This window comes from Wyeomyia smithii, chromosome 3 (genome assembly GCF_029784165.1).
Source record: "Wyeomyia smithii strain HCP4-BCI-WySm-NY-G18 chromosome 3, ASM2978416v1, whole genome shotgun sequence".
In the NCBI taxonomy this organism is placed as follows: domain Eukaryota; kingdom Metazoa; phylum Arthropoda; class Insecta; order Diptera; family Culicidae; genus Wyeomyia; species Wyeomyia smithii.
Genome location: NC_073696.1, coordinates 136,838,322 through 137,393,253, shown reverse-complemented (window position 1 = coordinate 137,393,253; position 554,932 = coordinate 136,838,322). Strand labels below are relative to the sequence as shown.

The 554,932-nt window shown below is 39.8% G+C and overlaps 9 protein-coding genes, 2 long non-coding RNA genes and 1 pseudogene across 25 annotated transcripts in view; 7 read left to right on the top strand and 5 right to left on the bottom strand.

The window, feature by feature from the left end:
* Nucleotides 1-8,040: 8,040 nt before the first annotated feature.
* Nucleotides 8,041-9,150, top strand: LOC129728594 (uncharacterized). The gene has a single exon (XM_055687041.1). The coding sequence runs from the start codon at nucleotides 8,041-8,043 to the stop codon at nucleotides 9,148-9,150; it is 1,110 nt and encodes a 369-aa protein (XP_055543016.1).
* Nucleotides 9,151-9,924: 774 nt separating this feature from the next.
* LOC129728593 (uncharacterized) lies at nucleotides 9,925-11,169 on the top strand. Its single transcript, XM_055687039.1, has one exon. It carries the CDS (start codon nucleotides 9,925-9,927, stop codon nucleotides 11,167-11,169), a length of 1,245 nt encoding a protein of 414 aa, XP_055543014.1.
* Nucleotides 11,170-15,135: 3,966 nt separating this feature from the next.
* LOC129728592 (uncharacterized protein K02A2.6-like) lies at nucleotides 15,136-17,823 on the bottom strand. Its single transcript, XM_055687038.1, has 3 exons — nucleotides 17,389-17,823; nucleotides 15,880-17,220; nucleotides 15,136-15,522 (listed from the first exon to the last, which is right to left on the bottom strand). Exons 1-3 carry the CDS (start codon nucleotides 17,821-17,823, stop codon nucleotides 15,136-15,138), a joined length of 2,163 nt encoding a protein of 720 aa, XP_055543013.1.
* Nucleotides 17,824-67,737: 49,914 nt separating this feature from the next.
* Nucleotides 67,738-334,294, bottom strand: LOC129731354 (transcription factor HNF-4 homolog). Of its 2 annotated transcripts, XM_055691258.1 has the most exons (8): nucleotides 334,126-334,294; nucleotides 313,227-313,318; nucleotides 251,421-251,658; nucleotides 251,269-251,363; nucleotides 168,636-169,175; nucleotides 145,260-145,359; nucleotides 68,396-68,532; nucleotides 67,738-68,342 (listed from the first exon to the last, which is right to left on the bottom strand). In XM_055691258.1, exons 2-8 carry the CDS (start codon nucleotides 313,252-313,254, stop codon nucleotides 67,876-67,878), a joined length of 1,605 nt encoding a protein of 534 aa, XP_055547233.1. In that variant the 5' UTR covers nucleotides 313,255-313,318; nucleotides 334,126-334,294; the 3' UTR covers nucleotides 67,738-67,875. The 2 variants fall into 2 exon arrangements, with proteins under 2 accessions (XP_055547233.1, XP_055547231.1); XM_055691256.1 differs by lacking the exons at nucleotides 313,227-313,318; nucleotides 334,126-334,294 and adding an exon at nucleotides 306,787-306,927.
* Nucleotides 319,994-321,775, top strand: LOC129728591 (uncharacterized). The gene is made up of 2 exons (XM_055687037.1): nucleotides 319,994-320,279; nucleotides 320,865-321,775. The coding sequence occupies exons 1-2, from the start codon at nucleotides 319,994-319,996 to the stop codon at nucleotides 321,773-321,775; spliced, it is 1,197 nt and encodes a 398-aa protein (XP_055543012.1).
* Nucleotides 322,134-322,827, top strand: LOC129728589 (uncharacterized). The gene is made up of 2 exons (XM_055687036.1): nucleotides 322,134-322,571; nucleotides 322,630-322,827. Exons 1-2 carry the CDS (start codon nucleotides 322,134-322,136, stop codon nucleotides 322,825-322,827), a joined length of 636 nt encoding a protein of 211 aa, XP_055543011.1.
* Nucleotides 327,867-329,348, bottom strand: LOC129728588 (uncharacterized; annotated as a pseudogene).
* A 32,380-nt stretch (nucleotides 334,295-366,674) lies between the features above and the next one.
* The window catches only part of LOC129732250 (putative fatty acyl-CoA reductase CG5065), a 448,523-nt gene continuing 260,265 nt past the window's right edge, over nucleotides 366,675-554,932 (top strand). For 2 of the 11 annotated variants that reach the window (XM_055692948.1, XM_055692949.1), the window contains exons 1-8: nucleotides 366,700-367,192; nucleotides 455,585-455,795; nucleotides 509,243-509,349; nucleotides 509,409-509,538; nucleotides 509,593-509,806; nucleotides 509,877-510,091; nucleotides 552,271-552,435; nucleotides 554,135-554,514. In XM_055692948.1, coding sequence (XP_055548923.1) covers nucleotides 455,734-455,795; nucleotides 509,243-509,349; nucleotides 509,409-509,538; nucleotides 509,593-509,806; nucleotides 509,877-510,091; nucleotides 552,271-552,435; nucleotides 554,135-554,514 — 1,273 coding nt within the window. In that variant the 5' untranslated portion in view covers nucleotides 366,700-367,192; nucleotides 455,585-455,733. Of the gene's footprint in view, nucleotides 367,193-455,584; nucleotides 455,796-509,242; nucleotides 509,350-509,408; nucleotides 509,539-509,592; nucleotides 509,807-509,876; nucleotides 510,092-552,270; nucleotides 552,436-554,134; nucleotides 554,515-554,932 lie in introns of all 11 variants that reach the window. The other 9 variants (XM_055692945.1, XM_055692943.1, XM_055692944.1 and 6 more) reach the window with 9 other exon arrangements.
* LOC129732255 (uncharacterized) lies at nucleotides 377,037-377,920 on the bottom strand. The gene is made up of 3 exons (XR_008729211.1): nucleotides 377,572-377,920; nucleotides 377,302-377,515; nucleotides 377,037-377,244 (listed from the first exon to the last, which is right to left on the bottom strand). It is a non-coding gene; the product is annotated as an uncharacterized LOC129732255 (long non-coding RNA).
* Nucleotides 378,735-383,753, top strand: LOC129732252 (uncharacterized). 4 transcript variants are annotated; one of them, XR_008729210.1, is made up of 4 exons: nucleotides 378,735-379,029; nucleotides 379,093-379,342; nucleotides 379,411-380,407; nucleotides 380,468-383,753. XR_008729210.1 is itself a non-coding variant. In XM_055692957.1 (3 exons), exon 3 carries the CDS (start codon nucleotides 380,317-380,319, stop codon nucleotides 381,361-381,363), a length of 1,047 nt encoding a protein of 348 aa, XP_055548932.1. In that variant the 5' UTR covers nucleotides 378,735-379,029; nucleotides 379,093-379,342; nucleotides 379,411-380,316; the 3' UTR covers nucleotides 381,364-383,753. The 4 variants fall into 4 exon arrangements, 2 of the variants coding, with proteins under 2 accessions (XP_055548932.1, XP_055548931.1); XR_008729209.1 differs by having other exon boundaries at nucleotides 379,088-379,342; XM_055692957.1 differs by having other exon boundaries at nucleotides 379,411-383,753.
* On the bottom strand, nucleotides 400,996-402,739 carry LOC129732256 (uncharacterized). Its single transcript, XR_008729212.1, has 5 exons — nucleotides 402,333-402,739; nucleotides 402,188-402,250; nucleotides 401,794-402,125; nucleotides 401,430-401,730; nucleotides 400,996-401,363 (listed from the first exon to the last, which is right to left on the bottom strand). It is a non-coding gene; the product is annotated as an uncharacterized LOC129732256 (long non-coding RNA).
* On the top strand, nucleotides 495,744-499,192 carry LOC129732253 (uncharacterized). The gene is made up of 2 exons (XM_055692958.1): nucleotides 495,744-497,986; nucleotides 498,079-499,192. Exons 1-2 carry the CDS (start codon nucleotides 497,609-497,611, stop codon nucleotides 498,469-498,471), a joined length of 771 nt encoding a protein of 256 aa, XP_055548933.1. The 5' UTR covers nucleotides 495,744-497,608; the 3' UTR covers nucleotides 498,472-499,192.

The window sequence follows — 554,932 nt, the reverse complement described above, 5'->3', positions numbered from 1 at the left end:
TAACCGTTTTGTCTGGTCATTGGAGCAAAAAAAAAGAGATTTTTGTTGCATGTTCAAACTATTCGAACTGTAAAATCAATGTAGGATATAACAGCGAAAACGAATGCGAAAGCGTGGACTAGGATTTGCAGCAGAGTTTGCAGAGTTGTGTCTGTCTGTCTGTCTGTCTGTCTGTCTGTCTGTCTGTCTGTCTGTCTGTCTGTCTGTCTGTCTGTCTGTCTGTCTGTCTGTCTGTCTGTCTGTCTGTCTGTCTGTCTGTCTGTCTGTCTGTCTGTCTGTCTGTCTGTCTGTCTGTCTGTCTGTCTGTCTGTCTGTCTGTCTGTCTGTCTGTCTGTCTGTCTGTCTGTCTGTCTGTCTGTCTGTCTGTCTGTCTGTCTGTCTGTCTGTCTGTCTGTCTGTCTGTCTGTCTGTCTGTCTGTCTGTCTGTCTGTCTGTCTGTCTGTCTGTCTGTCTGTCTGTCTGTCTGTCTGTCTGTCTGTCTGTCTGTCTGTCTGTCTGTCTGTCTGTCTGTCTGTCTGTCTGTCTGTCTGTCTGTCTGTCTGTCTGTCTGTCTGTCTGTCTGTCTGTCTGTCTGTCTGTCTGTCTGTCTGTCTGTCCGTCTGTCTGTCTGTCTGTCTGTCTGTCTGTCTGTCTGTCTGTCTGTCCGTCTGTCTGTCTGTCTGTCTGTCTGTCTGTCTGTCTGTCTGTCTGTCTGTCTGTCTGTCTGTCTGTCTGTCTGTCTGTCTGTCTGTCTGTCTGTCTGTCTGTCTGTCTGTCTGTCTGTCTGTCTGTCTGTCTGTCTGTCTGTCTGTCTGTCTGTCTGTCTGTCTGTCTGTCTGTCTGTCTGTCTATCTGTCTGTCTGTCTGTCTGTCTGTCTGTCTGTCTGTCTGTCTGTCTGTCTATCTGTCTGTCTGTCTATCTGTCTGTCTGTCTGTCTGTCTGTCTGTCTGTCTGTCTGTCTGTCTGTCTGTCTGTCTGTCTGTCTGTCTGTCTGTCTGTCTGTCTGTCTGTCTGTCTGTCTGTCTGTCTGTCTGTCTGTCTGTCTGTCTGTCTGTCTGTCTGTCTGTCTGTCTGTCTGTCTGTCTGTCTGTCTGTCTGTCTGTCTGTCTGTCTGTCTGTCTGTCTGTCTGTCTGTCTGTCTGTCTGTCTGTCTGTCTGTCTGTCTGTCTGTCTGTCTGTCTGTCTGTCTGTCTGTCTGTCTGTCTGTCTGTCTGTCTGTCTGTCTGTCTGTCTGTCTGTCTGTCTGTCTGTCTGTCTGTCTGTCTGTCTGTCTGTCTGTCTGTCTGTCTGTCTGTCTGTCTGTCTGTCTGTCTGTCTGTCTGTCTGTCTGTCTGTCTGTCTGTCTGTCTGTCTGTCTGTCTGTCTGTCTGTCTGTCTGTCTGTCTGTCTGTCTGTCTGTCTGTCTGTCTGTCTGTCTGTCTGTCTGTCTGTCTGTCTGTCTGTCTGTCTGTCTGTCTGTCTGTCTGTCTGTCTGTCTGTCTGTCTGTCTGTCTGTCTGTCTGTCTGTCTGTCTGTCTGTCTGTCTGTCTGTCTGTCTGTCTGTCTGTCTGTCTGTCTGTCTGTCTGTCTGTCTGTCTGTCTGTCTGTCTGTCTGTCTGTCTGTCTGTCTGTCTGTCTGTCTGTCTGTCTGTCTGTCTGTCTGTCTGTCTGTCTGTCTGTCTGTCTGTCTGTCTGTCTGTCTGTCTGTCTGTCTGTCTGTCTGTCTGTCTGTCTGTCTGTCTGTCTGTCTGTCTGTCTGTCTGTCTGTCTGTCTGTCTGTCTGTCTGTCTGTCTGTCTGTCTGTCTGTCTGTCTGTCTGTCTGTCTGTCTGTCTGTCTGTCTGTCTGTCTGTCTGTCTGTCTGTCTGTCTGTCTGTCTGTCTGTCTGTCTGTCTGTCTGTCTGTCTGTCTGTCTGTCTGTCTGTCTGTCTGTCTGTCTGTCTGTCTGTCTGTCTGTCTGTCTGTCTGTCTGTCTGTCTGTCTGTCTGTCTGTCTGTCTGTCTGTCTGTCTGTCTGTCTGTCTGTCTGTCTGTCTGTCTGTCTGTCTGTCTGTCTGTCTGTCTGTCTGTCTGTCTGTCTGTCTGTCTGTCTGTCTGTCTGTCTGTCTGTCTGTCTGTCTGTCTGTCTGTCTGTCTGTCTGTCTGTCTGTCTGTCTGTCTGTCTGTCTGTCTGTCTGTCTGTCTGTCTGTCTGTCTGTCTGTCTGTCTGTCTGTCTGTCTGTCTGTCTGTCTGTCTGTCTGTCTGTCTGTCTGTCTGTCTGTCTGTCTGTCTGTCTGTCTGTCTGTCTGTCTGTCTGTCTGTCTGTCTGTCTGTCTGTCTGTCTGTCTGTCTGTCTGTCTGTCTGTCTGTCTGTCTGTCTGTCTGTCTGTCTGTCTGTCTGTCTGTCTGTCTGTCTGTCTGTCTGTCTGTCTGTCTGTCTGTCTGTCTGTCTGTCTGTCTGTCTGTCTGTCTGTCTGTCTGTCTGTCTGTCTGTCTGTCTGTCTGTCTGTTCCCTATAGGCTTGGAAACTACTGAACCGATCGGCGTGAAATTTTGTATATAGAGGTTTTAGGAGCCGAGAAAGGAGACTAAGATAGTTCGAGACTCCTCCCTCTTCTGGAAGGGAGGGGTCCCATACAAATGAAACACAAATTCATGCACATCTCGAAAATTAAGAAAGCAAATGGAACCAAATTTTGCAGATGAATGTTTTTGGGGCTAACAAATATATCTATAGTAGTTCGATACCCCTCCCTCTTCTGGAAAGGAGGGGTCCCATACAAATGAAATACAAATTCATGTACATCTCGCCAACTAATCAAGCAAATGGAACTAAATTTGGCAGGTGGATGATTTTAGGGGTAACAAATATAACCATTATGGTTTGACACCCCTCCCTTTACGGAAAGGGAGGGGTTCCATACAAATGAAACGCTAACTTCTGCACATCTTAAGAACTAACCAAGTAAATGGAACCAAATTTGGCAGATGGATGTTTTTAGGGGTATCAAATATATCCATAACAGTTTCACACCCCTCCCTCTTTTAAAAGGGAGGGATCCCATACAAAAGAAACACAAATTTCTCACAACTCGAGAACCAATCCACCAAATAGAACCAAATTTGGCATGTAAATGTTTTTATAGGTAATAAGTATGTCTATAATGGTTCGTCACCCGTCCCTCTTATGTGAGGAAGGGGTTCCAAATAAATGAAACACAAATTTCTGCACATCTCGAGAACTAACCAAATAAATGGAACCAAATTCGGCAGGTGAATATTTTTAGGGGTAACAAAGATGTTCATGATGTTTCGACACCCCTCCTTCTTCTGAAAGAAGGGGTTCCACACAAATTTCTGCACATCTCGAGGAATAATCAAGCAAATGGAACCAAATTTGATATTTTGAGGTTTTTGAGAGCAAGAACAATTTTCGACTCCAGACGCTATTGTTGAATTTAAGATAGAAACATCCTTCGGTTTCTATCCGGAAATTATCTCCAAATATCAAAATCCAAGATGGCGACTTCCGGTTTCTGAAAAACAGCGGCAAATGACCAAATATGGGTATTTCCGGAATTGTTATGATGTACTGAAGCCACAAATCGACCTCAGACAATGTGTCATGCCGCAAGAAAGTTAGCAAGCCCCCCGAGTCTCACCTTCCAGAGCATGGTACCGCTTTGGCATTGGTTCTTCGAGCCGGACTGGAGCCACTTTGTGCGATTCCGGAAGCAGTTTTCGGAGGATGTCGGGAGAAAACTAGCAATGAAAACTAAGAAAGCAAATGGAACCAAATTTTGCAGGTGGATGTTTTTGGGGCTAACAAATATATCTATAATAGTTCGATACCCCTCCCTCTTCTGGAAAGGAGGGGTCCCATACAAATGAAATACAAATTCATGTACATCTCGCCAACTAATCAAGCAAATGGAACTAAATTTGGCAGGTGGATGTTTTTAGGGGTAACAAATATAACCATTATGGTTTGACACCCCTCCCTCTACGGAAAGGGAGGGGTTCCATACAAATGAAACACTAATTTCTGCACATCTCAAGAGCTAACCAAGTAAATGGAACCAAATTTGGCAGATGGATGTTTTTAGGGGTATCAAATATATCCATAACAGTTTCACACCCCTCCTTCTTTTAAAAGGGAGGGATTCCATACAAAAGAAACACAAATTTCTCACAACTCGAGAACCAATCCACCAAATAGAACCAAATTTGGCATGTAAATGTTTTTAGAGGTAATAAGTATGTCTATAATGGTTCGTCACCCGTCCTTCTTATGTGAGGGAGGGGTTCCAAATAAATGAAACACAAATTTCTGCACATCTCGATAACTAACCGAATAAATGGAACCAAATTCGGCAGGTGAATATTTTTAGGGGTAACAAAGATGTCTATGATGTTTCGACACCCCTCCTTCTTCTGAAAGAAGGGGTTCCACACAAATTTCTGCACATCTCGAGGAATAATCAAGCAAATGGAACCAAATTTGATATTTTGAGGTTTTTGAGAGCAAGAACAATTTTCGACTCCAGACGCTATTGTTAAATTTAAGATAGAAACTTCCTTCGGTTTCTATCCGGAAATTATCTCCAAATATCATTTTAAAATCCAAGATGGCGACTTCCGGTTTCTGAAAAACAGCGGCAAATGACCAAATATGGGTATTTCCGGAATTGTTATGATGTACTGAAGCCACAAATCGACCTCAGATTACATTTTGAATTGTAAAATGGCGACTTCCGGTGACTGGAAAAGAGACGAAAATGATCAAATACCACCTGATATGGGTGTTTCTTTAACCAGAATGACGCGCAGAGGCCAGAAATTGTCTCCGACTTCCGGTTCCGAAACAACAGTGGCAAATGACCAAATAACACTCAACAGGGTATTTCCGGGATTGTTATGATGCACTGAAGCCACAAATCGACAACATTGTTGTTCATTCAGGCAACATTGTGAATTGTAAGATGACGACTTCCGGTGAATGGGAAACTGCCGAGAATGACCAAATACAACCCAATATGGGTGTTTCTTCAACAAGAATGACGCTCAGAGGCCAGAAATTGTCTCCAAATACCATTTTCTCCGGTTTCTGAAAAACAGCCAAAAATGGCCGATTTTCATCCAATAGGATATGTTTCGATACCGGAATGATACACAGGAGTTAGAATCGACCACAGACACCATTTTGAATTCTGAGATGGTGACATGCGGTTTCTGGAAAACAGCCGAAAATGACAAAATATCACCTATTATGGGTGTTTCTTCAACCAGAAATACGCTCAGGGGCCAGAAATTGTCTCCAAATGCCATTTTAAAATCCAGGATGGTGACTTCCGGTTTCTGGAAAATAACCTGAAGTAACCAAATACCACCCAATATGAGTGTTTCTTCAACCAGAATGATGCATGGAGCTAAAACTTGACCTCAGACACCATTTTGAATTGTAAGATGGCAACTTCTGGGAAATAGCCGAATACTACTACATATGAATATTTCCGTAATCGAAATAATGTATAGAAGCCAAGCATTGACCCTGGACACCATCTTGAATTCGAAAATGACCACTTTCAGTTTCTGGAAAACAACGAAAATAACTGAATACCACCCAATATAAGTATTTCCGGAATAGAGGTGATGTACTGAAGGCAAGACTCCAAATAGAATGAGAAAAAACTTTTTTTTTTGCATATGACGATTCCCCACCCTAATAAACACATCGCAAGAAAAGAAATCAATGAATTTGGAATATTTGAAATTTTTCAATTAAACACAAGAATGGGCGGGACGAAGTTTGCCGGGTCAGCTAGTGAACTATCAAAATACAAGGTGCATGTTCGCGCCCGAACGCGAAAAATAACAACATCAGCAGCAGCCAGCAAGCATCGCAAACTCCGCCTTGCATCTCGAACCATCGAGAATCGAACCATCAAGAAAATAACTATCGCGAAATGAAACGAGCAGCGAGAGCAGAAAAAGAAGAAGTAGCGTTTGCGCGACGCTATAAAAGCGGTGCACGCAGTTGCACGTCAGTTTTGGGGTTAAAGTCCCTTCAAAAGAAATAAATGAATCAATCAATCAATGCACGTCAGTTCAATTTTATTTCATTCTTCAGTCAGTTATTATCAAGAGAAAAAGCTATTAAATGGAAAGTTGAATATAAGGCTAGTGTTTTTTTTTTTCAACATCCTCTGAAAACGCCTGGAAGTAGCTGTTGGGTACAGTCCACTGACGAGAATGTGTTTGCTGTGGACGTACTTGCGGGCCAAAATCGTCCTAAGGGAATTTTAATCCGCAAGTGCCCGAACAGAACACTTATTTTCCTGACGGCTTGGCTTGAGCGGCACCCGTTCCCTTTCCTGACGTGTCAGGACATGTTGTGTCATGCCGCAAGAAAGTTAGCAAGCCCCCCGAGTCTCACCTTCCAGAGCATGGTACCGCTCTGACATTGGTCCTTCGAGCCGGACTGGAGCCACTTTGTGCGATTCCGGAAGCAGTTTTCGGAGGATCGTGAGAAAACTAGCAATGAAAAGTGAAAAATATTAGTGAATTTGAGCATACCGAATACAAGATAATAAGAACTAAGGACATTGAAGTGAAAGAGTGATATTTTTATGTTAACAAAAAAGTGATAATTAGTGTAAAATCGTCACGATGGTGATCCACACGCCCAAGAAAAACAACGCGGCTGATGTCGAGGCGCTGCAAATGCTTATCCATCAGCGTGGGCAGATTAAGGGCAGAGTAACAAAAATAAACAATAACCTCGAGAGAGCGGAAGATGATCCGTCGCTAATAAGTGCTACGTTACTGAAAGTGTACGCCAAGAAGCTGGAGATGCATTACACGGAGTACACCGAAGCCCACCGTGAAGTGATTGCCAACATTCCATCGGCCAAAATAGAAGAGCAAGACGAAAAGCTGAATGAGTTTGATATTCTTCACACGGAAACGCTAGACCGGCTCGAGCGCCTGTCGGAGCAATTCTACAAGGTTCCTTCTGCGGTCGCTGGACCCAGTGGAACAACACCTGTGGTCGTGCAGAACCATCCTTTGAGAGCACCGATACCTTCCTTCGATGGCCACGTTGAAAATTGGCCAAAATTTAAGGCCATGTTTGACGACTTGATCGTAAAAAGTGGTGATTCTGACACCGTTAAGCTGCATTACCTCGACAAAGCACTGATGGGTGATGCAGCTTGCCTCATTAATGCGAAGATCATACAAGATGACAATTTCGTCCATGTCTGGAACCAACTACGAGAGCAATTCGAAAACAAACGAGTGATCGTCGATACCCATGTCGATGGATTGATCCAACTGAAACCGATGACCAAAGGTAACTTCAAGGATCTGTTGGAGTTGACGAAGACATGTGAGCGGAATGTCGCAGCGTTGCAGTACCAGGGCCTGGCAGTGGATAAACTGTCTAATGTCATCATTACAAAGCTACTAACATCCCGATTGGATAACCACACCCTGCAGCTGTGGGAACGGAACCAAGCCCATGGTGAGGTACCACAGTATGAGGAAACAATAAAGTTTTTAAAGGGTGAGTGCCAAATTTTGGAGCGTTTCAACAACTCACGCCACCCTGGCCCGACGAAAGAACCTCAACACAAACCAACCAAACTTGCAAGTCAGAAGGCTCACACTGCCACGTCCGCTAATTGCGACATTCAATGCAAGATCTGTGGCGAAGCCCATCGCCATTTCGAGTATCCCGTTTTTGCCAAAATGCCTGTGCCCGAACGCATAACAAAAAGTGAAACAATTAAGAATTGGTTTCAACTGTCTCCGTCCAGGTCATTGTGCCAAGGACTGCTCATTCAAGCGTACTTGTTCGCAATGCCAAATACGTCACCACACCCTAATTCACGGTATGTCATTCGCAAAACCCTCTGAGACTGAAGTCCCTCCAGATAAAGAATCGACCAACGTCGTCGCTGAAACCAATGCAGTTCCCAAGGTTCAATCGTCAACACGCGCCAATCCCTCGTGTACCTGCAATCATTCGAAAGGTGCAAAGACCGTGATGCTGTTGTGAATCTTGAGAATACCAACGGTCATCTAATTGCTTGTCGGGCAATGTTGGACAGTGGTTCCCAAGTTTCCTTTGTGTCCGAAGCCCTCGCCAACCGTTTGACGATTTCTCGTGAATCGGTGAACGTGCCCATTACCGGAATAGGAGGTGCCAGGATTTATGCAAGGGAGAAGCTGAACGTGAATATCCAGTCCAGGTGTTCCAACTTCTCCACCGACTTGGAATGCCTTATAGTACCGAAAGTGACCAGTATCATCCCTGCCAAAAAGGTTGATATTTCGTCGTGGTCAATTTCTGCCGGAGTGCAACTGGCAGATACTACCTTCCATGTACCTGAAAAAATCGACATGTTAATCGGTGCTTCGAAGTTCTTCTCATTGTTAAAGTCTGGTCAAATTCATCTAGCTGATGGACTTCCTGAGCTGCACGAGAACCACATGGGTTTGGTTGTTTCGGGCGAAATAAACACCGAAGTCGCCAACGCAGTAGTGGCTAATCCTGCCTCGCTTGATACTCTTAGTGAAACGATAAACCGTTTCTGGAAAGTTGAAGATATTTCGCCATCCGTTAAGAAGGAAACCGAAACAGATGTATGCGAGGAGATCTTTCGTTCCACCCACAGTCGGACGTCAACTGGAAGGTACATGGTAATGCTTCCATTCCGAGAGGACGTTTCTATGCTTCAGGACAACCGATCCGTTGCTCTTCGTCGTTTCCTGATGCTCGAGCGGCGATTCAAGAGAGATCCCACTTTAAAAAAGTTATATTCTGAATTTATCGATGAGTACGAGGCATTGGGTCATTGCCGCGAAATCAATAAGGCAGACGATGATCCTACCCAGGGACGTTCAACCAGTTCAACGACGCCGATTAGGGTAGTGTACAATGCCTCTGCCAAGCCAAGTTCATCTGCCAAGTCCCTAAACGAGGTACCTCACGTCGGAGGTGTTGTCCAGAGTGATTTGTTCACCATTCTTCTTCGTTTTCGCATACACGCCGTTGTATTAACCGCTGATATAGCTAAAATGTATCGGCAGATACGAGTTGCTTTGTGTCACACACCATTTCAACGAATTTTCTGTTTACAAGGGGAGTTCAAATCGTCCGGAAGTGTTAACTCAAATTCCGGAAGAGAATCGAGATGGTACAACTAAAAGTGAAGTAATCAAAACCTTAGGGCTCACCTGGATTCCGCAGTCCGATGAATTCTTTTTCATCACGAAGACCTGCCGAGGTACTTGAAACGTTCACAAAGCGAAAGGTATTTTCGGAGATTGGAAGGCTTTTTGATCCATTGGGCTTGGCCTCTCCAGTCGTGGTGGCGAAAATACTAATGCAGAAACGTGGACTGCTGGCCTTTCCTGGGACGGGAATCTTGATGGAGAATACTAGTTTCCTGGTTGAAGCTTCGTGACGCACTGCCACAATTGAGTGAGATGACGATCCCTCGACTTGTTATTTTTCCAAACATAGTTGCCAAGGAGATTCATGGATTTCGATTGCTGCGTATGGAGCGGTACTATACGTGTGAAATATTTTTGCTGATGGTCGTGCCGAACTGCGACTTTTAACAAGTAAATCGAAGGTCGCTCCAATAGCAGAATTGAGTATTCCCCGGAAAGAATTGCTGGCGGCTCGCCTGCTACCTCGACTGGTGGTTAAGGTGATGAAGTCTTTGAAGCTGAAATTCGATGACGTTGTCCTCTGGTCTGACAGTCAGATCGTACTTGCTTGGCTAAGCAAGCCACTGACATCTCTTCAAGTGTTTGTTCGAAACCGAGTTGCTGAGATCACCACTAAAACCAAGGACTTCACCTGGAAGTATTTCCACTAAGGAAAACTCCGCTGATATTGTGTCGAGAGGATCGCTCCCAAGCTCTCTGATTTCTAACGAGTTGTGGTGGAAGGGTCCACCTTTCCTGCGATTAATGAATTTCGAAACTCAACCACCTGTTCAACTACCTGATGAAGAGTTACCCGAGCTGAAATTGACTGCCTATGTGTCTGCTGTCACCTATAATACTGATAATCTTCCTGTATTCTCTAAGTTCAGCTCATTTCGAAAACTGCAGAGGATGATCGCATATGTCCTGCGTTTTATCTCTAATTGCAGAATCAAGAACCCTGAGCTACGTAAACTGAAACGCCACCTGACGGTACCCGAATTACGCGAATCGTTGATTGTGATCGTCAAGGTGATTCAACATGAACGTTTGGCTGACGAGATAAACCGCATAGAGAATAAGCAGCCATGCAAGAGACTTGCATTACTGCATCCTGTGTACCAGGACGGACTGCTAAGAGTAGGTGGAAGGCTGGACAATTCACCTACCAACCATGGCCAAACATCCGTATATTTGCCAAGTCATCCGATTGCCGACCTTCTGATACGAGCATACCATCAGGAGAACCTGCATGTTGGGCCATCTAGTTTACTAGTGATTCTTCGAGGACGGTTCTGGCCGATAAATGGCAAATCAGCTGTGAGGAAAATTACCAGGACCTGTGTTACTTACTTTCGTGTGAACCCAGTGAAGAAAAGTCAGCAAATGGGAAATTTGCCGTCATTCCGCGTGACACCCGCTCATACTTTCGAAGTGACTGGTGTGGATTACGCGGGTCCTGTTTATGTGAAGCAAGGCCAACGAAGACCGGTTGTAGGGAAGGCATACATTGCTGTATTTGTGTGTATGGTTACCCGAGCTGTGCACTTGGAATTAGTGTCAGACATGACCACCTCCGCGTTCATTGGCGCATTGCAACGGTTTACGAGTCGTAGGAGTGTACCACGAGAAATACACTTTGATAATGGGTCAAATTTTCGAGGCGCCAAGGCGGAACTGAATGAGCTGTTTAAACTGTTCCGGTCTCAAACTGCGGTTGATCAAATAGAAGGTTTTTGCCAGCCAAAGGATATCGCCTGGTACTTTATTCCACCTGAGGCACCACAGTTTGGCGGTCTGTGGGAGGCGGCCGTTAAAAGCGCAAAATATCACTTGGAACGCACGCTGAAGGATGCTCGCTTGACATTTGAGGAATATGCGGCAGTCATAACACAGATTGAGGCTATTTTAAACTCTCGACCGCTCTACTCTACCTCACCGATCCTGGTGATCCCATGGTGCTCTCCCCTGGCCATTTTTGATCGGTTGTCCAATAACGGCGATCCCTGAGCCGAGTTAGAAAACACCAACGTCAATCGATTTAATCGTTGGGAGTTTTTGCAACGACTTCGGGACGAGTTTGGAGAAAGTGGAAGAACAACTACCTGCAAACTTTACAACAACGAACCAAGGACCAGATACGGGGAGCTGCGTAGCCGCAAGGTTACAGAGTCCACTTTGTCAAGCGGATGGTCGTGGGTTCGAATCTTAGTAGAATCAGGCCATTCGATGTCAAAAAGGACTTCTAAGCATGGGTTTATTCTCAGGCTCCCCACCAGTTACCCTCCCTTTACGCTGAAATCTACAATACATTTGCGTGACTTCCTCTTAACAAAAATTAAGTCCCTCTTATCAATAAAACTGGCCAGTAGGACGCACGACGAAACTTCTCCAGGAAATTATAATTGGCGATATTTGGCAGGAGGAAGGAGGCTCAGTATAGAAGAACAGTAAGCGTGTAAAAGGAAGGGTAATACCTACACATACAAGCACTGATCAAAAATAATAATAAGTATGCCACTTCTCAATAGCGGTATTGCTAATAATAGAAGTGCGGGATACAGCAGACACCCGGGCATATCTCACAATAGATCAACGATACTGGTCGCAGTGAGGAAGTCCATACAGGAGAAAAAAAGGACCAGATACGGAAGCGCTGTTGACGCCTTCGTCAACACGTAGAGGCGGGTGGGCGAGCGGTGCCTCTAAAACCGCTATCAGAGTCGCTGCCGACTGAGAACTAAATAATCAGCGCAGCAGGCACGATGCTTCCGTACTGTCACACAGTACAAAGCGAAGAACGAAGCAAGCAAAGGACGCGGAAATCGCACACACGAAAGGATAACTGGCTCGGGAGACAGCGCGAATGCTGTTTAAACACAATAAAATGAGCCACCACACTAAGGTCCAATGCGCACTTCTAGCGAACACAAATAAATACTTTCGAATTAATGATAAAGCACTGAGATCTTTCACTTTAACTTTTAATTACAAACACTCGATTGGAAATACACTTCGGTTTTAAAATACACACTCTCGGTTCAGAATACACAATGGGTATACACACTTCGGAATAAAAATACACAATGAACTAGCTTGCGCAGAAGCGCGGTATTTATAGTGATTTAGTAGCGGCGCAGAAAGTTCTCGTTTCCTCTATCATCTTCCTCCATGCGGGTATACACACTTTGGAATAAAAATACACAATGAACTAGCTTGCGCAAAAGCGCGGTATTTATAGTGATTTAGTAGCGGCGCAGAAAGTTCTCGTTTCCTCTATCATCTTCCTCCATGCGGTAGAATTTCTGTTGCAGCGCAGTCGCTCACGTGTTGTGTTCAATTTAGCAGGAGAATATACCAGAAACGTCATGAAATGTCCTTCGGAGCGTTCCTTCATTTGTGAAGGACATTTTACGTTATCGTAAAGCCTGTATCAGACTAACCGTTGCAGCGGTCAACCGCTACCGTTCCGTTCTTTTTCGACCAATCAGAACACAGCGGTCGACCGTCGCTTGTTGTTGTTGCAAAAAATAGAATCTTTTCTATTTTGCCGCCGACCGTTCCCAACGGTTGCCGGCTGCTGTCATTGACATGGCGAAGGCAAACGAATCTCTTCACACCTACACAAGATCACATATAGAGACTTGACAAATGAAAATGTGTGCTTCTCTTTTTGGCACACACGACAGCCAATTAAAGCATTGATAGCACCGGCAACGCTGGTTGGCGATGTCAATTTTCGACTAACGCACACTGGCAAAAATGAATCCAAATTCCCACTCATTAAAAGCCGTGGGCTGGATACCTTAAATAGCATTTCTTATGTAAAATTGGTCAACAAATTGATAGTAGCGCAATCATTTGAGTAAAGGGGGGACTGTCGCATGCTAGTGCGTGTGCTGGCGTTACAAATGCAATTCGAACGCACGGGTAAGATCATCATATACGCACATAATGTCTTCGTTGCGATGTTTTTACCACCACTGTTATAACAAGTTTCCACCTTTAATAGATGGAATACACTGTTTGATTTGACGCTTGTTATTTGTATGGGATTGATCTAGAGATACCAGTCTTGTTGATAGGATGTTTTTGCTAAACCTCTTCTAGCACGCATTTTTTGCTGGCTCGACACATGGATAGGTTTTGCTAAAGACTTGGTCAAAGCTATCCAAGAAACCTTTGATTGCATCATTGAAGCTTTACAACTTCTTTGTGGCCCAACAGGGAACATTAGCACGATGGGTACCGCGCAAGGGGTCATCCATAGTATGTATGAAAACGCGTCAGATTCAATAAAACTAACACCGAGCGAAACAGCGTGTACAGTTTCTCGAACGCTACAGAAGAAAGCACATGCGATAATGTGTGAAAACCCATTGCTCGCAGAAACCGTATCAATGAGGTTATGAGACTTTTTGCAGCTATTCATCTTAAAAATCTTGCGAATGAAAATCATTTGGAAAAATGGTGCAGTCTCTGAATAACTTGTCGATCTTGTCTGTTGAAAACGAACTAACCAAGGCGATCGATTTTGAAGAAGTTATAAATAATTTTGCTTTAATCAAGGCCCGAAGAGTAAACTGTCATTGATTCAATTGAAGTGTTTTTTTCAATCCTGCGGTGAATAAGAAAGTTTAAAAAACGTTTGTACTTTTTTGAATTCGTTTTCGAAGACGGGGGTTGCAACTGTAGAATCTGCGGGGAAACAATCAAAGCACGACAGAAAGGGGACTTTGCTTTCCAAAGTAATTAAATACACCGTTTAACTGAAACTCGTCTATATTGTACTGCTTAACACAAAGGTTCGTTAGCCACTGCCGGTTGGGACCGCTTCGTGAGCCTCTCCTCGGGGTTCCTGTTCGCTTGCTCGATCATCTCTCTCTTTCTCTCGTTGGAAGGGATGTTGCAACTCTACAATCCCTTTTCTACTCTAGAATAAAGAAAAGTCAAGCAAATACAGCATGGAAGAAGTATAGAAAAAAAAGAAGGAAAAATAAAGTTATTGGTTACCTACTAATTATATCTGACCGGCAACTTCCTTGATCGTTTGGGGCGCGTGGGTATCACTTCGTTTTCAGGTTTATTGTCTGGTGTCGTTTTCTCTTGTGTCGCTTCGTCACCTTCGAAAGAAGTATGAACAGTTTTCTGTGGAGTACTATGCCATTTTCTCAGGTGGGAAACCGGTCGTCGATACCTCACTCCTTCGTCATTTGCCACAATTGTGTCGTTGCCATTCTTCCTGACAACTTTGAACTTCTCGAGTCTGAAGTTGGGTTCCAACTTTCCCGTTTCATAATTTTTCAAAATAACAGTATCGCCCTCAACGATTTCAGATGGCTTGGAATGTCTGCGACTGTCAGCGTAAATTTTCCCTTTCATTTTCCTTATGGCATCATTATCCCGTATCTCCTCATCCCGATTCCAATATGGTTCGGTACGCAAACTTGGCAAGAGGTCTTTCACTGGTCTTCCAGTCATTAATTCCAACGGGGATTTACCAGTCATCGTGTGAGGTGTCGTGTTATACATATGTACGTAGTCTCTAACCGCCATACGCCAATCTGCATTGACCGCTTTCGCAATTCGAAGTGCCCTCAAAAACCCCTGGTTCTGCCTCTCGACGAGCCCATTCATTTGCGGCCAGTAAAGAATGGTGCGGATCAACCGCATATTTCTTCGAACGCAATAGTTCAAGAACTCCTCACTTGAGAATGGCGGCCCGTTATCGCTGCGAATCGTCTCGGGGTACGTTTGCTCCATGAAGACAGACTCAAGGGCTTCGATCGTTTCAGATGCTGTGGTTCCTTTCATCTCGATGACTTTTAAAAAGCGGCTGTAGTAATCGACCACTATAAGGAAGGTGGCGCATTCTTTCGCAGAGAAAAAGTCTACTGCTATTTCTTGCCATGCGCGCTCAGGCATCTCTTTTCGTATTATCGGTTCTGAATGGCCATAAACGCTCACTGCTGCACATCAACCGCATTCCTGGATTCGATCGCCAACGTCGCGGTCCATGTAAGGCCACCATACTTTCTCACGAAGATTTCGTCGCATGCCCACTACTCCCGGGTGTCCTCGATGTGCGATATCCAACGCTCTAGACCGTAATTTAGAGGGCAGTACAATTCGGTCATCTCGAACAATGATACCATTAATTACTCCTAGTTCCTTCGAAAAGGATTGGTAATGATAGAGAATAGGAGGCCAGATCTGGCTATGGATTGCTTCAACGACTGCACTTAAACTTTCATCGTTGGCTGTTTCGGTCCGAATTTCATCGAGAGTAATTGCCGCTAATGAGTCCTCAATAGCACAAAGATAGTGTTCAGATTCTTCATCGAAAGGTTTGTCGGATTCAGACTGAGGGCAGAGCCGTGAGAGAATATCTGAAATGTTACTTGAACCAGGTATGTGTTCTATGCGAAAGCTAAACGGCTGTAGGCGTAATGCCCAGCCTTCTGCTCTAGAACAAGCCCGTTTGCCGTCGCGATGTTTACCTCAATAAATGTATTCCAGAGTCTTATGATCGGTGTATACGGTGGATTCTATACCAAACAAATATGGGTAGAATTTTTCCACAGCCCAGACGACTGCAAGGGCTTCGCGCTGCGTTTGAGGATACACCCGTTCAGCTTTTGTCAAACCCTTCGATGCGAAACTTATAATTCGAGGTGTACCAAATCTGTCTTTTTGAGAGAGAACGGCGCCGAGTCCTACCGCTGAAGCATCGACGTATAATTCAGTTTTATCACTCGGGTCGTAGAATCCCAGCCGACGAACAGCGCCAGACAATCCGTTTCGGAGATCGTCAAATGCTCTTTCTTGGTTCTTACCAAATTTCTCCACATCCCCTCTCATAAACTCTCGCAAAGGTTCTGTTCGGGTTGAAAAGTGAGGAATAAATTGTCCAATAAAGTTAATTAGACCCAAGAAACTGCGAACCTCCTCTTTTGTTTTTGGTTGTCTAAAATTTCGAATTGCGGAGATCTTTTCATCTAATGGACTAATGCCGGCTACGCTGACGTTATATCCCAGGATTTCGAGCTGCTCTACGCCGATGATACACTTATCTTTATTGAGTGTAGCGTTATTATCGCGAAGAATCGATAGCACTTCGTCCAGTCTAGCATCGTGTTCTCTTTTAGTTTTCCCTGCCACTACTATGTCATTGATGTACACAATAACCCCTTCTACACCAGCCAACATTTCGCACATAACACGCTGGAAGATCTCCGGCGCACAGTTGATGCCAAACATTAGCCGTTTAAACCTCATCAATCCTCTACTTGTCATGAAAGTGGTTATTCCTCGAGACTCTGGATGCAACTCAATGTGATGGAACGCTGATGTTATATCTAGTTTGGAGAAAATTCTTGAACCTCTCAATTTATTCAAAAGCGTGTCAATCATAGGCAGAGGATAGTGCTCACGTTGAATTGCCTGGTTTGGATATTTCATATTTATGCACAGTCGTATGTCGTCCTTTCCTTTTGGAACGACTACCATGGGAGATATCCATTCAGACGGCCCAACGACTGGCTCGATTACATCGCTATCCAACATTCGTTGAATTTTCGTATCAACTCTCTCTTCCATGGCGGCTGGAATCCTCAGATATGCTATTTTCTTGGGTGGAACAGTCTCATCGATTGACAGCTTGATCTGAATATTGGGAAATTTCGGGAAAATTTTTGTCATAACATCAACGTTATGAACACCAAGCCCAACCTTCAAAACCTTAAGGTCTTCAGCTGTTCTTTTACACAATAGTGACCTGCGAGTGCCCTGGATAACGAAGAATTCGGCATACGCTTTCGGCTTAGTGTCATTTACAGTTATCCACGCTTCAAAGATCGTTAAAACTTTAAGCGGCTCCTGAGTAGCATATGCTGTCAAGTGTCTATCGCAATTAAACTTTGTTTTATAAAGCGCAGCTTTGTTCTGGATAAATTTACTCCAAACTTGTTCCGTAACCGTGTTAATCGCAGCGCCCGAATCTATTAAAAATTCCACTGAAATTGAGGCGATCTCGCAAGTAATGATACCACTGCTTGTGTCCTAACAATGAACAATGAAACAACGGTAGATTTTTTAGTATTTATTGTTATTTAGCAAAAATATACACGTTAGTGACGTTTCCTTTTAGATTCTACGAGCCCTCATTATTTAAAATGTAACTTTGTTTAAACATGAAAAGTAACATAGAAGAAAAAACAATTATTTAACCTCACGAAAGTCATCTGATCTAGTATAGCCAATCAGTTCCTCCTTAAGATGGTCCCCGTCTCGAACAGATTTTGCTTCCTGCGGACGTTTCTTGTACTGAGGTTTCATCGGTCCACTCCGACTTGATGCTCGACATTTTCTCGCAAAGTGGCCAAGGCGACCACAACCGTTGCACCGCGCATTGCGTGCAAAACAATCACGAGATTCCTTGCCATGTTTCCATGAGCCACATCGATCGCATTCACTGTCTGTACGCTTGTACTTTGCCAATGGTCCCGCGCTGTACACCTTATTCTTACCGCCGCCTCCTGCCTCCCGTCTCACATACGCAATCGAATTAACATTCGGCTCGCTTCCAAAAGGGTGATGCTTTCCTTTCTGTTTGGCTAGTATCTCCCGGTTGATCGCGTAGTTTGAGAGTTCATCCAAGTTCATAACATTTCGAGACCTTTATCACGAACCCGTTCGTCTCGCGCTCCCATCGTCACTTGCTGTAGGATTTCTTTTTCCTCCCGATTTTGAAAATCGCATCTGGATGCTTGTGTTCGGAGTTTCAGAATAAATTGATTCAATAACTCATCAGTCGTTTGTTTCAACGAACGAAACACTTCTAGTTCGACAATTTCATTACACTTCCCGACAAAAAAGCTATTCAAACGCTTGACAGCGTTGTCATATTCGGGTATCTCTGGTTGCAAAAGCGGAATTTTTACAGGCTGTGGGTAAATCTCATTCGGCACCGGTCTCAAGTTGTAGTAAATTCTTTGGAGACCTCGTCCACCACGGGCAAGCATGAATACCAGCTTTTCGTGTTGCGACTCAATTTTCCGCAATTCCAGGATCAAATCAAACGACGTCAACCATTCCTCCCACTCTCGACGCAAGTCAGAAGAATCGACAGAATCATTGAACGGCTCAAGTGGCCATTGTTTATCGGTATCCATCTGCAAAAGAAATAAGGTAAATCAAACCTAAGAATAATCGGAAAATTCTTCTTTTTGTTTGCGACTGGAATCTGTCCTTACAATATAAGAGATTCCCGTAGCGTTTAATCGACACTTAAAGTAAACAAAGAATTTCTAACGTACGATGATATTAACTGACATCATACACGTTATGTCTCACATAGGTATATGCGATCGTCCACCGGGTTTTCATTAGTGTAAGTGCCCTTGACCGAGATCAAACTCGCTTTTCTCTCGATTTGCGGTTTGCCACCAGCATCATCACAATTGTTGACGCACTTTGACTGAAGTCAGACTTGCCTGCTTTTGACAGCACGGTCACCAATCGGTTTTCATTAGTATTAGTGCGCTTTGACCGAAGTCAGACTCGCTTTCCTCTCAATAGCGCAGTCTTCAACTGGCATCACAGCTAGTGCGCTTCGACCAAAGTCGGACTCGCCTCCTCTCGACAGCGCAGTCTTCAACTGGCATTAGTGTTAGTGCGCTTCGACCGAAGTCGGACTCGCTCGCTCTCAGCGCGGTTCTTAACCGGCCCATTCTGTGCATTTTAATCTCTCATTTGCTTATGAAAGAATTTTCTGATTGGAAATCACACATACTTTTGCGCCTTTTCCGCTTCTTGATGAAGTGATGTTACGCTAACGAGCCACCATTTTGGTTTTTCCTTCTTCATCAAGTTGTGAAATACATGAAACTATGACTCATTAATCGAATCACAGATTAATTCAAATCACAAATTTAACACCGGAAGAAAAGATTAGAACACTTCTTGAATTTCACTCTACTCACTTTATATCCTACCGACTGCGCCAATTGTAGAATCTGCGGGGAAACAATCAAAGCACGACAGAAAGGGGACTTTGCTTTCCAAAGTAATGAAATACACTGTTTAACTGAAACTCGTCTATATTGTACTGCTTAACACAAAGGTTCGTTAGCCACTGCCGGTTGGGACCGCTTCGTGAGCCTCTCCTCCGGGTTTCTGTTCGCTTGCTCGATCACCTCTCGCTTTCTCTCGTTGGAAGGGATGTTGCAACTCTACAACAACCAGATGCTTCCGCACCGGGTGTAGAATCTCTCGATGCCACAGCTCATTATCCCACAAAAGTTAGCTTTCGGTGCCTGCAATAGATGTTTGATAAAAAAGATAAATGATTCCTGTTTGCGATAACTAGCATATCTAGCCATTTATTGTTTAAATATTATTGGTAAATATTTGTTAAAATTACAGAAGGCTTTCGTCGGTCGAGCATTAATGTACTTGGTAGAGCTAAACGGAAAACGCTGAAAATGACCATTACAATTGTTATGGTTTTCGTCATCTGCTGGACGCCATACTACGTTATGTCCGTATGGCAAGTACATTGCACCAATGAAAAAATAAAATTTGTTATATTCCTTTTGTTATTATTGAAGGTACTGGATGGATCGCCAATCGGCTTCGAGTGTGGATCAACGTCTTCAAAAAGGACTTTTCCTTTTTGCGTGCACAAATAGTTGCATGAACCCGATTGTATATGGAATATACAATATAAAATTACGAAAGAATAGAAAATCGGTAAATATATCATACAGGAAAAAAATGATTACTTAAAAGCTCATTTTTATTTCAGTGCGACTGTATGTCACTAAATTCAAATACAGTTAAGGGGCGGGGTGGCGACTATAGTTTCAAATAAACAAATTTATTTTAAACTGGTTGTGTTTTCAGTGTTATTACTCTTTAAAACATATTCTCAGATATACATACCATATATCACAGCCTTTACCAATACATAAATAAGAAAACTGACGCAAATCCAAATCAAAGTGTAGTTGTTATTCGGAACTAAGCTTCAAAAAACACAAGGGTTGTGTGGAAAGCCACGATCGCAGGGTTGACGTAGAACTACATAAGGTTGTATTGAATATACCTATTTAAAATTTTGTGCAAGAGAGGAGTTGAGATGCTACCGAATTTCAATTTGCACAAAAATTCAAAAATTTATGTGTTGTCCTAATAAGGACAATGTTGCTCAATTCAATATCGGATGTATCATTTATCGTATCTCTGTGCTATCCCGTCAGTGAGGATTAAGGTACACGAACAACACAGTGGAAAGCTGTTTTCACACTGAAAACTAGACACGCCCAGTTGATTGATTGCCAGCATTCACAAAAAGGTTGTGTGTTGTCAAAATACAGCGAAGCTTTTCACTGAAGGAAGTGTTGACCAATGCACTTTCCGCTGACCTAACTGTGAGGCTGTTACCAACACAACTGCTACTGGTACCCGCTGCAGCTAACGCCACTGGTACCCGAAGATATTAACTCTTCAATTTGGTATTTATTTTGTCCTCAAATTGATAATTTGTTGTTCAATTTAATATCGGATATAATGCTGATCGCATCTCTGTGCTATCCTCGACAGTATGAATTTTGCATTCTCCTGAAACACAATGGAAATTTGACGGCCCACATATTTTGATTGCCAGTATCCCAGAACGTTTGCGTGTTGTAAAAGCAAGGTAACTTTTTATTGGAGGAAGTGCCGGCTGAGGTATCTACTACCGATGCTGCCGGCTCCCGCTCAAAGGTGGCTTTTCGCTAGAGGAAGTTCCGCTGCCACTGCTGCTGCTGCTGCTATCCGCTGCCACTATTGCTGCTACTAAGTAAGGGTTGTGGTAGTCGCTGTCCAAAACTAATAAAGCAAAGCCTTGGTGCTACATTGCGATTCGGAACTTGACCTTCTGTTTTTTTATACACAAACTTCGCAGTCGAGTGTTTAGTGTACAGGACAATTGTGGGGCAGGCGCTACGATCCTACTGACACTAACAGTCTCTCCCGAGCCGAGACTCCGACCTACGACGACTGGCTTGTTAGGCCAGCATCGTACCTTGAGACCATCTGGGAGATTAACTCCAAACTTTAAAACTAATATGACTAGTTAAAAGCTCTTTTATAAGCCAAATAGATACATTCCAGCGTATCGCGACACCATTTTTGTTTGGCGTACATTTTAGCCTGGATATTGGAAATTGGCTTAAAAAGTATATGATAAAACAAGTTGTAAATAATGCCAACTAAATTAACTCCCTTATGTCGAGTTGGTTTAGCAGTTTAGATAGTTGTATCATGTACTGCAACTCTATACATTTTGTAATACGACACCATCGCTAAATTTAGTTTTTTCAACCTTTGATGGCATATGTTCAGATATCAGCTTTGTCGTAAGTTCTTGAACTCTGGTTTCTTTTGGGCATTTGTTCCAGAGACCAAATCCAACAGAATGACGTATTACAACATAGGAAATACTGAATTTTTAGTGAAATGTTCGGTACCATTTCGCTATGTCGTCGGTGTCGCGTTACGCAAAACAGTCTCCTGCAAATGGTGTCGCGTAACGAAAATGCGAGCTTCGTAAATGTGGGCATCCTGATTAATTTTTAGTCACACTATCTTTTGCAAAGTTGTTGTTTACGCTTATACCAATAAGTTTATGCTATCAAATTTACGTTTAATTTAAAATTACACCGATGGAGGCGTTTCAGATTTATATTGCTTTACCCCTTTCGTACTGGAAATGTTGTAGTTTTCTTTAAACTCAAGGGGAAACAAGAATTTTATGCAAAGCTACCTCTCCGCAACCTCCACTTTTCGATTGGTAAACAAAAATAGCAATATCTTTATTTATTTATTTATTTATTTGTTTATTTATTTATTTATTTATTTCACAATCTATATTCATCTGACAATGGTGAGTCTTAATGAATTATCAAATTAAAAAAAATATAGTCAGGTTGTTCGTAAAAAATCAATAATTCGCTGGCGAAAAACGTTGATCGGCATATTGAAGTCAAATAACTCATAAAACTCATTAAAGCGGCGAGATATGGCGCGAATCGGATCGTGGGAACCATAAAGTCGACTGCGCGGCTACGAATAAAGAAAGTTTCTGTGACGCAGCGGTCTTTCATTGAGCTGGGTCAAAATACTTGGGCAGTCGATGTGGCCAGTCAATAGTTTTGCGGCAAATACGGCCTGTGCGTTTTGTCGTCGATGTTCTAATGGTTAAATACCAAGAAGTTGGCAGCGGTTTTCGTATGGTAGTAGGTTCTGTGGATCCCGCCAAGGGAGAAAGCGAAGAGCATAGCGGATGATTTTTTTCTGCACCATTTCCATTCTATGTGACCAATTTGCATGGAAAGGACTACATACCACAGAACTGGTCTAAAGAATCGATCTCACGAGGGAACAGTACAATGATTTGAAGCATAATGGGTCACGAAATTCATCAGCAATCTTGAATATAAACCCAAGATGTCGGTTTGCCTTAGCGATAATGCTGTCATAATAGGTTTTAAATGTCCGTTCGTGATCCAAAATTACTCTGAGATCTCTTACACACTCCACACGGAGAAGATGCTGATTTTCTATAGAATATGTAAATTCGATTTGCGTACGCTTCCTATTAAAAGAGATTGTGTTGCATTTATCTATGCTTAGCGTTGAACAGTTCGTTCCACACCAACTCACAAACGTGTCCAGGTAGTTCTGTAGCTCCATGCAATTACGCAAACACTTAATTTTTTTAAACAGTTTTGTGTCGTCAGCATAAAACAGCCGGCAGCCTGGAGGCAACAGAAGAGCAGCATCGTTGATAAAGATAGAGAAAAGTAGCGGACCCCTTGAGGAAATCCTGACATATTGGAAAAGCGGTCAGAAACAACAGATCCTACTTTCACACAAACTCTACGGTCAGTCAAATACGACTCAAACCAGCGTACGGAATCCGATGTTATACCGAGCCTAAGCATTTTACCAAGCAGTATCCCGTGGTCCACTTTATCGAACGCAGCCTTTAAGTCCAGGTAAATTGCATCAGTTTGAAAACCACAATCCATGGTTTGTACACAGCGAGACACGAACTGCATTAAATTTGTAGCTACTGACCGTTTAGGAAAGAAACCGTGCTGCTCGGTATCAATATAATGTTTACAGCTAGCGAATAGAGCGTCATTTATTATTATCTCAAACAACTTAGAGCAAGCGCACAAGGACGTGATGCCACGATAGTTAGTGATGTTGCGTTTATCACCTTTTTTGTGAATTGGAAACAAATACGAGAATTTCCAACGGTCAGGAAATTTACAGATAAATTAAATAGCATAGCAATGGGCGAACAGAGAACTTCTCCACATCTCTTGAAAACCGCTGAAGGAATACCATCAGGTCCAGCGGTATACGAAGCTTTCAGCTTACTCAGGGCAACGACAACATCCTCTGTATCAATAAGCGGCAGCTGAAATGAAAACACGTCTCGGGGAGCTGCATCGCTGGCTATACTGACTTGTTCGGCAAAAGCGACAAAACCGTTGAAAACTTGATGGAACTGCTGGGCAAATAGATCGAATTTTTCACGTTCGTTGTTAGCAACGGCATCGCCCAGAAACTTGAAAGAGGGAAATCCGGCTTCTTACTGTTTAGTATTCACGAACGACCAGAACTGTTTTGGGTGTGTGCGAAGATTACTTTGAATGCGTTTTACTTACCGGTTATACAAACATCGGTTGTAGTTGCGATACTGGCGGCTAGCGATGTTCAATTGATTTTTATTGTATGACGAGCGATGTGAACAGTATTTCCGGAGCGCAGCAGATCGCAAACGCTTGAGCGAACGGAGGTGAAGATTCGACCACACTGGTTTTCGAGGTGGATCACAAGCTTGCACTGTCTGGATGATTATGCCATCAATTGCACTGTTGAAAGAGTCAACCGCATCGTCGATACAGGAACACCGATCCAATAAAGCATCCCAGTCTACTTCCGACAGTGCTGCGCGAAGTGCAGAATAGTCGGCCCGACGAAAATTCAACGACCTGCTTTTTGAGGGTTGATCGAAAACCATTGGTTGAGAAAGGCTCACTGATATAACGACCGCAGGATGCACAGCTTCAAGATTTACCAGTGGCTCGTGGGGAACAGACACAGAACAATTTTGCAATGCTTGGTCGTTCGCAAGTATGAGATCTAGCATGCGTTCGTCATCAATTAAAGCAGTGTTAATTTGGGTCAGTCCGTGTAGACAAAAACCATCAATAAGAGAGCAGCAGCCGGTCGGCATGTGGGAACGCAGTGTGTTCACTAACGGTAGTCCATTATGCGAAATAAACCATCGCAAACCAGACTGATTATAGTCGCCGAAAACTAATGCTTGAGCATTCGGCTTTAAACGTGACAGAACCATTTCTATCGAACCGATATGTTGCTGAATTAGCTGTGAATCCGATTTTTGGTCAAGGGGCAAATACAAAACACCCACGCTGACGTCACTGCAAGATGTTTCCACAATTACCCACACTTGCTCAAGGGTGTTATGAATAGGTGCAGCATCAATACGGCAGCTCAGTCTCACCGAAACAGCGATCAGCACACCTCCGCCACGCGTCTTTTTGCTATTAAAATCAGAACGGTCGGTCCGGTACACAGCATAGCGATTTCCAAATAATTGTGTTGAGAGAATGCGATCGTCGAGCCATGTTTCAGTAAGAACAATGATATCGTAATCACCTTCGGAGACTGCCAAAAAGAATGAATCTATTTTGGTGCGCAACCCACGCACATTTTGGTAGTAAATCCGCATTTGATGTGAATACGAAACGGATCCATGCGCCAAAACACTGGAACGTGGGAAAGCATGAGGTGCCAAAGGTCGGAAATACAATTATACTTGCCTGACGATGCAGGCTGGAAGACCCCGTCCCCATTTCCGAACACAGGACCGGGACGATGAGGAAGGCGGATGTCAGCAGGTAGCACGACTGTGTCGGAGGGGTCAGGGGCTTCCATAGTGCCTGTTAAAGGGTGTCCCGGATCCGAAAAACCAGTAGTAGCAAATGTAGGTGAAATCAAGTCATCAGAAACGCAGTTTCCATCGTCCGTGTTACCATGTGGCGTGATCAGGTGTGAACAGCAAGGCTGCAAACATAGTTTTCGTGGGCTGAGCTCGGCCCGCGACTGGCGTTTTTTTTCGATAAATTCACGGAACAATAGACCTTCTGGCCAGGTAGAGGGCATCAGCGCTTGATGTTTTAGGTCAGGAGAGAGGCCTACTTTGTAGGACACAAATGTCAGCGTACCAATATCCTTGCCTTTGGGAACCGATCTGACAACATCTACTGGGTTATCAACATTGAAACAGCGAGCAACAATCTGGCAAACATCGTCGTTTGTAACAAGTGGTTGAAACCCCGAAAGATATAACCAGAACTTAGGGGCAGGTGCAGCAGGAATAATAAATGGGACTGACAGGCCACTTAAATCGACTGCTTTGGTTCCACGATCAGTAGTGGTAGTCCGTAGTGGCGTTCCATTATTACCCTGTCTTCTTTTTACACTTAGGCTTGGCCAAATTGTTTTACTTATTGGCCGCGGAGTAATATTTTGTTCCGGTTGGGTACGGTCTAATGCCAAACTGTCAACTTTGTGGCTCAAACGTTCGACAAACTTGTGTAGCTCATGAATTTGTGTTGAGATGTAACCAGTATCAATATTGGTTGGTGCAGCAGTACCCGGTTCGATTTTATCAGCCAGGTATGAACGAATGCTTCTGCCTTGCAATTCATCTCTGCGTTCTAAACACAAAAACATAGCTTGGCCGGCGGCAAACAGTTCCTTATGTGCGCGATTATTAAATCCACAGCACTTTTGGCTGATGTGGAAATAAGTTTCACAAAAGCCGCAGCGAACTGGTTCCAAATCATTCACCAGCAGCATGTCACACACTGCTTCGTATCCATCACTGCTATTGTCTATTGTTTGCGAGATGAACTGATGAATTGAACACAACCGACGGCAGCGTATAGCGACAAAATAAAAATCGCAGCGAAAGAACTATTTCACTTCGAAATTTGTACAAACTTTAATGTTCAGTGGTACTTCGCACAGAGTAGAATGGCCAGTAATAAAATTTACAAAAAACAAAGAAAAATTCACTAAAATAATAGAAATTAAACGAAGCTAAAAAACCAAAACAACTGCTTGTCGTGATTACACACACAGATTTATCAATTATCAAAGCTGTACAGTCGTCCTTCGCTAACTGCAACATGTTTACATTGCAGTTATCGAATGCCGTTCGATAACTGCAACACTTGACACATGCCAAAATTTAGAGGGGGTCCGTCACTACCATTTTTGTTTTCAATGATGTCGAAATGTATTTTTTTAATGGAATAGTGGCAAAAAATAGCAGAAAACTAAAATAGGCAAGCTTTTTGATTAATCAATTTGATATTCATATTTCCGCATCATAATTTATTGCGTTTCAGTAACTACTTTACATAACCAATATGTAGGCGAAGATAAAGTTCATCATTACAGAAGATCATTTTACGAGACGTTTCTGAACTCAATTCATGAATGAAATTTTGACAGAAAGCTTGGAACCGCTGACATAACGCAAGTGAAAGCAACATCAATGTCAGCAGGATCCGTGACACCTATCAGTTCCTAAAATGGTCTATTTACCATGTGTACTCCTAAGTAATTTCCGGTTTTTTTGCAAATAAAACACATAATTCCAAAAAAAACGTAACCTTTATTTTATTCAAAATATTTTCCATCGCTTTCTAAACATTTTTCCCACCTTTCTGGTAAATTGTGGATACCACGCCAGTAAAAATCATTGCCTTTGAAGGTGAACCACTTCGTGAGCCATTTTCGTACATTTTCGTACGAGTCGAAGCGCTGCTCAGAAAGGGCATGGCCCAACGAGGCAAACAGGTAGTAGTCGGATGGCGCCAGGTCTGGTGAGTAAGCCGCATGATCAAGCACTTCCCACTTGAGCTGTTCCAGCAAGTCACGAACTTATGCGACAGCGCATTGTCGTGGAGCAAAATCCCCTTCTTCTGTCGTTTTTGATATTCTGGCTCGCAGACGTTTGAAAATTGCTTGCTGTTGAATTCCCAACGCATCTGCAAGCTGTCGTTGCGTTTGCATGTTGTCTTCATCTAATAATGCTTGCAATTTGGCGTCATCGAACGATTTTCGCTTACCGGAGTGTGCGGCGTCGTTCAGGTCGAAATCTCCATTTTTGAACTGTCGAAACCACGTTTCACATGTTCGAAGTGTTGATACACGATCACCATAAACTTCCACAAGCGCACAGTGGCCTTCGGACACTTTTTTTCCCTTGATTGTACATGAAAAGCAATGCATGGCGCATATGCTCAAAATTCGGTACAAAGTTCGACATTTTTGACGCGCAATAAAAACTTACTGGAAGATTTTTTCGAGATAATGTCAACGCAGTTCAAGCACTCAATATGACTGAACAAAATGACATATGGTATGTGTTACCAACAGCGGTACAAAACAGAACTCCATCCATCTAAAAAACCGGAAATTACTTAGGAGTACACCTGGTAACGCTAGGTCACAAAATATTGTTTGTGATCTACTATGCACTGCCTCAGTGAAAGCTAGCCAAACAATGCACAAGGAATATTTTTTTCTCTTATAATAATTACGGAAAGTGAACCACATAACATGGTGATTTTGCTTCATTGATTAAGGGGTTATATACCTTTTTAGCTTTCAAAAAACCGAAAAAAATTTATTGCATTATCTTCAAATACAACATCTTGAGAACCTTTTTCACAAATTTTCATAAAGATCTGAGCAAAAGGAAGAAAGTTAGAACAATTTGCAGGGCGCCTCGCCGCGGCCGCATAAGCTAAACTTGAAACTTTACACGCGATTATCTCGGAATAAAGTTTTCCGAAAAATGACTTTGCCGTGATCCTGATTGCGGGAAAACTACTGAACCGATTTCTTTCGTCTTTTTTTTTTTATTTTCGTTATTAAATGAGCCGGTCCTTGAACGATCGCTTTTAGAAACATACAGTTACATTTTGCCGCAAAAAAAATTTAATGCAATTTTTAGCGCTCAAAACGTGCATTTTTTGGGAAAAACGTTCCCGTTTGCACTGAAAAAAAAAATGCTCATAAAAGCGATCGTTCAAGGACACGGTACACTTCTAAACTAATGAAATAATATGAGTTTTTTGATTAAGGTTGACCCGCTGAGTTTCTATCAGGATCACCGCAAGCCTCTGCAAAAAAATAGCGTTTCGGGGAAACGGCCATTACTCCAGTAATAATTGTTATATCTCAAAATCAAACGTATTTTGTTGTTTTTGATTAACTGTACTTTCAGAAAAATATCACTTTGATGCAATGAAAATGGTGCTATGCACTTGAAAATAAATCCCTCATTTTTCTCGACCAAAAAGGTATATAACCCCTTAATAGTGGAGATCTATAATCTCCCATCTAGAATGAAGAGACAACAAGTAAACGAAATCGAAATGAAAAAGTCCTTTTGAAATGTTTCTAGATATTCTACAATTTTCATTTTCGAATACATTTAGAATCCCCCCGCGAGATTTGTCACTTCAATGTCAAATATGACTTTGATTTCAGATTTGACAGATTGCGGTCCGATAACTGCTAAGTTGTTGCAGTTATCGGTCTTGCAGTTAAAAAGTGTTGCAGTTAAAAGACTTGCAGTTATCGAACGGCGACTGTATATATCAAAGAACTCGTCTCGTCGAAATACATGGATTTTTCTACTACAATCTTACTCGAAATTGCAGGAACTGGTCTTTGTACAGAATAATTAGACCCGTATTGTTCGTCGTTTGACCACCCAAATGCCCTTCCTGAATTAGGATAGCGCAAATATCGACTTTTTTACCAAAACGACTATTTACAAAAAAAAGTAACTTTTCAGTCTCTCGATCTATTTCAAATCTCTTCGTTAAAAAATGCGTTATAGAGGCCTTCAAGAAAAAATATCTAAATGTACTTGAAGTAAAAAAGGATGATGCTTTTAACATACATAAATAAATCCGTTTTTCAAAACCCTTTTGTGGGTTGCGTGTTAGAATATAAACTAGTGTCGTAACCATCAGGTTTTGAGTAAGTTCGGTAGGAATAGTGTTAATTTATATTCAGGGGCGGACGAAGACTGATTTAAGCTGCAGGCGAAAACTTATTTTGGCGCCTCCCTTTATTTTTCACTTATAGTCAGGTTTTTTTTACGCGGTGCATACGTACCTCTCAAAAAAAACGCGTAAAAAAACCGCGTTAATTCAAAAATTCGCGTAAAGTAAGCCACCAAAAAAGGTTTTAGAAAAAAACCCGAGACGCTCTACGACCAGTATTTAAAATTGTCGCCTTCGACGGTTATTTCGGATCTTCCGGAGAGCGGAGAGTTTTTTTGACTAAGTCTTTTACTCAATAAATAATTCGGAAATTCGCGTAAAGTAAGCCACCAAAAAAGGTTTTAGAAAAAAAAAACCGAGACGCTCTACGACCAGTATTTAAAACTGTCGCCTCCGACGGTTATTTCGGATCTTCCGGAGAGCGGAGAGTTTTTTTGACTAAGTCTTTTACTCAATAAATACTCACAAGTTTAAGGTTCCCAACCCGCGTTAACTCGAAATCCCGTGAATTTTTTTTTTAATTAGCATAGCATCGCGTGAAATAAATCGCGTTAATTCAAAAATCCGTGTAAAACCCACGTTATTCGAAAATTCGCGTAAAAACCTCGTACAAAATTCGCGTTAAAAAAACCACGTAAAAGCCTGACTGTATATCAATAGTTATGTTCGACATCGGACCTGGATTCCAGAGAGCTCGGTCCGAAGTTTTTCCGGCTTCAATGTTCGATTTATTTCCGGACCGGATCAGAACGGAGCTATCTGGACCGGGTAATGTTTCCGGAATCCGGAAAAGTCCGGTTAAAAATCAAACTCAACGATATTTGAATCACAAGTAACATATTTTAAAGCAAATAGGTATATGTTTGGTAAAATTGAGTATATCGGCTTTCCAGTCATCTGCTTGTCAAAACGAAAATTTATTTTCTATATCCGTCGTTTCGATTTAATATAAAATCTTTTTCAAGGATTCTACAAATAGACAAGTTGTTACAAAAATTCAATAATCAGAAAACAGTCACTTACAGAAAGGATATCGTTTTTTGTCTAAAAGCTTTATGTTTTGAGCATCAACGGTCAAAGATTGAATTGTGGCTAGCATTCGTTTACTGTAACCGGGTTATGAGGACAACAAAATTATAATTATAGAGCAAATTGTTCTAAAAGAAGTATTACCGTTTTTGCATTTAAAATAAACTAAACTTGAACTAAAAATAGGCTGACCAGATTTTCTCGGGATAAAAACGGAACAAATGGGTTCACAAAACGGGACACATGATAAAATTGATTTTTGAAAAATTTTACCTACCACAGCATACAAACAATTTTTCATTGCTTTAATGAACTGGCCCGATCCTGAAGAGTGGAGTGTGATTTTTTTCAATAAGCTCCTGAAAGTTGTCACATGATGATCGAAATTTTGATTTATCATGGTCAACTTTTAATCGCGACTTTCTCATCAATTCACGATAGGTAGGGATACCATCTGGTCGAAGTTAGTAATCAGGACACCTTTTTTCGGTACAAATTTGAGCTAAGCTGTTTTTCGAAGTTTAAATTAATATACCACGGTAAATGTGATTTGCACCTCAAAAACACCAAAATACTTCTTTACTTATTCAACATACTATTACATACTATTATTACGCAGCTTTGAATTTATAAGCAGATGTTCAGCACATGTAAACGGTTTTAAATTAAACTAATCGTTTAGAGGGGACTAACTGGAAAGTCTAAAAAAAAGTTTATTTTTTCTAGATGTTTAGGGTAGAGTGAAGTGTTCGGGAATTTTGGCTATTGACTAAGAAATGTTTTAAGATGTATTTTGTGTATCATGGGTGCAAATATAGTGAGTATTACGCTATTGGCAGCGTTTTTCGCGAAACCATGGTTTTTTAACTTGTGGTAAGTTTTTCTCAGCATCTACTGAGCCGATCAGGTTGAATTTTTTTCCAGCATGTAAAAATGGATTATCTTACTTGCCACATAGCCGTTTTTCAATATCTAATTTTTCAATGATTTATGATTTTTTAAAGTGATTATTTTATGAAAAAACTAATGTTTTACTAAAATGGCCGCCATTTTGTCAATTTTTCGAAATTTTAAAAACGGCTATGTAACAAGTTAGATAATTATACATTTTGCGTTGATCAGACACCTACCATTCGATTTCTAAGACATTTTTACTCAAAATAAGATATAATTCGACTACCACTTTAAGATATTAGCGAATTACCATTAATACTCAGAAATAATCGATATTATTTTGCTTTGTGAAATATACTAAAACAATGCCAAAACCGGTTTCGTAGAATCACCGTTTTGAGCTCAGTTTTTGTCCGATTTAAGATCTGTTTTTTCCAAAGATGGGTAAAAGGATGCTAATATATGAACAAACTCTTAGAACTTTGATATTTGGCCTCAAAACAAAATGGCGTCGAAAAAACCACAAAAATTACCGGTTTCTCAAAAATTCAAAATGGCGCCATTGCTGCCCCTTAAGTTGAGATATGTTCAAACTCAGGGAAATTTATTTTCGCATCAAACTTCATCAAAAAATCACACATAGAAGCCAAGGCAAAAAAATTGTTGCACTGTGTAATGTAATGATAGTGTAATGATGCCAAAAACGAGAGATCGTTTAAGGCTGTTTTGAAAGGTCTTTCAAATGATCAATCTATTGATGAAATCAAAAATTGTTTGTCAAAATCACTTGGTTTTGCCCCTAACCAAGTAATTTTGATGAAACGAAAGGCAAATGCCAAAATTAATCAAACTGGAATACACCAGGAAAATTACTTAGTACATTTTGATCGTACCAAAGTACATAATTTCAAATGTTTGGAAAAAGCACGTGTTTTATTTAACGTGCGAATAAAATGGGAAAATTTCAAGAGACATTGAGGAATCCATAATCTTACGCAATGTCGAAATAGTCAAGCCTATGCACAGTGGGGAATCGCTGGCCATCAGCCAAAAAAATTTTTTTTCGTTGGCGAACTTTGCGAACTAACGTTTATGTCTTTTTTTGAAAAAAAGTACATTACTTTGAACCGCTTTGTAGCTTCAATGATAGCTTGGATTTTTTTGACGTCAAAGGAAAAGTTGTTGTGAATATTGTGCAAAACAAACCCTTTTCATTAGATATTGTATGTTGGTTAAAGTAGGCCTGACACTAAAAAAAATTAAAAAAAACCCAAATTAATCCACCTAGTGGTGAGACCTAGCCTTTCTCATTCGAACTTATTATTCGTTCAAATAGAATTACACAACACTCCCATTTAAAAAAAATACACCTTGAAAATTTCTGCTGGATTTATTTTCCACTTTAACTAACTTATTTCTGGTAACCAACAGCACAAATCGACCATTCAAAACCTAACATTCACACACATATGAGCGTACATTAACACTTACACATGGGACTTGAACCCGCAGTCTCCCTGACTACTTCACTGGTTGCCGGAATACTTCCTAAAATTGCCAAATTCTGCCTAATCAAGTTATAGTACAACATCAAATTTGAAAAATGTTAAGGTCACATATTTTGATCGTTGCTTTAGATTAAACAGTCTCCGAGCCACTTTTCTTTCCATAGCTTTTAAACCACATGCTCAAACATTATGATGGTTTTGAAGACAAGTTTAATTGGTCCATTGAATCCAACTTTGTTCAGATCGGTTGTGTAGTTTCTGTAGTACCTAATTAAGTTTTGTGATTTTTACAATTTGAAACATAACAAACAAAGTTAAAGTCCGATAACAGTGTAATTAAGTAAATAGGATTTTATTGCGCAACTAGATTTTTTATTTGAGATGAGACTAATTTAGTGAAAATTGGTCCAACCATTCTGAAAAAATTGAGTGAACTTAAGCAGTCTTTGGAATATGTTTCTTTTCAAAACGTGATTTCCTTCTTTTATACATATCTTTTACATTTTGAACAACATGTTTAATCATTAGTTAAGGATTTTCAAGACAGGCCGTTCATTTGGCACCAGTTTTGTTTAAATTGGTTGTTTAGTTTCTGAGATAATGAAATTTCGTGATTTTCACATTTTGATACACGGTGCCTGAACTAAAAATCCGATTACAATGAAGTTCTATAGGGTGTTATGAGCAGCGTTGCCAGTTAACCAGATTTAGCTGGATTATCCAGATTTTTGAACATGTATCCAGGTAGACAGCTTTGATGTCCAATTATCCAGATTTTCCATGGATGATCCAGATTTTATCCAGATTTTATTTTCTCTGTTCCGCAAAAAGGTCATCACTTCAATTTTGGCGCGAAATTTTGCAATTTTGTCACCTCAAATTTTGCGTACCTCAAGACTTTTACCCGAAAAATTAACCTTTCACCCCGCGAAATGACCGCCAGATTTTTTCCAGATTTTTATTTTGCCTTTTCCAGATTTTTAAAAAAATGACCTGGCAACGCTGGTTATGAGGCCACTAGACCTTTCATTTTCAACTAATTTCGTGAAAACCGGTCTAGCCATTTCTGAGAAAAGTAAGTGAGTTTGAGCAGTCTTTGGTATATGCTTTGCTTTTATAACGTGATTTGACATTTTTATAAATAACGGACAAAGTTACACACCGATTACAATGAAATTCAATAACAATCTATGGGACAGCTAGGCCTTTCATTCGAGACAAATTTTGTGAAAATCGGTCCAGCCATCTCTGAGAAAAGTGAGTGAGTTTAAACAGCTTCTGGAAAACATTTCTTTACATAACTCTTGAACCATATATTTAATCTTTATGAAATTCATAAGCTAAGAGTTCTGAAGATAGCTTGTTCATTTGACATCAGTGTTGTTAAAATCGGTTGTGTAATTTCTAAGATATTAATGTTTCTTGATTTTTACATTTTAATACATAACCTCTAAACCAAAAATCCGATTACAATGAAATTGAATAGCAACCTATGGGATAACTACACCTTTTATTTGCAATTAATTTCACGGAAAACGGTCCAGCCATCTCTGAGAAAAGCGAGTGAGAAAAAAAAGTTGCACATACACACACACGCACACACACATACACACATACATACAGAAAATGCTCAGCTCGTCGAACTAAGTCGAGTGGCATACGACATTCGGCCCTCTGGAGCACTTTCATACCTTTAGTTTTTTCAGTGATTGCTATACCTTTCTAGGAGAAAGGCAAAACATGATTTTTTGTAGAAAAGTAGCTTAAAAGTGTAGTTGCCGCAGTTTGCCACGGTTGTGACTACATTCAAAATTTAGGTAAAAACGTAAGCTTTCAATTGCATACAGTCCGCTGTAGCGCAAAACTGCAAAATTGTCACTTTAGTGAAAAAAGCGATAGCAGAATTTTTTTAGTTTTATTTTTGAAGTTGAAATTTCATCCAGAATTAATTTTAATTATAACCATGATACCCCTTTAATGAAAATTTATGATATCGTACTCAATCCGTAAGGATAAAATATAAATTTTGGCAAAAATCACAAAATTTATCAATGAAAAGTTATGAAATAAGTGTTAAACAAGAAAACAGTAAACGAATCTTTATGAAATTTTAATTATGTCAAACTTTATCACTTTCTGCAAATTTAAGACAATATTAAAAACATTCAGCCCTTTTCAATTTATGATCAAGAAATTCGCTAAACTGAATGAAGTGTCAAATACTAGCAGCAAATTCATACCATCAAACTCTGGCTAACAATAGCCCGTTTGAAGATTGCTTTTGCACTCGTTTGCATACATAAGTAAAGCACACATTTTTCTTTATGAGAAAAAAACAAAGAACAGTCGTCGCCCTCTGCATCTTTTCGTATTAATTTAGAACGTTGTGTCATTCCAGTGTCTTGGTTTTAAAATTCATAAATTCGTTGAATTTTATTTCAATGTCTAGTAAGTTGTCAATTCATGGTGTTATACATGTATTTAAATGTCCTCTTTCAACCATAGAAACTGGATTAGAAAGATAACATATAGAAGAAACAATGAAACATCGAAAATCACTAGAAAAAATGAAAATTGCAGCGAAATACATTTCTCCTGCTGATAATTATAATGAACTTTAAATTTTCTGGAAACAATTCAACACAAGATTTAAGCGATCACAGCAGATGATGATGATGATGATGACTTTTTCAATTTGTAATTAGTTTGTATTACTTATGTTGTTTTAGTTTATTTAAAAAAATATATAATATATAAATATATAATATATATATATATATATATATATATATATATATATATATATATATATATATATATATATATATATATATATATATATATATATATATATATATATATATATATATATATATTTTTTTTTTTTTTTTTTTTTTTTTTTTGTTTCAGGTGAAGGGGAAATTTGCATCCAAACCCCTGAGGTGACCAACCTCAGGGAGTGTGGGGTTGGTTTGAATCAGTGACCGGACCCACTAAAACCCCTTCAGTCTCCAGCCCATAATACTCCCCGGGACCACCGCTAGGTATTGCTTCGGGGAGCGGCTTTTGTGCTCTGTGCACCCTCTTGGTTCTTTAGGTCTCTTTGCTAACTTAGCTAACTAACCTGGAGACTGGCCGTTAGCTAACACTGGCGTGTCGGTGGTCAACCTGTCGCCTGTTTTGCAATTCTAAAACTATTTGAGAGGCGGCTGTACAAACCGCCCTCCAAATGTTTGGGTCTTTACACATCCTCCGAACTAGGTTGTCCGGAGTGGTGTCTGGCCCGCTCACTACCATCATGTCGCTCCGCGCATGCACAAAACGAGGGCACACGAAGAAGACATGCTCAGCAGTCTCTTCCGCTTCCGCGCACTCGGGACACATGGGGGACCCCGCATGCCCGAATCTGTGTAGATACTGCCTAAAGCAACCATGGCCTGACAGAATCTGTGTCAGATGGAAGTTCACTTCTCCATGGCGCCTCCCGACCCATCCGGATACATCCGGAATAAGTCGATGCGTCCATCTACCCTTCGCGGAATTGGACCACTCCTGCTGCCATCTGATCATCGAGAATGATCTTCTGGTACCTCGTATGCCCCTTGTGTCACGTTGATCGAAGCATTCTACGTCCTCCTTAATGGCTATGCTGATAGGCATCATGCCGGACAGGACGCAGATTGCGTCGTATGACACAGTTCGATACGCGCTCGCAACCCTCAGGCACATGAGCCTGTAGGTACTTTCCAACTTACCCCGATGTTTACTAGTACCTAGTGCTTTGGACCACACTGGCCCGCCGTATCTCAGTATGGGCGAAGTCACGCTAGCTAGAAGTTTCCGCTTGCTGCCGTACACTGCTGAGCTATTGGACATCATGCGAGATAATGCTGCAATAGCCATTGAAGCCCTCTTACAGGCATATTCGACATGGCTCCCGAAGGCGAGCTTGTCATCGATCATCACCCCCAGCAGCTTCAGGGAGCGCTTAGAGGCGATGATGCAATTCCCGACACTGATCAACGCCTGTTGCTTCGACTTGCGGTTATTGACAACTGAAATCTCCGTCTTATGATGCGCAAGCTCCAGTTTTTTGGAGCGCATCCAGTCCTCGACGACGCTTATAGAGTGCGAAGCCGTCAACTCAACCTCCTCGATCGACTCGCCGTAGACCTCAAGTGTGATGTCGTCCGCAAACCCAACAATCACAACCCCTTGGGGGAGCTTTAGTTTCAGCACTTCATCGTACATGATATTCCACAGTACCGGGCCCAGGATGGAACCTTTTGGAACCCCTGCGGTAATTGGGACACATTTTTGACCCTCGTCTGTGCTGTAAACTAGCACACGATTCTGGAAATAATTTCCCAGAATCCTGTACAAAGATACCGGAATGTCTAGTTTCCGAAGCGAGTGAGCTATGGAATCCCAGCTAACACTATTGAACGCATTTTTCACGTCCAACGTGACGATTGCGCAATAGCGAATGCCCCATCTTTTACGCTGGAGTGCTACCTCTGCTGTTTTGGTGACGGACAGAATAGCATCCACCGTAGACTTGCCTTTTCGGAAGCCGAACTGGTTACTCGACAGACCGTTTGCACTTTCGGTGTACCTAACCAGTCTATTGAGAATAACCTTCTCGAGCACCTTACCCGCCGTATCGAGCAGACATATCGGTCTGTATGCCGACGGGTCACCAGGTGGTTTCCCTGTCTTCGGCAATAAGACCAGCTTCTGTCGCTTCCATCTCTCTGGGAATGTACAGTCATCCAGGCACTTCTGCATGACTTCCCGGAATAGTCTGGGGGCCTCTTTGATGGCCTTCTTCACAGCCAGATTCGGAATCCCATCCAATCCCGGTGCCTTGCTCACCTTCAGGGAGTTGGCGATCGCGATGAGTTCCTCGTTCGTAACCGTTTCCGCCTCCTCTGCCTCGGCACGGCTAACGCCGTCACTCATATATTGGGTGTTCGGCAGGTTGGCCGACCACCTCTGGTCTGAGTTTGAGATACTGGAACGTCGGTGAAGTGACTCGCCAGCCGGAGGCCAAGGATTTGGCTCGTGGCGTGGAAAGAGTCCCTCTATGATCCGCTCAAGCATCGCTGGTGATTTTTCTGCGGGCGCCATCGCACCCTTAGTCTTGGCCATCACCATCCTATAGGCGTTACCCCACGGGTTAGTGTTGGCACTAGCGCACAGTCTTTCGAAGCACGCACGTTTACTAGCTTTTATTGCTCTCTTAAGCGCCGCTTTTGCGGAACTGAATGCCCCTCGACGATCTTCCCTTTCTTCGTCGGTTCGCGCACGTTGAATCCTTCTTCTCGCTTGAAGACACGCTCTGCGGAGGTCCGCTATCGCGTCGGTCCACCAGTAGACTGGTGGCCTTCCATGCCTAGGCTGGCGGTTCCTAGGCATAGTGGCGTCGCACGCCCGCGAAAGTAATGCAACAAGTTGATCAGCGCTCAGGTTACGAGTTCTGCTCGCCTCGTGTTCTAGTCTAATTGCTTCCGCAAATACCTCTTCGTTGAAGTGTGATATCCTCCACCCGCGAGGAGCTGGAGTGTTAATTCTACTCGCCACATGCGGTCTCGTTTTACAGTCTACGCTATAACAGACCGCCAGGTGGTCGCTATGAGTGTAGCCATCGTCTACCCTCCAGTTCGTGATCAATCCTGGACTACAGAATGTCACATCGATGATCGACTCCGCGCCGTTTCTACTGAAGGTGCTCTTCAAGCCGACGTTGGCCAGATCTATGTTGAGCTTCGCCAAAGCCTCCAACAAGATCCGGCCTCTTTGGTTTGTGCGTCGACTTCCCCACTCAGTTGCCCATGCGTTGAAGTCGCCCGCCACTACCAACGGTGATAGACCGATCAGCTCCACGGTGGCTCGGTCGATCATCCTTGCGAACTGCTCGGTAGACCAACGAGGTGGAGCATAGCAGCTGCAGTAGTACACTCCGTTCACCTTGGCAACCGCGTATCCTTCGTTTGAAGTTGACACTATCTCTTGAACCGGGAACCTGCTCGTCGTCCATATTGCCGCCATACCGGACCCGTCCGAAATCCAGTTACCGTTTCCGGAAGGAATTCGGTAGGGGTCCGAGATTATGGCGATGTCCGACAACGACTCAGTGACTGCTTGGTATAGCAGTTGCTGAGCCGCGAAGCAGTGGTTCAAATTTAGCTGTGTCACTCTCGCGCCCGTGGCTTGCTAGTCGGCTTACCGGCCGTGCACCTCGGGCCTCCCATTATGTGCTTTGCGTCACGCTTCCCGGCGCACGCCAAGCACTTCGGGGGCTCTCCGCAGTCTTTGCTTTTGTGGCCTGCAGCACCACACCGCCTGCATAGGGAGCTCCTGTCAGGCCCCTTGCAGCTAAAGGACTTGTGTCCTTGCTCGAAGCATCGAAAGCAGACCTCCGGCGGCTGGTAGATGCTGAGTGGGCACATTGACCAGCCCACTTTGAGCCTCGCTACCTTTAGCGCCTGGTTTGCGTCTACTGACGGAAGCCTGACAGTGGCGGTCTGGGTTCCTACTGGGCCTTTGCGCAGTCGAACTGCCTCTGGTGCCACAACCACTTCGCACTGCTCCTAGAGGGCATCCACGACTTCGCATGCCTCGGTGACTTCGTCCAGGTATTTAAGTTGTAGGGTTACCTGCGACGTGAGTGCCCGAACCTGCACTCTATCTCCAAGCGCCCCTTGGGCCAATGCCCGATAGGCTGGGCCCTTGTTTCTGGCTTCCTTGCGGAGCTCGACGATCATTTCTCCCTTGCAGGATCGGCGGATGCTACGCACATCTGCCCCCAGATCTTTGAGCTTCGCATCGCCTCTCATTGCCTTAAGGACTTTCGAGTACTTTGACTCTTCTGTCTTAAGGATGAGTGCGTCGCCCTTATTTTTAACTTTCTTCGTCGCAGGATTTGTAACCGGGTGCGGTTTTTTGGCCACCACTTTTTGGTTCCTACTCCTTCCCGGAACCGTTACCCACGGGTTACCGGGAGCCTTCTGCTCCTTGGCTGCCACCGTGGGCGTTGCTTGCGCCACTCCTACACCGGTCTGAGGGCTGTTTGCGATTAAACGCTTCTTGGTGCCCCCGGGGGCCGTCTCTCCCGGGGACTGTCGCGTTCGTTTGGCAGCTGGTCCTGCCGCGCAAACCGCCGCAAACGTGCTGGCGTCCGTTTGGACCGACTTCGTCGCCAGCTCGGTCACCTTCGTCTCCTCTTTCTCCGCAGCCGCAGCTTTCATTTCGAGCTCGGCATGCTCCTTTTTCGCAGCATCGACGGAGGACCGAAGCATGTAGAGGGCCTGCTTCAAGTACTTCGTTGTATTGCTGCGACTTTTCGCAAACTCGATTATAGCATCGAGCTGCTCAGACAGGGCCACTACCCTCGGTAGCGTGTCCCGCTGTCTTCCGACCGCCTTTAATAGCTGTGGACCAGCCACCGCGATGTCTTGCGTAGATCCGGTAGGCGTACTGCCTTTACCGTCTTCGCAGGCGGCCTTCACTGCATCCGTCTCCACTTTTCTAGGCGGAGAACGCTGGATGCCACCTCGCGCAAATGGGTTTTCCAACCCATCTGCCCCCATCTCCAGAGTTTTGTTTTGCTGCATTTTTGTTTATTGGGTCCCCCTACCAGCCGCTATCCTTATCCATAATGGAGTAGTCGCCTAAATGGTCCCAAGGTAGTCTATGCCGGAGCAGTGAGGCCATGGCTAGGGGCGGCTGCCTCATGGGCAACTATGACACCCCCGACCGGCGCAAGTCAGGAAAAGACATCTGATCCTACTCCTGCCGGGTTCCCACCAGGCAATGGACTCGGAACGTACTGGAAGGCCTGCCAGGATTTACGGGACGGAGACCCCTGCACCGGTTGTACTCTCGCCGTTTCAAGCCGTTATCACACGACATTACTAAGGGAGCTCGGCGCAAGTGCCAGCCCAAAATCATGGTACGAAAACGAAATCCGACTCTTATCCTATAGTGATGCGACCAGGTACCGTAATTGGGAACATTACTGGCATCAGTCCCAATGAGCGGTATAGTGCATTTGGGTGGTGGGAGCGGCACTACTCGCTCCGTCGGAGCTGCTTCCGGCCAGTGTGGCTTTTGCGAGAATTCAGCGGCCCAGTGCCTGAATCTCGCCACGACCTAGGCTAGCTCCCGCTGATGGTCCGGGACTGCTTGCTAGCAGTGAGCACTTCCGTGGCCTTCGGTAATCGCCAATTACCGACCCGTGGTGGCAGACAGCTCTGCCATATATATATATATATATATATATATATATATATATATATATATATATATATATATATATATATATATATATATATATATATATATATATATATATATATATATATATATATATATATATATATATATATATATATATATATATATATATATATATATATATATATATATATATATATATATATATATATATATATATATATATATATATACATATATATATATATATATATATATATATATATATATATATATATATATATATATATATATATATATATATATATATATATATATATATACTGGCAGAGCTGTATGCCACCACGGGTCGGTATTTGGCGATTACCGTAGGCCACGGAAGTGCTAACTGCAAGAACGCAGTCCCGGACCATCAGCGAGAGCTAGCCTAGGTTGTGGTGAGACTCAGGCATTGGGCCGCCGAATTCTCACAAAAGCCACATTATCCGGAAGCAGCTCTGACGGAGCGAATAGTGCCGCTCCCAGCACCCAAATGCACTAATTCGCCCATTGGGATTGATGCCAGTAAGTTCCCAATTACGGTAACTGGTCGCAACGCCATATGATAAGAGTCGGATTTCGTTTTCGTACCACGATTCTGGGCTGGCACCTGCGCCGAGCTCCCTTAGTAAGGTCGTGTGACAACGGCTTGAAACGGCGAGACAACAACCGGTGCAGGGGTCTCCGTCCCGTAAAAACCTGGCAGGCCTTCCAGTACGTTCCAAATTCATTGCCCGGTGGGAACCGTGCAGGAGTGGGATCAGATGTCCTTTCCTAACTTGCGCCGGTCGGGGGTGTCATAGTTGCTCATAAGGCGCTATGGCAGCCGCCCCTAGCCATGGCCTCACTGCTTCGGCATAGACTACCATGGGACCAGATAGGCGACCACTCCAGTATGGATAAGGATAGCGGCTGGAAGGGGGACCCACTTAACAAAAATGAACAGTAATAATGAAGATCAACAATTGGGCGCAGATGGGTTGAAAAACCCGTTTGCACGAGGAGGCATCCAGAGGTCTCCGCCGAGAAAGGCGGAGATGGATGCAGTAAAGGACGCCTGCGAAGACGGCAAAGGCAGTACGCCTACCGGATCGACGCAAGACATCGCAGTGGCTGGTCCACTGTTGATAAAGGCGGTCGGAAGACAGCGAGACACGCTACCGAAGGTAGTAGCGCTGTCGGAGCAGCTCGATGCCATAATCGAGTTTGCGAAAAGTCGCACCAACACGACGAAGTACCTGAAGCAGGCTCTCTACATGCTTCGGTCCTCCGTCGATGCTGCGAAGAAGGAGCACGCCGAGCTCAAGGCAAGAGCGGTGGCTGCAGAGAAAAATGCAACGGAGGTGACCGGAAGGGCGACGAAGTCGGTCCAAACGGACACCTGCATGTTTGCAGCGGTTTGCGCCTCCGGGTCAGCCGCAAAAAGAGCAAGGCAGTCTCCGGGGGAAGCCCCCGAGAACAGCAAGAAACGGTTGGTTGTGCTAAGCCCGCGAGATAGCACACCAACGGCCTCCAAGTCCGCCGAAAAGTCTGCCGAAGTGGCAGCTACGGGAAACCCTTGGGTTACCGTGGGAGGAAGGAAGCGCCAAAAAGACAGCAAGCGCAACGACGAGAAGGCGACAAATCGTCCAAAAATGGGAAAGAAGGCGCGAAGCAGGGGCGACGCCCTCATACTCAAGACGGATGGGTCCAAGTACTCCGAAGTCTTGAAGAAAATGAGAGGCGAAACCCAGCTCAAGGATCTGGGAGCGGATGTGCGGACCATCCGTCGTTCTCGCACCGGCGAGATGATCCTTGAGCTCCGTAAGGATGCTAAAAACAAGGGCGCTGCCTACAAGACGGTAGCCGAGCAGGTCCTCGGAAAAGATGTGCAAATTCGGGCACTCACCTCAGAGGTGACTCTCCAGCTCAAAAACCTGGATGAAATCACCGAGAGGTGCGATATTGCACAGGCCCTCAAGGAGAAGTGCGGAGTGGAAGTAGCCACTGAGGTAATTCGCCTCCGAAAGGGTCCAGCGGGGACCCAGGTGGCCACTTTCCGGCTTGCATCGGCCGATGCAACTCTGGCCCTGAAGACAGCCAAACTTAAGGTTGGCTGGTCAGTATGTCCCCTGAGCATACTCCAGCAGCCGGACGTTTGCTTCAGGTGTTTCGAGGGAGGACACAAGTCCTGGACCTGCAAGGGGCCCGATAGGAGCCAGTTATGTAGGCGTTGTGGTGGTGCTGGCCATAAAGCTAAAGACTGCGGGGAGCCTCCCAAGTGCTTGGTATGTACTGGAAAACGGGACGCCAAGCACTTTATGGGAGGCCCACGGTGCCCAGCCGGCAAGGCGGCCACGAAACCACGGGCGTGAGGGTGACACAATTGAACCTGAACCATTGCTATGCGGCACAGCAGCTGCTATACCAAGCAGCGTCTGAGTCACGGTCGGACATCGCAATCGTATCGGACCCCTACTGCATGCTTCCCGGAAACGGTAATTGGGTTGCAGATAAGTCCAGTACGGCGGCCATATGCACGACCAGCAAGTTCTCGGTTCAGGAGGTTGTGTCAACCTCAAATGAAGGATACGCGGTTGCCAAGGTGGACGGAGTGTTCTACTGCAGTTGTTATGCTCCGCCGCGTTGGTCTATCGAAAGGTTCACCCAGATGGTCGATTTGTTATCTATGGAGCTGACGTAGTGGCGGGCGACTTCAACGCTTGGGCTGTTGAGTGGGGAAGCCGCCGCTCGAACCGGAGGGGTCAGATCTTGTTGGAAGCTTTGGCAAAGCTCAACCTAGATCTGGCCAACGTTGGAATCAAGTGTACATTCAGCAGAAATGGTGCGGAGTCGATCATCGACGTGACGTTCTCCAGCCCAGGACTGATCGTGAACTGGAGGGTAGACGATGGCTACACCTATAGTGACCACCAGTCGGTCTGCTATAGCGTAGTCCAGAACGTGAGGCGGCAGGCGACGGGTAGAGCCAATACTCCGACCGTCCGCGGGTGGAAGACATCGCATTTCGATGCCGAGGTATTTGCAGAAGCAATGAGAAGAGAGCGCGAGGGGGGCAGTTGGCTCCGCCCGAGTGCTGACCAATTAGTTGCCACATTATCGCGGGCGTGCGACGCCACCATGCCTAGGACCCGCCAACCTAGGAATGGTAAGTCACCGGTATACTGGTGGACCGACGCGATAGCGGACCTCCGTAGCGCGTGCCTCCGTGCAAGACGGATGTTGCAACGTGCACGTACCGATGCACAGAGGGTAGAGCGTCGTGTAGTATTCGGATCTGCAAGATCGGCGCTTAAAAGTGCGATAAAGGCGAGCAAAAGGGCCTGCTTCGATAGGCTATGCGCGAGTGCCAATACGAATCCGTGGGGCAACGCCTACAGAGTCGTAATGGCGATGACCAAAGGCGTGTTGGCGCCTGCAGAGCGATCACCAGCGATGCTGGAGCGTATCATCGAGGGACTCTTTCCACGACACGAGCCAAATCCTTGGCCTCCGGTTGCTGAGTCTCACGTCCGACGTTCCAGTATCTCAGACACAGACCAGGGATGGTCGGCCAACCTGCCGGGCATCCAATCCGTGAGAGACGGCAGCCGTGCAGAGGTTGTGGAGGAGGTAAGGGTTACGAATGAGGAACTCATCGTGATCGCCAACTCCCTAAAGGTGAGCAAGGCACCGGGACCGGATGGAATCCCGAACTTGGCCATCAGGACGGCCATGAAAGTGGCCCCCGATCTATTTCGAGCAGTCATGCAGAAGTGCCTGGATGACTGCCTCTTTCCGGACAGGTGGAAGCGACAGAGATTGGTGCTGTTGCCGAAGGCTGGGAAACCGCCAGGGGACCCATCGGCATACAGACCTATCTGTCTGCTGGACACTACGGGCAAGGTGCTTGAGAGGATTATCCTCAACAGTCTGGTGAAGTACACAGAGGGTGTAAACGGTCTGGCAAGTAACCAGTTCGGCTTCCGGAAAGGTAGATCCACGCTGGATGCTATTTTCTCTGTCACCAAGACGGCAGAGGTAGCACTCCAGCGTAAGAGTTGGGGCATTCGCTATTGCGCAATCGTCACGCTTGACGTGAAGAATGCATTCAATAGCGCCAGTTGGGACTCCATAGCGCTCGCGCTTAGGAGCATCCACGTACCGGTGTCGTTGTACAAGATTTTGGAAAATTATTTCCAGAATCGGGTACTAGTTTACAACACGGAGGAGGGTCAGAAGTGCGTCCCAATCACCGCAGGGGTACCGCAAGGTTCCATCCTGGGCCCGGTGTTGTGGAATGTCATGTATGACGGGGTGTTGAAACTAAAGTTCCCTGTAGGGGTTGTGATCGTCGGTTTCGCAGACGACATCACGCTAGAGGTCTACGGCGAGTCGATCGAAGAGGTCGAGTTGACGGCCGCGCACTGCATACGCAAGGTCGAAGACTGGATGCACTCTAGGAAACTGGAGTTAGCGCACCATAAAACGGAGGTTACGGTTGTGAACAACCGCAAATTAGAGCAACAGGCGGTGGTCAGAGTCGGTGACTGCACCATTACCTCAAGGCGTTCCTTGAAGCTCTTGGGGGTTATGGTTGACGATAAGCTCACATTTAAGAGTCACGTCGACTATGCCTGTAAGAGGGCTTCAACGGCCGCTGCAGGACTATCTCGAATGATGTCCAATAGCTCAGCGGTATATGGCAGCAAGCGTAAACTTCTTGCCAGCGTGGTTTCGTCCATACTTAGGTATGGTGGGCCAGCGTGGTCCAAAGCGTTAGGTACCAACAGTCATCGTCGAAAACTGGAAAGTACCTACAGGCTCATGTGCCTGAGGGTTGTGAGCGCGTACCGTACAGTGTCATACGACGCAATCTGCGTCCTGTCCGGCATGATGCCTATCAGCATAGCCATTAAGGAGGACGTAGAATGCTTCGATCAACGTGACACAAGGGGTATACGAGGCACCAGAAGGTCATTCTCGATGATCAGATGGCAGCAGGAATGGTCCAATTCCGCAAAGGGTAGATGGACGCATCGACTTATTCCGGACGTATCCAGATGGGTCGGGAGGCGCCATGGAGAAGTTAACTTCCACTTGACACAGATTCTGTCAGGTCATGGTTGCTTCAGGCAGTATCTACACAGATTCGGGCATGCGGGGTCCCCCATGTGTCCCGAGTGCGCGGATGCGGAAGAAACTGCTGAGCATGTCTTCTTCGTGTGCCCTCGTTTTGTGCATGCGCGGAGCGACATGATGGTAGTGAGCGGGCCAGACACCACTCCGGACAACCTAGTTCGGAGGATGTGTAAAGACCCAAACATTTGGAGGGCGGTTTGTACAGCCGCCTCTCAAATAGTTTTAGAATTGCAAAACAGGCGACAGGTTGACCACCGACACGCCAGTGTTAGCTAACGGCCAGTCTCCAGGTTAGTTAGCTAAGTTAGCAAAGAGATCTATAGAACCAAGAGGGTGCACAGAGCACAAAATCCGCTCCCCGAAGCAATACCTAGCGGTGGTCCCGGGGAGTATTATGGGCTGGAGACTGGAGGGGTTTTAGTGGGTCCGGTCACTGATTCAAACCAACCCCACACTCCCTGAGGTTGGTCACCTCAGGGGTTTGGATGCAAATTTCCCCTCCACCTGAAACAAAAAAAAATATATATATATATATATATATATATATATATATATATATATATATATATATATATATATATATATATATATATATATATATATATATATATATATATATATATATATATATATATATATATATATATATATATATATATATATATATATATATATATATATATATATATATATATATATATATATATATATATATATATATATATATATTTAGGCAAAATTTGTTTAGTTCGAGAGGTCGTCCATAAATAACGTATTTTTTATCAATGGAGAGGACGCCCGGTGGCACTACCTTTGGTCAAAGTTCATATAATTCTATAAAAAAAAAAGTGCCAAAAAATATTAAAAATTGAGTTTCGTGCTTTATGGACGGCCCCAAACAAAAAAATGGATGCCAAATTCGTGTTCAGCACCCCAAAATTATGTAAATACCAAGTTTTTGTCGCATTTATCGACACTTTTTTGCTTGGCCAGCCTTTGTATGGAGTCGCCTCACTGTGCTATGGTCATGGAACTCGAAACTGCCATATGGCAGCAAAATGTATGATTTGTGGTGACACTAGTCACACGAAAGATATCTGCCCCGTGAAAAAGACCACTAATAGTTTCAAATGTGTAAATTGTGGGGGAAATCACAAATCTAATTTCTTTAATTGTCCTGTAAGGTCAAAAATTATTGCTTCTATACAACGTATGAATTCTAAACAACCTGTTGAATTCTAAACAACCAGGCTGTTCATATGCCAGTGTCCTTTCAGGTAATATTTCAAATTCAAACAGTAACAAACCATTCGTGTTTGGTGCCGAAAAGTCAGCCAGTATTGATTTAGGTATTCCAACACCCGAAAAGATTGATTACTTACAACAATCCATGCTGCAGTTAATGTCCGCTTTGTTGAACTGTAACTCGATGTATGAGGCTGTTCAAGTAGGTATGAAATTTACAACTAATATTGTTATGAAATTGAAATTCAGCAATGATTTTAAATAATGCTGTAAATTTTCTAAATTGGAATGCTCGCTCTTTAAAAGCGAAAGAGGATGAATTTTTCAATTTTTTAACAGTCCACGATGTGCATATTGCAGTTATGACTGAAACGCTTTTAAAGCCAAATATTAAACTAAAAAAGAACCCAAATTATATACATACATTGGTTTGATAGAATTGATGTTGCCGGTGGTGGAGTTGCAATAGTTATCCACCGTCGAATAAAACATCGTGTTTTACCCCATCTTGAAACCAAAGTTATCGAGAGTTTGGGAATTGAAATTGAAACAAGTATTGGCATTTTATTTATAGCCGCAGTGTATTTGTCTTTTCAATGCACTGGTGAGCGAAAAAATTATTTCAAGGTAGATATGCAAAAGCTCACAAGAAATAAATCTAAATTTTTAATCATCGGTGATTTTAATGCGAAACATCGATCTTGGAATAATGCTCAAAGCAATTCGAAAATGAAATTCGAATTTTGAAATTCATGACAACCAGCAACAATAATAAAGATAAAGATTAATGGGCACCTAGATGACAATGGAAGGTCGTAACCAATAACGTAGTCGCAACCAATAACATGAAACAGTACTACAACCGCTCTCTTACAACGCGATTTTGTCAGTCCTAATTGCATTTTGCGATTGGTGACTTGCATGATAGAATTCCTGAGAGTGCAGCCATAAAATCCAAGTTGCAATGGTATTAAAATTTTGGTAGGTATTCGAATCGCGGAATTTTCCCGGTTGGCAACTAAATATTTATCGATTTCCGGAACCTAGCTACGGAACGCAGCGTGAGCCAGTATAACATGCGTAATACGTGCCTACCGACACCACAATATAACTGAAAAAAAATTTGACACAGCACATGCTTTTAGTTAGTAATACAAAGAAGTTATGGATTGTGCGGATGAATTACCGTCCATTAAATTAAATAAAATAGTTGTTTCTTGTTTACACCAGAGAAAAAACCACTTTATTCAGTATTTTCTGAAGAAAAAGGGTGCCGCGAAACTACCGCGAAACTACCGCGAAATTCGAATATTTTCTATTTTGCCACCCGCGAATTTTCATCTTTTTTGCCGCGAATTACCACCGTCTCTAGTTGGATTCAATGGACCAAATAAACTTGTCTTTAAAGCCATCATAATGTTTAAGTATGTGGTTCAAAAGTTTTGGAAAGAAAAGTAGCTCGGAGACTGTTTAAAACTATAGCAACAAGTAAAATATGTGGCCTCAACATTTTTCAAATTTGATGTTGTACTACAACCAAATTAGGCAGAATTTGGCCATTTTAGGAAGTATTCCGGCAACCAGTGAAGTAATCAGGGAGACTGCGGGTTCAAGCCCCGTATGGATGCGGTATGTTTTTCCAAATCTGTATCATATTTTCAGTTCGCTTATTTTTCGCTTCCCCGGCTGCAGACACTGTCTGCCTTGGATGAACTTGAATGTTAACGGGTAAAAGCCGTTGTTAAAGATAGAGATTAATTCGAAAAAAATTAGCCCTACGGAGCACCTTCCGTTGTTGTGTTGCACTCGCAGGCATGACTCAGACTGGCTTTGGTCTCGATCACACAGGTCTATAAGAGTTATCAGCGTCAGCTGACTCTCCTGTGTGTGATGAGACATTCCTTTCAGTAGCATAAACAACGCCTGCGCAGCAGTGTGTGTAGTTAGGGGTGAGCAATAGAATAAGTCGGCAGTGGATTTTTCGCGTGATGTATTTGAAACCTATTTATGTCATGGTATTTGCATGTGTAAGTGTTATTGTATGCTCATATGTGTGTGAATGTTAGGTTTTGAATGTTCGTTATAGTTGTGCTGTAGGCTACCAGAAGTTCGTTATTTAAAGTAGAAAATAAATCCAGCAGAAATTTTCAAGGTATATTTTTTTTGGAATGGGAGTGTTGCGTAATTCTATTTGAACAAATAATAAGTTCGAATGAGAAAGGCTGGGTCTCACCACTAGGTGGATTAATTTGGGTTTTTATTTAAGTCTGTTCAATTTTTCCAATTACATTGTGGTTGGAGAGATAAAATATGTAATGTTTGTTTGAATGACCAAGCGTCAATAAGCAAGCAAGACAGAAATCTAATGATGACAAACTACGACATTCTAACATTTTGGGAATTTCCTAGAATCTCGACAAGCTCATACCAACCTGATAATAACTGTAATCAATTTTGAACATCACTAGAACATAACATGGCCTGTTGACAATTGGCGTTTCCCCCAAGTGCTATTGTGTAAAACTTATATTAAAAATCTTTAAACACTCGCTAAATGTGTTCAGCAGTTGAAAAATAAAGAAAAAATATGAAATAGTTGAATTAAGAACAAATTCAGTTGACAAAACGAAACTTGACGAAAGAATTTGCAGTTCAGTCGATCAAGGCTAAGTTTGGTGAAGCTCTAATGATCAGGAGATCATCCATTTTAAAAATCATGACTCCTCATCAACGACGTGAGAGTAAAAAATAGCAGATTCAGTTAGTTATTGGCATGGTTTTTATTCTAATAAGGAACGTGTTTGGCAAGTTTACAACGATTTTTGCGAGTTTTCATTTCTACAAAGTGCACTAATATTTGTGAACGCACTCTATAAAATTTTCGGTGAGTAAATATATTTATTTTGACGTAGGACTACGTCTTTGTTTTCTATACTAGATTACATTTTGTAAAATTGAAAATGAAACTGGCAAATGTGAATAAATTCCACTGCCTACATATTTTGACTCAACAAAGTGTTTTATTCGGTTTGTCTTTCTCGAAACTGCGTGGCCACGCCCTCATGTCAAAAATCTACGCTGAATTCGATACAAAAGACTGCGTGTAGAAAATTCAGCTTCAGTCTAGTTTGTCACACAATAGCGAGTAGAGTATAGCTATTAGAGGTATGCGACCTTGAGAAACGAGAGCTGCATACGAGTCAACTTCCAGGCACTGCGGACCATGTACTTTATATTGCATTCGGCAGCAACAGTTACCATCGTACGCTACAGGATATTGTGCTGGCACAGCTACTGGAGGGCACAGCGGAGACCAAATTTTCATATGCGCGGCCAAGCAAAATATTCAAAGCTACCGTTGGTGCGATCATCAGCGTTCTGTAGCACACGTGAAGATTATGGAATCGGTTCGGTTTTATTTTGCATACGGCGCAACAGGCACCATCGTACGCTGCATGATATTTTGAGGGGAACAGCCGAGAGCAAATTTTATGCGCGGTCAACAAAATATTCAATACTAGCGGTGGTGGTGCGATCATCAGCGTTCTATATCACATATTTGGAGCTGAAGATTATGGAATCAGTTCTTTTCAGAACTATAAATGTTTGAAGATAAGAGTTATGAAAATTTTCACAACTACTACTAGTGTGAAATGTTCATCTATTTCTCAATAATCAAACGGTAGTGTTGCCTATGAATAGTTTATCACAGCAAGATATAACCATCATTTCAAGAATTTTCACTGCTAAATTGAGTGATTTTCCGGTTTAATTGTTTGTTTGTGCCCACTCGAACACCGTTATCAAACAAATATCAGTAACGAAAATTAGTTAGTCTAAGCACCAGAGTGATTTTCCCATCGGGAAAGCAAGAACTTTCTTCTGATGCTTATGAAAATCACTCAGTAGTATCGAAGGTGTTTTGGTTTGTTTATCTTTCTCTAAGCTGCGCGGCCACGCCCCAATGGCAAAAATCTAGACTGAACTTGATACAAAAGACACCTTGTAGAAAATTCAGCTTCAGTCTAGTTTGTCATAGTGAGTGTGCAGTGTAGCATTTGAGAGTGATAACAGTTGCGTGGAACTGCTGGAGCCGGCTTTACCATTGCTGAAAGTAGATCAACACCACTCTTCTTTTGTGATAATTTTCGATATTAAGGAAGAGAAGACAACTTCTAATGTTGACGCACTTGATTTCGATTTTTCCCGCTGTGATTTTGAATCATTAAACAGATGTTTTGCCAATGTTAACTGGGAGCAAATTCTGGTTAGTTGCAGTTTAGATGAGGCTGTGCAACATTTAAACGAACAGTTCTTGATTATACTGCGTGATGTCGTTCCTCTTATACGGGCTAGTGGTTTACGGGCTAAACGACAACTTTGGTGGAATAACGAGCTGCAACAATTACGCAACCGTCTTCGCAAAGCGAGAAAACGTTTTTTTAGGCTGAGGAATGAGCAACACAAAGCTGATCTGCGTGTCATTGAGAGCGAATATAACTCACTGCATGCATATTGCTTTCGGTGCCACATTCATCGCATGGAGGACAACTTTAAGCACGATCCAAAATCGTTTTGGACTTTTGTGAAAAACCGTAAACAGCATTCTGGAGTTCCTGAACGTGTCACTTACAACGACAACGTGGCTGAATCAGCACTCGAGTCAGCAAACCTATTCTCATTCTTTTTTCGGAGTGTGCAAAGTAATAACCGACCACCTTCGTTTGAAGCGTATCTGAATAGTTTGCCGCAGTTCGACCTAGGTTTGACACCTTTCAACTTTTCGCTTCGTGATGTAATGTTGCAACTACAATCTATCGATGGTTCCAAAGGCGCTGGTCCTGATTGTCTACCACCTATCTTCTTTAAAAACTGTGCTGAGTCGCTTGCCTTGCCTGCAAGGATCGTTTTCAACCGGTCAATATCTGAGGGAAGCTTCCCCAGTGCATGGAAATCAGCAGCAATCGTTCCCGTTCATAAGGCAGGCAGTATTCACGACGTAAAAAACTACCGGGCTATATCCATACTGAGCTGCTTACCGAAAGTGTTTGAAAGCCTGGTCCACGATTCGCTCTACCCGAAAGTTCAGCACGTTATATCCGAATGGCAGCATGGTTTTGTCAAAAAACGTTCGACGACCACTAACCTGATGGCATATGTTCGCTGATTTGCGCATTGGATAAGCGTCAACAAGTCGATGCTATTTACGTTGACTTCGCCAAAGCTTTCGATAAAGTGCCTCACCTTCTGCTGGTAACAAAGCTACGGAAAATGGGATTGCCGTACTGGCTCACGAAATGGATATCGTCGTACCTCAACGAGCGCAGCGCGTGTGTACATATCGGCGGAACGTGTTCTTTGCCGTTTATGTTACATCCGGGTGTGCCCCAGGGAAGCCATTTTGGACCTCTTTTGTTCATCTTTTTGTCAACGACTTATGTTCAATCATACAATCTCCCAAGTACATGTTTGCTGACGATCTCAAATTTTTTCGAGTAGTTACGTCTACTCTTGACTGCTGTGCTATCCAAGCAGATATTGACACCTTGTTAAGCTGGTGCACTCTTAATGGTATGGAAGTGAACGTGCGAAAGTGTAACGTGGTTTCGTTTTGCAGAAAAAGGCATGTCACGTTGTTCGACTACAGGATGTCACAAGCTAGTATCAACCGAGTCGATACTGTGAATGATTTAGGCATTCTTCTCGATGTCAAGTTAAATTTTGCTCAGCACATTGCAGCTACAACCGCAAAGGCCTTTGCTGTACTTGGGTTCATCAAGGGAAAAACACACAACAACTTAACGATATATATTGTTTGAAATCACTGTACTGTGCTCTTGTGCGCAGTATTCTTGAGTATGGGGCGCTTGTATGGGCACCTTATCATGCTGTACATATCAACCAAATCGAACGTATTCAGCGCCAGTTTCTTCGATTCACTTTGCGTATGCTGCCGTGGAACGATCCAGTACGACTGCCACGCTATAAACATCGCTGCTCTCTTATACGACTACAAACTCTGACACGCAGGAGAACAATGCTACAACGTCTCTTCATTTTCGACCTTTTAGAAAACAACGTAGACAGCTCAGAATTGCTCAGCAAAGTCCAGTTCAACGTACCACAAAGGCTTACTCGACGACGTGATTTTTTCCGGATTTCTAGATATGTATTTCATTATGAGAATTTAGACTCTGTTCGACTTGACCACGTTTCACTTTCGGCATGGTTCTGTTTTGGCACGGTTAGACTTTGGCACACATGAGCCAAATACGAGCGGTTATGTTTAATCATAATTTATAGTTTTCTTGTTTTTCTTTTAACCAATTCAAGCTCAACACCCGCCAAAAAAAAGGCATTTTGTCCATTATGTTGCCGAAGCGGTTGACCGGAGTCAGTTAAACGGTTCTGGAGATATGACCAGGCTATGTTCCGGTAATATAATGGTCATGATCAGAGCAGCACTGAGTACCGTGCCATGTCTCTAATTACTTGTAAGTGTTATACCAAGTGTCCAGGTCGTTGAAGGCCACATGTGGACCTGTCCCCGTTACGTTCCGGATACTGCCAGATTATTAAGCCTGAATCCATCAATCGACACCTCTAACGACTAACAATCTACAACTAGTTCATTGGTGGCCTTTCGTTAAGGTGGTCAAAACGTATGCGTTGGAGCTTGGACTTTTTTCGGATCGTGATAAAAATAACTAAAACAGATAATTGAGTTTGATAAGTTTCCCATGGCAGGTGATTATGTTAGCTCACTCGCAAAAAAAATCTATGGTCTTGTCTGAGGCCTTCCGGCAGTTAACCGGAACATTCGTCATAGCGAACTAAAACATGCGTGTAGGCATTTTAGACTCTTTCTTCGTTTTATTTATCAAAATCTCGTCAGTTTTCGCGACAAAATTGTTGGAGTAGATCTTACGCTCCAGGCTTGCCTAGAATTCCTCGATGGGACGCAACTTGAGGACGTTGGGCGGGTTCACCAACTTTTTTTTCAATGCACTGGTTGTTGTCCAAAAGTGCCAAAATGTTGTAGATGCCATAACGAGCGTTTCCGGTGTCCACGAACTGCCGCACGATGTTCTTTTTCGACGTAACGGGGTACCGTTCTTTGAATGCGCACACTTCGAATGAAGTAGCACAGACTAGCAGACGTAACCCTGGAACCTAGCTCCATCGCCACAAAAAAAAAACGATCATTTCGAATTTCTTATCGAAAAACATTCATCGCGCGAAAACCGCATCTGGGGCGCTGTCATGTAATCTCATACATATTTCGTGGTTCCACATTAGACACACGCACGCAGTAACGCTAGCGCTGATGTCGAAGTACATGATGCAGCGCGAACACGGCAGCAGATAATGCTAGTGTTACTAACGTAAGGGCATCTTCAGCGGTGGTCCAAATCGTTGTTTTGTTCTATTTTTTTAAAACAAACTGAAACTCACTGCTGCACCGGTGTTGTAAATTTTGTTTTATACCAGATCTAAACTGAAAAATTTTAAAACTGGTATACGTTTTGATCTATTTTTGTCACTTTTTGGAACAAGAAATAGATCGTTCTGAACCACGTTTCACGCTACCAATTGGTAGGTAAAATGTCATATTTTAATTGATTACCTCATTTTTAGGTAAGCTTTGCGGGCGCTGTGAGATAAACAAAACAAAGATTTTTCACATCAATTTCGCAATTCATTTTTGTGGCTTTTCCGAAGAGGAAAATGAACAGTTTTGTCGTTCTTGGCTGAAAATAACTCAAGAATCCATCAAGGAAACCGACTAGCAAAAAGGAGAATTTTAAAAAGCTGAAGGATCACGCCCGTTAAGGATCACGCCCATGTTCAATTATTTTGTTTGCAACCATCAGTTATCAGGAAGGCAAAAACGTAGGCCATCTAGCCTTCGTTAACTGCCTTAATTCTAGTGGGACTACCAACATCGATCAGTCTCAAGAAGCAGAAAAATGTTCCCCGAAGACACTGAACTGAAAATTTTCAAAGGCAGGCTTGTTACAATATCCTTAGAAACGAGCCCAAGTTTAAAGAACGGCAAGATTTTAAGATTTAAGAAATTGGTGGAACGAAAACGGATGACGAATATCTCCGCGATCAAATATTTTTCGCTATCCTCCGAAGCCCTACTTGCAGCAGTAATTTTTCGATCATAGGTACCAATCCTTCCTGAAAAATGTCACTGACGTTTAACTAAAACCGTAAAATTCTTAGTCTTGTGGGTATAAAGTGTCTTTTAATGTGCGTAAAAATGATCGAATTCTCGTTTGTTGAATATTGAGCGCTCCGCGGAGCTGTCAGATAAAGATGTATGAAAAGTGGCGGTGATATACTCTCTTTTTTTTAAGGGGGGGATTTGTTAGTAGCTTAAGTATTTATGATAAATATTAGTAAATAATGAGTATGTGTGTCCAATCACAAATGGTGACTTCTTAACACTGTTAGAAATTTGTAATTTTAATTGTTAGGATTTGTTTGCTTTCGCAATTAGGACTTATCATTCGTAGGGATTTAAACCTACTTGTCAGAAAAGGGGAAGTAAACTTACAACTAACTTAATTGCTAACTTATTGGCTATAAAGAGAGCTTATCGTAGCAATTGAGGATTGCAACGATTTTTGTCGAAAATTGTTAATAATTTTATTTGACATAGCTTCTAATGGTTCAACACCAGTGAGTCTATGTAATTCGAGTGTACCAAACCAAGGAGGACGCTTCAAAATCATTTTCAGAATTTTATTCTGAATCCTTTGGAGCGTTTTCTTCCTTGTTGAACAGCAACTTGACCAGATCAGTACAGCATAAAGCATTGCTGGTCTAAAAATTTGTTTGTAAATCAAAAGTTTGTTCTTTAAACAAAGTTTAGAATTCCTGTTAATGAGAGGATATCAACAACTCGTATATTTGATGCACTTGGCTTGTATACTCTCAATATGCTCTTTGAAAATAAGTTTTTTATCATAAATTAGTCCCAAGTACTTAACCTTGTCAGACCAACTTAAAATAACCCCATTCATCTTGACAACGTGATTATTGTTCGGCTTGAGGAAAGAAGCCCTAGGCTTATGCGGAAAAATTATCATTTGAGTTTTAGAAGCATTGGGAGAGATTTTCCACTTTTGCAAGTAGGAAGAAAAAATACCTAAACTTTTCTGCAATCGACTGCATATGACACGAAGACTTTTTCCTTTTGCGGAAATGCTTGTGTCATCGCAGAACAATGACTTTGTGCATCCTGGAGGCAAATCAGGAAGATCTGAAGTGAATATGTTGTACAGGACTGGACCCAAGACTGAACCTTGACGTACACCTGCTCTGACAGGAAATCTATCAGATTTTGAATTCTGATAGACAACCTGCAGAGTTCGATCAGTAAGATAATTTTTTAAAATTTTGATGAGGAAAATTGGAAAATTAAAAGTTTGCAATTTCGCAATCAAACCTTTATGCCAAACACTGTCGAATGCTTTTTCTATGTCTAAAAGAGCAGCTCCAGTGGAATAACCTTCATATTTGTTAGCTCGTATCATATTAGTAACTCTAAGCAATTGATGAGTTGTGGAATGCCCATGGCGAAATCCAAACTGTTCATTTGCGAAAATTGAACTTTCGTTGATATGTGACATCATTCTGTTAAGAATAATTCTCTCAAAGAGTTTACTTATTGAAGAGAGCAAACTGATTGGTCGATAACTTGAAACTTCAGCTGGGTTCTTATCCGGTTTTAAAATGGGAGTTATTTTTGCATTTTTCCATAATTTGGGAAAATATGCAATTTTGAAGCAGCAATTAAAATTTTCATTAAAAATTCCATTGTGCTCTCAGGGAGATGTTTGATTAGTATATTAAAGATTCCATCGTCACCAGGTGCTTTCATATATTTGAAATTTTTAATAATTGATTTAATCTCAATCAAGTTAGTTTCAATTATTTCTGCAGGTAAAAAATTCTGGGTAGAAATTAAATCAAATTGACGTGTGACTTCATTTTCAATTGGACTCACAAAATTCAAATTTGAGTTATGAACTGCTGAGCAAGTCTTTGAGTCTTTTGTTCATTGGATACAAGAAAACGTTCACCATCTTTTAAAACTGGAATAGGCTTTGAAGGTTTCTTAAGAATCTTCGACAGCTTCCAAAAGGGTTTTGAATATGGTTTCAATTTTTCAACTTTAGTCTCAAAATTTTGATTTCTCAGAAGAATTAATCTATGTTTAATCTCTTTCTGTAAATCTTTATAAATAGTTTTAAAGACAGGGTCACGAGAACGTTTATTTTGACGTCTGCGGACATTTTTCAAACGAATTAGAAGTTGAAGATTTTCGTCAATTATTGGTGAATCAAATTTCACTTGAGCCTTTGGAACAGAATAATTCCTGGCATCAACAATTGCTTCCAAAGCGGAATCAATATTCACTTCGTTTTGCAAATCAAGCTCATTATTGAAATTTCTCTCAATATGAGTTTTGTATCTTTCCCAATTAGCCTTGTTATAATTAAAAACAGAGCTCATAGGGTTTAAAACTGATTCATGTGATAAAGAAAAAGTTATTGGAAGATGGTCAGAATCAAAGTCAATACATGACTTAGATCTGTTAGCACCAAATCAATTGTTGAAGGGTTTCGTACAGAAGAAAAGCATGTAGGACTATTCGGAGACAAAATAGAATAGTATCCTGAAGAACAATCATTGAATGAAATTTTACCATTGGAATTACTTTGAGAATTATTCCATGATCGATGTTTGTAAATCACCTTTAAAATAATTTTTGTGCTCGCGTGTGCATTGAAATGGTAAATATGCTGCGGCAATAAATAAAATCCCAAGTTCAGTTTGAACTTCAATTCCCAAAGTTCCAATAACTTTCGTCTCAAGATGGGGAAGAGCACGATGTTTGATTCGGCGATGAATAACAATTGCAACTCCACCGCCGGAGCCCTGAATCCTATCATATCTATGAACCACGTAATCGGGATCATATTTTAATTTTATGTTAGGTTTCAAAAATGTTTCAGTAATAATTGCAATATGCACATTATTTACTGTTAAAAAATTAAAAAGCTCATTCTCATTGGCCTTCAATGAGCGAGCATTCCAATTGAATATTTTAATTGTTTTATTTAAAATCATTGCTAAATTTTAAATTAGAAACAATTTTAATAGTAAAATTTGTGCCTATTTGAATGGCTTCAAACATTGATTTTGCCTGCAACATGGCGTTCATAAGATCGAACATTGCCTGTTGCAAAAAAGAAAGTTTACCTGCCGTAATAGGCCCCAGGCAGTTGACATTAGAAAAAATATTTTCGGCAGCAATATTAGCTGGAGTAATAGGTGTACAATTATTTTCCAGAGTGTTTTGCTTACCCATATTAACGGTCATTTTCGAACTACAAACACTAGGCGGTATAATGTTCGAACTACCTGTAACCTGTGCATAAGTTAAGCGGGTATGCAAAGGAGTAGGTAAACCATGCATCACTGGTACGCTTGGAGAATTTTGTTTTGAAGTTGGTTTTAATTGAGAAATTGAATTTTGTTTACCTTGCCTTGCCTTAACAATTGCTAAACGAACTGGGCATTGATAAAAATTTGACATATGGTTGCCGTTACAATTCGCACAGCGAAAATTTTTACTCTCTTTCACAGGACATGTGTCCTTTTTGTGAGAAGAGTCTCCACAATTAAGACATTTTTGGTCCATGTTACAGAATTTGGAACCATGGCCATAACGTTGGCAAGTACGGCATTGGGTGATATGCTTTTTACCTCCGCCATACTTTCTATAAATTTTCCACTTTACACGCACATTTTACAAAGCATGTGCTTTTTCAAAAAAATCAAGTTGTTAACCTCATTGCGGTTAAAATGAATTAAATAATTAACAAGGGAAATTCCAGTTCTCTGACTATTATCGCCTCGTGATTTTTGTTTCATTAGAATTACTTGGGTAGGGGCTATGCCAAGTAATTCTGTTGAAGTAAGTTTGATCTCATCAACGGTTTGATCGTTGGTGAGACCTTTCAATACGACCTTGAACGGCTTGGCGCTCTTCGTGTCATATGTAAAAAAATTATACATCTTTTCAGTTAAATACTGAATAAGACGATTACGACCCTTTATAGAGTCGGCTAATAAGCGGCATTCGCCTCTACGACCAATTTGATAGGTAACTTTAACGTCAGAAACAAACGTTGAAAGTTCCTTTTTGAAAATATTGAATTCAGAAGAAATAGTTACCACAATAGGTGGAACTTTTTCCTTTTTTAAAGAATTGACATTTTGTATAGTTCCATTACTCATAACTTCCATTTCACCAGCTTCTTGCTCAGGCAAAATATCAAAAGGATTGCCACTACAGACACTCGAAGTGTCAGAAAGAGATGCCTCTGTTTTGCTCCCCGCAGCGATGCGAGGTTTCTTTTTCCGTCCAGCCATTTCAGGTGATACGAAAAAAGTTAAAACAAATGTTAAATTCAAAACTAGGTAGTCTTGAGAAAGACTGATGGGAAATAACTTTCAGGTAGTCTTTAAAAGACACACTGACAAAACACAAACTTTGAAGCTATAGGCAGTCAAAGACCAGTCCACAAGCAACCGAAAAAACGGACAGTTCAAGACGCACTGGTGATACACTATCTCGTTTACACACACGATGAGATGTTAACCCTTGAAACATAGCGCGATGCCATAGGGGTTTGTATTTCTGGTCGCGTGTATCATATCTATATTACCTCATATATCTATATTAACTTGTAGAAACCATTTCTCTATATGAACAAATTGTGAAACATCACCCATTTCTTACAACCCACACAGGAAACAAGTGTAACCTTGCTAAACGGCTGCGAATAGCCTGGCACTGGCAAATTGTTGGCGGCTGCGAATTCACCCGGCATAGATTGATAATGTTAAGCGTTGTTTGACCAATAAATAGTTAATGGGTTCAATGATGGCAATTTCGGTCACGGGTTACTTTAAAACACGTTTTATTATGTCAAAGCCGACGTTTCATATATATCCTTGAAACGTCGGCTTTGACATAATAAAACGTGTTTTAAAGTAACCCGTGACCGAAATTGCCATCGTTGAACCTATTAGATTGATAACTGTACAATGCACACTGGGCCAGAAATGGAATCTAGCGGAACGAAATTAATAGCGCTCTCAGGGTTTGACCAATCGGTTTCCCATCTTCTACAAAGTTTCTTGGTATAGTTAAAGATTCTTTTTGTATGTTTGAATTAGTTCGGAATTTTGCCGCAAAGGTGGCGTTGCGATGCTTACTTCTTTCCCTTACACGCTAGAGCTTTGCGGTATTCAACAAAGTTAGAGATCTCTACATTCTATGAAACTTTACAGAATATACAAAATTTCTAACTCTTCAAGTTTCAGAGATCCACGGGTTTTTATAAATTTTGTCTGAATTTCGCGTTTTATTGTGATAATTTTATGAGTTCACTCGAAATTATTTCTTACAAATTTTTTCTCGATAAAAATTGAATAATTACGTCGTTTTCTTCCGAGTACAGAAGTTTTTTAAGTACTTAATTGAAGATATTACACAAAATTCGAAAAAAATACATAATTTTGTGAAGTAGATATCTCAGCGGGTAGCAAGTATAAGCAAACCATGTTTTTTTTCTAAAAATTGTCCATCAAAAAATCTTCATTTTCTGAAATTTTGAAAAATGTGTTTTTTGTGTTTTTGTGGTATTTCAGTTTGAATATAACTATGGGTTTCATGTAAAAATACAAATTTCTATGTATTTATTGCATGAAATACACGGTCCAGTACTTTGATACTCTATTAAACCTATGTGCATTCTTCAACAAAGTTTCTCAGTATAATAAGAACTTCAACTTGACGCTCAGTTTAGTTCGCGATTTGGCCGCAGAGATAGTGCTTCGACACCAACATTTTATTCTTACACACTAGAGCTCTTCAGTTTTCGACAAAGTTTTGGATTAGAACATTTTATGTAATTTCGTAGAAGAAACAAAATTTCTTTTTGTTTGAGTTTCACGTTTTGCCTTTCTCCTAGAAAGGTATAGCAATCACTGAAAAAAGTAAAGGTATGAAAGTGCTCCAAAGGGCCGAATGTCGTATATCACTCGACTTAGTTCGACGAGCTGAGCATTTTCTGTATGTATGTATGCATGTGTGTATGTGTGTGTGCGTGTGTGTGTATGTGCAACTTTTTTTTCTCACTCACTTTTCTCAGAGATGGCTGGACCGATTTCCGCGAAATCAATTGCAAATGAAAGGTGTAGTTACCCCATTGGTTGCTATTGAATTCCATTGTAATCGAATTTTTGGTTTAGAGGTTATGTATCAAAATGTAAAAATCACGAAACATCCATATCTCAGAAACTACACAACCGATTTTAACAAAACTGATGTCAAATGAACGGGCTATCTTCAGAACTCTTAACATATAAATTTCATAAAGATTAAACATTTGGTTCAAAAGTTATGTAAAGAAATGTTTTCCAGAGGCTGTTTAAACTCACTCACTTGTCTCAGAGATGGCTGGACCGATTTTCACACAATTAGTCTCGAATGAAAAGCCTAGTTGTCCCATAGGTTGCTATTGAATTTCATTGTAATCGGTTTGTAACTTTGTCCGTCATTTATAATATCAAATCACGTTATAAAAGCAAAGCATATACCAAAGACTGCTTAAACTCACCCTTTTTCAGAAATAGCTAGACCGGTTTTCACGAATTTAGTTGAAAATGAAAGGTCTAGTGGCCTCATAACATCCTATTGAACTTCATTGTAATCGAATTTTTAGTTTAGGCACCGTGTATCAAAATGTGAAAATCACGAAATATCATTATCTCAGAAACTAAACAACCAATTTAAACAAAACTGGTGCCAAATAAACGGCCTCTCTTGAAAATCCTTAACTAATGATTAAACATGTGGTTCAAAATTATTTATAAGAGATATGTATAAAAGAAGGAAATCCCAAAGACTGCTTAAGCTCACTCAATTTTTTCAGAATGGTCGGACCGTTTTTTCACTAAATTTGTCTCAAATAAAAAATCTAGTTGCGCAATAAAATCCTATTTAATTACACTGTTATCGGACTTTAACTTTGTCCGTTATGTATCAGATTGTAAAAATCATAAAACTTAATTAGGGACCACGCAACCAAATCGACCACGTTTTAATCGACGGCAGGTTTTTCTCCGACATCATTAACGTTCGCACCTACCGCAGTGCGAATATAGAATCGGACCACTACCTAGTAGCTGTGTGCATGCGCTCAAAACTGTCGACGGTGTATAACACCCGCCGAAGTCGAACGCCGCGACCAAATATTAAGCAACTGCGGGACGCCGAGGCTGCACCGGAATACGCGCAAGGGCCCCGAATCATAGAAATGACTGGTTTGACGGCGAATGCAAACGGTTAGTCGAGGAGAAGAATGCAGCACGGGCGAGAATGCTGCAACACCGTACGAGAGCGAAAGTAGAACGATACCGACAGGCTCGGAACAGCCAAAACTCAGTTCTCCGAAGGAAGAAGCGCCAGCAAGAGGACCGAGATCGATGGAAGAGCTGTACTAAGCTAACAACACTCGGAAGTTCTACGAGAAGCTGAACAGCTCCCGCAAAGGCTTTGTGCCGCAAGCCGATATGTGCAGGAGCTTGGACGGCAACCTCCTAACAGACGAGTGTGAGGTGATCGAAAGGTGGAGGCAGCACTTCGACGAGCATCTAAACGGCGATGCAGTAGAGCGCGAGGACGATATGGCAATTGATCTTGGTGCACGAGCAGAAGACATCAGAATTCCAGCCCCCGATCTTCTGGAGGTGGAGGAGGAGATTGGTCGGCTGAAAAACAATAAAGCTGCTGGAGTGGACCAACTTCCCAGCGAGCTATTGGAATACGGTGGAGAAACACTGGCTAGAGCCGTGCACTGGATCATTGTCAAGGTTTGGGAGGAAGAACGAGTACCGGAGTAGTGGATGGAGGGTATTGTGTGTCCCATCTACAAAAAGGGCGACAAACTGGAGTGCTGCAATTACCGGGCAATCACTCTGTTGAACGCCGCCTACAAGGTACTCTCCCAAATACTTTGCCGTCGACTATCACCATTTGCGAAGCAGTTCGTGGAGCACTACCAGGCGGGATTTATGGGTGCCTACGCCACCACGGATCAGATATTCGCGGTTCGGCAGGTTATGCAGAAATGCCGCGAATATAACGTGCCCACACATCATTTGTTCATCGATTTTAAATCGGCGTACGACACAATCGATCGGGGCAAGCTATGGCGAATTACGCACGACTACGGATTTCCGGACAAACTGACGCAGTTGGTCAAAGCGACGATGGATCGAGTGATGTGTGTAGTTCGAGTTTCGGGGGCACTATCGAGCCCCTTCGAAACCCAAAGAAGTCTAAGGCAAGGTGGTGGTCTCTCGTGCCCACTGTTTAACATTGCCCTGGAAGGGGTCATTAGAAGAGCGGGGATTAACACGAGTGGCACGATATTCCAAAAGTCGGTTCAACTGTTTGGTTTCGCCGACGATATTGACATTGTGGCTCGGACCTTTGTGAAGTTGGCGGATACGTACATCGGACAAAAAGCTGAAGCCAAACGGATTGGACTGGTCATCAATGCATCGAAGACGAAGTACATGAAAGGAAGGGGTTCACGAGAGGACAGTGCTAACCTCCCACCTCGAGTTCAAATTGGTGGTGATGAAATCGAGGTGGTTGATGAGCTCGTGTATCTGGGCTCACTGGTAACTGCTGACAACGATACCAGCAGAGAAATTCAACGGCGCATTATGGCAGGAAATCGTGCATACTTTGGTCTCCGGAGGACGCTCCGATCGAGTAGAATTCGTCGCCGCACCAAGTTAACCATCTACAAGACGCTGATCAGACCGGTAGTCCTTTACGGGCATGAGACATGGAATATGCTTGTAGAGGACCAACGCGCCCTTGCGGTCTTCGAGCGGAAGGTGTTGCGTACCATCTTCGGTGGACTGCAGATGGAAAACGGAGTGTGGAGAAGGCGAATGAACCACGAACTGCAGGAGCTGCTTGGGGAGCCATCTATCGTTCACACCGCTAAGATAGCATGTTGCGGTGGGCTGGGCATGTTGTAAGGATGTCTGACGACAGCCCGGTAAAGATGGTTCTTGAAACCAATCCGTCAGGGACGAGACAGAGAGGTGCACAGCGGGCAAGGTGGATCGATCAGGTGGAAGACGACCTGCGGACCCTACGCAGACTGCAGAGCTGGTGAACTGCAGCCATGGACCGAGTGGAATGGAGACGACTCTTACGTACAGCAAAGGCCACACCACGGCTTGGGACTGTTTGGTAAGGTAAGTATAGTTGGATTCAATGGACCAAATAAACTTGTCTTTAAAATCATCATAATGTTTAAGCACGTGGTTTAAAAGTTATGGAAAGAAAAGTAGCTCGTAGACTATTGGAAACTATAGTAACGATCAAAATATGTGGCCTCAACATTTCTAAAATTTGATGTTGTACTATAACTAGATTGGGCAGAAATTGGCCATTTTAGGAAGTATTCCGATAACCAGTGAAGTAGTCAGGGAGACTGCGGGTTCAAGTCCCGTCTGGATGCGGTGTGTTTTTCCAAATTTGTATCATATATTCAGTTCGCTTATTTTTCGCTTCCCCGCTGCACACACTGTGTGCCTTTAATGAACTTGAATGTTAACAGGTAAAAGCCGTTGTTAAAGATAGAGATTAATTCGAAAAAATTTAGCCCTACGGAGCACTTCCGTTGTTGTGTTGCACTCGCAGGCATGACTCAGACTGGTTTTGGTCGATCACACAGGTCTATAAGAGTTATCAGCTTCAGCTGGCCCTCCTGTGTATGATGAGACATTCCTTCCAGTCGCATAAACAACGCCTGCACAGCAGTGTGTGTAGTTAGGGGTGAGCAGTAGAATAAGTCGGCAGTGGATTTTTCGCGTGCACAACATATTTATAAAACATATTTATTTCATGGTACTTGCATGTGTAAGTGTTAATGTATGCTCATATGTGTGTGGATGTTAGGTGTTGAATGTTCTTTATAGTTGTGCTGTTGGCTACTGGAAATTCGTTATTTAAAGTGGAAAATAAATCCAGCAGAAATCTTCAAGGATTTTTTTTTAAATGGGAGTCTTGTGTAATTTATTTGAACAAAAAAAAGGTCTAATGAGAAAAGCTGGGTCTCACCACTAGGTGGATTAATTTGGGTTTTTTGAAATATTTTTGTGATTCGAAACATTAAAATTACCAAAGAATATGCAATTTTCTGAATCAGCATACGTTTTCGGTTTAAGTATGCGTCGAGTTTTCGTTAGTAAAGCTAGGCTTATTGAGAGTAGATCCGTTGCTATTGGATCAAATGTTACTTTGTTTGTTTCGTAGCTTAATCCAATAGCAACGACGTATGCAAAAAACGTGAACGCTCTGAAATGAAGACTACCCTTACTAACACGCTGAGAATCCTGAGTAAGAATCCCCAGGATACCGATAACACGGTGATGGAATCGCAAACACGATCCGGAGGATTCCCACTCACGATTCTTATTCAAGAATCTTAGAGCCATATACAGGGCATTCCTGAGGATTCTTTTTTCAGGAATCCTTTTCAAGGACGCTCACGAATCCAATGTGAGGAATCCTAGAGAATCTATGCGAATCGTATGTTTTCGTCCGGGTACAGTTAAAATTGTTCTTTTCTCTACTGCAGAGGTCTAGCGTGTAAGAATAAAAAGATGGTGTCGAAGCGCTATCTCTGCGGCCAAATCGCGAACTAAACTGAACGTCAAGTTGAAGTTCTTATTACATTGAGAAACTTTGCTGAAGACAGCACACAGGTTGGATAGAGTATCAAAGTACTGGACCGTGTATTTCATGCAATGAATACATAGCAATTGTATTTTTACATGAAACCTATGGTTATATTCAAACTGAAATAGGGTAGGGAACATATTTTAAGCAGCCTTAGGAACCGCCTGTGTATTCAGACGAAATACTCGAAATGTGTTGGGTGAAACTCAAATAGTAGTATATCAATCTGTTCTCTATGGTTTTCTCTGTCTGAACTTGTTTTCAGATTGTAAAACTAAATTAGCAAACTTTAACAATCATCAAACAAAGTTACCAATCGAGGAACACTATTCCAATCACCCCGAACCTATTTTAAGCAGTTTCCATCTGTTTTGCAGGCGTTTTTTTCAGCACCCGAAGTGGCTCCTGAATGGCTGCAATATAGGTCGATTTGTTTCAGTTGCAATTGTTCACAGATTTCTTTGTGATTAACGGTATTTCTTATATTCGTAAGACAGTTAGACAATCAAAGTTTTCGTTTCCATCATTGAAATTGTCGATTTTGATCAAAATGCAGGAGTTTGAGGCCTGTTTTCTTCGACTGATTAAAATAGGCGCTACTGCTTAAGCCGTTCCCTACTCTATCACAAAAACACAAAAAACACATCTTTCAAAATTTCAGAAAATGAAGATTATGGACAATTTTTAATACTAATACTTGCTAATACTTGCTACCCGCTGAGATATCTACTTCACAAAATTATGTTTTTTTTCGAATTTTGTGTAATATTTTCAATTAAGTACTTCAAAAACTTCTGGACTCGGAAGAAAACGACGTAATTATTCAATTTTTATCGAGAAAAAATTTGTAAGAAATTAATTCGAGTGAACTCATAAAATTATCACAATAAAACGTGAAATTCAGACAAAATTTATAAAAACTCTTAGATCTCTAAAGCTTGAAAAGTTAGAAATTTTGAATATTCTGTAAAGTTTCATGGAATTTATAGATCTAAAATTTTGTCGAATACTGCAAAGCTCTAGCGCGTGATAGAAAGAAGTGTTATATGCCGCACTCTCGTTGAGTCGACATTTGATCTTATTTGGATCGTCAACTGGGGAACCAATGCCGTCCAGACCCCATTAATGACTATATTATGAAATTCTTGAAACATCAATTTATTCTATAAAGCGGTTTATAAGTCATCATGTACAACGTGCGTTAGAAAAAGCAGCTTGCGAGATAATCAAGCTTAAAATTACAAAGGGCGTTCGATTTTACAAGCAGTAGCGCACTGTAAATTGTCATATTTTAATTCTTGTCTACGAATCTTGTTTTTGCTAACATATTGTCAAAGTATGTACTATATCTATGGTCAATCTTGATTATAAAGTTTTCGATTGAAAAGTTTGTCATTAAATACGTCAACAAAGTAAAAATAATGATTTAAGAATAGTTGAACAAAATAAAAGAACGATGTACAAACCACCTCTGGCAAGAGATTTATTTTTACTTCCAACATTTCTTAACAGTTCCCAGCCTTTTTTATATTGCTATATATGTGCATCCCTTTAACAATAGCCTTAAAATTTAAACATCACAAAAATGTCCAGCATATCAATATCCATTTGCTTCAGGTTCTCGCTTTAGTTCTAATTTAAGGTATTCATTACGTGTTAAATTATTAGCAGGTAACAAAAGATTTGTTTGTGGATGTCGATTGACCGGATGATGTGCGTAATGTAATCCGGAAGACGATGACGAAATGAAAGAATTATTGTAGATGCCATCATTTACATGATGAATACAATTTTCATTTCGATGAAAAGTATTCTCCACTGAAGAAATATTGTAGTTACTAATGTCCTCAATGAGCGTTGGTGTCATCAGGTTATGCCCATCTTCGATAGTGTCTGCCTCTATCCTTTCACATGCTGACATCGCAGGTGTTTCCTGCGATTGCTCCATGGAATCAGGTTGAATATTATTTTCGCAAGGTACCATTTGTGTTGGACTAGTGTTGCTCTGTGAGTGATTATTATTCAATGGAGGAGTAGAGGTTGTTGGATTTTCAACTGTGTCTCCTGAAAAGTGCAAAAATAATCAAAGTAAATTCGAAAATTATTATTCGACCAACCTCCTAGGAGCATTTCTTGCAGCAAACTATCAATATGAGCAACACCGAACATCTTCGCCAATTCAATTTGTTGAATCATTTGCCACGTAATTGATTGTAAAACTGGCAGCAGAAGCAGAATCTCTCCAAAGCGACCTCTGAAAATTGAAAAAACAACATTTACATTCGTTTTACAGAAAATAACAAAGCATTGTTACTATTCAGCTATTAAATCAAACAGAAAAATACTAATACGTTATTAAGGGAAAAAAAGGTTGGCGGGTTCAGGTATCATAACTTAAATTCACGACTTAGCCTTCATGAAATCGGTCGAAAAATACAAATAGAGCATAGGTTTGGCTCTTATATGTACTATGACTAATAATAAAAAGCTGTATAAATAGCGTTTGCTTTACTCATCCCGTGCAAATCTTACGGGAGAAGCAAAGTAACTTCTTTTATTCATACAGCCTAATGTCTTTAAACGTGTATTTGTGTGTATGTACGTAGGTATGTATCTGTGAGTGTTAATGTATGTTGTCAGTATGTATGTTTGGCCATAACTAACCTTCCTTACAGCTCGTTTCACCCGATTTTTAAGTGTTTTTTGGCGAAAATGAGAGATGCCGTAAACGGTCCCGCATGATCTCAAGAAATTCCCGATTGTTAAAAACGGTAACTGGATTCTGTTCTGTCAATAACTGGATGTCAATTTTTGAACCCTAAATTGTATGTAAAACCCAACATGTCATCTCAGTTGAATTTGCTCGGGGTGTTCTAAAAAGACAGTTGATTACACAGTGCAACAAAAATTGACTTTTTTGTCTGCCTTGGTTTCAATATATATTTTTTTGTGTATTTTGATGTAAAACCAAATTTCCCCGAGTTTAAACATATTTCAACTCAAGGGGCACCAATGGCGCCATTTTGAATTTTTTATTTATTTTGATATTTCCGGAAATTTTCGTTGTTTTAAGACCAAATATCGAAAATCTAAGAGTTTGTTCACATATTAGCATCTTCTTACCCATCTTTAAAAAAAACTGATCTTGAATCGGACAAAAACTGAGCTCAAAACGGTGATTCTACGAAACCGGTTTTGACATGGTTCTAGTATATTTTACAAAGCAAAATAATATCGAGTATGTCGAGCATTATGAATAATGCGCTAATATCTAAAAGTGGTAGTCAAATTACGTCTTAAATCGAGTAAAAAAGTCTCAGAAATCGATTGGTTGGTGTCTGATCCACGTAATGTCAGCAACATATGAGCCGTTGCGAACCAGAGTGGTCTATGTGCCATCGAGCAAATTGTTCAGGGGAAGCAATTTTCGAAAAATCTCTGAATAAAATTCTGTTCAACGGATTCTTTCAAACAGAATGTTCTAATATAAAGGTTATGAAGTGGTTTAACATTGGGATACATAAAATTAACAGTTTCTTTGCGAAATCGGTGATTTTATCTCACCAATGTACATAGACCACTCTGAATTCATATATATATTCACTGGAATCCTCGAATCGTTTCGGAACAGAGGGGTCTATGTACACAAACCCGGTAAATGACAAAGAAAATGACGGTAAATCGTATAAAATGGCTAGTGTCACATGTTATATGATACATATAGCATGTCACATGTAAGATGTCACGTGTTACATTACATGTAACACAAGATATTACATATTATACAATATATTACATGTTACATTTTTCGTGTTGCATTACGTGTAACATGTTACATATCACGTGTGACAAGTACAAAACAAGTGGTATGTTCCTTATCACATGTGATATGCTACACGTTACGCGTTACATGATAATATTACATCGATTTATGTACATAGACCACTCTGTTCCGAAACAAAACGGCCATTCTGTTTCGGACGAATTTTCAACACGGAATAAATCAGCTTTAAAATTCGATTTTCCGAAATTTTCTTAATCTCCCAACTTTAGCTTCTTGAGTAGATGCGGTTTATGCAAAAAACTCATTTTCGAAAAAAATTGTCTTTAGACCACTCTGTTCCGCAACGGCTCATATAGGAATACCATCTGGTCGAAGTAAGAAATCAGGACACCTTTTCTGGGCACAAATTTGACTAAGTCATTCTATTCTTCGAAGTATGAGCAAATATAACACGTAATATTTGATTTACTCAGTTTTTATTACGCAGGAATACGTATCTACGGGAAAAGGCGTTAATAAAAAAATCCGCGTGAAAAAACCGTTAATTCGAAAATCCGAATAAAAAGATACCTAGTAAAAAATCAGAGTGTATCTCTGACGATCCACTTTCATCAAACCACTTTGAATTATTACGCATTAGTAGATACTTTAAAAATTCAACACACGTAAACTGTTTCAACTTAAACTTAACAAATGCCAGATGCTTAATGTTAACGGTCAACGCGTGAGAGATTCGTCTTATTACTCTTGTGAGATTCAACCAATGAAAAATTTCGATCGCAGTGAGCGTTGCGACCTGGAATCGAAAACACTTATTGAACAATTCTGAAAAATTCTACTTATTGCCACACAACAAAGTTAATAATCTCAAGAAAATCAGGACAAATGCTAAAATATTAAAATAAATCAGGACGCCCAAATAGGACTTCAAAATCAGGACATGTCCTGCTAAATCAGGACGGATGGTATCCCTAGCAACATAACAATTTTGCCCCGTAAGGGCATCTTCAGCGGTAGTCTATTTTTGAAACAACTTTATACTAGATTTACACCAGCGAAACCTGAATAGAACTAGCTAATATAGACCAGTTTTTCGTTCTCCGCACCGGTGTTGTATATCTTGTTGTTTTAAACCGTTGACTTCTGTCACACTGTCCACAATCAAATACCCCATGATATCAGTTTATGAGACTTGTTATAATAAAAATCACTCAATATTTAACAAACGGAAATTCGATAATTTTTACGCACATTAAACGATTACTTTGGCAAGACACTTTATATCCACAAGACTTTACCACAAAAGATCAAAATAATGGTCGCAGTGGTCCAAATCTTACATCCACCAGACTTAATGGATTTGACGGTTTGACCGTCAGTGACATTTCTCAGGATGGATTGGTATGATCGAAAAATTTCTGCTACAAGTAGGGCTTCGGAGGATAGCGAAAAATATTTGATCGCGTAGATGTTCATCTTCCATTTTCGTCTCATCAATCTTTCAGAATCTTGCAGTTCTTTAAACTTGGGTTCGGTTTTAAAGATATTGAAACAAGCCTGCATTTTGAACGTTTTCAGTTCAGTGTCTCCAAGGAACATTTTTCTGGCCTCTTACGGTCTCCTCTAGTCCCACTATAATTAAGGCGATTAACTAAATAGCCAACATATTTGTTATCCCTGTGGCTGATGGTTGCTAACTAAGTAGTTGAACCTACGGTTATGGTTTTCCAGAATTCCCCCTTTTGCTGGTCGGTTTCCTCGAAGCCAAAAAACGACAAACCTGTTCATTTTCTTCTTCAGAATAGCCACAAAAATTAATTGTGAATTGTCATAAAAAATCTTTGTTTTGTTTATTCCCCAACACTCGTAGAATGCTTATATGGAAATAGCTAAAAATGAGGTATTCAATTAAAATATGACATTTTACCCACCTATTGGTAGCGTACAAAGGGTTTTAGAACGATCTATTTCTTGTTCCAAAAAGTGACAAAAATAGACCAAAACGTATACCAGTTTCAAATTTCTTCAATTTAGATCTGGTATAAAACAAAATTTACACCACCGGTGCAGCAGTGAATTTGAGTTTGTTCCAAAAAAATAGATCAAAACAACGATTTGGACCACCGCTGAAGATGCCCTAAACGTTGTAAGCGATACTCAAAGATACAATAACAATTTGTCTTTACATGATCCACCCCCCCCCCCGCTTCTGCGGGGAGGGGGTTCCATTTTTGGCCAGGGCCGGTCAAAACATAGAAATCTCGCTTCAGTTATGAGACAGAATCATCACGTTTTCGATAAAGTTAAATGCGACCCCCTTCCCGCAAAAAGAGAGGATTATGTGGAGACAAATTGTTATTGTATCTTTGAGTATCGCTTACATTGTAGATATTACGTTAAACAGATTTCAAACAAGGGAATTTAACGTCGAGATAAAATTTTAGTATTGTAGGGAAGTTGGGGCAAAATCGACTTGTTGCTGACATTGTACGTATATCAGACACCTACCATTCGATTTCTGAGACTTTTTTACTCGATATAAGACATAATTTGACTACCAATTTTAGATATTAGCGCATTAACATTAATGCTCAGACATACTCGATATTATTTTGCTATGTGAAATATGCTGAAACCATGTTAAAACCGGTTTCGTAGAATCACCGTTTTGAGCTCAGTTTTTATCCGATTTAAGATTTGTTTTTTTTTAAGATGGGTAAGAGGATACTAATATGTGGACAAACTCTTAGAATTTCGATATTTGGTCTCAAAACAAAATGACGTCGCAAAAACATCGAAAATTTCCGATTCCTAAAAAATTTAAAATGGCGCCTTAAGTTGAAATATGTTCAAACTCGGTGGAATTTATTTTCGCATCAAACTTCATCAAAAAATCAAATATAGAAGCCAAGGCAAAACAATTGTTGCACTGTGTTATTTACATAAAATGCATGAAGTGCAACCTTTTTCTTCCCATGGTAGCAGGGTGGCCACTTGGTTTACATTTTTGAGCTCCTGCATTTTTGCCGCATGATCTCAAGGAATTCACGCTTATCAAAAAAAGTAATTTTTAAGTTCGCTTATTTTTCGCTTTAGCTGCAGCTGCACTACCTGCCCTAATGAACTTGAATTTTGACGGGTAAAAGATCGGACCGGAATTCGGTTCTTTATTTTAAAAGCATTTTGCTCTTCCATCTTCAAAAATTTCCAGGTCCCAAAAAATCGAATAAATGTTTTAGATAACACCAGATCGCGTGATATTTTGGAAAAAAATTGTGTGTTATCGCAAAGTGAGTTTATCTCGGGAATGTTTGTTGTGTTGTGTATGCTACGAAACTTTCACCCAACGTGTATCGTAATGCCGTGAACATTATTCGATAAAATGGTTGAATTAACACATGGAAAGGTAATACGCCACAGTTATCTACAGCAGGTTTTGTCTTACTTCTCATCACTGTGTGGTTTGAGTGTATGTGACTAAAGTGACTGCGTTTGCATTAGCCATCGCCTGGTGGTGGCAGGGAAGAAAATTTATTCAACAACGGTACAGATGAGTATAATTGATAACCTGCATAAAATGATATACTTTGTCGCGGTTTTACAAGTGACATAATTATTTATTCAATTTTTTTTTCAAGAAATAATGAATTAAATCAGTTACAGGGCATAGCTTTTCATTTGATTTCTTTTTTCAAGTTAAGATTTGGGCCCGAGTCCTCTCATGTTTGCGTCAACTCTTCGAGATGAGTGCAGATTGTTCTTGATTTTTTCCGGAATTGATTTTTTCCGGAAAACAATAAAGCTGATACAAATTCTGTTTTGTATCCAAGCCTGTCAAAGTTAGTCAGGGTGGGAGGCGAAAAATGATTAACACCGAGAAGAAAAAATGGATATCGTTCATAAAATTTGTATGCAAGTTGCGACGTTTGCGACTAGCATTTGGATGAGTGTTGAAAAATAGCATTTCATTGTTAAACAACAACTCACTGTCACTGCATGAGAATAAAATTTGTAACGGCTTAAGTAGATTATTATTGAAAACAAAAACGTTACCTTAATTATTTTTTATCAATCCATATTCCTTCCAGAGAGCGAGTAATGGCGCTATATCCATAAGCTAAAAAATGCTAGGACTAGAGTTAGTACTCAAGTTTCAACCGTAACAGTTGAAGCGAGTAAAGGCGCTATAACCTTGGTTTCGAAACCCGAACATAAGAAGGAAATACCTGTGTTTCATCCCAGGAGATTGGTCAACAAAGGAGTGTACTTTCTTAGCTTTGTCACTCCCAACGAAATATATTACTTCTTACATACGGATCGGTATGCCCATTCTTAGATTATATTGTATGTATTGCGCTACGCCGTTGACAAGAGAAATGTATGCAAATCATTTATACAGGGGACCATTTTCATTACAGGGATCCAATTTCACAAACCAAAAACATCGAGAGCGTCACGAAAATTGTCCAATTTCAAACGTTTTAAGCTCAGTCAGTTTCCAACCGATTTTCGTCATTTTTGCAGTAATTGAATGTAAAATCAACCAATCAACCAATCACCCGCTCTAATGCAGAAAGTGGTAATCTGATTGTTCGAACGATTGTACTATTGAAAATTGTCAAGCCTTGTCGAAAAATGCAAATGTTGACCTCTGATTGGTTGCACAATGATTCTTTCCCTAACAAGGTCGACAGAATTTACCTAGTTGACTAAGAATGCGCGCTTTGTGTTTTATGCATAATTCATTCCACGATTGTATCGATACCACACAGACGTTGGTTGCTGATCGTGACGAAGAAAGAAAAGCCGGGTTTCAGGTAAGCTAAAAGCTTCGTATACCGCTGGACCTGATGGTATTCCTCCAGCGGTTCTCAAGAGATGTGGAGAAGTTCTCTGTTCGCCAATTGCTATGCTATTTAATTTATCTGTGCAGCAATGTAAATTTCCTGACCGTTGGAAACTCTCGTATTTGTTTCCAATTCACAAAAAAGGTGATAAACGCAACATCACTAACTATCGTGGCATCACATCCTTGTGCGCTTGCTCTAAGTTGTTTGAGATAATTATTAACGACGCTTTATTAGCTAGCTGTAAACATTATATTGATACCGAGCAGCACGGTTGTTTTCCTAAACGGTCAGTAGCTACAAATTTAATGCAGTTCGTGTCTCGCTGTGTACAAACCATGGATTGTGGTTTTCAAACTGATGCAATTTACCTGGACTTAAAGGCTGCGTTCGATAAAGTGGACCACGGGATACTGCTTGGTAAAATGCTTAGGCTAAGTGTTTGCGTGATTGCATGAAGCTACAGAACTACCTCGACACGTTTGTGAGTTGGTGTGGAACGAACTGTTTAACGCTAAGCATAGATGAATGCAACACAATCTTTTTTTAATAGGAAGCGTACGCAAATCGAATTTACATATTCTATAGAAAATCAGCATCTTCTCCGTGGGGAGTGTGTAAAAGATCTCGGAGTAATTTTGGACCACGAACTGACATTTAAAACCCATTATGACAGCATTATCGCTAAGGCAAACCGACAACTTGGGTTTATATTCAAGATTGCTGATGAATTTCGTGACCCATTATGCTTCAAATCATTGTACTGTTCCCTCGTGAGATCGATTCTTGAGACCAGTTCTGTGGTATGGAGTCCTTTCCATGCAAATTGGTCACATAGAATGGAAATGGTGCAGAAAAAATTCATCCGCTATGCTCTTCGCTTTCTCCCTTGGCGGGATCCACAGAACCTACCACCATACGAAAACCTCTGCCAACTTCTTGGTATTCAACCATTAGAACATCGACGACAAATCGCACAGGCCGTCTTTGCCGCAAAACTATTGACTGGCCACATCGACTGCCCAAGTATTTTGACCCAGCTCAATTTATACGCTCCTGAAAGACCACTGCGTCACAGAAACTTTCTTTATTTGGAGGCGCGCAGTCGTAATTTTCAACAATGATCATTTCATACCATCAAAAAAATACTTATGAATTCGCAGGAAACCACTAAGATTTTAATTTCAGAACTAGTTTTTGAGCTTTTGCAACAAACCGAATTGACATCGGTCTAACGACAATCAAATAGGAGCAAATTTAGCAATAAACAGCTCGTGAGCCAAAATAAACAAATTTTAACCTGAAATATCGTTATTTTTGTTTCCAAACTAGCTGTTAATAATATTTTGAAGTAAAATACTTCTCTCAGGAAGTTCGGCTACATAGGGATGTGAAATAAAAATCTAAAACCGAAAGAAGTGAAAAATATGTCCAATTTCAAATGCTAATAAATCGGTTAGTATTCGATGGATTTCCTTCGTTCTTGTAGCAATAGATTGGAAAAACTTCTAAGATTCTTCCCAGAAGAAGATAATCGTAATTTTAGCCCTGTGGTTGGTCACCACGTCTCAGGAGCAGCGCGGTTTTTCTCAGCGTTTGTCGCCAGACTGACATTATTCCCCCCGTGTTGGGGCAGCGTGAAGATTGCCATCAGGAAATCCAATTTTGAACATCAAAATGCCTTTTTCAAGGCAAATCAACAAGTCATTGAAAGTTAATATTTTTTTGACAACGTAAGCAAGCATTCTGTGTTGGACCCTAGCAATTTAAATCTGTCGCGCCCGTCTAAATCACTGAATGTGAAATAGCTTCCACAGTGCATGTTGTCCGTGTATCTTAATTGCCCCACTGTTCGGGCAGCTCAAAGGTTGCGATCAGCAATCGATTTTGAACCGCAAAATGCCTTTTTCAAGGCAAATAAACAAGTAATTGAAGGTTAATAATTTTCTGGCATCAACACAAGCGGACATTCTGTGCGGGAGGCAATCAAATTCTGTTGTAGTTGTCTAATTTTTACTTTATTTAGTAAACCCCCCACGGCAGGGGCAGCGCAAAGGCTGCGATCAGCATAACCGACTTTAAATAATAAACTGCCCTGTTAGAACGCATTCACAAAAGCAGTTAGTTCGACTATGCAGAGCTAATATGGAGTCGATTCAATCAATCAGCATGAACAGAATTTGGTCGTCTCCCAGCTGCGCAATAAGATACGGGTTAAAACCGTTGCGTGTGTGAGAGCACCATCGGTGTTTATTCGCTGGATACAAAAATCATATGCGAATTGTGAAATAATTTGTCTCAAGAACATTAGGGAATGGAACAACTGAACTGAAAGGCGTGGCCTATTTCGTAGCACCCTTCGACTATAAAAGAGTGTTTCTGGGAAAACTAGCTACATTCAGTAGTCGGAAGGTGAGCTGGATGGACCTCCGGGTTGCGCCTGTGGCTGCCTTCAAATTAAACAAATCACTTTCCCTGTGGTTGGTCACCACGTCTCAGGCCTCTGCCTGAGAACGAACGCCAACGCGAGCGATCGGGCGGGATTTTTGCCGTACATTAGCCGGCACTTCCTCTAATGGAAAAGTTGGATCATTTTGTTCAGAAGAATATTACTGTCGGTAATATTACAGAGATGCGATTGCATTATATCCGATTTGGAATTGAACAATTGTTCTTTTGAGGACAAACAAAACACTTAATTTGAAGAGTTAATAGTTTTGGGTACCAGTAGCAGTATGGCAACAGCCTCAGCGGTAGGTGCTGCCGGTACTTCCATGAGGCGGATGTTATAAGGAAGTAAATGGAAGCGGCACGGCGAAACAGTTCGGGTGTGCTTAGACGCGCGTCATTTTTCGTTGATGATATTATTCCCCACATGAAACGACGCGCTTTCGTACGATAGCGGCGGTATTAGCGGTAGATGCATTTGCAAACACTTACTCCAGTAAATCCGTGTCTAATTTTCAATGTGAAAACACCTTTCTATTGTGTTGGCCGTGCGCATTAGGCCTCTGCCAGGCTAAACGCGAAAAGCAGCGCGAACCGATTCGCCCGGCCGTAGGTTAATGTACAGCCGTAAGTAGAGCTTTGTAAAAGTATTCTACTCCAACCTTGCGGTCGTGGCTTTGCACACAACCCTCCTGTGATTTTTTAGTACAAAAATCATCATTTATCTTGAACATATCGAAAAAAAAAGCACATTGCCGAAAGAATGTACGGATTTCAATGGTGATCAATTTCACACCAATTTACCTCATAGTACCTTATAGAATTATCGAATTTATTTCATGAAGCAGACGATAGGAATTTCACCAATAGCCATAGAAGTTTACTGGAGCACATACTAGTACTTGTTTTTAAAATTATACTATTTCGGGAAAAATGTACATGAAGCTAGTTAATTGGAAATTGTTATAAAAGTTAATCAATTTCACCCCGTTCCATGGTACATTAGTATTACGACATACGAAATAAAATTTCTCGAACGTTGTAGAATGGTATAACTGGAAATAATTAAGTCACACCTATTTTTCCAGTTATCCCATTCCACAACGTTCGAAAAATTCGTTTTATGTCAGAGCGGATATCGCGAGCTATCTGACCATGAAGCATTCATGCGATAATTAAATGAAAATTGCAATTGCAGCAATCGGCTTTTTTCAAGGCTACTAAATGTTTTTGGAAAAGCATAATGGATGGTTATTACTAAACTGCAACTGTGGTTTGATGCCGCTGAAAATGCACAGCAGTGTGATGTTTATTACGATTTGTTGATACTGTGCATAACAAGCGGTATATACGAAACAAATCCGATTTCAAACAGAAAAGTTCGGTTCTGCTCACGGTGCTGTGTCTGTTTTAGAAAATTCACAACACTCCATTTGCTAATGGATGTAACGTCTTGGAGAAGACGTTTATAGTTTGACATCACAGCAGAAGTTCGACCTTCATACTCATGTAATAATTTACGAAAAGTATACGGAAAAATATACCGCTTTTCACCTTTAAATTGATTAACCCTAATCAAGTTTATTTTCAAAGCTATTGCAAAAAATTTATTAACATAAGACAGGCTGTCGTAATTCTACGTTAACTTGCGGTCGTATATTATAAACAACCTCTTCCACTTGTTGTAAATGGTGGATATCATTTCCCAGGGTCCTTTCAAGTACCTGCTATGTTAGTGTAGACTAGACTAGACTAGCCCAATCCGCACGAGAGTCATAAATAAAATAAGGCTTTGGTCTCAATATTGTCCCCCAAACGTTTTAGAAAAAAATGGGGCAACAGTTTTTGTAATTGAGTAACTATTACTTTTTATAGAAAAACTTTTGCGAATTTTCTCACAGAGTCACTAAAAAAAAACTTTTCTAATTGTTGTCTCTGTGACAATTGAAATAGAATTTACAAGGTTTTCTCTAAAGAATCACAGATCAAATTACTTTACTTTGGAAACAAGGGTATTTTTATCATTAAGTAGTCACGGTGATAAGTTGAAGAACAAAAGGCATTTTATCCAAAGAAATAGTTTTCCCAGATAGCCACTGTGACTTTCGAGAGGAAATATACTACAACAGTTTTGTTTAAAAGAAGGTGTGACCTTTTGAAAAATTCATAAGTTATTAGCATTGTCACAGTGATTTTGGTAATCATCTCTTTTGGTTGGAGCTGATATCATGAAAAGTAAGTATCAAGCTTTGACCGACAAATATCACTGTTTGATCACCGTGACTTTTGTCAAGAAATATATGTCAAATGTTGTTTTAGAATATGTGAACCTTTTAAAAAAAATATATCTTATTAACATTGTCACATGAATTTATGAAATTATCTCTTTTCGATCAAATAACAAAGAAAACATTACTTCAATATAACATATTCCCTCCATCCAACGTTCGATAAGTATTGTCTCACAAGAGTCTCCGTATCAATTGATCGTCATTAAAAAGTCTATGATCATTATCGAAAAGAATCTTTTTCTATTAAGGTCACCAAAAATAATTGATGACGAGTTCCTATAGTTTTTTTGGTTTATCAAGATGGAGGTGATAATTACTAAAAGCGGTAAAAATATATACAGTAAAAATATAGCATAATATTATTTATACATTTTCCCCGTAAAGTTCACAAATTTTGTAACAATAATATAAGAGGGGTTGCATTAGTACAGACATATGATTAAAAAGAGAAATGAATGTAATATTTTTGTGTTTCTGAAATATTTAAAATATTCCGAATTTTATTCAAAACTTAATTTTTCTGAAAGCGCATAAAAACTTGAGGGGTAGGCGATATACTTTTACCATAAAAATGGAATTGTATTTGAAAAACACTTTTGGAATTTAACGCAATTCCAACTTATCACTAGTATGAACACATTCAGTCATTTCTAATTTCTATCAGCGAAATAAAAAGAATCCAGATTAGTGGTGGAAGTTGGTCACGAATGAAATATTTTATTCCAGATCTTTGTCACGAAAAATATTCATGCATGTATTGATAAAAATACGACTCGCGGTGACCATTCCAAACAAAGGAGACGTTTCTGGTTTCTCCTATAAACATCGCCAAGTTGTTAATACGAAAAAGCAGAACATTCTAACAAACCACTTCGTGACAATTACCAAAAGTTTGTATAAGGCTCCAAGCCCCGCCTTTTTGACGCTTTTTCAGCATTCCTGACCATTTACAGAAAATATTCTTCGTACAAATATGAATTTTATTTCAAAGGTCACCAACATGCCATTTGTGCGGACTGGGAGGCTAGATAACAACGTTTTATGCAATTCTAAAACAAAACATATTTCATATGAAAAGCAGGACTAATGAATGCCCTGGTCAAAAATGTCAAGCTGGTCAAAAAAGTTACTTTAATTACTTTTTGATTGAAAAATTTACTGCTGATGAAAAATGTGGCTTTTAAGTGACCAACTTGCAACCCTGCACCTTCAACTCATTTGCTTCTTAGTCTGCTTCCCGCCTTCACTTTGCTGCATTTTCATTTTTGTCTACCTCATTTTTCTTTGCTTTCAAGGCCTTCCCAGATTTAACGTAAGAGTTACGCGCATACTGTATGAGTGACGAAACCAGGAACTACTCGTGACTTTCAAACCTGCCTGTTCATTTGTAAGTTCAGGAAATCACAGTTTGGGGAAATAATCATAATGATGTCCGCGACAAAACGCAAGTTATTCTTTTTGTTGCTATTTAAAAATATCACTATAAAATAACAAAAAATGAATATAATATACTTGCTTGTTTACGTTGTAAGTGCGCTGTTTTATTTTTCGATTTTATTTCGTTATAAAGCTCTCAATTTTGATATTTCTTCGACCTTTCGAACTGCATTCTACACGAGTGATATTGGATCTAATCTCTGGATCAATCTGTTCGCCGATAAATCTGCTGTTTCGTGGTACTTCGCTCATCTGTGATAGAACAATGGCTTCTACGTGCAAAACATGCAGCTCCGCCGTCAATGGAATTGACAAAGTCGTCTGTCGTGGTAACTGCCGATCACTGTTCCATCGTACATGCATTCCCCAATTGCAACGATCGACTTTGGAGGTGATTGCAACACACAGCAGCAATCTATTTTGGCTATGCGATGATTGTGCAAGCAGCTTCAACAATTGGCTGCAACTACCCGTTACCACCGCCCCCGCTGCTGATTCATTACAGCTTTGTCAAGCAGTCGAAAAATTAAATTCTGTCGTCACCGATCTCTCGTCTCGCATCGAAAAACACTTCCCGTGCAGACCTTCTGTTCCAGCCCAAAAGATGTTTTTTTCTCAACGTCTGCCGGGCGAACAACCAACGCCTAAACGTAGTCGAGAAAACAATGCGAAATTTCGTGCTACTGCTGCTGCTGTTTGTGGCACCAGAACTATACAACGTGAAATCAAAACTGTAGCAGACGAGCGACAGCAATTTTGGATCTATCTGAGCCGTATCGATCCATGCCACACAGCGAATGATATCGCCGCTATGACCCAGGAGTGTCTAGGAATCAATGAAACGCCTAAAGCAATTTTGCTTGAAAAAAACGATGCGGATCTCACTAAGCTGAATTTCGTTTCATTCAGAGTGGAAATTCCAAGAGATCTCAAAGAAGCTGCTTTAAGTGCGTCTACGTGGCCGATCGGAGTTTTGGTGCGCGAATTTGATTTTGATCAAACACGAGTTGACCGATTTCGCCAATAGTATATTGGCCCCAACAAATGCTTTTATTATGGACAGCGAGAGTCAACCGACTCTCGCACAAGATAATTACCTACCATACACTTTACGCTCCTGACAACCGCCAAAATCCGTGTTTACATTTTAGAACACTTGACAACTCGTCGTCCCAGCCGATTGTTGGACCGAGGATTTCGTATTCACAGGTCACAAACTCACCTCTGCATCTGTACTACCAAAATGCTTGCGTCGATGACTACCTGCTCGCTTTTTCGGACAGTCACTACGACTTCATCGCATTAACGGAAACATGGCTTGACGATCGCACCTTATCTTCCCACCTGTTTGGAGCCGAGTATGAGGGGTTCCGTTGCGATCGCGGCCCCCAAAACACCCAAAAGAAGACCGGTGGAGGTGTACTCATCGCTGTCCATCGCAGCTTGAAGCCCCGGAAAATCGTCGACGCGGCCTGGAACATCCTCGAACAAGTTTGTGTATCGGTCCAGTTACCCGGTCGAAAGTTATACATTTGCGTTGTTTACTTTCCACCGGACAAAACACGCGATAAGCAGCTAATCGACACTCACATCCAGTCCGTTTTAGCTATCCACGATAGAGTAAAAAGGTGTGACGAGATCGTAGTCATCGGAGATTTTAACTTGCCTAATTTATACTGGGCCCCTAAACGAAGCGAGTTCCTTTATCCCGATCCGGATCGCTCCAACTATCATGCTTGTGCACTTAATCTTCTCGATGGATACAACGCCGCAATGCTCGAGCAAATTAATAACAATGTGAACGAGAACGGACGCAGTTTTGTCACCACTAGGGACATCGCACCCAGGCTAACCTATGCTCCGGAACCATTGGTTAAAACAGTTTCCCACCATCCGGCTCTTCTTCTTATCTTGATGAGCAGAATAGCCTAGACTATCAGGAGCCTGTCCAACAACCTCGTTATGACTTCAAGCGTACTGATTACGACGGATTGCTAGAACCCTGCTAATTTTCGACTGGGCTAATAATCTTAATCCCACTGATGTCGATATGGCTGTAGATGATTTTCTTTCCATTGTTACCGGAATGATTGCCCGTTTCGTCCCACGAATGAAAGTACGACCCCGAAAATATCTTCCCTGGCAGCCAACAGAACTAAAACGCTTGAAATGAATTGAGAATGCCACATTCAAGAGATATTCTGCAAGTGGTACGTTATCTTTGCGAAATCACTACCGATCAGTTACCCAAGAATATAAAACTTTAAGAAGACGGTGCTACGCCAGTTATAGGCGGAAAATTGAGAGAAAATTAAAAACCGACCCAAAACAGTTTTGGAATTTTGTGAATGCTCAGCGGAAAGAAACGGGACTTCCGTCTGTCATGGAACTGGCTACTGAAAAAGCTGACAATTCGTCAGATATTTGCCGACTATTTGCTGCTAAGTTTGCTAGTGTTTTTGTCGACGAATCTCTTACCACTACCCAGATATCCGCAGCCGCCAGCAAAGTCGCCCTTTCTAGTAGCTCCATCGCCTCGATCGATATCGACGATCGCGCAATTCTTGCCGCTGTGACTAAGTTGAAAAACTCTAACTGTCCCAGCCCTGATGGGATCCCTGCCACATTACCGAAAAAATGCATTCCTGGACTAGTAACTCCCCTTACGCATTTGTTTCGCCTATCTATGTCCTCTGGAAGATTCCCCTTAGCTTGGAAACAGGCGTACATGTTTCCGGTACATAAAAAAGGTGATCGTAGCAACTACAGAGGAATATCGGCGTTGTGTGCTACATCCAAATTGTTCGAGTTAGTCGTTATGGAACCAATCTTTGCTCATTGTCAGAACGCCATCGCGGAGGAACAACATGGATTCCTCCCTAAACGTTCTTGTGCGACGAATCTTATCTGTTTCACCGGTTATGTAATCGATAGCTTCGTTGAGAGGTCTCAAACCGACGCGATCTACACTGATCTAACTGCTGCATTTGACAAGATTAACCACCGTATTGCCATTGCAAAACTGGATCGATTTGGTTCCATTTGCAACCTGTTGAGCTGGCTGGATTCTTATCTCTCAGGACGGACGATAAGTGTGAAAATTGGCGACGATTTATCTGAATCATTCTCTGCAACTTCAAGGATTGCACATGAAAGTCACTTGGGCCCGTTAATGTTCCTGCTTTTCTTCAACGACATTATAAAATCATTAAAATGTCCCCGACTGGCATTTGCGGACGATCTGGAGTTATTTCTCAAAATCAATAATAACAGCGACGCTCTATTTCTGCAACAACAGTTAAACGAATTTTCACACTGGTGTGAACTGAATCGCATGGTTCTTAATCCCACCAAGTGCCAACTAATTACTTTCACGAGGAAAAACAACCCACTGAGTTTCGATTATAATCTGAACGGCGCACCATTACAGCGTGTAGACCATGTTAAAGATCTTGGAGTTATTCTCGACGCTAGAATCACATTTGAGCAACATGCCTCCTTCATCATTGCGAAAGCTTCCAGGCAGTTGGGACTGATTATTCGAATGACACGCGACTTCAGGAACATTCACTGCTTGGTTTCTCTTTACATTTCACTGGTTAGGTCCTGTCTGGAATACTGCTGTTTAGTTTGGGTCCCTCATTAAAACAACGCAATTCCTCGCATCGAAAGCATCCAGCATCGGTTTATTCGCTATGCCCTCCGTTTGCTCCCTTGGAGACAGCCTATGCGGAATACTCGGTACGACGACCGTTGTCAGCTCCTTCATATTGACACACTTCAACTGCGCCGAAAAACAACACGCGCCATGGTGGTTTCCGACGCCCTCACCGCTAGGATTGATTGCCCTACAATTCTCCGTCAGATCAATTTAAACGCACCCTCAAGAGTATTACGCAGTTTCATTGCTTCACATTCCATTCCATTCGCACCAACTACAGCGCAAACAGTGCCATTATTGGCCTTCAAAAAGCGTTCAATCGTGTTTCACAAGTGTTCGATTTTCATCTGTCTGCTCGCGTCATCAGATTTAAATTTGTTTCAATGTTCCGTAGTTTATTGTATTGATTTATTAGTTTATAATTGCTTCAGTAACCATAAGGGCTATTTCTGCCTGTTGGTAATTTGTAAAGAAATAAATAAATAAGTTTTGTTTCGAAAGTTTTTTTTGTCTGTCATTCCCATGTGCAATGCACAGGTTGCATCTATGGACGAGTCGCCCCTGGATGAAACCCCCAACTCCTCCATCATTTGTAATTGCTTGATACACAATACGTTGCACGAACAAAAAGAAAAATCTTCATGAAGAAATTTCCGGCTTTTTCTAGCATTTCCCGGTTTCATGCCACCCTGATAATCTTTATTTTTTTTGGTTTAGTTGATCAGTGTCGTCAATTAACCCTTGAATGCGCAATGTTGTTTTAAAACAACATTGCTAATAACGTTCCTAAATATATATGTTTTAGTTCTTTTAGAAAATATAATTCATTTGAAAATAAATTTAAAAATAAGGTTGGTGGTAGGTGAAAATGTCTGAAGTATCAGAAATTATACAAACAAAAGGTCAATTTTAAAGTTACTGGTAACAAAAGTAATTGCTTAAGCATTATTCTGCGATAGAATCGCAGTGTTGCTTCAACCTCCATAGCATCCTATAAAAAAACTGGTGTGTGGTTTTCTACATATATAACATTTCAATTTATTTTGGACAAGAACAACTTAATTTTGCCCTTACGACAAATATATTCCGATTTTCACAGCATCGGCTGAACCGATTCGAGTTTCGGCAACACAGCTGTTATTCTCATGAACGAGTTGAACACCATTTTTCTTTTTACAAATTTGTTCAAACGTGTTACGTACGAGCACACAGCCCAAGTAACAATTCTATAGCTACTTGGTTTTCTAACGTTTTTATTACAGCAATGAATATTACCTACGGTTTCATGGCGGCAAAACCCGTTGCCAAAAAAAGGAAGTCGTAATAAATACTTATAGCTGTCAATAAAACTCTAATAAAACTTACAATATAACCGGCAAGAGTCTATGCGATTTTGCTTTCTAATTTGTTTTATTATTGCTAAATATTGCCCCATAAAACCACTCCAGCTTGCTGTCATATAACATAGAAACCAGTTTTATTACGGTCATTCAAAATCCAAAAAACTGCTAGTTGGCGACCAGTTTCAGTCTGTCGAACTTGTTAACAAATATATGCAGGCAGTGAGATACAGGTGAGGCAAAAGCGGCTTAGTTAGATCAGTGTGATGCAGAATTCCGTCGCAGTCTTCGTAACATATGTGTAAATGCTTTAGAACAGCGCCTCAAAAACCTGATGAAGCAACATGGCAACCTCATAGCGAATTTCTTTATTCCACGGCGTTAGTGCCAACTTTCGGGTGAAATAATAAAATGATTTCGATCTACGATCTAAAGCTTTGCGTTGGTGTGCGTGAGATCATGTGCGATGTAATGCTGCTGTCAAAATACTTAATACTTTTTCCGTATATCCGTATATTTTTCAACTACGTCGATGACAAAATTCGCCACCCGACTCCTGCTTGTTCTCGACGGCTTGCTGAAAATTGTGATTAAAACAGTTTCGAACTCGGAATCGGAATCCAAATCTAATCCTATTCCATTAAATCCATAACAAACACATTTGCTGCAGCAATTATTTCTCAATAGCGTTTCATGATTTCCCTGCACAGAGCGACGAATCACATTTTTCTTATGTTTCCAGCATCACCCGCGTGTTTTGGCCGATTTGACAGATACAATGGTATAGTATTAATGAGGGAGCTTCGTAGTCGCAAGGTTACAGAGTCCGCTTTGATAAGCGAGTGGTCGTGGGTTCGAATCTAAGTAGAATCAGGCCATTTGGTTGTCAAAGGACTTTAACATGGGTTTATTCTCAGGTTCTCCACTACATACTCTTCCTTCAAACTGATTTCTATAGTTCCCTTGCTGACTTTCATCCTACCAAAAAAGTCCCTCTTATAAAAAAAACTGTTCTGAGTAACGTAAAAAGTTTTCTTCAGGGAATTATAATTATGGCGCGGTCTTGGCTGGAGGAACGAGGTTTCGATGAGACTCCTTCCTCTTGACAAAAATATAAGTCCTGCTTATATAAAACTGACCAGAGGTGAATTGAGTGCCTCTTCAGGGAATTGTGATTGTAACGCAGTGTTGGTAGGAGGAACGAGGTTTCGATAAGACTCCTTCCTTTTGACAAAATAAGTCCTTCTTAAAATAAAACTGATTTCAGGGATATTTATCCTCTACAGGGAATTGTAATTACCGATATTGGCACGAGGAACGAAGATTCGATAAGACTCCTTCCTCTTGACATACTAAGTCTTAGAATAAACCTGGCCAGAGAGGAACGTTAGGCGTAGTCTCAGTTCAGGGAATTGTAATTTGGCGATATTGGTAGGATAGAAAGAGGCTCGGTATAATAGAGCAGTAAGCTAGAAACGAGAGTGTAAACTCTCACACACAATCACGGATATGAATAAAAAGCGTATCATTCACTTCAACAGTGATACTGCCAATAACATGAAGTGCGGAGTACAGAAAACACCTGGCCAATATCACAACAGATCAAAATGTCTCTGGTCGCAGTGATGAGTCCACACAGAGGAAAAAAATAGTATTGGTGAACCTACTCGCAAAACTGACAAAAGTTACAGTGCGAACCTGTCTGTTTTGCAGGCGCTTCCAGGTCAATTCTGGGTCAAATTTAAGCGAATAAAGAAGGGTTTCGACAGCAGTTCGAGCGACTCCAGGTCAAAACGAGGTGAGCTTGTGGAATAAAGAAATTCGATATAAAGAAAGAAAATATATCGTAAAAAGGAAAGCAATTAGCGAATTTCTTCATTCCACGGGGTTAGTGCAATCTTTCGGGTGGAATAAAAAAAACGATTTCGATATACGATCTAAAGCTTTGCGTTGGTGTGCGTGAGATCATGTGCGATGTGAACATAATGCTGTCAAAATACTTTTTTTCATCCCGCCTTCTCTGCACTCTGGTATTGGCAATTAAAAATAAGCGTTGTTCACATCGGTTTTGGCTTTTTTTCGCTCTTTTGTTCGCGCACAATTTCCTTTTTTTTCGTTTTTCTGAAGTTCTGGTGTCTTTGGAAATTTTTTTATTCTGCCAAATGGAAGGACCATCAACCATAAACCTCCAAGAATATGATATGGTTCGGGATGAATTTGGCAGCATCGCATGGCATGGTGAAGGTAGCGTGCTGCTACGTAACAAATCGAGTAAGGGGCCATCCACATACCACGTGGACAGCTTTGGGGGGGGGGGGTTTGGCTAATGTCCACGGTCCATACATTTTTTTTTTCAAAATTTATATGGGCAGTTGTCCACGGAGGGGGAGGGGGGGGTCAAAATCGTTGAAAATCTGTCCACGTGGTATGTGGATGGCCCCTAAGCATTTTGTCTATGCTGACCAGACGTACCGTTCTGAACGGGATGGTACCGGTTTTCGACAATTTTCAACCGTCCCGTCTTTTTGCCGTTTTGTACTTACTCGTTGAAAAATTTTCTGATAAAGCTTCAGTAACAGAGTTCATGACAGTTGCAAACCGTTGGGTCCACAAAAAAAAATTTCCCAGCCCTATTTTTCGGTGTAACTCTAGTACAAATTCGTGCGAAGTGACCCGCACCCGAGAAAGTATAGCTTAAAAAATCGTGCAAACGCCTCGGGTGCAAACAAACACTAAGCGTAAAGAAGCACCTCAAAGTAAAATGGACGCGGTTCAACAGAAACTGCAAGAGGAGGACGCGAGACTTTTAATATTCTGTAAACATTTTGATTTTCAGAATCTTTAAATAAATTTCTTTCTTTACTCACCAAAACTCTTCGAGCTTATAATTTATCTTTTTAAAGAAAACTCTTAGAAAATTCTCAGCCAAATTAATCTCTAGCCGTTTGACTAGTTTGCCGCCTCTCGGTTAGATTTGCCGAGAGCACAGTCGAATGCGTGCCGAGATTCCCGGTATAAAATGACATCTGTCAAATACTGGATTCCGGAAATTCTCGGCCAAATGGATTTAGCCGAGATGGTTGCCGAGGACTCGGCTGTCCAAATCTCGCACAAATTATGCCGAGATTCGGCGAATTTTTTTAGGTGTGTAAAAATGTTCGTGAGAATATTCTAAAATCCATTTTTTTCAAGATTGTGCGATTGCAATGAATTACGTCAAAGCGTGCTTGAATGTTTTGTTAACAACTACCGCAAATATGTTTAAGTTACAATATTTTGCTAAAAATACAGTAACTTTGGCCTAGACTCACCCCTTCTATGGGGTGGCATCGTTACAAAAACAAAATGTTGAGTTTAATACCTGAAAAATAAACAGTAGTGTACCAACGAATAATTCACATGAATAACATTATTAAATAGTAAGTATAGGGGCAACTATAAACAACGTGGACTATTAAGGGGCTGGAGGGGGTTGACCAGAAACTACGTTTCATGCGAATTATAAAAAAAAGTATGATTTAATCAATTCAAAACCTGGAATAACCGTTAATAAAACGTGGTTTATAGACAGCCTCTATACACACGGTGGCATCTCTGAGTTTCTTGGAAAAAGAAAACGTTAGGACATAAAGCCTCAGAAGACTTTTCTTTTCAATTATTATTTGTCATTGAGCACTGTATATTCCATTGGTGATCTAAAAGCCGCTGGACACGTACCCACAACCCTCCTTCCTCGCAGTGCACAATTTTTGATACATTTCATGAGTAATATCAATGAGTAATTTTTTTCAACAACATTTATTTGACACGGCACAATACAAAAAATGTTTAACGGCGCCATTTAATTTAGTGTCTTAATTTTTAATGTATCTTGAAAACTAAAAGCAAATTTTTTATCCTCCTCCCCTACGAGCCAAATTAAATCCTAGAATTAAAACTAAAATGTTTTTTTAATTGCTGGTTTTGTTGTTTACTGGGTATCTTGATGTTCCACTGAGCCAGGAAATCATGGAAGGCTTGTATTCCTCGGGCCCTGTCGGATTCGTGCGGGGTCAGGTTGTTGGTTCCAAATCTGAGGTCTAAGTGTGTTCTAGCCGTTTTGTTGGAAGTAGGCGGAGAGGAGTGGGACTATACTTGGGCGTAGATGGATTTCAGGAAAACGTATACAAGGGACATATAGGAGAGGTCAAGGCTCGCCAAGACATCACGAACAGGAACAGCCGGCTGTCTACCTTCGGCCTGCAGGGAAACTATTAATTTAGACCTGGTGTCACGGTGTACGGGGCATGACCAACCAACATGTCGTGATAACCTTCACCACAAGCACAGATACCACTTCCACCGAGCCCAATACGACGGAGATGCGCGTCAAATCTATAGTGGTTGGACATAAGCCGAGTCATCACGCAAATGAAATCTCGACCTACATCCAGCCCCCTGAACCACGGGTTCGTCGATACCGTGGGTATTCATTTACTATTTCCAACAGGCATAAATTAAATTGTTCTAATGGCTACTAATATTAATACAAATATCTCCGGAACATTGACAAAAATTTAGAACGTATAACTCGGTATGATAAATGGAAGTCGAAAACTAGCGACACTCTGTTGAAAGCGCGTTGAATACCTGTGATAGCACTGTTTGAGCTATAGTTGGTTCGGCGAAAGGGCAAGTGCAAAGCTGGCATGCTTCGCAGGGTTCTAGTTGGAGCATGCAGGTTGATTTGACGCAGAATGGCAGGACAGTCAACTCGTGATGTCAGAATATCGGAGACGAGCATAGCGCGTGCTGTTTCCCGACGTAATTGAAGAGTATCGATCTGGAGCAGCTGGCATCGGTCCTCATACCTGGTATTACGCATGGGCTGTTGCCAGGGAAGCATTCGAAGGGCATAACGTACAAACCGGCGCTGGATATTTTCGATTCGGTAGATAGCATTATTATAATGAGGCACCCAGACTGTAGAACTGTACTCCAATGAAGACCGAACAAGCGAACAGTAAAACGTGACTAGGCAGTGGATGTTTTTGAAATCACGTGTCATTCGGAAAATGAGTCCTAGTTGTCTAGAAGCCTTCGCTACGATGAACGATATGTGTTGCTTGAAGGTTAGTTTTTCGTCCAGAAGTACTCCGAGATCCTTAATGAAGACGACTCGCTGTACTGGAGAACCATTTAGGAAGTAGTCAACTTGTAGTGGCCTGTGTTTTCTCGTAAATGTTATAACGGAGCATTTGGACGGGTTCAGTACCATACGATTAATCTCGCACCAGGAAGCGAATATGTTGAGTTGTTCCTGAAGAAAAGCGGCATCGGCAGAATGTTTGATTTTGTTGAATAGCTTCAAATCGTCGGCAAATGCAAGACGGGGGCATTTTAAAGAATAGTGCACGTCGTTGAAGTAAAGCAGGAACACTAGTGGGCCAAGATGACTGCCTTGCGCGATCCCGGAAGAAGCCGAGAACGATTTTGAGATTTCGTTGTTAATTTTCACACTCAGAGTTCGTCCCACTAAATATGACTCTAACCAACACAGCATGCTGCCGCTAAAGCCATAACGGTCAAGTTTCGCAACGGCAACTTGATGATTTATTTTGTCGAAGGCGGCTGAGAGGTCCGTATAGGTCGTGTCCGTTTGAGATCGGTCAATGAAGCTGTCAATTACGAAACTTGTTAGGCAGAGTAAATTCGTCGTACATGAGCGTTTCGGAAGAAACCCGTGTTGTTCGTCAGCAATGATATTTTGCCTGGGCGAAAATTGGTTGTAGTACGATTAGCTCGAACAGTGACGATATAGCACACAATGCAGATATACCACGGTAGTTGTCAATTTTTTTACGGTCGCCCTTTTTGTACACCGGAAACAAAAATGCGTGCTTCCAAGCTGTAGAAAATGTTCCTGTAGAGTGCGACAACTGAAACAAAAAACTCAGCGGTATAATTAAACCAGTGATGCACTTTTTTAGCAACGTGGCCGGGATACCATCGGGACCAGGAGAATAGGAATGTTTGAGTTTACTAGCAGCAGTTAGAATCATAGAGTCATCGATGTTAATCGAGGCGATTGATTGTCCGTTAGAAGGAACGTTGTTAGCGGCCTCAAGAACTTGGTCATTGGTAAGAGTTTCATTGTTGAATACACTTGAGAATTTATCGGCAAACAGTCTGCATATTGCGGTGCAGTTATCTGCTTTCTCGTCCGCCAGCTCCATACTAGAGGGCAGGCCCGATTGCTTCCGCTGCATGTTGACAAAATTCCAGAGCTTTTTTGGATCGGTCTTCAATTTAATCTCCAGGGGCGGCCATAATTTGAGTAGCAGCGTCGTCGTAGTCTTTTATACTCATAATTCAATTGCCGATAGTGTTCACGCAAACAAAACGTACCGTTTGCTGCAAACCTTCGCAATGCAGCTTTTTTAATTGATTTAAGACGACGTAGTGCCGAAGATTGCCAGGGGAGATGCTTTCGATTTCGTGCTTTGGGAACAAATCGTTCCAACAGTTCGGTATGTTGACTGTAACCACCTTCCCAGTTCCCCTCTGGTCCAAGAATTTTGCCAACTGATGATCGCATTCTGACGTACAAGTGCAAAAAATTCATCAAAAGCAATTGGTGGTCATAAATGTCGCCGTTTGTTGCGCCCACCTTAGCCAGAGAGTCCCCTTTCTCATTGCCCGGTATCGAGCAGTGAGAAGGGACCCACACTAAGGTAATCTGAGTAGATTTTTCGGATAAGGCACTCAAATGTTCCCGTGTTTTCCCCAGGAAATACGGTGAGTGCTAAACATCTTCCATCGATCGGAGAACCTCAATGGAACTGAGACTGTCCGTAAAGATAAAATAATGGTCCGTGGGTATTTTTTCGATAATCTCTATGGTATAATGCCGCGCATAGCATGTCAGTCCCACCTGCATTTTCAGCAAGCCGAGAAATACGCGTTTTGTATGATTTTATAACATTGCTTCTTACGAGATGGGACAATATGTTTGGACGTTTTCCAGCAGTTTTTCAGAACAAAGTTGTTGAGCTCATCTATTGTTACGAAACTATGCATTGTTAGCTACCATTTACGCGTAATAACTCAATTTTACTGAAAATGCAAATGGGACTGACTTGCTATGCGCGGCAGTATACTGAATAGCAGCTAATTCTGCGACGTAAACAGAGGCAAGATTGCCGAGCTTATGGGAGACGGTTAAATTGTTTTCAAAGATACCGAAGCCAGTGGACCCATCGAGACGTGATCCGTCAGTGAAGAACATATTGTCGCAGGTGATATTTCGATATTTATTGGAAAAAATTTTGGGGATCTGCTGCACGCGTAAATGATCCGGGATTCCACGAGTTTCTTCTATCATGGATGTATTGAAAAATAGAATCGGAAGTATTTGATAAGTTGACACGATTTGGAATATTCGAAGAAGGGTTAATATTTTGAGACATGTGATTGAAATACAATGTCATAAAACGAGTTTAAAAATTGAGCTCGATTAACCTTTCAAAATTTTCAATCACAGGACGGTTCAAGACCTCACATTTGATAAGAAAACAAGAAGACAGGCTCCAGAAGCGGTTTTTCAATGGTGGAACTCAAGCTAAGACCTCCAAACTCATCGTATGTTGTCTCTCCTAGACCATACGCTTGCCTTCGATAGCGTGGACCTAAGTGGAGGAAGAATGCTCTAACCGCAGAAAATTATCAAAACTCTTCAGGTCTTGAAAAAGACCATTGAATGCAGGTTGTAGCGTTAAGTAGCTAAGAAAAGACCCGAATAATCTTAAACTTTTATTCCGATATGTATAGTACAACGTATAAACTTTGAATGAAAATATCATGTTGAGGCAACTACTTTTGTACACTAAGCTTTCTTCTTATTCTTAATTATTAAAAACCGGCGACCAATCAGCGTTGTTTGAGACGGGAACTATAAAAGGTCTCTTGTTGGTGGCATCACGTCATTATTGCGACACGAGGCTCGATGTGTGTTGATAAGCATCGCTCCTTTCACACCACACATTGCGTTGTATGAATTACGGCTTGCAATTGCGGGATGTGTTTTGAAGGATGAATAGGAAAGGTTGATGACTTTCGACTTCGTTCGCATGATCGATTGCGAACATTCTCCTCCCGGGCTGAGAACAGTAGCCTTTGATTGTGGAAAGTTCGACTCGAATGGAAGTGGAGCTAACTTAGACACTGGTCGACGATACATGCCAGTTGAGGTCTTAACATCAACCACTCTTATGGTAGAATCAGCTCCTGGATAAACCTTCACAACTCTACCAAATTTCCACGCCTGTGGTGGAATATTATCTTCCCTTAGTAAAACTACAACTCCTGGGGTCACATTCTCAGATTTTTTGATCCATTTGCAACGACATTGTAAAGTATGCAGATATTCATTAGACCAACGTCGCCAAAAATGACTCCTCAATAGTTGCAAACGTTGTCAGCGTGACAATAGATTTGTCCGTATATCTTCCAGGTTAGGCTCGGGAATGGCAGTAAGTGGCCGTCCTATCAGGAAATGGGCAGGTGTTATTGCTTGAAGTGCTCCTGGGTCGGGTGAATGTGAAAATAAAGGACGAGAATTGAGAATTTCCTCGATCTGCGTCAAAACAGTGTAGTACTCTTCGTAGGTCAACAAAGCATGATGTAGAATATTCCTGAGGTGGGTTTTAATGCTCTTTACTCCGGCCTCCCACAGACCGCCAAAGTTGGGAGCACGGGGTGGGATAAAATGCCAGGAGAACTGACGTGCTTGACAAAAATCGTTCAATTTTCCCTGCGTTTGGTTGTTCGTGAACATGAGATTTAACTTATGGAGATCGGATTTAGCTCCAGCGAAATTGATACCATTGTCTGAGTGCTGTTCCTTAATCAGACCATGTCGGGCAACAAAACGGTGGTGGGCTGCTAAACATGCAGCCGTTGACAAGTTCGAGATGAATGGCTTTAGTGGTGAAGCACACTAAAAGTGAAATATATGCTTTTACTTGGATAACCTTTTATATTCCTTGACGTATGAAAACTGGCCCAGCAAAATCTACACCTGTGTTTTCAAACGGCACGGCAGAAACGACTCTGGATTTTGGTAAATTTCCCATAATTGGCTGGATCAATTTAGGACTCGACCGAAAATATACTATACAGGATCTGATAATTTTGCGAACAATATTTCGCGCATCGAGAACCCAAAACCTTTGGCGTATAATTGCTATTAATCCTGATGGCTCTACATGTAGGTTTTCTTCGTGCAAAGCTCATATGAGACTCTCCGTAATTGTGTTCTTATCAGAAAGCACAAGTTGGTGCTTGGCATCATATGGCAACTGAGAATTTTGCAGCCGTCCTTCAACTCGCAAAAGATCATCGGTAAGAGTTGGATTAAGACCATGGAGACGGCGGGAAGGTTCTCCTACCTTCAGCGCTTTGATATCATCCTCTAGCATTGTATATTGAACGTATTTTACTATAACATGCAGTAAATGTCTCAATTCTGTAACCTGTAACGGTAAGAAACCTCGATGTAATTCGCTCAGATTTGGGATGTTTTGAATTATTGCGAAATCTCAAAATATATCCAACTATTCGTTGTAACTTGCGAAATGAGCTTATCTCATACATGAATGGAAGGTGTTGGAGACAAACAAATGATGTCACAATCGTGACAGGTTTTAATTCAGGTAACGTATCATCTGGAACAGGATCGGGATCAATAGTCTGATACATTTGATCATAAAGAAATGGTGGTCCATGTCACCACATGTCGTTGGCAGCTAGCATTTGAGTTGACTGGCCACGAGAAATCACATCTGCAGAATTCTCTTCGGTTTTCACATACTTCCATTTGACACCTTCTGAGCGATTGTTAATCTCTATTATTCGATTACGAACGAACACGTTCAACTGGGAAGACGGTTTCTTTAACCAAGCCGGTAAAATTTGGCTGTCTGAGTAAAACACGATCTGTCGGAAATTCATTTTGAGAGCGGGAATCACCTTGGATGCCAATCGAGCAAGTAAACGAGCTGCGCACAGATCCATTCTCGGTATGGTGACAGCTTGTTTTGGAGCTATCTTAGACTTACTGCATACTAACGATACCCTTATAGTTTCAGCAGACACTGCACGAATATAGATACAAGCGCCGTGTGCTAGGTTGGATACATCAGCAAAGCCCTGAATTTCGTAAAAACTTGCCTCAAGAAATGTTACATATCAAGGAATTCTTATGCGTTGAATTTCGTGGAGAGAATCTCGAAAAGTCTTCCATGCTTGCAAAAGTTTGCCGTTCAGCATATCATCCCAGTCTAAATGGCTCACCCACATTTGCTGCATTATAGCCTTGGCTAGCACAATGATTGGAGAAATCAGGCCGAGAGGATCAAACAGCCTTGCTATTTCAGATAGCACATTGCATTTCGTATGTTGTTCAAAGGTGCTACCAAAGCATTCAGACAAAAAGAAAAATGTGTCATTCGCGGGATCCCACAGTAATCCCAACGTTTTTATGGATTGGTTAACATCGGCATCCTCAAATGTACGAAGCTTTCCCCTGTTCTTTGCAGGCACAGATTCTATGATGGCTTCTTCATTCGCACACCACTTATGGATTGGAAAACCTCCGCTTGTTAGCAAATGTGTCAATTCATTCCGCTTTCTTACGGCGTCATCAATGGTATCGGCACCAGTGAGCACGTCATCAACGTAAAAATCTTCGACAATCTTTGCCGCGAGTGGTAAACGTTCTGCTTCATCGATGGCCAGTTATTTCAAAGTGCGTGTAGCAAGGTATGGTGAGCAGGATGTCCTGTATGTGACTGTCGTCAATTCGAGTGGTTCTAAAGGATCGGTAGTCTCCTTTCTCCAAAAATTCTTTGTAATGACGTCTGGCTACTATCTACTCGAATCTGCCGATACATTCTCGAAATGGCCGCAGTGAATAAATAGCGATGTTTACGAAATCGCAAAAGAATTGAAAAAGGTTCGTCTTGAACTATGGGACCTATCATCAGGGTTGCTGATATTCGCCTCATACCATTCAAAAGCACTCATCTTGGCCAAGCTAGTTCGGAAAAAACTCTCTTTGTATCTGTTCTTGAGCGAACTGAACAATGCCTTCGTTTTGAATCACCGCTTTCTGTTTATAAGCAGAGAGTGTTCGTGTTCTCTGCTATTCCCTTTTGCTCGTTGTCTTTCACTCTTCCCGAAGCGAAGTCATCGTCTGCAAAGAGCGGAATCGACGAGCGTTCATGTTGAAGCTTAGTTAAATATTCGTAGTGAATGCAACTGGCCATAGAAATGAGCCCGCCGAGTGGAAGAGGAGATCTGAAGCAGAAATTTTTGGATGCGGAGGAAGAAGTAAAAGAAATCAATGGAAGCAAACACCGTTGCTTGATTGATTCAGACTTTAAAAGATCGTTCGTTTATATGGGGATGGTTGTGAACGAATTCAAAATTCATGGTCTTTCAGAAATAAATTGAATATTTCCGAAATAAACTAACTTACGCTAAAACTCATGCAAGGACGTTCGTAAAATTTTGTGCATGCCCTCGCACATCTCATCTTCCCGAAAAACGGAGCACATGTTATATCACATTTTACGTGTTACATGGTGTTATATCATATACAACATGTTATAAATCGCATGTGATATATTGCACTACATTGCATCTGCTACCTATTACATGTCACACGTCACACGTGATCAGGGGCGGACGAAAACTGATTTGAGCTGCAGGAGATAACTTAATTTGGCGCCCCCCTTCGTTTTTTGTTTACAGTCAGGTTTTTTTTAACGCGGGGGAAACGTACCTCTTAAAAAAACGTGTAAAAAAACCGCGGTAATTCACAAATCCGCGTAAAGTCACCCACCAAAAAAGGTTTCAGAAAAAGAAACCGAGACGCTCTACGACCAGTATTTTAACTTGTCCTATTTGGCGGTTATTTCCGTTCTTTCGGAGGGCGGAGATTTTTTGATTAAGTCTTTTACTTAATAAATACTCAGAAGTTTTTGGGTTCCAAACCAGCGTTAATTCCAAAACCTGACAAATTTTTTTTTTAATTAACCCGGTATCGCGTAAGAACAACCGCGTTAAATCGAATATCCGCGTAAAAACGCATTAATTCAACAAAAAAAAACAGCGTTAATTCAAAAATCCTTTTTTTTTCGATGCCAAATGTCTTAAAAATACTTAAAACGTCGAGAACTAGTGTTATCCCGAAAAAATATTTTTGGCCAAGAATCGACTTTCTGGGAATTTTTTGGGCAACCGAGGGCTTATAATGGAATATTCTAAAATTGGCTTCTGGTCATTCGCAAAAATCGTTCCAAACCAGATGTAAATTATTTGAATGTACATTAGGTATCTTAAACTAGTTTTTCATTAGGGTGGTTGGTAAGCAGCTAAACTAAAAATGTAACCAATCGAAGAACAGCGTTCTAGAAAGTAATATTTTATTTGTCCAAATTTTTCACACTTTTAAGCTTCGCTATACTGCCGCGCATAGCATGTCAGTCCCATTTGCATTTTCAGCAAGCCGAGAAAAGCTCGTTTTTATATGATTTCATACTATTGCATCTTACGAGATGATACAATATGCTTGGATGTTTTCCCGAAGTTTTTCAGAACAAGTCCATCTATTGTTACGAGACTATGCATAGTAAGCTACCATTTCCGCGTATTAACTCAATTTTAGTGAAAATGCAAATGGGACTGCCTTGCTATGCGCGGCAGTATAGTTTAGAAAGCTAATCAAATAAACTTTATTAAATATATCCTAATAGTCTATAAAAGCATATATTATGTTTTTATTTAATTTTTTCAATTATATTATGGTTGAGAAGACAAAATATGTAATTTTTGTTTGAAAAACCAAGCGTCAATAAACAAGCAAGACAGAAATCTCATAATGACAAATTACGACAGTCTAAAATTTTAGTAATTTTCTAGAACGCCGACAAGCTAATACCAACATGATATTAGCTGTAATCAATTTTGAACATCACTAGAACTTTGCGTGGTCTGTTGACAAATGGCGTTTTCCCCGAGTGCTATTATGTGAAACTTATGATAATTTTTTTATTTTTTTGCTGTTCGTTTTTAATTTTTATTTCGAAATCTTACCTTTACCATCCCTTCTGGAATATATGTTACCATTTGTGTCACTTCTGGCATGTTTGGGACATTGTCGAATCAAGTGAAAATAATCAATGTCCAATTTATTTTTTGCCCCTTTTCGCCTAAGAATTAATTTCTGGTTACGCAAAAAAAAACAGGAAAAATTTGTTTAATGTTCGTTAATCGCAAATTCGAATGTTTTTTCTGTGATTCGATTATCCGCGATGATTTTTTTTGACATTCCGAATAATCAAGTCCGACCTGTATTGTATAAAAAAAACAAATTTTCATCCGATTTATAATCAATGTTTCGAAAAAAAAAAATCAAAAGTACATATTCAGTGGTTCAAAAACAACGTGTCACTTTAAATTTGACTAAAACACTTTAAGAAGTCAAGTAAAATTTCACTTAAAAACTCATTTTGCATTGTTTTAACTCAATCAAACTGTTCTAACATACATAATAGACTTGATGATTTATTTTCATTTAAATAACGCTTGCCCAAAAAAATTACAGTTTTCGTTCTCAGACTTTGGGCGGACCGGAACCGAGCCATTCGCACCGGATATAAAACAGGCCGGAACGAGCTTGTTCCGATTCTCGACCGAACTGGGCCAAGATCCGGACGCAACTTTTCGTAACAAATTTCGCACTTATTGAACAATTGAGAGCATTTTTTATTGACTCGATAAGCTATCCTGAAAAAATAACCAACTAAATTCGCCGAACATTCAATCTACCTATCATTGTGGTTTGGATTTTGGTTTTCAATATTTTCGCTCCCACATTTGGCGCCCTCCAATGATTGACGAGCAGGCGACCGCCTGCTTCGCCTTTGCCTTAATCCGCCCCTGCACGTGATGGTATAACATCGATCAATGTACGTAGACCACTCTGTTCCGAAACAAAATGGTCATTCTGTTATGAACGAAATTTCAACTTCAATAATAAGCTTTAAAGTTTGATTTTTTAAATTTCCATTATGTCCTAAGTTCAGTATTTTGGGTAGACGCGGTTTATGCGAAAAACCCTTTCTCGAAAAAATGGTTTATAGACCGTTCTGTTCCGCAACAACTCATACCTATATTCACTGCATTGCGCAAGCAATATAGCCTTTCATTTACACGGCTTTGTTCCAGCCAGCCACTAGCGCATCGTACTCGAGTTTATCGCTTCATAGGGGGTGTTCGCAGGGAGTGGGAATTAGCACTCTTCGTGAAGACTTCGGCTTGCAGTCGAGCATTTAAAACGATCACACTTCACGTAGTAGCGAACAAACGGGTGAGTTGTAATTATTCGGTTTGCCGAAAGAACCACTTGGCTAAGAATGAGAGAGTGTAATTAGAACGGAAAATGAAAACATGCTAGCCCTCACTCATAGCAGTCATACTCTCGCACAGGAGGAGAACCTCTCCCTTACGGTGCTTATGAAGCTGCTGCGAACAGAATATAGAGTGAATGAAGCTTCAATATGATAATCAGCAACATTGGCTATGCCAAGTAATTCTGTCAAAGTAATTTTGATCTCATCAACGGTTTGATCGTTGGTAAGACCTTTCAAGACAACCTTGGCGTTTTTGGTGTCATATGTAAAAAAATTGTACATCTTGTCAGTTAAATACTGAACAAGACGATCACGACCCTTTATTGAGTCGGCTAATAAGCGGCCAATTTTATAGGTAACTTTAACGTCAGAAACAAACGTTGATAGTTCCTTTTTGAATATATTAAATCCAGAAGAAATAGTTACCACAATAGGTGAAACTTTCTCCTTTTTCAAAAGAATTTACATTTTGTATAGTTTCATCACTAATAACTTCCATTTCACCAGCTTCTTGCTCAGGCAAAATATCAAAGGGATTTTCACTTAAGACACTCTAATTTTCCGAGAGAGAATGCTCTCTCTTTCTCCTCGTAGTGATGCGTGGTTTCTTTTTTCGCCCTGTCATTTCAGGATACGAAACAAATTAAAACAACTGTTAAATTAAAAAGTAGGTAGTCTTGACAAAGACTGATGCGAAATAACTTTCAGGTAATCTTTAAAAGACGCACTGACAAAACACAAACTTTGAAGCTATAGGCAGTCAAAGACCAGTCCACAAGCAACCGAAAACACGTCTGACCTGTCGGGCAGCTCAAGACCAGAGATGCCAGATGTTTTTGAAAAATGTCTGCAACCCCTCGAAAAACCGGAAAAATGTGCTCGAAATCTGAAAAAAATCCATCTGTGATCCGAAAAAATTTCGCTCCCGCAAGCAAAAGTCTGTAAAAATCTGCACACATTTCAAGAAAATCTGCGCGAATATAAGGAGACTCTGACAGAAATCTGCAGAAACCGTGGAAAAACTGCAAATATATGCAAATCAATAAATATCTGCACTCGGACTCCAAAAATCTGTGCTTTGCAGACAAATCTGCACATTCGGTATTCCTGCTCAAGACGCACTGACCTAGCAAGGTAATAATACCAATCTCACTGTCAGGTATTTTTGAAAATGCTGGTTTGTACTTTGTTCATCTTGCAACTTCGATTCGACTGCACACTCTGGAATTCTGTCATGCAGGTCACAACCGTAAGCGAACCGTCCGAAGACAATTTCAACCCAGGCTGACAAATTCGCATTTTAAGAGAGAAGTAGTACTGTTTCATCTCCTTGGTTACGTAGGAAAAGGTTTCCCGTTGTCATCGGGATGCCCATTAATCTTCAGCTTTGTGTGTATTGCTGGTTACCATGAATTTCGCAGGTTTCGAATTGGTATGTTTCATGGTGGACATAAATTGTTGCTGTTTATCATTACTTTCGCGGCATTTCGCGAATTTTTGTAAGTTTCGCGGCCGATGCTGAATTTCAAGGAATTCGCGGCTTCCGCGAAACCGCGATTTACCACTGTCCCTACATATTAGGTATCTAACACAAAAATGCCAACAGAGGATTAATTTTCTTCGTACGATTGACGGCACCCGGTGGGGTGCCCTCCCAGGAGACCTTCTAAGGTTATTCCAAACAATGATATTGTCAGTTCTTGAGTACGGCTGTTTCTGCTTTCGTTCCGCCGCGAACACGCACATCATGAAATTAGAGAGAATACAATATCGCTGTTTGCATATTGCCTTGGGCTGCATGCAGTTGACACATACGATGAGTCTTGAAGTGCTAGCGAGTATTCTTCCGTTGAAACATCGTTTTTGGAATCTCTCTTACACCGGTTGCTTATTCGATACACAGTTATGAACCCATTGGTAATTGGAAATTTCGAGAGGTTGGTCGACCTTCAATCTCCATCCAGATTTATGACTTTATATTTTGACTATATGGCTCAAGATATTAACCCTTCTTCATACGTTCCTTTCAATGTCGCACTTTTAGATACTTCTGATAATGCTATATTCTTCGACACCACCATGTAACACGACATTACTGGTATCCCGGATCAATTGCGACCGCAAGAGATCCCTAAGATTTTTCCAATAAGTTTAAACATGTTAGTTGTGATAAAAGGATTTACACTGACGGATCTAATGTAAATGAGTCCACTGGCTTCGGTGTTTTTCACGAAAATTTTACCGCCTCCTACAAACTCGATGCTCCTGCTTCCGTGTACATCACAGAACTTGCTGCTATTCAGTACTCCCTTGGGATCATCGAAACCCTACCCATAGACCACCACTTCATCTTCACAGACAGTCTCAGTGCCATTGAGGCTCTGCGATCGATGAAGACTGTGAAGCACACCCCGTTTTTCCTAGGGAAAATACGGCGGTTTTTAAGTGCTTTAATAACACCATTCTGTGCCGAACACGCATCAGCATCGGTTGTGCTTCGAATTCGCTCCGATAAATTTCAATACGTGTGTGCAAGTGGTGGCATTTTTTGACCGGTGTCTTTTGTCTAGATTGCTGTATCGCAAGGTCAAGCGCCTTTGTGTTACTGTGTCGCTTTGTAGCTGCCTGCTGTCGAACGATTTGGTGGTGAGTGCAGTGCACTCCAACACGAAGGAGAAAAAGAAAGGAAGGTACGTGCTTCTTGTCTGTCCCATCGGCGCGCTAGGTTTAGCGCGATGGATGTAGACCCCCCACCTCCCGCACCTCCATCCTCGAATCCCCTCGACCCTGTCCCTCCTGCACCCCCTCCTAATATTAATTCCTCAGCTCCCCCACGTGTCAGATTGTATCCAGATGGATCGACTCTTCCGGTGGCAGTTTACCTCAGGCCTAAAGCGGGGCCGAAATCGAAATCTTTAAACATTCTACAGATTTCGAAAGACCTGACGTCACACTTTAAAGCTGTGACTGAAATTTTAAAAATCAGGCCGAACAAGCTCCGTGTCGTGGTCAATGACCTTAAAGAGGCCAACGATATAGCTTGCTCCGAGCTTTTTACTCGGGAATACCGTGTCTATGTACCCGCTAGAGATGTGGAGATCGACGGTGTCGTGACCGATTCGAGTCTGTCCGTCGAGTGTATATTGAAAAGTGCTAAAGGGTGCTCTAAAAACCACACATGTCTCGATGTGAAGGTGCTCGACTGCAAGCAATTGCGGTCGGTATCGATCGTCGGTGACAAAAAAGTTTACACTCCGTCAGACTCGTTTCGAGTTACGTTCGCCGGGTCTGCACTACCAAGCCACATCTCGATCCACCGGGTTCGTCTCCCTGTGAGGCTATACGTTCCCCGCGTCATGAACTGCACTCATTGCAAGCAGTTAGGCCATACAGCCGCCTACTGCTGCAATAAGGCACGTTGTGGCAAGTGTGGGGAGACTCATGCGGAACACTCTTGCAGTGTTAGCGCTGTAAAGTGTATTCACTGCGGGGAAAATCTGCATGAGCTCTCGACATGTGCGGTGTACATGCAGCGCAGGGATAAAATAAAACGGTCTCTCAAAGAGCGTTCAAAGCGTTCCTACGCTGACATGCTGAAGAAGACCGTTACCACTTCTCCCGTTACTTCGAACCCCTTTGATCTGTTGTCCTCTGATGAAACCGATTCTGACGATTCACCAGAGGGAACATCTTATGCCAATCCTGGGGAGTCTAGAAAGAGGAAAAATATTTCCTCTCCTAAACTTCCCCGAAAAGGTCCTAAGATTTCCCAAAGTGAAATGAATGGTACAAACAAACCTAAAAGTGCAGCGGAAAAACCGAAGCCAACCCCTCCTGGGCTTGCAAATTTAAAGTCCCAGAAGGAGTTCCCAGCACTTCCTGGAACATCTAAAACCCCAGTTGTTCCTTTTGCACATCCAGTTGAAAAATCAAATGCTGGATTGGTGAAATTTTTTGACATTGTGGACTGGATTTTTGAAACTTTCAATGTACCCGATCCAATAAAAGATTTTCTTACAGCATTCCTCCCAACAGTTAGAACATTTTTGAAGCAGTTGACTGCTCAATGGCCCCTCCTTGCAGCGATCGTATCCTTCGATGCCTAATTCATCTGCTTATGTGAAGGATTCTATCTCTGTCTTACAGTGGAATTGTAGAAGTATTTTACCAAAAATTGATTCGTTTAAAGTTTTGATAAATGAAAACAAATGCGATGCATTTTCCCTTTGTGAAACTTGGCTAACTTCGAATACTGATCTAAACTTCCACGATTTTAATATTATTCGCCTTGATCGAGACTCCCCATATGTAGGAGTACTTTTAGGGATTAAAAAGTGCTATTCTTTTTATCGTATTAACCTCCCCTCGATTCCAGGCATCGAAGCTGTCGCATGTCAAATGACAATACAAGGTAAAGAGCTTTGTATTGCCTCAATATATATTCCTCCCAGAGCACAGGTTGGGCAACGGCTGCTCTTTGATTTAATAGAACTTCTTCCCTCGCCACGCTTGATTTTGGGAGACTTTAACTCTCATGGCGTGGCTTGGGGTTCCCCTTCTAATGATAACCGCTCCTCTTCAATTTATAACCTTTGCGATAACTTCGACATGACTATTCTAAACAACGGTGAAATGACACGTGTCCCGAAACCTCCAGCGCGCCCAAGCGCTTTGGATCTCTCTTTATGTTCGACGTCGCTACGGTTGGATTGCACATGGAAGGTAATCCTCGATCCTCACGGTAGCGACCATTTGCCTATTCTTATTTCAATTACCAACGGGTCAACTCGCATGCGGCCAATTGACATTCCGTATGACCTCACACGAAATGTTGATTGGAAGTTATACGAGGAAATGGTTTCAGAAGCTGTCGAGTCGATTCAACATCATCCACCACTTGAAGAATACAACCTCTTCGCGGGCTTGATTCTCGACGCCGCGTTGCAAGCCCAAACGAAGAAATATCCCGGCGTAACGATCAAAGAACGGCCTCCCACTCCGTGGTGGGACCAAGAGTGCTCCGATGTCTACACGCAAAGATCCGACGCGTTTTTGGCCTATAAGAAGAAAGGTATACCTGGCGACTATATACGGTATTCGGAGCTTGATACTAAGCTTCAAAGCTTGGCTAAAGCAAAGAAACGCGGATATTGGCGTCGGTTCGTGAACGAGACGTCGAGGGAGACATCGATGAGCACTCTTTGGAACACAGCCCGAAGAATGCGGAATCGCGTAACGGTCAACGAAAGCGAAGAGTCTTCAAGTAGGTGGAAATTTGATTCTGCCAGGAAAGTATGTCCGGACTCTGTTCCTGCGCAAAACTTTGTTCGCGATGCGTCTCCGGGCCACGACGCGATAGAATCACCTTTTACGATGGCAGAATTTTCAATTGCCCTCCTGTCCTGTAACAATAACGCGCCTGGGTTAGACAGAATCAAATTCAACTTGTTGAAGAATCTACCCGGCAATGCCAAGAGGTGCTTGTTGAACTTGTTCAATAAGTTCCTGGAGCAAAATATTGTACCGCAGGATTGGAGGCAAGTGAGGGTGATCGCCATCCAAAAACCGGGAAAACCAGCCTCTGATCACAACTCCTATAGGCCGATTGCAATGCTATCCTGTATCCGGAAATTGATGGAGAAAATGATACTCCGTCGTTTAGACCACTGGGTCGAATCAAATGGTCTAATGTCACATACTCAATTTGGTTTCCGCCGTGCTAAAGGGACGAATGATTGTCTTGCGTTGCTTTCGACAGATATCCAGCTGGCGTATGCTCGCAAAGAACAAATGGCGTCTGCGTTCTTGGACATTAAGGGGGCTTTTGATTCCGTTTCTATTGACATTCTTTCGGGAAACTTCACCGACAAGGATTTTCTCCAATTTTGAACAATTTTTTGCACAATTTGTTGTTCGAAGAGCACATGCATTTTACGCATGGCGATTTGGCAACTTTTCGCATTAGCTAGATGGGTCTTCCCCAGGGCTCATGTTTAAGCCCCCTTCTCTACAATTTTTATGTAAATGACATCGACGAATGTCTGGCAAATTCATGCACGATAAGACAACTTGCAGACGACAGCGTGGTTTCTGTTACAGGAGCCAAAGCTGCCGATTTGCAAGGACCATTGCGAGATACCTTGGACAATTTGTCTGCTTGGGCTCTACAGCTAGGTATCGAATTCTCTCCGGAGAAGACTGAGATAGTAGTTTTTTCTAGGAAGCACGAACCTGCTCAGCTCCAGCCACAATTAATGGGTAAAACGATTTCTCAGGTTTTGGTACACAAGTATCTTGGTGTCTGGTTCGACTCTAAAGGCACCTGGGGTTGTCACATCAGGTATCTGATGAAAAAAAGCCAACAAAGAGTGAATTTTCTTCGTACAATAACCGGATCATGGTGGGAAGCACACCCAGGAGACCTTATAAGGCTTTACCAAACAACCATATTGTCGGTAATTGAGTACGGGTGTTTCTGCTTCCGCTCCGCAGCAAACACACATTTGATCAAACTGGAGCGAATACAATATCGTTGTTTGCGTATCGCCTTAGGTTCCATGCAATCAACCCATACGATGAGTTTGGAGTTCTTAGCTGGAGTTCTACCATTGAAAAACCGCTTCTGGAGCCTGTCTTCTCGTATTCTTATCAAATGTGAGGTCTTGAACCGTCCTGTGATTGAAAATTTTGAAAGGTTAATCGAACTTAATTCTCAAACCCGTTTTATGACATTGTATTTCAATCACATGTCACAAAATATTAACCCTTCTCCGAATATTCCAAATCGTGTCAACTTATTAAAAACTTCTGATTCTACTGTGTTTTTCGATACATCCATGATACAAGAAACTCGTGGAATCCCGGATCATTTACGCGTGCAGCAGATCCCCAAAATTTTTTCCAATAAATATCGAAACATCAACTGCGACAATATGTTCTACACTGACGGATCAGTTATCGATGGGTCCACTAGCTTCGGTATCTTCAATAACAATTTAACCGTCTCCCATAAGCTCGATAATCCTGCTTCTGTTTACGTCGCAGAATTAGCTGCAATTCAGTACACACTAGGGATTATCGAAAAAATGCCCACGGACCATTATTTCATCTTTACGGACAGTCTCAGTTCCATTGAGGCTCTTCGATCGATGAAAGATGTTAAGCACTCTCCGTATTTCCTGGGGAAAATACGGGAACATCTGAGTGCTTTATCCGAAAAATCTACTCAGATTACCTTAGCGTGGGTCCCTTCTCACTGCTCGATACCGGGTAATGAGAAAGCGGACTCTTTGGCTAAGGTGGGCGCAACAAACGGTGATATTTATGAAAGACCAATTGCCTTTAATGAATTTTTTGCATTTGTACGTCAGAATACGATCATCAGTTGGCAAAATTCTTGGACCAGAGGGGAACTGGGAAGGTGGTTACATTCAATTATACCCAAGGTATCGACGAATCCGTGGTTCAAGGGGTTGGATGTAGGTCGAGATTTCATTTGCGTGATGTCTCGGCTTATGTCCAATCACTATAGATTTGATAAGCATCTCCGTCGTATTGGGCTCGGAGAAAGCGGTATCTGTGCCTGTGGTGAAGGTTATCACGACATAGAGCACGTTGTTTGGTCATGCCCTGTCCACCCTGACGCCAGGTCTATATTAGTAGCTTCCCTTCAGGCCGGAGGTAGACGGCCAGCTGTTCCTGTTCGTGATGTCTTGGCGAGCCGTGACATACCCTACATGACCCTTATATACATTTTCCTAAAATCCATCCATGCCCCAGTCTAGTCCCGTTCCCCTCCGTCTACACCCAACAAAACGACAAGAACACGTTTGAACCTTAAGCAGAGGTTTTGGAATCAACAACTGCACCCCACACGAATTCACCAGGACCTGAGAACCCGAGGCCTTCAGTGATATCTTGGCTCAGCGGCACATACCATAGGCCACTTGAACACCAGCGAACAACAACAACGAACCATAACCAGCAACTAGCCCCCGCACAATACCTTCAGGACCCGAGAATTACAAGCCCCTCTTCCAGCTCATGACATCGTGGCTCAGCAGAACAAATCCATACATGCTGCATATTCATGGCCATTCGAAGAGCATCAGACGACCATCAAACTACAAAACAGTGATTGAAAAATACATCCTAGTTTTAAGATAGACTTAATTTCAGCTCGTAGTCGGCAGCGAGGATAAAAAATTTGCTTTAAGATTTTAAGTCTTCAGATATAATTGGCGCCGTTAAACATTAAATTGTATTTGTGCCGTGTCAAATAAATGATATGAGGAAAAAAAAAGTGCTTTAACAGATAAAAATTATCGTGTTACCTTAGCGTAGGTCTTTTCTCATTGTTCCATTCCGGGCGATGAAAAGGCTTTAGCTAAAGTGGGTGCTATTGATGGTGATATTCATGAAAGACCAATTGCTTATGATGAATTGTACAATATTTTGCGTCAGAGAATACTCAACAACTGGCAATCATCATGGAATTCAGATGAACTGGGACGATGGCTACATTCCATTTTTCCTAAGGTATCGACGAAAGCATGGTTCAAGGGGTTGGACGTAGGTCGGGACTTCATTCGCGTGATATCACTACACGTTAAAAACGTATCTCTTTCGTATAGGGCTTGTGGACAGTAATCACTGCGTTTGTGACGATGGCTACCATGACATCGAGCATGTTGTTTGGTCGTGTATCGAATACTATGGTGTTAGATCCGAGCTTATAGATTCCCTTCGGGCTCGAGGAAACAACCGAACGTACCCGTTAGAGACATTCTGGGAAGCGGTGATCTCCAGTACATGACACAGCTATACTGCCTATAATCGTTTACCAGTCCCACCTGCATTTTTGTCGTTTTTCTAGAGAAGTTATGGTAAATGTCTATCTCATGATATTATGTCGAAAATATGGGAATAAACCACGCTCCGCTCAACAGCTGAAATAACTTAAGGAAGAAAAATACCTTTACGCGCTGTTTTGTCAACTTGATGAAAATGAAGCTGGGACTGATATGCGATTATGGGCAGTATACGTGTTTATAAAAAACGCTGGGATTTAAATATGAAACTCTTCTATCGATTTGTTAGATTGCAATTCCCGTTACACGCTGAAAGAAAATGATACACTATGCTGGAGACCCTAAAACAAAGATCCTGCATTTTTATGTTTACGCAGACACCTCAGACCAGAACTGCTCAATAAGATATCACTGCTTAGCCATGCATAAATGAATAAGTCTTATAACTTAATATAGGTAAAATCAAAATTGTAACTCCCCTTCTCACACCTCAAATCCCCACTAGCTCGTAGCCGGCCGCGAGAGATAAAAATTGTGCCTCCCTCTTTTCCCTGCTAATCTAGAATTAATAAAAATTGTACTTGGCTCAGTTAAACATAAATTGTATCGTGCCGTGTCAAATAAACTACTTCAAAACTAAAATTTATGTATTTTTCATGTATATAAAATTCAAATTTAAGAGAAAACAAGTCGTAGATTAGGTCAAATTAATAAATTGTTCTAAAAAAATCAAATAATGATAAATAAAACCCTGGCACCAAACTAAACGATAAGTTTGAAGACGTTTCGAATCGTCGTGTACAAACAACGAGGCGGTGCGCTACGCGACAGGGAGGGTTTACGATGGAAAGCGGACAGGTTGTAAATAAAAGGGTCGGATAGCAAATATAGAAAGGAATTTTTATTATAAACCGGAGGAGTGCTGTAGCGCGTTCAAGGCCGTGTTTCGAAAGTTTTGGCGCAATAACACCTTAACCTTTTATGAGGCAGTGGCAATTGTTTTTTCTAAGGTTTACTTGCAACACTCTAAATTTTCTGAAACTGCTAGAAATGTGCAATGTTAATTTGGGGATAATTTTCACATTTTATTCACGTTTTACTGAACATTTATCGGTTTCTAGCGCAGTTTCCACGGCCTTATAAAGGGTTAAGTGAGACCTTTTGTGGGCAAATTGTAAGACTATTTTGTACGATAATTTTATCGCGTCGTTAAAAACCGCGGCCGTTGTGAAAGGCGAGTTGAAGCCATTCATAGTGCAACAGTGACACCCTCCGGGTTATTTTCGTATGGTCTCGTAATTTTCAAGCTGTTCTTAAATTAATTGTGAGTCCTTTTGACTTGTTTCTGCTCCATAGTATACTTTTTGTGAATTTCACTCAGTGACCAACGGTATAGGTGGGTTGAAAGTCCGCCCAATAGAGTTTTCTTCAGAAGATCAAGATAACGACCCAAAGCTGTTGAGTAAAAAGCAGCAAGAAGCAAGTGATTTGTAACAATTGACCCCCAACGCAAAATTTAAGAAAAAATTATTTGCTTCCTAGACCAGAAGCACATCTGTTCAACTGAAGAACCAAAAACGAGACAAAATCTCTTTATTTTAAGTATCGACATCTAGCGGTGGAGAGCATGCATTTTACACTCGAAATTTCATTACGCTTATATTCCATTCATTCAACAAAAGAACTGTATGAGCTCTCGCCGCTTTTTCATCGAGAAAATCCTTTGTTCTCCCCGGTACTGGTATGGCGAGGGTGCCTTTCCATGACAAACGTACAGTACCACCCGCATGCGTGCAACGGTTTTTATGTAGATATATTTTTAATGAATTTCATTGTTGCCCAAGTTGAAAACTGAATATCTTGACTAACGACAATCAATTTTTACATTGTACCTAATGAAGTAAGCAGTGTTTGTACAGCGCGTCTGATATGCATTTCTAGCAATGTTAGGTATAAAAAACGGTACGAGAAATAAATATTGTCGTTGATCGAGAAATTCGGTTTCCAAGTCCAAGGAAAATATTCAACTAACAGGCAAAATAGTTTTAGCAGTCGTGAAGTGTACGATCCAAGAAAATTTGTTAGACAATGTTTGAATGGTTGAAAGATTTTTAGTGTAATTTGTTTCATTGACGTTGATTGTGAATTGTTACTGAGTTTCCACTTTAAAGATCTCTTGAATGCGATCCTGTCTTAGCTTGATTTTGATAGATTCAACTATTCAAGATCACCTTTTTGCCTGGACATTAAAGCAAAAAAAAAATAGTATTTTGGTACATGTTCAAACTATTGGAGCGAACTGTACGAACGATGCACTGTAAAATCAATGTAGGATGGAACAGCAAAAAATGAATGCGACAGCTTGGGCACCGATTTGCTGCAGAGTTTTGTTCGAAGTTGCACATCTGTTCTGTGCCAGAAGCAAATCCCTTTTTCAAACGGTCTCCTGGAGAAAATTCATTTGCCAATCGTTCATTCATTGTCATTAGATCAATATCACAGTTTAAAGATTTTCTGGTAAAAAGGTCATTATGTGTGAAAAAACGAATCGTTGCGAGTGATGAGAAATCATACTATGGAAGTTCCGTCAGTTCCGTGCCAGTTCGAGTAGAAATGTCATACACCGTTTGATCGTTTTTATCGTTTGGATGGTACTATGGAATAAGAGTGGAATATTTGACTGATGAGGAATCAAATCACGAGTTGGTTTCTCGTGCATCTCTCAACAGGTCTCGACAAATCGCACAAACGTAAATGGTTGAAAAATCAGCTAAAAGCGGAAAAAGAAGGGAATGGTTATAAATCTTTGCGAACTTCTGGGGCAGATCCAAATCAAGAGCTGCATGCTTAAGTTTTCCGAATTTAAATATGAGTTGGAATTAAATATAAGTGAAGATGCACGGAAAATCATTTACACAAGAATGTTGTGTCTTAATATTCGCATGATAACAGCGTTGACTGACTCACGGGCTCGCCTAATTTGTACGGTCACATACAAAACGTTTTGGTCGAATTTGCTGAGGCGATTGGTATTAATAAAACTTCTGTGTCATCGACTGATTAGGAAACCCTTGTTCCCCCTGATCTTAACTCAAATGTAACCCTACCCGTTCCCACTTTAAAAGAGAATAGTTCTGACGGTATTGCAGATAACATGTTGATTCCTCGACCGTTGTTGAATCAGGAGGACTTGGACTGGATGCATTCTAAATCGCAGTTCGCAGGATATCAATGCGTAGGAAATGATTTTTTTGAAGTGAAAAGTCCACCTGCGTACTGGACAGTAAGGCTGTGCGAGATTTCGAATGATTTCGTATAATTTCGCAAAACTCGAAATTTTCCGAAATTTCGCGAAATTTCGGTTTCGCGAAATTGCCGAAAAATTTCGTTGAATTTCGCTAAATTCCGCCTAAAATTTCGCGAAATTAAACTTCCAATTTCGACGATCACGAAATTTCGCGAAATTTCGGACCAAATTTTCGATGCACATTATTACATTATTTTGGTTTGTGCTCATTGCGACTATAAATTAAATTGAATATATCTCAACAGATATCTGGTATACTGAGTCAGACATAGAAGAATAAACTCTCAGCCGGTAATTTTTGTTTTTAAAGACAAAACCGTAACATCATGCGGGAGGTATTTTTTATTCACGCAGAGCATAAAATTCATGTCATCACTGAAGTCATTAGGGTTTGCAATCCCGGGAACGATTTCCCGGAAAATAGCTTTTCCCGGGATTGCCGGATCCCGGGAACAGAAATATTGATTCCCGGGATCCCGGGATTCCCGAGTTCCGGTAAAAATTTTGTAAGATTCACTATAGTTTCCTATGCAATATTGCAATAAAATTAAATACGTCAAACTAGTGCGACCTGAAATAAATAATTCAATAAAACTAGAAAAGAAGATTTGCGACGCAGTTTATTTAAAAATATCACAATGGCATAGCAAATATATTTAAATGAAAAAAAAAAATAGCGAATAGGTTTGCTACCGCTCAAGTAAATATTTATTGTAGTGTAAAACATATTTTGCTCAAAAAATCCGTACCGAATATAGCAAATATTTTCCGCGTCCAATGCCTGCCTAACACTCAGTTTTAAACAAACTGAAAGAATTGGACACCAGTTTTCAATTAAGTGTAGCAAAAGCTGTAATCGGTGATTTGAAAGTATTCTAGAAATCGAACATCAGCGGTGATTTAGCAGACTTGAGCAAAGTTTTACAGAAGGAAATAACATTTTTAAGTTTAACGGAAAATTGTCAGCGGATCTGAAGCGATTGTTTGACGACATGAAGACCCTTAATTCTCCTCTTCTGCAAATATATGCTACAGATCGATTACGGATTTTTCATGTTAACTTGAATAGGTTTTGTATTTTATTTGTCTTTTGTTTTTCATGCGAATTGAGAATGAAATTTTAAATATTTTTTTTGTTATCTTTGACTGATAAACTTAATTTAAAATCACATTTTGCAAAAAAAATTGTCTGTTCCCGGTTCCCGGGAATTCCCGGGAAATGCGATTTTTCATTTCCTTTTCCCGGGAAATCGATTCCCGGGAATATTGCAAACCCTAGAAGTCATATTCGAGGAATATGAAGCCGTCCAAATGCGCTACAAGGTATCTAGTAATTTGTTTGTAGGAATAAATTGTACGCATCTTTTACGTACATCAAAATGTGGATATATTTGCAGCCCACAAGGTTAAAGAGGTCACTTTTTGTCTTTCGTTTAGGAGGGCATAGCAATTTCTGTCAAAACTAAAGCTCTGAAGCTCTATCTTACAGGCCAAATGTTCTATGCTACTCGACTTGTAAAAATTGTCATGCGTTTTTTCGGATTTCTCTGTGTTAGAGGACTCCTCTTCGCACACCATAGTGTATTTAAATGTGTTTTTTCAGATAGTTCATTGCTATTACTAGGCTGAACAGATATCATGCCTTAAAGTGTGCAGATCGATGTGTCGAGAAGAAAAAGTTGTAATTGCCTGAATTTTTAGTATTGTTTCAAAACACTCTGACTTCAAAGTCAGCATAGGTTTCAAAATTGCCAGGTACCTTATCAAAAATATTTTGAACGTGTTACCAAAAAAGTATACTTTATCGATGAATGAATAAAAAGTACATGGTTCGCTCTCGTTGAACACATAACTGAGGAATGTTACTCTTGTTTTAGGGGACACCAAATTTTACAATGTCAAAAACAAGTTCAGATTATAGCATAAAAGTGATTCTGACTTTGCATTTAACGAATATACAAGGTAGAAGAAAAGAAAGGTTAGAAAGAACGAGAAATAAGAGAACGAGTATGATTACGAATAACTTAATTGAGTAAAGAGAAAACTATTTGTTTGTTGCACTACAACATTCCATTCTAACTGTTGATTGGTTGAAAGAAAAATAATTTTTGGTTTGTTTCAAAGGGCCCGTTCCCAAACCACGTAGTCATATATAGGGAAAGGGGGGGGGGTATCAAAAGACCACGAAAAATCACGCGGGGGGTGTGGGGGTTATCGAATAGACCACGTAGTCTTTTTTCTGACTCATAATTTATTATTGCCACTAAGTCAAGACGAAGCTTCTGCAATTTTTTAACTAATAAATTCATTTGACACGACTAATTAATAAGAAAAGCGTATTTTAAATTACTTTCAGGTAAGGAAATTATTATATTTGTTAAAGACAATGAAATATTATCAAAAATTCAACAACCATTATCTATTTGTTATTTTGGTTTTGAGGAAATGATATTACTGAAAATTCTATTTACAATTTGCGCAATAACTAATAATCAGTTTTCTTCAACCTTCATTTTTTAAATAAATTTTTCATACTTGATTGTACATATATTTGCATATATCACAAAACAAAAGACCACGGGGGAGTAGGGGGTATAAAAGGGATCAAAATATGACCACTTAGTTTATGAATGGTCCCAAATGCATTTTATTATTTTTGGTGTCGCAGAAACTCACAGGGCATATTTTTTTAGGACAAAATTATTTTCTACAACCTTACCAGAGACACTAGTTATGCCAGTAAAACAAACCGATTTAGCTGAAAAAATAAATTTAATCTCCAATTGGACACTCTGTGGGTAATTAAAATATTTTTATAATCGAAACAGTTGGTTTGATTGGCATAGTGCCTTTGGCAAAGTTGTAGATAAAAATATTGTCCTTCCAAAAATAAACATGTTGTAATTTTTTTTTAAATATAACTTTTTTTTGACTTCTTCATCGCTTCGGTAATTTTTTTGTAATTTTTATACAAAAAAAAAGATTTTTGAAAAATAAGCTTTTTTATATTAATTTTAATGTTTCTTTTACATTAAAAAAAATAATTTTTTAGAGTTTTTTCTATCGGAAAGATAAAATTACTGTCTAAAACTTTTCCAGAGACGTCACACTGATCAAAAAACTTTTGGCTCTGAAAATATTTCTAATCACAATAACCCTCCCAAAATAGCATTTTAAATAGCTTCTCAGCCTATAGAAACGTTTATGCAAAGTTTAGGCCAAATCTAAAATGACAAAAAATATTGAAACTGGGACATTTTTTGTGGAACTGCTCAGCTAAAAAGTAATTTTAAGTTATATTAAAAAATGTGCAAAAATATTGAAAACTTCAAAGTTTACAGAATAGTTAACTTAAATTTTGTTTTCCTCGAATTGATAAAGATGTCACTTAGTCTAGTCTGACTAAACGATGTTAAAAAAAATTCAATAACACTGGTCGACAAAAGCGGAAAAAAAGTTGCCCTCCAAAGGTTTTACAGCTTTTTAACCATTCCTGTGAATTTTGCTGCTTTTAGAGAATGCAGAAATGCATCAGAAGGCCGCCGAGGAATTGGTTATCGGATTAGTCTCTTTTACGTTTTAAACTCTTTGGAAAAGTTATCTTTGCTAGGGACACCAAAACTCACAGGAATGGTTGAAAACCTACCTACCATCTCTCATGTTTTCCAGTTCGAGCTTTAGGACAAAACTTGGATTTTGAATGATTAAAGTGCTATGAAAGAAGGATTACTATTTTAAACATAGTTGCATTCAAACCAAAAGAATCAGTTCAGAAGTTTAATAAATTATTATTTACAAGACATTTCGAGTTTGACCTTTATATCATTTGTATCTATCGCGCTACTATTACCTGCAATATAATCTGTATAAATGAATGCATCAAGATTTTAGTTTTTAACATTTTTGATTTTCTCGTCATTGTCGGTTTATCGATATCTGAATACCTACGTTACTCTTCGTCGACCAGGTAAGCACCTTGCGATCATCTGCTGAAGGGTACTTCGTTAGCGTACGCTCCAACGTTACAAATCATTGTAATGCTATGTTTTAGAAACATTTATTTTATTTTTCGAAATTTCGCGAAATTTAGAGACCAATTTCGTTTCGTCTCGAGAACTCGAAATTCGCCTTGATTTCGTTTCGACTAATTTGGCGAAACCGAAATTAAGGGTTAATTTCGTTTCGTTTCGTTTCGACACCAGAAAAGCCAGTTTCGCACACCCCTACTGGACAGCCGCACACGATGATTTGCACGAAAGTGCCAAAGATGTCTTACACATCACATACACGCTCGGATATAATAACTTTCAAATCAGTAACTTTTGACGCATTTTCGTAAGAAGTGGAACAACTCTGGAACTGAGTAACTCCACAAATACTCAAAGCTGAGTAACACTAGGTGTCTTTGAAAATGAGTCATTATTACTCAAAATTTGCGTACGATATTAATAATTTTTTTGGGTACAGCTCAGTTTCATTACTGGATATAATCCGGCATGGCCAATGAACGACACCACAAAATCATAAATAATTATACCTGGTGATATAAATAAACAATTATAATGACTTCACTTCAGGGCGTACACAATTAAAAAAAATGTTACAAACTAAAGCACATCAGAATCACATCCAAAATGGGCGTCGTTATATGCGACTTTACTCAGAAAGAAGTTATATGAAGGGAACCCAAAAAGAGAGTGAAAGTTACTCAAAATCAAAAAGGACTTGTACTCATTTTTTGATGTCTACGAACATCTTTCTAAAATGAGTCAGAGTTGCTCGGCTCATGAGTTATTATTTATGAGCGTGTACCAAGTAGTGAATAATAACCGACAGTATGTCGATGTCGCTTCATGCGCTTCTTGATAGGGTAACGGGGGTATTTTGGCCCACATACATATTTTGGCCCACCCGGTAACATTTTACGCATTTTATCTGATAAATTCAATGAATATTAAAAAAATATGCATGTAACATTGAATAACACACCTAAGAATTATACAACACTATGATTTTCGGCGAAAACTGGCTCTAGTTAGTGTTATTTTGGAATTAGTTCATACATATTCAGAGTCATGGCTGAGTCAACCTAAAATCAAGAGGAAGTGGTAAAAAACTTATTTTCAAAGAGCACATTGAGAGTATACAAGCCAAGTGCATCAAATATACGAGATGTTTATATCCTCTCATTAACAGGAATTCTAAACTTTGTTTAAAGAACAAACTTTTGATTTACAAACAAATTTTTAGACCAGCAATGCTTTATGCTGTACCGATCTGGTCAAGTTGCTGTTCAACAAGGAAGAAAACGCTCCAAAGGATTCAGAATAAAATTCTGAAAATGATTTTGAAGCGTCCTCCTTGGTTTGGTACACTCGAATTACATAGACTTACTGGTGTTGAACCATTAGAAGCTATGTCAAATAAAATTATTAACAATTTTCGACAAAAATCGTTGCAATCCTCAATTGCTACGATAAGCTCTCTTTATAGCCAATAAGTTAGCAATTAAGTTAGTTGTAAGTTTACTTCCCCCTTTCTGACAAGTAGGTTTAAATCCCTACGAATGATAAGTCCTTATTGCGAAAGCAAACAAATCCTAACAATTAAAATTTCAAATTTCTAACAGTGTTGAGAAATCACCATTTGTGATTGGACACACATACTCATTATTTACTAATATTTATCATAAATACTTAAGCTACTAACAAATCCCCTTAAAAAAAAAAAAAAAAAAAAAAGAGGAAGTGGTAATATACAACTTAACGTCCGGAAGCTAATGTAACAAATATGTATGCTTTTGAAACAATTCGTTGTTGTAGTAATATCAATAAAATGTCATAGGAACAGTTAGTATACTCTAACATGTTGGAAAAGTTGAAAAAGTGGTTAAACGCATGGCCGAAATGTGTTTGCCTCTTTCTGAAGCAAACATATTTTGGCCATGCCAAGTTTTGACATCTCTTTGATTACCGTTCGGCTGTTGCACGTGAACAAAGAAGCAGCTTGTGACAATTTACAGGTAATAACTTCTTAATTTATCACATTTAACGATGGATATGAGATTAGATGAGAATGCCTGTCAAACCGCTATAAGCCAAATCATTTCATTTTTGGATGCCTAAAATTTACAAAAAATCACAGCAGAAGGATGTCCCTCAAACCCACTGTTTTTGCTCTAAAAATACCGATGATGATCTTAAATATGATTAGTCCGAACTATTTCCATATACGTCTGTAGATATAAAGGTGGGCCAAAGTAAAAATTTGGTGGACCAAAATATGTTTTTAGTACTTCGTAGAAATTTTGATATTTCTAGGACATTTTTCAATATATTGCATTGTTGAACGGTGTATATTAAAATAGACACTTAGTTTTAACAATGGTATAACAGAGTAGGTATTTATGTTGAAAAATTGTGTTTATTTTTAATAAACTGTGCGAACACTTCCCAAAGCTGGCCAAAATACCCCCGTTACCCTAGTGGTCGCAATTGCACACTTATCAACGAAACAGTTTTTTTTTTAAACTTACAAATAAAAAAATGCAACGTCTTCGTAAAGACGTAATTTTGTGATCCGCCAGCGGAGATGAGCCTAACGTTTTAGGCGAAGCTCAACTTCCATTTATTTTACAACGATTAGTCAAAATAGTTCCTACCTTAGTCGTTAAAAAACCTTTCCATCAATTGCATTTGTGGAATGAATTTTTGGAAGAAGTTTAAAATTCAGCACACAAAACGAGATGCTAGGGAAGAGTTTGTTGCCACATAAGTCGAGAGTGCCCAGCCTACTTCTGATACAATTTTGACCAAAAAAGAGATCGACGATGTGAAAAAGTTATCTTTCCCTGCCCGCGAGGGAGAATTAACGTTGGCAAACGGGGCTGAACATAGGATATTTATAGGCGAAGAGTGGAAAAGCAAACCCCCAGTAAGACAGTTTCCCTATGTAATGTCCCCTAAGACGCATGAACTGGTTGCGATTGAGCTCAACCGACTGATAAGCATAGGAATACTGGAATGAAGTTCGTCAGGCTCGTCGTTAAATTGTGTGCCAGTAATCAAACCCAATAAGGTTCGGTTGCGTCTGGATGCGCGCAAAATCAACGTAAAGACGGTGTGAGACGCGTATCCGTTGCCTCATCCAGGTCGTATCTTGGGACAGCTTCCAAAGGCACGATACTTATCCATTTATCGTTCGAAAGCTTTTCTTCAAGTGCCCTTCGAAAAAGAATCGCGAAAATTCACAGCTTTTTATGTACAATACAAAAGGGCTGTTCCAGTACACACGGATGCCTTTAGGTTTAATTAACAGTCCCGCTACCCTGGCAAGACTCATGGATAAAGTCCTTGGCCATGGTATACTAGAGCCGTACGTTTTTGTCTACCTAGACGATATCGTCGTGGAGTGAATTTTGTTGTATTTTGCATGCATATAAAATTTAAATTTAAGAGAAAACAAGTCGCCAAATTAATACATTGTTCTAAAAAACCCCAAATCAATCCACCTAGCGGTAAGACCCAGCCTTTCTCATTCAAACTTATTAAATGTTAAAATAGATTTACACGATTTAAGAGAAAAAAATACATCTTAAAAATTTCTGCTGGTTTCATTTTTTACTCTAAATAAGGAATTTTTGATAGCCAACAAGCACAACTATACCGAACCTTTAAAACCTAACATTCACACACATATGAGCATACATTAAAACATACATATGCAAATACCATGAAATAAATATGTTTCAAATACATCACGCAAAAAATCCAGATGACTACTTTTAGTTTTAAAATAGTTTATTTGACACGGCACGATACAATTTATGTTTAACTGAGCCAAGTACATTTTTTTTAATTCTAAATTAGCAGGAGAAAGAGGGAGGCCAATTTTTTATATCTCGCGGCCGACTACGAGCTAGTGGGGATTAAGGGTGAGAGGAGGGGAGTTACAATTTTCATTTTAACTATATTAAGTCATAGAATTAATTTATTTGTAGATGGCTAGCAGTGAAGTTCTATTTGAGCAGTTTTGTCTGAGGTGTCTGCGTGAACATAAAGATGCCGAGTCTTCGTCTTAGTGTCTCCAGCATGGTGTGTCATTTTCTTTCAGTTTGTGACGGGAATTGTAATCTAACAAATAGATAAAAATTCAAATTTTAATGTCAGCATTTTTTATAAACCCGTATAGCTGTGTCATGTACTGGAGATCACCGCTTCCCAGAATGTCTCTAACGGGTACGTTCGGTTGTTTTCCTCGGGCCCGAAGGGAATCTATAAGCTCGGACCTAAAACCACAGAATTCGGCACACGACCAAACAACATGCTCGATATCATGGTAGCCATCGCCACAAACGCAGTGATTACTGTCTACAAGCCCTATACGAAAGAGATGCGTGTTTAACGTGTAGTGATTGGACATAAGTCTGGACATCACGCGAATGAAGTCTCGACCTACATTCAACCCCTTGAACCATGCTTTCGTCGATACCTTAGGAAAAATGGAATGTAGCCACCGTCCCAGTTCATCTGAATTCCATGATGATTGCCAACTGTTGAGTGTCCTCTGACGCAAAATGCTATAAAATTCATCATAAGCAATTGGTCTTTCATAAATATCGCCATCAATAGCACCCACCTTAGCTAAAGAGTCAGCCTTTTCATTACCCGGAATGGAACAATGAGAAGGGACCCACGCTAAGGTAACCCGGTAATTTTTATCTGTTAAAGCACTTAACAACCGCCGTATTTTCCCCAGGAAATACGGGGTGTGCTTCACAGGCTTCATCGATCGCAGAGCCTCAATGGCACTGAGACTATCTGTGAAGATGAAGTAGTGGTCTATGAGTAGGGTTTCGATGATTCCAAGAGAGTACTGAATAGCAGCAAGTTCTGCGACGTACACGGAAGCAGGAGCATCGAGTTTGTAGTAGGCGGTAAAATTTTCTTGGAACACACCAAAGCCAGTGGACTCATCTAGATTAGATCCGTCAGTGTAAAACCTTTTATCATAACTAACATGTTTAAACTTATTGGAAAAAATCTTAGGGATCTCTTGGGGTCGCAATTGATCCGGGATACCAGTAATGTCTTGTTTCATGGTGGTGTCGAAGAATATAGCATTATTAGAAGTATCTAAAAGTGCGACATTGGAGGAATCGTATGAAGAAGGATTAATATCTTGAGCCATATAGTCAAAATATAAAGTCATAAATCTGGATTGAGATTGAAGGTCGACCAACCTCTCGAAATTTTCAATTACTAATGGGTTCATAACTGTGCATCGAATTAGCAACCGGTAAGAGAGATTCCAAAAACGATGTTTCAACGGAAGAATACCCGCTAACACTTCAAGGCTCATCGTATGGGTCGACTGCATGCAACCCAAGGCAATACGCAAACAACGATATTGTATTCTCTCTAATTTTATAATGTGCGTGTTCGCGGCGGAGCGAAAGCAGAAACAGCCGTACTCAAGAACTGACAATATCGTTGTTTGGTATAACCTTAGAAGGTCTCCTGGGTGGGCACCCCACCAAGTTCCGGTAATCGTACGAAGAAAATTGATCCTCTGTTGGCATTTTTGTGTCAGATACCTAATATGACAAGCCCAGGTGCATTTAGAGTCGAACCAGACCCCGAGATATTTAGCGACTAAAACCTGAATGATCGTTTTACCCGTTAGTAGAAGCTGCAGCTGAGCTGGGTTATGCTTCCTCGAAAAAACGACCAGCTCAGTTTTCTCCGGAGAGAATTCGAAACCCAGCTTAAGAGCCCATTCAGACAAATTGTCTAAGGTATCTTGCAATGGTCCTTCCAGATCGTTAGCTTCGCTTCCAGTAATGGATACAACGCTATCGTCTGCAAGTTGCCGTAGCGTGCATGAATTTGCAAGACATTCATCGATGTCATTGACGTAAAAATTATATAAGAGAGGGCTTAAACATGAGCCCTGGGGAAGACCCATGTAACTAATTCGGGAAGTTGTCGAATCACCATGTGAGAAATACATATGCTTTTCTGACAACAAATTGAGCAAAAAATTATTTAAATTTGGTGAAAGTCCCTGCAAATGAAGTTTCTCGGTTAAAACTTCTACAGAGACACAGTCAAAAGCCCCCTTAATGTCCAAGAATGCAGAAGCCATTCGCTCTTTTCGAGCAAAGGCGAGTTGAATTTCAGTAGAAAGCAACGCTAGGCAATCGTTCGTTCCTTTGCCCCGGCGGAAGCCAAATTGAGTATCTGAAAGTAAACCATTTGTTTCGACCCATTTGTCTAACCGTAAGAGGATCATTTTCTCCATTAATTTCCGGAGGCAGGAGAGCATTGCAATCGGCCTATAAGAATTGTGATCAGAGGCAGGTTTTCCGGGTTTTCGAATAGCAATGACTTTTACCTCCCTCCAGTCGTGCGGAACAATGTTCAGCTCAAGAAATTTGTTGAACAACCCCAAGAAGCGTCTTTTTGCAGAGTCGGGTAGATTCTTCAACAGGTTGAATTTGATTCTATCCAACCCTGGAGCTTTATTGTTGCACGAAAGGAGAGCCATTGCAAATTCCAACATCGAAAATGGAGGCTCTTCCGTAGCTACTAAAAACGCGTCGCGAAAGGTCTTCTGTTCGGGGACAGAGTCCGGACAGACCTTTTTGGCGAAATCGAGTATCCAGCGATCTGAATACTCCTCGGACTCATTAGAAACGTTACGATTCCGCATGCGTCTGGCGGTATCCCAAAGAGTGCTCATCGCTGTTTCCCTCGACAACGCGTTCAAAAACCGCCGCCAGTATCCGCGTTATTTTGCTTTTATCAAGCTCTTCATTTGTCTATCCAGTACATCGTACTTTCGGAGCAAATCGATAGTGCCTTGTTCTCGAAAGGCCAAATACACCGAGGACCTCCGCGCGTACAGGTCTGAGCACTTTTTGTCCCACCGCTTGGAGGGATGGCGCCGTCTAATCGTTACCCCGGGTATCGGTTTCGTCTGAGCTTGAGTCGCGGCGTCGATGATCAAGCCAGAAAGGAACGCGTTTTCTCCCTCCGGAGGAAGTTCCACGTGGGACTCGAATCTTTGCGATTTAAGGTCTCACAGGACTTCCAATCAATGTTACGTGTGAGGTCATCCGTTGGAGTTCCGTTGGAGTTGACCCATTAGCAATTGAAATAACGATTGGTAGGTGATCACTACCGTGGGGATCATTGATTACTTTCCACTGGCAATCTAACGCTAGTGATGTCGAGCAAAGGGATAGGTCAGGCATCCTTTCACGTGCTGGAGGATTAGGTACACGTGTCGCTTCCCCAGTATTCAAAAGTGTCATATTGAAGTCGTCGATTAAGTTACAGATTAAAGAAGATCGGTTGTCGTCGTACAGCGACCCCCATAGCGAACAGTGAGAATTAAAATCTCCCAATATCAAAAAAGGCGCGGGAAGCAACTCTGCTATATCAGTGAGATGCCTCAGTTCAATCCGCGCGGATGGAGGGATATATAACGAAACAAGGCATAGGTCTTTTCCATTCATATTCGTTTGAATGGCAACGACTTCAATATTCGAGATCGAGAGGAGGTCGATTCTGAAGAAGGAATAGCACTTTTTAATCCCTAAAAGTACCCCTCCACCGTGTGAGTCTCGATCTCGACGAATAATGTTTAAATCGTGGAAATTGATTGAATTGATCGTTTGAATTGAGAAAAATTTCACAAAGCGCAAATGCGTCACAATTGTATGTATTTATCAAATGAGAAAATAGATCGAATTTGGGGATGATACTTCTGCAATTCCACTCTAATACAGTGATAAAATTCCTAACCTCTTTCGCCGTATTAGTCATCAAAAGATATGATAGCAGAAATGAGGGGCCAAGTTGCTGTGAGTTGCTTCAAAAAGGTTTTAACTGTAGGGAGAAGGGCAAGAAGAATGTTTTGAAGGGGATCTGGTATATTGAATGTTTTAAATATCCAGTCCACAATATCAGAAAATTTTATGAACACTGTTTCTTTTTTATCTTCTGATCGAGAAATGGGTGCACGAGGGGTTTTTGGTGCCCCAGGAAGCGGTGGGTACTCCTGGTTTGATTTAAAATTAAAACCGGGAGGTACTTGCTTCGGTTTTTCTTCACCGCTTCCTTTTTGGGTTGGTTTATTGGTCATTCCGCTAGGGGTTATCTTGCGACCTTTGCGAGAAAGATTAGGAGAGTTGATCATTCTCCTCTTCCTAGATCCTTCTGACATGGCATAAGAACACCCTTCGACGGGATCGTCAGATGTACCCTCATCGGTTGGCCAAAAGGAAAAAATGTTTCCTGTCGAGGGTGGCTCAGTCCTCTTAAGCATTTCTGCAAAAGAGCGCTTTGATCGTTCCTTGAGGGAACGCTTAATTTTTCCTCGCGCTGTTTGTACGCGGGACACGCCGGAAGGTCAAGCCGAGTTCCCTCGCAGTAAAGACACTTTTCAGTATCCTCACTGCAAGCGGTCTCAGCATGATTGCCCCGCAATTGCTGCAGCGTGCCTTGTTGCAGCAGTAGGTGGCTGTATGACCTAACTGCTTGCAGTTTTGGCAATGCATGACCCGCGGTACGAACAGGCGTACAGGTAGACGAACCCTGTCCAAAGAGATGTAGTTCGGCAGTGCGGATCCGGCGAATGTTACACGGAAGGAGTCCGAAGGGAGGAATTTCTTCTTCCCTTCTTCGATGGATACTGAATGCAATTGCTTGACATCCAGTATCTTTACATCTTGAATCAGGGGGTTCTTGAAGCAGTCAACCCCGTGACGCAAAATGTCATCGACTGTGAGGCTTCCTTCGGTAACCACACTGTCGATCTCCACGTTCTTGGCAGGGATGTACACGCGGTACTCCCTTGTAAAGAGCTCGTAGCTAGCAATCTCGTTTGCTTGCTTCAGGCTTCTCACGACAACTCGCAGTTTGTTCGGCCTCACCTTCGTAATCTCGGTTACGGCCGAAAGCTGTTTTGCCAGGTCTTTGCCTATTTGAATTATATTCAAAGGTTTTTGTATGGGCCGGAAGTAAACAACGAACGGACCTTTCGAAGCATCTGGGTAAGCTTTCACCCGTGTTGCCGGTACCCTTGGTACGGGGCTAGGTAGCGGGGAAGGTAGAGGGGAATTGATGGGGGAGATCTCAATCTCTTCCCCAGTTGTTTCCACATCCAGGAATAGTTGCACCTGCATGTCGTCCATTTTGCGGGAGCGTTACGCTCTACCTCACACAAACGAAAAATATTCGAATGTGGGGGGGGGGGGAACAAGTAGTTGATATTAAATTTTAAAAACAATTTTTCAAACTACAATGGATCAAAATAAAAAAAAGACAGTCATACTAATACTAATAACAATAGTAATAATATTAATAATAATAAAAACAATAATTATAATAATAATAACAATAATAATAATAATAATAATAATAATAATAATAATATTGATAGTAATATATTAATAATAATGATAAAAAATCCAAAGTGAATACTTCACCGAACGTCTAAGTCACGACCTCACGGCTGATAGTAGGATCGAGCGTCTCCGCAGAACAAACAATGACGATCCAGCTTCGTGTTGTGACACAGTGGCCGTATCTTACACGCGACCTTGTAGATGCCACTTGTAGTTGACTTCCACTCGCTCGATCGTATGGTGGTCCGTGCTGCTAGCGGGGTAACAGCGGTGCGGGAGAATTATTCTTGCTGATATATCAGCTGCGTATCAGATCACTGGCGGGGTAGCCTGCCCCTACCAGTGTGCAGAAGATGTTTCTGCCGATAAACTGCAGACTATTGTTATCGCACAGCACAAGAACTAATCGAAAAAAAACACCCGTACGATAACTCGTGTATTGTTATTTTGCGAATCACACGGAGATAAACAATTTGCGTCTAATCTAGACGAAAGCAAAACAACGAATGGAGATGACTACTTCTGGTTACCGGAATACATCCTAAAATGGCCAAATTTTGCCTAATCCGGATATTTCGTTTTTCAGGAACATTATCCCGGGCTCGCAAGTCGGGAGTAAACTCCATATTTCACTTTGAAGCACGATTTTGCAGCTTCCGGTTACTGGAAAACATTCTTAAAATTTTCAAATAGAATACAATGAAGGTATATCCACTCTTTGGGTACTAGAATATTGATGTTATATATAAAGTAATAATTTAGGTATAGTATGTGATTTTTTTTTTGTTCAGCTATAATTTATTTGACACGGCACAAATACAATTTAATGTTTAACGGCGCCAATTATATCTGGTAGCTTACTTTCTAAAGTATCTTAATAACTAAAAGCAAATTTTTTATCCTCGCTGCCGACTACGAGCTGAAACTAAATGTAACTTAAAGCTATAATATTTTGCATTAAAAGCACTGGTTTACTGTATGATGGTTTTCATTGCCATAGGTAAGCACATGTTCCGCTGCTGGGCCGAAATATTACGGACTGGCATATTGGATTGTCTCCCTCGGGCCTTGAGGGTATCGTGCGGGTCTGATTGCTGTTTCCGGATCCGCGGTCTCAACGTGTTCTTGTCGTTAGGCTGAATGCAGGCGGAAGGGGGTAGGACTAAACTGGGGCGTGGATGGATTTCAGGAAAACGTATATAAGGGACATGTAGGATAGGTCACGGCTCGCCAAGACATCACGAACAGGAACAGCCGACTGCCTACCTTCGGCCTGCAGGGAAGCTATTAATTTAGACCTGGCGTCACGGTGTACAGGGCATGACCAAACAACGTGCTCTATGTCGTGATAACCTTCACCACAGGCACAGATACCACTTTCCCCGAGCCCAACACGACGGAGATGCGCGTCAAATCTATAGTGATTGGACATAAGCCGGGACATCACGCAAATGAAATCCCGACCTACATCCAACCCCTTGAACCACGGGTTCGTCGACACCTTGGGGATTATGGAATGTAACCACCTTCCCAGTTCCCCTCTGGTCCAAGCATTTTGCCAACTGATGATCGTATTCTGACGTACAAATGAGAAAAATTCATTAAAGGCAATTGGTCTTTCATAAATTCCACCGTTTGTTGCGCCCACCTTAGCCAAAGAGTCCGCTTTCTCATTGCCCGGTATCGAGCAGTGAGAAGGGACCCACGCTAAGGTAATCTGAAACGTTTTTTACGATTAAAGCACTCAGATGTTCCCGTATTTTCCCCAGGAAATACGGAGAGTGCTTAACATCTTTTATCGATCGGAGAGCCTCAATGGAACTGAGACTGTCCGTAAAGATGAAATAATGGTCCGTGGGCATTTTTTTGATAATCCCTAGGGTGTACTGAATTGCAGCTAATTCTGCGGCGTAAACAGAAGCAGGATTATCAAGCTTATGGGAGACGGTTAAATTGTTATTGAAAATACCGAAGCCAGTGGACCCATCAAGAAGTGATCCGTCAGTGTAGAACATATTGTCGCAGTTGATGTTTCGATATTTATTGGAAAAAATTTTGGGGATCTGCTGCACGCGTAAATGATCCAGGATTCCACGAGTTTCTCTATCATGGATGTATCGAAAAACACAGTAGAATCAGAAGTATTTGATAAGTCGACACGCTTTGGAATATTCGAAGAAGGGTTAATATTATGGGACATGTGATTGAAATACAATGTCATAAAACGGGTTTGAGAATTAAGTTCGATTAACCTTTCAAAATTTTCAATCACGGGACGGTTCAAGACCTCACATTTGATAAGAATGCGAGAAGACAGGCTCCAGAAGCGGTTTTTCAATGGTAGTACTCCAGCTAAGACCTCCAAACTCATCGTATGGGTCGACTGCATGCAACCCAAGGCGATACGCAAACACCGATATTGTATTCGCTCCAGTTTGATCAAATGTGTGTTTGCTGCGGAGCGGAAGCAGAAACACCCGTACTCAATGACAGACAATATCGTTGTTTGGTAAAGCCTTATAAGGTCTCCTGGGTGGGCTCCCCTCCATTGTCCGGTTATTGTACGAAGAAAATTCACTCTTTGTTGACATTTTTTCATCAGATACCTAACGTGACAACCCCAGGTGCCTTTAGAGTCGAACCAGACACCAAGATATTTGTGTATCAAAACCTGAGAAATCGTTTTACCTATTAATTGTGTTTGAAGCTGAGCAGGTTCATGCTTCCTAGAAAAAACTACTATCTCAGTCTTCTCTGGAGAGAATTCGATACCTAGCTGTAAAGCCCAAGCAGACTAATTGTCCAAGGTATCTTGCAATGGTCCTTGCAAATCGGCAGCTTTGGCTCCTGTAACAGAGATTACACTGTCGTCTGCAAGTTGTCTTATCGTGCATGAATTTGCCAGACATTCGGTGAAGTCATTTACATAAAAGTTGTAAAGAAGGGGGCTTGAACATGAGCCCTGGGGAAGACCCATGTAGCTAATGCGAAAAGTTGCCAAATCGCCGTGCGTAAAATGCATGTGCTTTTCGGACAGCAAATTGTGCAAAAAATTGTTCAAAATTGGAGAAAATCCTTGTCGGTGAAGTTTACCCGAAAGAATGTCAATAGAAACGGAATCAAAAGCCCCCTTAATGTCCAAGAACGCAGACGCCATTTGTTCTTTGCAAGCATACGCCAGCTGAATATCTGTTGAAAGCAACGCAAGACAATCATTCGTCCCTTTGGCACGGCGGAAGCCAAATTGAGTATCTGATAGTAGACCATTTGATTCGACCCAGTGGTCTAAACGACGGAGTATCATTTTTTCCATCAATTTCCGGATACAGGATAGCATTGCAATCGGCCTATAGGAGTTGTGATCAGAGGCTGGTTTTCCTGGTTTTTGGATGGCGATCACCTTCACTTGCCTCCAATCCTGCGGTACAATGTTTTGCTCCAGGAACTTATTGAACAAGTTCAACAAGCGCCTCTTGGCATTGCCGGGTAGATTCTTCAACAAGTTGAATTTGATTCTATCTAACCCAGGTGCGTTATTGTTACAGGACAGGAGGGCAACTGAAAATTCTGCCATCGTAAAAGGTGATTCTATCACGTCGTGACCCGGAGACGTATCGCGAACAAAGTTTTGCGCAGGAACAGAGTCCGGACATACTTTCCTGGCAAAATCAAATATCCACCAAATTGAAGACTCCTCGCTTTCGTTGACCGTTACGCGATTCCGCATTCTTCGGGCTGTGTTCCAAAGAGTGCTCATCGATGTCTCCCTCGACGTCTCGTTCACGAACCGACGCCAATATCCGCGTTTCTTTGCTTTAGCCAGGCTTTTAAGCTTGGTATTAAGCTCCGAATACCGTATATAGTCGTCGGGTATACCTCCCTTATGGAAGGCCAAAAACGCGTCGGATCTTTGCGTGTAGACATCGGAGCACTCTTTGTCCCACCACGGAGTTGGAGGCCGCTCTTTGATCGTTACGCCGGGATATTTCTTCGTTTGGGCTTGCAACGCGGCGTCGAGGATTAAGCCCGCGAGGAGGTTGTATTCCTCAAGTGGTGGGTGATGTTGAATCGACTCGACCGCTTTTGAAATCATTTCCTCGTATAACTTCCAATCGACATTCCGTGTGAGGCCATACGGAATGTCAATTGGTCGCATGCGAGTTGAACCGTTAGTAATTGAAATAAGAATAGGCAGATGGTCGCTACCGTGAGGATCGAGGATTACCTTCCATGTGCAATCCAACCGTAGCGACGTCGAACATAAGGATAGATCCAAAGCGCTTGGGCGCGCTGGAGGTTTCGGGATACGTGTCATTTCACCGTTGTTTAAAATAGTCATGTCGAAGTCATCGCAAAGGTTATAGATTAAAGAGGAGCGGTTATCATTGTAGGGGGAACCCCAAGCCACACCATGAGAGTTGAAGTCTCCCAAAATCAAACGTGGCGAGGGAAGAAGTTCTATTAAATCAAAGAGCAACCGTTGCCCAACCTGTGCTCTGGGAGGAATATATATTGAGGCAATACAAAGCTCTTTACCTTGTATTGTCATTTGACATGCGACAACTTCGACGCCTGGAATCGAGGGGAGGTTAATACGATAGAAAGAATAGCACTTTTTAATCCCTAAAAGTACTCCTCCATATGGGGTGTCTCGATCAAGGCGAATAATATTAGAATCATGGAAGTTGAGATCAATATTTGAAGTAAGCCAAGTTTCACAAAGGGAAAATGCATCGCATTTGTTTCTATTTATTAAAACTTTAAATGAATCCATTTTTGGTAAAATACTTCTACAATTCCACTGTAAGACAGAGATAGAATCCTTCGTATACGCAGATGAATTAGACATCGAAGGATACAATCGCTGCAAGGAGGGGCCATTGGGCAGTCAACTGCTTCAAAAATGATCTAACTGTTGGGAGGAATGCTGTAAGAAAAATTTTCATTGGATCGGGTACATTGAAAGTTTCAAAAATCCAGTCCACAATGTCAGAAAATTTCACTAATCCAGAGTTTGTTTCATCAACTGGGAGTGCAAAAGGAACAACTGGGGTTTTAGATGTTCCTGGCAGTGCTGGGAACTCCTTCTGGGACTTTAAATTTGCAAGCCCAGCAGGAGTTTGCTTCGGTTTTTCCGCAGCACTGTTTGGTTTGTTTGTAACTTTCATTTCACTTTGGGAAATCTTAGGACCTTTTCGGGGAAGTTTAGGAGAGGAAATATTTTTCCTCTTTCTAGACGCCCCAGGATTGGCATAAGTTTTTCCCGCTGGTGAATCGTCAGAATCGGTTTCATCAGAGGACAACAGATCAAAGGGGTTCGATGTTATGGTAGAAGTGGTCACGGTATTCTTCAGCATCTCAGCGTAAGATCGCTTTGAACGCTCCTTAAGTGACCGCTTGATTTTATCTCTGCGCTGCATGTACACCGGGCATGTGGAGAGCTCATGCTGATTTTCCCCGCAGTGAATACATTTTTCAGCATTTACACTGCAAGAATCGTCCGCATGAGTTTCTCCACACTTGCTACATCGTGCCTTATTGCAGCAGTAGGCGGCTGTGTGGCCTAGCTGCTTGCAATTGGTGCAATTCATAACACGGGGTACATACAATCGCACAGGCAGACGAACCCGATCGATCGAGACGTGGCTAGGGAGAGCAGATCCGGCAAACGTAACACGAAACGAGTCTGACGGAGTGTACACTTTTGTGCCGTTGACAAGAGACACAGACCGCAATTGCTTGCAATCTATGATCTTTACTTTTACGTCGTGACACAAAGCATTTTTGAAGCAGCCAAAACCGCTTGCCAAGATACACTCGACCGACAGACTCGAATCGGTTATGACACCGTCGATCTCCACGTCTCGTGCGGGTATATAAACGCGATACTCGCGTGTGAAAAGCTCGGAGCGAGCAATAGCATTGGCCTATTCCAGGTCGCTGACCACGACACGGAGCTTGTTGGGTCTGACCTTGGAGATTTCGGTCACAGCCTTGTACCCCTTCGTCAGGTCTTTCGAAATCTGCAGGATGTTTAACGGTTTCGATTTCGGTCCTGCTTTTGGCCGAAAGAAAACAGTATAGCTGCCCTGAGATCCGTCCGGGTAAAGCCTGGGGCGAGGGGGGACTGGAGAATTAACAGAGGAAGGGATGGCAGGAGGGACAGGGTCGCAGGGGTTCGGGGATGGTGGCACGGGAGGCGAGGGATCTACATCCATCGCGCTAAATCTAGCGCACTAGCGCCGACAGAACACGTACCTCTTTACTTCTCCTTTCAGCAGGGTTGGTTGTCCGAACGGTCGAAGCTGCAGCCGTTACAGCCAGCAGCACCAATACAGCAGCTCCAAACAGCCACCAGCAGCGAGCCGGGTGTGTGATCACTCAGCACAGCGACACAACTCGCTGTCAACTGTTGGCTTCTCCTTCTTCCTCCTTTGTTTTGAGATTCTCGTCCACTGCTGTAGCACAAATCACTTAGCAGCCAAATCGGCTTACGCACCAGCAAACAGCCACGATGCGAAACAGTTGCACAAAGGCGGGCGACCTTGAACCTTCACTCGACCAGGCAAACAATGCCAACACTTGCTCGCGCGTCTTTTGTTTTATATTCTATCGGAGCGATCACCAAACACATCCGATATTGATGCGTGTTCGGCACAGAATGATAGTATGTGATATTTGACGTAATATTTGTGCTAAAGAAAAAGTAAAATGATAGAAATGACTTTTAATTTCAACTTCAATCCCGAGCAAGGCCGCAAACATTGAAATAGTAAAATATCAAATTTAAATGATGTTGGGCCACATGTTTTGATCGTAGCTATAGTTTTGAACAGTCTCCGGGTTACGTTCCTTTCCATAACTTTCAAACCACATGTTTGAACATCATGAAATTCATTGTTTAAGGGTTTAAAAGCCCATTAATTTGAAATCAACTATATTCATAGCTTCTGAGATATAAGAGCGATTTTCACATTATGACGCAGCGCCAAAACTAAAAGTTTGATTACAATGAAATTCAATAGCAACCTAAGCGGCAAATAAACCCTTCATTCGACACCAAGATAGAAAGAATCGGTCAGACCATCTCTGAGAAAAGTGAGTGAGAAAAAAAGGTGCACATACACACGTACACACCCACACACACCAATACACCTATACATGCATACATGCAGAAAATGCTCGATTCGTCGAACTGAGTCGAGTAGTATATGACATTCGGCCATTTGGATCACTTTTCTACCTTTCAATTAGCCATTGATCGTTAGGAGAAAGTCAATATGTTTACTTTCATTATGTGATCACATTTTTATGAACAACGGACAAAGTTACAATCCGATTACAATGAAATTCAATAGCAACCGATGGGGCAACTGAACCTTTCATTTGACACTAATTTTGTAAAAATCGGTTCAGCCATCTCTGAGAAAAATGAGTGAGTTTTAACAATCTCAGGATAACTTTTCTTCACATTACTTTTGAAGCATATGTTCAATCATTACGAAATTTGAAATTTAAGGGTTTTGGAGACAGCCCTATCATTTGAAACAAGTTTTATTGAAATCGGTTATGTGGTTTTTTAAAATATCGATGTTTCGTGATTTTTACATTTTGATACATAACCTCTAAACTAAAAATCCGATTACAATGAACTTCAATAGCAACCTATGGCGCAACTAGACCTTTCATTTGCAATTAATTTTATGAAAATCGGTCCAGCCACCTCTGAGAAAAGTGAGTGAGAAAAAAAAGTTGCACATACACACACACACATACATACATACATACAGAAAATGCTCAGTTCGTCGAAAGGGGTCGAGTGGTATATGACATTCGGTCATTGGGACCACTTTTATACCTTTGGTTTTTCCAGTGATTGCTATACCTTTCTAGGAGAGAGGCAAAAATTAAATAATGAATAATTAAACCCGGGCACCAAACTAAACGATAAGTTAGCAGACGTTTCGAGTCGTCGGGTACAAACAACGGGGTGATGCGTTACGCAGCAGGGATGGTCTACAATGGAAAGCGGATAGGTTGTAAATAAAAGAGTCGGATAGCAAATATAGAGAGGAATTTTGATTATAACCCGGAGGAGTGCAGTCGCGCGTTTAAAACCGTGTTTCGAAAGTTTTGGCGCAATAGCGCCTTAAGTGAGAACTTTTGTAAGCTAGTTTTAGAGCGTCGTTGAAAACAGCGGCCGTAGTGAAAGGCGAGTTGAAGCCATATGAAGCCATCCATAAGGCAACAGTGACACCCTCCGGGTTACCCACCAGCCGGTCATCCATCGATCAACAAGCCGGTGCTATCCTTGTGACGCCCCACCGGTGACCACCGACGCCGCTGCGTCCGATACTGCAACACCCAGCTGACCAGAAGACCGGTCTGTATAATGTCCCCGGTCCATACGAAATTTTTAGGTTTTATATGGGCAGTTGTCCACGGAGGGGGAGGGGGGGGTTCAAAATCGTCATAAAATTGTCCACGTAGAATGTGGATGGCCCCTAAAATTTTGTTATTTATGGTCTCGTAATTTTTAAGCTGTTCTTAAATTGATTGTGAGTCCTTTCGACTTGTTTCTGCTCCATAATATACGTTTTCTGAATTTCGCACAGTGACCAACGGTATTGGTGGGTTGGAAGTCCGCCCAATAGAGTTTTCTTCAGGAGACCAAGATAACAACCCAAAGCTGGTGAGTAAAAAAGCAGTAAAAAGCAAGTGATTTGTAACAATGGCTAACTGTGTTTTAAGCAGAAATACCGACCATAATTGAATACGCCATCATTTGTTTACGGCGGCGCCGTAACTATAGATATGCAAATATATGTATATTTTCGGATAGTCAAGCTGCTCTTCAAGCACTAAAATCCGCTTCCTATTCTTCAAAATTGATTTGGAATTGTATTCAATTACTAGAATAGGCGGCTACAATTTTTTTTTATTGTCTTTATTAAAGAGGTTTTCAGCCATTAGGCTAGTTCACCTCTGTCTAGAAATAGTGAAGTGAACCTCTTTTGGGTACCTGAACCAAGCATGCCAATGGTACACTCTTTTTTTACTGTCTGCTAAGGGTTTTCTTCCCTGTTGCTGTTTGTTCATGATACCCATCGTGCTGGTAGTCCGATAGTTATATTGTGAACGTATTGGCAACAGAGCATTACAAAAGGAAACGAAAAATTATTTGAAGGATGTCTTCGGGATTGCGAATGTAGAAAAGAGAAGAAGCTGTTTTTTATTACAGACGGTAGTGTCCGCACTACAACACAAACAGCGCGTGTCGGTAACAGCCCGAATTCAAAGGAGACATTTTCCCTCTCTTTTTTTATTTGCCTATTTGGATGTCGGGTGACGGCTGTTAAAAAAGGCTGTGGGAAGAAGAAGCGTAAGGACCAGAGTTATGAAAATGACTACAAGACAATGACAGCAAATTTTCAACTGATCCGGCTCTCATTGTATTGCACAGCGCTCTCTGCTCCCCACACTTTCGGTGAACAGCCCGACAGCAACTGACGACAGCACACATGCAACTCCATACGGACTGTTATTTTTCATCTTCATACGGTATTGGTGGGTTGGAAGTCCGCCCAATAGAGTTTTCTTCAGGAGACCAAGATAACAACCCAAAGCTGGTGAGTAAAAAAGCAGTAAAAAGCAAGTGATTTGTAACAATGGCTAACTGTGTTTTAAGCAGAAATACCGACCATAATTGAATACGCCATCATTTGTTTACGGCGGCGCCGTAACTATAGATATGCAAATATATGTATATTTTCGGATAGTCAAGCTGCTCTTCAAGCACTAAAATCCGCTTCCTATTCTTCAAAATTGATTTGGAATTGTATTCAATTACTAGAATAGGCGGCTACAATTTTTTTTTATTGTCTTTATTAAAGAGGTTTTCAGCCATTAGGCTAGTTCACCTCTGTCTAGAAATAGTGAAGTGAACCTATTTTGGGTACCTGGACCAAGCATGCCAATGGTACACTCTTTTTTTACTGTCTGCTGAGGGTTTTCTTCCCTGTTGCTGTTTGTTCATGATACCCATCGTGCTGGTAGTCCGATAGTTATATTGTGAACGTATTGGCAACAGAGCATTACAAAAGGAAACGAAAAATTATTTGAAGGATGTCTTCGGGATTGCGAATGTAGAAAAGAGAAGAAGCTGTTTTTTTATTACAGACGGTCGTGTCCGCACTACAACACAAACAGCGCGTGTCGGTAACAGCCCGAATTCAAAGGAGACATTTTCCCTCTCTTTTTTTATTTGCCTATTTGGATGTCGGGTGACGGCTGTTAAAAAAGGCTGTGGGAAGAAGAAGCGTAAGGACCAGAGTTATGAAAATGACTACAAGACAATGACAGCAAATTTTCAACTGATCCGGCTCTCATTGTATTGCACAGCGCTCTCTGCTCCCCACACTTTCGGTGAACAGCCCGACAGCAACTGACGACAGCACACATGCAACTCCATACGGACTGTTATTTTTCATCTTCATATGTCTGTTGGTATTTCCATGCTGTCGCGAACGACAGCCTGTAATCTTCCGACATCCTTCAACACGAATCCGAGCGGGATGTCAGGTGATTATGATCACGACAGTAAGGCCGATGAAAGAATGAAAGAGAGATGGTGCGAAGCACGTTTTTTCTTACGTGGGGAATAATATCAACAATGGAAACGGTTTGCTTTGTATTCAATATGCCACCGGCCTGTGAAAAAGGAGAAACGAAAAAATGCAAGTCGACGACAGCCGCAGCCGATCAGCAGGCTGTCAACAGGAACAGGACATCCTCAAAATAAGCAAACTAGGCTGTCATGTCCGAACGAACAAAATACATGCGCAAGAATGAGCTTTCGTACGCAACACAAGACAGTTTCTTTGCCTTGTTTAAGCGGTAGTTGTATGTGAGCTCTCATGAATAGCTCTTGCATGAGGCTGTTAGAGTGAAGAGAGAGAAAAGTCGTCAGTATAGTGTCGCTCTCCAGTCATCTTTCTAAGCTTGATAAGGACTGCTCGGCAACTCACCGACAGCCTTCGTGCAATGAAAAGCAAACCCGGCATTCGAGCGCCTGTGCACTGAAGCATGTGTGTATCGCATACCGAATGTTATATGCAACCATACATGCTATCATCGACATGGGAATAAGGTGAACAGCAAAGAAAAAAACATTCGTGTAAGGGGAACTGGACGTCAACGTTATAGTCGCAATATATTTAATATGTCGGCTGTCTCTATTTTGCCAAAAAAAACATTGTCATAGAGGGACGCTCTCGGATGTCATCAAAAAAATGTCATCGCTTGGTACATTTTTTCCCCTGTTCTGGACATTGTGACATTGAAGGGAATGAAAAAGCTGAGCTGTTGGTGAGGAATGGATCAACGCAACCATTCATAGAACCTTTTTTGAAATGAAACGGAACGGAACTCAAGAAGGAGGGAAAATCAATAATAGATAACATCTGAAAAACAATGAAACAACAGCTGGACTATCAAGAGGAATTATATCACCCAACAAAACAGTTACTCAAAAACTATCTCCAAAGAAGATCTTTGTACCTTCAGTGGCCTTGTGACGGGTCACTGCTCAAGCAAATATAACTTAAAGCAGATAGGTCAATTGCAAGATGATGCCTGTCGCTTCTGTAACATAGATAGAGAAACCTCTGAAAATTTACTATGTGACTGCGAAGCATTCTTTCAGAAGAGGAAGTAATTTTTTGATAAAAACTTTTTACAATCATTAGATGTTTGGAAAACTTCTCCCAATAAGGCAGTGAACTTTATTCGTTCAATAATACCTTATTGGGACGATGCCTATAATCAGCAAGTGTAAACCACTCAATCTAATAGTGGTAGACAGTGCGTCTTGAACTGTCCTACAGATCAGACGTTTTTTCGGTTGCTTGTGGACTGGTCTTTGACTGCCTATAGCTTCAAAGTTTGTGTTTTGTCAGTGTGTCTTTTAAAGATTACCTGAAAGTTATTTCCCATCAGTCTTTCTCAAGACTACCTACTTTTGAATTTAACATTTATTTTAACTTTTTTCGTATCACCTGAAATGGCTGGACGAAAAAAGAAACCTCGCATCGCTGCGGGGAGGAAAAGAGAGGCATCTCTTTCTGACACATCGAGTGTCTGTAGTGACAATCCTTTTGATATTTTGCCTGAGCAAGAAGCTGGTGAAATGGAAGTTATTAATAACGAAACTATACAAAATATAAAATCTTTAAAAAAGGAGAAAGTTCCACCTATTGTGGTAACTATTTCTTCTGAATTTAATATATTCAAAAAGGAACTTTCAACGTTTGTTTCTGACGTTAAAGTTACCTATCAAATTGGCCGTAGAGGTGAATGCCGCTTATTAGCCGACTCAGTAAAGGGTCGTGATCGTCTTGTTCAGTATTTAACTGACAAGATGTACAAATTTTTTACATATGACACCAAGAACGCCAAGCCGTTCAAGGTTGTCTTGAAAGGTCTCACCAACGATCAAACCGTTGATGAGATCAAACTTACTTTAACAGAATTACTTGGCATAGCCCCTACCCAAGTAATTCTAATGAAACAAAAATCACGAGGCGAAAACAGTCAGAGAACTGGAATTTCCCTTGTTAATTATTTAATTCATTTTAACCGCAATGAGGTTAACAACTTAAAATTTTTTGAAAAAGCACATGCTTTGTATAATGTGCGTGTAAAGTGGGAAATTTATAGGAAGTATGGCGGAGGTGAAAAGCATATCACCCAATGCCGTACTTGCCAACGTTATGGCCATGGTTCCAAATTCTGTAACATGGACCAAAAATGTCTTAATTGTGGAGACTCTTCTCACAAAAAGGACACATGTCCTGTGAAAGAGAGTAAAAATTTTCGCTGTGCGAATTGTAACGGCAACCATATGTCAAATTTTTATCAATGCCCAGTCCGTTTAGCAATTGTTAAGGCAAGGCAAGGTAAACAAAATTCAATTTCTCAATTAAAACCAACTTCAAAACAAAATTCTCCAAGCGTACCAGTGACGCATAGTTTACCTACTCCTTTGCATACCCGTTTAACTTATGCACAGGTTACAGGTAGTTCGAACATTATACCGCCTAGTGTTGGTAGTTCGAAAATGACCGTTAATATGGGTAAGCAAAACAGGCTAGAAAATAATTGTACACCTATCACTCCAGCTAATATTGCTGCCGAAAATATTTTTTCTAATGTCAACTGCCTGGGGCCTATTACGGCAGGTAAACTTTCTTTTTTGCAACAGGCAATGTTCGATCTTATGAACGCCATGTTGCAGGCAAAATCAATGTTTGAAGCCATTCAAATAGGCACAAATTTTACTATTAAAATTGTTTCTAATTTAAAATTTAGCAATGATTTTAAATAAAACAATTAAAATATTAAATTGGAATGCTCGCTCATTGAAGGCCAATGAGAATGAGCTTTTTAACTTTTTAACAGTAAATAATGTGCATATTGCAATTATTACTGAAACATTTTTGAAACCTAACATAAAATTAAAATATGATCCCAATTACGTGGTTCATAGATATGATAGGATTCAGGGTTCCGGCGGTGGAGTTGCAATTGTTATTCATCGCCGAATCAAACATCGTGCTCTTCCCCATCTTGAGACGAAAGTTATTGAAACTTTGGGAATTGAAGTTCAAACTGAACTTGGCATTTTATTTATTGCCGCAGCATATTTACCATTTCAATGCACACGCGAGCTCAAAAATTATTTTAAAGGTGATTTACAAAAACTCACCAGAAATCGTTCGAAATTTTTCATAATCGGCGATTTTAACGCTAAACATCGTTCATGGAATAATTCTCAAAGTAATTCCAATGGCAAAATTTTATTCAACGATTGTTCTTCAGGATACTATTCTATTTTGTCTCCGAATAGTCCTACATGCTTTTCTTCTGTAAGAAACCCTTCAACAATTGATTTGGTGCTTACAGATCAAAGTCATGTATGTAGTGATTTGATCACACATGCTGACTTTGATTCTGATCATCTTCCAATAACTTTTTCTTTATCACATGAATCAGTTTTAAACCCTATGAGCTCTGTTTTTAATTATAACAAGGCTAATTGGGAAAGATACAAAACTCATATTGAGAGAAATTTCAATAATGAGCTTGATTTGCAAAACGAAGTGAATATTGATTCCGCTTTGGAAGCATTAAAATGTGCAATTGTTGATGCCAGGAATTATTCTGTTCCAAAGGCTCAAATGAAATTTGATTCACCAATAATTGACGAAAATCTTCAACTTCTAATTCGTTTGAAAAATGTCCGCAGACGTCAATATCAACGTTCTCGTGACCCTGTTTTTAAAACTATTTATAAAGATTTACAGAAAGAGATTAAACATAGATTTACTCTTCTGAGAAATCAAAATTTTGAGACTAAAGTTGAAAAATTGAAACCATATTCAAAACCATTTTGGAAGCTGTCGAAGATTCTTAAGAAACCTTCAAAGCCTATTCCAGTTTTAAAAGATGGTGAACGTTTTCTTGTATCCAATGAACAAAAGGCTCAAAGACTTGCTCAGCAGTTTGAGAGTGTTCATAACTCAAATTTGAATTTTGTGAGTCCAATTGAAAATGAAGTCACACGTCAATTTGATTTAATTTCTTCCCAGAATTTTTTACCTGCAGAAATAATTGAAACTAACTTGAATGAGATTAAATCAATTATTAAAAATTTCAAAAATATGAAAGCACCTGGTGACGATGGAATCTTTAATATACTAATCAAACATCTCCCTGAGAGCACAATGGAATTTTTAGTAAAAAATTTCAATTGCTGCTTCAAAATTGCATATTTTCCCAAATTATGGAAAAATGCAAAAATTACTCCCATTTTAAAACCGGATAAGAACCCAGCTGAAGTTTCAAGTTATCGACCAATCAGTTTGCTTTCTTCAATAAGTAAACTGTTTGAGAGAATTATTCTTAACAGAATGATGTCACACATCAACGAAAATTCAATTTTTGCAAATGAACAGTTTGGATTTCGCCATGGGCATTCCACAACTCATCAATTGCTCAGAGTTACTAATATGATACGAGCTAACAAATCTGAAGGTTATTCCACTGGAGCTGCTCTTTTAGACATAGAAAAAGCATTCGACAGTGTTTGGCATAAAGGTTTGATTGCGAAATTGCAAACTTTTAATTTTCCAATTTTCCTAATCAAAATTTTAAAAAATTATCTTACTGATCGAACTCTGCAGGTTGTCTATCAGAATTCAAAATCTGATAGATTTCCTGTCAGAGCAGGTGTACCTCAAGGTTCAGTCTTGGGTCCAGTCCTGTACAACATATTCACTTCAGATCTTCCTGATTTGCCTCCAGGATGCACAAAGTCATTGTTCTGCGATGACACAAGCATTTCCGTAAAAGGAAAAAGTCTTCGTGTCATATGCAGTCGATTGCAGAAAAGTTTAGATATTTTTTCTTCCTACTTGCAAAAGTGGAAAATCTCTCCCAATGCTTCTAAAACTCAAATGATAATTTTTCCGCATAAGCCTAGGGCTTCTTTCCTCAAGCCAAACAATAATCACGTTGTCAAGATGAATGGGGTTATTTTAAGTTGGTCCGACAAGGTTAAGTACTTGGGACTAATTTATGATAAAAAACTTATTTTCAAAGAGCACATTGAGAGTATACAAGCCAAGTGCATCAAATATACGAGATGTTTATATCCTCTCATTAACAGGAATTCTAAACTTTGTTTAAAGAACAAACTTTTGATTTACAAACAAATTTTTAGACCAGCAATGCTTTATGCTGTACCGATCTGGTCAAGTTGCTGTTCAACAAGGAAGAAAACGCTTCAAAGGATTCAGAATAAAATTCTGAAAATGATTTTGAAGCGTCCTCCTTGGTTTGGTACACTCGAATTACATAGACTTACTGGTGTTGAACCATTAGAAGCTATGTCAAATAAAATTATTAACAATTTTCGACAAAAATCGTTGCAATCCTCAATTGCTACGATAAGCTCTCTTTATAGCCAATAAGTTAGCAATTAAGTTAGTTGTAAGTTTACTTCCCCTTTTCTGACAAGTAGGTTTAAATCCCTACGAATGATAAGTCCTAATTGCGAAAGCAAACAAATCCTAACAATTAAAATTACAAATTTCTAACAGTGTTGAGAAGTCACCATTTGTGATTGGACACACATACTCATTATTTACTAATATTTATCATAAATACTTAAGCTACTAACAAATCCCCCCTTAAAAAAAAAAAAAAAAAAAAATAATAGTGGTAGGACACCCTGATGAGGCTTACAACAAACGGGACCCGCCACAATATGGTAGGGTATGGAAAATTTGTTATCCGTACCCGGCTCTTCGAGAATTTTCAAACCCGTACCCGACCCGAACCTGGTTTGTTCAAAATACCCGTACCCGACCCGAGCCCGAAAAACATCTTTTCCAACTACCCGTACTCGACCCGTCCCCGAAAGAAAAAAACGCCGAAATTGCCTGTACCCGACCCGTCATAAATTTTGTTTTTTATTTAATTTTTTTTTTTCAAAACCTGAATACCTCGCACATTGTAAGATTGTCATATGTGGTTTCTCGAGATGATGGCCGGAGTTAGACTAGAACCGAGTGTGCATGTGAACGAATGTTAATGAACCCAGAGTTCCAGGCGGGTGGTCCCTTATAAGGAAGGGGTCCACTATGTGAAATGCATATCTGGTAAAGTTTACAATAAACGACGAGTTGATGTGAACATCGCAGCAACCTGAAATCTTCATATTATAATAAGGTCAAAGTTATATTGTTTGTAACTTGAAAAAAAAATGATATTTCACCGCAGTTGCCAAAAACTTATAATTTTTTAGTACAAATTCAGAGTCATCGACTCATTCTGAAAAACGGTATAACACACATATTTCTGTACATGCGGCATCCCTGGACACAGTGCAAACCTATGCTATCGCTGTCAAATCTCATATATTTGTTTCGTACCAAACATCTCAATGCATAGTGGGGAATCGCTGGCCATCGGCTTAAAAAAAATTTACGTCAGCTGTTTCATATTACAGTAAAACCTGTTTTTGTGCGACGTTTTTTTTGGTGCGAAATTTTTTGTGCGATTTTTTTTTGTGCAGTATATGAAAAAGGACAACATTCGACAAGATTTCCAGCCATTTAGTTTTGCCGATCTTTGAAAAGAATTTCAACGCATGACATAAGTGTTGCGTCAAAAAATTACTATTTGAGCCAGTTTTACGAAGGAAAAGTCGCGTATGCTAGCCTACGAAGGATAGCGGTTGGAAAGTTACGTTTATCAATCAGATGTTTTAAAATTGTTCTCATAGGTATTCTAAATAAGAATCATCCATTTTCGAGTTATTTTCAACTGAGAAATTTTTTTATGCGCTCCCCATCCACTGCATAAAAAAGATTTTTTCAATAATGCTGTGGAAACATTGTTCTATAGCTGCACGTGAAGTTTCAAATGACTTTTTATGCGATTTATTTTGTGCAGTCCCTATCCCCCGCACAAAAGCAGGTTTGACTGTATTTTTCCTTTATTACTATAACATTCAAGTGCATAAATCCCAAATTTGGGTGTTATATCTCGAAATCTGTTTTTTTATGATTTATCGAAGCTTGGCATACTGACGTTTTCTGACATATTTTTTAAAAAAAGTTCATCACTTCGAAACGCTCCGCAGCTTCAAAGAAAGCTTGGATTTTTTTTGGGCGTCGAAGAGAAAGTTGATTTGTTATTAGTTTGTATTACCTATATTGTTTTAATTGTTGTAAAAAAATATTTTTTTTCGCTAAATTTGGTTGACTTGAGGGGTCGAGCAAATCTGCTTCTGTGAGGAGGACGCCCTTTGGCGTTGCTTGTGGTTAAAGATCATATGAGTTGGTAAGTAAAAAGCGAGTGATTTGTAACAATGGCTAACTGTGTTTCAAGCAGAAATACCGACCATAATTGAATGCGCCATCATTTGTTTACGGCTGCGAATAGTAAGGGGAAAATGCCGAAAATGCATGATGCAAGATGTCATTCCCTTGGTGCAAACACTGCCGACAACTGTCCGAATAGGTACTGGGCGATCTCACGTTGAATAAGAATGGGCAACAAAACACCTAGGCTTGAAATTCTCATAATACACGAAACTCGAATAACCCGTACCCGAACAATTGAGAATTTTTAAAACCCGTATCCGACCCGAACCCGAAGCCTTAGTTTTTTATTACTCGTACTCGACCCGAACCCGTAAAATATTTTTTGGCGTTACCCGAAACCCAACCCGAACCCGTCGGGTACGGGTTTCGGGTGAAAATACCCGTACCCGACCATCTGTATTACTCACCTGACCAATTTTGGTATTACAGAAGGTGAGCCGGCTGGATTTTAGAGAGTAGCACATCCAACTAAACTGCTCGACTCGTTCGTGACTAAGCTATCACCAGTAAGTTTGACTAGCGTTCTTTAATACGACATTTTGCTCACTTTGTCTTCTGTAACAGGCGTCATAATTTGTTTGTAGCGGGTGTTGTGTAGCCAGGTATCCAACTTGGTGCAAGGTGATTATCCAAGATCTTTCTCGATTATCCTGATTTTTGAACATGTATTCAGATAGTCAGATTCGATGTCCAATCTCCCATATTTTTCATAAATAATCAATATTTAATTTTCTTTGTCGCGTAAAAGGTCATCACTTCCAATTTTGCACAAAATAGAGCAATTTTGCCTCTATAAATGTTACATCAAAAATTTTATCAGAAAAATTGTGCTTTTGTCACCCGAATTGAGATTTTTTTCTTCATTTTTTCTAGACATCGATGGAATCGAACCCATGTACCAAAAATTAAAAAAGTAATGAGCAATCAACGAGTCAAGTCTGGCTACATTCACGTTACTATTGAAAATTTAGTTTTGCCTTGCAATTTCAACATGATGATTGAACAAAACTGCATGTCTTATAAAAATCAGCACAAATGCTAGAATATGAAAAACAAATCAGGACACCCCAATAGGATCTGAAAATCAGAACATATCCTGCTAAATCAGGACTTATGGTACTCCTACCCATAACTTACTCAAATAACATTACAAAACTTACATTTTAGAATTTAATCACCAAGCAGCACAATGCACAACTGAAATAGTAACTACATACTTAAAAATTTTCACTTACCTAGAATCGTATTGTTTGTCAGAAACATAATCTTCGAGGTTGTTGAGGACTTGATGTCTTAAAGCTTTTATTTTTTGTGGTTGATTAAGACCCCTTATACCTGAAAAAAGTGAAGTAATATGACAAAATGTAATCAATCTGCGTAACTCTGCGAATCAACGCGGACTTTCACTTCTTGCAACTTTCTGGGTTAGCTGCAATTTTACACACTTGTTTTGTGTAGTTAAAAAATTTTCTTTGTTTTTTGCGTGGTGATAATTGCGTTGCAAAGCCAATTAGTTTATTACCTAAACCTAACCCTATAGGTACAAAAATCGATTTCAAGTATACGGTCATGGGATGCGGATGTCAATTTTCATAAGGATGTTTCGCATTTACAAATGCGGATGCGGATATTCGTAACATTCCTACTGAAGCAAGATATTGCAGCTACTAAACAATTCAAAGTTGGCCTGCGTGGTTTACCGGATTTGCGCGATCAGCTATACCTGATCCACCTGACTACCAGCCAACTGCAGTAAGCGCAGTAAAAACTATCACCATGCAGATAATCATGCATTTACGTTACAAGTCGTCATCGGGAACATTACAAACCGATTTATCGCATCGTAACGCTGTGTTTCATTTCAACTACTAGAACTACGGACATGGCACAAGAAATTGCCGCACCAGGAACCGCTGTATAAAGTGTGCAGGTTCATGTGAACGTATCTTTCAGTAGTTGAATTTCCATACCGCAGATGTTGAAACGATTGGAAAAAAGTAAGAGGATGGTATCCAAGACACGACCGCATGGTTGACGTAGGACTACGATAGTTTTATATTTCATTTTGAGAATTTATACACTGTTCGACTTGACCACGTTTCACTTTCGGCACGGTTTTATTTTGGCACGGTTCGACTTTGGCACACATGAGCCAAATACGAGCGGTTATGTTCAATCCTAATTTATAGTTTTCTTGTTTTTCATTTTATCAATTTAAGCTCAACATTATGGGTCCATTATGTTGCCGAAGCGGGTGATCGGAGTCAGTTAAACGATTCTGGAGATTTGACCGGACTATGTTCCGGTAATATAATGGTCATGATCAAAGCAGTACTTAGTACCGTGCCATGCTTCTAATTCTCGTAAGTGTTATACCAAGTGTCCAAGTCGTTAAAGGCCACATGCGGACCTGCCCCCCTTACGTTCCGGATACTCCCAGATTTATTTTTAATAGGAGGAAATGTTTTGTGATGAAATCATTATTTACTAATATTTATTCTGAATTTATATTGTGTGTTCTGCCACAAACGGTAACATATCAACACTATTACATATATTTTAATTTTTATTTCATTAAAAGATTGTAATTACTTCCGTAGTTAAGTGAATATAATTGTAGGAAAATTTAAACCTACTTGTCAAGAAAAAAAGGGAATTTAAAATTAAACCTTAATCTAATATTAGACCTATCTTACTGACTATAAAGTGAGCTAATCGTTGTAATTGAGAATTGCAGCGATTTTTGTCGGAACTTATTGATAATTTGGTTTGACATATTTTCTAATGTTTCCATTAGCGTTACCAACCCTCCAGATTTTCCTAGATATCTCCAGTTTTTTTGAAGATCGCCAGCGAAACAGCTGAAGGTTGAATATTTCCAGTTTTTTTGAAAATTGTTCCAGTTCTATCCAGTTTTCTGTTCATCACCACATTTTTTGAACTCATTCCCATTACATGTTTGGTCTTTTCAGTTAATTGAGCCGTTGCGGAACAGAGTGGTCTAAAGTTCTTTTTTTTTCAAAAATGAGTTTTTTACATAAACCGCATCTACCCAAGAGCTGAATTTCGAAAAATCAAACTTTAAAGCTGACTTATACCATGTTGAAATTTCGTCGGAAACAGAATGGCCATTCTGCTTCTAAACAGAGTGGTCTATGTACATAAATCGAGGTAATACCATCATGTAACATGTAATATGTGACATATTACATGTGATATGTAACTTGTTACTTGTCTGTAACATGTTACACGTGATTTGTAACATGTTACACGGAATGTAACACGAAAAATGTAACATGTCAAATATCATGTAAAATGTTGTGTTACATGTAATGTTACACGTCACATGTTACATGTGACATGCCATGTACATCATATAACAATTTATACGAGTTAACGTCATTTTTATTTATGTTTATGTTTATCTATAGACCACTCTGTTCCGAAACGATACGAGGATTCCAGTGAAATATATATGAAGTCAGAGTGGTCTATGTACATTGGTATGGTAAAATCACTTATTTCGCCAAAAAATGGTAATATATTAATATCGGTAATATATTCACATGTTAAACCACTTCATAACCTTTATTTTGGAACATTTTGTTTGAAAGAGTCCGTTGAACAGAATTTTATTCAGAGATTTTTGGAAAATTGCTTATAGACCACTCTGTTCCGCAACGGCTCATTTGTGCATTCATGCCCCTCAGTTATAAGATTTTAATCGAAATCCACTCAATTTCAAGTACGCCAATGACTGTAATCTCCATCAGTAAAAAATTTTCTTCCAGTCTTTTCGGTTACATGCAATAATACGGTGCAGCATTTTTGAACCGAAAATCAAATAAATTTCTGTAAAAGCTTCAAATTTATATATCCAGTTTTCTCCAGTTTTTTATTTTGAATTCTTCCAGCTTTTTGACGTGGGACTACGTCCTTATTTACTATACTGGGATGCATTCTGTGAAATTGGAAATGAAACTGGCAAATGTTGCGTCAGATTTCAAACGTTAATAACAGCATAACCACATGATGGATAACAATAACCAATATGTTGTTGGATAGATAAAATGTATAAAAATTTTGTAATATGCTTGTTATCACTCTAATTTCATTGCTAAGCGGTAAAATTGATAAAAAGTTTCAATAACAAATTTACGCGAATAATGAACCAATTAAATGCGAGCATTCCTAACACAGACGACGTGAATGGACACCATCCGTTCCCTGTGATATTCTCTGTATCAAAATCGAAATAAAAATTGACAGAGTCTCCCCGTCCCAATAGGTCAATTTGTTTTTGCTTCCATGAGCTGAGACTAATATGATGTCTCGCAGGTAAAAGTTTTCCAAACAGTTTGAAACAATCCCCATTGTTGAACAATTTCTAAACCTGCTTTCAGAACGTAATAAAAACTGATGTCTTGAAAGAAAACATGCCGGTAAAAGCAACAGTACCTGTGGAGTAAAGAACCGCAGGTCTATGATTGCAGTGGTACTCTTCTATTCGTACATTTCAGCGGTACACTTCTATTCGTACTGCAGCGGTACTATCCGTATTGCAGTGGTACACTTTTGTTCGTACATTTCTATACGTTTGCAATCGAGGAAAACCTGCAATGCTGCTGTTGATGGTGATTGAAAGTTCATCTCATAAATATGATTACCATAAATTACTCAACAAGAATTGTAATTTTTTGCAACGGATATTTATTTAATTTTATCTTCGATATTCACTAAATAATCGTGACCGGATAGTATCGAAAGAGGAAATTCCTAAATATATACATTTATAGAAGAATAAGAAGAGTTATTCACTAATATTCATTCAGAATCTCTTTTTACATTTCAAAATTGTTAGATGATATATTATTATTCTAAGCTTTACCATAATAAACGTATATTAGCTGTCTTCGAAATACAGCGAATGTAGTTGTAGGAAAATGAAAAAAATTGTCAAGCAAAAAACAAAAATGTATTTGTGGATTGCTACGATTTTTTGCTGGAACTTGTTAATAATTTTGTTTAAAATATCTTCTTATGTTTGCCAATTAATGAAACTTTGCAAGGGCTTCCATATTGTTTTGAAAATAAGATCATATTTCATTCTGAGACTTTTTTACTCAAAACAAGATATAATTTGACTACCACTTTAAGATATTAGCGAATTACCATTAAGGCTCAGAAATAATCGATATTATTTTGCTTTGTGAAATATACTAAAACTATGCCAAAACCGGTTTCGTAGAATCACAGTTTTGAGCTCAGTTTTTGTCCGATTTAAGATCTGTTTTTTTTAAAGATGGGTAAAAAGATGCTAACATGTGGACAAACTCTTGGAATTTTGATATTTGGTCTTACAACAGAATGGCGTCGAAAAAACATCAAAAATTACCGGTTTCTCAAAAATTCATAATGGCGCCATTGCTTCCCCTTAAGTTGAAATATGTTCAAACTCCGAGAAATTTATTTTCGCATCAAACTTCATCAAAAAATCATACATTGAAGCAAAGGCAAAAAAAAAAAAATTGTTGCACTGTGTTATGATAACGTAAGTATTATTGGATTTGGTTTTTGAGGATATAGAGTTAATTCTGACTTTGACGCATTACGAGATTGGTGCTTCTTCAACAAGCACGATATGCTTGTGCCTTGTCAAGTACATGTTGTTTGCACAGAAAAATACTACAGGCATAATATCGCCAAATATAAACGTTATTTTTTCGAGTGTTGGTAAATATATTTCAAAAATTGATTTCCAGGGGAGGCTGAAAGACTCTGTTTATTTTATAACAAAAAATCCCCTCATTCCGCGTCGAACACTCGACAGAAACGGACGTGCAAAGTGGTCGTTCTATTACAATCCGGTCCGTGTGTACGAATAGCCAAACAAAAGAGTGTATTATTCTTTCGAGTTCAAGGCCATCAGTTGACAGTCGAGTCCGTGTCGCTGTGCTGAGTGATCTCACACCTGGCTCACTGCTGGTGGCTGTATTGGTGCTGCTGTACTGGTGCTGCTGACTGCTTTGGGTGCAGCTTCGAACGATCGGACAACCACTGCTGGAAGGAAGAAGTAAAGAGGTACGTGTTCTTGTCGGCGCTAGTGCGCTAGTGCGCTACATTTAGCGCGATGGATATAGATCCCTCGCCTCCCGTGCCACCATCCCCGAACCCCCCTGACCCTGACCCTTCTGTTACCCCCTCCCCTGTTCATTCTCCAGTCCCCCCTCGCCCCAGGCTTTACCCGGACGGATCTCAACAGGGCAGCTATACTGTTTATTTTCGTCCAAAGGCAGGAGTGAACTCAAAGCGATTAAACATACTGCAAATTTCTAAAGACCTGACGAAGGGGTACAAGGCCGTGACCGAAATTTCCAAGGTCCGACCTAACAAGCTCCGTGTCGTGGTCAGTGATCTGGCACAGGCCAATGCTATCGCTTGCTCTGAGCTCTTCACACGCGAGTATCGCGTTTACATACCCGCACGAGACGTGGAGATCGACGGTGTCATAACCGATTCGAGTCTGTCTGTCGAGTGTATCCTAAAAAGCGCAACCGGTTGCTTCAAAAATACCGAAACACAGGCGAAGATTTTAGATTGTAAGCAATTGCGGTCCATGTCTCTCGTCTGCGGTAAAAAAGTTTACACTCCGTCAGACTCGTTTCGCGTTACGTTTGCCGGATCTGCACTCCCTAGCCACGTCTCGATCGACCGGGTTCGTCTGCCTGTGCGATTGTATGTACCCCGTGTTATTAATTGCACCAATTGCAAGCAGTTAGGCTACACAGCCGCCTACTGCTGCAATAAGGCACGATGTAGCAAGTGTGGGGAGACTCATGCGGAAGATTCTTGCAGTGTTAATGCTGAAAAATGTATTCACAGTTGACTGCCCAATGGCCCCTCCTTGCAGCGATTGTATCCTTCGATGCCTAATTCAACTGCGTATATGAAGGATTCTATCTCTGTCTTACAGTGGAATTGTAGAAGTATTTTACCAAAAATTTATTCGTTTAAAGTTTTGATAAATAAAAACAAATGCGATGCATTTTCCCTTTGTGAAACTTGGCTTACTTCAAATATTGATCTCAACTTCCATGATTTTAATATTATTCGCCTTGATCGAGACACCCCATATGGAGGAGTACTTTTAGGGATTAAAAAGTGCTATTCTTTCTATCGTATTAACCTCCCCTCGATTCCAGGCGTCGAAGTTGTCGCATGTCAAATGACAATACAAGGTAAAGAGCTTTGTATTGCCTCAATATATATTCCTCCCAGAGCACAGGTTGGGCAACGGCTGCTCTTTGATTTAATAGAACTTCTTCCCTCGCCACGTTTGATTTTGGGAGACTTCAACTCTCATGGTGTGGCTTGGGGCTCCCCTTACAATGATAACCGCTCCTCTTTAATCTATAACCTTTGCGATGACTTCGACATGACTATTTTAAACAACGGTGAAATGACACGTATCCCGAAACCTCCAGCGCGCCCAAGCGCTTTGGATCTATCCTTATGTTCGACGTCGCTACGGTTGGATTGCACATGGAAGGTAATCCTCGATCCTCACGGTAGCGACCGTTTGCCTATTCTTATTTCAATTAATAACGGGTCAACTCGCATGCGACCAATTGACATTCCGTATGACCTCACACGGAATGTCGATTGGAAGTTATACGAGGAAATGATTTCAAAAGCGGTCGAGTCGATTCAACATCATCCACCACTTGAAGAATACAATCTCCTCGCGGGCTTGATTCTCGACGCCGCGTTGCAAGCCCAAACGAAGAAATATCCCGGCGTAACGATCAAAGAACGGCCTCCCACTCCGTGGTGGGACCAAGAGTGCTCCGATGTCTACACGCAAAGATCCGACGCGTTTTTGGCCTTCCAGAAGGGAGGTATACCTGGCGACTATTTACGGTATTCGGAGCTTGATACCAAGCTTAAAAGCTTGGCTAAAGCAAAGAAACGCGGATATTGGCGTCGGTTCGTGAACGAGACGTCGAGGGAGACATCGATGAGCACTCTTTGGAACACAGCCCGAAGAATGCGGAATCGCGTAACGGTCAACGAAAGCGAGGAGTCTTCAAGTCGGTGGATATTTGATTTTGCCAGGAAAGTATGTCCGGACTCTGTTCCTGAGCAAAACATTGTTCGCGATGCGTCTCCGGGCCACGACGCGATAGAATCACCTTTTACGATGGCAGAATTTTCAGTTGCCCTCCTGTCCTGTAACAATAACGCGCCTGGGTTAGATAGAATCAAATTCAACTTGTTGAAGAATCTACCCGGCAATGCCAAGAGGCGCTTGTTGAACTTGTTCAATAAGTTCCTGGAGCAAAACATTGTACCGCAGGATTGGAGGCAAGTGAGGGTGATCGCCATCCAAAAACCAGGGAAACCAGCTTCTGATCACAACTCTTATAGGCCGATTGCAATGCTATCCTGTATCCGGAAATTGATGGAAAAAATGATACTCCGTCGTTTAGACCATTGGGTCGAATCAAATGGTCTACTATCAGATACTCAATTTGGCTTCCGCCGTGCCAAAGGGACGAATGATTGTCTTGCGTTGCTTTCAACAGATATTCAGCTGGCGTATGCTTGCAAAGAACAAATGGCGTCTGCGTTCTTGGACATTAAGGGGGCTTTTGATTCCGTTTCTATTGACATTCTTTCGGGTAAACTTCACCGACAAGGATTTTCTCCAATTTTGAACAATTTTTTGCACAATTTGCTGTCCGAAAAGCACATGCATTTTACGCACGGCGATTTGGCAACTTTTCGCATTAGCTACATGGGTCTTCCCCAGGGCTCATGTTTAAGCCCCCTTCTTTACAACTTTTATGTAAATGACATCGACGAATGTCTGGCAAATTCATGCACGATAAGACAACTTGCAGACGACAGTGTAATCTCTGTTACAGGAGCCGAAGCTGCCGATTTGCAAGGACCATTGCAAGATACCTTGGACAATTTGTCTGCTTGGGCTTTACAGCTAGGTATCGAATTCTCTCCGGAGAAGACTGAGATAGTAGTTTTTTCTAGGAAGCATGAACCTGCTCAGCTTCAAACACAATTAATGGGTAAAACGATTTCTCAGGTTTTGGTACACAAATATCTTGGTGTCTGGTTCGACTCTAAAGGCACCTGGGGTTGTCACGTTAGGTATCTGATGAAAAAATGTCAACAAAGAGTGAATTTTCTTCGTACAATAACCGGACAATGGTGGGGAGCCAACCCAGGAGACCTTATAAGGCTTTACCAAACAACGATACTGTCTGTTATTGAGTACGGGTGTTTCTGCTTCCGCTCCGCAGCAAACACACATTTAATCAAACTGGAGCGAATACAATATCGTTGTTTGCGTATCGCCTTGGGTTGCATGCAATCGACCCATACGATGAGTTTGGAGATCTTAGCTGGAGTACTACCATTGAAAAACCGCTTCTGGAGCCTGTCTTCTCGTATTCTAATCAAATGTGAGGTCTTGAACCGTCCCGTGATTGAAAATTTTGAAAGGTTAATCGAACTTAATTCTCAAACCCGTTTTATGACATTGTATTTCAATCACATGTCCCAAAATATTAACCCTTCTTCGAATATTCCAAATCGTGTCGACTTATCAAATACTTCTGATTCTACTGTGTTTTTCGATACATCCATGATAGAAGAAACTCGTGGAATCCCGGATCATTTACGCGTGCAGCAGATCCCTAAAAATTTTTCCAATAAATATCGAAACATCAACTGCGACAATATGTACTACACTGACGGATCACTTCTTGATGGGTCCACTGGCTTCGGTATCTTCAATAACAATTTAACCGTCTCCCATAAGCTCGATAATCCTGCTTCTGTTTACGTCGCAGAATTAGCTGCAATTCAGTACACACTAGGGATTATCGAAAAAATGCCCACGGACCATTATTTCATCTTTACGGACAGTCTCAGTTCCATTGAGGCTCTTCGATCGATGAAAGATGTTAAGCACTCTCCGTATTTCCTGGGGAAAATACGGGAACATCTGAGTGCTTTATCCGAAAAATCTACTCAGATTACCTTAGCGTGGGTCCCTTCTCACTGCTCGATACCGGGTAATGAGAAAGCGGACTCTTTGGCTAAGGTGGGCGCAACAAACGGTGATATTTATGAAAGACCAATTGCCTTTAATGAATTTTTCGCATTTGTACGTCAGAATACGATCATCAGTTGGCAAAATTCTTGGACCTAGGGGGAACTGGGAAGGTGGTTACATTCCATAATCCCCAAGGTATCGACGAACCCGTGGTTCAAGGGGTTGGATGTAGGTCGGGATTTCATTTGCGTGATGTCCCGGCTTATGTCCAATCACTATAGATTTGACGCGCATCTCCGTCGTGTTGGGCTCGGGGAGAGTGGTATCTGTGCCTGTGGTGAAGGTTATCACGACATAGAGCACGTTGTTTGGTCATGCCCTGTACACCGTGACGCCAGGTCTAGATTAATAGCTTCCCTGCAGGCCAAAGGTAGGCAGCCGGCTGTTCCTGTTCGTGATGTCTTGGCGAGCCGTGACCTATCCTACATGTCCCTTATATACGTTTTCCTGAAATCCGTCCACGCCCCAGTTTAGTCCTATCCCCTTCCGCCTACATCCAACCAAACGACAAGAACACGTTAAGACCCCGGATCCGGAAACAGCAATCAGACCCGCACGATACTCTCAAGGCCCGATGGAAACAACCCAATATGCCAGTCCGTAATATCTTGGCCCAGCAGCGGAACAAATTTAATATGCTGCTTACCCATGGCAATGAAAACCATCAAACAGCAAGCCTGTGCTTTTAATGCAAAATATTCTAGCTTTAAGTTAGATTTAGTTTCAGCTCGTAGTCGGCAGCGAGGATAAAAAATTTGCTTTTAGTTATTAAGATACTTTAGAAAGTAAGCTACCAGATATAATTGGCGCCGTTAAACATTGAATTGTATTTGTGCCGTGTCAAATAAACTATAGATGAAGGAAAAAAAAGTAGGAGGGTGGTATTCAAGACACGACCGCATGACGTTGGACTACGGTATTCTTATATTCCATTAAAACAAATAATAGAGAGAATTGCAACTCTAGTATTTGCTGCAATTTTATCTAACAGTGCATTTCTGGATGCTGAGACGTTAAAACGTTATAAATAATAATATATACTAAAAGAATGGATATCTTTTATTTAATCGCTGTCATTTCATGCATATTCGAATCAACCCTTTGTTTGCTGCACTACCAAGACAATCATTTAATTGAGCGAATTGGTAAAATTTTCCTATCTAAGCAAAAAGCAAACTTTACGAAACTATCTGAAATTGGAGCCCAGAACGATTCAACCGAAAATTTTAAATTTGAAAATTGTTTGACATTTAATCGATAAAACTCATGCTAGGTTAGTTCCAGCCCAGCATATAACTTCATGTATTTGAAAAAAAAAACGTTTGGTTCAATAGCTCAATATAGCAAGAGCTCAATCACACGTTTTTCGGTAGTTGTTATCAAGGTTTGGGCGAGTGACAGGAAAATATCTTAACTTCTTCAGTTGTGATTAAGAGCATTTCTAGTTGTTTTGTTATTTTTCACGATAGCGACAAGTTTGTTTCTTTCTCTGTGTGCGAGAAACAAAATCAAAACCGCGCACCGAGAAACAAAAACGAAAATTTAATGAATGCTCATTGAGAAAACTTGCAACTCTTTTTACCAATAACTTATGATACTCAAAAGAACCCGTTTTGATCTAAATCAAATTTCTAGTAAATAAGTGTTGATCATTCATAGGTAGTAATTTTTCCTCGTTGAATAAAGACTGGCTGAAGAAGTTAAAATCGCTGCTGTAAAATCAAATTCACAACTGTGTTCGTTAAGACGTTTTAATATTTTCAATGACAATAATAATCTTCGATAAACACCCGCTATAGTTATTCACACACATGCTATAACTATCTAAACACGCGTTAAAACTATTCATACACACGCTGTAGCTATAGCTATCCATACACACGCTATTCTTTTTCATACATCCGATACAACTATCTATACACACGCATAAGCTATCCAACCATGTGCTATTACTATCCATACATACGCTATAACTAATCATTACACACGCAGCAGCTATCCACACACAAGCTATAACTATCCGTACACACGCTGAAGATATACACGCAATAGCCATAATATGCTACACATGCTAGTGTCTTACACACGCTATAGCTAGCCATACACACGCAACAGCGCCATCCCTATCATCGCAAATGTCATAGCAATACAGATGCACATACGCTATATGTGCACACTGCACACACACCCAACGTTTTCACCCAACGATATCTGAATTGGATTACCGCTGGTGGGGTCCAACTCAGATCGAAGGAGCACCGAACTGAATGAAGAAATGCAGCTTCCCACTACCTCCGCCGCTGCTGCCTGATACCACCGCTCTGGTTCTGCTGCAGCTCAGTTTGGCCGCTGGAATCAGCCACCGCTGCTGATTATACAAGACCGGCCTGGTGGCCTTTCACTTGTTAACTGATGACTGCTATGAGACGACACAGGCTATTATATAGCCCAAAGCAAAAATCCATCCGCGAGCAAACAAGAAGCGAGCTTGTGATTGGTTGAATGTGCACGACTTTTAACACAACTTTTAACTAGTTTAGTATCGAAAACATATTTAAATTATTATATGACAATCTTGCGCAATATTTCCCCTATCAATCAAGCCATTGGTGTTTAGAATCTGTTCAGTGGTAATGATAAAAAAAGCATTTTAAAACGGTGTTGAAACACCTGTTGCAGCTACCGAAAGCGAGCTCGTTATTGGTTGAAAGCTGTGAGACTGTTTACAAAGTCAGATCGGTTGTATCCGTTAGTGTCGACTGTGCTTGTGAAGAGAGGTGGTGATTGGTTGCTCGGTATGATTTAGACAATCGATGTGATTTATCAATTTTTCAATAGTGTATCTCGAACAACAGGTTATTTTTGTTACATAAATTCAACCGTAGAAGAATTTCTGATCGGTTGATGCCAAAACCTCGAAATTCTGAAAAGAAATGACTGATATATAAGCGCTCAAAACCTGACCACTTTTCCCTGGTTTTCCCCGGTTGAATTACTAGATTTTCAAATTCAGGTGCCTAACTTCGATATAGACGTTAGTCCAACGTCAAAAAAATCCCCTCATTACAGTGTTTAGTCCCACGTCACCATTTCATACAACCCTAGGGCTGTATACCTTGTAGTATTATAAAAAAAGGTTGGCATCGCTGGTTTCCACATTAGTAAGCCTATGTAGGTCATTCGTGCTAAGCCAGCGAGGACGCTTCAATATCATTTTCAGAAGTACATTCTGAATCCTTTGAAACATCTTCTTGCTGGTAGTACAACAACTTGTCCAGATGGGGACTGCATATAACATTGCTGGTCTAAATATTTGTTTGTAAATTAACAGTTTATTCTCGAGACAAAGTCTAGAATTTCTGTTGATAAGAGGATACAAACATTTTATTTATTTATTGCACTTTGGATATTCTCAATGTGCTCCTTGAAAGTGAGATTTTTATCATACATTAGCCTCAAATATTTAACTTGGTCAGATAAATTTAGGATTGCACCGTTCATCTTAACAACATGATTATTGGTGGGTTTGAGAAAAAAAAACTCTTGGTTTATGGGGAAAATAATTACTTGTGTTTTTGATGCATTAGGAGAAATCTTCCATTTCTGCAAATACGAAGAAAATATATCTAGACTTTTTTGCAGCCTACTGCGTATGACACGAAGGCTTTTTCCTTTTACGGAGATGCTTGTATCGTCACAAAACAAAGATTTCTCACATCTTGGCGGTAAATCAAGAAGATCAGAAGTAAAAATATTATATAAGACTGAGCCCAAAATATTCCTTGAGGTACACCAGCTCTAACAGGCAATCTATCAGATTTACTATTCAAATAGTTAACCTGAAGAGTGCGGTCTGTCCAGTAACTTTGTATCATTTTTGTGATGAAAAGTGGAAAACGGAAATTGGACATTTTAGCTATCAAACCTTTATGCCAAACACTGTCGAATGCTTTTTCTATGTCTAAAAGATATTCAGATTCAATAATGCTTTCATGTTTTTGCAGTTCTTGATAATAGTTCGTATTTCATTCAAGTTTGTTCCCAGTACCTTTTCAGGAAGAATTTCTTGAGTGGTGATCAGATCATACTTTTGTGATACTTCATTTTAAATATTACTCATTACGTTCAAATTGAAATTATGAACACTCTCGAGCTGCTGAGCACGTTTCTGAGCTTTTTGTTCATTCGTAAGAAATATGTGGTCACCATCTTTGAGGACTGGAATGCGCTTTGAAGGTTTCTTAAAAACCTTCGAAAGCTTCCAGACCAGAAAGGTTTGGAATATGATTTTAGTTGTCCAACTTCTCTCATGAAATTTTCATTTCGCAAGAAAGTGAATCTATGTTTGATTTCCGTTTGTAAATCTTTGAAAATAACTTTCAAAGCAGGATCACGAGTTCTTTGATGTTGACGTCTCCGTATGTTTTTCAAACGTATATGAAGTTGAAGCTCGTTGTCAATAATAGGTGTATTGAATTTCACTCTAGCCTTAGGAACTGATAAGTTTCGGGCATTGAGTAATAAACTGCACAAATCATCCAATGCTCCGTCAATGTCAGCACTATTTTGTAAAACAATATCACAATTCAAGCTTTCTTCGATCGTGGTACAATATCGATCCCAATTGGCCTTGTGATAATTAAACACAGACCTAGTGGAATTTAAAACAGTTTCACGGGATATGGAAAAAGTTATAGGAAGATGATCAGAAAAGCTTTAAAATTTGCAACTATTACCACAATAGGTGGAACTTTAGCTTTTTCATACCGGCATTTTGCTCAGAATGAGAAGCTTTAAATTCTTGGTCCCCTATAGTAGAAAGAATTTCATACCTATTGCTTTCTGAATCACTCGGAGAAGAAGCCTCATATTTCCTCGTCGTAGCCGCATCAAAGTGAGCTTTTTTGGTTCGTCCTGGAATTTCAGGACAAATTTCACTTCACTTTCACTTTACACATATTTTGTCAACACAAATTCACACATTGATTACTCGTTAAACGTTAAAAACTAATACAATACTTTGCGGTTCAACAGACTCTTTAAAAAAATTACCTGTTGAAAGCGGAAAAATTCCAATATCTCTCGGTAGTCTATGACAAGCCTCGGGCTGTTGGTAAAATGCGACCGTTCTGCAAGGCAGTTCAAGTCGTACTCTGATACTCCCAGATAATTGAGCCTGAATCAAAACGTATGCGTTAAAAATGGACTTTTTTCGGATGTTGGTAAAAAATAACTAAGACAGATAATTGAGTTTGATAAATTCCGCATGGAAAGTAATTATGTTAGCTTACTCGCAAAAAAATTCTACGATCTTGCCTGAGGCCTTCCGGCAGTTCCGGAACATTAGCCATAGCGGACGAAAACATGCGTGTAGGCATGTTTTTTAATTCTTTATTTGTTTTATTTATCAAATTGATAAATATCATCAGTTTTCGCGACAAAATTGTTGGAGCAGATCTTACGCTTCAGGCTTGGCCAGAATTCCTCGATGGAACGCAACTTTAGGACGTTTAGGCGGGTTCGTCAACTTGGGTACCCCATCGATATTCAGCCGCTCCATTTCCTTCAACGATCGTTCCGAATAGTGAACTGACGCCAGATCCAGCCAAAACACCACGTCTTCGGCCTTATGGTATTTCTTTATGAACTTCCTGACATGTATGACCATGTTCGCCTGGCACTTTTTCACTTTTTAGCCGGTTGCCTGACCTCCCGGTCAAGCGCACGCAGCGATGTAGCCACTTTTCCCTCGACCTTCTTCTTCAGCACCCTTTGAAGCTCCCTCTTGTCACTCAGTGTCGTCGGCCGTTCGGAACCCGGTTTTTTTCAATGCTCTGATTGTTGTCCAAAAGTGCCAAGATGTTGTAGATGACGGAACGAGCGTTTCCGGTGTCCACGAACTGCCGCACAATGTCCTTTTTCGACGTAGCGGGGTACCGTTCCTTGAACGCGCACACTTCTGAACGAAGTAGTTTCACTATTTTTGCCATCACGGTTAGGGTTTGACTGATAGAACTATCATATTTTTTTCTGCTGACTCATGGGCTAATAAGACTGATGGTGCATGCGTAGTTTCGTCAGTGCGTGTAAAGGTAAACCCATGAAAAATCGGCAATTTTTGTACATTTATTTTTTTTGCGCAAACGTGCCACGAAAAAGGTCATAAAAAGAAAAGCGTTCATTTTAAACAAGGTTCGATTTTGGCAACAGAAGAAATTCTGACGTGTTTCAAAAATCGAACGGGATTTGTATTCTGATTATTTATTTGCAGACCTCTATTTGAGAAGAAAAATCATTCTTCTCGGCTTTCATCCTAATGCAGTCAATTTTATTCAACACGCGAAAAGGCAACCTTCTATATAGATCTTGATTGATTGAGATTTAGCATAAAGTAAACTTCCTTTTATATTTAATTGCACTTGTGAAAGATAGCCCAATCACCGATTCCAAAGCAGCATCATTGCTAGTTTCTCACAAAGATGATCACAGAAAGATGTCACATAAAAAATCCAGTATTTACAAGTTCGTGAATAAAAAAACAAAATTCTACAATCTTTCGCAATATTTTAACTGTCAATAAAGACTTCGATGTTTTGAGCAATAGCAATACAATATGCGCTTCAAAACGACGTGAAAATATCTGTTTCAGCTGCAGAAAGCGAGCTCGTGATAGGCCGAAAACTACGAAATTAAACTGAGAAAAGTAGTTTTCAACTAAACTTTTTACTAATGAGCAATTCCACAAAAAACGGGCAACCAATTTAATAGACCATTCTCAATTATCGGACCGGTTTCATTGTTTAGGTAATCTTTTGTAGTTTTTATAAAATAAAATCAGAGTTTTAAAAAATGTGCTTTTTTAGATAATTAATTTTTAATTTTTCTTCTAACTGTTTTTTCAAAAAATAAATAATTTTTTCAGTGTATATATTTCTTCGGAAAGACACAGTTACTAACTACGACCTTGCAGAAAACGTCACACCAATCAAACAAACCGTTTTGGCTTTGAAAAACAGCAATATTTTTTCCAAAATAACATTTTTCAATAGCTTCTAAAAATGAGACGTGTTCCAAAAAATTAAACTAATAGCACAAAATGGCACCTTTTGCCTATAGAAACGTCTATGCAAAGTTTCAGCTAAATCAAAAATGACGATTTAAAAGAAATATTAAAACTGGGATTTTTTTTGTGGAACTGCTCTAATTTACTACTAAATTATATCCCAATTATTGTATCACAAGCCTCGGTAACGTTAGTCATTCGATCAAAACATTGGTAGTCAAAATCCGTTCAGTTGTTATCACATACTAGATACAACATCCAACATCCTGATATTCTGTTGCGTACAGAATTATTTCTTCCCCGACCGCACAGAGTAGTTTGCGGCATCTTCTGATTTCTGCTTCTATTCGACAGGAAAGAAGAAGGGAATTCGATTGCCGTCCAGATCACACCACGATACCTTCGCGTTAACCTAACACGCACCACTATACATCGACAGCGGCAATGTAGTTTCCATTTAGTTTGGCTGCACACAAATAGAAATCGAGTTCTACTTCACTGAAGACGACCGACTAGCGCTCTATTCATACATGGCTCAGTGCAGTACTGTTGCCTGCACCAGCATGTTTTCCTTCAAGACATCAGATTTAATAACATTCAACAGCAGATCGTAAAGTTGTCTGATAGAAGAGATTGTTGCGATCTCTCCGAAAAAGCCTCACCTTCAAGACATCAAAATAGTCTAGGTTCATAGATGCAAATATTAGTTGACCTATTGGGACGGTGAGATTCTGTCAATTTTTTTTGCCACTGATATAGAGGTTGTCATAGCAGACAGTTGGTGTCTACTCATGAAGTTTGTGTCAGGCGTGCTTGCATGTGATTGGTATTGTTCGTGGAAATCCGACCTTGAAAATTTTTTAATCAGTTTTCGCTGTAAAACAATAAAGCAATAATGATAACTGAAGAATCACAAAATTGTTCATCATTTTATGAATCCAATGACATATTGATTATTGTGATCCGTCATGTGGTTACACCAGTATTACCGTTTGAAATCTTTCATTTCGACGTTACACCTTGGTTTTAGTTTTCGCAGAATGTATCTCGATATAGTGCGGTAAGCCGTAGTCCTCAAAACGATACAGATCTCTTTTTAAGAACCTTTGAACTTATCTATTGAATAAATATTATTTGGTGTTCGTACGAAAACATACAACTCGAGATAGGAACAATGGGTTTGATTGATTCTTTTTGTGTTAGTTTAGTTTTGTTCTGTGTCCATTGACTCAATTGAGGCTCTCCGATCGATGAAAGATGTTAAGCGCTCTCCGTATTTTCTGGGGAAAAAACGGGAACATTTGAGTGCTTTATCCGAAAAATCTTCTCAGATTACCTTAACGTGGGTCCCTTCTCACTGCTCGATACCGGGCAATGAGAAAGCGGACTTTTTGGCTATATTATTATATATAGGGGGATTTGTTAGTAGCTTAAGTATTTATGATAAATATTAGTAAATAATGAGTATGTGTGTCCAATCACAAATGGTGACTTCTCAACACTGTTAGTAATTTGTAATTTTAATTGTTAGGATTTGTTTGCTTTCGCAATTAGGACTTATCATTCGTAGGGATTTAAACCTACTTGTCAAGAAAGGAAAGTGAACTTACTACTAATTTAAATGCTAACTTATTGGCTATAAAGAGAGCATATTGTAGCAATTGAGGATTGCAACGATTTTTGTCGAAAATTGTTAATAATTTTATTTGACATAGCTTCTAATGGTTCAACACCAGTAAGTCTATGTAATTCGAGTGTACCAAACCAAAGAGGACGCTTCAAAATCATTTTCAGAATTTTATTCTGAATCCTTTGGAGCGTTTTCTTCCTTGTTGAACAGCAACTTGACCAGATCGGTACAGCATAGAGCATTGCTGGTCTAAAAATTTGTTTGTAAATCAAAAGTTTGTTCTTTAAACAAAGTTTAGAATTCCTGTTAATGAGAGGATATAAACATCTCGTATATTTGATGCACTTGGCTTGTATACTCTCAATGTTCTTTTTGAAAATAAGTTTTTTATCGTAAATTAGTCCCAAGTACTTAACCTTGTCAGACCAACTTAAAATTACCCCATTCATCTTGACAACGTGTTATTGTTTGGCTTGAGGAAAGAAGCCCTAGGCTTTTGAGGAAAAATTATCATTTGAGTTTTAGAAGCATTGGGAGAGATTTCCACTTTTGCAAGTAGGAAGAAAAAATATCTAAACTTTTCTGCAATCGACTGCATATGACACGAAGGCTTTTTCCTTTTACGGAAATGCTTGTGTCATCGCAGAACAATGACTTTGTGCATCCTGGAGGCAAATCAGGAAGATCTGAAAGGACATTTTGGCTAAGGTGAGCGTATCAAACGGTGACATTTCTGAAAGACCAATTGCCTTTAATGAATTTTGTTTGTCAGAATACGATCATCACTTTGTTTGTCAGAATACGATCATCAGTTGGCAAAATTCTTGGACCAGGGGGGAACTGGGAAGGTGGTTATATTCCATTCTACCCAAGGTTTCGACGAATCCGTGGTTTAAGGGCTTGGATGTAGGTCGAGATTTCATTTGCGTGATGTCTCGGCTTATGTCCAATCACTACAGATTTGACGCGCATCTCCGTCGTGTTGGGTTCGGGGAAGTGCTATCTGTGCCTGTGGTAAGGTTATCACGACATAGAGCAGGTTGTTTGGTTATGTCTTGTACATTGTAACGCCGGGTATAAATTAATAGCTTCCCTTCAGGCCGAAGGTAGACGACCAGCAGTTCCTGTTCGTGATGTCTTGGCGAGTCGTGACCTACCCTACATGTCCCTTATATACGTTTTCCTAAAATCCATCCATGCCCTAGTCTAGTCCCGTTCCCCTCCGCCTACACCCAACAAAACGACAAAAACACGTTTGAACCTCAAGCACAGAACCAACAACTAGACCCCGTACAATAACTCCAGGACCCGAGAATTACAAGCCCCTGTCCCAGCTCATCACATCTTGGCTCAGCAGAACATACCATACATACCGCATATTAATGGCCATTCATCAGATCATCAGACGCCCATTTAACAACAAAACACTGATTGAAAAATCCATGTTAGTTCAAAGTTAGACTTACAGTCATGGAGAAAATAATAAATACACTTGCAGTGTTGGATAATTTTTCGTATTTGCGCACTGATTTTATTTCAGTACAAGTTCACAAAACTACGTATTTTTAAAAAAATTCAAATAAGAAAATCGTTCTTCAAATTTTAAGCTCTACATTTTTGCGGTAAGATCTCTTGAATCCACACGCGATGAAAAATTTATTTTAGCATGTAAACATTTTGAGGAAAACCAGTTTAAATTCACAAAGTACGTATTTTCATGGAAACCTGATTTTCCCAGTCTCCCACGGTAGGTTTCAACTTAGCTCTTCAAATTTCAAGCTCTATATTTTTAGAGTAACGTTTTCTGAATTCAAATATGGTGAAAGATTTTTTCTGGCATGCACAGATTTGGAGAAAATCATGTTTTCATAAGAACTCGTACATTAGTGAATTCAAACTCGTTTTTCTCTAAATCTGTGGACGCTAGAATAAATCTTTCAGCATCTTTGGATTCAGAAGACGTTGCTCTAGAAATATAGAACTTGAAAATTGAACAGCCAAGTTGAAACCTACTGTGGGAGACTGAGAAAATCAGGTTTCCGTGAAAATACATACTTTAGTGAATTTAAACTCGTTTTTCTCAAAATATTTGCATGCTTAAATAAATATTTCATCGCATATTGATTCAGGAGACCTTACTTCAAAATTGTAGAGCTTAAAATTTTAAGAACGATTTTCTTATTTGAATTTTTATAAAAATACGTAGTTTTGTGATTTTGTACTGAAATAATTTAGAAACTCCAAAATTCTCTCTTATATACCATATTTCATTCACCTGACATGATTTGATACATGGAGCAATTGATACGTATGAAAATTCCCAGTGTTTGCTCAATTTGTTTGAAAAATTAGAAAAAAAAACACAGACATATTTGCAGCTCACGAAAACGGGAAGGGGTCCACAGGGGTGGCATCGTTACCAAAACTTAGAGCAACTATTCCCCTTGAATAAAAGTCCAACTTTTCCCAAATCGGCCGTTCCACTGCTGAGAACGAGCATTTTCAAAAAACAAGTTCCGTCCCGGGTCTTTACGGGTTAAAAGAGGAACGGAGAAATGACTGGAGAAATTTCGGTGCCGGAAATTCCGAAAAATTTTCTACATATCGTTTGCAAAGTGACCTTTCACTTAACAAAACTCACTTCCAATATTTTGTGGCTGTCCTTTGTTGTGTAAAACCAGATTCAATCTTCGTGGTATGTTTACCACCAGGTTTTCACGAGTAGAAGCTGGACTAGCATTTCACGCTGCCTTAACGTCGTTCCATAAGTCGGTTTCATTCTTTAGATGATGCTTTGCAACGCAGGACTTAACAATCTTCCATAGATTTTTGATACGGTTTAGGTTAGGAGACGCAAACAATTTTATATTTTGCTCTGAGAATCATCTTCAAGTTTTCAATGCTGTATGTTTAGAATCGTTAACCTCCAATGAAAAAGCATGTTTTCTTTGGCATACGGAAGCATTACGCTTCGTAAAATATTTACATAGTCGTCAGTATTCATAGGCTATGTTACAAAATTAATGGATTCCACACCAGCATCAGAAAACAGCACCACACCGTTTTGTGGTCACTTCCAAATTTTACTACTTTCTTGGTTAATTGTGCGTTGAAGGCAGTATTCACCGGTCTTCTCACCAGCTGCTGACCATTTGGACCAAACAGGTTAAATTTCGACTCATCCGACCAAAACACGATGTACTATTTAGTTGCACCCTAGTCTAAAAACTCTTTAAAGAATTCAGTTCTTGCTAAAATGTGTCGCTTTTGAAGTAGAATAAAATTCCTTGTGTACCTAGGTGGTCGATTTTGCTTCCATATGCCAAAGAAAACATGCCCCTTTGCTGGATCCCTATGCAGTTTAACGATCCTAAACATACAGTATTGAAATTGATGATTTTCAAACGAAAATATAAAATTATTAGTTTGACCAGCGCAGACTCCTAATTTAAATCCTTTAGAAATTCTATGGAAGATTGGGAAAGTCTAGGATGCAAAGCATCATCCAAAGAATAAAACAGACTTGTGGAACGTCGGACAGGCAGCGTGAAATGCTAGTCCAGCTTCTACTCGTGAAAACCTGGTGGTAAACATACCACGAAGATTAAATCTGGTTTTACCAAACAAGAGGCAAGCCACAAAATATTGAAAGTGAGTTTTGTAACGTGAAAGGTTACTTTGCAAACGATATGTAGAGAAATAAAGCTAATTTCCTACACGGTATGCGAAACGTCGCGTACAGACTGGGAAGTCAGAGTTCCTGATGTCCGTCCCGGTTCAACGATATTTTTCACAGATGGTTCAAAAATAGGTACAAAACTGGTGCAGGAATCTTCGGCCCTGGAATTAATGTTTCAGTGGCAATGGGACACTGGCCAACAGTGTTTCAAGCAGAGATTTTTGCAATCCTTGAATATGCGAATGTGTGTCTGTCTAGAAAATACTAACATGCAAATATTTGTATTTTCTCTGATAGTCAAGCAGCGCTGAAAGCAGTTGATGCATATAAATGTACATCCAAGATTGTCTGGGAATGTATTCTCACATTGCGACAGCTGTGTCAAACAAACTCAGTAAATTTGTATTGGGTTCCAGGACAATGTGGCATTGCATTGGTGGGAACGAAAAAGCAGACGAACTTGCAAAACAAGGATCTAACTCACAGTTCATCGGCCCAGAACCTTTCTGCGGTATATCAAACTGTGCAGTGAAAATTGAGCTTAAACGCTGAGAGGAACAAAAGGTGATAACCAATTGGTTGGATGTCAAAAAGTGTTCCCAATCTAAAAAATGTATAACACCAAACGAGAATCATTCGACATCGGAACATCTGCTATGCGGTTGGTGTGCATCATTTAAACGCAGATCAAGGTTTCTTGGCAGTGGCTGTTTACAGCTCAAAGAGATTTGGTCTTTGAATCCTGGAAAGGTGATTGGCTTCATAAACCATATTTTACCTGACTGGGGTCGGTGCAGGTACCTGATCACTCAACAATAGTGGTCATTGTACTTTGCAGGGGACACGTATAGCAATTGACTGGGATATATTACAAAAGTTCACATCAATGGACAACATAATTCTAATTCCCTACAAAAAAAAATCTTTGGAAATATGTGGAATCAATGTAAAATTCCCATTCAAAATTCAAAATAACGATACAAGGAGAAAATAAAATAGGCCGGGTCAGCTAGTAATACATAATAATACATAGGACATACATATATTGCCGTTCTACCGATAGTTATTTTATGTCTATAATACCGAATTTCTTTATCCCACTGCATCAGAGCAAATCTGCCAAGGAATAAAGCAACGACATCGCGATTCACGACGCAAGTAAGAAAGAGATGCCAGATAATTGTTCACGAACTAAGCACGTGCGATGGAGGGTTGAAGCTGGTAATTTTTACAGTGCGCTTCGGGCAGCACACCAGGTCAAAACTGGGCCAAAATAGAGCGAATAAAGAAAAGTTTTGACAGCAATTAGGTTGCTTCCAGGTCAAAACGAGGTGAACTGGTGGAATAAAGAAATTCGCTAAAGAAACTTCATAGAAACTCAGATGCGAACTGTGCGTCGAACGACATCATAGTGTTAATAATAATAAAATTATAATATGCTAAGGTGAAGGTAAGGTGAATTTCTAATTTAAATTCCACGGACCACCAACTTGAACAAACTTTTTTCTGCAATTCGCTTGAATTAAAAAGCCAACTTTCGGTTTTTACACCACGATTATGCGCTACCTTCCACTACATCGGTTACGCGTGATCATTTTGACAAAATTTTATCGTTCCATAGCTAGCAAAGCAAAGCCTTGGTGCACCATTCCGTATCGGAACTCGACCATCTGTTTGTTATACACAGACTTCGCAGCCGACTGTTGAGTGTACAGGACAATTGCGGGGCTAGCGCTACGATCCTACTGACACTAACAGTCTCTTCCGAGACGAGACTCGAACCTACGACGACTGGCTTGTTAGGCCAGCATCGTACCTCGATACCAGCTGGGAGATCGTTCCACAACAGCATTCCCCCTAATAGACCGCTCCATGGACATAGCTTTGAATCAACTGATACTGAATTGAACAAAGCTCCGAAAACCACCAGAAAAAAAACCTTTCGACCAGAAAAAGCTACCATTAGTACATTGGATCAGATGGAGCGTTATTTAAGGGCAATAACATTCATTAAAAAAGAATAATTAAAGATTTTTCAATTTACAACAAAATTCACATTACTTTTTATCTTAGTAGCATAACGTTTGATGTAACATCTTACTTGGATCAAAAAAGACCAATGCTTTTATGCAAGCCAGTTCTGAATCATCTAGTTTTATATCTTTTATGGCACAAACAAGTTCGTCGATAATCCTTGATCCTATTCTAGATATATCAAGATTTGGGGCCACTTTTGGATCTGGACACTGCTTAGTTATAATACAGTTGTTCCCTAGTAGCAGCATATCTTCTAGATGCATAGAACGTCTTGATAAGCCTAACAGCAAGTGTTCTCCAGCATGAGCTCTTAGGAGTGCTACCTGGTCATCAAGTTGTAGCTCGACAAAGGCTGGTATAGATTTAGCCCACTCGACGAGGATGAGCAATTGTTGCTTCATAGAATCACATACATCGTTTATACTTGCAAATCGTTTACTAGACAAATCGCCGTCACCATCGTTCGTATCATCCAGTGCAGCTCCGAAATGACGACTAAAGTTTTCTGCTCGAAGTAAAAATTTAACTGATAAGCCGTTAGATGTATCAATTTCCTCTAAACTGGGACGCCTGCAGCTGATGCGATCTCGTTCATTTTGGACGGCTGTAATGTAAAAATAATATATTAAAATAAATGTAAATAGATATCGGCTGTGGCATAGAACAACTGCAGAAAAAATACTACAAGGTGTACAGCCCTAGGGACTGTATGAAATGGTGACGTAAGACAAATATAAATATTGATTTTAACTCTCGTTTAACATGTTTCACCAAGCCTGTTATACACCGTGTATCTCACACAGGTATACGGGCTCCACTTGCAATCGTGTTAAGGGAAAGAATAGAGTTGCATTTTCTACACACAGTCTTTTGCATCGAGTTGAGCGCAAATTTTGGCATTGATTTTTTATCCTTGTATGTTTAATTAAAGTAATTGCGTTAGACCGTGGCATGTTCCGCAACGTTGCCTTCAATAACTATTATACTTAAAATTGGCGAATCATTAATTGTATTTTGTACTTTGTGCTGTTTCGGTTCCTACAATTTGCAAATTGGCAGCCAAAAAAAATTTGAATGTAGAACGCGGAAATTGTTTTCGAGTATTTGGTTGATTCTAGTGACGAAGAAAATGATTTCGCGGAACAAATGTTTTCATACGCGAGTATGAAAAGGATTTTTGGAAAGATTCAAACCGGCTCTCAGCCTGGAAAACGGTAAAATATTGACCGCTGTGCTGAGGAAGATGCCATCCAGCGTTTTAACAATGTTTTTTTTCGGAAACACCGGTCTATACCGATGACCATTTCCGATACCGCTTTCGAATGCGTTTTACGTTGTTTTCGAAGATTAAAACAGCTGTAGATGCGAAAAATAATTTTTTATTCAACAACCGGACGCAACGGAGAAAATGAGACGAACATGCCTTCAAAAGGGCATCGGGATCGTCTAACTACTCAGAGCTGTGAAAAATCCTCGTGCGTCTCGCAGATTCTTGTGCACGTCCCCAATATTTGGAAGGAGTAAAAGACGAAGGAGAGAGGGATTTTCTATGAGAGAGTCAGAGATCGGGTGCTACTCGTTTTTTTGCGTGCAAAGCACACGGAGACTGGGAGACTACACATTAATTTCTAAAGAGACGAGTAAGAGCAGTTCGGATTGCACTGTACATTCGTTTTCAAAGAGACGAGTAAGTGCAGTTTGCATGTCACTGCACTCTTTCTCCGTCTCTTCCCGGAGATGTCCCTGTGCAATTGCTATGAAGGTTGTATTAAAATCTGTGTACGAGCCAGCAGGAAGACGCAAACGGACAAAATTTTCACACAGCGCAGGCATAATTAGGGATGCCACTAATATTTTTAAATAATCTGTGGGAATGCTGAAAATAAAACTGGAAAAAATTGGATCCTAAAAATAAGTAAAACCTTATTTGTTTTAATTTGTGCTTTATTGTAAACCTATTTAGGGTTTTTATTTATATATTAATGGGTTTACAATAAAGCACAAATTAAAATACATAAACACATAAGGTTTCGGGATCCAGTTTTTCGATTTGCACGTGAAAGAAATCGACACGACATTATTAAAGTGTTAATAATGTCGTGTCGATTTCTTTCAGTGAACAAAGAGACGCACAAAGCCCAAGAAATTTTCTGAGGTAGGAACTACCGTGACTGCGGGTAATTTCGCGCAGCACATTTTTCCGCGCACTCATCTTAAAACACTATTTTTCAACAGTAAATTTCACTAAAACACAGTTAATTTGTGTGCTTTACCATGTGCATAGCATGGCCTGCTATAATAGTACAGAGATTAGGCATGTTTTAGTAAAATTTACTGCTGAAAAACAGTTTTTAAGCTGAGGGCGCGGAAAAATGTGCTGCGCGGAATTACCCGCAGTCACAGTACGTCTTTTTGCGCTATACTGGGGTAAATTCTGTGAGGTCTCCAGAACGACACGAATGTGATTCGAATTGCTCTTACTCGTCTTTTTTGAAATTGATGTACAGTCTCCCAACATCGTGTATTCTATTCGCAAAAAAATGAGTAGCACCCGATCTCTGAGTATAATTGACATCTCCGGAAAGAGACGGATAAAGTGTGTTGTGACATGCTACCTGCACTTACTCGTCTCTTTGTAAACGAATGTATAGTGCAATCCGAACTGCTCTTACTCGCCTCTTTTGAAATTAAAGTGCAGTCTCCAACGGCGTGTGCTTTGCACACAAAAAAATGAGTAGCATCCGATCCCTGGTCAGCAGCAATAGTCGGTAATACTCCCGAGCGATTCGCTCAAACCTTCCAGGTTTATTAAAATAATGACATAGTTGACCAATCTTTTGAGGACTTGAGCTTTACGCCTCGTGTAGATTAGAGTACCAACCAAAATGGTCATCTCAAATTTCAAAAAAAAAACTATAAGTGTTTACCCTCCCGCAAAAAAACCCTTCAGCTCAATCGAAATTAAAATGGAGTGGCTCACTGGTTCACGCCGATACTTGCGTCATACGACGTGTTTAACCAAGGCAAAGTGCTTTGTCTTCCGGGGCCGACCGATTATGTCCGCATTCGAAACACTCATTATTTTCGTAATATTGTTACGAACATTTACTATCGAGCACAACAAAACAAACAACAGTTTGACATTATTCATCAAATAGCAACGATGCGGCACGTTGCTATCGCGTTGCCAAATTTAATAACTCGCTACTACCCGAGGTGAGGATTGCTATTTCCCAAACCAACATAGCAACGAACCAACGCCCGGTGCGGTTGCCGCGTTATGGTGGAAGTTGCCAAACTAGCTCTAGAAACCTCAATTTAGCCACTGGTGGGCTTGCTGCTAAAACTGTTCATAGGCAACACTGTAATGGATTTCTTCCAAGCACCATTCAGAATATAAGTAAATATAAAAAAGCGGTGCGATCATATATCGCATCAGCATAAAACGTCGGTGCGATCACCCGCTGCATCAGCAGAAAAGGGTATTGCTACCGACTGGTGCAATAAACTAATCGCGAGTGCGATACTTTCAAGTACCAACGTACGTCGGGTCTTCACTTCCAGATGACACTCCCAAGTCCGGCTTGGAAGCTGAATCATTTTAATCACCACATGACGACCTGTGCCATATCGGACAGGCAAATATGTTTAACACAACGCGGCAGTAGAATAGTTATGTCGAAGCAAAGTTACTAAAGTGAATTTTGTCATGTTGCAGTATTCACGAAGAAGCAACTATGTCGAAGTAACAGTGGAAGAATCCTAAACAACACAGTCCGTACGATTTGTGAAGGAAACGAATTAGTTCCGGAAAGGTGGATGCAGGGCCGGCGTTTCATGTGGGTAGTATGGGTAGTAGTGCCCACTCGGAAAATATCTATGTGGGTACTTACCCACACGGAACTATCGGACAAAACCAAAAAAAAGTACTGTTGCGAGCGACGAATTTTTCGATGGATATCGTTGAGCGAGAGGTTATAAATCTACAGACTTGTGTACAGTTGTAACGTTACTCAGAGAAAAGGAGTTTTTTTAGTTGTTTCATTTACGATAGAGTTCTAAATTTCAAATACGATAGATTCCTAATGTTTTGTTTTCTCGTAAAAATTTTCCATGCCAAATTTGAGCTCAATTGGACTTTGGGAAGTAGAGCCTCAAGCGGTCAAAGTTACAGTTTTTGATCGATAAAGAAAATGTCCGAGCTGGGAGTGTCTCTTGTGTTTTCTGGTGTAGCTCGAGGTTCCCAACGCAAAAGTTTCCATGTCCCTGAAATTTAATTTTTGTTTTTAGAACAAACTTATATAAAACAATATCAGTTCTTGACATTTCATGCATTTCTAAGAGATTTGCTATAAAAAAATCGATTTGTGAAACTTCAAGAACTACTCTTGTGCATTTTTAGGTTGGTCAAATATGTAAGACTTTCACGACTGTAAGTGAAACCCTCTCAGAAGTTCGATTAAGCTCAAATTTTGCGATGGAAACTTTTCGAGAAGACATAATTGTTGATTCCTAACGTTAGCATTGAAAAACATACTCAAAAAAGGCCGATTTTTCATGAGTTTACCTTTACACGCACTGACGAAACTACCAATGAAGCATCAATCATAGTAACCCATGAGTCAGATGATGGTGGTCCACGCCGAGACCTATCTCACCCTGGATGACAACAACTGGCAGGGCACTCCATATTTTATTTTTCCCACGAAGGAAGTGACTTCCGAGGTGAAATTCATTTCACACACCAAGTTTCCAAAGAAGGTGCTGCTGTGGCTGACAATCGGCGAGAAGCTCCGTACTGGCCGTGAACGGGGAAATTTATAGTACGAAGGGCCTGCCGAAAGTTGCGTCGTTTATCAAGAAATACCGTAGGAGCGAAGACGCGGGGCTCTGGCCCAATCTGGTGTCACTACTCGAAGCAATCGTTGGAGATGGAGCGGCTGAAAATCGATGCGGTACCCAGGTCGGCCAACCCACCCAACGTTCCCCAGCTGCATCCCATCCAGAGTTTCTGGACAAACCAGAACACCAACCTCAACAATCTTGCCGCGGAAATTGAGGAGGAATTGATAAATAGAACGAAGAAAGAACTCAAAAACATGCCTACACGCATGCCCACCATGGCGAATGTTCCGGTAAACTCTCGGAAAGCCACTCGCAAGGGCAAATGAGCCTATATAATAGCCTTCCATGGGAAATTGATGGGAAACATGACTACTGAACGAAATTCGAAAATCTAATTTCTCTTAAACATTCCATTGGCACCCTATTGTTGATGCACTGTCGACTTTTCGTAAAATTTTGTTCAGGTATCAGAAGGTCGTCTCCCCCCGGCTACGCCTTTGTCACCTATGAACCTTCCCTATTCCTACCCACTCGGGAAAATAATGTGACGCCGGCCCTGGGTGGATGATCACCAAATATCAATTATCTGTTTACGGAAATCTACGCTCATCGACGGTATTATTCAAATACAGAATCAATCGCCTTCTCCAGTCATGCACATTAACACCAGTCCAGTAAATTAGTGAAGCAAACGAAAATACTGCGTTATACGCTCAGCCTCAGTGAAGCAATAAATAAAGGCATGGCGAAAAAACAGTTTGTGTCATCAACAGTGATGCCCGTGCTTTATCGGTTAATTACAGACTAAAAAAATACAAAAAGTGATCATTCATGTTTATTCCGGTGCATTTTCATAAGAGTATAATCTAAGTGAATCGCTTAGTACCTATTTACTTTGCGTATTAAACACAAACTGAATCGTGGTTTCAAATGTCGCCAAGAGGCTACTTTATGGACTGTAAGTGGCCTATTCCAATTGATGTAGTTAAAATGATTTTATCAGCTACTTAGTGCAGAATGAACATTAGATCACATGTATTGCTGTATCGTTCATTTTTTTGCGCACGAGCAATTCAACATTATACACCAAAATGGTTTGAAAACAACGTATGGTGAAACGATTTAATTGATGCAGCATGAGAATAATTTTGTCGGCGAACGGACATCAATGTTGTGAAATAATATATATATATATATATATATATATATATATATATATATATATATATATATATATATATATATATATATATATATATATATATATATATATATATATATATATATATATATATATATATATATATATATATATATATATATATATATATATATATATATACTATATATACTATATACTATATATATATATATATATATATATATATATATATATATATATATATATATATATATATATATATATATATATATATATATATATATATATATATATATATATATATATATATATATATATACTATATATACTTTATACTATATATATAGTATATAGTATATATAGTATATATATATATATATATATATATATAATATATATATATATATATATATATATATATATATATATATATATATATATATATATATACTATACTATATATATATATATATATATATATATATATATATATATATATATATATATATATATATATATATATATATATATATATATATATATATATATATATATATATATATATATATATATATATATATATATATATATATATATATATATATATATATATATATATATATATATATATATATATATATACATATATATATATATATATATATATATATATATATATATATATATATATATATATATATATATATATATAAATATATATGTGTAGGGCAACTCCTGTTGGTTCGCACCTTGACATTCAAATTCTTGAGAAGAGCGTCAATAAAATTGAAACCGATCGCGCTCCGGTATCACATCTGGTTAATAGAAGCGATAGTAATACATAGGAAAAAGAGAAAGAAGGCCACATGAGCCTTTACGGTTGTCTTTGTAGACGGATAATTTTACAGTGCTGATAATTTTTATAATACAATATCAGCAACATGGAATCTTAATTATTTGGAAAGAGTTTGGAAATAATTTACAATTATTTAAAAGAAACTTTAGGATTATTTTCGTTTATCAGGAAGAGTAATATTTATTGTAAAATGGAGTACACGTTCCCAGAAAGAGATGCCATCCCAGAATATGACGGATCGGTAGACGAACTAGAAGCGTTCATTTACCATATTGAACATTTTGCCCTAGAAATACCAGAAGGCGTATCACATGCTTCACTGGTTTATATAATTTTATTGAAATTAAAAGGCAGAGCTCTGCCCATAATTCAAAAATTGGCTAATATGCCGTAGGCATCAAATCGAGAAAAACGCCTTTGAAAGTTTTTTATCGGTACAACATATTCTGACTGCTCATGACAACTTTTTTATTGAGTATGTCACCCTTCATATATGCTGTACCCTTGCCGTTGAGTTGAAACAGAGAAATTTGTAGAAAAATTCCATCCGCCACGTATTTTTAACACAGTAGCCGTTTTTTTTCAATTATAAACGAAAGGTCAGTTGACAAAACGGTGTACAATTCGGCTAATATCCATACGATGTGAATTATATCGTACTCGTTGGTGATGCAAATGGTTTTAAATTCAATAAAACAACACGGAAGCACAAGTGAGGATGAAAAGGACGACGAGACAATTGTTACGTGCGGCAATATAATAATATAACGAAAATATTATTATTCATGGTAATCTCACAAGCCACTTTCCTATTTTTTCTCATCAAATCCAAAATGAAATCTGAATCTTATCTTTATTAATAATACTCCTAATCAAAGAGCTAAATATCATTTTTTTAAATGTAAAGGTTTATGACAGAAGGAAACAGTCACACGTTTTGATCATTGGGTTTCGCAGTACAACAAATAAATTCTTGTAGCATCAAATATTCTTCGTGAAAAAGTCAAATTTGATGCAATGGCCTTACGATCGCTCACCTGTCGCCAGTAACCACCAAGCTACAACACACTTTCGAAAGTTAGAATAAACACAGTTCAGTAATAATACACTGGTTCGTGAACATGCCACAGGTTCAAATTGGATATTGGATATTAGCCAAATTCTCAATTATTCTGGATATTAGCCAAAATTGTTTCACGTTTGCTGCCTTCCCAAATGCATTTTTTGACAATCGGCTTCCGTAGGGACCTTGTTTAGGGTGTGTACCATCACGAGAAACTGTTTTCTCGATTTTGGTAAAAATGGCATATTAGCCAATTTTTGAATTATGGGCAGAGCTGCTTCCGCAATACATCGAATCAACGCAAACGCTTGGCCACAGGTTAAGCAGAATTTATTAAAGGAATTTGGAGAAAATATATCTATAGGAGCGGTTATTAATCAGGTAGAAACGTTGAGACAGGGAGTATATGAGACCTTCTCTGAATACAAAAGAAGAGTACTTGAAATTAAGAAACAAATCGACTCCTACGAAAACAAATGTGAGAAGTCTTGTATGATAGTGAGTCTCCGGTTACATTGCATAGCAGGGCTGCACGACAGTTTATTGAAAGAAGCCGCCGGAAGTAGAGGAGCGCTGAATTTAGAAAAGCTGCTGGATTACTTAGAAGATTACGAACAGGAGATCAAGCACATCTCCGATATTGAGAACCGGTTACGTGGCTTAGAATTGCTCGAAAAACAGCACGCCGCACTCAAGCATTGCATCCGAAGCAGAAATATTTTCTCAATCAACCACATGGGTACGAGTTATAGAAAAAGGGGGTTCAAAAGAGATAAGCATATTAGTCGCAGGACTAAAAATTATGAAAGATATAGCGGGAATCGTCCTAGTTATATCAATCACAACGCTCCTAGACATTGGCGTACTCAGGAGAACTATGCCAGAAACAGGCAGCACAATTATTATGGTCAGAGCGGATCAATGAACAGACGGTCCGATCACTCGTGCGACCGCAGACACCGAAATATTTTGAGTATAAGACATACTGGAAGGAGGGATACAAATTACCCGAAACAAGGTATAAAAGATCCGTTTGCACAAGAGTATTTTAGCGATGACTTCGCAGAATTGTGCCAGGACGTCGACTGGCGTATGTGCACAGATGAACCCAGCAACATAGAAATATCAGATTAGGAGACCGCGTGCAATCACATAAGAGATAACAGCGCTTGTGTGGCTAAGCGCGTCTATTACGATGTCAAAGGATGCTTAATGTTAACGCTGCTGGTTAAGCAGAATGTCCAATTTACGTTAAACTTGATCTTAGATACAGGCGCATGTACGAATATAATTAATGCAAGCATTGTAAACCGTTTGAATGTACCGGTAAATACGCAGAATTTAACCACTTTTGGAGGTATCGGCCGCAACATTGTGCGAACCTCAGAGCCGGTTTTGGTCCGGCCAGATTATCAAGACACTTTTGTTATTACGACAGACGCTAGCAATTATATATGCTATTGGAGCCGTCCTGTCCGACGAAAAATCTATGCACCGGCCGATCGCATTCGCGAGTCGTGCACTTGTAGGTGCAGAGACAGGGTATCATATCATAGAAAAAGAGCTACTTGAAATTGTATGGGCCATAGAATATTTTAAACATTACATTTTTGGTCAAAAGTTTATCGTTTACACGGACCACAGACCACTCAGAGCGATTTGGAGGCTCAAAGAGACATCTCCAACGCTGACAAGATTGAGACTAAAGCTGCAGGGTTTGGAATGCAGCATCAGGTACAAACAAGGAAGCGAGAATGTAGTCGCAGATTTTTTGTCACGTTTGTCAGATGGGACATGTCAGGGGCAAGCAGGTGCTCCTCACAGGCAGATAGCTATGATTACGCGCCAGCAGAAACGCCTGCTAGAGCAGCAGAAAAACACTTCAGATGAATTAAACGGCACAATACAAGATTTGAGTGCCATAGACTCTATTGCCAGACGCACCCCCCCGTTTCGAACCCCAAGTAACCCAACGCTTGAATACGACAGCCGAGCAGTGGATATCTTCAAGGTGCAGCGCAGCAGGCGAGCGAACGTTTTGGTATTTTTATATGAAGAATTGTGATGTCCGATAATGTTAATTTATGTGAAACCGAACACCACTCATATATGTATATAAAAGTAACCAACCCGCGATACTTACCGGTAGAGCTCGACGCTTCACGGGAGCTCTATCATCGGAGGCGGGGCAGATGAAACGGCCCCACGCGTCCCGTAGATGCCTACAGGGTTCCGTCACATTAGATGACATACTTAGAACCCCGAAAAGAGGCCGGTTTCCTACCGCATTCTTTTCGACGTTGGCACAGCCTTCAGCTGTGCGTGAAAGTAGGTCAGAGCTTGCTTACTGTTGAAGCCAAGTTTTCCGCTTGGCTTGAGTGACGAAAACCGCCACCCGTAAGCAAATTAAGTTAAAACAAACTAAGCCCGCGGTTGGATACTTGATATATATATATATATATATATATATATATATATATATATATATATATATATATATATATATATATATAAATATATATATATATATATATATATATATATATATATATATATATATATATATATATATATATATATATATATATATATATATATATATATATTTATATATATATATATATATATATATATATATATATATATTTTTTTTTTTTTTTTTTTTTTTTTTGTTTCAGGTGGAGGGGAAATTTGCATCCAAACCCCTGAGGTGACCAACCTCAGGGAGTGTGGGGTTGGTTTGAATCAGTGACCGGACCCACTAAAACCCCTCCAGTCTCCAGCCTATAATGCTCCCCGGGACCACCGCTAGGTATTGCTTCGGGGAGCGGCTTTTGTGCTCTGTGCACCCTCTTGGTTCTTTAGGTCTTTTTGCTAACTTAGCTAACTAACCTGGAGACTGGCCGTTAGCTAACACTGGCGTGTCGGTGGTCAACCTGTCGCCTGTTTTGCAATTCTAAAACTATTTGAGAGGCGGTGGTACAAACCGCCCTCCAAATGTTTGGGTCTTTACACATCCTCCGAACTAGGTTGTCCGGAGTGGTGTCTGGCCCGCTCACTACCATCATGTCGCTCCGCGCATGCACAAAACGAGGGCACACGAAGAAGACATGCTCAGCAGTTTCTTCCGCATCCGCGCACTCGGGACACATGGGGGACCCCGCATGCCCGAATCTGTGTAGATACTGCCTGAAGCAACCATGACCTGACAGAATCTGTGTCAAGTGGAAGTTAACTTCTCCATGGCGCCTCCCGACCCATCCGGATACGTCCGGAATAAGTCGATGCGTCCATCTACCCTTTGCGGAATTGGACCATTCCTGCTGCCATCTGATCATCGAGAATGACCTTCTGGTGCCTCGTATACCCCTTGTGTCACGTTGATCGAAGCATTCTACGTCCTCCTTAATGGTTATGCTGATAGGCATCATGCCGGACAGGACGCAGATTGCGTCGTATGACACTGTACGGTACGCGCTCACAACCCTCAGGCACATGAGCCTGTAGGTACTTTCCAGTTTACGACGATGACTGTTGGTACCTAACGCTTTGGACCACGCTGGCCCACCATACCTAAGTATGGACGAAACCACGCTGGCAAGAAGTTTACGCTTGCTGCCATATACCGCTGAGCTATTGGACATCATTCGAGATAGTCCTGCAGCGGCCGTTGAAGCCCTCTTACAGGCATAGTCGACGTGACTCTTAAATGTGAGCTTATCGTCAACCATAACCCCCAAGAGCTTCAAGGAACGCCTTGAGGTAATGGTGCAGTCACCGACTCTGACCACCGCCTGTTGCTCTAATTTGCGGTTTTTCACAACCGTAACCTCCGTTTTATGGTGCGCTAACTCCAGTTTCCTAGAGTGCATCCAGTCTTCGACCTTGCGTATGCAGTGCGCGGCCGTCAACTCGACCTCTTCGATCGACTCGCCGTAGACCTCTAGCGTGATGTCGTCTGCGAAACCGACGATCACAACCCCTACAGGGAACTTTAGTTTCAACACCCCGTCATACATGACATTCCACAACACCGGGCCCAGGATGGAACCTTGCGGTACCCCTGCGGTGATTGGGACGCACTTCTGACCCTCCTCCGTGTTGTAAACTAGTACCCGATTCTGGAAATAATTTTCCAAAATCTTGTACAACGACACCGGTACGTGGATGCTCCTAAGCGCGAGCGCTATGGAGTCCCAACTGGCGCTATTGAATGCATTCTTCACGTCAAGCGTGACGATTGCGCAATAGCGAATGCCCCAACTCTTACGCTGGAGTGCTACCTCTGCCGTCTTGGTGACAGAGAGAATAGCATCCAGCGTGGATCTACCTTTCCGGAAGCCGAACTGGTTACTTGCCAGACCGTTTACACCCTCTGTGTACTTCACCAGTCTGTTGAGGATAATCCTCTCAAGCACCTTGCCCGTAGTGTCCAGCAGACAGATAGGTCTGTATGCCGATGGGTCCCCTGGCGGTTTCCCAGCCTTCGGCAACAGCACCAATCTCTGTCGCTTCCACCTGTCCGGAAAGAGGCAGTCATCCAGGCACTTCTGCATGACTGCTCGAAATAGATCGGGGGCGCCTTTCATGGCCGTCCTGATGGCCAAGTTCGGGATTCCATCCGGTCCCGGTGCCTTGCTCACCTTTAGGGAGTTGGCGATCACGATGAGTTCCTCATTCGTAACCCTTACCTCCTCCACAACCTCGGCACGGCTGCCGTCTCTCACGGATTGGATGCCCGGCAGGTTGGCCGACCATCCCTGGTCTGTGTCTGAGATACTGGAACGTCGGACGTGAGACTCAGCAACCGGAGGCCAAGGATTTGGCTCGTGTCGTGGAGAGAGTCCCTCGATGATACGCTCCAGCATCGCTGGTGATCGCTCTGCAGGCGCCAACACGCCTTTGGTCTTCGCCATTACGACTCTGTAGGCGTTGCCCCACGGATTCGTATTGGCACTCGCGCATAGCCTATCGAAGCAGGCCCTTTTGCTCGCCTTTATCGCACTTTTAAGCGCCGATCTTGCAGATCCGAATACTACACGGCGCTCTACCCTCTGTGCATCGGTACGTGCACGTTGCAACATCCGTCTTGCACGGAGGCACGCGCTACGGAGGTCCGCTATCGCGTCGGTCCACCAGTATACCGGTGACTTACCATTCCTAGGTTGGCGGGTCCTAGGCATGGTGGCGTCGCACGCCCGCGATAATGTGGCAACTAATTGGTCAGCACTCGGGCGGAGCCAACTGCCCCCCTCGCGCTCTCTTCTCATTGCTTCTGCAAATACCTCGGCATCGAAATGCGATGTCTTCCACCCGCGGACGGTCGGAGTATTGGCTCTACCCGTCGCCTGCCGCCTCACGTTCTGGACTACGCTATAGCAGACCGACTGGTGGTCACTATAGGTGTAGCCATCGTCTACCCTCCAGTTCACGATCAGTCCTGGGCTGGAGAACGTCACGTCGATGATCGACTCCGCACCATTTCTGCTGAATGTACACTTGGTTCCAACGTTGGCCAGATCTAGGTTGAGCTTTGCCAAAGCTTCCAACAAGATCTGACCCCTCCGGTTCGTGCGGCGGCTTCCCCACTCAACAGCCCAAGCGTTGAAGTCGCCCGCCACTACTAAGGGTGTTAGTCCCGTCAGCTCCATAGATAACAAATCGACCATCTGGGTGAACCTTTCGATAGACCAACGCGGCGGAGCATAACAACTGCAGTAGAACACTCCGTCCACCTTGGCAACCGCGTATCCTTATATATATATATATATATATATATATATATATATATATATATATATATATATATATATATATATATATATATATATATATATATATATATATATATATATATATATATATATATATATATATATATATATATATATATATAACTCCTGTTGCCCTACCAGGAATTGTGATACGTCGAATAAATCAAAGAGAGACAATTTCCCCTCGCGAAATCACTACCTATCCTTATTACCCTAATGGCCTTTTCTCGGCCTGTCTCTATTTTAGAACACTTAATCTGAGTCTTCTGAGAGTGATGCGCCGTGCGCTGGCCACTCTATCTTGTTTAAAAACAATTTCGGTAACTCACTCCTCGCGCGTCGACGAGTTACCGACCCATCAAGTATCCAACCGCGGGCTTAGTTTGTTTTAACTTAATTTGCTTACGGGTGGCGGTTTTCGTCACCCAAGCCAAGCGGAAGACTTGGCTTCAACAGTAAGCAAGCTCTGACCTACTTTCACGCACAGCTGAAGGCTGTGCCAACGTCGAAAAGAATTCGGTAGGAAACCGGCCTCTTTTCGGGGTTCTAAGTATGTCATCTAATGTGACGGAACCCTGTAGGCATCTACGGGACGCGTGGGGCCGTTTCATCTGCCCCGTCTCCGATGATAGAGCTCCCGTGAAGCGTCGAGCTCTACCGGTGAGTATCGCGGGTTGGTTACTTTTATATACATATATGAGTGGTGTTCGGTTTCACATAAATTAACATTATCGGACATCACAATTCTTCATATAAAAATACCAAAACGTTCGCTCGCCTGCTGCGCTGCACCTTGAAGATATCCGCTGCTCGGCTGTCGTATTCAAGCGTTGGGTTACTTGGGGTTCGAAACGGGGGGGTGCGTCTGGCAATAGAGTCTATGGCACTCAAATCTTGTATTGTGCCGTTTAATTCATCTGAAGTGTTTTTCTGCTGCTCTAGCAGGCGTTTCTGCTGGCGCGTAATCATAGCTATCTGCCTGTGGGGAGCACCTTCTTGCCCCTGACATGTCCCATCTGACAAACGTGACAAAAAATTTGCGACTACATTCTCGCTTCCTTGTTTGTACCTGATGCTGCATTCCAAACCCTGCAGTTTCAGTCTCAATCTTGTCAGCGTTGGAGATGTCTCTTTGAGCCTCCAAATCGCTATGAGTGGTCTGTGGTCCGTGTAAACGATAAGCTTTTGACCAAAAATGTAATGTTTAAAATATTCTATGGCCCATACAATTTCAAGTAGCTCTTTTTCTATGATATGATACCCTGTCTCTGCACCTACAAGTGCACGACTCGCGAATGCGATCGGCCGGTGCATAGATTTTTCGTCGGGCAGGACGGCTCCAATAGCATATATAATTGCTAGCGTCTGTCGTAATAACAAAAGTGTCTTGATAATCTGGCCGGACCAAAACCGGCTCTGAGGTTCGCACAATGTTGCGGCCGATACCTCCAAAAGTGGTTAAATTCTGCGTATTTACCGGTACATTCAAACGGTTTACAATGCTTGCATTAATTATATTCGTACATGCGCCTGTATCTAAGATCAAGTTTAACGTAAATTGGACATTCTGCTTAACCAGCAGCGTTAACATTAAGCATCCTTTGACATCGTAATAGACGCGCTTAGCCACACAAGCGCTGTTATCTCTTATGTGATTGAACGCGGACTCCCACTCTGATATTTCTATGTTGCTGGGTTCATCTGTGCACATACGCCAGTCGACGTCCTGGCACAATTCTGCGAAGTCATCGCTGAAATACTCTTGTGCAAACGGATCTTTTATACCTTGTTTCGGGTAATTTGTATCCCTTCTTCCAGAATGTCTTATACTCAAAATATTTCGGTGTCTGCGGTCGCACGAGTGATCGGACCGTCTGTTCATTGATCCGCTCTGACCATAATAATTGTGCTGCCTGTTTTTGGCATAGTTCTCCTGAGTACGCCAATGTCTAGGAGCGTTGTGATTGATATAACTAGGACGATTCCCGCTATATCTTTCATAATTTCTAGTCCTGCGACTAATATGCTTATCTCTTTTGAACCCCCTTTTTCTATAACTCGTACCCATGTGGTTGATTGAGAAAATATTTCTGCTTCGAATACAATGCTTGAGTGCGGCGTGCTGTTTTTCGAGCAATTCTAAGCCACGTAACCGGTTCTCAATATCGGAGATATGCTTGATCTCCTGTTCGTAATCTTCTAAGTAATCCAGCAGCTTTTCTAAATTCAGCGCTCCTCTACTTCCGGCGGCTTCTTTCAATAAACTGTCGTGCAGCCCTGCTATGCAATGTAACCGGAGACTCACTATCATACAAGACTTCTCACATTTGTTTTCGTAGGAGTCGATTTGTTTCTTAATTTCAAGTACTCTTCTTTTGTATTCAGAGAAGGTCTCATATACTCCCTGTCTCAACGTTTCTACCTGATTAATTACCGCTCCTATAGATATATTTTCTCCAAATTCCTTTAATAAATTCTGCTTAACCTGTGGCCAAGCGTTTGCGTTGATTCGATGTATTGCGGAAGCAGCTCTGCCTTTTAATTTCAATAAAATTATATAAACCAGTGAAGCATGTGATACGCCTTCTGGTATTTCTAGGGCAAAATGTTCAATATGGTAAATGAACGCTTCTAGTTCGTCTACCGATCCGTCATATTCTGGGATGGCATCTCTTTCTGGAACGTGTACTCCATTTTACAATAAATATTACTCTTCCTGATAAACGAAAATAATCCTAAAGTTTCTTTTAAATAATTGTAAATTATTTCCAAACTCTTTCCAAATAATTAAGATTCCATGTTGCTGATATTGTATTATAAAAATTATTAGCAATGTAAAATTATCCGACTACAAAGACAACCGTAAAGGCTCATGTGGCCTTCTTTCTCTTTTTCCTATGAATCACTATCGCTTCTATTAACCAGATGTGATACCGGAGCGCGATCGGTTTCAATTTTATTGACGCTCTTTTCAAGAATTTGAATGTCAAGGTGCGAACCATTTGGCGCTGACACTTCAACGTTTATTTTTATTCATTAAATAAATAATTTTAGGTTTTAATAGATCAAACGACTGTTGAAATAATCATTTTTATTTAGTGTAATTAAACCCATTTTACAACTAATCAAAAGTTGTAAATGTTTACATCAGACGGCGTAAGGTGCCATTCCTTTTTCATGAAATCATTTTTTAACCACGTAAGCTAAAATTCAACCCGCTTGCCATGCGCCGTAGCCTTGGCCGTGAATTTACACAGCTGATCACAATACCTAGAGACCTGCCTTAATGTACATACGTGACGTCATCCCCCAGACAATAACGAACCGTGGAAAGAAAAGAGACAGTCTAATAAAACCAAATTAGAACAACTGTCTGAAGTTAACCCGTACTTATTGATATCTCACGAGCGCGCTATTCGCTCTCGCGCTCTTATACGGGGTTCTCGCGATCTTCTGTGCACTATGTTATAATATGCCTAACAGGTTACAAACACCTATGTACGTACAAATGTCCTACTGCAAATTATCATACGTCATAATCGCAGTCATTAAAACGCGGAAGAGAACACATTAAAAAAAAAAGCTTTAGTCATAATCGTAACCGTTGAAGTTATTTACGGGCGCGAGCTATCTTTCTCAGTAACAGTAACAGTAAACAGTAGCAGAAAAATAAAAAATACAATGGCGATAGTCAGGGCCGGATTTACGATTGTGGGGGCCCGGGGCCCAGTTATAGTGCGGGGCCCCTAAAAAAAAACCATTTTTTTATCGTACGAGGTAAAAACATTTATTTGCTATTGAAAAATTACCAAAAATTTGTTAGAATTTTCTCTTAAGCCCTATTTAGAGTTCCAAGCGAGGTGAAAATCTCATGCAAAACGTTCATTTTTTCACGCTCGTGAAAAATGCAACCTGCAAAAATTTCACTTCGCTTGGAACTGTAAACAAATTCGATCCAGCGAAATCAAAGGTTGTGGATCTCATCTTTTTCACTTGTGTTTATTTTTTTCCCGGATGCAAACGCTAGTGAAAAAAGCAGCAGCAAGCGAAAACTTGCGTGCGTTTCTATTCTGTCAGTTGCAGCCAATTTTCACTTCGCTCGGAGTGTAAACTCGTGAGTTTCGCTCCACTTAAACTGTAAACTGCAGACTGGTGAAATACCTGCGTGTAGAGCGGGGGCCTAGTGTGGTTGGTAACGTCTCTGCCAACCACGCTTGACGCCTAGGGTTCGAATCCCACCGCCGACATAGACATCCACTCACAACCAACCCAACTGGTCTAGATTCAATCCTAGCCGACACCGGGAGATTTTCTGAGGCGAAAAATCTCTGGGATCACGCCTTCCATCGCATGAGGAAGTAAAGCCGTTGGCGCCGGTCCGTTAATAAACGGGTCGTGAGTTAGGGTCCTGGGTGTGGAGTCGCCTCCCTGGGCGTCGGTGATTGGCCACAACAGTGGCGGAACTAGACCGACGGAAAATAAGCGAGAATAAAAAAAAAAAAAAAGAAATACCTGCGTGTTCCACAAACGGGTTTTCACGACAGATTTCGCAAGCGAAAATTTACGCTTTTTCACTTGTCAAATGTTTCACTTCGCTTGGAACTGTAAACTATGCTTTACGAGTTTTTTTTGCAGAAAACTTATTGATTAAATAATCAACATTCAACTCTTTCAGTATACTCGTACTCGAAACTTAATAATGCTAAGTTTGACTGTCTTTCATTATTCACAGTGGTACGCACTGTGCGGTATTTTTAATAAGTTTAATCTTCGATTTTTGTTCTTGATACCTAAAAATAAACTACCGCAATTTGAAAAAATTGCGATCCACAGGCGAAAATTTGCACACAATTTGAGAAAGACTGCGCAAATATAAGACGACTCTGACAATAATAGAAACTAGGAAAAATACTACGCACATCTGCAGGTCAATAAAATCTGCACACGAACTCAGAAAATCTGCATTTTGCAAAGCACATTTGGTATCCCTGATTCGGACAAGTTAGTAAAAGCAATGCATTAAAAACTCGTGGGTTATTTTCTTTCTCTGCTTCACTTCCCATGTGCGTTGGTTCGATTCAAATGGTGTGTTAATGTGTGTCATTCCAAGAGAATCCAAGGTGAACTCTTATGGATGTAGTTGTGATATTGGCGCTCGCGAAAAAATAAAACTGAAGGAAAGTGTCAGATTGAAATGTTCTGTTCAAATTTTCTTACTGTAAATCAAACTTTTGATTGAATCTCATTTTTTAAAAAAGAAAAAATCTTTTTCTTGATTTGTGGGGGCCCCAAAAATGTGGAGGCCCGGGGCCCCCCCATAAATCCGGCTCTGGCGATAGTGAAAAATGCAACAATAACAGTAAACAGCAACAGAAAAAAAACAATTTAAACATTTTCAAATTTCGCAAAAAAAAAATTTGAATATTCTTTTAATAGGGTGAGGGACGTCAGGGGTTTTCTTCGTCTTCTTGCTTCATTCTAATGAGAAATATATGACGAAGAAAACCCCTGCCGAAGTAGTCCCCCACCCTACATCAAGTTTAGTTTTTGGTTTTTGGTGACATCATAATATACATTCCACAAATTCAAAATTAAATATATTTTGACAAATGCAATCAGATCATTCCGAGTCGAACAACCAAGCGCATCGGTTGTGTTTATCGGTCGTCTCGATATATTCGCAAAAAGTAATCGAACAAAAGGCATCGCTTGCCCGGTCCCGGTCTAACGAGTGCTGTGCAGTGCAAAATAATTCCGCTTTGAAGGTCATCCGCTATTGTTTGCTTTGTTGCTGCGTAGTTGCGCCGCCGCTGATGAACCGAACGTTTCGGTGTTTAGCTGTGTTGAAGACAACCAGAGCTACAAACAAAGAAGAAAGTGTAAATCCGCACAGCTGCCGGCTGCCGGCTGCTGCACCCAACGATTGCGTGACCACATTGTCGAAGACAACTGGAGCATCGCTTGAAATCAAAGGAAAGGTACGTGTTTCTTGTCGGTGTTAGGGCGCTAGCCTTAGCACAATGGAAGTGGATACCTCACTCCCCGATCCTCCGACACCGAACCCTCCTGACCCTGTCCCTCCTGCTCCTTCCCCCGCTGTCCACTCTTCAGTTCCCCCTCGTGCCAGGCTCTACCTTGACGAAACAGCAGGTTCACGTTTCGTTGTATATTTCCGGCCAAAAGCAGGACCTAAGTCGAAATCCCAGAACATTATACAAATTTCGAAAGACCTGACGTCACGCTTCAAGGCCGTGACTGAAATAATCAAGGTTAGACCAAACAAGCTCCGTGTTGTGGTCAATGACCTGAAACAGGCCAACGATATAGCTTGTTTCGAGCTCTTTACTCGGGAGTATCGCGTATATATACCGGCCCGAGTCGTGGAGATCGACGGCGTCGTGACCGATCCGAGTTTGTCCGTCGAGTGCCTCTTGAAGGATGCTGTAGGCTGTTTTAAAAACAGCAGCCTTCCTGAGGTTAAAGTATTAGAGGTTAAACAATTGCGATCTGTGTTGCTCGTCGGCGACAAAAAAGTATACACTCCGTCGGACTCGTTTCGTGTCACGTTCGCCGGGTCTGCATTGCCGAGCCACGTCTTGATGCACCGGGTTCGTCTTCCTGTGCGCTTATTTGTGCCCCGTTTAATGAACTGCACCAATTGCAACGATTCCTGTAGTGTGAATGCTGAAAAATGTATCCACTGCGGGAGAATCAGCATGAGCTCTCCACATGCGCGGTGTACATGCAGCGCAAGGATAAATTAAAACCGGTCTCTCAAAGAGCGTTCAAAGCGTTCTTACGCTGATATGCTCAAGAAGACCACGACTACTTCTACCATAACAGCGAACCCCTTTGATCTGTTGTCTTCAGATGAAACCGACTCTGACGAACCACTAGAGGGAACTTCTTTTGCCAATCCTGGGGAGTCTAGAAAGAGGAAAAACCTTTCCTTGATTTTAATATTATTCGCCTTGATCGAGACACCCCATATGGAGGAGTACTTTTAGGGATTAAAAAGTGCTATTCTTTCTATCGTATTAACCTCCCCTCGATTCCAGGCATCGAAGTTGTCGCATGTCAAATGACAATACAAGGTAAAGAGCTTTGTATTGCCTCAATATATGTTCCTCCCAGAGCACAGGTTGGGCAACGGCTGCTCTCTGATTTAATAGAACTTCTTCCCTCGCCACGTTTGATTTTGGGAGACTTCAACTCTCATGGTGTGGCTTGGGGTTCCCCCTACAATGATAACCGCTCCTCTTTAATCTATAACCTTTGCGATGACTTCGACATGACTATTTTAAACAACGGTGAAATGACACGTATCCCGAAACCTCCAGCGCGCCCAAGCGCTTTGGATCTATCATTATGTTCGACGTCGCTACGGTTGGATTGCACATGGAAGGTAATCCTCGATCCTCACGGTAGCGACCATCTGCCTATTCTTATTTCAATTACTAACGGGTCAACTCGCATGCGACCAATTGACATTCCGTATGACCTCACACGGAATGTCGATTGGAAGTTATACGAGGAAATCATTTCAAAAGCGGTCGAGTCGATTCAACATCATCCACCACTTGAAGAATACAACCTCCTCGCGGGCTTGATTCTCGATGCCGCGTTGCAAGCCCAAACGAAGAAACATCCCGGCGTAACGATCAAAGAACGGCCTCCCACTCCGTGGTGGGACCAAGAGTGTTCCGATGTCTACACGCAAAGATCCGACGCGTTTTTGGCCTTCCAGAAGGGAGGTATACCTGGCGACTATTTACGGTATTCGGAGCTTGATACCAAGTTTAAAAGCTTGGCTAAAGCAAAGAAACGCGGATATTGGCGTCGGTTCGTGAACGAGACGAGACATCGATGAGCACTCATTGGAACACAGCCCGAAGAATGCGGAATCGCGTAACGGTCAACGAAAGCGAGGAGTCTTCAAGTCGGTGGATATTTGATTTTGCCAGGAAAGTATGTCCGGACTCTGTTCCTGAGCAAAACATTGTTCGCGATGCGTCTCCGGGCCACGACGCGATATAATCACCTTTTACGATGGCAGAATTTTCTGTTGCTCTCCTTTCCTGTAACAATAACGCGCCTGGGTTAGATAGAATCAAATTCAACTTGTTGAAGAATCTACCCGGCAATGCCAAGAGGCGCTTGTTGAACTTGTTCAATAAGTTCCTGGAGCAAAACATTGTACCGCAGGATTGGAGGCAAGTGAAGGTGATCGCCATCCAAAAACCAGGAAAACCAGCTTCTGATCACAACTCTTATAGGCCGACTGCAATGCTATCCTGTATCCGGAAATTGATGGAAAAAATGATACTCCGTCGCTTAGACCACTGGGTCGAATCAAATGGTCTACTATCAGATACTCAGTTTGGCTTCCGCCGTGCCAAAGGGACGAATGATTGTCTTGCGTTGCTTTCAACAGATATTCAGTTGGCGTATGCTCGCAAAGAACAGATGGTGTCTGCGTTCTTGGACATTAAGGGGGCTTTTGATTCCGTTTCTATTGACATTCTTTCGGGTAAACTTCACAAGGATTTTCTCCAATTTTGAACAATTTTTTGCACAATTTGTTGTCCGAAAAGCACATGCATTTTACGCATGGCGATTTGGCAACTTTTCGCATTAGCTACATGGGTCTTCCCCAGGGCTCATGTTTAAGCCCCCTTCTTTACAACTTTTATGTAAATGACATCGACGAATGTCTGGCAAATTCATGCACGATAAGACAACTTGCAGACGACAGTGTAATCTCTGTTACAGGAGCCAAAGCTGCCGATTTGCAAGGACCATTGCAAGATACCTTGGACAATTTGTCTGCTTGGGCTTTACAGCTAGGTATCGAATTCTCTCCGGAGAAGACTGAGATAGTAGTTTTTTCTAGGAAGCATGAACCTGCTCAGCTTCAAACACAGTTAATGGGTAAAACGATTTCTCAGGTTTTGGTACACAAATATCTTGGTGTCTGGTTCGACTCTAAAGGCACCTTTGGTTGTCACGTGAGGTATCTGATGAAAAAATGTCAACAAAGAGTGAATTTTCTTCGTACAATAACCGGACAATGGTGGGAAGCCCACCCAGGAGACCTTATAAGGCTTTACCAAACAACGATATTGTCTGTAATTGAATACGGGTGTTTCTGCTTCCGCTCCGCAGCAAACACACATTTGATCAAACTGGAGCGAATACAATATCGTTGTTTGCGTATCGCCTTAGGATGCATGCAGTCGACCCATACGATGAGTCTGGAGTTCTTAGCTGGAGTTCTACCATTGAAAAACCGCTTCTGGAGCCTGTCTTCTCGTATTCTTATTAAATGTGAGGTCTTGAACCGTCCTGTGATTGGAAATTTTGAAAGGTTAATCGAACTCAATTCTCAATCCCGTTTTATGACATTGTATTTCCATCACATGTCTCAGAATATTAACCCTTCTCCGAATATTCCAAATCGTGTCAACTTATTAAATACTTCTGATTCTACTGTGTTCTTCGATACATCCATGATAGAAGAAATTCGTGGAATCCCGGATCATTTACGCTTGCAGCAGATTCCTAAATTTTTTTCCAATAAATATCGAAACATCAACTGCAACAATATGTTCTACACTGACGGATCACTTCTTGATGGGTCCACTGGCTTCGGTATCTTCAATAATCATTTAGCCGTCTTCTATAAGCTCGATAATCCTGCTTCTGTTTACGTCGCAGAATTGGCTGCAATTCAGTACACCCTAGGGATTATCGAAAAAATGCCCACGGACCATTATTTCATCTTTACGGACAGTCTCAGTTCTTCTCTCAGTTCTCTCAGTTCAAATACGGGAACATTTGAGTGCTTTATCCGAAAAATCGTTTCAGATTACCTTAGCGTGGGTCCCTTCTCACTGCTCGATACCGGGCAATGAGAAAGCGGACTCTTTGGCTAAGGTGGGTGCAATAAACGGCGATATTTATGAAAGACCAATTGCTTACAATGAATTTTTCGCATTTGTACGTCAGAATACGATCATCAGTTGGTAAAATTCATGGACTGAAGGGGAACTGGGAAGGTGGTTACATTCCATAAATCCCACGGTATCGACGAACCCGTGGTTCAGGGGGTTGGATGTAGGTCGAGATTTCATTTGCGTGATGTCTCGGCTTATGTCCAACTACTATAGATTTGACGCGCATCTCCGTCGTATTGAGCTCGAAAAAAGCGGTATCTGTGCCTGTGGTGAAGGTTATCACGACATAGAGCACGTTGTTTGGTCATGCCCATTTCACCGTGACGCCAGGTCTAAACTTGTAGCTTCCCTTCAAGCCGGAGGTAGACGGCCAGCTGTTCCTGTTCGTGATGTCTTGGCGAGCCGTGACCTACCCTACATGACCCTTATATACGTTTTCCTGAAATCCATCCATGCCCCAGTCTAGTCCCGTTCCCCTCCGTCTACACCCAACAAAACGACAAGAACACGTTTGAGCCTTAAGCACAAAACCAGCAACCAGACCCCGCACAATAGAACCAGGACCCATGGACTACGAGCCTCTGTCCCAACTCACGACATCGTGGCTCAGCAGAACAAATCCATACATGCCATTCGACGATTATCAGACGACCATTGAACAACAAAACACTGATTGGAAAATCCATGCTAGTTTTAAGTTAGACTTAATTTCAGCTCGTAGTCGGCAGCGAGGATAAAAAAATTGCTTTAGTTTTTAAGTCATCAGATATAACTGGCGCCGTTAAACATTAAATTGTATTTGTGCCGTGTCAAATAAATGTTATGTGAAGAAAAAAAATGCAATCAAATTCTAATATGAATATTTCTCTATCTATCTTAACTGCATGGTTCAGTACCATATATTCTCGTTTAAAAAAAACCTAAATTAATCCACCTAGCGGTCAAACTCAGCCTTTCTAATTCAAACTTGTGATTAGTAAAAATAGTTTTACATGAATGCTTAAATCCAATAAAGGTTCATTCACTGTTAAAAAATATGAAATTTGACGTAATGGGTCTTATGAGGCAACTAGACCTTCCATTTGACACTGATTTTATGAAAATCGGTCCAGCCATCTCTGAGAAACATGAGTGAGATTAAACAGTCTCCAGAACACGTTTTTTTCCATAACTTCTGAACCACAAGTTTTTTTAGATAGCCCGTTAATTTGAAATCAATTTTGTTCAAATCGGTTGTGTAGTCTCTGAGATATTGATGTTTCGTGATTTTTGCATTTTAATACATAACCTCTAAAGATAATGAAAAAATTTTTGTTTTGATTATAGTTGAAGTTGGGCACGACTTCTACTGCTCGCCGCGGAACAACTTAAAAAAAAGCGATTCACGGCAATCGTTGCACAGCCGCCATTTTGTAACAAAAATATCAATAAAAATAAATTCTGCAAGAGTTGCTCAATCCAATGATATATTATTTATATACCTTACATCTCAAATGTCCTGTAAAAAAATTCATGAAAAAAGCCTTGTTTTTTTGAGCATTTGGTAGATATAACCCCTTAATTGCAAATAAAAGGTCTAGTTGCCCCATAGGTTATTATTAAATTTCATTGTAATCGGACTTTTAGTTTAGAGGTTATGTATCAAAATACAAAAATCACGAAACATCAATACTCAGAAACTACGCAACCGAATTCAACAAAACAGATGTCAAATGAACGGGCTATCTCCAGAACTCTCAACTTATAAATTTCATAACGAATAAACATATGGTTCAAAAGTTATGTAACGAAATGTTTTCCGGAGGGCGTTTAAACTCACTCATTTTTCTCAGAGATGACTGGACCGATTTTTACAAAATTAGTCTCGAACGAAAAGTCTAGTTATCCCACAGGTTGCTATCGAATTTCATTGTAATCGGTTGATTACTTTATCCGTAATTTATAAGAATGTTGCTTAAACTCACTCACTTTTCTCAGAAATGGCTAGATCGATTTTCACGAAATCAGTTGCAAAAGAAAGGTCTGGTAGCGTTATAACACCCTAATGAATTTCATTGTAATGGGATTTTTAGTTAAGGTCCAATATTCTACAATGTGAATATCACGAAACTTTATATCTCAGAAACTATACAATAGGGTGTCCCAAAAAAAATCGATGTTAAAAAAGTCAAGGTGCTCAGCCCTAAATTGAGAGATAATGTTATTTATAGAATTTTGTAGAACATTTCGACTTTCTAAAAAATCGTTTTCAGGTTGCCCAAACGTGATTTATGAAAAAATTACTATTTTAAGCTACAAACTCACTCTTTTGCACTTTTTCAATTCTGTTCGATTTCTAAATTTTTCCATATATTTTTTATTTTTGTGGGATTGTTTTAGAATATTTTGCATGGTTTGTTTCAGTATCACATTCAATTATTTGACTTACAGAGCCCATTTAACATCACAAAAAAGTGAATTTATCTTAAAATTTTCAGATAAAACCCTTCAAAACACATATAAAAAAATTTTTTGATCAAGAACTGAAATTTTCATTGCAAAGCGGGATTTACGACGAAAATTTACATGAAAAAAGACACTTGATATCTTATCGCGGAACTGAGATTTTGGCATTTTTCTGAGATGGAAAACTATGCATTTTAACAAATATGTTAAATAACTGTTTTATTTTGTGAGATAAAAATTAACAATGTTCAGAAAACAAAAGCAATTTTAGATGGCTGATAACTTAGTAGAAGGTTTAAAAATTCGGAAAAATCTACGAAAAAAGTTAGAACGAAAATTGTGATTTTTAGTGCCTTCTAATAAAAACTCAATGTTGCTCGTAATATGTAAGAGATAGAAACATGATGTCTTCGGTAAAGTTTCTTGTTTTAAGATAAACTAAAACTTTGTCGAAGACACCTTGTGTCTATCTTATTCTGATTAAAAAGTAAATTTTTTATCTCACTCATTGGTAGATTAATCACCCATCTTTCTACCTTAAAAGATGCATTTTTGAATATGCTGAAACTTTTCCGAATATACCTTATGGCTATAATTATCATTTGAATCACTATTTAGGAAATTATACGCACAAACGGCAAAAAAAAAACACTGTGCAATGGAGATATTGAGCGATAGTGGCATTTTTGAGAAAATGCATAGTTTTCCATCACATGTAAAACCGCCAATATCTCAGCCCCCCGATAAGATATCAAGGATCTTTTTTCATAAAAATTTTCGTCTTGAATCCCGCTTTGCAATAAAAATTTCAGTTCTTGATCAAAATTTTTTTTATATGTGTTTTGAAGGGTTTTATCTAAAAAATTTAAGAAAAATCCACTTTTTTGTGATGTTCAATGGGCTCTGTAAGTCAAATAATTGAATGTGATGCTGAACCAAACCATGCAAAATATTCTAAAACAATCCCACAAAAATAAAAAAAATATATGGAAAAACTTAGGAATCGAACAAATTCGAAAAAGTGCATAAGAGTGGTTTTGTAGCTTGAAAAAGTCATTTTTTCATAAATCACGTTTGGGCAACCTGAAAACCATTTTTTAGAAAGTTGAAATGTTCTACAAAAATGCTATAAATAACATTATCTCTCAATTTAGGGCTGAGCACCTTGACTTTTTCAACATCGATTTTTTTTTGGGACAGCCTACTATACAACCTATTTAAACAAAACTGATGTCAAATGAACCTGTCTGAAACCCCTTAACTTACGATTAAACATGTGGTTCAAAAGTTTTTAAAAGAACCGTGTTCCGGGGGCTTTGAAGCTCACTCATTTCTCTTCGAATTAACTGAAACTATTTTTTGAAATGAAACATATTCCAAAGACTGCTTAAGCTTACTAAATTGTTGGACCAATTTCCACGAAATTAGTCTCAAACATGCTTAAATTATAACTTTATATATAACATCAATATTCTAGAACCCAAAGAGTGAATATACCTTCATTGGATTGCACTTGACAATTCAAGGATTTTTTTTTTCCAGAAACCGGAAGCTGCAAAATTGGGTTTCAAAGTGGAGCATAGAGTTCATTTCGGCTTCCGAGCACTATTCCGGTTCCTGAGAAACATTGGGTAATGTTTGCCCTTTTTAGGTTATTATCCATATATCGGAACTACTATCTAGAAATTTAAAGTGGCGTCTCAAGTTGATTTCTGGCCTCTGGGTTATACCAGAGAAACTGAAACTGGTTATACCAGAGAAACTGAAAGTCTGCATCTTCGCTATCGAAATACCCGGATTGGACAGAATTTGGCCATTTTAGGATGTATTCCGGTAATTAGGAGTAGTCATTTGAAATTCGTTATGTAAAATGGAAAATAAATCCAGCAGAAATTTTCACGGTGTATTTTTTTCTAAAAATTGAAGTGTTCGTGTAAATCTAACTTAACAAATAATATGTTCGAGCTAGAAAGGCTGGGTCTCACCGCTAGGTGGAATAATTTGGGTTTTTCTCTTATTTTTCACTTTGATATGCCACTTACCAAAATTTTCCTTTGTTCAAAATAATCCTTTTCCTTAAACTCTAAACTAAACTTAACTAAAATACTACGATAAATAATCGTCGTTATGAGAGCGAGGTGAAAACCCGCTGAAAATAAAATCATTCATTCATTAAAGAGCTGCTAGGTGATAAGGCTCAGAATACCTAGCAGCCTGCCCTGCTATGCGAATAGGCTAAAAATCCATAGCAAGGCATAGAAATTAGGAAAAAATATATTCCTGGGAGCCATGTTATAGAATATATAGTAGAATAGGGTAGCAGGCACCCAATCAATAAATAAAATATAAAAATACAGGCAAACTTCGATATAAGGTACATTTCGAATTTTAATTTTACTTTATATTGAATTGTACCTTATATCGAATCATGAAACATTATCAACAATAGGGCTTGAAACACTTTATTTTGTTGCCTTTTGTCTACGTATAGTTTATTTTGGAAATAGAATCCAACTATAAGTGTGAACCGACTTGTTTTAAGTACAATTCGAATCACATATTTTTTTGCTTTTTTGGAGACTTTCAGCCGCGTCCAAAAACCATGAATATCTGCTTACGGATTAAGATCTTTTTCAATTATTTCTCCGTTCTTTGGGATTTCGAAACATGCATTTTCCTCGTTGAATTTTGAAATGACCGTTTGAACTAACTTTTCATTACACATAAAAGTGGCCCAGAAATGCACTTTGCATAGTGGTTTGAAACGTGAAAAACGTGATCGTTAACCTTTTGAGTGTAAAAATGCCATTTAAATGCCATAGTGTATTTGACAAAATTTGTTTATATCTTTAGGAGAAACTTTTGATGCAAATAGATTCTTGATTAATCTGCCTAAAGTGAGATGATAATTTTATTTATTTTATAACTTATCGAATCAAAGTGAAATCTTTTGCAACGTTGTAGGTAATTTCATGTAAAAAAAACTTTGCTGGAGACACTTTGGTTCTATCTCATGACAATAGACCACACACAGGTAGTTTTATAAATGCACATTCTCAAAATGTCTAAAAAAACAAATACCAATAAACTTTTTGGGTGTGATTTAAAGGGCCTACTATGTCCTAGATATTTTTTCATACTTGAGAAATACATTATTCTGCCGAACATACTTTAAGCATATTTTCAACTTTTTCCTAGGTTCTATGGCGTTTTTGATAAAAATGCTCTTTTTTAAATCAAAACTTGTTTCAGCTGAGAGAGTGTTTAAGTGTGGTTTATGAAAAAACTGGGTTTGGAACATTTTTTTGAACATTGTATTTTAATTTTCACACAGATTGTTCAGGGGTCAAACTTTAAATTAATTTTTTCTATCAGCTCCCCCGTTCCCATCCACACTATCTCATGTTTTCTCGGCAAAATTAAATTTTTGTACTTTTTTTCAAATATCCGCTGAGTGTAACGTAAATTATGGACACTCCCTAAATAATCAATAGTAAGCAGAAATGTTGACAAGATAACCAGTATGTTGTTTATTGAAGTTTCCATACCAATTTCGGAGTTATTTGTAACATAATATAAATATGTACCTTATATCGAGGTAAAATGTACCTTATATCGAGTGACGCTATATCGAAGGTACCTTATAACGAGGGTACCTTATATCGAAGTTTGCCTGTAATTGGCAAAAATTTTACTCAGGACACCCGAACCAAAATGGTTATCGGATGCCCGAGTGAATAAGTATTGGCAGGCACGGACTCTAGCGTCTCGTAGCTATAATAGTTTAATTTTTTAATTCCCCGTATGCCAGGCACTTTAAAGATGACCAGAGGGACGTCGTAGGATTAATTAGAACTCTAAACTTTAATCCTTTACGATCATTTTCAATAACTATTGTGTAGTAAACATAATCATAACCTTATAATACCATAAAATTATTACAAATTATCAAATTAAATACAACAAATAGAAAAACAATCCAATTATATACCATAAAATAATTCATGACCTAAAATTTATACACTTATTATTCATCATTCTGTGCCGAACACGCATCAGTACTGGACGTGTTTGGTGATCGGTCCGATAGAGTATAAAACAAAAGACGTGTGAACAAGTGTTGGCATTGTTTGCCTGGTCGAGTGAAATAAATCCGGGTTCAAGGTCGTTCCTTTGTGCAACTGTTTCGCATCGTGACTGCCAGCTGGTGCGTAAGCCGATTTGGCTGCTGGCTGGATTGTGCTACAGCAGTGGACGAGACACAAACGAGGAAAAAGAAGAAGCCATCAGTGTCAGCGAGTCGTATCGCTGTGTGGAGTGATCTCACACCTGGCTCGCTGCTGGTGGCTGTTTGGTGCTGCTGGCTGTAACGGCTGCTACTTCGAACGATCGGACAACCAACCTTACTGGAAGGGAGAAATAAAAAGGTACGTGTTCTTGTCAGCGCTAGTGCGCTAAACATAGCGCGATGGATGTAGATCCCTCGCCTCCCGCGCCACCATCCCCGAACCCCTCTGACCCTGACCCTTCTGTTACCCCCTCCCCTGTTCATTCTTCAGTCCCCCCTCGCCCCAGGCTTTACCCAGACGGAGCCCAGGGCAGCTATACTGTTTATTTTCGGCCAAAGGCAGGACCGAAATCGAAAAAGTTGAACCTCTTGCAGATTTCTAAAGACCTGACGAAGGAGTACAAGGGCGTGACCGAAATTTCCAAGGTCCGGCCTAACAAGCTCCGTGTCGTGGTCGGTAACCTGAAAGAGGCCAACGATATAGCTTGCTCTGAGCTCTTCACACGCGAGTATCGCGTTTACATACCCGCACGAGACGTGGAGATCGACGGTGTCATAACCGATTCGAGTCTGTCCGTCGAGTGTATACTGCAAAGTGCCAAAGGGTGCTTTAAGAACAAAACGTGTCCCGAAGTAAAGGTGCTCGACTGCAAGCAATTGCGGTCAGCATCGATCATCGGTGGCAAAACAGTATACACTCCGTCAGACTCGTTTCGAGTTACGTTCGCCGGGTCTGCACTACCAAGCCACGTCTCGATCCACCGGGTTCGTCTCCCTGTGAGGCTCTACGTGCCCCGCGTCATGAACTGCCTGAATTGCAAGCAGTTAGGCCATACAGCCGCCTACTGCTGCAATAAGGCACGTTGTGGCAAGTGTGGGGAGTCTCATGCGGAAGATTCTTGCAGTGTTAACGCTGAAAAGTGTATTCACTGCGGAGAAAATCTGCATGAGCTCTCGACATGTGCGGTGTACATGCAGCGCAGGGATAAAATAAAACGGTCTCTCAAAGAGCGTTCAAAGCGTTCCTACGCTGACATGCTGAAGAAGACCGTTACCACTTCTCCCGTTACTTCGAACCCCTTCGATCTGTTGCCCTCTGAGGAAACCGATTCTGACGATTCACCAGCGGGAGCATCTTACGCCAATCCTGGGGAGTCTAGAAAGAGGAAAAGTGTTTCCTCTCCTAAACTTCCCAGAAAAGGTCCTAAGATTTCTCAAAGTGAAATGAAGGTTACAAACAAACCAAACAGTGCTGCGGAAAAACCGAAGCAAACTCCTCCTGGGCTGGCAAATTTAAAGTCCCAGAAGGAGTTCCCAGCACTGCCAGGAACATCTAAAACCCCAGTTGCTCCTTTTACACTCCCAGTTGATGAAAAAAACTCTGGATTAGTGAAATTTTCTGACATTGTGGACTGGATTTTTGAAACTTTCAATGTACCCGATCCAATTAAAATTTTTCTTACAGCATTCCTCCCAACAGTTAGATCATTTTTGAAGCAGTTGACTGCCCAATGGCCTCTCCTTGCAGCGATTGTATCCTTCGATGCCTAATTCAACTGCGTATATGAAGGATTCTATCTCTGTCTTACAGTGGAATTGTAGAAGTATTTTACCAAAAATTGATTCGTTTAAAGTTTTGATAAATAAAAACAAATGCGATGCATTTTCCCTTTGTGAAACTTGGCTTACTTCAAATATTGATCTCAACTTCCATGATTTTAATATTATTCGCCTTGATCGAGACACCCCATATGGAGGAGTACTTTTAGGGATTAAAAAGTGCTATTCTTTCTATCGTATTAACCTCCCCTCGATTCCAGGCATCGAAGTTGTCGCATGTCAAATGACAATACAAGGTAAAGAGCTTTGTATTGCCTCAATATATATTCCCCCCAGAGCACAGGTTGGGCAACGGCTGCTCTTTGATTTAATAGAACTTCTTCCCTCGCCACGTTTGATTTTGGGAGACTTCAACTCTCATGGCGTGGCTTGGGGTTCCCCATACAATGATAACCGCTCCTCTTTAATCTATAACCTTTGCGATGACTTCGACATGACTATTTTAAACAACGGTGAAATGACACGTATCCCGAAACCTCCAGCGCGCCCAAGCGCTTTGGATCTATCCTTATGTTCGACGTCGCTACGGTTGGATTGCACATGGAAGGTAATCCTCGATCCTCACGGTAGCGACCATCTGCCTATTCTTATTTCAATTACTAACGGGTCAACTCGCATGCGACCAATTGACATTCCGTATGACCTCACACGAAATGTCGATTGGAAGTTATACGAGGAAATGATTTCAAAAGCGGTCGAGTCGATTCAACATCATTCACCACCTGAAGAATACAACCTCCTCGCGGGCTTGATTCTCGACGCCGCGTTGCAAGCCCAAACGAAGAAATATCCCGGCGTAACGATCAAAGAACGGCCTCCCACTCCGTGGTGGGACCAAGAGTGCTCCGATGTCTACACGCAAAGATCCGACGCGTTTAAGGCCTACCAGACGGGAGGTATACCTGGCGACTATTTACGGTATTCGGAGCTTGATACCAAGCTTAAAAGCTTGGCTAAAGCAAAGAAACGTGGATATTGGCGTCGGTTCGTGAACGAGACGTCGAGGGAGACATCGATGAGCACTCTTTGGAACACAGCCCGAAGAATGCGGAATCGCGTAACGGTCAACGAAAGCGAGGAGTCTTCAAGTAGGTGGATATTTGATTTTGCCAGGAAAGTATGTCCGGACTCTGTTCCTGAGCAAAATATTGTTCGCGATGCGTCTCCGGGCCACGACGCGATAGAATCACCTTTTACGATGGCAGAACTTTCAGTTGCCCTCCTGTCCTGTAACAATAACGCGCCTGGATTAGATAGAATCAAATTCAACTTGTTGAAGAATCTACCCGGCAATGCCAAGAGGCGCTTGTTGAACTTGTTCAATAAGTTCCTGGAGCAAAACATTGTACCGCAGGATTGGAGGCAAGTGAAGGTGATCGCCATCCAAAAACCAGGGAAACCAGCTTCTAATCACAACTCTTATAGGCCGATTGCAATGCTATCCTGTATCCGGAAATTGATGGAAAAAATGATACTCCGTCGTTTAGACCACTGGGTCGAATCAAATGGTCTACTATCAGAAACTCAATTTGGCTTCCGCCGTGCCAAAGGGACGAATGATTGTCTTGCGTTGCTTTCAACAGATATTCAGCTGGCGTATGCTCGTAAAGAACAAATGGCGTCTGCGTTCTTGGACATTAAGGGGGCTTTTGATTCCGTTTCTATTGACATTCTTTCGGGTAAACTTCACCGACAAGGATTTTCTCCAATTTTGAACAATTTTTTGCACAACTTGTTGTCCGAAAAGCACATGCATTTTACGCATGGCGATTTGGCAACTTATCGCATTAGCTACATGGGTCTTCCCCAGGGCTCATGTTTAAGCCCCCTTCTTTACAACTTTTATGTAAATGACATCGACGAATGTCTGGCAAATTCATGCACGATAAGACAACTTGCAGACGACAGTGTAATCTCTGTTACAGGAGCCAAAGCTGCCGATTTGCAAGGACCATTGCAAGATACCTTGGACAATTTGTCTGCTTGGGCTTTACAGCTAGGTATCGAATTCTCTCCGGAGAAGACTGAGATAGTAGTTTTTTCTAGGAAGTATGAACCTGCTCAGCTTCAAACACAATTAATGGGTAAAACGATTTCTCAGGTTTTGGTACACAAATATCTTGGTGTCTGGTTCGACTCTAAAGGCACCTGGGGTTGTCACGTGAGGTATCTGATGAAAAAATGTCAACAAAGAGTGAATTTTCTTCGTACAATAACCGGACAATGGTGGGGAGCCCATCCAGGAGACCTTATAAGGCTTTACCAAACAACGATATTGTCTGTTATTGAATACGGGTGTTTCTGCTTCCGCTCCGCAGCAAACACACATTTGATCAAACTGGAGCGAATACAATATCGTTGTTTGCGTATCGCCTTAGGTTGCATGCAGTCGACCCATACGATGAGTTTGGAGGTTTTAGCTGGAGTACTACCATTGAAAAACCGCTTCTGGAGCCTGTCTTCTCGTATTCTAATCAAATGTGAGGTCTTGAACCGTCCCGTGATTGAAAATTTTGAAAGGTTAATCGAACTTAATTCTCAAACCCGTTTTATGACATTGTATTTCAATCACATGTCCCAAAATATTAACCCTTCTTCGAATATTCCAAATCGTGTCGACTTATCAAATACTTCTGATTCTACTGTGTTTTTCGATACATCCATGATAGAAGAAACTCGCGGAATCCCGGATCATTTACGCGTGCAGCAGATCCCTAAAATTTTTTCCAATAAACATCGAAACATCAACTGCGACAATATGTACTACACTGACGGATCACTTCTTGATGGGTCCACTGGCTTCGGTATCTTCAATAACAATTTAACCGTCTCCCATAAGCTCGATAATCCTGCTTCTGTTTACGTCGCAGAATTAGCTGCAATTCAGTACACCCTAGGGATTATCGAAAAAATGCCCACGGACCATTATTTTATCTTTACGGACAGTCTCAGTTCCATTGAGGCTCTCCGATCGATGAAAGATGTTAAGCACTCTCCGTATTTCCTGGGGAAAATACGGGAACATCTGAGTGCTTTATCCGAAAAATCTACTCAGATTACCTTAGCGTGGGTCCCTTCTCACTGCTCGATACCGGGTAATGAGAAAGCGGACTCTTTGGCTAAGGTGGGCGCAACAAACGGTGATATTTATGAAAGACCAATTGCCTTTAATGAATTTTTCGCACTTGTACGTCAGAATACGATCATCAGTTGGCAAAATGCTTGGACCAGAGGGGAATTGGGAAGGTGGTTACATTCCATAATCCCCAAAGTATCGACGAACCCGTGGTTCAAGGGGTTGGATGTAGGTCGGGATTTCATTTGCGTGATGTCCCGGCTTATGTCCAATCACTATAGATTTGACGCGCTCCTCCGTCGTGTTGGGCTCGGGGAAAGTGGTATCTGTGCCTGTGGTGAAGGTTATCACGACATAGAGCATGTGGTTTGGTCATGCCCTGTACACCGTGACGCCAGGTCTAAATTAATAGCTTCCCTGCAGGCCGAGGGTAGACAGCCGGCTGTTCCTGTTCGTGATGTCTTGGCGAGCCGTGACCTATCCTACATGTCCCTTATATACGTTTTCCTGAAATCCATCCACGCCCCAGTCTAGTCCCGTTCCCCTCCGTCTACACCCAACAAAACGACAAGAACACGTTTGAACCTTAAGCACAAAACCAGCAACCAGACCCCGCACAACAGAACCAGGACCCAAGGACTACGAGCCTCTGTCCCAACTCACGACATCGTGGCTCAGCAGAACGAATCCATACATGCCATTCGACGATTATCAGACGACCATTGAACAACAAAACACTGATTGGAAATCCCATGCTAGTTTTAAGTTAGACTTAATTTCAGCTCGTAGTCGGCAGCGAGGATAAAAAATTTGCTTTAGTTTTTAAGTCATCAGATATAATTGGCGCCGTTAAACATTAAATTGTATTTGTGCCGTGTCAAATAAATGTTATGTGAAGAAAAAAAAAAAAATAAAATTTATACACTTATTATTAGTTAACATAATATTGCTAACCTTTTTATTGGTTATATTTAAATTCGTTTTAATATTTTTATCTACATTATGTTTATCCAACTTATTTATTCAACGATACCATAACATTTACAAAATATGACATAAAAATAATTAACATATTTTCCTTATTTTCACTAAACAAAAACAATAACCAAGCTAAAACATTACATGACATTGAAACAAACGAAAAAATTAACCTAATCTAAACTTAAAAAAAAACACAACAAACAGTTTTTTCATGGTCCTGAAGTATGTGCTAAAGGGGCTAGTGCGGTTGGAATAAAACAAAACGAGAAAAAAAGAGCAGAGTGTATTGAGCTTTCATGTCACATTCGTTGTTTTGCTTTCGTCTTGATTAGACGCAAATTGTTTATCTCCGTTTGATTCGCAAAATAACAATACACGAGTTATCGTACGGGTATTTTTTTTCGATTAGTTCTTGTGTGCGATAACAATAGCCTGCCATATATCGGCAGAAACATCTTCGCACACTGGTAGGGGCAGGCTACCCCGCCAGTGATCTGATACGCAGCTGATATATCAGCAAGAATAATTCTCCCGCACCGCTGTTACCCCGCTAGCAGCACGGACCATCATACGATCGAGCGAGTGGAAGTCAACTACAAGTGGCATCTACAAGGTCGAGTGTAAGATACGGCCACTGTGTCACAACACGAAGCTGGATCGTCATTGTTTGTTCTGCGGAGACACTCGATTAATCCAACTATCAGCCGTGAGGTCGTGACTTAGACGTTCGGTGAAGTATTCACTTTAGAATTTTTATCATTATTATTAATATTATCATTATTATTGTTATTATTATAATTATTATTATTAATATTGTTATTATTATTATTATTGTTATAATTATTATTATTATAACTATTATTACTATTGTTATTAGTATTAGTATTACTGTCTTTTTTTTATTTTGATCCATCGTAGTTTGAAAAATTGTTTTTAAAATTCAATTTCAACTACTTGATTCCCCCACCCCCCCACATTCGAATATTTATCGTTTGTGCTCGGTAGAGCGTAACGCTCCCGCAAAATGGACGACATGCAGGTGCAACTATTCCTGGATGTGGAAACAAATGGGGAAGAGATTGAGATCTCCCCCATCAATTCCCCTCTACCTTCCCCGCTACCTAGCCCCGTACCAAGGGTACCGGCAACACGGGTGAAAGCTTACCCAGATGCTTCGAAAGGTCCGTTCGTAGTTTACTTTAGGCCCATAAAGAAGCCTCTTAACATTATACAAATAGGCAAGGACCTGGCAAAACAGTTTTCGGCCGTAACCGAGATTACGAAGGTGAAGCCGAACAAACTGCGAGTTGTCGTGAGTAGCTTGAAGCAAGCAAACGAAATTGCTAGCTACGAGCTCTTTACAAGGGAGTACCGCGTGTACATCCCTGCCAAGGACGTGGAGATCGACGGTGTGGTTACCGAAGGAAGCCTCACGGTCGATGACATTTTGCGTCACGGGGTTGGCTGCTTCAAGAACCCCCTGATTCAAGATGTAAGTTTTGAATACTGGGGAAGCGACACGCGTACCTAATCCTCCAGCACGTGAAAGCGTGCTTGACCTATCCCTCTGCTCGACATCACTAGCGTTAGATTGCCAGTGGAAAGTAATCAACGATCCCCACGGTAGTGATCATTTTCCAATCGTTATATCAATTGCTAATGGTTCAACTCCTCCAAACCCAATCAATATTTCCTACGACCTTACACGTAATATTGATTGGAAGTGTTATGAGTCTATTATAGCGCAATCTATCGAGACTCACGAGGAACTTCCTCCGGAGGAAGAATACGCGTTCTTGGCTGGCTTGATAATCGACGCCGCGACTCAAGCTCAGACGAAACCGATACCCGGGGTAACGATTAGACAGCGCCCTCCCAACAAATGGTGGAACAAAGAGTGCTCTGAGCTGTACGCGCGAAGGTCCGCGGCATATAAGGACTACCGGGAGTACGGCACTGTCAACCTGCTTCGAAAGTACGAGGCACTGGGCAGGCAGATGAAGAGCTTAGTAAAGGCGAAAAAAGGCGGGTACTGGCGGCAGTTCGTAAACACGTTGTCGAGGGAAACAGCGATGAGCACTGTTTAGGATACCGCCAGGCGCATGCGGAACCGTGACGTTTCGAATGAAAGCGAGGAGTATTCAGATCGCTGGATACTCGATTTTGCCAAAAAGGTCTGTCCGGACTCTGTACCGGAACAGAAAACCTTTCGCGACGCGTTTTTAGTAACTACGGAAGAGCCTCCATTTTTTATGTTGGAATTTTCAATGGCTCTCCTGTCGTGCAACAATAAGGCTCCAGGGTTAGATAGAATAAAATTCAACCTGTTGAAGAATCTACCCGACTCTGCAAAAAGACGCTTGTTGAATTTGTTCAACAAGTTTCTTGAGCTAAATATTGTTCCGCATGACTGGAGGGAGGTAAAAGTCATTGCTATTCGGAAACCCGGAAAACCTGCCTCTGATCACAATTCATATAGGCCGATTGCGATGCTCTCTTGCCTCCGGAAATTAATGGAGAAAATGATCCTTTTACGGTTAGACAAATGGGTCGAAACAAACGGGTTACTTTCAGATACTCAATTTGGCTTTCGCCGGGGCAAAGGGACGAACGATTGCCTAGCGTTGCTCTCTACTGAAATTCAACTAGCCTTTGCTCGAAAAGAGCAAATGGCTTCTGCGTTCATGGATATTAAGGGGGCTTTTGACTCTGTCTCTGTAGAAGTTTTAAGCGCGAAACTTCATTCGCAGGGACTTTCACCAAATTTGAACTTTTTGCTCAATTTGTTGTCAGAAAAGCATATGTATTTCTCACATGGCGATTCGACAACTTCCCGAATTAGTTACATGGGTCTTCCCCAAGGTTCATGTTTAAGTCCTCTCTTATATAATTTTTACGTCAATGACATCGATGAATGTCTTGCAAATTCATGCACGCTAAGGCAACTTGCAGACGATAGCGTTGTATCCATTACTGGTAGCGAGGCTAGCGATCTGCAAGGACCATTGCAAGATACCTTAGACAATTTGTCTGAATGGGCTCTTAAGCTGGGTATCGAATTCTCTCCGGAGAAAACTGAGCTGGTCGATTTTTCTAGGAAGCATAATCCAGCTCAGCTGCAGCTCCTACTAACGGGTAAAACGATCACTCAGGTTTTAGTCGCTAAATATCTCGGGGTCTGGTTCGACTCTAAATGCACCTGGGCTTGTCATATTAGGTATCTGGCACAAAAATGCCAACAGAGGATTAATTTTCTTCGTACGATTACCGGAACCTGGTGGGGAGCCCACCCAGGAGACCTTCTAAGGTTATACCAAACAACGATATTGTCTGTAATTGAGTACGGGTGTTTCTGCTTCCGCTCCGCAGCAAACACACATTTGATCAAACTGGAACGAATACAGTATCGTTGTTTGCGTATTGCCTTAGGTTGCATGCAGTCGACCCATACGATGAGTCTTGAAGTGCTAGCGGGTATTCTTTCGTTGAAACATCGTTTTTGGAATCTCTCTTACCGGTTGCTAATTCGATGCACAGTTATGAACCCATTAGTAATTGAAAATTTCGAGAGGTTGGTCGACCTTCAATCTCAATCCAGATTTATGACTTTATATTTTGACTATATGGCTCAAGATATTAATCCTTCTTCATACGATTCCTCCAATGTCGCACTTTTAGATACTTCTAATAATGCTATATTCTTCGACACCACCATGAAACAAGACATTTCTGGTATCCCGGATCAATTGCGACCCCAAGAGATCCCTAAATTTTTTTCCAATAAGTTTAAACATGTTAGTTATGATAAAAGGTTTTACACTGACGAATCTAATCTAGATGAGTCCAAGGGCTTCGGTGTTTTCCACGAAAATTTTACCGCCTCCTACAAACTCGATGCTCCTGCTTCCGTGTACGTCGCAGAGCTTGCTGCCATTCAGTACTCTCTTGGGATCATCGAAACCCTGCCCATAGACCACTACTTCATCTTCACAGACAGTCTCAGTGCCATTGAGGCTCTGCGATCGATTAAGACTGTGAAGCACACCCCGTATTTCCTGGGGAAAATACGGCGGTTTTTAAGTGCTTTAACAGATAAAAATTACCGGGTTACCTTAGCGTGGGTCCCTTCTCATTGTTCCATTCCGGGCAATGAAAAGGCTGACGCTTTAGCTAAGGTGAGTGCTATTGATGGCGATATTTATGTAAGACCAATTGCTTATGATGAATTTTATAGCATTTTGCGTCAGAGAACACTCAACAGTTGGCAATCATCATGGAACTCAGATGAACTGGGACGGTGGCTACATTCCATTTTCCTAAGGTATCGACGAAAGTATGGTTCAAGGGGTTGGATGAAGGTCGGGACTTCATTCGCGTGATGTCCAGACTTATGTTCAATCACTATACGTTAAACACGCATCTCTTTCGTATAGGGCTTGTAGACAGTAACCACTGCGTTTGTGGCGATGGCTACCATGATATCGAGCATGTTGTTTGGTCGTGTACCGAATACTGTGGTGTTAGGTTTGAGCTTATAGGTTCCCTTCGGGCCCGAGGAAAACGACCGAACGTACCCGTTAGAGACATTCTGGGAAGCGGTGATCTCCAGTACATGACACAGCTATACGGGTTTATAAAAAATGCTGGCATTAAAATTTGATTTCTTTTATCTATTTGCTAGAATACAATTTCTGTCACATACTGAAAGAGAATGATACACCCGGCTGGAGACACTCAAACGAAGACTCGGCATCTCTATGTTTACGCAGACACCTCAGACCAAAACTGCTCAAATAGAACATCACTGGTTAGCCACGTACAAATGAATACATTCTGTATAGTTAAAAACAAAATTGTAACACCCCTCCTCTCACCTTAAATCCCCACTAGCTCGTAGTCGGCCGCGAGAATAAAAAAAAGGCCTCCCTCTTTTCCCTGCTAATTTAGAATTAAAAAAAAAATGTACTTGGCTCAGTTAAACATAAATTGTATCGTGCCGTGTCAAATAAACTATTTAAAAACCAAGTATGTGCTAACATTTATTAAGCAAAGTACTTAAATAAGTCATAAACCGAACAGATCAGTAAAACTTCTATCAATAACACTGTAATATTTTCTTAGATTCTTTTTTTTCAAATATCATGTAATATTATTTTCATTTCATTATAATCCGATAACTTTCACAATACTAGCAACAAAAATAAACAAAAAAGTTGCAAAAAAATACATAATAAAACTACAAGATGAATCTAACATCCTTAAACAATAAAAAACTTTATAAAAATTTATAAAAATATTTTCCTTAAAAATAGTTAATCCTACATTTTTTACATAAGTCCATTCTAGTAATTGTAATTGACCGCGACATCTTATCCTTACAACAAGATCAACTATATTTAATCAAAACAAAATCAAATACCTTTTTCAACACATAGCGATTCAACGTAGCATAACTTCAAATCTCTAGACAATCTTTATTATCCACAATCGATTGGAGCGTAGGAGAAAGATCACAGACACCTCAATGAGTATCTCAGATCTTTACCCAATAAGCACCAATGGATTGGGACGATACGCCCAAAAATCTTAACTACACCGCTAACTACTATACCACAACACAAAATTTTAAAAAAAAGTAACAGCGAAAACAAGGAAAAAATGAAAAATAAATATAAGCAATAGGCAATAAGAATATAACAAAAAAAAAACAAAACAAAATTACCAAAAATTTCCAAAAACAATATAAGCAACGTTCGACAAAAATCGACATCGACATTACATTAAGAACCTTGATTCCGTTTCTATTGACATTTTTTCGGGCAAACTTCACCGACAAGGATTTTCTCAAATTTTAAACAATTTTCTGCACAATTCAATGTCCGAAAAGCACATGCATTTTACGCACGGCGATTTAGCAACTTTTCGCATTAGCTACATGGGTCTTCCTCAGGGCTCATGTTTAAGCCCCCTTCTTTACAACTTTTATGTAAATGACTTCACCGAATGTCTGGCAAATTCATGCACGATAAGACAACTTGCAGACGACAGTGTAATCTCTGTTACAGGAGCCAAAGCTGCCGATTTGCAAGGACCATTGCAAGATACCTTGGACAATTTGTCTGCTTGGGCTTTACAGCTAGGTATCGAATTCTCTCCGGAGAAGACTGAGATAGTAGTTTTTTCTAGGAAGCATGAACCTGCTCAGCTTCAAACACAATAAATGGGTAAAACGATTTCTCAGGTTTTGGTACACAAATATCTTGGTATCTGGTTCGACTCTAAAGGCACCTGGGGTTGTCACGTGAGGTATCTGATGAAAAAAAGTCAACAAAGAGTGAATTTTCTTCGTACAATAACCGGACAATGGTGGGGAGCCCATCCAGGAGACCTTATAAGGCTTTACCAAACAACGATATTGTCTGTTATTGAATACGGGTGTTTCTGCTTCCGCTCCGCAGCAAACACACATCTGATCAAACTGGAGCGAATACAATATCGTTGTTTGCGTATCGCCTTAGGTTGCATGCAGTCGACCCATACGATGAGTTTGGAGGTCTTAGCTGGAGTACTACCATTGAAAAACCGCTTCTGGAGCCTGTCTTCTCGTATTCTTATCAAATGTGAGGTCTTGCACCGTCCCGTGATTGAAAATTTTGAAAGGTTAATCGAACTTAATTCTCAAACCCGTTTTATGACATTGTATTTCCATCACATGTCCCAAAATATTAACCCTTCTTCGAATATTCCAAATCGTGTCGACTTATCAAATACTTCTGATTCTACTGTGTTTTTCGATACATCCATGATAGAAGAAACTCGCTGAATCCCGGATCATTTACGCGTGCAGCAGATCCCCAAAATTTTTTCCAATAAATATCGAAACATCAACTGCAACAATATGTTCTACACTGACGGATCACTTCTTGATGGGTCCACTGGCTTCGGTATTTTCAATAACAATTTAACCGTCTCCCATAAGCTCGATAATCCTGCTTCTGTTTACGTCGCAGAATTGGCTGCAATTAAGTACACCCTAGGGATTATCGAAAAAATGCCCACGGACCATTATTTCATTTTTACGGACAGTCTCAGTTCCATTGAGGCTCTCCGATCGATGAAAGATGTTAAGCACTCTCCGTATTTCCTGGGGAAAATACGGGAACATCTGAGTGCTTTATTCGAAAAATCTACTCAGATTACCTTAGCGTGGGTCCCTTCTCACTGCTCGATACCGGGCAATGAGAAAGCGGACTCTTTGGCTAAGGTGGGCGCAACAAACGGTGATATTTATGAAAGACCAATTGCTTTTAATGAATTTTTCGCACTTGTACGTCAGAATACGATCATCAGTTGGCAAAATGCTTGGACCAGAGGGGAATTGGGAAGGTGGTTACATTCCATAATCCCCAAAGTATCGACGAACCCGTGGTTCAAGGGGTTGGATGTAGGTCGGGATTTCATTTGCGTGATGTCCCGGCTTATGTCCAATCACTATAGATTTGACGCGCATCTCCGTCGTGTTGGGCTCGGGGAAAGTGGTATCTGTTCCTGTGGTGAAGGTTATCACGACATAGAGCACGTTGTTTGGTCATGCCCTGTACACCGTGACGCCAGGTCTAGATTAATAGCTTCCCTGCAGGCCGAAGGTAGGCAGCCGGCTGTTCCTGTTCGTGATGTCTTGGCGAGCCGTGACCTATCCTACATGTCCCTTATATACGTTTTCCTGAAATCCCTCCACGCCCCAGTTTAGTCCTATCCCCTTCCGCCTACATCCAACCAAACGACAAGAACACGTTAAGACCCCGGATCCGGAAACAGCAATCAGGCCCGCACGATACTCTCAAGGCCCGATGGAAACAACCCAATATGCCAGTCCGTAATATCTTGGCCCAGCAGCGGAACAAATTTAATATGCTGCTTACCTATGGCAATGAAAACCATCAAACAGCAAACCTGTGCTTTTAATGCAAAATATTCTAGCTTTAAGTTAGATTTAGTTCCAGCTCGTAGTCGGCAGCGAGGATAAAAAATTTGCTTTTAGTTATTAAGATACTTTAGAAAGTAAGCTACCAGATATAATTGGCGCCGTTAAACATTAAATTGTATTTGTGCCGTGTCAAATAAATTATAGATGAAGAAAAAAAAATTACTTTAAGAATATATTTTTAGGCATATTTTCGGATATGAGGAAATTTCAGAGATAAATCTCTTCAAATTTAAATAGTAGGAAAATACATAAACAGGAAAGTTATTTAGTATCTGATTTCAGTATTTTTGATGTAGAGTTTAAAATAAATGTAGAAGTAAGTATATATTTTAGAGAATATTTGAACAACATGCCGAAAAAACAAAAACAAAAAAAAAGCTACATTAACATACTAAGGAAACAAGGTATTACATCTTTTTCAATTTTTCTACATTACCAGTTATATGAATATAAATTTTGAACAAATTTGAATTTATGAAATTTAAATTTTTCCCTAAGAGGGGTGGTGTAATTGACTTCTTCCAAGCACCATTTAGAACATAATTAAATATAAAACAAGCGGTGCGATCACCCGCTGCATCAGCAGAAAAGGGTATTGCTACCGACTGGTGCAATAAACTAATCGCGAGTGCGATTCATTCAAGTACCAACGTTTGTCGTGTCTTCACTTCCAGATGACACCCCCGGGTCCGGCTTGGAAGCTGGATCATTGAATTAACCACAACACTACCGTTTATCTTTAATGCCCTGGTCGTAATTGTAAAAATGATTATTGAGAAATACATGAAAATTTTACACTAGTAGTAGTTGCGAAAGTTCTCAAAACTCTTATTTTAAAACATATATATTTCTGAAAAGAACCGATTTTATAATCTTCAGCTAGAAATGCGTGCTACATAACGCTGATGATCGCACCACCGCACATAGGGGTATTTTGATTGAAAAGTTGGAAAAAATTATTTTCCTGCACAATAACGCTGAAATTTTCATATTTAGCAGTTACTATGTCTTCAATATGAAAATTATAATTGAAAGATAAATAATATCTACGTAGCAGTGATAAATAACTTTTCTTACTACACATTACACGTTTTATCCACTTTCACTATTTAATTCTATCACTTTTCACTTAGGGAACATACTTTAATGACGTAGCATTTTTTTCCTGATTTTCAAAGCCCCCCCCCCCCTTCGTAGCATTTGATCACAAAACTCAAACTACCCCCTTAAAAAACGTAGCCCCCCCCCCCCTTTTGAGAAAAACATACAAAAATACAAGTGACAAAATAAAAAAATTCTTGAAAAAAATCACCGCGTCTAATTCAATTTATTTATCACTTATACACTGGAAACAGCATTCCTTTGGATATTAACTTCGCTATGTATTAATGCTGTCTGCTTCGAAGAGATTGTGTTTTGGTACGAGGAGGAAAGATGTTTATACAACTTCGAATGATCTATGTCTGTAAAAAACACAAAAAATATTCCGAAATTCGCAAAAGAAAGTAATCGCTGCACTTACCAGCTTTGAACAGAAATGAGTACCATGGAAGGGGGTGAAATTGATCAATTTGTATAACAATTTCCAATCAACTAGCTCCATGTACATTTTTCCTAAAATAGTATCATTTAAAAACAAGTACTGCTATGTGCTCCAGTAAACCTCTATGGCTATTGGTAAAATTCCTATCGTCTACTGCATGAAATAAATTCGATAATTCTATAAAGTACTATGAGGTAAATTTCGGCAATGTGCTTTTTTTAAATGCTAAAGATAAATGATGATTTCTATGCTGAAAAATATCATTTACAGCTAGTTTGGAAACGAAAATAACGATATTTCAGGTTAAAATTTGTTTGTTTTGGATCAAGAGCTGCTTGTTGCTAAATTTGCTCATATTTGATCGTCTTTAGACCGATTTCAATTCGGTGTGTTGCAAAAGCTCAAAAACTAGCTCTGAAACTAAAATATTCGATGTTTCCTCCGAATTCATCAGTATTTTTTAAATGGTATGGAATGTTGAAAATTACATTTTTTGAGCTTTTTTCAAACTTTACTCACTTCTCCAAATTTGACGTAATTAACCCTCAACTAAGATTACTTTAAGTAAATTCAATACTTTTTTTTTGTTATTTGGAAACTGGTTTGATCAAATTTGATCGAGTTTTGACTGAGTTAGAAGAATTTTTCGAAAATATGAAAAATTGCTCCGGGCATGCAAGGGTTAACTTGGACAGGTATGTGAATCATGCAAAAGTTGCGTTTAAGGATACGTTAACATTGCCTAGTGTTGTAAGAGCAATATCATTTGATTAGTATTTTTTATCACGAATTTTCAGGTGTTCAATTTCACCCCTTTGATCAATTTCACCCCATTCCACGGTATCTTGTAATTTAAACTATTAAACACAGAACCAACGAATTTTTGTTTTCAAAACAGATTGTGTGTTTACACAAAATTAAGAATGCCACAGATAGAAAAATTTCGACAGCTCTCGCTGCAAAACTTTGTGTAATGTTGTAGTGTATTTCTTGTATGCATTTTTCCTGCAAAAAAAAAAAACGGTCTTTCAAAATAAATGCTTCGTCGATTTTAATCTGGATCTGGTGGACACAGTCCAAATAACACTGACGAAAGCACTAAGTAAGTGTTGAAATACGTATATGCAAGTGATGAGTGAAAAGTGATAGAATTAAATAGTGAAAGTGGATAAAAAGTGTAATGTGTAGTAGGGGTGTGCGAAACTGGCTTTTCTGGTGTCGAAACGAAACGAAACGAAATTAACCCTTAATTTCGGTTTCGCCAAATTAGTCGAAACGAAATCAAGGTGGATTTCGAGTTCTCGATACGAAACGAAATTGGGCTCTAAATTTCGCGAAATTTCGCGAAATTTCGAAAAATAAAATAAATGTTTCTGAAACATAGCATTACAATGATTTGTAACGTTGGAGCGTACGCTAACGAAGTACGAAGAGTAACGATATCGATAAACCGATAATGACGAGAAAATCAAAAATGTTAAAAACTGAAATCTTGATGCATTCATTTATACAGATTATATTGCAGGTAATAGCACCTCGATAGATACAAATGATATAAAGGTCAAACTCGAAATGTCTTTGTAAATAATAATTTAATAAACTTCTGAACTGATTCTTTTGGTTTGAATGCAACTATGTTTAAAATAGTAATCCTTCTTTCATAGCACTTTCATCATTCAAAATCCAAGTGTTGTCCTTGAGCTCGAAGCGACGAATCCGATAAGCAATTCCTCGGCGGCCTTCTGATGCATTTCTGCATTCTCTAAAAGCAGCAAAATTCACAGGAATGGTTAAAAAGCTGTAAAACCTTTGGAGGGCAACTTTATTGTCGCTTCTGTCGACCAGTGTTATTGATTTTTTTTTAACACCGTTTAGTCAGACTAGACTAAGTGACATTTTTATCAATTCGAGGAAAACAAAATTTAAGTTAACTATTCTGTAAACTTTTAAGTTTTCAATATTTTTGCACAGTTTTTAATATAACTTAAAATTACTTCTTAACTGAGCAGTTCCACAAAAAATATCCCAGTTTCAATATTTTTTGTCATTTTAGATTTGGCCTAAACTTTGCATAAACGTTTCTATAGGCTGAGAAGCTATTTAAAATGCTATTTTGGGAGGGTTATTGTGATTATAAATATTTTCAGAGCCAAAAGTTTTTTGATCAGTGTGACGTCTCTGGAAAAGTTTTAGACAGTAATTTTATCTTCCCGATAAAAAAAACTCTAAAAAATTAATTTTTTTACATTGTAAAAGAAACATTAAAATTAAAGCTTATTTTGCAAAAATCTTTTTTTTTTGTATAAAAATTACAAAATAATTATCGAAGCGATGAAGGAGTCAAAAAAAAAGTTATATTTAAAAAAAAATTTACAACATGTTTATTTTTGGAAGGGCAATATTATTATCTACAACTTTGCCAAAGCCACTATGCCAATCAAACCAACTGTTTCGATTATAAAAATATTTTAATTACCCACAGAGTGTCCAATTGGAGATTAAAATTATTTTTCCAGCTAAATAGGTTTGTTTGACTGGCATAACTAGTGTCTCTGGTAAGGTTGTAGAAAATAATTTTGTCCTAAAAAAATATGCCCTGTGAGTTTCTGCGAGACCAAAAATAATAAAATGCATTTGGGACCATTCCTAAACTACGTGGTCATATTTTGATCCCTTTTATACCCCCCTACTCCCCCGTGGTTTTTCGTGGCCTTTTGTTTTGTGATCTTATTCTGCAAATATATGTACAATAAAGTATGAAAAATTTATAAAAAAAATTAAGGTTCAAGAAAACTGATTATTAGTTATTGCGCAAATTGTAAATAGAATTTTCAGTAATATCATTTTCTCACAACCAAAATAACAAATAGATAATGGTTGTTAAATTTTTAATAATATTTCATTGTCTTTAACAAATATAATAATTTCCTTACCTGAAAGTAATTTAAAATATGTTTTTCTGTTGAAAATTCAAAATGATTTTTAATTTGTTGTTGATTATCAAAATAAAAAAAAATTGTTTAAGTAGTTTGATCATCTACGATAAATTTTTCGCTTATAGTTACGGTAAATTGTATACTCATCTAGAAATCATCTAGAAAAATATTTAGTTGATAATAAGTAAAACCTTACTTTTAGTGGTTTTTAGATATCGGATTTGTAACTTAGGTTTTTTTTTAATAAATTACAAAGTTTTTGAATGTCGAACAAAATATAAACATCTTTTTTTCTTCCTTCAGTTCACGAACATCCAGGTCTTATATATTGTTTTTAAGACCAAAACGTTGATTTGTTTTACCGGTCGTTGAGTATTGAAATATACTTCCAGGAAAATTAACACAAATCCCGACGCATTGCAAAATAGAACTATTATTCTAAAGAAGAAAATGCCATATAAGGCAAAGCCTGTTTAAAACAAAAAAAAAAAAATTCTTCGTTCGGATAAATTTGAAATATGTTTCAAAAATTTGATTACAGTTAATTGCTGACAACTCTATTAATTAGTCGTGTCAAATAAATTTATTAATTAAAAAATTGCGAAAGCTTCGTCTTGACTTAGTGGCAATACAAAATTATAAGTCAGAAAAAAGACTACGTGGTCTATTCGTTAACCCCCACACCCCCCACGTGATTTTTCGTGGTCTTATGATAACCTCCCCGTCTCCCTATATATGACTACGTGGTTTGGGAACGGCCTCTTTGGAACAAACCTTAAATTATTTTTCTTTCAACCAATCAACAGTTAGAATGGAATGTTGTAATGCAACAAACAAATAGTTTTCTCTTTACTCAATTAAGTTATTCGTAATCATCTTGGTTCTCTTATTTCTCGTTCTTTCTAACCTTTCTTTTCTTCTACCTTGTATATTCGTCAAGTGCAAAGTCAGAATCACTTTTATGCTATAATCTGAACTTGTTTTTGACATTGTAAAATTTGTGTCCCCTAAAACAAGAGTAACATTTCTAAGTTATGTGTTCAACGAGAGCGAACCATGTACTTTATATTCATTCATTGATAAAGTATACTTTTTTGGTAACACGTTTAAAATATTTTTGATAAGGTACCTGGCAATTTTGAAACCTATGGTGACTTTGAAGTCAGAGTGTTTTGAAACAGTACTAAAAATTCAGGCAATTACAACTTTTTCTGCTTGACACATCGATCACTAAGTCTGCACACTATAAGGCATGATATCCCGTCAGCCTAGTGATAGCAATGAACTATCTGAAAAAACACATTTAAATACACTACGGTGTGCGAAGAGGAGTCCTCTAACACAGAGAAATCCGAAAAAACGCTTAAAAATTTTTACAAGTCGAGTAGCATAGAACATTTGGCCTGTAAGATAGAGCTTCAGAGCTTTAGTTTTGACAGAAACTGCTATGCCCTTCTAAACGAAAGACTAAAAGTGACCTCTTTAACCTTGTGGGCTGCAAATATAACCACATTTTGATGTACGTAAAAGATGCGTAAAATTTATTCCTACAAACAAATTACTAGATACCTTGTAGTGCATTTGGACGGCTTCATATTCCTCGAATATGACTTCAGTGATGACATGAATTTTATGCTCTGCGTGAATAAAAAATATCTCCCGCATGATGTTACGGTTTTGTCTTTAAAAACAAAAATTACCGGCTGAGAGTTTATTCTTCTATGTCTGACTTAGTATACCAGATATCTGTTGAGATATATTCAATTTAATTTATAGTCGCAATGAGCACAAACCAAAATAATATAATAATGTGCATCGGAAATTTGGTCCGAAATTTCGCGAAATTGTCATATATAGGGAGACGGGGAGGTTATCATAAGACCACGAAAAATCACGTGGGGGGTGTGGGGGTTAACGAATAGACCACGTAGTCTTTTTTCTGACTTATAATTTTGTATTGCCACTAAGTCAAGACGAAGCTTTCGCAATTTTTTAATTAATAAATTTATTTGACACGACTAATTAATAGAGTTGTCAGCAATTAACTGTAATCAAATTTTTGAAACATATTTCAAATTTATCCGAACGAAGAATTTTTTTTTTTTTTGTTTTAAACAGGCTTTGCCTTATATGGCATTTTCTTCTTTAGAATAATAGTTCTATTTGGCAATGCGTCGGGATTTGTGTTAATTTTCCTGGAAGTATATTTCAATACTCAACGACCGGTAAAACAAATCAACGTTTTGGTCTTAAAAACAATATATAAGACCTGGATGTTCGTGAACTGAAGGAAGAAAACAAGATGTTTATATTTTGTTCGACATTCAAAAACTTTGTAATTTATTAAAAAAAAACCTAAGTTACAAATCCGATATCTAAAAACCACTAAAAGTAAGGTTTTACTTATTATCAACTAAATATTTTTCTAGATGATTTCTAGATGAGTATACAATTTACCGTAACTATGAGCGAAAAATTTATCGTAGATGATCAAACTACTTAAACATTTTTTTTTTATTTTGATAATCAACAACAAATTCGCGAAATTTCGTAATCGTCGAAATTGGAAGTTTAATTTCGCGAAATTTTAGGTGGAATTTAGCGAAATTCAACGAAATTTTTCGGCAATTTCGCGAAACCGAAATTTCGCGAAATTTCGGGAAATTTCGAGTTTTACGAAATTATACGAAATCATTCGAAATCTCGCACAGCCTTAATGTGTAGTGAAAATATTCTATCAAGACGCTCGAACAGAAGTGAATAAATTTTAGCTTTTCTTATATAAGTTATTCAAAATCATATATATATCGGCTCGGAAGAGGGTGTTAGCGTCAAAAGAATCTCAGAATTTTATTTATTTATTTCGTCAAGCAAATGTAGACTACAGTTCTAATAATACAATGTTTTCTTATATTCTATACATTATTTCCATTAATTAGTCGTTTTTTGATTTGATTTCTGCCCATAGTGATGTCGATATTTTCGCAGTGCTGATTATAGTGACGCATCATGCGATTAATTGGGCCATTTTTTGAGTAGTTAGTTCTGTGAGAGTTTTCCGAAAATATTTTAGAATTTCTTAATTGACGACTGGGTGCATAAAAATTTAGTTGCAATAATAATTTAGAAGATTGCACGCGTTGAGAAATAATGTCATTGATTAAGTAAAGCATTGAAAGTTCGTGGTGTTCTTTAAGTGCTTGTATGTCTATAAGCATGCAGCGTGCTTCATATGATGGTAAGGGAAATGCTGTCCAATTTAGCTTACGAAGCGCGTACAAAAGGAATTGTTTTTGGACAGATTCAATGCGTTCTTTGTGTGTTACAATATAGGGATTCCATACAATGCTACAGTATTCCAGAATTGGTCGGACGTATGTAATATATAATAGTTTGATTGTATATGGGTCTTGAAAATTATGGCCGAAGCGTTTTATAAAGCCCAGCATAGTATTTGCTTTGTTGATTATTGTGTTATAATGTTCTATGAATGTAAGTTTGGAGTCTAAGACTACGCCCAGGTCCCTTACGATCGTAGTACTAGCCGCGCAATTGACCTGTACACCAAACAGTTGACCGCGAAGTAATGATTAATAATAACAAACAAAAATTCGAGATTCGAATCGGAATGTAGTTCTGAAGTTTTGCTTTTATGCAGACAGTTTCAATACAGACTGCACAAAAATGAACGATTGCACAAAAACAGATTTAGCTGGAATTATATTCTTATTTATATTTGATTTTTATACAGTTAAACGAAGTTATATACAAAAACGTTTATTTATCAGACTCATCCTAAAAACCGTACCCAAATGTTACAACGACCTCCTTAGTGGGATTGAATTGTTCTGGAACCAAGAGACTCAAAGTATCATTCATTGTAAAGAAGCGGATTTTGTGTCGATTAGATGCTGTCCACGTACGCATGATATCTGCTTTAATAACACTAATTCGCTGTTTAAGCATCTTTCGCGATTTTAAGAACGATTCACTATTTGGAAAAACTTCGCCTTTTTCATTCTATGGTGTGGCAAAGGATTCTTGAAGCCATTTTCAAAGAAGTTTTCTCTGAAAGTTTTTTTCGGTGTCTGAAAACACGTCGCGATTTGAAAAGAACAACTCATAAATTAAAAAAAAAACATTGCATAGGATTGCATAAAATCATGATATATCCTAAACGCGCAAACATGCGCAAGTTTTTTTTCTGGGCGTGTTTAAGGACACTCGTATCTACTTAAAAATGAGTTTGTTTGTGCAAAGAAACGTCCAGAAGATAGAAAAAAAAAACAATTTCGAAGCTCAATTCGAAGGGTAAAATATTCATAATTGGCAATGAAAAATATGCAGTCAACAAGACACCAAACCCTCCATCTAAAATGTTCAAAACCTAATGTATACCTCTCATTTGAAGATCCATAAAATCACCAGTATTATAAATTCCACCGAAAAAATCACAAAACTTCGTATTCAAAATCTGCTTTGCTTTTACCTTCTAGTTCGACAGCTGTTGTGAGCCAAAAACAAAACAAATTAAAGCAAAACAGTTGCCATGGGATACCCCCACTATCTATGAGTCTAGTGGTATTAATTATGGGGGTTTAATAATAATTTTGAGTTTTGCAATTTATTCCAACTTTTGCACTCAAATACCCCTATGTGCAATGGTCGAATATCGACCATTTTTTATTTGAATGAAACTTTGCACACATATTTGGCTTAGCAAACTGAGTATTTTTCACAGATGGAGAGATTTTGTACACTCATGAGTTACATTCTAAAAGGGCGTATGTCTTTTGGTATAGGTTTTATTCGAAGCATTGTAGTCCAGAAACCAAAGAAATCGTTATCGGTTTCCGTTATACTCTACAAGAAAATTTTTTGGAAATAAATATTGAAATTCAGTCCGCGCAAATATATATTTCGACTGTGACATACAGTCTTCCTCAGTGCCTATGTGGACTGGTAAAGAGCAAAGCGTAAATCCTGTTTTTTATTTGTAGTAGGTAAAAATGAAAATTTAGCACTCTTAATTGGAGTTAGGTAGAGAATTATGCGGTCGATTGTTTACCGTAGCATGTCTGGGGTTTTTGGGAAGCAGTTTGAATAGCCATGAGGGGTGATTACCTGCGTCTTTGTTGAGAAGCCACCACACCGTTTCAAACCAAAAGTGGCTGAACTTATTTTTAACGAGGAACATCCACTAACTTCGGATAGCATTCACCTCCTCCGCCCCGTTAATAATTTATGGAAATTAGACGTAGCTGAAAGTTTAGAGATTTATAAACAACACTCATGCACGCTTCTCAACAAAGACGCAGGTAATCACCCCTCATGGCTATTCAAACTGCCCGTTCATCTGATAATACTATTGATCAAATCGGTTGTGTACTTTCTGAGATAATGAAGTTTCGTGATTTTCACAATTCGGTACATTACAGACGAAGTTACAGTTCGATTACAGTAAAATTCAATAGAGTGTTATGAGGCTGAGTCTAGCTGACTAATTAATTGACACTAATTTTGTGGAAATCGAGCCAGCCATATCTGTGAAAGGTGAGTGAGTCGAAGTAGTCTTCGAAATATGTTCCTTTTCATAGCTGAATTTCACATTTTTGAACATAACAGGCAAAGTAATAATCCGATTGCAAAACAAATCAATAGGTCTTATGAGGCAACTTGACCTTACATTTGACTCTGATTTTATGAAAATCGGTCCAGCCATCTCTGAGAAACATGAGTGAGATTAAATAGTCTTCAGAACACGTTTCTATTCATAACTTTTGAACCACATGTCCAATCTCAATAAAATTCTAAAGTTAAGGATATTTCAGGTAGCCCGTTCATTTGAAACCAATTTTGTTCAAATCGGTTGTGTATTTTTCGAGATAATAATGTTTCATGGCTTCTACATTTTGATACATAACCTCGAAACTGAAAATTCGATTACAATTAAATTAAATAGGGTTCTATGGGGCAACAAGACCTTTCATTTGCAATTAATGTCATGAAATTCGGTCCAGCCATCTCAGAGAAAAGTGAGTGAGAATATCTGCACATACACACACATACATACATAGACAGACAGACAGACAGACAGACAGACAGACAGACAGACAGACAGACAGACAGACAGACAGACAGACAGACAGACAGACAGACAGACAGACAGACAGACAGACAGACAGACAGACAGACAGACAGACAGACAGACAGACAGACAGACAGACAGACAGACAGACAGACAGACAGACAGACAGACAGACAGACAGACAGACAGACAGACAGACAGACAGACAGACAGACAGACAGACAGACAGACAGACAGACAGACAGACAGACAGACAGACAGACAGACAGACAGACAGACAGACAGACAGACAGACAGACAGACAGACAGACAGACAGACAGACAGACAGACAGACAGACAGACAGACAGACAGACAGACAGACAGACAGACAGACAGACAGACAGACAGACAGACAGACAGACAGACAGACAGACAGACAGACAGACAGACAGACAGACAGACAGACAGACAGACAGACAGACAGACAGACAGACAGACAGACAGACAGACAGACAGACAGACAGACAGACAGACAGACAGACAGACAGACAGACAGACAGACAGACAGACAGACAGACAGACAGACAGACAGACAGACAGACAGACAGACAGACAGACAGACAGACAGACAGACAGACAGACAGACAGACAGACAGACAGACAGACAGACAGACAGACAGACAGACAGACAGACAGACAGACAGACAGACAGACAGACAGACAGACAGACAGACAGACAGACAGACAGACAGACAGACAGACAGACAGACAGACAGACAGACAGACAGACAGACAGACAGACAGACAGACAGACAGACAGACAGACAGACAGACAGACAGACAGACAGACAGACAGACAGACAGACAGACAGACAGACAGACAGACAGACAGACAGACAGACAGACAGACAGACAGACAGACAGACAGACAGACAGACAGACAGACAGACAGACAGACAGACAGACAGACAGACAGACAGACAGACAGACAGACAGACAGACAGACAGACAGACAGACAGACAGACAGACAGACAGACAGACAGACAGACAGACAGACAGACAGACAGACAGACAGACAGACAGACAGACAGACAGACAGACAGACAGACAGACAGACAGACAGACAGACAGACAGACAGACAGACAGACAGACAGACAGACAGACAGACAGACAGACAGACAGACAGACAGACAGACAGACAGACAGACAGACAGACAGACAGACAGACAGACAGACAGACAGACAGACAGACAGACAGACAGACAGACAGACAGACAGACAGACAGACAGACAGACAGACAGACAGACAGACAGACAGACAGACAGACAGACAGACAGACAGACAGACAGACAGACAGACAGACAGACAGACAGACAGACAGACAGACAGACAGACAGACAGACAGACAGACAGACAGACAGACAGACAGACAGACAGACAGACAGACAGACAGACAGACAGACAGACAGACAGACAGACAGACAGACAGACAGACAGACAGACAGACAGACAGACAGACAGACAGACAGACAGACAGACAGACAGACAGACAGACAGACAGACAGACAGACAGACAGACAGACAGACAGACAGACAGACAGACAGACAGACAGACAGACAGACAGACAGACAGACAGACAGACAGACAGACAGACAGACAGACAGACAGACAGACAGACAGACAGACAGACAGACAGACAGACAGACAGACAGACAGACAGACAGACAGACAGACAGACAGACAGACAGACAGACAGACAGACAGACAGACAGACAGACAGACAGACAGACAGACAGACAGACAGACAGACAGACAGACAGACAGACAGACAGACAGACAGACAGACAGACAGACAGACAGACAGACAGACAGACAGACAGACAGACAGACAGACAGACAGACAGACAGACAGACAGACAGACAGACAGACAGACAGACAGACAGACAGACAGACAGACAGACAGACAGACAGACAGACAGACAGACAGACAGACAGACAGACAGACAGACAGACAGACAGACAGACAGACAGACAGACAGACAGACAGACAGACAGACAGACAGACAGACAGACAGACAGACAGACAGACAGACAGACAGACAGACAGACAGACAGACAGACAGACAGACAGACAGACAGACAGACAGACAGACAGACAGACAGACAGACAGACAGACAGACAGACAGACAGACAGACAGACAGACAGACAGACAGACAGACAGACAGACAGACAGACAGACAGACAGACAGACAGACAGACATACAGACAGACAGACAGACAGACAGACAGACATACAGACAGACAGACAGACAGACAGACAGACAGACAGACAGACAGACAGACAGACAGACAGACAGACAGACAGACAGACAGACAGACAGACAGACAGACATACAGACAGACAGACAGACAGACAGACAGACAGACAGACAGACAGACAGACAGACAGACAGACAGACAGACAGACAGACAGACAGACAGACAGACAGACAGACAGACAGACAGACAGACAGACAGACAGTCTGTCTGTCTGTCTGTCTGTCTGTCTATATATATATATATATATATATATATATATTAGGGTGGTTTACCGGTAAAAGAAAAACCGGCAAAACCGATAAAACCGATATTTTTTCCAGTACCGAAATACCGGTATTGGAGAGGAGAAAAAACCGTTATTTTCGGTATTTTTCTTTGAATTAAAAAAAATAAACTTGTCACAATATTCATAAATTATTGTTAGGCTAATGAATGCTACTTACTTAGGTAGGCGTTACAAATCACATGACGATGTACACAGGGTGTTAGGCAGCTCACTTTCAATCAAATCCTTCAAGGAATGATAGAGAACCCTATTTGATGAAAAAATCTTTCTGCGCATATGGTCAACATTTAACTACTGAAGAGTTATTCTCTTCTTCTAGTTTACGGTTATGTTCACCTTCAACGAGGTCTATCACAAGAAGTATGATAGCTAGCTCAGTTCTGTTGGTTCTCTAAAAAATTCACGATTTTCTGCTCGTTAAAGGCGAACATAACCGAAAACTGAAAACAGTGAATAACTCTGCAGTAGTTGACTTTTGGCCATATGCGTAGAAGAATTTTTTGTTCATCAAATATGGTCCTCTATCGCCCCTTGAAGGATTTTATGCAAGCTCCCTAACACCCTGTATAATGAATACATTTAGACAGAAGCAACATTAAATATTAATTTAACCTGACCTATGTATCAATTTTTGTTATTTTCTAACAATTTGCTCGGATTCAGACAATGTGTTTGTGTGTATCGATAATATGTCAAAAAACTTCGTATCAATAAAGCAAAACATTTATTGTCTAAGTAGAACAACTAATCGCTTTACACACTCATACTCACAGAGGCAACGCGTGGGTTTTGAACCTACCAGTTTAACTACAAATTATGAAAATCATAGTTTGAGGCAGTAATCACAATCATATCAGCGAAAATACGCAAGTCATTATTCATTTTGTGCTATTTAAAAGTAAAACTAAAAAAATAATAAATAACTATCAATTTGAATTAGGAATTTATTTTTTGTTGATACAAAGTGTTACAGGATGAAATAAGCAACCAATGAAGAATTTCATCCAAAAAATTACTGAAAGTGAAATTTAAATAGCTGTAGCATGGTCAAAGCTTCTCATTTCAAATATTTATTTCTATTTCAATTACAAACTTGTTCATATGCCCCATTTTTCGTTTCTCCATCAGAAGCTAAAGTTAATAAAATAATTATAATAATAAATAATTTGCACGAACTGTTTAAAGAGCATCGAACAGAATAAAGAAGTATTTACCTTCGAATCATCGTCTTTTTTTTACTTTATTCATATACTCTTCTCAACAGTTTCAAATATGGTTTTTCTACGAATTTTAAAGTTATTCACTAATTTGATGTGAATGAAAATTAAAATACAAATCTGCATGTTTTTTTGCTATTACATGAGTTTTGAAATTATGTTCTTCGTAATCATATCACTAGATTCATTCATTGGAGTTTTTCAAAGACTGTTACCCAGTGTTGTATCTGGATCGTATACCCCAAGAGATCAAAACAATGGTCGCAGAGGTCCTAATCTTCCAAAAAAATCTTCGTTCACTTTCAACAAAGATGACTAGTACAAGATACCTGACTCTTGCAGTATGCAGCAGACACGATTGTCGCTGCGCGTGAACGAAAGTCGAACTAATTTTTATACTGGTAAATTGATGATGACGGCAAAATGGCCAAAGGTAAAGTAATTTTTTTCGATATCCTTGTATCCTGCCATCTAATTTTCAATATCCTTACTCGGTGCGGCCGCTTAATTTTCAGTATCCTTATACGGTGCTGCCATCTAGTTTTCGTTTGCATCTGGCGGATTATGCGATAAATTGATTTTGCTAATAACCACTTTTATGCGCATTTAAGTCAGCACTAACCGTTGTAAAGGTGTCGTGGGCAAAATGTGGGCAAATGTATAACATGGTTTTTGAATAAGAACCATGTCTAGCTCCCCTTTTTTAAAACTCCTGCTAAGACCTGTCGAGACACCTTTTGCGTGGTGGAGATTCACTTGTAGGAACTCGGCAGATGAGCGTTTAGGAAAATATATTCCGTTCAATTTGATTAATACAGATAACATTTTATCAGTCTTATTGAGGAATAATTTTAACTTTTCGATTTTTAAACATTTCTACTTTTGTCGTTCCTATAAATAAATAAATTTTTGTGTACAGGTATGTGACAATGATAGTATATAATAATAAAAGGCAGCCAATAACTTTATTAAATCCCGATGTCACCATATGAACGAAACAAGAAATCAAATCGATATTTCGCAGTGCCCAATCATCACCTGAGAACAGGCCCGTAGCTACCAGGGGGGCTAGGGGGGGCACACGACCAAACAACATGCTCGATATCATGGTAGCCATCGCCACAAACACAGTGATTACTGTCTACAAGCCCTATACGAAAGAGATGCGTGTTTAACGTGTAGTGATTGGACATAAGTCTGGACATCACGCGAATGAAGTCCTGACCTACATCCAACCCCTTGAACCATGCTTTCGTCGATACCTTAGGAAAAATGGAATGTAGCCACCGTCCCAGTTCATCTGAGTTCCATGATAATTGCCAACTGTTGAGTGTTCTCTGACGCAAAATGCTATAAAATTCATCATAAGCAATTGGTCTTACATAAATATCGCCATCAATAGCACCCACCATAGCTAAAGCGTCAGCCTTTTCATTGCCCGGAATGGAACAATGAGAAGGAACCCACGCTAAGGTAACCCGGTAATTTTTATCTGTTAAAGCACTTAAAAACCGCCGTATTTTCCCCAGTAAATACGGGGTGTGCTTCACAGTCTTCATCGATCGCAGAGCCTCAATGGCACTGAGACTGTCTGTGAAGATGAAGTAGTGGTCTATGGGCAGGGTTTCGATGATCCCAAGAGAGTACTGAATAGCAGCAAGTTCTGCGACGTACACGGAAGCAGGAGCATCGAGTTTGTAGGAGGCGCTAAAATTTTCGTGGAAAACACCGAAGCCAGTGGACTCATCTAAATTAGATCCGTCAGTGTAAAACCTTTTATCATAACTAACATGTTTAAACTTATTGGAAAAAATCTTAGGGATCTCTTGGGGTCGCAATTGATCCGGGATACCAGAAATGTTTTGTTTCATGGTGGTGTCGAAGAATATAGCATTATTAGAAGTATCTAAAAGCGCGACATTTGAGGAATCGTATGAAGAAGGATTAATATCTTGAGCCATATAGTCAAAATATAAAGTCATAAATCTGGATTGAGATTGAAGGTCGACCAACCTCTCGAAATTTTCAATTACTAATGCGTTCATAACTGTGCATCGAATTAGCAACCGGTAAGAGAGATTCCAAAAACGATGTTTCAACGGAAGAATACCCGCTAACACTTCAAGACTCATCGTATGGGTCGACTGCATGCAACCCAAGGCAATACGCAAACAACGATATTGTATTCTCTCTAATTTTATAATGTGCGTGTTCGCGGCGGAGCGAAAGCAGAAACAGCCGTACTCAAGAACTGACAATATCGTTGTTTGGTATAACCTTAGAAGGTCTCCTGGGTGAGCACCCCACCAAGTTCCGGTAATCGTACGAAGAAAATTAATCCTCTGTTGGCATTTTTGTGTCAGATACCTAATATGACAAGCCCAGGTGCATTTAGAGTCGAACCAGACCCCGAGATATTTAGCGACTAAAACCTGAGTGATCGTTTTACCCGTTAGTAGAAGCTGCAGCTGAGCTGGGTTATGCTTCCTAGAAAAAACGACCAGCTCAGTTTTCTCCGGAGAGAATTCGATACCCAGCTTGAGAGCCCATTCAAACTAATTGTCTAAGGTATCTTGCAATGGTCCTTGCAGATCGTTAGCCTAGCTTCCAGTAATGGATACAACGCTATCGTCTGCAAGTTGCCGTAGCGTGCATGAATTTGCAAGACATTCATCGATGACATTGACGTAAAAATTATATAAGAGAGGGCTTAAACATGAGCCCTGGGGAAGACCCATGTAACTAATTCGGGAAGTTGTCGAATCACCATGTGAGAAATACATATGCTTTTCTGACAACAAATTGAGCAAAAAATTATTCAAATTTGGTGAAAGTCCCTGCAAATGAAGTTTCTCGGTTAAAACTTCTACAGAGACAGAGTCAAAAGCCCCCTTAATGTCCAAGAATGCAGAAGCCATTCGCTCTTTTCGAGCAAAGGAGAGTTGAATTTCGGTAGAAAGCAACGCTAGGCAATCGTTCGTTCCTTTGCCCCGGCGAAAGCCAAATTGAGTATCTGAAAGTAAACCATTTGTTTCGACCGACAAATAAGCCGTAAGAGGATCATTTTCTCCATTAATTTCCGGAGGCAAGAGAGCATAGCAATCGGCCTATAAGAATTGTGATCAGAGGCAGGTTTTCCGGGTTTTCGAATAGCAATGACTTTTACCTCCCTCCAGTCGTGCGGAACAATGTTTAGCTCAAGAAACTTGTTGAACAAGTCCAACAAGCGTCTTTTTGCAGAGTCGGGTAGATTCTTCAACCAGTTGAATTTAATTATATCCAATCCTGGAGCTTTATTGTTGCACGAGAGGAGAGCCATTGAAAATTCCAACATCGAAAATGGAGGCTCTTCCGTAGCTACTAAAAACGCGTCGCGAAAGGTCTTTTGTTCGGGGACAGAGTCCGGACAGACCTTTTTGGCGAGATCGAGTATCCAGCGATCTGTATACTTCTCGGACTCATTCGAAACGTTACGATTCCGCATGCGTCTGGCGGTATCCCAAAGAGTGATCATCGCTGTTTCCCTCGACAACGCGTTCACAAACCGCCGCCAGTATCCGCGTTTTTTTGCTTTTATCAAGCTCTTCATTTGTCTATCCAGTACATCGTACTTTCGGAGCAAATCGATAGTGCCTTGTTCTCGGAAGGCCAAATACACCGAGGACCTCCACGCGTACAGGTCTGAGCACTCTTTGTGCGCCGTCTAATCGTTACCCCGGGTATCGGTTTCGTCCGGTCGGTTGATTGGATCCTTCGGAGTTGACCCATTAGCAATTGAGATAACGATTGGTAGGTGATCACTACCATGGGGATCATTGATTACTTTCCACTGGCAATCTAACGCTAGTGATGTCGAGCAAAGGGATAGGTCAAGCACGCTTTCACGTGCTGGAGGGTTAGGTACACGTGTCGCTTCCCCAGTATTCAAAATTGTCATATTGAAGTCGTCGATTAGGTTACAGATTAAAGAAGATCGGTTGTCGTCGTACAGCGACCCCCATAGCGAACAGTGAGAATTAAAATCTTCCAATATCAAGAAAGGCGCGGGAAGCAACTCTGCTATATCGGTGAGATGCCTCTGTTCAATCCGCGCGGATGGAGGGATATATAACGAAACAAGGCATAGGTCTTTTCCATTCATATTCGTTTGAATGGCAACGACTTCAATATTCGAGATCGAGGGGAGGTCGATTCTGAAGAAGGAATAGTATTTTGTAATCCCTAAAAGTACCCCTCCACCGTGTGAGTCTCGATTTCGGCGAATAATGCTAAAATCATGGAAATTGAGTTGATCGTTTGAATTGAGAAAGGTTTCACAGAGCGCAAATGCGTCACAATTGTATGTATTTATCAAATGAGAAAATAGATCGAATTTGGGGGTGATACTTCTACAATTCCACTGTAATACAGTGATAAAATTCCTAACCTCTTACGCCGTATTAGTCATCGAAAGATATGATAGCTGAATTGAGGGGCCAAGTTGCTGCTAGTTGCTTCAAAAAGGTTTTGTAGGGGATCTGGTATGTTGGATGTTTTAAATATCCAGTCCACAATATCAGAAAATTTTATGAACCCTGTTTTTTTTATCTTCTGATCGAGAAATGGGTACACGAGGGGTTTTTGGTGCCCCAGGAAGCGGTGGGTACTCCTGGTTTGATTTAAAATTAAAACCGGGAGGTACTTGCTTCGGTTTTTCTTCACCGCTTCCTTTTTGTGTTGGCTTATTGGTCATTCCGCTAGGGGTTATCTTACGACCTTTGCGAGAAAGATTAGGAGAGTTGAGCATTCTCCTCTTCCTAGATCCTTCTGGCATGGCATAAGAACACCCTTCGACGGGATCGTCAGATGTACCCTCATCGGTTGGCAAAAAGGAAAAGATGTTTCCTGTCGAGGGTGGCTCAGCCCTCTTAAGCATTTCTGCAAAAGAGCGCTTTGATCGTTCCTTGAGGGAACGCTTAATTTTTTCCTCGCGCTGTTTGTACGCGGGACACACCGAAAGGTCATGCCGAGTTCCCTCGCAGTAAAAACACTTTACAGTATCCTCACTGCAAGCGGTCTCAGCATGATTGCCTCCGCACTTGCTGCAGCGTGCCTTGTTGCAGCAGTAGGTAGCTGTATGGCCTAACTGCTTGCAGTTTTGGCAATGCATGACCCGCGGTACGAACAGGCGTACAGGCAGACAAACCCTGTCCAAAGAGATGTAGTTCGGCAGTGCGGATCCGGCGAATGTTACACGGAAGGAGTCCGAAGGGAGAAATTTCTTCTTCCCTTCTTCGATGGATACTGAATGCAATTGCTTGACATCCAGTATCTTTACATCTTGAATCAGGGGGTTCTTGAAGCAGCCAACCCCGTGACGCAAAATGTCATCGACCGTGAGGCTTCCTTCGGTAACCACACCGTCGATCTCCACGTCCTTGGCAGGGATGTACACGCGGTACTCCCTCGTGAAGAGCTCGTAGCTAGCATTTGCGTTTGCTTGCTCCAAGCTACTCACGACAACTCGCAGTTTGTTCGGTCTAACCTTTGTAATTTCGGTTACGTCCGAAAACTGTTTTGCCAGGTCCTTGCCTATTTGTATAATATTAAGAGGCTTCTTTATAGGCCTAAAAAAAACTCTGAACGGACCTTTCGAAGCATCTGGGTAAGCTTTCACCCGTGTTGCCGGTACCCTTGGTACGGGGCTAGGTAGCGGGGAAGGTAGAGGGGAATTGATGGGGGAGATCCCAATCCCTTCCCCATTTGTTTCCACATCCAGGAAAAGTTGCACCTGCATGTCGTCCATTTTGCGGGAGCGTTACGCTCTACCGCACACAAACGATAAATATTCAAATGTGGGGGGGGGGATCAAATAGTTGATATTAAATTTTAAAAACAATTTTTCAAACTACAATGGATCAAATTAAAAAAAGACAGTAATACTAATACTAATAACGATAGTAATAATAGTAATAATAATAATAATAATAATAATAATAATGATAATAATAATAATTATAATAATAATTACAATAATAATAATATTAATAATAATAATATTGATAGTAATAATATTAATAATAATGATAAAAATTCTAAAGTGAATACTTTACCGAACGTCTAAGTCACGACCTCACGGCTGATAGTAGGATCAATCGAGTGTCTCCGCAGAACAAACAATGACGATCCAGCTTCGTGTTGTGACACAGTGGCCGTATCTTACACTCGACCTTGTAGATGCCACTTCTGGTTGACTTCCACTCGCTCGATCGTATGATGGTCCGTGCTGCTAGCGGGGTAACAGCGGTGCGGGAGAATTATTCTTGCTGATGTATCAGCTGCGTATCAGATCACTTGCGGGGTAGCATGCTCCTACCAGTGTGTAGAAGATGTTTCTGCCGATATACTGCAGGCTATTGTTATCGCACACAGGAACCAATCGAAAAAAAACACCCGTACGATAACTCTTGTATTGTTATTTTGCGAATCAAACGGAGATAAACAATTTGCGTCTAATCGAGACGAAGGCAAAACAACGAATGGTCTCAGTATCGTTGGCTGACATCGATTTTAAATGAGCCGACTCTCGAAGTTGGATTTCTTACGGTGTAATTCCTTCAATGCATTTGTTGCTTCAGAGTAGAGCTTTTAAAAACTCTCTCCTGTCCTTAGTTTTTCGAGCGCACATGGTCGCACCCTCAAGACATTTGAACATTTGAAGAAATTAATTGGAAGATACACAGTTTCGCTAATCAATAGCGGTCTTCACGTCGAGCTCGAATAGAAATACCCAGCCGTAACCTATGCATTGGGGTGCCAATGAAAATTGATTTTTCGAATCTCGTTTTGGCGATAGGGCTCAAAAGTTTCGTCTTCTCGAATAAAATCATCAGCCCTACCGCTAAACGAAATTCGAAGGTCAATTTTTTCCCATATGTTTCTTTGATCCCAGCTCAAAAGTTTCTAAACGTCAGAAAGTCGATTTTTTCCCGTTTCATGCATTTTAAGACATTTAGCATCAAAAAAAAACTTCGATATCGACGATTTCATGCCTGTGCGTTTTTTCATCAGTCAAAAAGTTGAAACATTGATCGCTTTGAGCCACGTGTTCCCAAAGCCCGATTTAGCTGAAATTTAGCATGGGGGAAACGAAGCTTTTGAACCCTACCGCCAAACGATATTCGAATGTCATTTTTTTCATACATCTCGTTGGCGCCCTACTGATTATCTTCCATTACTCGTCAATGGAGGTACGTAATGTAACACGAAAAATGTAACATGTCAAAAGTTATGTAATATCTAACATTTTGTGTTACATGTAATGTTACACGTCACATGTTACATGTGACATGCCATGTACATCATATAACATGTGACACTAGCCAATTTGTACGAGTAAACGTAATTTTTTTATGTTTATGTACATAGACCACTCTGTTCCGAAACGATACGAGGATTCCAGTAAAATATATATGAAGTCAGAGTGGTCTATGTACATTGGTATGGTAAATTTAGTTATTTCGCCAAAAATATGGTAATTTTATGTATTCAGATGTTAAACCACATCATAATCTTTATATTAGGGGTCATCCACAAATTACGTAAGGGTTTAGGGAGGAGGGGTGGTATCCAAAATTCTCACGAATGCTTACGAAGGGGGAGTGTGAGACTCAAGAGAATCTTACATAAGATTGAAAACTTTTAAAAAACTAAACAAAATTAACAAAACTAAAAAAATTAAAATCAGGTAAATTATTTCTCGCTGTGATTCTAACAGCTGAACCTTGACAAAGCAGTGAATTCACCGTCGCTGAATTATTTTGTACTTTACTTCATTTCTACTTGATTTTAAATTTAATTTGCTTTAACATGATATTAACTGAATTAAGTTGTTTTGTTTTTATCCTCTACGAATACGCTTTATGTAAAACAAATGTTTCATCTTCGAAAATATTTTTTTTCTTGAAGAAAAAATCTTACGTAAGATTCATGGGGGGGAGGGGGGTAATGCAAAATCTTACTAAGCCTTATTATGGGGGGAGGGGGGGGGTCGAAAATTTCGAAAAAAGTCCTTACATAATTTATGAATGACGCCTTAGAACATTTTGTTTGAAAGAATCCGTTGAACAGAATTTTCTTCAGAGATTTCTCGAAAATTGCTTCTCCTGACAAATTTGCTCGATGGCACATAGACCACTCTGTTCCGCAACGGCTCATATAATGAAGGTTGTCACAAGCCCAGTGGCAGCTAGAGTGCTCAACCACAAATCAAATGATTAATAATAAAGGGTGATTTTTTAAGAATTAGGTTTTTCTTTAAAAAAAAACATAAAAATTACAAAACTGCATGAAATCTTTATTTGAGCTGATAAATTGATTTATGCCATTTACTTTTTAAAGATAATATCATTCAAATGTTGGCCACGGCTACGTTTTAAATGGTCCATACGAAAAGTTCAATTTTGGGTCACTTTTTCGAGCATTTCGGCTGGTATCTCGCAAATAACGCGTGTAATGTTGTCTTCCAAGACTGGAATTGTTGTTGGCTTATCCGCATAGATGAGAGACTTAACGTAGTCCCACAAAAAAAATAATCCAGCGGTGTTAAATCGCATGATCTAGGCGGCCAATTCACCGGTCCATTTCGTGAGATGAATTGCTCACCGAACTCATTCCGCAATATGTCCATTGATTCGCGCGATGTGTGGCACGTTACTCCGTCTTGCTGAAACCACATGTCAACAAGACCCAGCTCTTCCATTTCCGGCAAAAAAAAATCAGAAATCATCGCGCGATAGCGAGCGCCATTGACCGTAACGTTGCGATTTTGATCATCTTTGAAGAAGTACGGACCAATGATGCTTCCAGCGTGTAAACCGCACCAAACCGTGCATTTTTCAGGGTGCATTGGAGATTCTTGTATTGCCTCTGGTTGCTCTTCGATCCAAATGCGGAAATTTTGCTTATTAACAGCTTCGTCACTGAACACAATTTTTCGGTAAAAAAGTGGATTTTCAGCAAGTTGTTCTAAGGCCCATTCACCAAAAATTCGACGCTGCGGCAAGTCGTTCGGCTTCAATTCTTGTACGAGCTGTATAGATAGATCCTTTCGTAACATCTTCCATGTAGTCGAATAACACAAGCCCAATTGCTGCGAACGGCGTCGAATTGACATTTCACGGTCTTCCACTACACTGGCTGATACTGTTTATTGTTTATTGTTGTTAATTCATCCGACAATTACCGTCTTAATGAATGTAATTTAAATACTATCTAAACCTAACAGATGTAAATTAATTAAAATAGTCTAGCTGCGAGCAATTTCCGCTTGTAGAGAATAGATGTAATTCTAAAATCAAAAAATTGACACCTTTTGTTGAAGGTGCGTATAATCCTGGTGACTGGTTCGAAATACCCGAACACAGAACGATGGAACGGTGTTACAAACATTTCGTCGAGTGACCTGCGTTGAATTCTTCCAGAAGCGTGAATAGAAAACTTATTCAAAAGAGCCGGGCAGTCAATTTCTCCAAGAATCACTTTAGCTGCAATCTTCTTTTTTCAAGGGTAGCAATTCCCAAAAGATTGCAACGGTGCTCATACGGTGGAAGATTTAGCAAGATTTAGTTTGATATGGCGCCCACACTGCAGCAGACGATTCCACAATGGATCTTACTAATGCAAAGTACAACGATTTTAAACAATGCACATCGGTGAAATCTCTTAAAACTTTCGTCAGAAATCCCAGTTGACGACTTGCACGATCAATAATATTGGCTCAATGTGGCCCGAAAGTCAATTTTTCGTCAAGCAGTACACCAAGGTCATTAATTTCGTTGACACGAACTAGAGGTGTACGTCCAATTGTATAGGTAGCTTTTATCGGATTGCTACCACGATGAAACGAAATGACAGCACATTTGTTGACACTGATGATCATCAGATTTTTTTGGCACCAATCCTCAAAAATATTCAATAACCCTTGCAGCTTTTGACAATCGGATAAATCTTCAATGACCACAAAAATCTTCAAATCATCAGCATAAAACAGCTTACAACCAATTCCTGCTGCGACATCATTGAAATATAAAACAAATAATAATGGCCCAAGATTATTGGGGCATTATTATTGGGGAATTATTATTGGGGAACACCGGATGTGTTTGTAATTCATCGGGATGTGTTGGATCCAAGTTTAAAGCTCAGAATTCTGTCACAAAGGTATGATTGCATCCATAGAACCAGGCTTTCGGAGACACCCATTCTCGAGAGGCAGAGTACACGGTGACAAAAAAGTCCGGTCACACTTTTTTGGGGTCGCCTGTAGCCTACACGTTGCATCTCTCTGGTGCCATCTATATGTCAAATGAAAGGGTTAACTTTGCTGCCCATAGTGGCAGAGTTTCGTTTCTGTGCAGTTTGTTTACATTGAGTTGTAAGCCATGGCAGAGTTAGGAGCAGCTGTTTTCGCTGAATATGTGAAAGGGTACAAACCCGGACACATATTCAAACACCTAAAACCGCTCGGAATCAACCGGAAATTCGTGTACCGGACCATAAATCGGTACCTAGAGACCGGAGGCACTGAGGACAAGGCACGATCTGGACGACCAAGGTCTGTGTGAACTCCAAGGCTAAAAAAGATTATACGAGACCGGATTCGCCGGAATCCCGCCCAATCTGCACGGAAGCTGGCCAGGAACCTTAAAATGAACCAAGAATCAATCCGCCTGCTTCTGCGCGAGGATTTAAAACTTACACCGTACAAAAAACAGGTGGTTCATGGGTAAGCTGACCAACCGTACGGATTTTCTCCGGACGGTCCGGATTTTCAGACGTGGTGTCTGTCCGGATTTTGTCTGGAGTTTTTGAACTGTTCGGATTTTTCCCAGACTTTTAACATTAAACGTACTAGAATTAACTATCAACGCTTTTTGATCAAGTTTAAATGCACCTCAGTTTTTTATGGGGATTTGATAGCAGAGATTCGATCTTTCGTTAAAATGTTGCAGTTTCCATGGGTTCCTCTCAAGTTTAAATGTTGAAATTCGTTCAATTTACGAAAACCGAAAAAGAGATGCAAGAATTGTCAAAAATATTTGCCTGTATTTTTCGCGCCCGAAAAGCAAGAGTCAGCAGGTTCAGTTCTGAATCACCACTTGCGTTTTCAGAAGAAGAAAAAAAACGTTTTTGTTCCTGAGGCGTTTAGTTTAGTAAATTGCAATTTTTATGTAAAATGGGCAGAGCCCGAAGAAAATGTTCATTCAACGACCACCTGAAGGAAGAATTTCCTTTCCTGAAAAAAGGAAGCACAGATTGTGATATTGAGTGTACAATTTGTAGTGCGCGATCAACATAGCCTCGGATGGAAAGTCAGCTATCAAAAAACACAATTCTATACACATTTTTAGTATACATTCCGGCAAGATGGAAAACCGATTACATTTTAAAAACAGGTTTTAATCTCTTATTTTTGTTCTGTTTTCATCAAACTTAAAATAAAAGATATAATGTTTGACAAAAGTTTGGGTTTTATTAACTGACTATCCAATAAGGTTGAGTATTGACGAAATGGTCCGGATTTTTTTCGTTCAGGAGTTGGTCAGCTTATTCATGGGGTTACCAAAGCTACAAAGGACAAGAGATACCAACGGTCGCGGGAGTTGCTCGGTTGGCGCGCAGATGACGAGATTATTTTTCCGGACGAGAAGCTGTTCGTTTTGGAGCAAACAGTCAATCGCCAAAATGATCGAGTTTGGAGTGTGAGCCTCCAGCAAGCTCCTGCGGACAAGCTGAACGTTTCCCGGTTCCAAAATAAGACGTCAGTGATGGTTTGGGGTGCCATTTACAAGAGAGGTAAACTGCCTCTTATTTTTATCGATAAAGGGGTCAAAGTCAACGCAGCGTACTACCTGGACACGGTTTTGAATACAAATGTTCTGCCTCAAGCTGAACTACTGTTTGAAGACGATTACTACTGCTTCCAGCAAGATGGTGCCCCATCCCACACCCCAAAGGTTGTTCAGGCGTGGTGTGAGGAAAACTTGACCGATTTCATTTCGAAGAATGAATGGCCTCCGTCGTCTCCGGATCTGAATCCACTGGATTATTTCTTGTGGGAATACATGATGTCGAAGCTGAACGACTATAAAATAGTTATAAGAATCTTAATTTGTGAGTACCCGGGTACTCCGTTGTACACCGTAAAGGTACTTTTTTGTAGAGCACATAACGATATTAAACTGCTTACTCTTAAAAAAAATAACGTTTTTTTTAAACAAAAATTCTCTGCCCCCCCACGCAAAACGGAGTAGCTCTGCCTGAGAATCATCACCTATGAAAAAGAATCGATATTTTTTTTGCACAGTGTCTTTTACGGTGGATACAGAAACACTGTTTGTCCACACAACACTCCGGCTGCCGTATATAAGCCTGCATATAGCTTTTATGCCAGCTTTCCTGCGGGAGCTTGAAAGCTTAAGCATGACCCTCGTTTTTTCCTTCTTATCGTTTAACATCACTTTTGTTCGTTAGCCCTGGTGTGCGAATACAAATTTCGGACACTTTCATACTACCTCCTACCTGTGCACTATACTTATCTTAGCCGCGGTAGTTAAGTCACAGAGAACAGATGTTCATCTTATTTTCAAAGGATGAGCATGAGCATGAGCATGATTGACCGCCCGCGGTTGCTACTCCGTTATTGCCAGATCAGCTGTAATTACACAGAGAACCAATGGATGATGCTTGGGAATAACATTCATCCTCAATGTGTAAAAACTGGTGACCTTAATCTTTATATTAGGCAATACCAGCGCCGGCCGCATCCGAATGCAGGTCAAAGAAGGAGTGTGTATAGGAATATGTTGACGTGATACTCGCTTTATTGGAAGCCGAGAACACCTCTGCACCTCCACGAGAAATCACTGAGATGTTGGAGAAAAGGGTACGGTTTGCAGCAGGTTTCGTTTTGGTAAACGATGCGCTGAGTTCTAGTACCGGGTTCATAATAACAAATATCGCGCGTACGAGTTCATTATATCTTCTACGGAAATCATAACGCGATCCGAACTCATTCCGGTTGATGATATAACACCGCAAAAATGAAGCGCACGCGAGGATACCGGACCTATGACTCAATCAAGACAGACTCATTGATTTATCTCAGCTGACTACACAATGTTACGAAAGCTACGAGAGTTGAGTCTACGTTAACGCCTCGCCACTCCTATCACAAAACGATAAATTTGTAGCTGATAGGAAACGATAAGTATGCAGTCTTACGCATACACACTTCGTTCAACTCATTGCTTGCTATACATACTACGTAATCGAAATGTCGAATCTGCATCGCACACCTCCGAATAACAAAAACAAAACAAATGTCACCAAGAGAGTGCGATCCGACTATGATGCTGATGCTGATGAAACCTCTACTGCAATAACGCTGGAGGCTGTTATGGAAATGATGAACTGCCAGTTCGAAAAAACACTAGCGCGGATCGAAGAGATGAACAACGGCATTAGCGCAAAAATTGATTTGGTGAAAGCTGAGCTTGACGAAAAATTAGAATCTGTTTCGCGAGATATAAGCTCTTTTAAATCAGAATGTGCCGAGAAATTCCAACGTAACGATGACGAGCTGCTTGTGCTGAATGGAAAAGTCAATGAAATCTCACGTGAAATCGGTAGTTTGGAAAACCGCAATGAATTGATTGTCAGTGGAATACCGTACTTGAAAGACGAAAAGTTAAGTGCTTATTTCAAGGCTATGTGGAAGCAGGTTGGCTTGCATGAAGAGAACACTCCTGTTGACATTAGGCGTTTACATTCGAGCACGAAATCCGATGGCTTAATTGTAATTCAGTTCGCCCTGAAAAACAACCGTGACGACTTTTACAGTAAATATCTACGACTGCGCGACTTACAATTATGTCATCTTGGGATTGATTCTACGCGACGAATTTATATAAACAAAAACCTGTCTCTGGAGGCAAGAAGAATTAAGGCAGCCGCTGTACGTCTGAAGAAAGCTGGAAAATTATCATCCGTATACACTAAGCTGGGGACCGTCTTTGTTAAGCGCACGGTGGACCAACAACCTGAAATCATTCGTACTGAGGATCAGCTCATTCACTATTCTTAATTAAGTACTAGACGCTATCCACTAGAGAGAATTTGTTGAAGTATGTTTTTTTTTGTATTTTTGTACTATTGTGTCGTCTGTATTTATATATTTTGTAATGTTAAATGTGAAATTATAATATGATCAACTTTGCTAATAGTTTTCAGCCCCCTAAAAACTGCTTTTCTTTTTACACATAATGTCCTCAACAAATAACTACACCTCGACGAGCATTACTGGTGCAGTGATGAACGCTGTTCTCTGCTCTGAAAAGCTTAATATCTGTCACGGAAACGCGCAGAGTCTGTGCGCGAGAAATTTGATGAAACTCGATGAAGTCAAGTCGCTTCTTAACAACTCCAAAGTTAACATTGCTTGCTTCACGGAATCTTGGCTTACAAAGCGAAACAACAATCAAAGCATCGCCATTCCAGGATATTCAGTGATTCGAAACGATCGAGGTTATGCCGTGGTGGTGGTATAGTAATTTACTGCAAGGATCACATTGCCCATACCAAAGTCTACAACACAGAACTGTCCCACGAGTCGGACAACAAAACCGAGTGTCTTGCATTGGAAATTCGACCCGGCGACGAAAAATTATTGCTTATTGTTATCTATAGCCCTCCAAATAATGACTGCACACAATTCCTGGTAGACAAATTGACGTATTTTGCATCACGCTACGAAAATATTGTTTTGCTCGGAGATTTTAATACTGACTTCTCCAGACCAAGTGGAAGGCGAGCTAGATTTGAAACCATGCTAAGTTCCTTTGCACTGGCATCAATAGGCGAAGAACCCACGATTTTCCACCGTGACGGCTGTTCGCAGTTAGATTTATTTATTACTAGCTGCCGGCACAAAGTAATACGGTTTAATCAGGTTAGCTTCCCCGCACTTTCGCACCATGATCTTATTTTTGGTACACTCGATTTTGACATGACGTTTAGGCCGAAACTCGACACCTACAGAGACTACGTGAATTTTGATGCAAATACATTGCAGAATGCTATTTTGTCTATTCCATGGGGCTCGTTTTTCGCGATCCAGGATCCCGATGAATTAGCTCACTTTTTTAATACACATGTAAAGCAGATTCATGATAGCGTCATTCCACTCCGTACAAGTAAATCCAAGTCATCTAACGTCTGGTTCAACAATCGAATACGGAAAGCCATGCTTGAGCGAGATCTAGCCTACAACAGTTGGCTCCGAGCACCGGAAGAAGTTAAAGAAACAGCGCGACGCCGTTATAATAGATTGAGGAACTTAACTAACTCTATGATAGCGTCTGCAAAAGAGCGGTATATGAATAATCTCCTAGACAGTAAAATCCCCCAAAAGACTTTATGGAAAAGGTTTAAAGACATCGGAATTGGCAAAGTTAAAGTACCAGCCACATGCGACTTTAACCCGGATGACGTGAACCGCATGTTTCTTTCAAGCCCAGCGAACCCCGGAGCGGTTTTTGGCAATCGCCTGAATCACCATACAGTGTTTCATTCCGGCCTGTACATTGCTGGGAAGTCGTCAACGTTATATGGAACATCAAATCGAATGCAACAGGACTGGACGGGCTGCCGATTAAATTTATTAAAATAATTTTACCATTCGTTATACACCAAATAACGCACATTTTCAATAGAGTTATAGCAACATCAAAATTCCCCACATGCTGGAAACGTGCCAAAGTTTTGCCTCTGAGAAAAAAACCGCATCTGAATTCTTTGTCGAATCTCAGGCCAATTAGTATCTTGTGCGCTTTATCGAAGGCCCTCGAAAAACTGCTCGAGCAACAAATGTTGTCCTACATTGCAGAGCAAAACCTGCTCACTGAATACCAAGCCGGTTTCCGCAAAGGACAGAGTATTCAAGCTGCAGCGTTTCGAGTGTACGATGATTTAGCTGCAAACATTGATAAGAAAGGCACTGCTGTACTGTTACTCTTGGATTTCTCAAAGGCATTTGATACCATATCCCACCGTAAGCTCTGCTCTAAACTTAAAACACAATTCAATTTTGCTAACTCTGCTGTTTTCCTGCTGAAATCGTATCTGGAAAAAACGAACCCAAATTGTATTCTGCGGCGATCGACAGTCTGATGAAACCAATACTTCTTTCCGGCGTTCCGCAAGGCTCTGTACTTGGACCTTTACTATTCTGCTGTCATGTGAATGATTTACCAACCGTCCTAAAGTACTGCTCGATACAGCTGTATGCCGACGACGTTCAGCTGTATATTAGCCACTCTGGAATACCCAGACAAGATCTTATCAGGATGATCAACGCCGATCTTGAAATTGCTGAGTGGTCACAGCGCAATCAACTGTTCGTCAATCCTTCCAAAAGTAAGGCACTATTAATCAAGGGAAGACGTAGAACTGCTCCACCTAATCCGTTGCCACCAGTCAAATTGGACAGACAGACAATAGAATGGGTGGATAGTGCCAAAAATCTCGGCTTCATTTTTCAATCAGATCTTCAATGGGACAGCCTGATCAGTCAGCAATGCGGTAAAATATACGCTAGCCTTCGCTCGCTCTACTGCTGCGCCTCATTTGCTCCTATTGATACACGTCTGAAGCTTTTTAAGGCTCTTATACTGCCGCACTTTATGTTCGGTGACTCACTTTTGATCAACGCACGTTCCAGCGAGATGGAAAGACTACGTATCGCCTTAAATTGTTGTGTACGTTTCGTATATGGCCTGAACCGCTACGCTCACGTGAAACACCTGCAAAAGAGCTTGATCGGATGTCCTTTGACCACCTTCTACGCTTACCGCTCATGCATGTTCCTACGCAAGCTGCTCTCAACACGTTCTCCTCAATTACTGTTCCAGAAATTACTGCCGCTGCAAGGACGACGTCTTCAAAATCTAATAGTTCCACCAAACAACACAACCTGTTACTCTAACTCACTGTTCGTTCGAGGTGTAGTCAATTGGAATACATTACCTATTGCAACCAAACGTTCAACCTCAGAAGTAGTTTTTAAGAGGGGCTGCCTAGAGTTTTGGAATCGATGATAGTATATGAATGATTAGAAGTTTTAATATTATATGAAATATCAATAGTCAATAAGATGTGTATGTTTAAGTAGATATTAATAAGTTGACATTGTATGTGATCCTGTACGACATCAAAGGTAGCAATTTAAAAAGGAGTTCCTTTACGCTACTGGCAATAAACAAACAAACAAACAATTAACGATACTAGACCCCGCACGATACCAGCAACTAGAGGCCCGAGAAAGTCCATTTTCTAGTTCGTGTCTTGGTTTAGCAGAACATAACAAATAAGCTGCTCATTGTTTTTGGCTGTTTGAAGAACATCATGACGCCCCAACAACAAATCACCAGTTTTAAAACGCGTTTAATTTTAGTTTTAATCTTAGATTTAATTTCAACTCGTAGTCGGCAGCGAGGATAGAAAATTTGTCTTTAGTTTTTAAGATACTTTATGAAGTAAAATTCTAGATATAATTGGCTCCGTAAAACATTAACTTGTATTGTGCCGTGTCAAATAAACGTTGATTGAAAAAAAAAACAATTAACGACGTTTCTTGTAAATTGTTCGTCTGTTCTTGAAAAGCGATTTCCTGATTTGAGACAGATTTAAAACAGAAATAAACAATAGAGTGTTATTAGGGCCACGCACAGGTGTGTGTGTGTGGTATATTCTATTGAAATGCAAAATGTTATACTACAATATGTGGACGATTTGAAATAACATATTATAGAGTTGGGTCACTATATTTCGAAAACATTTATATGAGCACAACTCTCCCGGGCCGGAGAAGCGTTTACACCGAAGCATTATGCACGACCGCCCAATCCACGCCTACCGACGGAGACGCTCGGGAGCACGATATTTCACGCCGATTCTCTATTAGCTGTTGATGCGAGTGTTGCCTATCAAACAGAAAAATTGGCAAAGTTTCATGCATCCAAAGCCCCAATAATTTAAAAAATGCAGATATGCAAATTGACCAATATATATATATATATATATATATATATATATATATATATATATATATATATATATATATATATATATATATATATATATATATATATATATATATATATATATATATATATATATATATATATATATATATATATATATATATATATATATATATATATATATATATATTTGAATTGTAAGATGGCGACTTCTGGTGACTGGAAAAAGTAAAAAAAAAGGCTCTGAATACCATTTTGAAATCCAAGATGGCGACTTACGGTTTCTGAAAAACAGCGAGATATGACCAAATACCACCCAATACGGGTATTTCCGAAATCGTGATGATGCACTGAAACCACAAATCGACCTCAGACAACATTTTGAGTTGTAAAATGGCAGCTTTTGGTGACTGGAAAACTGCCGCAAATGATCCAACAAAAAAAACAAATATGGGTGTTTCTTTAACCAGAATGATACTCAGAGGCCAGAAATCATCTCCAAATGTCATTCTGAAATCCAAGATGACGACTTCCTGGTGCTGGGAAACAGCGGCAAATGACCAAATACCACCCAATATGAGTGTTTCTTTAACCAGAATGACGCTCAGAGGCCAGAAATTGTCTCCAAATTCCATTTTGAAATCCAATATGGCGACTTCCGGTTTCTAAACAACAGTGGGAAATGACCAAATAACACTCAATATGGGTATTTACGGGATTGCTATGATGCACTGAAGCCACAAATCGACCTCAGACAACATTATGAATTGTAAGATGACGACTTCCGGTGAATGGGATGCTTCGATACCAGAATGATACACAGGAGCTAGAATCGACCACAGACACCATTTTGAATTCTAAGATGGTGACTTCCGGTTTCTGGAAAACAGCCGGAAATGACTAAATCACACCAAATAGGATATCAGAATGCTTGGTGAATGAGTGTTTTAATTGTTTCTACGAAAGGGCGGTGAGAAAAAGGGAATCAAATTCTTCAGTTGCTGTGATCAACTATGGATATGGCTGATCAGTTGAAGTAGGTGTGCAAAAGAGTAAAGGAGTAGATGTGAATACACCAGCATCTCAGTGTTACAATACTGCGATCATGGAAAACCATCAGGATTACTTGGAAATTATACGGTCATTCAGATAAGTACCAGATTAAACAAATAAATAATTGATATCATCATTGTATTGAATAGGGGCGTCGGGGCGCTCGCCGTTGTGGCGACTGTCTCTTCGGAACGGATAACGGCGTTGTGTGTCTCGGCGTCTCTCTGGTGTATAGGCTGACTAGAAAGAACGCAGTTTTTAATGCGTTTGTGTTCATCAGTTGTGTACTGGTTGAGTGAGACAAGATTAATTTGTTTGCGTGTGTAGTGCGAACTGTTGCCGTTTTGTCGTTCGATTGCTCGGCGGTGGTATGTGTGTTGACGCTGATGGGGCTGTATGCCAGTGGAGTGGTGGTGAATGAAGAAAGGAGTATATTGAATGTGTGTTTCTGTGCCTCCGGCACGCAGCTCATTGACATTGACAGTGAGCGTGTTCATGCAGTGCGCATCGCGCACTACATCTGGGATTCTTTTGGAAGTTTTATTTTTATTTTGGTTATGTAGAAAACTGGAGATAGGCAGGTTTTTCGAGGGACTAGTGGTAAGGGTTGAGACCTATATACTGTTTTTCTGCTGGCGGTGTGTACATATGCAGACTGTTCGTCATCGTCAATGGCGTTTTGATAGGTGTTCGGATATCGTGATATAATTTTGCAACAGTTGCACCATGATTGGTTCAATACTTTGGCGATACGTGTTAGGCATCTGCCAGGCTGGGTGCGGAGGGCGGCGTGGGCCGGTTCACCGGGCCGAGGGTTAGTGTATAGCCGTAAGTAGAGCTGTGCATTGGCCTACGGCCGGGTGAATCGGTTCGCGCCGCTTTTCGCGTTTTTTTTTCGCGTTTGGCCTGGCAGAGGCTTTAAGCAGGTATTACACGAAGCAAATATTTGCTATTTTTGGTACGGATTTTATTTTGTGCAAATAAAAATCGTACCAAAAATAGCAAATATTCGCTTCGTCTAATACCTGCTGTAGACTTTTGGTTGGTTTGTATATCTGCATTTTCATGTTCTTACGATTTTGAATGCGTAGCACGCGATATGGCTTTACATGTAGTATAATTACAAAGGCTGTTCGCAATCTCATCCATAGAATATTGGCGTAATAAGAAATAATTTTCAGTATAAGGTTTCTACTAACCGGTTTCTATTTTTTTCGATTTGTCTAGCTTTTGATTAAGTGTTGTAACACACATTTATATATATATATATATATATATATATATATATATATATATATATATATATATATATATATATATATATATATATATATATATATATATATATATATATATATATATATATATATATATATATATATATATATATATATATATATATATATTGGTCAATTTGCATATCTGCATTTTTTAAATTATTGGGGCTTTGGATGCATGAAACTTTGCCAATTTTTCTGTTTGATAGGCAACACTCGCATCAACAGCTAATACACAGTGTGAACAGTCTGCATATGTACACACCGCCAGCAGAAAAACAGTATATAGGTCTCAACCCTTACCACTAGTCCCTCGAAAAACCTGCCTATCTCCAGTTTTCTACATAACCAAAATAAAAATAAAACTTCCAAAAGAATCCCAGATGTAGTGCGCGATGCGCACTGCATGAACACGCTCACTGTCAATGTCAATGAGCTGCGTGCCGGAGGCACAGAAACACACATTCAATATACTCCTTTCTTCATTCACCACCACTCCACTGGCATACAGCCCCATCAGCGTCAACACACATACCACCGCCGAGCAATCGAACGACAAAACGGCAACAGTTCGCACTACACACGCAAACAAATTAATCTTGTCTCACTCAACCAGTACACAACTGATGAACACAAACGCATTAAAAACTGCGTTCTTTCTAGTCAGCCTATACACCAGAGAGACGCCGAGACACACAACGCCGTTATCCGTTCCGAAGAGACAGTCGCCACAACGGCGAGCGCCCCGACGCCCCTATTCAATACAATGATGATATCAATTATTTATTTGTTTAATCTGGTACTTATCTGAATGACCGTATAATTTCCAAGTAATCCTGATGGTTTTCCATGATCGCAGTATTGTAACACTGAGATGCTGGTGTATTCACATCTACTCCTTTACTCTTTTGCACACCTACTTCAACTGATCAGCCATATCCATAGTTGATCACAGCAACTGAAGAATTTGATTCCCTTTTTCTCACCGCCCTTTCGTAGAAACAATTAAAACACTCATTCACCAAGCATTCTGATATCCTATTTGGTGTGATTTAGTCATTTCCGGCTGTTTTCCAGAAACCGGAAGTCACCATCTTAGAATTCAAAATGGTGTCTGTGGTCGATTCTAGCTCCTGTGTATCATTCTGGTATCGAAGCATCCCATTCACCGGAAGTCGTCATCTTACAATTCATAATGTTGTCTGAGGTCGATTTGTGGCTTCAGTGCATCATAGCAATCCCGTAAATACCCATATTGAGTGTTATTTGGTCATTTCCCACTGTTGTTTAGAAACCGGAAGTCGCCATATTGGATTTCAAAATGGAATTTGGAGACAATTTCTGGCCTCTGAGCGTCATTCTGGTTAAAGAAACACTCATATTGGGTGGTATTTGGTCATTTGCCGCTGTTTCCCAGCACCAGGAAGTCGTCATCTTGGATTTCAGAATGACATTTGGAGATGATTTCTGGCCTCTGAGTATCATTCTGGTTAAAGAAACACCCATATTTGGTTGTTTTGTTGGATCATTTGCGGCAGTTTTCCAGTCACCAAAAGCTGCCATTTTACAACTCAAAATGTTGTCTGAGGTCGATTTGTGGTTTCAGTGCATCATCACGATTTCGGAAATACCCGTATTGGGTGGTATTTGGTCATATCTCGCTGTTTTTCAGAAACCGTAAGTCGCCATCTTGGATTTCAAAATGGTATTCAGAGCCTTTTTTTTACTTTTTCCAGTCACCAGAAGTCGCCATCTTACAATTCAAAATGGTGTCTGTGGTCGATTCTAGCTCCTGTGTATCATTTCGATTCCGAAGATACTCATATTGTACGGAAAGCGGCCATTTTTGGCCGTTTTTTAGAAATCGGAAGTTGCCATCTTACAATTCATAATGGTGTCTGAGCTCCTTTTCAGCTCCTTGCATCATTCTGGTTCCGGAGATACTCATATTGGGTGGTATTTGGTCACTTTAGGCTGTTTTTCAGAAACCGAAAGTCGTCATTTTAAACTTCAAAATGGCATGTGAAATTGTTCTCTGACCTCCGAGTTTCATTCTGACTCCGGAAACATTCAAATTGAACGGTATTTGGTCATCGTCTGTTTACCAGCCACCGGAAGTCACCATCTTTGAATTCAAAATGGTGTCTGTAATCTTCTTTTTCTTTCTATTTGTTAATGGAGACTTTGAATTTTATAATTCATTCGTCTCCGGTGGTGTTTGTGATCGATTTGTAGCTTCTGTTCATCATTCTGGTTGTGGAGATACTCATATTAAATGGCCATTTTTGGCTGTTTTCCAAACAATGAAAGTTACCATCTTACAATTCAAAATGTTGCCTGAGGTCGATTTGTGGCTTCAGTGCATCATAACAATTCCGGACATATCCATGTTGGATTGTATTTGGTCATTTGCCGCTGTTTTTCAGAAACCGGAAATCGCCATCTTGGATTTCAAAATGGTATTTGGAGACATGCCAGAAGAAGGAAGGGTGTCGAAACATTATGGACATGTTTGTTACACCTAAAAACATTTACCTGTCAAATTTCCTTGATTGGTTTTCGAGCTGTGCGAAATTTGTATTTCTTTTGTATGGGACCCCTCCCGAATATAAGAGGAAGGGGTATCAAACCATTATGGATATATTTGTTACCCTGAAAACATTCACCTGTCAAATTTGGTCCCATTTACTTGATTAGTTCTCGAGATGTGCATAAATTAGTGTTTCATTTGTATGGAATCCCTCCCTTCCAGAAAAGGGAAGGGTGTCAAACCAATATGGAGATATTTGAAACTCCTTAAAACATCCACATGCCAAATTTAGTTCGTTTGCTTGGTTAGTTTTCGAGATGTGCATAAATTTGTGTTTCATTTGTATGGGACCTCTCCCTTTCAGAAGAGGGAGGAGTCTCGAACTATCTTATTCACCTTTCTCGGCCCTTAAAACTTCTATATACAAAATTTCACGCCGATCAGTTCAGTAGTTTCCAAGCCTATGTGGATCAGACAGACAGACAGACAGAGCTGCATTTTTATATGTTTAAAAAATAACCATTATCGATGCTTATGTGAACTGCTCCAGCGATGTTAGATTTTTTTTGTAGTAGAATTTAATGGAAGCATTGCCTTTTCTCGAAACCTAATTCCATTCTGCTAAGATGTACAATAAGAAAATTCATTAGGGGTTGTTCCTAAACCACGTGGTCATAAAAAGGGGGACGGGGGAGTTTGTCAAAAGACCACGAAAGACCACGCAGGGGGGTGGAGGGGGTTAACGAAATGACCACGTGGTCTTTTTCCTGATTTATAATTTATTGTTGCCACCAAGTCAAGAATGAAGCTTTTGTATTTTAAAAATATAGAATTCACTGAAAGTTTAGTAATAAAGATGTGAAACTTTAAGTGAATTTTTGGCACTTGACAAATGAAAAGACCACGTGGTTAAAAAGTCACAAGGGTGGGGGGGGGGTTGGCCAAAAGACCACGGGGGGGGGGGGGTACTTGGGGTATAAAAATTGATCAAAACATGACCACCTGGCTTAGGAATGGCCCCTTAGAAAATAAACACTAAATTTTTATCAATACAAAAAAGTTGAAAATTCTTTGATTATGTTTTTGAGACTCGGCAATATTCCAAAACTTTTGGTAAAATGTTCGGAATGGAGTTAGACGTAGTCCCATATCGAAAAAAAAAGAAAATCAATGATTGTTTTAATTTGACGGAGGTGAAAACCTTAAACATATTCTACTTTCCGAGTTACAAAGCCTCAATTTTAAATAGAACGTAAACGAAAAATTATTCTTCTGAATAAAATTGCTGGAGTAATGTAATTTTTTTTGGTAAAACGTAAGTACTTACCTTCTTTTTTCATGCCAGCCTTGAAGCATTTCCTCAGTCTACAATATCTACACTGATTACGTTTATCTTTATCTACGACACAGTTCCGCGAAAATCTGAAAAGAGTTCATCTACAAACAATACTTTAGATTTGTAATAGTAAATAACAATACCTGCAGGTATATGAATGATTTTTCCGAACACTTCGACGGAAAAATCCTTTACAGCCGTCACATGAAGCTGCTCCATAGTGTTTGCCAGTTGCGCGATCACAGCATATTGTACATATATTTATTGCAACGCTTTGGCCATTATCTATTGCAAAATTTTTGCTTATGTCCACAATCTCATCTGGTGTCAGCTGAGAATCACTTGTTATAACCGGAGAAAGGGAATCATTTGCATCATGATCTGTAAACGTAAAAAATATATTTTTTTTATATTTTTAATTCGGATCTAAGCAGCCAGATGGAACAAATTTGCATAATTTGTTACTTTGTTAGATAAATCTTTCAGTGATAAAATGTACACTACGGTATTTTCCTTAGTGTTCAACTATTTATTTCAAACAAATATCAAAGTTTATGTTTTCGTTCTTACTATGAGTACAAAAAATATGGGGGTTATGTATGAGACACGACCGCTCTGTTAATGTGAAGTTGAAATGCCGATTTGATTTGATGAAGTTGTGGTGTTCAAATTTAAGCAAATATAATTCAAGACTAATAGTACAAAACAAACGGTCAGTGTACATATAACTTCTTGTTAACCAGGGGTGACATTGCGCATTTCGTTTCGAGTAACTCGAACAAAACTAAATGATCGCTGGTGGGCGTTATTTATCGTTTTTCGTAATTTTTTTCGACTTTGCGGGTTAGATGAAGGGCAAATGACAACGACAGCTCCTTTTGAGCTTAAAGCAAAACTGGCAGTATGTGACGAACTCGAAAAAAAGCGAAAATCGTTCGAGTCGAGCTGCACAATGCCACCCCAGGTGAATGAAAAAATTCACTTAATAAACTTTCTGACTTTCTGTCTTGTCTGAAGGTAATTCAGAATTAAAACTACTTTTGTCAAGTGAATTCTCTGATCTGCCGTAATCTCGCAGACTGACGTAAGTGCCATTTTTTCAAATATGGGGTTCTTATGCCAATTTTTCGTTATTCGAAGACCCATCTTTTGATATCTTTCTTTTAGTTGTTACTTATTCGTACGTTGCATAAAATCAAGAAAACAAAATGACGTATGCACCATTTCAATACAAAAGTGACAAGTAACCAGTTCGTTATTGGGCCGTATTGAAAAGCTGATCAAATGGATCACGGCAGTGATGCAGCAAATGTTTGATCAAGTTCAGAATTTTCAACGTAAGACTTCATTTTAATTTAGTAAGGTGACATGCTTTGCAAGGTATAGCGGAAAAGTACCCTTCTCAAATGCATATAACCTTCCTAACATTGAATAGATAATGACATTGTGATATAGGTTACAGAGTCCGCTTCGACAAGATCATGAATTCGAATCTAAACAGAATCAAACCGTTCGGTGTCGGAGGAACTTTTACGCATGGGTTCATTCTCATGCTCCCTCCCGTCCCATTACTTGACTCTTCCCTCACGCTAAATTCCAAAAAAAATACATGACTTGTATGCAAAGCCACGACCGTAAGGTTGACGTAGAACTACATAAGGTTGTTATGTTTGTGCAAAAGAGGAGTTGAAGTGGTACCGAATTTCAGATTGTACATACATCACTGAACAGGAATGGAACAAACACTATACAACGTAAACAAGTTTTTTTGCATATTAAGGCTTGACAATTTTTAAGGTTCAATTGACCGCTAACTTGGTTGGTAAACGGCTGGGCAATGCGTACCAGCAGTACACCCGTACTAGTTGGCATAAAATAGACCCCAGTTTGGTCCATAGCATAATGCCCAGTAACTCCTATCCCTACCTCCACTTGGTACCGACTGGGATACGAGCGACCAACGGAAGATCGGTGAACCGGTGGGAACTCTTCGTATGCTGACAGGGAAGGGGGCGCTGTTCTTCTTCGAAGGCAGCTTTCCTGAGTGTCTGTTCCCCAGGTTAGGGGCGACTCAAACAGCGACTGATCCGGAGCGGACGGCTGAACTATGAAATGCGGTGTCTCGCCAGCTACACCCGAGACGACAGCCCCGTCGCGAGACTAGGCATCACAGCCCTAGTAAGGCAGCATGCTGAAATAAACATACCACGAACAACCCAGAGAATGATACGAATCGGAACATTCGATATAGACCTAGGCAAACGAAAAAGGACAACGATTAGAAACATGGCACTTGGAATGTTAGGACTCTGCTCGAACCGGCACGCGCGGGTATCTTGACCAGAGAGCTACGGAACGCAAAAGTGGAGGTAGCAGCCATACAAGAGGTGCGTTGGCCTAAAACCGGAGATCGTGAATTCCGAGCGGTTGATCCGAGCGCGGGCACTTTTTTCAAGTAACACATCTACTACAGTGGCGGCGATAGAGCGGAACGGGGCGTCGGTTTCGTGCTACTCGGAAACCAAATGAAGCGTGTCATTAGGTGGAGGCTTATTAATGGCCGACTATGCGTATTGAGGATCAAGGTCAAATTCTTCAATTACAACCTTATCAACCTGTACACGCCGACAGACGATGACGTAAAGGAGGAGTTCTATGCGCTCCTTGAGAAAACGAATTTGTTTATTTGTTTATTTTACTTCAATTTATCTGACAAAAGTTTTAATAAATAACATGAATCAGGGTCAAGTCTACAAAATGTTTGCTTGCCTCAACTTATACACAAACTTGCGGGATGATTCGCCAAACTCAAAAAAATCTTCAACACTCAGGAAGGTTCTGACTGCAGCGGTGACTGGTTCGTAGAATCCAAATGATGTGCGGTGAAAGGAGGTTTGAAGCAGGCCAGTAGATCGTAAGGCACGTTGAGAAGCACGGAAGTTCAGCTGGTACAGGAGCGACGGTGAATCGATTTCTTCATTCATAATTTTCGCAACGAAAGCAGCTTGCTGTATTTTTCGGCGACGCTCGAGTGTATCAAGGCCAAGTAGCTTACAGCGATCAGTATACGGTGGGTAATTTTAGCAATAAATCCTAATTGTCGATTCGCTTTCGATATTAAGGTGGCATGATGCAAATGGAAATTAAGCTTGGCATCGAGTAAAACACCAAGGTCGCACACACGGTCAACTCTTTTCAGCTCAAGTCCTTCAATGCGGTACTCGAACATGATCGGGTTCGAAATTCGGTGAAATGTCATAACATCGCATTTTTTAATGCTGATTACTAGCCAGTTCATGAGTCAGCAGTCGACGAAAACATTCAGCAGAGCTTGTAGACGGCGGCAATCGTATTGTATGGACTACCAAATACAACTTTAAATCATCCGCGTATACCAACTTACAACCAACCTTTAACAGTAGCATAGCATCATTAAAGAAAAACGCAAACAGTAAAGGCCCCATGTTGCTGCCTTGTGGAACTCCCGATATATTCGTGAACTGCGATGAAACGCAAGAACCAATTTTCACACGTAGAATCCGGCCACATAAGTACGAACTCAGCCATTCGATGAACTGACGTGATGCTCCTAGACGTGTAATTTTATGCAACAATATGCAATGGTCAATGCGATCAAAGGCAGCCTTCAAATCGGTGTAAATGACATCTATTTGAGCTCTTTGTTCCATATTTGAGATACACGTTGAAGTGAACTCCAATAGATTTGTACACACTGAGCGATTCGGTATAAATCCATGTTGCATGGTGGATATGTAATTTTTAGTACAATGAAGCATGACATCGCTAACTAGAATCTCAAACAGTTTAGAGCCCGCCGAAAGACTAGTGATGCCACGATAGTTCCTGACATATAGTCGGTCGCTAGATTTCAGTACTGGAAACTTTAAAGACTGTTTCCACACTTCGAGAAATTTTCGTTGCTCAAACGATTTGTTAAAAATACAGCGCAGTGGATTTACCAACACAGTGGCACATCGACTGATAATTATGGCGGGGATGCCACCGGGTCCCGGTGAATAAGAACGTTTAAGTTTCTTCGCTGCACTTAGTATCAAGTCGGTGGTAACTCCAAATGTAGTTAAATCAGCCGAACCGGCCGGGACGGCAGCCGCCGCAATTTCCGCATCGAAATTCGAGGCAACTCTGTCAGCAAACACGGAGGCGAAAAAATTTGCGAATCTGACATGAGTCAGATTCTGAAGCAGAAACTGAATTATCCAGACAAACATTAACAGGTATCGAGGAGCATTTTCTTTTGGAGTTGACGAAGTTCCAAAAATTTCTGGGGTTCCTACGGAGGTCTGTCTGCACACGTAGGACGTACGATTTGTACAAGTGGACGATATAAAGATCGTCATCGGAGATACGTACGCACAAGTCGGACGAGAGGAGTTCTTTTGTCACGTTATTGCCTTCACTCTACCACCAACGACAACGGCTTGAGGTTAGTGAACTTCGCCGCAGCCAGGGGAATGCCAGGGGAGACACCCCAATGGAGAGGCCTGCTCCCAGATCGACCACATGCTGATCGACGGCCGGCACTTTTCAGACGTCATAGATGTGCGATCCTCTCGAGGGCCAAACATCGACTCGGATCACCGATAAACCGCAGGTGGCCAGGCGTTAGAAGCAACATTTTGAAGTGGTGTTGAACGGTGAGGAAGGTAGGAGAGTCGTTGAGGGGAACAGGATAGACATTGGGGAGGACGGACAAGCTGTGGACTCACCAACATTAGACGAGGTAAAGAATGCTCGCAAAGAGCTAAAAAACCACAAAGCCGCTGGGAAGGATGGCTTACCGGCCGAACTTTTCGAAGTTGGGAGCGATCGGTTGTGTAGTGCAATTCACCAGATTATCCCAAGGGTATGGTCTGAGGAACAACTACCTACGGACTGGTTGGAAGGACTCATAAGCCCTAGCTACAAGAAGGGACATATACTCGACTGTAGTAACTTGCAGGACGCATCGTCTGTTTACTGGCTTTAAGGCGGCGTACGATAGCTACCTTCCGACTACCGTCGGCGGACGCTAACCTGGCCCTGAAAGAGGGCAAGTTGAAGGTCGGCTGGTCTGTATGTCCTCTGGGCATACTACAGCAACCAGACATTTGCTTCCGGTGCTTTGAGGGCGGACATAAGTCCTGGACCTGCAAGGGGCCCGATAGGAGCCAGCTGTGCAGGCGATGTGGAGGTGCAGGCCATAAAGCAAAGGACTGTGTGGAGTCTCCCAAGTGCATGGTATGTTCCGGGAAACGGGACGCCAAACACCTTATGGGAGGCCCCAGGTGCCCAGCCGGTAAGCCGGCTGCGAAACCACGGGCGTAAGGGTGACGCAACTGAACCTGAACCATTGCTTCGCGGCTCAGCAGCTGCTACACCAAGCAGCCACTGAGTCGTTGTCGGACATCGCCGTCATATCGGATCCCTACCGCATCCCTCCCGGAAACGGTAACTGGGTTGCGGATAAGTCCAGTTTGGCGGCCATATGTACGACGAGCAAGTTCCCGGTTCAGGAGGTTGTCTCAACCTCAGAAGAAGGGTACGTAGTTGCTAAGGTAAACGGAGTGTTCTACTGCAGTTGCTATGCTCCGCCACGTTGGTCTACCGAAAGGTTCACCCAGATGGTCGACCTCCTATCCATGGAGCTAACGGGCCTAACGCCGTTGGTGGTGGCGGGCGACTTCAACGCTTGGGCTGTTGAGTGGGGAAGTCGCTTCACGAACCAGAGGGGCCAGATCCTGTTGGGGGCTTTTGCAAAGCTCAACCTAGATCTGGCCAACGTTGGGAACAAAAGTACATTTAGCAGAAATGGTGCGGAGTCGATCATCGACGTGACGTTCTCCAGCCCAGGACTGATCAAGAACTGGAGGGTAGACGATGGAGGAACTCATCGTGATCGCCAAATCCCTAAAGGTGAGCAAGGCACCGGGACCGGATGGTATCCCTAACCTGGCGATCAGGCTGGCGATAAAAACGGCCCCCGGGCTGTTCAGGGCAGTCATGCAGAGGTGCCTGGATGACTGTCTCTTTCCGGACAGGTGGAAGCGGCAGAGACTGGTCTTATTGCCGAAGGCTGGGAAACCGCCAGGGGACCCATCGGCATATAGGCCTATCTGCCTGCTGGACACCGCGGGCAAGGTGCTTGAGAGGATCATCCTCAACAGACTGGTGAGGTACACGGAGGGTGTACACGGTCTGGCAAGTAACCAGTTCGGCTTCCGGAAGGGCAGGTCCACGCTGGACGCAATCTCTTCCGTCATCAAGACGGCGGAGGTAGCAATCCAGCGCAAGAGAAGGGGAATACGCTACTGCGCAATCGTCACGCTCGACGTGAAGAATGCGTTCAATAGTGCCAGTTGGGACTCCATAGCGCTCGCGCTCAGGAGCATCCATGTACCGGTGTCGCTGTACAAGATTCTGGAAAATTATTTCCAGAATCGAGTACTTGTTTACGACACGGAGGAGGGTCAGAAGTGCGTCCCAATTACCGCAGGAGTTCCGCAAGGTTCTATCCTGGGCCCGGTGTTGTGGAATGTCATGTATGACGGAGTGTTGAAACTCAAGTTCCCTGTAGGGGTTGTGATCGTCGGCTTTGCAGACGACATAACGCTGGAGGTTTACGGCGAGTCTATCGAGGAGGTCGAATTGACCGCCGCGCACTGTATACGCAAGGTTGAGGACTGGATGCGCTCCAGGAAACTGGAGCTCGCGCATCATAAGACGGAGGTCACGGTTGTGAACAACCGTAAATCGGAGCAACAGGCGGTGGTCAGAGTCGGAGACTGCACCATCACCTCGAAGCGATCCCTGAAGCTCTTGGGGGTTATGGTGGACGACAAGCTCACGTTCGGGAGTCACGTCGACTATGCCTGTAAGAGGGCCTCATCGGCTATTGCAGCACTATCTCGTATGATGTCCAATAGCTCAGCGGTTTATGGCAGCAAGCGAAGACTTCTTGCCAGCGTGGTTTCGTCCATACTTAGGTATGGTGGGCCAGTGTGGTCCAGAGCGCTAGGTACTAACAGTTACCGTGGTAAACTGGAAATTACCTACAGGCTCATGTGCCTGAGAGTTGCGAGTGCGTATCGTACGGTGTCATACGATGCAATCTGTGTCTTGTCCGGCATGATGCCTATCAGCATCGCCATCAAGGAGGACAGAGAGTGTTTCGACCAACGTGACACAAGGGGCATACGAGGTACCAGAAGGTCATTCTCGATGCTCCGCTGGCAGCGAGAATGGTCCAAACTCATACCGGAGATATCCGGCTGGGTCGGGAGACGACATGGTGAAGTGAACTTCCACCTGACACAAATCCTGTCAGGCCATGGTTGTTTCAGGCAATATCTGCACAGGTTCGGACACGCGGTGTCCCCCATGTGTCCCGAGTGCGTGGAGGAGGAGGAGACTGCTGAGCATGTCTTCTTCGTATGCCCCCGTTTCGCAAGAGCGAGGAGCAACATGATGGCTGTGAGCGGGCCTGGCACTACTCCGGACAATCTAGTCCGGAGGATGTGCGACGACCCGGACATCTGGAACGCGGTCTGTGCGGCCGCCTCTCAGATTGTTCTGGAGCTGCAACGTGTGTGGCGGGTCAACCACCAACACGCCAGTGGTAGCTAATTACCAGTCTCCAGGTAGTTAGCTAGGAGGTTATAAGAGTAAAGAGGGTGCATCACGCACAAAAGCCACTCCCCGACGTAATACTTAACCGTCGTTCCGGGAAGACCAGGGCTGGAGACTGGAGGGGTTTTAGTGGGTCGGGACAGGGATCAGTAGGTGTCTGGGCGAGTGTAACTACCCCAGCATCTCTCCCCTAGTCTCATCCCCACACCCTGAGCTCTCTTCTCAGGTGTCTGTTTGCAGATTTCCCCGCCACCTTTAAAAAAAAAAAAATAAAAAAAAGGCGGCGTACGACAAAGTGAAACGCAACGAGCTGTGGCGAATAATGCTAGAACATGGTTTCCCAACAAAACTAGTTAAACTGTTACGTGCGACGCTTAAAGGTTTCACATCATGCGTCAGGACAGCGGGCGAATTTTCGGAGGCGTTTGTGACGTTAGATGGTCTGAAGCAAGGTGACGGGCTCTCGAACTTGCTGTTTAACATAGCTTTGGAAGGTGCAATACGAAGGGCAGGTGTTCAGAGGAGCGGCACCACCATCACTAAGTCCAGAAGCTTCGCGGACGACATTGATATAATTGGTGTTAACCGTAGCAGTTGAGGAGGGCTGCGAGAATTGGACTCACCATAAACACTACCAAAACGAAGTACATGGTGGCTTGCGGAGAGCGTGATAGTTCTGCGGGTATTGGTGCTGCGGTAGAGATGGATGAGGCTGCGGGTATTGGTGCTGCGGTAGAGATGGATGGGAGCCACTCAATATCAATTTTCGATTTCCCGGTTTTTTCCCGGTTTACCGATGATATTTAATAAAATTTCCCGGCGTTTTATTTTTAAAACATATGAGAAAAAAATAATTCTCTCTCTTTCTCCTCCTTCGTTTTTAGCTGTTCGTCGACGTTAGCAAGTATCTTCATAGTGATCTGCTGCACAATTTTCGCCGTCTTTATCTTCAAATCGTTGACAATCTTCGCCTTCTCGCGCTTTTTTGCTTCCTTCTGATTTTTCTCAGTCAACCTACTCTCGAGCTTGCAGTGCTTCTGTATCAGGATGCCAATGAAATGCATGGGATAAATTTAAGAGTTGGGGCATAGAGGTTTTGTCTTCTCGAAAAATGTCCTCAGGCGAAATTTCAAGCGAACTTTGAGAAGAAGAGCCTCAGAGTAACCAATGAAAAAATGCACATGAAACTGTAAAGATGCATTTTGCAAAATGCATGAAACGTTGATATCTGTTCTTTCAAAATTGTACAATCTGTTCTTTCAAATTATACAATGGAATGTATAAGAAATTTTCTCATGGTCCGTAAAATAAATACAACTGACATCTGAATAAACAATTTGAAAAAAATATTATAAGCTACTGTTTGTTTTTGATATAGAAAAAATCTGAGGACTGAGAAAAAGCTCTTCAAGGTGGCGTCTTTCCCCAACAAAATTCAGTAGTCAATAGGTCGAACACAGAACAAAAAACTACTTTTTTTCTGCAATACACTTAATGTGAAGAATGTTGAATATAATAGAGTCTTGATAATTTATATTATTAACGAAATTTCAGAAGTCATTGACCTAGTTTCCGCAACATGAAGACGAACACAGTTTGTTAAAAATATTTGATATATATTCTTTTTGAAGTATGTCACTCGCAAATGCAAAAAAACGTGCAAAAAAACCGTGTAAAATAAAACCGCGTTTTTTGAGAAAACGACGTAAATAAAATCGCGTTATTTGGAAAATCGTCGTAAAAAGAACCGTGTGAAAAAAAACCGTGTAAAAAAAAGACTTTACTGTAACGGCCAATCAGATCAATCAATCAACCAACGAAGGGCGCTGAACAAACTGCTGATGCGCGTGCTTATTTCTCAAGCAACGAGGAAATTTTTCTCGCGATCGTAGGATTTCCATTCACGTGCGACGCGACCAGGAATGTTACACAATTTGCAGGATGCGCAAGGTGATATCTTGTTGCTTTACGATCTGAGCGAAGTGTTCGTGCTCTACATAATCGGTAGAGCTCGTGAGACTTTGTCGTGAACCGAAATAATATTTTATTTAAAGTAATATTTTGTACTATTGTGAAAAGTCATTTTTTGTCAGAGCCTTGAGCTTACAGCATGCCGCGTGCAATAAGTGATACATAACCATTCAATGTAAATATTGCACATTCACACAAATGATTACACAGTGCAACAAAAATGACTTTTTTTTTGCCTTGGCTTCTATATACAATTTTTTTGTGTATTTTTATGCAAAACTAAATTTCTCCGAGTTTGAGCATATTTCAACTTAAGGGGCAACAATGGCGCCATTTTGAATTTTTGAGAAACCGGTAATTTTTGATGTTTTTTCGACGCCATTTTGTTTTAGGACCAAATATCAAAATTCTAAGAGTTTGTCCACATATTAGCATCTTTTTACCCATCTTTTGAAAAAAAAAGATCTTAAATCGGACAAAACCTGAGCTCAAAACGGTGATTCTACGAAACCGGTTTTGGCATAGTTTCATATATACACACATTTTGTGTACTGACGTTGTACTAACACTTCACATGCCACATTGCATCCTATTTCAAACTATCAGATCAATCGAAAAGTGGTGCCTCAAAGCAGTCAACATTTCACTTTTTCGGCAGATAAAAAATGCACAGGTAGTTCATAAAATGTTCGATATCGAAAACAATGGTCTTAGAAATACATGAAACGTGGAGATTTGCTATTATCTTGAACTTGTTTTTGGAAAACAATCGGGACATACTAATTTTTGAGCTGGGAATAACATTTAAAATTATGCGAATGGGAAAAACATAAGATTCACAGAAATTTTATTCAATTATTTACAGAGTAATATGAAAGATAAAACTGGTCGACAAAAGCGGAAAAATGCTGCCATGAAGCTCGAAAATAACTACCCTAGAAAGGCTATAGCTTTTTAACCGTTTCTGTGCAATTTGGTGCCTTTAACCAGTGTATAAATGCGTCAACTGACATGAGAGTGTCGCATAGCAGTTGCTCGCCGGCTTCTCGAAGACTTTAATTTATCGTAAACTCATTAAAGTCTCTTAAAAAATGTTGGTGGCTGGAGGCACCATAATTCACAGGAATGATTAAGAATCTGTAATCTTTCATTTTTCCTAGTTTGAGCTTTAGGGCCACACCTGTGTTGACCTTTGTAATCTAAATTTAATTGGTAGAGAAAAAAATAATAGATTCAGATGATACACTGAACACACGAAGTGAACAACGACCAGTTTCTCACAAGCATTCGTGAAGAGCAGACGCTTTATCGTATTGTGAAGAGTGAGCTATAAAAATCAAATTTCAGTCGTTGACTGAATACAACCTTCAACACAATCAAACAAAAGAACAATGTCCGAATCACCGTATCATCTAACCTCAAACGGACCACGTGTGAATACACTGGTAATCGATTTAGCCACCCTGCCGACAAGGACGGTCAACATGGACATGATTGCCAAGTTTATCCAAGATAAGTTAATGTTACCATTCTCGGACATCAAATCACTGCAGCATAATACGGGAAAGTCATTAGTTTTCGTAGAATGTAAGACAGAAGAACAGGCCATAGCAATCGCGGAGAAGAATGATGGAGGTTACATAATTGTTGCAAACAATATCAAATATAAGGTCAACGTTTATATAGAAGACGGTGCAACGACGGTTCGAAAACATGATGTATCACCACAAACGGAAAATTCGTCGATCGAAAAAGAGTTGAAAAAATATGGAGACATAGTGTGGCTAAAAGAAGAGGTATGGATTGAGCCTGCTGTTTTGAAGGGGATCGCGAATGGTATTCGATCAGCTAGGATTAGACTACACACAGCAATTCCATCATACATTAATGTCGAAGGGGAGGTTACACTGGTGACATACAAGCATCAGCGGCAAACGTGCAGACATTGCAACAACCCGGTTCATTGGGGCCGGAAATGCATTGAAGCTAGTTACATGGCAATGCAAATAAATGGAGGAAACGTCAGCGATAGGCGTAGAGCATCCGGTGTGGACTATGCAGGAGCTTTGAAGGGACCAGGACTCAGTAGTGGAAAGCAAAACGAAGACAGGAACAAGGATACAGGCAACAGAGAAGAAGGTGACAAAGGTTTGCGACTAAATTACACTAGTCTGGGTAGCTCGTTCGTCAAGCCCAGCAACCAAGGACAAGGTAGAAGTGGACTCAATTATAACAATACTAACAAAATAGCTCAGAACACTAACCAAACTAATACCAATACAGAAGAGAAATCAGAGAATATTGTTGTAGCCAGCACTACCGAGGTTGACATGGGTTCATCTCCCGGCAATGGTATTGCTATCTCTAACGCGTTCGGAGATTTAATTTACGATGACGAAATGAACGGCACGAACACAGAAGCTTCTCAGTCCCCATCACGGAAGTAACGCAGTCTATTGAAAAATTCATCAGTATAAATTCATTCCGTATAAAATAAACTGTCTATCCTATCACATCGGCTCTATAAATGTTAATGGGATATCAAATGTGAACAAAGTAAATGCTTTGCGATCATTTGTATATTTGATGGAACTCGATGTAGTTATGTTACAGGAAGTTCATGAGCATCTAGAAATAAGTGGATTTGAAACATTTTCTAATATTGATTGTAACAAACGTGGGACAGCTATACTGGTAAGATCGCAGATACAAAAAAGTATTGATGCACGCATCATAAGTTTGAAAATCGATGATGATACGACAATTTGTAACATCTATGCGCCATCCGGCAGCATGAACGAAGCGAAACGAGAAAAGTGTATTTCTGATAACGTTCAATACTACATAAACAAAGGTGTTGGCGGTTCATTATAGGAGGGGCGGTTATTTGAATTCAGTTATCAACAAGAGAGATGCAAATCATAGCTCTAATAATAGTCAGTCGCTAAAATTTTTAGTTCAAACTTTAAAATTATCTGATGCGTGGGAGGTGATTCATAGAGATAAAGTAGATTTTACATTTATCAGAAGTGGTTCTGGTGCTAGCCAGATAGAATTTATGTAAGTAATGACTTAAAAGACTGCATAAGTGATGTGAAATCCAATGTTTGCTCGTTTTCGGATCATAAGGCGGTAATTTTGAGGCTAAGATTGCCAAATTTAGGAAAACCTTCTGGAAGGGGACTGTGGAGGCTGAATGATCTTGCGCTTACAGACAACAATTTAGAAGAGTTTAAAATGAAATGGATTTATTGGGTTAGACAAAGGCGTTATTTCGATTCCTGGTTTTCGTGGTGGGTTGATTATGCAAAACAAAAAATAACATCGTTTTTCAGATGGAAGTATAGTTTACTAAAAAAGAGGTACAATGATACAATGGAATTTTTTTACGCAGTTCAAAATCTTTTATACTCGGACTATGTGTCAAATCCACAGTTACTCAGCGAAATCAACAAACTTAAAGGCAAAATGCTCGCGTTAACGAGAGATATTTCGAATGATTTATACGCACATTCTAAGACATACGTTGCAGGGGAAGACGTGACGATTTTTCAGGTCGGAGAGCAAATGCATCGCAAAGAAAAAACACGTATTAGAGAACTAGACATAAATGGACATAAAATAACTGATACAGGCCTGATTAATACTGAAATAACAGGTTTTTTCAAGAGCTCTATGCAAAAAATGATAATGACACAGAAAATACTTTTCTTCCACAAAAAACAGTTGATCAAAACCTTCTAAACAACAGAGAACTAATGGAACAGATTTCCGAGGATGAGCTCTTTCAAGCAATTAAAGCAAGTCAATCTAGGAAAAGTCCAGGCAGTGATGGACTTACAAAAACTTTTTATCTAAAATTTTGGGGAATCATAAAAACAGAACTTTGTAAGGTGGTTAATGAAGTGATACGTGGGAGAATCTCAAAAGAGTTTTTGGAGGGGGTCATCGTATTAATTAAGAAAAAGAATACTAATGATGAAGTGGGTAGTTTTCGTCCGATACGTTATTAAACTTTGATTACAAATTGGTTGCAAAAGTGTTGAAGAACAGATTAATTAAATTCAATTCTCTGCTTTTATCAGATGTGCAAAAGTGCTCAAATGGAGCCAAAAACATCTTTGAAGCAACATGTGGCATAAGAGACAAAATTCTGGAAATAAATTTGAAAAAGCGAAAGGCTTTACTTACAACATTCGACTTGGAAAAGGCCTTTGATCGAGTGAGCCATAAATTTCTCTTGGATCATTGTTCAAAATGGGAAATAATATTGATTTTATTAATTTTTTGAGACGTTGTCAGGAAAATACATTTTCCAGAATTTTAATCAACGGACATTTTTCGGAATACATAAAAATTGAAAGGTCAGTCAGACAGGGTGACCCGCTTTCCATGATACTCTTTTGCATGTATTTAGAACCGCTTTTGCAGAAGCTTCAGGATGTTTGTGAAACTAACGTCGACTTGCTAAATAGTTGTGCAGATGACATAAGCTTGATTATACACGATGTAAGAAAGTTGAACATAATTAGGAAAATTTTTGAAAAATTTGAGTTGGTGGCAGGGGCCAAGGTAAATTATGATAAAACTAAAGCAATGAAGATTGGTATGAGAAACAATTTAATAGTTCCAAAATGGATTAAGCATGATGAAAGTTTGAAAATTCTTGGAATCTGGTTTGACAACAGTAGTAAAGTAATGGTGGAAAAAAATTGGGACGAAATATTGCAAAATTTAAGATTTACTTTGTGGAATAACCAGTTTAGAAACTAAATCTTATTCAAAAAGTTATCTTTTTGAATGTATATGCATCATCTCGTATCTGGTACATGGCATCAACAGTTTCAATTAACAAGAAGTTTACAGCGAAAATTAAAACTTTATATGGCAATTTCTTATGGTATAGGAATACTTTGAGAGTTTCGTTCGATCAATTATGCCTGCCAAGAAAAAGTGGAGGATTAGGTTTGATGTCACCAGAGCACAAATGTAAGCATTACTCATTAACAGATTTCTACGGATGCGTCAAGTTTCACCATTTTTTCACTTGTACACAGATCAAGTAGGAAATCCTCCGAACATCAAAGACTTGCCAACAAACGCTCACTTTATGAAAACACTTTATCTGGAATTACCTTACATACCAGAACAAATACGTGCTAATCCCTCTTCTAATAGCATATACTATCACTATGTAGAGTTTTTCACGAAGCCGCACATTGTACAAAAATATCCACAATACAGTTGGGAAAAAATTTGGAAGAATATATTCGACAAACAAATATCTTCAAACCATCAAGCTATATGGTTTCTCCTTGTAAATAAGAAAATAATTTGCGCTGAAAAAAAATTTCGTTTTGGTCGCCTGGATTCACCAAATTGTACTTATTGTCCTCAGGAGATTGAGGACTTAAAGCATAAATTTGCTGGATGTTCAAAATCTAGAAATTGTTGGTTTTTAAATAGTTTATTTGACACGGCACGATACAATTTATGTTTAACTGAGCCAAGTACATTTTTTTTTAAATTCTAAGTTAGCAGGGAAAAGAGGGAGGCCTTTTCTTTATTCTCGCGGCCGACTACGAGCTAGTGGGGATTTAAGGTGAAAGGAGGGGAGTTACAATTTTGATTTTAACTATATTGAGTTATACGATTTATTTATTTGTACATGGCTAAGCAGTGATGTTCTATTTGAGCAGTTTGGACTGAGGTGTCTGCGTGAACATAAAGATGCCGAGTCTTCGTTTGAGTGTCTCCAGCTTAGTGTATCATCTTCTTTCAGCGTGTAGCGGGAATGGTAATCTAACAAATAGCTAGAAGAGTTTCATATTTTAATACCAGCGTGTTTTATGAACACGTATAGCTGTGTCATGTACTGGAGATCACCGCTTCCCAGAATGTCTCTAACGGGTACGTTCGGTCGTTTTCCTCGGGCCCGAAGGGAATCTATAAGCTCAGACCTAACACCACAGTATTCGGTACACGACCAAACAACATGCTCGATGTCATGGTAGCCATCGCCACAAACGCAGTGATTACTGTCTACAAGCCCTATACGAAAGAGATGCGTGTTTAACGTATAGTGATTGGACATAAGTCTGGACATCACGCGAATGAAGTCCCGACCTACATCCAACCCCTTGAACCATGCTTTCGTCGATACCTTAGGAAAAATGGAATGAAGCCACCGTCCCAGTTCATCTGAGTTCCATGATGATTGCCAACTGTTGAGTGTTCTCTGACGCAAAATGCTATAAAATTCATCATAAGCAATTGGTCTTTCATAAATATCGCCGTCAATAGCACCCACCTTAGCTAAAGAGTCAGCCTTTTCGTTACCCGGAATCGAGCAATGAGAAGGGACCCACGCTAAGGTAACCCGGTAATTTTTATCTGTTAAAGCACTTAAAAACCGCCGTATTTTCCCCAGGAAATACGGGGTGTGCTTCACAGGCTTCATTGATCGCAGAGCCTCAATGGCACGGAGACTATCTGTGAAGATGAAGTAGTGGTCTATGGGTAGGGTTTCGATGATTCCAAGAGAGTACTGAATAGCAGCAAGTTCTGCGACGTACACGGAAGCAGGAGCATCGAGTTTGTAGGAGGCGGTAAAATTTTCGTGGGAAACACCGAAGCCAGTGGACTCATCTAGATTAGATCCGTCAGTGAAAAACCTTTTATCATAACTAACATGTTTAAACTTATTGGAAAAAATCTTAGGGATCTCTTGGGGTCGCAATTGATCCGGGATACCAGAAATGTCTTGTTTCATGATGGTGTCGAAGAATATAGCATTATTAGAAGTAGCTAAAAGTGCGACATTGGAGGAATCGTATGAAGAAGGATTAATATCTTGAGCCATATAGTCAAAATATAAAGTCATAAATCTGGATTGAGATTGAAGGTCGACCAGCCTCTCGAAATTTTCAATTACTAATGGGTTCATAACTGTGCATCGAATTAGCAACCGGTAAGAGAGATTTCAAAAACGATGTTTCAACGGAAGAATACCCGCTAACACTTCAAGACTCATCGTATGGGTCGACTGCATGCAACCCAAGGCAATACGCAAACAACGATATTGTATTCTCTCTAATTTTATAATGTGCGTGTTCGCGGCGAAGCGAAAGCAGAAACAGCCGTACTCAAGAACTGACAATATCGTTGTTTGGTATAACCTTAGAAGGTCTCCTGGGTGAGCACCCCACCAAGTTCCGGTAATCGTACGAAGAAAATTAATCCTCTGTTGGCATTTTTGTGTCAGATACCTAATATGACAAGCCCAGGTGCATTTGGAGTCGAACCAGACCCCGAGATATTTAGCGACTAAAACCTGAGAGATCGTTTTACCCGTTAGTAGGAGCTGCAGCTGAGCTGGGTTATGTTTCCTAGAAAAAACGACCAGCTCAGTTTTCTCCGGAGAGAATTCGATACCCAGCTTAAGAGCCCATTCAGACAAATTGTCTAAGGTATCTTGCAATGGTCCTTGCAGATCGCTAGCCTTGCCACCAGTAATGGATACAACGCTATCGTCTGCAAGTTGCCTTAGCGTGCATGAATTTGCAAGACATTCATCGATGTCATTGACGTAAAAATTATATAAGAGAGGACTTAAACATGAGCCCTGGGGGAGGCCCATGTAACTAATTCGGGAAGTTGTCGAATCGCCATGTGAGAAATACATATGCTTTTCTGACAACAAATTGAGCAAAAAGTTATTCAAATTTGGTGAAAGTCCCTGCGAATGAAGTTTCGCGCTTAAAACTTCTACAGAGACAGAGTCAAAAGCCCCCTTAATATCCATGAACGCAGAAGCCATTTGCTCTTTTCGAGCAAAGGCTAGTTGAATTTCAGTAGAAAGCAACGCTGGGCAATCGTTCGTCCCTTTGCCCCGGCGAAAGCCAAATTGAGTATCTGAAAGTAACCCGTTTGTTTCGACCCATTTGTCTAACCGTAAGAGGATCATTTTCTCCATTAATTTCCGGAGGCAAGAGAGCATCGCAATCGGCCTATATGAATTGTGATCAGAGGCAGGTTTCCCGGGTTTCCGAATAGCAATGACTTTTACCTCCCTCCAGTCATGCGGAACAATATTTAGCTCAAGAAACTTGTTGAACAAATTCAACAAGCGTCTTTTTGCAGAGTCGGGTAGATTCTTCAACAGGTTGAATTTTATTCTATCTAACCCTGGAGCCTTATTGTTGCACGACAGGAGAGCCATTGAAAATTCCAACATCGAAAATGGAGGCTCTTCCGTAGTTACTAATAACGCGTCGCGAAAGGTTTTCTGTTCCGGTACAGAGTCTGGACAGACCTTTTTGGCAAAATCGAGTATCCAGCGATCTGAATACTCCTCGCTTTCATTCGAAACGTCACGGTTCCGCATGCGCCTGGCGGTATCCCAAAGAGTGCTCATCGCTGTTTCCCTGGACAACGCGTTTACGAACCGCCGCCAGTACCCGCGTTTTTTCGCCTTTACTAAGCTCTTCATCTGCCTGCCCAGTGCCTCGTACTTGCGAAGCAGGTTGACAGTGCCGTACTCCCGGTAGTCCTTATACGCCGCGGACCTTCGCGCGTACAGCTCAGAGCACTCTTTGTCCCACCATTTGTTGGGAGGGCGCTGTCTAATCGTTACCCCGGGTATCGGTTTCGTCTGAGCTTGAGTCGCGGCGTCGATTATCAAGCCAGCTAAGAACGCGTATTCTTCCTCCGGAGGAAGTTCCTCGTGAGTCTCGATAGATTGCGCTATAATAGACTCATAACACTTCCAATCAATATTACGTGTAAGGTCGTAGGAAATATTGATTGGGTTCGGGGGAGTTGAACCATTAGCAATTGATATAACGATTGGAAGATGATCACTACCGTGGGGATCGTTGATTACTTTCCACCGGCAATCTAACGCTAGTGAGACCGAGCAAAGGGATAGGTCAAGCACGCTTTCACGTGCTGGAGGATTAGGTACACGTGTCGCTTCCCCAGTATTCAAAACTGTCATATTGAAGTCGTCGATCAAGTTACAGATTAAAGAAGATCGGTTGTCGTCGTACAGCGACCCCCATAGCGAACAGTGAGAATTAAAATCTCCCAATATCAAAAAAGGCGCGGGAAGCAACTCTGCTATATCAGTGAGATGCTTCTGTTCAATCCGCGCGGATGGAGGCATATATAACGAAACAAGGCACAGGTCTTTTCCATTCATATTCGTTTGAATGGCAACGACTTCAATATTCGAGATCGAGGGGAGGTCGATTCGGAAGAAGGAATAGCACTTTTTAATCCCTAAAAGTACCCCTCCACCGTGTGAGTCTCGATCTCGACGAATAATGTTACAATCGTGGAAATTGAGTTGATCGTTTGAATTGAGAAAGGTTTCACAGAGCGCAAATGCGTCACAATTGTATGTATTTATTAAATGAGAAAATAGATCGAATTTGGGGATGATACTTCTGCAATTCCACTGTAATACAGTGATAAAATTCCTAACCTCTTTCGCCGTATTAGTCATCGAAAGATATGATAGCTGAAATGAGGAGCCAAGTTGCTGCTAGTTGCATCAAAAAGGTTTTCACTGTAGGAAGAAGGGCAAGAAGAATATTTTGTAGGGGATCTGGTATGTTGAATGTTTTAAATATCCAGTCCACAATATCAGAAAATGTTATGAACCCTGTTTCTATTTTATCTTCTGATCGAGAAATGGGTGCACGAGGGGTTTTTGGTGCCCCAGGAAGCGGTGGGTACTCCTGGTTTGATTTAAAATTAAAACTGGGAGGTACTTGCTTCGGTTTTTCTTCACCGCTTCCTTTTTGTGTTGGCTTATTGGTCATTCCGCTAGGGGTTATCTTGCGACCTTTGCGAGAAAGATTAGGAGAGTTGATCATTCTCCTCTTCCTAGATCCTTCTGGCATGGCATAAGAACACCCTTCGACGGGATCGTCAGATGTACCCTCATCGGTTGGCAAAAAGGAAAAGATGTTTCCTGTCGAGGGTGGCTCAGCACTCTTCAGCGTTTCTGCGAAAGAGCGCTTTGATCGTTCCTTGAGGGAACGCTTTATTTTTTCCTCGCGCTGTTTGTACGCGGGACACGCCGAAAGGTCATGCCGAGTTCCCTCGCAGTAAAGACACTTTTCAGTATCCTCACTGCAAGCGGTCTCAGCATGATTGCCTCCGCACTTGCTGCAGCGTGCCTTGTTGCAGCAGTAGGTGGCTGTATGACCTAACTGCTTGCAGTTTTGGCAATGCATGACCCGCGGTACGAACAGGCGTACAGGCAGACGAACCCTGTCCAAAGAGATGTAGTTCGGCAATGCGGATCCGGCGAATGTTACACGGAAGGAATCCGAAGGGAAGAATTTCTTCTTCCCTTCTTCGATGGATTCTGAATGCAATTGCTTGACATCCAGTATCTTTACATCTTGAATCAGGGGGTTCTTGAAGCAGCCAACCCCGTGACGCAAAATGTCATCGACCGTGAGGCTTCCTTCGGTAACCACACCGTCGATCTCCACGTCCTTGGCAGGGATGTACACGCGGTACTCTCTCGTGAAGAGCTCGTAGCTAGCAATTGCGTTTGCTTGCTTCAAGCTACTCACAACAACTCGCAGTTTGTTCGGTCTAACCTTTGTAATTTCGGTTACGTCCGAAAACTGTTTTGCCAGGTCCTTGCCGATTTGAATTATATTTAGAGGCTTCTTTATGGGCCTGAAGTAAACAACGAACGGACCTTTCGAAGCATCTGGGTAAGCTTTCACCCGTGTTGCCGGTACCCTTGGTACGGGGCTAGGTAGCGGGGAAGGTAGAGGGGAATTGATGGGGGAGATCTCAATCTCTTCCCCAGTTGTTTCCACATCCAGGAATAGTTGCACCTGCATGTCGTCCATTTTGCGGGAGCGTTACGCTCTACCGCACACAAACGATAAATATTCGAATGTGGGGGGGGGGGGGGGGTCAAGTAGTTGCTATTAAATTTTAAAAACAATTTTTCAAACTACAATGGATCAAAATAAAAAAAAGGCAGTAATACTAATACTAATAACAACAGTAATAATAATAATAATAAAAATAATAATAATAATAATAATAATAATAGTAATAATAATTATAATAATAACAATAATAATAATACTATTAATAATAATGATAAAAATTCTAAAGTGAATACTTCACCGAACGTCTAAGTCACGACCTCACGGCTGATAGTAGGATTAATCGAGCGTCTCCGCAGAACAAACAATGACGATCCAGCTTCGTGTTGTGACACAGTGGCCGTATCTTACACGCGACCTTGTAGATGCCACTTGTAGTTGACTTCCACTCGCTCGATCGTATGGTGGTCCGTGCTGCTAGTGGGGTAACAGCGGTGCGGGAGAATTATTCTTGCTGATATATCAGCTGCGTATCGAATCACTGGCGGGGTAGCCTGCCCCTACCAGTGTGCAGATGTTTCTGCCGATATACAACAGGCTATTGTTATCGCGCAGCACAAGAACTAATCGACAAAAAAACACCCGTACGATAACTCGTGTATTGTTATTTTGCAAACTCAAACGGAGATGAACAATTTGCGTCTAATCGAGACGAAAGCAAAACAACGAATGATCTAGAAATTGTTGGTGGTACACAATAACTCAAATAAAGAAGTTGAATAGACGCAAATATAGAAATGTTTGTTTTGAGGATTTCAAGTTTCCAGTACTAAGATCATTTACAAGAGAAGAAAAAAGATGTGCAGTACATCTGTTTTTGGAATATTTAAGATACATGTGTCAAAATAGCAGAGAAGAAATAACCGTTAATGAATTGAAATTTATGCTTGAGTGTAATGTGAATATTAGGATATAAAAGTTTTTTAAATTACAAAGGAAATCAAAAACAAGTGCTTGTAACAAAAACGATTGTCGATACTGTTCACATTGTAAATGTGTAGGATACTTTGCCTCTCACTGATGACTATGAAGAGTGGCCTGGATCCATCATCGATTCAATGTGTCAAATTCTTGTACTTCGTGGGCCACCGTTAATCAAAGATATGTATTTTCTAACAGTTGCTTCAAATAGAAGATTCACAATAGAAAATAGCGTACTGCATCAAATTTCGTACATTAAAGCTATGATGTTGCTATGATCTTGTACTCAAAAATCAACGAAAAATGGCCTTTCTCATCGATCTTGAATGCTTAGCATGTTGGTTATTTTATTTTTGTTACAATTAAGTGCTATGTCGTGCAACTGTTTCGCATCGTGGCTGTTTGCTGGTGCGTAAGCCGATTTGGCTGCTAAGTGATTTGTGCTACAGCAGTGAACGAGAATCTCAACACAAAGGAGGAAAAAGAAGAAGCCAACAGTTGACAGCGAGTTGTGTCGCTGTGCTGAGTGATCACACACCCGGCTCGCTGCTGGTGGCTGTTTGGAGCTGCTGTATTGGTGCTGCTGGCTGTAACGGCTGCAGCTTCGACCGTTCGGACAACCAACCCTGCTGAAAGGAGAAGTAAAGAGGTACGTGTTCTGTCGGCGCTAGTGCGCTAGATTTAGCGCGATGGATGTAGATCCCTCGCCTCCCGTGCCACCATCCCCGAACCCCTCCGACCCTGTCCCTCCTGCCAACCCTTCCTCTGTTAATTCTCCAGTCCCCCCTCGCCCCAGGCTTTACCCGGACGGATCTCAGGGCAGCTTTACTGTTTTCTTTCGGCCAAAAGCAGGACCGAAACCGAAACCGAAACCGAAACATCCTGCAGATTTCTAAAGACCTGACGGAGGGGTACAAGGCCGTGACCGAAATCTCCAAGGTCATACCCAACAAGCTCCGTGTCGTGGTCAGCGACCTGAAACAGGCCAACGCTATTGCTCGCTCCGAGCTTTTCACACGCGAGTATCGCGTTTATATACCCGCACCAGACGTGGAGATCGACGGTGTCATAACCGATTCGAGTCTGTCGGTCGAGTGTATCTTGGCAAGCGGTTTTGGCTGCTTCAAAAATGCTTTGTGTCACGACGTAAAAGTAAAGATCATAGATTGCAAGCAATTGCGGTCTGTGTCTCTTGTCAACGGCACAAAAGTGTACACTCCGTCAGACTCGTTTCGTGTTACGTTTGCCAGATCTGCTCTCCCTAGCCACGTCTCGATCGATCGGGTTCGTCTGCCTGTACGATTGTATGTACCCCGTGTTATGAATTGCACCAATTGCAAGCAGCTAGGCCACACAGCCGCCTACTGCTGCAATAAGGCACGATGTAGCAAGTGTGGAGAAACTCATGCGGACGATTCTTGCAGTGTAAATGCTGAAAAATGTATTCACTGCGGGGAAAATCAGCATGAGCTCTCCACATGCCCGGTGTACATGCAGCGCAGAGATAAAATCAAGCGGTCATTTAAGGAGCGTTCAAAGCGATCTTACGCTGAGATGCTGAAGAAGACCGTGACCACTTCTACCATAACATCGAACCCCTTTGATCTGTTGTCCTCTGATGAAATCGATTCTGACGATTCACCAGCGGGAACAACTTATGCCAATCCTGGGGCGTCTAGAAAGAGGAAAAGGTCCTAAGATTTCCCAAAGTGAAATGAAAGTTACAAACAAACCAAACAGTGCTGCGGAAAAACCGAAGCAAACTCCTCCTGGGCTTGCAAATTTAAAGTCCCAGAAGGAGTTCCTAGCACTGCCAGGAACATCTAAAACCCCAGTTGTTCCTTTTGCACTCCCAGTTGATGAAACAAACTCTGGATTAGTGAAATTTTCTGACATTGTGGACTGGATTTTTGAAACTTTCAATGTACCCGATCCAATGAAAATTTTTCTTACAGCATTCCTCCCAACAGTTAGATCATTTTTGAAGCAGTTGACTGCCCAATGGCCCCTCCTTGCAGCGATTGTATCCTTCGATGCCTAATTCATCTGCGTATACGAAGGATTCTATCTCTGTCTTACAGTGGAATTGTAGAAGTATTTTACCAAAAATGGATTCATTCAAAGTTTTAATAAATAGAAACAAATGCGATGCATTTTCCCTTTGTGAAACTTGGCTTACTTCAAATATTGATCTCAACTTCCATGATTTTAATGTTATTCGCCTTGATCGAGACACCCCATATGGAGGAGTACTTTTAGGGATTAAAAAGTGCTATTCTTTCTATCGTATTAACCTCCCCTCGATTCCAGGCATCGAAGTTGTCGCATGTCAAATGACAATACAAGGTAAAGAGCTTTGTATTGCCTCAATATATATTCCTCCCAGAGCACAGGTTGGGCAACGGTTGCTCTTTGATTTAATAGAACTTCTTCCCTCGCCACGTTTGATTTTGGGAGACTTCAACTCTCATGGTGTGGCTTGGGGTTCCGCCTACAATGATAACCGCTCCTCTTTAATCTATAACCTTTGCGATGACTTCGACATGACTATTTTGAACAACGGTGAAATGACACGTATCCCGAAACCTCCAGCGCGCCCAAGCGCTTTGGATCTATCCTTATGTTCGACGTCGCTACGGTTGGATTGCACATGGAAGGTAATCCTCGATCCTCACGGTAGCGACCATCTGCCTATTCTCATTTCAATTACTAACGGTTCAACTCGCATGCGACAAATTGACATTCCGTATGACCTCACACGGAATGTCGATTGGAAGTTATACGAGGAAATGATTTCAAAAGCGGGCGAGTCGATTCAACATCACCCACCACTTGAAGAATACAACCTCCTCGCGGGCTTAATCCTCGACGCCGCGTTGCAAGCCCAAACGAAGAAATATCCCGGCGTAACGATCAAAGAGCGGCCTCCAACTCCGTGGTGGGACAAAGAGTTCTCCGATGTCTACACGCAAAGATCTGACGCGTTTTTGGCCTTCCAGAAGGGAGGTATACCCGACGACTATATACGGTATTCGGAGCTTAATACCAAGCTTAAAAGCCTGGCTAAAGCAAAGAAACGCGGATATTGGCGTCGGTTCGTGAACGAGACGTCAAGGGAGACATCGATGAGCACTCTTTGGAACACAGCCCGAAGAATGCGGAATCGCGTAACGGTCAACGAAAGCGAGGAGTCTTCAAGTCGGTGGATATTTGATTTTGCCAGGAAAGTATGTCCGGACTCTGTTCCTGAGCAAAACATTGTTCGCGATGCGTCTCCGTGCCACGACGCGATAGAATCACCTTTTACGATGGCAGAATTTTCAGTTGCCCTCCTGTCCTGTAACAATAACGCGCCTGGGTTAGATACTTTTGATTCTACTGTGTTTTTCGATACATCCATTATAGAAGAAACTCGTGGAATCCCGGATCATTTACGCGTGCAGCAGATCCCCAAAATTTTTTCCAATAAATATCGAAACATCAACTGCGACAATATGTTCTACACTGACGGATCACTTCTTGATGGGTCCACTGGCTTCGGTATTTTCAATAACAATTTAACCGTCTCCCATAAGCTTGATAATCCTGCTTCTGTTTACATCGCAGAGTTGGCTGCAATTCAGTACACCCTAGGGATTATCGAAAAAATGCCCACGGACCATTATTTCATCTTTACGGACAGTCTCAGTTCCATTGAGGCTCTCCGATCGATGAAAGATGTTAAGCACTCTCCGTATTTTCTGGGGAAAATACGGGAACATCTGAGTGCTTTATCCGAAAAATCTACTCAGATTACCTTAGCGTGGGTCCCTTCTCACTGCTCGATACCGGGCAATGAGAAAGCGGACTCTTTGGCTAAGGTGGGCGCAACAAACGGTGGAATTTTTGAAAGACCAATTGCCTTTAATGAATTTTTCTCATTTGTACGTCAGAATACGATCATCAGTTGGAAAAATGCTTGGACCAGAGGGGAACTGGGAAGGTGTTTACATTCCATAATCCCCAAGGTGTCGACGAACCCGTGGTTCAAGGGGTTGGATGTAGGTCGGGATTTCATTTGCGTGATGTCCCGGCTTATGTCCAATCACTATAGATTTGACGCGCATCTCCGTCGTGTTGGGCTCGGGGAAAGTGGTATCTGTGCCTGTGGTGAAGGTTATCACGACATAGAGCACGTTGTTTGGTCATGCCCTGTACACCGTGACGCCAGGTCTAAATTAATAGCTTCCCTGCAGGCCGAAGGTAAACTCCGCCTGTGACGGTTCTCTTTATTTTAGTGTATCCTGTACGAATAGACTTAAATTATTGAGAACTGGCGCAGAGGGTCCAAAGCCCCTGGAAAGGAGGATGGTTGTAACAGCTCTTAACCATGGCTGTTACGTAAAATAATGGTTAAACCCCTAAGCTAAGGTGTGACGCGACCCGTGCCGAGAGATGAATGGTGGGGGGGGTTTAATAAATTCCCAGCCGCTAACGGAGCCTGTGGAATACCTGGCGCCCTTCCACAGTAGCCTAGCCTTCTGCGTTAGGCTATCGTGACACGCAGATGACCCCTTCTTTCGTGGCAAACTCGTGGGACTAAAAACTGGAGTTAAACAAATTTTCAAAAAAGGGCCCCGGCAACCTCAACCTGTCGGAACAAATGGAGTCAACACACTCCATGGCTTGCAGCCCCACAAGGCTGCACGCTACAGGCAGAACCGAGGAGATGGAACTGGAGATGGATTTCAACCTCGACAGCGAATCGCTGGACGGAGGACCTTCAGTTTCATCACTAATCCTCGGTTCGCCAAGCGGGAAAGAAGAGAGCCCGACGGACAGTCTTCCCGATCCGGAGACACAGCCGGTTGACAAGGGGAAACCTAAGTCACCTCGTGCTGATGTCAAACGGCTCTCCCAATCGCAACGGCGGCGTCTTAAAAGACTGCTAAGCCTGGGTCACTCACGCGAGGAGGCCATAGGCATAGTTCGTCAACCAGTCGACCAAGCTGACCGCTCAGGTCAGGTCGCAACCAAGCGACAGCGGTCGACTGAGACAGCGTCGCCAAACACAAGCGCTAAGGGCCCGAGCAGCAAAAAGCCCCGGGACTTGGCTTGCGCGGAGCCCCCTGCACCGCGACAAACGTCAGGGGTAACATATAGGGAGATGCTGGAGGCCACGAGCCTGTCTATCACAACGATAGACTATCCAGCCTCCCTACTTACCCCTGAACAGTTAAAAACTGTTCGAGATGCCATTCTGGACTGCATTGCGGACCAGGAGTCACCGGCCATCAGGCCCAAGTTTAGGAGCTGCCGCCTAAAAAACGGTACCCTACAACTTGACTGTGCCGACAACGACACAGTTAGATGGCTGGAGACCACGGCGTCTTCTCTCATACCGTGGGAGGGAGCACACCTTAGTGTTTTTCGCACAAAGGACCTGCCGAAGGCCCTAAAATTTGTAGGGTACTTCCAGGACAGTGTGGACACCACAAATGAGAGAATTCTCCGTCTTCTCCAAAATCAGAACGACGGTTTCTCCACACGGGCATGGCGAGTATGTCATCGCAACGTTACTGGAAAGACTGTCGAATTGATGGTGGAGCTGGACCAACAGTCTGCTAACCTCATAGCGGCACAGAGCTTCCTGCTGAACTACAAGTACGGCAAAGCACGCATGCGGCAGGTTGGCAGAAAGTCCTCAAACACAGGCACGAAAGGTTCTGGTGCGAAGGCAGGAACGGTACGTTCGGAGACTCCCTCAGGGAGTGTACCGCTACCACCGCTCGACGCACTCCCGCGATAGCGAAGAAGGTTCCGCCGAAAAATCGAAAGAGGAGTAAGCGTGAGCATCTGAACAGTCGCGACCCTCAGAGCCAAATTCCGCCGCCTAAACGTGTGAGTAGCAATTCTGTCGCCCACCGTCTGCTGCAACGGGAGCCTGTTGCTGAGGGTATGCAGACTACCCATCCCAGCGTCACCGCTGATGGCAACCGTCCGCCAATCGGATCTCAACTAGATCCGACGAAGGACGCGCTGCCAACAAAATGAGCAGCATACGCTGCGTTCAGATGAACCTCCATCACGCAAAGGGCGCCTTTGGTGTTCTATGCCGGAGGTTCACCAAGGATCAGCTATCCGTGGCGCTGATCCAGGAACCATGGGTCCACGACACCAGGATCCTTGGCTTAGCCAACTCAAACAGTAAGTTGGTCTATTGTAATCAACAGTCAAATCCCAGGACTGCAATTCTGCTGAACAGAAACATTAAATTTGTTCCCATTACAGAGTTCATCCAACGGGATTTGGTTGCCATTGCGGTGGAAGTCCCGACAACCAACGGCACTCAAGAAGTGGTTGTTGCCTCCGCTTACTTCCCGGGGGACGAGGACGATATACCGCCATCCGAAGTCGCAGCACTTGTGCGATACTGCCGAAGCATCAACAAGCCACTCATCGTCGGCTGCGATGCCAACGCGCATCACACAGTCTGGGGCAGCTCGGATGTCAACACTCGAGGTGAGTACCTACTTGAATACCTTACTTCTAACAATGTTAATGTATGCAATGTGGGAAACGAGCCAACTTTCAGTAATGCTATTAGACAAGAGGTCCTAGATCTCACTCTATGTAGCGCCTCGATAACGGAGAAAGTCAAGAACTGGCATGTCTCTGATGAACCCAGTTTATCAGACCATAGACACATCAGATTTGACGTCGAGGCTACTCCTCTGAGAAGAGAACATTTCAGGAATCCTAGGAAAACCAACTGGAACTCTTTTAAGGAACATTTGGTCAATTCGAGAACATCCTGCCACCAAAATATTCGAACTCCAGGTGAACTGGACATCGCAGCAAGTGACCTACAGCACAGGATCACGGAAGCTTTTATGTCAAACTGTCCGTTAACAAATCGAACAGTCTGCCGTGATGTGCCCTGGTGGAATGAAACTCTCAGCAACCTTCGTCGTGAAGCTAGACGCTTGTTCAACAGGGCTAAAATCACGTCCAACTGGGAAGCCTATAGAGCATCCCTTACAAAATACAACGCTGAGCTACGCAAAGCCAAAAGGAGGTCTAGAATTCGATTCTGTGAAGACATTCAGACTCTACCTGAGGCAACGCGACTGCAAAAAGCGATGTCCAAAGATCACACGAATGGTCTTGGGCAGTTGAAAAAGGAAGATGGTAGTCTGACTGTCACCACCAAGGAAACGCTGGATGTTCTTATGAACATTCACTTTCCTGGATCGACAGCAATCTCCGGTTCGAACGTCGAAGAGTTACAGAGCCTCGAATCCAGACGCATAACGTCACGTGACTCCGCAGCGCTCGCTCGTATAATCTTCACGGAGACTTCTATCAACTGGGCACTAAGCTCTTTTGAGCCTATGAAGTCACCAGGACCGGATGGCATTCTACCAATCTTTCTACAAAAATCGGACGGAGTCGTTATGTCCGAACTCATCAGCCTCTTTCGAGCCAGCTCTACTATGGGACATATCCCGGTCAACTGGCGAAACGTTAAGGTGGTGTTTATACCAAAGCCGGGCAAAAAAGACAAAACATTGCCCAAGGCTTTCAGACCTATAAGTCTGACGTCAACTCTTCTCAAGTTGATGGAGAAAATTACGGACAACTACATCCGCAGTGAGTTTCTGAAGGAGTTACCCTTACACAAGCATCAATATGCTTATCAACAGGGTAAATCTACTGAAACCGCTTTGCATTGCCTAGTGACGAAGATCCAGAAGTCCTTGAAATATAAAGAGACAGCGGTCTGCGCTTTTCTTGATATTGAGGGAGCTTTCGATATCACGTCCTTTGCATCAATTTACACGGCTCTACAAAATAAAAGAGTCGACGATACTACAATGAGCTGGATCCAAGCAATGCTTTCGAGCAGGAAGATCACAGCTGCATTGGGGGATACGTCTGTCACAGTAGGGGCAGTGAAAGGGTGTCCTCAAGGAGGAGTTCTCTCTCCACTGCTATGGTCACTGGTGGTAGACGTTCTCCTAACCAAGCTATCACAGCTGGGCTTCGAAGTCATTGGATATGCTGATGATATAGTCCTTATTGTTCGGGGAAAATGTGATGCAACTCTATCTAGTCGTATGCAAACGGCACTTAACACCACCTCTCAGTGGTGCTCAGAAGAAGGGCTAAACATAAACCCCGCTAAAACGGTCATTATACCATTTACCAAGCGAAGAATGCACACAATCATTCCTCCGCTACTGAATGGGGTAAGACTATGTTTCAGTAATGAGACCAAATATCTTGGAATCATTCTGGATAAGAAGCTGAACTGGACTGCTCACCTAGACTACGCTATCAAGAAGGCAACTTCAGCTATCTGGGCTTGCAGTACACTGTTTGGCAAGACCTGGGGCTAAACCACAATTAGCGCTCTGGTCTTACATCACCATTGCTCGGCCACGTATAACCTACGCAGCCCTCGCATGGTGGCCTAAAGTAAATGAAAAGACAGCTCAGGCGAAACTTACCAAAGTCCAACGATTGGCCTGTCTCTCAGTCACCAGTGCCCTGCGCACAACACCGACAGCAGCCTTGGAGGCCTTGCTTTGCTTACTTCCTCTACATCTCCATGTGAAGAAGGAAGCAGAGCTTGGCGCACTAAGGCTGCAAAGAAATACAACGATGCTCGAAGGTGACCTAACGGGTCACCTAAGCATCCTAAAGGAGTTTAAGCTGACACCTTTAGTAACAACAGTCTCGGACTGGATGGAAGCGAAGCCAAACATGGACGTTCCATATATAGTGATCGACACAGATCGCTCCATTTGGAACAATGGAGGGCCGAATCTTCCATCGGGCACAATCCGCTTCTACACGGATGGCTCAAAAATCGGACCCCAGACTGGTTCAGGGATCTACGGACCAGGTATAAAGGCCACTATCTCAATGGGTAAGTGGCCAACCGTCTTTCAGGCGGAGATATATGCAATATATATCTGTGCTATAACATGTCTACATCGCAAATATAGACATGCGAAAATCGGAATCTTTTTGGACAGTCAGGCGGCACTAAAGGCATTAAAGTCTGCTACATGTGTCTCCAGACTAGTCTGGGAGTGCTTCGCAACACTCAGGGAACTCTCCCGCCTCAACAAAGTTATGCTACTTTGGGTACCCGGTCACTGCGGAATCGAGGGAAATGAACATGCCGACAGCCTCGCAAGACAAGGATCAGCTCAGCAATTCATTGGACCGGAACCGTTTTTGGGTACTTCCACATCCGCCATTAAAGGCGAACTAAGTACATGGGAAAAGCTAAAGATAGCATCTCAATGGCAACATGCGCAGGGTTGCAGGCAAGCTAAACAGTTTATCTACCCTAACCCTACGGTTACCAAACGGCTACTTAGTTTAACTCGTAGTGAACTACGCATCATCACGGGACTTCTCACTGGACACTGTCCTGCTCTTTATCATTTAAAGAAAATCGGCAAAGTCCTAACCGACTATTGTCGCTTTTGCAACGCTGAACCTGAGAGCTCAGCGCATTTGCTTTGCTTTTGCGGGGCTCTTGCTTCATCGAGGTTTAACTTCTTTGGAAGTTACCTCTCAACTCCATACCAGGTATGGAGCACCAATCCCAAAACGGTCACAGGTTTCATCAACCATGTAGTTCCGGATTGGGGCACAGGCTTACAACCAACTAGCTCAACTCCATCAATGAGTTCGAGCATCTTGTAATCTGTGTAAAGAAATCGGGACCAGCCACAAAAGACAAACATTCCTGTCGCAGTGGCGCTTTCTACCCTATGCCCTTCAGGCATACAAAAAAAAAAAAAAAAAAAAGGCCGAAGGTGGGCAGTCGGCTGTTCCTGTTCGTGATGTCTTGGCGAGCCGTGACCTATCCTACATGTCCCTTATATACGTTTTCCTGAAATCCATCCACGCCCCAGTTTAGTCCTACCCCCTTCCGCCTGCATCCAGCCTAACGACAAGAACACGTTAAGACCCCGGATCCGGGAACAGCAATCAGACCCGCACGATACTCTCAGAGCCCGAGGGAGACAACCCAATATGCCAGTCCGTAATATCTTGGCCCAGCAGCGGAACATGTGCTTACCTATGGCAATGAAAACCATCATACAGTAAACCAGTGCTTTTAATGCAAAATATTATAGCTTTAAGTTACATTTAGTTTCAGCTCGTAGTCGGCAGCGAGGATAAAAAATTTGCTTTTAGTTATTAAGATACTTTAGAAAGTAAGCTACCAGATATAATTGGCGCCGTTAAACATTGAATTGTATTTGTGCCGTGTCAAATAAATTATAGATGAACAAAAAAAAAAGTGCTATGTATTTAGATTTAAACATGTTTTGCATATGAAAATAACGAAAATCCATAATTCGACTTTTATTCAAAGTCCGATTACTTCAACGTAATCGTTAAGAGATAGATAGGCACACCGTCTAAATACTTAGTGTCACTTTTTTCAACGCCTAATGGAAGTGACTGTACAGTAAAGAGCAATATTTCACTGGGTAAAGGACATCCAAGGAACAAAACGGTATAAAATTATTATAATTTTTATCAAACTAGGTAGCTAAAATAATTCGAATTTTTTTCGTAAATGTTCCAGGATTGAGACTGTTCGAAGGCTGAACCAAAACGGTATTTCACGAAAACTATAAACGGAGAAGGAATCAACATTCAAAATGGAGTGGTTAATTTACTCCGTTTGCAAAGACAAAATATATTTTTTTTGTTGCAGACATTTCAGTAGAGAAAGCATATCGGTATCATCATCGTTCGGGTATTCAGACTGAAAAAATCTGTCAGTTTATTTATTTGAAAATGAAAAATCGCTGAGCTTAAATGTGCTGCGCAATCTTGGCGTGAATTACCCCATCGCCAAATTGGGCAAATTAACCTATAGTGGAACGCTTTTCTTTAGTAAACCGCCAGCCAGATTAACTGAATTCACGCGAAAACTCGAGGGATTTTAGGAAATCTTCCAACAGAAAACTTCTTATCCAGTCAATCTGCATCACAAACATCCATACATTCTGATTTATGTCAAGAGAAATTGAGTTAATCTGACGGCTGGTCCACTATTGGTTAATAAAGGAAAGTTTTCCAGGCTGCTTTACATTGTGCAATTTCTGGTTTCTCGGGGATTGGCATTTCGAGACAAATCACAAGGCCTTTTCGAACATAACAATGGCATTTTCTAAAAGCTTGGGGTGTACATTAAAAAATTTAAAATTTAACATAACATAACAGCTGAACATTGACAACAAATAACGTCAGCTGAGATTCACGAACGTTATTTGAGTAAGACCACCCAAAATTAATTTATCTTCTTGCGTTCAGATTAAATTGAACAAAATAATTTGTTCGCATTGGAAAAAAAACCTAAATTAATCCACCTAGCGGTCAGACCAAGCCTTTCTCATTCGTACCTATAATTTGTTAAAATAGATTTACACGACACACTTCATTTCAGAAAAAATACCCCTTGATAATATTTGCTGGATTTATTTATCACTCTAAAATAACAAATCATTGGTAGCAGTATAATTTTTGATTAGATTGTTTATGGTAAGATTTTTTTTCTATATCGAATATGACTTGCTTTTCACAACTCTTGAACCACGTGTACAATCATAATAATTCGTCAGTTAACCCTTAACTAGCCCGTTCATCTGAAATCAGTATTGTTCAAGCCGGTTGTGTAGTTTCTTAGATAATGAAGTTTCGAGATTTTCACATTTTGATTCATTACAGACGAAGTTAAAGTCCGATTACAGTAAAATTACATAGGGTGTTATGACGAAGCTAGACCTTTCATTCGACACTAATTTTGTGGAAATCGGTTCAACATTCTATGAGAAAAGTGAGTGAGTTTGAGTAGTCTTAGGAATTTTTTTTTTCATAGCTGGATTTCACATTTTTAAACACAACAGACAAAGTAATAGTCCGATTGCAGAAAAAATCAATAGGGTATCATGGGGCAACTGGACCTTCCATATGACACTGATTTTATGAAAATCGGTCCAGCCATCTCTGAGAAACATGAGTGAGATTCAATAGTCTTCAGAACACGCTTCTGTCCACAGCTTTAGAACTACAAGTCCAATCTTTATAAAAATCAAAAGTTAACGGTTTCTTAGGTAGCCCGTTTATTTAAAACCAATTTGTTCAAATCGGTTGTGTAGTTTCTGAGATAATGAAGTTTCATAATTCTTACATTTTGGTACACAACAGATAAGATTATAATAAAATTCAATAGGGTTTATGAGGCAACTAGAACTTTCGTTTGTATTATTAGTTTCATGAAAATCGGTCTAGCCATCTCTGAGCAAATCGAAAGAGATTGGGAGAGCGTTACATACATACATACACACACATATACATACAAACACGTACAGAAAATGCTCAGCTCGTCGAACTAAGTCGATTGATATACGACATTCGACCCTTTGGAACACTTTTAATCCTTTGGTTTTGCAGTGATTCTAGGAGAAAGGCAAAAATCAATAGAGTCTTATGGCGCAACTAGACCTTCCATATGATACTGACGACATTTTAGATTTAAATCCTGAATTTTAAACAGAAAGACGAATTCGCCCGTAAATTATTAAGAAACAGTTTGCATAGAACAGCAAAATGAATAATTTACATAAAAAATACTCTCTTTAAAAGTGAATTTCTTCTATTCTGTATTGGATGTAGTTTAGGGTAGCAATGAAAATCCAATATTCGAATTTTGCTTAGAAGTAATGCTCAAAAGTCTCGCCTTCTCGAAAAAAGGCTCCATGCAAAATTTCAGCTCAAAGCGGTCAAAGTTTCACGAAAAAAATATCGATGAAAAAAAAGCAAGTAGTTCATGAAATTGTCGATATCGAATTAAGTGCCAAATGTCTTAGAAATGCATGAAACACCGTGATCGAGTGTTATCTCGAAAAATCGGAAAAATCAACTTCCTGTGCTTTTTTTCCTTTGATATTTTTCGTGAAACTTTGGCCGCTTTGAGGAACGTGTTCCCATAAGCCCGATTGATTTGCAATTTTCCATGGAGGCTTTTTTCGAAAAGATGAAACTTTTGAGTTCTACTTCTTGGCGATATTCGAAGGTCTTTTTTTTCATACAACTCATTGCTGCCCTAATTTAGCTATTGTATCGTTCGAGGATCAACTCCCGCTAATATAGAAGTGGCAATGGCAGCTTTCAGCATGATATTAACAGTTTAACGGGTTGTAGTACAGATTAGTCAGTGAAAAGCTGCCTGCATTTACAGAAAATCCTCACACACGAGAAAGAGTGTGATATCGATGGACATGACATGCACCAAGAAGTTATTATTCTGCCACTTATGTTGCCAGCTGAAACGATTTCAATGAATCCGTTTAACTACATTACAAAAACTCAGCTGATTGATGCTTTTCCAAATGTTTATGTACCTTGAAGAAGTTTACTTACTCTACCAATCAGTGTAGCATGTAGCGACAGGAGTTTGTCAAAAGTGAAATGAATAAAAACGTGTCACAATCAACCATGTCTTAAGAACGTACGATATTAATAGAAGACAAGTACTTCAAGCAGTTGATATGTCGGAAACTTTTAAAGTTTTGCAACATTGAAAGCACGAACAGTTAATTTTTGAATTTTTAACACAACACGAACTTCCGACTGCTAATAAAATTCTCGAGTCAATAAAAATCCGTTTAACCCTTAAATGCGCAATGTTGTTTTAAAACAACACTATTTAAAACGTTTTAAAATATATGTATTTTAGTATTTTTTAGAAATATAATTCATTAGAACAGGTCTCTAGACTCTAACGAAGAAAACTTAACAGCTGGAAGTGCTGTATTTTAATGTTTTGTTTTTATTTTTGCTGTCAAAATCTCGGAAATGAAAAAAAAACATGGCGAGATTCCCGACTGGTGCTGACTGTCTTCGTAAATGAATTTTAAAATAAGATTAGTGGTTAGTGAAAATGTCTGAATTATCAGTAATTATACTAAGAAAAGGTCAATTTTATAATTACTGTTAACAAAAGTAATTGTTTCGACTTTATTCTCCGATAAAGTCACAGTGTTGTTTAAAAACAACATGGTAATATTTGCACATTAAAAAATAAATCTTTCAATTTTTTTTATGCATATTGGTTAGTTTTAGAGCAGTAAACCTGTTAAACAAAGATTTTATGTTTTTAAATGATTTTTTAATGTCGTGAGCATTTAAGGGTTAATATAAACTGAAAACTGAAAAGGGGCGTCAAAATCAGTTTTTGCCTGCAGCTCAAATCACCCTTCGTCTGCCCCAGACCATTTTCAATAGTATAGTTGCTTGCTATATTGAGGCTTGGTAATTTCTAAGGTATGATTATGTGAAACCTTCATTTTTATGCAGATAATAAAAGGTTTTCGGGTGTTGCAAATTACTGAAGGAAAAGACAATTCAGTACGATCTTATTATTTTAAGAGAAAATATTAGTTCTTCAGTTAGGCACTTAATTTATCCTGAAAAGAACAATTTGCTGTTTAATTTAATATCGGATAAGATCGGATCACACCTTTGCGTATAAGGTATTCTTTGTGATAGATAACACAGTGAAAAGCTGTTTAAACACTCAAAATCGCCGTCAAGGCTCATGTATTTTGAACGCCAGCTTTCCAGAACGTTAGTGTGTTGTCAAAATGAGGCAACTTTTCGGTCTATAATTCTGTCGACCGTGCTTGGGAAAGTGTTTGCGTTTTGAAATGGCTTGGCAATATTCAATAGTTCGAATAATAAAAACAAATTTCGAATAGTAACAATATTTACAGTGTAACAAATTTTACAATTTCGAATAACATTTTTTTTTTCATTTGGGAGGATTCTTAAAAGATTGTCCAATCGATTACTGCAATAGCGAAGAAAAACCATCGAGAACTAACCGATTTATTAGCATTTGAAATTGGACATATTTTTCACTTTTTCGGTTTTAGATTTTCATTTTACATCCCTATGTAGCCGAACTTCCTGAAAGACGTAGTTCTACGTCAAAAACTCAAACAGAGATGAATGAATACCACTCCAGGCAGTTATAATTAATACTAAACGTGGCTCGGTAAAAAAAGCAGTAGAGTCTATAAAAATAGGCGAGTTTAGGGAAAGGTAAAAATATAAAAATCCTTCGGTGACCACGGCGATAAAAAGTATCTTCCTTTCCTGTTATAGTTATTAGAGATGCACAGGTAAGTTCGGTCTCTGGCAACAACGGTTGTAACACTTCCTTATTTCCTTCCTTAACGACCGGAAGGACGTAGCCGGCACTGTAATTGGTCTTTACAAAGCGGAAGCTGCTGAATTGTTGTACATGGAAGATGATAAGTTAATCCCAAATAGTTACAAATATCTTAGCAAAAGATGCAGGGGGTGATACCAGAGATCCGGAATCTCACATTCAATGCCTGGGATACACCTGAAGTGAAGCTAAGTGTGCACTCACTTTCACCGTTTGCAGTGATACTGAATTGAATCTAGTTACCCTTACCCCAAATTAAACGTTTTACTGATTCGGCCTGTGTTACCTTTTGTCATGCATTGCTATTCATACGTTCAAGAAAGTAATGAATGATATCAAACTTATAGCACAGAGAACAGATGTTCATCTTCTTTTCAAAAGATGTGTAAAAACTTGCAACCGTCATTTATCACTAAGTGGTAATGCTCCCGCTATGTGGCGCTTTTGTCACTTACAAACCAAGCACTGATATCGATAAAATATCGATACAGCAATATTTATGCAGTGCAACTGGGGCACCACAAGACAGATGTCGTTAGTGTATTAACGTATTTTGATTCAAATTTTTACACACGATTTTTAAATTTCTTTATATGAACATGAATGTCTGTTCTTTGTGCTTATAGCGCCTATTTAGTTTCGTCAGGCAAGCAAGCATTGGGTGCTGTACAGGATGAAGCATGGCTCTTTAAAAATTAGTGTTACTATAGAACCATATCACAAGAAACTAATGGCTAATAATTACCTCAGCACCAGGAATTAAAAAACAACTGCAGTACTGGACAAAAAAAAGTACGCACCTGTGATATGTTCAAACTTTCTTGATTTAGGTAGAATCTAAGGCAGATGGATAATCAAAGTGTTCTAACAAAAGACAGTACTTTCGAAAAATAAAGCGACATGAGAACGACATATAAACATAAAAAGAGCTTATATTTGGAAATTGTCATTTTTCTTGTGGACAAAATAAAGTACGCATTATATTGATTCAACGTTCAAACTGATTTTTCTTTATTTTAGTATTTAGTTTGGCCACCTTTAGCTTCAATCACGGATTGCAGGCGTCGAGGCATACTTTCAACGAGGTTTTTAATATGTTGGTAGTCGATATTTGTCCAAGCTTTTTCCAAAGCTTCAAACAGTTTGTCGCGGTTGGTGACATCTCCCTTGTCGACATTTTGATCCAAAATCGACCACAAATTTTCTATCGGATTTAAGTCCGGGCTTTGTGATGGCCATTCCAATAGCTTGATACGTGAAGCACGGAAATACGCAGTGGTTTTGTGGGCGGTATGCTTAGGATTATTGCCTATTTGAGGCGTTTGATCCTGCAGAAATAAACCTCAGCCAAAAATGTATGCTGAATACGAAGTAAACAAACCTGTTAACCTTCCGAATCAAAGGTCGTCATTGGGCAAATCCACTCTTATAACCCATTTCCTGTAGTCTTCTGCGCACAGTTCGTTCAGAGATATTTAAATCAGCATTTTCACGACTCACTCGGCTGGTAGCGAAAGGATTTTTTGCCACTTCTCGAGAAATTCGGCGTTCATCGCTAGTTGTAGTTTTCCGCTTCCTTCCTCTACCGGTCCGATCGGCTACGCTTCCCAGTTCTCCATGCTTTTTGCATATTTTTCGTGCTCCTGCTTAACTTAAATCGTATTTTCGAGCAATTTCTCTATAAGAAAGACCTTCCTGACGGTTGTTAACTATAAGTTTACGAATATCTACGGAAATTTGCTTTTTCCCCATCTTATCCGATTGTACCGCGCACTATTAATGATAAACAAATAATCAAACACACTGTTTCGACGTTTCTCTGCAGCAAAAGGAATCTTATTGGACTTACGAGGAGTAGGACACAATAAGCTGAGCTGAGAAATAGTACACTGAGGTCGCTTTTTACGCGGTTGGTTGTACCGCATTTAAAAGATTAGATTAGATATGCTTATACTAAACTTATTTGATATCGCGTGCAAATGATCTTTTGAATCGAGTAAAAATAATGCGCGTTGTTGTAAAAATGTCTTGTTTGAAAAAATGCATAAAAACAACCCGCGTAAAAAGCGACCCCAGTGTAAACTGATGATGATATAAAGAATGCGTACTTTATTTTGACCAAGCGAAAATAGAGCTTAATTACAATTATGCTGAAGTGTGATATTATGCAATTCTTTGACAAAATTATTATACCAATCGTTAGTATATTAAAAATACTACAACTTATCCGAATTCATCGAGTTCATATACCTTATATTAAAAAAGATACAGGGAGTTCAACATTAGGATAGTGGGTGCGTACTTATTTTTGTCCAGTACTGTATCAATCCAGCGAACTGATAGAATTTTGATCAGAGACTTCAGTCAAGCAAGCGCAAAGTAGTTGATATTTGAACGAACGAGAGATTCACTCCGCTATCGGCACGGTAAAAAGTTTTTGCCAAAGCATGCTGTATGAAGGATAGAATAGAATGAAAAAGGTGGAAATATTGTACTCTGAATGCTTTTATTATTCACCTTAACACAGTTCTGTCACTTTTTTCGAACGCTGGGTGATATCCATCAATTTTACTGGAGATGTCATAGTTTTATATCCAACGTACGTGGAGTTATAATAAGGCTAATCAAAATCGACTTTCAAACCACGGTGCAATGGTATGAAATTATATAAAAACACGCTTGCTGAAATTGCAAATGGGAATGATTTACTATGCACGGCAGTAAACCTTACTCCGAGGAATACAAACCGTACTGGGATTTGTTCTTCATATTTCAGAGTGTCCTAGTAGCCCTCTAACGTTTTTCATAACCTTTAAATGATAACGACCCTATTAATAGGCTAGTATATGTGCTTAGATCTTTGTTTGAAAGTTTCAATATTTTGCTTTTTCGTTTCCAAATTCCCAAACAATTTTCGATGTACATGTCGCAGGCTTCAAAGCATTAAAAGCTACTTGTCTTCCATTGGCGAAGTGAAACGGCTTCAGCCAGAATCAATGAAATCGTCATTTTGAATGGGTTATGGATGAATGGAATGGGATGTAAAAAAAAAGCTTCGTAGCCGCAAGTTACAGAGTCCGCTATGATAAGCGGGTGGTCGAGGGTTCGAATCTTAGTAGAACCAGGTTATTTGGTTGTCAAAGGACATTAATATTCTCAGGTTTGTTCTCAGGCTCTCAACTACATATACCCTTCTTTCAAGCTGCATTCTATAGTACCCCTGCTGACCTTCATCCTAACATAAATAAGTCCCTCTTATAATAAAACTGGTCTGAGTAACGCATAATAGTTCTCTCCAGGGAGTTATGGCGCGGTCTAAAAATCTCATCTATGTTCAAACCAATGAAATGGGACCTTTTTTCCAGCTAAATGTTCCAAGATCTAGTTTGGGTAAAGGTTAAAAGTAAATCGAATCCCGTAATGTGTAACTGTTCACAAAACTACGAAAACATCAGAAATGTAAATTTTTCATACTCGACTCGCACTGATTCAAAACATGGATTCCTCTGCAAGAAAATAATTGCAAATGTTGAAGAAACATTTTAAAAAATATTGAAAGAAAAATCACATGTCATCGTTCTGAATTTTGATTTAGATGCGAATTGAGCTTATGCTTAAAAAGTCAAAGTTTTGCATGTATTATATGTTTTTCAAAAAAAAAATCAAAGAGAGTATTTTGAGGTGTTTCTTTGTATGCAGAAAATCATCTTCAGAAATGCTTTGAACATACGCAGTTTTTTGAGGAGCATGTCAACTGTTAGCAATAAGGTTCGTGTTATTTTTCCTAAAATGTCTTTCCTGAACATTAACTAACATCTTATTGGAAAACAATCACATATCATAGCATTGAATTTTGATTTACTGACAAATTGAGCCTAAATATTCATGAGTTTGCAGTTTTTCCTTAGTTTGTGAATAATATCTAAATATTCAGTAATCAGATACCTATCATTTCTTTTCAAATAACATTCCTGAACATGAACGAACATTTTATTGAAAAAAATCACATGCCATCGCTGTGAATTCTAAATTATCCTAAAAAATCAAAGATCATAGATAAGAATTTTGATTTAGAGGCAAATTCAGTATGAAAAGTCATGATTTCGCATGTTTCACGTAGTTTTGTGAATATTATCTGGAGTTTTAGTAATCAGATACCTGTAAGACAAACAAAAAAAAGTGTGCTTTTTGATCGGCAAAATCAGAAATTACAGATTCAAAATCAATAGAATCAGTGATTTCACGTTCGATTGACAAAATGGCAAGGTTTGTTAATCTCAAGTTACTCATCGTTGACCTTGAGGTTCTTGATCAACTTCAAGTTAGAGTAACTTTTTTCGAAAGCTGCAATACTAGTTCCCATAGTTCAAAAAACTCTGAGAGCGATTTCTATGTTTGGTACCGAATCGATCAATTTATACCTATGAATTAAATTTAATAGCTCTATTGCTCCACCTACATGAATATTTTTGAATTCTTCTGAAACCGAAACGTAGTCTTGGAGCCGTTTTCGTTCAATAATGAATTCGTCTCTATCGATTTCTCCTGGAACCTTCTCAAGATCCAGCTCCGGAACAGGATCCAAAAGAATGTCGGGTGTTGAAAAAGCGTATTCCTTTGCGAGTTCATTAATCTGTTGAGATCTTGTGGCAATTTCCTGGATAGTTCTGTCAACTGATGAAACCATTTCTCGTCTTAATTCTTTCTAATAGCTTAGTAAAGCGTTGTAGCTCCTTCACCTGGCATTCTCTTCTTCCGACGAATACGTTTCTGGGGTTCTGCGTTAATTTCTAGTTCAATACACTTTTTTTCTGCATACTTTAGACCACATTCCAACATATCTTCTCGCTTATCGGTCAAAAATTTATGTAATGCCTGTATATTCAGACCCTTTTGCAACAAGTATTTTTGAGTATCGTTGATTTCAACTAGAATTGGAGCCCAAAAACCAAGAAACGCAATGAACGTGTAAGACCGTATGACTAACAAAAGACTCCTGCATCTGATTTAGTGTTGATGTTCTCGCCAATATGCATCAGTTGTTCTAGAACATCTGAAATCTCAATGAAGAAATGCTTCACCACTCTATATGTGTGGTCTTTCCACTGTCGAGATTCTTAATTCGGAAAAACCGAAGCCAACTATTTTCGGGTGCATAAAGTCACACGCGAACGCGAATTATTTCCCTAGCTCTGTTAGCCACACAGCAGTGTTTTCAGCATCCCAAAAAATCGCTCCTTTGTTGCGTGTTCCCACGTTGCATCGAATGTTTTCTGCGATCGGGAAACATTCAACTTCGACGTCAGTCGAATCACGAATCATGGTAAAATTGAGAATCGGTATTACGTTTACTCTGTCCGTGTAGATCACAAGAGCAGAGTGGCGAGCACAAACACAAGAGGTTGAGTTCAGATGGGCATGTTGACCGGTTCGGTGTTCGCAAGATTTTGGGACCCCTTTTAGTGGTGGGCCTGGTGCGGACCGCACCAACCGCACCCCCCTTGCTACGCTACTGAACTTACCAGAGGTGAAGCATTAGGTTCCTCTTCAGGGAATTGTGATTGTGACACGGTGTTGGTAGGTTGGTAGGCACGGGAAACGAGGTTTCGGTAAGACTCCTTCCTCTTGACATAAAAATCCCTCTTAAAAATCACCTGGCCAGAGTGGAAGGTTTACTGTAGTTTCACTCCAGGGCGCAACCACCAACAATTGATGCTGAGCAGCCATTAACAAGTTGTGAAGAGATTAATGACATGCTAGGTAAGAACGTTATTACTTTTAAAGAAATAATAGCAAATGCAATAAGTTAATTTTTAACGCACCATAATATGTACGTATTATTATATAAATATTTTTTTAAGTTATTTTTACTTGTTTTAAATTGTTTAAAACTAAAATAATCAAAACATAACAAGTATTTCATTATATCAGGTTGTTTTACACTGAAAAATATATACCTTAGTTTTAGTTTGCATTTTCATTTTTTATTTTAGAGAATAACTTTTTTTCCTTAAATGTACTCAAGTTGCGATGTATGAACGAAATGTAGCCAACAATGTTGTCTTTCACCAAAAAATTTTTAGCCAATTCGGAGATGACCATATTTTTTAAATCGATGTATTGTGTTTAAATTGCATTTTTTCAGTGTAGGACTTGATATATAATTTTTTCCATATTTTTTTATGAAAATTCAGACAATTTCCTAAAAGTTACTTATAGAACACTTTTTTGTAGAATTTACCGTTTTTGAATTATACTGATTTACAAAAAATCGGTAAAAAAGTTAAAGGGTATGTGCTTGAGTGCACAAACGTAGGCTTGACGTGGGACTATTGTGGGTGTAAAGATTTAATTCTGCCATAGCTATAGTATATAACACACACCAAACGTACAAATACACAAATACAAACACACACACGCTACTCTCCCACACACACACACGCTACTCTCCCACACACACACACACGCTACTCACACACACACACACACGCTACACATACGCTACACACACACACACACACACACGCTACTCTCTCTCACACACACACACGCTACTCACACACACACATACACACGCTACTCACACACACACACATACACACGCTACTCACACACACACACACACGCTACTCACACACACACATACACACGCTGCTCACACACACATACACACGCTACTCACACACACATACACACGCTCCTCACACACACACACACACACATACACACGCTACTCACACACACACACACTACTCACACACACACATACACACGCTACTCACACACACACATACACACGCTACTCACACACACACACACACACATACACACGCTACTCACACACACACACATACACACGCTACTCACACACACACACATACACACGCTATTCACACACACACACACATACACACGCCACTCACACACACACACGCTACTCACACACACTCACATACACACGCTACTCACACACACACACACATACACACACATACACACGCTACTCACACACACACATACACACGCTACTCACACACACACACATACACACGCTACTCACACACACACATACACACGCTACTCACACACACACACACACACGCTACTCACACACACACATACACACGCTAACGCTACTCAGACACACACACACTTGGTATACGACACACTATACCTACACAAATTACTATCGGCAGCATCCAAACGGCTCCCAAGTCTTCCAACGGCTTCCAATGGTCCCCAGTGCCGATCACGTCCAGTTTCGAGCTGTATTCCAACAACGATATCTGAATTAGATTACCACTGGTGGGGTCCAACTCAGATCGAAGGGAAGCCGAACTGTTCGCTTTGACGGTCGACCAGGGAATGATCTTCTCTCAACACGGAATGTCCTTTTATAGCGTCACTCAGTGTGGGGAACTTGGGTGATTGGGGGAAGAGCCAATCACGTGGAAGCATCTCTGCTTTCTTTCTTCGTCGCTTACGTTGGGTGATGAATGCGGTGCCAATTGGCTGGCATTGCTAGACAATGACTGAATGCGTGAAATCATTTCGTCTATGTTTTTGAAGTCTGCGTTAGGGAAACATACCAATCGTATGAAAAATGTATGTGGATATCAACCTTCAAACTTTCTCGCAATTTTCACGGAGTAATAAGAAAATGGCAACTAAAATTATCATGTTATACAAATCTTGTATGACGAGCGGGGGCCTAGTGTGGTTGGTAACGTCTCCGCCAACCACGCTCGACGCCTGGGTTCGAATCCCACCGCCGACATAGGTGTCGATGGTTGTGAGGTGGCGTGATCCACTCACAACCAACCCAACTGGTCTAGATTCAATCCTAGCCGACACCGGGAGATTTTCTAAGGCGAAAAATCTCTGAGATCACGCCTTCCATCGCATGAGGAAGTAAAGCCGTTGGCGCCGGTCCGTTAATAAACGGGTCGTGAGTTAGGGTCCTGGGTGTGGAGTCGCCTCCCTGGGCGTCGGTGATTGGCCACAACATACTATATAAAAATGGAATTCCGTAACGCTTGATCTTATTGTTATTATTCCCTACGTTTCTGAGGTAATGATCATCATTTTGAATCGTTTTAAATCAAAAAAATAAGCGGTGACATGTAGTTTTTTAACATGAAAATGCTCACTGATGTTCAGGAAAGTCATTTGAGAAAAAATAATAGGTATCTGATAACTAACGCTTGAGATATTATTCACAAAACTACGTAAAACATGCAAAATTATGACTTTTTTTGCTGAATTTGCCTCTAAATCAAAAATCAGAGCGATGACATGAGATTATTTTTTCGTTAAAATGTTTGTTGGTGATCAGGAAAGACATATGGGGAAAATAATTAGTATCTGATCAGTAAAACTTGAGATATTTTCCACAAAACTACGTAAAACATGCAAAATTTTGACTTTTGAGCTAAATTTGCCTCTAAATCAAAAATCAAAGCGATGACATGTGATTCTTTTTTCGTTAAAATGTTTGTTCATGTTCAGGAAAGACATTCAAGGAAAAATAAATAGCAACTGGTTACTACAATTTGAGATATTATTCACAAAACTAGGTAAACATTCAAAATTATGACTTTTTAAGCCAAATTTGCGTCTAAATTAAAATTCAAAGCGATGACATGTGATTCTTTATTCATTAAAATGTTTGTAATGTTTAGGAAAGACATTCGAGAAAAAAATAGTATCTGATTATCAAAACTTGAGATATTATTTACGAAACTACAAAATTGTGACTTTTTGTGCTAAATTTACCTCTAAATCAAAATTCAAAGTGATAACATGAGATTCTTTTTTCATTAAAATGTTCGAGGAAAAATAATTAATAGCTAATTATTAAAACTTGAAATATTATTCACAAAACTACGTAAGATATGCAAAATTATGACTTTTCATACTCAATTCGTCTCCAAATCAAAATTCAAAGAGATGACATGTGATTCTTTTTTTCAATAAAAAGTTCGTTGATGGTCAAGAAAGACATTCAAGTAAAAATAACAGGTATCTGATAACTAAAACTCGAGATAATATTCACAAAACTACGTGAAACATGCGAAATCATGACTTTTTATACTGAATTTACCTCTAAATCAAAATTCTAATCTATGATCTTTGATTTTTTAGGATAATTTAGAATTCACAGCGATGACATGTGATTTTTTTCAATGAAATGTTCGTTCATGTTCAGGAATGACATTTGAAAAGAAATGATAGGTATCTGATTACTGAATATTTAGATATTATTCACAAAACTAAGGAAAAAGCGCAAAATCATGAATATTTAGGCTCAATTTGTCAGTAAATCAAAATTCAATGCTATGATATGTGATTGTTTTCCAATAAGATGTTAGTTAATGTTCAGGAAAGACATTTTAGGAAAAATAACACGAACCTTATTGCTAACAGTTGACATGACAAATCAAAATTCAAAACGATGACATGTGATTTTTCTTTCAATATTTTTTAAAATGTTTCTTCAACATTTGCAATTATTTTCTTGCAGAAGAATCCATGTTTTGAATCAGTGCGAGTCGAGTATGAAAAATTTACATTTCTGATGTTTTCGTAGTTTTGTGAACAGTTACACATTACGGGATTCGATTTACTTTTAACCTTTACCCAAACTAGATCTTGGAACATTTAGCTGGAAAAAAGGTCCCATTTCATTGGTTTGAACATAGATGAGATTTTTAGATTTCATTATAGACGGATTTCGCGCCAAATGAACCCGCGGTTGGCAGCACCCTCTCCGAATTGGTTGAAGCTTTTTGGGTGTGAAGACATCACCTAATAAAGTATCTCTGCATACGTACTTTTTTCCAAAATTAGTCTAGACTGTCTTCTGAAAAAGGCGAAACTTTTTGACGTGGGACTACGTCTTTCTTCACTATACTAAGGTACATTCTGGGAAAACTGGATTGAACATGTAACGTTTTTGGTTGGCGGAATGGAAGATTTTAGATGCTAATAGCGCTCAAACAACTGTTCCGATTTCAATAGTTAATATACCGTTGGAAAGCTAAAACATACAAGATTTTTTTTTTGTTTTATTCTCGCTTATTTTCCGTCGGTCTAGCGTTACGGAATTCCATTTTTATATAGTAGAAGATATAAGGTATATATTTGTTGTTCAAACTCGATCTTATAACATGACTGTAAGGTTTAAAATTAGTTTATTTGACACGGCACGATACATTTTCTGTTTTACTGAGCCAAGTACAATTCGTATTAATTCTACGTTAGCAGGGAAAAGAGGGAGGCCTTTTATTTATTCTCGCGGCCGACTACGAGCTAGTGGGGATTTAAGGTGAGAGGAGGGAAATACAATTCTTGCTTAAAACTAATTAAGATATACGATCTATTTGTGTTTCGACTGGTGTTCTTTCTTGTTTTTTAAACATAGATTTAGGCTCTTCGTGTTCGTGTCTCCAGCGTCGTATACGGGTATTCTGACAAATAGACAAAAGAATATTAAATTTTAATGTCAGTCTTTTTCAAATAACAGTACAGTTGTGTCATGTACTGGAGATCACCGCTTCCCAGAATGTCTCTAACGGGTACGTTCGGTTGTTTTCCTCGGGCCCGGAGGGAATCTATAAGCTCGGACCTAACATCACAGAATTCGGCACAAGACCAAACAACATGCTCGATGTCATGGTAACCATCGCCACAAACGCAGTGATTACTGTCTACAAGCCCCATACGAAAGAGATGCGTGTTTAACGTGTAGTGATTGGACATAAGTCTGGACATCACGCGAATGAAGTCCCGACCTACATCCAACCCCTTGAACCATGCTGAATGTAGCCACCGTCCCAGTTTATCTGAGTTCCATGATGATTGCCAACTGTTGAGTGTTCTCTGACGCAAAGTGCTATAAAATTCATCATAAGCAATTGGTCTTTCATAAATATCGCCATCAATAGCACCCACCTTAGCTAAACAGTCAGCCTTTTCATTACCAGGAATCGAGCAATGAGAAGGGACCCACGCTAAGGTAACCCGGTAATTTTTATCTGTTAAAGCACTTAAAAACCGCCGTATTTTCCCCAGGAAATACGGGGTGTGCTTCACAGGCTTCATCGATCGCAGAGCCTCAATGGCACTGAGACTATCTGTGAAGATGAAGTAGTGGTCTATGGGTAGGGTTTCGATGATTCCAAGAGAGTACTGAATAGCAGCAAGTTCTGCGACGTACACGGAAGCAGGAGCATCGAGTTTGTAGGAGGCGGTAAAATTTTCGTGGAAAACACCGAAGCCAGTGGACTCATCTAGATTAGATCCGTCAGTGTAAAACCTTTTATCATAACTAACATGTTTAAACTTATTGGAAAAAATCCTAGGGATCTCTTGGGGTCGCAATTGATCCGGGATACCAGAAATGTCTTGTTTCATGGTGGTGTCGAAGAATATAGCATTATTAGAAGTATCTAAAAGTGCGACATTGGAGGAATCGTATGAAGAAGGATTAATATCTTGAGCCATATAGTCAAAATATAAAGTCATAAATCTGGATTGAGATTGAAGGTCGACCAACCTCTCGAAATTTTCAATTACTAATGGGTTCATAACTGTGCATCGAATTAGCAACCGGTAAGAGAGATTCCAAAAACGATGTTCCAACGGAAGAATACCCGCTAACACTTCAAGACTCATCGTATGGGTCGACTGCATGCAACCCAAGGCAATACGCAAACAACGATATTGTATTCTTTCTAGTTTCAAAATATGCGTGTTCGCAGCGGAGCGAAAGCAGAAACAACCGTACTCAAGAACTGACAGTATTGTTGTTTGGTATAACCTCAGAAGGTCTCCTGGGTGGGCTCCCCACCAGGTTCCGGTAATCGTACGAAGAAAATTAATCCTCTGTTGGCATTTTCGTGTCAGATACCTAATATGACAAGCCCAGGTGCATTTAGAGTCGAACCAGACCCCGAGATATTTAGCGACTAAAACCTGAGAGATCGTTTTAACCGTTAGTACGAGCTGCAGCTGAGCTGGGTTATGCTTCCTAGAAAAAACGACCAACTCAGTTTTCTCCGGAGAGAATTCGATACCCAGCTTAAGAGCCCATTCAGACAAATTGTCTAAGGTATCTTGCAATGGTCCTTGCAGATCGCTAGCCTCGCTACCAGTAATGGATACAACGCTATCGTCTGCAAGTTGCATTAGCGTGCATGAATTTGCAAGACATTCATCGATGTCATTGACGTAAAAATTATATAAGAGAGGGCTTAAACATGAGCCCTGGGGAAGGCCCATGTAACTAATTCGGGAAGTTGTCGAATCGCCATGTGAGAAATACATATGCTTTTCTGACAACAAGTTGAGCAAAAAGTTATTCAAATTTGGTGAAAGTCCCTGCGAATGAAGTTTCGCGCTTAAAACTTCTACAGAGACAGAGTCAAAAGCCCCCTTAATATCCAAGAACGCAGAAGCCATTTGCTCTTTCCGAGCAAATGCGACTTGAAATTCAGTAGAAAGCAACGCTAGGCAATCGTTCGTCCCTTTGCCCCGGCGAAAGCCAAATTGAGTATCTGAAAGTAAACCGTTTATTTCGACCCATTTGTCTAACCGTAAGAGGATCATTTTCTCCATTAATTTCCGGAGGCAAGAGAGCATCGCAATCGGCCTATATTAATTGTGATCAGAGGCAGGTTTCCCGGGTTTCCCAATAGCAATGACTTTTACCTCCCTCCAGTCATGCGGAACAATATTTAGCTCAAGAAACTTGTTGAACAAATTCAACAAGCGTCTTTTTGCAGAGCCGGGTAGATTCTTCAACAGGTTGAATTTTATTCTATCTAACCCTGGAGCCTTATTGTTGCACGACAGGAGAGCCATTGAAAATTCTAACATCGAAAATGGAGGCTCTTCCGTAGTTACTATGAACGCGTCGCGAAAGGTTTTCTGTTCCGGTACAGAGTCCGGACAGACCTTTTTGGCAAAATCGAGTATCCAGCGATCTGAATACTCCTCACTCTCATTCGAAACGTCACGGTTCCGCATGCGCCTGGCGGTATCCCAAAGAGTGCTCATCGCTGTTTCCCTCGACAACGCGTTTACGAACCGCCGCCAGTACCCGCGTTTTTTCGCCTTTACTAAGCTCTTCATCTGCCTGCCCAGTGCCTCGTACTTTCGAAGCAGGTTGACAGTGCCGTACTCCCGGTAGTCCTTATACGCCGCGGACCTTCGCAAAACATGACTGTAGCAATCAAACAAATCACAGTTCAATTTATAATCTAAACTAGACTATTATAACATGATCTACCACTACTCTCTCCACTCTGCGAGAACATTCCAAGCCAGAGGGTACAATTGATTTGGGAAATATCGCCAAGGGGTACGCGGACAAAAAAAGGTTGAGAACCGCTGGTATAGTAGCTTGAAAATTACGACTTGATAATTTTTATGGTTTGATTATGCAGATAAGGAAAGGCTGAAGTCTATCCACTGCCACTGCTGCTAAGTAAGTAAGACTGTTGCAGTCGCTGTTTAAAACTAATATGAGAAGTTTCGGCTGAAACAAGCTCTTATATAGGCCAAATAGTACATTCCGAATTGCTATGTCTATAATTCTGTCGACCATGCTTGGGGAAGCAATTATATAACGACTAATCAGAGGTCAAGTCTTACGTTTTGAGGTGGAAGTGTGTTGAAGCCACAAATGGCCCATTTCGAGCGCCCACATGGTCGACTTCGAATTTTCATCGGCATACCACTCGGTAATAGTTAATGCGTGAATGTGAAAAAATATCCTTCTGTTTGTTTTGGTGATTAAAACATAAGATAGTGTTTTCATAAGTAACGCATTACCTATTTCCGAGTCTTGTACCAATAAAAATTCGTAGTCAACCACGTGATGGCTTCCATGTGGCTTCTACACACTACAACCTTAACAAGGCTTGACAATTTTCAATAGTACAATAGTTCGAATTATCTAATTACAATTTTCTGTATTTGGGAGAATGCATAGAAGATTTTCCAATCGATTGCTGCAAAAACATAGGAAATCCATCGTAAACTAACTGATTTATTAGCATTTGAAATTGGACAAAGTTTTCAGTTTTTCCGATTCTCGATTTTCGATTCAGCATAGCTAAATTATACGCTTTTTGTGTAGTTGTTTGGTTTTGGTTGTCAAAGTTTTGGAGAGTGACAGAAAAATATATTACCTTCTTCAATTATTACTTAGAGCATTCCAAAATGCTTTGGTATTTCTCACAACAGAGGCAGATTGTGATTTAGCATGATTTTGGATTGCGTTTTCTGATGATACAGATTGAATCCAGTTCTATTATTATTCTCCGCACACACTGCAAGCAAGCATACAAGACTTAATTGCTAACTTATTGGTTATAAAGAGAGCTTATCGCAGCAATTGAGAATTTCAACGATTTTTGTCGAAAATTTACTAAACCGAGGAGGACGCTTCAAAATCATTTTCAGAATTTTATTCTGAATCATTTGGAGCGTATTCTTCCTTGTTGAACAGCAACTTGACCAGATCGGTACAGCATAAAGCATTGCTGGTCTAAAAATTTGTTTGTAAATCATAAGCTTGTTCTTTAAACAAAGTTTAGAATTCCTGTTAACGAGAGGATATAAACATCTCGTATATTTGATACACTTGGCTTGTATACTCTCAATGTGCTGCATATGGAACAAAGTCTTTTTCCTCTTACGGAAATGCTTGTGTCATCGCAGAACAATGACTTTGTGCAACCTGGACGCAAATCAGGAAGATCTGAAGAGAATATGTTGTACAGGACTGGACCCAAGACTGAACCTTGAGGCACACCTGCTCTTACAGGAAATCTATCAGATTTTTGAATTCTGATAGGCAACCTGCAGAGTTCGATCAGTAATATAATTTTTTAAAATTTTGACTAGGAAAATTGGAAAATTAAAAGTTTGCAATTTCGCAATCAAACCTTTATGCCAAACACTGTCGAATGCCTTTTCTATGTCTAAAAGAGCAACTCCAGTGGAATAACCTTCAGATTTGTTAGCTCGTATCATATTAGTAACTCTGAGCAATTAATGAGTAGTGGAATGCCCATGGCGAAATCCAAACTGTTCATCTAAAAAAATTGAATTTTCGTTGATGTGTGACATCATTCTGTTGAGAATAGTTCTCTCAAACAGTTTACTTATTGAAGAAAGCAAACTGATTGGTCGATAACTTGAAACCTCAGCTGGATTCTTATCCGACTTTAAAATTGGAGTTATTTTTGCATTTTTCCATAATTTGGGAAAATATGCAATTTTGAAGCAGCTATTGAAAAATTTTACTAAGAATTCCATTGTGCTCTCAGGGAGATGTTTGATTAATATGTTAAAGATTCCATCGTCACCAGGTGCTTTCATATTTTTGAAATTTTTAATAATTGATTTAATTTCATTCAAGTTAGTCTCAATTATTTCTGCAGGTAAAAAATTCTGGGAAGAAATTGAATCAAATTGACGTGTGACTTCATTTTCAATTGGACTCACAAAATTCAAATTTGAATTATGAACACTCTCAACTGCTGAGCAAGTCTTTGAGCCTTTTGTTCATTGGATACAAGAAAACGTTCACCATATTTTAAAACCGTTATAGGCTTTGAAGGTTTCTTAAGAATCTTCGACAGCTTCCAAAAGGGTTTTGAATATGGTTTCAATTTTTCAACTTTAGTCTCATAATTTTGATTTCTCAGAAGAGTTAATCTATGTTTAATCTCTTTCTGTGAATCTTTATAAATAGTTTTGAAAACAGGGTCACGAGAACGTTGATATTGACGTCTGCAGACATTTCTCAAACGAATTAGAAGTTGAAGATTTTCGTCAATTATTGGTGAATCAAATTTCATTTGAGCCTTCGGACGGAAGAGAATAATTCCTGACATAAATAATTGCACATTTCAATGCTTCCAAAGCGGTATCAATATTCACTTCGTTTTGCAAATCTAGCTTATTATTGAAATTATTTTCAATATGAGTTTTATATCTTTCCCAATTAGCCTTGTGATAATTAAAAACAGAGCTCATAGAGTTTAAAATTGATTCATGCGATATGGAAAAAGTTATTGGAAGATGGTCAGAATCAAAGTCAGCATGTGTGATCAATTCACTACATACATGATTTTGATCTGTTAACACCAAATCAATTGTTGATGGATTTCTTACAGAAAAAAAACATGTAGGACTATTCGGATACAAAATAGAATATGCCAAGTAATTCTGTTAAGCATACAAGACAATAACAATCATACACATACGCTACCGGCACACACAGCCATGTTTGTCATTCTCCTCCGTATGTGAAAGGAGAGGAGAAAAAATTCACCGCGCACTTCCCTTCCAGTATGTGCCTGCGTGTAGCAAATGCTTTCACCACACTGCTTCTTTCTCACTCCAAAGTGTCTCAACAAGCTTACAGAGAGACAAACACACTTCCAGCTCACCCCACATCTGATAGAAACAAGAGGGGTGAATCACTCTACAGAGAAAACGCAGAAGTGCACAACAGTGTCCACTGGCGAGTAGTCCGGAAGGTGAAAAAAACCTACCGGGCAAACATGTAGTCCTCGTGTAGCTATGAACGAATTCCACCAGAGTAAATTCGACCGGCACGAGCGGCACTAGCAACGCAGTCTATTTTTTTCTCCCAGTCCCTTTTCCTCTTCTGCCTTGCTCAAGAAACCAGCTGTGAAACGCACCGCAGATAGCTCTGCAGTGTAATTATTGTGCGTGATGTCCACACATGTGAGAAAGTACACCATAGTTCATTGTCTCACAAGAGAGAGATTTCAAATTACACCTGCGGGGCTGCCTAGTTTCCAGTAAGAGTCAACCATTTTCTCGCTGCAGTAATCGGTTATATAATGAAGACTAAATTTCTGTAAACTAGAGCTTTTATATGTGACTACTGAGAATTGAATTTCCGGTAGGCGTGGCGTGTGCACTAGAGTGAATGAAACAACAACAATAAATCGTTTACAAAGTCAGATCGGTTGTATCCTAATGTCGACTGTGCTTGGGAAGAAAGGAAAGTGATTGGTTGCTCGCAGTTGCGTGGCGTGACCGAATGACACCCGGGGCGAAAAATTTGGGTGTCAGCCCGCTCTCCCTGGGTGTCACCCCCACCAGGTTGCAGCAACATCATCTTGTTATCAAAAATTGTCAGAGTTAGCACGCTCGTTTTCAATTGCACTAGTTCCACCCGTTTTTGAAAAATTGGTTGAAACCCTATACTCTTAGGAGCAAATTTATATAGTTTTCGGCGATTACACCTCAACCCCCACCTAATTGATAGTTAATCTCACGAATGTCACCTTTTTGAGGGTGACAAGTATGAAAATTTTCCTCATGGGTGTCACCCCCTAGAGGGTGGTCTGTCGGGCAACTCAAGACGCACTAACTGTAAACTAGTTTACGCAAACGATCTTAAGCTGTATTTGAAAATACACTCTGTCGACGACTGTCGGCAGTTGCGAGAGCTTTTAACTCTTAAATGCGCACGACGTTAAAAAATCATCTAAAACATAAAATCTTTGTTGAACAGGTTTACTGCTCTAAAACTAACCAATATACATAATAAAATTGAAAAATTACTTTTTAATGTGCAAACATTACCATGTTGTTTTTAAACAACACTCTGACTTCATCGCAGAAAAAGTCTAAACAATTACTTTTGTTAACAGTATCTTTAAAATTGACCTTTTGTTAGTATAATTTCTAATAATTCAGACATTTTCACTAACCACTAACCTCATTTTAAAATTGATTTTCAAAGACAGTCGGGAATCTCGCCATGTTTTTTTTTTCGTTTCCGAGATTTCGACATCAAAAATAAAAACAAAACATTCAAATACAGTACTTTCAGCTTTTTCTTCGTTAGAGTCTAGAGAGCTGTTCTAATGAATTATATTTCTAAAAACGTAAATTAATCCACCTAGCGGTCAGACCCAGCCTTTCTCATTCAAACTTGTTATTTGTAAAAATAGATTTACATGGACGCTTCAATCCAATAAAAGTATATTCACTCTTTAGGTTCTAAAAAATTGATGTTGTAATGGATGTATATATGAGAAATTTGACGTAATGTTAGTACTTAAGAAATAGCGAAATAAAAGAAATCACGTTAAATTTCGAACAATTTCATCACGAGCAATACCGGGGACGTTCAAATAGTACGAAACCACATTTAAATTATGTTGAGGCCACGTATATTGATCAAATCAGGTATAGTTTCAAATAGTCTTTGAATTTCTGTTAGCGTCGCTAAAATTTTGGTCTTCGAAACGCTATTCGCTAATTCGCTAAATTTTGTGGAGAAGCGACAATAGGAATATTTAGAAAAACTGTGAATTGCTGATGGCGTACGTAAATTGCTTCGAAAGATGAACATACTTTACTGCGAAAGTTACTCTTGTCAGTTTTTTTACCCTAGAATGGAGTTCCAGCTATCGTACAAGCCACAGGAGCATTTTGAAAAACAAGCACAAGGTCTAGATTGAATTTTTGGCACACCAAGAACTTTGATAAATTGCAATGCGCTTGAAATTATGACAACTTAGGTTCTATGTTTTCGATTTAGATAATAATTGAATTTTCATGAAAACATTCCTAAGAGTATCTATTTTCAATGCAAGCTAAATAACTTTTGTTATTCTTGTTTTTACAAAATCAAATATGAATACCGTTTCGTGAACCTCTTAAATACCGTTCCGTGAACCTCTTACTAGACTGGCCCATAATACTGGTATGACTGTAAATAAAATTCACCAAAAATGTGTTGGAGCACGGTGTCTTCCAGATCCATTGAAGAATGAAGAGAAAATTCACTTCTATTATAATCACTGAACACTGATCCTATGTTTTTCATGATCGGTTGTGTTTATATTCATCACTTTCTGTTTACTGAAGATGATTATACCGTAACTCCAGACCCATGATGTGAACGATTTATTGTATTTTTCAGTGCAAACAGGATTAGTTAGCCTCTGCAGAGATACGTTTCTCGGGCAAATTATTGCTAATGAAATTGATAATTGCTACACCCGAGATAAATGATAAGATATAATAGCACGAAAAGAGTCCCGAGTATGGTCTACCGCATTATCTAGAGTTGAAGCTAGCAGTTTAAATGTATAGCATCACATCTACACGTTATCATTGATTAACACCAATGTAAAATTTAGTGATTGATTTAACAGGAACACCTCGAGTTTTATATCAAAGCAGTTCATTTTCGCGTTCGGAGGTTTCGAAATTAGATAGGGTAGATAATCCAATAGTTGTGTTAGCACCAATAGTTACGGTTTTGCATTTAAATTTATCGTTCAAATTAATTAGAATCGAATTGTTTATGCTAAATGTTGAAAAAACAATAGATTAAACATGTGTACATAGGGTATCGAACGTCTTCGTCAGTGGTTTTCTTCGGCCCTCTTTCGCATAAGATTGCTGCAGCAAACCTGCCGAAGAAAACCACTGACGAAGACGTTCGATACCCTATCCTATGTATTTTTCAGAAACTTACCCGGAAGACACCACTCACTATCCATTTTCTTATTTTTTTTTTTCAGAAAGTTTTTAAGATATGTCTGATTTCAGTACGATTTCTACTCATATAATTATTTTCCGAAATAAAAATCTATCATAGAAACTGTTTCACAGGTGAAGTTCGTTGATTAATGATCATATTATTTATGAATTGCCCTCTCCACTATTGAATCACAGAACACACTATGCTCATATAATTGCGGTATGTTCCGCATTTCTGATTTACTTTTATTTCAAAAGATGTGGGACCACTTGTGTATATTAAGGGACAAGTAAGCGTTAGAGGACATAATTAAAATACAGTTGAATCACTTTAAAAAACATTTGTGATAACGACAAATCTCGCTATAGCGACATTCCCAAATTCCCTCAGTTTTATACTAAAATTCTTCGTTTTATTGCGACATTTCGCTATTACGACCTTCCTCTATAACGGCATACCAAAACTCATACTTGTCATTCTTTATTGCGACAAAAGTACAGTCGAATTTCTCTATAACGACATTGTTAAATCTATAACGACATTTTCAACGGTACCTTCTGTTCTACATATTGCTTTGTATCTTCGTATTATTGCGACATTTCGCTATAACGACAGTCCCTTGCGATGTCGCTATAAAGGGATTCGACTGTATGTTACTTATTTCTGTCCAATTTCAGACCCAACCTTCCCTTCCCAGCGCGTATTTACCAATACTTTATGCATGATCGATCACAAATGCTACATTATTTATGTAAGATCTCTTAATTGATGTTTACCAACTGCTCATAAGATTCAAAACGATCAAAAAATTTTAGAATTTTTTACACTTCTATAACTTTTTTCCAATGTGTACTGATTGCATGACATTCACCACTATTCCAATGTTCTAATGAATGATCCCACTACAATATGTTTTGGATGATTTAAGTGATTTGTTCGAAAATGGAAATAGGGATGATAATTAAAAGGCCCTTCTAATTGGACTCCAAGTATTTGATCCGACACATATACATATATTTGGTAATACAGCATATAGCTGGCCATACTAACTCAAGCATCATTCTTGACGGATATCGTGCCAACTCGACTTAGGGGCTGGCAGCACCCTCTCAGAATTTAAATGTTGAAAAATGTTCCATATAAGTGACGGACAAAACAATAAGACCATTTTAACCCTTTAGTGCCCAAGTTAATTCCTCGACGGGCTTCGGTAAAATCACTATGGATTATTATAAAAACTTTTTAAGTATTTATTGAATCTTTTTAGAGGTTTGACTGAAGCCCGCCAAAAGGCGGGGGTTATTTACTAAATTCAAATACCTCCCTTTAACTGCCATTTCAAAAAGCAGCAAAGCACCACTACATGTCAAACACTGGTACTAGTGTGACGTTTTCATATACCGTTTCATCGACACAAAAGATTGCGTTATAGATAGGCTGACCAGATTTTCGCGAGATAAAAACGGGACGAATGGGTTCAAAAAACGGGACACATGATAAAATTGATTTTTGAAAATTTTTACCAACCAAAGCATACAAACAATTATTCATTACCTTGATGAACTTGCCCGATCCTGAAAAGTGTGATTTCTCGCAATGAGTTCCTGAAATTTGTCACATGATGATCGAGATTTTGACTAACAATTATCATGGTCTCAACTTTCAATCGCGACTTTTTCATCAACTCACGATAGGAGATATCCTTCCAGTGGTGCGGTACTGTCAGGAAGGCACAAAACGTACTCCGTAATATAAGAAAATTCTGGCTGCTTGGAAAATTATTTTCCATTTACGAAAATTTCAATGCAAAGCTCTATTTAAGATTTTTTCAAGGAGTATCCGAAAACGGTACAAAATGGCAAAAAGACGGGACGGTTGGAAACAGTCGAAAAAACGGTACTGTCCCGTTCAAAATGGTACGTCTGGTCAGCCTAGTTATAGACTCCAGTAATCAACAATAGTCAAGCTTGTTAAGAATCCGTTGGACATAAAAATAGGACCACAATTCCAGATTTCAGTTCATAAAATAAATTTTCAGAGTTACTTGCATAATTCTATTTATTTTCATATGTAAGTAGCTAAGGGGCTTTAGTAACCATATTTTTTATTTTTACCTAGAGTCCGATAGAAAATAACCGAGATATATGAGTCGGGCAGCACATTGTACGGAAGCTGAAGCAAACAAGGCTATTCGCAGCGAGACATTGCTAATGCCATTGGAAAATCGAAAACTATGGTTTTCAATGCTTTGAAATTGCCAAAGCAGCGATTGCCGACTGGAAAACGATCGGATCAAATCAAGCGGCTTTCGAATTTCGATCATTTCAGATCAGCTACCACTACCAAACAGTCCCAAGCCGTGGTGTGGCCTTTACTGTACGTAAGAGTCGTCTCCATTCCACTCGGTCCATGGCTGCAGTTCGCCAGCTCTGCAGTCTGCGTAGGGTCCGCAGGTCGTCTTCCACCTGATCGATCCACCTTGCCCGCTGTGCACCTCTCCGTCTCGTCCCTGACGGATTGGTTTCAAGAACCATCTTTACCGGGCTGTCGCCTGACATCCTTACAACATGCCCAGCCCACCGCAACCTGCTATCTTAGCGGTGTGAACGATAGATGGCTCCCCAAGCAGCTCCTGCAGTTCGTGGTTCATTCGCCTTCTCCACACTCCATTTTCCATCTGCAGTCCACCGAAGATGGTACGCAACACCTTCCGCTCGAAGACCGCAAGGGCGCGTTGGTCCTCCACAAGCATAGTCCATGTCTCTACCCGTAGAGGACTACCGGTCTGATCAGCGTCTTGTAGATGGTTAACTTGGTGCGGCGACGAATTCTACTCGATCGGAGCGTCCTCCGGAGACCAAAGTATGCACGATTTCCTGCCATAATGCGCCGTTGAATTTCTCTGCTGGTATCGTTGTCGGCAGTTACCAGTGAGCCCAGATACACGAACTCATCAACCACCTCGATTTCATCACCACCAATTTGAACTCGAGGTGGGAGGTTAGCACTGTCTTCTCGTGAACCCCTTCCTTTCATGTACTTCGTCTTCGATGCATTGATGACCAGTCCAATCCGTTTGGCTTCAGCCTTCAGTCCGATGTACGTATCCGCCATCTTCACAAAGGTACGAGCCACAATGTCAATATCGTCGGCGAAACCAAACAGTTGAATCGACTTTTTGAATATCGTGCCACTCGTGTTAATCCCCGCTCTTCTAATGACACCTTCCAGGGCAATGTTAAACAGTAGGCACCAGAGACCATCACCTTGCCTTAGACCTCTTCGGGTTTCGAAGGGGCTCGAGAGTGCCCCCGAAACTCGAACTACACACATCACTCGATCCATCTTCGCTTTGACCAACCGCGTCAGTTTGTCCGGAAATCCGTAGTCGTGCATAATTTGCCATAGCTTGTCCCGATCGATTGTGTCGTACGCCGATTTAAAATCGATGAACAAATGATGTGTGGGCACGTTATATTCGCGGTATTTCTGCATAACCTGCCGAACCGCGAATATCTGATCCGTGGTGGCGCGGGCACCCATAAATCCCGCCTGGTAGTGCCCCACGAACTGCTTCGCAAATGGTGATAGTCGACGGCAAAGTATTTGGGAGAGTACCTTGTAGGCGGCGTTCAACAGAGTGATTGTCCGGTAATTGCAGCACTCCAGTTTGTCGCCCTTTTTGTAGATGGGACACACAATACCCTCCATCCACTCCTCCGGTACTCGTTCTTCCTCCCAAACCTTGACAATGACCCAGTGCACGGCCCTAGCCAGTGTTTCTCCACCGTATTTCAATAGCTCGCTGGGAAGTTGGTCCACTCCAGCAGCTTTATTGTTTTTCAGCCGACCAATCTCCTCCTCCACCTCCAGAAGATCGGGGGCTGGAATTCTGACGTCTTCTGCTCGTGCACCAAGATCAATTGCCATACCGTCCTCGCGCTCTACTGCATCGCCGTTTAGATGCTCGTCGAAGGGCTGCCTCCACCTTTCGATCACCTCACACTCGTCTGTTAGGAGGTTGCCGTCCAAGCTCCTGCACATATCGGCTTGCGGCACAAAGCCTTTGCGGGAGCTGTTCAGCTTCTCGTAGAACTTCCGAGTGTCGTTAGCTTGGTACAGCTCTTCCATCGCTACGCGATTTCGGTCCTTCGGAGGACTGAGTTTTGGCTGTTCCGTGCCTGTCGGTATCGTTCCACGTTCGCTCTCCTCGACTAACCGTTTGCATTCGCCGTCAAACCAGTCATTTCTATGAGTCGGGGCCCTTGTACCTAGTAGCGCTGCAGCAGTGTTACCTATGGCAGATCGGATGCTTTTCCAGTCATCTTCAAGGGTAGCTGCGCCAAGCTGCTCTTCCGTAGGTAGCACTGCCTCCAGCTGCTGCGCGTATTCTTGGGTAGCCTCGGCGTCCCGCAGTTGCTCAATATTTGGTCGCGGCGTTCGACTTCGGCGGGTGTTATACACCGTCGATAGTTTTGAGCGCATGCACACAGCTACTAGGTAGTGGTCCGAATCTATATTCGCACTGCGGTAGGTGCGAACGTTGATGATGTCGGAGAAGAACCTGCCGTCGATTAGAACGTGGTCGATTTAGTTCTCTGTCTGTTGGTCGGGTGATCTCCAGGTGGATTTTTGGATATCTTTGCGGGGGAAGAAGGTACTTCGGACTACCATACCACGGGAGGCCGCAAAGTTTACGTACCGATGGCCGTTATCATTAGACACGGCATGCAGGCTATCTGGTCCGATTACCGGTCTGTACATTGCCTCCCGTCCTACCTTAGCATTCAAGTCCCCAATAACGATCTTCACGTCCCGTCGCGGGCAGCTATCGTAGACCTGCTCCAGCTGCGCGTAGAACACTTCCTTCTCGTCGTCGGGTCTTCCTTCATGTGGGCAGTGCACGTTGATGATGCTGTAGTTTAAGAACCGGCCCTTTATCCTCAACTTGCACATCCTTGCGTTGATCGGCTGCCACCCCATCACGCGTTGGCGCATCTTACCCAGCACTATGAAGCCGGTTCCCAGCTCGCTGGTGGTACCACAACTCTGGTAGAAAGTAGCCGTCCGGTGCCCGCTTTTCCATACCTTCTGTCCTGTCCAACAAAGTTCCTGCAGCGCTACGACTTCAAAGTTGCGTGGATGTAGCTCGTCATAAATTATCCTGTCGCATCCTGGAAAGCAGAGCGATTTGCAGTTCCATGTCCCAAGTTTCCAATCGTAGTCCTTATTTCGTTGCCTAGGTCCATGCCGATTGTTCCGATCCGTATTATCTCTTACGTTGTTTGTAACATGTTGTTTTCCGGGGCGGCTCGTTGAGCCTACCCCAACCCCCTGTCTCGCCGGGGGACCATCGTGTCAGCTCTGTTTAGAGTCCCACGCTGCCACCAGGACGTTGATCAGCCGCTCCTAATATTGAGATCAGACGCTGTTTTGAGCCGCACCATCTTGGTGAACAGACGCTCGGGTTGGCGAAGCATGGTTAACGCGCCAATGATCGCGTCGCACCTTCTCACTTAGCTATTGTTGGATGACAACATTGCCCAGGCAACACCAATCAGTTGTATCCATGTTTCAACAGGCAGTCTAGTGTAATCATATGACTCGTGGAGGTGTGAGTTAGGAACTTGTGAGGGCCGAAGCTATGTTTGACTCTCCTTCCAGGTTGTCAACTCACCATTCGATGCCATTTGATGTAGTTCCATAGTCAGAGTTGTTTTATATTCGTAGGTATCAAAAGAGCAGCTCTTCCGGTTTGACAAGCTTGGCCTGAAAAAAAAAACGCAGTACCTATGGTAATTTCAACAATGCAATGTTTGGATAAATTGTAGAGAAAGAGTATCCCAACAAGTGCTTCATATATGGCTTATTCGAATTCTGTTTCCTTGACGAAATACAGCCTAATGCGCATTCAAAGAGCAAAAGAGCGAAACCAAGCACGCAGGGGGCAGACAAAATGATTGAGCAGGCAAAATTTTGTCAATTTATAAAATAGTCTGTACTTAACGAAAAATGAATCAGTTTTGATGAAACCGGTTTCCGGAAGTGGTTTTACTGGAAAACTATTCTAGTTTCCAAAAACTACACCGGAAATGTTCCGGATTTTAGGAGTGTGTGTCAAAATGTGTATTCTTGCAACGCGTATAACTTTTTCAGACATCTTGTTTCTTTTAGGTTTATATGTTTCTAATAAACTAAAATTCATTCCAACTTCATTTGTAGGCAAAGTTTAAACATCCGTCAAGAAACCATCGAGACACGAATCAATTAAGTATGTTTTTCGCAGTTTTTTTACTGTTGGGTAGAAAAAAGAAAAAGTTTTCGTTAGAAAAATTGTTTTTCTTTGAGTTTCCAATGTGGTTTCACACCTTCATTTGAAAAAATCTGAAATAACTTCTTCTTCGTCGGGTGGGTTGTCTAACTGGTCGCCGAAGGCGAATTACTTCTGCACTAGGCCCAGGTAAAAAATGTCAAAACCTCCAGGAGCAATCCAACCTAACGAACTGGTCGATAGCAACCAATAGAGCACAGGTGAGCGAATTGAAAAGCGCAGCGTTTGTTGAAAAATTCTATTAAAGTAAGCAAGCGGAGTGCAGGTTGCTTCTGGCAGGCACTTATCGAAAAATAGTTTAAAAAAACAAGAAACAACTCTAGTAGACGGAAGGACTGTTTGAAACGATTTGAGGATTAAGGTCAAGAGACATTAAGACGGTTGAATATTCGGACAGAGCACAGTTAAAATCCGCACGAACTACAACTACATCGAAAGTTAGGTTAGCACGAGTACAGCCAGTAGGACGAAAACGTGTAACGCTAATCGGTGGTCAATTTAACATCAAGTTAAACAATCGTAAGTCAGGAGTATTTGGAAGAGTTAAAAATACATGAAACACTAATTCTTTGATCGGCTAGTTAAACGTCGATTGTCAAGGAGGTGTCAAGGAGGCGAGCGATGGGAAGTGGGAATGTTCGCGATGTGATCGGCCAGTCAATCAACAACTAACCGTTCCAAAAACGTCTAAGACGCGGTCTAAAACTAGAACCGGATCGAAAAGCGAAGGGGGGTCTGTTCGCGGCAATGGGTCTGTTTCTAAACTGACTGATCAGCAGTTTGAGGAAGAACAACTCGCGCGTGAAAGAGCTTTTGCGAAGCAAATGGAGATTCGGGAAAGTAGACTACGTAGGGAGATGGAATGGAATGCAAAGCAGTTGGAGATGGAAAGGAACATGCGAAAAAGGGAACTCGAGGTGCAACGTATGATGCAGGAAGAAAAGCTCAAGCAGGAACAAGATCTGTTGAACTTGGTATTGTGCCGTGTCAAATAAACGTTGTGTGAACAAACAAAAAAAAAGAACTGTTGAACGCGCAGTTAGCAGACGAACAAGCATTTTTAAAGCAGCGGAATGAAATTCGAAGCAAACTGAACAGCAGTCTTCAAAAGGTTCAGTCATATATGAACGACTATGATGCTGTAGGCGGTACGTCGGAACAAACACCTAACAAGGTGACTTCGGGGCTACATAGTCAAAGAAAAGCCGTAACAAAGAGAACAGCTAAGCGCGGAGTCGAGGAAAGATTTTTTTTAAGGGGGGGATTTGTTAGTAGCTTAAGTATTTATGATAAATATTAGTAACTAATGAGTATGTGTGTTTAATCACAAATGGTGCCTTCTCAACATTGTTGGGAATTTATAATTTTAATTGTTAGGATTTGTTTGCTTTCGCAATTAAGACTTATCGTTCGTAGGGAAGTAAACTTACAACTAACTTAATTGCTAACTTATTGGCTATAAAGAGAGCTTATCGTAGCAATTGAGGATTGCAACGATTTTTGTCAAAAATTGTCAATAATTTTATTTGACATAGCTTCTAATGGTTCAACACCAGTAAGTCTATGTAATTCGAGTGTACCAAACCAAGGAGGACGCTTCAAAATCATTTTCAGAATTTTATTCTGAACCCTTTGGAACGTTTTCTTCTTTGTTGAACAGCAACTTGACCAGCATCGGTACAGCATAAGTCATTGCTGGTCTAAAAATTTGTTTGTAAATCAAAAGTTTGTTCTTTAACCAAAGTTCAGAATTCCTGTTAATGAGAGGATATAAACATCTCGTATATTTGATGCACTTGGCTTGTATACTCTCAACGTGCTCTTTGAAAATAAGTTTTTATCGTAAATTAGTCCCAAATATTTAACCTTGTCAGACCAACTTAAAATAACCCCATTCATCTTGACAACGTGATTATTGTTTTGCTTGAGGAAAGAAGCCCTAGTCTTATGGGGAAAAATTATCATTTGAGTTTTAGAAGCATTGGGAGAGATTTTCCACTTTTGCAAGTAGGAAGAAAAAATATCTAAACTTTTCTGCAATCGACTGCATATGACACGAAATGCTTGTGTCATCGCAGAACAATGACTTTGGAGGCAAATCAGGAAGATCTGAAGTATATATGTTGTACAGGACTGGGCTCAAGACAGAACCTTGAGGTACACCTGCTCTGACAGGAAATCTATCAGATTTTTGAATTCTGATAGACAACCTGCAGAGTTCGATCAGTAAGATAATTTTTTAAAATTTTGATTAGGAAAATTGGAAAATTAGAAGTTTGCAATTTCGCAATCAAACCTTTATGCCAAACACTGTCTAATACTTTTTCTATGTCTAAAAGAGCAGCTCCAGTGGAATAACCTTCAGATTTGTTAGCTCGTATCATATTAGGAACTCCGAGCAACTGATGAGAAGTGGAATGCCCATAGCGAAATCCAAAAATTGATGTGTTTTGCAAAAATTGAATTTTCGTTGATGTGTGACATCATTCTGTTCTGAATAATTCTCTCAAACAGTTTACTTATTGGAGAAAGCAAACTGATTGGTCGATAACTTGAAACCTCAGCAGGATTTTCCATAATTTGGGAAAATATGCAATTTTGAAACAGCAATTGAAAATTGTGCTCTCAGGGAGATGTTTGATTAATATGTTAAAGATTCCATCGTCACCAGGTGCTTTCATATTTTTGAAATTTTTAATAATTGATTTAATTTCATTCAAGTTAGTTCCAATTATTTCTGCAGGTAAAAAATTCTGCGAAAAAAATTGAAGAAAATATTTGGACTCACAAAATTTCACTTGAGCCTTTGGAACAGAATAATTTCTGGCATCAATAATTGCACATTTCAATGCTTCCAAAGCGGAATCAATATTCACTTCGTTTTGCAAATCAAGCTCATTATTGAAATTATTCTCAATATGAGTTTTGTATCTTTCCCAATTAACCTTGTTATAATTAAAAACTGAGCTCATAGGGTTTAAAACTGATTCATGTGATAAAGAAAAAGTTATTGGAAGATGGTCAGAATCAAAGTCAGCATGTGTGATCAAATCACTACATACATGACTTTGATCTGTTAGCACCAAATCAATTGTTGATGGGTTTCTTACAGAAGAAAAGCATGTAGGACTATTCGGAGACAAAATAGAATAGTATCCTGAAGAACAATCGTTGAATAAAATTTTGCCATTGGAATTACTTTGAGAATTATTCCATGATCGATGTTTAGCGTTAAAATCGCCGATTATAAAAAAATCGAACGATCTCTGGTGAGTTTTTGTAAATCGCCATTAAAATAATTTTTGTGCTCGCGTGTGCATTGGAATGGTACCTGAATATGCTGCGGCAATAAATAAAATCCCAAGTTCAGTTTGAACTTCCATTCCCAAAGTTTCAATAACTTTCGTCTCAAGATGGGGAAGAGCACGATGTTCGATTCGGCGATGAATAACAATTGCCACTCTACCGCCGGAACCCTGAATCCTATCATATCTATGAACCAAGTAATTGGGATCATATTTTAATTTGATGTTAGGTTTCAAAAATGTTTCAGTAATAATTGCAATATGCACATTATTTACTGTTAAAAAATTAGAAAGCTCATTCTCATTGGCCTTCAATGAGCGAGCATTCCAATTTAAAATTTTGATTGGTTTATTTGAAATCATTGCTAAATTTCAAATTATAAACAATTTTAATTGTAAAACTTGTACCTATTTGAATGACTTCAAACATTGATTTTGCCTGCAACATGGCGTTCATAAGATCGAACATTGCCTGTTGCAGAAAAGAAAGTTTACCTGCCGTAATAGGCCCCAGGCAGTTGACATTAGAAAAAATATTTTCGGTAGCAATATTAGCTGGGGTAATAGGTGTACATTTATTTTCCACCGTGTTTTGCTTACCTACCATATTAACGGTCATTTTCGAACTACCAACATTAGGCGGTAGAATGTTCGAACTACCTGTAACCTGTGCATATGTTAAACGAGTATGCAAAGGAGTAGAAAAAGTGGGTGGTACTGGTACGCTCGAAGAATTTTGTTTTGAAGTTTGTTTTGATTGGGAAATTGACTTTCGTTTACCTTGCCTTGCCTTAACAATTGCTAAACGGGCTGGGCATTGATAAAATTTGACATATGGTTGCCATTACAATTCGCACAGCGAAAATTTTTACTCTCTTTTACAGGACATGTGTCCTTTTTATGAGAAGAGTCTCCACAGCCGAGGAAAGAGTTGAAAAGCCGTTAGTAAGGCCATCTTTATCGGTTGCTGAAGATAAAGTGAGGCAGTACGATGATTCCGACAGTGACAAGGATGGAAGACAGGACTTAGACAAGAGCGAGAGCATTGGAAAAATAATCACTGGCGGCAGGCGAATCTTACCGAAGCCAATGCGGATTTGAGAGTCAAGCTTTTAGGCTGACTCGGGAGCAGATTGCTACCAGGAAGGTGATATCCGGACACTTACCCAAATTCAATGGAGACCCAGAAACATGGCAGTTGTTTATAAGCAGCTTTGAGAATACAACCAGGGCTTGCGGCTACTCGAACATCGAGAATTTAGATCGTCTGCTGAACAGTTTGGGAGAAGTGCTAAATGCTGTCAGAAGCATGTTAGTGCTCCCGGATTCTGTGCCGGAAGTTATTCGAGACCTTCGCAGATTATTTGGCCAGCCGGAAAAACTGCTAAGAACGTTGTTGAATAAGGTCAAAAATGCACCTCCATCGACGACGGAGGATTTGAAAACCTTTGTCAGGTTTGGCATAACGGTTAAACAATTCTATGACTATTCGGAAGCGGCGCATCTTAGTGACCACCAGCGGAATCCTTTGTTAGTGCAGCAACTTGTAGAGAAGCTGCAACCAGAATACCAAATGAAATGGGTAGAGTACAAACGAGGTAGAAATGGAACACCACTGCGACTGTTCACAGATTTCATCACTGGTATCAGTGGCGTGGCGTCTGAAGCAGTGACCTATTCGTTGACGACCAATGACAGAGCACGGCATTCCAGAGTAAAACCCGACAGGAAGAACTATTTTGTGCACGTACACGATTTTGCGTCGAAGCGCGACGATCGAACGTTCACAGGAAAAACGAACAAACCTTGTTGGATCTGCAATCGAACAGAGGTTCTGCAAGGACTTCAGGAGGATGAACGTGGGAGAACGGTTGAAAGCTGTAGAAAAGCAGAAGCTGTGCGGTGTCTATCTCATTGAGCACGGCGACAATGCGTGTGGGTCGAAGGTACGGTGTACTGTGAAGAGTTGCAAAGGCAATCATCACACGCTCCTGCATCGTATGAGGAATCTGTTCAGCTACAGAGAGTAGAGTGTAATACTCACGGAGGCCTAGATCGTTCGGTCATCTTTCGCATGGCACCTATACGCGGGAAATAAGCGATACGATACACTGGCATTTTTGGACGAGGGTTCATCTACAACCCTGGTAAACGAAGCTGTAGCAGACCGACTGAAAGAGAATCAGAGCCACTCATTGTCACTTGGACTGGGAAAATTATTCGATTCGAAAACAACTCCCGGAAAGTTGAATTGACGCTGTCGGTTAAAGGCTCGAAGGAAAAGATTCCGCTGGAGAACGTTCGAACTGTGTCGGAACTTTTGCTTCCGAAACAGCTGTGCGTTTCGCTGATGTGGCGAAGCAATATCCGCACTTAGCAGGGTTGCCGGTAAAAGATCATCCAATCGGACAAGCAGCGATACTTATCGGTTTGGATAACCTGTATTTGTTTGCGCCGCTGGAGTCACGAGTCGGTAAGTAAAACGAACCGATTGCCGTGCGATCGAAAATTGGATGGACGGCATACGGCCCTGAAGAGCGAAAGTCGAGCGCAACTACATTCCTCAATTTGCACACAGTGTCGCCAGTGAGCAATCAGGATTCGTATGATCTGATGCGAAATCAGTACGTTCTGGACGAAGCAGTTGTTTCATCGTTTCCCATACTCGAGCCGAAGGAAGAACAACGGACGAAGGCGGTATTATAAGCGACAACAAAACGGTTAGGAGAACGATTCGAAACCGGGCTGCTGTGGCGTGAAGACGAACGCCGATTTCCCGACAATTATGCGATGGCATTACGGAGGATGATGGCACTCGAACGAAAGCTTGAAAGAGATCCAGCTTTAAAGGAGAATGTTCCCAGGGTTATTTGCCGCTTTCGTGAACGTCCGGTGGCATTTGGCGGAGATATCCAAGAAATGTACCACCAGATTCGAACCCGATCTGAAGACAAACAGGCGCAACGCTTCTTGTTCAGATCCAACTCAGTAGAAACCCCTCAGGTGTACGTAATGGATGTGGCCACCTTCGGATCCACGTGCTCGCCCTGCTCCGCGCAATATGTTAAAAATTTGAACTCGGAACAGTTTTCAGGTGTGGTCCCCGTGGTTCTGTGGTTAGCGATGTCGGTCGGCTAGCTCTCCCACACGGTTGTGATATCGGGTTCGATTCCCGATCAGGTCGAGGAACTTTTCGAGCTGAAAATTTTCTCGACTCAGCACTGGGCACGGTGTATCGTTGTACCTATCCTACAACATGCAAAATGTGCCGAAAACAATATCGATAACGAATTCTCTCAACTAATCTAGTTAATCGAGACCGCATTAGCCCCCAGGCTAGCGTGCGATATTGTTGTTGTACAGTTTTCAGGACAGTTTCCTGAAGCGGCGGTCGCGGTTAGCGAAAAGCACTACGTAGATAATTACTACGACAGCGTGGACACAGTAAAAGAAGCGATTCAGCGAGCCAAAGAAGTGAAATATATTCACTCTCAAGCAGGCTTTCATATCAGGAAGTGGGTGTCGCGCTCCCATGAATTTCTCGAAGCGATGGGCGAGCGGAATACAAATGATGCAGTTCATTTTAACCGGGACAAGAGTACGGAGTAAGAGCACGTGCTGGGCATTGTTTGGGAGCCGGTTGAGGATTCATTTTGTTTCGCTCCCGTGTCTACTGCAGCGTTTCAGTCAGTTTTAGATGGCGACGAACGCCCAACGAAACGAATTGTCCTTAGCTTTGTAATGGCACAATTTGATCCAACGGGACTCATCACTCCAATGACTGTGCACGGAAAGATGCTGATCCAAGATCTCTGGCGTACTGGTTGTGACTGGGATACGAAAATTGATGCGGAAATGCTCGACAAATGGCGTCGGTTGATCGGTATGATGCGAAACATCAAATCCTTCAGGATATCGCGGAGTTATTTTAGAGACGCTAAATCGACAGAGATACAGGAGTTAGAGCTGCTTATTATAGCAGACGCAAGCGAGAAAGCATATGGATGTGTGGCATACTTTCGGGCAGTCGGAGGAGGTGAAGTGCGATGCGTACTGGTTATGAGCCGTTCTAAAGTGGCCCCGCTAAAACAGGTATCCATTCCCCATCTTGAGCTCCTGACAGCAGTTTTTGCTGCACGACTGTCGAGAACTGTTATCGAGAACCACTGCCCAGTCGTCGGCCGAGTGGTATTCTGGATTGATGCTAGTGAGGTGCTCTCGTGGATGCGTTCCGATCAACGCCGATATGAACAATTCGTCGGATTCAGGATCGGCGAAATTCTCAGTCTGACGAAATTGACTGATTGGTGCTGGGTGCCTACCAGGATGAACGCAGCGGATCAGCTAACGAAGTGGGGCAAAGATCCAGAAATGCATCCTGGAAGTGCGTGGATTCGTGGGCTCTCCTTTCTATACGAAAATGAGAAGTGGCCGAAGAAAGAATTACCCCCCTCAAATACGACGGGAGAGCTACGCATTCATCTGTTGTTGCACAATGTGAAGGTACAGACGATTCTCATAGACGCGGGGCGCATTTCCAGATGGACCGTGCTCGTGCGAACGATGGCGTGCGTTTTTCGGTTTATCTAGAACTGTAAACGAAAGTGCAAAGGACTGCCGATTAAAACGCTGAAACCGACGAAGCTGCAAGCAAAGGTGTTGAAGCAGAACGCGGTAGTTTGTACAATTGTTCCATTGCATTGGCAAAAAAATGTCTGCTACGTATGGCTCAGGCAGAGAGTTTTATTGATGAACTAAAGTTGTTGAAACGGAACGAAAACCGCCCAGTAAGAGATAACGGATGATTCCAGGATCACCAATCTGATCGTCCAGCACGTTCACGAAAAGTGTAGCCATGCATACAGACAAACGGTAAAGAACAAACTGAGACAACTGTTTCATATCATTCATGTGGATGCAGTGGTAAAAAAAGGTATCATCGGCTTGCATGTGGTGCAAGGTTAATCGCAATCGTCTGCGAGTTCCGGTGCAACGTTTAACACCAAGTCTTCGTCCATTTAGTTTTGTTGGAGTAGACTACATGGGACCGTTCGAAGTGACCGTGGGACGCAGAAGGGAGAAACGGTGGATAGCACTATTCACCTGCCTGGTTACGCGGGCGGTGCATCCTGAGGTCGTACATGGACTGACAACACAATCGTGCTTGATGGCGATAAGTCGTTTCATTGGACGACGAGATTGGCCAATAGAGTTTCTGTCGGATAACGGGACCAATTTCCAAGGGGCAAGCAAAGAGCTGGTGGCACTCATTAAGGACATCGAGTTTGATTGTGCAGACGAGTACGCAAACGCTAAAACGAAATGGACGCTCAATCCTTCCGCTTCACCCCACAAGGGAGGTGTGTGGGAACGCTTAGTCCGCTCAGTAAGAGGCACTGAAATCGTTACATGATGGCAGGCGACTTACGAATGAAATCCTTCAGACGGTGATTGTGGAAGCCGAGCACATGATAAACTCCCGACCTCTCGCATATACGTCTCAGGAGTCTGAGGAAGCAGAAGCTTTGACTCCAAACCATTTTTTGCGTGGCCCCCCCTCGAAGCGACAAGACGTAGGTATCCCGCCGGCAAATCCTAGTGAAGCTCTGCGGGATGCGTACAAACGATCACAACAGTCGTGAGATGCGGCAGCGTTGGATTAGAGAATACGTCCCCACTCCCCCGATCAGAAGTGCATAACTAAAAAATTACAAAATTCTTTTAACGGGAGATACAAATAACATATTTTGATACGATTTAGTATTTCCCCATTTGCGTTGGATAACAAAGTTAAATTTGAATGAGTTATAATAACAAATAATGAAATTTTTTCGTCTCTATCAAAACCTGTTGTTTATAACAATGGTTGTTATTATACTGTTCTATGTGCTATCTCATTTTGTTAGAAAGCTGATACGTTAGTAACAAAGTTTGATATGGGTTGGATATTAGTAGAATATTTTTTGTTATAATTTCTGTTATTTTAACACCTAACGGGATCAAAATTATAACACAACTTGAAAGGTTTTCCATAACAAACTAACAGCCTCTGTTACATTTTTGTTTTGTCTTTCTGATCGGGTTTGAACAAACGCACCAAATGGTTTGGAGGAACGAAACCGTTGAAGGCGGGTGACCTGGTCTACATCGTCGAGGGAAACAACCGGAAGTGTTAGGTTCGAAGAATAGTAGAGGAGCCTATCGTGTCCAGAGATGGTCGTATTCGCCAAGCATGGGTGCGTACCCGAACTAAGCGCTACAAGCGTGCAGTAGCGAACTTGGCTGTGCTGAAGTTAGAAGTAGGTAACACCGGACCGGACCTGGGTTACGGGAGGGGGAATACGTTGGGAACACTGCCAACCTGCTACCAAGCGATGCGTAAAATACCACAGAGATCAAGGTGACAGGAAGGAACGTCAAGGTAGTATAGTAAACAAAGATTGAAGTTGTCATAGAGAGATATCAGGAAGGAGAAAAAGTAAAGATTAAAGCGAAAGATTGTTTAATAAAGTTTAAGTAAAATTAGTTGAAAAGCGAAACGTTTGTTGAAAAATTCAGGAGTCAGTGCAGGTTGTTTCTGGCAGACACCTATCGAAGAATAGTTAAAATAACAACAAACAACTCTAGTGGACGGAAGAACTGGGGTGACATTGCGCATTTCGTTTCGAGCAACTCGAACAAAACTAAATGATCGCTAGGTGGTGCTATGTTTCGTTTTTCGTATTTTTTTTCGACTTTGCGGGTTAGATGAGCCGCAGGACAAATGACAATGACAACTCCTTTTAAGCCCAAAGCATAACTGGCAGTATGTGACCTACTCGAAAATAGCGAAAATCGCTCGAATCGAGCTGCGCAATGCCACCCCTGTTTGAAACGATTTGAGGATTGAGGTCAAGAGACATAAAGATTGTTGAATATAGGGACAGAGCACAACTAAAATCCGTACGAACTACAACTACATCGAAAGTTAGGTTAGCACGAGTACAGTCAGTAGGACGAAAACGTGTAACGCTAATCGGTGGTCAATTTAACATTAAATTAAACAATCGTAAGTCAGGAATATTTGGAAGAGTGAAAAATACACAAAACACTAATTCTTTGATCGGCTAGTTAAACGTCGATTGTCAAGGAGGTTTAATTGTTCAGTCCGAACACCTGTTGTCACCGGTTCATATCACCTTACTCACCACAGCGTTGACTATACCTTTGTTGTTCCAAGTCATCATACCGTCGATACTAATGCCAGCAGTCTTCCTTGTGTCACTAGTCGTTCTTCTTGACGTCTGTTGCTCTCATTCATGCCGTCCTCTCATTCTGTCCCCGATCGCACCTTCCGACACGTCCCATGCAAGTCCGTCCGCGTTCCTGCTTTGCCTGCCATGGTTATTTTGATTGTTCTCATTGGTCTGAATATTTTATCTCGCAACCGCAAAAAAATGGGAGTGGATTACGACAAAGCCGAAAAGTACTGTCACATACATCCACATTCAGACCGCCGACATATACCACCACCCAATGAAATTCATTCTACCAAAAACGTATAACAGATAGCGAATTTATCGACTCCACTGGGTCCGTGCCAACTCCTGGAATAATGAAAGAATACTGCGACTCACGACGTAATCAAGAAAGAGATGCTAGGCAGTTGTCTACATTCAAAGCTCATGTATTGGTGTGCTAAAATTGACTAAAAATACGCTGCGCAACTATCCATTTAGGGGTGCCAACTGCGCAATGAGTCGAATCAAAGCGAAAAAAGAATCGTTCTGACTGCAGTTATAGCGATTTTTTTATTCCACTGGGTCAGTGCAAATCTACCCAAGAATAAAGAAACGGCATCACGATTTACGACGCAAGTAAGAAAGATATGCCAGATAATTGTTTATGAACTAAGCATGTTGGCGATAGGCCAACAAGCAGGCGAAGAAAAAGGAACGGTTTCCGATTACCCAAAACTGTATTTTTAACAGAAATTAAATAATTCCTATAAAGGTATAATTTAGAGTAAGAGTGTGTTTAATCCATACACTATCCACTTGTAACTTACGTTTAGTGTTCCTTTTCCCTCTATCCGTTTGAAATCCTTCTTAATACTTCCTGTCCTAGCACGAGGTCCCTGATTTTCTCTTCTTCATACCCTAGCTTTTAGGTTACCTTTAATGAATTTACAGAATAAGTTTTTTTTTCCTAGGGTTTAAGCTTCAATCGTTACCGCGTTTCGTTTATAACTTCAGCTTTAGCATTAATCTAATATAAGCACTAATAGTTTAAGCAATAATTTTTAATTTATTTGAGATTAATATTTTAATCCATTGAATATTTGAAGTCCAATCTGCATGACACTGCCAAAACGAAAGATGACAAAACGAAAACCGCCGGACTAACATCTCAGCGTGTGTGTAAACGAGATAGCATATCACCGCCACTTTTCATAGGCGTCATCCATTAATTATGTAAGGACTTTTTTCGAAATTTTCGACCCCCTTTCCCCCCATAATAAGGCTTAGTAAGATTTTGCATTACCCCTCCCCCCCACGAATCTTACGTAAGATTGTCTTTTTAAGGAAAAAAATATTTTCGAAGGTAAAACATTTTTTTTACACATAGCATATTCGTAGAGGATAAAACAAAACAAGTTAATACAGTTTATACTATGTTAAAGTGAGCAAAATTCAAAATTAAGTAGAAATGAAGTAAAGCACGCAATCACCCAGCGACGGCGAATTCACTGCTTTCCCGGGGTTCAACTGTTTGATCGCAGCGATAAATAATTCAACTAATTTTATTTTTTTTTAGTTTTGTCAACTTTTTTTCAGTTTTTTTTATTTTTTCGATCTTACGTAAGATTCTCTTGAATCCCCCTCTCCCCCTTCGTAGGCATTCGTAAGAAATTTGGATACCTCCCCTCCCCCCTTAAACCCTTACGTAATTTGTGAATGACCCCATACGCATAACATAGCATCTGTCAATGGGGCCCGCAAATCGCGGATCCGCTGCGATGAAACAAAGCAAATAAGATAGAGATGCCAGCTAGCTGGTTGAAACTGACAAATTTTACGGTGCGCTTAGGGCAGCACGCCAGGTCAATCTGGGTCAAAATCAAGCAAAAGTGGGTGAGCTGGGTGGAATAAAGAAATTGCCATTAAATCGCAACTGGGATTGACACTGGGAACAAATAAATTCGCGCAGTTAAGACAGCTGGATGAGAAAAAAAAGCATACGGATACAAACACATACATATGCATACACACATGTATATACAGAAAAATAATAATAATGAGAGTAGTAGTAGTAATTGTGAGAGAAGTGGGAAGGGTTAGTTATGCTACATTATATCTATGAGTGCAATTTGACAGTTAGACCATACATTTTCTGTCAAATTAAAGTCAACGCAACGCAAACGTATCCATTGTGATTTGGGCCTTTATTCCTCGATTAGGCCCTACAGACCCCGCCAGCATTTAGTTTTGTCAGGTCATGCGAAACTAAAACCGGTGGTGTGATAAGTCAAGCGTAATCAAAAAAAAAACAAGCGAATGCAATGATTGGGTAAATCTTAATAAATTATTACTGATGCCTAGAGTGCCTGTATCTAAAGAGTGGCAACAGCTGTCGAAATTGGAATAAAATTATTTGTCAGTGTCATTCCAATCGAGCAAACGACCTGTCAAACCCGGCTTCAAGAATAAAAAACAAAAAAAAAAGTATTACGCTCGGTTCTCTGCAAAACACTTACTGATTTGGAAGTGTTTTTTCGTCAAATTTCATAGGTAAGCAAAATTTCCATACTATCACTGGTTATTATTTTTTGTCAACCTCAAATAGAAACGTCTGGTCTCACTACTGCTGTTTCCCGGCCGACATAAATCGGCCGCTAGCTGATTCTACTTCCAATTATATTGGCTGTTATTATAGGGAATATGCAAAAAATTCCAGCAACACGAAGGGAGCCGCAGGAGAAGTAGTAAATGCTGTGAACGGACAAGCTTTCCCGATAGAAGATTATTCGACGTGTTTGTGTACTCACATTGGCAGCGACTACGTGCATTTTTTGTTATTTCATCATTTAATTGTCGATTTCGTCAGAGCTAGTTTCTAACATATTAATCCTATTAATCATTCCGGTTCATGCATCGGAATTTTGGAAAACTTTTGGTCACGATGTAAAACAAGTAAGCATTAAATTCTTTGTTCAAATATAGCAGTGCTTTACATATATTTTTATACAATTGATTCGTAGGACCTTTCGGAATTCTTTTCAATGAACGAAGTGAGTTGAACCATGAGTGAAGCTGATGTTTTTTAAAATCGCTCCTTCATACCGAACGGGAACGGAATGGTGCGGCTGAAAAAGTGATTGCTCCACCGTGATGCTATCATTCACGATGTTTCTGAGATAGATACTTTTATTATGCTTTTCAGCAAGCTGATCCTCATCTTTGCCAATTGCCATCATTAGCAAATAATTGAAATACGTTAACGATGGATGTTGACCTTATTGTTTGTCGATAAACGACAATCGAAAAGTGAATAGACATCAAGAGAATTAATGAAGGCAACATCAAAGTTCTGATGATTTGTACAAATAATTTAGTACCAGCAGATAGCTTTTGTTTGTAGTTAGCATCGAAAGTATTGAAATACCCGAATATTTATTTCCATTAAGAATGTACATCGAATATTATACTGCCATTGATCTACTATCAAACTTATTTTTGTGTACCTTTTTATCCTGATGAATTTTCAAACGAAAATACAAAAACCGCCTTATTAATTTCCTTTTTATATCATGACACGGTATCAGATGCACAGCTGGAATATGTAAAAATTGCGCTTCAATTGTATCAAATACTTGAATATTCTCAGTATTTTCCACCGCTTTTCTGAACATGATCTCTAAGTCTAAAAAGAAAAGAAAAGTGACCTCGTTGACATACACTAATGCTTGACCAGTAAAATCTTTTGTGATAGTAAGTTTGCTGTAATCCGAGATAAATGGTTCAGTGGCTAAGCATTTTTCAACACATTGGCTGCAAACAGCGCAATGCTTTGCCACTTTATGCACAATCATACCAGCGATATGGTATACTACATTCTTCTCAGTATCGTTCACAATTGAATGATCTTCTGGCTCGATGAAGGTATTCGCAGCATATGGTGTTTCTTTTTGGTGACTTTTGTTGGCTTTTAGTTGTTTTATATTTGACGGAAAATCTATAAGCCAATCTCTTTCATTCGAATCATATGATGATCCCCGGACGTCTGTTAAGTATTGCGAAATTGTCAACGACTTCAACAAGCTCTTGAACTGCAAGGCGGTCGGCCTTTTTTGCCTGATCCTTATTTGTGAAAAAATGTTTTCTAGGCAATCCTGTGCAAACCGTTAAGTTAACAGAAAACTGTATCCTTTTTCGTTTAGAAACATATCCTGTAACCTCAGTATCGAATTCGTTGCGAGTATAATGGCTGCCTGCCAGGGTTTCCAATGTCGCTTATGTCCCACCTCGAGTGTAAAAATAAAATGTTTAAAAAATTTATAGAACTCCAGTGTCTCTTGGTACTTCTCAAGTTTTGCTGTAGAGCAAAAAAATATAAAGACGTTTTGGTAACACAACTTCTAGCATATCCAAACTACCTCGGGAGAAAGGCCTTGTTTTTCTATCTTGTTTCGCCCTAATCACGAAGTGATGCGGATATGTTAAAATATTTACTGACCTTTACTCAAAGCCATTTGCCTTGACCTATTTTTAGAGAGTTGACACCATTTTGAAAGTGTTTCGATAAAGTATGCGGTTGGGAGAACTTCAGGTCGGGTCGCAGCATTACTGTAGAACCGGAGTGCAGCAGAGACGTGTCTGTTGACGTATTTTTCAGAATTTATCACCTTCATAGCGTCAAAGTTATTCCTTTTCTTTCCGAATTCTACGTCGTCAGGTTTGAGACCATGTGCAACTTTAAGCTTGTTATTCTTCTCGTAGTTCACAAGATCTGCCAAATGCTGGACATTGACTTCGTTTGTTACAAAACCGTTTAATTTTACCACGTCTGGTGGAAGCCATAGCACTTTATTTTTTAGCCAACCTTGTACAGTTGACTTAAAAACGTGCACCACATCCGGGATGATTTCCAACTTATCAGCTGTTGTTGTTGATTTGTTGTTCATTACAACATGTCTATGAAACTTTAAATTTAAAGCATTCCAGAGTTTCTTATTGTTTGGACCACAGTCCGATGTTAAAAAATGAACTCGGCAGCCAAACTCCTCCACTTTCCGAATGATTTCAAATGTAGTATCTTTGAGGATTGTTTCGGGAATGGAGTTTCCTGTGAAGTGAAACCTTACAGTTTGTTTCCACCGACTTCTAATTCCAACCAAGACGAAAACAAGCGCGTGAGTGGCAAGCCCAGTCTGACCAGGTATGGATATGTCACCATAGAATTTATTGTCCGATATGCAAAAACTCCTCGCTTCTTCGATGGATATTTCATCGAAGATCAGTCCACAGTCGAGATCTGCCGTCTGCATAGTGTTGAATTTTAGTTTTAAAAGTTCCAGTACATCATTTAGAACCCCTGGGCTAAAGTCTAAATTTTCCACTCGTCGCTGTAGAGTACGCTGGGATGGTAAAGGATATTTTGACTGCTGGTGCTCGTATCCTTTTGTTCCGCATACAAATTTAGTCTGTAAGCTTTCAGTAACGGTTTCGTTACTCCACTGCTTAGGACGCTTTTTCTGGTATGATAGCATATCCACTTGATCAGACTTAAAAATTCTGTTGAGTGCATCCAGCGCCAATCTGGGTGTTTCCGTCTGTTTTTTTTTTGATTATGGTCTCTTGTTTTCGAATAACGTCCTCCTGCTGTTTAACATTTTTAGGATCGACACACTGTTTTTTTAAACCATTTAAGTAACTGGAAACAGTTGTGTTGTACAATAAATTTATGAAATTTGTTGAAAAAAAACTTTACCTATCATACTTCCTTTTTGTGCCTGCACACACAGCTTGGTTCTCGTCGTACGGAGAACATCGAACCGCAATCATGTTTTTGAAAGATGGTTTCGGATTTGCAGCACCATTAACTTCTTCGTAAGCATAGCTATCATTCGATAGCTCAATGTCCAGTACATCGGCATCAGATGCAGAGTCGGCAATCTGAGAAGCGAAATCATAGACTGGAACAGCTGTTCGCCGTCGCATAATTTTGGTTTGGGAAGAGGCAAAATATATATCCTCCTGCTGGAAGTGGAACTAATTTCGAATCAGTTTTAGTATAAATTATCACTTTCTGCTATGTTAGCTTACGCTACAAACTCGGCAACTTGCTGTGATTTCGAAAGTATCCGGTAATCCGCAGAATTTTTTCCAAATATGTTGTAATTCATCGTCTGTGGGAAATCGAAAGAACCCGATGTTCCTAAACCCTGGTGTCGTTTTGTTTGAGCAAAACTTCACGAGACACTTCATTAAAAAAATTTAGCTATTTGTATAACGAAAATCAAACTCAATGACTAACGAATAAAAGTGTAATAGGGATACCATCCGTCCTGATTTAGCAGGACATGTCCTGATTTTGAAGTCCTATTTGGGCGTCCTGATTTATTTTTTATATTTTAGCATTTGTCCTGATTTTCTTGAGATATTTCACTTTGTTGTGTGGCAATAAGCAGAATTTTTCAGAATTGCTCAATAAGTGTTTTCGATTTCAGGTCGCAACGCTCACTGCGATCGAAATTTTTCATTGGTTGAATCTCACTAGAGCAATAAAAAGAATCTTTCACGCGTTGACCGTTACCATTAAGCATCTGGCATTTGTTAAGTTTAAGTTGAAACAGTTAACGTGTGTTGAATTTTTAAAGTACCTAAAAGCAAAGCAAAGCCTTGGTGCTACATTCCGTATCGGAACTCGACCTTCTGTTTATTACACACAGACTTCGCGGCCAACTGTTGAGTGTACAGGACAATTGCGGGGCTAGCGCTACGATCCTACTGACACTAACAGTCTCTCTCGAGCCGAGACTCGAACCTACGACGACTGGCTTGTTAGGCCAGCATCGTACTTCGAGACCAGCTGGGAGATGCTAATGCGTAATAATTCAAAGTGGTTCGATGAAAGTGGATCGTTAGAGATACACTCAGATTTTTTACTAGATATTTTTCTACACGGATTTTCGAATTAACGGTTTTTTCACGCGGATGTTTAAATTGAAGGATTTTCAAATTACGGGTTTTTATACACGGATTTCTTTATTAACGCGTTTTTCCACAAGGTACGTATTGCCGCGTAGAAAAATTGAGTAAATCAAATATTAAGTGTTATATTTGCTCATACTTCGAAGAATAGAATGACTTAGTTAAATTTGTGCCCAGAAAAGGTGTCCTGATTTCTAACTTCGACCAGATGGTATCCCTAAAGTGTAAGCAATCATAAACATAACCATGGACAAAATACTTGAATGTCAAAGTTGCGTGAAGGCTTGAGTAACACCAGTGTTGTCCGTTATAGATTACAATGCTCTCAGAAACATTTATTTCAAATGGGATGACATGTCGTCACTCTCCTCTACAGGCACTCTACTAATGCCCTGAAATTGCCAGTACCCGACTCGTTTTGTTTTGTTTTATTTTTTTTTTAAATACACTAAGGTCGCTTTTCACGCGGTTTTTTTACGCGGATTCCGGGATTTACGCGGATTCCGGAGTTAACGCGTTTTTTTACGCGGATTCCGGAATTTACGCGTTTTTTTACGCGGATTCCGGAATTTACGCGGTTTTTTTACGCGGATTCCGGAATTTACGCCTTTTTTTCACGCGGTTGTTTTTTACGCGACACGTATCCCCCGCGTAAAAAGCAACTTTAGTGTATCTGGTTACCTCGCACATTTTATGCACTGATTGTCATATGTGGTTGCTCGAGGTGATGGCCGGCTAGAACCGAGTGTTCATGTGAACGAATGTTAATGAACCCAGAGTTCCAGGCGATGTATTGGTTCACCTAGAATCCAGCGTAGCATCTTTGTTAACAATTTAAGCGTTGATGATAAATATTAGTAAATAATGAGTATGTGTGTCCAATCACAAATGGTGATTTCTCAACACTGTTAGAAAAATTGTAATTTTAATTATTAGGATTTGTTTGCTTTCGCAATTAGGACTTATCATTCGTAGGGATTTGAACCTACTTGTCAAGAAAGGGAAGTAAACTTACAACTAACTTAATTGTCAACTTATTGGCTATAAAGAGAGCTTTTCGTAGCAATTGAGGATTACAACGATCTAATGTTTCAACACCAGTAAGTCTATGTAATTCGAGCGTACCACACCAAGGAGGACGCTTCGAAATCATTTTCAGAATTTAATTCTGAATCCTTTGAAGCGTTTTCTTCCTTGTTAAACAACAATTTAAACAGATCGGTACAGCATAAAGCATTGCTGGTCTAAAAATTTGTTTGTAAATCAAAAATTTATTCTTTAAACAAAGTTTGGAATTTCTATCAATGAGAGGATATAAACATCTCGTATATTTGATACACTTTGCTTGTATACTTTATGTGCTCTTTGAAAATAAGTTAAGCGCAAGTTTAATAATCGAAATACACTGACAGGATTATTACTGAAAGTTTATGTAATTTATTATTTTACGTAAAAATAAACCAAAATATTTTGTATAACCACACTGAATACAAAAAAATGCTTGAGTTTAATATTTTTTCAAGCAAGGCGATACCTTCAAGTTACTACAATACCTGCTACTAAAAGATGCTTTTTTCCCCTGGTTCAAATTGACAGCTCATTCTGGTTCATTTGACACTCCCACAGCTTTGTATCCGTTTCTCCCCCCGAGACCAAGACTATGCTAAAACACCGAGGCTTGAATAGTTTTATTAAATTCTCATAATGCACGAAAATTGAATTACCTGTACCCGACCAGTAGAGAATTTTTCAAACCCGTACCCGACCCGGAGCCGAAGCCTTGGTTTTAAATGACCCGTACCCGACCCGAACCCGAAAAATATTTTTTGGCGTTACCCGAAACCCGACTTGAACCCGTCGGGTACGGGTATCGGGTAAAAATACCCGTACCTGACCATACTACACACCCACGAAGCTTCATTGCGTTTTGCTAGGGTGACCAAGGAAAATTGTACCCAACAAGTGAAAAAACTGCTAAAAACAACACCCATACTTAATTAATTCATATCTCAATGATTCTTCGACAGATTGGGTATCAATGAACTCGGAATGAATTCTAGTTTATTGAGAACATATAAACCTTAAAGAAACAAGATGTCAGAAAAAGTTCTATGCGTTGGAAAAATTTCATATTTTGATGCACACTCCCAAAATCCGGAACATTTCCGGTGTCCATTGGTCACATTAAGTTCTCAATTAATACTAGGAAACCAGTGCTACTAGTAGATAGTAGAATTTTTTGGAAACGTTTCATTTTTTCGATATTTGATTTAACTCTACTGATACACCTAAACAATATTTTCGAAATTCTTTCAAAGAATTTTGCATAGTTTCCATTGAGATTAGTTCACATTATGAGCAAAATAATGCAGATTTGAATCAGCTAGATGCGCAACATTAAAAAAATATTATGGCCAATACCATGTTTGAACGAGGTAATCTTTGTGAGCAAGGAATACATTGACCATTGATAACTAAACATTTACCATTTAGGTGGATTAATAAGGATTTTGTTTTGTTCTGATGTTCCACACTGAAGGAATGTATAGAAAACGATTTCTTGATTGAGAACCAACATAAATACCAAGTTACCGTAAACGTTCTTTATTTAAAACCTGTTCACGTTATGTTGGCGTGAAGTGCTGACTCAATGCAATATATGCATGTTATCAAACCCGGAATGTGTTCTTGTTTAATATTTAGTAAACATTATGCTGTAATAGCTAATCTTCCCATAAAAATACATACTATTATGATTATCCATCCCGAAATTATAGAAGCACTGTTTCCATTGCTGGACTACCATTTGACACAAATCATTTTAATTTAATTTGAACTTAAGTAAAACCAATTAAAAAATATTTTATCACGCAACTCATCTGACTTTTAAGACTATTGCACATATTCGCCTAGGAATGATAATAGCACACCCAAAAACAGAGATGCCAGATCTACAGAATAAAATCATTTTCGTTTTATGACAACTTCCCCTTAAAAATGTTGAAAATTTGAAGGGGAAGAAAAAAAGTTCAGTTTGCTGTTTTTCGACAGCGTATATGCTCAAAATAGCAACAAACAAGTCCAGTGACAGTGAAAGTGTCGTCAAAGGGCAGCCATCCCCGAAAAAAATAACATCAAAATAACCATGAAAGTTGCTGTGATAGTTATATAGTTATACTATAATTTAACCATGTTTTTCATTGTAAATACTTGATTGAATATTATTGTCCAGAACAATAAAAAACATTGTTTTTGCCATTTTTACCATGAAAAAGGGGTGTGTCTTAACAGCATTTTTTCAGGCATTTTTCCCATACATTCAGAAGTCACTGATAATGTTTTTTTTTGTGTGTGTTTGTTCGGCTCAGACCTGACAGATCCAACTCGCCGACAATGTGTTTCATGATTAAATTATAGTCGGTGGAAAGTTCAATAACAAAAAACGTTGTTAAAACATGGTAATGATAATAACCGTTCGCAAGCTTACAGTAAACATATTATGTTTTTTATGGTTATAATAAAAATCATTGCCCATTTACTGTTCTCACTGCAAAATATATCGTAAAAAAAATATAAATAAAAATATAAATTTTTTCGGGATATAATCAATAATAATAATTTGCTTGCAAATTGTCTGTACACTGAGGTCGCTTTATACGCAATTGGTTGTACCGCATTTAAAAGATTAGATTAGATATACTTATACTAAACTTATTTGAAACCGCGTACAAAAAATCTTCCGAATCGAGTAAAATAAATGCGTTATTGTAAAAATATCCCGTTTAAAAAAACGCAGTGTTTTTCGAACTGAATTTTTATTTTTAACAACGGCTTTTTCCCTTTAACACGCAAGTTCATTAAGCAGACAGTATATGAAGTAGAGAGAACGAAAATTGAGCGAACTGGAAATATGATACAGATTTGGAAAAATATACCGCATCCCGACGTGACTGCGGTATGTTTTTCCAAATCTGTATCATATTTCCAGTTCGCTTAATTTTCGTTCTCTCTACTTCATATACTGTCTGCTTAATGAAACGCTGTTTTTTCCGCCTTTCAGCGAAAATTTGCAATATATTTGTGTTACTCAATCTTTTCTGGCAACAACAATGCACAGATTCAAACTTGGCAACAAACGGCACAAAAACTCTATATACACCTAAGGGGAGACAACTGGGTATAGATTTGCATCCACTTTGGGAACCACTCGCTGATTGGTTGAAATTGAATACCCCGAGTGCGTTAAAATTTATCATCAGGCTTGCTGGCAGTGTTGCTGAACAACATGTTTTGTTGTTTCGATTTATGCTTTTTGATGTCACCTGTTATAATCTAAAATAATTTCAAGTGGACATTAAAAAAAGTACAAATATGGGCGTAGTACGAGATCCCACTTGGATCATCACTAATATCAATTACCAAATGATCCAAAAGTGCGCAAGGAGTTATTACGGTTTTGCGTGAAGCATAAGAACAGCATACCGCTGCTCAATGTCGGGAGTAAATAGTGTAGTGTGAGCTTATTTCTACTTTTGAATCCGTTCTGGATTAAGTTTGGAACATACCTGTTGAGGCATATTACTTGTGCAGAAAGTACAATTCAGAGGGGTTAATGAATTAATTCTAATCATTGATGGATGACACGTTCGATTTTAAGTATATAAAAGATGCAGAATCTCCGGTAACCCTCAGACGGTAAAACTATCGACTGCAGGAGGAATTGTGCATAGGGGTACTGGGGGTAAGCCCGGCACTGAGGGTAAGACCGTCACCCCTAGGATTTTACTAGAAAACGCTAATTAACTGTGTTTTGGAATATGTGAAGTGTTGGTATTTAATATTTAGACATTTCAAGACACATCGAAGCCACCGTGAAACGTCAAACGTCAAAATAATAGACAAAACATACGCTACTGCAGCTGATGCGAAAAAGGATGTAATTTTTTTAATTTTTGGAACCTAAGCTTTTATTCATTTGAAAAGACTAATATAATTTTTCGTTGTTCTACAATTTATTACCTGTATTGTAAGCAATCGCAGGAATTCGATCTGAGGTAAATTGAAGCGATTAATTTGTAGAAATGCTCTTTTTTAAAAAATGTGTGCTGTCGGGGTAACACCGTCACCCAGTGAGTGGGGTAAGCCCGACATGGTCTGAGGCTAGTTGGATGTTGCTGATACATATTTCTCATCTATTACCGATGTCTAGCTGATAAATAAATTAATTAATCGACTTAGAACCATGCACTCAAGCTCTTCTGTGATTTATGAATGATTCCAAGGGTGCCAAATGTGCTGAATCTAGTCACAAAACTGACGGCTTTCCCGGTGGTATTTAAAATATGCTCCGATGTGGTCATTGTGATCCTGGCTTCAATGAAACCAGTTAATAATATGATTTAAAGTGCCACATGATAGGCTTGCCGAGTATCAAATTCTTTCATTGTTTATACATAATGTTCACCGGAACTTGTTCCGGCAATCTGCCCAGAACCAGCTAACCGACAACAACCAAATTCAACAGTAACATACAGAAATGTAAAATCTCTCATTCGGCGGTTTCCGAATTCAAATTGGTTTAGTTAATTCGAGTTAATTCATGAACAAACTTAGGTGCCGGTGTTACCCCTAAGAGGTGCCGGTTTCACCCGCACTGATTGCTAAACGTCGTTTTTATCTTAGTTACAAAACTTCACTATTCCTTGTAAAATAACAGTTTTAAAATACTGAAAACCTTCATATCTTGTAGAAAACAATCTGGGTAATGAATCTGTGAAAAAAAATATAACAATATTCGCCATCAAGTGCTACTAAAGAACCATTTTCCTTAGGGGGCCGGGCTTACCCCCAGTACCCCAAATGTTGATAAAAAGCATTAAAAACATTCAAGTATTCTCCGATTGAATGGCATCACTCAAGAAAAATACAACAGGGAACATCGAGGTGGATGAGGAGGAAGAGTAAGAAGCCAGATGTCGCCCCTTAGATATACACCAGGGGGGATTTACTGCTGTCAAATTTCATATATGTGTGCGTTATCGCAGATCAACTCTGGTCCCCAAGTATGATGACAGTTCTACAAGGTATGCTACATTTTTGTCTATCCACGCACACAAACAAATCTCGTTATGAAAAATTTCGCGTTTTGTATGGAACTCGGAACATTTTTGGAAATTTCTCGTTTTATGTTGTTTTATATTTGATTTTTTTGGTTGGAGAGTGAATCTGCAGTAGAAACACACTAGAAATTGATATTAATTTAGATTTAGTGTGAAAAATTGCAACAATATGTCGAAATAAAATATATAAAAATGCTATATTTCTAGTAGTTGGAGCATAATCTTAGTCATTGTCATAGCTCATGACTTTTGTTACTGTATGAAACATAAGCGACTCTATTTAGAAGCGCTATTAGAGTACAAGAAAATAACGAAAAGTGCAAAAGGGTTACCGACAAATTGATGAAAAACAGCATATTTTACCTAAACCGCAGCATGTTTATGTATTCCCCACAAATAAAACATGTTTCAACATCATTTCTATAACTTTTCAGGAAAGTATGTTTTATAAGTTTAGTTTAAAATGCAAAATCATTTCAAATTTCATACAAAATTGGAAAAAGTTCATAACGATCACTAATACTAATGCATCGACGTGAATAGCATACCTTGTAGAACTGTCATCATACTTGGCTCTGGTCCATGAAGTTTGTTGGTCCATGACGTTTAAAAGATTTCCTGTGTGGCGAGGAAACTTCATGATTTTTAGCTAATTGCAGGCTGCTCCCACCAAATTTCACTACGCAACGCAGTATGAATAAAAGTTTTTCGCGATTTCTAGAGTTTTGTTGAAAAGAACGTTACAATTATACTAAATTTTACTTCAATCAAAACGACAAAAACCAAAACAACCGTACGCCTTGTTGCCAAATATGCTGGTCACGGTTACACGATATTTGACATAGATTCCCCCTGATATACACATAGACTCTAATTCAAAGCCAAACAAACATGTCAAAATCCGAGCCAAACGAACAAGAAAGGCACATTGAGAGGTATTGCAATCAGAAACAATAAAGGATATTCTTGTTTTCACTCGTTTTTTGTATTCTTTTACTAAACAATGAAATGAGAATGCTCCAAAATAGCTTTATCACAGTGATTTTAACTTAACGTTAATTTGACAGAAAATGTATGCGCTAACTGTCAAATTTCCGCAAACGCAGCCGCAACGTATCCATTGTAGGCCTTTACTCTCTTTGAGGTAGATTCATTTTAACGAAATTGAGTCAAATTTTACTCAATTTAGAGTAAAAATGGCCAAGCGTGTGTGGATGTGATTCAACGTGCCAGGGATACCAGATGCGCAGATTTGTCTGCAAAACGCAGATTTATAGAGTCCGTGTGCAGATTTTTATTGATTCGCAATAATATTTGCGGTTTTTCTATAGCTTCTGCAGATTTTTGACAGTGTGTCCTTATATTTGCGCAAACTTTTTCAAAATGTGTGCAGATTTTTGCAGACTGCCTGTGCGAGCGCAATTTTTACTCTGATTTCAAGCAGATTTCTCCGGGTTTTCGAGCATTTTCAAACTCTTCAAGAACTTCAGGCATCTCTGCTTCTGGTCTTTGCTGCAGTGTTGCCATATTTTCATCTGTACTGGCAGCTGCAAAAATCTCTTTTATTTATACTATTTCCGTAAAAAAATTGTACCAAAATCTGTACAATGGGGTCCTAAAGTTTTAAACGGTTTTCTGATTTTTATATATCAAATATATTTTATATATATATTTTTAAAAAATATTCATCGTTTTCCTTTGATTTTTAAATGAAGGATAAAAATCTGCTCGAAATGCTTTAAATGACAGTTTTCTCATATACCGTACATGGGCGAATAACATTCGACCATTTCGAGCAGTTTTTTAAGACCATTCGAGCAGTTTTTTTATTCTTCATTTAAAAATCGAAGGAAAACGATAAACGTTTTTTGAAAATCACGTTTTGCTCAGGAAACGCGGCTTTTTCAAATGATATATAAAAACCGGTATTGCTTTAGGACCCAATTGCACAATGGTCTAGAAACCAAATTTAGGAGAAAATTTGGGTCTAGAGCTCTATAGCAATGTTTTAGAGAAAAACTTTCTTCTACAAAGTTGTTATATATGATAAAGCGCTTATTGAAAAATTATCATAAATTAGGGTGACCAAAATTTTCGATGCAATCAGGCATTTATTTAAAGTTTCACCTTAAAACTGTCTTTGAACGACTTATAGAGCTTTTTAAGAGAAACAATTTGCAATTCTAATATCGTAAATATCTCAATTCTACTCAAAGTTATTAATGTTTTTCATAAAAAAACATGCGTTTTCCATTTGTTCGTCATTCTTTTTGGGGCAAACATAAAAAATACCTCTTGGTCTCATTGTGAAGGGCATACTTAACACTATAAATGGAGGAATTTTTAAAAATATGTTACTTTTTAAATTTGAATAAATTCAATTAAAAACATGACAAAAATTTCAGTAATTTTATATATTACGCATATAAAAGCACGCAGATTTATTTTTCTGATATTTTTTCCTATAACTAGAAATAATTACCTTTAATTTGATCCAAGAAGATTGAAAATCGATCAACTGGTTCAAAAGTTATGATTTTTTTTAAATGAAATACATCGAACACAGTTGTTTTTTTATGAACACAGTTGTTCACCCTATTTCGAAGTTGGTCACGCAAAGTGCTTCAATTGGGTCCCAAAAGCAACACCGGTTTTTATATATCATTTGAAAAAGCCGCGTTTCTTGAGCAAAACGTGATTTTCAAAAAACGTTTATCGTTTTCCTTCGATTTTTAAATGAAGAATAAAAAAACTGCTCGAATGGTCTTAGATGACGTTTCACCCATGTACGGTATATGAGAGAACTGTCATTTAAGGCATTTCGAGCAGATTATTATCCTTCATTTGAAAATCAAAGAAAAATGATAAACATTTTTTAAAAATCACGTTTTGCTCAGAAAATTGCACTCTTCCAGCTGATATATAAAAATCAGAAAACCGTTTAAAACTTTAGGACCCCATTGTGCTCAAAATCGCAGGGATGAATCTATGTTGAAAATAATCAAACCCGTATTGTTTCGTTGGGTCATTAGGGGGACTAGCTTCAAAATAGGGTGACCATAAAAAAACGGCTATATTCGATGTATTTTATTCCAAAAAACTCATAACTTTTGAACCAGTTGATCGATTTCCGATCTTCATGGATCAATTTCTAGGTAATTATTATTATTTCTAGTTATAAGAAAAAATACCAAATAGTAGGGGGGTGGTATCCAAGACACGGCCGCATGGTTGACGTAGGACTACACTGCCCCTGTTTACATAGTTGACGTAACAACCAACACCATCATTGCGAGAAAAACGCGTTTTTGTTATTTTAACCCAAATAATTATATTGAGATACAATTACAACAAAATAGTCTGTCAATTTTATGAAGATTGATGTTTGAATAGAGGCCCCATGGATGATACGAGTCTGCCCATGGTAATTAATCCAGAAAAACCGCTACGCCAGTTTATGCGAATAAACATGCATTTTTCTCGCAGATTGTTCGCATAGCTTGGCGTAAAAGCTCGACTACTTCCTACTCTGCCTCGCAGTTGAATTAGTTTTATCAATCTTGTTTCGGTCAAACGTCAGTTATTTTCCATCGGCAGTTTCAATTAGACAAATACGCACAAACACACATACAAACCCACACACATACACACACAAACACATGCACAAAAACTCACATTTACGCTAAGGTGAGTAATCGTTACAAGGAAAAATGCAAACTTGACAGCACAGAGCCAGAATAAACTTTTTTTGTTCAATTTAGGCCCGCAGACAATGCTAAATCTGCCGAGTATGGATTACTAGTGCCTCTTGTGGTATTGGGCTGAGTATTTCCTTCAGTGTAAGAAGATAATAAACATAGGAAAAATATACATACAATGTGGCTCCTTATAAAAGGATGGAAATACGTTTATTTTTATTGACTGCCAAGCAAGATATCACGATCCTTAGGTATGTGTTTTGTTGGAGGGTCATTACGCAGATTGGTGAGTCCTGTTGTTGTCCTGTTTTTCGGAGGTTTTTTCGTTCAGGTTCTAGGTTTGAGTCAGAAAAACATCGCATGCACTGAGTCGAGCTCATAGTCATAGCAAGTGTTGCCAGTTGGAGTGAAATTATCAACTTGCGCTTAGTATTGCTCATAGCCAAGTAAAAATTGCGCCGGGTTCAGCCCATGGCCAACCTACGATGGGTTTAGATCGTGTATATAAACAAAAGTGTTGCACCGAGTTTGGCTCATGGTCAGCAAGCAATAATATTCACAATCGATTGCGTTGAGTTTAGCTTATAACCAAAACATCTGAACACCCTGGTCTGGAAAGGAAAAAAGCAGTTCTTCGTTTCTTACAGCAATATTGGTTGCGTCGGTTGATTGCGCATCAGTGTGACGGTGACAGTAGCGGAGTTTTTTTTGCGACGGGCGAGATGGTGTTGGTGATGGTGTTTTACTTTGCTTTGTTCTTCACGCTTTGTGAAAAGTGAAGATATTGCTGTTACACTCTGGTCTCGAATCTAGAATTTTCTTTGCAAGTGCATTAGTAACACGAGCTAGCGAATCTGTTTGGATTTGAAGAGTTGAAAAAATATGTAAAAAGTGAATTCGGAGTGTATTTATCGAAAAGTGCGTTTACAAATATGCCGTAATTGTTGAAACAATAATTTAATTCATCAATATTACAGAATATGAGCAAAGCGAATGCAATCTTATCATATGATAGCAGCGATGAACATCATGGCGGACGTTTCGTAAGAGCGCCAAAGGAAATATTGCCGCAAATTTCCAAGAATCGAAAATGTTTCCAGTTATGATCCCCGTCAGGAGAGAATGAAAGCAGATTGGCTCTCCAGATCCTGGCCACTCAAGCCAGTTGACGGATTGTTGATTCCAAGTGCCCGGAAAGCGGAGTGGATTCGCTTCCGCGATTAATTTGAGCGTATCGCATCGTGCAAAGCACCGATCAACCAGCGCATGAAACTGACTGGCATAAAAATCTTCGCGGGGGATTATTTCTGAACGTCATAGAAATGCAGGAGAAATTGGTTTCTGAGGACGATGCTGACGTGTATAAGGTGACAATCGGTGGAAATAACAAGTTTTTCGAGCAAACTTGTGATGTGACGAAAGAAAGAATTAAATTTCGCGAAATGCGCATGAAAGTTTCAGAGCCATTCACTGATTGGGTGCTGCGACTAGAAATGCAGGCGAAGTTTTGTGATTTTGGAACACAACAACGAGACGAAGAGTTCATACAAGCTCTGTTGAGACGGTCAGTACCTAAAATCGCAAGAAAACTACGGAATGTCTGACATATTTGGAAACAATTTGGAACGGATTATTCGCCATGGAAAACATCTTGATTACATCAGAACAGAAGACGAGGATCTGTCAAAGGACACTCAGGAAAAGGGAGAGGCAGCTGAGGAAGGAAAATCCGATGGAAATCTAGTACGGCCGGTAAACGCGTTGAATATAAGGAAGAAAAACTCCGATTCTGCGCGCAACGAGCCTTACCGTTGTTCACGTACATCATCGTTCGGTGACAATTCGTGGTTTCTCTAGAGGATGGATAGAACGAAATACGGCATCTGGATCAAAATGTGAGAATTGTGGGAGATACCACGGTCCGAGGAAATGTAAAGCATTTCGGGTAAAATGTTTCAACTGTGGGAAAGTTGGACATTATGCTGATTATTGCCGTTCATCTGTACGTGTTGGAAACGTAAGATACAAATCTCGAGAAAAAAACCGGTCGTCGCGATGAAATCAAGGACGAAGTTAAGAACGAAGCTACAAGGATAAATCAGAGCGGGGGCCTAGTGTGGTTGGTAACGTTTCCGTCAACCACGCTCGACGCCTGGGTTCGAATCCCACCGCCGACATAGGTGTCGATGGTTGTGAGGTGGCGTGATCCACTCACAACCAACCCAATCCTAGCCGACACCGGGAGATTTTCTGAGGCGAAAAATCTCTGGGATCACGCCTTCCATCGCATGAGGAAGTAAAGCCGTTGGCGCCGGTCCGTTAATAAACGGGTCGTGAGTTAGGGTCCTGGGTGTGGAGTCGCCTCCCTGGGCGTCGGTGATTGGCCACAACAGTGGCGGAACTAGACCGACGGAAAATAAACGAGAATAAAAAAAAAAGGATAAATCAGTTAATTACTAGAAGTGCTGATGTGCTCAGCACTTAGAGCGATTAAAGATTCATTGCTTGCCAAATTGGGTCTCAAACTCTGAGCTTTCTGATAGATTCCTGAGCTACAGTAAACACTATCACAAGAAATGAGTGGAAGTTGATTACCGAAATTGTCGAACAGTAATTCAGGAGCTGGAGATTCATCCTGAGGAGGTATTGAGCGCATATGCTAGTCCCAACAACCTTGATGTTGTTTGCTCCTTCAAGGCCTGCATAGGAGTCAAGGGCAAGGAACAGCCAACACAGCTAGCAAAATTTTTTGTAGTGAAAGGAGCAAGGTTGTCTTTACTGGGATACGATACATCATGCAAACTAAACCTTATTCGTGTGGGGATTCAAACGAGAGATAAACACACCATCAACTATGTTGATTATGGATCAAGCATGAGCCAAGTATTTCCTAAAGTTCCTATTGACCCGATTCGATTTAGAGTGGACGAGGCAGTAGCTCCAAAGCAGATCATAAGATATAACATTCCAAAAGCGTTTGGAAACGCTACTACTGAAAGATTGAAGGCAATGGAGTCTAAAGGCATTATTGAGAGGGCTGATAGAGAAGGGGACATAATTTCTTTCGTGTCTCCGCTCGTGTTAGTACCGAAAGGAGCAAATGATTTCAGAATCGTAGTGGATTACAGAGCCGTCAACAAAACGATTATCCGAGAACCATATCCCATGCCTTCTTTGGAGAAAATTTGGACAGACATTCCTAGCGGCAACGGTAACTTGTTTTTCACAAAGCTCGATCTGAAGGATGCATATTATCATATTGAGCTTCATGAAGAAGTTTGTCATACTACTACTTTTATGACAGCGAATGGCCTTATGCGCTTCAGAAGGTTGCCGTTTGGCCTATCATGCGCATTATAATTATTCCAGAGGGTGATGGAAAGGCTGCTGATAGATGTAAAAATCTTATTGTATATCTTGATGACATTTTGCTGTTTGCACGAACACTTGAGGAGCTTAACAAAAACGTTGAAGATGTCAAGAGGGTGTTACATGAAAACTGCTTGACGATCAACGAGGAGAAATCAGTTTATGGTAAAACAACGGTGGATTTTCTTAGATTCACTATTGACGGATCGGGTATACTGCCGGCCAGGAAGAAACTTTCTGATATCAAGCATTTTGAGCGACCGGTTGACGTCCCCTAACTAAGAAGCTTTCTCGGTCTAATGACATTTATCAGCCCATTTATCAAAAACTTTTCCCATTAAACAAAACCACTTAGAGATCTGGTGAACGAAAAAACTAAACACAAGTGGGAACGAATTCATGATGAAGCATTTAAAGAGTTAAAGGAGGCTGCCGAGGATAAAATAATCAAGCGAGGATATTTTAGTGAGGAAGATAGGACCATTCTATATACGAACGCGTCTCCATGGGGCCTTGGAGCAGTCCTCATACAAGAAGATAATTTTCATAGACGCCGCATTATAGCATGTGCATCGAAAAGCCTAACTGTAGCTGAGTCTCGGTACCCTCAGTTGCATCGCGAGGCATTGGCGATAGTGTGGGCGGATTGAGGAGAGATTTGTCTATTATCTGTTTGATCGGCGGTTCATATTAAGGTCCGATAGTGAAGCGTTAATGCACAGAACGGAAGGTCAGCTTCAGGTATATGATCGAACAGAAAGTGCACACAAAAAGGACTGGAAAATGACAATTGAATTTTCTGTGCTCTCGGGCAATAAATATTGGTCGTGTACGTTTATGCCGCTTTGCCAGTGGTATAATGTGGCATAATTTATTCGATGTTTTGAGGGCATCTTCAGCGGTCGTCTATTTTTGAAACGAATTTATACTAGATTTACACCAGCGAAACCTGAATAGAACCAGCTAATATAGACCAACTTTTCGTTCTTCGCACCGGTGTTGTCTTAAACCGCTGACATCTGTCACACTGTCAACAATTCAATACCCCATGTTATCAGCTTATGAGACTTGAATTGAAAAGCACTCAAGATTTAACAAACGGAAATTCGATAATTTTTACGCACATTAAACGATTACTTTGGCAAGACACTTTATATCCACAAAACTTTATGGATTTGACGGTTTGACCCAAGCGTTTGAGATATTTCTCAGGATGGATTGGTAGGATCGAAAAATTTCTGCTACAAGTAGGGCTTCGGAGGATAGCGAAAAATATTTGATCGCGTAGATGTTCATCGTCCGCTTTCGTCTCATCAATTCTTCAAAATCTTGCAGTTCTTCAAACGTTGGTTGGGTTTTGAGGATATTGAAACAAGCTTGGGGTGGCAGTTATGCTTCAAGCTCAAAAGGAGCTGTCATTGTCATTTGTCCTGCGGCTCATCTAACCCGCAAAGTTGAAAAAATACGAAAACGAAACATAACAAACATAGTTGCTCGAAATGAAATGCGCAATGTCACCCCAGCATTTTGAACGTTTTCAGTTTAGTGTCTTCGAGGAACATTTTTCTGGCCTCTCAAGGTCTCCTCTAGCCCCACTACAATTAAGACGATTAACAAATAGCCAACATATTTGTCATCCTGGTAGCTGATGGTTGCAAACCAACTAGTTGAACCTGCGGTTATGGTCTTCCAGAATTCCCCCTTTTGCTGGTCGGTTTCCTTGAAGCCAAAAACGACAAACCTGTTCTTTTCCTTCTTCAGAAAAAACACAAAAACAATTGTGAATTGTCATGAAAAATCTTTGTTTTGTTTATTTCCCAACACTCGCAAAACGTTTATATGGAAATAGCTAAAAATGAAGTATTCAATTAAAATATGACATTTTACCCACCTGTTGGTAGCGTACAAAAGGTTTTAGAACGATCTATTTCTTGTTTCAAAAAGTGACAAAAATAGACCAAAACGTATACCAGTTTCAAATTTTTTCAATTTAGATCTGGTATAAAACAAAATTTACACCACCGGTGCAGCAGTGAATTTGAGTTTGTTCCAAAAAAATAGAACAGAACAACGATTTGAACCACCGCTGAAGATGCCCTGATGTGACGGTTATTTCAACAGTTTAACCCGTTTAATACAATCTATTACGTTCGATGCAAAAACGTTTTGGGAAAAATTCGCAATTATTCGCATTTGTGGAGTTTGTCATATTACAATAGTGTAACGAAGGTATTGTAATCGACAAATGTTGATTTGAAACACGAACAACAATCAATGTTATTGAAAAATCGTGCGTTTTAAACCGTTAATGTTGCAATTTTTCCATTTACAATTGTATCATGTGTTATCGACGGTTATTTTTGAAAATTTGTAAAATATAAAATGCAGCTCGTGAGTTTTTTTTTCAACTCAAGAAAGTACTTTGAGTTTTCAAAAATCATGGCACAGATGGATTTTTTAACGCAAACTTTCCGAATATTTATAATAAACGAATCACATCTTTATTCGGAAATAAAATTCATAAACTAGTTTCATCCTCTTATTGGATTATATTACATGTTTTGCCGATTGACTCTAGTCCATTCTGGAGAATATAGATTTTCTACTCATTGATGCGACATGCGACATGCCATTTAAATAAAAATAAGCAGAATAAGGTTAAGTGTTAATAATCTGCTTATTTTCACAGTTAAAAGTATTAGATTACTGAAAAACAATAAAGGAACAGTTCTACAATTATCTATGCCGGTATCTGAGCCAGCTGTTTTTGAAGGATGCTAGGGGCAAGACACTGCGTAACCCAATAGGTGATTAGTAATCCTAACAAAAAGAAACAACCGGTGTCATCTTGCAACCTGAAAGACCCAACGAGTGAAAGTCTTTCACTACGAATTTAGTGCAACGAGCAAAATTTCAATGTATTCATTGTTACTAAGTGTTTATCGTTACATTTTCAGACACTCCTCTAGTTACATCAAAACTCTTAGAAGTCATATAATCGTCGTTGTGATGTTGGTGTATAAACATAGTAAAACGGTATGTCAAAAGTACAACCTGCTATATTGCAAAAAAAATGCCAAAAACTAAAATTGTTTATCAAAACAACCGATGACCAAAATTCATCGCATCTTATAATATACTATTTCGATGCATTCAAATTATAAATCCGGTAAAGCTACATACCTTGCTACTGATATTCATTCATTTTAGAAGCAATTCACAACTTGGAACACATGAATTTGCGATTTTCATTCGCTTAGTTAGTAAGAATCTATTAAGAGCAAGCCCACCAGTGGCTAAATTGAAGTTTCTAAAGCTAGTTTGGCAACTCCCACCATAACGCGGCAACCGCACCGTGCGTTGCTATGTTGGTTTGGGAAATAGCAACCCTCACCTCGGGTAGTAGCGAGTTATTAAATTTGGCAACGCGACAGTAACGTGCCGCATCGTTGCTATTTGATGAATAATGTCACATCTGTTCAACTGAAGAACCAAAAACGAGACAGAATCTCTTTATTTTAAGTATCGACATCTAGCGGTGGAGAGAATGCATTTTACACTCGAAATTTCATCACGCTTATATTCCATTCATTCAACAAAAGGACCGTATGAGCTCTCGCCGCTTTTTCGTCGAGAGAATCCTTTGTTCTCCCCGGTACTGGTATGGCGAGGGTGCCTTTCCATGACAAACGTACAGTACCACCCGCATGCGTGCAACGGTTTTTATGTAGATATATTTTTAATGAATTTCATTGTTGCCCAAGTTGAAAACTGAATATCTTGACTAACGACAATCAATTTTTACATTGTACCTAATGAAGTAAGCAGTGTTTGTACAGCGCGTCTGATATGCATTTCTAGCAATGTTAGGTATAAAAAACGGTACGAGAAATAAATATTGTCGTTGATCGAGAAATTCGGTTTCCAAGTCCAAGGAAAATATTCAACTAACAGTTTAAAATAGCTTCAACAGTCGTGAGGTGTACGATCCAAGAAAATTTGTTAGACAATGTTTGAATGGTTGAAAGATTTTTAGTTTAATTTGTTCTATTGACGTTGATTGTGAATTGTTACTGAATTTCCACTGCAAAGATCCCTTGAATGCGGTCCTGTGTGAAGTGCGGTCGGTCCTGTGAACTTGATTTTGAGAGATTCAACTATTCAAGATCACCTTTTTGCCTGGTTATTAAAGCAAAAAAATAGTTTTTTGGTGCATGTTCAAACTATTGGAGCGAACTGTTCGAACGATGCACTGTAAAATCATTGTAGGATGGAACAGCAAAAAATGAATGCGAAAGCTTGGGCACCAATTTGCTGTAGAGTTTGGTCCGAAGTTGCATATCTGTTCTGTGATAATGTCAAACTGTTGTTTGTTTTGTTGTGCTCGATAGTAAATGTTCGTAACAATATTATGAAAATAATGAGTGTTTCGAACATAATTGGTCGGCCCCGAAAGACGAAGCGCTTTGCCTTAATTAAACACGTCGTAGGACGCAAATAACGACCTGAACCAGTGAGCCACTTCATTTTAATTTTGATTGAACTGAAATTTTGCACAGGGTGTTTTTTCGGGCGGGTAAACATTTATAGTTTTTTTTTTTTTGAAATTCGATATGACCATTTTGGTTGGCACTCTAATCTACACGAAGCATAAAGTTCAAGTCCTCACAAGATTGGTCAACCATGTCATTATTCCAATAAACCTGGAAGGTTTGAGCGAATTGCTCGGGAGTATTACCGATTATTGCTGCTGACTCTTGAAGGCATATTAGTCTCAATTTTCCCGTTGCATCCGGTTGTTGAATAAAAAAACATTTTTCGCATCTACATCGGGTATAGACATCTACATCGGTAAAGACCGGTGTCTCCGAAAAAAAAAATCATTGTTAAAACGCTGGATGGCAACTTCCTCAGCACAGCGGTCAATATTTTACCGTTTGGCAGGCTGAGAGCCACCTCGAATCTTTCCAAAAATACTTTTCATACTCGCGTATGAAAACATTTGTTCCGCGAAATCATTTCCTTCGTCACTAAAATCAACCAAATACTCGAGAACAATTTCCGCGTTTTCTCAATAGTTATTGAAGGCAACGTTGTGGAACGTGCCACGGTCTAACGCAATTACTTTAATTAAACATACAAGAATAAAAAATCCATGCACGCACAAACGAAGAAACCTGCAACAGAATTGTGTTATCCATAATTTGGGAAAACGGAAACAAAGTTAAAACAGAGTTGCTTGATATAAAGAGGACATTTTATGAAGCAGAAAGAACGCAGATCATTCCGGAAACAATTGACGGACAGATAAATTGGTTAGGCGTCGTACACAAATTACGTAACGCTAAAAATCAGACCCCCTCCCCCCACAAAGTTACGTAACGCTGAACAGCCTGACCCCCCTCCGAAATTTTTAATTTCGAGCCAACATCACAGTTACGTAACTGTGTCTACTACCACCCCTCTCCCCTACGTAACAATAAGTAACGCAGACTCAACCCCCCTTCCCCCCCCCCCCTTCATGCGTTACGTAATTTGTGTACGACGCCTTATTACTAGATGCGCAGAATTTCTAGGAAATACGACACACAAACATTTTGCTAACGCTAGCTAGTGACGGTCTTTAGGAATTGGTAACTGCCGGCGGTAAAAAGAAATAGATGAATTGGTAATCCCCAATAGCAACGACCGGTGCGAACATCGGTTGCTATCCAAAATAGCAACGGCCAGCGTTGTGAAAATAGCAACTCAAATGGCAACTCACCGGTGCGCTTGCTCTTACAAGTAGAAAAATTTATTTGCTGTCACTTGGTGATGCTTCGTCTCCAACCGTACAAAACAAAAAACGCTTCCCCGCTCGTGCCTACTTGTTAATCAAACCGTTTCACCATAATGATAAATAAAAGATAGATATTAATATATATCAACCAATATAGTGTAATATTACCGAAATATTTTTCATGAAATAAAGTTGTCAAGCCTCTAGAAATAATGTGTTTTCCTTCTTACAGATGCTTAGCAGGGTTAACCTGTAGTGTTTTCGCCGACAGATTTATACCAGTGTGTTTGATTGATTTCGATAAAAGTAGTAGAAATTCTGTTTATTTTCCGTGTAAAAAGCGTTCTTTCCACCCCTAGGGAGCGCTGCAAAATTCACTGAGCACTTAGCAGTTTTCGTATCACAGATGACCTCCCGTTCTGTGCCCTGACGACTCTGTTGATATTGGTTTGGTTTTTACTTGCGAAAGTGAAGGAGGGAAATATTTTTGCCATTGTTTTCACACATAAATTGACAATTGCATATGAGAATTCGCGTAGGTGCGAACAGCATTAAAAATCTCTTTTACTTGTGTCAGGGCCAATAGTCATTACACTTCCACAGTAACAAAAACAAAACTTATTTGAACTAGAGATACTCAGAAGGAGAGATAAGCGAGGAAAAACCCGCCAATTTGGCAACTAGGTTTCACATGAGGTACCCAATGTTGACTAACTTTTTCATTCGACTCGTATAACTGAAGGAGACGGTTCAAATCCTGGGGAATAATAAAGTGCATCACAAAAACCGTAAAGGTGTAAAAATTTATGTTTATGTTCAATTTTATATACTTTCACCATAATTGAAGTTTATGAATCTCTAGTTTAAAATCACTGTAATAGAACATGAAAAACGTGTTAAAATAGATATATTCTTTATTGAACCTTATTGTAATACCTCTCAATGTGTCATTTTTCTTGTTCGTTTGACTCGGATTTTGACATGTTCGTTTGGCTCACAACACTTTCTTCGCATATTTCTGCCTCTGAGCATTGCTAAATGCTAGTACGAATCAGAGTGAATAGAGTGACGCAGAGTCTGAAACCAGAAAAACCAAACGAACCGTCAAACGCTGTACCTAACGAGCAAAGTAAACAAATATTGCTGTTCGCTAGATTTATTGGAAAAAGTATTGTAATCATTAAAAAAAAAGTTTTTCATAAATTGATTTTTTTTTTCATTTTGTTTATTTGATTGAATCGTTTCCTGGTAACAATTAGACAAAAGTACACATAAAGTAAAACAAACCTCTTCCATGCAATCGTCCTGGTTTGTTTCACTGAAATCCGGCACAATTTGGGAAACCGGGAGCACACCCGGCATAGCTCTTAGCCTCCCGCCGGCTGTGGCCACGTACAGGTCTTGCTCGTAATTGAAGTGAAGCTGTTCAGAATGACAAAAAAAAACTATTTATTCATCACTTGTAATTATTTTCTAATTTACTTACACTGCAAAGTCGGGTGTTTTCATCAATGAAATAGTCTGCTGGGAGACAACAAAAATCCATCCACTGTTTCCTCACAATCGGATTCTTCGGGAACCGAAAAAAACTCACATTCCTTACTGTTTTTTGTTATTATTTGATTGGCACTTAGTATCGCGAGTGCCAAGCTACCGATCGGATAACATTTGTTTTTCACGCTTCTGGTTCCGGATTGCATCCAAGTTGAGACCGATCGACGGATCGAACATACATAAAGCTGTCATAAGTTGAAAACAGACTGAAATCAGCTGATCGCAACTGTCTCGTGGATTGCCTTCTTCACTCTGGTACGAATGAGCGAAACAAGCAGGGAACTGCTTAGGGGCCATTCGCATTTCACGTGGACAGATTTTTAATGATTCTAACCACCCCTACACATTTTGTGAACTGTGTAATTTATAAGGCCCCTTATTAATAAGCCGTATCCCGCATAATCAATAACCATAAAACGTGCCTAACAACTACACGGAGAAAAAAAATTGGTAAAAACAACCAAATTTCATGTTAACTCAAACAGATTCTTAGTTTTAAACAGCGACAAACAAACTTTTGGCACATCTGTTCAACTGAGGAACCAAAAATGAGTCAAAATCTCTTTATTTTAAGTATCAACATCTAGCGGTGGAGAGAATGCATTCTACACTCGAAATTTTATTACGCTTATATTCCATTCATTCAACAAAAGGACTGTATGAGCTCTCGCCGCTTTTTCGCCGAGAGAATCCTTTGTTCTCCCCGGTACTGGTATAGCGAGGGTGCCTTTTCATGATAATCGTACAGTCTCACCCGCATACGTGCAACGGTTTTAATGTAGATATATTTTTAATGAATTTCATTGTTGCTCAAGTTGAAAACTAACGACAATCATTTTTTTACATTGTACCTAATGTCGTAAGCAGTGCTGTGTATTGCGCGTCTGATATGCATTACTTGCAATGTTTGGTAAAAAAAACGGTACGAGCAAAAAATATTGTCGTTGGTCGAGAAATTTAGTTTCGAAGTCCAACGAAAATATTCAAGTAAATCAACTAACAGGTAAAATAGTTTCAACAGTCGCGAGGTGTACGATCCAAGAAAATTTGTTAAACAATGTTTGAATGGTTGAAAGGTTTTTAGTTCAATTTGTTCTATTGACGTTGATTGTGAATTGTTACTGAATTTCCGCTTTAAAAATCTCTTGAATGCGGTCCTGTCTTAACTTGATTTTGATGGATTCAACTATTCAAGATCACCTTTTTGCCTGGTCATTGAAGCAAAAAAAAATAATTTTTTGGTGCATGTTCGAGCTATTGGACCGAACTGTTCGAACGATGCACTGTAAAATCAATGTAGGATGGAACAGCAAAAAATGAATGCGAAAGCTTGGGCACCGATTTGCTGCAGAGTTTTGTTCGAAGTTGCATATCTGTTCTGTGCTTTTGGGAAACATCACCATAGCGGTTGTTTGAAATAAATAAATTATTCGTTTTATCATAAACTAGCAAGTGCAGATTGTTTCAACAAAATACATGGTTTTTTTTTTCTTCACATAACATTTATTTGACACGGCACAAATACAATTTAATGTTTAACGGCGCCAATTATATCTGATGACTTAAAAACTAAAGCAAATTTTTTATCCTCGCTGCCGACTACGAGCTGAAATTAAGTCTAACTTAAAACTAGCATGGAATTTCCAATCTGTGTTTTGTTGTTCAATGGTCGTCTGATAATCGTCGAATGGCATGTATGGATTCGTACTGCTGAGCCACGATGTCGTGAGTTGGGACAGAGGCTCGTAGTCCTTGGGTCCTGGTTCTATTGTGTGGGGTCTGGTTGCTGGTTTTGTGCTTAAGGTTCAAACGTGTTCTTGTCGTTTTGTTGGGTGTAGACGGAGGGGAACGGGACTAGACTGGGGCATGGATGGAATTAAGGAAAACGTATATAAGGGTCATGTAGGGTAGGTCACGGCTCGCCAAGACATCACGAACAGGAACAGCTGGCCGTCTACCTCCGGCCTGAAGGGAAGCTACAAGTTTAGACCTGGCGTCACGGTGAACAGGGCATGACCAAACAACGTGCTCTATGTCGTGATAACCTTCACCACAGGCACAGATACCGCTTTCTTCGAGCCCAATACGACGGAGATGCGCGTCAAATCTATAGTGGTTGGACATAAGCCGAGACATCACGCAAATGAAATCTCGACCTACATCCAACCCCTTGAACCACGGGTTCGTCGATACCTTGGGAATTATGGAATGTAACCACCTTCCCAGTTCCCCTTTAGTCCATGAGTTTTGCCAACTGATGATCGTATTCTGACGTACAAATGCGAAAAATTCATTGTAAGCAATTGGTCTTCCATAAATATCGCCGTTTATTGCACCCACCTTAGCCAAAGAGTCCGCTTTCTCATTGCCCGGTATCGAGCAGTGAGAAGGGACCCACGCTAAGGTAATCTGAGTAGATTTTTCGGATAAAGCACTCAGATGTTCCCGTATTTTCCCCAGGAAATACGGAGAGTGCTTAACATCTTTCATCGATCGGAGAGCCTCAATAGAACTGAGACTGTCCGTAAAGATGAAATAATGGTCCGTGGGCATTTTTTCGATAATCCCTAGTGTGTACTGAATTGCAGCTAATTCTGCGACGTAAACAGAAGCAGGATTATCGAGCTTATAGGAGACGGCAAAATGATTATTGAAGATACCGAAGCCAGTGGACCCATCCAGAAGTGATCCGTCAGTGTAGAACATATTGTCGCAGTTGATGTTTCGATATTTATTGGAAAATTTTTAGGGATCTGCTGCACGCATAAATGGTCCGGGATTCCACGAATTTCTTCTATCATGGATGTATCGAAGAACACAGTAGAATCAGAAGTATTTAATAAGTTGACACGATTTGGAATATACGGAGAAGGGTTAATATTCTGAGACATGTGATTGAAATACAATGTCATAAAACGGGTTTGAGAATTGAGTTCGATTAACCTTTCAAAATTTTCAATCACAGGACGGTTCAAGACCTCACATTTAATAAGAATACGAGAAGAGAGGCTCCAAAAGCGGGTTTTCAATGGTAGAACTCCAGCTAAGACCTCCAGACTCATCGTATGGGTCGACTGCATGCATCCTAAAGCGATACGCAAACAACGATATTGTATTCGCTCCAGTTTGATCAAATGTGTGTTTGCTGCGAAGCGGAAGCAGAAACACCCGTATTCAATTACAGACAATATCGTTGTTTGGTAAAGCCTTATAAGGTCTCCTGGGTGGGCTCCCCACCATTGTCCGGTTATTGTACGAAGAAAATTCACTCTTTGTTGACATTTTTTCATCAGATACCTCACGTGACAACCCCAGGTGCCTTTAGAGTCGAACCAGACATCAAGATATTTGTGTACTAAAACCTGAGAAATCGTTTTACCCATTAACTGTGTTTGAAGCTGAGCAGGTTCATGCTTCCTAGAAAAAACTACTATCTCAGTCTTCTCCGGAGAGAATTCGATACCTAGCTGTAAAGCCCAAGCAGACAAATTGTCCAAGGTATCTTGCAATGGTCCTTGCAAATCGGCAGCTTTGGCTCCTGTAACAGAGATTACACTGTCGTCTGCAAGTTGTCTTATCGTGCATGAATTTGCCAGACATTCGTCGATGTCATTTACATAATAGTTGTAAAGAAGGGGGCTTAAACATGAGCCCTGGGGAAGACCCATGTAGCTAATGCGAAAAGTTGCCAAATCGCCATGCGTAAAATGCATGTGCTTTTCGGACAACAAACTGTGCAAAAAATTGTTCAAAATTGGAGAAAATCCTTGTCGGTGAAGTTTACCCGAAAGAATGTCAATAGTAACGGAATCAAAAGCCCCCTTAATGTCCAAGAACGCAGACGCCATTTGTTCTTTGCGAGCATACGCCAACTGAATATCTGTTGAAAGCAACGCAAGACAATCATTCGTCCCTTTGGCACGGCGGAAACCAAATTGAGTATCTGATAGTAGACCATTTGATTCGACCCAATGGTCTAAACGACGAAAATACATGGTTGATTCAAACAAAAAAAAGTTTATATTTTTGACCACCGTTAACTACAAATAAAAACTATGGTAGTTTTAACCAATGCGTTTTTTTGGGCAAACAACATTTAGTTGGAAATAATCAATTTTGTTTTTTATAATTGACATTTTTTTGTTAATAATAACCAAAATTTTTGATTATTTTGAACAAAGTTTTGCTTATTTTTATTTATCAACATTTTTCATATTAAAAATTTCCATCGTGCAATTTTCAAAATATTTATTCATATCCTAATCATTACATCTTCCATATCTATATTGACATTGTAATAATTGCACATACGTGAATATTCCGTAATGTTTGATCTGTTGTGCAAAACGTTTATGTTTGCTACATTAGATTTATGCTTCTCTATATTACATAATACTGTATTCGTTGACTGTAATAAAATTTTAGTAAGTTTTTGTAGGAACAATGCTTTTACAAACTCTTACCCACGTACTTCTGAACAACTGCCGTTGATACTTTGAACGACTGTAGCAATTGTAAAATTTCATTGTCAGCCCAGTGAACGAATCGCGAATCGGCATCCAAATATTCTATGTCGAGATGTGTAACCTCCGTTGTAGATCACAATGCACTTAAATTACTTTTCTTTAATTTTATTTTTCTTATAAGTCTATAAATTTGAATGTAAATACTGTTTCAAAAAAAATTATCGTTCAAAAATCTATAATCAAGTATACGATTGAAGTTGATTTAAAGACATACCAAAATCCCACTCCTAAAACCACTTCCCAACCACTCCGACAGTAACCGTAAACATCGGACAGCCTGCAACCCGGCACATTTGACGTAACTGTCATCTGCCAGATGAGTCAGCAGTTCCCGTCGGCAAAATTGCTAGCGTATAAATACGCTGGAAAACCCATAGAGGTTCTTCTTTCTGGTAACAGACATCCAACTTAGTAGTCGTATAATATAAAGTGATTTTTTTATTAATTATAAAAAGGTGACGAAAAAGTGCAGAGGAGTTTTAGACTTCGGGCGGCTCGCTCGATAAAGTGCAAGACAGGACCAGTGATAGTGCAGCAGAGGAGTTTGGACTTCGGGCGGCTCGCTCGATAAAGTGATTGGTAGGACCAGGGACCGCGCTGAAGCGGAGTGTTGGACTACCCGCGGACAACTGCATGTAGCACGTACGATTGCCAGCGGCATCGACCCGGAGACCCCACCTTCCCCTGGATGATTGTCGTCGAGAACGCACCCGTGACGCCCTCTTCGATATCGAGCCCGGCGGCTGTTAATCGTCCGATGATCTTCCTAATCAACGCCATCTACGAATAATTGCATCTGCAGCAGAATCGCGGATTCAGCCACGAGGTGGCATTAAGTGAAGCCCGCCGGATCCACCCACGCTAGACGAGGTGTAGGGTGATGCACCCCAACTGCGACCATCAGGTACACGGTTTACTTTTCCTTTTTCCTTTTCCCCTTTTGCAAATCGTAATGTATAAAGATTGTAATAAAATTAGTATTCATTTGATATAATATTCTTTTGTTTAAAAGCCCCGTAGCCCTGAAAAGGTAATCTTTTGTTCCTCCTCGGATTGACCTTCTGTCCGCCCTGAGAAGCCGGAGATATTACAAGATAGTTACAATTGGCGCCCAACGCAAAATAAAAGAGAACAAAAAGGTTTCCAAATTTTTAACCAAAAGTTGGAACCCTTTTTCTCGTAGCTCCGGGAGGAATCGCAATTAGCGACCCTAATTCCTATATTCAATATTTTTCAAATTATAAGTGTGATATATCCTTCTATAAATTTGATAAAAGTGAATCGAATTATCATTTCGGATGATGAGAATTATAAATATGCTACATTTTCCCCCATATTACCGATAACTATCAACGAAACAGTGATTTTGATTTAGTATCCAGTGTTTAGCGTAATCGTTATTATAAAGAATTTATTTAATTTCGTTCACATTACATCGTAGAAATAATTTTAAAATGAGTGAAGCAACGGGAAATGATAACCCGTCGACAGATGTGATTCTAGGGTGGTACCATGATATGTCCGGGGATCATTTACTGGAAGATGAATTATTGTTCGAACTAACAATAAGACAAATCGTTATTAGTGACGATCCTTCATTTTCTAGAAGGCGTCGGAGCTTGAGAGAGCACCTGAAATGGGAAAGAGCAGAGAATAAAGTTTTTATCGCGCAGTTAGAAGTAGTCTTGGAGCAGGAAATCGAAATAGGCGGCCAAAAATTAGCTGAAGTCTTAAGCCTCGTTGTTGGTGGCGACAAATTTGTGAAGGCCAAATGCAAATCAAGACTGTTGCATTTAGGTCATAAATTTTATCAGTTACTCAAGAACACACAAGATCCAACCAGTACTGAAAAGTTAAATTCTTTACTTGTTAATTGCGTGGAAAATCTAGAACTATACTTCTATCCAGAATCTAGGGAAACCCTGACAGATAAACAAGATAATGTGGGAGGAAGTGACGGTGAAACAACAGATGAAGATTTAATTCTGGACGGCGATTCAGCGAAAAAAGATTTCGAGAATCAAAGCAAGGGAAATAGTTTACCTCCAAGTGTTTTAAATTTGATTCAGTCGATGCAAGAACGAATTAGGGAACTTGAACAACAGCTCGCAGAAAAAGCTTGCAGTCGAGATAGCAGCACTCAAACAATTCTAAACTCAAGCCTCAATTACCAACAGTATGCAAACCAGCAATGGTCAAATAACCTAGTGAAAGGGAACAACACCAACCTAATTTCTGTCACGTGTCACCATAATCCCATTCCAGCCTCCCAGCAAAAAAGTCAGACAACCTGTTCTATTACATCCCAAACAGCACCAATTCCAAGCAGTACGAACTGCTTTCATAACTATTCTTCAGTTAACACACCACAAGTTCAGCAACCCTTGTACTCGAACCACTATCCTGGGTTTGTTCCGGCAACCAGAGGAATAAATGGTCTACCAAATTTGAGCACAGTTTACCAACACCCGATAGGTGCCCTTCCTCAAAGCCGTTTTAACCCTGTACCTAACCCGACACCATCTTCATTGTTTGCGTTACCAACATCGAACCATTTTCGTAGAAGCCTACCGGTCTCTAAATGGTCGATCAAGAAATATGACGGCGAGGACCAAGGTCTCAAATTAAACGAGTTCCTTGAATTTCTACAAGCTTTAGCTTTAGCAGAACAAACGAGTGAGGTTGAACTGTTTGAGTCGGCCGTTCATCTCTTTTCCGGTGCCGCTTTAAAATGGTATATGACCATGCGAACATCAGGACTGCTGATGAATTGGCAGCACTTAGTTTGGGAACTCAAACGCACTTTCATGCATCCCGACTTAGATGCCTTAATTAAAAAGAAAATCTACAGACGGAATCAAAACAGGAATGAATCTTTCCATGAGTTTTATCATGAGATGGAAAAACTTTTCCGCACCATGAGTGCACAATTAAGTGAATATGAAAAGCTCAAAATCTTAGAGCAGAACATGAGGTTGGAATATAAAAAGCAGCTAGCTTTTGTCACTATCATTGATTTGGCAAGTTTAGTTTCAGCGGCTAAGAAAGTTGACGCGCTGCTGTACCCTGCTTACTCCAAGGTTTTTGACGAGGAGAAAGCGGTACACGTGGTCGAAAACGCGACTACGAAGAAGAGCAAACAGGTGTCCGCCACTCAGCAATCGAATAAAGCAACCTCGGAAACTCAACAAAGCAGTCAGAGAAATCAGTCAAGAAATTCTTCTGGCTCCTCACAGAATCAGTCCAAAATCATCTTCCAGAACAATCAACCAACCTATTCCGCGTCGGGTCAAAGTCGTGTCCCGATTACCTTAGAAACCCTTATCGATTCTCATCGCCCACCCTCTTACAATCAGTGCTTTAACTGTGGCAAATATGGTCACCAGTTCAATAATTGCAGGATGCCAAGAGGTGTAACTTGCGAAAACTGCGGTTTCCGTGGCTACCCCACCAACAACTGCCCCTACTGTATAAAAAACGCGTTGTCAGCGAGCGAAAACCGCCGCTCGCTGAATTTTCCTCAATAAATGCGTATAAGAAGACGACGGATGTGCCTGCCCTTTTTGAACCAGCAACTGAAGATATCTATGATAAAGATCCCATCGTTTTATCTATTTCCTATCCTAATTCGGGTGATAACCGACCCTTTATTACTGTCAAGTTGTATGGGCGGAAAATTCAAGCTCTACTAGATAGCGGTAGTAACTTGACCCTAATCAATAACTCAGTTTTTTCCAGATTTAGCGCTAAAAGATTGAAGTCTCTCCAAAAACCAATCGTGCTACGCACAGCTAACGGGGAACGGTTAGACATTCTTGGCCTAATAGACTTACCTTTTTCTTTTAATAACAATATTAAAATAATTCCGACCTTAGTAGTTCCTAATTTAACAGTAAGCGTATTATGTGGCATGGATTTCTGGGAGAAATTTCATATTCAACCCACGATTCAAGACTGTGCTTTATTTAACACAGCCGACGAAACTGTTAATGACACACAAATACAACCTGTAGCTTTATCATCTACAGAGCAACAAACGATGAATCAGGTAAAACAGCTTTTTCTCCCCGCACGCCCAGGGTGCTTATCAATGACCCCACTGGCGGAGCACCAGATTTCCATTCAAGAAGAGTGGAAAAATAAACCCCCTGTCCGACAATTCCCTTATGTGATGTCCCCTAAGACGCAGTCTTTAGTAGCTGACGAGTTAAAACGGTTGTTAAATGCAGGAATAATCGAGCGAAGCCACTCCGAGTGGTCACTCAACTGCGTGCCCGTAATAAAGCCAAACAAAGTGCGCTTGTGTTTAGACGCACGAAAAATTAGCGAACGCACCGTGCGCGATGCTTATCCCTTGCCACACCCTTGTAGAATTCTAAGCCAACTTCCTAAAGCCAAATATTTATCAACGATTGACCTTTCTGAAGCCTTCCTGCAGGTGCCTCTTGAGAAATCCTCTCGAAAATATACCGCCTTTAGCGTTCAAGGAAAGGGGCTGTTTCAGTACACACGAATGCCTTTCGGACTGGTTAACAGCCCCGCCACCTTAGCTCGGCTCATGGATAAGGTTCTGGGACACGGGATGTTGGAACCATATGTCTTCGTGTACCTTGATGACATAATCGTGGTCACGGAGACATTTGAACATCACGTTCAGCTTCTGCAAGAAGTAGCCCGCCGACTAAATGAAGCAAAATTATGCATTAATTTAGAAAAATCTAAGTTTGGTGTCTCAGAAGTTCCTTTGCTAGGATACCTTCTAAGCACGGACGGACTTCGAACAAATCCCGACAAAATTAAACCCATTGTGGAGTATGAAAGACCCTCCACCGTCACAAAACTTCGCAGATTTTTGGGAATGGCCAACTATTATCGAAGGTTCATATCTAATTTCAGCGGTATAACCGCGCCCTTGACAGAACTTTTGAAGTCCGCAACTAAATCTATCAAATGGACAAATGAAGCAGAAGAATCATTTTGTGCCATTAAAGAACTGCTAGTATCAGCTCCAATACTGGGTAGCCCTGATTTTCAAAAAAAATTTATCATTCAAACGGATGCTAGCGACGTTGCTGTTGCTGGTGTCCTAACACAACAGCAAGAGGAAGGAAAAAAAGTTATAGCATACTACTCGCACAAACTTACCACACCACAGCGAAATTACCACGCTGCGGAGAAAGAAGCATTAGCCGCATTACTCTCTATAGACGCATTTCGCGGATACGTAGAGGGATACCACTTCACCTTGGTAACGGATTCCTCCGCGCTGACGCATATACTAAGCTCGAAGTGGAAGGTTGGTTCACGATGTAGCAGATGGAGCTTGGACCTACAGCAATACGACATGACAGTGGTACACAGGAAAGGAAAAGACAACGTTGTTCCCGATGCCCTGTCACGAAGCATTGCTTCGGTCCAAGACACAACCGCTGACTCGTGGTACAACTCCATGAAGCATAAAGTTTTAAACAAACCTGATGAGTATGTCGATTTTAAGGTGGAGAACGGTAGTTTATATAAGTTTGTTACTGCCAAAGACCAGCCTTACGACAGCCGGTTCGAATGGAAACTAGTTCCACACCTTCGCGATGTACAAGACATAATAAAAAGTAACCACGACGATATCCTACACACAGGATATGATAAGACACTAGCTCGGATACGCAAACGATATTACTGGCCCAAGATGACCGCCGATGTCCGCGCGTACATACAAAATTGTCAGACCTGTAAAGAAATCAAACCCCCGTTCGTGCCAGTAACACCGGAAATGGGTAAAATGCGCTCCGCTGACGGTCCGTGGCAAATTATATCCATAGACTTTATTGGGCCACTCCCCCGCAGTCGGAAAGGCAATCAACACTTACTAGTCATAGCCGATTATTTTTCAAAATGGGTCATGATTCACCCTGTGAGAAAACTAGACAGCTCAGCGATGTGCTCAATTTTAAAAGATCAATGGTTTTATAGAAACTCTGTTCCAGAAGTGATTATTTCTGATAACGGTAGCACTTTCACTTCGAAGCATTTTAAAGACCTTATTGATAGTTTCGGAATCAGACACTGGCTAAACTCCCGTTATCACTCACAGGCGAATCCTGTAGAGCGGGTAAATCGCACTATAAACACGGCTATCCGATCCTATGTTAAGGAAGACCAACGCGTTTGGGACAGTAAAATCCCGAAAATCGAATTAATGCTCAACACTAGTATTCATTCTTCGACCGGGTTTTCACCTTACTTTATCATTCACGGGCACGAGCTGTCGGAACAAGGAACCGATCATCGCCTTGCTAGACACGACGAAACACCCACAAAAAATGATAGGGAGGAGAAACGTAAACAACTGCTGGGAAAAACATACGACATAGTACGGAAGAACCTGGTTAAATCTTACGAAATAAACCGGGGCAAATATAACCTCCGGCATAATCGAGCAGCAAAATCTTTTGCACCAGGGCAACTAGTATACCGTAAGAATATGAAAGCCTCCAACGCGGCAGAGGGTTACAATTCCAAGCTTGGGCGGCAGTACATTCCATGTAAAATAAAAAGGAAAATTGGTTCGTCGTCCTACGAACTAGAGGATTTGTCCGGGAAAAACGTTGGTATCTGGCCCGCGACTCACGTGAAACCCGGCTGAAACGGGTAAATTCACTAGAGGAAAACATTCATTTACAACCGCCAACTGCTGAAAACCCTAAAACGAAAAAACAATATCAAAAATTAACTAATTTTACACTTACCTGCAACCACATCGTGCACATCAAACAATGTAAATAATCAAACATAACTGAGATGGTGTCATGAAGTTTGACGTTTAGGTTGGTCGAGAGAGTCGACAAACTAGTATCTGAACGGAGCCCGATTTCAGGGTTGAATTATATTTTCGATATACTTTGTGAACGCGCTCGAAATGCGGCGAAAGTATTTTCGATATTCTTGAATAAAAAGTCTCGAGCAAAATTTAAGAATGTTTTATAAAGAAACCAGAGGTCTATTTAAATATTTCATAAAGAGGTAACCTAGAATCACAATTACGTACAATCTCGACGGAAAAGGTATGAATGAGCACGAACGAAAAGGAGAAGTGAATGGACCGGTACCAGTGAATGAAGATGGATGAATGAGAAAATATCTCGCGATTGTGACAAGGACAAGAAGGAGTTAAAATAAAATTCTATCTTCCCCATTAATAAACATAAATAAATTTAGTCACCAAGGGTTGACTGTAAATCATTGTTCGTTGTTAGTTTATCGGTAGTTGCGGTGTTGTAAAATGACGTTTTTTCTGACGAACCCTGATAGCCCGATTCATGAGTTCGATTTTAAAAGAATTATTATATCCATGTTTAAGCAATTGTGGCGAGTCTCACTCCCAAAGATCAGTCTAATGTGTAGCAGAAGAGCTCCTCTTGAGGAAAAATCACTGCTTTACATTTCGTCAAATCTCTGGAAGAAGCAGGCCCATGAGAGCTTGTGGCGGATTAGCTTCCCAATGGCGAGTCTCACTACCAGAAATGTGTCTAATATGAAGTGAAAGAGCTCCTTCAGTGGAAACAATCATCGCCTTATATTTCGCCACAATTCTGGAAGAAGTAGGCCCATTCAAACCAATTACAAAAATATGGCGAGTCTCACTCCTCAAGATCTGCCTAATATAAGGGAAAAGAGCTCCCCCTAGGGAAAAATCATTGCCTTATATTCCGTCGGAACTTCGGAAGAAGCAGGCCCATAGAGCTTATAATAGCGAAAATGTATCCTAATGGCGAGTCTCACTCCTCAAGATCTGCCTAATATAAGGGAAAAGAGGTCCTCTTGCAGGAAAAATCATTGCCTTATATTGCGTCAGAACTTCGGAAGAAGTAGGCCCATGAACCCCAATTTTTTTTCAAAACCATGTAGAATCTGTGATGAGTCTCACTCCCCGAGATTAGCAAATATGATGTAAAAGAGCTCCAGCGAAAGGAAAAGTCACTACCACATATTGAGTCGTAATTCGTGGAGAAGTAGGCCCACAGCTTAATGCAAAAAAAATAGAAGTCGCTATTTTTTTTTTACCCCGGCCCGGGGAAAATTGTAACCTCCGTTGTAGATCACAATGCACTTAAATTACTTTTCTTTAATTTTATTTTTCTTATAAGTCTATAAATTTGAATGTAAATACTGTTTCAAAAAAAATTATCGTTCAAAAATCTATAATTAAGTATACGATTGAAGTTGATTTAAAGACATACCAAAATCCCACTCCTAAAACCACTTCCCAACCACTCCGACAGTAACCGTAAACATCGGACAGCCTGCAACCCGGCACATTTGACGTAACTGTCATCTGCCAGATGAGTCAGCAGTTCCCGTCGGCAAAATTGCTAGCGTATAAATACGCTGGAAAACCCATAGAGGTTCTTCTTTCTGGTAACAGACATCCAACTTAGTAGTCGTATAATATAAAGTGATTTTTTTATTAATTATAAAAAGGTGACGAAAAAGTGCAGAGGAGTTTTAGACTTCGGGCGGCTCGCTCGATAAAGTGCAAGACAGGACCAGTGATAGTGCAGCAGAGGAGTTTGGACTTCGGGCGGCTCGCTCGATAAAGTGATTGGTAGGACCAGGGACCGCGCTGAAGCGGAGTGTTGGACTACCCGCGGACAACTGCATGTAGCACGTACGATTGCCAGCGGCATCGACCCGGAGACCCCACCTTCCCCTGGATGATTGTCGTCGAGAACGCACCCGTGACGCCCTCTTCGATATCGAGCCCGGCGGCTGTTAATCGTCCGATGATCTTCCTAATCAACGCCATCTACGAATAATTGCATCTGCAGCAGAACCGCGGATTCAGCCACGAGGTGGCATTAAGTGAAGCCCGCCGGATCCACCCACGCTAGACGAGGTGTAGGGTGATGCACCCCAACTGCGACCATCAGGTACACGGTTTACTTTTCCTTTTTCCTTTTCCCCTTTTGCAAATCGTAATGTATAAAGATTGTAATAAAATTAGTATTCATTTGATATAATATTCTTTTGTTTAAAAGCCCCGTAGCCCTGAAAAGGTAATCTTTTGTCCACGTGCTTTTGTTCCTCCTCGGATTGACCTTCTGTCCGCCCTGAGAAGCCGGAGATATTACAAGATAGTTACAGATGTTTGTTACTGATATCATCATGTTTTGGAACATCCGATGGAAACGATTCTGACATTGTGCAAGACTGCGTATCTGCAGAACAGTAGATGATTTGAGAAAAAGAAACAAGCTCGCAGAGAAAAAAAACTTACCCCACTGATGATGTCGATATCTGGTTTTATCCGTGTAGTTGAACGGCACGCACTAGAGTTACCAATAACACCAGCAAATTACGTCGTATTGAGCCCGGGCAGGATTTTTTTACACTCACCACAAGTCGCTGTGAAAAGACAGGAAAAACCGGAAAAACACGTTGAGTTATGACAGATAGAGATGGACGATACTAAGATCGTAAATTTTGGTATCGATTTTTTTTTTCAAGATATCGAGTATTTTAGTATCGGTAACTTACAAAGCCAAGTGAAAACAAACAACAATGACGGTTTATTTTAATCTGAAAAAAGATATTATTTACAACAGATTGAAAAACACCGTTTTATTGTTGTATCGAAATTAATTTCAATTCAAAATAAACAAATTCTCAGGTAATAACAATAAACATTTCATATCGATTCAACAAAAACTGTGCACTTAATTTGAAACGGCTGATTAGATTAGTTTCAAACTTGAATAATAATTTGGAATCATACAATCCTAATTTGAAGCAACAATATTTTTTCGTTCATACATCAACCAAAAATATGTTGAAAACAAACCAGTTAGTTTTTCCTCCGTGTAGTTCGAGGTATAGCCGACTGTATTAGGTATTGTTAAACCATATGGATTATCATCCGTTTATGGTTATTGATTATGCGGGATGAATAAAAGCGTTTGCTTAACTCATCCCGTGCAAATCTTATGGGAGAAACAGAGTAAACTCTTTTATGCATACGGCCTAATGTCAAGCTTTTGTTTACAGCAAACTGATATAAATGAACGGTTACCCGAAAGTGAATGAAACAGAAAAATATGAAGACTGAGCGAAAGTTACTCAGTTTCGTTAATCAATGTTACTCAAGATGTTACTCATATTTTGTCATTTTGAAATAAAATAGAAAAATGCATACTTTCTACTCAATTTAGAACAAAATTGAATGAGTGTGCAGTCTGCTCACACTTCGATGAAATCTTATAAGAAATTGTCAAAATGTTTGTGCAATGAAAACAAAAATATTTTGTTTCTTCTTTTTCTTTCACATTTAGCATTAATCATTCTCGCGATTTTTATGTACTTCTACTATAAATATTTACAAGGAAATAACATTATGTGTGTAAAAGTGTTACGTTCCTATAGTGAGCTTGACTTATAGCCTAATCATAGACTAGTATGAGTCAGCACGTGGACTCAGTCATTCAGATAGTGCAGTAGTTGATGCGGTTGTTAGATCCCAATTTTCAGGTTTTGATGTTTCTTTTTTTTCATCCGCTTGTGGCATTGCGACCATGGCTAGCTAATGATACAATACCGTGGCCGTTTTAGTTTCCTGTGTTTGCGAGCTGGGATAGATTTTCGGAGTTTAATGAAGGACAGGAAGATATTGTATAGTGCTGGAATGCGAACAGACCCTTCATTTTTTACTTAAGGACCATGTTCGATGGACAAAACTGAAGTGTGCTAGAATTTGAACAACAACATTCACATACTATGGCAAGTATTCTTTTGAATATTAGTTCATTTTATTTTCATAAGTAGGAAATTCGATTCATGGTGTGCTAGAAATTATTCTAAAAATTTATGACAATATGTTGACGCAATCATTGCGAATAGCTTGTTTTTGTTTCGTAGATCTGATAGATCTTGTATCGTTAGTTTCGGTGGTAGTGGTTCTAAAGTACATAGAGTTGTAAGGTGTCAGACGAGGATGCCAGATGCCTGACGTTTCAACGATTTTTAAGACTAATATTTACTATATACAAAAAATCTGAAAGGTTACCAAAAAGTTTAAACAGATTGTATATCATCTGAATAAATAATTCAAATTAATACCCATAGCCCGCTTCGAAAAAACTGCAAAATAAATAACGATTTGGCGCAAACTTTATAAACATTAGCTGTAAGAACTAGAAAGTTTCGATTTAAAGCAGACAAAAACATTTTTTTCAGGAACTTTGTAAAACGGTAAAATATCCATTTACAAGAAAACATACTTGAAGCATCATTAGTAAAATAACTAGTCAGAAATATCATGTATCATTCACTAGTAATTAAATGTATCTATGTTCATATCAAAATGATCAGAAACTATTTTTTAATGATGATGTTTAACTGTATACTAAACTTCGAAACGCTTAGAATAACACCAGGATAAATTGGAAATCTGAAACAAACTCGGAAGCGTACAATATTGATTAGTGATGAAACTTTCGAAATCAATGAGTAAAATTTTTTCTAACCTATGCATAAAAAGTTTATGACAAATATTCTGTACATTGTGAATTAATTTCAAACGGGCTGTTAATTATCTTGTAATTCGATAGATTACCACTACCATAACAAATCAATAGAGCGTAAAAACGCTACAAACTTGTGAACCCAGTAAACTAATTCCTAATCATCATTCTTGAGAGATTGTTCATGAAAAACTATCAAGGACGAAACAGAATTCCCCAAAACGAACGATTGCAATATTATAATCAACTAATTAAATCACTCTGGCATATATTTTTATCAGGGTAAAAGATTGTAAGTCGGTGTTCTAGAAAGCCTGTTTGTCGGTCCATATACGATAACGATAGTGAATGTTATGATAATTTCTGCTGAATTGATTTTTCATTCTGAATAACAAATTTTAATATTTTTATATTATTTTATTATTTTATTATTTACCGAACATTTAAAACATAACGTTCACACACATATGAACATACATTAACACATATAACACATATGAACATACATTAACAATATAACAATAAATAGTTTCTGAGGGGCATCCAATGAATGGCCAAATACCATTCAATATGAGTTTTTGAAATCTGGATTATGCCCGGTGGCCAAAATCCGACCACAAGCCCCGTTTTAAATCCAGGTGACCACTTCTGATTGCCTGAATACATCATAAAATGGCCGAATATTGCCTAATCTGGGTATTTTGATGGCGAAGATGGCGACAGTGTCCTATCAACAGCCTAAAGTAATCAAATATCATTCAATACAATACGGAAGCGGTACCCTGAGGCCATCATCTTCAGACGACATTTTTTCTAGACGACAATTTCTAGAAGATAGTAGCTTCCGGTTTCTGGAAACTAATCTAAAAGGGTAATGTTTCCCAATGTGAATTTTCCAGTCCCCGGGATGTGGCCATCCAACATCCTTTATTTGCCAAATACAATCCAATTAAGGTATATCCAGTCTTTGGGTTTTGGAATATTGATGTTGCATTTGAAGGAATAACTGGAGCATAATATGTGAAATTTGACGTAATATACGTACTGAATAAATAGCCTTTCTATCATGATAACTCTTAATGTCGAACTTAATCAAAGTAGCTAGTTTTAAACAGCCTTTGCGTTTCGTTTTTTTGTAAGTTTGAGAAACAACCTGTTCGTATGACACTTGTTTTGTTCAAATATATCGTGTAAACTTTGAGAGAATAGTGAATAACAATATATAATGAAAGTATTTATAATGAATGATATAATGAATAATGATATAATAAATAATGAAAGTATTTTAACAATTTTACACATAATGGTTGAAATAAAAGTCCGAATACGAAAGTCAAACTGGGAAAAAATAAAAGATCATAAGTTTTTAACCATTCCTATTATAATCTTTCTAGGGCAACTATTTTGAGCTTTTTTATCGATTTTGTCGACCAGTGTTATAATCAAAAGAAATGGGTACCAATTAGGCGACTAAACCTTTATTTGAAACTAAGATTGTTGAAATCAGTCCAGCCATCTTTGGCAAAACGAGTGAAATTAAAAAGTTTTCTTAACACGTTTCTTTTCACAATCTTTGAACCAAATGTTCAATCGTTAGTTAGGGGTTTTGAAGACAGCCTGTTTATTTGATACCTATTTTGTTCAAATCGCTTGTGTAGTTTCTGAGATAATAGAGTGTCATAATTTTTACATTTTGATACATAACAGACAAAGTTACAGTCCGATTATAATAAAATTCAATAGGGTCTCATGAGGCAACTGGACCTTTCATATAACACTAACTTCGTTGAAATCGGGTCAGCCATCTCTGTGGCAAGTGAGTTAGTTTAGGTAGTCTTCAGAATATGTTTCTTTCCATAGCTTGATTTCATATTTTTAAGCATAACAGACAAAGTAATAGTCCGATTACAAAAAAATCAATATGATTTTATGAGGCCTTCCATATAACACTGATTTTGTAAAAATCGGTCCAACTATATCTTAGAAATATGAGTGAGATTAAATCACCTCCAAAACACGTTTCTGTTCATTATTTTCAAACCAAATGTCCAATTATTCTAAAGTAATCAAAAAATGGTTTAAAAAAACAATCTCGTTCTTTTGATATCGATTTTGTTCAAATCGGTTGTGTAGCTTTTGAGATAATGAAGTTTCCTGGTTTTCACATTTTCACATTTCACATACATAACATTAAAAGTTACAGTCCGATTACAATAAAATTTAATAGGGTATTGTGAGGTAACTAGACCTTTCATTTACAAATAATTTAATGAAAATCTGTTCAGCCATCTCTGAGAGTCTCTGAGTTGGATTGGAAAAGCGTTACATACTTATACACACACACACACACACACACAAACACACACACATACACACACGCGTGCACACACACATACACACACAAACACATACGAACACACCACACACATACACACACGCCACACTCATACACACACACACCACACACATTCAGACACACAAACACACACACACGCACGCACACGCACGCACGCACGCACACACGCACGCACGCACACGCACGCACACACATGCGCACACGCACGCACGCACGCACACGCAAGCACACACACACACGCACTCACACACATAAATTTACAGAAAATGCTCAGTTCGTCGAGTTATATATGGCATTCGGCCCTTTGGAGCACTTGAATAACATAAACTCTTCGGAACACATATATTTTTATAACTTTTGAACCACATGTTCAATCATTATAAAAACCATCAGTTTATGGTTTTAAAGACAGCCCGTTCATTTGATACCAGTTTTGTTCCGATTGGTTGTGTAGTTTCTGAGATAATGAAGTTTCGTGATTTAATTATTTCGTTGCATAACAGACAATTTTACTGTCAGATTACAATAAAATTCAATAGGGTAACTAGACCTTCCACTAATTTTGTGAAAATCAGTCCATCCATCTCTGAGAAAATAAGTGAGTTTAAACGTCTGTTGAAACACGTTTCTTTGCATAACTTTTGAACCACATGTCCAATCATTTTAAAATTTATCTACAAATGGTTCAAAAAACAAGCCCGTTCTTTTGATATCAATTTTGTTCAAATCGGTTGTCTAGTTTCTGAACTCATGAAGTTTAGTGATTTTCAGATTTTGATTTTGGGGTGGTGGAGTTGAGTTTTTTTACCCCTTAAATGCCCGACGGTACCCATATATTGAAACTCTTGTAACTTTGACAATTTTATTCCGATTTCGATACTTTTAGCACCAAAAAATTCAGTACAGTCTACTTTAGGTTCACAGTCAGCGGTGCCTCGAAAAAAAATTATTTCCGGAAATCCGATTTTTCGGGAATATTTCAGAATCAGAATTATGTCCGGAGATTTGAGAACGACCACAGAGGCTATTTTTAATTCCAAAATGGTGACTTCCGGTTTCTGGAAGAGAACTAATATTGACCGAATGCTATCGGAAATGGGTATTTCCGGAATCGAGATGATGCCCAGAGAACGAAAATAAACTCCAGGTGCTACAGGTCGGACTCGATTATATACAGTCTCCGAAAAATTTTCACTGTATATAATCGAATCAGAAAAAAAAATTTTTTTTTTGTTTATTTTGCATAAATATTTTGTTGTTTTTGAATAAATAAGTAGGATTTTTGTGACTAACCCCCTTAAAGTCGCAAAAAACCTTTCTTACAAAAATATATGTATATATAATCGAATCAGAAAAAGTTTTTTTTTGTTTATTTTGCATTCATCTTTTGTTGTTTTTAAATAAATAAGTAGAATTTTTTTGACTAACCCCCTTAAAGTCACAAAAAACCTTTCTTACAAAAATATATGTATATATGTATAATCGAATCAGACAATTTTTTTTGTTTATTTTGCATACATCTTTTGTTGTTTTTAAATAAATAAGTAGAGTTTTTTTGATTAACCCCCTTAAAGTCGCAAAAAACCTTTCTTATAAAAATTGATGTATGTATAGATTTCGTAGTTACTCTTTATGTTATTGCAGTCAGCCATGGCAAGAACACTACACCGTGCTGCACGGGTGCCACTTTTGCAAAGAAACACTACACGGCGTGTACGGTCGTTCTTACACATTACGCAGTGCAAGTTGCAATACACGCCGTGTAGTGTTTCAAATATTTTCTCCGTAGTGCGTGTTTTAAACATGGCTGATTGCAGCAAACCTTAAGAAAAATTTCGATCATTGTGTATTGTGTTTGTTTACTTTTTTAGTTTTGATATTGTTGTGCTGCGTTTTCAAGCAATTCAGAACAAAAAATGGCAAGTGCTTACGTAAAAGCCAGGAAACAAAGAAACGTTTTAACTTTTGCTCAAAAAGCAAAAGTTCTTTACGATCTCGAACAAGGTCTGTCGGTTCGTGACGTACAACAAAAATACAACATCGCTGAAGCAACTGTGTATCATTTAAAAAAAGACTGTGTATCATTTGAAAAAAGACAAAGAACGGACTTTTATGAATCAATAAGGAAGCGCTTATTTATAACGTAACGCAAGAATAATTATTGTTGATCTCCTTTCCCCCTTTGCCATGCTTTTTGTTTAAATTTTCCGTATGGGTTGCAACACTTTGCCAACCCAACACTCTTTCCCGTTTCCTGAGCGTTACATAATTTGTAAACGTTCCCTCGTGATATTTCTGTTTTAGATCAGCTTTACTTTACTTGAAACATTATGGCTCAAAAACCAACGTTTTGGGTCAAAAAATGTTGCGTTACGTCATATTGGACTGAAGGGAACGTCCATTAATTACGTACCGTAAATAAAAACTATTTTCGACCCCCTCTTTCCTCTAGGCAACGCTCTTTGTATAGATCTTCAAAATTTTAAGTATTGATTGCGACGTTTCGTCAGATCTCTACCTCCCCCAAGCGTTACGTATTTTTGGACGATCCCTATACGACATTGCTGCTTTAGGTAAGTTATACTTACAATTGAAAAAAAAAATTTTTTTTTATGATTCGATTATATACAATTTTGTATATAATCGAATCATATATAATCGAGTCAATATATAATCGAGTCTGTATATAATCGAGTCCGACCTGTATTTCGAAATTTGAGATGGTGACTTCCGATTATCGGAAAATAACTAAAATTGACAAAAACCACCTCATATGAGTAGTTTATGAATCGGGACTTGTCCGGAAGCTTGAGAATAACCACAGAGGCCATTTTTAATTCCAAAATAGCGACTTCCGGTATGTGGGAAAGAACCAAAATTGACCGAATGCCATTAAGTATTTTAGACCCGCTGTTGTGAAGTTCTTTTAGTTCGAGAGAAACGGACCATTTCATATAAGTATTCAACATAGAATGAATGTATTTCTCTTACCAAATAGCTTACGACCTATGCTTATTTCCTAGACCCAAACTCAAGCGCGTTATTGGTAAACAGTCAATGTGTTGGCCAAATGTTTGGCATGGGCAATGCAGCGTATGCAAAGCAATTTCTTTTGCGGAAAGCGAAAAGCAGTGGAAACAAAATATAAAAAAGGGTGTCCCTATGGCCTTGCAATTTATGACCTAGTGCTGGATGACAATTGAGCAATACTTTTGGGTACGCGCAATGTCCGTGATTCTAGGAAGGATTGTATGCGTGGTGGGTGATATGTTAATGAGAAGGATAATGATAAAAGGATGAAATGCTTACACCATCCCCCTAACAGAAGAAATGCGGTACGCATTTCTTAATGGTCTCGTGGTGCTACTAGAAGTTGGGTTTACAATTAGTTGGTTGTTTTTTTTTTTATTATACTATGATTATTTTGTTTTTGTGCACGACTGACTTGGTTTTGCCGTCAGTTATTGTTACGTTAGGATGATTTATCTCTATGACGGAATATGGTCCTTTATACACAGGATCCAGTTTGTGCCTATTTTCATTCGTTATCAGAACATTATCATTTACTTTTATTTCTATTGGTTTTGCTTGCAACTCCTGATTTTTATTGTGTTTAATTTTTTGATTCTCCAATAGTTGTCTACTTTTTATCCTTGCTGTCTGTAGTTTTTGCCTGAGTTCGAAGTAATACTGTTCGATATTGTAGTTTGTATCAATTGTTTTTGGGTTCATTAATTTCTGTAGCAATACTGTCTGGTGTCCAAAAATTAATTCAAAAGGAGTATACTGAAAGTCAAGACGTGGAGTGATGTTATAGTAAAATGAGTAGTAAGGCAACCATTTATCCCAATAACTTTGTGATTCGTTGACGAATTGTCTTGCATACTCGTTCAGACAACGATGATTTTGCTCCAGACTGCCAATCGTCTGGGGGTGATATGGAGTGGAAAACTTTTAGCTCATACCTAATAGTTGAGCTATTTTATCGAAAACTTCATTCCTATACTCAGTACCTTGATCAGTTCTAATGATCGATGGTGTCCCGTATATTAGAATAACACTTTCTACAAATGCTTTTGCTAATGTATCTGCCTGTTTATCTGGCAGTGCTTTAATGATAATGTATTTTGATAGACCGCACTGTACCGTCAATGCGTATCTGTTTCCTGAATTCGATTTGGTAAACGGACCTATCGTGTCCATAGCTATTGAATCGAAAGGTTTTTGTGGTGTCGGCGTTAATACAAGTTTCTCATTAGTCTTAATGGTATGTTTGTTTCTACGACAGCTCATGCACTTTTTACCATAATCGAATATGTTTTTTTTCATGTTTTGCCAACTAAATTGACATCTTAGTTTTTGGTATAATCTATCAGCTCAGCAGGTCGTGATATTGCTTTATAATGTTAATATCATTTTTATCTTCAACGATCTCGACCGGTTGAGATAGTAAAATTTTCGTTTGATTTAATCCTTTATTGCAAGCTTGTTTGAGAGTTGCTAAATTTGTTATTCTGAATATTTCACTTGTTAGCGCTAGTGCTAAGGTGTTTATTTTCAGTTTACTGGTCATTTCATTTATTTTGCTTATTATTTCACCTAGGTTTTCATTTACATTGGATAGCTTGGTTTGGACAATTGATGCTCGAGTCAATTCCCTTTTTATAACCTTTATCCATAATTCGTATTTGTATGCCATCGCGTGTGGCTGCGCGCTCAATTATTAATTTCGGCAAGTTAAATATCTCGCTATTATTTAGTGCTTCCCGGATGTTGAGGTGATCAGTCTCTACATCTTCGGAATTCACTTGATGTTGTTCCGGTTCGTCGTTTCCTATGTTTTTCCGAGCAGATGCTCTGGTTTGTACCATAAGAAAGGACATTTCTTTTAACGCATCGGAGTATATTCTGATTCTAGACAAAGCGTCAGTTCCGACGTTTGTTTTTCCTGGTACATATTGTACATCAAAATCAAATTCTTCGAGATCGACTCTCATCCTGGTTAGTTTGGATGAAGGGTTTTTCATCGAAAACAAATATACGAGTGGTCTATGGTCTGTTTTGACTGTAAACTTACGCCCGTATAAATATGGTCGAAAATATGTAATCGCCCAATGAATCGCTGTGAGCTCTTGCTCGAGAGTCGATTTATTGGCTTCGCCTCTTGTGAAAGATTTACTAGCGTATGCGATCGGTAAATCTATGTCGTCATACTTTTGAGTAAGTACTGCTCCACAGGCAACTTTGGATGCGTCGGTTATTAATGTAAGATGTTCCTTGAAATTAGGAAACTGCAATACGTTGGGTGATAATAGTTGACTTTTCAGTGTGTCAAACGCCTTCTGGCACCGGCTGAATGCCTTTCTCAGAGATCCCAAATACGTAACATCAGGTCGAAAAAAATTGCATTTTTCGGGATTAAGTTTCAGATTGTGTTCTCGAAGTTTCAAAAATACGCACTCAAGGTTTTTCAGGTGATGATTAACGGAGCATCCCATGACTATAATATCGTTTATATACAGGAATGCGCATTCTGGTGGTAGTCCGCTGAGTGCTATCGTCATCATCCGCTGAAAACTATTGGGCGATATATTTAGCTCGAACGGCAGTCGGTTAAACTCGGGGTTGGAAAAAGCTGTGTATTTTTCTGAATTTCTGTCCAGTTCAATCTGATGAAACTCGGACGTTAAATCTAATGTTGAAAAGTATTTCGCTCGTCCAATGTTGTCCAAAATTTCGCTTAGTGCGAAAATGTCGCTGTATTTACTACATAAGGTTATAAGCTTTTTTTTTATTTCGACTGACAAGCCTGGTGTTTTGATTTCGTGTTGCAATTTCTTCCATCTTTTGTCCTCCTTATTGTATGCGTTGTCAGTGGGTAGCATTACGAAATCACTACCCGAGTAAAGTTCTATAACTAATAAATTGCAACACATGTTATCCTAGTATCGCCAAAACTGATAATAAAAGTTGTTAAAAGTTTGTATGAATTAAGCGACAACATAACAAACTCAATAACAAAAAACTACAGGACAGGATTCTTAATATTAACATTCTATGTTATCATAGATAACATCCAATTAACATAAATTGAATCATTTTTCAACGATATTGATACCAAAAACAGTTATCTGTTTGTTATTGGGATAACAGACAACTAGTTATTGGGCTGCTATCCAAATTAGTTTTTTTATTCAAATAAATTAAAATTTGGATTTGTTTTGATTTGTATTTGCCTGTAATCTTTAATCGAATCTTTTGAAAATTATAAATATTTATTGGATGTCTGTATATTTTTACCGAGTCGCATCTCGAAGCGAGTTCGCAATTACTCGTGTCATTAGTCGATTTTCACCTTGAGCTTTTCTTGATAAAACTGCTGGTCCATCCCTCATATGCATTCTTCTTTCAAAAAACACGATCTGAGGAAGCAAATCAAAAAACAATTGAGCAAACATAAAATATTTTGGTTGATATACTTATACCTTTTATGTAATCTACCTTCTCCTTTTCTAATGGAGTTCGCATAACATATGGCTCAGATATCCCTGATTTTGAGCTTCCAGCAGGGTTATTGGACCTTCTTCCGGTGACGCTTCGCCCTAAAAATCCTGCAGGCCATAGTGTGCACATTAAAAATTTTGTAAATAAATAGTCACTGTCGCCGGCCTCAGTCGAGAATTTTAGAAGGCGATCGTTGTTTGGTAATCCTTCGATTTCTGTAAATGGTTTTTCCTGTACAAGCATTAAATTTGATGTTAAAGAGTTTTGTAAGCGAAGATTTGCGTTTTTGAGCTCTTCGTTTTGCTTTTTTTTTTTTCATCACTTTTGTTAACTTTTCCAAGGCCTTCTGTGTGTTATTGTTTGCATCTTTGAACTCTTTATTTTGTTTTTCAATTTTTTATTCTTTTCTTTTAATTTGTTCACTTGCATTGACAAACCATTACAATCATCTAAAAAAAAGGTACTATAATAGTAAAAATTTTTTATCTCTCCGGTAATATACAAACCATTTAAACACTGCTCAGATATCATCGGTGCTGAATGTTCTTCATGAAAATCGACGACAATTAGAGGAGCATCAAATTCAATTTTATTTGCATCAAGAGATGAATCAATTTCTATCTCTGTTGCTTCAATGATGACTTCCGAAGAACAGTGCAAATGTTGAGCTGTTCCCTGTATTTGGGGGTTTTCCTCAAAATCATTCGGAGTCGCAGAACGCTTAAAGCATAAACTTAGGTTAGGTTTTTCATGAATTTATTTTTCGGACAAATTACCTTCAGTTCCGGAATATTTTGAGCTGTATAGATTGAATTTTTGTCAACTGCAAGTTGCTGGATGCGTTTTTTACCACACACTCCTTTTTTACGGCCCATTTTCTTATGACTTGTCACGAGGAATATATATAATAACAACTATAAAATTCTTGAGATCGCGTTCACTTTCATCATGCTGTTGTGAGGTTCAGCGGTGCCAGAAATTTTGTTGAAAAATAACTGTTCGCGAATGAAACAAAAGTTTTTGCACAAAGTTCTTGACAGCTGATATAGCGCACGCGGAATCAACATCAGTATCAGCAAATACATTGTCTTTTTCAGTCAAATGGTGTATACATGAATTCAACAGCTTAGACATATATGTATATCTGGCATGACTGATGAATTAATTTTAAACGGACATTTGTATGTGTGTATACAATTTCATACGGACATTTGTGCACGCATAAATTTGTGTCATTCAATTCCATTTATTTAGTTTCTGTAAAACTTTGGTACACTATACCTTACATGTTACTTTAAAAAATGAATAATGTAGTGATGAAAAATGAAAATAAAAAAGTAAGGTTCAAATTTATGCATGAAGCAACGGGTATTTGCGACTCGCATGCTCAATACATAAATATTAGTAATGCTTAGATTTCTGATCCATAGCTTTTCTCGTCGAGTTATAAAACAATATGTATTCATATTATAATAGCTTACAATACTTAGTAGTATTTGTTCTAGAAACCATGCTTTAATGCATTAAAGACTTGCCTTACCAACTTTATACATGCACAGTTGTTTTTATTTCAAGTTTACCAAAGGCCCTACAATAAGAGTGTGGCGAATTTGTGACACAGCGTTTTGATTAATAACCAAATAAAGTAAACAAATTTCTGCTACGCGATAGAATTGTTTTTTTTTTTCATATAAAGATAATAAATGTACGTATATAAATTAACTTTAAAATCAAAACTCACCCACGTGCGATTTTATCTGAATATTTTCAAAAAGTGTTGCATTACCATCATACCTTTAATCTTGCCACATTTTATGATACAGGGGTTTAGATACACCTTTCTCACGATGACAGTATTCGCTTTGACGGAGTTAGGCCTCTGCTAGGCTGAACGCAAACGCGAGCGATCGTGCGAGATTTTTGCCGTAGGTTCATGAACAGCTTTATTTACGGCTGTTATTTACCTACGGCAAGAATCTCGCCCCATCGCTCGCGTTGGCGTTCAGCATGTTTCGGGCCTTATTCTTTGTCGCGTTTGTGTAGGTGTGCGGTAAAAACAAACTTTGAAGTTTCTTTCTAATGCTAGAAATATTAACTAGCTTGCCTTTTGACGTTACAACTCAGGAAGTACTATACAAAATAAAACTAAATTAGTTTACTACAATATGCGAAGTCGTCAGAAGCGGCATTATCATTTGTCGAATGAGTGTTTCAACGAAAAATATTGCCGAAAAGTAAGTGTGATGTTCGAATAAAATTGATGACAACTCCCATACTACTTCTTTTTTCTAGCATAGGCGCATATCTCTTTATCAGACAAAATGGAAGGATTCAACTGTTGGAACAGTTTTCGATACAATTATTTCCACGAACGAATGTCAAGAACAAAATATGATAAATGAATTCGAACAAAGTGCAAGAGGAAGGTCGGCAATAATTCAACCCAACAGAAACTCCATAAATTCGCAGATTTTGTCGTATGATCTAGAAGATAATGAGAGCGATGTGTTTGTAAACGAAGCAGTTCGACTTACTACAATCGAAAACGTATTTTTTTTTTATAATTAAAAAAGTATATGTAAAAGCCATCTTGAATTTAATAATTGAATTTACAGCTAACGAAGAATAATTCAAAACAAATTAAAATAGTGTCTGATTTGAATTCTGGTGACGTTATTTTTATGGTATTGAATTTTTATCTCAGACATGCACTAACACAGGAAGCGCTCGTTGATTTGTTGAAAATGTTGAATGTTGTATTTGGATTTAAATGTTTCCCAGAAAATTTCGAATCTTTCTTTTCCGTGTTCCCGGATCCATATGACTCGTGTAGAGTTTATTTTTGCGAGAACTGTCATTGTGTGATTGGTCACGATCCGCCTAATTCAGAAACTAGATGTCCGATACAGGAATGTGGCAGCAAAAAACTTGATTATTTTATTACGCTATCTGTCGAAAATCAAGTGAAAGAAACATACCTTAAATATCTCACTGAAATTGGAGAATACGAACATATTGTGCGAGAGCAAAAAATTAGTGATATTTCGAAAGGAAAAATGTTCGAACTTCTGCAAAACCAAGAAACTAGCAAACTGATTACATTATCAGTAAACACAGATGGTGCGGCTGCCTACCGCTGGTCCGGCCACAAACCGTGTTACCCAATATTTCTCACGATAAATAATCTTCCACCTCGCTTACGATTTTCAAAAAATAACATTATTTTAGCAGCAATTTGGTTGAGCAAAGGAGATCCTGACATGTCGCTTTTTTTCAAAGAATTTATGGATGAAATGAAAAAGTTGCAGCAAGGAATAAAAATCGGTACAGAGGAATATTAAGTGTTTGTTTTGCAATGTTGTGTAGATTCAGTTGCCAGACCGAAATTGCAAAAAAGTACTCTATCCAATGGAAGATTCGGTTGTTCGCTTTGCCTTCATGAAGGGAAACTTATAAATAATCAAATAAGATATTCTTATAAAACATATAAGAAAAGAAATCATCATTCGACGCGACAGATCATGATTGATGTATTTCAAACAAAAAAGCCAAAAATGGGAATCAAGGGACTGTCGGTGTTTTTAAATTTGTCTCACTTTGATATAGTATATGGTAATTATGGGCAAAATAATAACTATTATTTTTTGAAAAATGTATGCTCTTCTGTTTTAGGGTTCAGTCCTGATTATATGCATAGTTCTTTACTTGGAGTTACAAGGCAAATGTATGATTTATTCACTGCGAGTCATAATCATAATAAGCCATACTATATTGGCCGTCGGCTTGGTGAAATAGAAAGGAAAATGGAAAATATTCGTCCACCTAGTAGTTTTCCACGTTATCCAGGAAAACTGAGGTCGATTCAGAAGAACAAATCCAGTGATTGGGAAAGATTTTTGTTCCATTACCTGTACCCTTGTTTCGTTGGTATTTTAGAAGAAAAATATTTAAACCACGCGATGTTGTTTTCAAGTACAATATACGAGCTTCTTGGCTCATATCTGCCGGAGACAAAAATTTCTCTTTGCGAGAAGAAAATGAACAGCTTCGTAAGAGATTTTCAAAATTACTACGGAGAGGAAAACATGGTTTTTAACGTACATATCCAGAAGCATCTTGCCGATTGCGTAAGAAAGTTTGGAGCACTTTGGAATTCATCACTTTTCCCATATGAAAGCGCTAATGGTGTTATTTTGAGGTACAGAACAGGTCATAATCATCCAGTCATTCAAATAAGTAAAAAATATTCACTAAACAAAATCTGCCATAATATATTAATTAAAAACGAGTCTATCGAAACTTGGTATACCAGCATTTGGAATTTAAGCAAAGTTCCACGTATGAGCATGAGCATGCATGCATGCATGATTGACCGCCCGCGGTTGCTACTCCGTTATTGCCAGATCAGCTGTAATTACACAAAGAACCAACAGATGATGTTTGGGACCAACATGCATCCTCAATGTGTAAAAACAGGTGACCTAAATCTTTATATTAGGCAATACCAGCGCCGGCCGCATCCGAATGCAGGTCAAAGAAGGAGTTTGTATAGGAATATGTTGACGTGATACTCGCTTTATTGAAAGCCGAGAACACCTCTGCACTTCCACGAGAAATCACTGGGATGTTGGATAAAGGGGAAGGTATACAGCAGGGTTCGTTTTGGTAAACGATGCGCTAATGCGCTAATGTCGGGTTCTTCAGAACAAGTGCCGCGTCTACAAGTTTATTTCACCCGCCACGATATTCATAATGTGATTCGAACTTATTTAGTTTGACAATGTAACACCGCAACAATAAAACGTACGCGAGGATACAGGATTTTTGACTAAACCGAGACAACTTAAAATTACCGTATATCTCCTCGTAAGGTGATGCTCTTTATACCTAAAACTATTGCGCGTTGTTGATCCATCTGTAGATAATACGACCTCATGGAAGGTACCGACGCGGGGGTTGAAATGATATTTATCGACTGAACGAAATCGACTTCGATTTCCGATGTAATAATTTAGATGCAACGCGCGAGCAGTCTCCGACTTAACGTTGATGAAGATGAGAAAGATCTGATGAAATATCTGGGTTCACTTCGCAAAATCACCACACGCCGTAAGTCCATATATCAGCAAAACTCGCCCGGGCTGAATACGCGTTTACACCGAAGCGTTACGAGCAACCGCTTTAATCCCCCCGGCCGACACATACGCGCAGGAACTCGGCGTTTACGTCGATTATCTCTTAACAATGTACGCCTAATACGCCTAATAAATATGAAAATTGGCAATGTTCCATGCATCCAATGCCTCAACAATTTAATGAAAGCAAATATACATATAAGCCTGAATATATTTTTTAAATTTATTGACAAAGTGCCGAACTAGTCATAAATATAACAAATTATGTAAAACAACTGGTCAAAAGCTAGAACAATCAAAAAATCAAAGCATATGATTCCTGAGAAACACATACTCCAAACTCCACAAACCACACTAACACTTTGTGGACAAAAATAAAACTTGTTACTAAAACCCTGCGGAAAAATATACCGCGCACACAATTTCAACGATGAAATCAAAATCTCTCTGTATCTGTTTTCTCACATAAAGTAAATTAGAAACAAGCATCAAAACATCACTTTACAATACAGACAAGACAAAACGTATACTTAGCTTTCATCTCTTCATTTTCCAGTTGTTTTCATCGTTTTTGGACTTTTCTAAAATGGAAGTACAGTGGCAACATGCATGTATGCCTTCACACACTCGTTTAATCCATACAGCATTTCATTCGTTCAAAAGAGATAGCACATAAACACTGTAAACAGCGATGCATGGTTTTGATCTTATTGGCAAATTTTCACTTCAAGTTTAATTAGATACAAGCCAAATATAATTTGCACTATGCCAATGAATAAATCCCTAATGAGCATTCAATCACTATAAAACTATGTGGAGCAGCTGCTCGAAAAACACTCTCCTTATCGTATGTAATAACACCACACACTCCACACTTTCAAACCGTCGCCAAGACAGCGATAGAAAAAAAAAAAAAAAACAAGAAAAAATAAACACTTTGGTGAATCTAAAAAGCAACGCAATAATATTCAATTTTCACAATTAAATTCACTGTTTTTCACTTTTTTTGTGGAACTTCACACTTTTCGCACTCAGCACATTTCAATAGAACACCTGTATATATGTTTAACAATTCTTTAGGTGTAAAATAACCGAAAATCACCAAACAATGTGATGATTTCAAAGCAGGAACCAGCTGGCCAATCTTGATCACGGCCTCGCACAACCATCCGCGAACTTTTCCAAGAAAAAACAATTTTAAATTTAGAAAATAAACTCACTCCGCGATAACATCTATAACGAACATGCACAACTAAATTGAATAATTTTTCTTCCGATATAACATGCGAGCGAAAAATTTTTGCGTCCGATTTCGGTCATGGCTTGCTTCGACCCTCGGAAGGTACTCAATTTAAGCAAAGTTCCACGTATAACGTTTAATTCAAAATGCATATATCACCTCAGTGAAGATATAGTTAATGAATTCAATCAATTTAGCTTTCATGAGAAATTTAGCTTAAACGGCATACAACATTGCACAAGAAATGCTTGTGCGCGGTTCGGATACGACGATTCATACATATTGATTGGACAAATGTTTTTTTGTATAGAACATATTCTCACTGATATATCTAACAATATTTATATTGTTGGTAATCATTTGATCACACAGCAACTTCATGTGAATATGTTTTCGTTCGAACCAAGCAACCAGTTTCATATTAAAAGATGTAGCGAGAATATTCGACAATGTGTCATGATTTCAGTTGAAGATAATAACAGAGGAAATAACTATATTTCTATTTGTAAACTAAGTACGCAGATAAATTAGTGATTAGTCACAATGTAATATTATCTTAGCCAAAAAAACATGATCATTAAATCATCCTAAAGCTATACGATGTTTTCATCATTTAAAGAAAACTTTCGATAATAGAAGATATCACCCTGTTAACATAAAAAATTTAAATAACATATTATGTTATCTCATTACCAAAGTCTGTTATATCGAATCAAAGTAATATATTTAGCGGATATCAATAATATTACTGAGCGAGTTATCCCTACACAAAATAAGTTATCTGGCAGATTTCACCAAATGATCAAACTTCGCTCGGGTAGCTGGACAAATTCCTGGGTCAAATTTTAATGGAACGACCTCAGCATTATTATTTACATTAACGAATTTTACATACTGTGCTTCTGGGCTTACTAGCGTGTTAGCGCAGAAAACTCCAGGTTCTATTTCTTTAGATAAGAATACGCTATCTTCCTTAATATTTGTAGTTTTTACTTGCTTAATTATCTGACATCTAGGTGGTATAACTAGGTTGCCGTTATATTTATCTTCTATCGGTAGTTCAAAAATTCTCTTTTCATATTCGAATGATAGTAACCATGTTTTGAGGCAAATATTACATTCGTATTTTTCCAAAAAACCTCTCCCAAGTATTCCGTCAGTTTGGATTGAAAAATTTTTGGTTACTACTTGGAAATGATGCGGTATTAATGTGTTATCTAATATAATGTTGGTGGAAGTGCGGTTTCAACTTTCCCATCAGTCACTCCATTAATGGTACAATTTAGCTTTATAAAATATTTGAAATCTTTTTAGCAGTTTTTCCTTAACTATCGATATGTCCGCTCCTGTATCCACAATAAGGTTGACAGGTTTTTCGCACATATCGAGCTTCAATTTTACGAAGTTTGTGTATGTCAGGTTAAGATTATACACATTTACTCTATATTGGGGTATGCTGTCTCCCCGTCGTTTTGTTGCGCTTCGGAGCGGGGATTTTTCAGAGGCCCCCTTCAGTTTTCCGCAACGTAAATGCTTCTATAGTTATTTCTGCCTCGTGTTTGGTTATAATTATTTCGTGGCAGATTGTTGTCGTTTCTTTGCTGAAAATTGACACGTCTCTGCTGGTAGTTACCGTTTTTTGGTCGAAGGTCACGACTTGAATCGTAAGCGCAGCGGTTCTGGTAGTATCGATTACCATTGTTATTATATTGGCCTCTATTATAGCCTCTATAATTTTGTTTATTTTGGAAGTTTCCAGATGTTTGCCATCTAGACCTCTGATCGCTACTTTGGTTTCTAACAAAATTTACTGTCGCCTGATTTGAGGAGGCTTTTGGATTTTTGCGCAAACTGTCATCACCTCCGTGAATCGGCTCTCTGGGACTTAGTCGTTTTTTCAATTGTGGAAGGCGGAGTTCAAAATGTTAAAAATTAATCTTTCGAAATTGATCACTAGTCTCTCGAAATAGCCTGTATAATATTATAGGGGGATTAGGGGCATAATGACCACACGGGGCGAAAGGGTCACCCTTCTTTTATGCGAAACTACGCATTTTTTAATATAATGTGGTATTGGAACTCTTCCGTAGTTACTACAGTATATCTTTATGTAAAACAAAAGTGGTTTTAAACAGACATGTTTAAAATATGGAAATAATTTGAAAATATCAATTAAGTTCCCGGATGTTGGAAAAATTATTATTATTGCGCACTACAAAATAAGCTTCTGCGGTCGTTTAAATGTCTCAATCAAGTGTGTAGACACATCAATATGACGTATGGGTCGTACCCCAAATTTCGCCATCATTGAAGTTTTGATTTTAAGCTATAATTAGTGTTAAATTCTTATGTTAACTTTAACTAATTCGATAGGGGCGAAATGGTCACCTTTGGGTGGGGTGAAATGAGCACACCTTGTCACATAAACTTACGTGAAATTCATCTCAGTAGACTTGTGAGTTTGTCTGTTTCCATAGTCAGTGTTTGTTTACAGTGATGGTGCGAACATATTTTAGAAAATCTTTGAAACCAAATCGGTCAGAAAAGGGACTGCAGGCAGAATTCGCCACCATAAGGCGCGACGGTATATTCACAAAACAGGCTGTTCAGCGTTACGTGATTTTATGGGGGGGAATCATATCGAACGTTACCTATCGTTACTTAGGGGGGAGGGGGTCTGAAATCTAGATTTTTAGCGTTACGTAATTTGTGTACGACGCCTTAGGGTGGCTCATTTATTCGGCATAGGGTGGTTCATAATATTGTGAAAAATGAGTATAAAATAAAAAAAGCACTTCGCTTCGTTTCATTTGTGTGACGTCTTCGAAAAAGTAGATAATAATTCTGTCTTTCCAAAAAAAATACACTTAAAAAAAATATTTATTCAAAATAAAGTTAGAAGAAAATTTAAAAATTAATTATTGAAAAAAAACTTATATTTTTAAAATCTGACTTTTTTATTAAAACTTACGAAAGATTACCAAAACAATGAAACCAGTCCGATCATTTAAAAAATCAAGAAAAAAAAAGTTATTTTTTTTGAAAAAAAAAATTTTTTTTAAAGGCGTATTTTTCTTTTGGAAGGAAAAATATTATCTACAACTTTGCCGAAGATACTATGCCAAGCAAACAAACAGTTTCGACTGTAGACATATTTTTAATTTCCAATAGAGCACTCAATAGGAATTGCAAATATTTTTACAGTCAAAACGGTCTATTTGATTGGCATAGTGTATCTGGCAAAGTTGTAATTAATAACTTTGTTCTTCAAAAAAAAAATGTACCCTGTGAAAAAAAAAATTATAACTTGTTTTCTGATTTCTCCATGACCAGTTTCGCTGTTCAGGTAATCCTTCGTAGTTTTTATAAAAAAAAAATAGTTTTTTTAAATGGCCTGTTTTGGATAATTAATTCTCAACTTTCTTTCAATTTGTTTTCAAAAAATAATAATTTGTTTTTAGAGTGTATATTTTTTTTTTGAAACGCGAAACTATCATCTACAACTTTGCCGAAGACGTCACACCACTCAAACGTGTTGGCTCAAAAAATATTTCATCATATCATATTATCATATTATCATATTTCATTAATACCTATACGAAATAGCACTTTTCAATAGCTTTTCAATAATGAGTTGTGTTTCAAAAGATTAAACCAATAGCACAAAATGGCATCTTTTGCCTATAAAAACGTCTATGCAAAGTTTCAGCCAATGGGCACGTTCACGTTCTGATGATGTAAACTTGACAGAAATGGTATGGTCGAACTGTCAAAACGACGCAAACCCAGAAACAACGAGTCAATTGTGTTGCGTATCTGATTGAGATCCCTATACTCTCATTATCACTGAATAACTCCGATACAGTCTATTGTCCGATTATATAAGCCAGAGCACTGTGTGTTCGATCAAGTGTTGGCAAAGGACATTATTGTGGTAAATAATACGAATAAATTGTCTGGTACAACATTCGAAAGAACAAGTATAAGTGTCCTAGAGAGTAGATTTTTCAAACAAAATAAAAAAAAAACATTCCATCAGTTTTCACCGTTTCATGTACTTTTAAGACATTTGGAATCGAAAACATTTTTCAAATACCGTCTGCCGGGGTGAGATTAAGCCACGGGGGTGAGATTGAGCCAAAACGAGAAATGTTTGTATGTTAAATTACTTGAGATTTCTAGAACCTAATACCTCAAATTCAATACTTTATGAAACGTACCATATTTATTCACAACTTCAAATGAAATATAGATAACATCAGTGAACTGTTTAACTTAAACAATGTTTCAAAGTACAGGGTGAAAAACATGCGCAAATAACGTTATCCAAAGATGTCCAAGGCAAACCAACCCGTTCAAGAAATCTGTCTTCAAAATAGTGTCTTTAAAAATGTGTTGAAGAAATATTATGCATTCAATCTGTGTTGGCTCAGAAAATAATGTTTTTCCAAACTGTACACTTTTCGAGCCCTTTTGGGGTGAGTTTGTGCCAAGCTATGATTAACGGTACAACGTACGGAATTCATATTTACGACAAAATTATATCAGTATACACCAAAACACTTGCATTGTTTACATAGGGTGTGTTGTCTAGCCAAGGTATTATTTGAAATAATGACTAAAAGCTTGAGAGCAGTAAGCTAACAACTGTTAAATAGAAATTTACCCTGACTGATATTACTTATGGAATGTAACAAAATTTTGTACACCGATTCTATATTAACTGATGACTTTTTCAGCGAGGAAGGAGGGTTGTGGGTACGTTTTCAGCGGTTTTGAGATCTCCAATGGAATATACAGTGGTCAATGACATAGGGTATAATTGCCTTTGATGGACCACTTAGTAGCGCAGCTGCAAATTTTGCAAGAAAAAGTGTAAATGTCTAAACTGGATTAAGTATTTCATTATTTGTAAACATGAAGTAACATGTTTATCATCTTTTCTGCATGAAAAACAACAAGATAATACCTCTATTTTCTTATAATAAAAGAAATAAATCATCGCTTCACTTTCCTTTAATGGGCCACCGTTTCCCTTATTTGGACCACAACAGTTTCCTAATTTGGCCAGGTCTAAAAATATATCTCTTCAACCGTAGCTGCCGCTGATGAAACTAACTCTGGCTTACGCACTGAGAGTATTGGATGGCGGTTCATGACCCCACAGTACCATTACGGGAGTCACTTCATGGTGAAAACAGATGTCGCAAGAAATATTGCAATAGCATTGAATAACATTAAAGTTTACTATTGTATCAACATACCGGCTTTTATCTTGCAGTCCGAATGACGAGGGTTTTCTGAGATAATTCTTGTAGACTTCGTAATAGGGAATCATTTACGTGCCATCCGAGTTATCCAATGAACAATTGAATTGTCTTCCGCGGCAGTCAATGCAGTTGGTTTACCTCTTCGTGGTTTTCCTGACCACTTGCTGCTTGCACGGAACATTACGGTGGATCGTGGAACATTGTAGGGCCTGCAAGCTTTTCTAGTCGAAACACTTCTTTTTATTGCTTGAAGACACTCAGTAACAGCTGCTTCATCATATTTTTTACCAATTTTCGGCGTTTTTCTCAATTTAGCAGCAAATTCGTACAATAACACGATCATAACAAATTTATGGTTACTATGGTAACTATGATTCGCGGCGTTATATCGATGATAGCTCTTGTTCGAAATGAAGCATGTCGGAATAAGGAAAACAATATTATTTCCACCCTTATTTGGGCCACTATTTTTTCAATATATTAAGTGTTTTTTCTAGTAAAATTTATTGCTTATCTTTTAAAGACACTATTATCCTACCCGTTCATCGAAAATCTGATTAGTTTCGCTCGGAAAGTGTGATGCCAGTACAGTTTTTCCTATGAAAACGTTAACAGACCAATGCAAACCAGGTGGCTGTTATTAAAAGACATTTTTTACAGCTTCTATGATGAATACTATAGTAAACGTCTGTTGCAACATTTCTAATGAAGAACATTATTGAAGTTGTCAAAGCACAAATCATAATAAGTATATTTATAATGTGTCATGTGGTGTAAGAAGTTTGGGTGGTCCACTAAATGAAGTGGTCTATATTAAGCAGATCTACCCTATAATAATTGAAACGAAAAGTCTTCTCAGGCCTTATGTCCTAACGTTTTTTTTTTTTCTAAGCTTCCTGGAGACGCCACTATGTGTATAGAGACTGTCTATGAGCCACGTTCTCATAATTGGTTACTCCAGATATTGATTTGATCCAGTCATACATTTTTCTACAATTCATATGAAACGTAGTTTCTGGTTAATCCCCTACAGCCCCTTAATAGTCCACGTTGTTTATGGAAGACCCTATATTTATTGTTTTATCATGTTATTCATGTGAATTGTTCGTTGATACACTACTGTTCATTTTTCAGGTATTAAAGTTAACTTTTTGTTTTTGGCACAATCTCACCCCATAGGAGGGGTGAGATTCGGCCAAAGTTCATTTAATTTTAGCAAAATTATAGTTTATTGTAACTTGACCATATTTGCAGCAGTCGTTAACTAAACATTTAAGTGTTCATTGACGTGATTTGGATCAAACTCATTGCCTAAATGTGTACATTACAAGCTAAAGAACAAAAATGTATCCTTATTTGGCACAATCTCACCCCGGCAGACGGTATTCAAATTCCATGTACCTCCCGTGTGTGATTTTGCAAATGCCAGGAAAGCATTCAATATTTTCCGCGAGACACAATCTTAATTTTGGTTGAGATATTTTTTTGCACAGAGTAGTTTTTTGAAATATTTTGTAAATTTGTTTTGTAATATCTTGCCATTTAACATGGTATTTTAGTATTTTCTCCAATTCAAAATTGCCACCCTAACACCGAGGGTATAGCAAATATTATATTTTTAGTAATTTTTTTATTGGTATTCAGTAAAAAGTGATTTTTTTCATTTTATTTTCATTTTTCACAATATTATGAACCACCCTATGCCGAATAAATGAACCACCCTAATGAAACATAATGTATTCGATGCTAGTTATAGTGTATATCATTATACAGGCTATTTCGAGAGACTAGTGATCAATTTCGAAAGATTAATTCTTAATATTTTGAACTCCGCCTTCCACAATTGAAAAAACAACTAGATCCCAAAGAGTCGACTTTTGCAAAAAAAATTCAGATGACACCAGTTCTCGACATTCGTTGTTTTGCTTTCGTCTCGATTAGACGCAAATTGTTTATCTCCGTTTGAGTTCGCAAAATAACAATACACGAGTTATCGTACGGGTGTTTTTTTGTCGATTAGTTCTTGTGTTGCGCGATAACAATAGCCTGTTGTATATCGGCAGAAACATCTGCACACTGGTAGGGGCAGGCTACCCCGCCAGTGATTCGATACGCAGCTGATATATCAGCAAGAATAATTCTCCCGCACCGCTGTTACCCCACTAGCAGCACGGACCACCATACGATCGAGCGAGTGGAAGTCAACTACAAGTGGCATCTACAAGGTCGCGTGTAAGATACGGCCACTGTGTCACAACACGAAGCTGGATCGTCATTGTTTGTTCTGCGGAGACACTCGATTAATCCAACTATCAGCCGTGAGGTCGTGACTTAGACGTTCGGTGAAGTATTACATTTAGAATTTTTACTATAATTATCAATATTATTACTATGTTATTAATATTATTATTGATATTATTATTATTGTTATTATTATTATTATTACTACAATTATTATTATTATTATTATTATTACTATTGTTATTAGTATTAGTATTACTGTCTTTTTTTTATTTGATCCATTGTAGATTGAAAAATTGTTTTTAAAATTTAATATCAACTACTTGAACCCCCCTCCCATATTCGAATATTTATCGTTTGTGTGCGGTAGAGCGTAACGCTCCCGCAAAATGGACGACATGCTGGTGCAACTTTTCCTGGAGGTGGAAACAAACGGGGAAGAAATTGAAATTTCTCCCATCAGCTCACCCCTACCTTCCCCTGTGCCCTCCCCTTTGCCAAGTCCTGTACCAAGAGTACCGGAAGTACGGGTAAAAGCTTACCCAGATGCCGCTGGCGGTCCCTACGTTGTTTTTTTCCGGCCCATAAAGAAGCCATTGAATATTATTCAAATTGGCAAAGACCTGGCAAAACATTTTTCGGCCGTAACCGAGATTACGAAGGTGAGGCCGAACAAACTGCGAGTTGTCGTGAGTAGCTTGAAGCAAGCAAACGAAATTGCTGGCTACGAGCTCTTCACGAGAGAGTATCGCGTGTACATCCCTGCCAAGGATGTAGAAATCGACGGTGTGGTTACCGAGGGGAATCTCACTGTCGATGACATTTTGCGTCATGGAGTTGGCTGTTTTAAAAACCTCTTGATGCAAAGTGTAAAGATACTGGATTGCAAGCAATTGCATTCAGTATCCATCGAAGAAGGGAAGAAGAAATTCCTTCCGAGTAACATTCGCCGGATCCGCGCTGCCGAACTACGTCCGCTTGGACAGGGTTCGTCTACCTGTACGCCTGTTCGTACCGCGGGTCATGCATTGCCAAAACTGTAAGCAGTTAGGTCACACAGCCACCTACTGCTGCAACAAGGCACGCTGTAGCAAGTGCGGAGGCAATCATGCTGAGAACGCTTGCAGTGGGGATACTGAAAAGTGTCTTTATTGCGAGGGAACTCGGCATGACCTTCCGGCATGTCCCGCGTACAAACAGTGCGAGGAAAAAATTAAGCGTTCCCTTAAGGAACGATCAAAGCGCTCTTTTGCAGAAATGCTTAAGAGGGCTGAGCCACCCTTGACAGGAAACATCTTTTCCTTCTTGCCAACTGATGAGGGTACATCTGACGATCCCGTCGAAGGGTGTTCCTATGCCTTGCCAGAGGAATCTAGGAAGAGGAGAATGCTCAACTCTTCTAATCTTTCTCGCAAAGGTCGTAAGATAACCCCTAGCGGAATGACCAATAAGACAACACAAAAAGGAAGCGGTGAAGAAAAACCGAAGCAAGTACCCCCCGGTTTTAATTTCAAATCAAACCAGGAGTACCCACCGCTTCCTGGGGCACCAAAAACCCCTCGTGCACCCATTTCTCGATCAGAAGATAAAAAAGAAACAGGGTTCATAAAATTTTCTGATATTGTGGACTGGATATTTAAAACATTCAACATACCAGATCCCCTACAAAATATTCTTCTTGCCCTTCTTCCTACAGTGAAAACCTTTTTGAAGCAACTAGCAGCAACTTGGCCCTTCATTTCAGCTATTATATCTTTCGATGACTAATACGGCGAAAGAGGTTAGGAATTTTTTCACTGTATTACAGTGGAATTGCAGAAGTATCATCCCCAAATTCGATTTATTTTCTCATTTGATGAATACATACAATTGTGACGCATTCGCGCTCTGTGAAACCTTTCTCAATTTGAACGATCAACTCAATTTCCACGATTTTAACATTATTCGTCGAGATCGAGACTCCCACGGTGGAGGGGTACTTTTAGGGATCAAAAAGTGCTATTCTTTTTTCAGAATCGACCTCCCCTCGAACTCGAATATTGAAGTTGTTGCCATTCAAACGAATTTGAATGGAAAAGACCTTTGCCTTGTTTCGTTATATATTCCCCCATCCGCGCGGATTGAACAGAAGCAACTCCTTGATATAGCAGAATTGCTTCCCGCACCTTTTATGATTTTGGGAGATTTTAACTCTCACTGTTCGCTATGGGGGTCGCTGTACGACGACAACCGATCTTCTTTAATTTGTAACTTGATCGACGACTTCAATATGACACTTTTGAATACTGGGGAAGCGACACGTGTACCTAATCCTCCAGCACGTGAAAGCGTGCTTGACCTATCCCTCTGCTCGACATCACTAGCGTCAGATTGCCAGTGGAAAGTAATCAACGATCCCCACGGTAGTGATCATCTTCCAATCGTTATATCAATTGCTAATGGTTCAACTCCCCCGAACCCAATCAATATTTCCTACGACCTTACACGTAACATTGATTGGAAGCGTTATGAGTCTATTATAGCGGAATCTATCGAGACTCACGAGGAACTTCCTCCGGAGGAAGAATACGCGTTCTTAGCTGGCTTGATAATCGACGCCGCGACTCAAGCTCAGACGAAACCGATACCCGGGGTAACGATTAGACAGCGCCCTCCCAACAAATGGTGGGACAAAGAGTGCTCTGAGCTGTACGTGCAAAGGTCCGCGGCGTATAAGGACTACCGGGAGTACGGCACTGTCAACCTGCTTCGAAAGTACGAGGCACTGGGCAGGCAGATGAAGAGCTTAGTAAAGGCGAAAAAACGCGGGTACTGGCGGCGGTTCGTAAACGCGTTGTCGAGGGAAACAGCGATGAGCACTCTTTGGGATACCGCCAGGCGCATGCGGAACCGTGACGTTTCGAATGAGAGTGAGGAGTATTCAGATCGCTGGATACTCGATTTTGCCAAAAAGGTCTGTCCGGACTCTGTACCGGAACAGAAAACCTTTCGCGACGCGTTTATAGTAACTACGGAAGAGCCTCCATTTTCGATGTTGGAATTTTCAATGGCTCTCCTGTCGTGCAACAATAAGGCTCCAGGGTTAGATAGAATAAAATTCAACCTGTTGAAGAATCTACCCGACTCTGCAAAAAGACGCTTGTTGAATTTGTTCAACAAGTTTCTTGAGCTAAATATTGTTCCGTATGACTGGAGGGAGGTAAAAGTCATTGCTATTGAGAAACCCGGGAAACCTGCCTCTGATCACAATTCATATAGGCCGATTGCGATGCTCTCTTGCCTCCGGAAATTAATGGAGAAAATGATCCTCTTACGGTTAGACAAATGGGTCGAAACAAACGGTTTACTTTCAGATACTCAATTTGGCTTTCGCCAAGGCAAAGGGACGAACGATTGCCTAGCGTTGCTTTCTACTGAAATTCAAGTCGCATTTGCTCGGAAAGAGCAAATGGCTTCTGCGTTCTTGGATATTAAGGGGGCTTTTGACTCTGTCTCTGTAGAAGTTTTAAGCGCGAAACTTCATTCGCAGGGACTTTCACCAAATTTGAATAACTTTTTGCTCAACTTGTTGTCAGAAAAGCATATGTATTTCTCACATGGCGATTCGACAACTTCCCGAATTAGTTACATGGGCCTTCCCCAGGGCTCATGTTTAAGTCCTCTCTTATATAATTTTTACGTCAATGACATCGATGAATGTCTTGCAAATTCATGCACGCTAAGGCAACTTGCAGACGATAGCGTTGTATCCATTACTGGTAGCGAGGCTAGCGATCTGCAAGGACCTTTGCAAGATACCTTAGACAATTTTTCTGAATGGGCTCTTAAGCTGGGTATCGAATTCTCTCCGAAGAAAACTGAGTTGGTCGTTTTTTCTAGGAAGCATAACCCAGCTCAGCTGCAGCTCGTACTAACGGGTAAAACGATCTCTCAGGTTTTAGTCGCTAAATATCTCGGGGTCTGGTTCGACTCTAAATGCACCTGGGCTTGTCATATTAGGTATCTGACACGAAAATGCCAACAGAGGATTAATTTTCTTCGTACGATTACCGGAACCTGGTGGGGAGCCCACCCAGGAGACCTTCTGAGGTTATACCAAACAACAATACTATCAGTTCTTGAGTACGGTTGTTTCTGCTTTCGCTCCGCTGTGAACACGCATATTTTGAAACTAGAAAGAATACAATATCGTTGTTTGCGTATTGCCTTGGGTTGCATGCAGTCGACCCATACGATGAGTCTTGAAGTGTTAGCGGGTATTCTTCCGTTGAAACATCGTTTTTGGAATCTCTCTTACCGGTTGCTAATTCGATGCACAGTTATGAACCCATTAGTAATTGAAAATTTCGAGAGGTTGGTCGACCTTCAATCTCAATCCAGATTTATGACCTTATATTTTGACTATATGGCTCAAGATATTAATCCTTCTTCATACGATTCCTCCAATGTCGCACTTTTAGATACTTCTAATAATGCTATATTCTTCGACACCACCATGAAACAAGACATTTCTGGTATCCCGGATCAATTGCGACCCCAAGAGATCCCTAAGATTTTTTCCAATAAGTTTAAACATGTTAGTTATGATAAAAGGTTTTACACTGACGGATCTAATCTAGATGAGTCCACTGGCTTCGGTGTTTTCCACGAAAATTTTACCGCCTCCTACAAACTCGATGCTCCTGCTTCCGTGTACGTCGCAGAACTTGCTGCTATTCAGTACTCTCTTGGAATCATCGAAACCCTACCCATAGACCACTACTTCATCTTCACAGATAGTCTCAGTGCCATTGAGGCTCTGCGATCGATGAAGCCTGTGAAGCACACCCCGTATTTCCTGGGGAAAATACGGCGGTTTTTAAGTGCTTTAACAGATAAAAATTACCGGGTTACCTTAGCGTGGGTCCCTTCTCATTGCTCGATTCCGGGTAATGAAAAGGCTGACTCTTTAGCTAAGGTGGGTGCTATTGATGACGATATTTATGAAAGACCAATTGCTTATGATGAATTTTATAGCATTTTGCGTCAGAGAACACTCAACAGTTGGCAATCATCATGGAACTCAGATGAACTGGGACGGTGGCTACATTCCATTTTTCCTAAGGTATCGACGAAAGCATGGTTCAAGGGGTTGGATGTAGGTCGGGACTTCATTCGCGTGATGTCCAGACTTATGTCCAATCACTACACGTTAAACACGCATCTCTTTCGTATAGGGCTTGTAGACAGTAATCACTGCGTTTGTGGCGATGGCTACCATGACATCGAGCATGTTGTTTGGTCGTGTGCCGAATTCTGTGATGTTAGGTCCGAGCTTATAGATTCCCTCCGGGCCCGAGGAAAACAACCGAACGTACCCGTTAGAGACATTCTGGGAAGCGATGATCTCCAGTACATGACACAACTGTACTGTTATTTGAAAAAGACTGACATTAAATTTTAATATTCTTTTGTCTATTTGTCAGAATACCCGTATACGACGATGGAGACACGAACACGAAGAGCCTAAATCTATGTTTAAAAAACAAAAAAGAACACCAGTCGAAACACAAATAGATCGTATATCTTAATTAGTTTTAAGCAAGAATTGTATTTCCCTCCTCTCACCTTAAATCCCCACTAGCTCGTAGTCGGCCGCGAGAATAAATAAAAGGCCTCCCTCTTTTCCCTGCTAACGTAGAATTAATACGAATTGTACTTGGCTCAGTAAAACAGAAAATGTATCGTGCCGTGTCAAATAAACTAATTTTAAACCTAAACCAGTTCTCGACGTTTCATGCGTTTTTAAGTCATTTGGCATAAAAAAAAATTCGAAAACCGAAATTTCACGTAAACGCCCCCCCCCCCTTCCCTTGGGTGATTTTTCACTTTTCAAAAAGGCCAAACTTCAATCGCTTTGCGCCACCTCTTTTTAAGTCAGATTGAGCTGAAATTTTGCACAGGGTGTTTTTTTCGAGCCGGTAATCATTTTGTATAGGGTTTCTTTTGGAAGTTTTGTGGTCTCTTTTTTTCCATACGATGATTGGCACCCTAACCAACACATGCGGTGCAACATCATCAAAATCTTTAGGAAAAATTAGCTCATACCATGCAAACAAAACAATCTATAAAAATAAGGATACGGTACGAACTTTCCTTGCTTTCCTGCATGACCAGCCAACAACGGTATGCATTCGAGGAATCACCAAAATTAGTGCATCGGTGATTGTGGAAGCTGAAGGACGTCAGTAGATCGTAAACTTGCTACGCGAAATTTGTCTGGACGTACATGAAGAACTGGGAATATCACGTGATGACGCCTTGGCAGACCTGCAAACTCAACCACTATATCTCCGGAAATTTCTTCATCAAGACAAAATGCGATTGAAATATGTGTTTACTATCAGTATTTTAATCACATGAAAGGCCCAGCCAAAATTATACAATACACAAATGATACAAATTTACAACTTTTTTTAGGCTTATCCTTTTCAGTCATATTGGCGACTGATAAAACTTGAATGAAAGCGTCAAAAGTTAAATTTAAGGAAATCTGTTCAATGTATTCAGGAATGACAGGAATCTTCGAGAGTCCGGAAAGAAGTCGGGCGGAGGAGTCCTCATAGCGGTTTTTATAAATTTTAATTCAGAAATTGTTGCTTCATCTAAATTTAAAGAATTCGAGCACCAGGGCCGGATTCAGGGCCCGGGGCAGATATTTTCCCTCTTTTTTTGAAACATCTAAAGGTAAGAAAATTTAAAATTGTAAAATGACAACGCCGAAGGTGACGACCAAATAAAAGGTCTTTACTTTGTCTTTCCGTCTGTCATGTTTGGCCCAGAACTACCTACTACTTCAATACAAAACTAAAATCAGACAATTTTCCATCAATAATGCAACTCGACAATAACTAGGAGAAAATATTAATTTATATTTTTTTTTATAATTTTTCCAAAAATATTATAACACATTTTCTGTGTGACTGAATAATTGAACCCACTGTGAAAAACAAAAAGTTTCACAGTAGGAGTGGGTGAAACGGCTCTTTCGCAAGAGCGGCTCTGAACCGCTCACTCATCGTTCCGAACCGACTTATATGAACGGCTCATCGTTCATAAAGATTCACGAGCGTTGAGGGTTCGTGATGTCTCGGTAAACTTCGGATTCGCTCCAACAATCAGTTTTGGTGCGCTCAAAGAACCGTGGTTCATTTTACTCGGTTCATATAAACGGCTCGTGAGCCAAATATACAAAATAAATTAAACTGTGTCAACTGGCAACAAATTTTCAAAGATGAAGGAAATGTCGAATTATCCATTGGCATCTTCTATGAAATTTCGTACTACATCATATCTCAAAAGATTACATTGAAGAAAAAACGACGCCACGGTAATACTAAACACCCAGTCTGGTTCAACAGACAAATCAAAATTTGAAAACATCGCAAACATAAAGCTCACAAAGCTTTTAAAAAACAAAAAATTCGCAATGTACTTGGAATTTTGTGATCAATTGAACTTTGCAATCAGTGATGTATTTAAAGCGTTCAGTGCAAAAACTGAGCCAGAAATTGAGTCTTGTCCAAAGAACTTCTTCAACTACATCAATACAAAACTAAAATCAGATAATTTTCCATCAATAATGCAACTCGTCAATAACTAGGAGAAAAATTGCAATATTTTTGCAAAATTTTTCCAAAAAATCTATAACACATTTTCCGAAGAAAATCACGACAGCGATGGTTTTGCATTTTATTCAGAATATTCAAGGGATGTCGGTGTCGGCCAACCAACTTCAGGTACAGGATTCCTCTAGCACTCATCTGGCAAAGGAACTTACATTTGTTTTGTTCTGGTTGTTGAATATGTCCCTGGAAACTGGAACTTTCTCAAATATATGGAAAAGCTCAATTTTGGTGCCTAATTTTAAATCTCAGTGGAAATCTGACATACCCCAAGTAACAATCGAAATGCTTCCAGAATTTATTCTTGTTATATTTTTGTTTTATGTTGGCCTGCATTAAAGTCTTCGATTATATTTTGGTTTTATTCGATAACCATAAAAATTGCTCCGCAAATATTCTTCACAACATGCAAAAGTTATAGTGTGCGTAACCAGATCATTTGTGAGCTTTCTTAGAGCATTTAATGATCTATCTTGGAACCAGTACAACGCATGTGCGTTGAGCATAACGCATTTGATGCTCTAGCGTATTTTGATTTTAATTTTGCATTTAACTATGATGTTATCGTTTTTTGTTGACTGTAGCGGTTAATTCTGTAGATTTATCGGCTTACTGTTTAAGTTGGTACCGATGCAGATAAATTGAGCAAAAACATGTATAAACATCACGTAGAGATAAATGAATAATTATCAGTTAACACATTTATTTATCGCCTTACTTATTGAAAGTTTAAGGCAAAAAAAAAGATAAAGCAATGGCAAAAAACACTAATATGTTTACATATATTCTGCAAGTACGAATTTTTCCATCCAACATTCTTAGTTTGCTCGATAAAGATTTATCGGCCCGAGATACAGAGAAACAGATTTTGTCGAAAAAAAAAAACAGGTATAAATGTGGCAACCCTACTTACACCACAGCTGAGCGAAGAAGAGGGGTGAATCACTCTAAAGAGAATGCAAAGCAGTACGCCGCGGGGAGTACACTGCTGAGATCAATTCGATATAATTCGAAGAGCAAACATGGGTGACGTACGGCTGGATTATTTTTTTTCAGTTTCGAGATGCACAGTTAACACCGTTGTCTACTCTCCTACTTGGGTATATGTTTCTCACACAAAGCACGTTCTGCAGTGATCTCTGTTGTGTTTGAGCGTATTGTCCTTTCGTGTGAAAAAGATCACACCAGTTTGCTATCTCTCTGGAGAAATATTTCAGCAAGATTTGCTGCTCTCTTCAAGCAAGTGCATCGCTTTGCTCAGTAGTATGAGGCCATTGTCATGCTGAATGCCAACGCGAGCGATCGGGCGAGAAGCTGGCCGTGGGTTAATGAATAGCTCTACCTACGGCTGTTCATTAACCTACGACTGGTTTCTTGCCCGATCGCTCGGGTTGGCGTTCAGCATGACAAAGGCCTGAGGCTCTGGTTGGGGAGCTGCGTAGCCGCAAGGATTACAGAGTCCGCTTTGTCAAGCGGATGGTCGTGGGTTCGAATCTTAGTAGGACCAGGCCATCCGATGTCAAAAAGGACTTTTAAGCATGGGTTTATTCTCAGGCTCCCCACCAGTTACCCTTCCTTTATGCTAAAATCTACAATGCCTTTGCGTGAATTCCTCTTAATAAAAAATAAGTCTCTCTTATCAATAAAACTGGCTAGAAGGGCGCACGACGAAACTTCTCCAGGGAATTATAATTGGTGATATTTGGCAAGAGGAACGAGTATCGGTATAGTAGAACAGTAAGCGTTTAAGGAAGAGTATCACATTACACACAAGCACTGATGAACAATAATAATAAGCATGCCACTTCTCAATAGCGATATTGCTATTAACAGAAGTGCGGGATACAGCAGACACCCGGGCATATCTCACAATAGATCTACGATTCTGGTCGCAGTGAGGAAGGTCCATACAGGAAAAAGAGGCTCTGGTTGTAGTGGACGTGAATAACGGCGCAGGACGATTTGCCTTTCCGTGTATTATTGATACACATTTGGATTTGAATCATGTTTATGTATTTCTTGTGCAGTTGATGCGTTATGCTTTCAACACATTTTGTGTGTGTTAATAACGCAGAAAATTTGTGAACTGAGAGGACACAGTGGCTGCGTAAGACTCGAACTTTTGCGTGAACCATCATATGACTTCAACTTCAGCTTCAATGTTTTCTGGTCGGTCATAGAATTGTTTTATATTAAATTTTTTTACAACAAAATGAAACCACAAATACATAATCTGTGAAGTTGAATAAAAGTCAGTCGGCAAGGTATACAAAAAAACCAAGCTGTAATTTTATTTTATGTTGTATCTTTTTGAATCCATTAATTGTATGGAAGGTTTAACTTGAATTAAGATATCACTGAATATAACATAAACAAAGCATTTCTTTATTCTAAAACAACTGATTGTCAAAGTGATTGTGTAAAATGGGTTTTTGGAAAGCATTTAGAGAGTAAGACAGAACATCACGAAAATTCGCTGTTTTCGCGAAAATTTTGTTTTTGCGCATGCTTCAGCTACGGTTTCAGAAAAAGACAACGCTGAAATGGAGCAGCAGGATGATGTTATGGAACAAAACAGTTTAAAAAACTATTGCAACCGTCATTTGAAACAGTAAATATTAAGAAGAAATTTTCAAACAACTCTTTTTAATTGATCTGTAGTTTGTACAGAAATACATATGGTTTCTTAAGTCAAACTCTAATTCAGTTTTTACATCCAGTGTTTACAATCTCGGATTCCGCCTGGGCAGTAATCGATTAAATTTCATGATGGCGAGCATTATATTGTAGGTTTTTCGGGCGATTTTTATGTTAAGAAACAGTTTTCGATAGCAAATGTCGCTTGCTATTCCTGAGCACTCAAAAAAGCATCACACATTACTGCAGTAAACGCGCTGTCAGCTTGCAAGATTAGCCTTAAAAACAGCTTACGCACTTTGGTGAAAACCATAAAAGAAATTTTTATTTGAGTCTCCGCTAATCCGGTATGTTCCGCTGGTGTATGATCCCTGGACATTCCTGTTCAAGAGCACTGCGTTAGAAATCGATTGAAAGATAGCAACAGTCGATATAGTTAGCCATTACTTCTTCGTTATCCAAGCAAGCTTTTAGAGCATCCAGCGTTTCTTTTGAATCAACTGGCTAGAAACTCTCGTCAGCAGTAATAAGCGAAACGTTGTCTCGAAACTCTAGAAGAAATTCAATTTATTCCCCTTTGATGTTTAGGGAATCGAAACCTGTTTTCAACTGGCCAAGGGCGATGACGATATTTGCTAAATTTTCAATGATGACAGCTTGATTGGCAGCAGAGTCGTTTGACGATGGTTTTGATCGTCATTTGAAGTTACAGTGGAATCTTGGTTAGCATGAACTACATTCTAGCCAGCTGCAATGATTCCCGCAATAAAATTAGGGTTATGTCAAATAAATAATCAAAAACAAAACTTACCGTTTGCTCTCCTGCTTCGTCTTGATTGACTGAATTTGGCTTCATAAATGCGACATTTTGCAGTGCAGAATCGTAAGGAATGAACTGGTTAAAATCCTTACGGATGTTTTTTTGGTCAACGGTAATCGGTGCGATCTGCCATCGGGGCTCCTTCATAGTAAGCAAAGAGGGATTGTTCGTGTACTACTCCGTTTCTGTGTCCAAATAAACTTCCGTTACCAAGCTCGACATCTGCTTCTGCTTTTGTTTGGAATTCACGCTTCTTAGTGCACGGAATTTGCTGCTATTTGGCTATTTGGTTGCGAGGCAGAGGTTGCGAATCAAAGTAGTGACTTTAATTGTAAAGTAAAAGTAAGGTGAATCTCAATCAAAAGGACGAAGATTTTTGAAATACCATATTTTAATAACAGACACATGATGAAATGATTTTCCCCGAGATAATATTGAAAACTTCTATCTGAAAAAACACATACGTGATTATCTTCTAATCGTTTTGTATTAGCTTGTAAAGCTTTCTACACATGTTATGTAGTCCGTACTTTATATTTAGGCCTTCTGTCAGTGAGGCATGGTTGTAACTAGAGATACTCAGAGAGAGAGAGAGATAAGCGATGAAAAAAACCGCCAATTTGGCAACTAGGTTGCATATGTCAGAGGTGCCAGACAGCCATGGTCGAAACACCGAACTGTGCTGCCCAGTTGCCACTTTTGCATCGAAACACGGCACGGCGTGTATTGCAACTGCCACTGAATGTTAGTGTTGAATCGACAACACGCAGAGCGATAGCCGAAGCTCCGGTGGCAGTAGCTGTTTTTCATTTTCGCCACGGGTGTTTCGAACTTCGGCAAACACCGGAATCGAGGGATTTGGCTTCGTAAAAACACCGGCCGCAGCCGAGAGTTTCAACTTCGAGAAAGCATTTCGACAACACGCTCGCCTGCTTGTCCTAGCGCGGGTTGATTTGATTAGTGTTGGAAAATATCGAGCAAAATCCGTTTGCGAGTTTTGATGTTTTCAATCAAACCTATCTCGCTTTGGCAAGAGAGTGCGAGGTCGCAAAAGCACTTGTTTACTTGTTAATTTAATGGTCATTTAGGATGAATCCTATATGGTATTTTGCAAGTGCAAGAAATAATTCGTATGCTTTGTGCCGTCAGCGATAAATCAACAACTATTGTTAGCGCCGAAATTAAACGATGTTATCGATAAGAAGCGATCATCCAAATTAACGATAAATATTGATAACTTTTCCATCTGTAGATTTGGCCGTGGAATTTTAACAAATTAGACGCTGACTGGACTATTTGGTATATACTTGGTTAATTTTTCGAATGGACAAAATTATTGTTAAAAATATTGCCGAAGAATTATACCGATCGAATAAACCGTTCCACAGTGTTTTATTTTGCCGTTTTCGTGCGATTGGATAAATAGAGAATCAAATGTTTATTATTACCATAATGTATGTTCGGAGATGTTTCAAGATATTCAAAAATGCATCTTTCGATGTAGGAAGATGAGTGACCAATCCACCTAAAAGTGAGATAGAAAATTTACATTTTTATCAGATTGAGATAGATGCTTGATGTCTCCGGCAAAATTTTGGGTGATCTAAAAACAAGAAACTTGGCCGAAGACATCATGTTTCTATCGCTTACAAATTATGAGCAACATAAAGTTTTCTATTAAGAGGTACTGAAAATCACAATTTTCATTATAACTTTTTTTCCAGATTTTTCCAAGTTTTCAAACCTTCTACAAAGTTATCAGTCATCCAAAAATGCATGTTTATGCAGAACATTGTTTTTTTTTATCTCCCAAAATAAAAAAGTTTTTTGACATATTTCGATATTTTTGGAGATATTTTCACCTCAACCATCTCCAAATTACGCGATTTTACGCAAGTGGCAAATCCATACGATGAAAGAACTATCTTAAGACTTACAATAATAGGTACAAACTTTTGTATGTAAGAGTATGTAAGCAGCCTTTCCGCCTGATTTTCAAAGCTATTTGATGCCGATTTCTACATGAAAAAATTGAAAAATAAAACAGTTTTGAGTTTCGAAGGTAGCACTAAACGATCTTGAGCTAATTATGCATGCACACTTTGGTGACGTTAGTGCTAAAAATAGATTAACCAAAATATGAGTTTTTTCTTGTATTAATCTTCAGATAAAGAGAATATCATACTAGTAAGATTGGTTGCTCATTTCGTCAGATCCTGTTATCACAGAAGCACGTGAGTGGCCAAAAGTGGACATTAAAACTTTTTCTCTGCTCGTCCCTTTTGAAATCGGGTAAGAAGAATAAATGGAATTTGAAAAAAGCTACTATTTTCATCCACGCTTACATTACTGAAAAAAAAATATCTCTATTTTTAAAAATTTAAATTTATTTCTAACATATTCACCATTTTTTTACCCTTACCAAAGCATGCATGCAAGTTTAACTAAAGATCATTTAGTGCCACCTTCGAAACTCAAAACTCTTCATTTTTAAATTTTTGTATATAAAAAGCGGCATCAAATAGCTTTGTTAAACAGGCGGAAAGGCTGCTTACATACTGTTACATACAAAAGTTTTTGCCTTTTATTGAAAGTCTTAAGATAGTTATTTTATCGTACGGATTTGCCACCTGCGTAAGATCCTGTTGTCACAGAAGCACGTGAGTGGCCAAAAGTGGACATTAAAACTTTTTCTCTGCTCGTCCCTTTTGAAATCGGGTAAGAAGAATAAATGGAATTTGAAAAAAGCTACTATTTTCATCCACGCTTACATTACTGAAAAAATATATCTGAAAAATGCGTAATTTGGAGATGATTTAGGTGAAAATATCTCCAAAAACATCGAAATATGTCAAAAAACTTTTTATTTTCGGAGATAAAAAAAACAATGTTCTGCATAAACATGCATTTTTGGATGACTGATAACTTTGTAGAAGGTTTGAAAACTCGGAAAAATCTGAGAAAAAGTTATTATGAAAATTGTGATTTTCAGAACCTCTTAATAGAAAACTTTATGTTGCTCATAATATGTAAGCGATAGAAACATGATGTCTTCGGCCAAGTTTCTTGTTTTTAGATCACCCAAAATTTTGCCGGAGACATCAAGCATCTATCACAATCTGATAAAAAAGTAAATTTTCTATCTCACTTTTAGGTGGATTGATCACTCATCTTCCTACATCAAAAGATGCATTTTTGAATATCTTGAAACATCTCCGAACATACATTATGGTTATAATCAACATTTGATTCTCTATTTATCCAATCGCACGAAAACGGCAAAATAAAACACTGTGGAACGGTTTATTCGATCGGTATGGTTCTTCGACAATATTTTGAACAATAATTTTGTCCATTCGATAAATTAACCAAGTGAAAAAAAAATTTAAAAAATATGTTCAGAAAAATTTCTTCTCTTGCATATTTTCATGTTCCACAAATTATCAATATTAAACATTACTCTCTTTGGGGCTTCCCGCAAATGCCGACAAACGCTATAGTAAACTAATTCAACCGCATTTCTCTATCATCAGACGCCATACAAAACAAAAAGTATTCTGTTCTAGGATTAATGCCAAATAGTCCAGTCAGCGTCTAATTTGTTAAAATTCCACGGCCAAATCTACAGATGAAAAATTTATCAATATTTATCGTTAATTTGGATGATCGCTTCTTATAGATAACATCGTTTAATTTCGGCGCTAACAATAGTTGTTGATTTATCGCTGACGGCACAAAGCATACGAATTATTTCTTGCACTTGCAAAATACCATATAGGATTCATCCTAAATGACCATTAAATTAAAGAGTAAACAAGTGCTTTTGCGACCTCGCACTCTCTTGCCAAAGCGAGATAGGTTTGATTGAAAACATCAAAACTCGCAAACGGATTTTGCTCGATGTTTTCCAACACTAATCAACACTAATCACTGCGTGTTGTCGATTCAACACTAACACTCAGTTGCAGTTGCAATACACGTCGTGCCGTGTTTCAGATATGCCACTCAGTGTAGAGCGTGGTTTGGACATGGCTGGACTGCCAGATCTCTTCTCAAAGCGCAATGTTGATTAAATTTTTCATTCGACTCGTACAACTGATGGTGACGGTGGAAATCCTGGGGCAATAATGAAGTGCATCACAAAAACCTTGAAGGTGTTAAATTTTATGTTAATATTTAATTTTATATACTTTCACCATAATTGATCATTATTTTGTTGATCATACTAAATGTTTGTGAACCACCAGTTAAAAATCACTGTGATAAACAAATTTTGTAGCATTCTCAATTCATTATTTAGCAAAAAAACATGAAAAACGTATGAAAATAAATATATCCTTTATTGTACTTGATTGCACCACCTTTCAATGTGTTACCTTTCTTGTTCGTTTGGCTCGGATTTTGACATGTTCGTTTGGCTCACAACATTCTCTTCACATATCTCTCCCTCTGAGTATTGCTAGTTGCAACCTAAAACTGACCTGTTGGCAGGGATGTCACTAAATTATCTGATTTTGCAGATTTGTATAATAAATCGATGAGGCAGAATCTTAACACGCAGAGCACAGTTTTTTCGAAAGTACAATAAATTAACAGATTATTTCCAAGCTATTAAAATATTTGCTTTGACCTTTGTGTTAAAGCACAGTTATATTTAGTGTTGCTGGGGTATTAACAAAAATCGACGTTTGTTTGAAGCTCTGTAAGTCTTACAGTCTTGCACATTTGTTTGCTTTCACATCTCCGTTCCGATTTAAGATCTTTTTCATTGTTTAGATCTAACCGTGTTGTTTCCATAAATCACTCAAAATATCAATTTTTATTATTTTTTATTTCTACTCATCAACTGGCCTGAATACTTTAATTCAAGATATCTAAAAGGTGACAGGAAACCAAACAGCATTGTACAGATTTTTGAGCAGATATACCGAGCGGTACAGATTATTAGATTTTGTTCAGCCAAATGAACAGATTTAATTGTGGCAATCCTGCCTCGGTTTTCTGCAGGCATTTTGCTTCAAATGTGATTGGTCGACTAGAACAGCACGAGTGTGTGAAAATATTTAAAAGTAATTAGCTAACCGTGTTGCGGAATAGCTCGTATTTAGCCCAATCTTTTAAGGGGTAATATCCACCAAAAAAAATTTTCTTGTCATTTTTTTATTGGCTTAAGTCATGCTAAAACTATCCTAGAATCAAAATCTACATCGCCCAAGTACTGACCTAAACTCAAAATTCGTTTAAATCAATTTTTACCGAACAACTTTTATGCTCCAAAATAACATTTTTCGTTTATTTTGGCGATGCACGTTTATGTTTTTAATATCGAGGCTTTGTAAACTAGTAGAAGATACCTATGATCGATATCGTGTTTTGAATTTGAAGTATAGAGGTCGCTGCATGAAGTTTCGACCGTTACAGCGTCTCTACAGCACGTGTTTACTCACAATTTCCATTTGTTTAGTCGACCGGCCGTTCTCGTGGTGTACGTTCTTTGTTTGAGTTTTTTTATACTTTTTAACTGTGAGTTATCCTCAAAAGTACTTAAATATGAGTGACAAGTTTGAGTTTTGCGTGGGATCGGACACCAACCGCGTCAAAGTCACTGAGCGTCGCATGTCGGATACCGCGAAAGAGGGTAGGCGCAGCCTTAGATCAGATAAAAAAAAGGAAGAAGAGGAAGATAAAGCCCAGAAAGGACAACTTTACGGCACGGGGATAGCTGACTGAAGGTTAAAAAAATTATTAGGGGCTTTATTATTGCGATTCTTAAGATTAATAGCATTTTGAAACTTAAAACGCGTTTTTCTCAAAACCATGTTTTCAAAATTGACGAGCAATAGAACCAGGGGCGACTCGTTCATAGGTGCAACCTTGAAAATGCAATGCACATGGGACGGCATGTGGGCAAAAAATGAATCTAAAATCCAAATTCATGCTCTTATTTTCTTGTTTTTCAGTTTTATTCTTAAATAGTAACAAAGGGAATTACTTGCTTTTATTCGCGGATGAAATTGTAATTACTTCCCCAAACTCTGATTTTCAGAATTTCTAGTTGAACAGGAAAGTTCAACAGCCACGAGTCGCCCCTGAGTAGAACTGAAAAAGTTTACATCCGATTGACTTGAAATTTTAACTGTAGCTTCTTCATTAGATTATCTAGTGAAGTACACCACGATTTTGACGATTGACAACAACAAAAGTTATAAACAATTAAAGTCGATTTTTTTTGTCGAAAAAGAACTTTTTTTTTCAAACCGTTGCCTTTTGCGAAGAAAAATTCTAAAAATATAATCACTAGCGACACTTATGTAGACAATAGAAAAATTTTTGTTTTGGTGATAGGTGGAGTTGGGTACGATTTCTACTGCTCGCCGTGGTACAGCTTTTAAAAAAAGCGGTTCACGGCAATCGCTGCACAGCCGCTATTTTTTAAAAAAAAGCAGCAATACATTTTTTTTATTCTCCAAGAGTTGCTTAATCCAACGATATATTATTTATATATCTTACATCTCAAATGTCCTTTAGAAAAATTCATGAAAAAAGCCTTGTTTTTTTTGAGCATTTGGTAGATATTACCCCTTAAAGAAGTTTAAATTTGAAAGTGAACACAATTTTATTTTGGTTACAGTGTATAAAGTGCGCAATGGAAAATCTAATAAGAATTCGAATAAAGTGCCAAGCTTTGGAAAAGAAATCATGCTTGCACAAATTGCTCAATTTCAAGACGAAACAGCCATAAGGGGCCGTTCAATAATTACGTAAGCATATTTTTCCACTTTTTATGTCATCACATGTGTGTGATGACAAAAGCAGAAATATTTCCTTCTTTTTTTCTCGTACAAAAAAAAAAAACAAATAATTATCCTTCGTAGTCCCGATAGCAATTATTGCCTTACTCGGAATTTTTCCGGAGACTTGTAATCACTGTTTAATTGTTCCGTTGAGTAAAAATAAATAAATAAATATTTCAATTTCATTTCAATAAATATTTCAAAATCAATAAATTCCTCTGGTTGCATAGGACACACGAAAATAATTTTCAACCAGGGATAGATTTCATAGCAAAGAAGAAGCCAATTGGCCACTCTTTCCTCATGTCGAATTCGTTTTCGCGACGGTACTAAACCGTCCCGGACTACACTTTTTAGCTCAAAAACGGATACTCAAACGAAATTACACTTTCTTTCGTACGGTATTTTAAAGCATTTGTTTTTGTTGTTGGAGTTTTCAAGCTCGTCTCTTTCGGATGTAGTCTGGGACAGAAAAAGTGTAGCTTTGGTGTAACCCGGAGAGTGAAAAAAACATTCTACAGGGCAAAAGTGTAGTCCTCGTATAGCTACACCACAAAAACGAATTCGACATCAGATTGTGGCTAACACATGAAGATCGTAACATAGAAAAGCAAATGCTACGATAGGCTTAATTGGTATATTATATGCTAAGTTGTGATCGAATTAAGAGAATCAGTTATGATACAGCATTGCAAATGCGTTTGAGGTTTTATTTATAACAACATGTCGTCTTAAATAGAAAAATACCAAATTATGTAATTGAACCTAAAGTTATCATTCTCTTTCACAATATTCACGATACCACGAGGTAGTTGTACAATTCCAATGATAGATAAAGGCATACATCTAGTAAAATGCAGCAAATCCCGGCATTTACTCAATAATCACTTTAGTTCAGAAGAACTCAATCTAAACATATAAAAATGCAGCTCTGTCTGTCTGTCTGTCTGTCTGATTCATATAGGCTTGGAAACTACGAACCGATCGGCGTGAAATTTTGTATATAGGGGTTTTAGGGGCAGGGAAAGGTGACTAAGATAGCTCGAGACCCCTCCCTCTTCTGCAAGGGAGGGGTCACATACAAATGAAACACAAATTTTTGCACTTCTCGAGAACTAACCAAGCAAATGGAACCAAATTTGGCATGTGGATGTTATTAGGAGTAACAAATATGACCATGTTGATTCGACACCCTTCCCTCTTCTGGAAGGGAGGGGTCCCATACAAACGAAACACAAATTTCTGTACATCTCGAAAACTAACCAAACAAATGGAACCAAATTTGGCAGGTGAATGTTTTTAGGAGTAACAAATACATATGTCCATGTTGGCTCGACACCCTTCCCTTCTCTTGAAGGGAGGGGTCCCATACAAATGAAGCATAAATTTCTGCACATCTCGAGAACTAACCAAGCAAATGGAACCAAATTTGGCATGTGGATGTTTTTAGAAGTAGCAAATATGTCCATGTTGATTCGGCACCCTTCCCTCTTCTGGAAAGGAGGGGTCCCATACAAATAAAACACAAATTACGCACAGCTCAAGAACCAATCAAGCAAATATAACCACATTTGGCAGGTGAATGTTTTTAGGTGTAACAAACATGTCCATAATGTTTCGACACCCTTCCTTCTTCTGGCATGTCTCCAAATACCATTTCGAAATCCAAGATGGTGACTTCCGGTTTCTGAAAAATAGCGGCAAATGACCAAATACCACCCAACATGGGTATTTACGGAATTGTTATGATGCACTGAAGCCACAAATCGACCTTAGACAACATTTCGAATTGTACGATGGCGACTTCCGGTGTCTGGAAAACAGTCGAAAATGACCAAATACCACCATATGAGTGTTTCTTCAACCAGATTGACGCTCAAAGGCCAAAATTTGTCTCCTAATGCCATTTTGAAATCCAAGATGGCAACTTCCGGTTTCTGAAAAATAGCGGAAAATGACCAAATACCACCCAATCTGGGTATTTCCGGGATTGTTATGATGCACTGAAGCCACAAATCGACCTCAAACAACAATTTGAATTGTAACATGGCAACTTCCGGTGTCTGGAAAACAGCCGAAAATGACCAAATACCACCCAATATGAATGTTTTTTCAACCAGATTGCCATTTCGAAATCCAAGATGACAACTTCCGGTTTCTGAAAAATAGCGGCTTCTGGCATGTCTCCAAATACCATTTCGAAATCCAAGATAGCGACTTCCGGTTTCTGAAAAATAGCGGCAAATGACCAAATACCACCCAACATGAGTATTTACGGAATTGTTATGATGCACTGAAGCCACAAATCGACCTTAGACAACATTTCGAATTGTACGATGGCGACTTCCGGTGTCTGGAAAACAGTCGAAAATGACCAAATACCACCCAATATGAGTGTTTCTTCAACCAGATTGACGCTCAAAGGCCAAAATTTGTCTCCTAATGCCATTTTGAAATCCAAGATGGCAACTTCCGGTTTCTGAAAAATAGCGGCAAATGACCAAATACCACCCAATATGGGTATTTCCGGGATTGTTATGCTGCACTGAAGCCACAAATCGACCTCAAACAACAATTCGAATTGTAAGATGGCAACTTCCGGTGTCTGGAAAACAGCCGAAAATGACCAAATACCACCCAATATGAATGTTTTTTCAACCAGATTGACGCTCAGAGGCAAACAATTGTCTCCTAATGCCATTCTGAAATCCAAGATGGCGACTTCCGGTTTCTGAAAAAACAGCGGAAAATGACCAAATACCACCCAATATGGGTATTTCCGGGATTGTTATGATGCACTGAAGCCACAAATCGACCTCAAACAACAATTTGAATTGTAAGATGGCAACTTCCGGTGTCTGGAAATCAGCCGAAATGACCAAATACCATCCAATATGAGTGTTTCTCCAACCAGATTGACGCTCAAAGGCCAAAATTTGTCTCCAAATGCCATTTTAAAATACAAGATAGCAACTTCCGGTTTCTGGAAAATAGCGGCAAATGACCAAATACCACCCAATATGGGTATTTCCGGGATTGTTATGATGCACTGAAGTCACAAATCGACCTCTGACATCATTTTGAATTGTAAGATGGCGACTTCCGGTGTCTGCAAAACAGCCGAAAATGACGAAATACAATCCAATATGAGTGTTTCTTTAACCAGATTGACGCTCAGAGGCCAGAAATTGTCTCCAAATGCCAATTTTAAATCCAAGATGGCGACTTACGGTTTCTGAAAATAGCCCAAAGTGACCAAATACCCCCCAATATGAGTATTACCAGATCCAGAGTGATGCAAGGAGCTATAAATTGACCTTAGACAACAGTTTGAATTGAAAAATGGCAACTTCTGGGAAACAGCCGAAAATATCCGAATACTACTACATATGGATATGTTCGTAATCAAATTGATGTAGAGAAGCCAAGCATTCAATTAGAAGATTTTGAATTTGAAGATGACCACTTTCAGTTTCTGGAAAACAAAGAAAAAAATAACTGAAATGCACCCAATATATATCCGGAATAGAGGTCATGTACAAAAACCAAAAGTTGAGGATGTTGCCATTCCGATAAAACGAACCCTTTTTAAACGATATGATCCAATCGCAAGGAATCAATAAATTTGAAATGTTGAAAATTTTCAAATTAAACACTAAAATAGGCGGGACGAAGTTTGCCGGGTCAGCTAGTTTTGAATAAATATTAATATTCTGCAGAATTTCGGCGGCGCACAACGTTTAGGAGAAAATTCGTAGCGGGTTCAACCATAAATATTCCACGGTATGTGTTTTAACATGCACGAAAACGATATAAAGGACAAAAATTGACTTGGTGTCGCTAAGATCACTTAGTGCTCAATGATTTGATAAAATCGATAGTTTTCCAGTTCTTATCGATATTATCGTAACTAGAAAGGTTGCCGTTTTTTGATGCAGAAATTTTGAGCAGTCGTAATTTGTACTTAATCAACAATTTTATTCAATCCCAGTTTATATTTACAATAAATTTGTTTGTTTTAGAGTTAATATTAAAAAAATTCACAAAAACCTCACACAAGCAGTGTTATATCTTTGCAGAAACAGCGACTCTATGATCTATGAGTATTTTCATGCGCCTGGCAGCTTTTACTATAATCTAGCGCTGCCATCACTAAAGTGGTTAAAGTCGCAAGTTGCAGAAAGATGTCGTTAGCATTTTAAACGAGTAAGAATTTGAAATCTTACATGCGATTTATGGAATTATTTGTTCTAGCTTGGATGTCTGTTATCTGTGGTTTTAGTATATTTCACAAAGCAAAATAATATCGATTATTTCTGAGCAGAAATGATAATTCGCTAATATCTTAAAGTGGTAGTCAAATTATATCTTATTTTGAGTAAAAAAGTCTCAGATATCGAATGGTAGGTTTCTGATCTACGTAAAATGGCCACAGATAAACCTATTTTTGTATTGTAGGGGAATTGGGGCAAAATCGTCATTTTGCTGACATTTTACGTAGGTCAGACACCTACCATTCGGTATCTGAGACTTTTTTACTCAAGATAAGATATTATTTGATTACCACTTAGATAGATTAAGATATTAGCGAATTACCATTAATGTTCAGAAATAATCGATATTATTTTGCTTTGTGAAATACACTAAAACTATGCCAAAACCGGTTTCGCAGAATCACCGTTTTGAGCTCAGTTTTTTTGATTATTTTGATATTTGGTCTTAAATCAAAGTGGCGCAGTCGGAAGAAAAATGTTTTCATTGAGAAATGAAACCAAGATAAAATTTATTGCATCACACTTAACTAGGAGAATATATCTGTTAAAATTTCGAAGCCTCTATGGCAATCAAATTGGGTTGTAAAAAACATGTGGTCCCATGGTGGAGCGCATATGAAGTTTTGATGACTTCAATAAAGCTGGGCCAACAAGTCATGACATATGTTTATAGTTGTTGTTATTAGGTTGTTATGATAAGTGGATGATTAGGTTGTGATAACTGCGAAGTAAGCATTGAAGGTTTCATGTTTTGGTTGTATTAACCACTAAAAAACTTTGATCTAAGCTATTTTTGTTACTTGGGACGTAATTATCGTGAAATCACCATTATCTCAATAATTCAAGACAATTTAGGGCAATTTTATATATCATTTGAAAAGAATGCGTTTTCTGAGCATGAGCAAAACGTTATTTTTAAAAAAATGTTATTTTCAAAAAAAATGTTATTTTTGAAAAAATGTTATCGTCATCCTTCGATTTTTAAATAAAGAATAAAAAACTGCTCGAAACGTCTTGAATTACAGTTCGACCATGTACGGTATTTGGGAGAACTGTCATGTATGGCATTTCGAGCAGTTTTTTGTTCTTCATTCGAAAATCAAAGGACAACGATAAATATTTTTCAAAAATCACGTTTTACTCAAAAAGTTACACTCTTTCGAGTGATATAAAAAAATCAGAAAACCGTGTAAAACTTTAGGACCCAAATGTCAATGAAAAAATATTTGTTCAAATCAAAAATCGAATAACTGACAAAAAACACGGCTTTTTCAAATGCCGTATTGACATACGAATACTACTTTTTAAACTGCAGTTGGAATTGAGTCTAGTCTTCTGAAGTAGTTTGAACCATAATAAATTATATATTACTAGCTAACCCGGCAAACTTAAGTTTAGGTAGTTTATTTGACATGGCACGATACATCTTTTGTTTTACTGAGCCTGATACAATTCTTTTTTTTTCTAAGTTAGCAGGAAAAAGAGAGAGGCACTTTTTTATTTCTCGCGGCCGACTACGAGCTAGTGGGGATTTAAGGTGAGAGGAGGGGAGATATAATTTTTACTTAAAACTAATACAAAATATAGAATCAATCTGTTTTTCAACTGGCAGATCAGTAATATTGGAATTTATTCCCGTTTTGTGCTTGCGTAAACATAGATGCTCATCGTTTCATCGCTCATCGTTTCCGTGTTTGCAGTGTAGTGTACGTAACCCGGCAAACTTCGTCCCGCCGATTCTGGACATATCCATATTGAGTGGTATTCGGTCATATTCAGTTGTTTTTCCGGCATCAAACTGGTTCCGGAAACACCTATATTGGGTGACATTAAGATATTTTGGCTGTTTTCTAGAAACTGGAAGAGGTCATCTTTGAATTAAAAATGGTGTCCAGGGTCAATGTTTGGCTTTTATGCATCAGTCATTTGAGGCTGTTTCCCAGAAGTTACCATGTTACAATTAAAAATGATGTCTGAGGTCGATTTTCAGCTCCTTGCATCATTCTGGTTCCGGAGATATTCATATTGGGTGGTATTTGGTCACTTCAGGCTGTTTTCCAGAAACAGATAGTCGCCATCTTGGATTTCAAAATGGCGGTGAAATCAATTTCTGGTCTCTGAGCGTCATTCTGGCTTAAGAAACACCCATATTTGATGGTATTGGTCATTTTCGGCTATTTTCCTGACTTCCGGTAAGTCACCATCTTTGAATTAAAAATGGTATCTGTGAGCGATTTTTAGCTCCTGTGCATCATTCTGGTTCCACATATAATCATATTGGGTGGAAATCGGCATTTTTTACTGTTTTCTAGAAACCGGAAGTTGCCATCTTACAATTGAAAATGTCGTCTGATGTCGGTTTGTGGCTTCAGTGCATCATTACGATTTCGGAAATATCCACATTGGGTGGTATTTGGTCTCTTTCCGTTATTTTTCAGAAACCGGAAGCTACCATCTTGGATTTTAAAATAGCATTTGCAGACAATTTCTGATCTCTGAGCATCATTCTGGTTTAAGAAACACCCATATTGGGTGGTAGTTGGTCATTTTCAACTGTTTTCCAGAAACCGGAAGTCGTCATCTTGAAATTAAAGTGGTGTCTGTGGTTGATTTTTAGCTCTTGTGCATCATTCTGGTTCCGGATACAAGCATATTGGGTGGAAATCGGTCATTTTTGGCTGTTTTCCAATAACCGAAAGCTACCATCTTCTAAATTATGTCTGAGGTTGATTTGTGGTCTCATTGCATTATTACGGCTCCGGAAATAGCCATATTAGGTGGTATTTGGTAACTTTCCGTTATAGCTTAGCTTAGCTTAGCTTAGTTCTGACTATACATATCAATGGTTGCTACTCCGTGATGGGTCCGAGCCACTCAAGATGCACAATGAATCAACTGAAAGAACGACTGGGAGTGATAATTCCTTTTCACCGTGCATCATTCAATGACCCGATTTTTTATAGACCAATAACGGCGCCGGCCACGTCCTTACAGTCAGGTGGGGATATCGTCGGTTTCGTGCAACACCGGCACAACTCAAAAGTTTTCCATGTTGCAGTCAAATGATACCAAATATGACTAACTTTTATTTCACAAAGACTTGTTTCAAAATCCACAAGAAAAATCACAAGAAGGTTGTATGCAAAGCCACGACCGCAAAGTTGAAGTAGAATACTTTTACAAGAAAGATAACCTGGCTGCTTGCGTGTCAGTCATTTTTTCTAGTAAATAAACGTTGACCGTTCATTGGCAGTATTGTAATTTCTTTTTGTCTGATATTTTGAATGAAGTTCATTGGATATTTTCAAATTTTGTGCAAATGAGAAGTTGAAGTGCTGCCGAATTGTAATATGCACATTTAATACGACATCATTAAACGGGAACGGAACAAAGGCTACGGTTATGCAGAACGCGAATGCCGGCGCGATGCGATTCGCCTTACCGTGGTGAAATGTACAGCTCTTTTTAAGGCGAAGTAGAGCTACACATTTCAACAGATTTCGTCTTGCCGAATCGCATCGCGCCGTTATTTGCGTTCTGCATGACCGTAGCCAAACACTAAGCGACGCAAACACGTAATAATAGTCAGAGTATGCATGTAGATGAAGATAATTAACTTTGGATTATAGCGCAAAACGAGAAAATATTAACTCTTCAAATAATCATTTGTGTTCTTCAAATTTCAGTTGTTCAATTTAACATCCGATGAAAAGTTTGTTTATTATCTGATGAAGCTCTTATATAGGCCAAATGATGCATTCCTAATTTACTAGGTCCATAACTCTGCCGACCGTGCTTGGGAAAGCGCGGTATAACGACCAATCAGAGGTCGAATTTTATGTTTTGACAAGGCTTAAGAGTTTTCAATAGTACAATGGTTCGAACGATAAAATTGCAATTTCATGCATTTGGTAGGAATCTTAGAAGATTTTCTAATCTATTGCTGCAAAAACGAAGGAAATCCATCGAAAACTAACCGATTTATTAGCATTTGAAATTTTTCTTACTTTTTTCAGTTTTAGATTTTCATTTTACATCCCTATGTAGCCGAACTTCCTGTGAGAAGTATTCTAATTCAAAATTAAATCTTCATTAATTAATTTGTTGTCCTTATAAGGACAATTGTTCAATTTATCATAGGATGTAGTGTTTATCTTACATCTCTGTGTTACCTTGATAGTGAGGACTAAGGCGCACGGTCAACACAATGAGAAAGGTGTTTTCACATTGAAAACTAGACACGGCTTTACTGGAGGAAGTGTTGGCAAATGCATCTACCGCTAATACCACCGCTATCATACGAAAGCGCGTCGTTTCATGTGGGGAATATCAACAACGAAAAATGACGCGCGTCTAAGCATAACCCGAACTGTTTCGCCGTGCTGCTCCCATTTACCTTTACATCGGCCTCAGGGAAGTACCGGCTGCATCTGCATCTACCGCTGAGGCTGTCACTATACTGCTATTGGTACCAAAAGCTATTAACTCTTCAAATAAGTGTGTTATTTGTTCTCAAAAGAACAATTGTTTAATTCAAAATCGGATTTACGCAATCGCATCTCTGTAATATTACCGACAATAATATTCTTCTGAACAAACTGATACAACTTTCCCATTAGGCCTCTGCCATAATAGACGCGAAAAGCGACGCGAACCGATTCGCTCAGCTGTAGGTTAATGTACAGCCATCAGTAGAGCTGTACATCAACCTACGGCCGAGCGAATCGGTTCGCGCCGCTTTTCGCGTCTACTATGGCAGAGGCCTTAGAGAAAGTTGCTGGCCGATGTATTCACTTCATGCAAGCCTGCTGCTGATGCTTCCCGCTACCACACTGAAACAGCATTTTAGTGAAGGGAGTGTCGTTGCATCAGCTGACCCTGCTACTATCGATGCTGATATACCCGCTGCAACAGCTACGCTATGCATAGCCATGCCACAGTTGTGGCCGCTATACGCTGGCCCAACTGCTGAGCACCTGCAACGCTATCCGTAGCCATGCCACAGTTGTGGCCGCCATTGGTATCAGCTGTACCTGCATCTGCTGGCCCTGCTGCTATCGATGGTGAGATCCGCTGAAACTGCTACGCTTATTCGCAGCCATGCCACAGTTGTGGCCGCTATCCGCTATCGATGGTACCCACTGCTCGCTCCCGCTGCTGCTAAGGGAGGACTGCTGTCGTCGCTGTTCAGAACTACTATGAGCGGCTTGGACTAAAACAGGCTCTTATATAGGGATGAAATAGAAATGAATTATTTTACGTACGTGGTGGAATGATATAACTTGAAAAATATGTGTGACTTCATTCTGGTTCAGAGCGATCATTTGATAAGCTCCACCTCTTTTTTCAGTTTCTAAAGTTTTTCCTCAGTTTCGTAGCACGGATGCACAAAAATGATTTCTTGTGAACATTCTGTCGAGCCGGACCGATAGCACTCTCATTGAAGCTACAAAATAACATGTTTTGTGTCGTGTTGTGCAGCTTGGTTGAAGAAAATGTTCCCGTCCCCATGTCGCATGTAAGCAGACTATTGCGTTCAGTAGACAGTAGATAGTGTATCCAGCGAATAAACACCGATGGTGCTCTCACACACGCAACGGTTTTAACCCGTATCTTATTGCGGTTTGTAACATCAAGCGATTTCGTTTGCTCGCTGTTGCGTGTTGCATCATGTTGCAACTTGGCAGCTGGGAGACGACGAAATCCTGTTTATGCTGATTGATTGAATCGTCTTCATATTAGCTCTGCATAGTCGAACTAACTGCTTTTGTGAATGCGTTCTAACAGGGCAGTTTATTATTCAATGTCGGTTATGCTGATCGCAGCCTTTGCGCTGCCCCTACACAGGGGGGTTTACTAAATAAAGTGAAAATTAGACAACTACAACAGAATTTGATTGCATCCCGCACAGAATGTCTGCTTGTGTTGATGCCAGAAAATCATTAACCTTCAATTATTTTTTTATTTGCCTTGAAAAAAGCATGTTGCGGTTCAAAATCGGTTGCTAATTACAACCTTTGAGCTGCCCTAACATTGGGGGAATTAAGATACACGGACAACATGCACTGTGGAAGCTTTTTCACATTCAGTAAATTAGACGGGTGCGACAAATTTAAATTGCTAGGATGCAACACAGAATACTTGCTTGCGTTGACAAAAATTATTAACTTTCAATGACTTGTTTATTTGCCTTCAAAAAGGCATTTTGATACACATTCCGCGTCGAACACTCGACAGAAACGGACGTGCAAAGTGGTCGTTCTATTACAATCCGGTCCGTGTGTACGAATAGCCAAACAAAAGAGTGTATTATTCGCGCTAAAGGCCAACTAGATTGTGAGTTGTGTCGATACTTTCTGTACCCGGCTCACAACTTTGGCTGTATTGGTGCAAAATACCAGCTGCAGTTTTGATCTGTGCACCGTGAATAGATCTTTTTAATCCAAGCCCATCAGTTGACAGTCGAGTCCGTGTCGCTGTGCTGAGTGATCTCACACCCGGCTCACTGCTGGTGGCTGTATTGGTGCTGCTGTACTGGTGCTGCTGGCTGCTTTGGGTGCAGCTTCGAACGATCGGACAACCACTGCTGGAAGGAAGAAGTAAAGAGGTACGTGTTCTTGTCGGCGCTAGTGCGCTAGTGCGCTACATTTAGCGCAATGGATATAGATCCCTCGCCTCCCGTGCCACCATCCCCGAACCCCCCTGACCCTGACCCTTCTGTTACCCCCTCCCCTGTTCATTCTCCAGTCCCCCCTCGCCCCAGGCTTTACCCGGACGGATCTCAACAGGGCAGCTATACTGTTTATTTTCGTCCAAAGGCAGGAGTGAACTCAAAGCGTTTAAACATACTGCAAATTGCTAAAGACCTGACGAAGGGGTACAAGGCCGTGACCGAAATTTCAAAGGTCCGACCTAACAAGCTCCGTGTCGTGGTCAGTGATCTGGCACAGGCCAATGCTATCGCTTGCTCTGAGCTCTTCACACGCGAGTATCGCGTCTACATACCCGCACGAGACGTGGAGATCGACGGTGTCATAACCGATTCGAGTCTGTCTGTCGAGTGTATCCTAAAAAGCGCAACCGGTTGCTTCAAAAATACCGAAACACAGGCGAAGATTTTGATTGTAAGCAATTGCGGTCCATGTCTCTCGTCGGCGGTAAAAAAGTTTACACTCCGTCAGACTCGTTTCGCGTTACGTTTGCCGGATCTGCACTCCCTAGCCACGTCTCGATCGACCGGGTTCGTCTGCCTGTGCGATTGTATGTACCCCGTGTTATGAATTGCACCAATTGCAAGCAGTTAGGCCACACAGCCGCCTACTGCTGCAATAAGGCACGATGTAGCAAGTGTGGGGAGACTCATGCGGAAGATTCTTGCAGTGTTAATGCTGAAAAATGTATTCACTGTGGGGAAAACCAGCATGAGCTCTCCACATGCCCGGTGTACATGCAGCGCAGAGATAAAATCAAGCGGTCACTTAAGGAGCGTTCAAAGCGTTCTTACGCTGAGATGCTGAAGAAGACCGTGACCACTTCTACCATAACATCGAACCCCTTTGATCTGTTGCCCTCTGATGAAACCGATTCTGACGATTCATCAGCGGGAACATCTTATGCCAATCCTAGGGAGTCTAGGAAGAGGAAAAATGTTTCTTCTCCTAAACTTCCCCGTAAAGGTCCTAAGATTTCCCAAAGTGTAATGAAAAGTACGAACAAACCAAACAGTGCTGCGGAAAAACCGAAGCAAACTCCTCCTGGGCTTGCAAATTTAAAGTCCCAGAAGGAGTTCCCAGCACTGCCAGGAACATCTAAAACCCCAGTTGTTCCTTTTGCACATCCAGTTGATGAAACAAACTCTGGATTAGTGAAATTTTCTGACATTGTGGACTGGATTTTTGAAAATTTCAATGTACCCGATCCAATTAAAATTTTTCTTACAGCATTCCTCCCAACAGTTAGATCATTTTTGAAGCAGTTGACTGCCCAATGGCCCCTCCTTGCAGCGATTGTATCCTTCGATGCCTAATTCAACTGCGTATATGAAGGATTCTATCTCTGTCTCACAGTGGAATTGTAGAAGTATTTTACCAAAAATTGATTCGTTTAAAGTTTTGATAAATAAAAACAAATGCGATGCATTTTCCCTTTGTGAAACTTGGCTTACTTCAAATATTGATCTCAACTTCCATGATTTTAATATTATTCGCCTTGATCGAGACACCCCATATGGAGGAGTACTTTTAGGGATTAAAAAGTGCTATTCTTTCTATCGTATTAACCTCCCCTCGATTCCAGGCATCGAAGTTGTCGCATGTCAAATGACAATACAAGGTAAAGAGCTTTGTATTGCCTCAATATATATTCCTCCCAGAGCACAGGTTGGGCAACGGCTGCTCTTTGATTTAATAGAACTTCTTCCCTCGCCACGTTTGATTTTGGGAGACTTCAACTCTCATGGCGTGGCTTGGGGTTCCCCATACAATGATAACCGCTCCTCTTTAATCTATAACCTTTGCGATGACTTCGACATGACTATTTTAAACAACGGTGAAATGACACGTATCCCGAAACCTCCAGCGCGCCCAAGCGCTTTGGATCTATCCTTATGTTCGACGTCGCTACGGTTGGATTGCACATGGAAGGAAATCCTTGATCCTCACGGTAGCGACCATTTGCCTATTCTTATTTCAATTAATAACGGGTCAACTCGCATGCGACCAATTGACATTCCGTATGACCTCACACGGAATGTCGATTGGAAGTTATACGAGGAAATGATTTCAAAAGCGGTCGAGTCGATTCAACATCATCCACCACTTGAAGAATACAACCTCCTCGCGGGCTTGATTCTCGACACCGCGTTGCAAGCCCAAACGAAGAAATATCCCGGCGTAACGATCAAAGAACGGCCTCCCACTCCGTGGTGGGACCAAGAGTGCTCCGATGTCTACACGCAAAGATCCGACGCGTATCTGACCTTCCGGGATACAGACGATGCCGACGACTTTAAACGTTATTCGGAGCTTGATACCAAGTTTAAAAGCTTGACTAAGGCAAAGAAACGCGGATATTGGCGTCGGTTCGTAAACGAGACGTCGAGGGAGACATCAATGAGCACTCTTTGGAACAGAGCCCGAAGAATGCGGAATCGCGTAACGGTCAACGAAAGCGAGGAGTCTTCAAGTAGGTGGATATTTGATTTTGCCAGGAAAGTATGTCCGGACTCTGTTCCTGAGCAAAACATTGTTCGCGATACGTCTCCGGGCCACGACGCGATTGAATCACCTTTTACGATGGCAGAATTTTCAGTTGCCCTCCTGTCCTGTAACAATAACGCGCCTGGGTTAGATAGAATCAAATTCAACTTGTTGAAGAATCTACCCGGCGATGCCAAGAGGCGCTTGTTGAACTTGTTCAATAAGTTCCTGGAGCAAAATATTGTACCGCAGGATTGGAGGCAAGTGAAGGTGATCGCCATCCAAAAACCAGGGAAACCAGCTTCTGATCACAACTCTTATAGGCCGATTGCAATGCTATCCTGTATCCGGAAATTGATGGAAAAAATGATACTCCGTCGTTTAGACCATTGGGTCGAATCAAATGGTCTACTATCAGATACTCAATTTGGCTTCCGCCGTGCCAAAGGGACGAATGATTGTCTTGCGTTGCTTTCAACAGATATTCAGCTGGCGTATGCTCGCAAAGAACAAATGGCGTCTGCGTTCTTGGACATTAAGGGGGCTTTTGATTCCGTTTCTATTGACATTCTTTCGGGTAAACTTCACCGACAAGGATTTTCTCCAATTTAGAACAATTTTTTGCACAATTTGTTGTCCGAAAAGCACATGCATTTTACGCACGGCGATTTGTGCAACTTTTCGCATTAGCTACATGGGTCTTCCCCAGGGCTCATGTTTAAGCCCCCTTCTTTACAATTTTTATGTAAATGACATCGACGAATGTCTGGCAAACTCATGCACGATAAGACAACTTGCAGACGACAGTGTAATCTCTGTTACAGGAGCCAAAGCTGCCGATTTGCAAGGACCATTGCAAGATACCTTGGACAATTTGTCTGCTTGGGCTTTACAGCTAGGTATCGAATTCTCTCCGGAGAAGACTGAGATAGTAGTTTTTTCTAGGAAGCATGAACCTGCTCAGCTTCAAACACAATTAATGGGTAAAACGATTTCTCAGGTTTTGGTACACAAATATCTTGGTGTCTGGTTCGACTTTAAAGGCACCTGGGGTTGTCACGTGAGGTATCTGATGAAAAAATGTCAACAAAGAGTGAATTTTCTTCGTACAATAACCGGACAACGGTGGGGAGCCCACCCAGGAGACCTTATAAGGCTTTACCAAACAACGATACTGTCTGTTATAGAGTACGGGTGTTTCTGCTTCCGCTCCGCAGCAAACACACATTTGATCAAACTGGAGCGAATACAATATCGTTGTTTGCGTATCGCCTTAGGTTGCATGCAGTCGACCCATACGATGAGTTTGGAGGTCTTAGCTGGAGTACTACCATTGAAAAACCGCTTCTGGAGCCTGTCTTCTCGTATTCTTATCAAATGTGAGGTCTTGAACCGTCCCGTGATTGAAAATTTTGAAAGGTTAATCGAACTTAATTCTCAAACCCGTTTTATGACATTGTATTTCAATCACATGTCCCAAAATATTAACCCTTCTTCGAATATTCCAAATCGTGTCGACTTATCAAATACTTCTGATTCTACTGTGTTTTTCGATACATCCATGATAGAAGAAACTCGTGGAATCCCGGATCATTTACGCGTGCAGCAGACCCCCAAAATTTTTTCCAATAAATATCGAAACATCAACTGCGACAATATGTACTACACTGACGGATCACTTCTTGATGGGTCCACTGGCTTCGGTATCTTCAATAACAATTTAACCGTCTCCCATAAGCTCGATAATCCTGCTTCTGTTTACGTCGCAGAATTAGCTGCAATTCAGTACACCCTAGGGATTATCGAAAAATGCCCACGGACCATTATTTCATCTTTACGGACAGTCTCAGTTCCATTGAGGCTCTCCGATCGATGAAAGATGTTAAGCACTCTCCGTATTTCCTGGGGAAAATACGGGAACATCTGAGTGCTTTATCCGAAAAATCTACTCAGATTACCTTAGCGTGGGTCCCTTCTCACTGCTCGATACCGGGTAATGAGAAAGCGGACTTTTTGGCTAAGGTGGGCGCAACAAACGGTGATATTTATGAAAGACCAATTGCCTTTAATGAATTTTTCGCATTTGTACGTCAGAATACGTTCATCAGTTGGCAAAATTCTTGGACCAAGGGGGAACTGGGAAGGTGGTTACATTCCATAATCCCCAAGGTATCGACGAACCCGTGGTTCAAGGGGTTGGATGTAGGTCGGGATTTCATTTGCGTGATGTCCCGGCTTATGTCCAATCACTATAGATTTGACGCGCATCTCCGTCGTGTTGGGCTCGGGGAGAGTGGTATCTGTGCCTGTGGTGAAGGTTATCACGACATAGAGCACGTTGTTTGGTCATGCCCTGTATACCGTGACGCCAGGTCTAGATTAATAGCTTCCCTGCAGGCCGAAGGTAGGCAGTCGGCTGTTCCTGTTCGTGATGTCTTGGCGAGCCGTGACCTATCCTACATGTCCCTTATATACGTTTTCCTGAAATCCATCCACGCCCCAGTTTAGTCCTATCCCCTTCCGCCTACATCCAACCAAACGACAAGAACACGTTAAGACCCCGGATCCGGAAACAGCAACTAGACCCGCACGATACTCTCAGGCCCCGAGGGAGACAACCCAATATGCCAGTCCGTAATATCTTGGCCCAGCAGCGGAACATATTCAATATGCTGCTTACCTATGGCGATGGAAAACCATCAAACAACAAATCAGTGCTTTTCATGCAAAACATTCTAGCTTAAGTTAGATTTAGTATCAGCTCGTAGTCGGCAGCGAGGATAAAAAATTTGCTCTTAGTTATTAAGATACTTTAGAAAGTAAGCTACCAGATATAATTGGCGCCGTTAAACATTGAATTGTATTTGTGCCGTGTCAAATAAACTATAGATGAGGAAAAAAAAAGGGATTTTGATTTCCAAAATTGGATTTCCTGATGGCAATCTTCATGCTGCCCCAACACGGGGGGAATAATGGCTGTCTGGCGACACACGCTGAGAAAAACCGCGCTGCTCCTGAAACGTGGTGACCAACCACAGGGCTAGTCACAAGAAGGTTGTATGCAAAGCCACGACCGCAAAGTTGAAGTAGAATACTTTTACAAGAAAGATAACCTGGCTGCTTGCGTGTCAGTCATTTTTTTCTAGTAAATAAACGTTGACCGTTCATTGGCAGTATTTTAATTTCTTTTTGTCTGATATTTTGAATGAAGTTCATTGGATATTTTCAAATTTTGTGCAAATGAGAAGTTGAAGTGCTGCCGAATTGTAATATGCACATTTAATACGACATCATTAAACGGGAACGGAACAAAGGCTACGGTTATGCAGAACGCGAATGCCGGCGCGATGCGATTCGCCTTACCGTGGTAAAATGTACAGCTCTTTTTAAGGCGAAGTAGAGCTACACATTTCAACAGATTTCGTCTTGCCGAATCGCATCGCGCCGTTATTTGCGTTCTGCATGACCGTAGCCAAACACTAAGCGACGCAAACACGTAATAATAGTCAGAATGCATACTCTAGATGAAGATAATTAACTTTGGATTATAGCGCAAAACGAGAAAATATTAACTCTTCAAATAATCATTTGTGTTCTTCAAATTTCAGTTGTTCAATTTAACATCCGATGAAAAGTTTGTTTATTATCTGATGAAGCTCTTATATAGGCCAAATGATGCATTCCTAATTTACTAGGTCCATAACTCTGCCGACCGTGCTTGGGAAAGCGCGGTATAACGACTAATCAGAGGTCGAATTTTATGTTTTGACAAGGCTTAAGAGTTTTCAATAGTACAATGGTTCGAATGATAAAATTGCAATTTCATGCATTTGGTAGGAATCTTAGAAGATTTTCTAATCTATTGCTGCAAAAACGAAGGAAATCCATCGAAAACTAACCGATTTATTAGCATTTGAAATTTTTCTCACTTTTTTCAGTTTTAGATTTTCATTTTACATCCCTATGTAGCCGAACTTCCTGAGAGAAGTATTCTAATTCAAAATTAAATCTTCATTAATTCATTTGTTGTCCTTATAAGGACAATTGTTCAATTTATCATAGGATGTAGTGTTTATCTTACATCTCTGTGTTACCTTGATAGTGAGGACTAAGGCGCACGGTCAACACAATGAGAAAGGTGTTTTCACATTGAAAACTAGACACGGCTTTACTGGAGGAAGTGTTGGCAAATGCATCTACCGCTAATACCACCGCTATCATACGAAAGCGCGTCGTTTCATGTGGGGAATATCAACAACGAAAAATGACGCGCGTCTAAGCATAACCCGAACTGTTTCGCCGTGCTGCTCCCATTTACCTTTACATCGGCCTCAGGGAAGTACCGGCTGCATCTGCATCTATCGCTGAGGCTGTCACTATACTGCTATTGGTACCAAAAGCTATTAACTCTTCAAATAAGTGTGTTATTTGTTCTCAAAAGAACAATTGTTTAATTCAAAATCGGATTTACGCAATCGCATCTCTGTAATATTACCGACAATAATATTCTTCTTAACAAACTGATACAACTTTCCCATTAGGCCTCTGCCATAATAGACGCGAAAAGCGACGCGAACCGATTCGCTCAGCTGTAGGTTAATGTACAGCCATCAGTAGAGCTGTACATCAACCTACGGCCGAGCGAATCGGTTCGCGCCGCTTTTCGCGTCTACTATGGCAGAGGCCTTAGAGAAAGTTGCTGGCCGATGTATTCACTTCATGCAAGCCTGCTGCTGATGCTTCCCGCTACCACACTGAAACAGCATTTTAGTGAAGGGAGTGTCGTTGCATCAGCTGACCCTGCTACTATCGATGCTGATATACCCGCTGCAACAGCTACGCTATGCATAGCCATGCCACAGTTGTGGCCGCTATACGCTGGCCCAACTGCTGAGCACCTGCAACGCTATCCGTAGCCATGCCACAGTTGTGGCCGCCATTGGTATCAGCTGTACCTGCATCTGCTGGCCCTGCTGCTATCGATGGTGAGATCCGCTGAAACTGCTACGCTTATTCGCAGCCATGCCACAGTTGTGGCCGCTATCCGCTATCGATGGTACCCACTGCTCGCTCCCGCTGCTGCTAAGGGAGGACTGCTGTCGTCGCTGTTCAGAACTACTATGAGCGGCTTGGACTAAAACAGGCTCTTATATAGGGATGAAATAGGAATGAATTATTTTACGTACGTGGTGGAATGATATAACTTGAAAAATATGTGTGACTTCATTCTGGTTCAGAGCGATCATTTGATAAGCTCCACCTCGTTTTTCAGTTTCTAAAGTTTTTCCTCAGTTTCGTAGCACGGATGCACAAAAATGATTTCTTGTGAACATTCTGTCGAGCCGGACCGATAGCACTCTCATTGAAGCTACAAAATAACATGTTTTGTGTCGTGTTGTGCAGCTTGGTTGAAGAAAATGTTCCCGTCCCCATGTCGCATGTAAGCAGACTATTGCGTTCAGTAGACAGTAGATAGTGTATCCAGCGAATAAACACCGATGGTGCTCTCACACACGCAACGGTTTTAACCCGTATCTTATTGCGGTTTGTAGCATCAAGCGATTTCGTTTGCTCGCTGTTGCGTGTTGCATCATGTTGCAACTTGGCAGCTGGGAGACGACGAAATTCTGTTTATGCTGATTGATTGAATCGTCTTCATATTAGCTCTGCATAGTCGAACTAACTGCTTTTGTGAATGCGTTCTAACAGGGCAGTTTATTATTCAATGTCGGTTATGCTGATCGCAGCCTTTGCGCTGCCCCTACACAGGGGGGTTTACTAAATAAAGTGAAAATTAGACAACTACAACAGAATTTGATTGCATCCCGCACAGAATGTCTGCTTGTGTTGATGCCAGAAAATCATTAACCTTCAATTATTTTTTTATTTGCCTTGAAAAAAGCATGTTGCGGTTCAAAATCGGTTGCTAATTACAACCTTTGAGCTGCCCTGACATTGGGGGAATTAAGATACACGGACAACATGCACTGTGGAAGCTATTTCACATTCAGTAAATTAGACGGGTGCGACAAATTTAAATTGCTAGGATGCAACACAGAATACTTGCTTGCGTTGACAAAAATTATTAACTTTCAATGACTTGTTTATTTGCCTTCAAAAAGGCATTTTGATTTCCAAAATTGGATTTCCTGATGGCAATCTTCATGCTGCCCCAACACGGGGGGAATAATGGCTGTCTGGCGACACACGCTGAGAAAAACCGCGCTGCTCCTGAAACGTGGTGATCAACCACAGGGCTAGTGCTGCTGCTGAGGAAGGACGACTGCTGTTGTCGCTGTACACACGCTGAGAAAAACCGCGCTGCTCCTGAGACGTGGTGACCAACCACAGAGCTAGTGCTGCTGCTAAGGAAGGACGACTGCTGTTGTCGCTGTCTAGAACTATTATGAGCGGCTCCGGCTGAAACAGGCTCTTATATAGGCCAAATAGCATGTTTTCAATTCCAAGGTATGTGATCCTGTCGACCGTGCTTGGGAAGCAAGCATATAACGACCAATCAGAGGTCGAATTTTTCGTTTTGACAAGGCTTGACTATTTTCAATAGTACAATAGTGTGAATAATAAAATTACAATTATCTTATTTTGGGAAGAATCTTAGAGGATTTTCCAATCTATTGCTGCAAAAACGAAGGAAATCCATCGAATACTAACCGATTGATTAGCATTTGAAATTGGACATATTATTCACTTTTTTCGGTTTTAGATTTTCATTTCACATCCCTATGTAGCCGAACTTCCTGAGAGAAGTATTCTACTTCAAAAACTGAGTTATAAGTCGATGTGTCTTTAAAAGTTTTTAACTTGCTCATAGATTTCTTGGAGACGATAAAGGTAATTTCGTTTCTCTTGGAACTTCCGTTTCTCTTGGAACTCTGAACTTCGAGTTATGCCAGTACCGCACGAAGCCTTCAATAAGGAAGGAATGTTAGAATGTAGTCTTTGCTTTGTTTGAGACCGAGTATACCTCTGCATCTCTACAAACACCACGGAAGGGAGTTTTTGTTAGTGGGGTGGGTTTTTGATCAGGATTCACTTTGATAAGTGAAATGACCATGATTTAATTGGATTAATGTTACAATATAGATATGACCATATACATATAATGTGAGATTAATGAAGATGAATTCTAAAATACAATGAGAAGTATTGTAAAAAAAGTAATAAAGTAATAATAAGAAGTAATGTAAAAAAGTAATAAAGTAATAATAAGAAGTAATGTAAAAAAAGTAATGCAAAAAAAGATCTCGGTTGGCTGCCTTGCATAGCTGAAATATCCAAATTTTTAACGAAGAAACCGCAAAAGAAATATTAAAAAGACATTCTAAAAACAAATGAAAATGATCCGTCATGTTGTGCTAAAATAAAATAGATGAACTTATATTAGACTAATTAATGACAATTCTATAGTAGCTATTGTGCTGCTTTCGGGGGCTGAAAACAATAATTGAAATAAATTATCACAACAACATTGCATCGCAACTATTCACCGTATAAAGTCATCTAAATATTGAAGATATGATCATGCATAATGTGAGATTCTTAAAAATGAATTATAAAATACAACAAGAGGCATGTGAAGAAAATCTCGGTTGACTGCCCCCCATAGCTGAAATTTTCAAATTTTTTAAGTGGAAAACGCAAAAAATAATTAAAAACGGATTCGAAAAACATATGAATAGTGTCTGTTATATTGTGTTCCCAAAAAGAGTGATGGACTTTTTGGACTATTTCATGACATATCAATAGTTGTTGTTGTGCTCCTTCCAGTTGCTGAAAACATGAATTGAAAAAGGTTATTACAAAAACACTGCCGCGCTTGCACAGACGTCTCGCTCTTTTCTGCGACTATTCATCGCGGAAAATCATCTAAACAAATCATCCACACGTTCACGCATTTATCACAACCACGAACGTTATCGGCAAAAAGTGGAAAAATTAGAGTACCGCGATGCGACAATTCACAGTTTGAGCGAAACAGAAACGACATTAAACGGCTATAGACTATTTTACGAGAAGTTTCAGAACTCAATTCATGAATAATATTTTCACAGAAAACATGGAACAGCAAATACCGTGTATCCTACTCTAGCAGTTCGTAAAATGGTAAAATGGAATTGCCTAACGCACACGCAATAATATGAGTGAAAAATATGCAGGTCGTAACTTTTTCATGTACACTTCTCGCTTTAATATTCGCTAATAGACGGCGCTGCAAGCGTTCTTTATTCGTCGGTGTTTTACGTGCGTCTCGAATAACCGACTCGAAAACAAACAACATATTTTCAAAATAAAATGTTACTTAGCTTGCTTGTCCTGGTGACTCCTTTTTCCACTGTTCCGGTATCTAGTAGATTAACTTAATTTGTAAAATTCACTGAATATACTGATATTATTAGGGGGGAAACAGCTTAAATTAGCTAAATTTCACGTAGAGATAAAACACGCACAACACTTAGCGGGCCTTGTTGCCAGTCCTTCTCAGGTGGTATTTGGTGACTTTCCGTTATATTTTAGAAACTGGAAGTGGCCATCTTGGATTCTAAAATGGCATTTTGGGACAATTTCTGGCCTCTGAGCATCATTCTGGTTTGAGAAACAGCCGTATTGGGTGGTATTTGGTAATTTCTAACTGTTTTCCAGAAACCGGAAGTCGCCATCTTTGAATTAAAAGTGGTTCGATTTTCCAGAAACCGAAAGTCGCCATCTTGGATTTCAAAATGGTGTTTGGAGACAATTTCTGGCATCTGAGTGTCATTCTGGTTCCGGAAACTCCTATATTGGGAGGTATTTGATCATGTTCGGATGTTTTTCAAAAACCGGAAATTTCCATCCTAAACTCAAAAATGGCGTCTAGAGTCGATTTTTGGCTCCTGTGCATCATCCCGATCATTTCAGTCTGTTTCCGGAAAACCTGGTTGAAATATATCTCCCCTTCCAGAGTACGAAAAAGTGTCAAACCACCAAAGCAATTTGAGTTTGATTTGTATAAGAGCCCTCCCATCATAAAGTGGGAGGGGTGTCGAACCACCATGAAAATATTGTTTGCTCCCAAAAATTTCCTCTCTCTTTTCAATTTGATTCACTTTTAAATTTATTGTCATGTTCTCATTCTTCGCTTTTTCCAGAGTGTTGGCCAAAAAATCATGTTACTATGGTTGCTGTTGTATCAATAAAAAAAATTTTTCCGTCATTTAAATCTATTTTTCTCTTTTGTCATCTTGCCCTTAAGTTCGTATTTAACTAAAGTAATAATCTAAATTTTCAGTAAATCTATCAAGTCTAACCTGAGTTCTTGCAGTTTTGGTGATTTTGACGGCATTTTTCGAAAAAAAAACCTTCAAGGAACGTTTTACCCCAAATGGCGTATCTTCTTGTAAAGTAGGTAGTTCTGGTAAAGTAGAGTGATTAAACAAATTTTCAGCAAAATCTATTTAGCAGGAAATATAGTGATTTTAGTGATTTTGACGGTTTTTTGAAAAAAACATTCCAGGGACGTTTTATCCCATTTGGCACATTTGGCTTACACATGACATTAGAGCTCTTGAGTTGCTCTACAAAACGCTATATCCAGATATTTTTCCTAGCGATGTTGAGATGGCCGGATGACCCTGGAACTTGACAATTCTAAAAGAAAAATGTATTTTTTTCGTCATGTTACCTCTTTACTATATATAGTGACCATGCGTTTGAAGTACCCTTAGTGAAGTATAATACCAAATTTTTTACAAATTTTTAGAAAAATCCATCAAGTCTAGCAGAAGTTATTGCACTTTTTAGAATTTGGATGTTTTTGGACACATCATTTTCAAGGGCCGTTTTATCCCACTTAACCTCAACGAAAAAAATTGAAATTTTGCAAAACTACTTACCTTGAATAGACAAACAAACTCTAAAAATTTCAGCTCAATCGGAGAACATCAAAACAACGTTCATCAGAAAGGTGGTTGCGACTCTCGCGAACTGGCTCTTAAAGCCCTTTAGGCATTTAATAAAGCATTCGTTTTATAGTTATATAACCTAAAAATATATAATATATACAATCAAGCTTTTTTTACGCGGGGAATACGTACTTCGTAAAAAACACGTTAATTCGAAAATCCACGTAACAAACTGCGGTATGTCAAAAATCCGCGTTTATTAATCTGCGTAAAGTGAACCACCAAGAAAAGCTTCAGAACAAAACCAAGACGCTCTACGACCAGTTTTTAAAATTGTTCTCTTCGACAGTCACTCTGGACGGAGGTTTTTTTTTGACTAAGTCTTTCAATCAATAAGCACTTAGACGTTTTTGGTTCCCAACCCGAGGTAATTCGAAAATTCGCGTAAATTTTTTTGAATTAGCGCGGTAACACGTGAAAAAACCGCGGTAATTCAAAAATAAAACCTAAATTAATCCACCTAACGGTGAGACCCAGCCTTTCTCATTCGAACTTATTATTTGTTAAAATAGATTTACACCAACACTTAAAAAATACACCTTCATAATTTCTGCTGGATTTGTTATTCATTCTAAACAACACATTTTTGGTATCCAACAGCACAACTATACCGAACATTTAATATATAACATATGAACATACATTAACACATATACATGCATTCCGCGTCGAACACTCGACAGAAACGGACGTGCAAAGTGGTCGTTCTATTACAATCCGGTCCGTGTGTACGAATAGCCAAACAAAAGAGTGTATTATTCGCGCTTAAGGCCAACTAGATTGTGAGTTGTGTCGCTACGTTCTGTACCCGGCTCACAACTTTGGCTGTATTGGTGCAAAATACCAGCTGCAGTTTTGATCTGTGCACAGTGAATAGATCTTTCTAATTCAAGGCCATCATTTGACAGTCGAGTCGTGTCGCTGTGCTGAGTGATCTCACACCCGGCTCACTGCTGGTGGCTGTATTGGTGCTGCTGTACTGGTGCTGCTGGCTGCTTTGGGTGCAGCTTCGAACGATCGGACAACCACTGCTGGAAGGAAGAAGTAAATAGGTACGTGTTCCTGTCGGCGCTAGTGCGCTAGTGCACTACATTTAGCGCGATGGATATAGATCCCTCGCCTCCCGTGCCACCATCCCCGAGCCCCCCTGACCCTGACCCTTCTGTTACCCCCTCCCCTGTTCATTCTCCAGTCCCCCCTCGCCCCAGGCTTTACCCGGACGGATCTCAACAGGGCAGCTATACTGTTTATTTTCGTCCAAAGGCAGGAGTGAACTCAAAGCGATTAAACATACTGCAAATTTCTAAAGACCTGACGAAGGGGTACAAGGCAGTGACCGAAATTTCCAAGGTCCGACCTAACAAGCTCCGTGTCGTGGTCAGTGATCTGACACAGGCCAATGCTATCGCTTGCTCTGAGCTCTTCACACGCGAGTATCGCGTTTACATACCCGCACGAGACGTGGAGATCGACGGTGTCATAACCGATTCGAGTCTGTCTGTCGAGTGTATCCTTAAAAGCGCAACCGGTTGCTTCAAAAATACCGGAACACAGGCGAAGATTTTGGATTGTAAGCAATTGCGGTCCATGTCTCTCGTCGGCGGTAAAAAAGTTTACACTCCGTCAGACTCGTTTCGCGTTACGTTTGCCGGATCTGCACTCCCTAGCCACGTCTCGATCGACCGGGTTCGTCTGCCTGTGCGATTGTATGTACCCCGTGTTATGAATTGCACCAATTGCAAGCAGTTAGGCCACACAGCCGCCTACTGCTGCAATAAGGCACGATGTAGCAAGTGTGGGGAGACTCTTGCGGAAGATTCTTGCAGTGTTAATGCTGAAAAATGTATTCACTGTGGGGAAAGCCAGCATGAGCTCTCCACATGCCCGGTGTACATGCAGCGCAGAGATGAAATCAAGCGGTCACTTAAGGAGCGTTCAAAGCGTTCTTATGCTGAGATGCTGAAGAAGACCGTGACCACTTCTACCATAACATCGAACCCCTTTGATCTGTTGATCTCTGATGAAACCGATTCTGACGATTCATCAGCGGGAACATCTTATGCCAATCCTGGGGAGTCTAGGAAGAGGAAAAATGTTTCTTCTCCTAAACTTCCCCGTAAAGGTCCTAAGATTTTCCAAAGTGTAATGAAAAGTACGAACAAACCAAACAGTGCTGCGGAAAAACCGAAGCAAACTCCTCCTGGGCTTGCAAATTTAAAGTCCCAGAAGGAGTTCCCAGCACTGCCAGGAACATCTAAAACCCCAGTTGTTCCTTTTGCACATCCAGTTGATGAAACACACTCTGGATTAGTGAAATTTTCTGACATTGTGGACTGGATTTTTGAAACTTTCAATGTACCCGATCCAATGAAAATTTTTCTTACAGCATTCCTCCCAACAGTTAGATCATTTTTGAAGCAGTTGACTGCCCAATGGCCCCTCCTTGCAGCGATTGTATCCTTCGATGCCTAATTCAACTGCGTATATGAAGGATTCTATCTCTGTCTTACAGTGGAATTGTAGAAGTATTTTACCAAAAATTGATTCGTTTAAAGTTTTGATAAATAGAAACAAATGCGATGCATTTTCCCTTTGTGAAACTTGGCTTACTTCAAATATTGATCTCAACTTCCATGATTTTAATATTATTCGCCTTGATCGAGACACCCCATATGGAGGAGTACTTTTAGGGATTAAAAAGTGCTATTCTTTCTATCGTATTAACCTCCCCTCGATTCCAGGCATCGAAGTTGTCGCATATCAAATGACAATACAAGGTAAAGAGCTTTGTATTGCCTCAATATATATTCCTCCCAGAGCACAGGTTGGGCAACGGCTGCTCTTTGATTTAATAGAACTTCTTCCCTCGCCACGTTTGATTTTGGGAGACTTCAACTCTCATGGTGTGGCTTGGGGTTCCCCTTACAATGATAACCGCTCCTCTTTAATCTATAACCTTTGCGATGACTTCGACATGACTATTTTAAACAACGGTGAAATGACACGTATCCCGAAACATCCAGCGCGCCCAAGCGCTTTGGATCTATCCTTATGTTCGACGTCGCTACGGTTAGATTGCACATGGAAGGTAATCCTCGATCCTCACGGTAGCGACCATCTGCCTATTTTCATTTCAATTACTAACGGTTCAACTCGCATGCGACAAATTGACATTCCGTATGACCTCACACGGAATGTCGATTGGAAGTTATACGAGGAAATGATTTCAAAAGCGGGCGAGTCGATTCAACATCACCCACCACTTGAAGAATACAACCTCCTCGCGGGCTTAATCCTCGACGCCGCGTTGCAAGCCCAAACGAAGAAATATCCCGGCGTAACGATCAAAGAACGACCTCCCACTCCGTGGTGGGACCAAGAGTGCTCCGATGTCTACACGCAAAGATCCGACGCGTTATTGGCCTTCCAGAGGGGAGGTATACCCGACGACTATATACGGTATTCGGAGCTTAATACCAAGCTTAAAAGCCTGGCTAAAGCAAAGAAACGCGGATATTGGCGTCGTCTCGTGAACGAGACGTCGAGGGAGACATCGATGAGCACTCTTTGGAACACAGCCCGAAGAATGCGGAATCGCGTAACGGTCAACGAAAGCGAGGAGTCTTCAAGTCGGTGGATATTTGATTTTGCCAGGAAAGTATGTCCGGACTCTGTTCCTGCGCAAAACTTCGTTCGCGATACGTCTCCGGGTCACGACGCGATAGAATCACCTTTTACGATGGTTAGATAGAATCAAATTCAACTTGTTGAAGAATCTACCCGGCAATGCCAAGAGGCGCTTGTTGAACTTGTTCAATAAGTTCCTGGAGCAAAACATTGTACCGCAGGATTGGAGGCAAGTGAAGGTGATCGCCATCCAAAAACTAGGGAAACCAGCTTCTGATCACAACTTTTATAGGCCGATTGCAATGCTATCCTGTATCCGGAAATTGATGGAAAAAATGATACTCCGTCGCTTAGACCACTGGGTCGAATCAAATGGTCTACTATCAGATACTCAATTTGGCTTCCGCCGCGCCAAAGGGACGAATGATTGTCTTGCGTTGCTTTCAACAGATATTCAGCTGGCGTATGCTCGCAAAGAACAAATGGCGTCTGCGTTCTTGGACATTAAGGGGCTTTTGATTCCGTTTCTATTGACATTCTTTCGGGTAAACTTCACCGACAAGGATTTTCTCCAATTTAGAACAATTTTTTGCACAATTTGCTGTCCGAAAAGCACATGCATTTTACGCACGGCGATTTGGCAACTTTTCGCATTAGCTACATGGGTCATGGGTCTTCTTCATGTTTAAGCCCCCTTCTTTACAACTTTTATGTAAATGACATCGACGAATGTCTGGCAAATTCATGCACGATAAGACAACTTGCAGACGACAGTGTAATCTCTGTTACAGGAGCCAAAGCTGCCGATTTGCAAGGACCATTGCAAGATACCTTGGACAATTTGTCTGCTTGGGCTTTACAGCTAGGTATCGAATTCTCTCCGGAGAAGACTGAGATAGTAGTTTTTTCTAGGAAGCATGAACCTGCTCAGCTTCAAACACAATTAATGGGTAAAACGATTTCTCAGGTTTTGGTACACAAATATCTTGGTGTCTGGTTCGACTCTAAAGGCACCTGGGGTTGTCACGTGAGGTATCTGATGAAAAAATGTCAACAAAGAGTGACTTTTCTTCTAACAATAACCGGACAATAAAGCGATACTGTCTGTTATTGAGTACGGGTGTTTCTGCTTCCGCTCCGCAGCAAACACACATTTGATCAAACTGGAGCGAATACAATATCGTTGTTTGCGTATCGCCTTGGGTTGCATGCAATCGACCCATACGATGAGTTTGGAGATCTTAGCTGGAGTACTACCATTGAAAAACCGCTTCTGGAGCCTGTCTTCTCGTATTCTAATCAAATGTGAGGTCTTGAACCGTCCCGTGATTGAAAATTTTGAAAGGTTAATCGAACTTAATTCTCAAACCCGTTTTATGACATTGTATTTCAATCACATGTCCCAAAATTTTAACCCTTCTTCGAATATTCCAAATCGTGTCGACTTATTAAATACTTCTGATTCTACTGTGTTTTTCGATACATCCATAATAGAAGAAACTCGTGGAATCCCGGATCATTTACGCGTGCAGCAGATCCCTAAAATTTTTTCCAATAAATATCGAAACATCAACTGCGACAATATGTACTACACTGACGGATCACTTCTTGATGGGTCCACTGGTTTCGGTATCTTCAATAACAATTTAACCGTCTCCCATAAGCTCGATAATCCTGCTTCTGTTTACGTCGCAGAATTAGCTGCAATTCAGTACACCCTAGGGATTATCGAAAAAATGCCCACGGACCATTATTTCATCTTTACGGACAGTCTCAGTTCCATTGAGGCTCTCCGATCGATGAAAGATGTTAAGCACTCTCCGTATTTCCTGGGGAAAATACGGGAACATCTGAGTGCTTTATCCGAAAAATCTACTCAGATTACCTTAGCGTGGGTCCCTTCTCACTGCTCGATACCGGGTAATGAGAAAGCGGACTCTTTGGCTAAGGTGGGCGCAACAAACGGTGACATTTATGAAAGACCAATTGCCTTTAATGATTTTTTCGCATTTGTACGTCAGAATACGATCATGAGTTGGCAAAATGCTTGGACCAGAGGGGAACTGGGAAGGTGGTTACATTCCATAATCCCCAAGGTGTCGACGAACCCGTGGTTCAAGGGGTTGGATGTAGGTCGGGATTTCATTTGCGTGATGTCCCGGCTTATGTCCAATCACTATAGATTTGACGCGCCTGTGCCTGTGGTGAAGGTTATCACGACATAGACGCCAGGTCTAGATTAATAGCTTCCCTGCAGGCCGAAGGTAGGCAGCCGGCTGTTCCTGTTCGTGATGTCTTGGCGAGCCGTGACCTATCCTACATGTCCCTTATATACGTTTTCCTGAAATCCATCCACGCCCCAGTTTAGTCCTATCCCCTTCCGCCTACATCCAACCAAACGACAAGAACACGGTAAGACTCGGATCCGGAAACAGCAATCAGACCCGCACGATACTCTCAAGGCCCGATGGAAACAACCCAATATGCCAGTCCGTAATATCTTGGCCCAGCAGCGGAACAAATTTAATATGCTGCTTACCTATGGCAATGAAAATCATCAAACAGCAAACCTGTGCTTTTAATGCAAAATATTCTAGCTTTAAGTTAGATTTAGTTTCAGCTCGTAGTCGGCAGCGAGGATAAAAAATTCGCTTTTAGTTATTAAGATACTTTAGAAAGTAAGCTACCAGATATAATTGGCGCCGTTAAACATTGAATTGTATTTGTGCCGTGTCAAATAAACTATAGATGAAGAAAAAAAAACACATATACATGCAAATAACATTAAATTCTTTCAAATATATGATACGATTAAGTTTTTGATCGTGGTTTTATCGATTTGTACTCATATACTGCGTATAAATATTGAGATTGTTTATATCAACTTTAGTCAATAGATTTCAAATAATGTATAATTAAATATTGTTCCTTATACATTAATTTGAATGATCTTATCAGTGAATATGAAATTCTTTAACGCAGTTGATATTACTAATCGTTTCTGAGGGGCATCCAATGAATGACCAATTACCAATCAATATGGGTTCTTGAAACCTGGATTATACCCAGTGGCCGGAATCCGACCGCAAACTCCATGTTTAATCCAGGTGGCCACTTCTGGTGGCCTGATAATCATAGAATCATAAAATCCATCATAAAATTTCCGAACTGCCTAATCGGGGTGTTTCTATGGCGAAGATGGCGACAGTTTCCGATCAACAGCCCAAAGTGACAAATATCATCCAATAGAGCAAGATCGCGCCAAATAACCTATGGTCGAATATCGACCATTTTTGATTTGAATGAAACTTTGCACACGTATTTGGCTTAGCAAACTGGGCATTTTTCACAGATGGAGAGATTTTTTACACCCATGAGTTACATTCTAAAAAGGGCGTATGCCTTTTGGCATAGGTTTTATTCGAAGCATTGTAGCCCAGAAACCGTTGGTTGTATAGAAAAACTGTCTGAAAATGAGTTGTAGGGAATTAAAAATGCACCATAAAAAAATTAAAAATAAACATTAAATTTCAATTTAAAAAAAAAAGAGTTGAATGTTTTTAAATTTTTTTTTTAAAGAAACTTGACGTTAATACGCAACTTTTTAAAAAAAAGTCCAGGATGGAGAAATTAAAAATAATTTTTTTATGGTAGATTAATTTTTTTTTATAAAAATTCTAATTTAAACATTTTTCAAAATGTTTGTAATCTGATGATTTTAAAAGATGCAGAGAGTCATTTTGAATCAAAAAGCTCTTGGTAGTAAACATTCTAAAGGCATCGGTTTTCGAGTTATTTTTAATTTAAGCTAATATTTATTATTAATATTTCGGAAAATACACGTTTTTCTTAATTTGTACATGGTTCTCCAGCAAAAACCATACGTTAATTGGAATGCTTGATCAAAAATATACAATTCATTCTTTGACAACAAAACGATTGGATAAATAACTCAAGCGCTAAACCTTAGCCTACCTACACGACCCGAATGTTTTATAAAAAAATATGTTTGTCGTCCAACACTACCTACTTGTTTACTAATCATAACTGTTTGTAAAGTACGCAATCAATAACTACTGGGTTACCTATAATATCTGTTTTCGTATATACATACGATTGCACTACTCCAGATGTGTTAGTAACAGTTTGCATTTTGTGAAGATGAATAAAGTGAAAATGGAATACACCAAGCCCAAATGCTGTAAACCCTTTCCTGATCATCGGTGCTCATCAAGCTTACGCAAATTAAACGAAAACGTTATTGCAAAATTAAAAATATTGAACAGTCAAGCTCATTTTAATACGTCTTTATCAATTTGTAATTCGTGTAGTTATTGGAATGATAGTCAAGCCACCCTTCGTTGTTTACTATTCAGAATCTGGAACACATAAGAATATTAGGTTCATCATATTATCGGAAGTACTCCATCACGATACTGTTGCGGTTCAGGTGTTCATTGCCGAATTAATGAGTTTTTTGAAAACAACAATAGAGTTGAAAAAAGCGATATTAATGTCTGATGGAGCTGCCTCACAATATAAAAATAGAAAAAACTTTGCAAGTTCAAAACAAAATATAACGTCGATGTAGAGTGGCATTTTTTTTGCGACTTCTCATGTTAAAGGCATATTAAAACGAATGGCAGGAAATGCAAGTTTAGCTAGAGAACATGAACATCCCATTACAAGCGCAAAAGAATTGTATGATTGGTCTAATCAGAAAAGTAATAAAAATTCATCAAAAATGTCATTTAGTTGGGTATCATATGAAGAATATGAACAAGGAGTAACAGAGTGGAGCAATATTTTCAAAAAATCTATAATAATAGCTGCCACACAAAAGTATTACTCTTTTGTTCCGATTTCAGAAAACAAGATACAAACGAAGCTGTTTTCAAAAGATGACGAATCATTTACTTATAATGTATATGAAATATAAGGTGAAACTAGTTCTGTAAAGTATCTATGTCATAAAAAAATATGTTCCTAAGATAATAAAACTCGAAAATAAATATTTGATTTTTATATATATTTATATCACTTAGAACACTTAACTCTTTTCTTGAGAACCGTTCGCCCAATCGCTTTGTTGTCAAAGAATGAATTGTATATTTTTGATCAAGCATTCCAATGAACGTATGGTTTTTGCTGGAGAACCATGGACAAATTAAGAAAAACGTGTATTTTCCTAAACAATTATAATTTTTCGAGCTTAAATTAGAAATAACTCGAAAACCAACGGCTTTAGAATGTTTACTACCAAGAGCTTTTTGACTCAAAATGACTCTCTGCATCTTTTAAAACCATCAGAATACAAATATTTTGCAAAATATTTGAATTAGAGTTTTCATAAAAAAACTAATCTACCATAAAAAAACTATTTTTCATTTCTCCATCCTTTTTTTGTACAGTGTTTATTTTTTTATGATGCATTTTCGATTCGCTACAACTTATTCTCAGACAGTTTTTCTATACAACCAACGGTTTCTGGGCTGCTTCGAATAAAACCTATGCCAAAAGGCATACGCCCTTTTAGAATGTAACTCATGGGTGTGAAAAATCTCTCCACCTGTGAAAAATGCTCAGTTTGCTAAGCCAAATACGTGTGCAAAGTTTCATTCAAATCAAAAATGGTCGAATAAATTTTCGCGTATTTCCAGGCGATTTGAAATGATTTTACTCAATACGATTTGGGGAAGCGGTATGATACCCTGAGGCCAGAAATCATCTTCAAACGTCATTTTAAATTTTTAGACAGTAGCTTCCGGTTTCTGAAAACCTGTCTAAAAGGGACAAACATTACCCAATGTGAGTTTTTCAGTACCCGGGATGATGCTCAGAGCCCAGCAATCAACTTCATACTTCATTTTGAAATCCGAATTTGCGACTTCCGGTTTATGAAAAACATCCTTCAATTGCCAAATACAATCCAATATAGGTATATCAACTCTTTGGGTTCTTTGTACTGAATAAATAGTTTTTCTATCATAATGACTCCTGATTTCGGAATTTAATCAAAGTAGCTAGTTTCAAACAGCCTTTGGGTTTTGATTCTTTGTAAGTTTGAGGAACAACCTGTTCGTTTAACACCTGTTTTCTTTAAGTAAGTCGTGTAATCTTTGAGAGATAGACTTTCAATATTATTACAATTCAACAAATAATGGTTAAAATTTAAGTCCGATCACACTGGTCAACATGGTTAAAAAAATAAGCCCGTTCCAATTTTGATACCAATGATACCAATTTTGTTCAAATCGGTTGTGTAGCGTCTGAGATAATGAAGTTTTGTGATTTTCACATTTTGATACATAACCTCGAAACAAAAAATCCGATTACAATAAAATTCAATAGGGTCCTATGGGACAACAAGACCTTTCATTTGCAATTAATTTCATGGAAATCGGTCCAGCCGTCTCTGAGAAAATCGAGTGAGATTGGGAGAGCGTTACATACATACACACACATACACACACACATACAGAAACTGCTCAGCTCGTCGAACTAAGTCGATTAGATATACGAGATTCGACCCTTTGGAGCACTTTTATACCTCTGGTTTTCTCAGTGATTGTTATACTTTTCTAGAAGAAAGGCAAAAAATGTAAAAAAATGCTTTAATTCGAAAATCCACGTAGAAAAGCCTCGTAAAAAAATCCGCGTAGAAAAATCTGACTGTATATACTCCTGACCACCCCGAATCATTTCAGAAATATATATATATATATATATATATATATATATATATATATATATATATATATATATATATATATATATATATATATATATATATATATATATATATATATATATATATATATATATATATATATATATATATATATATATATATATATATATATATATATATATATATATATATATATATATATATATATATATATATATGTATATATTTTTTTTTTTTTGTTTTTGTTTCAGGTGGAGGGGAAATTTGCATCCAAACCCCTGAGGTGACCAACCTCAGGGAGTGTGGGGTTGGTTTGAATCAGTGACCGGACCCACTAAAACCCCTCCAGTCTCCAGCCCATAATACTCCCCGGGACCACCGCTAGGTATTGCTTCGGGGAGCGGCTTTTGTGCTCTGTGCACCCTCTTGGTTCTTTAGGTCTTTTTGCTAACTTAGCTAACTAACCTGGAGACTGGCCGTTAGCTAACACTGGCGTGTCGGTGGTCAACCTGTCGCCTGTTTTGCAATTCTAAAACTATTTGAGAGGCGGCTGTACAAACCGCCCTCCAAATGTTTGGGTCTTTACACATCCTCCGAACTAGGTTGTCCGGAGTGGTGTCTGGCCCGCTCACTACCATCATGTCGCTCCGCGCATGCACAAAACGAGGGCACACGAAGAAGACATGCTCAGCAGTTTCTTCCGCATCCGCGCACTCGGGACACATGGGGGACCCCGCATGCCCGAATCTGTGTAGATACTGCCTGAAGCAACCATGACCTGACAGAATCTGTGTCAAGTGGAAGTTAACTTCTCCATGGCGCCTCCCGACCCATCCGGATACGTCCGGAATAAGTCGATGCGTCCATCTACCCTTTGCGGAATTGGACCATTCCTGCTGCCATCTGATCATCGAGAATGACCTTCTGGTGCCTCGTATACCCCTTGTGTCACGTTGATCGAAGCATTCTACGTCCTCCTTAATGGCTATGCTGATAGGCATCATGCCGGACAGGACGCAGATTGCGTCGTATGACACTGTACGGTACGCGCTCACAACCCTCAGGCACATGAGCCTGTAGGTACTTTCCAGTTTTCGACGATGACTGTTGGTACCTAACGCTTTGGACCACGCTGGCCCACCATACCTAAGTATGGACGAAACCACGCTGGCAAGAAGTTTACGCTTGCTGCCATATACCGCTGAGCTATTGGACATCATTCGAGATAGTCCTGCAGCGGCCGTTGAAGCCCTCTTACAGGCATAGTCGACGTGACTCTTAAATGTGAGCTTATCGTCAACCATAACCCCCAAGAGCTTCAAGGAACGCCTTGAGGTAATGGTGCAGTCACCGACTCTGACCACCGCCTGTTGCTCTAATTTGCGGTTGTTCACAACCGTAACCTCCGTTTTATGGTGCGCTAACTCCAGTTTCCTAGAGTGCATCCAGTCTTCGACCTTGCGTATGCAGTGCGCGGCCGTCAACTCGACCTCTTCGATCGACTCGCCGTAGACCTCTAGCGTGATGTCGTCTGCGAAACCGACGATCACAACCCCTACAGGGAACTTTAGTTTCAACACCCCGTCATACATGACATTCCACAACACCGGGCCCAGGATGGAACCTTGCGGTACCCCTGCGGTGATTGGGACGCACTTCTGACCCTCCTCCGTGTTGTAAACTAGTACCCGATTCTGGAAATAATTTTCCAAAATCTTGTACAACGACACCGGTACGTGGATGCTCCTAAGCGCGAGCGCTATGGAGTCCCAACTGGCGCTATTGAATGCATTCTTCACGTCAAGCGTGACGATTGCGCAATAGCGAATGCCCCAACTCTTACGCTGGAGTGCTACCTCTGCCGTCTTGGTGACAGAGAGAATAGCATCCAGCGTGGATCTACCTTTCCGGAAGCCGAACTGGTTACTTGCCAGACCGTTTACACCCTCTGTGTACTTCACCAGTCTGTTGAGGATAATCCTCTCAAGCACCTTGCCCGTAGTGTCCAGCAGACAGATAGGTCTGTATGCCGATGGGTCCCCTGGCGGTTTCCCAGCCTTCGGCAACAGCACCAATCTCTGTCGCTTCCACCTGTCCGGAAAGAGGCAGTCATCCAGGCACTTCTGCATGACTGCTCGAAATAGATCGGGGGCCACTTTCATGGCCGTCCTGATGGCCAAGTTCGGGATTCCATCCGGTCCCGGTGCCTTGCTCACCTTTAGGGAGTTGGCGATCACGATGAGTTCCTCATTCGTAACCCTTACGTCCTCCACAACCTCTGCACGGCTGCCGTCTCTCACGGATTGGATGCCCGGCAGGTTGGCCGACCATCCCTGGTCTGTGTCTGAGATACTGGAACGTCGGACGTGAGACTCAGCAACCGGAGGCCAAGGATTTGTCTCGTGTCGTGGAAAGAGTCCCTCGATGATACGCTCCAGCATCGCTGGTGATCGCTCTGCAGGCGCCAACGCGCCTTTGGTCTTCGCCATTACGACTCTGTAGGCGTTGCCCCATGGATTCGTTTTGGCACTCGCGCATAGCCTATCGAAGCAGGCCCTTTTGCTCGCCTTTATCGCACTTTTAAGCGCCGATCTTGCAGATCCGAATACTACACGGCGCTCTACCCTCTGTACATCGGTACGTGCACGTTGCAACATCCGTCTTGCACGGAGGCACGCGCTACGGAGGTCCGCTATCGCGTCGGTCCACCAGTATACCGGTGACTTACCATTCCTAGGTTGGCGGGTCCTAGGCATGGTGGCGTCGCACGCCCGCGATAATGTGGCAACTAATTGGTCAGCACTCGGGCGGAGCCAACTGCCCCCCTCGCGCTCTTCTCATTGCTTCTGCAAATACCTCGGCATCGAAATGCGATGTCTTCCACCAGCGGACGGTCGGAGTATTGGCTCTACCCGTCGCCTGCCGCCTCACGTTCTGGACTACGCTATAGCAGACCGACTGGTGGTCACTATAGGTGTAGCCATCGTCTACCCTCCAGTTCACGATCAGTCCTGGGCTGGAGAACGTCACGTCGATGATCGACTCCGCACCATTTCTGCTGAATGTACACTTGGTTCCAACGTTGGCCAGATCTAGGTTGAGCTTTGCCAAAGCTTCCAACAAGATCTGACCCCTCCGGTTCGTGCGGCGGCTTCCCCGCTCAACAGCCCAAGCGTTGAAGTCGCCCGCCACTACCAAGGGTGTTAGTCCCGTCAGCTCCATAGATAACAAATCGACCATCTGGGTGAACCTTTCGATAGACCAACGCGGCGGAGCATAACAACTGCAGTAGAACACTCCGTCCACCTTGGCAACCGCGTATCCTTCATTTGAGGTTGACACAACCTCCTGAACCGGGAACTTGCTGGTCGTGCATATGGCCGCCGTACTGGACTTATCTGCAACCCAATTACCGTTTCCGGGAGGAATGCAGTAGGGGTCCGATACGATTGCGATGTCCGACCGCGACTCAGACGCTGCTTGGTATAGCAGCTGCTGTGCCGCATAGCAATGGTTCAGGTTCAATTGTGTCACCCTCACGCCCGTGGTTTCGTGGCCGCCTTACCGGCTGGGCACCGTGGGCCTCCCATAAAGTGCTTGGCGTCCCGTTTTCCAGTACATACCAAGCACTTGGGAGGCTCCCCGCAGTCTTTAGCTTTATGGCCAGCACCACCACAACGCCTACATAACTGGCTCCTATCGGGCCCCTTGCAGGTCCAGGACTTGTGTCCTCCCTCGAAACACCTGAAGCAAACGTCCGGCTGCTGGAGTATGCTCAGGGGACATACTGACCAGCCAACCTTAAGTTTGGCTGTCTTCAGGGCCAGAGTTGCATTGGCCGATGCAAGCCGGAAAGTGGCCACCTGGGTCCCCGCTGGACCCTTTCGGAGGCGAATTACCTCAGTGGCTACTTCCACTCCGCACTTCTCCTTGAGGGCCTGTGCAATATCGCACCTCTCGGTGATTTCATCCAGGTTTTTGAGCTGGAGAGTCACCTCTGAGGTGAGTGCCCGAATTTGCACATCTTTCCCGAGGACCTGCTCGGCTACCGTCTTGTAGGCAGCGCCCTTGTTTTTAGCATCCTTACGGAGCTCAAGGATCATCTCGCCGGTGACGACGGATGGTCCGCACATCCGCTCCCAGATCCTTGAGCTGGGTTTCGCCTCTCATTTTCTTCAAGACTTCGGAGTACTTGGACCCCTCCGTCTTGAGTATGAGGGCGTCGCCCCTGCTTCGCGCCTTCTTTCCCGTTTTTGGACGATTTGTCGCCTTCTCGTCGTTGCGCTTGCTGTCTTTTTGGCGCTTCCTTCCTCCCACGGTAACCCAAGGGTTTCCCGTAGCTGCCACTTCGGCAGACTTTTCGGCGGACTTGGAGGCCGTTGGTGTGCTATCTCGCGGGCTTAGCACAACCAACCGTTTCTTGCTGTTCTCGGGGGCTTCCCCCGGAGACTGCCTTGCTCTTTTTGCGGCTGACCCGGAGGCGCAAACCGCTGCAAACATGCAGGTGTCCGTTTGGACCGACTTCGTCGCCCTTCCGGTCACCTCCGTTGCATTCTTCTTTGCAGCCACCGCTCTTGCCTTGAGCTCGGCGTGCTCCTTCTTCGCAGCATCGACGGAGGACCGAAGCATGTAGAGAGCCTGCTTCAGGTACTTCGTCGTGTTGGTGCGACCTTTCGCAAACTCGATTATGGCATCGAGCTGCTCCGACAGCGCTACTACCTTCGGTAGCGTGTCTCGCTGTCTTCCGACCGCCTTTATCAACAGTGGACCAGCCACTGCGATGTCTTGCGTCGATCCGGTAGGCGTACTGCCTTTGCCGTCTTCGCAGGCGTCCTTTACTGCATCCATCTCCGCCTTTCTCGGCGGAGACCTCTGGATGCCTCCTCGTGCAAACGGGTTTTTCAACCCATCTGCGCCCAATTGTTGATCTTCATTATTACTGTTCATTTTTGTTAAGTGGGTCCCCCTTCCAGCCGCTATCCTTATCCATACTGGAGTGGTCGCCTATCTGGTCCCATAGTAGTCTATGCCGAAGCAGTGAGGCCATGGCTAGGGGCGGCTGCCATAGCGCCTTATGAGCAACTATGACACCCCCGACCGGCGCAAGTCAGGAAAGGACATCTGATCCCACTTCTGCCCGGTTCCCACCGGGCAATGAATTTGGAACGTACTGGAAGGCCTGCCAGGTTTTACGGGACGGAGACCCCTGCACCGGTTGTTGTCTCGCCGTTTCAAGCCGTTGTCACACGACCTTACTAAGGGAGCTCGGCGCAGGAGCCAGCCCAGAATCGTGGTACGAAAACGAAATCCGACTCTTATCATATGGCGTTGCGACCAGTTACCGTAATTGGGAACTTACTGGCATCAATCCCAATGGGCGAATTAGTGCATTTGGGTGGTGGGAGCGGCACTATTCGCTCCGTCAGAGCTGCTTCCGGATAATGTGGCTTTTGTGAGAATTCGGCGGCCCAATGCCTGAGTCTCACCACAACCTAGGCTAGCTCTCGCTGATGGTCCGGGACTGCGTTCTTGCAGTTAGCACTTCCGTGGCCTACGGTAATCGCCAAATACCGACCCGTGGTGGCATACAGCTCTGCCATATATATATATGTATATATATATATATATATATATATATATATATATATATATATATATATATATATATATATATATATATATATATATATATATATATATATATATATATATATATATATATATATATATATATATATATATATATATATATATATATATATATATATATATATATATATATATATATATATATATATATATATATATATATATATATATATATATATATATATATATATATATATATATATATATATATATATATATATATATATATATATATATATATATATATATATATATATATATAAATATATATATATATATATATATATATATATATATATATATATATATATATATATATATATATATATATATATATATATATATATATATATATATATATATATATATATAGATTCTTTCAAACAAAATGTTCTAATATAAAGGTTATGTAGTGGTTTTACATTGGAATACATAACATTAACAGTTTCTTTGTGAAATAAGTGATTTTATATCACCAATGTACATAGACCACTCTGACTTCATATATATATTCACTGGAATCCTCGAATCGTTTCGGAACAGAGTGGTCTATGTACACAAACCTGGTAAATGACAAAGAAAATGACGGTAACTCGTATAAAATTGCTAGTGTCACATGTTATATGATACATATAGCATGTCACCTGTAAGATGTCACGTGTAACATTGCATGAAACACAACATGTTACATATTAAATAATGTTTTACATATTACATTTTTCGTGTTACATTACGAGTAATGTGTTACATATTACGTGTGACATGTACAGAACAAGTGACATGTTACTTATCACATGTAATATGCTACATGTTACGTGTTTTATGATAGTATTACACCGATTTATGTAAATAGACCACTCTGTTCCGAAACAGAATGGCCATTCTGTTTCGGATGAAATTTCAACACGATATAAATCAGCTTTAAAGTTCGATTTTTCGAAATTTTCTTAATCTCTCAACTTCAGCTTCTTGAGTAGATGCGGTTCATACAAAAAACTCATTTTCGAAAAAAAATGGTCTTTAGACCACTCTGTTTCAGCCGTTGCGAATATATGATCGAATATATATCATATATATCACTCGACTCAGCTCAACGAGCTGAGCATTTTCTGCATGTGTGTGTATGTGTGTGTGCAGCGTTTCCGTAAGGTTTTGCCTTTCTTCTAGAAAGGTATAGCAATCACTGCAAAAACTAAAGGTATAAAAGTGCCCAAAAGGGCCGAATGTCGTATATCACTCGACTCAGTTCGACGAGCTGACCATTTTCTGTATGTGTGTGCGTGTGTGTAACGCTCTCCCAATCTCAATCGATTTTCTCAGAGATGGCTGAACCGATTTCAATTAAATTAATTGCAAATAAAAGGTCTAGTTGTCCCATAAGACCCTATTGATTTTTTTTGTAATCTGATTTCTAGTTTAGAGGTTATGTATCAAAATGTAAAAATCACGAAACATCAATATCTCAGAAACTACACAACCGATTTGAACAAAACTAATTTCAAAATTTCAAACAACTTTGGAATTTTATGAAGATTGAACTTGTGGTTCAGAAGTTATGGAAAGAAACGTGTTCTGAAGACTATTTAATCTCACTCATGTTTCTCAGAGATGGCTGGACCGATTTTCATAAAATCAGTGTCATATGGAAGGTCTTGTTGCCCCATGAGACCCTATTGATTTTTTTTGCAAACGGATCATTACTTTGCCTGTTATGTTTAAAAATGTGAAATCCAGCTATGAAAAGAAATTGTTCGCAATCGATCATGCGAATGAAGTGTGCAATTCTTTTCCTTTAAAGTCATTAACCTTACCCATTCATCCTTCAAAACACATCCCGCAATTGCAAGCCGCAATTCATACAACGCAATGTGTGGTGTTAAAGGAGCGATGCTGATCAACACACATTGAGCGTCGTGTCGCATCAATGACGTGATACCACCAACAAGAGGCCTTTCATAGTTTCTCGCCGAGGGGAGTTGGCAGTGGGCTGATTTACTGCCGTCACAAACAACGCTGATTGGTCGCCGGTTTTTAATAATTAGGAATAAGAAGAAAGCTAAGTATATGAAAGGAGTTGCCTCAACATGATATTTTCATTCAAAGTTTATACGTTGTACTATACATATCGGAATAAAAGTTTAAGATTATTCGCGTCTTTTCCTTCCTACTTAACGCTCCAAGCTGCAATCAATGGTCTTTTTCAAGACCTGAAGAGTTTTGATAATTTTCTACGGTTAGAGCATTCTTCCTCCAGTTAGGTCCACGCTATCGAAGGCAAGCGTATGGTCTAGGAGAGACCAGAAACATATTTCGAAGGCTACATAAAAAAATTAGTGTCAAATGAAAGGTCTAGCTGCCTCATAACACCCTATTCAGTTTTACTGTAATCGGACTGTAACTTCGTCTGTAATGTATCGAAATGTGAAAATCACAAAACTTTATTATCTCAGAAACAACACAACCGATTTGAACAATATTGATATCAGATGAACGTGCTAGTTAAGAATTAACTGATGAATTATGATTGAACACGTGGTTTCAAGGTACGTGGTTTCAAAGCTTGAGCAACCGTTATTTATTAAATTGTCAAAACAACGGAAGTTTATTATCTCAAGTATTACACGACTTATTTGAACATAACTAGTGTCATACGAACGAGTCATCTCTCAACCTTACAAATAACAAACTTCATAACAATTTGATATGTGGTTCGAAAGCTTTGGAGAGAAACGAAATCCAAAGACTATTTGAAACTATACCCGCATTGATCAGTATATATGGCCTCAACATGGTTTAAATGTGGTATCGTACTATTTGAACGTTCCCGGTATCGCTCGTGATTAAAATGTTCGAAATTAAGAGTCATTTCTTTTATTTCGCTATTTCTTAAGCACATTTTTCATAATTCAATTACACATCAATATTTTAGGACCCAAAGAGTGAATATACCTTTATTGGATTTAAGCATTCATGTACATCTATTTTTACAAATAATAAGTTTGAATGAGAAAGGCTGAGTCTGACTGCTAGGTGGATTAATTTAGGTTTTTTTACAAGTGTATAAAGTTTATTACCTGGTATTTGCACTTTTATATCTCAAGGGAACCTTTAAGTAGCTGTATCAAGTAAAGAAATGGTTAGAATTGTGTAATTTGCTTAAATACTTAATGCTTTCTGCTACTCTACAGCTCTGGGCAATATGCCCCACCGCTAGTCGGGTTGATATGTTCATTGGATTAGCGTTCACTTCTGAGACTTCAAGTGCAGTTTCACTTCGCGTGCTGAGCTGAGGCATATGAAGCTATTGCACGGGGCATATTATACTGCATCAGGGGCGTTTTACCCCGGTCGATTGGAAAGCTTGCAGTTTAATCATATTTTTTAATAAAATTATGGTGTTGTTGTGTAACAGTTATTACCAAACAAAATGATAGCAGTACATTACTATGACTACAATATTGACGATGTTCCTTAGGGGGGCGTATAATACCTGTTTACCCTAACTAGTGTCGTACGAACGAGTCATCTCTCAAACTTACAAATAACAAACTTCATAACAATTTGATATGTGGCTCAAAAGTTATGGAAAGAAAAGAAATTCAAAGCCTTTTTAAAACTATACCTGCTTTGATCGATATATGTGGCCTCAACATAATTTAAATGTGGTATCGAACTATTTAAACGTTCCCGTATCGCTCGTGGTTAAATTATTCGAAATTAAGAGTCATTTCGCTATTTCTTAAGCACTAACATTACGTCAAATTTCATATTTTATACTTCAATTACAACATCAATATTTTAGAACCCAAAGAGTGAATATACATTTATTGGATTCATGTAAATCTAGTTTTACAAATAAAAGTTTGAATGAGAAAGGCTGGTTCATTGCAACATTGTCAACATTGCAATAAGTTTTTTATAGTTTCTTGAGCACTATAAAATTGACTGTTATGTTTTTGAAAGGATCAAATACTACATAGGGTAGGGAACGGCTTAATCAGTAACGCCTATTTTAATCAGTCGAAGAAAGCAGGCCTCAAACTCCTGGATTTTGATCAATATCGACAATTTCAATGATGGAAACGAAAACTTTGATTGTCTAGCTGTCTTACGAATATAAGAAATAATCACAAAAAAATCACACAGAAATCACCATTCGAAACAAATCGATCTATATTGAAGCCGTTCAGGAGCCACTTCGGGTGCTGAAAAAAAACGCCTGCAAAACAGATGGAAACTGCTTAAAATAGGTTCGGGGTGATTGGAATAGTGTCCCTCGATTGGTAACTTTAATTGATTATTGTTAAAGTTTGCTAACCTACAATCTGAAAACAAGTTCTGACAGAGAAAAAGATAGAGAACAGATTGATATACTTCTGTTTGAATTTCACCCAGCACATTTCGAGTATTTCGTCTCAATACACAAACGGTTCCTAAAGCTGCTTAGAATATGTTCCCTACCCTAATCTAGAAAAAATATATACATTACTGGAATATGCATTTCAAAAATTGGTTTGTTGGTGTATCTTCTAGGAGAATGTGTCAAATGGTTACCCGTTTTTGATGGAATTGCTCATTATTGTTCGTAAAGGTCTGGCCCACGGAGCCCACAAGTTAGCACGACCTTACGGCTCATAGAGGAAACGGCCAAAAGTGAAGCGGTATGCAGTTAATTAAAGTTAGGAATAAAAGCAAAAGACGGTTAAACACCGCGGAAACGCGAAGAATAAGGGTGATGCCCCCATACCCAAGACCGTCCATAGAGTTCTCCAGGTGCGTGTGTATCAGTGCGATGAATTCGATTTTTCTTTGTTAGCTGTAAGAATTTTTTGTCACCTGTGAGAACTCTGAAAGAGAGGATAAAAAACTACCGAGTTTGATTCACACTCTCACAAATTTCAATATACAGTGTAAAGCGGGCCGTATCGTAGTGTTCGTGTGTTTTCGCTTCGAGAACTCTATACACATAGAGGTCTCTAGATGCGACACAAAGCTAAAAGAAATGGAAGCAAACGTGCGGATATCATCCGTCTATTTAATACTTGCGAGATTATCTGGGAACTTCACAGAAACAAGACAACACAAACAGATTATCTTGGAGCTTCACAAAAACAACTCTAATGAAATATTGTATGTAGTCTCCATTTGCTTGACGAAATAAATAAATAAAATGTAAAGGTAAAAAAATACGAGGGTGGTATCCAAGACACGACCGAATGAAGTTGGACTATAGTACTTTTATATTCCACCAAAACAAGTTGTGTACGAATTGTATCGCTAGTATTTATTGCAGTTTTATCAAACGATTAATTTCTAAATACCGTGACGTTAAAAAATGTGAACAATAATTTATACTAAATTAGATAAATGGATGAAACTCTTTTATATTAGCGCTTCCACAACATACATATTCAAATAATTAGAATTGATTAGAAAAGGTTTTACATTGAACGGATGAAATTAATGCCAGGTTGGCTCCAGTCCATGATATAATTTCCACTTCATGTATTTAAAAAAATAACGATAGTTTCAATAACTCCAAACAAGAAAAACAAGAACTCAATTATACGCTTTTTACGTAGTTATCACTCTAGAGGTTTTGGCAAGTGACAGAAAAATATATTAACTTCTTCAATTACGATTATTTAGAAATGCTTTGGTATTTTTCCCATTATGGACAAAATTGTTTAATTTAGCATCATTTTTGATTGCCATTTACCGATGACATGGGATGATTCCAGTTCCATGTTATTCTCCGTACACACTGCAAGCAAGCAAAAATAACGAACGTTACCACTGAAAGCAAACGCGGCGGGACAATTCCAGACAAACCCGGAGTGATTCGCGATTACGGCGCAACTAACAAAATGTAAACAAATGGTTTTATAACACTATTGGTTTCGAAAAGACTTACGAAATTCATAGCAAGGATCCTTTCTTTTGTATAAATCGATAAAATTATTTGAATCAAGCTTTTAGTGAAGGGCGATAAAGCAGTTTACCCAAAACAAAAGATACTTTGGAACTAGGCCCTTTACATTGTTTTGAAGCAACGGGCTTATTTGCGAAATATTTCGTAAACAGGCGACAGTAAAGGGCGAATCAACTTTTGTTTTCAATATAAAGGCGCATTTAAAGGGGCGCAACTGAAGAAAAAATAAAAACAAGGCGAAAGAAAGATGGGCGTATCTCGTTGTCAAAATGCTTTAAGGCGAAATAGAGGTGGGCGAATCTCGTTGTCAGAATGCTTTAAGGCTCATTAGAAAAAGGTTAGTAGAAAAGCGCAGATTTAAGCCATAAATGCACAAATTTAATGTAGTATTGTTAGGAAACTATAAGCCAGGTTTATTTTACGTCGATTTTTGGTATTGATGTTAATGTTAGTCACTTTCTTTGAAATTACGATTTGAAAATGTACTTGCAAATTTTCAAACTGATATTCCCCAATGTTTATCTTTTGCCAGTTGCGCCCTTATCGCAATTCACTCCGGAAACATGTCCATACATGTTCAGCAATGCTTTACGTCGCTGAGGTCCCCGGTTGGTCCGCTGCGTTCGAATGAGTCGCTTGCCCAACTGCGGCTCTGCTGGCTGCGGGTGGAGCCGGTTTCCAGTAAGTGTCAACTCAACCGTCCTCTCGCTACAGTAATCGGTTATGCAATGAAGGCTAAATTTCTGCAAGCTGGAGCATTTATATGTGACAACTGAGAGTTGTGTTGCAAGGTGCCGGTTAAGTCTTCCCTGAGCAGGCACTATGGTCGTGCAAGCCACAAGGCGAGTGATTGCTAGGAGCTTCTTAAGTGCGTACTGCATACTAGAGTGGAACGCCCATGTGTCCGGTTGGGAAACTGGCTACTGAGCCACGGGTGTGAGGGAAACAATAAAACATGAACTACTGCTATGCGGCACAATAAATGCTATACTACGCAACTCATGAATCTTTTTTTTTCACACAACATTTATTTGACACGGCACAATACAAATCAATATTTACCGGAGCCAATTATATCTAATGCTTTATGGTTTAAAATAAAATTTCGAAACATTCAGATTATATGCAATTTTGGTATTTCTACCGACCGTTTTTATATAGTAGCTCGTCATTGATGTTTACATGAACATACATGATACTAAAGATTCAACTTTATCGTTTCAGTTTCTCTGTTTCTCTGTGAAAAAAACTTAAAATTGTACATATTAAACAATTTTTTGGGCGAAGTAAAACTTTTGCATCAAAAATAAAATCAAAAGATGAAGAAAATCGGTTGTTTTAATGAAAAGAAATACTACCTTTTATAATTGCGAAGAATAGAACAGAGTGGTTTATTCATATAGCTTACTGTACAGCTTGCACCACATGTGAAGATGACATTCATTATTTCGAAAGAAAACATATTTAAAGAAAGCCAATGTAATCAGTCAGCTGTACAAAATTACACGTTGTTCTCTAAAAGATACAGAACAATAAGGCAAGCCTTCTAGAATATTCGCTTAGGATGTTATTTTTGCGAAACTGGAACAAATATAATGCGAATAGAAGCAAAACTCAGTAATTTGATACATGTAGATTTTTGTTTGCTATTTATTTTAGGTTAAATACTCTCCTCAACGAAGTTCTCCGACATTTTCAACAATAAAAGAAGAGGCAAAATGCTGAAAAATCGTTGCAATCATTTCCAACTATGGCTATGCTTTTCTGTTGAAAATGGTTTAATGGTATAACACATATATTCCGCTGCAATGAGACCAAGCACGTTGAATTTCCGGCAACAAAACCATGATGTTTCTCGGGTTTTTTTGAGGTAAATGTATTAATATTTTATAACAATGTATTTAATCATAAATTATTTGGGTGCTCATGCTCATAGGAATAAAATTACTAAAAATATTAACTTCTTTATATGACCTTCTCTACTCCTACTTGAAAAAAGCAGCCAGGTAGTGGAGTTGATTGCTCTCCAGTTACTTACATTACCAAACAGTCCAAAATCGTGATGTGGCCTTTGCTACACGTAAGAGCCGTCTATACTCCACTCGGTCCATGCGTGCAGTTCATTAGTTGCGTAGGGTCCACAGGTTGTCTTCCGCCTGATCGATCCAGCTTGCTCGCTGCACATCTTACAGTTTTGTCCCTGATTGATGGGTTTCAAAAATCATCTCTAACTCGTCGACAACTACGATTCCATCACCACTGACCTGAACTCGAGGTGGGAGGTTAGCGCTATCTTCTCTTAAACCGCTTTCTCTCATTTACTTCGTCTTCGATGCATTTATAACCAGTTCAATTCGTTTGGCTTCAGCCTTCACTCCGGTGCACAGTGGTACGAGAGCCCAAAAACGTGAACTTAATTCATTTACTCTCCAAATAATGGTTTTATTGACATACTATCTTCCGAAGATATTTAGTATATAGTAAGACTCAAATTATGACTACAAGTTTTAGTTCGAAACTCAACTGCTAGTGGCGCTGCAAAATCTAACTTTTCAGCCTTACACTTTAGAGAAATGGTGTTTTCGGCAAAGTTATAGATAAAGTTCTAACAAAAAACTTTGCCGAAGACACTTTCCTTCTGACTCTTCTCGTTTTGGATATATAACGTTTTATATTAGACTCGTCTTTAAAATTTGTTTTTTTAAATATCCAAAAAACTGTAACATTTAGAAGGTAACAATGTTCGGGATATATTTGTATATCATTAAAACACACAACTTTGTAGAAGACACAAATAAGATAGCTTCCACACAAACCGAGTAATTGCCAAAACATGTTAAAAAACACCATTTTTTGTACATCCCAAGAATGAAATAAAGCAAAAACTAGCAGACGAAACCTGCATAGGATGAAATATCATCATAATCACTATACGAAATCACTATGAATGTTTGTCCCTCTCAGTATCTTCATTGCTTAAATTTTGTTTCAAAAACAGCCTTTCTCAACTTTTTCGATGACAATACACATTAAAACGTTGGCCAGATTACTGATCACCTCACCTTTCCCTAATTAAAAATGTTACATCATCTATTGCATTGTTCTAATAACTAAATTGTATTTTTATATTTTATTTTACTAGAGTGAATGAACAAAAATTATTAAGTTTAAAAATCATCCCCATCAGAATTAGCATTATCCTGTTCAATAATATCTAGCATGTATTTTGCATCACCGCAGAGCTCATTAGGCTTGTCTCGAGCAACTCGCAAACTGCTGATAACTGGATCTGATGATTCCAGAAGGCGGTGTACTAAATCTTCATTTACGGCTGTTCTAAAAAAATTTCTAGTGTGGTCTAATCGGTATCTATGAAGGTAATAATTATCTTTCGTTTTCAAATATTTCAGTAAGTTCATCATACCTCTTGATGTCTTTATTTCGGCTTTCCTGTGCCTCCTCGGAAAACTGGCCAATAGGGACTAGGAAATGTTCTATAACTCTAGAGCCGTGTATCAACACCTTATGCACGGTTATTGGCATATAGTACCATTGATATAGTGTTACAAGCAGTCTCGCCGTCTCCAAACAATACTTCTCAAACTTTTCTACATTCACTTGCATCCCCGATGCCATTACCGAGAGTATCGCTGCGCATCGTTTTATTGCTACTTCTTCGAGGCCAGTAATTTCAGCAGCTTTTTTTGGATTTAGAAAAAATCGTCTGGCTGTATTACCATCATTGGAGTTTCCTGTTAAAAAAAAAGTGTGACATTTTTGAAACAAGTCGTATATAATTCAGTGATTTACCTGCTCCACCAGGACGAGGTTTATAAACCAGGAGGCCCATTTCGACCTTAAACCGCTGCTGAATAAACAGTTTCCTTTGCTTCACTGTTTCAACTGCATCTCCTCGAACTTGCCATTGTTTGACTTCAAGCTTATAGGACATGTGTAAAAAATATTCAAAAAATCGAATCCAGGCATGTCACCATACTGACAATGCTCGTTTTTTACTTCTCTCGTTCGTACAACTTTGATTTGGTCATTTGCTTGGGAGTTGCGGCGCATAAATTACATGTTTGCGATGATTTGGTTTCCGTTAGAACATTAGTAATTTTTCCATCGATCATCGTCAGTAGCATTTTGCAAGAAACTCTCAGCGTTTTACCATTTTTATTGAACTTCGATTTGAACTTTCGATTTGATTTTCAATGTACTGTCTTTCGGACAATGTGATTTTAGCTGTTTCTTTAACGTACTGTATCCGAAGTGGGCGACAGTAACGGGTCGATGAAGGACGTGTGTTTTGAAAAAATATGTTCCCATTCGATTCCATTTTAACGGGAACAATAGACGTAACAAATACATTTGCGTTTGATTTTTCTCCATTATCTTCGATAAAGGCTTGTTTATATTCGCTGAATCCCGTAGTGCCATCAAAACCCCACTTCACAGTTAAAGTCATATTTTGCAGATCAGCAACACTGAAAATTTCCATCTGATACTCGTTGGCATCTACGATTCTAGTATCCGTATGTTCTAAAAGATCTTTTAATTTCACTTCTGCAGACGTTTCCGAAATTACTAAACCTGCACTAGGATAGCAATATTTCTTAGCTTGCAACACCTTGTAGTAGGATGGATATAAATTTACATTGCGGTCAAGAGCACCCTTTCGCAGTTTTTCATATTGGTCTATGGATAAATTAAGATCCAAAATGAGAGCGAGTGCTTCTGTGTCCGAATTTGGAATAAGTTTGCCATGTGGAGATTGTGACAGAACTGATAGTGTTTTGTTTGAACATTTTTGGTCTTTTTGTGTTGCCTGTTTTACAATGGATGCTGCATTTCCCCTGCCCTCTTCCCGTAGTTTCATTTGGGTTGCAAAAACTAGTTCATCAGTATCGTACTTTAATCGAATTTCAGACGTCTTGCGTCTCTTTACCACTTCGCTGCTGTCTTAAAAACTCATCGTTTTTCTTCCACGGCGGGAAATCGCAGGAGAATATTGACCACGAACAATAATATTTGGCGGAAGTTTGAAGGGCTTATCAAAATACTCGATTGTTTTCAAAAACAGCTGCCGGAACTCTATGGTGCTTCTTCCACAGTTTTTGAAAATATTTGCATGTCGACTTTACCAACATATTGACATTAGCAGCCACATCTGGCATCAATACATCCATGGGCGCAACTAAGGAAAATTTCTAGGGGGGGCTAGTTTTCATGCATGTAATTTTAAAAAACAGAAAAAGGAGTTTTAATGAGCTTATTTAATAATGCTTAAAATAGTGTCGTAGCAGCAGCAAAAATCACTTCAAGATAGAATCTCCGAAGATGTACTGAATATCTTGAACACAGTGTCAACGCCAACCTCATTCAGCAACACTGATTTGATATTGAGGAGAGCCAGGTTTGGTAAATGGCTGCGCAGTGCTTTTTAACAGGACACCCGTCCAGTACAGGAATAAAATAGACCCCAGTGTGGTTCAAGGCATAATGCCCTATTCCTACCTCCACGTGTTACCGACTGGGATACGAGCAACCAGGGGAAAACCGGTGAACCGGTGGAAACTTGGTCGTATGCTGACAGGAAAGGGGTAGTTGTTCTCCTTAGAGAGCAGCTTGTCTGAACCCAACAGGCTAGGGGCGGCTCAAACAGCGACTGATCCGGACCGAACGGCTGAACTATGAAATGCGGTGTCTCGCCAGCTACACCTATGGCGGCAGCCTCGTCGCGAGACTAAGCATCGCAGCCCTAGTAAGGCAGCATACTAAAATAAACATACTACGAAGAATCAAGAATACAAAACGAACCGGAAACAATAGGCAATGACCCAGCCGACGAAATAAGGACGACGATTAGAAGCTCGGTACGTGTAACAGTAGATCGTTCAACGCACCGGATGTCGACTGGATTCTGCTGGATCAGCTAGAATCCCGCCACTTCGACATTGTTGCGCTCCAGGAGCTTTGCTTGAAAGGAGAGAAGGTACGGTGGATTTGTGACCGCAAGGCACAGTACCACCAAAGCGGTGGCACAACCAATGAGCTTGGTAGCGGTTTTATAGTGCTGGGCAGGATGCAGAGTCGTGTTATGAAGTGGCAGGCAATCAGCGACAGGTTGTGTTTGTTGAGAATAAAAGGCTGGTTCTACAACTACACTATTCCCAATGTGCACTGCCCTCACGAAGGAAGACCTGATGTAGAGAAAGAAACGTTCTACGCATAGCTGGAGAAACTTTACGATAGCTGCTCGCGTAGAGACATCAAGATCGTCATTGGGGACATGAACGGAAGGAAAGACTAATATAAGCCGGTGATCGGCCCGCACAGCCTGCACACCGTGGCGAACGACAACGGCCAGCTATGCACCAACTTCGCAGCTTCCCGCGGGCTGGCAGTCCAAAGTCCCTTCTTTCCTCGACCAATGTACAGCAAAACAATTGACCACGTTCTCATCGACGGCTCGTTCTTCTCAGACATTACATACGTACGCACCAATCACAGTGCTGATCGGACATGACCACTTCGATACAAAAAACTACCATACCCTGATATAACCGTTAGTCCTCTACGGAAGTCCTCTTGGTGTTTTCGAACGGAAGGTGCTGTGGACTATCTACGGTGGAGTACAAACGGACGACGGATAACGGCGCGACAGCGTATGAACCATTAGCTACAAGCGCTGTTTGGAGAGAACCCCATTGCGCACCTGGCGAAAGACAATTGGTTGCGGTGGACCGGTCGAGTCGTAAGGATGCCAAACTTCTCTTCAGCAAACCCTACCGGCACCAGAAAGAAGGGCGCAGCGTGCATGATGGCTCGACCAGATCGAAACTTGCAAGTGATGAAACGTCTGGGGAACTAGTGAAACACAGCCCAAAACCGAGTAAAATGGCGACAACTTCTTGATACAGCACGAGTTACTACAGCTCTTGTCTGACTGGTATGATGAGTTAGAGAGCTAGGTTTAAGAATCGATCCTGGGTGCAGAACTAGTTCTTAGCCAATGACTGACGACATCTCAATTTGTGTTGATTTTAATGCTCTGGTAAGTAGTATGTAATGTATTTATATTGAATACAATCATTCTCTGGGAAATTCTAGGGGGGGCTTAACACTTTCAAGGGGGGGCTACAGCCCCCCCTAGCCCCCCCGTAGTTGCGCCCATGAATACATCAATACCGTAGCTATTTAAAACATTTCTAGTCACGATTTTCGCTTTTTCAATACCGTTTCCTTCGAAATCCTTCCATAATTCGAAAAGCCTTCGCTTATCGATAACAACTGAAAATTCATATTTTGTCGTTGGTTTCCATTCATGAACTTAACACAAACACAGTTTTTTCTATTTCAAAAGTTCAAAATCTACAAAAATACTAAAATAACCAGATGTACTTACCATCATTGTTGAAGGACATAGTTTTCTAACCTGTTGAACTGCTTGTACAACCTTCACTTCACTGTTTAATTGCTTTCAATATTATAATTTTTAAGACGCAAATAAGACGACCATGCTTTGTATATCACGTTTTACTTTATCGTAGCCTACTAGATTTACAATACTTAAAAAAGATCGATACAGTTAGATCGATTCTTTGCGTGAATTTGTCCAATGCTATTACTAGTCAAAATTTATGACATATTCGCCCTGCGATTGCACTATGAACTGTTTTTTTGAATTGCATATCGGGCAATGAAGATGCTGAGAGGGACAAACAATCATAGTGATTTCGTATAGTGATTATGATGATATTTCATCCTATGCAGGTTTCGTCTGCTAGTTTTTGCTTTTTTTCATTCTTGGGATGTACAAAAAATGGTGTTTTTTTTTAACATGTTTTGGCAATAACTCGGTTTGCGTGGAAGCTATCTTATTTGTGTCTTCTACAAAGTTGTGTGTTTTAATGATATACAAATATATCCCGAACATTGTTACCTTCTAAATGTTACAGTTTTTTGGATATTTAAAAAAACAAATTTTAAAGAAGAGTCTAATATAAAACGTTATATATCCAAAACGAGAAGAGTCAGAAGGAAAGTGTCTTCGGCAAAGTTTCTTGTTAGAACTTTATCTATAACTTTGCCGAAAACACCATTTCTCTAAAGTGTAAGGCTGAAAAGTTAAATTTTGCAGCGCCACTAGCGGTTGAGTTTCGAACTTAAACTTGTAGTCATAATTTGAGCCTTATTATATACTAAATATCTTCGGAAGATAGTATGTCCATAAAACCATTATTTGGAGAGAAAATGAATTAAGTTCACGTTTTTGAGCTCTCGTACCACTGTGCGATGTACGCGTCTGTCATCTTCACTCTGCGATATCCATGCCTGGAGATTTTATTCGAGCGGTGTGTCCTCCGGAGTCCTAGATAGGCACGATTTCCTGCCATAGGGCGTCTACAAATTTTTCTGCGGGTCACTATTGAACGAAGTCACGAAGTCGCCAACCAATCAGATTTCATCAACGTTAAGGGGTAATATCCACCAAGTGCTCAAAAAACAAGGCTTTTCTCATTATTTTTTTGAAGGACGTTTGAGATGTAAGGGGTATAAATAATATATCATTGGATTAAGCAACTCTTGTTGAAAATTTTATTGCTATTTTTCTAACAAAATGGCGGCTTGGCAGCGGCGAGCAGTCGTGCCCAACTCCACCCATCACCAAAACAAAAATTTTCTCATTATCTACATAAGTGTCGCTAGTGAAGTACACATGATTATATTTTTAGAATTTTTCTTCGCAAAATGGCAACGGTTTGGAAGAAAAAAATCGAAATTTATTGTTTATAACTTTTGTTGTTGTTAATCAATCGCTAAAATCGTGTGTACTTCATCAGATAATCTAATGAAGAAGCTACAGTATAAATTTCAAGTCAATCGGATGTAAACTTTTTCAGTTCTACTGCTCGCCGATTTTGAAAACATGGTATGGTTTTGAGAAAAACAAGTTTAAAGTTTCAAAATGCTTTAAATCTTAAGAATCGCGCTAATAAAGCCCCCAATAAGTTTTTTAACATCAGTCAGCTATCCCTGCGCCGTAAAGTTGTCCTTCCTGGGCCTTATTTTCTCTTCTTCCTTTTTTGTCTGATGTAAGGCTGCGCCTAGACTTTTTCACGGTATCGGACAAGCGATGCTCAGTGATTTTGACGCGGTTGGCGTCCGATCCTACGCAAAATTCGTATATGCTCGGTCCAACGGTTAACTTAAGAACATAATTATGTATTAGAGGACAGTTAAAAATATCCGCATCACCGCAGTTCAAACAAGACACAAGAATCTTGAAGCCTAGTCCACGCTTGCTCGACTGTGAAAACCGTACATCACTATTACATTTTTAAACACACTCCTAGTTCATAAAGGGCGATAAATGCAGGGAAAAATGTATGAAACAGTTGCTGAAATTCCTATTAACATCGCGATCACGGTTTGAATCAGAAGTTTTAAATTTTTTCGCCGAGGTTCTAACGTACTCCGAATCGCCTTTGAACGCATGGCGGTTACGGGCCATTCACATACCACGTGGACAGCTTGGGGGGGGGGGGGGGTTGGCTAATGTCCACGGTCCATACAATTTTTTTAGAATTTATATGGGCAGTGTCCACGGAGGAGGAGAGGAGGGGTCAGAATCGTTAAAAACCTGTCCACGTGGTGTGTGGATGGCCCCTTAGGCGGGTGTCGGTTACTAATTCTACTCCGGGTTGTTCTGGTACTTCTTCTTTTACTGCCTTTGTGGCCACTGTACAACTTGTCACACATATTTAAGTACTTTTGAATATGACTCACAGTTAAAAAGTATAGAAAAACTAATAGAGAGAACGTACAAAACGAGAACGGCTGATCGACTAAACAAAGAGGAATTGTGAGTAAACACATGCTGTAGAGACGCTGTAACGGTCGAAACTCGATGTAGCGACCTCTATATTTTAAATTTGAAACACGATATCAATCATAGGTAACTTCTACTAGTTCACAAAGCCGAGTATCGCCAAATTAAACGAAAAATGTGATTTTGGAGCATGAAAGTTCGGTAAAAATTGATTTGAACGAACTTTGAGTTTAGATCTGTACTTGGGCGATGTAGATTTTGATTCTAGGATAGTTTTAGCATTATTTAGGCCGATAGCATTATTTAGGCCGAAAAAAAAATGGCAAGAAAATTTTTGTTTGGTGGAAATTACCCCTTAATTTGTGGGGTGATGTTGACACTGCCTTCTCTGGAATGTTTTCCTCTCATGAGCAATTCCACAAAAAAAAACATTTTAATCAAGCAATTTTAATTTGGTTGAAACTTTGGTTCTATAGGTAAAAGATGCTATTTTGTGCTATTGATTATTTATAGGTTACTAGCTAATCCTGCAAATTTCGTTCCGCCCATTTTTGTGTTTAATTAAATAATTTTAAACATTCCAAATTCATTGATTCCTTGAGATGTGTTTAAAGTCTGCAAATGCACGACGAATCGGCCTGGATATGATCAAAGTCAAAAGACAAATCGTTTGAAATGATTGGTTTAATCGGAATGTCAACATCCTCGACTTTTGGCTTCTGTACATCGCTTAATTCTGAATATATTCATTTTGATATTCAAAATGGTGCTTGAGGTCAATTTTTAGCTCATTGCTTCATTCTGGTTCGGAGATACTCATATTGGATGGTATTTGGTTGTTTTCGGCTGTTTTTCATAAACCGGAAGTCGCCATCTTGGATTTAAAAATGGTATTTGAAGACAATTCCTGGCCCCTGAGCGTCCTTCTGGTTAAAAAAACACTCGTATTGGGTGGTATTTGGTCATTTTCAGCTGTTTTTCAGAGACCGGAAGTCGCCATATTAGAGTTCAAAATGGTGTCTGTGGTCGATTTTAGCTCCTGTGTATCATTCTAGATCTGGATATTATTATTTTGGGTGGAAATCGGCCATTTTTGGCTGTTTTCCAGAAACCGGATGTTGCCATCTTACAATTCAAAATGTTATCATTCATCTGCCAAATATGGTTCCATTTAGTTGATTAGTTCTCGAGATGTGCAGAAATTGGTGCTTCATTTGTATGGACATATTTGTTACCCCTGAAAACATTCACCTGCCAAATTTGGTTGTTTTTGCTTGATTGGTTCTCGAGCTGTGCGTAATTTGTCTTTCATTTGTATGGGACCTCTCCCTTACAGAAGATGGAGGGGTGTCAAACCATTATATCCATACTTGTTACCCCAAAAACATCCACATGCCAAATTTGGTTCCATTTACTTGGATAGTTCTCGAGATGTGCAGAAATTGATTTATTTATTTATTTCGCCAAGCAAATGTAGACTACAGTTATAATAATACAATGTTTTCTTATATTCTATACATTATTTCCAGTAGTTAGTCGTTTTTTTGATTCGATTTCTGCCCATAGTGATGTCGATATTTTCGCAGTGCTGATTATAGTGACGCATCATGCGATTTATTGGGCCATTTTTTGAGTAGTTAGTTCTGTGAGAATTTTCCGAAAATATATTACGATTTCTTAATTGACGACTGGGTGCATACAAATTTAGTTGCGATAATAATTTAGAAGATTGCACGCGTTGAGAAATAATGTCATTGATAAAATGAAGCATTGAAAGTTCGCGGCGTTCTTTAAGTGCTTGTATGTCTATAAGCATGCAGCGTGCTTCATATGATGGTGCGATAATAATTTAGAAGATTGCACGTGTTGAGAAATAATGTCATTGATAAAAAAAAACGTTGAAAGTTTGCGGCGTTCTTTAAGTGCTTGTATGTCTATAAGCATGCAGCGTGCTTCATACGATGGTAAGGAAAATTCTGTCCAATGTAGTTCACGAAGCACGTACAAAAGAAATTGTTTTTGGACTGATTTAATGCGTTCTTCATGTGTTACAATATAGGGATTTCATACAATGCTACAATATTCCTGAATTGGTCGGAATGTAATATATAATAGTTTGATTGTATATGGGTCTTGAAAATTATGGCCGAAGCGTTTTATAAAGCCCAGCATACTATTTGCTTTGTTGATTATTGTGTTATAATGTTCTATGAATGTAAGTTTGGAGTCTAAAGCAGGTATTAGACGAAGCAAATATTTGCTGTTTTTCAATACAGATTTTATTTTGTGCAAATAAAAATCGTACCAAAAATAGCAAATATTTGCGTCGTCTAATACCTGCTTAAGACTACGCCTAGGTCCCTTACAATTTTGCATTTTTCTACTGGTTGGTTTCCTAAGAAAATGTCTGTTGGTGGTGTTACTGTTTTTCTGCTGAAGGTAATTGAATTACATATTTTAATGTTGAGTTGCAATAGACTTCTGTTGCACCAAGTGTAGAATACATTAATTTCATTCTGGAATATTTCGAAGTCTTCTGCATTGATTATTTCTATAAAGAGCTTCATGTCGTCAGCATATAGAAGCACATGTATTGATTTAAGAAGAAAGGAAATGTCATTCACGTATAATATAAAAAGAAAGAGGGCCCAGGTTAGAACCTTGTCCTGTGTAGATACAGAGCGCCCATTTATTGAGCTCTAATAGCTTTTTCGTAATGTTTGCGTTTGGCGTTATTACCCTTTTTGACTGGTGACTTCCTCCGACAGCCATCCAGTTGGATGTCACCTGTTGTTCTTCCCAGTGTTTAAGTTCCATTTTAATTGTACAGTTTGAAATGCCACAAAAGGGTTCTGGACCAATGAATTGGTGGTGGAACCTTGTTTGGCCAGTTCGTCTGCTTTTTCATTGCCTTCAATTCCACAGTGCCCTGGAACCCAGTAGAGATTGACAGAGTTCGTACGACACAGGCTCCGCAGAGAGAGAACGCACTCCCAGACAATTTTTGACGTGCATTTGGAGGCACATAAAGCCTTCAACGCCGCTTGACTATCAGAGAAAATGCAAATATTCGCATGTTTGTATTTTCTCCTTAAGCAAACGTTAGCATATTCGATTATAGCGTAAATCTCTGCTTGGAATACTGTTGGCCATTCACCCATAGCCACCGATATCCGAACTCCAGGACCGAAGATTCCTGCACTGGTTTGAACCGATTTTTGAGCCATCCGTGAAGAATAACGTTGACCCCTGACGAACCATATGAGCCCCGCACTCCCAATCGGAACGTAATATTTCATGCACCTTGTAGGGAATATCGCAGTTATTCATAGGTTTCATCCAGTCACCGTTCATACTCATCACTGGCCCTGATTTGAAGTGTTGCAATATACTCAGATGGCCAAGAAAATCATCCGGTAAGACATTTTTCAGACGTTTGAGCCGGAGAGCACTTCTTTTCCCTTCTAGTTGCACAAATTCATGCAATGGCAGCAGGTGAAGGATTGCGTCCAACGCTTTCGATGGGGTGCTCCCGTTATAGCAATACACGCAAGTCTTTGCAGTTTTGCTAGCTTTGCTCTCGTTATAGCCTGTTTTGTTTTGGGCCACCAAACTAAGGGAGCGTATGTTATTTTCGGGAGTATAATAGACTTGTAGATCCATCTTATTATTTTTGGTCTTAGTCCCCACTTCCTACAAACCGTTTTAGAACATAACCAGAAAGCACTGACCGCGGAAGTTACTTCTATTGGGTTTAAAAAGGAATTTCGAAAGCGGACTATTTGTGTTCGTTTTGTTAAGTATGACTGAAGCCATTCCAAAAATTTCCATTCCGTATTTTTCGAGCTTGAAGAGCAGTAAAGGTATGTCGTTTTTGTCAAATGCCTTGCTAAAGTCCGTATAAAGAGCTAATACGTAGTTGCCGTTGTCCATTACAGTCAAAGTGAAAGTTATGAATTCCAAAAGATTTATGGTAGTTGATCGGCTTTATAAAAGTCGTGTTGTTGAGTTGTAATTTGGTTTTTTACTTGCTGAAAGATTTTTTCATTAATTATTGATTCAAATTTTTTTGGAATGTCTGAAATGATGACAATTCCACGATAGTTACGAATGCCAGATTTAGCGCCAGATTTGAATTGAATTTGATTTTTGTTCCTCTGCCAAGTTTTTGAGAAAAATTGGTGCTATACTGTCAGGTCCAGGACCTTTCGTAGCATCTAAATTTTTAAGTGCGTTCTGAATTTCGAATTCAGATATTTGATTGACAGATAAAGAATTCGAATATTCAGAAAAATACGAGAAATATTCGCGGTCGCGGTCTGTTTCTTCAAATGTGGGGTATATTTCTTGAAAAAAGTGGCAAAAAGACTACATATTTCATTACTAGTATGTCCTACATTACTGTCAAGATCGTGATGGAAAGTTGTTACTTTTTAGTTTGATTTTGACGTAATTGAAGAAGTTCTCAGGGCAAGACTTGATTTGATGTTCGATTTTACGGTTATGTTAATGTATAAATCTGGCATGCGAAAACACTACAGGTGCACTTTTTTAATGCGATTATGTGTTTATTCTATATTATTACTTTCAAATTCTCTCAAGTTCCCCAGCAATAATGGTTATCAAAAACATTTGAAAGATGTTTTATATAACACTTTTGACGTATGAGTACGAATAATATAATCGATCTGGAAATTTGCAAATTTTTACTACTGAAAGGTACGGGGATGAAAGTAATATTTAAATTGCGTCCGTCACGAATGTCGTGAACCTTCGTTAGTCCCTTCATCGCCATCGCCTTTTCCCACTGTTGCTGCTGATTGGTAGTCATCAACAGCGTCCCACACGGCTGCTGCGTGCCCGTCTTTTCGAATCCTGACTGAAGCTGCCGTCCGTCAGTCCGAGAGGTTTTTTTTTCCATCCTGCGCCTTCCTCCAGTGTTCGGCTCCACTGCCGAAGTTTTGTTTACGTGCTGCTTTCCGCTCATCGGCTCATCCTAACTGCTTCCATCGAACTTCGTCACAAGAATGATCTTCGGGGACAAGAACACCTCCTTTTATAGCAGATATTATTTCCCCTTCGAAGTAATATTTCCCCTCCGAAAGAACAGCTGCCTTGTCCGACTCGTCTGCCAGTGCTCGCAGGAAAGAATATTATTTTCTGATTGAACAATATGTTTTGGTATAGACGATTAAGCTAATGATATTCTTTTCTTGTACAAAGAAGAAACCTTTTTTTTAATTTATCCTATTTATTATTTATATCTTCCACAACGAAAAGTGATTAGGATTCGAATGCTTATAGAATCTGCGATATCGAACCGTCCCAGATGGTTTCGAGGTACGATTCTAGCCTACCAAGCCAGTTGTCGTAGGTTCGAGTCTCGATTCGGAAGAGACTGTTAGTGTCAGACTGACAGTGTCAGTAGGATCGTAGTGCTAGCCCCGCAATTGTCCTGTACACTCAAACAGTTGGATGCGAAGTCGGTGTATAACAGAATGTCTAGTTCCGATTTAGAATGTAGTAGCAAGGCTTTGCTTTGCTTTAGAATCTGCGATTTACATGGTATCGCTGCACCAGAGAGATTGCATATCCTATATGCTAAATCCTTTGTACTACCATTGCAGAGAAGATATTGGTTACATCCACATAATGTGAAAGATCTTTCTAAGACTTATATCAATTTAATATAATATTTTTTAACTAGTGCTTCACAAAATTCATTGTTCTTTAAAGGAATAAATGTATACAATTCGATGCCTAGACACATCAGACGTACGGCGACGCTATCAGAATTCAAGAGACTATGCATTTCACACGTCAAAGCTGAATTTTAAGCAGTTATTTAATTTTTTTTAATTTAGCTAAACTGTAATTGACGAAGTTCTTGTAACGGATGATCTCTGTGGACTCTGCTTTTATAGCTTTTTAAAGGAATATGGTAGCACTGAAAAACTATTATGTTCGTCACGAGGGTGATGATGGATTTTGTAATTATTGATGTAGTATAAAATAAAAAAGAGTAGTCTACGAAGGTTTGAAAATCGCGCGCGATGATCAGATATGAAGGACTGAATTTAGAAATTTAATCATTTGAGATGGAGAATACCTTTATTATTTTATTTTGACATTATCAAGATACTCGTCAGAGTAATCGGAACGATTTTAGTTCTGTTGGTTGTTATTGGACATTGGTTTCCTAGCCGGTCTAGGATATTTTCGAGTTGGAAATATTTTCGACTTCCCTAGGTGGGGGCTCTCTTATAAATCACATCGAAGTTGACAGCTGGACTTGTGCTTTGCTTGCTGATCACGGCAGGAATGGCCTCGTCGGGATTGTATCGACTTTGTGGATGATTACACTGGATGTTGGCTTAACTCAGATGCAATTAATGTCTTTTGGCTGACAGTTGCAAATAAATTGATACCGACAACGCTTTGTCGATGAATTACTTGATTTTTGACGAATATTTTCTCTATTTGAATCGCTGCAAAGCATTGGATCAATTGTGAAGAAATTTATATCTGTGATGAAAACCAGTTCGTTTTGTTTGCTTATCTGGTTTAATTGTTTTATAATAATTATCTTGTAGATAAATCGTCTTTCTCAAACCTTTGTAGGGGTAAGAGGTGGGACCATCATCATCATCATCATCATAAAAGTGTTCTAAATTAGTTTCGCTTCGACGCATGTTGATTTTGTGGAATAGAACTCTGTGTGAAGAAGACCTGCTTTTTCGTGTGCATTTTCCGAAATTAGACCAGTAAAACAGGAGGTGTGAAACGACCCGGGGACAAGCTGTTTCATCCGCACACATGCTCAACATGTCGACGGGCTTTGGCAAAATGTATAACCACATACATAAGACATACGTAACAATTAGGAAGAAATCTTCCAAAAAAGTTGGTACAAAATTAACTACTTGAATGGTACTACACTCTGAATAAAATCACTGTCTGAGTTGTTTTTGGAGGCAGTGTACCTGCGCAGCCCTGCATTTGTCTCATTCCTACTCGAAAAATGCTGCATTGATTTTGTAAATAACGTGTTGACACTTCCTTATGGGATTTTCTTTGGGGCTCGATAAAGCCGAGAAAAAGAAAATTCATTTTGTTCATTATTTGTCGAGCAGTTGGACAGGACGAGGTACGGAGTACTATGGGGCAACGTGTATTAGGAAAAACCGCCAGTGTTACGTATGTCTTATGTATGTGGTATAACTGTGTTATTTAGGCCGAAGAGCAAGACTTCACATAGGGGTGTGCGAAACGGCTCTTTTGCAAAAGCGGCTCTGAACCGCTCACTCACCGTTTCGAACAGACTTATATGAACGGCTCATGGTTCACCAGAGTTGCCAATAAAATTTTCGATTTAACTGGAAAAAGGTTGAGGAAAAAACTGGATTTCAAATAAATTAAAAAAAAAAAATGATTGTGAGAGTGCTTTTCTGTTATGGGGACTGAATCCAGTGACAGTTTTTCTATATAGCAACTAAAGAGATAACTCTCAGCAAAAAAATACTCATTTTGATCAGAACTGTTTGGTTTCGGGCTTACATTTTGTTAAAGTATGGACTGAAAAATTTCCTCTAACAGCAGCAAAATTTAAAATTACCCAATCAATCTATCTCAAAATTAAGAAAATAGAGCAACGTTTTCTTCCGTTACATCAGTGAACTATTTTTACACTGCTACGCAACAGAAAATAAATTAAAAAAATTTTCATGGTCTGGTAAAATCTATTTGTTTGGTTTTGCCCCAACCATGTCGTGCAATCTTTAATGACCGTGTTTCGTGCGAGAAGATAGAATACTGAAAATGCTGTTAAGAGTTGTCAAAATAATTTATCAATCTACGAAATTTACGTTTTAAAAATATTTCCGAAAATCAATCGGAGCTTCAGTGAGTAAAAAACTGGATAAAACTGGCCAATATTTGAAAAAACTGGAAGATTTTGGGAATAAACTGTTTAACTGGATCACTTGAAAAAAACTGGAGGAATCCAGTTTAAACTGGAACATTGGCAACCCTGTGGTTCACAATGATTCACGAGCGTTGACAGTTCGTATTTTCTCGGTAAACTTCGGGTTCGCGCGAATCCATCAGTCCTGGTGCGCTCAAAAAACCGTGGCTCTTTTTCGTGAGCCGTTCATTCTTTCGCTCTTTTCTAAGAACCGGTTCATTCACACATTCAAATAGAATTATGATTTTTTTAAATTTTCTATCGTTATCCTTCGGTTTTTAAAATTCCGATTAAACAGTTCGAAATTTTATTCTTCATTGAAAAATTTAAGGACAATGATATAAAATCACGTTTGTTCAGAAAATTACACTCTTTTAGCTGATATATGAATACCAGAAATCCGTGAATAGTCTATATCGAAATATTGTTCGCAAAAATAATATGCTACAACCAAATTATTCGTTCTTACAACCACATAATCCGTTGCTCCAGAAGCTTATTCAAGTTTATCTATTCTCATCCTGCTTATTTTTATTCCATCGGATGCACCTAGCATCAATGAGTCCAAAACCTATATACCTTCAGAGTTTGGATCTCGAGTGATCGATAAAACATGTGATATAATGAAATAACAGGATGAAACCTGTTTAGGAATTTCATGGTCGACTAAGGTATTGATTCAATATGACAAAATATCTTGATATTTGCTTAACAAAATTTATCTGTACATCTTCTTACAACACAAAGTAGCAGTTCCTTTAAACAAAAACAAAAAAAAATCATATTTGATTTATGACAACGATAAAGTTTCAAACTAATTTTGCCTTTCTCATAGAAAGGTATAGCAATCACTTGCAAAACCGAAAGTATAAAAGTTTTCCAAAGGGCCGAATGGCATATATCACTCGACTCAGCTCGACGAGCTGAGCATTTTGTGTGTGTGTGTGTGTGTATGTGTGTGTGTACACATACACACAGTGCAGAATTTTATTCTCTCACTCTTCTCAGAAATGGCTGGACAGATTCTCATGAAATTAATTGCAAATGAAAGGTCTAGTTGCCCCATAAGACCCTATTAAATTTCATTGTAATCGGATTTTTAGTTTAGAGGTTATGTATCAAAATGTAAAAATCATGAAACATCATTATCCCGTGTTTATTCTATATAATTACTTTCAAATTCTCTCAAGTTTCCCAGCAATAATGGTTATCACAAACATTTGAAAGATGTTTTATATAACACTTTTGACGTATGAGTACGAATAATATAATCGATCTGGAAATTTGCAAATTTTTACTACTGAAAGGTACGGGGATGAAAGGAATATTTAAATTGCGTCCGTCACGAATGTCGTGAACCTTCGTTAGTCCCTTCATCGTCATCGCCTTTTCCGACTGTTGCTGCTGATTGGTAGTCATCAACAGCGTCCCACACGGCTGCTGCGTGCCCGTCTTTTCGAATCCTGACTGAAGCTGCCGTCCATCAGTCCGAGAGGGTTTTTTTCCATCCTGCGCCTTCCTCCAGTGTTCGGCTCCACTGCCGAAGTTTTGTTTACGTGCTGCTTTCCGCTCATCCCAACTGCTTCCATCGAACTTCGTCACAAGAATGATCTTCGGGGACAAGAACACCTCCTTTTATAGCAGATATTATTTCCATGAAATCATGAAACATCATTATCCCGAAAACTACACGACCGATTTGAACAAATGCGATCAAATGAACGGGCTACCTGAAATACCCTTAACTTTTGAGTTTTATGAAGATTGAACTTGTGGTTAAAAAGTTATGAAAAGAAACGTGTTTTGAAGACTGTTTAATCTCACTTATGTTTCTCAGAGTAGCTGAACCGATTTTCATAAAATCAGTGTCAAATGGAAGGTCTAGTTACCCCATAAGATCCTATTGATTTGTTTTGCAATCGGACTATTACTTTGCCTGTTATATTCAAAAATGTGGAATCCAGCTATGAAAAGCAACATATTCCGAAGACTATTTGGACTCACTCACTTTTCTCTGAGATGGCTGACCCGAATGCCACAAAATTAGTGTCAAAAATAATTCTAGCTGCCTCATAACATTCTATCGAATTTTACTTTAATCGAACTGTAACTTCGTCTGTAATGTACCGAAATGTGAAAATCACGAAACTTCATTATCTCAAAAACTACACAACCGATTTGATCAATATTATTATCAGATGAGCGGGCTAGTTAAGAATTAACTGATTAATTATGATTGAACACGTGGTTTCAAATTTTGGCTGCCCTATACGTTCCCATTTCATTTGATTATAATCGAACTTAAGCAACCGTTGTGTATTAAATTGATAATAAAACAACGAAAGTCTATTATCTCAAAGATTACACGACTTATTTGAACATAACTAGTGTCATACGAACAAGTCATCTCTCAAATTTACAAATAACAAACTGCATAACGATTTTATGTGTGGCCCAAAAGTTAAGGAAAGAAAGGAAATTCAAAGACTATTTAAAACTTTACCGGTTTTGATCAATATATATGGCTTCAACGTAATTTAAATGTGGTATCGTACTATTTGAACGTTCCCGGTATCGCTCGAGATTAAATCGTTCGAAGAGTCATTTCGCTTTTTCTTAAGCGTCAAATTTCATATTTTATACATCAATTACAACATATTTTAGAACCCAAAGAGTGAATATACATTTATTGGATTGAAGCGTTCATGTAAATCTATATTCACAAATAAAAGTTTGCATGAGAAAGGCTGGGTCTGACCGCTAGGAGGATTGATTTAGGTTTTTTTATAAATAGCTGTCGCTAGCATATGATACAATCGTGAGAGAAAGACCTTCGCAATTATTGCATCATTAACAGTTTCGAACACCCGGTTTTAAATAGCATTGATTGTGGTTCGTGTTCCAAACCAACATGTACGGGACATGAGATAGCTTATATTGATACTATCAGTTACTTCCACTATGCCACATTATAGATTTTCGAATATAAAAAATTGCACAAATGTGAAACTTTGCTGTTTTCGCACAACGTTTTTGCATTGCACGTAAAAGTTCGAATTGAACAGGTTAAACTGTTGAAATAACCGTCAATTCAAAACATCGAATAAATTATGCCACATTATACCATTGTCGCAGTGGCATAAACGTACACGACAAATATATATTGCTGGGGGCAAAGAAAATTCATTCGTGATTTTTCAGTCCTCTTTGAGTACACTTTCTGTTTGATCATATACCTGAAGTTGACCTTCCGTTCTGTGATAATAGGTCTAAATATGCATTTTATTTGTTTTTGACATGATTGATTTGATATAGACCGAGTTCTTTGCCAAAAAGATACTGCAGTGTTTCGTTTTCGCCTACGACTGGGAGTAAGATAGATTCATTTTCAATGTCTACAATAGAGTCACACTATAGGAAGCCGCATTAGATCTAGCTCGAATTGGCTGTCGTGCGGTGATGATGACGATGAAGGTGTACTATTGTTGTTGATGCTGTTGTTATTTTCTGTCTGGTCATTACAAGTCTTTTCAGTTCGGTACGGGTTGATAGTTTCGCCTTTTTGAAAATTGATGAATTTTGTTCTAATATCCTTGTTTTGTTGTCCAGAGAAATGTTTGCGTGCTGCGGCCAATAATTCCTTGTCAAGAGGTAAAAGTGAAGGTGGTGTGTTGCGCTGCATGATGGTTCCAGTTTCGTTGCTGTTGCTGTTACTGTAGTTGATGATATTGTTGTTGCTACTGTTGTTGTTATTTATGCGGATGTTACTGTTGTTTCTGCTATTATTGTTGTTGGTACTAGAGTTGTGATTGAAAAGTTGGTTGTGCTGCTTCCTTTGCTTTCGCCTTTGCGTGGCTTTGTCTTCCTTTTGAAGTAGAATACTTCTCTCAGGAAGTTCGGCTACATAGGGATGTGAAATGAAAATCTAAAACCGAAAAAAGTGAATAATATGTCCAATTTCAAATGCTAATAAATCGGTTAGTATTCGATGGATTTCCTTCGTTCTTGCAGCAATAGATTGGAAAATCTTCTAAGATTCTTCCCAAAATAACATAATTGTAATTTTATTATTCACACTATTGTACTATTGAAAATAGTCAAGCCTTGTCAAAACGAAAAATTCGACCTCTGATTGGTCGTTATATGCTTGCTTCCCAAGTACGGTCGACAGGATCATATACCTTGCAATTGAAAACATGCTATTTGGCCTATATAAGAGCCTGTTTCAGCCGGAGCCGCTCATAATAGTTCTAGACAGCGACAACAGCAGTCGTTCTTCCTTAGCAGTAGCACTAGCTCTGTGGTTGGTCACCACGTCTCAGGAGCAGCGCGGTTTTTCTCAGCGTGTGTACAGCGACAACAGCAGTCGTCCTTCCTTAGCAACAGCACTAGCCCTGTGGTTGGTCACCACGTCTCAGCAGCAGCGCGGTTTTTCTCAGCGTGTGTCGCCAGACAGCCATTATTCCCCCCGTGTTGGGGCAGCATGAAGATTGCCATCAGGAAATCCAATTTTGGAAATCAAAATGCCTTTTTGAAGGCAAATAAACAAGTCATTGAAAGTTAATAATTTTTGTCAACGCAAGCAAGCATTCTGTGTTGCATCCTAACAATTTAAATTTGTCGCACCCGTCTAATTTACTGAATGTGAAATAGCTTCCACAGTGCATGTTGTCCGTGTATCTTAATTCCCCCAATGTTAGGGCAGCTCAAAGGTTGTAATTAGCAACCGATTTTGAACCGCAACATGCTTTTTTCAAGGCAAATAAAAAAATAATTGAAGGTTAATGATTTTCTGGCATCAACACAAGCAGACATTCTGTGCGGGATGCAATCAAATTCTGTTGTAGTTGTCTAATTTTCACTTTATTTAGTAAACCCCCCTGTGTAGGGGCAGCGCAAAGGCTGCGATCAGCATAACCGACATTGAATAATAAACTGCCCTGTTAGAACGCATTCACAAAAGCAGTTAGTTCGACTATGCAGAGCTAATATGAAGACGATTCAATCAATCAGCATAAACAGAATTTCGTCGTCTCCCAGCTGCCAAGTTGCAACATGATGCAACACGCAACAGCGAGCAAACGAAATCGCTTGATGTTACAAACCGCAATAAGATACGGGTTAAAACCGTTGCGTGTGTGAGAGCACCATCGTTGTTTATTCGCTGGATACACTATCTACTGTCTACTGAACGCAATAGTCTGCTTACATGCGACATGGGGACGGGAACATTTTCTTCAACCAAGCTGCACAACACGACACAAAACATGTTATTTTGTAGCTTCAATGAGAGTGCTATCGGTCCGGCTCGACAGAATGTTCACAAGAAATCATTTTTGTGCATCCGTGCTACGAAACTGAGGAAAAACTTTAGAAACTGAAAAAAGAGGTGGAGCTTATCAAATGATCGCTCTGAACCAGAATGAAGTCACACATATTTTTCAAGTTATATCATTCCACCACGTACGTAAAATAATTCATTTCTATTTCATCCCTATATAAGAGCCTGTTTTAGTCCAAGCCGCTCATAGTGGTTCTGAACAGCGACGACAGCAGTCCTCCCTTAGCAGCAGCGGGAGCGAGCAGTGGGTACCATCGATAGCGGATAGCGGCCACAACTGTGGCATGGCTGCGAATAAGCGTAGCAGTTTCAGCGGATCTCACCATCGATAGCAGCAGGGCCAGCAGATGCAGGTACAGCTGATACCAATGGCGGCCACAACTGTGGCATGGCTACGGATAGCGTTGCAGGTGCTCAGCAGTTGGGCCAGCGTATAGCGGCCACAACTGTGGCATGGCTATGCATAGCGTAGCTGTTGCAGCGGGTATATCAGCATCGATAGTAGCAGGGTCAGCTGATGCAACGACACTCCCTTCACTAAAATGCTGTTTCAGTGTGGTAGCGGGAAGCATCAGCAGCAGGCTTGCATGAAGTGAATACATCGGCCAGCAACTTTCTCTAAGGCCTCTGCCATAGTAGACGCGAAAAGCGGCGCGAACCGATTCACTCGGCCGTAGGTTGATGTACAGCTCTACTGATGGCTGTACATTAACCTACAGCTGAGCGAATCGGTTCGCGTCGCTTTTCGCGTCTATTATGGCAGAGGCCTAATGGGAAAGTTGTATCAGTTTGTTCAGAAGAATATTATTGTCGGTAATATTACAGAGATGCGATTGCGTAAATCCGATTTTGAGTTGAACAATTGTTCTTTTGAGAACAAATAACACACTTATTTATAGAGTTAATAGATTTTGGTACCAATAGCAGTATAGTGACAGCCTCAGCGGTAGATGCAGATGCAGCCGGTACTTCCCTGAGGCCGATGTAAAGGTAAATGGGAGCAGCACGGCGAAACAGTTCGGGTTATGCTAAGACGCGCGTCATTTTTCGTTGTTGATATTCCCCACATGAAACGACGCGCTTTCGTATGATAGCGGTGGTATTAGCGGTAGATGCATTTGCCAACACTTCCTCCAGTAAAGCCGTGTCTAGTTTTCAATGTGAAAACACCTTTCTCATTGTGTTGACCGTGCGCCTTAGTCCTCACTATCAAGGTAACACAGAGATGTAAGATAAACACTACATCCTATGATAAATTGAACAATTGTCCTAATAAGGACAACAAATAAATTAATTAAGATTTAATTTTGAATTCGAATACTTCTCCCAGGAAGTTCGGCTACATAGGGATGTAAAATGAAAATCTAAAACTGAAAAAAGTGAGAAAAATTTCAAATGCTAATAAATCGGTTAGTTTTCGATGGATTTCCTTCGTTTTTGCAGCAATCGATTAGAAAATCTTCTACCAGATTCCTACCAAATGCATGAAATTGCAATTTTATCATTCGAACTATTGTACTATTGAAAACTCTTAAGCCTTGTCAAAACACAAAATTCGACCTCTGATTGGTCGTTATACCGCGCTTTCCCAAGCACGGTCGGCAGAGTTATGGACCTAGTAAATTGGGAATGCATCATTTGGCCTATATAAGAGCTTCATCAGATAATAAACATTTGAACAACTGAAATTTGAAGAACACAAATGATTATTTGAAGAGTTAATATTTCCTCGTTTTGCGCTATAATCCAAAGTTAATTATCTTCATCTACATGCATACTCTGACTATTATTACGTGTTTGAGTCGCTTAGTGTTTGGCTACGGTCATGCAGAACGCAAATAACGGCGCGATGCGATTCGGCAAGACGAAATCTGTTGAAATGTATAGCTCTACTTCGCCTTAAAAAGAGCTGTACATTTCACCACGGTAAGGCGAACCGCATCGCGCCGGCATTCGCGTTCTGCATAACCGTAGCCTTTGTTCCGTTCCCGTTTAATGATGTCGTAATAAATGTGCATATTACAATTCGGCAGCACTTCAACTTCTCATTTGCACAAAATTTTAAAAAATCCAATGAACTTCATTCAAAATATCAGACAAAAAGAAATTACAATACTGCCAATGAACGGTCAACGTTTATTTACTAGAAAAAATGACTGACACGCAAGCAGCCAGGTTATCTTTCTTGTAAAAGTATTCTACTTCAACCTTGCGGTCGTGGCTTTGCATACAACCTTCTTGTGATTTTTTGAAGTAGAATACTTCTCTCAGGAAGTTCGGCTACATAGGGATGTGAAATGAAAATCTAAAACCAAAAAAAGTGAAAAATATGTCCAATTTCGAATGCCAATAAATCGGTTAGTATTCGATGGATTTCCTTCGTTCTTGCAGCAATAGATTGGAAAATCTTCTAAGATTCTTCCCAAATGAATATAATTGTAATTTTATACTTCAAACTATTGTACTATTGAAAATAGTCAAGCCTTGTCAAAACGAAAAATTCGACCTCTGATTGGTCGTTATATGATTGCTTCCCAAGCACGGTCGACAGAATCATATACCTTGCAATTGAAAATATGCTATTTGGCCTATATAAGAGCCTGTTTCAGCCGAATCCGCTCATAATAGTTCTAGACAGCGACAACAGCAGTCATCCCTTAGCAGCAGCAGTAGCATTGCAGTGGATACCAGCGATAGCGGATAGCGGCCACAACTGTGGCGTAGCAATGAATAGCGCACTAGTTGCAGCGAATCTCAGCATTGATAGCAGCTGGGCCAGCTGATGCAGGGACAGCGGATACCAATGGCAGCGTATAGCGGCCACAACTGTGGCTTGGCTACGAATAGCGTAGCAGTTGCAGCGGGTATATCTGACCATGAAGCATTTATGCAAAAATTGAATGAAAATTGTAATTGCAGCAATCGGCCTTTTTCAAGGCCACTAAATGTATTTGGAAGAGCATAATGAATGGTTATTAATAAACTGCAACTGAGGTTTGATGCTGTTGCAATTGCACAGCAGTGTGATGTTTATTACGATTGGTTGCTACTGTGCATAACAAGCGGCACGAAACAAATCCGATTTCAAAATGACTGACATGCAAGCAGCCGGGTTGTCTTGTAAAAGTATTCTACTTCAACTTTGCGGTCGTGGCTTTGCACACAACACTCCTGTGATTTTTCTTGCAGACGACGTAAACGCTGCTTTGCGTCATGTTGTGATCAGTCACATTTCCATATTTTTTTGTGTTTAATTTGTATGGAACCCATCCCTTCCAGAAGAGGGAGTGGTGTCGAAACATGGACATATTTGTTATCCCTAATAACATTCACTTGTTGAATTTGGTTGTATTTGCTTGATTGGTTCTGGTTATGCGAAATTCGTCTTTCATTTGTATGAAACCCCTTCCTTACAGAAGAGGGAGGGGTGTCAAACCATTATACACATTTTTGTTACCCCCTCGAAAATCCACATGCCAAATTTAGTTCCATTTTTTTGGCTAGTTCTCGAGATGCGCAAAAATTTGTGTTTCTCCAGAAGAGGGAGGGGAACTATCTTAGTCACCTTTCTCGGCCTCTAAAACCCCTATATACAAAATTTCACGCCGGTCGGTTCAGTACTTTTCAAGCTTATATGGATCAGACAGAAAGACAGACAGAGCTACAGTTTCAAAATATATGTTTACACCGAGAGAAAATAACTATTGAATTCCATAAGAACCACTTATGATTTTGCGCCACAAGGATCCCTTATGGAAGTTATAAGTTTTGGCTTATGAATTGGAGGTGAAAATTGATTTTCGACCACTAACGATTTTCATAAGTCATACTTATAAAATTTATTGGTCGTATGTATGCATGCTATAAGAACAGACATATCAAAATCATAGCTTTTAAATATGAATTTTATAAAGGGATTGATATGAATATCATTAGTTTAATGTTATAAAGCTCATAATTTTTGCCATGAACTTTATAGCTGTTAGGTTATAAAATGTACACCTGTGCATGTTCTTTTTCTTTAGTGTTATTTATAAATATGGATACTCAATCTATGCTTAAAAAACTCGAACTTTTTTGAGTACCTCAATATGTTTTGATAAGAATATAGCTTTTTACTCTAGTTTGTACTCATTTTTGTTCACAAATATCTCAAATATATAATATAAAGTAAAAGTAAAGTATAACGTAAAATTTTAATGTTTCAAAAACTGTTCATTTTGTCCTAAAAAGTATATCCTGCTGCCATGGTGATATTATGATGATAATAAATTTTATTTCTTTTGATTCCTCTTGCTGAATGTTGTCAACGTTGTCCTCTTCAACGAACACAATATTTGATAGATGCTAAAATAAATATATATGACATGAAGTAATTATAGGATTTGTAGATAGGTACTTACACTTTTTTCTACAATTTTTAGCCCATTTCCAGAATAATTCTTTATTCGCTGTTTTCAAATATTTTTCAGCTAAACCAATAAATTTTCATTAAAAGACACTCGCTGCGCAAATTGCAGATTAGCGCCATTTTGCAGGTTTCATAGGATATGAGTATGAAATTTTCACAATGTTGACGTTTATAAAAATCATAACTTGAGCATATGAGATGCATATGACGACTAAATAAAAATCATAAGATAGACTTATAAAGATTATACACGTTGATGAGTAATGCATAAGTGTCTTATGAAATCGAAATTAAGCATGTTCATAAGTTGTAACTTATGAAATTCTTAAGTGTTTTTCTCTCAGTGTAGATTTATTTTTGATTACGACTTTTTTAATTTTTTTCTGCTAAAAGTATTGTTTTCGAGCTGTAGGTATATTATTTTCAGAAAGACAAAATTATTATCTACAATTTTGCCGACCACTATAGAATTATATGTAATCAGCAATACTTTTTCTACAAAGCATTTTTACAAGTCTTCTAGTCGTGAATAAAAAAAGTTAGAGGGTGGTATCCAAGACACGACTGCATGGTAGACGTGGGACTACGTAGATTATTATTCATCAAATTCTTCAGTTATATAATTGTCAGTGCGTATATTGTACGCGATCACACGTAAATGCATTTATGCGATAACTGAAAGAAATTTGCTATTGCATTATTCGATAATACTGTGAATAAAAAATGGTGATTTTTTAAGAAATTGTTTTTTTTTAAAAAAACGCACAAAAAATACAAAACTATATGAAATCTTGATTTGAGCCGATAAATTGGTTTATGCCATTCACTTTTTGAAGATAATTTCATTCAAATGTTGGCCACGGCTACGTTTTAAATGGTCCATACGAAAAGTCCAATTTTTGGTCATTTTTTCGAGCATTTCGACTGGTATCTCGCGAATAACGCGTGTAATGTTGTCTTCCAAGGCTGGAATTGTTGTTGGCTTATCCGCATAGACGAGAGACTTAACGTAGCCCCACAAAAAATAATCTAGCGGTGTTAAATCGCATTATCTAGGCGGCCAATTCAACGGTCCATTTCGTGAGATGAATTGCTCACCGAACTCATTCCGCAATATGTCCATTGATTCGCGCGATGTATGGCACGTTGCTCCGTCTTGCTGGCACCAAATGTCAACAAGACCCAGCTCTTCCATTTCCGGCAAAAAAAAAAATTCAGAAATCATCGCGCGATAGCGAGCGCCGTTGACCGTAACGTTGCGATTTTGATCATCTTTGAAAAAGTACGGACCAGCGTGTAAACCGCACCAAACCGTGCATTTTTCTGGGTGCATTGGCGATTCTTGTATTGCCTCTGGTTGCTCTTCGATCCAAATGCGGCAATTTTGCTTATTAACATACCCATTTAACCAGAAATGAGCTTCGTCACTGAACACAATTTTTCGGTAAAAAAGTGGATTTTTCACATTTTTCACAGAGGACGAATTTTGATAATAAAATTCCATTATTCGTAAGCGTTGTTCAGGCGTAAGTCTGTTCATGGTGAAATGGCAAACCAATCTGAGTACATTAGACTTTGACAGCTGTCAGAATTCCCGCGTGAACTGTCAAATCTGAATACACGAAAAACCAAATAGCAAAAAAATCACCCTTTACTTTAAGATATTGGTGTTCAAAAACCGTATAAAATAAAAAGCATTTGAAAAAGATAGCATAATACCTGGTTAACGCTACAGTATGCAGGGTGGCCACTCAACCGGGAAAACCGGTAATTGTTTGGAACCGGGATAAACCGGGAATTTCACTGAATATTGCCAAGAATACTCATAACTATTGAGTAAGGCCTGTACGCTGTAAAAAAACGCACCAGACAAAAGTTTTCACCAAAAATTTATTAGAAATCGGATTTTCTTGCAACTTTCAGGGAATGAAAGGATTATGTTTTGGCATAAGTACTTCACGCAAAAGTTCAAGTCTTGTACAGTCCATCCCGTCTTCCCGATTCACACAAATGTCGCACTAAAATCGCACCATAAATGTGTGAAATGCATAACGCAACAGTTGTACTGTGAATACATTGACATAGATTGAAATCAGAATAGAATATATATATATATATATATATATATATATATATATATATATATATATATATATATATATATATATATATATATATATATATATATATATATACACATATATATATATATATATATATATATATATATTGGCAGAGCTGTATGCCACCACGGGTCGGTAATTGGCGATCACCGAAGGCCACGGAAGTGCTCACTGCTAGCAAGCAGTCCCGGACCATCAGCGGGAGCTAGCCTAGGTCGTGGCGAGATTCAGGTACTGGGCCGCTGAATTCTCGCAAAAGCCACACTGGCCGGAAGCAGCTCCGACGGAGCGAGTAGTGCCGCTCCCACCACCCAAATGCACTATACCGCCCATTGGGACTGATGCCAGTAATGTTCCCAATTACGGCAACTGGTCGCATCACTATAGGATACGAGTCGGATTTCGTTTTCGTACCATGATTTTGGGCTGGCACCTGCGCCGAGCTCCCTTAGTAATGTCGTGTGATAACGGCTTGAAACGGCGAGATTACAACCGGTGCAGGGGTCTCCGTCCCGTAAAACCTGGCAGGCCTTCCAGTACGTTCCGAGTCCATTGCCTGGTGGGAACCAGGCAGGAGTAGGATCAGATGTCTTTTCCTGACTTGCGCCGGTCGGGGGTGTCATAGTTGCCCATAAGGCGCTATGGCAGCCGCCCCTAGCCATGGCCTCACTGCTCCGGCATAGACTACCTTGGGACCATTTAGGCGACTACTCCATTATGGATAAGGATAGCGGCTGGTAGGGGGACCCAATAAACAAGAATGCAGAAAAACAAAACTCTGGAGATGGGGGCAGATGGGTTGGAAAACCCATTTGCGCGAGGTGGCATCCAGCGGTCTCCGCCTAGAAAAGTGGAGACGGATGCAGTGAAGGTCGCCTGCGAAGACGGTAAAGGCAGTACGCCTACCGGATCTACGCAAGACATCGCGGTGGCTGGTCCACAGCTATTAAAGGCGGTCGGAAGACAGCGGGACACGCTACCGAGGGTAGTGGCCCTGTCTGAGCAGCTCGATGCTATAATCGAGTTTGCGAAAAGTCGCAGCAATACAACGAAGTACTTGAAGCAGGCCCTCTACATGCTTCGGTCCTCCGTCGATGCTGCGAAAAAGGAGCACGCCGAGCTCGAAATGAAAGCTGCGGCTGCGGAGAAAGAGGAGACGAAGGTGACCGAGCTGGCGACGAAGTCGGTCCAAACGGACGCTAGCACGTTTGCGGCGGTTAGCGCGGCAGGGCCAGCTGCCAAACGAACGCGACAGTCCCCGGGAGAGACGGCCCCCGGGGGCACCAAGAAGCGTTTAATCGCAAACAGCCCTCAGACCGGTGTAGGAGTGGCGCAAGCAACGCCCACGGTGGCAGCCAAGGAGCAGAAGGCTCCCGGTAACCCGTGGGTAACGGTTCCGGGAAGGAGTAGGAACCAAAAAGTGGTGGCCAAAAAACCGCATCCGGTTACAAATCCTGCGACGAAGAAAGTTAAAAATAAGGGCGACGCACTCATCCTTAAGACAGAAGAGTCAAAGTACTCGGAAGTCCTTAAGGCAATGAGAGGCGATGCGAAGCTCAAAGATCTGGGGGCAGATGTGCGTAGCATCCGCCGATCCCGCAAGGGAGAAATGATCGTTGAGCTCCGCAAAGAAGCCAGAAACAAGGGCCCAGCCTATCGGGCATTGGCCCAAGAGGCGCTTGGAGATAGAGTGCAGGTTCGGGCACTCACGTCGCAGGTAACCCTACAACTTAAATACCTGGACGAAGTCACCGAGGCATGCGAAGTCGTGGATGCCCTCAAGGAGCAGTGCGAAGTGGTTGTGGCACCAGAGGCAGTTCGACTGCGCAAAGGCCCAGTAGGAACCCAGACCGCCACTGTCAGGCTTTCGTCAGTAGACGCAAACCAGGCGCTAAAGGTAGCGAGGCTCAAAGTGGGCTGGTCAATGTGCCCACTCAGCATCTACCAGCCGCCGGAGGTCTGCTTTCGATGCTTCGAGCAAGGACACAAGTCCTTTAGCTGCAAGGGGCCTGACAGGAGCTCCCTTTGCAGGCGGTGTGGTGCTGCAGGCCACAAAAGCAAAGACTGCGGAGAGCCCCCGAAGTGCTTGGCGTGCGCCGGGAAGCGTGACGCAAAGCACATAATGGGAGGCCCGAGGTGCACGGCCGGTAAGCCGACTAGCAAGCCACGGGCGTGAGAGTGACACAGCTAAATTTGAACCACTGCTTCGCGGCTCAGCAACTGCTATACCAAGCAGTCACTGAGTCGTTGTCGGACATCGCCATAATCTCGGACCCCTACCGAATTCCTTCCGGAAACGGTAACTGGATTTCGGACGGGTCCGGTATGGCGGCAATATGGACGACGAGCAGGTTCCCGGTTCAAGAGATAGTGTCAACTTCAAACGAAGGATACGCGGTTGCCAAGGTGAACGGAGTGTACTACTGCAGCTGCTATGCTCCGCCTCGTTGGTCTACCGAGCAGTTCGCAAGGATGATCGACCGAGCCACCGGGGAGCTGATCGGTCTATCACCGTTGGTAGTGGCGGGCGACTTCAACGCATGGGCAACTGAGTGGGGAAGTCGACGCACAAACCAGAGAGGCCGGATCTTGTTGGAGGCTTTGGCGAAGCTCAACATAGATCTGGCCAACGTCGGCTTGAAGAGCACCTTCAGTAGAAACGGCGCGGAGTCGATCATCGATGTGACATTCTGTAGTCCAGGATTGATCACGAACTGGAGGGTAGACGATGGCTACACTCATAGCGACCATCTGGCGGTCTGTTATAGCGTAGACTGTAAAACGAGACCGCATGTGGCGAGTAGAATTAACACTCCAGCTCCTCGCGGGTGGAGGATATCACACTTCAACGAAGAGGTATTTGCGGAAGCAATTAGACTAGAACACGAGGCAAGCAGAATTCGTAACCCGAGCGCTGATCAACTTGTTGCCATACTTTCGCGGGCGTGCGACGCCACTATGCCTAGGAACCGCCAGCCTAGGCATGGAAGGCCACCAGTCTACTGGTGGACCGACGCGATAGCGGACCTCCGCAGAGCGTGTCTTCAAGCGAGAAGAAGGATTCAACGTGCGCGAACCGACGAAGAAAGGGAAGATCATCGAGGGGAATTCAGTTCCGCAAGAGCGGCGCTTAAGAGAGCAATAAAAGCTAGTAAACGTGCGTGCTTCGAAAGACTGTGCGCTAGTGCCAACACTAACCCGTGGGGTAACGCCTATAGGATGGTGATGGCCAAGACTAAGGGTGCGATGGCGCCCGCAGAAAAATCACCAGCGATGCTTGAGCGGATCATAGAGGGACTCTTTCCACGCCACGAGCCAAATCCTTGGCCTCCGGCTGGCGAGTCACTTCACCGACGTTCCAGTATCTCAAACTCAGACCAGAGGTGGTCGGCCAACCTGCCGAACACCCAATATATGAGTGACGGCGTTAGCCGTGCCGAGGCAGAGGAGGCGGAAACGGTTACGAATGAGGAACTCATCGCGATCGCCAACTCCCTGAAGGTGAGCAAGGCACCGGGATTGGATGGGATTCCGAATCTGGCTGTGAAGAAGGCCATCAAAGAGGCCCCCAGACTATTTCGGGAAGTCATGCAGAAGTGCCTGGATGACTGTACATTCCCAGACAGATGGAAGCGACAGAAGCTGGTCTTATTGCCGAAGACAGGGAAACCACCTGGTGACCCGTCGGCATACAGACCGATATGTCTGCTCGATACGGCGGGTAAGGTGCTCGAGAAGGTTATCCTCAATAGACTGGTTAGGTACACCGAATGTGCAAACGGTCTGTCGAGTAACCAGTTCGGCTTCCGAAAAGGCAAGTCTACGGTGGATGCTATTCTGTCCGTCACCAAAACAGCAGAGGTAGCACTCCAGCGTAAAAGATGGGGCATTCGCTATTGCGCAATCGTCACGTTGGACGTGAAAAATGCGTTCAATAGTGTTAGCTGGGATTCCATAGCCCACTCGCTTCGGAAACTAGACATTCCGGTGTCTTTGTACAGGATTCTGGAAAATTATTTCCAGAATCGTGTGCTAGTTTACAGCACAGACGAGGGTCAAAAATGTGTCCCAATTACCGCAGGGGTTCCACAAGGTTCCATCCTGGGCCCGGTACTGTGGAATATCATGTACGATGAAGTGCTGAAACTAAAGCTCCCTCAAGGGGTTGTGATCGTTGGGTTTGCGGACGACATCACACTTGAGGTCTACGGCGAGTCGATCGAGGAGGTTGAGTTGACGGCTTCGCACTCTATAAGCGTCGTCGAGGACTGGATGCGCTCCAAAAAACTGGAGCTGGCGCATCATAAGACGGAGATTTCAGTTGTCAATAACCGCAAGTCGAAGCAACAGGCGTTGATCAGTGTCGGGAATTGCACCATCGCCTCTAAGCGCTCCCTGAAGCTGCTGGGGGTGATGATCGATGACAAGCTCGCCTTCGGGAGCCATGTCGAATATGCCTGCAAGAAGGCTTCAATGGCTATTGCAGCATTATCTCGCATGATGTCCAATAGCTCAGCAGTGTACGGCAGCAAGCGGAAACTTCTAGCTAGCGTGACTTCGTCCATACTGAGATATGGCGGGCCAGTGTGGTCCAAAGCACTAGGTACTAGTAAACATCGGAGTAAGTTGGAAAGTACCTACAGGCTCATGTGCCTGAGGGTTGCGAGCGCGTATCGAACTGTGTCATACGACGCAATCTGCGTCCTGTCCGGCATGTTGCCTATCAGCATAGCCATTAAGGAGGACGTAGAATGCTTCGATCAACGTGACACAAGGGGCATACGAGGTACCAGAAGATCATTCTCGATGATCAGATGGCAGCAGGAGTGGTCCAATTCCGCGAAGGGTAGATGGACGCATCGACTTATTCCGGATGTATCCGGATGGGTCGGGAGGCGCCATGGAGAAGTGAACTTCCATCTGACACAGATTCTGTCAGGCCATGGTTGCTTTAGGCAGTATCTACACAGATTCGGGCATGCGGGGTCCCCCATGTGTCCCGAGTGCGCGGATGCGGAAGAGACTGCTGAGCATGTCTTCTTCGTGTGCCCTCGTTTTGTGCATGCGCGGAGCGACATGATGGTAGTGAGCGGGCCAGACACCACTCCGGACAACCTAGTTCGGAGGATGTGTAAAGACCCAAACATTTGGAGGGCGGTTTGTACAGCCGCCTCTCAAATAGTTTTAGAATTGCAAAACAGGCGACAGGTTGACCACCGACACGCCAGTGTTAGCTAACGGCCAGTCTCCAGGTTAGTTAGCTAAGTTAGCAAAAAGACCTAAAGAACCAAGAGGGTGCACAGAGCACAAAAGCCGCTCCCCGAAGCAATACCTAGCGGTGGTCCCGGGGAGTATTATGGGCTGGAGACTGAAGGGGTTTTAGTGGGTCCGGTCACTGATTCAAACCAACCCCACACTCCCTGAGGTTGGTCACCTCAGGGGTTTGGATGCAAATTTCCCCTTCACCTGAAAAAAAAAAAAAAAAAAAAAAAAAAAAAAAAAAATATATATATATATATATATATATATATATATATATATATATATATATATATATATATATATATATATATATATATATATATATATATATATATATATATATATATATATATATATATATATATATATATATATATATATATATATATATATATATATATATATTAGGGTGGGTCGATTTAAAAATCGCTTGGGCACATGTGATTTTCGGATTTTAGGGATCAAAATAAGATACTTTTCTCAAGAAACCATACCTCTAAAATGAATTCTGATGTCCCTTGTACTAACGTGTAGGTACCCAAAAGGTCAAATTTCAAAAAAACCTGTTTTGACCCATTTAGAGTGACCCAATCGAGTCCAAATGTATGACCGACCCCCACTAACTTTGGAGGGCTGACCCACCCATGCTAGTGTTACTCCCCTGGGACCCCCCTAGGGGGTCTTCCATACAAAAATATAAAAAAATATCAAAAAATCACCATTTTTGGCACTTTGGCTATTATTTTTCCGCACAAATGAAGTTTCTAGGAAAAAAATGTTTAATTTTTGTTTTTGGATTTTTGTTTTCTCTTTAAAAATTTATTCGATCAGAATAAGGAAAGAAACTAAAAAATTATTGTTTGAAGTCTTTTTTGGTTTCAACACTGGGCAATTTCGCACGGCTCTCTAATGTCGCCTCCATAACAGCCTCTACATTTTCCGATATTACTCGTTTGGAAACGCTAGCTAGCAGTTGAACGTGTTGTTCCGTTCCTTGTATATGTAATGGAATATGCGGATCAGTAAATGGTGAATCATCTTCATTTAAATATGCTATCAATGTTTCATACGGAATGATTCGCGTGAATGGTGGTTCAAATACGTTGTCAGTCAAATCGATCATTTTCGTGTAATCGAAGCAATGGAAGTTTATATCTGGTTTTTTATATCCTCTAAGTTCCGATGGGTCTTCAACATTGTCTCGATATCGTAAAATTTAGCGGCCTTGGTGAGCCAGCGAGAATGTACAATTTTCCCTGGTTTTATGTTAGCCAGATCCACAGAAACCACGCCATTAGAAATTGCATGTGCCATGTCGTATAAGTACTGCGAATCGGTGGAATATTCGTGCTGTTCTGCAACAGGAGGCATATTTTCCAACGCAATTCTCTGAAAGTCGCTCACCACCTAAAAATATATAATAATTAAATAAATTTATTATGATTTCACCATTCAAAATGTTAGAAAATTATAATAAATGAGTGATAGCAATGACTTACCGGAAGAGCTTCAGAATTTTCAATTTGCTTGCTAAGTTTCCCGGTTGTTGATGTTGGTCCAGTGGTGGATGATTTATCCAAAACCCCAAACAAATGTCGAAACGGAAGTTCGTTGAAGTGTAGAAGGCAAACAAACCAATGCAATGGTCTTTTTAGCAGCAATTCGAATCTTCGTATAATTCCACCGTGTGTGCCAGTGTTTGTTGGCTCACCGTCAGTGCATATGCCAATCAATGCATCCAGAGATATGTTTTTATCGTTGAAAAATTCATTCAATTTTGTTGTTTTGTGTGCAACACTTTCCTCTACCAGTCTTGCGTAACCAATCAATCGAGAATTCGGTTCTCTCAAAATAACAAGGTGAGGTTCTTTTACCATCCTATTATGATACTTACCATCAATTTTTTCTCTCGTATAAGTATCATCTTTTCTGCCGGCGAATGAAAACGCTATTAAACTGGAATCATCAAACCTTTTGCGGAGCACTATTCGTCTGCATTTCTCTCTTTCTCTACGAACTTTCGATTTATCCATGATGAGAGGTTCGCCATGCTGATCTTTCATTTCAAAATCTTTGAAAAGACTGGTTGCCAATGCTGACGCTACTCTATCAGACACACCAAATCTGTCACACATCAAGGCAAAGTTAAAACAATCGTATCTTTCTGTGTATTGTGAACTTGTGCTTCTATTCATAACATCTTCATCAACCGTCATCGGTACGTCTACGTATGTTGTATCATCGGGATCTTCGTATGTTGGCATTGTTGGCATTGATGACGATGTCCCTTGCTCTTCAATTTCCATCAGAAATGCATCAATTGTTAGTCTTCTCTGTTTATGTTGTTCGTGCATAAACTCTTTGAGGCGTTCTGGAACCAAACCGCAGTTACATTGAGCTGCCGTCAAATCGCATTTACTTGCTCCAATATAAAAAATTTCGTTCAGAGTACCGGTAAACACTCAAAGGTCTCTATTCGTCTTCTTAGTTTCGGCTAGGTATTTGTCAACCAATCTATTCAATTTAACAGCAACATATTTTTTTGAAATTATTTCCATACCAAGTTTTTCCCAAATTCCAACCAACCTATCTGTTACGTGATTAGAGAATTGTTTATAAGAAAACTTTTTTTGTTCTGTTTTTGCACGTTCGCTTAAGTAAAATTAATATCTCAAGATATCCAGATCGGTTGGTAAATTAATATCATTCAAATCAGAAGACACACCAAAAACAGCAACATCATGCTTCGGTATATGACTCATTGGGTTTTCGATAGCTGATGATGTTGTTGCTATTTCATCTTGCGGGTTCATTGTAAACTAAAAAAAATATATTTTGACTTTAACAATTTTCACTTTCACTTTCAGGTTTTTATTTTAGGTGTTGACTCTTTGGCGGACGATGTAGAATGATTTATGTTGACGTTTGTATCCTAAACGAAACCTACACTAGTTCTACACAGAGTGAATAGATAGAGTGACGCAGAGAGAAATTCAGTCAAAACAGCAACACGGTTTTTTTATGTATCCACCAAAATATTTTTCTGGCAGCCCCTTTTTGCTCAAGTTCCAGTTGACTTCAACGAAGTGTTGTTATTGTCAGAGTGACAAGATAGTTATTGTATTTAAATTTAAAACAAGTTCGTTTGATAAAGTTTGATAGAGATAGATAAAATGAAGTGCGTTTTGTGTAATAACAAAAAACAGTAAGGAATGTGAGTTTTTTTCGGTTCCCGAAGAATCCGATTGTGAGGAAACAGTGGATGGATTTTTGTTGCCTCCCAGCAGACTATTTCATTGACGAAAATACCCGACTTTGCAGTGTTCGTTTGGTTTTTCTGGTTTCAGACTCTGCGTCACTCTATTTATTCACTCCGGTTTAACAGTGTGCGTGGCAACAGTGGAAACGGACCGTCCGTGCGTGGTAGCCGTTGCGGTAGCATACCAGCGGTGCTCGCCTGACTGGTCGAAATAAAAATATTACATATGATGTAACAGAGTGATATACGAATTTATGTTCAAAAGGACGCCAACTGCAAACGCCATCTGCAATGAGAATGGCTCAGAAATATGTGTAATTGTGTATGTATGCGCTGAAGACTCAGGACCGAATCCCATGCGAAGCAGGAGAAAACAAAAATCCAAAAACAAAAAAAAAACCTTGTTTTCCTAGAAACTTCATTTGTGCGGAAAAATAATAGCCATTTCACTGATTTTTGTCATATAAAGTGCCAAAAATGGTGATTTTTTGATATTTTTTGATATTTTTGTATGGAGACCCCCTAGGGGGGTGCCGGGGGGGTAACACTAGCATGGGTGGGTCGGCCCTCCAAAGCTAGTGGGGGTCGGTCATACATTTGGACTCGATTGGGGCACTCTAAATGGGTCAAAACAGGATTTTTTGAAATTTGACCTTTTGGGTACCTACACGTTAGTACAAGGGACATCAGAATTCATTTTAGAGGTATGGTTTTTTGAGCAAAGTATCTTATTTTGATCCCTAGAATCCGAGAATCATAAGTGCCTAAGCGATTTTTTGATCCCTTACAAATCGAACCGCCCTAATATATATATATATATATATATATATATATATATATATATATATATATATATATATATATATATATATATATATATATATATATATATATATATATATATATATACTTATATTTATATATATATATATATATATATATATATATATATATATATATATATATATATATATATATATATATATATATATATATATATATATATATTTATATATATATATAAATATATATATATATATATATATATATATATATATATATATATATATATATATATATATACATATATATATATACATATATATATATATATATATATATATATATATATATATATATATATATATATATAAATGGCATTAGGAGACAATTTTTGGCCTCTGAGCGTCAATGTGGTTGAAGAAACACTCATATTGTGTGGTATTTGGTCATTTTCGGCTGATTTCCAGACACCGGAAGTCGCCATCTTACAATTCAAAATGTTGTCTGAAGTCGATTTGTGGCTTCAGTGCATCATAACAATCCCGGAAATACCCATATTGGGTGGTATTTGGTAATTTGCCACTGTTTTCCAGAAACCGGAAGTTGTTATCTTGAATTTCAAAATGGCATTAGGGGACAGTTTTTGGCCTCTGAGCGTCATTCTGGTTGAAGAAACACGCATATTGGGTGGTATTTGCTCATTTTCGGCTGTTTTCCAGACACCGGAAGTCGCCATCTTACAATTCAAAATGTTGTTTGAGGTCGATTTGTGGCTTAAGTGCATCATAACAATCCCGAAAATACCCATATTGGGTGGTATTTGGTCATTTTCGGCTGTTTTTCAGAAACCGGAAGTCGCCATCTTGGATTTCAAAATGGCATTTGTAAACAATTTCTGGCCTCTGAGCGTCAATCTGGTTAAAGGAACACTCATATTGGGTGGTATTTGGTCATTTTCGGCTGTTTTCCAGACACCGGAAGTCGCAATCTTACTATTCAAAATGTTGTCTGAGGTCGATTTGGGGCTTCAGTGCATCATAACAGTTCCGGAAAAACCCATGTTGGGTGGTATTTGGTCATTTGCCGCTATTTTTCAGAAACGGGAAGTCGCCATCTTGGATTTCGAAATGGTATTTGGAGACATGCCAGAAGAAGGAAGGGTGTCGAAACATTATGGACATGTTTGTTACACCTAAAAACATTCACCTGCCAAATTTGGTTATATTCGCTTGATTGGTTCTCGAGCTGTGCGAAATTTGAGTTTCATTTGTATGGGACCCCTCCCTTATAGAAGAGAGAGGGGTGTCAAACCATTATGGATATATTTGTTACCCCTAAAATCAATCACCTGCCAAATTTGGTTCCAGTTAGTTGGTTAGCTTTCGAGATAAGCAGAAATTTGTGTTTCATTTGTTATGAACCCCTCCCTCACAGAACAGGGAGGGGAGTCGAAATACTATGGACATACTTGTTACCTCTAAAACCATTCACATACCAAATTTGGTTGATTGGTTCTCGAGCTGTGCGAAATTCGTGTTTCATTTGTATGGGACCCCTCCCTTGTAGAAAAGGGAGGGGTGTCAAACCATTATGGATATATTTGCTACCCCCAAAAACATCCACCTAACAAATTGGGTTCTATTTACTTGGTTAGTTCTCGAGATGTGCAGAAATTTGTGTTTCATTTGTATGGGACCCCTCCCTTCCAGAAGAGGGAAGGGTGTCGAATCAACATGGACATATTTGCTACTCCTTAAAACATCCACATTCCAAATTTGGTTCCATTTGCTTGGTTAGTTTTCGAGATGTGCAGAAATTTGTGTTTCATTTGTATGGGACCCCTCCCTTCCAGAAAAGGGAAGGGTGTCGAATCAACATGGACATATTTGTTACTACTAAAAACATCCACATGCCAAATTTGGTTTCATTTGCTTGGTTAGTTTTCGAGATGTGCAGAAATGTGTGTTTCATTTGTATAGGATCCCTCCCTTCCAGAAAAGGGAAGTGTGTCGAATCAACATGGACATATTTGTTACTCTTAAAAACATCCACATGCCAAATTTGGTTTCATTTACTTGGTTAGTTTTCGAGATGTGCATGAATTTGTGTTTCATTTGTATGGGACCCCTCCCTTCCAGAAGAGGGAGGGGTCTCAAACTATCTTAGTCACCTTTTCGGCCCCTAAAACCCCTAGATACAAAATTTCACGCCGATCGGCTCAGTAGTTTTGAAGCCTATATGGAACAGACAGACAGACAGACAGAGCTGCATTTTTATATGTATATATATATATATATATATATATATATATATATATATATATATGTATATATATATGTATGTATATATATATATATATATATATATATATATATATATATATATATATATATATATATATATATATATATATATATATATATATATATATATATATATATATATATATATATATATATATATATATATATATATATATATATATATATATATATATATATATATATATATATATATATTAGGGCGGTTCGATTTGTAGGGGATCGAAAAATTGCTTAGGCACATATGATTTTCGGATTCTAGGGATCAAAATAAGATACTTTGCTCAAAAAACCATACCTCTAAAATGAATTCTGATGTCCCTTGTACTAACGTGTAGGTATCCAAAAGGTCAAATTTCAAAAAATCCTGTTTTGACCCATTTAGAGTGCCCCGATCGAGTCCAAATGTATGACCGACCCCCACTAACTTTGGAGGGCCGACCCACCCATGCTAGTGTTACCCCCCCGGCACCCCCCTAGGGGGTCTCCATACAAAAATATCAAAAAATATCAAAAAATCACCATTTTTGGCACTTTATATGACAAAAATCAGTGAAATGGCTATTATTTTTCCGCACAAATGAAGTTTCTAGGAAAAAAATGTTTTTTTTTGTTTTTGGATTTTTGTTTTCTCCTGCTTCGCATGGGATTCGGTCCTGAGTCTTCAGCGCATACATACACAATTACACATATTTCTGAGCCATTCTCATTGCAGATGGCGTTTGCAGTTGGCGTCCTTTTGAACATAAAATCGTATATCACTCTGTTACATCATATGTAATATTTTTATTTCGACCAGTCAGGCGAGCACCGCTGGTATGTTACCACAACGGCTACCATGCACGGACGCTCCATTTCCACTGTTCCCACGCACACTGTAGAACCAGAGTGAATAAATAGAGTGACGCAGAGTCTGAAACCAGAAAAACCAAACGAACACTGCAAAGTCGGGTATTTTCGTCAATGAAATAGTCTGCTGGGAGGCAACAAAAATCCATCCACTGTTTCCTCACAATCGGATTCTTCGGGAACCGAAAAAAACTCACATTCCTTACTGTTTTTTGTTATTACACAAAACGCACTTCATTTTATCTATCTCTATCAAACTTTATCAAACGAACTTGTTTTAAATTTAAATACAATAACTATCTTTTCACTCTGACAATAACAACACTTCGTTGAAGTCAACTGGAACTTGAGCAAAAAGGGGCTGCCAGAAAAATATTTTGGTGGATACATAAAAAAACCGTGTTGCTGTTTTGACTGAATTTCTCTCTGCGTCACTCTATCTATTCACTCTGTGTAGAACTAGTGTAGGTTTCGTATAGGATACAAACGTCAACATAAATCATTCTACATCGTCCGCCAAAGAGTCAACACCTAAAATAAAAACCTGAAAGTGAAAGTGAAAATTGTTAAAGTCAAAATATATTTTTTTTAGTTTACAATGAACCCGCAAGATGAAATAGCAACAACATCATCAGCTATCGAAAACCCAATGAGTCATATACCCAAGCATGATGTTGCTGTTTTTGGTGTGTCTTCTGATTTGAATGATATTAATTTACCAACCGATCTGGATATCTTGAGATTTTAATTTTACTTAAGCGAACGTGCAAAAACAGAACAAAAAAAGGTTTCTTATAAACAATTCTCTAATCACGTAACAGATAGGTTGGTTGGAATTTGGGAAAAACTTGGTATGGAAATAATTTCAAAAAAATATGTTGCTGTTAAATTGAATAGATTGGTTGACAAATACCAAGCCGAAATTAAGAAGACGAATAGAGACTTTTGAGTGTTTAGCGGTACTCTGAACGAAATTTTTTATATTGGAGCATGTAAATGCGATTTGACGGCAGCTCAATGTAACTGCGGTTTGGTTCCAGAACGCCTCAAAGAGTTTATGCACGATCAACATAAACAGAGAAGACTAACAATTGATGCATTTCTGATGGAAATTAAAGAGCAAGGGACATCGTCATCAATGCCAACAATGCCAACATACGAAGATCCCGATGATACAACATACGTAGACGTACCGATGACGGTTGATGAAGATGTTATGAATAGAAGCACAAGTTCACAATACACAGAAAGATACGATTGTTTTAACTTTGCCTTGATGTGTGACAGATTTGGTGTGTCTGATAGAGTAGCGTCAGCATTGGCAACCAGTCTTTTCAAAGATTTTGAAATGAAAGATCAGCATGGCGAACCTCTCATCATGGATAAATCGAAAGTTCGTAGAGAAAGAGAGAGAAATGCAGACGTATAGTGCTCCGCAAAAGGTTTGATGATTCCAGTTTAATAGCGTTTTCATTCGCCGGCAGAAAAGATGATACTTATACGAGAGAAAAAATTGATGGTAAGTATCATAGTAGGATGGTAAAAGAACCTCACCTTGTTATTTTGAGAGAACCGAATTCTCGATTGATTGGTTACGCAAGACTGGTAGAGGAAAGTGTTGAATACAAAACAACAAAATTGAATGAATTTTTCAACGATAAAAACATATCTCTGGATGCATTGATTGGCATATGCACTGACGGTGAGCCAACAAACACTGGCACACACGGTGGAATTATACGAAGATTCGAATTGCTGCTAAAAAGACCATTGCATTGGTTTGTTTGCCTTCTACACTTCAACGAACTTCCGTTTCGACATTTGTTTGGGGTTTTGGATAAATCATCCACCACTGGACCAACATCAACAACCGGGAAACTAAGCAAGCAAATTGAAAATTCTGAAGCTCTTCCGGTAAGTCATTGCTATCACTCATTTATTATAATTTTCTAACATTTTGAATGGTGAAATCATAATAAATTTATTTAATTATTATATATTTTTAGGTGGTGAGCGACTTTCAGAGAATTGCGTTGGAAAATATGCCTCCTGTTGCAGAACAGCACGAATATTCCACCGATTCGCAGTACTTATACGACATGGCACATGCAATTTCTAATGGCGTGGTTTCTGTGGATCTGGCTAACATAAAACCAGGGAAAATTGTACATTCTCGCTGGCTCACCAAGGCCGCTAGATTATTACGATTATATGTGACAATGAAAAAACCACCTAAAAATTTAAGAATTCTGGTTGAATTTATAATTAAGGTTTATGTGCCAATGTATTTTAATATCAAGTATTACAGCTCTGTCGTGTACGGTAGTGTATTATTTTTCAAGTACATTACTTGGGCACAATTTCTGGAGCCAAATTTACGTATGTTGTCAATCATGTAATTAAAAATAATCCATATTTTGCACATTCGGAAAATATCTTGCTATCAATGTTGTTTGATGATAGGAAAGAGGTGCGCGACTCTGCTATCAAGAAAATTTTACGATATCGAGACAATGTTGAAGACCCATCGGAACTTAGAGAATATAAAAAAACCAGATATAAACTTCCATTGCTTCGATTACACGAAAATGATCGATTTGACTGATAAAAATAACGTATTTGAACCACCATTCACGCGAATCATTCCGTATGAAACATTGATAGCATATTTAAATGAAGATGATTCACCATTTACTGATCCGCATATTCCATTACATATACAAGGAACGGAACAACACGTTCAACTGCTAGCTAGCGTTTCCAAACGAGTAATATCGGAAAATGTAGAGGCTGTTATGGAGGCGACATTAGAGAGCCGTGCGAAATTGCCCAGTGTTGAAACCAAAAAAGACTTCAAACAATAACTTTTTAGTTTCTTTCCTATGTTCTGATCGAATAAATTTTTAAAGAGAAAACAAAAATCCAAAAACAAAAATTAAACATTTTTTTCCTAGAAACTTCATTTGTGCGGAAAAATAATAGCCATTTCACTGATTTTTGTCATATAAAGTGCCAAAAATGGTGATTTTTTGATATTTTTTTATATTTCTGTATGGGAGACCCCCTAGGGGGGTCCCAGGGGGGTAACACTAGCATGGGTGGGTCAGCCCTCCAAAGTTAGTGGGGGTCGGTCATACATTTGGACTCGATTGGGTCACTCCAAATGGGTCAAAACAGGAATTTTTCGAAATTTGACCTTTTGGGTACCTACACGTTAGTACAAGGGACATCAGAATTCATTTTAGAGGTATGGTTTCTTGAGAAAAGTATCTTATTTTGATCCCTAGAATCCGAAAATCATATGTGCCTAAGCAATTTTTCGATCCCCTACAAATCGAACCGCCCTAATATATATATATATATATATATATATATATATATATATATATATATATATATATATATATATATATATATATATATATATATATATATATATATATATATATATATATATATATATATATATATATATATATATATATATATATATATATATATATATATGTATATTAGGGTGGTCGGTATTACCGACTTTTCGAAAAACCGGTATTTCGGTATTCATAAAAATAAAAACCGGTAAAACCGGTAAAAAACCGGTATTTTCATTTTGTTTTTGGATTTATGCAAACCAGGGGCGACTTGTGTTCTTTTAACCTACTTGTTCAACTACAAAAGTCTGAAAATCATAGTTTGGGGAAGTGATGACAATTATGTCCGCAAAAAACGCAAGTTATTCTCACTGTACAATTTAAAATAAAACTAAAAAATTTACATTAATTTTGATTTTGAATTTATTTTTTGCTCAGCGTCTCAGGTTGCATCTATGGACGTGTCACTGCAAAACTATGGTTTTGCATTTATGAGTACATATGCTTTATTACGATCCAGATTTTTTTTGTAAGATTTAGACCATTGCACATAGGAGTACGTAGAACAAAAACTTGGCCAAAATTTTTTTAATGAGTTTTCAGATAGCAAATCTAGAGGAACATTTCAAAAGGTCTATCTGCTCTGATCGATTTTATGATCGGTCACTTTCATTCAATCACCGCAACTTATTAAACATCTTTTTTGGCACGTTATTTGCACAAGTAGATAGCGGAGGGATTACTCTAGCATCTGAACAAAAAACACGCTTGGGAGAGTTACTTAAGCTAAACATTTCCAAAACGAAAAGACGTTTCGGAAAAACGATAAAAGCAGATAGGACCTTCTGAAATGTTTATCATTTACATTTCTAATGTGTTTTAAAATGGTTTTATCTCTATTAAACTCTATATTTAGACATAAAAACTTATTATTAACAAGTTTTCGTCAAGTTAGATCACCATCATTCTGAAATTCGACACAAATATAGTAAGAGTACAAATATAGGAAGAGCTTGTTCTGGTGAATACTTTTTTGCCAATAATTGATTCTGCGTTTTTAAAGCGTTTTTTAAATCACTCGCTTCAAAAGGATATGAATATTTTGGAAACCACAGTGCTTCCAGTAGATCATTGAGTCATGTTAACTGCGTAACTCAACTCATCCAATGGTACATTTTCTCTTAGCATTTGCGTTTTGATGAATTCCGACCAACTCTACAATTTCATGACTAAGCTATACCAATTTTGTCATATTTCGAAACTGTCGATTTTATTTGAACTAAAGCGACTCCGTTGATGCTCAAGAATCACTTTAAAGTTATAATAACATGAGTAGAAGTTTATATTTTTCGTAGAACATTTTGTGACTCATTCATGGGCTCTAACTAATACCAAGGTTATGGGTCTCCTACGAAAGGCAGAAAATCAAAAGGCAGAATCACGAAAGGCAGAATCACGAATAGCAGAATTACGAAAGGCAGAATATTTCATAGGGCAGAAAAACGAATGGCAGAATCACAAAGAGCACGAATGGCAGAATCAAAAAATGGTCTATTTTCTTTCTAACAACACACACTCGCGGCCTTTGGCCGACTCTATTGTTTAAGTGTATGCTGTCCTTACTCGCTACCGCTCGTTCGGACATAACTAAGGGAAAGAAAACCTGTTTAAATAATCCTAGAAAACCAGTAGATCAGTTGTTTGTATGCGAGAGGCCGCCGCTTCCGACGGCGGGTCGGCGGCCGTGTCGGACCGCGGAAACCACGGCGGCTTTGTGCCGCCTCAGTTCCTTGCCCTTGATTATGCGTCTTCGCCGCATGAGTTGTTTTATGTTAATTATAACCAACAAACCGTTGAGACTAGTGTAAGTTATACCTAACATCGAAAAATTACTATCCGCGATGCCACGAGAGTCTTTAGAACTTGAGCCAAACCAGTTTGCGCGTTTCGGATCTAATAATTAGGCTTGATTTGCACCTTCCATCAAAACTGGTCATTGCTTGTGACAAGTTATTATGTCTGATGTTTGATACCGTGACCAGGATTCGCACCAATTTGCCATCACGCACTTGGCTATCGTGAGTCAGGTTTTGCTACCAGTGATTCTGCCTTTCGTGCCCTTCGAAATTCTGCCTTTTGAAATATTCTGCCTTGTGTGTACGGTCATAGAGTTCTGCCTTTCATGATTCTGCCTTTCGTGCTTCTGCCTTTCGTGAATTTGCCTTCTGTGGCGAACCCCAATGGGGTCTTCTACGAAAGGCAGAAAATCAAAAGGCAGAATCACGAAAGGCAGAATCACGAAAAGCAGAATTACGAAAGGCAGAATATTTCATAAGGCAGAATAACGAATGGCAGAATCTCAAAGAGCACGAATGGCAGAACCAAAAAATGGTCTATTTTCTTTTTGACAACACACACTCGCGGCCTTTGGCCGACTCTTGTCCAAGTGTATGCTGTCCTTACTCGCTACCGCTCGTTCGAACTTAACTAAGGGAAAGAAAATATATATATATATATATATATATATATATATATATATATATATATATATACACGCACACACACACATACTATACTTTTAATCGACTGTTAGTTTACTCAGAGGAGTTTCTTTCGGCTTCGCAGTCTTTAAAATGTGAAAAGAAAACGATATTTTTCTCTTACACCGACGTTTCGAATAATATATATTCTTTATCAGGGCTCAGGGCAAGTAAATTAAGACCAAAAACGCTTTTTAGAAAACAAATACAAAATAATAATAATAATAATAATAATAATAATAATAATAATTCTTCATTCACTCACATAATTATTACATGAAATAATTCATTTCTTATGCTATGTTTAATGAGTTCGGTATTCACCTTTCAATATTAGTTTGTACTTTTATTGTGTTTACAGTTTTGGATTTTCATGAGCATATAATTGTAGTTCAAGGAAAAAAATTTCTAGAAAAAACCTTGATATTGGATGGATAAAAAACTAAGAAAAACTTAAAAACTAACACATTTACAAACACAAATCACGTAAAACAGGGTATGTAGAGTTAGCACCTTTCTGGTGGTAATTTAAGTTGAGCCTATTGCAATAACGATCTGTTGGTTCCATATTACTGATCTCGTGTAGGTCAGCTGTGCTACACCAAGGAGGTAGATTGTGGATAATTTTTAGGCATTTGTTCTGGAAAACTTGTATTTTTTTACGGTCATATGAAGCACAATTTGACCATACTGGAGAAGCGTAAGTTAAGATTGAACGGAAGGCAGTTTTGTATAGTAATTGTTTGTTTTTAGGATCCAGTTTTGATTTACGATTGATGAAAGGATAAAGCATTCTAAAAAGTTTTTCAGATTTTTCCAATGTATACTGTACGTGTTTTCGAAATGTCAACTTTTTGTCTAGAACAAAGCCTAGATACTTTACATGATCTTTCCAATAAATATCATAACCGTTGATTTTTAGATTTTTATTTGGCAACTTTTTCCTACTGCTAAACCTTGTGAAGAAGATTGCTTCGCATTTACCTTCGTTAATTTAAATTTTCCATCGTTTACAGTAATTTGAGTATTCAATAAGGCTATTATTCAAGTTTATAGTCACCTCTACAGAATCGTTCGAGGAGGAGCTGATAGAAACGTCGTCTGCAAATTGGTAACGGATACAGTTACCGAATTCAGGAATGTCGTTGGTAAAAATGTTATATAACACCGGAGAAAGTACACTCCCTTGTGGGACACCTGCTGGAATTGTATGGTGTTCAGATAAACAAGCACCAACCGATACTACAAATTCTCTGTTTTGAAGGAAAGACCACACTAATTTTATTAGGAATGGGGAAAAGTTTAGTACTATCATTTTGTATAACAGACCCTTGTGCCAAACCGTATCGAATTCTTTTTCACTGTCGATTAATACTAGTCCAGTTGATTTTTTGGTGTCACGATATTGTTTAATTGTATGAACCAGTCGGTCTAGCTGGTGCACTGTTGAGTGTTCAGGTCTAAAACCAAATTGAGTGGCGGGAATAATCTCGTTGTCTGATATGTATTTGTTAAGTCGGTTAAGCAAAACTTTTCTTGCTGATTGGACGGTAGTTTTCAGAGAGGTAGTGATCTTTATTTGGTTTGGGAATTGCTAGCACCTTAGCATGTTTCCATGTTAGGCATGCTAGGGGAAAATAATTCAAACTGATACACGAGTTGAAAATATAAGTTAGTAGCACTAGGGCCTTTCTAGGCAATCTATCAAGCATCTATTATTGATATTGTCCATTCCTGGGGATTTACTGATCTTTAGTTTTTTAATCAAGCAAGAAACCTCCTTTGGTTTGGTTATAAAGCGTGGTTCCGGTCGAATATATTCGCTGACGGATAAAAAGTCGGCTACAGTCGAGTTAACTTCTTGATCAATAGGACTAGCATCATGAAACATGGTCAAATGTGCTTTGGCAAAGTGGTGTTCTATTTCTTCGCACTTTTCTTGATCGGTTAATAGGATTTCATTATCTTTTTTAAGCGGTGGAATTGAAGTGTGTTTGTTTTTGATAATTTTGGTAAACTTCCAGAGTTTTCTACGATTATTGGTGTTTTTGTTCATGTCTAAGAGATTTTTTGCCCAAGCATTGTTTCGCAACATATCAATTCGATGCTTAACTAAACTGTTGATATGGTCATATTGTGCTTTTAGGAACGTATCTCTTCGGTTTCGTTGCCATTGTCGTCTTCGTGTATTTAGAAGTCTGATTAATAAAAGAATATCATCAGGAAGGATTAGTTTGTATTTGCTAGGGACTACACGTGGGATATACCGTTGATGAGCTTGTTTCAACAGAGTAGTAAAATAGTCAATCATGTTGTCGATTTCGAAAGTGTTCGAAATGTTGCTCAAATCGAGATGTTGAAGGTCTATATTAACATCTAGGAAGTTTTTGAAACCTTGCCAGTCAGCTCTTGAGTAGTCGGGGATAGATCGGAGATGGATTGTTTGAATATTCGTAGAATCTATTTGAAATTGTACAGGCAAATGATCAGAGGATAAGTCGGTTGATGTGTGAGGAGAAGACATTGAGTGGAGTCCATTAGTGAGAACTGGATCAAGTGTTGAACTTCGACGGTTCGGATCGATAGGAATGTATGTTGATGAAGGGGGGTGCTGGATTATGAACGACCTTGTTTGTAGTCCAGTTCTATCAAGGCGATAAATTTTGTAGTCGGAATGTGAGAATTTTAGATTTGGTTTAAGAAACGTTTCACAAACAAGCGATACATCAATCTCGTTGGTAGCGAGGAACCGGAAAAAGTAATGACTTTTATGAAAGATGCCATTGGCATTCCAATATGAGACTTTTAGTGAATTCTGTATATTATCCATTATTCGGAAGGCAGTAGTGTGCTGTTATTTCTAAAATTGCTTTGATTTGATCTTGTTTAGTTTTGCAGGAACTTAGTCTTACAAATACATCATTTACAATGTCGACAATTTCATTAGCTGATAATAAATCACCTTCAGGAGCATACCTGGGAGCCGAACTCTTACCAAAGTTTCGGGGATACCTGGTCTTCCCGTTTTAGGAAACTGGCGTACGATGGACCCCGACGACTGTCGCGATGGTTATTCTGCATGGATTGATCACTATTTTCACGCAATATAGGAAAAGCTGAACTTTGGGTCCGGAATTCCACAGGTTGGATCCTTTGCGACTTGAACTTTTGCATCTGCCGATTCCTTGCTTCGATGTATTCCTTACGTTTCACACAGTCCTTGTAGTTGGCTGTGTGGCGCTGGTCGCAATTTGCGCACTTAAGCTGTTCGTTGGGTAGTTTCGCAGTGCTGTACTCTCGATCTGCAGTCAAGGGACAGTCGGCTGTTTTGTGTGGATTACCGCATTTAACACAACGAGGTTGGCGAAAGCATGTTGACGAACCATGGCCGAACCACTGGCAATTTCGGCATTGAGTGGGTTCCTTTGTTCTGTTGGAATAATAGTGTTATTGTACAATGCAATGGTATACTGCCTTTATCTTCCGCAGCTCGTTTAGCTGGACGTTCCCTTTCGGAAAATATAAAAGGTACAGAGCGTGATCTTCGTTTTGTCGTTTCTTCAGTGTCATTTTTCGGATTTCAGAAGGAGTAACCTCAACTTCCTTGAGTGCAACAACAATTTCGTTGATCTTCATGTCTGGAAGACCGGACAATACGTTTTTGGGGATTTGTTCTTCTTCAAGCATGTAGGTGAAGAAGTTTATTTTTTGTTGTTTTAAGAATGAAATTAATTTTTTGTAATCGCTAATATTGTACAGATACACGTTCACTCCGGTCGATGGCCTTTTAACATTGAACATTGTTACATCCGCTTTCAAAGCTATGCCTTGAGCAGTGGGTACATTAGTTTCTGTGATTGTGACCAATGGAATCTTTTCTTTTTTCTTCCTTGGGTAAGGAGAGCTCAAATTTATTGATTCATTGTCCGGATTATTATTGCGAAGCACGTCAAAGCGATTGGAAGTTTTTATTCCATATGTAGTTTTGAGGTTAGAACAATTTGGTGTTTGAGAAGAGCATGATTCCATGCTTTCTTCATAGATTTTTGAACTATCCACTTCACTCGTGGAACGACGTAGTTTCTGGAAAGGGCCATTGGCCTCCTCGCTGGGGGAACTGTGATTGGACTGAGTCTGTTTTTGACCGGTAGGCACCACGCACTTGTTTATTACCACAGAACAGATATGCAACTTCGAACAAAACTCTGCAGCATATCGGTGCCCAAGCTTTCGCATTCATTTTTTGCTGTTCCATCCTACATTGATTTACAGTGCATCGTTCGAACAGTTCGCTTTAATAGTTTGAGCATGCACCAACAAATTATTATTTTTTGCTTCAATGACCAGGCAAAAAGGTGATCTTGAATAGTTGAATCTATCAAAATCAATTTAAGACAGGATCGCATTCAAGAAATCTTTAAAGCGGAAATTCAGTAACAATTCACAATCAACGTCAATAGAACAAATTAACTGAAAATCTTTGAACCATTCAAACATTGTTTAACAAATTTTCTTGGATCGTACACCTCGCGACTGTTGAAGCTATTTTAACCTGTTAGTTGATTTACTTGAATATCTTCATTGGACTTGGAAAACGAATTTCTCGACCAACGGCAATATTTTTTTCTCGTACCGTTTTTTATACCTAACATTGCAAGTAATGCATTAAAAGCGACGAGAGCTCATACAGTCCTTTTATTGAATGAATGGAACATAATCTTAATAAAATTTCGAGTGTAAAATGCGTTCTCTCCACCGCTAGATGTCGATACTTGAAATAAAGAGATTTCGTCTCATTTTTGGTTCTTCAGTTGAACAGATGTGTTATTACGCAAGAACAAAAGATTTCTGTCACAATAGAATTGAGCAGTAGAATTTACGATGCGACTGTACACGATGAAAGTCCGACGACTAATGCAAATACAAAAATTATGCACATAAAATCATTACCGAGAGGACCATTTTCCTGTGAAGGGGTTCTTCGGCTAGAGCATTAATTGTCAAAACAGATAATAATCAACCTAACAGAACATCCAAAAATACATAAAATTAGCTAAACATGATATCAAATACAATTTATGCTTCTTACATTATGCAAATTAAAAAATTAAAAAACTATACACTTTAACGAAGCGGAACTCGTAGCACTCTCAATCATACTAAACCATTTTTTTCCGTAACCAGCAACCTTGCATGCAAACTCTATTGCGCACAAATTATGCTGTGTGACACTCGGTGGAAGCTGTCAACGACCGTTGACGTTTGCTGTTGTTTATTTCTGTACTCCGCTTGACGTGCTGCATGATTGCTGTATATGTTGTGCTCAAGCCTTCAACATCACTGCGTTTGTTTACCGTATGATCGTTCGTGATAATGTGGCACATTTCCAACACGTTCAACGCTGTTTTTCGCCTATGTTCATCCAGGATACACACCTCATTCAACTTGAATGAATGGTTCTCGTCGATGCTGTGTTGGAGTAAAGCAGTTTCTTCCCTCAGGTGATGTATTTTGGCAATAGTGGATGGGTTGGTGGCATGTTCGTTTGGCTTGAGCTCATCCAGTTTTTTAATGTTCGACCGGTGGTTGCTGATTCTTGTTTTGAGATGCTGTGTAGTGAGTCCAACATAGCACGCATCGCAGTTGGCACAGGGAATTTTGTAGATGACGTTGCTGCGATCTAATGTTGCGACCCGATCTTTGGTGTTCGTGAACAAATGGTTTATGGTGTGCTCATTACGAGTAGCTAGAGTGATTTCTGGGAAATCTATACGCAGTGTATACATAGGAGGGGTTCCATAGAAATGAAACACAAATTTTTGCTTATCTCGAGAACTAACAAACTAAATGGAACCAAATTTGGCAGGTGAATGTTTTTAGGGGTAACAAATATCCCATACAAATGAAACTCAAATTTCGCACAGATCGAGAACCAATCAAGCAAATATAACCAAATTTGGCAAGTGAATGTTTTTAGGTGTAATAAACATGTCCATAATGTTTCGACACCCTTCTTTCTTCTGGCATGTCTCCAAATACCATTTCGAAATCTAAGATGGCGACTTCCGGTTTCTGAAAAACAGCGGCAAATGACCAAATACCACCCAATATGAGTATTTCCGGAATTGTTATGATGCACTGAAGCCACAAATCGACCTATCATCCTCAGACAACATTTTGGATTGTAAGATGGCGACTTCCGGTGTTTGGAAAACAGCCCAGAATGACCAAATACCACCCAATTTGAGTTTTTCTTTAAGGGGCCATCCACATACCACGTGGACAGATTTTTAACGAAATGAGCCACCACACTAAGGTCCAATGCGCACTTCTAGCGAACACAAATAAATACTTTCGGATTCGGCACTGAGATCATTCACTTTAACTTTTAATTACAAACACTCGATTGGAAATACACTTTGGTTTCAAAATACACACTCTCGGTTCAGAATACTCAATGGGTTCGAAATACACACTTCGGAATGAAAAATACACAATGAACAAGCTTGCGCAGAAGCGCGGTATTTATACTGATTTAGTAGCGGCGCAGAAAGTTCTCGTCTCTTCTATCATCTTCCTCCATGCGGTAGAATGAATTAGATTCTAGTAGAGGTGTGTTGCAGCGCAGACACTCGCGTGTTGTGTCCCATTCAGCAGGAGAATATACCAGAGGCGTCATGAAATGTCAGGCCAGAAAATGTCTCAAAATGCTATTGTGAAATTCAAGATAACAACTTCCGGTTTCTGAAAAACAGCGGCAAATGACCAAATACCACCCAATATGGGTATTTCCGGAATTGTTATGATGCACTGAAGCCACAAATCGACCTCAGACAATATATATTGTATATATATATATATATATATATATATATATATATATATATATATATATATATATATATATATATATATATATATATATATATATATATATATATATATATATATATATATATATATATATATATATATATATATATATATATATATATTGTATATATATATATATATACATATATATATATATATATATATATATATATATATATATATATATATATATATATATATATATATATATATATATATATATATATATATATATATATATATATATATATATATATATATATATATATATATATATATATATATATATATATATATATATATATATATATATATATATATATATATATTGATATATATTGATATATATATATATATTTATATTATTTTTATAACCATTTTTTAAGAGAGGCCTACAAATTGTGGAAAGAAAGGTCGGACAATTGTCTTGTAGCTGAAAGCGAAATACAGTTGTTGTTTAATAAATTGGATCTTTATCCGACAGCAGAGCAGGGTAAGAACATCAAACAAATTATAAAAAAATCAAAAAACATTAACATTTGTTTGTTTTAGTTCATGACATGTTACAAACAACTAAACTGATTTTGCAGGTTTGCAATAATTGTACTTCTATATCGCCCCATAAAAATGGATTAAAATTTGGGGAGTTCATAGTACTACTATCTGATATACGTAAGCTGAGGTAAGATATCATGTCATATTGATTTACCCAATTGACATTATTTTTATGATAAAGATATGCATCTATATTAAGCAACCATGACATCACTCAATCGATCTCATCAGAGTCTGTCGATCATCCCTCATCTAGTAAAAGGTTTGAAGAATTATCTGTAGAAGCAACGGCTGGCCCGGAAGTATTTCTAGGAGGCTCTTGTAATCCAACAACATGGCGTGCAGATGTAGCTATTCCAACGTTGAACCGCTTAGGAATTTCTTTCTATAATCCAGTAAATCATTATATACTCATCTTTATAATTCAAAATAATACTATGCTATTTACATATCAAAAACTTTCAGCAAGTATCAGAATGGACTCCAGATCTGCTAGAATTAGAACACCGTGCTAAAGAGAAAGCGAAAGTGTTATTTTTCGTCATGGATTCACAAACGAGATCAACTGCAGGCGCAATAGAAGTGGCTCATATCGCCGGAAAAAACTCCAAGCATTTGGTTTTAGTATTATTGCCTTATAAACAAAATCAAAAAATACTAGAGGAGACACTGACAATCGAGTGAGTAATTCATGTTGGTCAAATAATTTTCGGATCAATCTTTCCCTATTTTTCCCCCAACACTTTCTTTTATTTATTTCAAATTTACTGTCAAGTGCGCATTGTTTATCGACTAGAATAAGTTTGTCTCAAACAGAGTGTTTAATGAAAAATTGAACTATTCTATAACCTCCCCGTCCATGAGCTTAGTTTGCTGTAGGGATGAGCGATACTGACTGAAGTATCGATACCTGAGTACTCGAATACTTCTGCGCAAAACGATACCAAGTATCGATGCCAAAATATTCGATGCTGTTGGTCGAAGTATCGATACCGTTGGTTTCGATAGTGGTACCACCTATCCCTAATAGAAGGCATTGGTGGTATCGGTATCGTTTCAAAGTATCGTTGGCAAAGTATCGATACCGCTACTAATTGCTAGCTACGAGTATCGATGCCGAAATACTCGATACTTCGGTTCCATGTATCGATACAAGTATCGCCCATCCCTAGTTTGTTGTGTAACATGTTGTATACATTGTTGTAATGTATTATTATGCTCGTTTTATTTTAGGTTATTCATTTTCTTATACTTTTATAGTATTTCCACTGCACACTGTTTTGTTTAATTGTCTTCATTTCATAAGGAAAAACGATCTGGATTAGAAGATGTGATAGACACCTTTCTATAGGTCCACGAATATAACACTTACATTTCAAAATAACTCCCGAATCATATCAGAAACTAGAATAACAACTTTAGTATAATAAACACGCGTATAGATTGGGGACGATCCATTAATGATGTCACGCAAAATCTGGAAAAAAATAACTCCCCCCCTCCCCCTTGTCACAAGCTGTCACAACTTCCTTGACGCCCCCCACCCCCCTTAATTACGTCACGTTTTTAACTCCCCCCCCCTTTGTTGGTAATAATTGATTGAAAATCAAGAAATTTGTTAGGAATGCATTTTTTTCTTAATAAGAACGATTTTACTGAAAGAAAAACTGAAACTAAAAGGAGAAGAAGATTATAGAAGATAACTAGAAAAGGCGTTTAGTTCTTAGTCCAAGGATGCTGCTGATGGAGTCGCATATTGACGACATAGAAAGCCGAGACAGTAACTGCAGCATCATTGCTGATTTTTGAAAGACCATAAATATTTAGTATCTCTTCTTCAATCAACTCGCAATTCAATTGCCAAGCATTTTTATTTACGTTTTGTCACAATTTTTGTATTTTTTTTTTCACACAAACAATTTTTGTATTGATTGGATTGAGAGACACTAAAAATTAATGAAATTGCGCTGTTATTTATAAATGAACATGCACGGTAAAACAGAATTAACGAACATTTTGCTTTTTAGCGAGAAAAAAAATGTATTTTATCTAAAGTAAATCTTAAGCGAAAAAAGGGATCGCAGAACTATAAATAAATGATGCAAATATCATGAATAGTTCTGAGTTGATCTCTGTGGTTAGGTATGTGATTTTTTTATTTTTTTATTTTTTGAGTTGAAATGTGATGTCACACTCAAGCTAACCCCCCCTCTCCCATATGTCACAAAATGTCACAATAACTGAAACCCCCTCCCTCCCCATAAACGCGTGACATCATTAATGAATGGTCCCTTGGCAGCTGAGACTGAACTGACTTTATGACATAGTTAAGGTTGGTACATTGGCATGCTCGGTACTGAACACTCCCACGGCAAGCACCATCTGATTGATATGGCGCTTGATCGTTCGTCCCGTAGAAGAGAGCTTGACAGATAATTGCGTTTTCCCATTTCATGACACACCGTTGCCTTGCTCCATGAAACTTTATTAGGATTTGAGTAATTCCGCACAAGCACCGACTCACCCACAGCAAAGGTTACTTCTCGATTTCCACTGTGTTGCTGAATCTGTTTAGCTTGATGTTTTTCCAGGTTAAGTTTGATCTCGCTATTTTCATTAGTACGCGTGCACGGAAGAGAACGTACTATGTCGAGCCGTGTTTTGATGTCCCTGTTCAACATGGCAACCGCTGGTGATATATCAGAAGAGCAATGTTTTGATTTCCGGTAACCCATCAAAAAGTTCGAAATTATTTCCGATAATGGGCGTGCGGTATTGCTTCTAAGCGTTTTTTTGAGTGACATTTTTTCACGAAGTTTCGTTCGACATTTTTTCACGAAGCTTCGTTTGTCGCTGGATGTCCAGGGCCTATGAGTATTTGCTTTATTCCGGTGGCCTTCAAGAACACTAAAAATTTTCTCGCGGTGAATTGGCTGCCATTGTCAGTGATGAGCTCGTCTATGAGACCGACCTCGCCATACACTCAATAAGCTTTTCAATTATGAACTCTACCGTGATTGACTTCGTATAGAACACTTCCGGCCATTTCGTCAACGCGTCGATGAAGATTAAGAACCAATATCCGTTGATAGGACCCGCAAAGTCTACGTATCCTCTTGACCAGGGCTTATCTGGAATGCTCCATGGGATCAGCTTAGCCAATGGGGGTGATGGCTGTTCCAACGCACAAAATTGCGTGCACTTCTATGTCTTTATCGATACCGGGCCATCACATGCAACCTCTAGCGACGCTTTTCGATTTGTTTACTCCAAGGTGCGACGAATGAAGAACCAGTATTTGCTTCCTTAGTTATGCCGGTATTACCACTCGATATCCTCGCATAATGACCCCCTCTTCCACGGATAATTCATCTTTAACGTTTCTGAAGTCCTTTAGTTCAACACTGATGGATTTACGTCCGTCAAGTATGTATTCTCGAAGCGTTCGCATCACCGAGTCCTCGTTGGTAGACGATTTAAGCGCAGGTTTGTCCACCAGATTCGGTTCCTGTGAACTAATGAAATTTAAGTATGAGCCATCCTCCTTCCACAACTCCTATGACTCAACCGCAGCTTTTGAAGGATAATCGGCGATGTCATCTCCAGATGTTACATACTCCAACTTGTAGTCGAATCCGGAAATGAAATTGGACCAGCGCTGAATCCGCCCTGCCGCCATCACCGGAATTCCCTTTTGCGGTCCCAAAATCGATACTAACGGATTATGATCCGTTTTGATTGTAAAACGATTTCCCATCAAGTACAGATAATACTTGTTCAAGCCGTTTCTTTTTGCCAGTCCCTCTTTATGTAACACACTATACCCCTTTTCAGCATCACTCAAAGTTCTCGAAGCAAAGGCGATTGGTCTATCAACACCCCCTATTCTATGCGCCAGAACTGCCGAAATCCCGCTCTTTGACGCATCACAAAATAACATTATTTCTTCAGGCGGTTCAAAATGCGTGAGGGTGATGTCTTTACAAATTTCGGCCTTAACTTTCTCAAATGCCTCTTGACACTGACTGGTCCACTCGAATTTACAGTTTTTCTTCAGCAACTGATACAGCGGCGTCATCAATGCTGCTAGACCGTTCACAAATCTGCTCTAGTGATTTACCATTCCGGCGAAAGGGCGCAGTTCCGTTACACTGTTCGGTGGTTTAGTTTCTTCTATGGCACAGGTTCTATCTTTAGTTTTTTCAATTCCACTACCGGAAATTTCGAAGCCCAGATAGCTAACACGGCTTTTCATCAAGCTGCTCTTCTCCTCACACAACGAAAGCCCCGCCTAATCCAGTGCAGCACTCGTTCGCTAATTGCACGCGATTTTGTTGCACTGCGTTTTATGTCGTTTTCGTTTTCGCGGTGTAGCTACACTCGAACGATACTTTTGACACCGTAACTATTTAATTTGACTTTTCGGACTACCCTTTTTCTGTCTCTGACTACACTTTTTCTGTCCCTGACGACACCCGAAAAAAGTAGAGTGTACTGTAGGAAGTTATCAATACATTCACACGTATGTGTCAAAACTGGTTTGTTGTGGTTCTCGTTCCACGTGGTGAAGTGTCAGGTAATTTTTTTCCAGCACGTTTGCGAGATGGATATATGAAATGGAAATGAGACAAAATGACGAACGCGATAATGACCTAACAAAACGAATTGACAGCTATCCCATTATTACGCATACCAATGCAACGACACTGAAAATGTTTTATTTGAAGCTGCAAAGTATAGTCCGGAAAAAGTGTAGCTACACCGCGAAAACGAAAACGACATTGATTGCACGTCCGCTAGTTGCACGAAAGTGCAATTAAAAGGCAGTTTTGCGTCAAACTACACGTGGTTTTTGAAGCTAACGTCTATCTGTCAAGTTTTGCGAGGGGATACTGAATGCACGAAATATTTAATTAACTGAAAATAAATTCAATATTTTTAATTTTTTTTTAGATTCCGGTTGTATATACTAAATAACAAATATACATAATCACATTGCACGTTTCCCCTTATTTGTTTTCAATTATAGTCGATCCAATTGATTCCAATTTAATCACTTGTGTCGCATCCTCACTGAAAAGTCGCATTAAGCTGTCCACACACTGAACAGCTTCTGAAAACGTGGGATTCTCTGAAATATAGTAATGTTCATTACACTTCAACTAAGTTGCAATGAAAAAATCTAACTGGTTCAAAATTAGTTCGTAAACGGATACACGAAAACCAAACATTAGCGCACCCCCTAAAAATTTTTGACAGTTTTGAGTTCATGCAATTAAAAAGTCCATCCGCTAGCCGCACTGCAACTTTCGTGCAATTAGCGCACGAGTGCTGTATTGTCAGCACCTGTTCAAGTCGGTTCAAATGTTCTTCTTTCTACCGGACACTAACATATCATCGAGGAAATTGATGACTCCAGGGACACCTGCAAGCAATTTTTCTAATTCCTGTTGAACGATTCCGACGCTGGTTTCACCCCAAATGGTAATCTGTTCATAAGAAAACTCTTTTGTGAGTTGACAAAGTACAAAGCTTTTTTAAATCGTCCGTCGAATTGATTGTACGCTCTGTTCAAATCTTACTTTGAGTAAAATTTTGATCCTGACAACTTTCCCATTACTTCTTCGATCCGAGGCAAGGCATGACGTTCATCTTTCAGCACTTTGTTCAATGTCACTTTATAATCGCAACATAAACGAATTCTCTTCCCCTTGTCCTTGAGAACTGGTACCACTGGAGTTTCCCATTCGGTGGAGGCACATCTGCTTATAACGCCGCTAGCTTCCATTTCTTCAATTTCTCGTTCAACTATCGGCTCTAAGCTCAATGGAACCTGTGGCAGTTATTGCACAATACAGTTGTGAAAACGGCACTTCGTTTTAATGTGACCCCGTTTGCCGCACTCATAACAGTCGATATTTTCGCTTGATGGTTGTGTTCGCCGTATTTGTGTGCATGTGTGAATGTGCGATCGGCTCGATTGCTGTCGGACTAAGTTAACACTTGCGTACTCGACCCCTCCAGAGCTGAAAAAATGAAAATTCTTTTACCTGCCATTTCGCAAGATCTGAACCATTTCGATCGAACCTTTTTCAAAAGATCTCAAATTTATCATAGTTTTTTGGACAGTAGGGGACATTCCGAAATTTCTGTTGTTCCGGATTTATCGAGGAGAACCGTGGGGTAAGTACCATTTCAAAGACACAGGCTAGATTAAAAACGGTAGCGAAACCTTGCTTGCGACATATCCACCTTTAAGTTTTTGCAAAACAACACTATTAACGATGGTATTTGACCACTCTGGAACAACGGAAAATTTCGGAATGTCCCCTACTGTCCAAAAAAACTATGATAAATTTGTGATCTTTTAAAACAGGGTCGATCAAAATCGGTTTAGATCTTGCGGAATGGCAGGTAAAAGAATTTTCATTTTTTCGGCTCTGGAGGGGTCCAGTACGCAAATGTTAATGTGCTCGGCTGCCTCTGCGCTTTTGCGGTCTACGTGTTGCTCATACTTTAGAGCGAGCTCTCTCACTTTTTCGAACGTGACGTTTTCATCTTCTTCGCAGATCCGATCTAATGCTCTTCCCGAAAGGCCCGTAATGAATTTGTTGGTTAGGTCGTGATCCAAGTGGTTCCCAAACAAACAATTAACCGACAATCGCTGAATCCTAGCGACCCACATGTTCACGTTCTCCGGCCCGTGTTCGCCCTGCTTCGCTGCGAAAAACAACCTTCTTTCTCGGTGGACCACGGTGGTCGGTGTAAAATGCGATGCCAGCAACTGGCATAACTGTTCGTATGTTTTCGCCGCTTTGACACCCTTTTATCGTCCGCCACTCCTGCGGATTTGAACCATTCTTTAAACTGCTCCTTAAAAAGCTGCCATTCCTCCTCTTCCTCCTCGAATTTGCTGCGTTGGACGCCATCTTATTTACTCAATTGCGCATCCTCGTCGCCACTATAATAAACACGCGTATAGGTTGGCCACTGAGACTGAACTGACTTCATTGAGAGAGTACAAGATGACATAGTTAAGGTTGGTACATTGGCATGCTCGGTACTGAACATTTAGTATGATTTTATTTATTACAACTTATTTAGAAAAATTTTTTAATTCATTTCTAGAAAAGGTCTCCAAAGTTACCTCAACATGAACAGTTTTTAGTGTAAATATTTCATTCAGACTTTTTGAAAATATAATCCATAAACTATAAAATCATGTGCCAAAAACTTCCTAAAATGAAATTTGCATTTTACTAATTTTGGCCGCTCCTCAATACAGGGATCATCTAATGTGAACCGGATCTTATGTAAAAGAGAATAATATAATTGCGTTCGTCTTTCGTTTTTTTGTTCACACAACATTTATTTGACACGGCACAATACAAATTAATGTTTCACGGAGCCAACTATATCTAATGCCTTATGGTCTAAAATATCTTATAAGCTAAAGGCAAATTTTTTATCCTTGCTGCCGACTACGAGCTGAAACTATATCGAATACTAAAACTAACATGTTTTTTTTTTATCCGAGATTCGTTTCGCTGTTGAATGGGCACCTTGATGCTCTTCGAATAGCTTCAAACAAATAGCATGTATGGCAAGTTTCGCTGAGCCACGATATCACGAACTGGCACATAGGGCTGTATTCCTCGGGCCCTGAGGGTATCCAAAAGTAGAGATCTGGCGCCGCGGAATCCAGCACACACCCAAACCACATGTTCAATGTCTTGATACCCCAATCCACAAACGCAATCATTACTGCTCGCCAGCCCAATACTCAGGAGATGTGCATCTAACCCGTAGTGGTTGGACATAATCCGATACATCACGCGAATGAAATCTCGTCCTACATCCAATCCCCGAAACCAAGGTTTGGTGGAAACCTTTGGGATGATGCTGTGTAGCCACCTCCTCAGTTCTCCCTTGTCCCACGAGGCCTGCCAGTTGATGAGTGTACTCTGGCGTGAAAATTTCAAAAATTCATTGTAGGCAATTGGTCTGTCGTAAATATCACCGTTTGTTGCGACCACCTTAGCCAATGTGTCCGCTTTCTCATTGCCCGGAACGGAACAATGAGAAGGGATCCACACTAAGAAAATCTGAGAAGGTTTTTCGGATAAAGCACTCAGATGTTCCCGTATTTTCCTCAGGAAATACGGAAAGTGCCCTACATCCTTCATCGATCGGAGAGCCTCAATAGAACTGAGACGTAATGGTCCGTGGGCATTTTTTCAATAATCCCTAAGGTATACTGAATTGCAGCCAATTCTGCGACGTAAACAAAAGCAGGATTATCGAGCTTGTAGGAGGCGGTAAAATTATTGTTGAAGATACCGAAGCCAGTGGACCCGTTGAGAAGTGATTCATCAGTATAAAACGCATTGTCGCGGTTGATGTTTTTATATTTGTTATAAAATATTTAAGGGATCTGCTGCACGCGTAAATTATCCGGGATTAAGCCATGGAAGTTAAGATCTACATTTGAAGTGAGCCAAGTTTCACAAAGGAAAAATGCATCGCATTTATGCTTTTTAATCAAAACTTTAAATGATTCCATTTTGGGGATGATACTTCTACAATTCCATTGTAAAATAGAGATAGAATCCTTCATCTAAGCCGATGAATTAGCCATCGAGGGATACGATCGCTGTAAGGAGGGGTCATTTAGCAGTCAACTGTTTCAAAAACGTTTTAACTGTTGGTAGAAATGCCAGCAGAAGACTTTTAAGAGGATCAGTTATGTTGAAATTTTCAAAAATCCAGTCCACAATATCTGGAAACTTCAGCAGTCCAGATTCTGGTTGAATCTTGGACGAAAAAGAAAACACAGTGGAGTTTTTTGATGTTCCTGGAAGTGCCGGAAACTCCTTACTTGAATTCAATTTTGCCAATCCCGGAGGAGTTTGCTTCGGATTTTCTACAGCACTTTTTTGTTTCTTAGTATCAGCCACTACAGATGGAGACCTTCTCTGTCCCTTCCTAGGAAGCCTAGGGGAAGAGAGGTTTTTTCTCTTCCTAGATTTCCCGGGTTCAACAAAAGAAGGTTCCCCAACTGAATCGTCAGAATCAGACTCATCGGATGACAAGACCTCAAAAAGATTTGGGGAAACCAGTTTGGTGGCAGCGGCCTCTTTGAGCATTTCTGCGAAAGTGCGCTTAAAGTGCTCTTTCAGAGATCGCCTAATCTTGTCTTGGCGCTGCTTGTACGCGGGACATACAGACAGTTCATGCAGAGTCTGCCCACAATACAGGCACTTTTCAGCACCCTTAATACAAGCGTCATCCGCATGTTGCTCTCCACACTTGTCACAACGTGCTTTATTGCCACAGTGGGAGGCCGTATGGCCCAACTGTTTGCACTTTTGGCAATTCATTACCCGCGGTACAAACAAACGCACGAGTAGACGCACCTGACTCGATTCGCTGACCACACCGTCAATCTCAACTACGCGAGCTGGAATGTACACGTGGTACTCCTGCGTGTAGAGCTCACAAGCAGCAATCTCGTTTGCTTGCTTGAAGTCGGACACCAAAACACGAAGTTTATTCGGGCGTACTTTTGTTATTTCAGTCACGGCTGAAAACCGTGCCAGATCTCTACAAATTTGCATTGTGTTCAATACTTTTACTTTCGGCCGGAAAAATACAGCCCTAATACCAGCTTTTCCCTCCGGATACTGCTTCAGCCGATGGGCTAGACGGTGAAACGAGCGGGTTTTCATGCCCGCGTTCGTCGTCCATATTGGACGCGTGAGCCACACACGCAAGAGCCAATCAGCAAATAATATTGTAGAAAAATTGAAGAGGTTATTTATAAGACACGACCGCAGAGGTAACGTAGAATATGACAGCCTGTCTTATGCCAATGTATTTCTTTGAATAGGTTTGGGAATACACTGAATTGGGGTTAATTCTTCAAATAAACTTTGAGTTTAATTGTGTTTGTCAATGCCATTTATTGACAAGTGAATATTTTTTCAACATGGCAAATTTTTTATTTAGTTTTGAATGATTCACAGTGATAATCAAATTCTACATGAGGTGATTTGTTAGCAATTACACTACCCGTCATAAGGAATCGCTTTACTGAGTATTGCAACACCCAGTTTGAATATTGCAACGCCTCCCGAAAAGTTTAGCATCTCCTGGAATAGGCGGATATCTCGTGTTTTTGACAACCTAGAAAGTTGCGGTTTTCAGCAAACTTGTTTCGAAGGTCAAAGGCTACTGTATGGTGGCCAATTCAGTGTGAAATTTTACCGCTATGTGGTGTTAGTGGGCACACAATGAGTAGTATTTTGAACGGTACGGTAGCGGTGGTGGCGGTGGCGGTGGTGGTGGCGGTGGTGGTGGCGATGCCGCACGCGCTATAAACATGCACACACGCGCTACAGACATGCATACACGCCATAAACATACACACACGCTTTAAAGCAAGCCACACACACACCTTATATATTAGGGACACACGCTTCAGATATTCACACGTTATGTGCATACACCCTGTATATACATACGCTAGATGATGGTGGCTTCTCAATCCACCTGGCGGTGCGAGTCTCTTTCAGTTTCGGGTTGTATTTGCCCAACGATATCTGAATCGGATTACCGCTGGTGGAGTCCAATTCAGATCGAAGGGAAGCCGAACTGAAAGAGGTAGGACTGCAGCTAACCACTACCACCGCCGCTGTTGCTCGTTGCTGATCCACGCTGCCTTCGCCTACTGCCATCGGTGTTGATGTCCGATGCTGCTGCCTGCTGCTAGTAAACTGATTTGCTTGAGGAGAAACAGTCTCTTATATAGCCCAAAGAGTGCATTCCCGGCTAACTAGGTACTCCATTCTATCGTCCTATTTAGGGAAAGGCACAAGCGACCAATCAAAAATCGACATTTGCGTTTCGACATTGTCCAACAATTTTCAATATTACAATTGTTTGAACAATCAGATTACAATTTTCTGCATTTGGACGGGTGCTCAAATGATTTTCCAATCGATTGCTGCAAAAATGACAGAGATCGGTTGGAAACTGACTGGGTTTAAAACGTTTGAAATTGGACAATTTTTGTGACGCTCTCGATGTTTTCGGTTTTGAAATTGGATCCCTGTATTGAAATTGGGTCCCTGTAATTGTTGCCGTAAGACGTATTCTACGTCAAAACAAAAACAAGAAAAAAAACTACTTAGCTTCTGCAGCCGCTCTCCACCACAATCAGCGCACGGGCGATGCCAATCTTCAGTCTTTCACACAAGAGTCCGGTAGCAAAAGCTGCAGCCTTTCCAGCCACACAGCAGAACCAATACAGCCAAACAGCAGTGCGCCGGGTACTGCATCTCTTCAAGTAGCGACACAATGCACGGTGACCTTGAAGGTGGATTACTGATCGGCACTATCGAGATCGAAATAAAATTGCGACCGAACACGACGAGAGCACAACTCGGAATCCCGTCTTTCGTTTTCATCATAACAAAATGGCAAAGCTTAGAAGCCAAAGGATACTGAGTGTCCTGGGTATGGATAAAACTGTCAACTGTACTGTACTGTTCGTCTGGATAGGTTGTCAAATAATATAATCAATATTCAGAATCCCAACTAGAATGGACTTGAAATTTAGAGTTACCTTTTAAATTGTTCGTATAGGTGAATGCCGCATATTAACTGAATCAATTTTTAATTTAATTTATCCAGTATTTACTAAAAATATTTATATGTTTTGACGTGGGACTACATCTTTGTTTCCTATACTGGAGTGCATTCTGTAAAATTGAAAATGAAACTGGCAATTGTTTCGTCAGATTTCAAACAGGGTGGCGGAAAAGTTTTCTAAATCAAATTCCCCGATTTTCCCTGATATTCCCTGAAATATAACATTGCTTTCCCTGATATTTTTCAACATTCGGCACAAAAAAGGGCAACGTAGATTAACGCAACTCTGAAATCCCAGTGAAAAAAGTATTCAATTGGATATGAAACCGAACCGTAGTGGTCCTGAATTAGCCTTTTATGCCACGAAAATCAGTTTTCCGCTAGTGTCGTTCAAAAAAGAATCGCCTTTCGGTTGAAAATTTATCCCTGAGTATTTTTCAGTTTTTCCTGATATTCCCTGATTTCCCTGAACGAAAAATGAATTCCCTGGCATTCCCTGATTTTCCAGGTTTTCGACATCCTGTCAAACGATAATAATAGCATAATCACTTGATGGATAACAATAACCTATATGTTGAATAAATAAATGTTGGACAATTTTGTAATATGCCAGTTATTACTATTGTTTAATTGCTAAATGGTAAAAATTGTTAAAAAATTCCGAGGTCAAATATACGCGAATAATTGCATGCCATTCTCTTTCTCAATATAAAAAATTGACAGTCTCCCCGTACCAATAGGTCAACTTATGTTTGCTTCCATTAACCTATACTAATTTGATGTCTCGAAGTTGTAAGCTTCTTGAAAAGTTTGAGACAACCCTTATTCTTGAACAATTTCTAAACCAGCTTTTAGAGCCTAATAAAATCTGATGTCTTGAAAGAATACATGCTGGGGGAAGCAATAGTTCCGTACAGTATATGAAAAGCAAAGCCCCGCTGATCGTCTATCATTGCAGCGGTACACGATTTATATTCGTGTATAATCAAGAAAACACTGCAATGCTGCCGCTGATGGTGATTATAAGTTTATCTCCTGAATATGGTAACCTAATTTTTATGCAGATAATAAAAGCTGTTCGGGTGTTGTGCTTATTACTGAAGGAAAAGATAATTCAGTACGTTCTGAGACATGGACATGATATCGAATTTATAACTGTTCCAAATTCGAAGATGTAAATTATTTAAGAAAAAATATTAATTCTTCAATTAGGTATTTATTTCATCCTGAAAAGGACAATTTGTTGTTCAACTCAGTATCGGATAAAATGCCGATCACATCTTTGCGTTATCACTGACAGTGCGAATAAGATATTTCTCGTGATAGATAATACAAGGAAAAGCTGTTTTAACACTCAAAGCTAGACGGCACATGTTTTTTGAACGCCAGCTTTCCAGAACGTTGGTGTGTTGTCAAAATGAGGCAACTTTTTATTGAATGCATTTACAAGTGCCCGCTATTGCACAGACAGAAATTCACTAAAGGAAGGGCCACTGCATCAGCTGGCCCTGCTACAGCTGCGCTATCCGTTGCCATACCACAGCTAAGGCCGCTATCTGCTGCACTGCTGCTGCTAAGTAAGGATTCTTCTAGCCGCTGTCTAGAACAAATATGAACAATTTCGGCTAAAACAGGCTCTTATATAGGCCATATACTGCCGGTACCTGGATAACTGTCCCATAATGAAAAACAACATGTTGAGAAAACGGCGATTTAATATAATCCGTGAATTTTCGGATTTCCAGCAATTACATCCAGAACCAATAACCATAACAGTTTCATGGTACCACAAGTTTATCGTTGAGAACAAAAAACCATGAATGGAATTGGTTTTACGTTATATAACTTGAAAAAAAAAGACAAAATGGGACAAAATATGCGGGTACATTTCAAAAGTACTCACATATTTTGTCCCATTACATATAAACTCAACCAGAAACCGGCAGTATCATTGTCAACGTAGATTGTACACAGAAAAACAACATTAGTCTAGTTATTTAAATGACATATTTCTATATGCCTAACATAATCCGAAATTCAGTAATCTGGAGCAAAATTATATGTTTGCAGCTTGTACCACTATGCAGTGGAACTGTAATGCGGGTACTTTCAATATGGGACAAAAACAACTTGGTATTTTTTTCCATGTTTTTCCATACAAAAGTATCAATTTTAATTTTTTTCCAGAAAATATGATAACAATTAAGTCGATTCCCGATGATAACTCAAAAGTGACCAAAATCAGTATGGGACAGTTATGCGGGTACCGGCAGTATAGTACATTCCGAATTACTAGGTCTAGAATTCTGTCGACCGTGCTTGAGAAGCAATTAGAGGACGAATTTTTCGTTTTGACAAGGCTCGACAATTTTCTATAGTTCAATATTTTGAATGATAAAATTACAATTTTCTGCATTTGGGAAGAATCTTAGAAGATTTTCCAATCTGCAAGAACGAAGGGAATCCATTGAGAACTAACCGATTTATTAGCATTTGAAATTGGACATATTCTTTACTTTTTCCGGTTTTCGATATTTATTTTACACCCCTATGTAGCCGAGCTTCCTGAGAGACGTAGTTCTACGTCAAAAAATACAATAATAATAATAATGAAAATCGTTGTTTATTTGTTTATCTTAAGAACTAATCTGGGAACGACCCTAAAAACTTAACGTACCGTCATCCGGGGTGAGATTGTGCCAAAAAATTATGCTCTTTTGTTTTCAAACATGGTTAAGTTACAATAAACTATAATTTTACTAAAAATACATTAACTTTGGCTCAATCTCACCCCTTCTATGGGGTGAGATTGTGCCAAAAACAAAGGGTTGAATTTAATACCTGTTAAATGAACAGTAGTGTGTCTACGAATAATCCACATGACTAACATGATAAAACAGTAAGTATAGGGACGACCATAAACAACGTTGACTATTAAGGGGCTTTAGGGGGTTGGTCAAATACTATGTTTCATATGAATTATAGAAAAATATATGCCTGGATCAAATTGATACATAGAGTAATTAGTATGAGGATGTGGCTTATAGACAGTCTCTATACACATAGTGGCGTCTCCAGGTAGCATAAAAAGGGAAAACGTTAGGACATGAAGTTTGAGAAGACTTTTCGTTTCAATTATTATGTGTCATTGACAACTGTATATTCCATTGGAGATCTCAAAACCTCTGGAAACGTACCCACAACCCTCCTTCTTCGCTTTCGCAACATACCTTATGCTGTGGGGGAAAAAAACATACCCTATGTAAACAATGCAAGTGTTTTGTTGTATACTGATATAATTCTGTCGTGAATGTGAATTTCGCACACTGTGCCGTTCAACATAGCTTGGCACAATCTCACCCCAAAAGAGCTCGAAAAGTGTACAGTTTGGAGAAACATTATTTTCTGAGCCAGCACAGGTTCAATGCATTATATTTCCTCAACACATTGAAGACGACATCCTAACGTACCGACTGAGCAGTAAGTTGATGTGATTTCTTGAACGGGTTGGTTTTCCTGGGACATTTTTGGTTAACGTTATTTGCGCATGTTTTCCAGAAACCAGAAGTTGCCATCTTAAAGTTCAAAATGTTGTCTGAAGTTGATTTATGGCTCCAGTGCATCATTACGATTCCATAAATACCCATATTGGGTGGTATTTGGTCGTTTGCCGCTTTTTTTTTTGAAATCGGAAGTCGCCATTTTGAATTTCATAACGGCATTTGGAGACAATTTCCGGATTTCGAACGTCATACTGGTTGAAGAAACACTCATATTGGGTGCTATGTGGTCATTTTCAGCTGTTTTTCAGAAACCGGAAGTCGCTATCTTACAATCCAAAATGTTGCCTGAGGTCGATTATGGAACATATTTGTTACCACTAAAAACATTCACCTGCCAAATTTGGTTCCATTTAGTTGATTAGTTCTCGAGATGTGCAGAAATTTGTGTTTCATTTGTATAGAACCCCTCCCTTCCAGAAAAGGGAGGGGTGTCGAACCATTATGGTCATATTTGTTACCCCTTAAAACATCCACGTGCCAAATTCGGTTTCATTTGCTTGGTTTGTTCTTGAGTTGTGTAGAAATTTATGTTTCATTCGTAAGGGACCCCTCCCTTTCAAAAGAGGGAGGGGTCTCAAACTATCATAGGAACCTTCATCGGCACCAAAAACCCCTACATATAAATTTTCACGTCGATCGGTTCGGTAGTTTTCGAGCCTATATGGATCAGACAGACAGACCGGACTGCATTTTTATATGTTTAGATTACAACATCAATATTTTAGTACCTAAAGAGTGAATATACATTTATTGGATTGAAGCGTTCATGTAAATCTGTTTTTACAAATAAAAGTTTGAATGAGAAAGGCTGGGTCTGACCGCTAGGTAGATTAATTTAGGTTTTTGGGTAAACGTAGCAGAGTTAAAGCTTGCATATAATGCCATACTTTTAATGCTAAAGTAATGCATTCCATGCTAAAACACATGTTACAAACATTTGAAAGGGGCGTATTTTGAAAGGGAAAAACCTGATAATTTTTCTTGTGAATGAGATAGCGCTTTAAAGTATTCAGAGAAAATATGCACCTCAAATAGACCTAAAAGTTTTTGAAGAACAAGTTTTGATAGAATCAAAAACAAAAAAGTTACATCGAAAAAAATAGATTTTTCAGCGACACCCTAACTTGCTATTTTAAATTTATCATACCGCGAGAAGCATGCAAGATAGAGACTAGCTTTCTTCGGCAAAGTTCTTTAGAATGAATGGATCTACAACTCCTCTGAACTAAAAAAAACCGTACCTTCATCAGCAATAAAGTTAGTTTTGCTGTGGATGTTTGTATGCAAAAACCATAAATTATTCAACAAGAATTGAACATTTTTGCAACAGTTATTAATTATAAGTAAATTTTTTTTAAATTTTATCTTCGATATTCACTAAATGATCGTAAATTTATAGAAGAGTAAGAGCCGGTGAATCCTTGTGAATTTTTATTCAGGATCTGTTTTCATATTACAACATTGTTAGATGATATTTATTTATTTTCAACTTAACAAAAAATATACGTATATTAGCTGTCTTCGTAATACAGTGAATGTAATTGTTAGCAAGTGGAAAAAACTTGATTTAGTCAGGTTTAAATATAAGATAGACCAACGTTAGTATTGTTGAATTTGGGTTTGGAGGAAATAAAGTTAATTATGATTAAGACGCATTACGGGAAATTATAGGTACTCCTTCAACAACAACGATGCGCTTGTGCCCTGTCGAATGAATGTTTTTACACAAAAAAAAACACTATAGGCTCAATATCGCCAGGTGTTAACAAAATCTTTTGAATATTGTCGAATATATTCCTAAAAAAATTAAGGGGAGGCTGAAAATAAAAATATGTAAAGAGACAAATCGCGCCAAATGACCGTTGGTCGAATATCGACTATTTTTGATTTGAATGAAACTTTGCACACGTATTTGTCTTAGCAAACTGAGTATTTTCCCCAGATGGAGATATTTTTTACACCCATGAGTTATATTCTAAAAGGGCGTATGTCTTTAGGCATAGGTTTTACTCGAAGCATTGTAGTCCAGAAACCATTGCGTTGGTTGCATAGAAAAACTGTCTGAGAATGAGTTGCAGGGAATTAAAAATGCATCATTAAAAAATTATACACTGTACAAAAAAATTTTTGTTGACCAAAAAAATTTTTTTTTTACCAAAAAAAATTGAAAATAAACATTAAATTTCAATTTGAAAACAACAAGAGTTGAATTTTTTTTTTTAAAATAAACTTGACGTTAAAACGCAACTTTAAAAAAAAGTCCAGAATGAAGGAATGAAAAATATTTTTTTTATGGTAGATTAATTTTTTTATGAAAATTCTAATTCAAACATTTTTCAAAATATTTATATTCTGATAATTTTAAAACATGCAGAGAGTCATTTTGAATCACAAAGCTCGTGGTAGTTAACATTCTAAAGGCATTGGTTTTCGAGTTATTTTGAATTCAAGTTCGAAAAATTATTAAAATTTAGGAAAATACACGTTTTTCTTAATTTGTCCGTGGTTCTCCAGCAAAAACCTTACGTTCATTGGAATGTTTGATCAAAAATATACAATTCATTCTGTGACAACAAAACGATTGGTTAAATAACTTTATTTATTTATTTGACACGGCACAATTACACGTTCCCCTTTGCCGAATGTTTTATAAAAAAATATGTTTGTCGTGCAACACTACCTACTTGTTTACTAATAACTACTGTTTGTAAAGTACGCTACCAATATCTTATAATATCTGTTTTCGTATATAAATACGATTGCACTTCTTTAGAAGTGTTAGTAACAGTTTGCATTTTGTGGAGATGAATAAAGTGAAAATGGAATACACCAAACCCAAGTGTTGTAAACCCTTTCCTGATCATCGGTGCTCATCAAGCTTACGCAAATTAAACCAAAACGTTATTGCCAAATAAAATATATTGAACTGTCAAGCTCATTTTAATACGTCTTTGTCAATTTGTGATTCGAATGTCATTCGAATGAATTTGATCTCGTAGAGCATCCACACCAAACATTCTACCGACGGAGTTGCCACTATCTGCATCTGTATACGAATTGGCGGAGATACCATCAATCGTATCATCATATTCTCAAGAAAGCATTCAAAAAGAATACTCCATAACACAGAAAATTGAGTTATTCAACAAAGGCCTAGCTGGAATCAACGTTTCACCAATATCACTGGCAAAGCTCAATCAGGAAAAATATCCTAAAAAAGTATCTGAACATTACTGACGGTATAAGAAAAAACCGAAATTAATCCACCTAGCGGTCAGACCCAGCCTTTCTCATTCAATTTTTTATTTGTAAAAACAGATTTACATGAACGCTTCAATCCAATAAATGTATATTCACTCTTTAGGTTCTAAAATATTGATGGTGTAATCTATACATTTAAAAATGCAGTCCGGTCTGTCTGTCTGTCTGATCCATATAGGCTCGTAAACTACCGAACTGATCGACGTGAAAATTTGTATGTAGGGGTTTTTGGTGCCGATAAAGGTTCCTATGATAGTTTGAGACCCCTCCCTCTTCTGGAAGGGAGGGGTCCCATACAAATGAAACATAAATTTCTGCACAACTCAAGAACAAACCAAGCAAATGAAACCGAATTTGGCACGTGGATGTTTTAAGGGGTAACTAATACGTCCATAATAGTTAGATGAAACACAAATTTGTGCACATCTCGAGAACTAATCAACCAAATGGAACAAAATTTGGCAGGTAAATGTTTTTAGTGGTAACAAATATGTACATAATGGTTTGACACCCGAATCCCTCTTCTATAAGGGAGGGGTCCCATAAAAATGAAACACAAATTTCGCACAGTTCAAGAACCAATCAAGAAAATACAACCAAATTTGGTATGTGAATGTTTTTATAGGTAACAAATTTGTCCATAATAGTTCGACGCCCCTCCCTCTTCTGGAAGTACATGTTTCTTCACAAATTTCTGCACATCTCGCGAACTAATCAACTAAATAGAACCATATTGGCAGGTGAATGTTTTTAGTGGTAACGAATATGTTCCATAATCGACCTCAGACAACATTTTGGATTATAAGATGACAACTTCCGGTTTCTGGAAAACAGCCAAAAATGGCCGATTTCCACCCAATATAATAATATCCGGATCTAGAATAATACACAGGAGCTAAAATCGACCACAGATAGCATTTTAATTCTAACATGGCCACTTCCGGTTTCTGAAAACAGCTGAAAATGACCAAATACCACCCAATATGAGTTTTTCTTTAACCAGTATGCCGTTCAAAATCCAGAAATTGTCTCCAAATGCCATTATGAAATCCAAAATGGCGACTTCCGGTGTCGGAAAAACAGCGCAAACGACCAAATACCACCCAATATGGGTATTTCCGGAACCGTAATGATGCACTGGAGCCACAAATCGATTTCAGACAACATTTTGAATTGTAAGATGGCAACTTCCGTTTTCTGGAAAACAGCCTGAAATGGACGATTCCCATTAAATATGAGTATTTCTGGAACCAGAAAGATGCACAAAAGCTGAAAATTGATCACAGACACAGTCTTGAATTTCAAGATGTTGACTTCCGGTGTCTGGAAAACAGCCGGAAATGACCAAATACCATTCAATATTAATGTTTTCGGAACCAGAATTACGCCCAGATGACAGAAATTGATTTCACAGGCAATTTTGAAGTCCAAAATGACGACTTTCGGCTTCTGAAAAACAGTCCAAAGTGACCAAATATCACCCAATGTGAGGTTTTCTCTAACCAGTATCCTAAATACCATTTTGAAATACAAGATGGTGACTACCGGTTTGTGAAAAACAGCCTAAAATACTATCCAATATGAGTATCTCTGGAACCAGAATGATGCAAGGAGCTAACAATTGTCCTCAGGCACCATTTTGAATTGCTAAATGGCAACTTCTAGGCAACAGTGGGAAATGACCGAATAATACTCAATATGGATATTTCCGTAAACGTGATGATGCATAGAAACCAAACATTGACCCTGGACACCATTTTGAATTTAAAGACGACCACTTTAATTTTTGGAAAACAACCTAAATAACTAAATACCTCCCAATATGGGTATTTCCGGTGTCAGATTGATGCCAGAAAATCTGCTGAAAATGACCGAATACCACTCAATATGAATATATTTAGAGTTAAAGCGATGTACACAAGCCAACAGTCGAGGATGTTGTCATTTCGATTAAAACCAATCATTTCAAACGAGTTGTTATTTGACTTTGATCATATCCTATGGCCGATTGGTTAAGCATTTGCAGACTTTAAACACATCGCAAGGAATCAATGAATTTGAAACGTTCAAATAGTACGATACCACACTTAAATTATGTTAAGGCCACATATATCGATCAAAGCAGGTATAGTTTTAAATAGTCTTTGAATTTCTTTTCTTTCCAGAACTTTTGAGCCACATATCAAATTGTTATGAAGTTTGTTATTTGTGAGTTTGAGAGATGACTCGTTCGTATGACACTAGTAATGTTCAAATAAGTCATGTACTTTTTGAGATAATAGGCTTTCGTTGTATTGTTAACAATTTAATACAGAACAGTTGCTTAAGTTCGATTATAATCAAATGAAATGGGAACGTATAGGGCAGCCAAACTTTGAAACCACGTGTTCAATCATAATTCATCAGTTAACCCTTAACTAGCCCGCTCATCTGATATTAATATTGATCAAATCGGTTGTGTAGTTTCTGAGATAATGAAGTTTCGTGATTTTCACAAGTCGGTACATTACAGATGAAGTTACATATCGATTACAGTAAAATTCAATAGGGTCTTCTGAGGCAGCTAGACCATTCATTTGACACTAATTTTGTGGAAATCGGGTTAGCCATCTCTGAGAAAAGTGAGTGAGTCCAAGTAGTCATCGGAATATGTTCCTTTGCATAGCTGGATTTTACATTTTTAAACATAACAGGCAAACTAATAGTCCGATTGCAAAACAAATCAATAGGGTCTTATGGGGCAACTAGACCTTCCATGTGACACTGATTTTATGAAAATCGGTCCAGCCATCTCTGAGAAACATGAGTGAGATTAAACAGTCTTCCGAACACGTTTCTTTTCATAACTTTTGAACAACATGTTCAATCTTTATAAAATTCAAAACTTAAGGGTTTTCCAGGTAGCCCGTTTTTTTTAAACCAATTGTGTTCAAATCGGTTGTGTGGTTTTCGAGATACTGATGTTTTATGATTTTTACTATTTGATAAATAACCTCGAAACTAAAAATCCGATTACAATGAAATTGAATAGGGTCTTGTGGGACAACAAGACCTTTCATTTGCAATTAATTTCAAGAAAATCGGTCCAGCCCTCTGAGAAAAGTGAGTGAGAATGAATATCTGCACATACACACACACACACACATACAGAAAATGCTCAGCTCGTCGAGCAGAGTCGAGTGATATATGCCATTCGGCCCTTTGGAGCACTTTTATACTTTCGGTTTTGCAAGTGATTGCTATACCTTTCTAGGAGAAAGACAAAGCAAGTCGACCTACATGAGAGAAGCAAAAATACAGTCAAACCTCCATGAGTCGATGTTCTAGGAGTCGATATTTTCCTATACTCGATGACATTTTCAGTCCCTTCGATTTCCCATACAAGCTCACTCCCAGTAGTCGATATTTCTATTACTCGATGCCTCCTCCGCTCGATGGTCCCGTATGGTAACTATGCTAGTTGTTTGGTTTCTATGAGCCGATGTTGTTTCCAAATTTCAAGTTCTTCTGACGTGAAAGAGTGAATGGAATCTCAATTCCCGCAGAAGATGAAGAAAACTGAGAAATGAAGGAATAATGTGCTGACTTGTTAAAATGTGATAGGCTAGATCGGATTTTGATGATTTTTGTTAGTGGAACTAGACGAAACAACAATCTCTAGGGCAATAATACTGGAAGCTCTACAGTTAGCAAAAAATCTTGCTTGAACATTATCTAATTAAATTTATCAAAAATCAAACATCAAAAAAATGTTAGATTACTATAAATCAACGGACATATAAAAATGCCCCCATTTCTTATACTTATTTTTGATTTTTGCTATCAAAGGAAAAGTTACTTTTAGATGGTATATTTTTTCTGCAATTCAACTATCTATAACATTGTCGATTACAGTATTTCAACAAAACATGTCATTGTTTAGTATATTATATTATACCTACACATTGACATTTTTGAATTATTTTTTCAGAATTATGATTTTGATGTTGAAGAAGACCTGGATTTATTGAAACGTAAAGCGAGAGACTTCGTTGAAATGGTTTTGCAGTTAAAAGAAAAATTTACTGCGCCCGAATGCTCGAGGGAAGATAAAGTAAGAATACTTTCGGTTCTACCGAAATCTTAGAACCAACAAACGATAACAGAATAGTTTGAAACAATGGAATACATTTTGAAACAGGATTGGCGTATACCAGAGGTTAGTGGAATATTGGCTATTCCTGACGTTAGGCTTGGACATGGATTGCCCCTGGAAGTAAAAAACGAGGTATTGCAGTTTTACGACAGTGACCAGGTCAGTAGAGCCATGCCAGGGCAAAGGGACTACGTTTCAGTGAGAAAAGATGGTAAGCGACAGCATGTGCAAAAGCGACTCTCAATTAATTCAATTCGTGAGGCTTACGTTTATTTTATATATAGCAGCAAAAATGATATTGGGTTGACTTCCTTTAGAGCTTTGAAACCTAAGCATTGTTAATTACTTGGAAGGAAATGATTCCAAATTTGACTTTGAACAACTATTATGCTGCCGTGAGATGACAAAGTGACGTAAGTGCCACTTTCTCGAATATGAGTTTTTGATACCAATTTGTTCATTATTCGAAGACCTATCTTTTGGTATCTTCCTTTTCGTTGTTACTTATTTGTACGTTGCATAAAATCAAAAAAACAAAGTGACGTTGGCACACATTTCCATACAAAAGTGACGAAGAATTCTTTCGTTTTTGGGCCGTACTGAAAAACTGATCACTTGGATCTACGTCACAATGTCATCTCACGGCAGTATGTAGCTCAACTACACGATCCAAATATTGTTATCTCCGCAAATGTGAACATAGCCCAAGCCGTCTAGATTTTGAAAACAGTTTTTTCAAAGAACTTGAGGAACGTTGTGTGAGAGAAATACCTTTCGATTGCAACAGATCGATGTAATATAGAGACACTTGTGAAACCAATTGATGAATTTGTATCTTATTTTTGTGAAAACTTGGAAAAGTTGATATCCCACGATCACATAAAAACTCAACAGTCGACCTACATGAGAGAAGCAAAAATACAGTCAAACCTCCATGAGTCGATGTTCTAGGAGTCGATATTTTCCTATACTCGATGACATTTTCAGTCCCTTCGATTTCCCATACAAGCTCACTCCCAGTAGTCGATATTTCTATTACTCGATGCCTCCTCCGCTCGATGGTCCCGTATGGTAACTATGCTAGTTGTTTGGTTTCTATGAGCCGATATTGTTTCCAAATTTCAAGTTCTTCTGACGTGAAAGAGTGAATGGAATCTCAATTCCCGCAGAAGATGAAGAAAACTGAGAAACGAAGGAATAATGTGCTGACTTGTTAAAATGTGATAGGCTAGATCGGATTTTGATGATTTTTGTTAGTGGAACTAGACGAAACAACAATCTCTAGGGCAATAATACTGGAAGCTCTACAGTTAGCAAAAAATCTTGCTTCAACATTATCTAATTAAATTTATCAAAAATCAAACATCAAAAAAATGTTAGATTACTATAAATCAACGGACATATAAAAATGCCCCCATTTCTTATACTTATTTTTGATTTTTGCTATCAAAGGAAAAGTTACTTTTAGATGGTATATTTTTTCTGCAATTCAACTATCTATAACATTGTCGATTACAGTATTTCAACAAAACATGTCATTGTTTAGTATATTATATTATACCTACACATTGACATTTTTGAATTGTTTTTTCAGAATTATGATTTTAAATGATCAATCAATATCATAGAATAAAATCTCTATCAATATCAAACAAATTCAGAGCTATATCAGAAACAATCGGTCCGGATCGATTCACGAAGCAACATGTATTGACTCTAAACACCTGTTGCTACTAAAATTCTGTAATATCTTGAGTTTAAAATGACAAAAAATAGTGTACACAGCTCTATGTAATCTATTGTATGAATAATTGACGTCTTCAAAAATATATTCTATGAGTAGATATTTCCTTGAGTCGATGGTCCCTTCGATATCGACTCCTGGAGGTTTCACTGTATTTTGAAAGATGGTGAAGTTGTTATAGTGTGTGATTTCTCAGAACTCTTTTCTTGAGAACCGTTCGCCCAATCGTCTTGTTGTCAAAGAATGAATTGTATATTTTTGATCAAGCATTCCAATGAACGTATGGTTTTTGTTGGAGAACCACGGACAAATTAAGAAAAACGTGTATTTTCCTAATTTTTAATAATTTTTCGAGCTTAAATTAGAAATAAATCGAAAACCAATGCCTTTATAATGTTAACTACCAAGAGCTTTTTGATTCAAAATGACTCTCTGCATCTTTTAAAATCATCAGAATATAAATATTTTGAAAAATGTTTGAATTAGAATTTTTATAAAAAAATATTTTTCATTTCTCCATCCTGGACTTTTTTATTTAACGTTGCGTTTTAATGTCAAGTTTATTTAAACAAAAATAAGAAAAAAATCAACTCTTTTTTTGTAATTGAAATTTAATGTTTATTTTTAATTTTTTTTTGGTCAAAACATTTTTTTTTGTACAGTTTATTATTTTTTTCTGATGCATTTTCATTTCCCTACAACTCATTCTCAGACAGTTTTTCTATACAACCAACGATTTCTGGACTACAATGCTTCGAATAAAACCTATGCCAAAAGACATACGCCCTTTTAGAATGTAACTCATAGGCGTAAAAAATCTCTCCATCTGTGAAAAATGCTCAGTTTGCCCAATATGTGTGCAAAGTTTCATTCAAATCAAAAATGGTCGATTGAATTTTCGCGTATTTCCAGGTCATTTGAAATGATTTTGATCGTACAAGTCACTGAACAAACAAATTGATTCTGTCTGCGGTCTATGTAATGTTTGTAACTAAAAACCCTCTAATTACAGTGTTTTTCCACGTAACCATTTCATACAACCATAGGGTTGTATACCTTAGTATTTTTCCTGTATACCTCAGTATTTTTCCAAATTGTCCAAATCTTACAAAAAAAATAGTATTTTTCCTACGATACCAAAAACGCCAAGCCGCTTAACATTGTTTTGTGAGACCTTACCAACGATCAAATTATTCCCCAATTAATTTGATCATTTTGTTTGAGGTTTTAGTCACCGTATAATTTTATTCCCTTTGGATGGTTGATCTTTCTCGGTGAAAATGTGGTGAAATTCACCGAGAAAGATCAACCATCCAAAGGGAATAAATTTGATCATTTGTTTATTTGCGTCAATAATTGTAGACCATCTCAAACCTATTGCCAACATTATAAATTAAGTCATGAATTTCTAGTAATAAATTTTTTTGCTTGAACATATCTTGACATTGTTAGATCGATAACTTAACAGTATTTATTAAAGAGATTCATAATACTGTTTAACGGCCTATTCATAGCATTGTTGTTCTATATGGATTGAATATAGAGATTTTTCGTGATTTCACTGAGCGTGTAGGAGCATAGAGGTTGAGTTTTTCTAGCAAATTTTCCGAACATATGCGTTGTGAACTCCACCAAATAATTTTTGATCGATAGTATTGTCTTTGAGAGACCATAGTCGGCCATTTTCTCATAAATTCCTCCTTTACTTCTGGATTTATAGTCAAGATTTATGCCTCTGGATTCCTCTACCTAACCTTTTCTCCTAATTTGGGCAATTTTAACTTCAAAATATATGCTTTATGCTCTGAAAACTAAACAGTATTAAATCGAGCATCGGAAATATTTTTTCTATCAGGTTGTCGAAATCCTGGAAAAACCTGGAAAATCAGGGGATGTCAGGCAATTCATTTTTCAATCATGAAAAATATTAGGGAAAAATTTGTAACCGAGAGACGATTCTTTTGTAAACGACTCTATAGCGAAAAAACTTTTTCTAAAATAAAAGGCTAATTCGGAACCGTTACGGTTCGGTTTTATATCCAATTGATTACTTTTTTCATTGGGATTTTAGAATTGCGTTAATCTACGTTGCCCTTTTTGATAAAAAATATCAGAGAAATTAATGTTATAATTCAGGGAATATCGGAGAAAATCAGGGAATTTGATTTTGAAAACTTTTTCGCCACCCTGTTTTAAGATCCTGTGACACGTAAATTTGATCAATTCTTGACCAAATCCAGCGCGTATGTGATATTCAGTTCAAGAACGCAATTTTCCACTAATCCTGCTGTCTCAAATTTTGTGTTATTGATTTTAAATTAGTGCAACGCAAACGCGCAATGGAACTATCAGAAATCTTCCCATAGCACTGTAAATTCACTTGCTTTTCGCAAATAATATGTAACGGATTCGGAAAAGAAAGATGCTCTCTTTGTCCTTCTTCTTGATCCTGAAGGTACGTAAATATTGCACCAAGTAATTCTTTCATTCACTGCTACACCCAACGCAAACGGGGAACATTTTATTACTTTAGGGCAATTTTTTATTACTAATTGTGTCTTATGACTGCGCATTATACACAATTAGTAACAACTAAAAAGTAACAAAAATTATGACGGCCACACGCTTGTATGTGTTTCTGCAGGAGAACATACAGCCAAGCGCCGCACTGCATGTGTTAGCAAGACTTCACTCGCTACATTTGTATTGATGCAAAGATCTGGTTTATTTTTGTCCCTTTCATCCATTCATAATCAGAATCTAAACCGTCAACCTCAATTGTCTAATTAGAAACACTTTCGTTTCGTCCCCCAGTGTTTACTTGAAATGGAAATATGTAATACTGTCTGACCAGAGTTGCCGAAGTTGCGAATATTGTTCTGGATGGGCACAAGTTTTGTATTTTCAAACAGGTCCAAATAAGTTTCCATGAACCAACGATTATGTGCTGTAGGTAGCTTGCAAGAAAGCGAATGTTTTTGTTTTTCTCTAACGCAGTTTACAGATCGTGATGTCATTTTAAGGCGCATTTCAAGTCTTTAAAATCATCAACGTTTGCTCACTCTATGACGGGGAAAATGCTGCTTGGCAGCTCTTGTCATATTTTTTCGCTACTCCGTATGCATACAACGAGCGAACTAATACACGCACACCGGATGAATTGGAGATAGAAGAAACTTGAAAGGCCTCTGCCAGGCTGAACGCCAACACGATCGATGGGGCGAGATTTCTGCCGAAGGTTAATGAACAGTTTTACTTACGGCTGTTTATTTACCGACGGCAAGAATCTCGCCCGATCGCTCGCGTTGGCATTCAGCCTGGCAGAGGCCTAACATGTGCAACATATGCGACGGTGTGTGATTTTTTTTTACTTGGAAGGGAGCATTTTGCGATAGAAAAAAATTTGCATGTGGTTGAAACGACCATTATTAGATAGTCGTTCTCCCGTAACACGTGCTAAATATATGACAGTATGTGTTGTTACTTGACTGGGGAAGAATTTTATTGCCTTTTAAGTAATAGGTTTGTTACCCAAAAGGTAATTTTGCGCTATTGCTTCTAAAGTAATAAGGAATAGTTTTGCGTGTATCTTAATCACTTGTATATCTGGACTTTTTTCTTTGGCATCGTATTCTATAGTTGATCTTAAGGCAATAGCCGTTCCTTTTATGCGATGATCAATGTTGTAGGTATATTAAATTAAACCCAATCATTTCAAAATGCTCCCCTCAACCTCTTGTAAAACACAATATCTAAATCCATCAACCTTACGAACGATCTAACTGCATCAATTTTAGTTACCATAGATATTTTATTCACATTCACGTTGTAGTTGTAGTTTCATGTAAAGCTTCCATAATTCAATTACTCAAACAGCGTTTTTGATTTCTGCGTTGTCGCTTTCGACTACTAGTGCTATCAACAATGTATCGGAAGAACAGCCATTCCACATACATAAGACATACGTAACACTCAGGAAGAAATCTTCCAAAAAAGTTGGTACAAAAAGAACTACTCGAAAGTACCAACGTATGTAAAAAAAACTTCTGTTTGCGTAGTTTATGGAGGTTGTGTACCTGCGCAGCCCTGCATTTGTCTCGTTCCCACTCGAAAAATGCAGCATTGATTTTGTAAACAACTTTTTGACAGTTTCGTAAGGGATTTTGTTGAGGGCTCGAGTAGAGCCGCTATGAAGAAAATTCATTCCGTTCATTTTCGTCGAGCAGTTCATACTGGTGTTGGTACTAATAAAAATCGCCAGTGTTACGTATGTCTAAGTATGTGGCCTTTCTCTACGTCCTATTTCATTCTGTGTTAGTACACTCGATGGTCCAGCAGGAACCTTAAAGTTTATATCTCTTACAAGGCTGAAAAAGTTTTGCTTTTGTATGAAAGTGAAAAATAGCCACCATAAACAGTGCTTTTTTCTACCATCACAAGAAAATATTTCGCTCTCATATAATTGTACACTCTGTCTTCTTCCGTTTTTTCATCATTCGTAAAACAATGAAAGCTGAAAATTTATTTCTCTGAGTTTCATTGTGTGAATTGGAATGCTGTAAACTCGGTTCGTGTGCTGTACATTAGCATTACAAGACTAGTGATGGGTAAGAAAAATACTTCCACGAAAGAAATTTTAGCGTTTCATTATTGAGAGATTTACCCAAAACTGAACACGGTCTATCCCTACACTGAAATAAATCGACACGACATTATAAAGTGTTTTGCACTTGCATTCGCCCTACTGGTCAAAACATATATAATTCATATGCGCAACACTTTAAAATCATTTACCGTGCAACACCTTATTTTCAAAAGGAAAACACTTTCAATTCTCGTGTTATGACATATAAACATAAAGTGTTTGGATTTTGAATTTCAAATGAATGTTTACCAAACTTTGAATGATTTTTATTCGATTTTAAATTGAAAACAGTTTTACATGGAAATTGCATATAATGTAACCTTTGTTTTATTTATAAAATTAAAATTTTAAATTTTAAATTCATCACCAAATATAAACTTTCCTTCTCTGTTGAGAAACCTCTAAAGCAAACAAAGAACTAAATTAATTTGATATAATTAATTAATGTTTTAGTAAACAAATACTTGCCTCTAGCGTAAAGATGCTTTCATCATAATCTCTGTGTCTTCGAGAATTCGATTCTTTTACGTGACATAAATCACTTACGTTGCAAAAATTTACAGATGTTGTCCGCAAAATCGTCAAACTTCTAAGTCGTATGACACTCGCTGACTTTTCATCTGTCGTCATTTTTATACTTTCCAGCACAAACGGCACTTCATTTGACATATAAAAACGAAACAAATCAACTGAAAGTGTTTCACACATCATAATCACTGTGATGAAACAGTGGGGCAGATTCAAATGCAATGCACTTGACAAGGATGTTGGAAGAATGTGTGTCATTCCAAGAGAATCCAAGGTGAACTCTTTTCAAGGTGGCGACTCTTCAAATTTTCTTGCTGTAAATCGAACTTTTGATTCAATCTCATTTTTGATAAAGAAAAAAACTTTTTCTTGATTTGTGGGTGCTTCAAAAATGTGTGTCCAATAGTGGTCGTAGCTGACCAGCGCACAGTGGGGAATCGCTGGCCATCGACCCAAAATTGAAAATGCGAATTTCATTTCAATCACATTTTTCCTATAGTTGTATACTATTGAAGTAACAGAATCCAAATTTCTACAGCATTTCTACAAAATTTGAATCTTCTATGATTTTTCAAAGTGTGAGTCAGCGTTTTTTAGCGTTTTTCTTGAAAAAAATGCAATGTTGCGAAACATGCTGGAGCCTCAAGGGTAAATTGAATCTTGATGTCGTCTAAGGAAAAGTTGTATATAAAATAGTGGAGAATAAATCCTCATCATTGGACAATGTATAATCTCATTGTAATACTCAAAAACATTAGGCGGAATCAAAAAAATTACGTATTTTTTGCATAAAACAGCGTTTTAAGTTTAGACGACAGGGTTTGGCACTATTGGCACTAGTTTTAAAAGATAACTTGGAAAAAATGCTTTAAAATGCATCTAGTCCGATCCAGAGTTGCGCAGAGTACCCTTCTTCCGAAGAGAAACAACGAGTGTTCGGCACATATCGGACTTTCAAAATGTAAATTTAAATTGTACACTGCAAACCGTCAACAGAATAACAAATGGCTCGTATTAGTTTGATAATAACAACGTTTTCAAACATGTTTCAGTATATTTAATCACACTATTTTCATATTTACAAGTTAAACTCATCTATATTCCGATAGTTAACGAAGTATCAAAACTTATCATTGTTTATGTTTTGGATCACCAGCACTGAGTATCAAAATCATGTTTTAAGTTTATATCATACCAGTCACATCGGAATATATATAATTTCGTAAGCTGTCAGTGCACAGTGGTCCAGATCGTCGATTTAGCGGTATTTAATTTTTTATTCAAAAACAGCTGTTGTTAGGTTTGTAGCGTATTTACAAAATATTTTGTGTTTGGAAAGGTGCTTCCTTTAAGAAAATAAAAATTATGGTGGCTCCATTTTTTGCAAAAATAGCAAAACTAACTGTTTTGCTGATAAAGATACGGTTCTTTTTAATTCAGAGGAGTTGTAGATCCATTTATTCTAAACAACTTTGCCGAGGAAAGCTTCTCTCTATCTTGCATACTTTTCGCGGTATGATAAATTTAAAATAGCAAGTTAGGGTGTCGCTGGAAAATTTAGATTTTTCGATGAAATTTTTTTATTTTTGATTCTATCAAAACTTGGTCTCCAAACAGTTCTTAGGTCTTCTTGAGGTGCATATTTTCTCTGAATACTTGAAAGCGCTATCTCATTCATAAGAAAAGTTATAAGGTTTTTCCTTTCAAAGTACGCCCTTTTCAAATGTTTGTATCTAGTCATTGTGAATGACTTATATAATAAGCTTGTGAATTTATTTTAGTGCATTAATTCCCCACTTTTTTCTCCTTTATGTAGGCCGTTTTCGATGTGACTTGAATGCTGTCGATAGAGGTAGGGTGAAGTTTTTTATTTTCCGAGATGATTTTGCTAATTTCCTGGGTTGTTATTTGGGCGTATAGTGTTTAAAAAACTTTTTTTGGTAAACGTAGCAGAGTTAAAGCTTGCATATAATGCAATACTTTTAGTGCTGAAGTAATGCACTCCATGCAAAAACACATGTAGAATATCAAAATATACTGTTGACTGTTTTTTTTTTTTGAAAAAGGCTTCCATGAGTCATCAAACTGTTTGAAAAAACTTTATTTTTTATGATCTTACGTTTGGGTTTAGTTATATAGACCGATCAAATAAAAAAAAATAGTAACATGCATGTGACGTATCGCGAAATCCAACCAAAAACGCAGAGTTCAAATTGGATTTATTTGAGATAGAAAAATATCCACCCTCCAAATTTTAGATATTATATACAAAAAAGTACGACCTTTCAAACGCAATCAATAGTTTTAGTTTGTTTTTGCTATTTAACTAGATACAAACATTTGAAAAAGCCGTATTTTGAAAGGGAAAAACCTTATAACTTTTCTTGTGAATGAGATAGCGCTTTCAAGTATTCAGAGATAATATGCACCTTAAGAAGACCAAAAAATTGTTTGAAGATCAAGTTTTGATAGAATTAAAAATAAAAAAGTTACATCGAAAAAACTAGATTTTTCAGCGACACCCTAACTTGCTATCTTAAATTCATCATACCGCGAAAAGTATGCAAGATAGAGACAAGCTTTCTTCGGCAAAGTTGTTTAGAATAAATGGATCTACAACTCCTCTGAATTAAAAAGAACCGTATCTTTATCAGCAAAAAAGTTAGTTTGGCTATTTTTGCTAAAAATGGAGCCATCCTAATTTTTATTTTCTAAAAAGAAGCACCTTTCCAAACACAAAATATCCTTCAGATATACTATTAACCTAACAACAGCTGTTTATGCACAAAAAATTAAATACCGCTAAATCGACGATCTGCACCACTGTGCAGTGGTCACGCACACGCCAAACGCAAGTTACTAAAACTGTCTCCTTTCCTAGCAAACTATGAACCTGATGTACACCAAAGTTTGTTATTTTTTTATGTGTAGCAACTACAAGTTACCATTGACTGCGTTTAGTCCTCTACACACCTCCTATCGCCTGTTACGGACCCATTGAAGCGTGAGGAAATCAGAGTGAACTGAGTTTTAACTTTCTTAGACACACGTGTTATTATTCGCACATGGCTAAATGTTCTGATCCAGTTGCATCGACAAAAACCGCCAAAAATATAATGCTTCGCTGAAGACAGAGGAAGATGATTTCGGGATGTGAAAGGAACGTAGTGTCATAAATATTCAGCATGTCCCAGAGATTTGAAATTACCCAAACCACTTGATTATGAACGTCAATCTATAGTAACCCGATTAGAAGAGCATAACTAAAAAATTACAAAATTCTATCAACGTGAGATTCAAATAACATATTTTGATACAATTTTGTATTTTTCCATAAAATTTTGATAACAAAATTGAATCTGAATGAGTTATAATAACAAAACGTGAAATGAAGTAGTTCTGAAACAAGTCTAACTGATCGTCTTTCTGATCGGGAACATATCCAATTTGTCCTGTAATATCATACAGCTTCATCAAAATTAGGTTGTTAAGTGATAGCATAAGACAGTATCCGACTATGGAAAAGTCAAGTACATGATGAGTTATTTAAAACAAGAGCTCCAACGTAATCCTTTAACTATACTCCGATGTTCAGTCAATTTTTGTTTGTTAAGAACAATTGCACCTTGCATTTAAGTAGTTCATTAAATCTCAAAAGAACCGTGCTCAAGTTCGAACAATCAAAACGGTCGAACTCAAAAAAATTTAATTACTCAATCTAAAGCCGCCGTGGTTTCCGCGGTCCGAGCCGGCCGCCGACCCGCCGTCGGAAGCGGCGGCCTCTCGCATACAAACAACTGATCTATTGGTTTTCTAGGATTATTCAAACAGGTTTTCTTTCCCTTAGTTAAGTCCGAACGAGCGGTTTTGATTCTGCCATTCGTGCTCTTTGTGATTCTGCCATTCGTTATTCTGCCTTATGAAATATTCTGCCTTTCGTAATTCTGCTTTATATGATTCTGCCTTTTGTAATTCTGCCTTTCAATTTTCTGCCTTTCGTAGGAGACCCGCAAAAAAATGACACACAAGACAAGTTATTTCAAATATTAAACTCTCAGCCAGTATCCAAACTCCCTGCAGTGCGCTTCTTGTGATTCATGTTTCTGTTCAGTTCAATTATTTTGGCAGGACTTTTCCACACCTCGGAAGCATAACCTAGTCCGTTACCTGGCCCGGACAACTATGTTCCAGTTAGGTCCGAAATGAAATTGTGCAACAACATTGATCAAACAATGCGAATCGTAAAATTTAGAACTAAGGCTGACGGTTGAATCGGTCCATTCTCTCAATATTTCTTCGCGAATAGAATCTCTCAGTATCGTCGATTTCGAATGATGCGACCCTCGAAGATAGGTCTCTAACGCTGTAATTCTGTAATTTGAATAAGAAAATTCTTACGGGACACCACCAACGCTTATTTGAAAATAGATGAGCTTCTGAATCTTTTGGTGCTAAAACTATTGAAATAGGAGGAAACTGAAAAACTGATAAGAATTTTAATTTGGGCACTCCGTGTGACGCGTAAAGGTACTTTTTGTCGGGCACATAACGGTTTTAAACTGCTTTCTCTCCAAAAAAACGTTTACTTAAAACAAATTCTCTACCTCCCACGCAAAACGGAATAGCTACGGTTCTGCACTATTTGTCATTACTTTGAAACATGATGCCAAGGTACTCTCCTACAAAAACCAAGCATTTGATTTGTTTAAAAAAAACAACAAGATAAATTCCGAAATCGACGTAAAAAACCGCTTAAATTCTGAAATTCGCGTAGAAAACTTAATTTGCTAAAGGTTCTTAACCATTTCTGCTAAATACTTTAAAAAAAATAAACAGCAGTGTTATTTTCACCTAGGAACTGAGCTGAATATCAAGGAAAAATGTAAAACGAACGATCCTCAGGCATTCTAAATAAGCGATTTTAAAATGAAATACCATGAAAAAAAACCGCGACGAAAACGACTATTCTGAAAAATCTGCGTAGAATCCGAAATGCGCATAAAAAACGCGTTAATTTCGAAATCTGCGTAAAAAGAACTTAATGTATTTTCCGTTGAAAACCTTATACACATTCAAGGCTTACACCACACATTTCAGGTTTAAAACCAGGAACAAGGGAACGCGGGGGACAGGCTTTACATGCGCGAAATTGATAATGTGTGAGGTTATACCGGAGTATCACAGAGTGATTTGAACTGCCCAATAATGATTAGGAGACGTCAGTACTCAGTTATTCTAGGCTTTGCCATGACTATTATAAAGTACGGAGGCAAACTTTTGCACGAGTGAATAACTTCTGGAGTAGTTCAGTATCGTAGACAACTATTTTGCAAATTGTTATGTTTTTCTCAATCACATTTGTTTTTGTTTGTTTTGTTAGTTTTACTTGAAATGTAACATCATACAATTGAAAAATTGAATTCGTATTTAAATTATAAAGCTTAAACGAAAATTAATAAATCATTAGACATTTTTTTCGAAAATGGTTAAATAATGGAAAAAATGTTCTGTGCAGTGGTTCCGTAACGATTAATCCAAGCATTTTCATAATACTCTGAAAGAAGGATGTTTCTCACAGTTAAGGTTAACATTTGAGTTTCAAATTAGCGTTGATCATCTGCATCGAATTGTCGAATTGTCATAGTTGAATCATGATTCCAAACTAGATTTTTTGAAGAAGCATCATCATTTAAGAATAAATACCAGTATTTGTAGTGAGTCCAAGTAATGGTCCAACTTGCATTTTAAAAGTGGCTAGCCACTACGGGTCAACTAGTGTAAAAATAATCGTGTAAGCACAAACCATGACATAATACATTGCCTGCTAATTTCTACAAAGCAAATAATGAATTATTATTTTGACGTTAGAAACTGCTTTTTGAAAACCCTCCCTGAAGATATTAAAACTGTATCGAAAATGAACACAAAAATGAAGATGAAGGTAGAAATGAATAAAAATAGTCACTTTGAAAAAAAAAACAAGTCATAAGTAATTTTCAACACGAAGCATTTTTTCAATTGATATTTTTTTATTTTCCTAATAACCGATTAATATTTTATGTTTTTTTTATGACATATAAAAGTCTTTCAAGCTTCATGCATTTTATTTTCCAAAAGATTTAAACAAACGTAAAATTTTCCTCACATAATATATACAAACATAAAAACATGAAAATTTCCCTGGCGTCAAAAATATGCATTTTCATGCAAAAATAATATCAAATTCGGACTCAGCATCCAAAATTTTTTCTGCTTGGCCAGCATTTGTATGGAGTCGCCCCACTGTGCAGCGTATGTTGAGTTGCTTCTGCTCAGACGCGTTTTTACGCTTACTCTGGTCTGCTTCACCTGTCCCACAACCACACAGCTCAACTCAATGTTCACAGACTTGCGGCAACGGCGACACGTTATTATCTGGTTCTTATCAGCGATGGAAAAAATCACCTCTAGTGATATAAAGCAAGCCTAAGATGCGTTGACATCCTCGTATGTATGCAAATAACAAAGTATCGGTGTTGGTCTTTTTCTCTTTTTGTTTTCCTTTTTACGATATATTTCTTTTCATAAGTGTACACCACAACACGTGGTTCTCACTGTGCATAACTCGGTATATGGAGTTATTCGTCTCTGTTACACAGAGCGATCAGACCTTATTTTTTTCGTAATCATTTGACTCATGAATAAGATTTTTTATCAGAAAAAGAAATAAAATGACAGTGTATGCTCTCCTACTCTCGCTCAACTCAACCGTTGCCGAAGTAGTCCCTTCCCCCACACTTTCCCTCTCACCAGCATCACACCACACCTCTGCTGCTCAGGCGACATAATATTCTGCTGTTGCTATCCTTTCTTCCCCTAACGACCGGCGTCATGTGTCTATTTTCTCCCAGAAACCTATGCACCATATCATCATTTCATTATGGGTTGAGAGCATTCAAGTTTAGTCGTGGTCTGTAACACTTAAAGGACGATTGCATCATATTCGTTTCGTTTCCATCACTGGTTCTTATGCGTGATTAACCGGAATTGTCCAGATATGTTTACATACGGATGGTATCTGCTCATGAATCCTGATGCGGATTTCTCTAACACCCTTTCCAATCCCCTTCAACGTAGACCTTATTTTTGATAGACAAGATTTTGGCGAAACGTCTGAATTCGCTTCTGATTGTTTTCTTATCCATTTGCGGTGGTAAATCGTGAGCCCGTATTTTCGTAGAGCCATCCTCCATGTGCAAAGGCACCACGAACTTGTCATCGTATTTGACCTCGTATTTGCGAGCATTGAACTATCAACCAACTCCAACCTCGACATACGTTATGACGCAGGCAGAGCTGTATGCCAGCACGGGACGCGTGGCGACCGCCGAGGTCATGCACTATGTGCGTGACCATTGACAGTACCTGACAGTCCCGGGCCAGCAGCGGGAGATCGCCTAGGGGTGGTGAGGGTCGAGCACTGGGCAGTAGACTACTCCCAAAAGCCACAAGTACCCGGAAGCATCTCCGACGGAGCGAGTGGTGCCGCTACCAAAATGCACTAACCCGCCCGTTGGGGCCGATTCCAGTAAGTTTCCAATTACGGCAACTGGTCGCAACTTTCCTATGATTTGAGTCGGATTTCGTAAAATCCGGCAGGCCTTCCAGTACCTTCCGCGTCCATCAGGCATCAGGCAGGAGAAGAATCAGTGGGTGGGGACTGGTCTTAGGACAGATTCCCTTTCCTGACTTACGCCGGTCGGGGGCGACATAGTTGCTCATGGGGCGATATGGGCGGCCTACCCTAGTCATGACCTCACTGCTTCGGCATAGCCCACCATGGGACCACATAGGCGACTACTTCATTAGGAACAAGGATAGCAACTGGAAGGGGGACCCAGTTAACAAAAATGGATAAAAATAGTAAACAAGAGACGATTGTAGAGCGACTACCAAATCCCTTCGCGCGAGGTGGCATCTAATACGCCAGATTCCACACCGGATAGAACGGTCGGTTCCTTGCTAGTCAAGGCCATCGAAAAGAACAGGACAAGCGGCCTAGGGTGGCAGCGCTTTTCGAACAGCTCAATACTCTCATCGAGTTCTCGGCGAATAGGAGCAATATGTCCAGGGATCTGAAGCAAGGCCTCCTCCTGCTTCGAGCTACCATAGACGAAGCTCAAAAGGAGCACGCCGAACTTGTGGCTCGGGTTGAAGCCTCCGAAATGGAAGCGAGGACTAGGAGGGCAACTGAATCTAATCAGGTTCAGACTGATGCTCTCATGCCCTCATTCACCGCGATCTGCTCTACGGGGCAGGTCGGTAAGCGAACGAGGCAGTCCCCGGGGGAAGCAGCTCCAGATAGCGTGAAGAAGCGGTTGGTGGAGCTAGCCTCGCGATCTAGCTCACCAACATGCTCAAAGGCTGGAACATCGACCGGAGCGTCGGCTGCGGGAAATCCATGGGTTACCGTAGTAGGAAAAGGGCGCAAGGAGGGTAAAAAGCGCCAGGACGGAGCGACGACAAAACGTTCGCCAAATGTCAAAAAGCCGAGGAGCAGGGGGGACGCCCTCATACTCAAGACTGACGGGTCTTAGCACTCAGAAGTCTTGAGGAAAATGAAGAGTAAAACTCAGTTCAATGATTTAGAGGCGAACCATCCGTCGATCTCGCACTGGCGAGATAATTCTCGAGCTCCGAAAGGATGCGAAGAACAAGGGCGCTTCCTACAAGGCGGTAGCCGAGCAGGTGCTTGTCAAAGAGGTGCAGATACGGGCACTCACCTCGGAGATGATTCTCCAGCTTAAAAACCTGGATGAAATCACCGAGGGGTGCGACGTTGCACAAGCCCTCAAAGAGAAGTACGAGGTTGAGGTGGCCACTGCGTCAAGCTGCCTCCGGAAAGGTCCAGTAGGGACCCAGGTGGCCACCTTCCGGCTAGCATCGGCAGATGCGAACCTGGAACTAAAGGAAGGCAAGCTAAAGGTCGGCTGGTCAGTATGCCCTCTGGGCTTACTCCAACAACCGGAAGTTTGCTACCGGTGCTTCACGGGAGGACATAAGTCCTGGACCCGCAAGGGGCCCGACAGGAGCCGGCTATGCAGACGTTGCGGTGGTGGAAGCCATAAAGCGAAGGATTGCGGGGAGCCTCCTAAGTGCATGGTGGGACGCCAAACACTTTATGGGAGGCCCCAGGTGCCCAGCTGGTAAGCCGGCTGCGAAACCACGGGCATAAGGGTAACGCAACTCAACCTGATCCACTGCAGTCACTGAGTCGCTGTCGGACATCGCCTTCGTATCGGACCCCTACCGCATTTCTCCTGAAAACGGTAACTGGGTTGCGGATAGGTCCAGTATGGCGGCCGTAAGGACGACGAGCAGGTTCCCGGTTCAGGAGGTTGTTTTTACCTCAAACGAAGGGTACGCGGTGTGTTCTACTGCAGTGTCTATGCTACGCCACGTTGGTCTACCGACAGGTTCAATCAGATGGTCGACCAGCTAACCATGGAGCTAACGGGCCTAACGCCTTTGGTGGTGGCGGGTGATTTCAACGCTTGGGCTGTTGAGTGGGGAAGCCGCTCTACAAACCAGAGGGGTCAGATCCTGTCTGAGACTTTGGCAAAGCTCAACTTAGATCTGGCCATCGTTAAGACCAAATGTACATTTAGCAGAAATAATGCGGAGTTGATCATCGATGTGACGTTCTCCAGCCCAGGACTGATCACGAACTGGAGAGTAGACGATGGCTACAACAATAGCGATCACCAGTCGGTTTGCTATAGTATAAAAAACAACGCGAGGCGGCAAGTGACGGGTAGAACCAACACTCACGCCGTCCGTGGCTGGAAGACATCGCATTTCGCTGCCGAGGTATTCGAAGAAGCAGTGAGAAGAGAGTGCAATGGAGGCAGTTGGCTCCGCCCGACTGCTGACCAACTAGTTGCCGTACTATCGCGGGCATGCGATGCCACTACGCCTAGGTCCCGCCAACCTAGGAATGGGAAGCCATCGGCTTACTGGTGGACTGATGTGATAGCGGACCTATCGCAGTGCGTGCCTCCGTGCAAGACGGAAGATGTAGCGTGCGCGAACAGACGAACAAAGGATTGAGCGCCGCGCAGCATTCGGCTCTGAAAGATCGACGCTAAAGAGTGCGATTAAGGCAAGCAAGAGGGCCTGCTTCGGTAGGTTATGCGCGAGTGCCAATACGAACCCGTGGGGTAACGACTATAGCCTACAGAGCGATCAGCAGCGATGCTGGAGCGTATCATCGGGGGACTCTTTCCACGCCACGAGTCTAGTCCTTGGCCTCCGGCGGTTAGGGTTACGAATGAGGAACTCATCGTGATCGCCAACTCCCTAAAGGTGAGCTTCCTGCCGAATACCGAGAAACCGCCAGGGGACCCATCGGCATTTAGGCCTATCTGCCTGCTGGACACTGCGGGCAAGGTGCTTGAGAGGATTATCCTCAACAGACTGGTGAGGTACAAGGAGGGTGTAAACGGTCGGCAGGTCCACGCTGGATGCGATCCTCTCCGTTACCAAGACGGCGGAGGTAGCACTCCAGCACAAGAGAAGGAACATATGCTTTTGCGCAATCGTCACGCTCGACGTGAAGAATGCGTCCAACAGCGCCAGTTGGGACTCCATAGCGCTTGCGCTCAGGAGCATCCATGCACCGGTGTCGCTGTACAAGATTCTGGAAAACTACTTCCAGAACCCAGTACTTGTTTACAACACGAAGGAGGGTCAGAAGTGCATCCCAATCACCGCAGGAGTTCCGCAAAGTTCTATCATAAGACCGGTGTTGTGGAATGTCATGTATGACGGGGTGTTGAAACTGAAGTTCCCTGTAGGAGTTGTGATCGTCGGCTTTGCAGTCGATCGAGGAGGTCGAGTTGACGGCCGCGCACTGTATACGCAAGGTCGAAGACTGGATGCACTCCAGGAAACTACCATAAGACACCATAAGACGGAGGTCACGGTTGTGAATAACCGCAAATCAGAGCAACAGGCGGTGATCAGAGTCGGAGACTACACCATCACCTCAAAGCTATCTTTGAAGCTCTTCGGGGTTATGGTTGACGATAAGCTCACATATAAGAGTCACGTCAACTATGCTTGCAAGAGGGCTTCAACGGCTATTGCAGCACCATCTCGAATGATGTCGAATAGCTCAGCGGTGAATGCCTGCAAGCGTAAACTTCTTGCCAGCGTGGTTTCATCCATACTTAGGTATGGAGGCCCAGTGTGGTCCAAAGCGCTAGCTACTAACAGTTATCGTGGTGAACTGGAAAGTACCTACAGGCTCATGTGCCTGAGGGTTGCGAGTGCGTTTCGTACAGTGTCATACGATGCAATCTGCGTCCTGTCCGGCATGATGCCTATCAGCATAGCCATTAGGGAGGACGTAGAATGCTTCGACACAAGGGGCATACGAGGTACCAGAAGATCACTATCGATAATCAGATGGCAGCGGGACTGGTCCAATTCCATGAAAGGTAGATGGACGCACCGACTTATTCCGGTGATATCGAGAGACGCCATGGAGAAGTTAACTTCCACCTGACACAGATCCTGTCAGGTCATGGTTGCTTCAGGCAGTACCTATAGAGGTTGGGACAAAGTTGCGAAGCAGGCGACAGGTTGACCACCAACACACCAGTGTTAGCCAGCTAAGAGACTTGATAGAGCCAGGAGTTTGCACAAAACATAAAAGCCGCTCCCCGAAGCAATACTTAGCGGTCGTCCCGGGGAGTATTATGGGCTGGAGACAGGAGGGGTTTTAGTGGGTCCAGTCACTGATTCAAACCCCACACTCCCTGAGGTTGGTCACCTCAGGCGTTTGGTTGCAAATTTCCCCTCCACCTGAAATAAAAAAAACGTTCTACCGCGTCAAAAGTTCACTTGTAAGGATATTAAACGTCATGTTGGAATTGGAAGTACTTTGAACATGTAACTCGTTATCGTTTCGTTCCTTGGCTTTTGAATGCTTCGGAGAAGTTTACAACAAATGTTTCTCTCGTAGATTTCCTTGATTGGCGGTCATGTTGTCTCGTGTTCGTGTGATGTAACAATAGCGATAAAATACTAAAGCGAAGACTCTCCGAATTAAACAAACGTTCGAATTGATCGGGATATCGATCGCGACTGATTTAGATTGACCACTATTATACTCAAGCAAGGTTCAAAAACACTCAGGGACGGTTTTCTTCGTTCTATTTCGACGTGGTAAACAAATTTGGAACGCGTAAAAAGACCTCAGTGTATACGCACACTTCTTGTGCGTGAATAGGTACCAATAAAAAGTTTCATTTTATATTAAATAATAAACACAGACCGCGTTTCTCATTTTGGAACAAATGAATAATCTATTAACAGAAATCGTGTTCAGCAGTGTCAATCACATCGCCATTAGTCACCATATTAATTCTTCGCAATGGAATGAATAAATTATTCGATACGCCATTATGCACAATCACCGGGTTCAGCATCATTCTACAATATTATCCATTTAAAAGTTTGATGCTTACGTCAACGATGTGTTTTGCAACTTTAATTCGACAAGCTGGCTTGTGTTTAGAAAGTCATGGATGCTGGATGATTGTTGATTTTTGCTCCTGGATATTAATTTTCAAAATTGACCAAAGATGCTCGATTGGATTAAGCTCGGGAGACTGTGCTGTGCTGGCTTCTCCATAACATGCTTTTCCTTGAACCACTCTCTGGAACCAGCTTTGATGCATGCTTCGGGTCTTCGTCTGTTTGGAACGTATATCTGCGTCGCAACTTTGGCATTTGTGTAGACGCTTATATTTCCACTTCAAAATGTCCAAATAAACCTCCTTTGTCGTGATTCCATCGATGAACTCAAGTTCTCCAACGCCGGATGTAGCCATAGATGCCCACACTATGACTATACCTGCAGAAAAAAGTCCTGCTTAGTTGTTTGAAAAATCAATATTGGTGAAGTGAATTACCTCCCCGGGCATGGTTGTAAGCCACAAACAGCCTGTTTTCAAACTTTCACCGGTTCACCGCAATTTTCTTGAGATATCATCAGACCCAATCAGCATTACAATTATTTTGGCTAACACACTTGAATTTTTTTGATATTTTTTTTTGTGGTCAACTGTGGCTTCTAAAGTGCTACTCTGCTCCTGAGACTTTTCTTATGAAGGAAATTTCGTACGGATCATGTGTCCATGACAGCAGAACACAATGTTAACATTTAAAAAAGTTGCAGAATACACACTAAAACTCCACAAAACACACTTAAATTGTAGTACTCGGTTGGGGGTGAATAAACTTTTTTTCATACTGTATATAATTCTAAAAATTTCATATTGCAGTGAATATATGGATCTTTCTCGAAATCAACTGTTGCTGAAACAATTAGTAAGACGTAAAGGATTACCTGTTCTCGATAATATTCCGCTGGCGCTAGAATACATAAAAAATATACTGTCTGGAAAGCCGTGTCGAATGCATCCGCAGAATATTGCTACAAGATTGATGTAAGTTTTTGAGCTGAATAATTCGTATTAATGTGATATATGTTTTTTTAAATTGTTTTTATAGCGTCAACCGTTGAAGAGCGCGAGAAACTATAACTGAAAAAATTAAATCCGGTGCAGCGTTACGTAATTTATTGATGCTTCTCAAGTACTTCCTGTAGAGGCTACTAACTTGAAACTTGAAAACTTGTTTGAATACTATTGTATTTGTATTTGTATTGTGGTGAACTAGTACTTTTTTAACCTGTTCGTGACTGAAGTGCTCCAAATACCAAACATCACAATTAATAGGAACCCAAATTATGTAGTGTAGGATTAATATTGTCGGCGGTAAAGTTTTATTATTAATCCATCGTCTAATACAAAAAAAACGTTTTTACACCATCTTAAAACTAAACGTATTGAAAGTTTTACTTGGTGACGATGAGATCTTTGACGTATCAATTAAACATCTCCCTGAGTGTACAATTATTTTTTAGTAAAAATTTTGAATATTTGTTTCATAATTGCATGTTTTCTCAAATTATGGAAAAATACAAATTATACTCCAATTTTAAAACCGGATAAGAACCCAGCTGAAGTTTTTCAGTTATCGACCAATCAGTTTGCTTTCTTCGATAAGTAAAATTCCCGAAGGCTGTTTTACTGGAGTTGCTCTTGTAGACGCAGACAAAAAAATCGACAGTGTTTGTATTAATGGTTTTGCGTTGACACAAATATTTCCGTAAACAAAAGTCTTCGTATCATATACAGCCGATTGAGGAGAAGCTTAGATATTTTTTTCTCCCTATTTGCAAAAAAGGGAATATTTCTCCCAATGCTTTTAAAACTCAATTGATAGTTTTTTCTCATAAGACTAGAGTTTTATTTCTCAAACCAAACAAGTATATAAGTAAAGTGCATGAAATATATGGGATGGTTATATTCTCTTATGCATGAACAAATATTCTAACTTTTGGCCGAATAATAAACTATTGATTTACAAACAAATTTGTATACCAACAATATTACATGCTGTACCGTTCTAGTCAAATGTTGTTCAACCAGGAAGAAAACTGGTGTTTGAGTAAGAAAGTTTTTGAATTTCATTGGATTTTAATTTTTATCTGTCTTTTCGTAAAGAAAGGTCAAAAGACCGGAATTAGCACAGAAAGAATAAACATAAAGAAATTTGAAAATCGTGTGTAAAAATTTTAATCAAAATGCGTTAATACATTAACGACATCTGTCTTGTGGTGCCCCAGTTATTCGCTACTACGAAGGTGCTGATATTTGTTTGGTTTTTGCGTGAGAAAAAGCAGGAAAGAAATATTTTTGCTTTTGTCATCACCCACATTTTGACAATTGCATATGAGAGTTCGCCTAGGTGCGAACAGCCTTTAAAATCTCTTTCAACTTCGTAGTCGCGAATACTGCATAAATATTGCTGTATCGATATTTTATCGATATCAGTGCTTGATTTGTAAGTGACAAAAGCGCCACATAGCGGGAGCATTACCACTTAGTGGTATATGATGGTTGCAAGTTTTTATACATCTTTTGAAAAGGAGATGAACGTCTGCTCTCTGTGGAATTAGTACGTATATTATATAACCCTATATTAAGCCGTATATTTTATTGTGCTCGACCGACTCAACTAATCGCAATACGGCATTCATATTTTTCCTAATAATAAAGTTAATTTCTGTTTTTGTTTCAGATCTGTTCGAAGAACTTTCGACAGAGTTGTCGGGAAGTCCAACCATGCTATAAGTATAACTCAGTGTCAGAAAGCCCTTGTCGCCTTAGGTTACCCAACTGGAATCGCATCTATAACAACAATTAAACAAATAATGGCTTATTTTGAACAGATTAAACGAGATTGTGGAACAGTTCTTGCAACAGATTCTTTCCCAATCATGAACACTGAAGTTGGCAACAGTGTAGCGGATGAAACATTCCCAATCACCTTCGAAGGGCTATGCATATTGGACTCATATTTCTCTGTCCTCCATCAAGACATTTTGGAAACAAATTGTGTTTCACCTATCAAAGGCACTAATCTGCAACAACCTCCAATTTATTTATCCAATTCACCGGGTAATATATTAAACATAAGTTAGAATAATTAAAATAAGTTCAAATTTGTGAAATACTTTTCAACGGCCAAGCTTGTTACTATAAGTAAGGGTACTGGGGTAAGCCCTATCCCATGAGAAAAATGACTCACATGATAACAATACGGGCAACAAATTGTAGAGCATAGCTTGACATATCAATGGATGCTACTCCGTGATTGATCCGAATCAGTAAAACTGCACAGTGAATCAATTGAATGGGGCAGGGAGTGACCGACCATTCTTATTGTAAAGTAGTGAGGGGCAAAAGTAGGCACGGGGTAAGAGTACGCACTGGCTTTTTCGAATCATACGAGCAAAATAAACTGGCAGCATTGTATGAATTTGCAGCATTATAACGTCAGGTAATCACACATGTGAACACATAAGATTCCGTTTTG

What these genes read in the sequence shown, in the direction of transcription:
- LOC129732253 (XM_055692958.1), top strand. Translation starts at nt 497,609, where the DNA reads ATGGTAAAAGAACCTCACCTTGTTATTTTGAGAGAACCGAATTCTCGA. An exon ending in AAAATTCTGAAGCTCTTCCG is followed by an intron (nt 497,987 to 498,078) that starts GTAAGTCATTGC and finishes ATATATTTTTAG; the next exon opens with GTGGTGAGCGACTTTCAGAG.
- LOC129728592 (XM_055687038.1), bottom strand. Translation starts at nt 17,823, where the DNA reads ATGAACTTGGATGAACTCTCAAACTACGCGATCAACCGGGAGATACTA. An exon ending in GATCAGATGACTTTCGTGAG is followed by an intron (nt 17,221 to 17,388) that starts GTTAAATAATTG and finishes GTTCATTGTTAG; the next exon opens with GACACAAGCAGTGGTATCAT. An exon ending in TATACGTCGATGCTTCAGCG is followed by an intron (nt 15,523 to 15,879) that starts GTAGGACTCGGC and finishes CTCTGCCCTCAG; the next exon opens with TCTGAATCCGACAAACCTTT.
- LOC129731354 (XM_055691256.1), bottom strand. Translation starts at nt 306,886, where the DNA reads ATGAAAAACATAGGATCAGTGTTCAGTGATTATAATAGAAGTGAATTT. An exon ending in AATCATTCATATACCTGCAG is followed by an intron (nt 251,364 to 251,420) that starts GTATTGTTATTT and finishes AACTCTTTTCAG; the next exon opens with ATTTTCGCGGAACTGTGTCG. An exon ending in GGCTGGCATGAAAAAAGAAG is followed by an intron (nt 169,176 to 251,268) that starts GTAAGTACTTAC and finishes TTTACATTACAG; the next exon opens with CCGTCCAAAATGAACGAGAT.
- LOC129732252 (XM_055692956.1), top strand. Translation starts at nt 378,961, where the DNA reads ATGCGAAGTCGTCAGAAGCGGCATTATCATTTGTCGAATGAGTGTTTC. An exon ending in ACGAAAAATATTGCCGAAAA is followed by an intron (nt 379,030 to 379,087) that starts GTAAGTGTGATG and finishes TCTTTTTTCTAG; the next exon opens with CATAGGCGCATATCTCTTTA. An exon ending in GACTTACTACAATCGAAAAC is followed by an intron (nt 379,343 to 379,410) that starts GTATTTTTTTTT and finishes TTGAATTTACAG; the next exon opens with CTAACGAAGAATAATTCAAA.
- LOC129728593 (XM_055687039.1), top strand. Translation starts at nt 9,925, where the DNA reads ATGAATTTCGAAACTCAACCACCTGTTCAACTACCTGATGAAGAGTTA.
- LOC129728589 (XM_055687036.1), top strand. Translation starts at nt 322,134, where the DNA reads ATGTGGTGCAAGGTTAATCGCAATCGTCTGCGAGTTCCGGTGCAACGT. An exon ending in GGGAACGCTTAGTCCGCTCA is followed by an intron (nt 322,572 to 322,629) that starts GTAAGAGGCACT and finishes GAAATCCTTCAG; the next exon opens with ACGGTGATTGTGGAAGCCGA.
- LOC129728591 (XM_055687037.1), top strand. Translation starts at nt 319,994, where the DNA reads ATGGCACTCGAACGAAAGCTTGAAAGAGATCCAGCTTTAAAGGAGAAT. An exon ending in GAACTCGGAACAGTTTTCAG is followed by an intron (nt 320,280 to 320,864) that starts GTGTGGTCCCCG and finishes TGTCTACTGCAG; the next exon opens with CGTTTCAGTCAGTTTTAGAT.
- LOC129728594 (XM_055687041.1), top strand. Translation starts at nt 8,041, where the DNA reads ATGTTGGACAGTGGTTCCCAAGTTTCCTTTGTGTCCGAAGCCCTCGCC.